Raw genomic sequence first — 576716 nt, 5'->3', positions numbered from 1 at the left:
CTCATCAATGCAAAAAGACCTGGGCGCCCACGGAAGGCAACAGTGGTGGATGATCGCAGAATAATCTCCATGGTGAAGAGAAACCCCTTCACAACAGCCAACAAAGTGAACAACACTCTCCAGGAGGTCGGCGTATCAATATCCAAATCTACCATAAAGAGAAGACTGCATGAAAGTAAATACAGAGGGTTCACTGCACGGTGCAAGCCACTCATAAGCATCAAGAATAAAAAGGCTAGACTGGACTTTGCTAAAAAAACATCTAAAAAAGCCAGCAGAGTTCTGGAAGAACATTCCTTGGACAGATGAAACCAAGATCAACCTCTACCAGAATGATGGAAAGAGAAAAGTATGGTGAAGGCGTGGTACAGCTCATGATCCAAAGCATACCACATCATCTGAAAAACACGGTGGAGGCAGTGTGATGGCGTGGGCATGCATGGCTGCCGGTGGCACTGGGTCACTAGTGTTTATTGATGGCGTGACACAGGACAGAAGCAGCCGAATGAATTCTGAGGTATTCAAAGACATACTGTGTGCTCAGATCCAGCCAAATGCAGCCAAACTGATTGGTCGTCGTTTCATACTACAGATGGACAATGACCCAAAACATAAAGCCAAAGCAACCTAGGAGTTTATTAACCCCTTACCGGCATCGGACGTACTATACCGTCCGATGCCGGCTCCCCTGCTTTGATGCAGGGCTCCGCGGTGAGCCCGCACCAAAGCCGGGACATGTCAGCTGTTTTGAACAGCTGACATGTGCCCGTAATAGGCGCGGGCAGAATTGCGATCTGCCCGCACCTATTAACTAGTTAAATGCCGCTGTCAAACGCAGACAGCGGCATTTAACTACCGCTTCCGGCCGGGCGGCCGGAAATGACGTCATCGCCGACCCCCGTCACATGTCCGGGGGTCGGCGATGCGTCTCCATTGTAGCCATAGAGGTCCTTGAGACCTCTATGGTTACTGATTGCCCGTCGCTGTGAGCGCCACCCTGTGGTCGGCGCTCACAGCACACGTGCAATTCTGCTACATAGCAGCGATCAGCAGATCGCTGCTATGTAGCAGAGCCGATCGTGCTGTGCCTGCTTCTAGCCTCCCATGGAGGCTATTGAAGCATGGCAAAAGTAAAAAAAAAAAGTTTAAAAAAAAATGTGAAAAAAATAAAAAAAACATAAAAGTTTAAATCACCCCCCTTTCGCCCCAATCAAAATAAATCAATAAAAAAAATATCAAATCTACGCATATTTGGTATCGCCGCGCTCAGAATTGCCCGATCTATCAAATAAAAAAAAAAGTATTAACCTGATCGCTAAACAGCGTAGCGGGAAAAAAACTCGAAACGCCAGAATTACGTTTTTTTGGTCGCCGCGACATTGCATTAAAATGCAATAACGGGCGATCAAAAGAACGTATCTGCACCGAAATGCTATCATTAAAAACGTCATCTCGGCACGCAAAAAATAAGCCCTCAACCGACCCCAGATCACGAAAAATGGAGACGCTACGAGTATCGGAAAATGGCGCAATTTTTTTTTTTTTTTTTTTTAGCAAAGTTTGGAATTTTTTTTCACCACTTAGATAAAAAATAACCTAGTCATGTTTGGTGTCTATGAACTCATAATGACCTGGAGAATAATAATGGCCGGTCAGTTTTAGCATTTAGTGAACCTAGCAAAAAAGCCAAACAAAAAACCAATGTGGGATTGCACTTTTTTTGCAATTTCACCGCACTTGGAATTTTTTTCCCGTTTTCTAGTACACGACATGCTAAAACCAATGATGTCGTTCAAAAGTACAACTCGTCCCGCAAAAAATAAGCCCTCACATGGCCAAATTGACGGAAAAATAAAAAGTTATGGCTCTGGGAAGGAGGGGAGCGAAAAACGAACACGGAAAAACGAAAAATCCCCTGGTCATGAAGGGGTTAAAGCAAAGAAGTGCAATATTCTTGATTGGCCAAGTCAGTCACCTGATCTCCACCCAATTGAGCATGCATTTCACTTGTTAAAGACTAAACTTCAGACAGAAAGGCCCAGAAACAAACAGCAACTAAAAACCACCACAGTGAAGGCCTGGCAGAGCATCAAAAAGGAGGAAACACAGTGTCTGGTGATGTCCTTGTGTTCAAGATTTCAGGCAGTCATTGCCAACAAAGGGTTTTCAACCAAGTACTAGAAATGAACATTTTATTTAAATATTATTGAATCTGTCCAATTACTTTTGGTCCCTTTAAAAACAGGGTGGCACATGTTAAGGAGCTGAAACTCCTAAACCCTTCATTCAATTTTAATGTGTATACCCTCAAATGAAAGCTGAAAGTCTGAACTTCAACTGCATCTGAATGGTTTTGTTTAAAATTCATTGTGGTGATGTCTATAAACAAAATTAGAAAAATGTTGTCTCTGTCCAAATATATATGGACCTAACTGTATATATATATATATATATATATATATATATATATATATATATATATATATATATATATATATATATATATATATATAATATATATAATATATATATATATATACACATATATATATACCGCATATACTCGAGTATAAGCCGAGAATTTCAGCCCAAAATTTTGGGCTGAAAGTGCCCCTCTCGGCTTATACTCGAGTCAAGGTGGGTGGCAGGGTCGGCGGGTGAGGGGGAGAGGGCGCTGAGGTATACTTACCTAGTCCCAGCGATCCTCGCGCTGTCCCTGCCGTCCCACGGTCTTCTGTGCTGCAGCTTCTTCCCCTCTTCAGCGGTCACGTGGGACCGCTCATTAGAAAAATGAATAAGCGGCTCCACCTCCCATAGGGGTGGAGCCGCCTATTCATTCCTCTAATCAGCGGTGCCGGTGACCGCTGATAGAGAAAGAAGCTGCGGCACCGAAGACCAGGCAGAGGGACAGCGCGAGGATCGCCAGGACTAGGTAAGTATAGCATATTCACCTGTCCTCGTTCCAGCCGCCGAGCGTCGCTCCATCTTCCCGGCCGGCGCCTCCATCTTCCCGGCGTCTGCGCTCTCTGACTGTTCAGGCAGAGGGCGCGATGACGCATATAGTGTGCGCGGCGCCCTCTGCCTGATCAGTCAGAGCAGAGACGCCGGGAAGATGGAGGCGCCGGAACGAGACGCCGGGAGCTGCAATCAAGGGAGGTGAGTATGTGTTTTTTTTTTTTATTGCAGCAGCAGCAGCAGCGGCGGCAGAGATTTATGTGGAGCATCTATGGGGCACAGTGAACGGTGCAGAGCACCGTATATGGCACATCTATGGGGCACAGTGAACGGTGCAGGGCACCGTATATGGCACATCTATGGGGCACAGTGAACGGTGCAGGGCACCGTATATGGCACATCTATGGGGCACAGTGAACGGTGCAGAGCACCGTATATGGCACAGCTATGGGGCACAGTGAACGGTGCAGGGCACCGTATATGGCACATCTATGGGGCACAGTGAACGGTGCAGGGCACCGTATATGGCACAGCTATGGGGCACAGTGAACGGTGCAGAGCACCGTATATGGCACAGCTATGGGGCACAGTGAACGGTGCAGAGCACCGTATATGGCACATCTATGGGGCACAGTGAACGGTGCAGAGCACCGTATATGGCACATCTATGGGGCACAGTGAACGGTGCAGAGCACCGTATATGGCACATCTATGGGGCACAGTGAACGGTGCAGAGCACCGTATATGGCACATCTATGGGGCACAGTGAACGGTGCAGAGCACCGTATATGGCACAGCTATGGGGAAATATGAACGGTGCAGAGCACTGTATGGCACAGCTATGGGGAAATAATGATCTATTTTTATTTTTGAAATTCACCGGTAAATGCTGCATTTCCACCCTAGGCTTATACTCGAGTCAATAAGTTTTCCCAGTTTTTTGTGGCAAAATTAGGGGGGTCGGCTTATACTCGGGTCGGCTTATACTCGAGTATATACGGTATATATAATTCAGCAAAAGATAGCAGAAAAGCCGGTAACTTGGGAACTTTTCAGAATATTTTCCCACGCTCGAGTTCATATGAGTTCATCCAGCAGAGGGCGCATCATCACGACTCAAGGTAACTATAGTACATTCCCCTGCATTCCATTAATTCACCAAGTTTTACAGTCAGGAGCACAGCTGCATTAGCAGAGCTCCTGGGTGAGAAATTATTTAACCCCTTCAGATGGATTTACAGCGTGGGACAAGACTAACGATGGAAGGTATGGAATATTGTTGTTTTTTTTTAACTTTGTTTCAGGTGACAAGGGTCTTCAGGTGGATTAAGAGTATAATAAAATATTAAAACATCATTTGTCTTTATTTCATTAAAATACTTTTTAATAATGTGTGTGTGTTTTATTAACCATTTCGTACTATTGGATTAATAATGGATAGGTGTCAGAATTGACACCTCTCCATTACTAACCTGGCTTAATGTCACCTTACAATAGCAAGGTTACATTAACCCTTCATTACCCCATATCCCACTGCTACAGGGGAGTGGGAAGAGAGAGGCTAAGTGCCAGAATAGGCGCATCTTACAGATGTGCCTTTTCTGGGGTGGCTGGGGCAGATGTTTTTAGCCAGGGGGGGTCCTATAACCATAGTCCCTCTCTAGGCTATTAATATCTGCCCTCAGTTACTGGCTTTCCCACTCTGGCTGAGAAAATTGCACGGGAGCCCACGCCAATTTTTTCCGGGATTTAACGCTTTAATTTAATAGCTAGAGCGCCCAAATTTGACACAAAGACACTTCTTACATTACTAAAGAGGAATATGTAATAAAAGAAGGGATAGGAGATGGTTTACTGTATGTTAGCCATGTCTCATATCCTGTCGGGGTTGGGAAGGAGATAGCAAAAGCCGGCAATTGAATTACCGGCTTTTCTGCTATCTTTTGCAAGCCGGCGAGAAAATCTCACCGTACGGATGCCATAAGGATGTCACACAGATAATTTGATGCGACGAAATCGCATCCTCGCACTGCACACGGATCACTGTTTTGTAAACATCTGTGCGATTCTCGTCCGTGTAAAACGGACCGTATTTTTATACGTTATGTGTGTCCCCGGCCTAAAGCACAGAATTCTATGGATCAGATTAGCATAATCTGCCGTTCTTAATTTTAAGTAAAAACCAATATAGCATAATGAAGGAGCAATGATCATATAATAAAATCAAAAAGTTTTTAATAGTATTCAGCAGCAATATACCACAATTTCAAATATGGATCATATACATAAAAGGGACTACGTACTAGAAAACAAAATATGGACTCACAGATGTATATATATAACACTCCCACCATGATAGCATCCGCAGCCATAATAAGCATATCTCTTCAGCAAAAAGTAGATGTCACTCCCATATAGTATGTATAAAAGATCTTACTACACTCCCGGTATTATTAAAAGGAGATATTAACCAGACAGGAGTATTGAATCAATTTAGCACAACATAGGTGAATATAATGTCCGGTATAATACATATAACACTGCACCTATGAGTACTAACAAAACAATAGTGCACAAATGTGCCCAGCTTAAACTCTACCTGTAGACATGGTGGGGGTGATCTCTGTGCTCCAAGTACAACCTCGACGCGCGTTTCGCTGTGACACGCAGCTTCGTCGGGAGGGTATTTCCCAATTGCACAATTTTTTCCTCCAGCCTATCTTCTTAGATATTGTGTAGTCATTTTCACAAAAACACATGGTTCCACATTGATGTCAATAGTACAATGCAATAATATTAAAATAATATTGGAGGAAATCTGATAAGCCTTATCCACAAAGTCTATAACTACTACTTCATAAAACAAAGCAAAGAGAAAAAAAAAAATCAAGGAAAAATAAAATATTCTATGATGAATACTTAGATCTTTCTATCATATTTAACAGAAAAAACAGCAGCAAGCAGTGTCTTTTTTTGTAAAAACAAAACAAGAAACAGAAAAAAGGTCAACACAGAGATGCCATTATATGCGACTAAGGTGTCAGGTTCAGGTGGAGCCTGCGGTGTATGGATGTGACGGAGAACTGTGACATCCGCTATCCTTGAGGGTCACACTGCAGATATAAACAAGGCCCTAAGTGCAACTATGGTAATCCAGGCACTGGCTTATGTAGTGATCAGGATAAAGCACACTACACAACTGATTGTGTTACTGGCTGAAGGCAGCACATCAAAGCATGGCAATATCTAGGTAATGGGATATTCCCATCTTAATAGATGGATATTGCCAGTGCCTCTAAAAACAAGCAATTTGTAGCTCTTCTTAAAATATTAATATAATTTGAAAACAGCTTGTTTCCTTGGTGACCGACCACCGCGGCTGTTTAGCAGCAGTGGCCGAACGTGTAGAGTGCTTACAACCGCTTTTCTACTGAGCTTTTAACCACTGCTTTAACGCCAACTGGTATCGCTGGAGGGTACAGCCATTTCCTAATCCAACCAGCTTTTGTGCAGCACTTACAAGTTAGACAGCAGTGGTGGTCAGTTTCCTAGGCAACAAGCTGTAAATAAAAGTTACTTTCTCAGGAATGGCTGAAAGTCTTACTAAAAGTGCTTGTTTTTATCAACACTATCCAACAATATTTTGTAAAGATGGAAATAATCCTTCAGCAGGGTCCAATAGAAAAAGACTCCGCATGAAAACCTCTTTTGCCGTAACGTATATTTTTGACCTTTTCTAGATTTTTTACACATGGTGTATTAAAGACTTCAGGCTAGAGCGCTAAGAAATTCATACGGTTAACAGCAGCAAACAGTGATGAATACTACCAGCTGCTCTTGGCGACTTCCAGTATCACAAACCTACATAATCTAATTTATCTTCTCATTTCAGGATGAGAACTTGTGGCCAGAAACTGGTGCCCCGAGGTGCGTCTAGCGCCCTAATCCGATTGCGGAGAGTAGTTATATCCGCCATAGAGGAAGCCTTTTGGTTAGCGTAAAAACCTCAGTTTCTTTTTTTTCCACCGCTTATTGTCCACATCTTCAGCAAAATCTGGGGGATCTGGTGTTACTAATCCATCTGTCAATTTGTAGTACACTATTGTCGAGTCAGTTTCCACAATAGCTAAGAGAACAGAATAGTCAGCCTTTGGGTTCTCCTCTGATGTGTGATTCAATTTGAGAAGCTGCTGAATTCTGAAAAATAAGAAAGAAATATAAAATAACTTACAATAATTACTGTACATTTTGAGCACATAGCATTCATATGCAATATAACAAATTACAAGACGTCCTTGTACGGAGTCTTTCACATAAGGAGAAGCTTCTTTTTATGTATTTCTTAACAAATTTGAAGATTTTTCTTTTTATCATAGTATAGCAGTTACTTGCCAAGAATTTGCAAACATCCAGGGAAACAATGGATCAAAGGTAATGGTTAGGAAAAATGGATATGTAAGAAAATGACCCTGTCTGTGATTATGGCCAAAGTATCTCCTGTAGAACTGCCTACAGGTCGTCTATTAACACAAGCAGTCATACTGCCTTTGTAAAAAGGACAAAGGATAAAAGGTCTCTGGGGCACATATTCAGGTAAAAATTGGTCTGGAAACAGAACTAGTTTAATTCGTACCAATTCTAATTAAAGAATGCACAGCCGTTCTTCATAGACTAGTAATATAATGTTGCTATAAAGCTGTACTAGCTAATGAACAAGGCACAGAGTTTTAACCCGAAATTATACAAAATAATACAAAAAAAGAAATTCTAGGCTGCAAGGACATTTACAAATCCAAGGTGTAAGAAGCAGCTTTCAGAAACCAGCGTTGTGCCAGTTATACTAGACCCTAGAATCCTGTAGAGCTGTATGAGCTGGCACTTCATGCCGATTTCAACACACAAACCACCACACCCTACTAGACCCAAAACTGACCATAAAAGTCTATTTCTTAGTCACCAGACACTATTTTTATTAGGGATAACAGCTTTTAGAAAAAAAAATTCTTTAAATAAAGATGTATAACATTGTTTACATTTTTTGTATATATAGATTGACATCAGGGCTCTGTGAGGGCTATATCATCACTTCCAGGACTTCATGTTTCTCTTCACACAGAAGACAGTTCTTGTCAATGTTGACTGTAGGTTTGGGGTTATTGTTCTGCTACAGCATAAATATGGAGCTAATCAGATGCCTCCATGGAAGTATTGTAGGATGATCAAAAGATGGTCTGCCTGTATTTCTAAATATTGAGGACACCAAGAGATGAGCAACGTTGAGGACTGTAGAAGCCGCGGTCGGCCAAGGAAACTTGGTGCAGATGTTGAGACACATCCTGCATACTCAACTTTCTAATTTTCATATCCAGAAGTGCCATCAGCTCAGAACTGAACCAGTGGGATCCAGCTACACTCATCTACTGTTCACAGAAGACTGGCCAAGAAGTGGTCTTCATTGGAGAATTGAGGCAAAAAGCCATACTTTCTATATGGAAACATATGCAAGCGACTCAACTATGGATGAAATCGTAGGAACGAAGACGCACAAAAATGTCAGCAGGTGCTCTGGACCGAAGAGTCAAAATGTGAGATATTTGGCTGTAACAGAAGGCAGATTGTTCGATGAAAGGCTTTAGAACAGTACAATAATAAAGGTCTGCAGGCAACTGCCCAAATTGAGTTTTATGGGGGGGGGAGGGGCGGACATAAGCCCCAATGGGACCAATAAACATGGGCAAAAGCACAGTGTGAATGGAGCCTAAAGCCTCATCCAGACGTCAGTTTCACATATGTGAACTTATGTATTTTAACAGCTAGGCTGTGATGGGTGAGAGTTCTAAGAGGCAATTTACAGGTCTTTTTTTTTTCTGACACAGATGTACATTTTTGATCCCAGTCACGGATCAAAACTCACCAATGCACAACTATGGGCCTGTAAAAAGTAGACAGAGTGAAGGAACTGCACACCTAAAGGCACTTGGAGATGCTTCAAATAGGATGTCAGTATGTCATATCCATCGGATACACCGCGGTAAGTACAGTATTACATTAATGTTTTGCGTGAAGACCCTTCATCCGACATATAGGCTATGTTCAATGCTTACAGGTCCAGACAGATAGATGGGATTCCCCCAAACAGGGGCAACCAAAATCCAGCTGTATCAAGGCCTGTAGTGTATCACACAGTTCCTTCACTCAGTCCACTGTTGGTCTACAGAAGCTCAATGCTTGGCTCCAGAGGAACTAGCACCTTTCTCAAGCTAACTATTTAACTAGGCGCGTGTCACGAACAGACACTGGTATGTCCGGCAGACAACACAACATAATGATAAAGGGAGAGGAAGGTCCTAACTGTAAGGAGAGGTGGATGGGACACCTCCTTGCACCAACCTGTGCCTGTCCCTAGTCTCACCTAATGTCCTATGCAGGTCCTTAACCCCGCCGTCACGTGCCTAGTCCCTGGCTGTCACCTCTAGTAACCCTGGCTATTGCACTGGCCAGCAAGGACGCTAGCCTTGCCACTGCATGCAATATTACACAGGGAAAGAAACAAACAAGGGACAGACAGAAAGAATACAGCTCAGAATCTGCTGCTACGTTCCACAGTAGCAGAGTAAACGGTACAAGGATAACAGAACTCCAGCAGCGGAAATGCCACCGTCCCAGGAGAGCTACACACACCAAACTGGTTTGCATTGAAGTAACTCTATAACCGATGATCAGCTGATGGGTCATGTGACTATTTAAAGGGAGGTGGGAGTGGTTACCAACCAACTTCAGCTGACCAGCCTGAAAGAAGCTGCCAACAAGAGACTGACATTAACTCTCACTGGACCAGCAGACCCAGAGTGGCCACAAATCCCATAATGATTCCTGACAGTGCACCACCTACCGGTTTGATTACTACGGTATATTCGCCCCTAAAAAAAAAACACTCAGTTTCTCTAACTGCGAGGAGAAGATCGCAAACCTTCATCAATTTTTTATTTAACATAAGAAAAATGATGATGAAACATTAGGAAATACGGACACACTGATGAAAATCTGATGCAAAACATTGATGAAAATCAGTTTTTTACATACAGGGAAAAAAAGGTCCCAGCACCGATTAGTGCGATCGCACAATGATGTCAATTGCACCAAAGTGCACAGACGCGATCTGACCCCACAGTGACCGCTCTGCACTTCCTCATTCCGGCTTGGGCGCGTTGCAGGGCGGTCACTGTGCTGTTCTGTCGTGCTGTGCTGGGTCTTGTGGTGCCACAGACTTTTCCAAGCCTATACCGTCAACGCTGCTGGGGTTGCTGCAATTCCTGAAAGAAAACGTTCCTGAAGCACCCAATTCCCCCCCCCCCCCCGTTTCTAACCCCCTCTGCAGCCAAGCACTAATCAGTACTTGATCGCTCGTTTCTTTGTTTGTGTGCCCTGCAGCTGCCAAACGATCACTAATCGGCACCTGTGCTCGCTGTTTTTCCCCTTACTAATTTCATCCTTCTTTGCACCACCTCTGTGTTTGCGTTCTGCAGCCGCCGAGCGCTGATGAGTGACACAAATCACTGATCGGCAAAAGTGCTCGTTTTTTTCCCCCTATTTTTCTCTAGTCACCTTCCGCGGCGGCATACAGAGGTTGCCTCTTTGCCCTGATGGGGAATAGGAAATATGGAGAGGTTAAAAGGCCCTCCCACTTGCCAGTGTCTTTCCTGTTCCCCATGGGGCAGGGAGAGGTTCCTTGTGCTGTGGTGGCCGGCGACTACAGTTACCTTATGACAGGCTTTGCCTGTATTGCTGGGCGGGCAGCATGTGGTCGCGTCTCACCTCCTCCTCGCTGCTCCCGTCGTTTCCACATTGTGGTTAACCTCAGGACCCCTTCCTGGCCTTCCCGCACCCCCTCAAGGGTAAAGTAGGCCAGCAATCCCGACCGGAGGCCTCTCAGAGCTCTCCGGTCCTCTCCCCCTCCACGCGCTCAGCCGGCGTCCCAGAAGTGTGCCGCGCGCGTCATTTCCGGGACTGCGTTCCAGTGGAGCGCACCTGACTTCCACCGGCGGCGCTTGGTGCTCATGGGCGCCGTTCCTCCTGCACACGGACCCAGAAGGGGGAGGAGGAAAACCTATCTTCGCTGGGGGGGCAGGGGCTTGCTACTATCCATATAAAACCTGCATGAAATCGCCAGAGGTAAGACTATCCTTCAGTATGGAAGGCAATCCCTGCCCTGCGCCTAAGTATATGCAGGGATTGGGTCCTCAGATAGATAACCTAGGGGGTTCCCTTTATCTGACACTCCTCTCGTTCCAGGGAGACAAGTCTACCCTCAAAACGTCTATTAAGAAAAAGTGCGCCATCTGCAATATTAAATTGCCCTCATTATGGGATAAAAAGCTCTGCCAGTCATGTACCAACAAAATAGTCAGAACAGAGCAACCCTCCCTCTTGGAAGAGATCCACTCGCTAGTCAAGCAGGAGGTGCAGTCTTCCCTGGCGGTTTTTACCCCTCCACCACCTTCTCCAGGGAAGAAAAGGAAAATACAGGTTGAGGACTGACTCTGAATCAGACTTCTCCTATGCTTCGTCCTTTGGTAGACAGGAAGAACCCATATCACCCAAAGCCTCTGAAACCAGAAGATATCTTTTTTCCTCGGATTGGACTGAGGATCTGGTATTTGGCGTACGCAACACTATGGGGCTTCAGGAAGAGTCAGAACCTTAGTCCATTCAGGACCAGATGTTTGGTGGGATAAAAAAAGGGAACACGTGTAGGATACCCAGTACATTCTAATATACTCGACATAATTTCTCAAGAGTGGCAGCTGCCGGAAAAACGCCTCAGTATCCCCTCAGAGATAAAACACAGATTACCCCATAGAAGGTGATTCTGTCAAATGGGACATTCCCAAAGTCGACACACAGGGGGCAAGAGTTGCAAAAAGAACCGCGCTCCCATTTGAGGATTCTTCACAACTGAAGGATCCAATGGACAGAAAAATAGAAAGTCTCTTGAAAAAATCCTGGGAGACATCTACGGTGGCCTTAAAGGCTAATATTGCTTCACCTGTGTACCTAGAGCCTTCTACCGCTGGTTAGAGGAGCTAGAGTCACATATATCCCAGGGTACCTACATAGGTGAACTGCTGGCCTCATTACCTAGACTTCTTAGGGCTACTGGGTTTTTAGTGGATGCTTCCATGGAAACCATCAGAGTTGCCGCTAGGTCACTTGTACAAACTAACTCGGCTAGGAGAGCCCTTTGGCTCAAGATGTGGTCTTGTGACATCACCTCCAAAGCCCAATTATGTGCCATGCCCTTTAAAGGAGACTGCCTTTGGGCCCTCCCTAGACGAGATCTTGGAAAAGGCCACAGACAAGAGAAAAGCTCTCCCAGAACAAAAACCCCCTAAGAAATGTTTTTTTTTTGTCCCTCACAGCCTCAAGCCTCTCAGAGAGGAAAGGGCAAGGCATGACCGGGAGGTAGAAGTATGCAAAAGGTGGAGGAAATAATATTCTTATCCCCCAACAGCAGTCCCAACTCTAAAGGTACGTACTAGAGTGGCAGAATGTCACCAATTGCCACTGGGTCCTCAATGTCATCAAGGAGGGCCTGCTAATAGAGTTTATTTCCTCCCCTCCACGGAGTCTGAAGGTCACCTCCCTTCTCTCCCCAAGAGACCAAGCAGCATTGCTAGTAGGTCTCAGAGACCTGGCAAGATCAAATGTGATCTCTCAAGTTAAAGAATCGGAAAGGGGTCTCGGCCATTACTATTTCTGGTACCCAAACCTTCAGGTGAAGCCCATATCATTATATCATATCATGTCAACCATCGACTTAAAGGACGCATACCATACTTCCATATTCCAATTCACCCGAAACACAGAAAATATTTCAGGTTTGCGGTACAGGGAAATCAACAGATAGTGTTCTATCAGTTCAATGTCCTTCCGTTTAGAATCTCCTCAGCGCTAAGAGTCTTCTCCCAGATAATGGCCGAAGTAGTGTCCTTTATCCGGAACCAAGGCATCTGCATAGTGCCTTACCTGGAAGACTTGCTGATAGTGGCCTCCACCATGACGATCCTAGAATCTCACGTGTCAAAGACTCTCGGTATTCTTATATCCCTGGAGAGGATCCCGAATCTGAAAAAAAAAAAAATCACAGCTACGGCCCTCCAAATCCAGGAAATTCCTGGGGGTTCTCCTGGACTCTGCAAAACAAATAACTCTTCTTCCAGAGGACCACCGTCTAACCTTAATAACAAAAGGTCAAGAGATTCAGAGACATGAGGTCTCCTACGCTCAGAGAAGGCATGTCACTTCTGGGTTCCATGACAGCCTGCATCCAATCAGTACCCTGGGCTCAAGCCCACTCCAGAGTCCTTCAAGCTCATATTTTAGGGAACTGGAATGGCCATCCAAGCACTTTAAACAGAAGGCTACACATGCTGGGTCGAGTCAGAGCCTCCCTGGCATGGTGGATAAACTCAAAAAATCTTCACAAAAGGTGTCAGCTGGCCACAATCACATCAGATGCCAGAAAGAGGGGCTGGGGAGCCATAGTAAACAACATCCCGTTCCAAGGACTCTGGGACCGAACAACGAGTTATCCAACTTCAGACAATTAAAAGCTGTAGAGGAAGCCTTTCTAGCAGCAAGTCATCATATCACGGGACAACATATTCGAATATATTCGGACAACATGACTGCAGTGGCTCATATCAGACATCAAGGCAGTACAAGGTTCAACAACTTAGAGCATCTCCGCCCAAATATTCTCCTGGGCAGCGAAACACTTACTGCCACTGACAGCAGTCCATTTGAAAGGCTCTTCCAACACCCAGGCAGACTATCTGAGTCGCCAAGATATACAGCCGGGGGAATGGAACCTGAACAGTCGGAGCTTCAAGATACTGGTAGACAGGTGGGGTCTACCAGAAAATCGATCTTTTTGCATCTCGCCAAAACATGCAGGTCGAAGCCTTCTTCTCACTAAACCCCCGGGACAATTCCAGGGGAGTAGATGCTCTAGCCCAGAAGTGGGATTTTCACCTGGGCTATGCGTTCCCACCAATTCCAATTTTGGCGAAGGTTTTACGGAAGATCCGAGAAGAGCGAATCCCAACTATCTTAGTAGCCCCGTTGTGGCCAAAAACAAGTTGGTTCAACCTGATTATCGACCTGCAGGTAGATGGCCCAGTCCAGTTGCCAGTAGAAAATGACCTTCTCTTGCAAGGGCCCATTCATCACTTGGATCCTCAGAAGTGGAATCTAGCGGCATGGTTACTGAGGCCCAGGTGCTACAGCCAAAGGGCTATCGGACCCAGTAGTTGCCATGCTTCAAAGGTCCAGAAAACCAGTAACCAACGCTATCCACCCTGACGAAGGTGTTCCGAAACGCGCGTTGAGGCGGGCACTGGGACCCTCTACCTGCCAGCACTTGCCTGCACACTTTGGGTGATGTATTCCTTATATTGATCTTTCTGTGTATATTATATGTCTGTTTTGCACTTTAGGCTCTATTAAGAGCTGGGACGTGATTGATTCATATGCGACCCGTTTTGTATTTATGCAAAAAAAACTCTTTACATGTTTTTGGATACATCTGTTACCCGTTATATTTATTGTTATTTCTAATATGGCATGTATGGTTGCCCAGTGCCCCTTCTGTGTTTTGTTTGGTGGCTATCCACTGCTGCCACCGCTTTTGTGCCTTCCACAATAAAGCATTTTATTGAAAGACCAGAGGTTATTGTTTGGAATTTCTTTCCCCCCCGTCTGTTCTTGCAAGTGTTTAATAACCGGTCTGATTCTTTGAATTCATGGCAGATACTGTGTTTGGGCAATAAACCGTTAGCATTTGTCTTGACCTATTTAGAATTGCCCTGATCATAAGTTATAGTCACCTGCCTTTCGTCACTTCTATTTTTATTTTTTTTATTTATTGCCATCTACAATATAGTCTGGAAGAAGTTTTCATTTTTCTGCCTTCCCAATATACCAGATCCCCTTAGCCCAAATATGTCACAAATCATAGATTTTCTACAGAAGGGCTTAGAGATAGGCCTCAGGCCTAGCACCTTAAAAGTCCAGGTCTCCGCCCTCAGTTCTATTTTTGACCAGGATCTAGCAAGTCATCACTGGATCAAGAGGTTCATGACGTCAGCCCTCAGAATGAACCCTAGAACACAGTTGGTGGTTCCCTTATGGGACCTTAACCTAGTACTACAGGGGCTCACAGGACCACCATTTGAGCCTTTATCCTCTTGTTCTCCCTTATTTACAAAACAATCTCTTTGGTGGCTACAACCACGGCAAGAAGAGTAGGAGAGCTACAAGCCCTATCAATAAGAGAGCCCTATTTGTCTATCAGAGACAACTTCATAGTACTTTGTCTCGACCCTTCCTTTCTTCCAAAGGTAGTCTCTGAATTCCAGCGTTCCCAGGAAATCGTCCTACCTTCCTTTTACCAAAATCCAGCAAATTCAAAAGAAGAAAAATTCCATACTCTCCATGTCAGACGTATTGTGCTATATTACTTAGAGCAAACCAGCTCTTGCAGAATCAATCAGAATCTGTTTGTCCATCTCTCTGGACAAAACAAAGGAAAATAAGTAGCGAAAAGCACTATATCTAACTGGATTAAAAGAGCTATAGCTGAAGCATATCTCGCTCAAAATAAATCCCCCCCCCCCAGCGGGGATCAAGGCCCACTCAACCAGATCCACATCAGTCTCCTGGGCAGAAAGAGCAGGCGCATCCGCAGACCAGATCTGCAGGGCGGCAACATGGTCTTCACTACATACTTTCTCCAAGCATTATAGATTGGACATATTGGCCAATACAGATCTAATCTTTGGCAGAAAAGTTCTCCAGGCCGTTGTCCCACCCAGCGCCAAATTAGTTGGTATTCCTCCGTATGACGTCGTGGAAGGTGACAAGAGAAAATTAGACTTACCGGTAATTCAGTTTCTAGGAACCTTCCACGACGGCTCCCTATATTCCTGGATAAAGATCTGGGATTCAAAGGTAAACAGGTGCTATGCTTTTCAGTTATAAGTCACTGGCAAGTGGGAGGTGGGAGGGCCTTTTATCCTCTCCATATTTCCTGTTCCCTATCAGGGCAAAGAGGCAACCTTCATATGCCGTCGTGGAAGGTTCCTAGAAACCGAATTACCGGTAAGTCTAATTCTATTTTTATCCCCCTTTTGCACCACATCCGTGCATGTGCCCTACAGCCGTTGAGCGCTGGTCAATGATGAACATCACTAAAACGCATCCGGTTGTTTTTTCTTTTGTGTGATAAAAATAATTTTATAAAAATTATTTAGATTAGTTGATAGGACTAGATTAGGGATAGTAAAATTTGGTACACACAAACATTGTATACATGAAAAAATGTCTCACTAGTCCTAATTACGGAATACTGTGTCCAGTTCTGGTCACATTTTACGAGCAACTTCAGAAAAGAGCTACCAGGATGGTGAGCAGACTGCAAAATATGTCCTACGAGGAACGGTTAAAGGATCTTGGAATGTTTAGCTTGCAATAAAGAAGACTAAGAGGAGACTTAATAGCTGTCTGCAAATATCTGAAGGGATGTCACAGTGTAGGGGGATGATCCTTATTCTCGTTTGCACATGGAAACACGAGAAACAAGCAGATTTAAATTGAAAGGGAGAAAATACAGATTAGATATTAGAAAAAAATCTTTTTTGAAAGTGAGGTTGATCAATGAGTGGAAAAAACTGCTACGAGAGGTGGCAAGTTCTCAAGTGTTCCACATGACTATTGTCAAGGTGAAAAGATATATCTTTATACACTTTTTGTACTTTTATATTCTTATGCCGTGAAACAATAAGTTTTCCCCTTTGCTTGCTGATGCAAATGTAACTGTATTTAAAATGGCTGCCAGTATTTACCTATGCCCTAGTTTCTGAGAAGCTAAGTATCGTTTCTGTTGAAGTCGAAACTTGAGATATGTGGAGAGAGGAGGATCCATCAGATGACGTCAGGACTAACCAGAAAGACCGGATACTAGACATATATTGCTTAAACCCCGCCTATTGCACACCTTCCCCTAATGCACTACATAATGCTGTGTATCAGGAAATAAAGTTCAGTTGCTGTGACCGTTGCAAATACTTGTAGAAGCACGAGCATGCACTGAGATTGAACCAGCTCTTTGTCTGACTCATTCTTACCCGGTACCAATGCTCATAGTCTAATTTGGGATGACTGGTGAATGAAGGGTATTGTCGTGACGACCCGGACAATTTGGCGCAAACAACGTGGGGCGTGGCCAGCGATCCGAGACCCCCTGGACGACACCCGTAGTGGCTGACCTCGAGGACTGATCACCCTCCAAACACGGTAAGTGGAGATCATATACTCTGTATGTGTCACACTTGCTAGTGTTTCAGCCATTATTGGTTTGTCTGTGGTCTCCTTGGGTCCGAGGGGTGACCGGTCGAGTGGTGAGACCGAGCGCGATCCCGTGCCACGCTTCGAACCAGCAACTGAGAGACGTCGCATTCTGCGCGTCCTCGTGTACACCATACCTCCTCCACCGGTCATCGTACTCCATTCAACCACCCTACCCGTGACTATTGTCTAGTAGCGAAATAGAGTGAAAGATTGAGAAAGTTGTAGATTGGGGGGCGTCTTAGAGGAAGGGATAGGAGACGCAGCCTCTGTGATATTGTATAGTTAGGTAACTAAGACGTCCCGAGAGGGGACCACCTGTATTTCAGTGGAGGGCTCTCATTAGGAGACCGCCTCCCAACGGTTTGGAATATCGTGACAAGACAGTCTTTAATCACGGTTGTTCAGGTTAGGGACAGGAAATATCGAGCGCGAGGCTCTATATTCATAGTACGTTGAACGCGAGGTTCCGTGCTTTAGGACACAGTGTTGATTGTCGTTGTCAGCGGCCTGAGGTGCAGCAGGGCGTAGTATTCTGTGAGTCATGTTGCGTCTCTTAAAGCAGAAGAAGTCCGTGCCCCACAAGTTAGATGAGGAATGCTGTGATGTTCTTATCTGTTCTGTGTCTCTGGTATGGAGGGAGCAAGTCGCTGCATTCTCTCGGAATTTTCTATCCTTGTGTAGTATGTGCTGGGAGATCTGTGTTTTGTTTGAAGCAATAGTACAATATTGTATTGAATTAGAAAAAAATATTGTAAGTTTAAAGTAAAATATGGTGTCTTGTTTTAGAAGGAAACTTGTAAGTGATAGTTTGGTTATCAGTGTAGTTGAAAGATTGGTAAAAGATTCATCTGCTTCAAGTTGAATGGTTGATATATAGCAAATTAAGGATTAACAGAGGAAGTGAATTCTGATTTGTTTTTGTTACGTTGAAAAAGGAAAGTTGTCTATTACTATGAGAAAGTGGCTGGATGTTTAGTGGTGCAGGAAGGAACTGAGAAAGTGACTGAGGGTAATGTGTTAGAAAGACAAATAATTAAAAATAATAATCTGAAACAGGGGGGCTCCCTGTTAGGTAATATGGTCCCTCCCCAGGAAATTAAGCCCCTTCTCCCGACTGTAAGCCCTATGCCCCTTAACCCCAAGGCACCAATATATCCTGGACTGCCAAGAAGTTCTATGGGCTTCTTATGGTAGTATTTAAAGATCTGGGGTTTTCACTGTATAATAAAGCCCATTCACACCCTTTTGTGGAAGCTTTGATGTCCGGCCTTAAATCTGAATTGAAAGAGGCAATAATGTCAGTCAGACCCGATATTGAGATTTCCATTCTTGATGATGCATTGAAAAAAAAGTAGTACAAAGTTTTCAGAAGAACTTAACCCATTCTGCATCAGCAGTGAAATTAGAGGTTAAATCAGCAGCTGCAGCAATTTTTGCTCACTCTCTAGCCCCCACCGCAGCTTCAAGGAGCCGCAGCTTCAAGGACACAGCTCCGTTCCTTATCAGTGGCCCAAGCAACAGACTTTAGCTCCTGCCCTCCCACCTTACACAAATCCAGTCCCATACTCCAATATCCATTTTAACCCTATGTCTGGGAATCTCCAAGCCCTGCCATGTCAATTCTCAGATCAAGAGCTTGTTTTAATTAGAGTAGATGGCAGACCCAATAAACATACTCTCACAAAACCCATCCCTGTGGGACCTTTCCCTGAAGTTACTGCTAAGTTCGTAATCTCTCCCTCATGTCCGGTAAATTTACTGAGGGCAGATTTATTATCACAGTTCCGCTCCAGAATATAAATTCCAAGATGATGGTCAGATGGTACTTACATTATATAACCCCTATGCAGATGAATATAATGAGATCTGTATCTTACACGTCCTTTCCACGGTTATGATGGCCCTGATAGGCCCAGATTCACCTCCAATAATGCCTGTAGAACCAGTAAAAGTGTTTCTCAAACCTGGTGCCCCTTTTCCCAAAGTCCATCAGTACCCTTTGAAATATGATCAGGAGCAGGGCCTCAAGGGGCAAATACAAACGTTACTCGATAATGGTGCACTGGTAACCTGTGTTTCTCCATGTAACCCGCCCTTGTTTCCCGTTAAGAAAAATACCCCATCCGGCCAACCCCCTGTTTACCGGCTGGTACAAGATCTATGGGCAGTTAATGCAGTTACTGTTCTAGAAACTCCGGTGGTGCCTAAGCCACATACTCTCTTGTCCCAGATACCTCAGGATGCTGCTTGGTTCACACTCATCGACCTTGCCAATGCCTTCTTCAGCATTCCAATACACCCAGATTGCCAGTTCCTGTTTGCATTCATTTATCAGGGACGACAATTGATGTGGACAGTTATGCCACAAGGGGCCCAAAACAGTCCCAATCAGTTTGCAAAAAAAATATGGGCGAGTGTCTTTTACCCTGGCAGTTAGAGTATCCTTATGTCACGCTGCTTCAGTATGTGGGTAATCTTTTGTTGTGTGCACGGACAGAGCAGGAAGCCATTGTTGCCACTGTTAGCCTTCTCAAGTATCTGGCAGATCTGAACTGTCGGGTTTCGGCCTCGAAACTTCGGTTCTGCCTTGGTCAAGTGATATTTTTGGGTCACTGTCTCCTTCAGGGTGCCAGACACCTCACAGAAGAAAGAAAAATAGCGGTCAGCTCCCTTGTTTTCCCAAAAGATGAGACTGAACTCCAGCGTTTTCTTGGACTATGTACCTATTGTCACAGATGATTGGCCTCGGGGAGACCAAAACATCCAACACAGCGGGGACACCATCACGTGTTTCTCAATGCAGTGATTCCAGAACACTGCCCCCATCCCTTATGGGAAATATGCAGATGCAAGTAAAGAAGCTGCGGAGACACCATCATGTGTTTCTCGACGCAAGCAGTGAATAGCCAGGCCTTTCCCCGGGAAGGAACAACCACGGGAAGGGCAGCATCCTATGAAGGAAAGCCACCTATGCCAAGCATGGTATCCATCCACAGACAGCTGTTTCAGGGTTTTTGCCCCTCATCAGTGTGGAGTAGGAATCTGGCTATTAGGAGCAGTGCCTAGTAAAAAGGCTAGAAAGGCACAGATGATTGGCCTCGGGGAGACCAAAACATCCAACACCGCGGAGACACCATCACGTGTTTCTCAACGCAGTGATTCCAGAACACTGCCCCCATCCCTTATGGGAAATATGCAGATGCAAGTAAAGAAGCTGCGGAGACACCATCATGTGTTTCTCGACGCAAGCAGTGAATAGCCAGGCCTTTCCCCGGGAAGGAACAACCACGGGAAGGGCAGCATCCTATGAAGGAAAGCCACCTATGCCAAGCATGGTATCCATCCACAGACAGCTGTTTCAGGGTTTTTGCCCCTCATCAGTGTGGAGTAGGAATCTGGCTATTAGGAGCAGTGCCTAGTAAAAAGGCTAGAAAGGCACAGATGATTGGCCTCGGGGAGACCAAAACATCCAACACCGCGGAGACACCATCACGTGTTTCTCAACGCAGCTTCTTTACATGCATCTGCATATTTCCCATAAGGGATGGGGGCAGTGTTCTGGAATCACTGCGTTGAGAAACACGTGATGGTGTCTCCGCGGCATAGGTGGCTTTCCTTCATAGGATGCTGCCCTTCCCGTGGTTGTTCCTTCCCGGGGAAAGGCCTGGCTATTCACTGCTTGCGTCGAGAAACACATGATGGTGTCTCCGCAGCTTCTTTACTTGTATGTACCTATTGTCGTCAGTGGATACTGGACGTATCCCGCATAATGCAACCTCTCTACAATGCCCTGAAAGACGGTTCAAGATATGCTGATGATTTTGGCAGATTCTACACCGGATATACTGTTACTACGGAAGACACTGTATTGCCCGCAGCTGCACTCCCGCCCTCACTGTCAGCACAAGTAGAACTTCAGGCTCTGTCTACTGCATGTGTTCTGGCCAAAGACAGGCGGGCTAATATATACACGGACTCACAGTATGCATTTGGTATTGCTCATGATTTCAGAGCTCTATGGGCCAATCGAGGGTTTATTACCACCGCCGGGACTCCAGTGAAGAATGCTGAAGCTGTTAAAACCCTTATGGACTCAATCAAATTACCTACTCAGGTGGCCATTATCAAAGTTAAGGCACACGGTCCTAGGAACAGTCCAGACTGTTGGTAACGCCTTTGCGGATATGCAAGCAATAGCTGCTGCTCTCCTACCCGTTGGACAGACCATACCAGCTATGGTGACCACACGCTCTCAGCGTAAACAGTTACAAGAAAACACTGACTCTACAGGACCTGATGATCCAGGACAGACTGAGGTCTTCTGTCGGACCCCGCGAGACCGCTTAATGACGATGCAGAGAATGTCTCCCAAAGGAAGAAGTGAAGCAGTGGAAGGCAGATGGAGCATGTATGGACATGGTCTCTGGAAAAAGGACCAACTTGTGTGTCTCCCTAAGTGGATGTACCCTGCTATTGCCACGTGGGCACATGGGCCCACACATCGAGGAAAAAAAAAAAAAAAAACAGGCCCTTGCCCTGGTACAAAAATTCTACTGGGTTCCAGGTATTTCTACAATCCTGACAGCACTCAACCGTGCATGTAATATCTATCAGACCTCCAATCCCGGTCAACTTCAACGAATACCCCCAAGGCATCTTGCTAAGCCCGACTATCCTTTCCAAAGACTTCAGGTGGACCACATCACGTTGTCTAAGTCTGGAAGGTATGAATATTGTCTGGTGGTTGTCGACATGTTCTCCAGTTGGCCAGAAGCATTCCCCGTTACCAACATGACTGCAAAAACCACAGCAAAGAAACTGGTGATGGAAGTTATATGCAGATATGGTGTTCCAAAAGTTGATGAAAGTGACCAAGGCCCAACCTTTTCTTCTCATGTGTATCAGGAGGGTCTGACAATGCTTGGATCCACTGTAGCCCTCCATACTCCGTACCATCCACAATCCAGTGGGAAAGTTAAGAGGCTGAATGGCACACTGAAGGGACAGTTGACCAAAATGATGCAGGAGACTACGGCTCCATGGCCAGGGCTCTTACACATTCGTACTACTCCTATTGCAAAACATGGCCTGTCCCCATATGAGACATTGTTTGGTGCTAGGTCCTCAGTTGCAAATTTCCAGTCTCAGTAGTTGTCAGAAGAAACTGACCGTGCTGTTCAATATGTTATTCAGCTTAGTAAAAATCTTGCTAACACCCATGTTTTAGTTTCTTCTTCCCTTCCAGATTCAGCAGAAACCGACACTTGTCACAATTTGAAGCCTGGTGGTTTTATGGTCGTGAAAAGCTATGTCAGAAAACACGGACTAGAACCCTTGTCCCGACCAAGTCCTCCTCATCACTCCTATGTCAGTAAAGCTGGAAGGAAGGCCGACATGGATCCACGTATCGCAGTGCAAGCTGGTCAAACAGACTAGTAGCAAATAAGGGGACATAATGTTTTGGTTTTTCGTATTTCCATATAATAATATTGATAACCGCATGGGACAGCCTAAATTCTCCAACATCCTTGAATAATAAGTTTGTACAATATCATGAAAGATTAGTAGTACAGATGGGTATAGTCAATAAGATTGTCAGTTCTATTTTCATTTACCCTATGATTACACAAATGTGGGATAAATTGGTTAGGGCCACAGATTATCCAGATGATCAAATTTGGGATATATTGGATATACTTAATACTACTGTTGCTGTCCAAAACTAACTTATCATAGTCACTAATCAATACACTGTAGTACTGGACTACTTAACAGCAGCACAGGGTGGTATGTGTCAGGTTATTGGACCCACTAGAGTATGATGGCACTGATCCAGGGGAGATCCCTAGTACGTCCCCCTCAAGAAATTAGACAATACCCCCTACTCTCAGATGAAGCTAAGAGACTTACTCTAGGGACAGCGGGAGAACTCTATGTGAGGCTAGTGAAGGGTTCAGCTGCCTGGAGGCCTCTCGCAAGGGGAGAGCTTCTGAGGTGTCTGGATGAAGAAATCCACCTCCCCTTTCCCCATCACATGGACAGTCTCGAGAGATCTTTCTTTTTAGGGAAAAACTTAGTGTTTAGGGGGGATTGTCAAGGTGAAAAGATATATCTTTATACACTTTTTGTACTTTTATATTCTTATGCTGTGAAACAATAAGTTTTCCCCTTTGCTTGCTGATGCAAATGTAACTGTATTTAAAATGGCTGCCAGTATTCACCTATGCCCTAGTTTCTGAGAAGCTAAGTATCGTTTCTGCTAAAGTCGAAACTTGAGATATGTGGCGAGAGGAGGGTCCACCAGATGACGTCAGGCCTAACCAGAAAGACCGGATACTAGACATATATTGCTTAAACCCCGCCTAACCCCGCCTATTGCACACTTTCCCTAATGCACTACATAATGCTGTATATCAGGAAATAAAGTTCAGTTGCTGTGACCGTTGCAAATACTTGTAGAAGCACGAGCATGCACTGAGATTGAACCAGCTCTTTGTCTGACTCATTCTTACCCGGTACCAATGCTCATAGTCTAATTTGGGATGACTGGTGAATGAAGGGTATTGTCGTGACGACCCAGACACTATGACCTGTAAACATTGAGGCCATCCACAAATTTTTACATTACAATGATAATGCAGGGTGTGCTCCCTGAGATGACTGCAAATTTACAGAAAATACAGTTCGCCCGCAACCTCCACCTGCTGTACGCCTAGCGCTTGCCTTCACGACTGCTGCTCCATACGTTACCAGCACTCCGGGACTCCATGTATGACACGATGGCGCTGCTCCGCCGCTACCACTTGCTCCATGGGTTACCAGCATGCCGTTACCTCCGGGACTCCATACATGCCAGGATCGCGCTGCTCCGCCACTGCTGCTGGGAAGGAGGGGTAAGAAACACCCCTGGGGAAGAGAGACGGACTGGGGGAGAGGGGAGACAGACCGGGGGTGGAGACTCGAATATAAGCCGAGAGGGGCACTTTCAGCCTAAAAAAATGGGCTGAATATCTTGGTTTATACTCGAGTATATACGGTAACTCTGGTTTAAGGGCATAAAAATTAAAAAAAATTTAAAATTGTGAAATGTTCAAAAGTTTCACCAAATTTCCGATAATTTCGGATATAAACGCAAATCATGTTGAACAAATGTTACCACTATCATGAAGTGCAATATGTCACGCAAAAACAAATCTCTGTAACACTTCAACGTATCCCACTGATTCTGAGTGATAACCTCATAAAGCGACAGTGGTCAGAATTGTAAAAATTGGCCCGGTCACGAAGGCAAAAAAAGGCTGTGGCGCGAAAGGGTTAAACCTCTACAAACAGCATGATCGGTCTGGTGTTATAGCCACTACACAGTGCACATTACTACATATTATAATATGTATAATATTACAAAACCAGGATTAGGGAGCCCTTTTTGCGATATCATGAATGCACGCGAGATAGATGATCCCGCACTTCTTAAATCTGTACCCAAACACTTCAAGCTTACTCATGATTGCAATGCCTCCCTTCTGAAAGCTATGGGTATAGACAAAATACACATAGATACAATGGGAGGGAATTGGAGGAAATCGCTGGCTCAATTAGAAGCCCGATGGATCTACAGGATAGGATCTGTTCAACCAGTAGGCCTAAATGAGGTCCTTAGTTTTGCACCCTTTCTCTAATTTGTAAATATAATTTTAGCTGTTTTATCATGTTTTAACACTCACTGTCTTCTTTTTATTAATAGATTATCATAATGATGTGTTTATCCATTTAAGCTGCATCTCTTTCCTTACCATCAATTGCTGTGGACGTTTCTGGCATCTTCATCGTGGACTACCCAGGACAATCCGCTGGCTTTTGTGTTTTTTTGGGGACTTTTTGATTAATTTTTATGCACATTAGGATCTAAGTTCCATGCGCTTATGTTGTTCATTTATATATTCATATTCTTGTGTCTTTTTTATACACTTATAATATTCCTTGCTCAATGGAATTTCACATTTTATAATTCACTGTGTACTAATTTATTCCTTATGTATGCTTTAATATTTGGATATTTCAATTATCTTTCCTCACTTTCTTCACTATTTATTGAACATGATTATGCATTTTTTATCTGTTCTCCAGTCATCCATTTTTACTCATCCATTTCCTTTTGCACATTTGTGCTTATATATTCCCACCACCATTTTTCCCTTTATATTGTCTGCTGCTCACTTTCGCCCCTAGCTCCCTAGCGTAACATTTCCATAGCACTACGCTTCCTCCTTTACACCCAGCACTTATCCTTATCAGTCCTATCACATTTCCAGCGGTGTGCGCTCCGTCCGGGCTTCCTGTCTTGATGTTGCCGGGGCAACGCGTCTACAGTGACCTGGTCCCACCTCCCCGCTCTGACGCGTCGGTTAGGGAGGAGCTCCAGTGTCACATGATGCCGAGGCCTGATGACGTCGGCGGATCCTCCCGGCCGCAGCGCCGCTACACAGCCGCTGCCACTAATGTCCTTAGCATACATGTTATAAAGCTCCTAGAACATGACACAGATTCATCTACCCCCCGATAAAGCTGCACGCGAAACGCGCATCGGGGAATCGGTCTGGGCCGGAAAGGTAATGTGCCAGCGCCACTAGTGCTCCATATTATTTGGGTTATTTGCAGCCGTCACTGTGTACACTGTCTGATTCAGTCCTTTCACTTAACCATGCTGCACTTGCATTTGGACACCTCACTATTATAGACGGCATAACATTTTTTTTTACACCTGTTTGACATTTCTTACCAGTATTATACCTACTATTTATTGAACCAATTTTCTACTGACTCTGATCCTTAGGTCACTTAGATCTTTAAAGAGGTTTTTTTTAACCCTTTTTTTGGATATGAGCTTTTATATTAGATATCACATAAACTAATTATGCACATTTGTTTACCTTTTATATAGCCTTTGACACTTTTTTCCACACTGGCCAGGCCGACTTATTTTTGCACATTGTGTCCTCATAGTTTTAATATCCATGGTTGTTGTTTGTATAATTTACATTTTAAACTGATTATAATAAAATATTGAGAATTTTAAGGCAATAGCTTTGCTCTTTTTTCTGATGCATTTGTTCGTTGAAAGCTGCCTAGCCTAGGCATGTCACATTTTTGAAGTATATTATAATGGGTGTTTTGTACACTCTACTTTGCCTATTTGCAGAAAAGTACTGGCACACTAAACGGATTTCCTCTTGAATCCTATTTTTCATAAAGTGAATGCCTTTAAAATGCCCAGTATTGGAATAAAAAGGGACATGTTCTGCCCTTATGTGTAATACAACCTGACAATGCAGCTGAATGGAAGACATTCATGGGAACAGTAATGGCTCTATGGCCGGGCATAAGAGAACACCAGAGCCTCCACTCCAGCCCTGTTCTTCCTAAAACTCCTGAATATGCAAAGACAGACAATGGACACAGGAGCTATACACACCACAGAGCGTTTGTGCACGGGACTGTAAGAAATGAAAGGAAGCCGTTCCCCAGGGAAGATCCTGAACAATCGCGCCCTTGTGTGGCTGCAAATGTAGAAGTGTCTACAGAAATTCAAAGCTTTCATGGAAATTTGGAGTTAAAGTTAAAATGTCACCAAATTGAGCGACACATACATTATGTATATAGCTGGCAAAGTTCTCCTTTTTACAGGTAAGCAATGGAGCATGCACTACATGTATCAGACAAAAATAATAGATGGTGTGAAAGGGAACCTATCAGATATACCCTAGTAATAAAGAAGTATTGTCACTCCGCAGCTGGAAGGCGAGGGAGTGTGCCTAACTAAGGTCTCATCTGAGGGCAGCATGATGCTGGGACCGAAACCTTGAATCCAGAGATGTATCACTTAGTTTACTGGGTGCAGCAGTTGTAACACGATCAGGGTTCTTTGATGTAGCTGACCTGAGAAAGCTGCTCCGGCCCACACCAGGCTCTGTATGTACATAGTCTATAGACAGTGAGCAGCTTATCACAGGAGGTGGTATGTTCGGATGAGTGCCCGCACGCCAGCTAGTCACAGCAATAATAATGTCCTGGTGATAAAACCTTCACTGTAAACAATGGCACACAACCTGATAAGTGACATAGTTGAAATCTATGTTTTAGCCCCTATCTCTTGCTATCCTCAGATTACATAGCAAGAACCTGCTGACAGATTGCATTTAAGATTGGCAATCTCTTGACCTGATAGTCATGAGCCACATATCAGGGGCCAATGAGCCACAGCTGGGGACCCCTAATATACAGTAATCTTTCAAAATACTGCACATAGACAAGTGACAACCTGGTGAAATCACTGCAGGTCACTAACCCTTAGGGTATGTTTCCATGTTCAGTATTTGCTGCGGATTGGACCCTGCGTACAGCCGCAGCATGCAATCCACAGCGGCCAGATGTTAGACCATAGTGGAAGGGATTTTATGAAATCCCATCTCCACTATGCGCTCAAAGACGCAGGTGGCAGACCTACGTATACGCACATGCGGTGTGTCTTTATAGATCGCAGCATGTCTATTAATCGTGCGGAGACGCTCACTCTCTGCAAGTTAAATATCACCGTTCTATGTATAGGATGCAGTGATTCCGCACGGTTCAATTAACACAGGCGAAATCACTGTGCGTACAAAAACCGGCAGCGCTTTGGATGGAGCGGGTAACTGCTGCGTCCAAAGCGCTGACAATACGGACCGTGGAAACCTACCCTTAGAGGTAGGGACAGAAAGGATACCTTTCTACAGCTTTGGTTCTTCACAATATTAAGCAATATAGTCTTTTTCCCGGACTCCTCTCTTTCATACTGGACGGAGTATAGTTAAAATTTTAAATCTCTAGAAAACATTTTCATATTATGTGAATTATTTTTTATTAGCAATCTAAGACTGTGGTCCAGAGGACATTGGCCTGGCAAGCTCCAAAATTCAATATAAACTTCATAGTGTCATTATGAAGCACCTAAAGGGTTTATGACCACGTTGCAGATTTATTGCCACTTTCTGCTGCAATATTGCTGGAAAAAGTAAGATTTTTTGCGAAATCACACCACAAAATCTGTTATAACCACAATATGTGATCACAGCACAGCACTGGTCACTACTGAGCATGTACATAAAGTGCAGCACAGATTCATCTCACCTCCGACCTCACAGCACTGGTCACTACTGAGCATGTACATAAAGTGCAGCACAGATTCATCTCACCTCCGACCTCACAGCACTGGTCACTACTGAGCATGTACATAAAGTGCAGAACAGATTCATCTCACCTCCGACCCCACAGCACTGGTCACTACTGAGCATGTGCATAAAGTGCAGCACAGATTCATCTCACCTCCGACCCCACAGCACTGGTCACTACTGAGCATGTGCATAAAGTGCAGCACAGATTCATCTCATCTCCGACCCCACAGCACTGGTCACTACTGAGCGTGTACATAAAGTGCAGCACAGATTCATCTCACCTCCGACCTCACAGCACTGGTCACTACTGAGCATGTGCATAAAGTGCAGCACAGATTCATCTCATCTCCGACCCCACAGCACTGGTCACTACTGAGCATGTAAATAAAGTGCAGCACAGATTCATCTCACCTCCGACCCCACAGCACTGGTCACTACTGAGCATGTGCATAAAGTGCAGCACAGATTCATCTCACCTCCGACCCCACAGCACTGGTCACTACTGATCATGTACATAAAATGCAGCACAGATTCATCTCACTTCCGACCTCACAGCACTGGTCACTACTGAGCATGTACATAAAGTGCAGCACAGATTCATCTCACCTCCGACTTCACAGCACTGGTCACTACTGAGCGTGTACATAAAGTGCAGCACAGATTCATCTCACCTCCGACCCCACAGCACTGGTCACTACTGAGCATGTGCATAAAGTGCAGCACAGATTCATCTCATCTCCGACCCCACAGCACTGGTCACTACTGAGCGTGTACATAAAGTGCAGCACAGATTCATCTCACCTCCGACCTCACAGCACTGGTCACTACTGAGCATGTGCATAAAGTGCAGCACAGATTCATCTCACCTCCGACCCCACAGCACTGGTCACTACTGAGCATGTGCATAAAGTGCAGCACAGATTCATCTCACCTCCGACCCCACAGCACTGGTCACTACTGATCATGTACATAAAATGCAGCACAGATTCATCTCACTTCCGACCTCACAGCACTGGTCACTACTGAGCATGTACATAAAGTGCAGCACAGATTCATCTCACCTCCGACTTCACAGCACTGGTCACTACTGAGCATGTTAATAAAGTGCAGCACAGATTCATCTCACCTCCGACCCCACAGCACTGGTCATCGCAGTTTCTTCCCAGGATGCCGCGCGTGCGCAGATGGAGATCGCGGCGGCCATTTTCCTGAAGCCGAGATGCGAACTCGGCTTCAGGAAAATGGCCGCCGCGATCTCCATCTGCGCACGCGCGGCATCCTGTGGCCATTTTTCTGAAGCCCCGGGAAGCTGAGCAGTACCATCTGCGCACGCGCGGCCTCACAAAGATGGCCGCGCCCACCGATAAACGGCTGAATAGCGCAGATCGCGCTCTTTTCCTTCAGCTGCGCAGTGGATTTGCCTGTTGGGCATGCGCAAACCACTACACCACTAACAGAAAGATATGCAAGATCTGGGGGAAGAAACAGCGATGTCACCACGCCCATCTGACCAGACCAGGCTGATTGACAGGCGAAAACGGCGACTTTGGTAAGGTATTTCGGCAGCATAGGTGGGGAATCAGGGTACACAAAATACACTATAGTAACGCACAGCTCAGGCCCTATTTAACAGTATTTTTATCTCATACTGAAAAAACGGGGTGACAGGTTCCCTTTAATTCATGCAAATAATGCAAAAGTCATACAATGTGATTTTCTGGTTTTTATTTTTAGACTGTCTCTCACAGATGAAGCATACCTACGATAAAAATTACAGACCTCTCCATTCTTTGTAGGTAGGAAAACTTGCAAAACTGGCAGCGTATCAAACACTTATTTTCCCCATTGTATATTGCAGGACATGATGACTATTGTAGGAGTTTATTGGTTGGCTAATAATAGATGCAGTTTTTTTTTTAACCCCACATTTAGACCAGCTAGTGCACACAATGGCCAATGCCATCAAGAATACCTTGGTGCTCTGTATAAAATCAAAGCCAATGGAGTTACATTACGGACCTTCAATGATTATGGGTGAAGTACCGGGGCTCTGCGCAACTCAGAAGTTTCATGTAAAGTAGTGTTGTACTCTTGTGTGCACGAAGTCTAACATGGCATGCACAGATTAAAAAAAGGGAATATAGTGAAAGTTTTTTCTGCATAAATTCATCTTTAATATGATGTATTCCTTTATACCTAAAGGAAAATCACTAGAAAATGGATCATTAGAAAACATGGCCACACGAGGCATACACAGCCAAGCTTATTTCTGTTAGAAAGCAGCTAGCAAAATGTCAAATGGGCTTCTCTGTGCCCAAGAGCCTCATTGGAACATGTTCACAGACCAGTATTAACACCTTCATGACCAGTGTCACTTTATGTGGTGATAACTCTGGAACACTTCAATGGATCCCAGTGGTTGCTTTTTATCACACATTGTACTTTATAGTAGTGGTAAATTTAGATCAATATTTTTTTTGCGTTTATTTGTGAAAATATCAGAAATTGAAAAAATTTCGCAATGATCAAACTTTTAATTGTTACAACTCTCTGGCTTAAGAGCTTATCACACAAAATAGTTAATACACTATTCACTAAGGTTAGGTTCACACTTGCGTTGTGTGAACCCGTTTAACGGACTACGTTACACCGCGGTATAACGCGGTGTAACGTAGTCCGTTAACGCCGCCATTACTGGCAATGGCGAACGCATCGCTAGCACACGCCCACAATGGGCGTGCGCTAGCAATGTGCCGTCACTGAGTGACGGACCCGAGACGCGGGCTGCAGCGTTTCCAGGTTCGTCACTAGTAGCGCACTGCTAGCACAGATGGAGCTAGCAGATGCTCCATCTGCGCTAGCGCAGTGCCAAAGTTGGCACTTGCGTTAGTGCAGTCCGTTTAACAGATTTGTTGAACGGACTGCACAACGCAAGTGTGAACCTAGCCTTAAAGTTAGGGACATTTGGCTTTCAGGCGAAATTTGAGGATGAACTTAAAATGAACTCTAACCTTTTCAGGTGAACTTAATGCGACCGTCTATAGCCTCTTGAATACACATGTCCAACTGTTCAATGGTTCCGTACTTTTTGCATAACTTGCTGTTCTCTAACAAGGCAAAATTCACAATATGTAGTTGATCCATGAATCGCCCAATAAATGTCAGGGTTCAATTTAAACAGTCCTCCTCATCATGCTGTTCACATTAGGACATAATGAGACCAAGAAGACACAAATGATCAACAGTACCTAACCATTGCGAGGCTTCAAGCAGGATGCGCTCAGATGGAAGTGGTCACTGAGCTTAGAGAGAGTCATCAGCCGATTGCAACAGATGTACAGAGAGACTGGAAGAGTCACAGAATGGCAGAGAAGTGGATATCCTTTCACCACATCTCCACGAAGCCTGTGACCCATCCCCCGATGACACCGCTAGCGTGGTGAAACATGTTGGGGGACGCTGGTGATAAAATTTGTTGTCCTATTATGCCAATATGTATTAGCATACCGGGTGCTATACACTTTATAAATATAAATTAGCAGGAATACTGCATAAAATAACTGCAGAATTTTGAGACATTAGAAACAAAATGTTTTATACTCTTTGCTATATACTTTATTTTAATTAATAGAAATAAACGTTAAATTTTATGGTCTTCTCGTGAGGGTTTATTTGGGGTTCTCCCCAATTTGGAAATTTCCCCACATCCTACTCCGATGACCGCTTCATTGTGAACAATGCCCTTCAGAACCGGATGATGAATGCCACATAGCTCCAGGCACATTTAAGGGAGGTGAGAGGCATCCAAGTGTCACAAACTATTCAAAACCGTTTATGTCAGCGTTGTTTGCGTGTTAGATGACCTGCAAGTGCAACTGGACACATCACCAGGCACATGTGTCATTCTTCATGGGCCAGGGAGCATTTACGTTGGACAAAGGATCAGCAGGCCTCGGTGTTCACTGATGAAAGTCTGTTCGCGCTGAGCAAAAATGATGGCAGCCAACGATATTGCAGACTTCAAGGAGAGCGCTACACATCAGCCACTGTTGTCACCATATGATCCTCTGGTGATGGTACAGTGTGGGCAGCTGTGTCTAATGAATACTACTACTTTAACATCATCAATCTAGTCATTGTGCCTCTGCACGAACAACACAGGACCAATTTCATCTTCATGGATGTCAATAATACAGCTAGTCGAGGTCACAACATTAGCGAACAAATTCTGGAGTCTGGAGTACCTGAAAGAGTGGCCTGCACTTCTTCCAGACCTGAATCCCATAGAAAACCTATTTATAGAAAAACAAATTACCTTAGGGAGGGACCACGGCTTGCAGCTCCCATCTACCAAGGGCTAGCTCAGTAGAGAAGGATAGATCCAGTCTCTAGTGCTTAAAGAATGTTGAAGGTGAGGACCAAGTTGAGGCCTTACAAATCTAGTCTCTGGATACCTCCACCCTTTCCACCCAGGAGGCCGTGACAGCTCAGGTGAAATGAGCCCACTGGAACCGGAACTTCACTGGCGTAGTAAGCTAACCTACCATATATACTCAAGTATAAGCAGAGATTTTCAGCTCATTTTTTAGGCTGAAGGTGCCCCTCTCGGCTTATACTCGAGTCATTGTCGGCGGGTGAGAGGGAGCGGCGGCTGTCACATACTCACCTGCTCCTGGCGCGGTCCCCGCATGTCCAATGGTCTCCGGCAGCTCTTCCTCTGTTCAGAGGTCAGATGGTACCGCTCATTAAAGTAATGAATATGGGCTCCACTCCCATAGGGGTGGAGCCGCATATTCATTACTGTAATGAGCGGTACCAGTGACCACTGAACAGAGGAAGAAGATCTGTCCAGAAAAAAACTGCCAGGGACTGCGCCGGGAGCAGGTGAGCATTTCATATTCACCTTTCCCCGTTCCACCGCTGGCCGCCGCTCCGTCTTCCGCGTCTTCTGGCTGTGACTGTTCAGGTCAGAGGGCGCGATGACGTATTAGTGTGCGCGCCGCCCTCAGCCTGAACAGTCACTGTGGAGACACGGGACGGTGAGGAGCAGCGGCCAGCGACGAGAGGTGAGTATGTCATTTTTTTTTATTGCAGCAGCATTAGGCTGTGTGCACACGTTGCGGTTTTTTCGTGGTTTTTCCCGATAAAAACGCTATAAAACCGCAAAAAACCCACATACAATAAGCATCCCATCATTTAGAATGAATTCTTACCGGTCAGATGGGCAGCGCACGCACAGTATGCAAAGCCGAAAAGCATTACTGCGCATGCGCCCGCGCACTATGTCCCGGAGGTATTTCGCTGTGTTCCGGGACATAGTGCATACTGCGCGTGCGCCACCGAAGACTGCATAGCACACGCGCCAACTATGGCGCAAGCATACTCTTATTCCCCAAAATAATGCGGAAAACAGGGACGGACGGGGTGGAGAAATAAAGAGGATACGCTGCCCATCTGACCGGTAAGAAATCATTTTAATATCCTGCCAATTTGAGCTGACAGAATCCCTTTAAGTTTTCCCAGTTTTTTGTGGCAAAATTAGGGGGGGGTTCGGCTTATACTCGAGTATATACGGTAACCTACTGATGTCTCAATTAATTTTACTTTTATTGGTTATCTATTTTTATTTTTGAAATTTACCAGTAGCTGCTGCATTTCCTACCCTAGGTTTATACTCGAGTCGTTAAGCTTTCCCAGTTTTTTTGTGGCAAAATTAGGGGGGGGGGGGGGGGGTCAGCTTATACTCGAGTATATACAGTATATGTAACAAAAAATATAGTGCTTATAATTACTTCTAAAAGTGCACTCCAAATATGAGATAGAATGTGTAATTGTTATCTTACAATGGAATATAATTTGAAAGCTATTTAAAGTAAGAAAATTTGCTATAACTGAAATGTAGCAAATTATAGTAAACCAGCTAAACATAATGTAAACCCACTTGCAGAATGAATATACGGTAGTAGAAAGACAGAGAATGAATATGCAGAAGATTATGACTCATGAGTCAATAGTAACATGGGCGACTCCAATAAAGCACTAGATGGTGGTAAGAGTACTAGTAGCTAATCCTAGCTCTAACCCTTTCTGGAGAAGTTCTAAAGTGGCTTTAATTGGGACCGTCCCCTAATTTTTCCCCTGAAAAGTGTAAAAGCTTTTTCCAAGTTCTGCCATAAATCTTTTTTGTTACTTGTTTCCTACTGTTTCATAAGGTGGAAACTAATCCTGGGGAAAACACTTTTTTGCCTCAACAGTGCCCTTTCAAATTCCATGCTGTCAAATGGAAACCTTTCACATGAGAGTGACAGATTGGACCCGGATTGAGTAGGTCCTAAATCTCCGGCAAGATCCATGGATCAGACACTGACATTAGCCTCAAAGGAAAACTATGGTCTTTTTGACCAAAATGGACCCATCATTATCACCCTCATATGATCTTCCCTGATCTTCCACAAGACCGTTGGAATCATAACTATTGGAGGAAATGCATATGCTATCCTGAAATCCAAAGAGATCTGAAGGACCTCTACAGCATAAGAGCTTTCTCTTTGATTCAACTAACAGTACCTCTCCAATTTCCTGTTCTCCTTGATTGCGAACAGATCTATTTTCTATCTGTTGAAACACTTCAAGTAGAATTCAGGACCCATACACCTTGCCTTAGTCTATTGTGACTTAAGAAGTCTGCCCTGTCGTTCTTTATCCCCTTTATGTGTAACACTGTGAGGGAAAGAAGGTGTTGACCTGCATGTTTGAAAACAATCTTTTACTGCTTTCATTAGGGAGTAAGATCTTGTTCCCCTCCGGTGAATGATATACGCCACTGTAGCATGATTGTCTGACATAATATGGACGTGATGGTCATGGAGGGATGTAAGGAACCCTATTAATGCTTTGTCTGGATCTCCGAGTCTAGCATAAGATCTAAAAAGGACTGAATTTTTCCTTGGCTTAAACTTTATTTTTGTGTATTCACAATCCAGCCCAGCTTTTCTAAGGCTACATTCACATTTGCGTTGTTGGGCGCAGCGTCGGCGACGCAACCAACAACGCATATACACAACGCAGCGTTTTGTGACGCATGCGTTGTCATAAGATAGTAAAGATCGGGAAATTCGGCGCAGGGAAAACGCTACAAGTAGCGTTGTCTGTGCCCTGTCTTGTGTGTCAAAATGACGCATGCATCGTAAAACGCATTACAACGCATACCGGCACATGTCCATGCGCCACCCATGTTAAAGATAGGGGCGCATGACGCATGCGCCGGTATCCGTCGCCGACGCTGCGCCCAACAAAACGCATTACAACGCATACAGGCGCATGTCCATGCGCCACCCATGTTAAAGATAGGGGCGCATGACGCATGCGCCGGTATCAGTCGCCGACGCTGCGCCCAACAACGCAAATGTGAACGTAGCCTAAGATGTTCCTGACTCCTTCCAGCTGTGCTGCGCAATATTCCTCTGATTTCCCAACAATTAGGAAGTCGTCCAGGTATGGGACAATCAGAGTATCTTGAACTCAAAGATGAGCGGTCATCTCTGCTATTACTTAGGTGAACACTCTCATAGATTGGATGTAGGGCAGGGCTTTGATTTTGAAGTGTATTATTTCCCCCTGTACACAAGGCAACTCAGAAATTTTTGATGGCTTGGATGTATAGGGATGTGATAGTACATAAACTTTAAGTCTATGACCACCATGTAGCAATTCTGAAATAGCAGCTTTATAGCCGTGCTTATTGATTCCATGTAGAAACATAGTACTTTTTTCCAAAGGTGTCAGACTATAGAGTACATCAATTGATGTGTTGATATGCTCATCATTATACGCCTTGGCTCTATCCTATACAGGGCTGAAATAGCAACATACAACCAATTGGACAGCATTTCAGGGCTTTGAGATATTGTTATTTAGGACTTGATTGCTTAGGACTTTTTGTCTCCAACGAGGCTACTCAGTCTCCCCAAAAAGGGATATTTTTATGGTTCTATTGATGTATGTGTGTTTTCTTTACCTTATGTCCTAGTATGTTAAGGGTGCACCAGGGCCTTCAGGGCTACTGACGTTGAGGGGGGCACATCAACAACTAGGGTGCCAACCTCCACTGGTACGTAGGGTGACTCTCAGGGCATTCTAAGGAGAGACTAGCCATATATTTCTGTATTGGATCATGATATTTAAATGTCTATACTTGTATTTGCCTGATGGCTCATACCTGGTAGAGCACCATTTTGAAGTGTAATTGTGAGTGTTTTACTTTTAGTCGATTACTAAAAGTTACATTTTAGGGGTCCATTTTTTCTGAGCATGCACAGCTCAGTGTCACTGCTGGATAGCAGGCTGTATAGTCGCATCAAGCAACAATGTAGCCTGCAATCTAGATGAAGCAGTGCCAGACGAGTTGCTGGACAAATGGATTGTCTTCTCGGCGGACAGGTGAAGAATATGGTTAATATTTTAATTCTGTTACAGGGGACACTGGTTTCAGTGGATTGGGCGTTGACCCAAATATAGATGGTTTGGTTTAATTTAGATTTAATAAAGGCGTTGGTGTCATTATTTCAATTAAAGGACTTTATTCTGGGTGTTTGTTTTTTATACAATATGACTATGGAGTTAGTTAGCCTCTCCATTGCAAACCTCTGGGTTTTATGTCACCTGACAACACAAAAGGTGTCATTAACCCCACCCCCCCAACTATCACCCCACTTGCCACCGCACCAGGGCAAGTGCATACAGTGAGGCAAAGAGTCAGGCTAAGTGCCAGAGTTGGTGCATCTTATGGATGCGCCATTTCTGGGGTGGCTGAGAGCTGATATTTTTAGTCTGGGAGGGGGCCAATATCCATGGCCCCTTCCTAGGTTATTAATATCATCCCGCAGCTGTCTGCCTAGCCTTTGCTTGTTATAAAATATAGGGGGACACTACATAATTTTTTTTGAGGGGGTTCCCCATTTTAAAAAAAAAACAGTAAATCTACGTATACAGCAGTGAGCTGATATTAATAGCCTGGGAAGTTCCATGGGTATTCCCTCCATCCCAGACTATAAATATCAGCCTCCAGATGTCCGCTTCCCCCCTGCTGGTTAATAAAATGTTCGAGAATCCTACGCCAATTTGTTTTTGAAAAGGAATTTTTTTAATAAAAAAAAAACATGTACAGTAAACTACACACACAAAGCACTGGTTATATCTCTCACTCACATATTTACATTCAACTTTTTGTATATCTATCTGAACTCTCTCTTTCTCTCTCTCTCTCTATATATTTCTTTGCAAAACTGTGTGCAGATTACATAGAGAATTTCTCTTTGAAAATGCTTATTTTAACCCCTTTACCCCCAAGGGTGGTTTGCATGTTAATGACCGGGCTAATTTTTACAATTCTGTCCACGGTCCCTTTGTGAGGTTATAACTCTGGAACACTTCAACGGATCCCGATGATTCTAACACTGTTTTCTCGTGACATATTGTACTTCATGATAGTGGTAACATTTATTTGATATTCCTGCGTTTATTTGTGAAAAAAATGGAAATTTGGCGAAAATGTTGAAAATTTAGCAATTTTCCAACTTTGAATTTTTATGCAATTAAATCACAGAGATATGTCACACAAGATACTTAATAAGTAACATTTCCCACATGTCTACTTTACATCAGCACAATTTTGGAACCAAAATTTTTTTTTTGTTAGGGAGTTATAAGGGTTAAAAGTTGACCAGCAATTTCTCATTTTTACAACACTTTTTTTTTTTTTTTTTTTTTTTTTTTTTAGGGATCACATCTTATTTTAAGTCATTTTGAGGGGTCTATATGAAAGAAAATAGCCAAGTGTGACACCATTCTAGACACTGCACCCCTCAAGGTGCTCAAAACCACATTGAAGAAGTTTATTAACCCTTCTGGTGCTTCACAGGAATTTTTGGAATGTTTAAATAAAAATGAACAATTAACTTTTTTTCACAAAAAAACTTTACTTCAGCGCCTGTTTTATTTTACCAAGGGTAACAGGAGAAAATGGACCCCAAAAGTTGTTGTACAATTTGTCCTGAGTACACCGATACCCCATATGTGGGGGTAAAACACTGTTTGGGCGCATGGCAGAGCTCGGAAAGGAAGGAGCGCCATTTGACTTTTCAATGCAAAATTGACTGGAATTGAGATGGGGCGCCATGTTGCGTTTGGAGAGCCCCTGATGTGCCTAAACATTGAAACCCCCCCACAAATGACACCATTTTGGAAAGTAGACCCCCTAAGGAACTTATCTAGATGCGTGGTGAGCACTTTGACCCATTAAGTGCTTCACAGAAGTTTATAATGCAGAGCAGTAAAAATAAATCATATTTTTTCACAAAAATGACCTTTTCCCCCCAATTTTTATTTTCCCAAGGGTAAGAGAAGAAATTGGACCCCAAAAGTTGTTGTGCAATTTGTTCTGAGTACGCTGATACATAAATCATAATTTGTATGCCCTAACATTAAAAATACTTTTATTGTTAAAACCAAGGCAAACTACCATAACCAAAAACACAACAAAAAAGTGCTCAAACTCAAAAACTAAAAGGGGAACACTAGACACCCTAGCTAAAGCCTCTATATTAACCCCTACCTGTCTGCGGAGGTTGGCACCCTAGGGGGGAACGTTATTGCGCCCCCGCTCCACGATGGCTGACCCTAAAGGCCCTGATAAACCCTATCACCGCTAGTGAGACCCTCTACCCACAAACTAGAGGATCCTCTATCACTAAACAGAGGGCTGCCTGTGCTAAGGAAAAGCTAGGTCCCCAGAAAGTATAAAAACAATGTATGAACACATAGGTGCGTATTGATTGGAACGCCAGATAATGTCGCACTGTGAGAGAAAACTTTATGTATCGACCTGAGTGACCAATATATCACTTAATAGAAATCCCATATAGTACATCAAGAGTCACCAAATCACCTATACATTTCACCTACATACATATAGTATAGGATAATTTTAATGTTTGACCAGATACATGCGTCATTAAATGTATTGCAGGATATATCGCATTTGACTAAATAGATGCATCATTAGTCTATACCCCCTGCGAACCTATCTGGTGCTGGTAACACTTTGCATGGAAGCCAAGATAAATGGGATACATAAACACTTATCTCAAGATGTGTCAGTGGTAGTTCTCAATCCGCCCTTATTTTTAGCGCCTCAACGCGTTTCGCCCATTAAGGCTCTTCAGGAGGCCCGATGCAGAGATGATATGTGTCATATCTGATGTTAAGCAATCTGCCCAGTAAACCATACCTGCTTTTGTAGTCCCCGCCACCTTCCTCATACAGGAGGCTCCTCCTTTCCATATCCTGTAGCGTCCTAAGCCGTCAGCTGCGCATGTCCGCCCCCAAATACAGACTTCACCAAAGGCGCCTCCATACAATCCCTAGCTGGCGCCCTACACGTGTCACTGCGCATGCTTATCCTGGAACGCACGCTAACCGCTACCATCAGCCCTCCGGCGACGCCGATCAATGACCGCTTCCGGTCCCAGGACTACGTTGCCGGTGGAGTGAGGTGAATGCGACTGCGCATGTCGCTCCTACAAAATGTTGCCTCGGCAATGATGCACAGCAGGGAGCGGCTAAGTGGAGTGAGGTGGATGTGACTGCGCATGTCGCTCCTACACAATGTTGCCTCGGCAACAATGCACAGCGGGGAGCGGCTAAGTGGAGCAGACTGGGTATGTCTCCTCCACAATAGGTTGCCCCGGCAACCATACACAACGAGGAGCGGCCGACAGACACCCACCGTTCATGATCCCATAAAGGACACAGGGGAACGGCGGATAAGAGCGCCTAAGCGCTAAGTCTGCATACTATCAGACCGCCCCCTTCATGTTGCTAAGCAGCTACAAGCGCTACCAGATCAGTATCTCTGCTATAATTCCTCTTATCGAGAACCCGATCCGATCCCCAGAGCCATTGGACCAGTTATGGGCTATTTTTCAGCACACAAAGATACATCCCACGCCCTAGCTCATTACAGGTGACCCTGTCGGGGTGACTGTCTATAGCAGAGTATATATGACCAATGATTTAAACCGCACCACATATTAAATTTGCTTTACTCATAATATTAGATGGAATACATAGGCATTATACGTGTACCATATCAGCGCATTTCACAGAGGATGCCCCACAACTCTAGGGCAGCAGCCACTGGGTTATCAGCCTTAGCATAGACTCAGTACAAATGGCCAGACTTATTAGTATACCACCAGCTCATCACTATGTCCGTGTCTACATCCACCTTTGTATCTCATGGGAGGCAGTAGCATGTAAGTCACCCAAAAGTACGTTCCCGATATTTCAACAGATATGAGGTACAGTATTCTTATAGGGAGTCTGAGAACTATGTCAGAGGCCAAAACGTTTAGTCCTGACTAGAATTATAGTCATAAAGGGATATCTAATACAGTTTAAACTTCCTCATATCTAGCACTAATATGATATAGAGCCCCTACACCAAATTAATGGAGGTTAAACCAAAAGGTAGAGTGAGATGGCAAGTACACAAAGCAGGCATATATGGATATATTCAGGGACAATACCCTTATTGATATGTCTTGGTAAATCCATGTAATTCCCCAGAAAACAGGGAATCCATCAAGATCCTGGTACAGCTAAAGTAACTCAAAAGCAGACCAAGATTCAAAATCTACTCGCATTTAGGTGGGTGAAAAATGTGTTAGAAATTATAAAAAGCATGCATATGATATCTGTTCATTGAGACCCTTTGGTTCCAGAGACTCCAACCTAAAGATCCACTCACATTCTCGTTGGAGGATCATTCTGTCATGATTACCCCCTCTTGGATTTACCTTTACCACCTCTATGATCATAAATCTCACATGCGTTGGATCCCCACCGTGGCAGTTGTGCATATGTTTGGCCAGCGGGGTGTCTCTTTTATTACGGATATCACCCATATGCTCCCCCACTCTCCTCCTGAACTCCCTCTTGGTCTTTCCCACATAATCTCTCGGACAGGAGCAGGATGCCAAATATACCACACCTTCTGTTTTACAATTGGAAAATTCACGCTGGTAAAAAGTTTTGCCTGTGGTGGAACTTTGGAAGCTTTTACAGGGTCTCATCCATTTACATAGGCTGCAGTCTCCACACTTGAAGAAACCGCACGGTCTCCTATCCAACCATGTGTCCCTTGGCTTCGGTCTCTGGTACTGGCTATGGACCAGCATGTCCCTGATGGATTTGCCCTTTCTAAAAGTAATATTGGGACGCTCTCCCACTAGGTCCCTAAGGTCCATATCAAATCTAAGCACATCCCAATGCCTAGAGAAGATCTTCCTAATCTCCTGATGTTGAGTATCAAATGTGCCAATGATCCTCAGAATGTTATCCGGATCCTCTCTTGTGTGTTTCTGCAGAAGAGCTTGTCTGTCTGCCATCTTCGCAACATCATAAGCTCTATTCAGAACATGCCTAGGGTATCCCTTCTCATTAAATCGATTATACATGTCCCCTGCCTGGCTTTTGAACATGTTGTACCTAGAGCAATTCCTCCTCAATCTGAGGAATTGACCCTTAGGGATCCCCCTTCTAAGGGAGGCCGGGTGGTGGCTCTGCCAATGCAACAGGCTGTTGGTACTCGTCGGTTTCCTATAAATACTGGTGGCAATCCCCCCATTTGCTTCCTTTACAATTTTTAGGTCCAAGAATGCCAATTCCTTGTCCGTAATCTCAGAAGTAAACCTCAGACCTACATCATTCACGTTTAGATATTCCATGAATTCTCCAAATCCCTCCTTGGAACCAGTCCACACCAAAAAAACGTCATCAATATACCTATACCAAATAGATATATACTCGTCCCACCATCTATCGTCACCCCCAAACACTATGGTCCCCTCCCACCAGCCCAGGAACATATTTGCATACGACGGGGCACAGGGACACCCCATCGCAGTGCCCCTGAGCTGGTGGAAGTGTTTACCATCAAAACTGAATGCATTATGGGTAAGGATATATTTAAGTATTCTGAGCACAAACTCATTGTGCTCCCAACACGTAACTGACCTCTGTTGCAAAAAATATCTCACCCCTTCTAACCCTGCTTGATGCGGAATGCTACTGTAAAGTGCTTCGATGTCTATAGAAGCTAACCACGCATCTCGCCCCAAATGCATACCTTCTAGTTTAAGTAACAGATCTGATGTATCCCTCAGATAGGACGGGATGGAGGTGCCGAAGGGACGGAGAATCTGATCAACATATATTCCACAGTTCTGTGTCAGGGAGTCCACCCCCGAGACGATAGGACGTCCTCTAAGGGGGTGGCACCCCTTGTGTACCTTGGGGAGTGTATAGAATGTCGCCACCAAGGGACACTTTGGCAACATAAAGTCAAATTCACTTTGTGAAATCAGTTTAAGGGATATGGCTTCCTCCAGAATGATCCTCAACTCGCTCCTAAAGGCCTCAAGTGGGTTACTCTCAAGAACCTCATATGTTGTCCTATCCTGCAGGATTGTGGTGCACATGGTGCGATACTCGAGATGATCCATGAGGACTAGATTTCCCCCTTTATCTGAGGGTTTTATAATAAGTTGGTCATTTTTCCTCAGGGTATCCAATGCCCCCCTTTCACTCTGCGTAAGGTTATCCTCAGTGTACCAATCCTTCTTTCCAAGTTTCTTGAGGTCCCTTTCTACCAGTAACGAGAATAGATCAATGTTCCCCGTATCCCCCTGTGGCGGCATTCTCACACTTTTGTTTCTTAAGGAAGTAAATGGACCTTTTCCTTCCTCAGGAGCCCTGTTATTCTCCTGAAGCAGGCCACATAGGGCTTCATACCCTTCAGAATCTTCCTCATCGAGTCCTAGATCATGGCATTCCTCACGGGTCTTATGCTTAAAGAATTTTTGCCATTTTAATTTCCTACAGAATAGGTTGAGGTGTTTTACCCACTCAAAGCAATTAAAGTTGTTCGTTGGGACGAAATTCAGGCCTCTCTGGAGTACACCATATTCTTCTCTTGAGAGTGTGTGCGAGGACAGGTTTATAATCTGGCCCCTGTTCAATTGAACCGGGTTCTGAGTTGGTAACCTGCTTTCGCACTCCGCTCCAAAAAAGAGGCAGAGGATGATGAGGAGGAGGCCGCAGATGGTTGAGCTTGTGCTGGATTTACTGCTAGAAACGGAGTCATAGTGCCCAAACCGCTTCTGTATGCACCTCTTCCCTTCTTTCCAGATTTTCCCCTTCCCCCCCTGCCATCTCTGTTTTGTCTGATGACCCCTAAAAAACGGTGTTCCACTCCCTATATGATCAGACTTCTCCGTATCAGATGTGTCTATGTCTGAGGAAGATGCTTCCGACGGTTTTTCTGCCTGAGGGGTGAAGATCTGATTCTCGTTGAAGTCTTTTAAGTCCCTTTGAAATTGTAGGTGTTTCCTCTCCTTTAATAGTGCCTGATATCTCTCAACTGAGGTCTGTAGCAACCCCTCCCTTCTATTAAAGTCCGGGTCTGATTTGCACTTAAGAACCAGCTCAATAAGTTGATTCAGCTGACTAGTGGCTTTCTCAAAAACTTTTTTCTCCTCGGCTAAGAGAATTTGCATGAATCTAATGGAGGACTCCACAGACTCTTTGAACCAAATATTCAAAAGCTCAGGTGATACTATCCTTTGTGAGGGGGAAATATTGATCCTCAATCCCCTAGGGACAATACGATTTTTTAGATAATTTTCCAATGCCCTAATCTCCCACCAAGATTTTATATACCCTTTATAGCCACCATATACTTCATTGAACAGATTTTTCAAAGCAAGAGGACCTGTGCCTATGTCCTGTGTGCCCCCTACACTAAATGCCTGGTTGGCGTCCTCCAACCATAGATCCGAATTACCAGGTCCAGCTAAGAAACCCGCCATACCAAGCTTGGAACGTATTAGTACTTACTTAAACATATATATATCATAGGGAAAAGAGTATAAATCATAATTTGTATGCCCTAACATTAAAAATACTTTTATTGTTAAAACCAAGGCAAACTACCATAACCAAAAACACAACAAAAAAGTGCTCAAACACAAAAACCCAAAAACTAAAGGGGAACACTAGACACCCTAGCTAAAGCCTCTATATTAACCCCTACCTGTCTGCGGAGGTTGGCACCCTAGGGGGGAACGTTATGGCGCCCCCGCTCCACGATGGCTGACCCTAAAGGCCCTGATAAACCCTATCACCGCTAGTGAGACCCTCTACCCACAAACTAGAGGATCCTCTATCACTAAACAGAGGGCTGCCTGTGCTAAGGAAAAGCTAGGTCCCCAGAAAGTATAAAAACAATGTATGAACACATAGGTGCGTATTGATTGGAACGCCAGATAATGTCGCACTGTGAGAGAAAACTTTATGTATCGACCTGAGTGACCAATATATCACTTAATAGAAATCCCATATAGTACATCAAGAGTCACCAAATCACCTATACATTTCACCTACATACATATAGTATAGGATAATTTTAATGTTTGACCAGATACATGCGTCATTAAATGTATTGCAGGATATATCGCATTTGACTAAATAGATGCATCATTAGTCTATACCCCCTGCGAACCTATCTGGTGCTGGTAACACTTTGCATGGAAGCCAAGATAAATGGGATACATACACACTTATCTCAAGATGTGTCAGTGGTAGTTCTCAATCCGCCCTTATTTTTAGCGCCTCAACGCATTTCGCCCATTAAGGCTCTTCAGGAGGCCCGATGCAGAGATGATATGTGTCATATCTGATGTTAAGCAATCTGCCCAGTAAACCATACCTGCTTTTGTAGTCCTCGCCACCTTCCTCATACAGGAGGCTCCTCCTTTCCATATCCTGTAGCGTCCTAAGCTGTCAGCTGCGCATGTCCGCCCCCAAATACATAGAGAGAAAACACCGTGTGCACTGCTACAAAACTGGTGCTAAGACTTAGGTTCCCAAACCATCAATATACATATAACATAGAAGTCTAGCACTCAACTTCAGTAACCGTAGAAACTATTTTTATTGGTAGCACAAGAAACGTTTCAGTCCCTTGGGACTTTCATCAGTCACATGCCTATGAAGGCCAATAGGATCAGTAGGAGTAAACTGAAAAAATGTCGCTGACTATGGCGCATAGGTAAAACGCCCTAGTAGCATAGATACAAGGCTTGAGAGCACAGGAAATATGGTAGGGAATGATCACCTATCGGGTAGAACACCCGCAATGCTGAGGATGCTGGATGGGGAGGGGAAGACGAACCACCTCTAGACACGGCGTCCACCGCAAGTCACGCCGTGTCTAGAGGTGGTTCGTCTTCCCCTCCCCATCCAGCATCCTCAGCATTGCGGGTGTTCTACCCGATAGGTGATCATTCCCTACCATATTTCCTGTGCTCTCAAGCCTTGTATCTATGCTACTAGGGCGTTTTACCTATGCGCCATAGTCAGCGACATTTTTTCAGTTTACTCCTACTGACCCTATTGGCCTTCATAGGCACGTGACTGATGAAAGTCCCAAGGGACTGAAACGTTTCTTGTGCTACCAATAAAAATCGTTTCTACGGTTACTGAAGTTGAGTGCTAGACTTCTATGTTATACGCCCCCCAAATACAGACTTCACCAAAGGCGCCTCCATACAATCCCTAGCTGGCGCCCTACACGTGTCACTGCGCATGCTTATCCTGGAACGCACGCTAACCGCTACCATCAGCCCTCCGGTGATGCCGATCAATGACCGTGAGATATTTTTTGCAACAGAGGTCAGTTACGTGTTGGGAGCACAATGAGTTTGTGCTCAGAATACTTAAATATATCCTTACCCATAATGCATTCAGTTTTGATGGTAAACACTTCCACCAGCTCAGGGGCACTGCGATGGGGTGTCCCTGTGCCCCGTCGTATGCAAATATGTTCCTGGGCTGGTGGGAGGGGACCATAGTGTTTGGGGGTGACGATAGATGGTGGGACGAGTATATATCTATTTGGTATAGGTATATTGATGACGTTTTTTTGGTGTGGACTGGTTCCAAGGAGGGATTTGGAGAATTCATGGAATATCTAAACGTGAATGACGTAGGTCTGAGGTTTACTTCTGAGATTACGGACAAGGAATTGGCATTCTTGGACCTAAAAATTGTAAAGGAAGCAAATGGGGGGATTGCCACCAGTATTTATAGGAAACCGACGAGTACTAACAGCCTGTTGCATTGGCAGAGCCACCACCCGGCCTCCCTTAGAAGGGGGATCCCTAAGGGTCAATTCCTCAGATTGAGGAGGAATTGCTCTAGGTACAACATGTTCAAAAGCCAGGCAGGGGACATGTATAATAGATTTAATGAGAAGGGATACCCTAGGCATGTTCTGAATAGAGCTTATGATGTTGCGAAGATGGCAGACAGACAAGCTCTTCTGCAGAAACACACAAGAGAGGATCCGGATAACATTCTGAGGATCATTGGCACATTTGATACTCAACATCAGGAGATTAGGAAGATCTTCTCTAGGCATTGGGATGTGCTTAGATTTGATATGGACCTTAGGGACCTAGTGGGAGAGCGTCCCAATATTACTTTTAGAAAGGGCAAATCCATCAGGGACATGCTGGTCCATAGCCAGTACCAGAGACCGAAGCCAAGGGACACATGGTTGGATAGGAGACCGTGCGGTTTCTTCAAGTGTGGAGACTGCAGCCTATGTAAATGGATGAGACCCTGTAAAAGCTTCCAAAGTTCCACCACAGGCAAAACTTTTTACCAGCGTGAATTTTCCAATTGTAAAACAGAAGGTGTGGTATATTTGGCATCCTGCTCCTGTCCGAGAGATTATGTGGGAAAGACCAAGAGGGAGTTCAGGAGGAGAGTGGGGGAGCATATGGGTGATATCCGTAATAAAAGAGACACCCCGCTGGCCAAACATATGCACAACTGCCACGGTGGGGATCCAACGCATGTGAGATTTATGATCATAGAGGTGGTAAAGGTAAATCCAAGAGGGGGTAATCATGACAGAATGATCCTCCAACGAGAATGTGAGTGGATCTTTAGGTTGGAGTCTCTGGAACCAAAGGGTCTCAATGAACAGATATCATATGCATGCTTTTTATAATTTCTAACACATTTTTCACCCACCTAAATGCGAGTAGATTTTGAATCTTGGTCTTCTTTTGAGTTACTTTAGCTGTACCAGGATCTTGATGGATTCCCTGTTTTCTGGGGAATTACATGGATTTACCAAGACATATCAATAAGGGTATTGTCCCTGAATATATCCATATATGCCTGCTTTGTGTACTTGCCATCTCACTCTACCTTTTGGTTTAACCTCCATTAATTTGGTGTAGGGGCTCTATATCATATTAGTGCTAGATATGAGGAAGTTTAAACTGTATTAGATATCCCTTTATGACTATAATTCTAGTCAGGACTAAACGTTTTGGCCTCTGACATAGTTCTCAGACTCCCTATAAGAATACTGTACCTCATATCTGTTGAAATATCGGGAACGTACTTTTGGGTGACTTACATGCTACTGCCTCCCATGAGATACAAAGGTGGATGTAGACACGGACATAGTGATGAGCTGGTGGTATACTAATAAGTCTGGCCATTTGTACTGAGTCTATGCTAAGGCTGATAACCCAGTGGCTGCTGCCCTAGAGTTGTGGGGCATCCTCTGTGAAATGCGCTGATATGGTACACGTATAATGCCTATGTATTCCATCTAATATTATGAGTAAAGCAAATTTAATATGTGGTGCGGTTTAAATCATTGGTCATATATACTCTGCTATAGACAGTCACCCCGACAGGGTCACCTGTAATGAGCTAGGGCGTGGGATGTATCTTTGTGTGCTGAAAAATAGCCCATAACTGGTCCAATGGCTCTGGGGATCGGATCGGGTTCTCGATAAGAGGAATTATAGCAGAGATACTGATCTGGTAGCGCTTGTAGCTGCTTAGCAACATGAAGGGGGCGGTCTGATAGTATGCAGACTTAGCGCTTAGGCGCTCTTATCCGCCGTTCCCCTGTGTCCTTTATGGGATCATGAACGGTGGGTGTCTGTCGGCCGCTCCTCGTTGTGTATGGTTGCCGGGGCAACCTATTGTGGAGGAGACATACCCAGTCTGCTCCACTTAGCCGCTCCCCGCTGTGCATTGTTGCCGAGGCAACATTGTGTAGGAGCGACATGCGCAGTCACATCCACCTCACTCCACTTAGCCGCTCCCTGCTGTGCATCATTGCCGAGGCAACATTTTGTAGGAGCGACATGCGCAGTCGCATTCACCTCACTCCACCGGCAACGTAGTCCTGGGACCGGAAGCGGTCATTGATCGGCGTCGCCGGAGGGCTGATGGTAGCGGTTAGCGTGCGTTCCAGGATAAGCATGCGCAGTGACACGTGTAGGGCGCCAGCTAGGGATTGTATGGAGGCGCCTTTGGTGAAGTCTGTATTTGGGGGCGGACATGCGCAGCTGACGGCTTAGGACGCTACAGGATATGGAAAGGAGGAGCCTCCTGTATGAGGAAGGTGGCGGGGACTACAAAAGCAGGTATGGTTTACTGGGCAGATTGCTTAACATCAGATATGACACATATCATCTCTGCATCGGGCCTCCTGAAGAGCCTTAATGGGCGAAACGCGTTGAGGCGCTAAAAATAAGGGCGGATTGAGAACTACCACTGACACATCTTGAGATAAGTGTTTATGTATCCCATTTATCTTGGCTTCCATGCAAAGTGTTACCAGCACCAGATAGGTTCGCAGGGGGTATAGACTAATGATGCATCTATTTAGTCAAATGCGATATATCCTGCAATACATTTAATGACGCATGTATCTGGTCAAACATTAAAATTATCCTATACTATATGTATGTAGGTGAAATGTATAGGTGATTTGGTGACTCTTGATGTACTATATGGGATTTCTATTAAGTGATATATTGGTCACTCAGGTCGATACATAAAGTTTTCTCTCACAGTGCGACATTATCTGGCGTTCCAATCAATACGCACCTATGTGTTCATACATTGTTTTTATACTTTCTGGGGACCTAGCTTTTCCTTAGCACAGGCAGCCCTCTGTTTAGTGATAGAGGATCCTCTAGTTTGTGGGTAGAGGGTCTCACTAGCGGTGATAGGGTTTATCAGGGCCTTTAGGGTCAGCCATCGTGGAGTGGGGGCGCCATAACGTTCCCCCCTAGGGTGCCAACCTCCACAGACAGGTAGGGGTTAATATAGAGGCTTTAGCTAGGGTGTCTAGTGTTCCCCTTTAGTTTTTGGGTTTTTGTGTCTGAGCACTTTTTTGTTGTGTTTTTGGTTATGGTAGTTTGCCTTGGTTTTAACAATAAAAGTATTTTTAATGTTAGGGCATACAAATTATGATTTATACTCTTTTCCCTATGATATATATATGTTTGAGTGAGTACGCTGATACCCCATATGTGAGGGTAAAACACTGTTTGGGCGCATGGCAGAGCTCGGAAAGGAAGGAGCGCCATTTGACTTTTCAATGCAAAATTGACTGGAATTGAGATCGGACGCCATGTTGCGTTTAGAGAGCCACTGATGTGCCTAAACATTGAAAACCCCCACAAGTGACACCATTTTGGAAAGTAGACCCCCTAAGGAACTCATCTAGATGTGTTGTGAGAGCTTTGAACCCACAAGTGTTTCACTACAGTTTATAACGCAGAGCCGTGAAAATAAAAAATAATTTTTGTGGAAAAAAAGATTTTTTAGCCCCCAGTTTTGTATTTTCTCAAGGGTAACAGGAGAAATTGGACCCCAAAAGTTGTTGTCCAATGTGTCCCGAGTACGCTGATACCCCATATGTGGGAGGGAACCACCGTTTGAGCGCATGGCAGAGCTCGGAAGGGAAGGAGCACTGTTTTACTTTTTCAACGCAGAATTGGCTGAAATTGAGATCGGACGCCATGTCGCGTTTGGAGAGCCCCTGATGTGCCAAAACAGTGGAAACCCCCCAAATATAACTGAAACCCTAATCCAAACACATCCCTAACCCTAATCCCAACGGTAACCCTAACCCTTGCCCTAACCTTGACACACCCCTAACCCTAATCCCAACCATAAATGCAATCCAAACCCTAACTTTAGCCCCAGCCCTAACTGTAGCCTTAACCCTAGAACCCTATCCCTGACCCTAACGGGAAAATGGAAATAAATACATTTTTTTAATTTTTCCCTAACTAAGGGGTGATGAAGGGGGGTTTGATTTACTTTTATAGCGGGTTTTTTAGCAGATTTTTATGATTGGCAGCTGTCACACACTAAAAGATGCTTTTTATTGCAAAAAATATTTTTTGCGTTACCACATTTTGAGAGCTATAATTTTTCCATATTTTGGTCCACAGAGTCATGTGAGGTCTTGTTTTTTGCGGGACGAGTTGTCGTTTTTATTGGTAACATTTTCGGGCACGTGACATTTTTTGATCGCTTTTTATTTCGATTTTTGTGAGGCAGAATGACCAAAAACCAGCTATTCATGAATTTCTTTTGGGGGAGGCATTTATAGCGTTCCGCATTTGGTAAAATGGATAAAGCAGTTTTATTCTTCAGGTCAGTACGAGTACAGCGATACCTCATTTATATCTTTTTTTATGTTTTGGCGATAAAAACTATTTTATAGAAAAAATAATTATTTTTGCATCGCTTTATTCTGAGGACTATAACTTTTTTATTTTTTCACTGATGATGCTGTATGGTGGCTCGTTTTTTGCGGGACAAGGTGCCGTTTTCAGCGGTACCATGGTTATTTATATCCGTCTTTTTGATCACGTGTTATTCCACTTTTTGTCCGGCGGTATGATAATAAAGCGTTGTTTTTTGCCTTTTTTTTTTTACGATGTTCACTGAAGGGGTTAACCAGTGGGACAGTTTTATAGGTCGGGTCGTTACGGACGTGGCGATACTAAATATGTGTACTTTTATTGTTTTTTTTCTAAGATAAAGAAATGTATTTATAGGAACATTTTTTTTTTACACGTGAATATATATACCGTATTCTTCGGACTATAAGACGCACCGGACTATAAAGCGCACCCAGGTTTTAGAGGTGGAAAATAGGGAAAAAAATATTTGAAGCAAAAAAAATGTGGTAAAATATTTAATAACATACTATTATATATAATAACACCACATATAATAGTATGTTATTATGTTGGAAGCTGCGGGACCAGTGTGGTGTCTGTACAGTACTATATGAAGATGCTGGAGGGTGAGTATAAGAATGGGGGCACAGTGCTTATATTTAAAGCACCACTCCAGCACTGCAAAATAACACTGGAGTGCTGCTTTAAAATCCAGTGGGAGAACTATAACTCCCAGCATGTCCTGCAGATCCTATGACATGCTGGGAGTTATAGTTCACTAAAGAAGTGGCAGAGTGCTTTATTGTGTTTTGGAAAGACTAACTTCTTAATTGTGGCAGCCAGCCACACTGTGGTGAGGTAAAAGCATCCCATGACTGCACACAGAGCCCTCCCTCTTGTTGCCTTTCCACAGCACAGGTAATGGAAGCCAGCAGATTCTAGTGTTGGAGTCTGAAGGACCTGTGATGATGTCAAGAAGAGGGAGGGCTCTGTGCTGCCATGTGATGCTCCAGCCCGCCCACTTCTGACATCATCACAGGTCCTCCTTGTGCACACTGCACAGCACTCAGCTCCAGCCCAGGAAGGTACAGCGATCTCCTCTCCCCCGGACCCTGCTGCTGCTGCCTCCTCTCCCCCGGACACACAGATCTCCCTAGCTGCTGCAGGAATCAGCGCTGGGGAAGCCATGTGTGTCCTTGCTTAAGTGCAGTATTCATTTGCCTGTCCCAGCTCACTGCTCAGCTGATAGGTGGGCGGGGAGTAGCTAATGAATATTCACTGCACTTAATCATTGGGACCACATGGTTTCCCCAGCACTGATTCTGGGCAGCCAGGACATCCTGAAGTGGGATAACAGTGTGATCCCACTCACTGCTGCCGCCCTCCCCACATGCTACATCCGTACCATAAGACGCACCCACACTTTCCTCCCAAATTTGGAGGAAAAAAAGTGCGTCTTATGGTCAGAAAAATACGGTATATATTTTTTTAAACTATAACATTGCCCCAGGGGGTAATGACGTGCACTCCTGTAGGCTTCCCGGCGCCTGCTTTGAGCAGGCGCTGTGAAGCCACCTCCTTGCAGGACCCAGATGCCGCGGTCATTTTGGATCCGGGCGTGCTGCAGGGAGGAGGAGGTAAGAGACCCTCGGAGCAATGCGATCACATCGCGTTGCTCCGGGGTTCTCAGGGAAGCACGCAGTGAGCCCCCACCCTGTGCGATACTTCCCTATACCGCCGAAACACTGCGATCATGTTTGATTGCAGTGTGGCGGGGGTTAATGTGCCGGGGGCAGTCCGTGACCGCTCCTGGCACATAGTGCCGGATGTCAGCTGTGATAGTCAACTGACACCCGGCCGTGATAGGCCGCGCTCCCCCCGTGAGCGCGGCCGATCGCTATGACGTACTATCCCATCAACGGTCAGATAGGCCCAGGTCACCTCGACGGGATAGTACGTCTAAGGTCAGAGAGGGGTTTATAAAAAAAAAAAAAAAAAAAAAAAAAAAAAATCGCATTCCAACTGGATGTAAATCGAATGTTAGGTGTTAAAAATACCGAACAGCAGACGATGCTGGACAGTAAGTAGTTTACTACAAATGGAGGAACATACATTACTGATACCTAGCCGATGGTGAAATAATTTAAAAAAAATGGAGTGGTACTTTAATGGTTGCAGTCGCTATTGCCCTTATGAAAGTGCAAATGCACGTAATAATCCTACTATAGAGAAAGCATTAAACATTTCACCACAGCTAACGAACCATAACAAGTGTTCCTCTGACATAGATAGCCAATATCATCATCTGATGAAATACTGGTTCTACGTACAATATGTCTTCAGTAATAAGGCCACATTCACACCATCAGTATTTGGTCAGTATTTTACATCAGTATGTGTGAGCCAAAACCAGAAATGGGTGATAAATTGTGAGCCCTCGCGGGCAGGGTCCTCTCTCCACCTGTACCAGTTGTGACTTGTATTGTTCAAGATTATTGTATCTGTTTTTATTATGTATACCCCTCCTCACATGTAAAGCGCCATGGAATAAATGGCACTATAATAATAAATAATAATAATAAATACAGAAGTAGTGACGTGTTTCTATTATACTTGTCCTCTGATTGTAAGTTAAAACCAGGTGAGGAACAAAGTAATAAAATACTGACTAAGTACTGAGCGGGACCTTAGGCACAATGATAGCTTTGTAGCTAGACAGCGTACCTGCCATGGCTGCACGGCGTGCTGACTGGTGTGGGGATTATGACCTGAGGAGCACTGTCGTCATCTTTTTCTTTCCCACACAGGTAAATGAGATGAAGTTCTGGTGAGCTCAGGATCTGCACGTCGTTCCAGTTCCTTACTACAAAAAAATAAAAAGGTGTACAAGTAAAAGATGGTGCAAGTAAGCAACACAAGAGCTCATAGCCAAGTGGTAGAAAATATACAATTTACGGAGCAAAAAGTAGGATGGATCCAGAATCCCTCCCTGTAATACATTTCTGAGGAGGAAGGAAGTCAAGGTGTAGCTGGCCTCACTACAACACACAGGACATGTTTTCTGTCAGAGCGGTACATGTGTGTCAGGCGGCTCTTGAGCAAGAGGCATCGCAGGCCGCCATTACCTCTCTTCTGGTACTGTGTGTGACAGGCTGACACTCCGCACCTGACCAACGGATAACTGGGCCCCAATTATGAGCAACTTAACCCTTTCACCCTCAAGCCCGTTTTCACTTTCCTGACCGGGCCAGTTTTTTCAATTCTGACCATTGCCACATTATAAGGTAATAACTCTGGAACGCTTCAACGGGGATCTCCGTCATTCTGAGAATGATTTCTCATGACATATTGTACTTTATTATGGTGGGTACATTTCTTCGATATAACTTGCGTTTATTTGTGAAAAAAAAAATCAGAAATCTGTGAAAAATGTAGAAAATTTTACGATTTTCAAAGTTTTCATTTTTATGCCCTTAATGCAGAGTTAGGTCACCCAAAATAGTTAATAAATACCATTTCCCACATGTCTACTTTACATCAGCACAATTTTTGAAACATTATTTTTTGTTAGGAAGTTACTTGTATAAGGGTTAAAAGTTGAGCAGCGATTTCTCATTTTTACAACAAAAGTTAGAGAACCATTATAATTTTAGGCTCCACCTCACATTTGAAGGGACTTTGAGGGGCCTATATGGCAGAAAGTACTCAAAAGTAACACTATTCTAAAAACTGCACCCCTCAAGGTGCCCAAAACCGCATTCAAGATTATTAACCCTTCGGGTGCTTCACAGCAATTAATGGAATGTGGGAGGAAAAAATAAACATTTTCCTTTTTTTCAAAAATTTCCTATAGACCTAATTTGTTTTACTTTCACAAGAACAACAGGGGAAAATGGACCAAACGTTTTGTTGTGCGATTTCTCCTGAATACACCGGTACCCCATATGAGGGAGGAAAACCACTGTTTGGGCGTACAGCAGGGCTCGGAAGGGAAGGAGCGCCATTTGATTTTTTTTAATGAAAAATTTGCTGGAATTAGCAGATGCCATGTCGTGTCTGGAGATCCCCTGAAGTGCCTAAACAGTAGAAATCCCCCACAAGTGACACCATTTTGGAAACTTGATCCCTCAGAGAACTTATCAAGATGTGTGGTGAGCAACTTGAACCTCCAGGTGCTTCACAGAGGTTTAGAACGTTAAGCCATAACAAACAAAAACAAAATCAAATTTTTCCTACAAAAATTATTTTTGGCATCAAGTTTTGCATTTTCATGAGGGCAACAGGATAAAGTGCACTATACAATTTGTTGTGCAATCTTTCCAGTGTACACGGATACCCCAAATGTGGTCGAAAACTGCTTTTGAGGCACGGCTCAGAAGGAAAGGGCACCATATTACAGTTGAAACAGAAATAAGCCCAGACAGTAATAGACATCCTTAGGTGTTCGGAGCACAGGAAACGTGTCAAGGCGTACAGCAATCACAAAACAGGTGAACAAACTTCTTTTTTTATTCACCAAAAGTGCTCAGAAGAGGATAAAACAGCATCAGCGTTGTAAGTTACATATGCGACATCAATGTGAATAAAGAAAGAAGTTTGTTCACAAGTTCGTTGAGCAGGATTTTCTTCTGTTTTACCACATTACAGTGTAGATTTTGCTGCACTGGTTTGAGGGTGCAATGTCTCATTGGCAGAACCTTCCCCCCCCCCCATAAGTGACCTCATTTTACAAACTCCACCTCTCAATGAGTTAATCTAGGGGTGCAGTGATCATATTGACACCACAGGTGTGACACAGACTTTGATACCACTGGGCAGTGAAGAAAATATAATTTACTTTTTTACCAAGTTTATCAAGTTTGTGTTAGCCCCAAATTTGACATTTTCATACAAAAGAAATAGGTAAAATGGCATCAAAATTTGTCCCACAATTTCTACTGAATGTAGAAGCACCCCATATGTGGCTGTACAGTACTGTTTAGCCATATGGCGATACTTAGGAGGGAGGTAGCGCTATTTGGCTCCTGGAGAGATTTTCCTAGAATACTTTGTGGACACCAAAGTGCTAGAAAAGCAGAATCCACCTCAAGTTACCCTATTTTGAAAATTATACCCCTTTGAGAATTTATCTACAGGTGTAGTGACGATTTTGACTCCATGGGTGTTTTCCAGAAACAGGCAGCAGCGGATGTTGCAGAGTGAAAATTGAAAACTGCCGTTGTAGTGACCAGTACATTATGACCAACTCATGTTTCTGGAGACACGCACCTGTAAATTAGGAGGGCTCTCATCATTACAGAAATGCCAAACATGTGGGCGTTAAATGTGGATTAGGCACACTGGGGCTCAGAAGGAAGGTGGCATTTGCTGAATTTCTTTGAGGGTGAGGAGCCATTTCGCTATTCCAGAGCCTTTGTGCTACCAGTAACATGGAAGCCCCTATGCCTCCATTGACAGATGACGGACCTGAATGGGGACTTGCTTTTGTTGTGTGGATTGAGTTGAAGCTTTTATTGATTGGGAACATCTTACATAACATTTATGATCACATTTATCCGGCACTCTACACCGAGCACTTAACTGAGGTTTCCATCAAAATCTCAGAGTGACATGACAGATGAAACCCCCGAGTGATCCATTCACTATATTCAGGCAGCAGATTTACTCTGGACTACGTCCGTTCAGTGGTGTCCTTTTTAGAAGTGCACAAAACTGTGGTCAACCGGGCTTTTATGCAATCATAAAAAGATGGACACCGCCTGATCATAGGTCGGATGGCATCCACAGTTCTTCCATCTGCCTCATTATAGGGAATCTTCCGCCAGAGGTTTCGTCTGAATCACATATTTCAGACATTTACACGAAAACCCCGGTGCAAGCGCTCAATGCAGGATAAATGTGCGCCGAGCCTTAATGCGATCTTTGGGAGGCAGAATTAACAATCAACAGCAGGTGAAGAATCGTTTTTATTTATTTTTACGCCAATCCTTGCCTGGTATAAGTGATTAGGCGACTTTATTCTTCAGGTCGGTGTGAGAACAGCGATACCAGAATTTTGTGTTTGGCTGCTGTCACACACTAAAAGACTTTTTATTGCAAAAACTAATTTTTGCATCGCCATAATTAGACAGCTATAATTTTTCCATATTTTGGCTGACAGTGTCATGTAAGAACTTGTTTTTTAAGGGGAAAGTTGTTGTTTTTATTGGCATCATTTTCGGGCACACAACATTTTTTGATCACTTTCTATTCCGATTTTTGGGAGGTAGAATAAACAAAAACCAGCAATTCAGAAATTGTTTTTTGTTTTTGTATACCGTTCCGCGTATGGTAAAATTGATAAGGCAGTTTTATTCTTCGGGTCAGTACGATTACAGCGATACCTCATTTATATCCTTTTTATGTTTTGGCGCTTTTACACAAAAAATATTTTATAGAAAAAAAATATTTTTGCATCACTTTATTCTAAGAGCTATAACTTTTGTATGTTTCTGCTGATGGAGCTGTATAATGGCTTGTTTTTTTTTGTGGGACAAGATGATGTTTTCAGAGAAACTATTCTCTTTTTGATCGTGTTTTATTGCACTATTTGTTCGGCTGTATGATGGTGAAACAAGTTTTTTGCCTCACTTTTTATTTATTCTTGCCTTTTTTTTTTTTTTTTTACGGTGTTCAATTAAGGGGTTATCTAGTGGGGCAGTTTTATAGGTCGGGTCATTCTGGATGCGGCGATACCAAATATGTGTACTCTTAGGGTATGTGCCCACGTTGCAGATTCTACCGAATCCGCAGGTAAAAACACCCTGCCTTTTACCAGCAGTTTTTGTGCCGATTTCGCCTGCATTTTTACACCTGCGGATTCCTATTATGGAATAGGTGTAAAACAGTGCGGAATCCGCACAAAGAATTGACATGCTGCGGAAAATAAACTGCACCGTTTCTGTGCGGTATTTTCCGCAGCATGTGTACTGCAGATTTGGCTTTCCATAGGTTTATATGGTACTGTACAATGCATGGAAAACTGCTGCGGATTCGCAGCCAAATCCGCAACTTGTGTACAGACCCTTATTGTGTTCTTTTGTTTTACAGAAATAGATGTATTTATTGGATTTTTTTTTGTTCTTTATTTGGGGATTTACATTGTCCCAGGATAGGACAGTGACAGGTCGCTGATCTGATACTCTGCAATGCTTCTGCACTGCAGACCATTAGAGCAGCATCTGACAGGCAGGGAAAGCGGTGTATTAGCTACTGACCTTAGCAGGTGCTCACAAGCCACCTTCCCTGCAGGACCCCGCAGCCATCTTTCGACCGGGGGTCACCATGGAGACCATCAGCATATGTGCTGATGGAAGCGAACAGGGAGCACACTCCATGTGTGATGCTCCTCGATGTTGCCGTCACTATTCACAGTGGCATAAGAGGTTAAATGCCCCTGATCGGTGCTAGCACCAATCATGGGCATTGCTGCAAGATGTCAACTCTCACATAGAGCCGACACCCACATCCGATCATGGTGACGCTTAGCGTGAGCCTGCACGATCGCGAAACTGTACATCTATTGCGCTTTGCAGGAACACAGCTTTATACACGTACGGTGCATGTTGGGAAGGAGTTAAAGGGGTTTTCGCTCAAACTATATTTTAATCAATAGCTCTTGGAATAATAATAATTTCCACAATAGGTTGTGTCTAAATAAATATTCCTGTGCTGAGATACTCTTATAAATGTGCCCCTGCTGTGTACTGTGTAATGGCCGTGTCTGACCGTACAGGGACATGGTCTGATCATAACACAGCTCCTGGGCAGGGGAGGAAGCAAAAGAGAATACAGAAATTACAGCACGGGATCATAGCTGATTCTTTTGTAAAATAAAACATTTCACTGCCTGTTTTTAATCAATATTTTACTTCAAAGAAAGAATCAGCACATGTATAAGATTATCTTGGCACAGGAACATTTTAATTGAATACATCCAATTGTGGAAATTATTATTATTCCAAGATCTATTGATTAAAACGTAGTTTGCCTGTCGGAAATGCCTTTAAATGACTAATGTCTTAAAATTAATAAGCTAAATGTAAAAGTATGTTGCTACTATACGGAGACAGAAAGAAGCTGTGGATGCAAGTCACAGGTGAAATGGTTGTCACCTACACAATACACTGTACGTAGGGACACACATAGTACACACAGCCATGTACTATGTGCCCAATTCTAGAAAATATATTGGGGATTTGGGATGATTTTTTTCAAAATGTTACCAGAAGTGAAACTGTCCGAAATCCCTGACCGTGAAGAAGGGAAAGGGTTTTTTTCACCTTTTCTCTTATCTCACAGAAGGCTTGAGGGGTGTAATAAATTACATAGCACATACTCACCAACCAATCCTCCAGCAGTCTCCTCTTCGGGTGGTCACACCCTGCCTTAACCAGAAGAAGGGCTCATTCAGACGCCCGTGATCATGGCTCCGATAATGGATCACAATGCAGAGTGGCCACGTGTCTTCTGACCCCAAAAGTGACAACTTCATATATTTCTATGAGGCTGTGACACTCGGAATTGAGAGACATGCAGCCAGTCCGTGCATTGTGATCTGAGATCGGAGCCATGACCACAGACAACTGAGAGAGGCCGAAGAGAGGAGGCCCCAGGAAACCCGGTCAGCTTCCCCAAGTATTTATTGACATCGGTACTTACTATTAGGCTCCTTTCAGTGGCTTATTCATTTTTACATATACTTAAACTCAGTTTTATATCTGCGGTAGCAATATGGTAATTAGCGGGTGACTAGTTGCGGGCGGTGTTGTTTTTCCTGGACTAATCCTCCAAGTAATATTATTATCCCTCCCCAGTGGGAATGAGTGCCATGATCTGCATGAGCGGCATTACCTCTGGCTCTCTGCCTCCCTACAATGGGCAGTAAGCCGGGTATATGCACCCTGGCTCCGTCAGCACTGTGCGTCTGCCCAGGGAGGCAGTGGTGACGCTGTTACTGCCGGCTCTGCAAATCTCAGGGCTGGCTGAGTTCTGCGCCACCGCTGCCTTCCTGGCAATGCGCTGATGGAGCCGGGGTGCATATTCCTGGCTTACTCAACATGACCAGGGAAGGAGAAACCTGCAAAGAATTGGTGGTGATGTAACTCCTGCAAAACTTATTACTCAAGCACACAAGGGTGTGAAAACGTGATTAGTGGGATTATTAGTCCAGGGGAAAATACACCCCACAACTAATCACCCACTTAGAAGCCTGTGCCACTGCACTTCTAAACTAATTTTAGGCATATGATGAAATTAATAAGCCAGTAAAAGGGCCTGTTAGGAAGTTAGGAAGTATGTGAAGGGATCAATAAATACATGGTGGTGGGAAACTGACAGGGTCCTTTCATCCTAGAAAACCCCTTTAATGCCAACACAGGTTACCTTCTAGGAGATCCATGTACACAAGAAATGCTGTATAAACTTGGGTACTTTCTGCCCCGTCCATCATCTTCATCTCCTTGAACTGCAAAAAAAAATTCCAATAACATGAATCCTTTATTTTTCTCTGATAATCAAAGAACCAATATGGAGCAGAAGAGGCAGACGACCCCAGGGCTCAATGTCCGTCAGGATGTCCGACGGTCTCTGCCTGCCGCAGCGGCGGGTCTCTACGTGGTCTGCAGTCACGATTCCCCGATGTGACCCCATGTGTAAGACTTCCATACTTGTGGCCACAAGCTGACTTGCTGCGATCTTTGCAAGTGAGTCCAGTCCGCACATGACCACAAGAATGAACATTGTGTAGACGCGACCACTCATGGTGACGGAGAATATAACTTGGCAGCCTGCAGTTGCACAGTCTGGACGACTCCTTTACCTGTAATGAGAGGTCATCAACACCCCTGATGCATTATTAATAGTGGGTCCCAGAGCGTGTGCACCCCTATATAGCGCGCTGCGTCCGGTCCGTGGATCGCAATGCTTGTCGGACCTAGGTCGTAGGGGTTATAAGGCGATGAGCCGGGAGCTGGAGTGGGACACACGGCCCCTTCATGGGATCTGTACGCCGATAGAATGTCTGACCCTTACAGGTCAATCACGACTAGACGACAGGGCTGCCATATGGGGCTGCGTATAGAGCTGTGTACGGGACTGCGTACGGGGCAGCGTACAGGACTGCGTATAGGGCAGCGTACAGGTCAATCACGACTGGACGACAGGGCTGCCATACGGGGCTGCGTACAGGACAGCGTACGGGGCTGCGTACAGGACAGCGTACGGGGCTGCGTACAGGGCTGCGTAAAGAGCTGCGTACAGGACTGCGTATAGGGCAGCGTACAGAACTGCGTATAGGGCAGCGTACAGAACTGCGTATAGGGCAGCGTACAGAACTGCGTATAGGGCAGCGTACAGAACTGCGTATAGAGCAGCGTACAGAACTGCGTATAGAGCAGCGTACAGGACTGCGTATAGAGCAGCGTACAGGGCTGCGTAAAGAGCTGCGTACAGGACTGCGTATAGGGCAGCGTACAGAACTGCGTATAGGGCAGCGTACAGAACTGCGTATAGAGCAGCGTACAGGACTGCGTATAGAGCAGCGTACAGGACTGCGTATAGAGCAGCGTACAGGACTGCGTATAGAGCAGCGTACAGGACTGCGTATAGAGCAGCGTACAGGGCTGCGTAAAGAGCTGCGTATAGAGCAGTGTACAGGACTGCGTACAGAACTGCGTATAGAGCAGCGTACAGGGCTGCGTAAAGAGCTGCGTATAGAGCAGCGTACAGAACTGCGTATAGAGCAGCGTACAGGACTGCGTATAGAGCAGCGTACAGGACTGCGTATAGAGCAGCGTACAGAACTGCGTATAGGGCAGCGTACAGGACTGCGTATAGGGCTGCGTACAGGACTGCGTATAGGGCAGCGTACAGAACTGCGTATAGAGCAGCGTACAGAACTGCGTATAGAGCAGCGTACAGGACTGCGTATAGAGCAGCGTACAGGACTGCGTATAGAGCAGCGTACAGGACTGCGTATAGAGCAGCGTACAGGACTGCGTATAGAGCTGCGTACAGGACTGCGTATAGGGCAGCGTACAGAACTGCGTATAGAGCAGCGTACAGAACTGCGTATAGAGCAGCGTACAGGACTGCGTATAGGGCAGCGTACAGAACTGCGTATAGAGCAGCGTACAGAACTGCGTATAGAGCAGCGTACAGAACTGCGTATAGAGCAGCGTACAGGACTGCGTATAGAGCAGCGTACAGGACTGCGTATAGAGCAGCGTACAGGACTGCGTATAGGGCAGCGTACAGAACTGCGTATAGAGCAGCGTACAGGACTGCGTATAGAGCAGCGTACAGGACTGCGTATAGAGCAGCGTACAGGACTGCGTATAGGGCAGCGTACAGGGCTGCGTATAGAGCAGCGTACAGGACTGCGTATAGAGCAGCGTACAGGACTGCGTATAGGGCAGCGTACAGAACTGCGTATAGGGCAGCGTACAGGGCTGCGTATAGAGCAGCGTACAGGGCAGTGTACAGGACTGCGTATAGGGCAGCGTACAGGACTGCGTACAGAACTGCGTATAGGGCAGCGTACAGAACTGCGTATAGAGCAGCGTACAGAACTGCGTATAGAGCTGCGTACAGGACTGCGTATAGGGCAGCGTACAGAACTGCGTATAGAGCAGCGTACAGAACTGCGTATAGAGCAGCGTACAGGGCTGCGTATAGAGCAGCGTACAGAACTGCGTATAGAGCAGCGTACAGGACTGCGTATAGAGCAGCGTACAGGACTGCGTATAGGGCAGCGTACAGGACTGCGTATAGGGCAGCGTACAGGACTGCGTATAGGGCAGCGTACAGAACTGCGTATAGAGCAGCGTACAGGGCAGTGTACAGGACTGCGTATAGAGCAGCGTACAGGACTGCGTATAGGGCAGCGTACAGGACTGCGTATAGAGCAGCGTACAGGACTGCGTATAGGGCAGCGTACAGGACTGCGTATAGGGCAGCGTACAGGACTGCGTATAGGGCAGCGTACAGGACTGCGTATAGGGCAGCGTACAGGACTGCGTATAGAGCAGCGTACAGGACTGCGTATAGGGCAGTGTACAGGACTGCGTATAGAGCAGCGTACAGGACTGCGTATAGGGCAGCGTACAGGACTGCGTATAGGGCAGCGTACAGGACTGCGTATAGAGCAGTGTACAGAACTGCGTATAGAGCAGCGTACAGAACTGCGTATAGGGCAGCGTACAGGACTGCGTATAGAGCAGCGTACAGGACTGCGTATAGGGCAGCGTACAGGGCTGCGTATAGAGCAGCGTACAGGACTGCGTATAGAGCAGCGTACAGGACTGCGTATAGGGCAGCGTACAGGACTGCGTATAGGGCAGCGTACAGGGCTGCGTATAGAGCAGCGTACAGGACTGCGTATAGAGCAGCGTACAGGGCAGTGTACAGGACTGCGTACAGGACTGCGTATAGGGCAGCGTACAGGACTGCGTACAGAACTGCGTATAGGGCAGCGTACAGAACTGCGTATAGAGCAGCGTACAGAACTGCGTATAGAGCTGCGTACAGGACTGCGTATAGGGCAGCGTACAGAACTGCGTATAGAGCAGCGTACAGAACTGCGTATAGAGCAGCGTACAGAACTGCGTATAGAGCTGCGTACAGGACTGCGTATAGGGCAGCGTACAGGACTGCGTATAGAGCAGCGTACAGGACTGCGTATAGGGCAGCGTACAGAACTGCGTATAGGGCAGCGTACAGGGCTGCGTATAGAGCAGCGTACAGGACTGCGTATAGAGCAGCGTACAGGGCAGTGTACAGGACTGCGTACAGGACTGCGTATAGGGCAGCGTACAGGACTGCGTACAGAACTGCGTATAGGGCAGCGTACAGAACTGCGTATAGAGCAGCGTACAGAACTGCGTATAGAGCTGCGTACAGGACTGCGTATAGGGCAGCGTACAGAACTGCGTATAGGGCAGCGTACAGGACTGCGTATAGAGCAGCGTACAGGACTGCGTATAGAGCAGCGTACAGGACTGCGTATAGAGCAGCGTACAGAACTGCGTATAGGGCAGCGTACAGGACTGCGTATAGAGCAGTGTACAGAACTGCGTATAGAGCAGCGTACAGAACTGCGTATAGGGCAGCGTACAGGACTGCGTATAGAGCAGCGTACAGGGCTGCGTATAGAGCAGCGTACAGGACTGCGTATAGAGCAGCGTACAGGACTGCGTATAGGGCAGCGTACAGGGCTGCGTATAGAGCAGCGTACAGGACTGCGTATAGAGCAGCGTACAGGACTGCGTATAGGGCAGCGTACAGGGCTGCGTATAGAGCAGCGTACAGGACTGCGTATAGAGCAGCGTACAGGACTGCGTATAGGGCAGCGTACAGGACTGCGTATAGGGCAGCGTACAGGGCTGCGTATAGAGCAGCGTACAGGACTGCGTATAGAGCAGCGTACAGGGCAGTGTACAGGACTGCGTACAGGACTGCGTATAGGGCAGCGTACAGGACTGCGTACAGAACTGCGTATAGGGCAGCGTACAGAACTGCGTATAGAGCAGCGTACAGAACTGCGTATAGAGCTGCGTACAGGACTGCGTATAGGGCAGCGTACAGAACTGCGTATAGAGCAGCGTACAGAACTGCGTATAGAGCAGCGTACAGAACTGCGTATAGAGCTGCGTACAGGACTGCGTATAGGGCAGCGTACAGGACTGCGTATAGAGCAGCGTACAGGACTGCGTATAGGGCAGCGTACAGAACTGCGTATAGGGCAGCGTACAGGGCTGCGTATAGAGCAGCGTACAGGACTGCGTATAGAGCAGCGTACAGGGCAGTGTACAGGACTGCGTACAGGACTGCGTATAGGGCAGCGTACAGGACTGCGTACAGAACTGCGTATAGGGCAGCGTACAGAACTGCGTATAGAGCAGCGTACAGAACTGCGTATAGAGCTGCGTACAGGACTGCGTATAGGGCAGCGTACAGAACTGCGTATAGGGCAGCGTACAGAACTGCGTATAGAGCAGCGTACAGGGCTGCGTATAGAGCAGCGTACAGAACTGCGTATAGAGCAGCGTACAGAACTGCGTATAGAGCAGCGTACAGAACTGCGTATAGAGCAGCGTACAGGACTGCGTATAGAGCAGCGTACAGGACTGCGTATAGGGCAGCGTACAGGACTGCGTATAGGGCAGCGTACAGAACTGCGTATAGAGCAGCGTACAGGGCAGTGTACAGGACTGCGTATAGAGCAGCGTACAGGACTGCGTATAGGGCAGCGTACAGGACTGCGTATAGAGCAGCGTACAGGACTGCGTATAGGGCAGCGTACAGGACTGCGTATAGGGCAGCGTACAGGACTGCGTATAGAGCAGCGTACAGGACTGCGTATAGGGCAGCGTACAGGACTGCGTATAGGGCAGCGTACAGAACTGCGTATAGAGCAGCGTACAGGGCAGTGTACAGGACTGCGTATAGAGCAGCGTACAGGACTGCGTATAGGGCAGCGTACAGGACTGCGTATAGAGCAGCGTACAGGACTGCGTATAGGGCAGCGTACAGGACTGCGTATAGGGCAGCGTACAGGACTGCGTATAGAGCAGCGTACAGGACTGCGTATAGGGCAGCGTACAGGACTGCGTATAGGGCAGCGTACAGGACTGCGTATAGAGCAGCGTACAGGACTGCGTATAGGGCAGTGTACAGGACTGCGTATAGGGCAGCGTACAGGACTGCGTATAGGGCAGCGTACAGGACTGCGTATAGGGCAGTGTACAGGACTGCGTATAGGGCAGCGTACAGAACTGCGTATAGGGCAGCGTACAGGACTGCGTATAGGGCAGTGTACAGGACTGCGTATAGGGCAGTGTACAGGACTGCGTATAGAGCAGCGTACAGGACTGCGTATAGGACTGCGTATAGGGCAGCGTACAGAACTGCGTATAGGGCAGCGTACAGGACTGCGTACAGGGCTGTGTATCCTGCTCTCCGGGCTCCCGTAACTCTGCCCCTGACATGGACACGGCAGGAGCCGACTAGTACAGACACAAGGTGAGATCCCCCGGAGCGCGCACACGCCGGTATCCTCGTGCACACAGGAGCCGCACAGCGCATGTGCCGCAGCACGCTGATGGTGAGCAGTGTCACCCCCCGGCACCCGTCTGTCCCACTGGGAAGTTGGAGAATGTGGCGGTCACAGTGCGGGGTCCAGTGACCTCACTGCAGGAGGTGTAGACGGAGCCCTGTATTCTACACACATGGCCGCAGCCACAGAGCGCTGTGCACATTACTCCCCCCCCCCCCCCTCACCTTCGGGTGTTGCTCTATCCATGGCTCCTCCCCTTCCCGGGTACCAGGACTCAGCCGGTCAGGACCGTCCATGAGAATTATCCGGCAGAGACAAGGGCACGGAAAGCGCTAGGACCTGTGATGACGTCACGTGATCACGTGTGTGGGAGGAGTCGGAGTGAGGCAGTCCGGCTCTTTTTGTTAATCCGTCTTCCTCAGTCAGTGATGGTTCCCGGTGTTGCCGCATTATACACCTGGATAAGTAGTGAAGCAGGACAGACTGTGTTCAGCATTGCTGTCTCCTCAGTGTTCGCTCTTGTGTACAGCGCCCTCTGCTACTCGGTGACCAACCTGTCAGTCACTTATCCAAGAGCTGCTTCAAATCGCATGTAAGCATTCTGCAAGCTGAAAACGCTTGTGTTTTGTGGGAAACCGCCTGCACATTCCACATGCATTTTCCCCGCGGCAGGGAGTTGCGGAAATGCTCCACAGCATTTCTGCAACGTGGGCTCATACTATAGCTTAAGGGGGAGACTGGAGAGGGGCCCCTTATACTGCGCTGTATTGTGCCTCACCTCGTCAGCGTATCACAGACTCCGCTTTATGTGCACTCCTGTGATTGGCTGACACTTGATGATGGACAGGTGTCTGCGGCAAATTTTAGGCCACGCCTCTGACCACACCCATTTCACAACTAGTCACGCCCCAACCACACCTATTCAGCGCTGCTGATCACAATGTTTCATAAACAATAAGTATAAACAAAAATAAATATGGCCACACAGTGCTCCATACTGTATAATGGCCACACATGATGCTCCATCTATATATATAATTGCCTAAGGGTTTTTCCGTCTGTCTGTCTGTCTGTCCTGGAAATCCCGGCTCTCTGATTGGTCGAGGCCGCCAGGCCTCGACCAATCAGCAAAGGGCACAGCGACGATGATGTCATAATGGTTGCCATGGCGTCGATGATGTCATAAGGGTTGCCTCGACCAATCAGCGACGGGCACAGTCTGCCGCGAATTCTGGAATCATCATTGTCCATATACTACGGGGACATGCATATTCTAGAATACCCGATGCATTAGAATCGGGCCACAATCTAGTACTGTATAATGGCCACACAGTGCTCCATACTGTATAATGGCCACACATGATGCTCCATACTGTATAATGGCCACACAGTGCTCCATACTGTATAATGGCCACACATGATGCTCCATACTGTATAATGGCCACACATGATGCTCCATACTGTATAATGGCCACACATAATGCTCCATACTGTATAATGACTGCACATGATGCTCCATACTGTATAATGGCCACACATGATGCTGCATACTGTATAATGGCCACACAGTGCCCCATACTGTATAATGGCCCCACATGATGCTCCATACTGTATAATGGCCACACATAATGCTCCATACTGTATAATAACTGCACATGATGCTCCATACTGTATAATGGCCACACATGATGCTGCATACTGTATAATGGCTCCACATGATGCTCCATACTGTATAATGGCTCCACATGATGCTGCATACTGTATAATGGCCCCACATGATGCTCCATACTGTATAATAACTGCACATGATGCTCCATACTGTATAATGGCCCCACATAATGCTCCATACTGTATAATAACTGCACATGATGCTCCATACTGTATAATGCCACACATGATGCTCCATACTGTATAATAGCCCCACATGATGCTCCATACTTTATAATGGCTGCACATGATGCTCCATACTGTATAATGGTCACACATGATGTTCCATACTGTATAATGGCCACACATGATGCTCCATTCTGTATAATGGCCACACATGATGCTCCATACTGCATAATGACTGCACATGATGCTCCATACTGTATAATGGCCACACATGATGCTCCATATTGTATAATGGCCACACATGATGCTCCATACTGTATAATAGCCACACATGATGCTGCATACTGTATAATGGCCACACATGATGCTCTATACTGTATAATGGCCACATTATGCTCCATACTGTATAATGGCCCCACAAGATGCTGCGTACAGTATACTGGCCCCACGTGATGGTCCATACAGTATAATGGGCTCACATGATGCTTTGTACAGTATAATGGCCACACATGTTGCTGGGTACAGTATAATGGCTGAAGCAAGAAAGGGGAGAAGCCAGCCCTGCCTATGGTCAGAACGCAATACATAAAGTGCAAATGCACATATTGATTTCTAACTGTATTTCAAAATGAGACATTTAGCAAACAATTGATCAATTCTTTGAGCCACCCCGCCACTTCACGGCAATCTCATAATGGGGCAGTCCTACGCTACGTTTTTTATATTCGCTGTGCCATAAAGGCCTCTTAAATAAATTAAAAGCAAGACCACATTAAATGCAAACTGTACCTAGAGCATTTCTGAATCACTCCCATAGCGTCAGAGGGGCAGGTAAGGATAAAGGTTGACCAGGTCAAAACAGACATTTCGGGTCCAACTTCCACACTGCCCAGTCAGCGCCACAGATGAAGAGTGAGACAGGCTGACCGCCACTGTGCTTGTGATACCTGGTCTGATGAACTCCTTTAGTGCCATCAGACGTACCATCACACCCCTTAGTGGCAGAGCGACGTTACTGCAACGACCAGGTCTCTGGGGCGCTGCACTCCCCCCCCCGGTTAAATCCAGTACTCCTGGACTGGGAAGAAGAACAACAATACATGTTAGCAAAAGACATGCAAACTTTTGAAATGCAAGGAAAATATAACAATGCTTCCCATTATGAGAGGTGAGGACACTTGAACATTACAAACGAAAACAAGGTTAACTATTTTAAATAACACTCTGACTATAAATAACTTCTGGTACCCTGCCGGGTATTCTACTAAGTGCAAATTCTGAACAATAATTTCACTTCTCCTTTAAGGAATATAGGCTGAACCCACTAAAGGCTTACTATAAAATACTATAATGCAAACTCAACTTTTTCTTTATCTTTCTAACTTCACAAATGCAGGACCGCCTAGCTCCTTGTCTGGGCCTACTGCCATTGTCGCAATCAACCATCTTTCTATGGTTCTCAGGAGGACTCTCTAACCCCTACGGGTTCACTGTGTTGAAATTCGGCTTCCAACTTTTCCTGTCCTCAATCTCTAGTAACATTATTAACATTTCCTAAGTCTCAACATTATTACAATTTAACTTTCTTAAGGCAACATTATACTTAAGTGCAACACGTGAACATTCCCTTTAAGAGGGAAGCAAGTCTCTTTGAGGTAGTGCAGATTCTCTCTATCTGCAAGTCCGTTGGAAAGCAAGAACTTCTGTGCTGTATTCAGAAACAGTCTCTTCACAAAGCCTTCTTTCTCTGTAAAACCAGTAGAGGGCACCTTTAAGAAGGTGCAAACTATTTCCAAAACAGTTTGTGAATCATTCACCGTCCATGATTCGGCAGTCTTTTAAAACACTGATGGCAAACAAACAAGCCAAAAACAATAGGGATCCCGGATAAACGAAGGGATCCCTTTAAGAACAACCCTGGACGGGTATTAGCAGCAAAACAGCAGGAAGACAAACAGTTAAATAACTATATACAATTTCAGGTTTCCGAGGTTTATTCTGATTTTGGTGGTTGCAGCTCCACCGGCAGCAGTGGGCGGGGCCATCCGCTCGGGTACCTGCGGCGACCAGGTGTGGTCCCAGGGGCCCCTTCGCTCCAGGCAGGAGTCTGGGTGGCTACAGTTCTGGACCCCGAAACGGCCTGAGTACTAGCCATCACTGAGGCCAATCCTTCGGCTACCACGGTGGTAGTGGTATCAACGGTGCAGGTTGTGGTCTTGACAATGGTGCATGTCGGGGTAACCACCGTAGTCTTAGTAGTAACGGTAGACTGGTCACAAGGGGGCGCCTTTGCTACGGGGGACGGCTTCACCGGCACTTTAGTTGGGTATGTCACGGGGCCTCACCGCTTGTGGACGTTCAGGGCGAACCACCCCTTTTCCCCAAAGTGCCGGGTATAGGTGACCTCGTCCCCCGGGTAGAGATTCCGGTCCGGGTGGTCTTCTCTGAAATGGGACTCCACATCTCTCCGGTTCACAAAGACCTCCGCATATAGGCCCGGCTCTTTAATAAAGCCCCAGCCCCCATGAAGTTTGAAGTCGACGACGGTGCCCTGCCTGCGCGGGGCCTGGTGGGTGGTGCGATCTTTGCGGGCCCGGTCCTTCACCGCGAGGTCCCGCTGGTGGTGGGCCTCTCGCCTGGCCTGATACTCCCTCTCCTTCTCCCACTGTCGGTCTAGCTGGATCTGATATTCTTCCCAGCTGAGGGCCTCCACCATCTCCCCTTCCTGTGTCTTCACCCCGGGGAACCCCATGAAGTTGGACCCTGGGTTCACCCAGCAGCACACTGCGCTCCGCATAGACCTCGCCTGGCATGGTGATCGGCGAGATCGGGGCTTTCAGGAAGTGCTCCATACCTGTGGCCTCATCCCAGGGCGGAAGGCGCTGGAGTATATGGGTCCCAGGGAGAGGGGGGTACCGCAATGGGGCCTATCAACAGGTCCTCCGCCAGCGGGGCGGGGTCGGCGGACTCACCGGCCGGTACGACTTCCTCCATCGCAGCTGGCTCCGGTAGCAGCAAAGGAACCGATGTCGGGGGGTCCTCTGCCGTAGCCTCCTGGCACGAGGCCTTGGTCTCTAGCCGCAATTGGAGGAGCTGCTCCATCAGGTCCTCCATCTCAATCTGCAGGAGACCGGTCCCAACCGTGGAGATCTGGCTGCTCTGCTCGTCCGGGTAGCTGGGGGAGTCCTCTGCTTCAACTCCGCATTCTGGGTCTGAGCGACTGGCCATGGCGTCCTCCACGTGGTTCACTTCCTGGTCTCTTTCCCGCACTCTCCTTCGTGGGCGGTTCCGTTTTCTTTGTCTCCGCCCTCCATTGAGAATCAGGAGGCGGATCTCGGCTGCTGACGGGCACGTCCTCAAGGTACAGAAATATTTAGACTGGGCGGCCATTGTTTATCGCGCTTCTCAGTTCTTTCACGCCCACAACTCCACGCCCTTCTTCTTCTCCTGCGCTCCTCGTGGCGCTTTAATGGTGGCGGTTTTGGCGGGAATCTTGCGGCAATTAACAATACACAGTCCTTGCAATAAATCACGGTTCAAGCACAATTCAATCACAGTTCCAAGGCACACATGGCCCAATTCTTCAGGCTTAAGTACGATCCTGTTCGTGACGCCAAGTTGGAGCGCCCCCAGACGCAGGGCCGCGGGTTACTCGGTACCGGTCCTCTCTGGCTCAGTTCTGGGGTTGTCACGGTGGCTGGACCCGGTCCGTGACCCTGCTAAGGGGCGTCCAATAAAAGGGATGATGAAAGTCAGCTAAGGTTTCGTGACGCCACCTGTGGTATTCGGTCAGGGTGACCGACGCTACTTGGGGTCCACTGGGGTGATGTGATGGCAGCTAGATGGTATACCTTCCCACAGGTGAAGTATGTCCCCAGGGCTTCCCGGTAGTGTAGGTGGCGATGGTGTGAGGCGCAGTCAAGAACGAGGACACAGGGTTGCAGTCTCTTTACCTCTTTACTGAAGGCTTCAGGATCCTCAATCCAGAGCACTGTCAACAGGGCTGTCTGAGACCGGTCGTTCCGAAGGCACATTCAGAGTTCCCTTTGCAGGTGGAAATGGTTGCCTACCACTATCACCTGTGTGTTGTAGTGCTTCCCTGCTGAGCATTCGGGATAGTCCTCACAACTTCTGTTCTCGTTCTTTCTCGTTCTATCTAGTTCTTTCTCTCTCCGCCCCCAAGTTTGTTATGGCTAGGACGCACCCGTTTGACGGGAAGGCTCGGAGCTATTCTGGGACCCTAGAGACGCCCCTCTCCACGGTTGCCTCCTATGTCTGCTTAGGTGATGTATGAGAAACTAGCGAACAAAGGAGCATAGACACTAGAATATTTAGACAAATATATATGGATATTTTATTAAGTACAAATATCTATGTACAAATACTATGTATCACTCCCCTTTGAAAAAGCGACTGAGCGAAACGTGCGTCAGGGGCTGTGGGAAGGCCACACGATATATCCCGACTCACTATGGGTAAGTTTACATTGTCTTAGGGATATGTTACGTACGGGTCAGATAATTACCATTCTAATATGGGGCCTTATTATCCGATAGATAGACTCCTAAGTATAGGATTACTGATATCTCAGATATCCTTTCATTGACATTTGCCCAGGTCGGATCACGGATGTGTGCCTACCTTTAGTGTACTGGTTGTTGTTCCTCCCCTCCACATGGTGGAATTTTTTAATGGGTTCTGTCATGTATGTATGTTAAATATTTGTCTGTCATCTTTTGATATTTGTACTTAATAAAATATCCATATATATTTGCCTAAATATTCTAGTGTCTATGCTCCTTTGTTCGCTAGTTTCTCATTATCTGGAGTAGGAGTGACACTCCTGGTCTTATATATTATTATTTGACTTATGGGAGAGCTTTTGGTTGGATATTGAGCATGCTCTCGGCCACTTACGTCGTTTTATGCTTAACGATTAGTGTTTTTGTTTAGGTGATGTATGGTAGACAGTCAACCTATAATTAACTGTCCTGCGGTATTTGAAGTAAGGCATAAAGTCAGTCACTTCCTCGGTGTTCCGGTCACCGGCTACGCGCCTCAGTAGGATGTTGCCGTTCTCGGGGCACGACTCCTACTGGCTTTCCTTTGTGCTTGATCTCATTTCTCACTGTCCACAATATCCTTCTCTTCGTGTCTTTTCTAAGGATACCGCCGCAAGGTAGTGCAGGCGCGGTTCCGTTGCTTTCTGTTCTTGTCGCTAAGTCTCTGCCAGGTTCCCACGTCTGACAGGGACTCCCCTGAAGTCTCCCCCGCAACATCCCCTGCCACGGGATGTTGCCTGGGCAAAACCCCGTCAGCTTCTGTCCTAACTTCCTATCCAACCCCTAGTTTTACCAGTGTGAGGAGTGACCTAGTAAATAGTGCCTTTTGTTCCCCCTAGTGGCCGGAGTGTGAAGTTTAGTGTGTGCTTGTGATACCTGGTCAGATGAACTCCTTTAGTGCCATCAGACGTACCATCACTCCCCTTAGTGGCAGAACGACGTTACTGCAACGACCAGGTCTCTGGGGTGCTGCACTTACACCTCCTACACACACACGGCTCCGCTCCGTACACCTCATACACACATGGCTCCTCTACATACACCTTGTACACACACACGACTCCGCTCCGTACACCTCGTACACACACGGCTCTTCTCGATACACCTCGTACACACACACACGACTCAGCTCCGCACACCTCATACACACACACACACACACACACGACTCCACTCAGTACCCCTCGTACACACACACGACTCCGCTCCGTACACCTCATACACACATACGACTCTGCTCCGTAGACCTCGTACACACACACGACTCCACTCCGTACACCTTGTTCACACGCGGCTCTGGTCCATACACCTCGTACACACACACACGACTCCGCTCCGTATACCTTGCACATGCGACTCCGCTTCGTACACCTCGTACACACACACACACGACTCCGCTCCGTACACCTCGTACACACACACGGCTCCGCTCCGTACACCTCGTACACACACGACTCCGCTCCGTACACCTTTTACACACACACACGACTCCGCTCCGTACACCTCGCACACACACACGGCTCCACTCCGTACACCTCGTACATACACACACGACTCCGCTCCGTACACTTCGTACACACGCGGCTCAGGGGGTACACCTCGTACACACACAAGACTCTGCTCCGTACACCACATACACACGCGACTCCGCTCGTACACCTACGGCTCTGTTCCGTACACCTCATAGACACACGACTCTGCTCCATACACCTTGCACATGCGGCTCCGCTCCGTACACCTCGTACACACACACGACTTCACTCCGTACACCTCGTACACACACACGACTCCGTTCCGTACACCTCGTACACACACACACGACTCCGCTCCGTACACCTCGTACACACACATGACTCCGCTCCGTACACCTCGTACACACACACGACTCCGCTCCGTACACCTTGTACACACACATGGCTCTGCTCCGTACACCTAGTACACACGCAGCTCCGCTCCGTACACAAGCGGGTGCGCGCCGTACACTTCACACACAACTCCGCTCCATACACCTTTCACACGCTGCTCCGATCCATACACCTCATACACACATACACTTAGGGTATGTGTCCACGTTCAGGATGGCCGGCGGTTTTGATGGAGCGGCAAACTCGCTCCGCCCCCTTCTGGGGACGCGATGATGCCGGATGTGTTCATTGCACACATCCGGAATTATCGCACCCCACACATAGGGCCCTGTGTTTTACCTTGCGGTGGCGCAGCGTCGCCGCAAGGTAAACGGACATGCTGCAATCTAAAAAGACTCGTGGCATGTCCGGAATCGCAGGGCCGCCGGATGCGTGTTACCACGCATAGTGGAGATGGGATTTCATTAAATCCCCTCCACTATGCTGTAACATCTGGACGCTGCGTGTTTGATGGAGTCTGAGTCCCATACCCTGTGTACTGTTATTAGGGCTCGCTTCCTGTGACTGATTCGGCGGTGTCCGGAACCTGATATCACGTCTGCAGTATCGGTTCCCTCCCATCTCTTATTACGTAACATCCTCTCTATTTACTGTATATATGGTGCCGTCCTTTATTATGTAGCATCCTGTTATGTGGATGCGCTATAGATAAAGAGAGTGCACTGTGTAACAAGGGGCGGCAATATATATAATGAGATTAAACTGTAACAAAATATGTACCGTATATGCTCGAGTATAAGCCGACCCGAGTATAAGCTGACCCCCCTAATTTTGCCACAAAAAAATGGGAAAACTTAATGTCTCGAGTATAAGCCTAGGGTGGGAAATGCAGCAGCTACCGGTAAATGTCAAAAATAAAAATAGGTACCAATAAAAGTAAAACTAATTGAGACATCAGTAGGTTAAGTGTTTTTGAATATCCATATTGAATCAGGAGCCCCATATAATGCTCCATACAGTTCATGATGGGCCCCATAAGATGCTCCATATTAAAATATGCCCCATATAATGCTGCACAAATGTTGATTATGACCCCATAAGATGCTCCATACAGACATTTGCCCCATACAATGCTGCATAAATGCTCATTATGGCCCCATAAGATGCTCCATAGAGATATTTGCCCCTATATAATGCTGCACATGGCCCCATAAGATGCTGCATAGAAATATTTGCCCCATATAAAACTGCACATGGCCCCATAAAATGCTCCATAGAAATATTTGCCCCATATAACGCTGAACATGGCCCCATAAGATGCTCCATAGAAATATTTGCCCCATATAATGGTGCACATGGCCCCATAAGATGCTCCATAGAGATATTTGCCCCATATAACTCTGCACATGGCCCCATAAGATGCTCCATAATAATATTTGCCCCATATAAGTCTGCACATGGCCCCATAAGATGCTCCATAGAAATATTTGCCCCATATAACCCTGCACATGGCCCCATAAGATGCTCCATAGAGATATTTGCCCCATATGCTGTTGCTGCGATAAAAAAAAATCACATACTCACCTTTCGTCGCTCAGGCCCCTGGCACTTGCTATATTCACCTGTCCCATGTTCCACTGTCGGCGCCGCTGTGTCTTCCGCGTCCTCTGCACTGACTGTTCAGGCAGAGGGCGAACGCACACTAATCGCGTCATCGTGCCCTTTGACCTGAGTGTCACTGCAGAGAACGCGGAAGACGGAGCGGCGCCGACGGTGGAACGTGGGACAGGTGAATATGCCCCCGTTATACTCACCTGCTCCTGGCACGGTCCCTGCAGGTCCCTGGTTCTCCGGGCACTGACAGCTTCTTCCTGTATTGAGCAGTCACATGGTACAGCAATGAATATGGACCTGACTCCACTACCATAGGGGTGGAGCCGCATATTAATTACTGTAATGAGCGGTACCATGTGACATACAGGGACCGCGCCAGGAGCAGGTGAGTATTATTAGACAGCTGCCGCTCCCCCTTCCCTGCCGACCCCTGGGTATGACTCGAGTATAAGCCGAGAGGGGCAATTTCAGCCTAAAAATGGGCTGAAATTCTCGGCTTATACTTGAGTATATACGGTATATCTGTAGATTGGTAGCCATAAAAGGAGAGGGGGCTCAGATACATTTCTTGCACAGGGGCCCCAAGCTGTCTGTGTCCGCCCCTGTATTTCATATTGACATGATTTAGAACTTTGTTTGTTTGCCATTTTGGAAACTAGACCCCTCAGGGAACTTATCTAGGTATGTGGTGAGCACCTTGAAACCCAAAGTGCTTCACAGAACATGAAAATAAAAAAAAAATCACATTTTCCCAACAAAAATTATTTTTAGCTCCAAATATTGCATTTTCACAAGGATAACAGTAGAAATTGCACCATACAAATGCCCATAACAGCCAATTCACAGAGCTGATTTCAAAATATCAGAGCAATTTAAATAATGAAAGCAGATCTGTGTGAGCTGTGACATTACTGGACCTGCGCTGGCACATATTCATCACTGTAATGAGCGGGACCATGTGACCACTCACACAGGGCCTGCTGCCGGCGCTGAGAGGAGACATCGCTGGAGCTGGGTGTCGGTGAGTATTTCCTGGCAAGCGGGGGGGAGAGGGGGGAGCACAGGGGATGGGAGGCGGGAGGGGACGCACAAACTTTATTTTTAAGAGAAAAGAAAAAAAAAAAGATTTTTCATTCCTTCTCTCCAGCGAACGCTGCTGGGAAGAAGGAATGAACTTCGGCTTCAGCACCACACGCAGCGGGGACAGCGCTTACTGTAGCGCTGTCTCTCCTGCGGGCGGTACGTGTACATGGAGGAGAGTGCACACTGTTCTCCGTGTGCACGTGTGCGGGATGCTTTGCGGACCGTGCTGCCGGAGAAAAATGGACATGTCTCCGTGTTTTCAACACGGACAAACGGTCCGTGAAAACACGGAGACATGTGCATCGACCCATTCATTTGAATGTGTCTACGTGTGTCAGTGTCTACGGTACGTGAGAAAACTGTCAGTACACGTACCGGAGACACTGACATGTGAAAGAGGCCTAAGAGCACAGAAACATCTTTTATAAAGACCAACAGTAGATTATTTTCACCAATAGTTTTTGTGGATGTATTTTGCTTGTAAGAAACTCTGTTGTTTTCATTCATATTGTTACCAGCTTTACCCAGATGATATTTTATTTAATTCAGATATGTTTATGTCTTTTTATACCTTTTCAAGTCCTACAAAGAAACTTTTGGGAAAACACATGAACGAAACGTCACATTTAGGGCTTTTTATAAAAAAAACTCACCTAAAGTGAGCATCACACAATAATAAGCCTGATGTTTGTAGTACATTTAATATTTACCTGTTGTCTTTTAGGCGACAGATGAAAAAATGCGGAAAAAGTTACATAGCAAAACTTGCTGGTTGCTGTACACTATGCTGATAGCACACTGGTACAGCGTGGGTTACAGGCACCCAGGACAAGACAAGTATGTGCCCCCTAACCCGTGAAGCATTAGCGCTCCCTGAGTCCTTTCCAAAACCCAGTATTGCCAGTAAATTGTAATTTATGGGGAAATACTGATGTAATTATACTTTGAGATTTTGTCTTAATTTTTTTTTATTTTTTTCTGCTCTTTGCTGAAATCAGATCTCAAATTTTCAAAATATTAAACATTATACATTATTATATTTGTTTGTTTTTCATTTTCTTACTACATTTTTTATGTAACAATTTTATTGCCATCGCCCTATTCTTAATCTAATATATAATTGCCTAGAATACTACTTCCTGCAATTTGTGCCAACTTCCGTGGCTTTGTCCGGAGCTAATGTCCGGAGCTAATGTCCGGAGCTAATGTCCGGAGATTAATTGCCTAGAATACTACTTCCTGCAATTTGTGCCAACTTCCGTGGCTTTGTCCGGAGCTAATGTCCGGAGCTAATGTCCGGAGATAAGTGACGTCAACAGTGTCCAGTGTCTGATTGGTTGCCGCCTGCTGCGAGCGACCAATCAGAAACGTGCCGTACTGTGACAGACTCCGCCCGCCATTTTGGTGTGATTTTTGAGTTTTTACCTCACAGCAAGTTTCTACTGCGTGGAGGCGGGCCCAGTGACGTTGCTCTTCAAGCTCCTGCCGAATTTCGTCAAAAAAATGATAATACCATTTACCAAAACTATATATATTTAGTTGTGAAGTGGTTCAGTGACATTTTCACACCAATTTTTAACTTTTGTTTGGTGTTTTCTCCATATACTGCCTATTATTCACTGACTGTTATACTGAGAGACTGCCGTTTATTAACCTCTTCTTTGCCACATTGGGTATATTGCATTGGGTATATTGCTCTATTATTTGCCACATAAGGACATTGTCCATTATTGCCCAGCAATTTCTCTGCAATATAAACTGCCTATTTATTAATATCTGCATTCCTGCAAAGAACTATTGCCTATTATTAACTGGGTATTTTCCTAATGTGTGTGTAACTGTACCTTAAATAACAAGAATTGTCAAGAGCTGGTAAGTGCAGCCATTTTTTGTTCTTTCTTACTATTATTTATTAATTGTATTATTCTCACATTTGAATAAATAAAGAATATATGGATTCTAGACTCCCGATTCTTTAGAATCGGGCTGCCATCTAGTCATATATAATCCTATATAATCCTAACTCTATTCCTAATCTGGTCCCTAACCCCAGCCCTAAGCCTAGCCCTGGGCCTAACCATAAACCTGAATAAGTCCCTTTCCTTACTTGTAACACTAGCTCAGATTAGAAATAATGTAAAAGTATAAAAGCAGCGCTAACTAATAAATGAAGACAGTATTGAGCGGCAAAGGGAATGCCACCTAACTCTACTTATGCAGAGCGCACAAGGTGGGATGATTTTGCCAGTGGCTGCTGCTCTCTACATAAGCAAAGACCAAAATTACAAATCTCAGTATAATGAAGTGAGCTTTATCATAGAAGATGATGCCTAAGCAGAGTACAGCAGCCTATGGCAAACTCATCTGGAGCGGTCTACTCTACATAGCCAGGAACAAAGACAACCGAAAATAAATAGCTAATGAATGAACACTGGTTATATGCACTGCACAAGATTAGAGCTGTCTCCAATAATTAGCTGCTCATCTTCTGTCACCATAGTCACTACTCACTACTTATACATAGCACTGAAGTCGAAATCAGCTTGTCATAGACTTCTGTGCTCTGCATAGGCAGGAATCAAAACAAACATTATTATCCTTAGCTTTGCCATTTCAGCCACTGCTTATACTGAGTACAGCAGCATATGAGAAACTAATATTGCTTGTTTTGGTCACATCCACTCGATGCAAATAATGTTGAGGTCTCAGCTGATTCTCAATAAGTACAATGGTCAGGTATACAGTTTATTGATTGTTGTGTGAGCAAATAATACAGAACATTGTTAAAATGGGCCCAACAATCCTAACATTATCTGTGAGATAATACTCAAGGGATGGAAAATTGAAAAGATAAAGTTTAAATCAACTAACTAAAAACAGTAAAACAGAAACAGATTTAATTTTATTACAACCCGTATATCAAATTGATACATTCCTATAGCATATACGCTGGAATCCTATTGGTCAGTTACTGATCACATGACCAGTGTCATCCAGGTGCCCATGGGCTTAGTTGACAGTTGAGGAAAGTGACAGTTGGAGTTGATGGTGAAGGTGAAGAATCGGTCTGTGGATTATAAGCAAAGCGCTAATATGGAGAAAGAAGAGTTTGTAGGGAGGAAGAGAGAGAGGAAAAGAAGACACGTGGATTCATCGTCTGATGACAAGTCTTCAATCAAAAAAACAAAAAGGATGGGAAGCAAGATTAAAACAGCAGACTCAGGACGGAAGACGTCTCCCACCCCAGAAATGGAGCGAGTGGATGAGGTCGTCATTGCCCAGAGTGAAGGAGTGAAGAACAGAAGACACTTCGGGTCATCGGCTGATGAAAAGTCTTCAATCAAAGAGCCCAAAAGGAAGGGCAAAAAGAGGAAGAATCCAGATGCAGGACAGAAGATGTCTCCCACCCCAGAGATGGACCGAGTGGATGAAGACGTCATTGTCCAGAGTAAAGGACCAAAGAACAGAAGAATCAGCCTGGACTGTTCAGTGGAAGGAAAACCTCCAATTATTAAGACCAATATTCAGGAAAAAAAAGACCTGCAGAAGTACCCAGGAGGCTCAGGTAAGTAGAGAAAAAGAACTATCAATTACAGAGAAAGTTATTGTACAGGTTTTATATCTCCACATGTAATCCAGGGATAAAAAGTCAGCCAAGTGATTCTACATATGGAAAATGCCGACACTTTTTTAAATGGAATCTGTCAGCAGTTATTTGTTACTGTATCTGAGAGCATCATGATATAGGGGCAGAGACCCTTACACTAATGATATACTACTTATTGGACTACATGGTGTAATTTTGATAAAATAACAGTCTTATCAGCTGCAGATTTACCAGTTCTCTCAATGCTGAGCTCTGTACAGCCCTGCTAACAATACTGATTGGCAGCATTCTGTGTATGTGTACACTGTGCATAGGCAGAAAGCTCTGAATCAGTGGTGGAGTTATACAGAGCTCATGAATATGGATGACTACCTTGCAGCAGTCCTCTAGTGATAATCTCCTGCTGATAAAACAGTCATTTTATCAAAACTACAGCAAGCAGCTCAAGACGTGACACATTTCTCTTTATATATTACAGTATATAGATATATAATTCTAAATATATTAGATCTCAGATTAGGTGTTAAAGGGAACCTGTCACCCCGTTTTTTGAGATTGAGATATAAATACTGTTAAATAGGGCCTGAGCTGTGTGTTACTATAGTGTATGTAGTGTACCCCGATTCCCCATGTATGCTGAGAAATAACTTACCAAAGTCGCCGTTTTCGCCTGTCAATCAGGCTGGTCAGGTCGGGAGGGCGTGTTCACAGCGCTGGTTCTTCCTCAGCTTTACGTTGGTGGCGTAGTGGTGTCCGCATGTTGAGGTGACTAATCCACTGTGGGCACGTGAACAAGCAGCGCGCGATCTGCGCTGTCATCCCTTTCGTCGGTGGGGGCGGCCATCTTCCTGGGGCCGCGCGTGCGCAGATCGAGTGCTCTGCTGCACGGGGCTTCAGGAAAATGGCCGCGGGATGCCGCGCGTGCGCATTAGAGATCGCGGCGGCCATTTTCCTGAAGCCCCGTGCAGCAGAGCACTCGATCTGCGCACGCGCGGCCCCAGGAAGATGGCCGCCCCCACCGACGAAAGGGATGACAGCGCAGATCGCGCGCTGCTTGTTCACGTGCCCACAGTGGATTAGTCACCTCAACATGCGGACACCACTACGCCACCAACGTAAAGCTGAGGAAGAACCAGCGCTGTGAACACGCCCTCCCGACCTGACCAGCCTGATTGACAGGCGAAAACGGCGACTTTGGTAAGTTATTTCTCAGCATACATGGGGAATCGGGGTACACTACATACACTATAGTAACACACAGCGCAGGCCCTATTTAACAGTATTTATATCTCAATCTCAAAAAACGGGGTGACAGGTTCCCTTTAAAACCTTGGTGACATAGCAACCTTTAAATGCTGCAGTGTCTGAAATAAAATAAAAAACACATACCTCCTGAAATGGCGCCATTCCAGCGATGCTGGCACTGAGTCTCCTGTAAACATGGAGAGCTTTTACTTTGTTGCTCTGCAGCACCCAGAAGGGGTTGACCAGTAGTGAATAACTCCTTAAATGACTTTCTCTGCAGTAAACGGTCCTAGAAGTTGCCAATGTTACAATTTATTTAGTCTTTCCACATTCACATACAAGGTTTCTCCAGTGTATCCCCTTACTCTAGAACCCTCTACCCCAACATATCAGACTCTCACCTACTGTGGAAACCTTCATAAGGAACCTGAAGGCCTACGTCTTCCGACAAGCCTACAACCTGCAGTAACCCTCGCTCCACCACACTGCTGCACGACCAGCGCTGCCCTCCCTTCTGTATCCTCACCCACCCCCTGTAGACTGTGAGCCCTCGGGGGCAGGGTCCTCGCTCCTCCTGTACCAGCTGCTGACTCGTACTGGTCAGGATTATTGCACCTGTTATTACTATGTATTCTCCTTCTCACATGTAAAGCGCTATGGAGTAAATGGCGCTATAATAACAAATAATAATAATCCTAGTGATATTTGGACTGTCCGTCTCTTAGGAGGGTATTTCATGAGCATTGCGGTTGTTTATCAGCACCATACGCCGTATATTTAGAAATCCCTGTGTATGCCCTGTGTCAAACGTCTGCAGTATCTGCCATATTGAGTTCTGCTCTTATATGTAGTGGTGTACCACCAATGGCGGCGGGCCACGCCACTGCAATGTGGCCCATGAGCCAGGGAAGCCCGGTGTCAGCGCACGCACTGGGCCCCCCTCTGCCCGTCAGCCACCGCACTGCCCCCTGCACAGAATGATAGGGGTGGAGGCGTCTGCTGACACTCCGTCTTCCATCATCATTGCTCATGACCACTGATGTTGGAGGAGGGAGTGCCGGCAGACGCTTCCACACCCATCATTCTGCCTCGGCATCTGACGTGTCAGAATAGCGGGCGCGATGACGTCATTACAGCACGCCAACTGTTCTGACATGTTCGACGCTTTACATGCTCAGCAGATCGGAGCATCGGGTGAAGTGAGGAGACGTGAACATTGTATTTATTTTTTTATATCAGTGACTGGAGGTTATAATAGCGTATGGAGGACCATGAGGGGAAGGGGGTGAATTATTCTGTATGGAGGGCCATGGGGTGGAGGGCTACATTTTATTGTATGGAGGGTGCATTGTATTCTATGTAGGACCATGGGGATGCATTATATTCTAGGGAAGATCATAGGGAGTGCATTATATTGTATGGAAGACCATGGGATGGGGGGGCTGCATTTTATTGTATGGGGGACCATAGGTGATGGGTAATGTTCCATGGAGGACCATATGGAGTGCATTATATTCTATGGAGGACCATGAGGAGTTCATTGTATTCTATGGAGGACCATTGAGAGTGCATTATATTGCCTGGAGGACCATGGGGGGTGCATTATTGTCTGTGGAGGACCATGGGAGGTGCATTATATTCTATAAAGGACCATGGGAGGTGTATTATATTCTATGTAGAACCATGGGGAGTACATTATACATTATAGTCTATGGAGAACCATTGGAAGTAAATTTTATAACATGTATGACCATGGGGAGGGCAGTATATTCTATGCAGGACCATGCAGGACTGCATTATAATGTGTGGAGTACCATGGGCAGTGCATTAAATTCTATGGAGGACCATGGGAGGTGCATTAAACTGTATGGAGTACTATAGAATGTTCATTATATTGTATGGAGGACCATGGAGCGTACATTATATTGTAAGGAGTACCATGGGGGCTGCATTATTCTGTATAGAGGACCAAACGGGGAGTGCATTATATTGTATGGAGTACCATGGGACATGCATTATATTATATAGATAACTGGGGAGTGCATTATATCATATGGGAAACCATGGGGGTGCATTATTTTATATAGAGGACCATGGGGAGTGTATTATACTGAATTCAGGAGAATTGGACGTTCATTATATTGTATCGAGGACCATAGGGGGAATGCATTATATTGTAGTGCTTGCTAAGTCTCTCCGTTCCTGCCCCTTCATGAATTTAAGGATTATACATTTGCCTGCTTCTTTTATGCATGGTGCTCGCATTATATTCTTTAACCCCTCTCTGACCTTAGACGTACGTGCCGGCACATTAACCCCCGGCACACTGCGATCAAACATGATCGCGGTGTGCCGGCGGTATAGGGAAGCATCGCGCAGGGAGAGGGCTCCCTGCGGGCTTCCTTGAGACCCCCGGATCGCGTTGCTGCGAGGGTCTCTTACCTCCTCCTCCCTGCAGCAGGCCCGGATCCAAGATGGCCACGGCATCCGGGTCCTGCAGGGAGGTGGCTTCACTGCGCCTGCTCAGAGCAGGCGCCGGGAAGCCAGGAGAAGAGCACGTCAGATCGCTGATCTGACACAGTGCACAGCAAAGGGTCAGATCAGCGATCTTACACTATAACATGATGCCCCCCCCGGGACAATGTTATAGTGTAAAAAAAAAAAAATATTCACATGTGTAAAAAAAAATTTTTTTAAATTCCCCCCAAAATACAACAAAAATAATTCTTCCTATAAATACATTTCTTTATCTAAATTAAAAAAAAAACAATAAAAGTACACATATTTAGTATCGCCGTGTCCGTAACGACCCCACCTATAAAACAATATCACTAGTTAACCCCTTCATTGAACACCGTAAAAGAAAAAAAAAACCCGAGGCAAAAAACAACGCTTTATTCTCATACCGCCAAACAAAAAGTGGAATAACACGCGATCAAAAAGACTGATATAAATAACCATGCTACCGCTGAAAACATCATCTTGTCCGCAAAAAAACAGCCGCAATACAGCATCATCAGCGAAAAAATAAAAAAGTTATAGTCCTCAGTATAAAGCGATGCAAAAATAATTATTTTTTCTATAAAATAGTTTTTATCGTATAAAAGCGCCAAAACATAAAAAAATTATATAAATGAGGTGTCGCTGTAATCGTACTGACACGAAGAATAAAACTGCTTTATCAATTTTACCAAACGCGGAACGGTATAAACGCCTCCCCCAAAAGAAATTCATGAATAGCTGGTTTTTGGTCATTCTGCCTCACAAAAATCGGAATAAAAAGCGATCAAAAAATGTCACATGCCCAAAAATGTTACCAATAACAACGTCAACTCGTCCCGCAAAAAACAAGACCTCACATGACACTGTGGACCCAAATATAGAAAAATTATAGCTCTCAAAATGTGGTAATGCAAAAAATATTTTTTGCAATAAAAAGTGTCTTTCAGTGAGTGACGGCTGCCAATCATAAAAATCCGCTAAAAAACTCACTATAAAAGTAAATCAAACCCCCCTTCATCACCCCCTTAGTTAGGGAAAAATTTAAAAATTTAAAAAATGTATTTATTTCCATTTTCCCATTAGGGCTAGGGTTAGGGCTAGGGTTAGGGCTAGGGCTAGGGCTTGGGTTAGGGCTCGGGTTAGGGCTTGGGTTAGGGTTGGGGCTAGAGTTAAGGCTACAGTTAGGGTTGGGGCTAAAATTAGGGTTGGGGCTAAAGTAAGGGTTAGGGCTACATTTCCGGTTGGGAATAGGGTTGGGATTAGGGTTAGGGGTGTGTCAAGGTTAGAGGTGTGGTTAGGGTTACCATTGGGATTAGGGTTAGGGGTGTGTTTGGATTAGGGTTTCAGTTATAATTGGGGGTTTCCACTGTTTAGGCACATCAGGGGCTCTCCAAACACGACATGGCGTCCGATCTCAATTCCAGCCAATTCTGCGTTGAAAAAGTAAAACAGTGCTCCTTCCCTTCCGAACTCTCCCGTGTGCCCAAACGGGTTTACCCCAACATATGGGGTATCAGCGTACTCAGGACAAATTGGAAAACAACTTTTGGGGTCCATTTCTCCTGTTACCCTTCGGAAAATACAAAACTCGGGGCTAAAAAATAATTTTTGTGGGAAAAAAATTTTTTTCACGGCTTTGCGTTATAAACTGTAGTGAAACACTCGGGGGTTCAAAGTTCTCACAACACATCTAGATAAGTTCGTGGGGGGTCTAGTTTCCAATATGGGGTCACTTGTGGGGGGGTTTCTACTGTTTAGGTACATTAGGGGCTCTGCAAACGCAATGTGATGCCTGCAGACCATTCCATCTAAGTCTGCATTCCAAATGGCGCTCCTTCCCTTCCGAGCCATCCCGTGCACCCAAACAGTGGTCCCCCCCCCCACATATGGGGTATCAGCGTACTCAGGACAAATTGTACAACAACTTTTGGGGTCCAATTTCGCCTGTTACCCTTGGGAAAATACAAAACTGGGGGCTGAAATATAATTTTTGTGGGAAATTTTTTTATTTTTATTTTCACGGCTCTGCATTATAAACTGTAGTGAAACACTTGGGGGTTCAAAGTTCTCACAACACATCTAAATAAGTTCCTTGGGGGGTCTAGTTCCCAATATGGGGTCACTTGTGAGGGGTTTCTACTGTTTAGGAAAATTAGGGGCTCTGCAAACGCAATGTGACGCCTGCAGACCAATCCATTTAAGTCTGCATTCCAAATGATGCTCCTTCCCTTCCGAGCTCTGCCATGCGCTCAAACGGTGGTTCCCACCCACATATCGGGTATCAGCGTGCTCAGGACAAATTGGACAACAACTTTTAGGGTCCAATTTCAACTGTTACCCTTGGAAAAATACAAAACAGGGGGCTAAAAAATAATTTTTGTGGAAAAAAAAAATATTTTTTATTTGCACAGCTCTGCGTTATAAACTGTAGTGAAACACTTGGGGGTTCAAAGCTCTCAAAACACATCTAGATGAGTTCCTTAGGGGGTCTACTTTCCAAAATGGTGTCACTTGTGGGGGGTTTCTACTGTTTAGGTTCATTAGGGGCTCTGCAAACGCAATATGCAATGCAAATAATGCTCCTTCCCTTCCGAGCCCTCCCATGCGCCCAAACGGTGGTTCCCCCCCCCACATATGGGGTATCAGCGTACTCAAGACAAACTGGACAACAATTTTGGGGTCCAATTTCTCCTGTTACCCTTGGGAAAATACAAAACTGGGGGTAAAAAATAATTTTTATGGGAATTTTTTTTATTTTTTATTTTTACGGCTCTGCATTATAAACTTCTGTGAAGCCCTATTTGGGTCAAAGTGCTCACCACACATCTAGATAAGTTCCTTAGGGGGTCTACTTTCCAAAATGGTGTCACTTGTGGGGGGTTTCAATGTTTAGGCACATCAGATTCTCTCCAAACGCAACATGGCGTCCCATCTCAATTCCTGTCAATTTTGCATTGAAACGTCAAACGGCGCTCCTTCCCTTCCGAGCTCTCCCATGTGCCCAAACAGTGGTTTACCCCCACATATGGGGTATCAGCGTACTCAGGACAAATTATACAACAACTTTTCGGGTCCAATTTCTTCGCTTACCTTTGGAAAAATAAAAAATTGGGGCAAAAAAATCATTTTTGTGAAAAAATATGATTTTTTATTTTTACAGCTCTGCATTATAAACTTCTGTGAAGCCCTAGGTGGGTTAAAGTGCTCACCACACATCTTGTTAAGTTCCTTACGGGGACTACTTTCCAAAATGGTGTCACTTGTGGGGGTTTCAATGTTTAGGCACATCAGTGGCTCTCCAAACGCAACATGGCATCCCATCTCAATTCCTGTCAATTTTGCATTGAAAAGTCAAATGGCGTCCATTTTCTCCTTTTACCTTTGGTAAAAGAAAACAAATTGGAGCTGAAGTAAATTTTTTGTGAAAAAAAGTTAAATGTTCATTTTTATTTAAACATTCCAAAAATTCCTGTGAAACACCTGAAGGGTTATGGGTTCACATTGCGTTAGTGGGTGTCCGCTGACGGAATCCGTTACATGGCGCAATTAACGCTATGTAACGGATCCGAAAGCGCACCTATTGACCGCAATGTATCGAACGCATCGCTAACGTATGCCATTTTTGGCATGCGTTAGCGATATCCCGTTATTTTCTGATGGACCTCGAACACTGCTTGCAGCGTTCGAGGTCCATTTCTCGCTAGCGCAGATCGTGCATCTGCGCTAGCGGGATCGCAATCCCTTTCTGCACATTGCGCTAAACGGATTGCACTAATGCAATGTGAACCTAGCCTTAATAAACTTCTTGAATGTGGTTTTGAGCACCTTGAGGGGTGCAGTTTTTAGAATGGTGTCACACTTGGGTATCTTCTATCATATAGACCCCTCAAGATGACTTCAAATGAGATGTGGTCCCTAAAAAAAAATGGTGTTGTAAAAATGAGAAATTGCTGGTCAACTTTTAACCCTTATAACTCCCTAACAAAAAAAAATTTGGTTCCAAAATTGTGCTGATGTAAAGTAGACATGTGGGAATTGTTACTTATTAAGTATTTTGTGTGACATATCTCTGTGATTTAATTGCATAAAAATTCAAAGTTGGAAAATCGCGAAATTTTCAAAATTTTCACCAAATTTCCATTTTTTTCACAAATAAACGCAGGTAATATTAAATAAATTTTACCACTAGCATGAAGTACAGTATGTCACAAGAAAACAATGTCAGAATCACCAGGATCCGTTGAAGCGTTTTAGAGTTATAACCTCATAAAGGGACAGTGGTCAGAATTGTAAAAATTGGCCCGGTCATTAACGTGCAAACCACCCTTGGGGGTAAAGGGGTTAACTGTGCGCTTTATCATTACTTGCTGCTTCCTTTCCCCATCATTTGGAGGCCCTTTTTTCTTGCCCTGTCTTTTTAAATTTGTTTTTATACTATTGTTATTTAATAAACATATTCTTTTATTTGCATATTGTTTCCTATCACTTCTCATCTATATGGCACCTTACCATAGTAGATGTTAGTTATATATTGATGAAGTGTCCTTAGCCTCTTTATTATTGTATCGCATTATATTGTATGGAGCACCATGGGGGGTACATTGCATTCTATGGAGGACCATGTGGAGCGCATTATATTCTATGGAGGAAAATGGGGTGTGCATTATATTGTTAAGAAGACCAACGGGGGTGCATTATATTCTATGGAGAACCATGGAGAGTACATTACATTGTATGGAAGACCACAGGGAAGGTAGTATATTATATGGAGGTCAAAAGGGAACTCATTACATTCTATGGATGACCATGGGGAGCACATTATACTCTATGGAGGACCATAGGGAGCCCATTATATTCTATTTAGGACCATGGGAAGTGCATTATATTGTATGGAGAGCCATGTGGAGTGGATTATATTGTATAGATCAGCTTGGTGGGTGCATTCTATTCTTTGGAGGACCATGGGGAGGCCATTATATTATACTAGATTGTGGCCCGATTCTAACGCATCGGGTATTCTAGAATATGCATGTCCCCATTGTATATGGACAATGATGATTCCAGAATTCGCGGCAGACTGTGCCCGTTGCTGATTGGTCGAGGCAACCTTTATGACATCATCGTCGCTATGGCAACCATTATGACATCTACGTCGATACTGTGCCCGTTGCTGATTGGCCTCGACCAATCAGACGCGGGATGTCTACGTCCTTTATGACATCATCGTCGCTGTGCCCGTCGCTGACTGACCAATCAGAGACGCGGGATTTCCAGGACAGACAGACAGACGGAAAAAACGTTATACAATTATATATATAGATAGAGGACAATTGCAGGTTCATTATACTGTATGAAGGACCACGGGGAGCTCATTACATTCTATAGAGGACCATGGGGAGCGCATTATATCTTATGGAGCACCATGGGGAGCACATTCAATTCTATGGAGGGCCACGTGGCTTGTATTACATTGTATAGAGGACTATGGGGGGTGCATTATACTTCATGGAGGACCATGGTGGTGCAGAATATTATATAGAGTTCCGTGGGGAGTGCATTATATTGGAGGACCATAGGGGTGAATTATATTATGTGGTGGACAATGGGAAGGGCATTATCTATATACTAGATTGTGGCCCGATTCTTACGCATCGGGTATTCTAGACAGACAGACAGACGGAAAAACCCTTAGACAATTATATATATAGATACCCGATGTGTTAGAATTGGGCCACCATCTAGTATTCATATAAACATTGGTGCTTACATTTATGTTTTAACCCATTGGACACCCATTGGACCCATTGTTTTTCCGTCTGTCTGTCTGTCCTGGAAATCCCGCGTCTCTGATTGGTCGAGGCCTGGCGGCAGCAACGGGCACAGTGTCGACGTAGATGTCATAATGGTTGCCATGGCGACGATGATGTCATAAAGGTTGCCTCGACCAATCAGCGACGGGCACAGTCTGCCACGAATTCTGGAATCATCATTGTCCATATACTATGGGGACATGCATATTCTAGAATACCCGATGCGTAAGAATCGGGCCACAATCTAGTATTGTATAAATGTCCATGGGGGTGCTTTATATTGTATGGAGGACCACAGGGGGGTGTTGTATTGTGTGGAGGACCATAGGAGTGCATTTTATTGTATAGAGTACCATGGGGAGTGCATTGTACTATATGGAGGATTATGATGGGCTGCATTTTATTGTATGGAGGACTATGGGGTGCATTAAATTGTAAAGATGACCATGAGGGGTGCATTATGTTGAATGGAGAACCATGGAGAGTGCATTATATTACGTGGAGGACCATGGGGAGTCCATTATCTATATATATAATTGTCTAAGGGTTTTTCCGTCTGTCTGTCTGTCCTGGAAATCCCTGCTCTCTGATTGGTCGAGGCCGCCAGGCCTCGACCAATCAGAGACCGGCACAGCATCGACGTAGAAATCCCGCGTCTCTGATTGGTCGAGGCCGCCAGGCCTCGACCAATCAGCAACGGGCACAGCGACGATGATGTCATAAAGGACGTAGACATCCCGCGTCTCTGATTGGTCGAGGCCGCCAGGCCTCGACCAATCAGCAACGGGCACAGCGACGATGATGTCATAATGGTTGCCATGGCGACGATGATGTCATAAAGGTTGCCTCGACCAATCAGCGACGGGCACAGTCTGCCGCGAATTCTGGAATCATCATTGTCCATATATTACAGGGACATGCATATTCTAGAATACCCGATGCGTTAGGCCGCCAGGCCTCGACCAATCAGCGACGGCCACAGCGACGATGATGTCATAAAGGACGTAGAAATCCCGCGTTTCTGATTCAACGACGGGCACAGTATCGACGTAGATGTCATAATGGTTGCCATGGCGACGATGATGTCATAAAGGTTGCCTCGACCAATCAGCGACGGGCACAGTCTGCCGCGAATTCTGGAATCATCATTGTCCATATATTACAGGGACATGCATATTCTAGAATACCCGATGCGTTAGGCCGCCAGGCCTCGACCAATCAGCGACGGCCACAGCGACGATGATGTCGATGATGCCGCGAATTCTGGAATCATCATTGTCCATATACTACGTGGACATGCATATTCTAGAATACCCGATGCGTTAGAATCGGGCCACAATCTAGTATTGTATAAAGAACCATGGGGGATTGTGTTATATTGTATAGAGGACTATAGGTGGTTCATTATATTGTATGGAGGACAATAGGGGTGCATTATATTGTATAGAGGACTATAGGTGGTTCATTATATTGTATGGAGGACCATAGGGGGTGCATTATGTTGCATGGAGGACCATAGGGGTGCATTATATTGTATGGAGGACCATAGGGGGTGCATTATATTGCATGGAGGACCATAGGGGTGCATTATATTGTATGGAGGACCATGGGAAGTGCATTATATTGTATAGAGGACCATGGGGGTTTATTATACTGAATAGAGGACCATAGGAGGTGCAATATATTGTATAGAGGACCATGGGACGTGCATTATACTATAAAGAGGACAAAGGGGTACATTATAATGTATAGAGGACCATGGGGAGGTGCATTACATTCTATGGAGGACCAAGGAGAGCACATTATATTTTATGGAGGACCATTGGGAGTGCATTATATTGCATACATGATCATGGGAGATGAATTATATTGTATGGAGGACTATGGGGAGTTCATTATACTGCATGGAGGACCATGGGAATGCATTATATTCTATGGAGGACCATGGGGAGTGCATTACATTGTATGGAGGACCGTGGGGGTGCATTATATTGTGTGGAGGACCATAGGGAAGGCATTATATTGTATGGATGACCTTGGGGGTGCTTTATATTGTATGGAGGACCATGGGGGTGCATTATATTGTGCGGACAAGCATGGAGGGTGCATTTTATTGTACAGAGTATCATGGGGAGTGCATTATACTATATAGAGGATTATGGAGGGGTGCATTATATTGTATGGAGGACTATGGGGAGGGTGATTTATATTCTATGGAGAACCATGGAGAGTGCATTACATTGTATTGTATGGAGGACCATGGGATGTGCATTATATTCTATAGAGGACCATGGGGAATGCATTATATTGCATAATGGACCAAGGGGAGTGCATTATTGTATGGAGGACCATAGGGAGTTTATTATATTGCATGGAGGTCCTTTATTATATTGCATGGAGGTCCATGGGGAGTGCATCATATTATATGGAGGACCATAGGGAGTGCATTATATTGTGTAGGTGATTTGTGGGTGCATTATATTGTTTGGAGGACCATGGGGAACGCATTATATTGTATAGAGGACAATAGGAGGTTCATTATATTGTAAAGAGGACATAGGAGGTTCATTATAATGTATATAGGACCATGAGGAGAGCATTATATTTATAGAAACTTAATTCCAACTCACCCAGTTGCTCTATGCTCATCCACCTGGGGCTCAGACACTGGGTCATGTCGACCATGTAAATTTTTCTTATGTATGCACCGTATTTCTTTTGAAAAAGAAAAAGAAAAGGAAAATCCAGACCTGTTGAGCCGGAATCCAATTTTTTCTATTTTCTTGATGTGAGAGCAATATATTGTATGGAGGACCATGGGGAACTCATTACATTCTATGGAGGACCATGGACAGTAGGTATATTATGTTCTCTGTAGGACCGTGTGGAGCACACTATGTTCTATGGAGCGCTATGGGGAGTGCTTTATATTGTATGGAGGACCATGATGGATTGAATTATATTGTATAGAGGACAATAGGAGGTTCATTATATTGTATGGAGGATCATGGCAAGTACATTGCATTATATGGAGGACCATGTTGAGTGCTTTATATTGTATGGACGACCATTGGGAGTGCATTATATTGTATAAATGACCTTGGTGGGTGCATTATATTGTATGTAGGACCATGGGAAGATCATTATATTGTATAGAGGACAATAGGAAATGGTTCATCATATTGTATGGATGACCATGGGGAGTGCATTATATTTTATAGAAGACCTTGGTTTGTGTATTATATTGAATAGAGGAACATGGGAATGGATTATGTTGTATATAGAACAATGGGAGGTGCATGTTATTGTAGGAAGGACCATGGAGAGTGCATTAAACTATATAGAGGACCAAGGGGGGTGCATTATATTGTATGGGGGACCATGGAGAGTGCATTGTATTGTATGGAGGACAATTGGAGATTCATTATATTGTATAGATGACCACTGGGCATGCATTATACTATATGAAGGACAAAGGGGGTGCATTGTACTGTATAGAGGACAATGGAGTTGCTCGATTTTGTACGGAGGACCATAGGGGTTCATTATATTAAATGGAGGACCAAAGCGGTGCATTATATTGTATGTCGTACCATGGGGAGTACATTATAATGTATGGAAGACCATGGGGGCCTTAAATTCTACGGAGGACCATTATATTGTATGGAGGACCATGAGAGCTGCATTATATTGTGTGGAGGACCATGGTGGCTGCATTCTATTGTAAGGAGGACTATGGGCAGTGCATTATATTCTATGAAGGATAACAGGGATTGCAATATACTGTATGGAGAACCATGGGTGGTGCATTATACTGTATACTCCATGAGGAGTCTCGAAAAAAAATCCGGCACACTGTTTTTCCAAACACGGTGAAATTTATTAGAAATGTAAATTTATTTCATTTCGTATTCAAGCAAAATGCGCACAAAAAGGACCAAAAAGGTACATAAAGTAGGTATCAAGATCCACATGAGGTTTGTATCATATTTCAACGTTTCGGCTATAGCATTAGCCTTTATCAAGAGATACCAAAAAGATGTGACTCGAGTGCTCAGGAAGGTCCGGAGTGCGTTTTTTTTCGAGACTATAACATATTTTTCCTGAGCACCTGTATATAACAGTCTGAGCCACTCCTTATCTGCTCTGCTACTCCATGAGGAGTGCATTATCTTACATGGAGGAGTATGGGGGTGCATTCAGTGGCGTAACTACAAAGTTAGGGGCCCCGGTGCGAACTTCCAAATGGGGCCCCCCCCCTGCAGCCCTGCCATACAACTCAATGTAACCCCCATAGAATAATGGCCACACATGATGCTCAATACTGTATAACGGCCACCACACATGATGCTCCATACTGTATAATGGCCACACATGATGCTGCATACTGTATAACGGCCACACATGATGCTCAATACTGTATAATGACCCCCCTCCTGTATGCATGGCTCATCTCCCTCCTATCCCATATACATAGCTCATATTACCCCTCCTGTATGCATGGCTCATATTCCCCCCTGCATGGCTCATATTCCCCCCTGCATGGCTCATATTCCCCCCTGCATGGCTCATATTTCCCCCTGCATGGCTCATATTCCCCCCTGCATGGCTCATATTCCCCCCTGCATGGCTCATATCCCCCCCTGCATGGCTCATATTCCCCCCTGCATGGCTCATATTCCCCCCTGTATGCAGGCTTAGCTCTCCGCTCCTGCTCGGCGCGCCGGCTTATGTCCTCCTTCATCCCCCCCCCCCGTCCCCCCGTCCCCCTGTCCCTCGTCCCTCATACTCACCTGTCTTCCCACTGCACGGCCGTGCCGACATCCCTCGCGCTCTGTCCCGACTCCAGACGGCGGCGCCGGCGCAGCACCTTCTTCCTGCTTGAGCGGTCATGTGACACCGTTCATTAAGATCATGAATATGCGCATATTCATGATCTTAATGAGCGGTGTCACGTGACCGCTCAAGCAGGAACGAGCTGCAGTGCAGACGCCGAGACCATCGCTGGAGCAGGGTGAGTATTCAAGGCAGCGGCGGCGGCGGCGGCGGGGAAGGGGGGGGAGGCCCTGGAGCGGGGGGAGGCACTGCCAGTCCGAGCCTGCCTGCCGGGCCCCTGATCTGCCGGGCCCGGTCGCACTGGCGACCGCTGCGACCGCGGTAGTTACGCCACTGGGTGCATTCTATCTTATGGAGGACAATGGAGGGGTACGTTATTTATTATATGGAGAACCATGGCGAATGCATTATACTGTATGGAGTACCATGGGGAGTGCATTATATTCTATGGAGGACCATGGGGAGAGCAATATATTGTATTGCATGTCCATGGTGGACATGAGAAGGCTATGGGACTCTCGTGGAGCATATAGAGAGGCTGTGTGGGGCTCATGCAGTATATGGGGAGGCTGTGTGGGTCTCATGCAGTATATAGGAAGGCTGTGTGGGGCTCAAGCAGTATATGGGGAAGCTAGGTGGGGCTCATGCAGTATATAGGGAGGCTGTGTGGGGATCATGCTGTATATAGGAAAGCTGTGTGGGGCTCATGCAGTATATAGGGAGGCTGTGTGGGGATCATGCTGTATATAGGGAGGCTGTGTGGGGCTCATGCTGTATATAGGGAGGCTGTGTGGGGATCATGCTGTATATAGGGAGGCTGTGTGGGGCTCATGCAGTATATAGGGAGGCTGTGTGGGGCTCAAGCAGTATATGGGGAGGCTATGTGGGGCTCATGCAGTATATAGGGAGGCTGTGTGGGGATCATGCTGTATATAGGAAGGCTGTGTGGGGCTCATGCAGTATATAGGGAGGCTGTGTGGGGATCATGCTGTATATAGGGAGGCTGTGTGGGGCTCATGCTGTATATAGGGAGGCTGTGTGGGGATCATGCTGTATATAGGGAGGCTGTGTGGGGCTCATGCTGTATATAGGGAGGCTGTGTGGGGATCATGCTGTATATAGGGAGGCTGTGTGGGGCTCATGCTGTATATAGGGAGGCTGTGTGGGGATCATGCTGTATATAGGGAGGCTGTGTGGGGCTCATGCTGTATATAGGGAGGCTGTGTGGGGATCATGCTGTATATAGGAAGGCTGTGTGGGGCTCATGCTGTATATAGGGAGGCTGTGTGCTGATCATGCTGTATATAGGGAGGCTGTGTGGGGCTCATGCTGTATATAGGGAGGCTGTGTGGGGATCATGCTGTATATGGGGAGGCTGTGTGGGGCTTATGCAGTATATAGGGAGGCTGTGTGGGGATCATGCTGTATATGGGGAGGTTGTGTGGGGCTCATGCTGTATATAGGGAGGCTGTGTGGGGCTCATGCAGTATAAAAAATTTTGAGGGGGGAACAATTGGAACTTCTGCTACAGTGCCCCATGATTTCTATGTACGCCCCTGCTTATATAGCTCCTGTAATGCAGAGTATATTCCCCATATTGCTGGAGTCTCCTCAGTTGTCCTTGCTCCATCTCCTGACAGCAGTGGGAGATCAGTGACATGGAGCTGCTGTCCCCTAATGTATAATGAAGGGTCTCATCCTAATTTATCAAAACTGTTCATTCAATTGTCTTTGTTGCCCATAGCAACCAACCAGAGTTCAGCTTTCATTTCTCAAAATGCTTTGGTAAAATGACCGCTGATCTCTAATTGGCTGTTATGGGCAAAGTAGATAGACCTGCTGTACGACTGTGTGCACACGTTGTGTTTTTGCTGCGTTTATTCAGTGCAGATTTGTCATAAAACGTAAAGTGTTTCTTGATGCCAGAAAAGTGAATGAGAATCCTGAAGTCTCATGCACACCTTGCTTATCTGTGACTTGCAGATTTGGTACAGATTTAAATCTGTAGCATGTCAATTCTTTCAGCGTTTTTCCTGCAGATTTCACTCATTCTGCATGGGAGACATACAGAGTGACAAGGAGGGTGAAGCTGGGGGTCCGGGGAAGAGTCTGAGCTGTCAGGAGGGATTCATAGCTGTGAGGTCATCTTACAGGTCACATGACGTCATCTTACAGGTCACATGACGTCAGAGACTGACTTCCTGTCAACACATTAGTGCATGTACTGGAATAGTTGTCAGACCGGAGATCACATGACCCAACTCCCTATAATGAAGGGGGGATGTGTCGATGTAACTGATGTGGGATGAAATAAAGCACTTCTGGACCACCCTTACCTTATACATTTCTGGGCAGTCCACTCATTACTCTGCACTGACGTTATAAAACCTCAATGGAGCGTGAGCAGCTTGCACAAGATGGTGAAGCTGTGGGGTGGGGAGCAGACTGTCACACACAGCCAGACTTCCCAGACAGGAGGTAAAACCTGGCTTATTACCACGCTCACCATCTCCATGGTTGGATACACTGTGCTAAACCAGCGCTTCTGTATACAGATGAAGAAGAAATTAGGAGACACGGACTGTGCTTCCTTCTCCAGATCCAGAGAACATGTGACGCTAGATGTAGGGAGGGACCAAGAGCTGCTTGGCGGTAGGAGGTCAGGTCAGCTCTGCCATGCAGGCCGGAGGCTGAAATTCTCCTGTAACTGAGGGAATATACCAGCCTAAGTCACAGGGTAAATTAGCAATAATAAGAACGTTATCCCCTTTATGCCCGTGGACATGTTGGTACATCCAAGATCGCCTCCCCCTGATTTTATCAGCTGACATGTGACCCTAACAGCTGCGGCTGGAAACGATATCCACCCGCGGCTGTTAACATGTTTAGTGCCGCTGTCAATCTCTGACAGCGGAATGTAACATGATCGTGCCGGAAGCGCATCACAAACCCTGCCCATCGTCGCCCACGTCACATGACCGCGGGCTGTTGATGGGTTGGCATGACCACCTGGAGTCTGCGGAGACCACTGTCATTGTCATCACCCAAACTGCTATGAGTATTTTAGTTACAGAAACGCCCTGCCATGTGTAGCACAGGGGATCGGAGGATCGCAGCTTCTAGTCTCCCATGGACTATTGTACCCAGTAAAAAGTTTAAAAAAAAATTAAAAATATAAAATAATTAAAAAAGAATCTATACATGTTTGGTATCTACAAACTCGTAATGACCTGGAGAATCATAATGGTAGGTCAGTTTTAGCATTTCTTGAACATGGTACAATTCGTCCCACAAAAAAAAGCCCTCACACGGCCATATTGACCAAAAAAATGAAAAAGTTATGGCTCTAGGAAGATATCGAACACAAAACGGAAACACAAAATGGAAAACCCACAAGATCGGGAAGGGGTTAATGTGTACAAATGTGCCCCAAATGTTTTATAAGGTCTTATGGGGGCGTAGAGTGTAAAAAAATATGTTCAGTATCTAAAAATCGTTTCTATGAAAAGGGGAATGCAATTTAAAAACCTTTTACTGTTCTTTTCTGGAAAAAAAAGTGACAAATAATCACATATTTCCTAATTTCATTTACATCCCCCATATGAACAAGAAAAGGGAATCTAAAAATGCCATAAAAAATAAGCCCCATGTATGGCAAAAAAAGGCAAAACTTTTGAATATCCAAGAGAGAACATTCATTTTAGAGCACTTGTATGCGCATTTATGAGAAAACCCGAAAAAGTGTATGGTCAGGAATGGGTAGAAGCAGCCTGGTCGCAAACTGGTTAAACAGCTAGAATACTGAAGGCGCGTAATCTTTATATATGGAAAAAAATACTGGAGCGATTTTCTAAAAAGGAGACTGTCAGCAGGTTTGTCTGCAAATTTATATTTTTAGCAGCATCATAACTGAGAAAATGTAGCTTTAATCTGATTTACGTTGCTCCCGAGTTTTGGGAATTCTGTGACTATGACATGCCCTTGGCATTCTGCAGTAATTGCTTTACCGCACCTCTGCTCTGGAGTGACAGCTGTAGCATCCGGCCAGATGCCCGTTTAGATGCCCCTCCAGATGCAAGTCAATTTGAAAATGGCGCCCGCCATACCTGCGCAGTAGCCCCTATCAGTATGTATAGATTCCATAGCTGCTATTGTGCAGGCGCTGGTGTCGCTATCTTGGAGGAGGAAATCTTTTCTTTCTTCTCCAGCTAGATGGCGCAATAGCAGCTATCGGATCTCTATACACACCGGTAGCTGCTACTGCGCAGGTGCGGCGGGCGCCATTATCAAATTGATTTTGTTTTCTCCAAGCTGAATAACATGAATAAAATGTATTCGTGTCACAGTAAACATGCGATTATGCTGCAGTGCAGGTGGCACGGCCAGCACCTTCCTGCAGAGGCACTTTTTTATGTATACACAGATATTCATTATGCAAACTAGTGGGCAGGTCAGTGAGGGATCAATGACCTGTCAGCAGTCTGCATTATGAATATATTATCAGACACCATATACACCAAACCCGCCTTAGGGCACGAGAATCTCATTAACACAAAACTGAAAATAAAGATTAAAGAACAACCACATCACCCAAGGTATCATTGTAAGGCCAGGGTCACACTTGCGAGTGCAATGCGAGAACCTCACCTCAATTCCTGGCACTGCTGTCGGCACTTGGGTCCGGAGTGTTCAGCTGTATAGAAATCCATGCAGCCGCACACTCCAGTCCCGAGTGCCAGAAAAGTGCTGGGTATTGAGGCGAGAAACTCGCGCAAGTTTCTCACATTGCACTCGCAAGAGTGACCTCGGCCTAATCAGTATAACGGCGCCGACCTGACTCTGTGTGTAGGTTACTGTGCACAATCCTGCTGACAGGTTCCCTTTAAACACCTTTTCAGATCTCACATCTAGAGCTGCCAGCACAATACTGTAGCACTTTGCTGTTTCCATCAGTTCCATGAATTTTGAGTTGAAAATAGCAATATGCATATTTCACCACTATCATATACAAAAACCCTCCTCACTGGACGACTGCAGGGATCCTTTTCTAGTGATCATGAGAGTCCCAGAGTAAGATAGGTGATAAGTAGAATTGGGAAAAAGTATTCAAGTGACGTTCAATTTTACAAACATCACTATTCTTTTCCATAATTTTTTGTAGTTTGCTCCTAAGGAACTCAGTAAAATAGTTTCTACAATTTTGTTGAACTGTACAGAGTCGGCCGAAGGTTAAAAAACTAATGTCTCTGCTGCTCGTTGTCCCCTTTACGGTCCTCAACACCTCTACTTACCATCACTGTGCCCTGAAACCTCAGGCATCTTCACGCTAGGCTGTGAGTAGACCCTGGGTGTCCCTGAGTCTGGAAGTCTTGGTCTACAGTAGTTGTTGTAAGGCTGTGGCACATGTTGTAACATCATGACTTGCTTCATGACTCTAGCCCGGACTTCCAGCTGCAAGTAGGCCCCAGGACATTTCTTTGGATGAGCAGGGAATTCACAGGCCTAGTCACGGACAGAAGTCCCGGCCTAGTGTGAAGATGACCGGGTTCCATCAGAGCATGCTGGCGGTAAGGAGCGGTGCCAAGGACCTTGTGGATGACAAAGAGCAGAAAAGTGGAGATGTGAGGGGAGTATTAATTGTCTGGGTATTTTTTCCAGCATATTATGCTTGGGGAGTCTTTCCATACCCCAGTACCTGAGAGCTTAGTAAAGGAAATCGAATTAGCTGAGAATAAATTCACTGTAAATCGAATGTCCAGGTAAAATCCATTTGTCTCTAGTGCTAATTGTCATTCTGGAAAAACCCTTTCAATTTTCATATTGATCAACCTCATCACAGCCAAGTGTATAATGAAAATATTTTATGTCTTCTCTTTCTTAAAGGAAATCTGTCATCCCCAAAATCGAAGGTGAGCTAAGCCCACCGGCATCAGGGGCTTATCCACAGCATTCTGGAATGCTGTAGATAAGCTCCCGATGTATCCTGAAAGATGAGAAAAAGAGGTTAGATTATATCTTCACCTGGGGGAACAGTCCGATCCAGGGCCTCCCATCTTCTTACGATGACGTCCTCTTTTTGTTTTCACACTGGGGCTCCGGCGCAGGCGTACTTTGTCTGCCCTGTTGAGGGCAGAGCAAAATACTGCAGTGCACAGGCGCCGGGCCTCTCTGACCTTTCCCAGCACCTGCGCACTGCAGTACTTTGCTCTGCCCTCAACAGGGCGGACAAGGTACGCCTGCGCCGGAGCCGCAGTGTGAAGACAAGAAGAGGATATCATCGTAAGAAGATGGGAGGCCTCGGACCGGACCGCGACGCCCATCGGATTGGACTGCCCCCCCCCCCAGGTGAAGATATAATCTAACCTCTTAAGGTACCGTCACACTTAGCGACGCTGCAGCGATACCGACAACGATCCGGATCGCTGCAGCGTCGCTGTTTGGTCGCTGGAGAGCTGTCACACAGACCGCTCTCCAGCGACCAACGATGCTGGTAACCAGGGTAAACATCGGGTAACTAAGCGCAGGGCCGCGCTTAGTAACCCGATCTTTACCCTGGTTACCATCCTAAAAGTAAAAAAAAAAAACAGTACATACTTACCTACAGCCGTCTGTCCTCCAGCGCTGTGCTCTGCACTCCTCCTGTACTGGCTGTGTGAGCACAGCGGCCGGAAAGCAGAGCGGTGACGTCACCGCTCTGCTTTCCGGCTGACCGACGCTCACAGCCAGTACAGAGCACAGCGCTGGAGGACAGACAGCAGTAGGTAAGTATGTACTGTTTGTTTTTTTTACTTTTAGGATGGTAACCAGGGTAAACATCGGGTTACTAAGCGCGGCCCTGCGCTTAGTTACCCGATGTTTACCCTGGTTACCAGTGAAGACATCGCTGAATCGGTGTCACACACGCCGATCCAGCGATGTCTGCGGGGAGTCCAGCGACCAAATAAAGTTCTGGACTTTCTTCCCCGACCAGCGACAGCACAGCAGGGGCCTGATTGCTGCTGCCTGTCACACTGGACGATATCGCTAGCGAGGACGCTGCAACGTCACGGATCGCTAGCGATATCGTCTAGTGTGACGGTACCTTTATTCTCATCTTTCAGGATACATTGGGAGCTTATCTACAGCATTACAGAATGCTGTAGATAAGCCCCTGATGCCGGTGGGCTTAACTCCTCTTCGATTTTGGGGGTGAGAGGTTCCCTTTAACAGACAGAGCCGTATAAGATTAATTACATGAATACTAAGTTGCTTATTAATAAAATCCATTAAAGGGAACCTGTCACCAAGTTTGGCCTGTGTGAGATACGGCCACTACTTTTTAGGGATGATATATAGTATTCTATAGTGCGGTATATCTGCCCTCAACCCGACCTGTAAGAGAAAAAAAAAGACCTGCAGGGCGGTCCGGTCCAAAGGGTAACAATGTTCTTAATCCAACGCCTCCCATCTTCTTATGATCACCGTCCTCCTTGCTTTGTGTGGATGACACGTCCGTGCATCATCCACACAGTTTCCTCGGCATCGTGTTCCTGTGCAGTTATACTTCTCAGCCCTTTTGAGGGGAGAGCGAAGTACTGGAGTGCACATACGTCAAAGCTCTTTGTCTTTTCCCGCCACCTGCGCACTGAAATACTCTATTCTGCGCTCAATATGGCAGAGAAGTATGACTGCACAGGAGCGCGATGCCGAGGAGACTGTGTGGATGACACAAGGACACGTCATCTACGCGAAGCAAGAAGGAGGACAATGATCGTAGGAAGATGGGAGGTGCCGGACCAAGAACATCGACACCCCTCGGACCGGACCGCCCCGCAGATGGGACTAATAAAAGGTCTTTTTCTTGTCTCACAGGTCAGGTTGAGGCAGATATATCGCATTATAGAATGCTGTATATCAGCCCTGAATGGTGGTGTCATATCTCATATTGGCCAAACCTGGTGACAGCTTCGCTTTAACACAATTTATGAAATGAAGAACAAGCTTACTTAGAACAGAAGATTTCCATAGTGTGAATAATGACCTGTAAATGTTAGATTTATTCTGACATTTCCCATTCACCCCCCCGATAGAAGGCAGCGGTGTTCGGCCATCCAGCTCCAGCATAATCTCTCATTCCATAATAGAGAGATTATTATTCCACCATGTGCTCAGAGTTGGAAGCTTTGGAAAGGTCCTGCTGGCGGAAGATACTTTAACCCGCAAAGAATTTGCAGTTAAGATCATCGGCAAAAGAGCCCTGCTGGCCGGAGGGGATAGGCTGGATGTGATGGTGGAGAGACGAGTTCTGCAGCTGGCATCTGGAAGCCCCTTCCTCGTCCACGCGGCCTTCGCATTTCACACCAAGGTATCATTGTGACTACTTAGCACTATAAGATTTGTCCACTTCTCTGATGTTGGTGACCTGTTCATCTGAATGGGAGCTGTCCTGCAGGACCCAGGAGTGACCACTAAACCTTGTGTGCTCCGTACACTGCTCACATCCGGCTTTTAGAGGAGACGGTAACAGCTGATCGGACCCCACAAATCTGATATTAAAGGGAACCTGTCATCCCCCCAGAGCCTATTAAGGTAAAATAGCCACCTTCAGCAGCACTAAGGCTGCATTCTATGAAGGTGGCTCTTATGTTTAGTATCCCTAGGAATGCTGAAATAATCACTTTTATAAATTTCGAGCCATACCTCTATTGAGTCAGGGAGGTATGATTTCTCCCTGACTCAAGCGCCTCGCAGCCGTCCATCATCCCACCGGGCGCCACCTCCTCTCTGTCTTGTGCCGTCACCTGCGCCTGCGTTCTGCAATTATTTCTTGGGCATGTGCCGTGCGCGCTGCCCTGGAACTTACATCAAGTGAGGTAAGTAGATGGCTCCTGCGCACAGCGGAGGCCCCAGATCCTGCCCCGCAGTGTGTTATGATGCATTCACACTGCAGGGCTGGGAATCTGGCGCTGTGCGCAGGAGCCATCTACTTACATCACTTGATGTAAGTTCTAGGGCAGCGTGCATGGCGCATGCCCGAGAAATAATTGCAGAGCACGGGTGATGGCACAAGACAGAGAGGAGGCGGCGCCCGGTGGGATGATGGACGGCTGCGAGGCGCTTGAGTCTTGCGTGGACGTGTGAGACTGGCCTTAGAGCCCCCTTCACAGAATGCAGCTTTAGTGCTGCTGAAGGTGGCTCTTTTACCTTAATAGGCCCTGGGGGGTGACAGGTTCCCTTTAATGACCTATTCTAAGGATGGGCACATCAAGAGTGAAAAACCCCTTTATCAATTGTCCCTGCACTACAAGCCTCACTGCTCAATGGGCCATACCTCTACCAGGGACAAACTTTACAGATGTGATATAGGAGGTATTAATGTGCATAACAAAATGGCTCTGTAACAGTTATCCATTTTTTTGAGGTTGGATTGAAAACAATAGCCAGCTTGCTAGTGTTTTTGAGGTTTTATGGCTCTTACATATTATGTTACCTTTATTCTCGGGGTGTTTATGATTATGGTAAAACCAGATTTATATGATTTTTATGTTTTACTACTTTTATTCCATTTTTTGGAAACTGGGATGTACAGAAAACTTCTACAGTATAGCAGCCCTATACAAAACAGAAAGATTATGTTCTTGATTCATCATTACCTTTTTGTCTGTTTTGCGCCCATTTTTGTTTGCCCTCTGTAGAAGGAAGTTTGTTTTGGATAAAGGTTGTTGTTACGTGAACTAAGACAAGCGAAGAAGCATGGACAGATAATGGACGTACACGATGGAGTGTCGTGTTATACTGTGCTTAGACCTTGAAGTTTGGACGGATAACATGGTTTTGTTTAATACGTGATGCAGGATACAACTAATGTCAGTGTACCTTAGTTTTACATTTAGTTTTCCTAGGGTGTTAAGTAGCTGCGAGGGTTGTATGTTACTCTTTTGAATTGTGGAAAACTGGTAGGGGCGTCTGTATAGGAAACAGGCAATTGACTAGGATCAAACTATAAGAAAATTGCATTCATTTTGTGCGGTTCAGGAGAGTTGAGGCATTAGCTTATTACTGGGCAGCTCAAGTAAGGTTAACAGGGGTATGTGACAAAACACTCTGGGATCGCCTTTGCTGGGGTCAAAGGTCACGTGGTTTGTGCATTGAATCTGAGGCGTACAGCAGGTTTCTGAGCAGGCTGACCTCAGGTCAGATTTATTAACGTGAAAGCAACACAAAAAAACAAAACATAAAAATAAATCCTAGCCTGTCCGGCACTAACTAAACAAATAAGTTGCTATCTCAACAACTGGGGGGCTTCTCCCACCCAGCTAACATCACACAATTCTTAAGCAGAGCTCTTCACTCACGTTTGTCCCACACAGGCAGGCAATCTGTGTGCCCCAGGCAGACACTGGAAACACCCAGCTGGTCATCTTTTATTCCTGCAATCATTAACCCATTAGCACCCTGAAGATACTGAGTGGCCTAATTCACATAGGACAAACACCTGGGCGAGATATACCTGCCTCCATCTACCACACCAGCATGAGTCTTACATATCCCCCCCCTTGCTCAGACCACTCCGGTCGAGCAAGAACACTTTTGAAACAGTGCACTCGGGATAGGGCATCGGCGTTCCCCATCTGCACTCCAGGTCGGTGCTCCACCGTAAAAGAGTAAGCCTGCAGGGCAAGGAACCACCGGGTTACCCGACTATTACGGTCCTTGTGGAGGTGCATCCACTTGAGAGGGGCATGGTCTGTGACCAGCCTAAACTTCCTACCAGCCAGGTAATACTTGAGGGAGTCGAGAGCCCATTTAATGGCTAGGCACTCTTTTTCAACCACCGCATACCTCTGCTCATGTACATTCAGTTTCCGACTGAGATAGAGGACCGGGTGTTCGACTCCGTCCCTCACCTGGGAAAGTACAGCTCCGACACCAGTATCAGAGGCATCAGTTTGTACCACAAACTCGCTGCTGAAATCAGGAGTCACTAGTACGGGCTGAGAGCACAAAGCCCGTTTCAGGCTGTGGAAGGCCTCTTCAGCAGCTGAGGTCCATTTTACCATGACGGAACCCTTCCCCTTGGTAAGATCCGTCAAGGGAGTAGCCATGGCTGCAAAATTGGGTATGAACCGGCGATAATAGCCGGCAATCCCCAGGAAAGCCTGCACTTGTTTCTTGTTCACTGGTTGTGGCCAGCCCTGAATTGCCTGTATTTTGTCGATCTGGGGTTTAACCACTCCTCGGCCAATCACGTAGCCCAAGTATCGGGCTTCTTCAAGCCCGATGTGGCATTTCTTGGGGTTTGCCGTTAAACCTGCATCTCGCAGGTCATCAATCACCGCTTGTACCTTCTGGAGATGAGTTTCCCAGTCCATGCTGTAAATTACGATGTCATCCAGGTAGGCAGAGGCGTACTGTCTGTGAGGCCTCAAGACTCGATCCATCAATCTCTGGAACGTTGCGGGAGCTCCGTGAAGTCCAAATGGCATATAGACATACTGGAACAGACCTTCCGGTGTAGCAAATGCCGTCTTCTCTCTGGCCGCCTCGGCCAGAGGAATCTGCCAGTACCCCTTTGTTAAATCCAGGGTCGTAATGTATCGGGCTTTACCAAGCCGGTCGATCAACTCATCGACCCGGGGCATAGGGTACGCATCAAATTTAGAAACTGCATTCAGTTTCCTAAAGTCATTACAAAACCGGATGGAGCCATCCGGTTTAGGTATCAACACAATTGGACTGGACCAGGCGCTGTGTGACTCCTCAATGACTCCTAAGTCCAACATTGCCATCACTTCCCGGGAGACGGCTTCACGGCGGGCTTCCGGAATCCGGTAGGGCTTCACATGAACAGTGACGCCAGGCTCTGTGACAATCTCATGTTTCACCAACTTAGTCCGGCCAGGTTTTTCGGAGAAAAACTGTCGGTTCTGTAACAAAAATTGCTTAACCTCAGATTTTTGTCGTTCTGAGAGAGTCTCAGCAACCTGCACCTCTGGTACAGTAGGTGAACAAACCGGACGGGGCAGATCCGCCGTTAGGGCAGAGCGGTCTTTCCAGGATTTTATCAGATTCACATGATAAATCTGTTCCGGTTTTCTCTTACCCGGCTGGTACACTTTATAGTTCACTTCACCAACTCTTTCTCGGACCTCAAATGGGCCCTGCCATTTCGCCAGGAATTTACTATCCACCGTAGGTATTAGGACCAACACCCTATCGCCGGGTGCAAATGTACGGACCTTAGCGCCTCTATCATAACTTTGCCTCTGGGCTCCCTGGGCCTGTAACATATGGTCCCTAACAATGGGCATGACAGCGGCAATACGATCCTGCATTTGTGTTACATGGTCGATCACCGTTTTAAAGGGAGTGACTTGACCTTCCCAGGTTTCTTTTGCGACGTCCAGCAGTCCCCGGGGACGACGGGCGTACAACAGTTCGAAAGGCGAAAACCCTGTGGAAGACTGGGGAACTTCCCTAATGGCAAACAGCAAATAGGGTAACAAGTAATCCCAGTTCTTCCCATCTTTGTCTATCGCCTTCCGGAGCATCTGTTTTAAGGTTTTGTTGAAGCGCTCAACCAGGCCATCTGTTTGAGGGTGATAGACAGACGTACGCAACGGGTCTATTTGTAAGAGCCTGCAGAGCTCCTTCATTACCCTCGACATAAAGGGAGTCCCCTGGTCGGTGAGTATCAGTTTTGGAATTCCCACCCGACTAAACACTTGTACCAATTCCTTGGCGATCGTCTTGGTAGCTGTGTTACGCAAAGGGACGGCTTCCGGGTAACGAGTGGCATAGTCCACGATGACGAGGATATGTTGGTGCCCACGTGCGGATCGTGGAAGGGGCCCAACCAAATCCATCCCAATTCTCTCAAAAGGGACCCCGATGATAGGAAGGGGTACCAAAGGGCTACGGAACTGAGATTTAGGGGCCGCGATTTGGCACTCTGGACAGGACTCACAATAGTTACGCACATCACAATGTATTCCAGGCCACACAAAACAATGTAATATCCTTTCTGTGGTTTTCTGTACCCCCAGATGTCCCCCCATTATATGTCCGTGGGCCAAATCCAGTACCTTCCGCCGATAAGGTTTGGGTACCACTAAACGTTGCACTGTGTCTTCCCCTTTTTTTTCTACCTGGTAGAGCAAATCATTTTCAAGAACCATATACGGGTACGCTAGCCTAGTGTCAGGTTCTACGGGTACCCCATCTATCATTTTTACATTTTTCCTAGCCGGAGTCAGGGTAGGATCTTTCATTTGCTCGCTGTGGAAGTCATCCACCTGGACTCCCAAATCTGGCAGGCAGGGTGCCGGACGGCTGTCTGCCTCCGCCTCTCGCTGAGGTTCCTCAGTTTCCTCTGTTTCCCCCGCCATGACGGAGAAGGGGTACTGAAGGTTAGATTCACTAACCTCCCCAGCCACATCTTCCTGTGGGGTCTCCTCTAGGGACTCGGGACCTCCAGATGGCATGGGAGAAGATTTACGGGTACAGCTACCGTGAAGGAGCAACTGATTCTCCCACAACTGCCAGAAATAGGGAAAATCCCTGCCCAGGATTACATCCTGTAACAATGCGGGAACGAGTCCCACTTTGTGCTGCACTGACCCATAGGGAGTAGAAATCCATATGACCGCTGTTAAGTACGAGCGGGTGTCACCATGCACACACGTCACAGAAAACTTGTCAGACGGACCAGACGGAAGTGCCACCAGACTAGCTTTCACCAGAGTCACCACACTTCCAGAGTCTAGTAATGCCACAACATTTTTCCCATGAACAGATAATTCACAGAGGTGTTTCACTGTATCATTTTGACCCGCATTCACACTCACTAGCTGTGTAACCAAAGACATGCGTTTTCTAGAGTCTATAACGTCGCACTGCATAGGTTCAGCGGTAACAGGACAGTTCGCAGAAACATGACCCTTCTCATGGCAGCGGAAACACCTAACAGGTCCCCTACTGAGACCACCGTCCAATACTCTTGGTCTCGGAGTGCGAGCAGTCCCGGACTCCTCACCCACACTTTTAAGCGATTTTCCTTCACCGTGGTCCCTGGAACAGTCTTACCGGTTCCACGAGGAGGAGGCACAGACCGGGGGTTGGCGGTGTCGTCGGGAAGTCCTTCTGCCACGGCATAACGCTCGACCAACTCCACAAGTTGATCCGCTGTCGTGGCATTTCCTTGGCTTACCCACCTTTTCAGCGCTGGGGGTAGTACTCTCAGGTACTTGTCCAGGACAACCCGCTGGATTATTTCGGGTATTGTCAGTACCTCGGGTTGCAGCCATTTCTTTGTCAAGTAGATCAGGTCGAACATCTGAGACCGCGCCGGTTTATCTTGCTGGTATGTCCACTGATGTACCCTCTGTGCACGGACAGCCGTCGTCACACCCAGCCGGGCCAGGATCTCAGCTTTCAGCTTCTCAAAGTCCTGAGCGACCTCCGGGTCCAAATCATGGTAAGCTTTTTGGGCCTCGCCGGAGAGAAACGAGGTAATCAAATCGGCCCATCGTGCCTTCGGCCACTTCTCTCTCAATGCCGTCCGCTCAAACGTTGTCAGGTATGCCTCGACGTCATCTTCTGCAGTCAGCTTTTGCCAGTATCGACTCACATGGATCCTTCTGGACTCTGCTTCTGGGTCAGCGTCAGGCATGCTCACCAGGCGCTGCGTCACCTGTTGGAGAAGTTGGCGGTCTGCAACCGTCATGTCCAGTAACTCCTTCAGCTGTGCGGCCATCAAGCGATTAGCTTCGTGCTGTGCGGCAGTGGCCTGCTGCTGTACGGCAGTGGACTGTACTAAGGCTTTCACCACGTCTTCCATGCTGTCGCCTGTGCCACGGTATGCCCGCGTTCTCCACCACAATGTGACAAAACACTCTGGGATCGCCTTTGCTGGGGTCAAAGGTCACGTGGTTTGTGAGCCTGAAGATTGAAGCTCAGGAAAGGCAACCAGGAGAACACCTTGGAGCGGCAGACACTGTTAGTAGGCCCCAACCAAACTAGTAGCCCCACTGCAGTTGTTTGATTAAAAAACTATTTAACAAGAGCCTGAAGATTTAAGCTCAGGAAAGGCAACCAGGAGAACACCTTGGAGCGGCAGACACTGTTAGTAGGCCCCAACCAAACTAGTAGCTCCACTGCAGTTGTTTGATTAAAAAACTATTTAAGAAGAGCCTGAAGATTGAAGCTCAGGAAAGGCAACCAGGAGAACACCTTGGAGCGGCAGACACCATCTCTACAACCCAGACCCAACTTGTAGGCCTAATGCAGTGTTGTTTCAACAACTACTTAACGAGAGCCTGAAAATGGAATTTCAGGACAAGAAACCTGGAGAACAGCACGGAGCGGCATACACCGTTAGTAGGCCCCAACCAAACTAGTAGCCCCACTGCAGTTGTTCGATTAAGAAACTATTTAACAAGAGCTTCAGTGTTGTTTCAACAACTACTTAACAAGAGCTTCAAGATAGAAGCGAGGGAGAGGCAACAGAGAGAACACCTTGGAGCGGAAGACTCAGTTTATAGACCACAACGAAACTTGTGGCCCCAATGCAGTTTTATAATTCTGACAAGCTGAAAATCAGCTTTTTTTTTTTTTTTTAGAGGAGGACAGCTGTATTAAGTGGCACAGACAGACACTGCTAGTAGGCCTTACACCACAAAGTAGGCTCACTGCAGGATGAAAAAAAGTTACATGGGTACACGGTCGGCATTGGTGTGCTCAGCGGAGGACAAATGGAAGGAGGGACCGCAGACAAACTTAGTAGGCCTAAAATTTTAAAAAATAGGCTCAAAGCAGTTTGAATTATCTTGCAGGGGTACACAGGCAGCATTGGTGTGGTCAGCGGAGGACAATTGGAAGGAGGGACCGCAGACAGACTTAGTAGGCCTAAAATAAAATAATTAGGCTCAATGCAGTTTGAATTATCTTGCAGGGGTACACAGGCAGCATTGGTGTGGTAAGCGGAGGACGATTGGAAGGAGTGTCTGACACAGCTAGTACTCCCAAAAAATAAATAGATGTTAATGTCTCGCAAAACAACAAAACCAAAAAACAAAAGGGTGGCATACTTAGGTACAGGGGTGGGCTCCTCTGCTGAGTTTCAGACATAGTAATTTGGCGCTAAGTATTTACTGGTGTCAATATAGGACACTGACCCTGACTATTTTAACTAGCATCATACATGTCAACAAATTGGTATTGTCAGTGCCAGGCATTGAAGGATGTCAACGCATAGACTAAACATTGGTGGAGCTGTGAGAGATAATTTGTGGTAGAACAGTGTTTGAGCTGGGGGGGAAACTCTCTTGTGGCCGGCGGTACAGGCCCAGGGCCCCTCATGTTACAACGGTGTGTCTGACGTTGGTTGCGTGCCACTACCGCCAGAGACACTTTATTGTACTATGAGGGACCCAGTGGCAGTGCCGTCGACCAAAAACGGGCACACCCACCTCTTCAGACAAACGGCACTCTCATGGGTGCTTGCGCCAAGTGGCGAGACCATGCCCCCGTGGGGGGAGTTAGCCCATTTAGGGAGGTGTAAACATTTTGTATGCTGGACAAACAGCTGCTGCAAATTAAGAGATTGGAACAGTCAGTAAGACCAGTCCACAAGCGAGACCTTTTTATAGGAAAGCTAGGTGTCAGCCGGGAAAGGTGGGGCAAAATAATTTGAAATCCATGAGTGGTTCATTTTAATGAAGGTTAGATCATCAACATTTTGGGTAGCCAGACGAGTCCTTTTTTCGGTCAATATTGAACCAGCAGCACTGAATACTCTTTCTGATAGCACACTAGCTGCTGGGCAAGCAAGCTCCTGCAATGCATATTCTGCCAATTCAGGCCAGGTGTCTATTTTGGATGCCCAGTAATCAAATGGGAATGACGGTTGAGGGAGAACATCGATAAGGGATGAAAAATAGTTAGTAACCATACTGGGCAAATGTTGACTCCTGTCACTTTGAATTGATGCTGCAGTACCTGTTCTGTCTGCGGTCATTGCGAAATCACTCCACAACCTGGTCAGAAAACCCCTCTGTCCAACGCCACTTCTGATTTGTGCACCTCTAACACCTCTGCCCTGTTGCCCCCTGCAGCTCGTGTGAGAACCATCACCGGTGTGCTGGGAATGCCTGAATCAAACGGTCTACAAGAGTTGCTTGTTTGGTTGCTAATATTTGTTTGAGGTTCTCATGTGGCATGATATTTTGCAATTTGCCTTTATAGCGAGGATCAAGGAGGCAGGCCAACCAGTAATCGTCATCGGTCATCATTTTAATAATGCGTGGGTCCCTTTTGAGGATACGTAAGGCATAATCCGCCATGTGGGCCAAAGTTCCAGTTGTCAAATCTGCGGTTGTGCTGGGTTGAGGGGCAGTTTCAGGCAAATCTACGTCACTTGTCTCCCTCAAAAAACCTGAACCCGGCCTTGCAACGCCACCAGTTTCTATTGGCCCCGGAGAAGCTTCCTCATTCAAAAAATACTCATCCCCATCATCCTCCTCGTCCTCCTCCTCTTCGCCCGCTACCTCGTCCTGTAGACTGCCCTGACCAGACAATGGCTGACTGTCATCAAGGCTATCCTCTTCCTCGGCTGCAGACGCCTGCTCCTTTATGTGCGTCAAACTTTGCATCAGCAGACGCATTAGGGGGATGCTCATGCTTATTATGGCGTTGTGTGCACTAACCAGCCGTGTGCATTCCTCAAAACACTGAAGGACTTGACACAGGTCTGGTACCTTCAACCACTGCACACCTGACAACTCCATGTCTGCCATCCAACTGCCTGCCCGTGTATGTGTATCCTCCCACAAATACATAACAGCATGCCTCTGTTCACACAGTCTCTTAAGCATGTGCAGTGTGGAGTTCCACCTTGTTGCAACGTCGATGATTAGGCGATGCTGGGGAAGGTTCAAAGACCGCTGATGGTTCTGCATACGGCTGGAGTGTACGGGCGAACGGCAGATATGCGTGCAAAGTCTGCGCACTTTGAGGAGCAGGTCGGGTAACCCCGGATAACTTTTCAGGAAGCACTGCACCACCAGGTTTAAGGTGTGAGCCAGGCAAGGAATGTTTTTCAGTTGGGAAAAGGCTATGGCAGCCATAAAATTCCTTCCGTTATCACTCACTACCTTGCCTGCCTCAAGATGTACAGTGCCCAGCCATGACTGAGTTTCTTTCTGCAAGAACTCAGACAGAACTTCTGCAGTGTGTCTGTTGTCGCCCAAACACTTCATTGCCAATACAGCCTGCTGACGCTTGCCACTAGATGTCCCATAATGGGACACCTCGTGTGCAACAGTGGCAGCTGCGGATGGAGTGCTCGTGCGACTGCGGTCTGTGGACGAGCTCTCGCTTCTGCAGGAGGACGAGGAGGAGAGGGGGTGAACGCCTACAGCCAACTGTTTCCTAGACCGTGGGCTAGGCAGAACTGTCCCAATATTGCTGTCCCCTGTGGACCCTGCATCCACCACATTAACCCAGTGTGCCGTGATGGACACGTAACGTCCCTGGCCATGCCTACTGGTCCATGCATCTGTTGTCAGGTGCACCTTTGTACTCACAGATTGCCTGAGTGCATGGACGATGTGGTCTTTTACATGCTGGTGGAGGGCTGTGATGGCTTTTCTCGAAAAGAAGTGTCAACTGGGTAGCTCGTAGCGTGGTTCAGCGTAGTCCATCAGGGCTTTGAAAGCTTCGCTTTCAACTAACCGGTAGGGCATCATCTCTAATGAGATTAGTCTAGCAATGTGGGCGTTCAAACCCTGTGTACGCGGATGCGAGGATGAGTGCTTCCTTTTCCTAACGAGAGTCTCATGTAGGGTGAGCTGGACTGGAGAGCTGCAGATCGTGGAACTAGCGGGGGTGCCGGTGGACATGGCAGACTGAGAGAGGGTTGGAGATGGTATTCTTGCTGGTGCCCTACATGCAGTGTTTCCTATTACGAAACTGGTGATTCCCTGATTGCTTTGGCCTGGTGACGAAACCTGCACATTTACTGCAGGTGGTGCGGGAAATGGTGGGCTTACAGTGAGGGAAGGGATGTAGCGTTGCTGACTAGCTTCATTGGCTGAAGGTGCTACAACCTTAAGGGACGTTTGGTAGTTATTCCAGGCTTGCAAATGCATGGTGGTTAAATGTCTACGCATGCAACTTGTATTTAGACTTTTAAGATTCTGACCTCTGCTTAAGGTAGTTGAACATTTTTGACAGATGACTTTGCGCTGATCATTTGGATGTTGTTTAAAAAAATGCCAGACTGCAGTCTTTCTACTATCGGATACCTTTTCAGGCATTGCAGACATAGCTTCTTTAACCGGATGTCCACGCTGTCCTACAACTGGTTTTGGTTTTGCTACGCGTTTTTGGCCAGATACGGGCCTGGCAGATGGAACCTGTTGCGATGTTGATGCCTTCTGCGGCTCCTCCTCCTCCGCTTCAGAGCTACTGCCGCCTGCACCCTGTTCCCCCAATGGCTGCCAATCGGGGTCAACAACTGGGCCATCTATGACCTCCTCTTCTATCTCGTGTGCAACTTCGTCTGTGTCACTGTGTAAGCCGGTGGTATAGCGTTCGTGACGGGGCACCATAGTCTCATCAGGGTCTGATTCTGGATCAGTACACTGCGAGGGCAATGTTCTGGTCTGAGTCAAAGGAACAGCATAGTAATCTGGCTGTGGCTGTGCATCTGTGCACTCCATGTCCGATTCAACTTGTAATGGGCATGGCCTGTTAACTGTTTCACTTTCTAACCCAGGAACGGTATGTGTAAAGAGCTCCATGGAGTAACCCGTTGTGTCGCCTGACGCATCCTTCTCTGTTGTTCTTGGTGAAGAAGACAAGGAAGCAACTTGTCACTGACCGTGAACATCCACTAACGACGCGCTGCTTTTACATTTAGCAGTTTCAGAAGAGGAGGCGAAAGAGCTAGAGGCTGAGTCAGCAAAGAAAGCCAAAACTTGTTCTTGCTGCTCCGGCTTTAAAAGCGGTTTTCCTACTCCCAGAAAAGGGAGCGTTCGAGGCCTTGTGTAGCCAGACGACGAACCTGGCTCAACAACTCGAGACTTAGGTGCTATATTGCTTTTCCCTCGACCACCTGATGCTCCACCACCACTACCATCATTACCAGCTGGCAATGACCGCCCACGGCCACGACCTCTTCCACCAGACTTCCTCATTGTTTGAAAAACGTAACCAAACTAACGGTATTTGTTACTGTAAAACCAGTTACAAGGTGAACTCAAACTTCTGTTGGATTTATATATCCCTTTATAGGTGGGTGAGACTGCAGGGAAAATCAGGCCCAATGTATAACAGTACACAGATTCAGTGGCAGACAGATATGCCACTAACAGGACTGACGCTGATGCATTTATATATCCCTTTATAGGTGGGTGAGACTGCAGGGAAAATCAGGCCCAATGTATAACAGTACACAGATTCAGTGGCAGACAGATATGCCACTAACAGGACTGACGCTGATGCAGACACTACCAATTAAAATCTCCCCCTTTTTATTTTTTCTGGGAGAATATTGAAGAAATGTGGCCCATTCTTATATAGTATATGTTCTGTGGCACAAAATTAGAGACAGATGCCACACACAGCACTGGCAATGAGGCAGAATTGCCAATCTTAATCTCCCAATTTTTTTTTTCTGGGATAATGAAAAAAAAAACTGGCCCAGTATTACACACTAGGTTTAATGTGGGACAAAATTAGAGCCAGGTGGCACACACAGGAGTGGCACTTAAGCAGAAATGCCAATCTTAATCTCCCACTATTTTTTTTTCAGGGAGAATTTAAAAGAAATCTGGCCCAGTATTACACACTAGGTTTAATGTGGCATAAAATTTGAGACAGGTGGCACACACAGGAGTGGCACTGAAGCAGAAATGCCAATCTTAATCTCCCACTATTTTTTTTTTTCAGGGAGAATTTAAAAGAAATCTGGCCCAGTATTACACACTAGGTTTAATGTGGCACAAAATTTGAGACAGGTGGCACACACAGGACTGGCACTGAAGCAGAAATGCCAATCTTAATCTCCCACTATTTTTTTTTTCAGGGAGAATTTAAAAGAAATCTGGCCCAGCATTACACACTAGGTTTAATGTGGCACAAAATTTGAGACAGGTGGCACACACAGGAGTGGCACTGAAGCAGAAATGCCAATCTTAATCTCCCACTACTTTTTTTTTTTCAGGGAGAATTTAAAAGAAATCTGGCCCAGTATTACACACTAGGTTTAATGTGGCACAAAATTTGAGACAGGTGGCACACACAGGAGTGGCACTGAAGCAGAAATGCCAATCTTAATCTCCCACTATTTTTTTTTTCAGGCAGAATTTAAAAGAAATCTGGCCCAGTATTACACCCTAGGTTTAATGTGGCACAAAATTAGAGACAGATGCCACACACACCACTGGCACTGAGGCAAAATTGCCAATCTTAATCTTCCACTATTTTTTTTTTATTTATGGGAGAATTAGCAAGAAATCAGGCCCGCTGTTAGACTGTATGTTTTCTGTGCCAGAAAATGAGACACAGATGCCACACAGAGGACTGCCACTGATACAGATTTGCCAATTTTAATCTGCACCCTTTTTTTTTTTCTTCAGGGAGACTAGTGAATAAATCTGGGCCACTGTATTAGAGTATATTTTCTGTGGCAGAAAGTGGCTTGAAGAGATATAACGAAACAAAAAAAAAAAAGGGACTGTCCTACAATTACTATCTCCCTACAGTAATCTCAGCCAGGTATGGCAGGCAGCAATAAGAAGGAGTGGACTGCTGCACAAAAAAGTCAAAAGTGTGGACAAACAAACAAGATAGCTGTGCAGAAAGGAAGGAGCAACAGGATTTTTGCTTTGAAAAAAGCAGTTGGTTTGCACAGCGGCGTACACACAGCAATGCAGCTATCAGGGAGCCTTCTAGGGCAGCCCAATGAGCAACAGCGCTGAGGAAAAAAAAATGTAGCCTCCACTGTCCCTGCTAAGAAAAGGTGGTGTTGGACAGTGGAAATCGCTACAGCACAAGCGGTTTGGGGGTTAATGTACCCTGCCTAACGCTATCCCTGCTTCTGACGAAGCAGCAGCAACCTCTCCCTATGCTCAGATCAGCAGCAGTAAGATGGCGGTCGGCGGGAACGCCCCTTTATAGCCCCTGTGACGCCGCAGAAAGCAAGCCAATCACTGCAATGCCCTTCTCTAAGATGGTGGGGACTGAGACCTATGTCATCATGCTGCCCACACTCTGCGTCCACCTTCATTGGCTGAGAAATGGCGCTTTTCGCGTCATTGAAACGCGACTTTGGCGCGAAAGTCGCGTACCGCATGGCCGACCCCACACTTTGCCAAAAGTCGGCGACTTATGAAAATGACCGACCCGTTTCACTCAACCCTAGTCTTGACCTTTGCCCAGAGGCCCTTGAGAGACTCCAGAACACCCCTCTTATGTTTGGTGCCGAGCTGAAACATCTCCTCTCAGATTTCAGCCATGAGGAGGAGACTGTAATAAAACCCAACGCCACTTCTTCCTGCAGGAGAGCCAAAAGACTGGACACCCAACTGCACGGAAGTCAGGCTGAGCACCATTTACTCAGCCAGAGAAGGAGGTTAAGGACATAAGAAAAGTCCAGTCCTTTACCCTGAATCCAATATATATTTTATATAAATAATGATGTTATATTCATTATCGTGTTACTGTGTAGTAGTTCCATATGTGTGCATATAGACACTTTAGGTGTGGGTGCAGGACTACCTGTACAAGCACATACTCAGTAAGTGTGTTCATGTGAAGGTGTTCATGCATTTACAGCCAGTAGATAACTCCAACTGTACGTGGATCAATGATCTGCATGTGCATTATGGATCATTAGCAGCCATGCTATTTTAGCTTAAGTCTCTATATGCATTATGGAATTGTAATATGTGTTTTGTGTGAATGGGGAAAAAGAGTAAGGTTCTCTAGGGACAGGTCCCCTCAGCTTCTAAGTTATTTGCCACTTTAACCCTAGCAATGGTGAAGTTTGTAAGGGAGGGATTGAATGTCGGTTAGAATTAGACTGTGTTTTTCCCGCAGTCAACTTAGGTACTGTGACATCACTCCCTACTCCAGAAATTCTGACCTGCCTAGTAAAGATCTGCGTACCTATCTATGGAGGAACCTCATAAACGATCTTCAATCAAGATTACATGCGAACTGCCTGATGGAAGTCATGTCTGATGCATGTCAGCTGAAAGTCGCTTGAAGTGCCTGAGTCCGCAAAGCCAAAAAAAAAAAACCTGTGACATCCAGCAGTCTCATCTTCCAGACATACTCAAAATCCTGCTGAATTAAGCTATAGGAGAGTAACGTGAAGTCTGGCAGGGTGACAGGTGCACACAGTATGATGTTGTCTGACCTATGGTCTGTAAGGGTGAAGCCATTCCAGAGTCTGACCAGTAAGATAACATTGGGATAGGCCAACACCTGAAGACCGGTAACGACATGACCACAGAGAAAAGATATAACAAAGAGACTTTGATAACAAAAGACTTTGATTTGACAACAAATAGACTTTGATTAAGATCCAAGAAAGAAGAAGAAGGTGTACTCTGTGGATAGAGATGTGGGTTACGGTGAACGGCAGGGAAGAGATGATGGTCGTGTGGATGATGTCTAGGTACCTTAGTGCAGAATTATGCTTCATTCCATCCTAAACTGTTACTAGCTATAATTGGGGTTGAGTAGGCAAATAAATCCCAGCGCAACACTTCCCTCAAATGTCATTGTCGTGTTCTCAACAACAGGGTGAATGTAGAAGGGTAGTGCGCCAAAATGTATATTTTTATATTGTGATGTGTTTAATGCATGTTTTGTGTATATACACCCCCACATGGAGGAGCGAAACCCATCCTCCAGCCTGCAGTATTGCAAAGTAGGTCTTTCATGAGCTGGTAAGACAGGTTATTGAGGGGATGTACCTTTGCCAGTAGCCACTAGACTTGTGATCTCATTCCTCACACCTGGGGCTGGACGCACCTCTTTTAGCTGGTCACATAAAAGGGACAAGAGCATGTGGTTCACCATCTCTTTGGGCTCCCTTGCTTGCTGGGAAGATCATGGACGTACGTGGTGGTTAAGTATACTCTGCATCCCCTTTTCTTATGAGGCCCTGTACTACTCATTAGTGATAGTAGGCTATATATGGGAGGGCTGATATTGAATGTGTGATTTGGGTAATTTGGGGAGTATATTGTGGGTTATTACTGTGTGATATTGTTGTGATATTACTGTATACTGTAAACTTTTTGGTTTTTTTTTCCACTTTGTGCTCAGAGTTTAGTGATTCCAGATATTTTTACCCTATTCATCAATTGTGATTATTTTAAAAAGTCGCAAATAGGACACAATCTTCATTCCAATTCCCTTTGGTGAATTTTTGGGCCAAATTTTGAGTCAATTTTCAAAATGTGTGATTTTGGGGGCCAAAAAGTTGCAAAAACAGTTCAAGGCAGAAAAAAATACCTTTTTGCCTCAAATTCTTGAACTGGCACCAAAACCAGCAACAAATACACAAGACCAAAATGAAAGTGATTAAAAAATGCTAATTATGAACCCGGGCCTATGTCTACAATTAAAATAAAAATAATAATTACCAAACATTGGCTGGAACATTAATTTCTAAATTGAGTAATATATTCTACATAATTGTTTAGAATTTTAGGGGTCCCAGCACTTAAAACACCTTTTTCATTCAATGAGTGACTACATATCACAGCAATATGCTTTAATTTAACTTTCTTGGATAGAAAACCCCTTTAAGTAGTAAAATCTGTATTTGTCTTTAGTGTATAATAAATGCAAATATTCCATGTTACAGATGAATGTAGTCTTTGGAATGGAGTACATGAGCTGCGGGGACTTTTATCAACTTCTAAAAAGGAATGGGCCACTAGACATCGCCAGTGCCAGGTAATGTGTTAAAGGAGTTGTCCGATCTCAGAAGAAAAGTCATCAGTCACTGTACATGACTGCAGACTGCCAGATTGTGACAGTGGGCAATGCGCACAACGTCACGACTTCCCTGTGTTCCCCAATCAGGTGGGCGATCCTGTGTACAATTTGCACATTTGTGGTCACGTGCTGACTAGTCTCACCCGGCTTCTCTCAGTTGTAAAGAATTGAGAGACGTGCAGGGTACAGTCAGAACATAATCGTGAATATGTAATTTTCATACACTCATTCATTCATACCTTCTCGAGACTGCAGTAATGATAGTGTGCACTTCTTACACCGTCACGATTCGGCGGCCATATACAGTGACTGCAGACTTTTCTTCTGAAACCGGACAACCCCTTTATAAAACCCTCTAAGTTAAGAGGAATAATATAGAATAATGCTTCTAATGACTGATATGATTCCCAAGTTTCCTCTCTATGGGATCTGATACTTATTCATTTTCTCTTTGTCAGATTTTATACCGCCGAACTGGTGTGTGGGATCCAGTTCCTCCATTCGAGAGGCATCATCCACAGGTAATCTAGTCAGTGTTAGGCCGGGTCACACCAGCGTATATTCTCTCCTCTAAGAGAATCCGGACGATTATCCAATTCGCACGTTGATTAAACTCTGAACAGAATTTGATCAGAGTGATCACGATGTGATTTTTTCGGATGAGAAGATGGGAAAAAAATGTCTCCATCTTCTGCAATCAGACTGCACTCGGATGTCATCCGAGTGTAGTGTGATATTTTCCATGGACTCTTTGACTTGCATATTGAAGCATGATCCGATAATCTGATCCAACTCAGGCATGTTGCGATCGAAAACAATCAGACATGTACACGGCCCCATAGAATAACATTGGTCCGAGTGCAATCTGATGTTTTGTTCCCCACTGACAGACTGATGCGCTGTACCTGGGGTCTAGTCGTCCTGTCTGGTGTCACAGACAGGAAGCTGCAGATGAGCGGCGGTCACATGTCATACATTGATCCCTACAGTGCGCAGGTAGGGTACATAGTAATGGAGTCATCTCAGATGAGCAAAGTACAGCAGGAACAGAAAATAGGTTTATTCCCATCTGCCATCATGTGACCACAGATAGAAGAAGAACACTTACTTTATACTCAGGTTATTTTTCTTTTTCTTACAGAGACCTAAAGCCCGAGAACATCCTGGTGGCTGAGACGGGCCATATTAAGATCACGGATTACGGTCTTGCACTTGAGAACATGCACGGAGACCAAACAGCCACCGGTTTCGCTGGGACAATTGGTTACATGGCTCCTGAGGTGAGAATAGAATGTTTTTATTTTTTGTATATAAAAGGTTTTTCAGGTAATTTCACATTGATTAGCTTTATTTATGCGAGTTCATCAATATAAAATCATTGGGGGTCCGATCCCACTGATTAGCTGTTCTTACAGAGGACACGAGAGCAGAACATCGCACCTCTGTACTGTTTAGTGGACAGTACTGAGGACTGCAGATCAGACCGTGTTCATTTCAGTAGGGGATAATCTGTAGTACCAGCAATCGCCACTAACCAGTGAGGGGAGCTGTGACGTCTGTTTATGGGTTATATCCAACCACCGGCGGAGGTGATAACAGCTAATCAGTGGGGCTGCCGGGTGTTGGCTCCCACCATTCTTATATTGATGATCTGTTCTGCTCATCAATATAAAGTATTAGAAATCCCCTATAAATGATTTTCATTATAAATATCACCCATCCCCAGAAAAGGTGAGAAATGTGTGACCTCTGGGGGCTTCACTGCTATGTACCCCACAATCACCAAATGGGGGACCAGAGCCTCCTACTCTTCCCAGCCTACATGTCTACATGGATAGTGAACTACTATGGCCGACCAGGTGTAATGCTGAGTTATCCGGACCATAGATGTCCTAAAGGGTTAATAAAATGTGTAATGATGATACAGGAAAATGTGTTATTTTATGTGCATTTATTACATTTATTATATAACACGCATCAGATGTATCAAGTACATCGGACTAAGCTGCTCTGTGTATATTAGACAAGGCCAGCCGCCACCTCAATACTATCTGCCATAATGCCACAGATAGCTCCTTAACCCCTTCATGGAATATGGCGGACATGCCGGATATATGTTGTGTCTCTGCTTTCATGCGGGCTCACGCACCGAGCCTTCATCTTTTCCGGCAGATGATGGCTGATTTAATGAGCCATCATGTGTCTTTATCAGCTGCGGGTGTGACACTGCTCTGTCTACGTCTGTTAATCTGTTAAATCCTGCTGTCAATCTCAGACAATGGCATTTAACATGCGCAGGCGGGGGTGTGCGTTTTTCCATACTCCCATCAATGGGCCCATGACATGGTCATGATCTCAGAAAATGGTAACACAAGTAAAGGTTTTTTTTTTACAAATCTAAGATTTTCTTTTTCACCACTTAAATAAAAAAATATATACATTTTTGGTATGAGTAATTTCACTGACCTGGATAATCATATTGTCAGTTTTATCACATAATGAACATGGTAAATAAAAAAAATGTAAGTGCATCACATGATAAAAGGCGTGATGTCAAGTACAACTCGTCCTTCACAAAACAAACCCTCATATAGTTATGTCCACGGAAAAATAAAAAAGTTATGGCTCTTGAAAGAAGGAAAATGCTAAAACAAAAAAAGCTGAAAATCTCTTGGTATGAAGGGGTTACAGTGTGAGCCGAGCGTTGTGTGCGCCGTCACACCCATATATATTACATTCACCCGGATTGGTAATATATTTTATTAATTTCATTTATGGAGCATAATTATGGAAGATCCTTTGTGCCTCCTGACTGAGTAGTAAGACTTACTGCCATTACTATAGGATCACATGACAATATGAGTGACATATAAGTGCGGTGACAGGAGGTGGCACTACTAATAATGTCGCTCTATGGCAGATCCTGGACATGCAGGAGTATAACGCCGGAGTAGACTGGTTCTCGCTTGGAGTTATCATAAACGAGATGCTGACCAGTTCTTCTACCTACGATCCTGCACTCTTTGATGAGTCTTCCTCCGGCGCCAAGGACATCATTGAACAGGTCAGTATGTTCCCGGTATAAGGGTCTAGTATTGGGGTCATACAATGTTAGTAGTCCCTGACCCGGAGGCTGTAATTGTACTGAACACAGCCTTACACAGACATCTTCTCCCAATCCTCAACCTCGTAAACAACATTTACAATGTCCAATTATGGATAAGAGAAGTAGAAATCCATTGCTTGCACCCCCTCATCACTAAATATCGCTATCATATACCATCACAGCAGACAACGCGTCATGGAGAGCAACAATCAGAAAGAAGTGATCACTGTGTATAATCTTTACTGGTCAGATCGCAGGGTTCACTTACTAAATCCTAAATACATTTCTCCTTTTCAGCTCCTCCAGGAAGATCCTGTTCAGCGATTAGGAGTCCATGGTGACATCCGAGAACACCCCTTCTTCCAGGGAATTGATTGGGTCTCTGTGGAAGCCCTTAAAATGGCCCCACTGTACATCCCTGTAGTAAGTAATGGGCAGAATTCTCCCATGGATCGGAATAAGATTCTCTCCCACTATCGTCTACGCTTTTGGTTCTGTGAATCATTATGTTTAGTGCCAGGGTTGGAAAATAATTTGGCTGGCGTTATTGGACAATGTAATCCCTTAGCAGTGTATGTCTAGTCTACAGGATTGTTCTTCTTTCAGGCCCTTTTGAGGGTTACAGGCAAATAATTAACTAGTTATAAGTTCTGTTAGGTACAAGCCATTTAAAGGGAATCTGTCACCCCAAAAATCGTATATGAGCTAAGGCCACCGGCATCACGGGCTTATCTACAGCATTCTGTAATACTGTAGATAAAAAAATTTACATGAGCCCTCCATAAGGAGCAGTTCATAAGATTTTTATATTTTTCTGCAGACCTGGAAGTGATTCTAAAGAAGATTAATTTACATTTTTAAATAACATTTCTCCTTTTTATAGTCTCCACTGCTAATTTAGACCAGATGAAAAATAAAACAAAAAATAGGAACACATTTTTGTCAAAAAACAGAAGGGATGGAGCTAGGCCATTTCAGAAAGACCTATAGGTACAAGAGAACGAGAAACACCAGGAAGAACGAAATATATTAGAGTAAAAAAATACCAGTGTATACTGGTGAGGACAAAGAATGGAAAAACCACTCGGAAAACAAGGAAGACCAAAAGGAGGAGTGTCATGATCCCAATGGCAGGGGATCACAAAAAGGACAAGCACAGATACAAACAAGCTCTAGGGCGATGGAACCTGAGCTGACCGCGACCCTGAACCTAACACACAAATAAAAGTAGCCGGGGAACGTGCCTACGATGATCCTAGACGTCTCGCTCCAGCCGAAGATCTAACTTCCCCTATCAGAAGAAACACAGACCTCTCTTGCCTCCAGAGAAATACCCCACAGCAAATAGCAGCCCCCCACATATAATGACGGTGAAATGAGAGGAAAGCACATACGTAGTATGAAAACAGTTTCAGCAAAATGAGGCCCGCTAAAGCTAGATAGCAGAGGATACAAAAGTGAACTGCGCGGTCAGCGAAAAACCCTTCAAAAAACCATCCTGAAATTACTTGAACTCATGTGCCAACTCATGGTACATGAAAAGCAATTTCAGCCCACTAGAGCAACCAGCAGCAGAGAATCACATATCTGCAGGCTGGACTAAAAACCAAATTAAGCAAAACACAAAACAGGAAAATCCAAACTTAGCTTGTCCAGAAGGTTCTAGGAGCAGGGAGCAGAGGTAACAAGACACACTGGATACATTGATAACCGGCGAGGAAATGCCAGCAAAGCCAGGTTAAATAGGAAACTCCCATATGCTGATGGAACAGGTGGAACCCAGAAACCCAGGAAAGACAAGTCACCCAGTACCATCAGTAACCACCAGAGGGAGCCCAAAAACAGAACTCACAACAGTACCTCCCCCTTGAGGAGGGGTCACCGAACCCTCACGAGAACCACCAGGGCGACCAGGATGAGCCCTATGAAAAGCGCGAACCAAATCATCAGCATGAACATCCGAGGCAACCACCCAAGAATTATCCTCCTGACCATAACCCTTCCACTTGACCAAATACTGGAGTTTCCGTCTGGAAACACGAGAATCCAAGATCTTCTCCACAACATACTCCAATTCTCCCTCCACCAGCACTGGAGCAGGAGGCTCAAGCGAAGGAACAACAGGTACCTCATACTTCCGCAACAACGACCGATGAAACACATTATGAATAGCAAACGATGCCGGGAGATCCAAACGAAACGACACAGGGTTAAGAATTTCCAAGATCCTATAGGGACCGATGAACCGAGGCTTGAACTTAGGAGAAGAGACCTTCATAGGAACAAAACGAGAAGACAACCACACCAAGTCACCAACAAGAAGTCGAGGACCCACGCGGCGACGGCGATTAGCAAACTGCTGAGCCTTCTCCTGGGACAACTTCAAATTGTCCACCACATGACTCCAAATCCGATGCAACCTATCCACCACCATGTCCACTCCAGGACAATCAGAAGGTTCCACCTGACCAGAGGAAAAACGAGGATGAAACCCCGAATTACAAAAGAAAGGAGAAACCAAGGTAGCAGAACTAGCCCGATTATTAAGCGCAAACTCGGCCAGCGGCAAAAAGGTAACCCAGTCATCCTGATCAGCAGAAACAAAACACCTTAAATAAGTTTCCAAGGTCTGATTAGTTCGTTCAGTCTGGCCATTCGTCTGAGGATGGAATGCAGACGAAAAGGACAAATCAATGCCCATCTTAGCACAGAAAGTCCGCCAAAATCTAGACACAAACTGGGATCCCCTGTCAGAAACGATGTTCTCAGGAATCCCATGCAAACGAACCACATTCTGAAAAAACAGAGGGACCAACTCAGAGGAGGAAGGCAACTTAGGCAAGGGTACCAGATGAACCATTTTAGAAAAGCGATCACACACAACCCAGATGACGGACATTTTTTGAGAGACAGGGAGATCCGAAATAAAGTCCATGGAAATGTGCGTCCAAGGCCTCTTCGGGATAGGCAAAGGTGACAACAATCCACTGGCCCGAGAACAGCAAGGCTTAGCCCGAGCACAAACCTCACAAGACTGCACAAAAGAACGCACATCCCTCGACAAGGAAGGCCACCAAAAAGACCTGGCCACCAAGTCTCTAGTACCAAATATTCCAGGATGACCTGCCAACGCAGAAGAATGGACCTCGGAGATGACTCTACTGGTCCAATTATCCGGAACAAACAGTCTCTCAGGCGGACAACGATCAGGTTTAGCCACCTGAAACTCCTGCAAAGCACGTCGCAAGTCTGGGGAGACAGCAGACAAAATCACCCCATCCCTAAGGATACCAGAGGGCTCAGAATTTCCAAGGGAGTCAGGCACAAAACTCCTAGAAAGAGCATCCGCCTTCACATTCTTTGAACCTGGCAGGTATGAAACCACAAAATTGAAACGAGAGAAAAACAGTGACCAACGAGCCTGTCTAGGATTCAGACGCCTGGCAGACTCAAGGTAAATCAAATTTTTGTGATCAGTCAAGACCACCACACGATGTCTAGCACCCTCTAGCCAATGACGCCACTCCTCAAATGCCCACTTCATGGCCAAAAGTTCCCGATTACCAACATCATAATTCCGCTCAGCCGGCGAAAACTTTCTAGAAAAAAACGCGCATGGCTTCATCACTGAGCCATCGGAGCTTCTCTGTGACAAAACCGCCCCCGCTCCAATCTCGGAAGCATCAACCTCAACCTGAAAAGGGAGCAAAACATCTGGCTGACGCAACACAGGAGCAGAAGAAAACCGGCGCTTAAGTTCCTGAAAGGCCTCCACAGCCGCAGGAGACCAATTAGCAACATCAGCACCCTTCTTAGTCAAATCCGTCAAAGGCTTAACAACACTAGAAAAATTAGTTATAAAACGACGATAGAAATTAGCAAAGCCCAAGAACTTCTGTAGACTCTTAAGAGATGTAGGCTGCGTCCAGTCACAAATAACCTGAACCTTGACGGGATCCATCTCAATAGTAGAAGGGGAAAAAATATACCCCAAGAAAGAAATCTTCTGGACTCCAAAGAGACACTTTGAGCCTTTTACAAACAAGGAATTGGCCCGCAGGACCTGAAACACCTTCCTGACCTGCTGAACATGAGACTCCCAGTCATCAGAAAAAAACAAAATATCATCCAAATACACAATCATAAATTTATCCAGATATTCACGGAAAATATCGTGCATAAAGGACTGGAAGACTGAAGGAGCATTAGAAAGTCCAAAAGGCATTACCAAATACTCAAAATGGCCCTCAGGCGTATTAAATGCGGTTTTCCACTCATCACCTTGCTTTATTCGTATAAGATTATACGCACCCCGAAGATCAATCTTAGTGAACCATTTAGCCCCCTTAATGCGAGCAAACAAATCAGTCAACAATGGCAAAGGATACTGATATTTTACGGTAATCTTATTCAAAAGACGATAATCCATACAAGGCCTCAAGGAACCATCTTTCTTGGCCACGAAAAAAAAACCTGCTCCCAAAGGGGACAAAGATGGACGGATATGTCCCTTTTCCAAGGACTCCTTAACATAATCCCGCATAGCAGTATGCTCTGGCACTGACAGATTGAACAAACGACCTTTAGGAAATTTACTGCCCGGAATTAAATTTATAGCACAATCGCAATCCCTGTGAGGAGGAAGCGAACTGAGCTTAGGCTCCTCAAAAACATCCCGATAGTCAGACAAAAACACAGGAATCTCAGAAGGAGTAGATGAAGCGATAGAAATCGGAGGTGCATCATCATGAACCCCCTGACAACCCCAGCTTAACACAGACACTGATTTCCAGTCAAGGACTGGATTATGAGTTTGTAACCATGGTAGACCAAGTACTAGAACATCATGCAAATTATACAGTACCAGGAAGCGAATCACCTCCTGATGAACGGGAGTCATACGCATGGTCACTTGTGTCCAGTACTGAGGTTTATTCATAGCCAAAGGTGTAGAGTCAATTCCCTTCAAAGGAATAGGGACTTCCAGAGGCTCCAGACTAAACCCACAGCGATTGGCAAATGACCAATCCATAAGACTCAGGGCAGCGCCTGAATCCACATAGGCATCGACGGAAATGGATGATAATGAACAAATCAGAGTCACAGACAGAATGAACTTAGACTGTAAAGTACTAATGGCAACAGACTTATCAACCTTTTTTGTGCGTTTAGAGCATGCTGATATAACATGAGCTGAATCACCACAATAAAAGCACAACCCTTTTTTCCGCCTATACTTTTGCCGTTCACTTCTGGACTGAATTCTATCACATTGCATTATCTCAGGTGACGGTTCAGACGACACCGCCAAATGATGCACAGGTTTGCGCTCCCGTAAACGCCGATCAATCTGAACAGCCATAGTCATAGACTCATTCAGACCAGCAGGCGCAGGGAACCCCACCATAACATCTTTAATGGCCTCAGAAAGGCCATCTCTAAACTTTGCAGCCAGAGCGCACTCATTCCACTGAGTAAGTACCGACCACTTCCGAAATTTTTGACAATAAATTTCTGCTTCATCTTGCCCCTGAGAGAGGGCCAACAAAGCTTTTTCAGCCTGAATCTCTTGGTTAGGTTCCTCATAGAGCAAACCCAATGCCAGAAAAAACGCATCTGCATTAAGCAACGCAGGGTCCCCTGGTGCCAATGCAAATGCCCAATCCTGAGGGTCACCCCGCAGGAAAGATATAATTATCTTGACTTGCTGAGCAGGGTCTCCAGAGGAGCGAGATTTCAAAGAAAGAAACAACTTGCAATTGTTCCTAAAATTCAGAAAACGAGATCTATCTCCAGAAAAAAACTCTGGGACAGGAATTCTAGGTTCAGACATAGGAGCATGTACAACAAAATCCTGTATATTTTGAACCTTAGTGGCAAGTTTATTCAGGCTGGAAGCCAAACTCTGGACGTCCATGATAAACAGCTGAGATCAGAGCCATTCAAAGATTAAGAGGAGGAGGAAGTAGCCAGGCTGCAATAAGGCTAGGCAGCAAACTCTGAGGGGAAAAAAAAAAAAAAAACTTCCTCAGACTACTTATCCTCCTACTTCAGCCAATACAATTAACACTTTGTGGGCCGGTTATACTGTCATGATCCCAATGGCAGGGGATCACAAAAAGGACAAGCACAGATACAAACAAGCTCTAGGGCGATGGAACCTGAGCTGACCGCGACCCTGAACCTAACACACAAATAAAAGTAGCCGGGGAACGTGCCTACGATGATCCTAGACGTCTCGCTCCAGCCGAAGATCTAACTTCCCCTATCAGAAGAAACACAGACCTCTCTTGCCTCCAGAGAAATACCCCACAGCAAATAGCAGCCCCCCACATATAATGACGGTGAAATGAGAGGAAAGCACATACGTAGTATGAAAACAGTTTCAGCAAAATGAGGCCCGCTAAAGCTAGATAGCAGAGGATACAAAAGTGAACTGCGCGGTCAGCGAAAAACCCTTCAAAAAACCATCCTGAAATTACTTGAACTCATGTGCCAACTCATGGTACATGAAAAGCAATTTCAGCCCACTAGAGCAACCAGCAGCAGAGAATCACATATCTGCAGGCTGGACTAAAAACCAAATTAAGCAAAACACAAAACAGGAAAATCCAAACTTAGCTTGTCCAGAAGGTTCTAGGAGCAGGGAGCAGAGGTAACAAGACACACTGGATACATTGATAACCGGCGAGGAAATGCCAGCAAAGCCAGGTTAAATAGGAAACTCCCATATGCTGATGGAACAGGTGGAACCCAGAAACCCAGGAAAGACAAGTCACCCAGTACCATCAGTAACCACCAGAGGGAGCCCAAAAACAGAACTCACAACAGAGGAGGCACCGAGACGCAGGTCACTTATTGCAGGAAATAAGTATCAGGACAGTCTCTTTCCTATATACCAACTGCTGCTGCGTTTCCATGATGTTTGATTATTACTTTTTATATAATATTTTCCTTATGTTGTTTGTGAGCGCCTTCTGTGACACCACTTACCGTACCTTTAGATAATAAAGGTGTTTTTACTTTATAGAGACCTTTGTCCTGACATTTCTTTCCTGCAATAAGTAACCTGCGGCTCGGTGACTCCTCCTTTTGGTCTTCCTGGTTTTTTTTTTAATTCAGAAAGAGTCGGTAAACTGGTGAAAGCGTTCACAGCTGAAGTGATAAGTACAGATTGTACTGATATAAACACTTCTCGCTCTTACCATACTTGGGCTATTGCCTGTTACCTGCACATAATTATGCATCCTACGTATGATGAGACAGAAATCTGACCGGCCATAGAGATGATTAGTGGCGCTGCAGCTCATTGAAGTTACCAGACGTCAGCTGCATTGCTCGTGGTGCTGGTTTTGTCTCTAAGATATTATATTCACATTTGAAAACTTTCCTTTAAAGGGAACCTGTCACCAGGTTTGTCCCATATGAGACCTTTCAGCCCTGATATACATCATTCTAATGTGCTGTATATCTGCCCCCATTCCAACATGCAAGACAAGAAAAAGACCTTTTACATACTCACCTACAGGGCGCTCGGGTTCGATGGGCATCGCTGGTGTAGGTCCGGTGCCTCCCTTCTTCTAGCGATGCCGTTCCCCTTGCTTCATGTGGATGACGTGTCCTACATCATCCACACAATGTCCCCGGAATTGTGCTCCTGAGCAAACGTACTTATGACCAAGGGGCAGAGTAAAGTCCTGCAGTGCGCATGCGGCGGAGCTCTTTGAACTTTCCTGGTGCATGTGCACTGCAGGACATTGATCGGCCCTTCAAAGGGCTGAGAAGTACGCCTGCGCAGGAGTGGGATACCGGGGACACTGTGTGGATGACGAAGGACGCATCATCCACACGAAGCAAGAAAGAGGACGGCATTGCAAGAAGAAGGGAGCCATCGGACCAAAACAGCGATGCCCATCGGACCTGACCTCCCGTAGGTGAATATTATAAAAGGTCTTGCTTGTCTTGCAGGTTGGGTTGGGGGCATATATACAGCATATTAGAATGCTGTATATCAGGGCTGAAAGGTACTGGCCTTACCTCATATGGTACTAACCTGGTGACAGGTTCCTTTCATTATTGAACTATTATTTTCAATACTTAAAGTCAAAACTGTTTGATTAGTCACTAAGTTCACCATGACTTTTTTCTGCATTTTTTTCCATAGCCAACTAAGCCTAATCCAGGGTTCCGTGCTTTTAAGCTGTTCGGAGGGTTTCCATTTTTCAACTGAAAACCCTCAACAATACACCAGATCAATAATATCAGAGCAAGCTGCGTACCTGAGCTTCCAGAAGACCATGCCGAGAAGACCAGAACATCGGATGTCCAACACCATCAGGGACCTCCAAATAGATAACTATAAGTGATAAGTATAGGTAATTAGAGGTAAGAAAGGATAGGTACAGTTAATCTTCAATAAAAAAAATAAAAAAATAAGGATAAGTATAGGTAAAAAGAATAATTCTAGGTAAGTATTGCTAAGAATGTATAAGTATAGGTAAATGTAGGTAAGAAAGGATAGGTATGTTTAATCTTCAATAAAAAAAAAAAAAAGATAAGTATAGATAAGTAAGGATACGTATAGATAAATATAGCTAAGAAATGATAGGTACCATATATTTAAAATTAAAAAGAAAAAAGATAGGTATAGATAAGTAAGGATTAGTATAGATAAATATAGGTAAGAAAGGATAGTTACCGTATATTTAAAATAAAAAAAAAGAAAAAGATAAGTATAGATAATTTAGGATAAGTATAGATAAAAAGAATAATTCTAGGTAAGTATTGCTAAGAATGCATAAGTATGGGTAAATGTAGGTAAGAAAGGATAGGTATGTTTAATCTTCAATGAAAAAAAGAAAAAAGATAAGCATAGATAAGTAAGGATACGTATAGATAAATATAGCTAAGAATTGATAGATACCGTATATTTAAAATTAAAAAAAAAGATAAGTATAGATAAGTAAGGATTAGTATAGATAAATATAGGTAAGATAGGATAGGTATAATTAGGCCATGTGCACACGTTCAGGTTTTTTCGCGTTTTTTTCGCGCTAAAAACGCTATAAAAACTCTTTAAAAACGCATACATTATGCATTCTATCATTTAGAATGCATTCTGCATGTTTTGTGCACATGGATGCGTTTTTTTCCGCGAAAAAAACGCATCGCGGTAAAAAAAGAGCATGTTCATTATTTTTGCAGATTTTCTGCATTTTTCCCGCAATTCTATGCATTTGGGAAAAAACGCACAAAAAACGCACCAAAAACGCATCAAAAACGCGTCAAAACGCATGTGGATTTCTGGCAGAAATGTCCGGTTTTTGTCAGGAAAATTTCTGCAAGAAATCCTGACGTGCACATACCCTGAAAATTAAAAAAAAGCTAAGTATAGATAATCGCCCAGTGTAAGTGCCCCCTTAGTTATACATAAGCTTTCTATAGTCTAGAGATAAAGATAAGGTAGAAATATAAGTATTAGATAAGTATATAATACCCCATGTACAGGGGTGGCGGGGCCCATCCAGCGCTGACACTGCAGTGACCAAGGGATTAGCCGATCGCCAGAACATGGGGTCAGGAAGGAATTTTTCCCCACACATGGGGTTGTTTCGCCTTCCTCTGGGTCACATACTCTTTATGCAGTAAATCCTATAAATGGCGCTGGATGATTACATTAAATTAAACGAAATAATATAATAGATAACAATAAAAATTAATAAACCCCATTCATTGTGTCTGCGTCTTATTTATATTCTTTTAATATAATGTTGGATGGCTATAGTGATTGTGACAAATGGCGGGGAATTAAGAGTTACTCCGATACTTTGTGTGGAGTTGGGTCATGTGATCTCGCTGCCGATTCTTTCCCCTCATGACAGTGATGTTATGGCATCTGTCATATGGCTTTCCCAGACTGAGGTCACTGCCCCAATATGCCCCACATCATCCATCACATGTAGTACATGGGATAGGGCCGACGCCATCAGCAACTGTAACCCAAGTGTAGTCTCCTCCACTAATGTCCCTGCAGGTCACAGATCATGTAGAGGACGCCATATTCCATAGTCACTGTACTTACCCCACAGGCGCTCCACACCGAGCACCATCTCAGGGGTCTCCAGCCCATCACATATGGAAAGGTGACTTGGAGCAAGGGGATGTAATGGGATAGAATATATTAGTGCAGCAAGAGATGTATTCGGAGGATAGAGATGGAAAAGGAGGTGTCGTTGGCCGTACAGAACAAGGAGGTACAGTGGCAGGATAAAGATGGTGGGAACAGGACGCCACAAGGTAAAGTTATAATAGTAGAAAGCTGAACTGGCAACATGGCCACAAGCCTGAGAGCCAAAGAGCGGCATGTGTCCCCGATAATGGGGCCAGAAAGAACATCAAAGCAAGAGAAAATGCACTGAAATAATGTTCAACACAAAAGCTTTTCAGGTTAAGAATTTTTCGACTCAGAAAAAAAACCCATTTTGCCCATCCACAGGATAAGTCATCACTGTCCGATACGTGCACGCCAATTTCAATGTATAGAGAGATGGCCGTGAATATTTGTGGTCCTCTTCATTGATTTCCATGGGAGTTATGGAAAAAGATGTAAAAGCAGAATAGGGAACAGCCATTCTGAAGAAAGGTGTGGAGTATAAATGTGAGAACGGCATTCGTCATACAGTTATGGCTTATTCTATGGACACAAATGTCTGAGATGGGAATACACCTTAATAGTGGATCTGTTAGCATCACATTACACACTGCAAAACCCATTAATTATGTCTCTCAAATCTGATGATACTGGTGTACTTACCATGAAAATCAGTGTCAAAATGGCTGTCTAATTCTCACAAAAGAATCATTTTATGAGTCCAGCTAGAAATAGACTCATAAACAAATAATTTTCAAATTAGGCAGGAATCTTTTATAAAGCGTCATACAGCCTTTCTTAGGCTGGAGTCACACTAGAGAGGAATACAGACGAGTGCTATGCGAGAACAAAATAGCATAGCAGTCGGACCACTGTTAATCTATGAGGCAGCTCCCGTCACCGTTTTTTTTTCTCGGCCGTATTATACGTGCTAGTGAAATCGCCAAAGTAAATCTATGGGTACTAGAAAAAAAAATCACACACCATGCGGACCATCAGTGTGACTTGCGAAAAATACGCACCGGTGTTCTTTGAAAAGCCGGCAATTTATGTGCGGTGTACAGTAAAATATTGGGGTCATACAATGTTAGTAGTCCCTGACCCGGAGGCTGTAATTGTACTGAACACAGCCTGACACAGACATCTTCTCCCAATCCTCAACTCCGTAAACAACATTTACAATGTCCAATTATGGATAAGAGAAGTAGAAATCCATTGCTTGCACCCCCTCATCACTAAATATCGCTATCATATACCATCACAGCAGACAACGCGTCATGGAGAGCAACAATCAGAAAGAAGTGATCACTGTGTATAATCTTTACTGGTCAGATCGCAGGGTTCACTTACTAAATCCTAAATACATTTCTCCTTTTCAGCTCCTCCAGGAAGATCCTGTCCAGTGATTAGGAGTCCATGGTGACATCCGGGAACACCTCTTCTTCCAGGGAATTGATTGGGTCTCTGTGGAAGCCCTTAAAATGGCCCCACTGTACATCCCTGTAGTAAGTAATGGGCAGAATTCTCCCATGGATCGGAATAAGATTCTCTCCCACTATCGTCTACGCTTTTGGTTCTGTGATACATTATGTTTAGTGCCAGGGTTGGAAAATAATTTGGCTGGCGTTATTGGACAATGTAATCCCTTAGCAGTGTATGTCTAGTCTACAGGATTGTTCTTCTTTCAGGCCCTTTTGAGGGTTACAGGCAAATAATTAACTAGTTATAAGTTCTGTTAGGTACAAGCCATTTAAAGGGAATCTGTCACCCCAAAAATCGTATATGAGCTAAGGCCACCGGCATCAGGGGCTTATCTACAGCATTCTGTAATGCTGTAGATAAAAAAATTTACATGAGCAGTTCATAAGATTTTTATATTTTTCTGCAGACCTGGAAGTGATTCTAAAGAAGATTAATTTACATTTTTAAATAACATTTCTCCTTTTAATAGTCTCCACTGCTAATTTAGACTAGATGAAAAATAAAACAAAAAATAGGAACACATTTTTGTCAAAAAACAGAAGGGATGGAGCTAGGCCATTTCAGAAAGACCTATAGGTACAAGAGAACGAGAAACACCAGGAAGAACGAAATATATTAGAGTAAAAAAATACCAGTGTATACTGGTGAGGACAAAGAATGGAAAAACCACTCGGAAAACAAGGAAGACCAAAAGGAGGAGGCACCGAGACGCAGGTCACTTATTGCAGGAAATAAGTATCAGGACAGTCTCTTTCCTATATACCAACTGCTGCTGCGTTTCCATGATGTTTGATTATTACTTTTTATATAATATTTTCCTTATGTTGTTTGTGAGCGCCTTCTGTGACACCACTTACTGTACCTTTAGATAATAAAGGTGTTTTTACTTTATAGAGACCTTTGTCCTGACATTTCTTTCCTGCAATAAGTAACCTGCGGCACGGTGACTCCTCCTTTTGATCTTCCTGGTTTTTTTTCAATTCGGAAAGAGTCTGTAAACTGGTGAAAGCGTTCACAGCTGAAGTGATAAGTACAGATTGTACTGATATAAACACTTCTCGTTCTTACCATACTTGGGCTATTGCCTGTTACCTGCACATAATTATGCATCCTATGTATGATGAGACAGAAATCTGACCGGCCATAGAGATGATTAGTGGCGCTGCAGCTCATTGAAGTGACCAGACGTCATCTGCAATGCTCGTGGTGCTGGTTTTGTCTCTAAGATATTATATTCACATTTGAAAACTTTCCTTTAAAGGGAACCAGTCACCAGGTTTGTCCCATATGAGACCTTTCAGCCCTGATATACATCATTCTAATGTGCTGTATATCTGCCCCCATTCCAACATGCAAGACAAGAAAAAGACCTTTTACATACTCACCTACAGGGCGCTCGGGTTCGATGGGCATCGCTGGTGTAGGTCCAGTGCCTCCCTTCTTCTAGCGATGCCGTTCCCCTTCTTGCTTCCTGTGGATGACGTGTCCTACATCATCCACACAATGTCCCCGGAATTGTGCTCCTAAGCAAACGTACTTATGACCAAGGGGCAGAGTAAAGTCCTGCAGTGCGCATGCGGCAGAGCTCTTTGAACTTTCCTGGTGCATGCGCACTGCAGGACATTGATCGGCCCTTCACAGGGCTGAGAGAAGTACGCCTGCGCAGGAGTGGGATACCGGGGACACTGTGTGGATGACGAAGGACGCATCATCCACACGAAGCAAGAAAGAGGACGGCATTGCAAGAAGAAGGGAGCCATCGGACCAAGACAGCGATGCCCATTGGACCTGACCTCCCGTAGGTGAATATTATAAAAGGTCTTGCAGGTTGGGTTGGGGGCATATATACAGCATATTAGAATGCTGTATATCAGGGCTGAAAGGTACTGGCCTTACCTCATATGGTACTAACCTGGTGACAGGTTCCTTTCATTATTGAACTATTATTTTCAATACTTAAAGTCAAAACTGTTTGATTAGTCACTAAGTTCACCATGACTTTTTTCTGCATTTTTTTCCATAGCCAAATAAGCCTAATCCCAGGTCCCGTGCTTTTAAGCTCTGCGGGGGGTTTCCATTTTTCAACTGAAAACCCTCAACAATACACCAGCTCAATAATATCAGAGCAAGCTGCGTACCTGAGCTTCCAGAAGACCATGCCGAGAAGACCAGAACATCGGATGTCCAACACCATCAGGGACCTCCAAATAGATAACTATAAGTGATAAGTATAGGTAATTAGAGGTAAGAAAGGATAGGTATATTTAATCTTCAATAAAAAAAAAAGATAAGGATAAGTATAGGTAAAAAGAATAATTCTAGGTAAGTATTGCTAAGAATGTATAAGTATAGGTAAATGTAGGTAAGAAAAGATAGGTATGTTTAATCTTCAATGAAAAAAAGAAAAAAAAGATAAGTATAGATAAATAAGGATACGTATAGATAAATATAGCTAAGAAATGATAGGTACCATATATTTAAAAAAAAAAATAAGATAGGTATAGATAAGTAGGGATAAGTATAGATAAATGTAGGAAGAAATGATAGGTACCATATATTTAAAAAAATTTTTTAAAAGATAAGTATAGATAAGTAGGGATAAGTATAGATAAATGTAGGTAAGAAAGGATTGGTACCGTATATTTAAAATTAAAAAAAAAGAAAAAGATAAGTATAGATAATTTAGGATAAGTATAGGTTAAAAGAATAATTCTAGGTAAGTATTTCTAAGAATGTTTAAGTATAGGTAAATGTAGGTAAGAAAGGATAGGTATGTTTAATCTTCAATGAAAAAAAAGAAAAAAGATAAGTATAGATAAGTAAGGATAAGTATAGATAAATATAGCTAAGAATTGATAGGTACTGTATATTTAAAATTAAAAAAAAAGATAAGTATAGATAAGTAAGGATTAGTATAGATAAATATAGGTAAGATAGGATAGGTATATTTAAAATAAAAAATGCTAAGTATAGATAATCGCCCAGTGTAAGTGCCCCCTTGGTTATACATAAGCTTTCTATAGTCTAGAGATAAAGATAAGGTAGAAATATAAGTATTAGATAAGTATATAATACCCCATGTACAGGGGTGGCGGGGCCCATCCAGCGCTGACACTGCAGTGACCAAGGGATTAGCCGATCGCCAGAACATGGGGTCAGGAAGGAATTTTTCCCCACACATGGGGTTGTTTCGCCTTCCTCTGGGTCACATACTCTTTATGCAGTAAATCCTATAAATGGCGCTGGATGATTACATTAAATTATATAATAGATAACAATAAGAATTAATAAACCCCATTCATTGTGTCTGCGTCTTATTTATATTCTTTTAATATAATGTTGGACGGCTATAGTGATTGTGACAAATGGCGGGGAATTAAGAGTTAATCCGCTACTTTGTGTGGAGTTGGGTCACGTGATCTCGCTGCCGATTCTTTCCCCTCATGACAGTGATGTTATGGCATCTGTCATATGGCTTTCCCAGACTGATGTCACTGCCCCATTATGCCCCACATCATCCATCACATGTAGTACATGGGATAGGGCCGACGCCATCAGCAACTGTAACCCAAGTGTAGTCTCCTCCACTAATGTCCCTGCAGGTCACAGATCATGTAGAGGACGCCATATTCCATAGTCACTGTACTTACCCCACAGGAGCTCCACACCGAGCACCATCTCAGGGGTCTCCAGCCCATCACATATGGAAAGGTGACTTGGAGCAAGGGGATGTAATGGGATAGAATATATTAGTGCAGCAAGAGATGTATTCGGAGGATAGAGATGGAAAAGGAGTTGTCGTTGGCCGTACAGAACAAGGAGGTACAGTGGCAGGATAAAGATGGTGGGAACGGGACGCCACAAGGTAAAGTTATAATAGTAGAAAGCTGAACTGGCAACATTATTATGTCTCTCAAATCTGATGAAACTGGTGTACTTACCATGAAAATCAGTGTCAAAATGGCTGTCTAATTCTCACACTTAAAAGATCATTTTATGAGTCCAGCTAGAAATAGACTCATAAACAAATAATTTTCAAATTAGGCAGGAATCTTTTATAAAGCGTCATACAGCCTTTCTTAGGCTGGAGTCACACTAGAGAGGAATACAGACGAGTGCTATGCGAGAACAAAATAGCATAGCAGTCGGACCACTGTTAATCTATGAGGCAGCTCCCATCACCGTTTTTTTTTTCTCGGCCGTATTATACGTGCTAGTGAAATCGCCAAAGTAAATCTATGGGTACTAGAAAAAAAAATCGCACACCATGCGGACCATCAGTGTGACTTGCGAAAAATACGCACCGGTGTTCTTTGAAAAGCCGGCAATTTATGTGCGGTGTACAGTAAAATCACAGTGACATGTTAGAATAGAATAGATAGAATACATATACACACATAGAATAGGTGTAATATATATGTCAGTGACACACATAGATACATAGAAGAATAGCCGTTAATTCATTTGTTGGCTTCTCTAAAATCACTGCAGGAGCCGACAAGTAGGAGACATGGTTTACACACAGTAAATACATGAAGAATAGTTTGAGATATAGATGTCAGTGACCAATAGAATTAGTATAGTGTGTGTGCAAATTATGGAACTTGTATGTATTTAATACAAGAATCTTTTCGGGAACAAAATGGCATGGGCTCCCGCGCAATTTTCTGTGCCAGAGAGGGAAAGCCAGCAATTGGGGGCCGATGTTTATAGCTTAGGAAGGGGTTAATACCCATGGATCTTCCCAGGCTATGAATCTCAGCCTGCACCTGTGTATTTAGCATTTACTGGCTATTAAAATAGGGGGCTGCCCAAAAAAATGATGTGGGTCCCCCTATAATAGCCAGAAAAGGCTATGCAGACAGCTGCGGGCTGATATTAATAGCCTAGGAAGGGACCATGGTTATTGGTTCCTCCTCAGCTACAAACACCAGCTCAGAGCCGCCCCAGAAATGGTGCAACCCCAAGATGCGCCAATTCTGGCACTTAGCCTCTCTCTTCCCACTGCCCTGTAGCAGTGGAATATGGGGTAATAGTTGGGGTGTTGATGTCACCTTTGTATTGTAAGGTGACATCAAGCCGCCTTAGTAATGGAGAGATGTCAATAAGACACCTATCAATCACTAATCCTGTAGTTGTGAAAGGATTAAATAAAGACACAGCCTGAATAAAGTCTTTTAATTAAATAAAACACTAAATACAGTTTGCCATCTTTATTATTCAGCTAATCCATAAAACGCCCTCGATCTCCTGTAATAAAAAAAAATTACACACCAACAATATACCATACCTGTTCGGCGTTCAGTCCCACGCCGTAATCCATATCTAGGGGATATACAGTTTACAACCAGGAGCGGTGCTAATGCGACCGTCCCGGCTGTAAACCACTGATGAATGAATGAGAAGCTGCCGGCGGCAGCATCTGTGACTAGCGGTGCCGTATTTTTGTATAAGCTTCTATATATTGATATTTTTTGTATATGTTAATTGTTTGTTATTTCAATAAATTTTCGTCTTTTTACATACTGTACCTTCATAGTCCTCTATTGGTTTCATGTTTGTAGTGAAGGGATCACTATGTGATGGTATATGAGGCAATACGCTTTTAGGTGTTAGAGTCTCTTTATACAGTCTGCCCTTGTCCCAGTATACTCTCTCTCTCTGTGAGAAGTAGCAGGGGGTCGCTCTGCAAGACATCCGAGCTTCTCCAGACTGATATCTGTCTCCAGGGCCTGCTGGAAGCTCTGACTATCAGTCTGCAAACCCTGGCCTAGTGTGACTTCCTGGCCCTGGTCTGAAGCTGAGTCTTCAGTGTTGTTTATCAGGGACCTTGTTGGGTCTGCCATGTGAGGAGGCTCCAAGGCCACAGTATGGGCCTCCTGTTCTGCCAGTTCTGTCTGAGACTTCTCCCCGAATCTCTGGGGTTGAGTCTGAGCCGTAGCCTGACTCCGGGTCACAGCTGCCACATACGTACAGTCCTGTGCATTGGTACATTTTCTCTCCTCGCACGTGATCTCAGGTGGGTCACTTGCTTCCACCTTCTCTGTAGCATTTACTTCCAAGGGAGAAATATAGTGGGACACCATCCTCCCCAGGTCTGTGTCTAGCAACACATTGGTGGGAATAGCCTCTGTTACTCCCACTTCTCTCAGACCTTTCCCTGCTCCCCAGTCCAGGTACACATGGGCCATTGCCACAGCAGGGCTGACCCCTCCAATCCCGGATATAGACACAGTCTTTGCTGATATGATATCGGCAGGGATTACCATTGCTGGACGCACCAGAGTCACCTCTTCCCCAGTGTCTCTGAGACCAATGGTGACTTTATTGCCAACAGTGACCGGTTGACAGTTCTCATTAGCCCTCGCATCAGAGCCGGCCACAAAGAGGACAGACGGTGGGGACACAGACGGTTTTGTGGTTGTGGCTGGGCATTTCTCCCTGTCAGGGCAGACAGCGCTAACATGTCCTACTTTGTTGCAGGAGAAGCACCGGCATGCATCACCTAGAGAATGTCTATTCCCCGGGATCCCATAGGAGGTGGGCTTGGACAGCACTGGTGATTGGCCGGCAGAGGGAGAAGGGTCCCCGTTTGGCTTACCTCCCTTCTAGCTGAATCCCGATGGCTTCCACATCTCAGGCATCCTGTTAGCCACATAGCAGTCAGAAATCCTTGTTGTCGTATATCCGTGGGGCACATGTGAAGAAATTGATCCTTGACCATAAGATCCGTTAAGTCCTCAAAACTGTTAATAGAAAGTCCCCTGATCCATTGGTGGAACGTGGTCCTCAAGGTGCTCACAACATCTGCATAGCTGTCAGTTGATCCACTGTTGTGAATTCAGCTTTTGGGCTCCCTCCGGTGGTTGTAGAGGGTAATGCAGTTGTGCCTGGACTGCAGGATTGGACAGGTGTATCTACTAATTGCAAAACTGACTGGGGTATATAGCTTTGCAGGACTCTTTAGTCCCTGCCAATTGTCCATTGTTTTTGGAGGATTCACTTCCCTGCTGGTCTCTCCAGTTTGCTGTGCTTTTCTACAAAGATAAGTCCTGGCTTTGTTTTTGCTGTCCACCTGCTGTGGACCTTATAGTTCTGTGCATATTCATGTTTTTGTCTTGTCCAGCTTTGTCTGTTAAAGATTTTTTGCAGCCAAGCTGTGTCTCTGGAGATGCAGATATACCTCCCATGTCTTTAGTCAGATGTGGTGATTCATATTTTCTGTGGTGGATATTTTCTAGTGTTTTTATACTGACCGCATAGTACTCTGTTCTATTCTTTCTTTTTAGCTAGTGTGGCCTCCTATGCTAAAATCTGATTTCACATCTGCGTATGTTATTTCCCTATCCTCTCACAGTCAATATTTGTGGGGGGCTATCTATCCTTTGGGGATTTTCTCTGAGGCAAGATAGGTTTCCTGTTTCTGTCTTTAGGGGGAAGTTAGATCTTAGGCTGTGCCGAGGGGTCTAGGGAGTGTTAGGTACCCCCCACGGCTACTTCTAGTTGCGCTGCTAGGTTCAGGGTTTGCGGTCAGTACAGGGACCACCTTCTCCAGAGTCCGTCTCATGCTGCTCCTAGGCCCCCAGATCATAACAATCCAGGTTCCGGAACTTTCTCCGATACACTTCTGGGCTTAGGTTGTATTTCCTGATCAGGCCCTCTTTTATGGCCTCATAGTTCTCATCTATGTCTGGTGGGAGACCAGCAAAAACGTCCAGGGCTTTGCCTCTCAACCCTGGAGTTAGACACTGCGCCCACTGCTCACGGGGTAGATAGTATTGCCTGCAGGTTTTTCAAACCCCGAAGGAAAGTATCTAAGTCCGTTTCCTTCTCCATCACAGGGAAGTTTTCCAGACATGATCTCCTTGGATTTATGTCCTGGGAGGGGTTAGCTGAGGACTGATACCCCTCTCTATTTGAGCCATCTGAAGCTTGAAAGCTCTCTACTCCCGGCGTTCTGCAGCAGCAGCAGCCTCTCGGTACTGTAGAATAAGCTGCATGCGCAGATTGGAATCACTTGTTCCCAGCTCTTGTAAGGCCATTTGTAAAGTAAAGTCCATAGGCTCCTCAGCACTGGCATTTCGATCAGGTATCTCTGGTGAAAGAGCTGGCATTGCTGGGTCTCTCCGAGGTAGACTCTCTCCTTGCCCAGACGTTCCAGTACTTTGCTCTATGTCCTGCTCGACCAAGGTGAGTAGTGTATAGTATAAGTAGGTCAATGTGGCATACGCTGGGCTGCTGCTGGCATTCCTTATTTCATTGTATAGGAAGGTCTAATTATTTAATTTTTGCAGTGGGATCCTAAAGGTGTAGCCATGTTTTTAAGTGCGAGCCTACAGGTGTAGTGCAGTATTTTTTTGCTACATTACTATAAGTGTACTTTTTTTCTTGCAGTCGGAGCCTACAGGTGTAGCTTTTTTTCCCAATAAGAGCCTACAGATATAGCCTCTTTTTTTGCTGTGGGAGCCTATAGATTTAGTTAATTTTTGTTTTACTGGAAGCATATAGATGTAATCAGTTTGTACAATAGGTGCCTAAAAGTGTAGTCAATTTTGCAGTGTGAGCTTATAGGTGTAGTAATTTTTATTGAGTGGGGCCTATAGGTGTAGACTTTTTTTTGCAAAAGGTGCCTATAGGTGTAGTCATTTTTTTTACAGTAGGTGCCTATTTTTGGCAGTGGGTCAGTAATTGCGTGGGGTGGCATTTCTTTGGAGGGCCGCACAGCCCTCCATGTGGTTGCCAGAGGTAGCCTGACTTCCATTAGGTACTGAGATGAGATCCTCAGACCCCTTGTGAGAACATATGCTGGTGCAGTTGGCCCTGGGTTCCTCCTAATACAGGACAATGCCAGAACTCATGTGGCTGCAGTATGTCAGCAGTTCCTGCAAGATGAATGCGTTGACACTATGGACTGACCCACCCGTTCCCCAGATTTGAATCAAATTGAGCACATCTGGGACATCATGTCTCGCTCCATCCACCAACGTCACGTTGCACCACAGACTGTCCAGGAGTTGGCAGATGCTTTAGTCCAGGTCTGGGAGGAGATCCCTCAGGAGACCATCTGCTGCCTCATCAGGAGCATGCCCAGGCGTTGTACAGTAGGGAGGTCATACAGGCACGTGGAGGCCACACACAATTCTGATCATCTTTTTCTTGTCATGAGGCATTTCCACTGAATTTGGATCAGCCTGTAATTTGATTTTCCACTTTGATTTTGAGTATCATTCCAAATCCAGATCTCCATGGGATATTCATTTTGATTTACATTGATAATTGTTATGTTTTATTGTTCTGAACACATTCCACTATGCAATGAATACAAATTTGCAACTGGAATATTTCATTCAGAGATATCTAGGATGTAGTTTTATTAGTGTTACATTTTTTTGAGCAGTGTCCTTCTGCTTTTGTTGTCTGAACCCGTGTCTGTTTTCCCCTGTTCCTGTCTTGATTCAGTGTTTCCTTTTTGTGTGCAGACTCCCCGGTTTGACTTGGCATATATCCTGACCTGTTTCTGTAATTTATCTTTTGGCTTATCCGCTCCTGAATGTTACTGACCCCCTGGCTTGTCTCTGACCTCAAGTTTGTTTTTTCCTTTGGTACTGCTCTACAGTCTTGGATTTGACCCTGCTTGTTTGGACTATTCTGCTGCCACCTGTGGTAGCCTTACTGTTGCACTGCAGGTTAGCTCTGTTAGATGCAGACCTGCTTCATCTCTACTGCAATCTAGTGAAGGTTGCACCTACCTGCATTTCAGAAGCATGACAACATGGAGGCAGAATGGAAAGACATGGGGGCAGTATGGAGAGACATGGGGGCAGTATGGAGAGACATGGGGGCAGTATGGAGAGACATGGGGGATGAATGGAGAGACATGGGGGCTGAAAGAAGAGACATGGGAGTAGAATGAAGAGACATGGTTCAGTATGGAAAGACATAAGGGCAGTATGGAGAGACATGAGAGCAGAATGGAGAGACATGGGGCAGTATGGAGAGACATAAGAGCAGAATGGAGAGACATGGGGAAGAATAGACAGACATGGGTGCAGAATGGACAGACCTGGGGTAGAATGGAAAGACATGGAGGCAGAATGGAGAGACATGGGGCAGTATGGAAAGACATAGGTTGCAGAACGGAGAAACATGGAGACAGAATGGAAAGACATGGGGCAGTATGGAGAAACATGGTGGCTGAATCAAGAGACATGGGGCAGAATGAAGAGACATGGATGTCACAGCTGCACCTGTCTGCGATACTCACCTCTTTCCTTGCACTTCCCGGCGTGATGTTGATCGAGTTTCTCACCGTGTCTCGCCAGCACTTCTTGCTTCTTGTCCTCCTCCGGCGCCTTATGCAGCCGGGATGTCTTGACCCGGAAGCGCTATCCTGTCTTGATGGCAGCTACCGGTATCTCGGGCTGCTTCCTGCTAGAGGAGGCGCCTGATTATCATCAGTATCTGCCCTTGTGCCAGCCTTGGTGCTCAAGCTTTTGCTTGTCTGTACTCAGGTCCCTGCGTGCTTCTCTGTGCTAATTCTGTGTGTGCCTTATCTTGCTCTGATCTTACTGTCTTACAGTGCCTGCCTTCGGTCCCTGGAGGTCCAAGGATTCTTCCTTGTCTCCTCGTTTCCCTAATTCTCAGTTCCTGTCCCCACACCTCCGTCTCCCACCACTTAGGCTAGGTTCACATTGCGTTAGTGCAATCCGTTTAGCGCATACGCTAACGGAATGCGCTAACGCAATGTCCAAAAAGGGATTGCGTTTAGCGATCCCGCTAGCACAGATGCCCGATCTGCGCTAGCGAAGAATGGACCCTGAACGCTGCAAGCAGCGTTCGAGGTCCATCCGAAAATAACGGGACATCGCTGAAGCATGCCAAAAATGGCATACGTTAGCGATGCGCTAGCACATTGCGGTCAATGGGTGCGCTAAAACGGATCCATTACATAGCATTAATTGCGCCAATTGCGCAATGTAACGGATTCCGTTAGCGGACACCCACTAACGCAATGTGAACCCAGCCTAATACCGCATATCTGACTGTCCCTAGTTGTTTGTCTGTTCTCTGGTGCTCCCTGTCATCTCATCATTCAACCCTTTGTCTATTCTGTCTCCTATAAGCTGTACCCCTGGTACCAGCTGTCGTGGTATCCGGCCTCCTTGGACCTGCCCCTGACGCTCCCTGTATAGGAGGTGGTTCCCTAGGTCAGCTCAGAGGTTTTTTGAATCAGTGTCGCCAACACTTTGAGCTGTTACCTCAGTAATATCACACCGATCGGACTAAGGTGGCATTCATGGTCTCTCATTTGGAGGGAGAGGCTCTGGCTTGGGTAAATCCACTGTGGGAGAGTGATGATCCCATAGTTTCTCAGCTGCCCACCTTTCTGGAGACCTTTCGTAGAGTGTTCAATGAACCGGGTCATCTGACCTCTACTACAGAGTCCCTCTTCAATCTCCACCAGGGTTCTTTTACTGTTGGCCAATATGCCATTTGCTTCCGCACCTTGTCCTCAGAGTTGGGGTGGGATAATGAGGTGCTTGTCAGAGCATTTTGGCGGGGGCTGTCGGGCAGGATTAAGGATGAACTCGCGGGTAAGGATACTCCAATATTTCTTGAGGATCTTATCTCTCTCACTACACGTATTGACCTGTGATTCCAGGAACACTCTTGTGAATCGGCTCGGGAGAGAAGGCCACTCAGTCAGCGATCCTCGGTGTCTACCTCTGCTACAGCACCTGAACCGATGCAAGTGGAACGGCTTCAAATGGCGGAAAAGGGAGACTCGCACAAGGTCTTTGCTTCTACTTGCCTTCTCATAGGCGGAACGTTCGTCAAGTGCTGCTACGAGTGAGGGAGAATCGTCTCTATGCCAAGTTCGAGAAGTGTTTGAGCAGACATCCTTACTATTTTTAGGGTACATCATCTCAGACTCCGGGCTTAAGGATGGATCCCAAGAGGGTGTCCACCATCCTCAACTGGCCACGACCCCTCGGGGTTAGAGCCATCCAACGATTCTTTGGCTTTGCAAACTATTACAGACAGTTCATTCCTCATTTCTCCTCGTTATCCATGCCTATTTTGTCTCTTATGCGCAAAGGAGCTGATCTCAATGTTTGGTCTGCAGAGGCAGTGAACACCTTCCAGACCCTGAAGCCAGCCTTTGCTACAGCCCCAGTGCTTCATAACCCAGAGGCAAGCAGACCATTCATTCTCGAGGTGGATGTTTCCTCTTCGGGAGCTGGTGCAGAGCTTTCCCAGAGGTCTTCTGGTCAGTTAGTCAAATAAATAAGGCAGCACACTACAGCGCTAAAACATGCAAACATGAAACACAAAAATTGAACTGCATTACTGCACTAGAAATATGAAAAATGAGAGCGTTTAGCGCATAAAAATGGCCAATTTTATGTGTACCTGGTAGCCACTTTACGGCATCTCTCTTATACCAGGTCCTAAACTTGCCTTTTCTCGCTGAGAATAAACGTCTCCATCTGAATGGGTACCTGTGAAACCTCTTCTTAGACTAAAATTCTCTCTCTCTATGGAGGGGTAATGGACCTGCTGTAATTAAAACACCTGTGACTAGGAGGTGGAGTGCTCAGTCAAAGGGCTAAAGAATACATTTCAAAAGACTGCGCTAAACGCTCTCATTTTTCATATTTCTAGTGCAGTAATGCAGTTCAATTTTCGTGTTTCATGTTTGAATGTTTTAGCGCTGCAGTGTGCTGCCTTATTTATTTGGCTATATATGAGTTGGCGACTCTAGGTTAAGCACCTGTTCACACTTAGTCTATGTTTGGATGTGACGGTCAGTCTTTTGAAATGTATTCTTTAGCCTTTTGACTGAGCACTCCACCTCCTAGTCACAGGTGTTTTAATTACAGCAGGTCCATTACCCCTCCATAGAGAGAGAGAATTTTAGTCTAAGAAGAGGTTTCACTGGTACCCATTCAGATGGAGACGTTTATTCTCAGCGAGGAAAGGCAAGTTTAGGACCTGGTATAAGAGAGATGCCGTAAAGTGGCTACCAGGTACACATAAAATTGGCCATTTTTATGTGCTAAACGCTCTCATTTTTCATATTTCTAGTGCAGTAATGCAGTTCAATTTTTGTGTTTCCTGTTTGCATGTTTTAGCGCTGCAGTGTGCTGCCTTATTTATTTGACTATATATGAGTTGGCGACTCTAGGTTCAGCACCTGTTCACACTTAGCCTATGTTTGGATGTGACGGTCAGTCTTTTGAAATGTATTCTGGTCAGTTAGTCACCTGCAGGTTTTTCTCCAAGGCGTTTACTACTTCCGAATGCAACTATTCCATCAGAGATAGAGAACTACTTGCCATAAAGTTGGCATTAGAGGAATGGCATTACCTGCTCAAGGGAGCAGTACATCCTTTCTTAATTTTCACCGACCACAAGAATCTGACCTATAGTATATTCAGTCAGCTCAGAGGCTCAACCCCCGGCAAGCCAGGAAGTCTCTATTCTTCGCCCGCCTCGATTTTAAACTTCACTTCCGGCACGGTAATAAGAATGTCAAGGCTGATGCTCTTTCAAGGTCCTTCCAGTTGGCTAATGTAGAGGAGAATCCATCACACATTATCGACCTCTCCAGAGGTAGACCACAACTATGAGAGTCAAAATGAGAAAACAAATCCAGAAAATCACCTTGTCAGATTTGGCAAGATTTGTTTTGCAAATTAAGGTGGAAAATAAGTATTTGGTCACCTAAAAACATGCCAGATTTCTGGCTTTCACAGACCTGTAACTTCTTCTTTTTGAGAGGCTCCTCTGTCCTCCACTCATTACCTGTAGTAATGGCACCTGTGTGAACTTGTTATCAGTGTAAAAGACACCTGTCCACAAGCTCAAACAGTCACACTCCAAACTCCACTATGGTGATGACCAAAGAGCTGTCGAAGGACGCCAGAAACAAAATTGTAGCCCTGCACCAGGCTGGGAAGACTGAATCTGCAATAGTCAAGCAGCTTGGTGTGATGAAATCAACTGTGGAAGCAATAATTAGAAAATGGAAGACATACAAGACCACTGATAATCTCCCTCGATCTGGGGCTTCATGCAAGATCTCACCCTGTGGGGTCAAAATGATCACAAGAACGGTGAGCAAAAAACCCCAAACTACATGGGGGGACCTAGTGAATGACCTGCATAGAGCTGGGACCACTGTAACAAAGGCTACCATCAGTAACACACTACGCCGCCAGGGACTCAGATCCTGCAATGTCAGACATGTTCCCCTGCTTAAGCCAGTACATGTACGGGCCCATCTGAAGTTTGCTAGAGAGCATTTGGATTATCCAGAAGAGTATTGGGAGAATGTCATATGGTCTGATGAAACCAAAGTAGAACTGTTTGGTAGAAACAAAACTTGTCATGTTTGAAGGAGAGAGAATGCTGAGTTGCATCCAAAGAACCCGAAACCTACTGTGAAGCATGGGGGTGGAAACATCATGCTTTGGGGCTGTTTCTCTGCAAAGGGACCAGGACGACTGATCTATGTACATGAAAGAATGAATGGGGCCATGTATCGTGAGATTTTGAGTGCAAATCTCCTTCCATCAGCAAGGGCATTAAAGATGTAACGTGGATGGGTATTTCAGCATGATAATGATCCCAAGCACACCACCAGGGCAATGAAGGAGTGGCATCCTAAAAAGTATATGAAGGTCCTTGAGTGGCCTAGCCAGTCTCCAGATCTCAACCCCATAGAAAACCTTTGGAGGGAGTTGAAAGTCTGTATTGCCCAGCAACAGGCTCAAAACATCACTGCTCTAGAGGAGATCTGCATAGAGGAATGGGGCAACATACCAACAACAGTGTGTGCCAACCTTGTGAAGATTTACAGAAAACGTTTGACCTCTGTCATTGCCAACAAAGGATATACAGTTAGGGCCAGAAATATTTGGACAGTGACACAAGTTTTGTTATTTTAGCTGTTTACAAAAACATGTTCAGAAATACAATTATATATATAATATGGGCTGAAAGTGCACACTCCCAGCTGCAATATGATAGTTTCCACATCCAAATCGGAGAAAGGGTTTAGGAATCATAGCTCTGTAATGCATAGCGTCCTCTTTTTCAAGGGACCAAAAGTAATTGGACAATGGACTCTAAGGGCTGCAATTAACTCTGAAGGCGTCTCCCTCGTTAACCTGTAATCAATGAAGTAGTTAAAAGGTCAGGGGTGGATTCCAGGTGTGTGGTTTTGCATTTGGAAGCTGTTGCTGTGAGCAGACAACATGCGGTCAAAGGAACTCTCAATTGAGGTGAAGCAGAACATCCTGAGGCTGAAAAAAAAGAAAAAATCCATCAGAGAGATAGCAGACATGCTTGGAGTAGCAAAATCAACAGTTGGGTACATTCTGAGAAAAAAGGAATTGACTGGTGAGCTTGGGAACTCAAAAAGGCCTGGGCGTCCACGGATGACAACAGTGGTGGATGATCGCCGCATACTTAATTTGGTGAAGAAGAACCCGTTCACAACATCAACTGAAGTCCAGAACACTCTCAGTGAAGTAGGTGTATCTGTCTCTAAGTCAACAGTAAAGAGAAGACTCCATGACAGTAAATACAAAGGGTTCACATCTAGATGCAAACCATTCATCAATACCAAAAATAGACAGGCCAGAGTAAAATTTGCAGAAAAACACCTCAAGAAGCCAGCTCAGTTCTGGAAAAGTATTCTATGGACAGATGAGACAAAGATCAACCTGTACCAGAATGATGGGAAGAAAAAAGTTTGGAGAAGAAAGGGAACGGCACATGATCCAAGGCACACCACATCCTCTGTAAAACATGGTGGAGGCAACGTGATGGCATGGGCATGCATGGCTTTCAATGGCACTGGGTCACTTGTGTTTATTGATGACATAAGAGCAGACAAGAGTAGCCGGATGAATTCTGAAGTGTACCGGGATATACTTTCAGCCCAGATTCAGCCAAATGCTGCAAAGTTGATTGGACGGCGCTTCATAGTACAGATGGACAATGACCCCAAGCATACAGCCAAAGCTACCCAGGAGTTCATGAGTGCCAAAAAGTGGAACATTCTGCAATGGCCAAGTCAATCTCCAGATCTAAACCCAATTGAGCATGCATTTCACTTGCTCAAATCCAGACTTAAGACGGAAAGACCCACAAACAAGCAAGACCTGAAGGCTGCGGCTGTAAAGGCCTGGCAAAGCATTAAGAAGGAGGAAACCAAGCGTTTGGTGATGTCCATGGGTTCCAGACTTAAGGCAGTGATTGCCTCCAAAGGATTTGCAACAAAATATTGAAAATAAAAATATTTTGTTTGGGTTATGTTTATTTGTCCAATTACTTTTGACCTCCTAAAATGTGGAGTGTTTGTAAAGAAATGTGTACAATTCCTACATTTTCTATCAGATATTTTTGTTCAACCCTTCAAATTAAACGTTACAATCTGCACTTGAATTCTGTTGTAGAGGTTTCATTTCAAATCCAATGTGGTGGCATGCAGAGCCCAACTCGCGAAAATTGTGTCACTGTCCAAATATTTCTGGCCCTAACTGTATAACAAAATATTGAGATGAACTTTTGTTAGTGACCAATTACTTATTTTCCACCATAATTTGCAAAATAAATCTTACCAAATCAGACAAGGTGATTTTCTGGATTTGTTTTCTCATTTTGACTCTTATAGTTATCGTCTACCTATGATGTCAATTACAGGCCTCTCTCATTGTTTTAAGTGGGAGAACTTGCACAATTTGTGGCTGACTAAATACTTTTTTTCCCCACTGTATTTGTGGCAATGTGTACATGGTACCATAAAAATAACATGTCTACTATTGCAATTAATATATGATTTGATAGAGAATGTGTTATTATCATTACTTGAATATATTAACAGTAGCTGAATTGTATGTCCAGTACATGCGCACATACGTGTAATGCTCCATGGGCTTCTCAATTAAGTTTCCAAAACTCCTGGAAAGATCTGGAACGAAATTTAACAAAATCTCATTAAAAAACATGTAAGAAAGCACACTAGAGATGCTTCAAACTGTAGTCGTTGTTTACATAGGTTTAAATATTCCTTGAAGAAGTCTGCAAATATGACACTGATAAAGGGAATGTCCCACTGACATGGGGAATTTGCCTCCACTGTTATGCTGTCCTCTACAATGGCGGTATCAGCCAGCCAGATGCACCCACTGAATTTAGCAGTGTTTGTTATGTATGCAGGAGGTGCAGTTTTCGTGAAATGTACGCTTTATTTGTTACTTGGCTTGTGAGAATTCTCTCATTGATGAGCACAAGTTCATGATGAGCTGCAGGCAATGCCCAACTGTAGCCAAAGCCTAATAGGAATATGGTGGGACTGAGGGCATTTGTCAGAGCTCCAGCTACCATAGCACCCAGTCAGATCCCTTTTGCCAATAAGATGAAAGAGGGAGATCACTCCCTTTGCTTAACTACCTAAATGCCACTATTCCCAGGGTCCGGGCTGTCAATCACCACTTATTCTGAGCCTATTCAACTACCCTTGTATGTTAAGGTTCATAAACAGCCTCATCACTTTAACATAATAATATATAAAGGTGATGAAAGGAGTTAAACATATTTCAGGACTTTGAGTTGGAAACTTACTAGTGGTTTTACCCCTCTAAACATTCTTTAACCTTTTTCCTGACGAGGATCAGTAATCTTACACTTCCTTGTAGGCGGGCCCATATTTGCCACAAAGCACTGGAGGTCTAGTGCTCAGGGTGGTAAGATGCTGGGAGCGGCACATGTCACTAGTTATTTTAATTATTTGTTTATAAACCTGTCCCCTAGGGGTAAATGCAACTATCCCCATAGAGTCTGGGGGTCGCGGGGGCCAGCGTTATTTTCAACTGAATGTGCATCCTTGGCGATATAGAGTTCTAGTCCTCTTCTTCTCTGAAAAGGCAATTTGCATATTACATTTCCCAGAGGAGCATGGCACAGCAAATAAGCCTCCTTACCTTGGCATGCCAGAGCCAGTATGTCACTCTTCCTCAAGGAGAAACGTTGCCCCTTAGACCTCAGTCCAGAGCCTCTCACCCATCCAAATCAGTTCTCATACTTTGCACTGATGAGGGGCAATACCCCAAAACACAATGTCTGAAAATTGAGATTCTGATTTGGCTTTTATCCTAAGTCATATTGCAAAGCTCATTAAAGGGTCCATAGTGAATAGTAAGATTGCTGCTTCCAACAGGTGGCGTTATAGAAATGAAGTCCTCTTCCTCTCTGAAGAGGCAATTTGCACATCGTTGGAAATGGAATCCAATTCAAAGTTATTGCTGAGGAAAAATAAGTTTTTGCTCCACACTTCCTCCACAAGTCGCAGGCCTATCAAAGGACCGTATCTGCAGAAGACGTAGGTGTCCCATCACAGGTGGCACAATCAATGCATTGCAATGCCTTTATCAGGAGAAGTTGGAGTAAGATAGAGCAGCTCATCATGGATGTGTGAACAGGTGAGAGATGGGGTTGTTTTTTATTATGCTGGAGGGATCACTGTGTGCATTATTCCTGTACTGTGAAATCTCTTTGTGTGTTATCCCTGTACTATTACATCTCTGCCATGCACAAAAATGGGAATAAAGCATGCATGCACAATGGATAATAATCACTATTGTTTATTAGGCGAATCAGTACAAATAATCCATATGACAAAATTCTCTTAAAACATTTAAAAAGTGCATAACAACACAAAACTAAACACATAATCTACAAAAGCATCAAGGCAAATGTTTGAGTCAAAAATACCCCCTATTTCATCATATAAGATGGCAAACTCGCTAGTATAATCAAGATATAGTAAAGAAGGGCACCATAAAATACCAGGGATCCACCTAAGGGCCTGTTAAGAACCAAGACTCAAAAGAAAAGACAAAAAAGACACAAGTCATGTAAAAAGGGTCACCTAAAATGAACAAATATTTTATTTGGTACTACAGAAAACCAAAAAAAACAACCATCTAATAACATTTAAAAGTCATACAATGACATGAGTCATTTTGGTTTTCTATAGTACCAAATAAAATATTTGTTCATTTTAGGTGATCCCTGTGTACATGGCCTCGGTCTTTTTGTCTTTTCTTTTGAAACTCACTAGTATAGAAAACGCAAAATGATATTCAGTGTAAAGTGCAAGATGATAAATACATCAAATTATAAAATGATAAAAAAAAGAATAACTATATTCATATACAAACATACTTTTTAAATGATCTTATGGATTTTTTGCCACATGGATTATTTGTACTGATTCAAGTCTGCCATGGAAACATTATGGTCTGATGAGACCAAGGTTGAATTTTTTGGAATTAATTCCAAAATGTATGTTAGCGGAAAAGCCATCACAGCCCATCATCAAAAGAACACTATACCCACAGTGAAGAATAGTGGAAGCAGCATTAGGTTTTTAAGATTTTTTTGGCAACAAGAACTTTATTATTTATTATTACTGTACTTTGACATCACTGCATTTATTATTCCTGTTCTCTATTATCCGGCGGTGAGCCCGCATCAAAGCCGGGACATGCCAGCTGTTTTGAACATTTAACTAGTTAAATGCCGCTGTCAAAAGCTGACAGCGGCATCTAACCGGCGCTTCTGGCCATCGGGCAGGAAATGGTCGCATCGCCGACCCCGTCACATGCTCTGGGGTCAGTCATGCTTCTACATAGTAACCAGTCCTTGAGACCTCTATGATTACGCATGCCAGTTTGCTGTGAGCGCCACCCTGTGGTCAGCGCTCATAGCACACCTGCATTTCAGCTACATAGCAGCGATCTGATGATCGCTGCTATGTAGCAGAGGCAATCGAGTTGTGCCTGCTTCTAGCCTCCCATGGAGGCTATTGAAGCATGGCAAAAGTTAAAAAAAAGTTTTACAAAAAGTGAAAAAAATAAAAAAAATATAAAAGTTTATATCACCCCTCTTTCGCCCCATTCAAAATAAAACAATAAAAAAATGAAACCTACACATATTTGGTATCGCCGCGTTCAGAATCTTCCCGATCTATCAATAAAAAAAGCATTACCTGATCGCTAAACAGCGTAGCGAGAAAAAAATTTGAAACGCCAGAATTACATTTTTTTGGTCGCCGCGACATTGCATTAAAATGCAATAACGGGCGATCAAAAGAATGTATCTGCACAAAAGTGATATCAATAAAAAAGTCAGCTCAGCACGCAAAAAATAAGCCCTCAAGCAACCCGAGATCATGAAAAATGGAGACGCTACGGGTATCGGAAATATTTTTATTTTTTTTTAGCAAAGTTTGGAATTTTTTTTCACCACTTGATGAGAGCATTATACTGCCTCTGTACAAATCCCTAGTTAGACCGCACATGGAGTACTGTGTCCAGTTTTGGGCACCGGTGCTCAGGAAGGATATAATGGAACTAGAGAGAGTACAAAGGAGGGCAACAAAATTAATAAAGGGGATGGGAGAACTACAATACCCAGATAGATTAGCGAAATTAGGATTATTTAGTCTAGAAAAAAGACGACTGAGGGGCGATCTAATAACCATGTATAAGTATATAAGGGGACAATACAAATATCTCGCTGAGGATCTGTTTATACCAAGGAAGGTGACGGGCACAAGGGGGCATTCTTTGCGTCTGGAGGAGAGAAGGTTTTTCCACCAACATAGAAGAGGATTCTTTACTGTTAGGGCAGTGAGAATCTGGAATTGCTTGCCTGAGGAGGTGGTGATGGCGAACTCAGTCGAGGGGTTCAAGAGAGGCCTGGATGTCTTCCTGGAGCAGAACAATATTGTATCATACAATTATTAGGTTCTGTAGAAGGACGTAGATCTGGGTATTTATTATGATGGAATATAGGCTGAACTGGATGGACAAATGTCTTTTTTCGGCCTTACTAACTATGTTACTATGTTACTATGTTACTTAGATAAAAGAGAACCTAGACATCTTTGGTGTCTATGAACTCGTACTGACCTAGAGAATCATAATGGCAGGTCAGTTTTAGCATTTAGTGAACCTAGCAAATAATCGAAACAAAAAACAAGTGTGGGATTGCACTTTTTTTGCAATTTCACCGCACTTGGAATTTTTTTCCCGTTTTCTAGTACACAACATGGTAAAACCAATGATATTGTTCAAAAGTACATCTCATCCCGCAAAAAATAAGCCCTCACATGGCCATATTCATAAAAAAATTAAAAAGTTATGGCTCTGGGAAGGAGGGGAGCGAAAAACGAACACGGAAAAATGGAAAATCCCAAGGTCATGAAGGGGTTAAACCTTATTTCCTCCACACGTAGAGGATGTCCCCTTGTCACCTCCTCAGGTCATACATTTATACATTGTAATAAGATCACCCCTTAGCCTTCGTTTTTCCAAACTAAATAGCCCCAAGTGTAATAACCTATCTTGGTATTGCAGACCCCCCAGTCCTCTAATAACCTTGGTCGCTCTTCTCTGCACCCGCTCTAGTTCAGCTATGTTTTTCTTATACACCGGAGACCAGAACTGTGCACAGTATTCTAAGTGTGGTCAAACTAGTGACTTGTATAGAGGTAAAATTATGTTCTCCTCATGTGCATCTATGCCTCTTTTAATGCATCCCATTATTTTATTTACTCAACAAAGTCCATAATGGTATAATAGCCATAGGACAAAAAGTGTAAAGGCAAAAAATGAAGTTTAAAAGATAACATCTTTATTATACAATTTAAAACAAAAAAAGGGACCAAAACAATTAACAGGGCTAAAAGAAACCTCCGTGGGGAAGGACCAACTATATAGTGGACGCACCCAATGCACTGTAACGTATCTGGCAGTAAATATCAAAAATGTAAATATGCAAATGCCACGATAAATATAAATATATAACTGCAAGTGATAAAAAAAACAAATGTATGGGACAGCGAACATAGAATCTCCACAGCCTATAGCCGGTATAAAGATATGAAACTGCCTGTCTATCTGTGCACTTTATAGCCAAAAGGTATAATACTGATAAGTCACATCAGATTGATGCCCAGAAAATATAAATATACAAACAAAAAACTGCTGTATGAATACAAGAAAATATACTAACTACAGTGAGTTGAATGGACATAAAACAAACCAATACAATGTAGGCTGATAAGTATGATGCAAAAAACTGTATAGCAAGTAGCCGGGTAAAAGTGCTGATGACGCAGTGGAAGATGTCAATATAACAGCATGGCTAGATGCATCAGTAAAGACAGATATAATAGACCAAGCGGTAAACATAACCGGAATACCGGCGGTAAGGCAAAGGTAACAGAGTGCTCACCGCAAAGTGCGTAGCGTCCAAGTGTCCTTCCCGCCTGCCTGACGGGCGCCATTTCGCTGCTCGCTTCTTCCGGAAGTGATACAAGCAGCAGCTGCCTGACACTGGCCACTGAATATGAGTTTGTCATCCACCCATACACCCAGGTCTTTTTCATTGACAGTTTTTCTCATTTTTTTACAATTAAGCACATAATTATACATCTTATTACTTCTACCCAAGTGCATGTGGTGCGCCCGCCAGGGCCGTGGGGTACTCTGTAACGGGTCCGGTACTCAAAGGGACATGTCACGGTTGCTGCGACCCGGTCTGTGGCCCTGGGCACCCATGTTAAAGGGACGATCTTTAAAGGGATTTGTAAAATAATAAATGTTCGTGACGCCACCTGTGGTATTCGGTCAGGGATGATCAACGCTGCTTAAAGGGGTCCTCTGGGGTGAAGTTATGGCAGCCAGATGGTATAACTTCCCAAGGGTGATGTAGGTCCCCAGGGCTCCCAGTGAATAGATGGAGGATGGTGAGTGGTGCAGTAAAGAACGAAGGACACAGTTGTGCAGTCCTGGTTTACTGATGGTAGCAGGTATAAACCTACAACATAATGCACAACTCAGATAATTATAATAAACATAATTTTATTAATCATAAAAATATATCACAACACATATGAAAGGGAAAACAAAAACAGGTGGAAAAAAGTACGGGGTGTTACAGGAGCAATAGAATATATATAAAGTGGCTCATAAAATCTATAGTAGATATAAATATTCCTTAGATGGACACTAAAATATACAAAAATACTCCTATATCAGTACCCACAAAATAGATGACTGTAATTTCCATATCATTAATAAGGCAACATAGCTCAGAATATATATTACCATAAAAAGCTGATGTGCAAAGATTGTCATATGTAGTGGGTTTGTATAAATCAATAATACCATAGTGATATATAATTAATTACATATAATAAAGGTAAGATTTATAAAAAAACAAAGTGTCATAGTGCAAAAAAATGCACAAGAAATTATATAGCAGCACAATATGATTATTTATATTCAATACATTAAGAGCCAGTAAAGGAAAAGTGAACAAAATACCATGTATAGTATAATCTCATAAATATAAAAAATAAATATACTATTGCTGAAATGCCCCAATGTGCCTATAGTATCCTGTATCTCATATTATTGAATAAACTTTACTAAGGAGAACAAAGTAACAAGTATCAAGGTTAAAGAGATACACAATATAGTGGGATACTTAACCATGTAAATAGTCCTGTGGCAGCCCGCACCAAAATATGCTATGTAGGCAAAAATACAATGTGCATAATAATAGAAATACTGAATAATGTCAGCACTAAGCCTTAAGCTACTTATATTATAAGCCAGTAAATGCAAAGTACCCAACACAGACTAAAGAATCACTCTGGATAAATCTCGTCTGTCATAGACTTTTTTAAGGAGTTCCCTTAACAGTGATTATGTCAATTCAACCTGATAATAGGTCACAGAGTATCATTCCAAAGTCCTATATTCCAACCGCAGCTGTATGGGTTAAATAAGCCATGATGCACACACACTGGCCACCAGGTAAAGGGCTCAGGAAAATAAGGCTCCAAAAAGGAATAAAGATGAGTATGGTCACCCTGGAGGATAAGGGGAGGGGGTGAGGAGAGGCCCCACGCGTATCGCTGCCGCAGCAGCTTCGTCAGGGGAAGTGAACTGGAGGTAAATTCATCTGGTTTAAATATCTAAAAGCAAATCAAGTGAAAGACTTACCGCTGTGTGTGTCCAAATAGGGCCGGAAGGCACCGGGAGGCTTACTCACCGCATGGAAGGATGAGGCGGAAGTGTAACAGCGTCCATGATGAGAACTGCACGTGCGCACCCATGACTCAGCACAGAGTCACGTTGCGCCTGCGCCAATAAGAGCAGAGAGAGAGAGGAGTCACAAGCGCTGGCACCAGCCAGAGGAAGTGACCAAAAGAGAATGGGTTAAAAGGAGGGGAAGCCTATGGATAACAGCCCTACCAGGAAAAAATAATAATAATAGTCAGAGGGATCAAGAGCCCGAAACCTAATAGAAATGAATGGATAAATAAATAAATAAAAATTGTAGTAGAAAAATGTCCCAGTATAGTAATGAATGATGAGATGAGTATAAAAGCAGACATGGGAGACAATAATAATTTGTATATGTCAGTATTAACGATCACCTGTAGGAGAAAAATCATATGTTATGACAATGCAGGATGAAATATATACATAAGATATGTACATAAGGACATTCCAAATAATAATTAGTCCATAAAATGCCACCTAGGTTTATTGCAAAATATAATATACAATGCATGGAGACATAAATGTATTCCATGAGTAGCCCATAGACACAGGATAAAGGGCCAACACCATTCAGTATACATGTTCATAATGAGATAATTCCTTTAGTTGAAGCAAACATATTATAAATAAAATGTGTCCAAGACCACCCTCTATCGCCAATGATGGATGCAGGCAGTCCATATACATTCAAGTCACCCAGTCCAAGCCAATTCCTCAGATATATAATCTTAGGAAGTCCATAAATGCTGTGAAGCGTTCACCAGGTGTATCCTGGGTAGCCAGAGATGTCCCCTCCATTGTGGTCTTTAAGAGTGGATTAGTCCATAATACTTGCAATAGATTGAGTTGGTTGTTTAAAATAAGAGAAGACCGCTGGTCAGGCCCACCATTCCCAAGAAGCACGATGCCATTATAGAAAACCCCAAATCCCTCCATATCCGAGGATTGTAGCCAGGTGTCCTACCAAGATCGCCTGTCAAAAATGCAGAGAATTAATTAATACCTCATAAGAGATAGACACCTCCACATGGGGACCCATACGACTCCTATGATATTTCATGCCAAGAACCTCATAAAAAGAAGCTCCTCATTGAGCCCTGTGGGTGACACCAATTGGAGTTCAAAAATCCACCTGGACTCAGTCCTTAAAAGGAGTTTGCTAATGTTGCCACCCCTGTCACCAGAGGCCACCTGTAATCCTACAAGAAATGAACAGCCACGGGGGTAAGGGCCTTGCCCTTTCTATGATCTGTGTATGATAGATATATGTTTTTGGGCTCTCTTTCTCAGCTCCTGGGAGGTTTGCCCCACATATATCATCACAAGGACAAATGAGGGCATACATCATATCCCTCCTTCTTTAGTCTGTGTTGGGTACTTTGCATTTATTGGCTTATAATATAAGTAGCTTAAGGCTTAGTGCTGACATTATTCAGTATTTCTATTATTATGCACATTGTATTTTTGCCTACTCAGCATATTTTGCAACATTCATATTGTACTTCTGGGCAGGCTCCTACTTTGGCATAGATATTTATGACTAATGAGTGAGGGTGTGTACTTTCGGTACTGCGTGTTTTTAATTGTTTTTATATGCATTTGTTGAAGTGATGATAAAGGTTTTTGTATTTTTCATAGATTGTGTGGTTGTGCATACCTCCATTAGTCTAGTCCTTTCTTTTCGTTGTTATCTAAATATTACAGACTAGGTATTGCACCCATTTTTTCCTCTTGGTAATTGCTTTATACCAACTAGTAGTGCACCCCTTTCTATCTCCCTTACACATATCTATATAGTACGCTTGGGAATGTTCCCATATCAATGTGGTAAGCTTGCTTCTGTTCCCATTTCTATTCACTAATAACATTTTTTATTTCTATGGCACCAATATATTCTGCAGCATAATAATAACAAAGGAAAAGACGGAGCCTAAGTACTAAGTATATAAAATTTTAGTAAATCTTTATTCATCATATTTAAAAAAATTTTTTTTCTTTTTTCAATCAAAGAAAACATGTACAAAAATGCCACATTAGAGGCTGCAAAAAAACCATAAAAACAGTCTAAGGAGCCCTTTAATTCATCTTATACTCACATGTGAGATCTGAAATTATCATAAATATATAAGGTGCAGAAAAAAGTGCTTAGTGCTACTACAAAGCATACTTAATATGTCTATTGACCCTATAAAGTGCTAAATATATATAATGTGCTTCCAACCATATCCACATATAACATACGCACATACCGTATATACTCGATTATAAGCCGACCCTAGTATAAGCCGAGACCCCTAATTTTGCCACAAAAAACTGGGAAAACTTAATGACTCGAGTATAAGCCTAAGGTGGAAAATGCAGCTGCTACTGGTAAATTTAAAAAATAAAAATAGATACCAATAAAAGTAAAATTGATTGAGACATCAGTAGGTTAAGTGTTTTTGAATATCCATATTGAATCAGGAGCCCCATATAATGCTCCATACAGTTCATGATGGCCCCATAAGATGCTCCATATTAAAATATGCCACATATAATGCTGCACAAATGTTGATTTTGGCCCCATAAGATGCTCCATACAGACATTTGCCCCATATAATGCTCTACAAATGCTGATTATGGCCCCATAAGATGCTCCATAGACACATTTGCCCCGTATAATGCTCCACAAATGCTGCACATGGCCCCATAAGATGCTCCATACAGATATTTGCCCCATATTATGCTGCACATGGCCCATACAGATATTTGCCTCATATAATGCTGCACATGGCCCCATAAGATGCTCCATACAGATATTTGCCCCATATAATGCTGCACATGGCCCATACAGATATTTGCCTCATATAATGCTGCACATGGCCCCATAAGATGCTCCATACAGACATTTGCCCCATATAATGCTGCACATGGCCCCATAATATGCTCCATACAGACATTTGCCCCATATAATGGTGCATATGGCCCCATAAGATGCTCCATACAGACATTTGCCCCATATAATGCTGCACATGGCCCCATAAGATGCTCCATACAGATATTTGCCCCATATAATGCTGCATATGGCCCCATAAGATGCTCCATACAGACATTTGCCCCATATAATGCTGCACATGGCCCCATAAGATGCTCCATACAGACATTTGCCCCATATAATGCTGCAAATGGCCCCATAAGATGCTCCATACAGATATTTGCCCCATATAATGCTGCACATGGCCCCATAAGATGCTCCATACAGATATTTGCCCCATATAATGCTGCACATGGCCCCATACAGATATTTGCCCCATATAATGCTGCACATGGCCCCATAAGATGCTCCATACAGATATTTGCCCCATATAATGCTGCACATGCCCCCATAAGATGCTCCATACATATATTTGCCCCATATAATGCTGCACATGCCCCCATAAGATGCTCCATACAGACATTTGCCCCATATGCTGTTGCTGTGATTAAAAAAAAAATTACATACTCACCTCTCAGGCCCCCGGCACTTGCTATATTCACCTGCTCCGCCTTCCACATCGGCGCCGCTGTGTCTTCCCATCCTCTACACTGACTGTTCATGCAGAGGGTGGCGTGCACACTAATCGCATCACCGTGCCCTCTGACCTGAGCATCACTGCAGAGGATGGGGAAGAAGCAGCGGCGGCCGTGGAACGGGGAGCAGGTGAATATCACGCACTGCGTTATACTCACCTGCTCCTGGCGAGGTGTCCCTGGTTCTCCGGCGCCGACAGCTTCTTCCTGTAATGAGCGGTCACATGGTACTACTCATTACAGTAATGAATATGCGGCTCCATCCCTATGGGAGTGGAGTCGGGTCCAAATTCATTACTGTAATGAGCGGTACCATGTGGCCACTCACTACAGGAAGAAACTGCCGGCGCCGGAGAACCAGGGACACCGTGCCAGGAGCAGGTATTATTACACAGCTGCCGCTCCCCCTCCCCTGCCAACCCCGGGTATGACTCAAGTATAAGCCGAGAGGGGCAATTTCAGCCTAAAAAAATGGGCTGAAATTCTCGGCTTAAACTCTAGTATATATGGTAATTTTAAATATTATAATAAAGCAACCAGTGTTGCATAAATAAAGTGCACATATAATTTCTAATGATAAACATAAAGTAAGAAGCTTACATGTAAGTAATGTCTGATGCAGGTGCTCCTGCCGCCCCAACGCACATTTCGTGATAGTCTCTTCCTCAGGAGGCGTGTGTTGGAGCGGGAGGTAAGTATATTTTTAAGGCGGTCTAACCAATAACACAAAAAGACACATGTATATTATGATGGCCAGAAGGAGCAGGATAAAAAAGCCAGAGGACATCCATAGGTGGCGCATGCGCAATGATCCCCCAACGTGATGCATGGCTATTTCCGCTTGCGGTCCGGTGGAACGCAAGCCCAGGCGTGCTTCTATGCGACAGCACATGCGCAAGCCCCCAAATGGACCGCTCACGGAAAAGCCCACAGGAGAGCCACCGTGCAAGCGTCTAAGGACCATAACGAAAACATTAGTGAGCATAAAAAAGGAATTTAAATGCTGGGTGAGTAAGAAGGTGAACAGATGAAAAAATAAATATTAATGAGGTGCGGCTGTGAAATAAAATAACATGAATGCCAAAGCATCACCAAGCTAACATAACATGTATCAGTCCTGGTTTTTATTTCAAAATGCACAATGTGCACTGTTATTTTTGTGCGTTATGTCAGCTTGGTGATGCTTCGGCATTAATGTTATTTTATTTCACAGCCGCATCTCATTAATATTTATCTTTTCATCTATTCACCTTCTTACTCACCCAGCATTTAAATTCCTTTTTTATGCTCACTAATGTTTTCGTTATGGTCCTTAGACGCTTGCGTGGTGGCTCTCCTGTGGGCTTTTCCGTGAGCGGTCCATTTGGGGGCTTGCGCATGTGCTGTCGCATAGCGGCACGTCTGGACTTGCATTCCACTGGACCGCAAGTGGAAATAGCCATGCATCACGTTGGGGGATCACTGCGCATGCGCATCCTATGGACGTCCTCCGGCTTTTTTATCCTGCTCCCTCTGGCCGTCATAATAATATTCATGTGTCTTTTTGCGCTATTGGTTAGACCGCCTTATAAATATACTTACCTCCCTCCCCAACACACGCCTCCTGAGGAAGTGACTATCACGAAACGTGCGTTGGGGCGGCGGGAGCACCTGCATCAGACATTACTCACATGTAAGCTTCTTACTTTTTATTTATCATTTGAAATTATATGTGCACTTTATTTATGCAACACTGGTTGCTTTATTATATTTAAAATTATATGCGCATGTTATATGTGGATATGGTTGGAAGCACATTATATATATTTAGCACTTTATAGGGTCAATAGACATATTAAGTATGCTTTGTAGTAGCACTAAGCACTTTTTTCTGCACTTTATATATTTATGCTAATTTCAGATCTCACATGTGAGTATAAGATGAATTAAAGGGCTCCTTAGACTGTTTTTTATGGTTTTTCTGCAGCCTCTAATGTGGCATTTTTGTACATTTCAAAGGGAAAAAAACTCCAAGTAAATGTGGCGCTAAGCACCTACGGATTTTTTGAATGCATCCACTTCAAGTGAAAAATGTTAATAAAAATTCATTTACTTTCTCAAAATAAAAAAAAAAAATATATATTTGTAAAATATTTTTAAAAAATAGTACGACGCGTTCCGGCTGCTATTTTTACAGTGCAGCCTTCATCATGTAGCAAAAAAAAAAAGAACAAACATACCATAAGCACTATAAAAAAAAAGAAATAAAAAGTGCTTATGGTATGTTTGTTCTATTTGGTTTTTTTTTGGTTTTTTTGCTACCTGATTAAGGCTGCACTGTAAAAATAGCAGCTGAAACGCGTCGTACTGTTTTTTAAAAATATTTTACAAATATATATATATATTTTTTTTTTAGAAAATAAATAAATTTTTATTAACATTTTTCACTTGAAGTGGATGCATTCAAAAAATCCGTAGGTGCTTAGCGCCACATTTACATGGAGTTTTTTTCCCTTTGAATCGCCACCTATGTGGATCTGATGCAGGATCAACACATAGTTCTCCAAAGTGAGCTGCACACCTTATTGGATTATACAACATACGAAGAAGAGTTGCCTAAAGAATTGATTCCTTGAGAATCTCAACGTGCATTTCTTACCGATAGAAGGTAACTACATAACTACAAATAAAAGAAATGTTTTTAACTTGTTGGTAAAAACGTATTACGCTCAGAGGAAGCGCCGCACTTGTCTCTTTTTTTGCCCTCTTTCCCTAAATCAGGGTATTTCTAAAGGCATTTTTGTACATGTTTTCTTTGATTGAAAAAAGAAAAAATTTTTTTTAAAAAATATGATGAATAAAGATTAACGTAAATTTTATATATTTAGTACTTAGGCTCCGCCTTTTTTTTAAATTATTATATCGTTGAGATAGCGCTTAATTAATTTTCATTTCTGGGTATTTGTATATCAATATTCTGCAGCATGTTACAATTCAGCAGGGACATGTACAGTCAAAAGTTTACATACCCCGCAGAATTTTTGCTTTCTTGGCCTTTTTTCAGAGAATATGAATGATAACACCAAAACTTTTTCTCCACTCATGGATAGTGGTTGGTTAAAGCCATTTATTGTCAAACTATTGTGTTCGGCTTATAGAGAATGTTAGTCTTAGGTCTCTAGCAGAATGGAGAAGATATGGGTTGGGTGGTTGTAAAGGGATAGGATTTTCCTCCACAAATAACTAAACCTTATGGTTACCAAAAGAGGAACTCTCCTTACACCTCTATTGAGGTCTGATATTAACTATTAACACCAAACTTGACTATTACTAATTAATATCCACTTATATGCCTCAACGTTATCTTTTCCTTATACTATATATTAACTGAGACAAAACAATCTAACAATAAAGGATATTTATTACACTCACACAAGTCTGCAGTCTATAACATACATATATATTTATACCCAAGCTGGCGACTATAAATATATACAAATATACGGATATCACAACTCTGATACAGTAATATCACTACAGTGATATCCCAACAGTACAACACAGTAATAACCCACAATAACCAGTAATATCACAACAATATCACCACAATATAAAAACCCACAATTAACTGCCCGATTACCCAAATCACACATACAATATCAGCCCTCCCAATCTATAGCTTACTAACCCTAAAGGTACCGTCACATTAAGCGACGCTGCAGCGATATAGGCAACGATGCCGATCGCTGCAGGGTCGCTGTTTCGTTGCTGTGTGGTCGCTGGAGAGCTGTCACACAGACAGCTCTCCAGCGACCAACGATGCCGAAGTCCCCAGGTAACCAGGGTAAACATCGGGTTAGTAAGCGCAGGGCCGCGCTTAGTAACCCGATGTTTACCCTGGTTACCATTGTAAATGTAAAAAAAAAAAAAAGTACATACTTACATTCCGGTGTCTGTCCCGCGCCGTCAGCTTCCTGCACTGTCAGCGCCGGACGGCCGTAAAGCAGAGCGGTGACGTCACCGCTGTGCTTTATGGCCGGCCGGCGCTCACAGTCAGTGCGGGAAGCTGAGGCCAGGGGACAGACACAGGAATGTGAGTATGTACTGTTTGTTTATTTTTTACATTTACAATGGTAACCAGGGTAAACATCGGGTTACTAAGCGCGGCCCTGCACTTAGTAACCCGATGTTTACCCTGGTTACCAGTGAAGACATCGCGGAATCGGCGTCACACACGCCGATTCAGCGATGTCTGCGGGAGATCCAGCAACGAAATAAAGTTCTGGACTTTCCCCAGCGACCAACGATCTCCCAGCAGGGGCCTGATCGTTGGTCTCTGTCACGCATAACGATTTCGTTAACGATATCGTTGCTACGTCACAAAAAGCAACGATATCGTTATGTGTGACGGTACCTTAAGCCCTAAGAGATTACAGGGCCTAGTAAGAAAAGGGGATACAGATATACTCAACCACCATGTGGATCCATGATCATTCTAGCACGCAGGCACAGCAAAAGAAGCACAGCACATTTGTCTTGTGCCTTTTATGTCCAGCTAGAAGAGGTGTGTCCAGCCCCAGGTGTGTGGGGATGAGGTCACAAGTTTATTGTCCACTGGCCTAAAGGTACCTTCACACTAAACGATATCGCTAGCAATCCGTGACGTTGCAGCGTCCTCGCTAGCTATATCGTTTAGTTTGACACGCAGCAGCGATCAGAATCCTGCTGTGATGTCGTTGGTCGGGGCTAGAGGGCCAGACCTTTCTTTGGTCGCTGGATCTCCCGCTGACATCGTTGAATCGGCGTGTGTGACACCGATTCAGCGATGTCTTCGCTGGTAACCAGGGTAAACATCGGGTTACTAAACACAGGGCCGCGCTTAGTAACCCGATGTTTACCCTGGTTACCATCCTAAAAGTAAAAAAAACAAACGCTACATACTTACCTACCGCTGTCTGTCCCCGGCGCTTTGCTTCTCTGCTCTGGCTGTGAGCACAGCAGCCGGAAAGCAGAGCGGTGACGTCACCGCTCTGCTTTCCGGCTGCCCGGCGCTCACAGCCAGAGCAGAGAAGCAATGCACCGGAGGACAGAAAGCGGTAGGTAAGTATGTAGCGTTTGTTTTTTTTACTTTTAGGATGGTAACCAGGGTAAACATCGAGTTACTAAGCGTGGCCCTGCGCTTAGTAACCCGATGTTTACCCTGGTTACCGGCATCGTTGGTCGCTGGAGAGCGGTCTGTGTGACAGCTCTCCAGCGACCAAACAGCGACGCTGCTGCGATCCGGATCGTTGTCTGGATCGCTGCAGCGTCGTTTAGTGTGAAGGTACCTTAAGCCCTAAATGAAACCTGATATACCAGCTTGAGGAGGGGGCTACTGAGCACATGTAGGGGAATTATATATCACTAAACACATTTCTACGTAAAGATATACATTTTGGAACACTTCCCTTCTACAGTGGTAGACAGAGATGTGGGGGGAAATGTAGGGTGATATAAACCTGTGAAGAGCTTTGTGTGGAAGAGTGTTACGTTTATATTCAATTATGTAGCAGATACGCAATAAGTGCAAATACTGGCACGTAGTAGCTGCATCAGTGTAGCTGGTAGAGATAAGCATGTTCCTGGCTGTTGAATTCATGATAGATTGGAGTGGGGAGATTTTAGTAAAAAAGCTCTGTTCTTGTGGTCAATGTATTAAGCTTGGTTTTGTATATATATATATATATATATATATATATATATATATATATATATATATATATTTATATATATACATATCTACTATATAAAGCTGAATGTGTGTGTGTGTGTGTATGTCCGGGATTGGCATCTGCACCGTCGCAGCTACAGCCACAAAATTTTGCACAGTCACACGTCTGGACCCTGAGAGCGTCATAGGCTATATTGTGAGATGAAATTTTAACCCCGCGCGTTCCAATTCACCAAACAATTTTGCCCCTATGTACATAATGGGGAAAAAAGTGAAAGGAAAAGTGTTGGAAGCGTCGCAGCTACAGCAACAAAATTTTGCACAGTCACACGTCTGGACCCTGAGAGCGTCATAGGCTACGTTGTGAGGTGAAATTTTAACCCCGCGCTTTCCAATTCACCAAACAATTTTGCCCCTATCTACATAATGGGGAAAAAAGTGAAAGGAAAAGTGTTGGAGGCGTCGCAGCTACAGAAACAAAATTTTGCACAGTCACACGTCTGGACCCTGAGAGCGTCATAGGCTACGTTGTGAGGTGAAATTTTAACCCCGCGCGTTCCAATTCACCAAACAATTTTGCCCCTATCTACATAATGGGGAAAAAAGTGAAAGGAAAAGTGTTGGAAGCGTCGCAGCTACAGCAACAAAATTTTGCACAGTCACACGTCTGGACCCTGAGAGCGTCATAGGCTACGTTGTGAGGTGAAATTTTAACCCCGCGCGTTCCAATTCACCAAACAATTTTGCCCCTATCTACATAATGGGGAAAAAGTGAAAGGAAAAGTGTTGGAAGCGTCGCAGCTACAGCAACAAAATTTTGCACAGTCACACGTCTGGACCCCGAGAGCGTCATAGGCTATGTTGTGAGGTGAAATTTTAACCCCGCACTTTCCAATTCACCAAACAATTTTGCCCCTATCTACATAATGGGAAAAAATGAAAGGAAAAGTGTAGGAGGCAAATTGACAGCTGCCAGATGTGAACAAGGGGGACTTAAAGAATGAGAGCGATGGCGCCAAAGAGTATATACCGTACAGTTGCTAAGGTGGGGCCTCGACATGGGATACTCACCACACACGGGGATATGAACACACACAAAATGCGCCACACACTAGCACGTGCTTGAACACATATTACCCTCAGCACACATTTCACCACAAATACACCAACCTCGCCACATAAAAGTCAAAACAGAAAAGTCGCCACTCAAAACTCGCCACGCGCAGAACTCGCCACATGCAAAAACTAGGCTCTTGCAAAACTCGCCACAAGTGCAAAATTCTCCTCATGAAAAACTCGCCACACGCAAAACTTGCACACGCGGAAAAATTGCCACATGCACAAAAGTTGCAACACATGCAAAAGTTGCCTCACACAAAACTTGCACATACTCAAAAGGCACCACACATAATACTCGCAACGCGCAAAACTCGCCATGCGCAAAACTTGCTGCACACAACTTGCTACACTAACCTGTCACATGTAACTCGACACACAAAAAGTTGCTACACGCATGTTGCTACACAAAACTCATCTCACAAAAGTCGCTACATGCATGTCGCCACACGCAACTCAACACACACAACTTGACAAACGAAACTCGATCTAAAACACACACAAGTCTGGTATTATCCTTCAAAAATAAAAATCTGATTAATAAGCAGACAAACTACAACAATTGCACCATATAGGAAATACGGCAGCTGTCAGTCACATGACCTGTCTATTATGTGTATGTGTGAGCTAATATATACTGCCAGGGGGAGGGCTTCCTGTTGGCTGGGGATTTATCAGGCTGCCAATTTAGCTTACAAATACTGAGGTAAAAATACTGAGCAAATAACGTGTGAACGAGGTCTAATACAGGAGGAGATGACACACAGGTATATACTATATACAGGGGAGATGACACACAGATATATACTATATACAGGAGAGATGACACACAGGTATATACTATATAGAGGAGGAGATGACATATAGGTACATATATATACAGGAGGAGATGACATACAGGTATATACTATATACAGGAGGAGATGACATACAGGTATATGCTATATATAGAAGATGACATGCAGGTATATACTATATGCAGGAGGAGATGACACTCAGATATATACTGTATACAGGGGAGATGACACACAGGTATATACTATATACAGGAGGAGATGACATACAGGTATATGCTATATATAGAAGATGACATGCAGGTATATACTATATGCAGGAGGAGATGACACTCAGATATATACTATATACAGGGGAGATGACACACAGGTATATACTATATACAGGAGGAGATGACATACAGGTATATACTATATATAGAAGGAGATGACATTCAGGTATATACTATATATAGGGGAGATGACACACAGCAGGTATATACTATATACAGGGGAGATGACATACAGGTATATACTATATACAGGAGATGACATACAGATGTATACTATATATAAGGGAGATGACAAACATGTATATACTGAGGTGATGAGGTGAAAATGAGAGGTGTGAGGTGAAAATGAAAAGGTGTGAGTGCAAAATGAGAGAAGTGAGGAAAAATAGTGGAGTGATCAGAAAATGACAGATGTGAGGTTGAAATGACAAGTGTTAGGGGGGAATGAGAGGAGTGAGGGAGAAAATGAGAGATGTGAGGGGGAAAATGAAAGATGTGATTGGGAAAATGAGAGGCGTGATGGGAAAATAAGAGAAGTGAGGTGCTATAACTAACCACAGATATTTACTATGCCCAGGCAACGCCGGGCTCTTCAGCTAGTACATATATATATATATATACATATATATATATATATATATATATATATATATATATATATATACACACACAGTACAGACCAAAAGTTTGGACACATCTTCTCATTTAAAGATTTTTCTGTATTTTCATGACTATGAAAATTGTAGATTCACACTGAAGGCATCAAATCTATGAATTAACACATGTGGAATTATATACTTAACAAAAAAGTGTGAAATAACTGAAATTATGTCTTACTAGATGGTGGCCCGATTCTAACGCATCGGGTATTCTAGAATATGTATGTATGTATGTATATAGCCCTGGGCTGTTGTATACTGCGTGGGCTGTGTTATATACTGCGTGGGCTATGCTATATATTACGTGGGCTGTGTTATATAGTACGTGGCTGTGTTATATACTGCATGTCTGCTATATACTACATGGCTCCTATATACGATGTGGCCTGTGCTATATACTATGTGGCTGCTATATACATACATACATATTGTAGAATACCCGATGCGTTAATACAGGCCACGCAGTATATAACACAGCCCACGCAGTATATAACACAGCCCACGCAGTATATAACACTGCCCACGTAGTATATAACACTGCCCACGTAGTATATAGCAGCCACGCAGTATATAACACAGCCCACGTAGTATATAGCACAGCCCACGCAGTATATAACACAGGCCACGGAGTATATAACACAGGCCACGCAGTACATAACACAGCCCAGGTAATATATAGCACAGCCCACGCAGTGCATAATACAGAGCCCACATAGTATATAACACAGCCCACGCAGTATATAACACAGCCCATGTAGTATATAACACTGGCCACGTAGTATATAGCAGCCTCGCAGTATATAACACAGCCGACGTAGTATATAGCAGTGTGGGCACCATATTCCTGTTAAAAAAATAATTAAAATAAAAAATACTTATATACTCACCCGCCGGCATCCAGCGAAGCTGTCCCGATGCGCGCGCGGCTGCTGCCAGCTTCCGTTCCCAGTGATGCATTGCGAAATTACCTAGATGACTTAGCAGTCTCACGAGACCGCTAAGTCTTCTGGGTGATTTCGCAATGCATCTCTGGGAACAGAAGCTGGCGGCAGCCCCGTGCGCATCGGCGGACGACGGAAGGTGAAAATAGCAGGTTTTTTTTTAATTATTATTTTTTACATGAGATCTTTTTACTATTGATGCTGCATATGCAGAAAGCTTGGTTCTATTTCAGTATCTACTTACTAAACTTGGTTCTTGTACCATATCTATGTAGTAAACTTTTTCCTAGAACCCCTAGCAAAAATTATGCAATCACCGACCTTGGAGGATGTTCATTCAGTTGTTTAATTTTGTAGAAAAAAAGCAGATTACGGACATGGCACAAAACTAAAGTCATTTCAAATGGCAACTTTCTGGCTTTAAGAAACACTAAAAGAAATCAAGAACAAAAAATGTGGTAGTCAGTAATGGTTACTTTTTTAACCAAGCATAGGGGAAAAATTATGGAATCACTCAATTCTGAGGAAAAAATTATGGAATCACCCTGTAAATTTTCATACCCAAAAGTAACACCTGCATCAAATTAGATCTGCTCATTAGTCTGCATCTAAAAATGAGTGCTCACACCTTGGAGAGCTGTTGAACCAAGTGGACTGACATGAATCATGGCTCCAAATGAGAGATATCAATTGAAAGAAAGGAGAGAATTATCAAACTCTTAAAAGAGGGTAAATCATCATGCAATGTTGCAAAAGATGTTGGTTGTTCAGAGTCAGCTGTGTCTAAAATCTGGACCAAATACAAACAACATGGGAAGGTTGTTAAAGGCAAACATACTGGTAGACCAAGGTAGATCAAAGCATCAAGACCAGAAACTTAAAGCAATATGTCTCCAAAACAGGAAATGCACAACAAAACAAATGAGGAACGAATGGGTGGAAACTAGAGTCAACGTCTGTGACCGAACTGTAATAAACCGCCTAAAGGAAATGGGATTTACATACAGAAAAGCTAAACAAAAGCCATCATTAACACCTAAACAGAAAAAAACAAGGTTACAATGGGCTAAGGAAAAGCAATCGTGGACTGTGGATGACTGGATGAAAGTCATATTCAGTGATGAATCGCGAATCTGCATTGGGCAAGGTGATGATGCTGGAACTTTTTTTTGTGCCGTTCCAATGAGATTTATAAAGATGACTGCCTGAAGAGAACATGCAAATTTCCATAGTCATTGATGATATGGGGCTGCATGTCAGGTAAAGGCACTGGGGAGATGGCTGTCATTACATCTTCAATAAATGCACAAATTTATGTTGATGTTTTGGACACTTTTCTTATACATGAAGATGGAAACTCCCTTGACTTGGTCTTCTCCCGACTTTGCTCAGTGGATGATTTCACAAACTCCCCTCTCCCGCTCTCTGACCACAACCTTCTTTCATTCTCTATCAAGAACTGCCATCCTGCTCAGGTCACCCCCACTTTCCACACTTATAGAAACATACAGGCCATTAACACCCAGAAACTTATGAAGAACTTGCAGTCCTCATTGGCCCCTATCTCCTCCATCTCATGTCCTGATTCTGCATTGAAGCATTACAATGAAACCCTGCAAAGTGCTCTGGATGAAGCTGCTCCTCCTATACATAAAACAACTCGGCACAGACGGCAACAACCGTGGCACACGCTGCAAACACGTTTCCTGCAGCGGTGCTCCAGGTGCGCAGAACGTCTGTGGAGAAAATCTAATCTACCCGAAGATTTCATCCATTATAAGTTCATGCTAAAGACATACAATTCTGCCCTTCACCTCTCCAAACAAAGCTACTTCAACACCCTCATCACCTCCCTGTCCAATAACCCTAAACGTCTCTTTGACACGTTCCAGTCCCTACTCAACCCAAGAGAGCAGGCCCCAACCACGGATCTCCGTGCTGACGATCTGGCCAATTACCTCAAAGAAAAAATTGACCACATTCGACAGGAAATCATCTCCCAATCTCTTCATACCATGCACTGTCCTCCCTCCCCCACTGCATCTAGTTCACTCTCTGACTTTGAACCAGTTACAGAAGAAGAAGTAAGCAGGCTCCTTGCATCTTCTCACCCGACCACTTGCACCAGTGACCCCATTCCATCACATCTCCTCCAGTCCCTTTCCCCGGCTGTCACCTCTCACCTAACAAAAATATTCAACCTTTCCCTCACTTCCGGTATTTTTCCCTCCTCATTTAAGCATGCCATCATACATCCATTACTTAAAAAACCATCCCTCGATCAAAACTGTGCCGCTAATTATAGACCTGTCTCTAATCTTCCCTTCATCTCTAAACTCCTCGAACGCCTGGTCCACTCCCGTCTTACCCGCTATCTCTCAGATAACTCTCTTCTCGACCCTCTTCAATCTGGCTTCCGCTCTTTACACTCTACTGAAACTGCCCTCACTAAAGTCTCTAATGACCTACTAACAGCTAAATCTAATGGTCACTACTCCATGCTAATTCTCTTGGATCTCTCTGCAGCATTCGACACTGTGGATCATCAGCTCCTCCTCACTATGCTCCGCTCCATCGGCCTCAAGGACACCGTTCTCTCCTGGTTCTCCTCCTATCTCTCTGACCGATCCTTCACTGTATGTTTTGCTGGTTCCTCCTCCTCTCACCTTCCCCTTACTGTTGGGGTTCCTCAAGGATCAGTCCTAGGCCCTCTTCTCTTCTCGTTGTATACTGCCCCTATTGGACAAACAATCAGTAGATTTGGTTTCCAGTACCATCTCTATGCTGACGACACCCAATTATACACTTCTTCTCCTGATATCACACCGACCTTTTTAGAAAACACCAGTGATTGTCTTACCGCTGTCTCTAACATCATGTCCTCCCTCTATCTGAAACTAAACCTGTCAAAAACTGAACTCATCGTATTCTCTCCCTCTACTAACCTACCTTTGCCTGACATTGCCATCTCCGTATGCGGTTCCACCATTACTCCAAAGCAACATGCCCGCTGCCTTGGGGTCATCCTTGATTCTGACCTTTCATTCACCCCCTACATCCGATCACTGGCTCGCTCTTCTTACCTGCATCTCAAAAACATTTCTAGAATTCGCAATTTTCTTACTTTCGACTCTGCAAAAACTCTGACTGTTTCACTTATTCATTCTCGTCTGGACTATTGTAACTCTCTACTAATCGGCCTCCCTCTTGCAAAACTCTCCCCTCTCCAATCTGTCCTGAATACTGCAGCCAGGATCATATTCCTCACCAACCGTTACACCGATGCCTCTACCCTGTGCCAGTCATTACACTGGCTACCCATCCACTCCAGAATCCAGTACAAAACTACTACCCTCATCCACAAAGCACTCCATGGCTCAGCACCACCCTACATCTCCTCCCTGGTATCAGTCTACCACCCTATCCGTGCCCTCCGCTCCGCTAATGACCTCAGGTTAGCATCCTCAATAATCAGAACCTCCCACTCCCGTCTCCAAGACTTTACACGTGCTGCGCCGATTCTTTGGAATGCACTACCTAGGTTAATACGATTAATCCCCAATCCCCACAGTTTTAAGCGTGCCCTAAAAACTCATTTGTTCAGACTGGCCTACCGCCTCAATGCATTAACCTAACGATCCCTGTGTGGCCTATTTATAATAAAAAAAAAAAAAAAAAGGTTCCTCGCATCATGTTCTCATACACTTTATGCAGTATTAGCCCTCTGTGTCTGTACTGCTACATACTTAGGCTGATAACTGGTTCATGCAGCTTTACATGAACACCTGAGCCTTACACTATAGCTGGTCCGAATAACTAAAGCAATTGTTACCATCCACCTCTCGTGTCTCCCCTTTTCCCCATAGTTTGTAAGCTTGCGAGCAGGGCCCTCACTCCTCCTGGTATCTGTTTTGAACTGTGATTTCTGTTATGCTGTAATGTCTATTGTCTGTACAAGTCCCCTCTAGAATTTGTAAGAATATGTTGGCGCTATATAAATAAAAATTATTATTATTATTATTATTATTATTATCCCATCAATTGAAAGGATGTTTGGGGTTAATGAAATCATTTTTCAAGATGATAATGCATCCTGCCATAGAGCAAAAACTGTGAAAACATTCCTTGAAAAAAGACACATAAGGTCAATGTCATGGCCTGCAAATAGTCCGGATCTCAATCCAATTGAAAATCTTTGTTGGAAGTTGAAGAAAATGGTCCATGACAAGACTCCAACCTGCAAAGATGATCTGGCAACAGCAATCAGAGAAAGTTGGAGCCAGATTGATGAAGAGTACTGTTTGACACTCAATAAGTCCATGCTTCAGAGACTGCAAGCTGTTATAAAAGCCAGAGGTGGTGCAACAAAATACTAGTGATGTGTTGGAGTGTTTGTTTGTTTTTCATGATTCCATAATTTTTCCTCAGAATTGAGTGATTCCATAATTTTTTCCCTATGCTTGGTTAAAAAAGTAACCATTACTATCACATTTTTTGTTCTTGATTTCTTCTAGTGTTTCTTAAAGCCAGAAAGTTGCCATTTGAAATCACTTTAGTTTTCTGCCATGTCTGTGATCTTTTTTTCTACAAAATTAAACAACTGAATGAGCATCCTCCAAGGCCGGTGATTCCATAATTTTTGCCAGAGGTTGTAATACCATATCTATGTAGTATGTATGGTTCTGGTACTGTATGTATGTGGTAAGCTCAGTTCTACCACATCTGTTGCAAGCTTTTACTAACAGCTTAGTTGGGAATCAAGGATTGTACTTAGATGTGTGATCACAGTGTGAAGTCAACACGCAGCAGCCAGAGATAAACAGCTCAAGGATGGAGCACTGCTGATGGGCAGGTGCTGTGTGCTTGACTCTCTGCCTAATATTTGTAACCCAGACCCTGATATTAGTTGTTAACCAACTTTCCTTAACTCATGAAAAACAAATCTGCTTCGTTATGCAGCAATAAAGAAAAGGAGGATGTAAAACTAGGCAGGTTTACCATTCTGCAGTCTAGGAAAGTTGGTTGAAAAGTAAAAGTTATTGCTAAGTGTAAACTTTCTTTTGCTCCAGAGGAAAGTGTCAAAGTGATGTGACTGATGTGACAGTGATGTGACAGTGGTGTCATAGTGATGTGACAGTGGTGTCATAGTGATGTGACAGTGATGTCATAGTGATGTGACAGTGATGTCATAGTGATGTGGCAGTGATGTCATAGTGATGTGACAGTGATGTGACAGTGATGTCATAGTGATGTGGCAGTGATGTCATAGTGATGTGACAGTGGTGTCATAGTGATGTCATAGTGATGTGACAGTGATGTCATAGTGATGTCATAGTGATGTGACAGTGATGTGACAGTGGTGTCATAGTGATGTCATAGTGATGTGACAGTGATGTCATAGTGATGTGACAGTGATGTCATAGTGATGTCACAGTGATGTAACAGTGATGTCATAGTGATGTGACAGTGATGTGACAGTGGTGTCATAGTGATGTCATAGTGATGTGACAGTGATGTCATAGTGATGTCACAGTGATGTGACAGTGATGTCATAGTGATGTGACAGTGATGTGACAGTGGTGTCATAGTGATGTGACAGTGATGTCATAGTGATGTGACAGTGATGTCATAGTGATGTCACAGTGATGTGACAGTGGTGTCATAGTGATGTCATAGTGATGTGACAGTGATGTCATAGTGATGTGACAGTGGTGTCATAGTGATGTCATAGTGATGTGACAGTGGTGTCATAGTGATGTGACAGTGATGTCAGTGATAGTAAATATAGGAAAACTGACTGAACAGCAATCTAGTCTGAACTGGTGCATAACCAAAAAAGTCATATAGCAAATAGATCAATGGCTGCACTCAAAATGTACTGTGCTAAAGCAAGGAAATGTGCGATACATGAAATGTGAATAGCATAATGGCTTGTGAAATTTATGAAAAAACACATCAGATTCTTAGCACAAGATTTGGTCAAAAGTTGTGAGCCCATCCACCAACGTCAAGGTAATCTCAGAACGGATGGGTACCTGAGCTGACTGCCTAGTGTGAACACTTACCTATGGCTAATAACATGGTAAAGCCTGCTTTTATAGGAAGGTCGAAACCAACTGTGTTTGGATTTTTATTACATCCAAACACAGTTGGTTTCGACTTTCCTATATAAGCAGGCTTTACCATGTTATTAGCCATAGGTAAGTGTTCACACTAGGCAGTCAGCTCAGGTACCCATCCGTTCTGAGATTACCTTGACGTTGGTGGATGGGCTCACAACTTTTGACCAAATCTTGTGCTAAGAATCTGATGTGTTTTTTCATAAATTTCACAAGCCATTATGCTATTCACATTTCATGTATCGCACCTTTCCTTGCTTTAGCACAGTACATTTTGAGTGCAGCCTTTGATCTATTTGCTGAGTGATGTCAGTGGTGTCATAGTGATGTGACAGTGATGTCAGTGATGTGACAGTGATGTTTAAGTGATGTGCAGTGATGTCATAATGATGTCATAGAGATGTGACAGTGATGTCATAGTGATGTGCAGTGATGTCATAATGATGTGACAGTGATGGCATAGTGATGTGACAATGATGTCATAGTGATGTGACAGTGATGTCATAGTGATGTGACAGTGATGTTTAAGTGATGTGCAGTGATGTCATAATGATGTCAGTGATGTGACAGTGATGTGACAGTGATGTCATAGAGATGTGACAGTGATGTCATAGTGATGTGCAGTGATGTCATAATGATGTGACAGTGATGTCATAGTGATGTGACAATGATGTCATAGTGATGTGACAGTGATGTCATAGTGATGTGCAGTGATGTCATAATGATGTGACAGTGATGTCATAGTGATGTGACAATGATGTCATAGTGATGTGACAGTGATGTCATAGTGATGTGACAGTGATGTTTAAGTGATGTGCAGTGATGTCATAATGATGTCAGTGATGTGACAGTGATGTGACAGTGATGTCATAGAGATGTGACAGTGATGTCATAGTGATGTGCAGTGATGTCATAATGATGTGACAGTGATGTCATAATGATGTCATAGTGATGTGACAGTGATGTCTAAGTGATGTTATAGTGATGTGCAGTGATGTTATAGTGATGTCATAGTGATGTGCAGTGATGTCATAGTGATGTCACTAGTGCTGACAGCAGAGGAGTGTGTTGTAGACCCTTGGCCCCGTGGATCCCACTTGTGCACTCACTTATTTACCCCACAATGACGCCTCTCAGATCAGGTTTTATTTTACAGCAGCCGATCTCTCATTTAGAACTCAGAGGACAGGACCCCATTAGCCAGGACAGGACAGGACCCCATTAGCCAGGACAGGACAGGACCCCATTAGCCAGGACACCAGTGGTCCCCGAGTGACTGGTGCGGGTCAGGAGAAGACCCGGGACTGTGTGCTGCGATGAATGGCAGGCATTATTAGCGGTCCTGCAGATCCCCCCTCTCTGCTGCTCTCATATTTCAGCTCCATCCCCCCATCCCTCGTCCATGTAGCTGCAGGAGCAGAGCAGTATGCAGAGCGGCGGCTCGGGGGAACATGGCTGCAGTCGGTGCCTGGCTCCTTGTGCCCCTGTCCCTCTCCATCATGGGCGCTGTGCTGGCCGATGAGCTCTCCGTGGAGGAGGACATGTTCCCGGAGTCCGGGCTGCAGAAGCCCAGTGTCCTGGTCGCCATCATAGCCCGGAATGCTGCGCACACGCTGCCCTACTTCCTGGACTGCATCGATAAGCTGGACTACCCGAAGAGCAGGATGGCTATCTGGTGAGGGCAAGGCTGGCACATGACATGTGTGGGGCACTGCTCCTGGTGGAGGCTCCTCAGGGCACACAGGTATTGGCGCTGACTCCTCACCTGCTGGCCTCTCAGGTGCCATCTTCTCCTTGGACCCATGCTGCCCTGCAGAGGAATGTGCTCCTGGCACCTCAGCATCCTTCCTGTGCAGGGTCAGCAGCTCCATGTCTGGGGACAGGCAGAGGTTCACCTTTCATGGTGAGGACAGCAGTAGGTGGATGTTGGAGCATGGAAACATTACTCCAGAACAGGGGTCCACAGCCTGGGGTCACATGTGTCCATGATGCCTTTCTGTGCGGCCCCCAACCATATGGACACAACAGGTAGCGCAGAGGCGTAGTGGGGCTGGCGAATACTGATGGTGCCCTGTGGATACCCCAGACATCAGGAGAGTGCGGTCTCGTCCCCCGTTTGACAGTTCAGAGGGGCAGTCTGGGCATTGGACACTATGGGAATTGTGACACTTTAGGCACTATAAGCTCTAGTGTAGGAATCTATGAGGTGACCATGGCAGCTTCATTACCAGGATTTGTTCCCTCAGCTTTTGATGAGAATTTACAAGGCGATTTTCCTGCAAAATTCGAATTTAATAGAGAAATTGCTCCAAATATTCCTCTTGATTTTTGTTGGAAATGCTCAAACTAACGTGAAAAAGCCGCAATGTGAGTCCGCGCCCTGGGACCTTTCTCCCAATAAATTACATGGGAATATTTGAAGCGTTTTTTAATGTGGATTTTGGAGCTGAATCTATTTCTAAATTCTCCTAAAAACCTCTGTGTGTGTGAACGTACGATTAGAGAGCGGATTGGTGGAGACGTCCTGTGTAGAAGTGTACCGTCTACTTTCCTTATGCCACCATGAATGTCGCAGAAGCAAACACCTCATTAATTTCTATTGCAGCAGTTGGTTCAGTATAACAATGTGGCCCTTGGACCAAAAACGTTGTGCACCAGAGCTCTATAAGTAGTGAGAGAAGTTTCCTGGGTTCAGTTTTGCGCCCTCCAAATCTGAGTCACACTGAGAAATGGGTAGAAATGTTTGCGCCCCGTTATCCCATGTCTCCTCAGTCCGGGGCTGTCACACACCCAGTGATGGACTCCTAGCTGACTATTGGCGTCAAACAATTGGGAACATCTCATGAATCCATTTACTCAATTTTGTAATCCTGGATCTAAAGATTTAGTGGCAGAAGTAATATAGTGTCAGCGATCTGATTTCTGTGGTCGCAGTTCTGACCTTATGTAAAGGGTAATTGCACTTTTTAGAAAACTTTTAATATGTCATAAATTTTGGTTGTTGGAGGTCCGAGTCAATTACTGTGCATTCTTCTGCCATGTCTAGCCTGTTATTATTTGCTTGTGGTATTACTGGCCTTGTATTACATTTTATGGATGAATGTTTATTATGCATCCACTTCTCCAGTTTCTAACTTATGGGGCACTTAATGGAAACCTGTATAGAGATTGATACTGCCTGAAACATGGGTATCCTGAAAACAGACAAGATCGCTGTTGTCCATCTCACATTCAGACGTCAGAGGAAATCGGACTGAGACTGGACCACGATGCAAAGACTGTCTGCGAGTCTCCTGACCCAACTGTGACAGATTCATAGAAATATATCAAGCTGCACGCTTGGGTCATGTGACTTGCTGCCAGTCAGGACATTGCGGTCTGATTTCAGACTGATTTGCACGAATGTCTGATTGCGCTATTACTGTGAGAGGCTGTGATGTTTCAGAGAAATTATAGTTTAAAGGGAATCTGTCTCCTCCAGGACATATATGACCTATTAATATGGGGATACAGGTTATAGAAATGTTACACTAGTCCTTCCTGTATGCCTCATATTAATGGTCTGGATGCTGAGAAATCTTATATTCTTTCTTTAAGTTAATGATATCTTCCAGGCTCTGGGGTGTGCGGTGCCTGGAATGAATTCCTGCCTCCTCTCCTCATTACGATACTACCCTCCCATCAGCATCAGTTGTGGCCCCGGAATCCTGCGCCCTGCTCCCCCTCAGAAATCCATACCTCTTCCTCCCTTCTATGGGTGCTGCACTCGGGGATCTTCTGCGCAGGCGCCGGCGCGTCCTATGAAGTGCTCTCCCCATTTTCTCCCTGCATAGTCATCACCTTGTACACATGGTTCCTAGTGATGACTATGCAGGGAGGACGTGGGGAGAGCACCTTATTGGCGCGCACGTCGGTTGTCACAGTGACTCACTGGCAACTGTGCAGAAGATCCCTGAATGCAGTGCCCACAGAAGGGAGGAAGATGTAGGTATTGTGGATGGAGTGCAGGCGTGGGATTTCAGCACCAGAACTGACGTGCATGGGAGGGGGTAGTATTACAATGAAGATAGGAGGCAGGGATATCTTCCAGGCTCCCGGGTGAGCGGGGTGCATATTAATAGGTCATATAGGTTCCAGAGGATGACAGATTCCCTTTAAAAACCAACTAGGCACATGGAAGCTAATGGGCATAGGGAGAAGAGTCCAGTGGGTGTCTCCTCCAGCTTCTCCCCGCCCCGCTTATCTTAATTGACCAGACGTCTCTATTATTGCATAAGAAGTCAGCTGTCAGTCAAGTAGAGTTGGGCGGGAGAAGCTGAAGGGAGTCGCCCAGTGGACTCCATCCTCTGTGGCCTCATTTTTCACACTGTGTTTTGAGCTTGCTTTTTTTAAATAAAAGAGCCTGTCTGTATTCCACGTTACCCTTGGTTCAAGCAGTATCAGATAAGAATCTCCTGATCGGTCCCCTTAAACTCCAAAGTTTCCATGGCAGTTCAATAAAGTGTTCTTTTCATAGTCTTTTCCTGATATGATGAGTCATGTTGCCCTCTGAACCCTCCATGATGTACCACTAAGTGTAGATGGGCATATTCAGTGTACAGTGTAAGGTAGAGCCAGCTATGTGGAGCAGTAACACTCCATTTATATTCGGGTCTAGGTTGTGTTTGTTATTGTAGCTGCTCTTTATACTGATATTGTATTTGTTTACTTTGTTTCTTGTAAACGATTGATTTTGATTATGAACACTCCATCTGGGATCCATTATAGTCCATCAAGTCATGACTTCATGATGCACTCAATTGTATCTGCGTCTTCTCATTTTCATTTCCAATCTAAGTTGTATTTTCTGCAGTTTCCCAGGTAAATTATTGAGGTTGTCCCACCATCTTCTGCAGGGGTTCACTGCTCCTTAGCCTCCATGCTTCCTGCATGCTCGGGGGTGGTACGCTCCTTCTTCATAGACAGTTTGGACAAGGACATTGGGGCACACAATGCCTTGACTGGCAGTGATTGGCTGCAGAAGTCACTTACTGTAGTAATGGTGTCACTGCTGCCATGTTATTGAATATTAAGGCTAGTAGCGGAGAGAGTGCTTTAATCACTCCCATGTACATTAGAAAAAAATTAAGGTTCATTTTTGGTGAGATTGGTTGACCATCTAATAAGTACAGGTGCCTCCTGATCTTCCGGCAGATAATTCACTACCAGATGAGTCTGGCTTCAACTTACTATGTTCTCCCTATGGAAAATGCATGACTCAGTGGTTAATAGCGCTGGGGTCCTGTGTTCAAACCCCACCAAGTACAACATCTGCAAGGAGTTTGTATGTTCTCCCCATGTTTGCGTGGGTTTCCTCCGGGTTCTCTGGTTTCCTCCCACATTCCACAGACATATTAATAGGGATTCTAGATTGTGAGCCCATCGAGGACAGCAATGATAATGTGTGCAAACTGTAAAGCGCTGTGGAATGTGTTGGCACTATATAAGCAATGCATAATAAATAAATAATACAATAATAATAACTTTCTTGAGTATGGTGAATGGTCGGCATAATGAGCATTCGGCCAACAGTTATCCAAGGTGTTTGGCTAGCTCAAGGTTGACTTTGTTATGTTGTATTTTTAGATTGCACGCCTGTCTTCTAGAAATCTCAACCTGGAGATCGCCTGTAATAGTTTTTGAAGTTCATAGAAGCTCGAGCTTACTACCTGCTGAGCAGTCCCATGAATAAGAAGGGTAAAAACACATCTAACAATGGAAACAAGTGGAATGTGCACTGTCCGTTCTGCTCAGTGTCTCCTGGGTAGGAGACAATAGTTTCTGGATTTAAGCACTTTTCATGTATAGGCCAGGGTCACACTTGCGAGTGTGATGCGAGAAACTCATGCATCAATACCTGGCAATGCCGCCAGGCCTCGGGACCGGAGTGTGCGGCTGCATGTATTTCTACGTATGTATTTCTATGCAGCTGAACACTCCTGGTCCCGAGTGGCAGCGGCAGTGCCGGGTATTGATGCGAAAGACTCGCAAGTGTGCCCTCGACTTAATAGCGATATCTGCATTTGTTATCACAGCTGTGGATAACGCTTTAGGGTAGGTTACATGACCGTTTTCTCCATGGTCGTGTCCATGTCCATGTAAATCGGACTGCGATCAGAAGTTATCAAAGTGCGATCTGATTTTTTTCACAGACCCATAAACTTGTATTGCTGATTTTGATCTAACATTTGGATCAAAAATAAATCTTTCTTTCTTCTTTTATTTTTTTAAAAGACATCTCCAATTTTTTTTTATGCAGACCACTCCACCTGAGAAAAAAATTGGACAGCCCTATAGAATATCATATAGTGTTATCTGTGAGAACCACAGATAGCATTTGGCCAAGGAGGTCAGTTGTGTGCACAAGCCCTTATAATAAAGACAGTAAAGAATATCTACTAAGTATAGAAGCCAAATTACACACGTCTGCAATTGTAAAATTGTTTGAAAAGTAACAGGTGTTTTTTATATACGTTTGATCTCTGAACTCAGAGAAAAAATATAAAAAGAATTCCATCACATCCAGTTCTTTAATGAACCCTGACCCCATAGGCTTTTTCTTGCACCATACTTTGACCCCTTTGTGAGACCGTTGGTGGATGATTCGGGTGTCATTAGATGTTTTTTTTTTGGAAAGTTCAAAGAAAAAAAGTCAGACGCACAATCAGCCCCGACACACCTGTGCTCCACCTCCAGACAGCGTTGTATTTGCCACTACAGAATTGGGTGCTCGTAGAAAACAGAAAAAGATATCTCCAATAGTGCAATAAACAAGAAGACGAGCACTCACCATCTGTGCAAAAGGTCTTTCCTTTATTGAGGCTTCATGTTAAAAAAAAAGCAGGATACAGCAGGGAGAACCTGAGGTTCCTATGACAATCACAATGACATCAGAGCACAGCTTTCATTTTACCTCAGCAGTACAAAAACTGAAAGCTGCACTGTGATTGGTTGCTGTGGGGAGCAAAGACAGATTTTCTTTTATTATTCCATGGTGCTTTACATGTGAGGAGGGGTATACATAATAAAAACAAGTACAATAATCTTGAACAATACAAGTCATAACTGGTAGAGGAGGAGAGAGGACCCTGCCCGCGAGGGCTCACAATCTACAACGGATGGGTGAGGATGCAGTAGGTAAGGATAGAGCTGGTCATGTGGCGGTTTGGTCGATCGGTGGTTACTGCAGGTTGTAGGCTTGTCGGAAGAGGTAGGTTTTCAGGCTCTTTTTGAAGGTTTCGATGGTAGGCGAGAGTCTGATATGTTGTGGTAGAGGGTTCCAGAGTAGGGGTGATGCGCGAGAGAAATCTTGTATGCGATTGTGGGAAGAGGAGATAAGAGAGGAGTAGAGAAGGAGATCTTGTGAGGATCGGAGGTTGCGTGCAGGAAAGTACCGGGAGATGAGGTCACAGATGTATGGAGGAGACAGGTTGTGGATGGCTTTGTACGTCATGGTTAGGGTTTTGTACTGGAGTCTCTGGGTAATGGGGAGCCAGTGAAGGGATTAACAGAGGGGAGAGGCCGGGGAATAGCGGGGGGACAGGTGGATTAGTTGGGCAGCAGAATTTAGAATAGATTGGAGGGGTGCAAGCGTGTTAGAGGGGAGGCCACAAAGCAGGAGATTACAGTAGTCGAGGCAGGAGATGATGAGGGCATGGACTAGGGTTTTTGCAGATTCTTGGTTTAGGAATGTACGAATCCGTGAAATATTTTTGAGTTGAAGGCGGCAGGAAGTGGAAATGGCTTGGATATGCGGATATACCATGATTCCCTTCAGTATTTAGTGGTTGTGGTGGATTAAGCTTCTGTTTGTAACAAAGTGAACAAAATGGTTACAAGGTGGTGTCCTAATTCACCCAACAACTTTTGCTACATTTGCGGTTGTTTTGCAGTGAAGAAACAATGAAGGAACATTACGGACTTTGTTAGAAAATTGTACTTTACTGTAAAACATGGTGATCAGGACAAGTCGTGGGCTCCACATGTAGTGTGTTCTGTTTGTATAGAAGACTACGAAAGTTGTCTAAAAGGAAGAAAGAGAGCTTTCATTGTGCCATTCTTATAATCTGGAGGGAACCGCAAAATCATAGTAATGACAGCTGCTTTTGTACGTGCATTGTGAAGGGATTCAACTTTAAAAATAAGAAGTTATATACACAGACCTCCCGTGACTGATTCGCCCTGTGCCTCATGGACCTGGAATACCTGTCCCTTCACCTGCGGAGAAACTTGAAGAAACACCTGATTCAGAAGACTTAGAACATGTGATGCAAGATTCTGATGTAGATTTTCACGCTAGTCACAACGAGCCACAGCTTTTTATGCAGCTCGAATTAAATGCTTTAGTCAGGGACTTGGAATTGCAGCAAGTATGCTTCAGTGCCTGCAGGAAATTCTGTGCACTTTAAATAAAGCTATGAGAATTTAGACTTTATTGTCAGGAAACTTAACTATGAGGATCAAGGATGGTCAATATATGGTGATCTGAAAGTTCTATCTTTGCTACTTGGGCAGCAAGGAGGATACATAGTAACATAGTTATTAAGGTTGAAGGAAGACTTTAAGTCCATCTAGTTCAACCCATAGCCTAACCAAACATGCCCTAACATGTTGATCCAGAGGAAGGCAAAAAAACCCATGTGGCAAGAGTAAGCTCCACATTGGGGAAAAAAATTCCTTCCCGACTCCACATACGGCAATCAGACTAGTTCCCTGGATCAACACCCTAACAAGGAATCTAGTATATATACCCTGTAACATTATACTTTTCAAGAAAGGCATCCAGTCCCCCACTGCTAACCGTGACCCAGATTAAAAAAGACAAAGAACATGTCTTGCAGGAAGGAAAAGTGGTCTTATTTATATAGGTTTTAAAAATATAGTTATCCAAAATAGAGTGTTCCCACACAAAACGTATACAGGCTCAAGTGTATATTTTGGATTATTATATTATTAACAACTGTACAAATAGAACCACTCTGTAGCCCCACTTCACCCGGATGTAAACACATGGAATGGAGCTGTGCTATGCAGCGCTAATCATTATGTAGTACTGCATGTATGAGTTCTGCAGAACAACAGACTCATTAGAATAGGCGCTGTTCTGCAGTACCCAAGAGCGGTGAGCAGGCATTATTATTTATTTATTGTGATTTGCTTAGATAGCGCCATCATTTCCCTCCGCGCTTTACAGACATCGTCATCATTGCCCCCATTGGGGCTCACAATCTGGATTTCCTATCAGTATGTCTTTAGAATGGGAGACATTTATTAGCATCCTGGATAGGACCTGTGCACCGTATATACCGTATGGGAATAAACATACTAGAAATAGGAGGAAACCAATATGCCTAAATAGAGCTGTAAGGAGCGCAGTAAGTGACAAAAATAAAGCATTTAGAGAATTAAAGGAAGTAGGTAGTGATGAGGCATTAAATAAATACAGAAAATTAAATAAATTCTGTAAAAAGCAAATCAAGGCAGCAAAGATTGAGATAGAGAGACTCATTGCCAGAGAGAGTAAAAATAATCCCAAAATGTTCTTTAACTACGTAAATAGTAAGAAACTAAAAAATGATAGTGTTGGCCCCCTTAAAAATAGTCTGGGTGAAATGGTGGATGAAGATGAGGAAAAAGCCAATATGCTAAATGACTTTTTTTCATCAGTATTTACACAAGAAAATTCCATGGCAGACAATATGATCAGGGATAACAAAAATTCCCCATTAAATGTCACCTGCTTAACCCAGCAGGAAGTACGACGGCGTCGAAAAATCACATAAATTGACAAATCTTAGGGCCCGCATGGGATACACCCCCGAGTACTGCAGGAATTAAGTACAGTCATTGATAGACCATTATGTTTAATCTTTAAAGAGTCAATAATAACAGGATCTGTACAACAGGACTGGCATATAGCAAATGTGGTGCCAATATTCAAAAAGGGGACAAAAACTGAACTCGGTAATTATAGGCCAGTAAGCTTAACCTCTACTGTGGGTAAAATCCTGGAGGGCATTCTAAGGGATGCTATACTGGAGTATCTGAAGAGGAATAACCTCATGACCCAATATCAACATGGGTTTACTAGGGAACGTTCATGTCAGACAAATCTGATCAATTTCTATGAAGAGGTAAGTTCCAGACTGGACCAAGGGAACCCAGTGGACGTAGTGTATATGGACTTTTCAAAAGCTTTTGATATGGTGCCACACAAAAGGTTGATACATAAAATGAGAATAATGGGGATAGGGGAAAATATGTGTAAGTGGGTTAAGAGCTGGCTCAGGGATAGGAAACAAAGGGTGGTTATTAATGGAGCACACTCAGACTGGGTCGCGGTTAGCAGTGGGGTACCACAGGGGTCAGTATTGGGCCCTCTTCTTTTTAACATATTTATTAATGATCTTGTAGGGGCATACAGAGTGGAATTTCAATATTTGCAGATGACACTAAACTCTGCAGGGTAATCAATACAGAGGAGGACAATTTTATATTACAGGATGATTTATGTAAACTAGAAGCTTGGGCTGATAAATGGCAAATGAGCTTTAATGGGGATAAATGTAAGGTCATGCATTTGGGTATAAGTAATAAGATGTATAATTATGTGCTTAATTCTAAAACTCTGGGCAAAACTGTCAATGAAAAAGACCTGGGTGTATGGGTGGATGACAAACTCACATTTAGTGGCCAGTGTCAGGCAGCTGCTACAAAGGAAAATAAAATAATGGGATGCATTAAAAGAGGCATAGATGCTCATGAGGAGAACATCATTTTACCTCTACACAAGTCACTAGTTCGACCACACTTAGACTACTGTGCACAGTTCTGGTCTCCGGTGTATAAGAAAGACATAGCTGAACTAGAGCGGGTGCAGAGAAGAGCGACCAAGGTTATTAGAGGACTGGGGGGTCTGCAATACCAAGATAGGTTATTACACTTGGGGCTATGTGTTTGAAAAAAGAAGACTAAGGGGTGATCTTATGTTAATGTATAAATATATGAGGGGACAGTACAAAGACCTTTCTGATGATCTTTTAATCATAGACCTGAGAAAGGGACAAGGGGGCATCCAAATACGTCTGGAGGAAAGAAGGTTTAAGCATAATAACAGACGTGGATTCTTTACTGTAAGAGCAGTGAAACTATGGAACTCTCTGCCGTATGATGTTGTAATGAGTGATTTATTACTTAAATTTAAGAGGGGACTGGATGCCTTTCTTGAAAAGTATAATGTTACAGGGTATATATACTAGATTCCTTGTTAGGGTGTTGATCCAGGGAACTAGTCTGATTGCCGTATGTGGAGTCGGGAAGGAATTTTTTTCCCCAATGTGGAGCTTACTCTTGCCACATGGGTTTTTTTGCCTTCCTCTGGATCAACATGTTAGGGCATGTTTGGTTAGGCTATGGGTTGAACTAGATGGACTTAAAGTCTTCCTTCAACCTTAATAACTATGTTACTATGTATCCTCCTTGCTGCCCAAGTAGCAAAGATAGAACTTTCAGATCACCATATATTGACCATCCTTGATCCTCATAGTTAAGTTTCCTGACAATAAAGTCTAAATTCTCATAGCTTTATTTAAAGTGCACAGAATTTCCTGCAGGCACTGAAGCATACTTGCTGCAATTCCAAGTCCCTGACTAAAGCATTTAATTCGAGCTGCATAAAAAGCTGTGGCTCGTTGTGACTAGCGTGAAAATCTACATCACAATCTTGCATCACATGTTCTGAGTCTTCTGAATCAGGTGTATCTTCAAGTTTCTCCGCAGGTGAAGGGACAGGTATTCCAGGTCCATGAGGCACAGGGCGAATCAGTCACGGGAGGTCTGTGTATATAACTTCTTATTTTTAAAGTTGAATCCCTTCACTTTGCACGTACAAAAGCAGCTGTCATTACTATGATTTTGCGGTTCCCTCCAGATTATAAGAATGGCACAATGAAAGCTCTCTTTCTTCCTTTTAGACAACTTTCGTAGTCTTCTATACAAACAGAACACACTACATGTGGAGCCCACGACTTGTCCTGATCACCATGTTTTACAGTAAAGTACAATTTTCTAACAAAGTCCGTAATGTTCCTTCATTGTTTCTTCACTGCAAAACAACCGCAAATGTAGCAAAAGTTGTTGGGTGAATTAGGACACCACCTTGTAACCATTTTGTTCACTTTCTTACAAACAGAAGCTTAATCCACCACAACCACTAAATACTGAAGGGAATCATGGTATATCCGCATATCCAAGCCATTTCCACTTCCTGCCGCCTTCAACTCAAAAATATTTCACGGATTCGTACATTCCTAAACCAAGAATCTGCAAAAACCCTAGTCCATGCCCTCATCATCTCCTGCCTCGACTACTGTAATCTCCTGCTTTGTGGCCTCCCCTCTAACACTCTTGCACCCCTCCAATCTATTCTAAATTCTGCTGCCCAACTAATCCACCTGTCCCCCCGCTATTCCCCGGCCTCTCCCCTCTGTTAATCCCTTCACTGGCTCCCCATTACCCAGAGACTCCAGTACAAAACCCTAACCATGACGTACAAAGCCATCCACAACCTGTCTCCTCCATACATCTGTGACCTCATCTCCCGGTACTTTCCTGCACGCAACCTCCGACCCTCACAAGATCTCCTTCTCTTCTCCCCTCTTATCTCCTCTTCCCACAATCGCATACAAGATTTCTCTCGCGCATCACCCCTACTCTGGAACCCTCTACCACAACACATCAGACTCTCGCCTACCATCGAAACCTTCAAAAAGAGCCTGAAAACCTACCTCTTCCGACAAGCCTACAACCTGCAGTAACCACCGATCGACCAAACCGCCACATGACCAGCTCTATCCTTACCTACTGCATCCTCACCCATCCGTTGTAGATTGTGAGCCCTCGCGGGCAGGGTCCTCTCTCCTCCTCTACCAGTTGTGACTTGTATTGTTCAAGATTATTGTACTTGTTTTTATTAGAATGGTGTCACACTTGAAATATGATGTGGTCCCTAAAAAAATGAGAAATTGCTGGTCAACTTTTAACCCTTATAACTCCTTAACAAACAAAAAAATTGGTTCCAAAATTATGCTGATGTAAAGCAGACATGTAGAAAATGTTACTTATTAAGTATTTTGTGTGACATATCTCTGTGATTTAAGGGCATGAAAATTCAAAGTTGGAAAATTGCAAACTTTTCAAAATTTTTGCCAAATTTCCAATTTTTTCACAAATAAACGCAAGTAATATCAAAGAAATTTTACCACTAACAGGAAGTACAATATGTCGCAAAAAAACAGTGTCAGAATCACCGGGATTCGTTGAAGCGTTCCAGAGTTATAACCTCATAAAGGGACAGTGGTCAGAATTGTAAAAATTGGCCCGGTCATTAACATGCAAACCACCCTTGGGGGTTAAGGGGTTAAATCACAGAGATATGTCACACAAAATACTTAATAAGTAACATTTCCCACATGTCTACTTTACATCAGCAGAATTTTGGAAGCAATTTTTTTTTTGTTAGGGAGTTATAAGGGTAAAAAGTTGACCAGCGATTTCTCATTTTTACAACACCATTTTGTTTTAGGGACCACATCACATTTGAAGTCACTTTGAGGGGTCTATATGATAGAAAAAAAAACAAAGTGACCCAATTCTAAAAACTGCACCCCTAAGGTGCTCAAAACTACATTCAAGAAGTTTATTAACCCTTCAGGTGCATCACAGGAATTTTTGGAATGTTTAAAAAAATGAACATTTAACTTTTTTTCACAAAAAATTTACTTCAGATCAAATGTGTTTTGTTTCACCAAGGGTAACATGAGAAATTGGACCCCAAAAGTTGTTGTGCTATTTGTCCTGAGTACACTGATACCCAACATGTGGGGGTAAACCACTGTTTGGGCGCATGGCAGAGCTCGGAAGGGAAGAAGCGTCGTTTGAATTTTCAATGGAAAATTGGTTGGAATTGAGATCGGATGCCATGTCGCGATTGGAGAGCCCTTGATGTGCCTAAACTGTGGAAACCCCCCAAAAGTGACATCAGTTTGGAAAGTAGACCCACTAAGAAACTTATATAGATGTGTGGTGAGAACTTTGAACCCCCAAGTGCTTCACAGAAGTTTATAAAGTAGAGACATAAAAATAACAAATCATATTTTTTTCACAAAAATGATCTTTTCACCCCAAATTTTTTATTTTTCCAAGGGTAACAGAAGAAATTGGGCCCCAAAAGTTGTTGTGCAATTTGTCCTGAGTATGCTGATACCCCATATGTGGGGTTAAACCACTGTTTTGGTGCATGGCAGAGCTTGGAAGGGAAGGAGCGCCGTTTGACTTTTCAATGCAAAATTGGTTGGAATTGAGATCAGACGTCATGTCGTGTTAGAAGAGCCCCTGATGTGCCTAAACAGTGGAAACCCTCCACAATTGACTCCATTTTGGAAACAAGACCCCCCAAGGAACTTATCTAGGTGTGTTGTGAGAACTTTGAACCCCAACTATTTCACTAAAGTTTATAACGCAGAGCCATGAAAATAAAAAATCCTTTTTTTTCACAAAAATGACTTTTTTGCCCCAATTTTGTATTTTCACAAGGGTAACAGGAGAAATTGGACCCCAAAAGTTGTTGTCCAATTTGTCCTGAGTACGCTGATATGCCATATGTGGGAGAAAACTACTGTTTAGGCACATGTCGGGGCTCGGTAGGGAAGTAGTGACGTTTTGGAATGCAGACTTTGATGGAATGGTCTGCGGGTGTCATGTTGTGTTTGCAGAGTCACTGATGTGTCTAAACAGTAGAAACTCCCCACAAATGACATTATTTTGGAAACTAGACCCCCAAGCAACTTATCTAGATGTGTTGTGAGAACTTTAAACCCCCAAGTGTTTCACTAATGTTTATAACGCAGAGCTGTGAAAATAAAAAATCATTTTTTTCCCACAAAAATGATTTTTTAGCCCCCAAATTTTTATTTTCACAAGGGTAAGAGGAGAAATTGGATGGCAAAAGTTATTGTCTAATTTGTGCTGAGTACGCTGATACCCCATATGTGGGGGTAACCCACTGTTTGGGCGCACAGCAGAGCTCAAAAGGGAAGAAGCACGGTTTGACTTTTTCAACGCAGAATTGGCTGGAATTGAGATCGGACTTCATGTCGCGTTCGGAGAGCCCCTGATGTGCCTAAACAGTGGAAACTCCCCAATTCTAACTACAACCCCAACACACTCCTAACCCTAATCCCATGGGGGATTACTGCTGGATGCTTCACATCGAAGATCAGCAGGCCTTCTATAAGAGAAAAGGAATCAAGAGAAGCTTTAAAGAGAAAAGGAAAAGTCACAAGAATTAATTTCCAATAAACTTGCAGAATGAATGTTCAATAAATTTTTATACATAATATTGTGGACATTTCTGTCTGCAATAAAGATTTTTCTTGTTCATCTCACTTGTACACAATTTCACACTCATTTTGTGAAAAATTCAATATGTGATGGTTAAAAATGTAATTTTTTTTAAAATCAGGGCATAAGAAAAGATACAAATCAGTCATTGGATTTGAAAAAAATGTCATAAACCCAAATTTTGCATATCTGTATTATCTTTATTAACTCAGCATAATAAAAAGATTAAAAAAGACAAAGAACATGTCTTGCAGGAAGGAAAAGTGGTCTTATTTATATAGGTTTTAAAAATATAGTTATCCAAAATAGAGTGTTCCCACACAAAACGTATACAGGCTCAAGTGTATATTTTGGATTATTATATTATTAACAACTGTACAAATAGGACCACTCTGTAGCCCCACTTCACCCGGATGTAAACACATGGAATGGAGCTGTGCTATGCAGCGCTAATCATTATGTAGTACTGCATGTATGAGTTCTGCAGAACAACAGACTCATTAGAATAGGCGCTGTTCTGCAGTACCCAAGAGCGGTGAGCAGGCATTATTATTTATTTATTGTGATTTGCTTAGATAGCGCCATCATTTCCCTCTGCGCTTTACAGACATCGTCATCATTGCCCCCATTGGGGCTCACAATCTGGATTTCCTATCAGTATGTCTTTAGAATGTGGGAGGAAACCTAGGGAGAATACAAATCCCTCACATATGTTGTCCTTAGTGGGATTTGAACCCAGGACTCCAGTGCTGCAAAACAAACAGTGCTAACCACTGAGCCACGCATTGAATGGATCTGGCCGCCACTGGACAGTGTAACTGCTGATTGGTGAGGGTGTCGAATGTAAGACACCCACGATCTTATATTAATGAACTATAACATGAATATGTCGTCAATATGTTCTTGACTGGACAACACTTTTAAGGTTTTGTTATATCATTGTTGTGGTCCCTGAAAATAGGAGGAGTACAGACTGTGGCTGTAATATTCTGCCCTTACAGACCCTTACATAGAGCAGCATATTAATCTGAGATATGCACTTTACATCTTGACACCTCTTTTTTTACTTTAGCAGTGATAATTTCTTGTACCGCAATAGCCTGAAATACGCAGAATTGGAACTCAGTACATTGGTTTCAGATGAATAGCCCTTTCTCTCTCCCCTATGAAGATACATGCTTGGCTCAGCTGACCCTGTATATCCATTGTAATGGGTAAGGAAGAATAAGTCACAGCCAGGAACCTCTGCCAGGAGCTTATGCCCTGTGGGAATAAAGGATCAGACATGTAAACTCTAGCACGCCGATCCTTATTTCTTCCCTTATCTGCCATCAGGAAGGAGCCAGGCTATTTCTTAGTATGACCCTTTGCCATATAGAAAGGTAGGAGAGCGCTGTATGACTTTCCTATACTCTATGGCCTAGTTGTTTGGTTAGAAATGGGTGACATTCCTACATGGATAACACTGTTCTACAAAGTCTGATTAATATGTGCTTCCAATTCCTGCTTGACTTGCAGACCAGATTTGTGAGGATGTTGGGTTGTATGGCTATATGATGTATCCTTTGATTGCTGCTAATGGTAATTTGTCCTGTAGTTATTCTGCGGCCAGCATAACTGTAGTTCACTCAAGTGTCAACTGTGAAAAGGCTGGAGGAAGCTTATTGCAGACGTCCATTTTAAGGCCCTGTGAATCCCAGTTGTTCCAGTTCACTGATGCTTTTCATAATAAACCTTTCATGAGCAGGTCAGAATTTCTCCTTTGTCACCAGTCATTAGCCTCCAGTCTCTTGTACATGAAAGAAACCAGACGCCTGTTTTATCCAGGGAACCCCTTATCACTGGTGGATAAGCTGTGCGATACCAAACACAAAGCTAGTTGCTTCCTTTTCATTCTTTCCACTTAACACAGCTTTGCCTTTTGTACCCGAGCATACTCAACAATTTGACCATTGTCCAAGATGAGATATTCCTTAATTTCCTGGCACCAGACAGTTTTGGGTGCCCAACATGTTAACAAACATATCGTACTTGTACACACACTGACTGGTCACCGGTCAATGCAGTGTTATGGGAATACCCTATTTAGTACAGTGATAGCAGGACAATACAATACAAGCACTTTTACCATTCACCTTTCATGTCCCCCCTATCTCCTTATACACTGTAAGCAGGACCCTCACTCCTTCTGGTATCTGAGTTATGTGTTATTCTGCAATGTCTTTATTGTCGGTACAATGTAATGTAATGTAAAGTGCTGCGGAATATGTTAGCGCTATAGAAATAAAAGTTATCATTATAAGCCTCTGAGCCATAAAGAAGTAAAGGAGTATTGTAAAGTTATTCAATTGCTTTAGTTAGACGGCACGAAAATAAGAAACAATGTCCACTTTGTCCACTGAGAAGAAAAAGGTATACCCGCACTGCTGCCTACGCGATCACCTATCTGCGTGCTGTAAAATGCTCTACCAGTGCCTTTACCTCCTACTCAATTGCATGGGCACTAGGGGTGCATAACCAAGAGAGTGCATGACATCCAAATAAGAAGAAAAAAAGTAGTTAGCACTCACCAAGCCCGTTGCTGTAAAAGTCTTTATTAGGACATGGACAGGGAGAACATGATGGTCCAGGGATGACAGCTGTTTTGCGCTACATGCGCTTCTACAGATCCCGATCTGTGGAAGCGCATGTAGCGCGAAACAGCTGTCATCCCTGGACCATCATGTTCTCCCTGTCCATGTCCTAATAAAGACTTTTACAGCAACGGGCTTGGTGCGTGCTAACTACTTTTTTTCTTTTTTAGACGAAAATAAGAAAGTTTGCTATAGACTTGCTTTTTTCATTTTCCTGTCATTCTCCTGCTAAGAGAGCTTTTATCTTTTATACTGTACAGCTGATTTCCATGGAGCCTGCCATTAGTACTTGTCCACTGGCTCAGAGTGCTTAGTAGCAACATACCAGGAAAGGGGTTAACTCTTAACCCCTTTCTGCCATCAGACATATTATTCCGTCTATTTGACCTTGGCCCTAATTCCCATGGACAGAATAGCACATCACATGCAATCAGCCACGCTCATGAGGGGAGTGCGGCTGATCGCAGCCAGATGTCAGCTGATTATCACAGCTGACACCTGATACTAAGTGCCAGGAGCAGTCACGGACCGCTCCCGACACTTTAACCCCCGAAACAATGCGATCAAACAAGATCGCAGCGTTCCGGTGGCATAGAGAATCATCGAGCAGGGAGGGGGCTCCTTGCATGCTTCCCTCAGACCCTTAGAAAAACGCAATGTGATGGCGTTGTTCTGAGGTTCTCCCTGCCTGCACACCCCCAGATCCAAGATGGCCACGGGGTCCTTCTGGTTCCTGCAGAGAGGAGCTTTCTCAGTGCCTGCTGAGAGCAGGCACCAGCAAGCCTCCTTCACTGATCTGACACAGTGCTGTGCAAAGTGTCAGATCTGCGATCTGACTTTATACAGTTATGTCCCACCCTGGGACAATGTAAAAAAGTAAAAATAAAAATATTTTACTGTGCAAAAGTAAATATTTTTACAATAAATACATTTCTTTATGTCTTTATGTACGTTAACGGTTGGAATTAGGGTTAGGGTTCGGCTTAGGGTTAGGGGTGTGGTTAGGGTTATGGTTACAGTAGGAATTAGGGTTAGGGGTGTGTTGGGGTTAGGGGTGTGTTGGGTTTATGGTTGTGGTTAGAATTGAGACTAGGGTTAGGGGTGTGTTTGAGTTAGGAGTGTGGTTAGGGTTATGGTTAGAGTTGGGATTAGGGTTAGGAGTGTGTTGGGGTTGTAGTTAGAATTGGGGAGTTTCCACTGTTTAGGCACATCAGGGGCTCTCCGAACGCGACATGAAGTCCGATCTCAATTCCAGCCAATTCTGCGTTGAAAAAGTCAAACCGTGCTTCTTCCCTTTTGAGCTCTGCTGTGCGCCCAAACAGTGGGTTACCCCCACATATGGGGTATCAGCGTACTCAGCACAAATTAGACAATAACTTTTGCCATCCAATTTCTCCTCTTACCCTTGTGAAAATAAAAATTTGGGGGCTAAAAAATCATTTTTGTGGGAAAAAAATGATTTTTTATTTTCACAGCTCTGCGTTATAAACATTAGTGAAACACTTGGGGGTTTAAAGTTCTCACAACACATCTAGATAAGTTCCTTGGGGGTCTAGTTTCCAAAATAATGTCATTTGTGGGGAGTTTCTACTGTTTAGACACATCAGTGACTCTGCAAACACAACATGACACCCGCAGACCATTCCATCAAAGTCTGCATTCCAAAACGTCACTACTTCCCTACCGAGCCCCGACATGTGCCTAAACAGTAGTTTTCTCCCACATATGGCATATCAGCGTACTCAGGACAAATTGGACAACAACTTTTGGGGTCCAATTTCTCCTGTTACCCTTGTGAAAATACAAAATTGGGGCAAAAAAGTCATTTTTGTGAAAAAAAAGGATTTTTTATTTTCATGGCTCTGCGTTATAAACTTTAGTGAAATAGTTGGGGTTCAAAGTTCTCACAACACACCTAGATAAGTTCCTTGGGGGGTCTTGTTTCCAAAATGGAGTCAATTGTGGAGGGTTTCCACTGTTTAGGCACATCAGGGGCTCTTCTAACACGACATGACGTCTGATCTCAATTCCAACCAATTTTGCATTGAAAAGTCAAACGGCGCTCCTTCCCTTCCAAGCTCTGCCATGCACCAAAACAGTGGTTTAACCCCACATATGGGGTATCAGCATACTCAGGACAAATTGCACAACAACTTTTGGGGCCCAATTTCTTCTGTTACCCTTGGAAAAATAAAAAATTTGGGGTGAAAAGATCATTTTTGTGAAAAAAATATGATTTGTTATTTTTATGTCTCTACTTTATAAACTTCTGTGAAGCACTTGGGGGTTCAAAGTTCTCACCACACATCTATATAAGTTTCTTAGTGGGTCTACTTTCCAAACTGGTGTCACTTTTGGGGGGTTTCCACAGTTTAGGCACATCAGGGGCTCTCCAATCGCGACATGGCATCCGATCTCAATTCCAACCAATTTTCCATTGAAAATTCAAACGACGCTTCTTCCCTTCCGAGCTCTGCCATGCGCCCAAACAGTGGTTTACCCCCACATGTTGGGTATCAGTGTACTCAGGACAAATAGCACAACAACTTTTGGGGTCCAATTTCTCATGTTACCCTTGGTGAAACAAAACACATTTGATCTGAAGTAAATTTTTTGTGAAAAAAAGTTAAATGTTCATTTTTTTAAACATTCCAAAAATTCCTGTGATGCACCTGAAGGGTTAATAAACTTCTTGAATGTAGTTTTGAGCACCTTAGGGGTGCAGTTTTTAGAATTGGGTCACTTTGTTTTTTTTTCTATCATATAGACCCCTCAAAGTGACTTCAAATGTGATGTGGTCCCTAAAACAAAATGGTGTTGTAAAAATGAGAAATCGCTGGTCAACTTTTTACCCTTATAACTCCCTAACAAAAAAAAAATTGCTTCCAAAATTCTGCTGATGTAAAGTAGACATGTGGGAAATGTTACTTATTAAGTATTTTGTGTGACATATCTCTGTGATTTAACCCCCAAGGGTGGTTTGCATGTTAATGACCGGGCCAATTTTTACAATTCTGACCACTGTCCCTTTATGAGGTTATAACTCTGGAACGCTTCAACGAATCCCGGTGATTCTGACACTGTTTTTTTGTGACATATTGTACTTCCTGTTAGTGGTAAAATTTCTTTGATATTACTTGCGTTTATTTGTGAAAAAATTGGAAATTTGGCAAAAATTTTGAAAAGTTTGCAATTTTCCAACTTTGAATTTTCATGCCCTTAAATCACAGAGATATGTCACACAAAATACTTAATAAGTAACATTTTCTACATGTCTGCTTTACATCAGCATAATTTTGGAACCAATTTTTTTGTTTGTTAAGGAGTTATAAGGGTTAAAAGTTGACCAGCAATTTCTCATTTTTTTAGGGACCACATCATATTTCAAGTGTGACACCATTCTAAAAACTGCACCACTTAAAGTGCTTAAAACCACATTCAAGATGTTTATTAACCCTTCAGGTGTTTCACAAGAATTTTTGGAATGTTTAAAAAAAAATGAACATTTTTCACCAAAAATTTATTTCAGATCCAATTTGTTTTATTTTACCAAGGGTAACAGGAGAAATTGGACCCCAATAGTTGTACAATTTGTCCTGAGTACGCCGATACTCCATATGTGGGTGTAAACCACTGTTTGGGTGCATGGCAGAGCTCGTAAGGGAAGGAGTGCCATTTGACTTTTCAATGCAAAATTGGCTGGAATTGAGATAGGACGCTGTTGTGAATTCTGTTGTCGAACTCCCTCCTGTGGTCGTGAATGGTACTTCGGTGAGTTCTGTCCGTGGGCTCCCTCTGGTGGCTGTGAGTGGAGCTGCTGCTTCTGAGGTTCCTTACACAGGTGACGTGGTTTATCCTTTGGTTGGCTGCTCTATTTAACTCCACTTAGATCATTACTCCATGCCAGCTGTCAATGTTTCTGCATTGGTTCAGTTCGCTCTTTGATCTTTCTGGTGACCTGTCTACTCCAGCAGAAGCTAAGTTCCTGATAGTATCTAATTCGTTCATTGTTTTCTTGTCCAGCTGGATATCATGATTTTGTCTTGCTAGCTGGAAGCTCTGGGATGCAGAGTGGCATCTCCGCACCGTTAGTCGGTGCGGAGGTCTTTTTTGCACACTCTGCGTGGTCTTTTGTAGTTTTTTGTGCTGATCGCAAAGCTACCTTTCCTATCCTCTGTCTATTTAGTAAGTCTGGCCTCCTTTGCTGAAACCTGTTTCATTTCTGCGTTTGTGACTTTCATCTTTATTCACAGTCAATATATGTGGGGGGCTGCCTTTTCCTTTGGGGAATTTCTCTGAGGCAAGGTAGGCTTTATTTTCTATCTCTAGGGTTAGCTAGCTCTTAGGCTGTGACGAGGCGCCTAGGGAGCGTCAGGAGCGCTCCACGGCTATTTCTAGTGTGTGTGATAGGATTAGGGTTTGCGGTCAGCAGAGCTCCCACATCCCAGAGCTTGTCCTGTGTGGGTTTTAACTATCAGGTCATTCCAGGTGCTCCTAACCACCAGGTCATAACAGGACGCCATGTCGCGTTTGGAGAGTCCCTGATGTGCCTAAACAGTGGAAACCCCCAAAAGTGACACCATTTTGGAAGTAAACCCCCTTAGGTACTGATCTAGATGTGTGGTAAGCACTTTGAACCCCCAAGTGCTTACAGAAGTTTATAATGTAGAGCCGTAAAAATAAAAAATCTTATGTTTTTCACAAAAATAAGTTTTCGCCCCCAATTTTTTATTTTCCCAAGTGTATCATGAGAAATTGGACCCCAAACGTTGTGCAATTTGTCCTGAGTACGCTGATACCCCATATGTGAGGGTAAACCACTGTTAGGGCGCATGGCAGAGCTCAGAAGGGAAGGAGCGCCATTTGACTTTTCAATGCAAAATTGGCTGGAATTGAGATAGAACGCCATGTCTCGTTTTCAGAGCCGCTGATGTGCCTAAACAGTGGAAACCCCCCAACAGTTACCCCATTTTGGAAAGTAGACCCCCTAAGGAACTTATCTAGATGTGTGGTGAGCACTTTGAACCCCCAAATGCTTAACAGAAGTTTATAATGTAGAGCCTTGAAAACTAAAAAATCATTTTTTTCCACAAAAATTATATTTTGCCCTCAACTTTGTAATTTCCTAAGGGTATCTGGAGAAATTGGACCCCAAAAGTTGTTGAGTAATTTGTCCTGAGTATGCTGATACCCCATATGTGGGAGAAAACTACTGTTTGGGTGCATGTCAGAGCTCGGAAGCGAAGAAGTGGCGTTTTAGAATGCAGACTTTGATGGAATGGTCTGCGGGCGTCACGTTGCATTTGCAGAGCTCCTGATTTGCCTAAACAGTAGAAACCCCTCACAAGTGACCCCATATTGGAAACTAGACCCCCCAAGAAACGTATCTAGATGTTTTGTGAGAACTTTGAACCGCCAAGTGTTTTGCTAAAGTTTATAACGCAGAGCCGTGAAAATAAAAAATATTTTTTTCCACAAAAATGATTTTTAGCTCCCAGTTTTGTATTTTCCCAAGGGTAACAGGAGAAATTGGACCCCAAAAGTTATTGTCCAATTTGTCCTGAGTACGCTGATACCCCATATGTGGCGGTAAACTACTGTTTGGGCGCACGGCAGAGCTTGGAAGGGAAGGATCACCATTTTTTCAACGCAGAATTGGATGGAATTGAGATCGGACGTCATGTTGCGTTTGCAGAGCCCTTGGTGTGCCTAAACACTGGAAACCCCCCAATTCTAACTCCAACCCTAACTCCAACACACCCCTATCCCTAATCCTAACCCCACCCCTAACCTGAACACACCTCAAATGCCATCCACAACACACTCCTAACCCCAACACTCCCTTAACCCTAACCCCAACCCTAACCATACCCCTAACCGTGACACATCTCTAACCCAACAGTAAATTTAATCCAAACCCTAACCCCAAGTCTAGCCCCAACCCTAACTTTAGCCTCAGCACTAACCTTAACTTTAATCCCAACCCTAACCCTAACTTTAGCCCCAACCATAACTTTAGTCCCAACCCTAACTCTAACCTTAGCCCCAACCCTAACTTTAGCCTTAACCCTAATGGGAAAATGGAAATGAATACATTTTTTAAATTTTATTATTTTTCCCTAACTAAGGCGGTGATAAAGGGGGTTTGATTTACTATTTATAGCGGGTTTTTATAGCGGGTTTTTATGTTTGGCAGCTGTCACACACTAAAAGACGCTTTTTATTGCAAAAAATATTTTTTGCGTTACCACATTCTGAGAGCTATAATTTTTCAATATTTTGGTCCACAGAGTCATGTGAAGTCTTGTTTTTTGCGGGACGAGTTGACGTTTTTATTGGTACCATTTTCGGGCACATGACATTTTTTCATCACTTTTTATTACGATTTTTGTTAGGCAGAATGAACAAAAACCATCAATCTGTGAATTTCTTTTTTTGGGGGGGGGGGGCATTCATACCGTTCCATGATTGGTGAAATTGATAAATCAATTTTATTCTTTGGGTCAGTATGATTACAGAGATACCTCATTTATATCTTTTTTATGTTTTGGTGGTTTTATACAATAAAAACTATTTTATAGAAAAAATAATTATTTTTGCATCGCTTATTCTGAGGGCTATAACTTTTTTATTTTTTTGCTGATGACGCTGTATGGCAGCTCATGTTCTGTGGGATAAGATGACGTTTTAGGCGGTACCATGTTTATTTTTATGTCTTTTTGATCGCGTGTTATTCCACTTTTTGTTCGGCGGTATGATAAGGCATACGCCACCTGTTGGCGTAACCTCATATGAACTCGAGCGTGGGAATATTTCTGAATATTTTCTCAAGCTCGAGTTCATATGAGCAGGGGGCGCAGCACCGCAAGTCTAGGTAGCTACATTCCCCTGCTTCCCATTTAATCCCCAGTTTTTACAGGCAGGTGCAGCTGCATTAGAAGGCTCCTGCTTGTAAAATTATTTACCCTCTTCAGATGGATTTACAGCATGGGACATGACTGTAACGGCAGAAAGGTATGGGATATTGTTGTTTTATTATTTTTCTTTTTTTACAGAACGAGGGTCGTCATTTGGATTGAGAGTATAATAAACTATTACAACACCCTGTGTATTTATTTCAATAAAATACTTTTTTTTTTTAATGTGTGTGTGTTTTATTAACCATTTACTACTATTGGATTAATAATGGATAGGTGTCTTATTGACACCTCTCCATTATTAACTAGGCTTAATGTCACCTTACAATGGCAAGGTGACATTAACCCTTTATTACCCCATATCCCACCTCTACTCGTGAGTGGGAAGAGAGAGGCTAAGTGCCAGAATAGGCGCATTGTACAGATGTGCCTTTTCTGGGGTGGCTGGGGGCAGACGTTTTTAGCCAGGGGGGTGGGGGTGGGGCAATATCCTTGGTCCCTCTCTAGGCTATTAATATCTGCCCTCAGTCACTGGCTTTCCCACTCTGGTGGAGAAAATTGCGCAGGAGCCCACAACAGTTTTTTTCCGCGATTTAACCCTTTATTTTAACAGCTAGAGCTCCTAAATTTTGCACACACACTCTAATAACATTATTGGTGAGGAATATGCCAAAAAATAAGGGATATGAAATGGTTTACTGTATGTAAACCATGTCTCATATCCTGTCGGGTTTCGGAAGGAGATAGCAAAAGCCGGCAATTGAATTACCAGCTTTTCTGCTATCTAGCGCTGTATTAACCCCTTCATGACCCAGCCTATTTTGACCTTAAAGACCTTGCCGTTTTTTGCAATTCTGACCAGTGTCCCTTTATGAGGTAATAACTCAGGAACGCTACAATGGATCCTAGCGGTTCTGAGATTGTTTTTTCGTGACATATTGGGCTTCATGTTAGTGGTAAATTTAGGTCAATAAATTTTGTGTTTATTTGTGATAAAAACGGAAATTTGGCGAAAATTTTGAAAATTTCGCAATTTTCACATTTTGAATTTTTATTCTGTTAAACCAGAGAGTTATGTGACACAAAATAGTTAATAAATAACATTTCCCACACGTCTACTTTACATCAGCACAATTTTGGAAACAAAATTTTTTTTTGCTAGGAAGTTATAAGGGTTAAAATTTGACCAGCGATTTCTCATTTTTACAACGAAATTTACAAAACCATTTTTTTTAGGGACCACCTCACATTTGAAGTCAGTTTGAGGTTTCTATATGGCTGAAAATACCCAAAAGTGACACCATTCTAAAAACTGCACCCCTCAAGCTGCACAAAACCACATTCAAGAAGTTTATTAACCCTTCAGGTGCTTCACAGCAGCAGAAGCAACATGGAAGGAAAAAATGAACATTTAACTTTTTAGTCACAAAAATGATTTTTCAGCAACAATTTTTTTATTTTCCCAATGGTAAAAGGAGAAACTGAACAACGAAAGTTGTTGTCCAATTTGTCCTGAGTACGCTGATACCTCATATGTGGGGGTAAACCACTGTTTGGGCGCACGGCAGGGCTTGGAAGGGAAGGAGCGCCATTTGACTTTTTGAATGAAAAATTGGCTGCACTCTTTAGCAGACACCATGTCACGTTTGGAGAGCCCCCGTGTGCCTAAAAATTGGAGCTCCCCCACAAGTGACGCTATTTTGGAAACTATACGCCCCAAGGAACTTATCTAGATGCATAGTGAGCCCTTTAAACCCCCAGGTGCTTCACAAATTGATCCGTAAAAATGAAAAAGTACTTTTTTTTCACAAAAAAATTCTTTTAGCCTCAATTTTTTCATTTTCACATGGACAACAGGATAAAATGGATCCTAAAATTTGTTGGGCAATTTCTCCTGAGTACACCGATACCTCACATGTGGGGGTAAACCACTGTTTGGGCACATGGTAAGGCTCGGAAGGGAAGGAGCGCCATTTGACTTTTTGAATGAAAAATTATCTCCATCGTTAGCGGACACCATGTCGCGTTTGGAGAGACCCTGTGTGCCTAAACATTGGAGCTCCCCCACAAGTGACCCCATTTTGGAAACTGGACCCCCCAAGGAACTTATCTAGAGGCTAGTGAGCACTTTAAACCCTCAGGTGCTTCACAAATTGATCCGTAAAAATGAAAAAGTACTTTTTTTTCACAAAAAAATTCTTTTCGCCTCAATTTTTTCATTTTCACATGGGCAGTAGGATAAAATGGATCCTAAAATTTGTTGAGCAATTTCTCTCGAGTACGCCGATACCTCATATGTGGGGGTAAACCACTGTTTGGGCACACGGCAGGGCTCGGAAGGGAAGGCGGTCCTTTTGACTTTTTGAATGGAAACTTAGCTCCAATTGTTAGCGGACACCATGTCGCGTTTGGAGCTCCCCCACACGTGACCCCATTTTGGAAACTAGACCCCCCAAAGAACTTATCTAGATGCATACTGAGTACTTTAAACCCCCAGGTGCTTCACAGAAGTTTATAATGCAGAGCCATGAAAATCAAAAATAATTTTTCTTTTCTCAAAAATGTTTTTTAGCCTGGAATTTCCTATTTTGCCAATAGTAATAGGAGAAATTGGACCACAAATGTCGTTGTCCAGTTTGTCCTGAGTACGCAGATACCCCATATGTGGGGGTAAACCACTGTTTGGGCGCACGGCAGGGCTCAGAAGGGAAGGCACGCCATTTGGCTTTTTAAATGGAAAATTAGCTCCAATCATTAGCGGATACCATGTCGCGTTTGGAGAGCCCCTGTGTGCCTAAACATTGGAGATCCCCCACAAATGACCCCATTTTGGAAACTAGACCCCCAAAGGAACTAATCTAGATGTGTGGTGAGCACTTTGAACCCTCAAGTGCTTCACAAAAGTTTATAACGCAGAGCCATGGAAAAAAAAAAAAAAATTTTGACCCCAAAAGTTGTTGCCAGTTTCTCCTGAGTACGCTGATACCCCATATGTGGGGGTAAACCACTGTTTAGGCACATGCTGGGGCTCGGAAGTGAAGTAGTGACGTTTTGAAATGCAGACTTTGATGGAATGCTCTGCGGGCGTCACGTTGCGTTTGCAGAGCCCCTGATGTGGCTAAACAGTAGAAACCCCCCACAAGTGACCCCATTTTGGAAACTAGACCCCAAAAGGAACTTATCTAGATGTGAGGTGAGCACTTTGAACCCCCAAGTGCTTCACAGAAGTTTATAACGCAGAGCCGTGAAAATAATAAATACGTTTTCTTTCCTCAAAAATAATTTTTTAGCCCAGAATTTTTTATTTTCCCAAGAGTTACAGGAGAAATTGGACCACAAAAGTTGTTGTCCAGTTTCTCCTGAGTAAGCTGATACCCCATGTGTGGGGGTAAACCACTGTTTGGGCACATGTCGGGGCTCAGAAGGGAAGTAGTGACTTTTGAAATGCAGACTTTGATTGAATGGTCTGCGGGCGTCACGTTGCGTTTGCAGAGCCCCTGGTGTGCCTAAACAGTAGAAACCCCCCACAAGTGACCCCATTTTGGAAACTAGACCCCCAAAGGAACTTATCTAGATATGTAGTGAGCACATTCAACCCCCAAGTGCTTTACAGACGTTTACAACGCAGAGCCGTGAAAATAAAAAATCATTTTTCTTTCCTCAAAAATGATGTTTTAGCAAGCAATTTTTTATTTTCTCAAGGGTAACAGGAGAAATTGGACCCCAGTAATTGTTGCGCAGTTTGTCCTGAGTATGCTGGTACCCCATATGTGGGGGCAAACCACTGTTTGGGCACGCGTCAGGGCTCGGAAGTGAGGGAGCACCATTTGACTTTTTGAATACAAGATTGGCTGGAATCAATGGTGGCGCCATGTTGCGTTTGGAGACCCCCTGATGTGCCTAAACAGTGGAAACCCCTCAATTCTACCTCCAACACACCCCAACACCCCCTAACCCTTATCTCAACTGTAGCCGTAACCCTAATCACAACCCTAACCCCAACACACCCCTAACCACAACCCTATCCCCAACACACCCCTAACCCTAACCACAACCCTAATTCCAACCCAACCCTATCCCTAAGGCTATGTGCCAACGTTGCGGATTCGTATGAGATTTTTCAGCACCATTTTTGAAAAATCCGCGGGTAAAAGGCACTGCGTTTTACCTGCGGATTTACCGCGGATTGCCAGTGTTTTTTGTGCGGATTTCACCTGTGGATTCCTATTGAGGAACAGGTGTAAAACGCTGCGGAATCCGCACAAAGAATTGACATGCTGCGGAAAATACAACGCAGCGTTTCCGTGCGGTATTTTCCGCACCATGGGCACAGCGGATTTGGTTTTCCATATGTTTACATGGTACTGTAAACCTGATGGAACTCTGCTGCGGATCCGCAGCCAAATCCGCACCGTGTGCACATAGCCTAATTCTAAAGGTATGTGCACACGCTGCGGAAAACGCTGCGGATCCGCAGCAGTTTCCCATGAGTTTACAGTTCAATGTAAACCTATGGGAAACAAAAATCGCTGTACACATGCTGCAGAAAAACTGCACGGAAACGCAGCGGTTTACATTCCGCAGCATGTCACTTCTTTCTGCGGATTCCGCAGCGGTTTTACAACTGCTCCAATAGAAAATCGCAGTTGTAAAACCGCAGTGAAATGCGCAGAAAAACCGCGGTAAATCCACAGTGGTTTAGCCCTGCGGATTTATCAAATCCTCTGCGGAAAAATCCACAGAGGACCAGAATACGTGTGCACATCCCGAACCCTAACCCTACCCCTAACCCTACCCCTAACCCTACTCCTACCCCTAACCCTACCCCTAACCCTACCCCTAACCCTAGTTCTTACCCCAACATTAGTGGGAAAAAAAAAATTCTTTATTTTTTTTTTATTGTCCCTACCTATGGGGATGACAAAGGGGGGGGGAGGTCATTTACTATTTTTTTTATTTTGATCACTGAGATTATATCTCAGTGATCAAAACTCACTTTGGAACGAATCTGCCGGCCGGCAGATTCGGCGGGCGCATGTGCAGTACATTTTGGAAGATGGCGGCGCCCAGGAAAGAAGACGGACGGACCCCGGGAGGCCAGGTAAGTATAAGGGGGGGGGGGAGACCAGGGCATGGGGGTGGGGGCGTCGGAGCACGGGGGGGTGGATCGGAGCATGGGGGGGGTGGATCGGAACACGGGGGGGTGTGTTGTGAATTCTGTGGCTGAATTCACTCCTGTGGTCACAAGTGGTACTGCAGCTTCTGAGCTTCCTCCCTCAGGTGTTCTGGTGAGCTCGTTAACTGCTTCATTACTTAACTCCGCCTGATGCTGCTATCCTTGCTCCTTGTCAATGTTTCAGTGTTGGATCTGAGCTTCTCCTGATTGTTCCTGTGACCTGCTGCTCTGTATAGCTAAGTGCTTTTTGCTTTTTTGTTGCTTTTTTTCTGTCCAGCTTGTCTTTTGTTTTGCTGGAAGCTCTGAGACGCAAAGGGTGTACCGCCGTGCCGTTAGTTCGGCACGGTGGGTTTTTTTTGCCCCCTTTGCGTGGTTTTGCTTTAGGGTTTTTTGTAGACTGCAAAGTTCGCTTTACTGTCCTCGCTCTGTCCTAGAATATCGGGCCCCACTTTGCTGAATCTATTTCATCACTACGTTTTGTCTTTTCATCTTACTCACAGTCATTATTTGTGGGGGGCTGCCTTTTCCTTTGGGGAATTTCTCAGGGGCAAGTCAGGCCTATTTTTCTATCTTCAGGCTAGCTACTTTCTTAGGCTGTGCCGAGTTGCCTAGGTAGTTGTTAGGCGCAATCCACAGCCGCTTTTAGTTGTGTTTAGGATAGGATCAGGTGTGCAGTCTACAGAGTTTCCACGTCTCAGAGCTCGTTCTTGTATTTTTGGGTATTTGTCAGATCACTGTGTGCGCTCTGATCGCTAAGCACACTGTGATTCTGGATTGCCTTCATAACACCTGTCATTAGCAAACATAACAGTACAAGGAGCCAACTAATGATTCTCAATAGAGGGAAAGAAAAAGTTCTGACATCATTTTTTTTTTTTTTTTTCTGCTCTGTGTTCACTTTTTTTTTTTCCCCTAGACATTTGGGTGATTCTGGACACAGGTGTGGACATGGATATTCAGGGTCTGTGCTCTTCAATGGATAATCTCGTTATAAATGTACAAAAAATTCAAGATACTATTGATCAGAAATCTATGTTAGAACCAAGAATTCCTATTCCTGATTTGTTTTTTGGAGATAGAACTAAGTTTCTAAGTTTCAAAAATAATTGTAAGCTATTTCTGGCCTTGAAACCTCCTTCTTCTGGTAATCCTATTCAACAGGTTTTGATTATTATTTCTTTTTTGCGCGGCGACCCTCAAGACTGGGCATTTTCTCTTGCGCCAGGAGACCCTGCATTGAGTAGTGTCGATGCGTTTTTCCTGGCGCTCGGATTGCTGTACGATGAGCCTAATTCAGTGGATCAGGCTGAGAAAAATTTGCTGGCTTTGTGCCAGGGTCAGGATGATATAGAAGTATATTGTCAGAAATTTAGGAAATGGTCAGTACTCACTCAGTGGAATGAATCTGCGCTGGCAGCTTTGTTCAGAAAGGGTCTCTCTGAGGCTCTTAAGGATGTCATGGTGGGATTTCCTATGCCTGCTGGTTTGAATGAGTCTTTGTCTTTGGCCATTCAGATCGGTCGACGCTTGCGCGAGCGTAAATCTGTGCACCATTTGGCGGTACTGCCTGAGGTTAAACCTGAGCCTATGCAGTGCGATAGGACTATGACTAGAGTTGAACGGCAGGAATACAGACGTCTGAATGGTCTGTGTTTCTACTGTGGTGATTCCACTCATGCTATTTCTGATTGTCCTAAGCGCACTAAGCGGTCCGCTAGGTCTGCCGTCATTGGTACTGTACAGTCCAAATTCCTTCTGTCCATTACCTTGATATGCTCTTTGTCGTCGTTTTCTGTCATGGCGTTTGTGGATTCGGGCGCTGCCCTGAATCTGATGGATTTGGATTATGCTAAACGTTGTGGGTTTTTCTTGGAGCCTTTGCGGTGTCCTATTCCATTGAGAGGAATTGATGCTACACCTTTGGCCAAGAATAAACCTCAATACTGGGCCCAGCTGACCATGTGCATGGCTCCTGCACATCAGGAAGTTATTCGCTTTCTGGTGTTGCATAATCTGCATGATGTGGTCGTGTTGGGGTTGCCATGGCTACAAACCCATAATCCAGTATTGGATTGGAATTCCATGTCGGTATCCAGCTGGGGTTGTCAGGGGGTACATGGTGATGTTCCATTTTTGTCGATTTCGTCATCCACCCCTTCTGAGGTCCCAGAGTTCTTGTCTGATTATCAGGATGTATTTGAAGAGCCCAAGTCCGATGCTCTACCTCCGCATAGGGATTGTGATTGTGCTATCAATTTGATTCCTGGTAGTAAATTCCCTAAAGGTCGATTATTTAATTTATCCGTGCCCGAACACGCCGCTATGCGCAGTTATGTGAAGGAATCCCTGGAGAAGGGACATATTCGCCCATCGTCATCACCACTGGGAGCAGGGTTCTTCTTTGTAGCCAAGAAGGATGGTTCGCTGAGACCGTGTATTGATTACCGCCTTCTTAATAAGATCACTGTTAAATTTCAGTATCCCTTGCCATTGTTATCTGACTTGTTTGCTCGGATTAAGGGGGCTAGATGGTTCACTAAGATAGATCTTCGTGGTGCGTATAATCTGGTGAGAATCAGGCAAGGAGATGAATGGAAAACTGCATTCAATACGCCCGAGGGTCATTTTGAGTATCTAGTGATGCCGTTCAGACTTGCCAATGCTCCATCTGTGTTTCAGTCTTTTATGCATGACATCTTCCGTGAGTATCTGGATAAATTCCTGATTGTTTACTTGGATGACATTTTGATCTTCTCAGATGATTGGGAGTCTCATGTGAAGCAGGTCAGAATGGTTTTTCAGGTCCTGCGTGCTAACTCTTTGTTTGTGAAGGGATCAAAGTGTCTCTTCGGTGTGCAGAAAGTTTCATTTTTGGGGTTCATCTTTACCCCTTCTACTATCGAGATGGATCCAGTTAAGGTCCAAGCCATCCAGGATTGGATTCAGCCGACATCTCTGAAAAGTCTGCAAAAGTTCCTGGGCTTTGCTAATTTTTATCGTCGCTTCATCTGTAATTTTTCTAGCATTGCCAAACCATTGACCGATTTGACCAAGAAGGGTGCTGATTTGGTTAATTGGTCTTCTGCTGCTGTGGAAGCTTTTCAGGAGTTGAAGCGTCGTTTTTGTTCTGCCCCTGTGTTGTGTCAGCCAGATGTTTCTCTTCCGTTCCAGGTCGAGGTTGATGCTTCTGAGATTGGAGCAGGGGCGGTTTTGTCACAGAGAGGTTCTGATTGCTCAGTGATGAAACCATGTGCTTTCTTTTCCAGGAAGTTTTCGCCCGCTGAGCGTAATTATGATGTGGGCAATCGAGAGTTGCTGGCCATGAAGTGGGCATTCGAGGAGTGGCGTCATTGGCTTGAAGGAGCTAAGCATCGCGTGGTGGTATTGACTGATCATAAGAACTTGACTTATCTCGAGTCTGCCAAGCGCTTGAATCCTAGACAGGCCCGTTGGTCGTTATTTTTTGCCCGCTTCGACTTTGTGATTTCGTACCTTCCGGGCTCTAAAAATGTGAAGGCGGATGCTCTGTCTAGGAGTTTTGTGCCCGACTCTCCGGGTTTATCTGAGCCAGCGGGTATCCTCAAGGAAGGAGTCATTGTGTCTGCCATCTCTCCTGATTTGCGGCGGGTGCTGCAAAAATTTCAGGCGAATAAACCTGATCGTTGTCCAGCAGAGAAACTGTTCGTCCCTGATAGGTGGACTAATAAACTTATCTCTGAACTTCATTGTTCGGTGTTGGCTGGTCATCCTGGAATCTTTGGTACCAGAGAGTTAGTGGCTAGATCCTTCTGGTGGCCATCTCTGTCACGGGATGTACGTACTTTTGTGCAGTCCTGTGGGATTTGTGCTAGGGCTAAGCCCTGCTGTTCTCGTGCCAGTGGGTTGCTTTTGCCCTTGCCGGTCCCAATGAAGCCTTGGACACATATTTCGATGGATTTCATTTCTGACCTTCCTGTTTCTCAAAAGATGTCAGTCATTTGGGTGGTCTGTGATCGCTTTTCTAAAATGGTCCATCTGGTGCCCTTGGCTAAGTTGCCTTCCTCCTCTGATTTGGTACCTTTGTTCTTTCAGCATGTGGTTCGGTTGCATGGCATTCCTGAGAATATTGTTTCTGACAGAGGTTCCCAGTTTGTTTCAAGGTTTTGGCGAGCCTTTTGTGGTAGGATGGGCATTGACCTATCCTTTTCCTCGGCTTTCCATCCTCAGACTAATGGCCAGACCGAACGAACCAATCAGACCTTGGAAACATATCTGAGATGTTTTGTTTCTGCAGACCAGGATGATTGGGTGTCCTTTTTGCCGTTGGCTGAGTTCGCCCTTAATAATCGGGCCAGCTCGGCTACCTTGGTTTCTCCATTTTTTTGCAATTCTGGGTTCCATCCTCGTTTCTCTTCAGGACAGGTTGAGTCTTCGGACTGTCCTGGTGTGGATTCTGTGGTGGATAGGTTGCAGCAGATCTGGACTCAGGTAGTGGACAATTTGATCTTGTCCCAGGAGAAAGCTCAACTTTTCGCTAATCGCAGACGCCGTGTGGGTCCCCGACTTCGTGTTGGGGATCTGGTTTGGTTATCTTCTCGTCATATTCCTATGAAGGTTTCCTCTCCTAAATTTAAACCTCGTTTTATTGGTCCGTATAGGATTTCTGAGGTTCTCAATCCTGTGTCTTTTCGTTTGACCCTCCCAGACTCCTTTTCCATACATAATGTATTCCATAGGTCGTTGTTGCGGAGATACGTGGCACCTATGGTTCCATCTGTTGAGCCTCCTGCCCCGGTTTTGGTGGAGGGGGAATTGGAGTATATTGTGGAGAAGATTTTGGATTCTCGTGTTTCTAGACGGAAACTCCAGTATCTGGTTAAATGGAAGGGTTATGCTCAGGAAGATAATTCCTGGGTTTTTGCCTCTGATGTTCATGCTTCCGATCTTGTTCGTTCCTTTCATGCGGCTCATCCTGGTCGGCCTGGGGGCTCTGGTGAGGGTTCGGTGACCCCTCCTCAAGGGGGGGGTACTGTTGTGAATTCTGTGGCTGAATTCACTCCTGTGGTCACAAGTGGTACTGCAGCTTCTGAGCTTCCTCCCTCAGGTGTTCTGGTGAGCTCGTTAACTGCTTCATTACTTAACTCCGCCTGATGCTGCTATCCTTGCTCCTTGTCAATGTTTCAGTGTTGGATCTGAGCTTCTCCTGATTGTTCCTGTGACCTGCTGCTCTGTATAGCTAAGTGCTTTTTGCTTTTTTGTTGCTTTTTTTCTGTCCAGCTTGTCTTTTGTTTTGCTGGAAGCTCTGAGACGCAAAGGGTGTACCGCCGTGCCGTTAGTTCGGCACGGTGGGTTTTTTTTGCCCCCTTTGCGTGGTTTTGCTTTAGGGTTTTTTGTAGACTGCAAAGTTCGCTTTACTGTCCTCGCTCTGTCCTAGAATATCGGGCCCCACTTTGCTGAATCTATTTCATCCCTACGTTTTGTCTTTTCATCTTACTCACAGTCATTATTTGTGGGGGGCTGCCTTTTCCTTTGGGGAATTTCTCTGGGGCAAGTCAGGCCTATTTTTCTATCTTCAGGCTAGCTAGTTTCTTAGGCTGTGCCGAGTTGCCTAGGTAGTTGTTAGGCGCAATCCACAGCAGCTTTTAGTTGTGTTTAGGATAGGATCAGGTGTGCAGTCTACAGAGTTTCCACGTCTCAGAGCTCGTTCTTGTATTTTTGGGTATTTGTCAGATCACTGTGTGCGCTCTGATCGCTAAGCACACTGTGATTCTGGATTGCCTTCATAACACCTGTCATTAGCAAACATAACAGGGGTGGATTGGAGCACGGGGTGGGGGATCGCTGTGCGGGGGGGTGGATCGGAGCACGGGGGGATCGCTGTGCGGGGGGGGGATCGGAGTGCGGGGAGGGGGGATCGGAGTGCGGGGGGGTGGGATTGGAGTGCGGGGGGAGCGGACAGGAGGACGGGGGAGCGGAGCACAGGACGGAGGGGAGCGGACCACAGATCGGAGGGCTGGGGGGGCGATCGGTGGGGTGGGGTGGGGGCACATAAGTGTTTCCAGCCATGGCCGATGATATTGCAGCATCGGCCATGGCTGGATTGTAATATTTCACCAGTTTTTTAGGTGAAATATTACAAATCGCTCTGATTGGCAGTTTCACTTTCAACAGCCAATCAGAGAGATCGTAGCCACGGGGGGGTGAAGCCACCCCCCCCCTGGGCTAAACTACCACTCCCCCTGTCCCTGCAGATCGGGTGAAATGGGAGTTAACCCTTTCACCGGATCTGCAGGGACGCGATCTTTCCATGACGCATATGCTGCGTCATTGGTCGGAATGGCACCGACTTTCATGACGCAGCGTATGCGTCAAAGGTCGGGAAGGGGTTAATTATAAATATATATGTATATATATATATATGTGTCTCACTGACATATATATATATATATATCCCTATACTATGTGTAGACATTTATTTTCTCTATTCTATTCTAACCTGTCAGTGTGATTTTACTGTACACCGTACTGAATTACCGGCTTTTCTATAGAACACCGCTGCGTATTTCTCGCATGTCACACTGATGGTCCGTGTGTAATCCGTATTTTTCTCTCCCCCGTAGATTTTCATTGGCGGATTTTTTGCGCAATACGCTGACAAACACAGCATGCTGCGATTTTCTACGCCCGTAAAATACAGCTGAAAAATATATACGGCAGATAGGAGCTGCCCCATAGAGAATCATTGGTCCGTGTGCAATGCGTTGTTTTTGCGCCTCTCATACGTCCGTAAAACTCTAGTGTGACGCCGGCCTAAGGGTCATTCCATTTCAAGTGATCCAAATCTGAATACTTTTTTTTTACCTGATTTCTTAGGATATTTATTTTATTTGGTGTTTTTTGAAGTGCTACTTTAGTGGATTAAAAATAATATGTTTTAAATTTTTATCTTCATTAGTTCATTTTTTATAGATTTCTAAAGTTTTGAAAAAAACCTGAATTTTGTGCTTGTATGATGTTACATTTGTTATCATATCTCGGGCCACAATTAAGATAGAGATATAGGAGAGGTATCATTTTGTTCCTGAGTTGTACAGGCTTTAATTTGATATGTCACAAGACTATGTTGATATTTTGTTTTTGAGGAGTCAAATTATAAATTTTGATGGGCGATTTCGGAAAATGTATATGTTACACATTTTTCAAAAAATGCATATGTATTACTTGTGGTTTTAGTTACATTTGTTGAGGAATTCAAGTTGGAATGTAATAATAATAATAATAATAGTAATCTTTATTTATATAGCGCCAACATATTCCGCAGCGCTTTACAGTTTAACAGTTTCAAACACAACAGTCATATATAACAACGTTAACAATACAATAATTAAAGCGACACAAGCCACCCCTGCTCGTGAGAGCTTACAATCTACAATGAGGTGGGGAGATACAAAGTACAGGTGTGTATTTACAGTGATGTATTTACGATGATGGTCCAGCCATCCGGGATGTCCGTAGAATCAGATTTCAAAGCATGAGCTTCTAAATATAGTCTCATCCTAATCTTGTATGTTTAATGCTAAATTAAAATATTCAATATTTTAACACCTTTTTATAAATATAAATGTAACAATTTTTTTAAATTATTACCTCTCTAGACATGTCCTTTTTCAAGTTTTTAAAAAGAAAAGCACAGTAGTTAAATCATGACGCTATAAAATAAACAATATGTACTCGTCTTAAACAATTAGTTACTCATCTTAAACAATTAGTAGTACGTCTTTACACTGACCTTTTACCATCAATTTGTCCCTTCTATTGGGTGAAATGTAATCTTGCCCACAATCTCTTACTAACAATGGGCATTTCTTTTTGTGTCAGAATATGTCTGGCTGTTATGGGGTTTGGGTCCACCTGAGTTATATCTGATTTATGTTTTCTTTTCTAATGTCTGATTTTCTTGGATACATAAGTTATGGTAATGGACCAGAAGGAGCTGAAAAGTCACTTCTACTTCTTCATTTGTCTTAATCTTTGAGAGTAACATAGTAACATAGTAACATAGTTAGTAAGGCCGAAAAAAGACATTTGTCCATCCAGTTCAGCCTATATTCCATCATAATAAATCCCCAGATCTACGTCCTTCTACAGAACCTAATAATTGTATGATACAATATTGTTCTGCTCCAGGAAGACATCCAGGCCTCTCTTGAACCCCTCGACTGAGTTCGCCATCACCACCTCCTCAGGCAAGCAATTCCAGATTCTCACTGCCCTAACAGTAAAGAATCCTCTTCTATGTTGGTGGAAAAACCTTCTCTCCTCCAGACGCAAAGAATGCCCCCTTGTGCCCGTCACCTTCCTTGGTATAAACAGATCCTCAGCGAGATATTTGTATTGTCCCCTTATACATGGTTATTAGATCGCCCCTCAGTCGTCTTTTTTCTAGACTAAATAATCCTAATTTCGCTAATCTATCTGGGTATTGTAGTTCTCCCATCCCCTTTATTAATTTTGTTGCCCTCCTTTGTACTCTCTCTAGTTCCATTATATCCTTCCTGAGCACCGGTGCCCAAAACTGGACACAGTACTCCATGTGCGGTCTAACTAGGGATTTGTACAGAGGCAGTATAATGCTCTCATCATGTGTATCCAGACCTCTTTTAATGCACCCCATGATCCTGTTTGCCTTGGCAGCTGCTGCCTGGCACTGGCTGCTCCAGGTAAGTTTATCATTAACTAGGATCCCCAAGTCCTTCTCCCTGTCAGATTTACCCAGTGGTTTCCCGTTCAGTGTATAATGGTGATATTGATTCCTTCTTCCCATGTGTATAACCTTACATTTATCATTGTTAAACCTCATCTGCCACCTTTCAGCCCAAGTTTCCAACTTATCCAGATCCATCTGTAGCAGAATACTATCTTCTCTTGTATTAACTGCTTTACATAGTTTTGTATCATCTGCAAATATCGATATTTTACTGTGTAAACCTTCTACCAGATCATTAATGAATATGTTGAAGAGAACAGGTCCCAATACTGACCCCTGCGGTACCCCACTGGTCACAGCGACCCAGTTAGAGACTATACCATTTATAACCACCCTCTGCTTTCTATCACTAAGCCAGTTACTAACCCATTTACACACATTTTCCCCCAGACCAAGCATTCTCATTTTGTGTACCAACCTCTTGTGCGGCACGGTATCAAACGCTTTGGAAAAATCGAGATATACCACGTCCAATGACTCACCGTGGTCCAGCCTATAGCTTACCTCTTCATAAAAACTGATTAGATTGGTTTGACAGGAGCGATTTCTCATAAACCCATGCTGATATGGAGTTAAACAGCTATTCTCATTGAGATAATCCAGAATAACATCCCTCAGAAACCCTTCAAATATTTTACCAACAATAGAGGTTAGACTTACTGGCCTATAATTTCCAGGTTCACTTTTAGAGCCCTTTTTGAATATTGGCACCACATTTGCTATGCGCCAATCCTGCGGAACAGACCCTGTCGCTATAGAGTCCCTAAAAATAAGAAATAATGGTTTATCTATTACATTACTTAGTTCTCTTAGTACTCGTGGGTGTATGCCATCCGGACCCGGAGATTTATCTATTTTAATCTTATTTAGCCGGTTTCGCACCTCTTCTTGGGTTAGATTGGTGACCCTTAATATAGGGTTTTCATTGTTTCTTGGGATTTCACCTAGCATTTCATTTTCCACCGTGAATACCGTGGAGAAGAAGGTGTTTAATATGTTAGCTTTTTCCTCGTCATCTACAACCATTCTTTCCTCACTATTTTTTAAGGGGCCTTCATTTTCAGTTTTTATTCTTTTACTATTGATATAGTTGAAGAACAGTTTGGGATTAGTTTTACTCTCCTTAGCAATGTGCTTCTCTGTTTCCTTTTTGGCAGCTTTAATTAGTTTTTTAGATAAAGTATTTTTCTCCCTATAGTTTTTTAGAGCTTCAATGGTGCCATCCTGCTTTAGTAGTGCAAATGCTTTCTTTTTACTGTTAATTGCCTGTCTTACTTCTTTGTTTAGCCACATTGGGTTTTTCCTATTTCTAGTCCTTTTATTCCCACAAGGTATAAACCGCTTACACTGCCTATTTAGGATGTTCTTAAACATTTCCCAATTATTATCTGTATTCTTATTTCTGAGGATATTGTCCCAGTCTACCAGATTAAGGGCATCTCTAAGCTGGTCAAACTTTGCCTTCCTAAAGTTCAGTGTTTTTGTGACTCCCTGACAAGTCCCCCTAGTGAAAGACAGGTGAAACTGTACAATATTGTGGTCGCTATTTCCTAGATGCCCGACCACCTGCAGATTTGTTATTCTGTCAGGTCTATTAGATAGTATTAGGTCTAAAAGTGCTGCTCCTCTGGTTGGATTCTGCACCAATTGTGAAAGATAATTTTTCTTGGTTATTAGCAGAAACCTGTTGCCTTTATGGGTTTCACAGGTTTCTGTTTCCCAGTTAATATCCGGGTAGTTAAAGTCCCCCATAACCAGGACCTCATTATGGGTTGCAGCTTCATCTATCTGCTTTAGAAGTAGACTTTCCATGGTTTCTGTTATATTTGGGGGTTTGTAACAGACCCCAATGAGAATTTTGTTACCATTTTTCCCTCCATGAATTTCGACCCATATGGACTCGACATCCTCATTTCCTTCGCTAATATCCTCCCTTAAAGTGGACTTTAGACAAGACTTTACATAGAGACAAATCCCTCCTCCTCTCCGATTTTTACGATCCTTTCTAAACAGACTGTAACCCTGTAAGTTAACTGCCCAGTCATAGCTTTCATCTAACCATGTCTCGGTTATTCCCACTATGTCAAAGTTACCTGTAGATATTTCTGCTTCTAGTTCTTCCATCTTGTTTGTCAGGCTTCTGGCGTTTGCGAGCATGCAGTTTAGAGGATTTTGTTTTGTTCCAATCTCCTCGCTGTGGATTGTTTTAGAAATGTTCTTACCTCCCTTCTGAGTATGTTTTCCTGGATCTTCTTTGTTCAAGTCTAATGTTTTTCTTCCCGTCCCCTCTTCTTCTAGTTTAACGCCCTCCTGATGAGTGTGGCGAGTCTTCTGGCGAATGTGTGTTTCCTAGCGAGTACATTATCTAGCCAGCGGTGCCAATCATATTCATAGGTCACATAACCAGTTATGTCATCCATTGCTAATCTTGTGCCACCTTCAGTCACTCCATGGACGTCACTGTCGTTGCTGAATGAAGAAATCCTTGCTTCTATTTCTGTGTCACTACATGTGATGACAGTGCGGTATTGTGGAGTCCCTGTGATGGGTGCTGCTTCCTGTAACCAAGGTTTTCACAAACTCTCCTCCTCCTCGTAGTCCTGGTTTGTACAATACATGAACTGGGTGTTAAGAATATTTTTCTCACTCCAGTTGATAACTTGCATTGGTGCTAAGATTTGGTCCGAATATGGCCTCTGGAGGCTAGCATAAGCTCCAAGGTGTTTCACGGGGCCTACTAAATCATCACATACACCTTTGCCATGAGCTGTGACAGAAAAACAGTGCCATTCGCCTTCCACTCCAAAATCTTTTTTGTGATGGCATACAATTATAAAGTTTTGACTATGTTTAAACTGTGCAGAAGAGCCATCCGAGAACTAGTAGACCTTGCTCAAACTTGGTAGGACGTCGTTTTTTATCACTGAAATTATTTTTTTTAACAAATGAACAGCTATTGAATCATAAAGCATGCACTCAGATATCAGAACTCTTTTGGACGCTGTTCTCATCACACAGGGCGCTGGGGGAGACACAGCACAAGGGAGACACTACACAAGGGACACACTACACAAGGGAGATACCGCAGTGACCAGTCCCTGAAACCAGTGTCAATGATAATGCTTCGTTTCAGGGTGGCAAATAAAGTAAGTGGAGTTTCGGGATGTCCCTGCCCTGTCGCCTTCGATGCCGCTTTGTTTCAGGGCGGAAAGGGGAGTGAGAGCAGTTTCAGCCAGCAGATGACAAGGTGGGTGATATAAACAGAACCCTAAGTTGCAGTACAGAGTGAATGGTAGGGAATTTTACCATGACTTGGATTACAAACGTTATGAAATTTTAAGATTTATTTATTGAAATTTGCTTTTGGGTTTCAGACTAACCTTTTAAGGACTCTCATCTGGTCCCAAATACGTTCTACAAAGTCTTTTGCACTTTTGGAAACAGTCAAAAGTACATCTGTCAACAGATACAGTATCCATTGTTTTTAAGTTATACTATCTACCATGGTGTTTTTGAAATGATGTGATATTTTTCTTGGAGGACATGTTTTGCAAATATTTATTTAACAGTTTGAACTCTTTTCTGGACACATTTTTTGAGATACATACTTTGTAATCACCAAGTTTGGACACCAATCTGAACATCTTTCAGCTTACTTCCTTCAGTCATAAGCTTAGTGTTCTGGTGTGCTGTACATACAACATACTGAGTGTACACCACTACTACCAGCAAGGACACAATTCTTAGGTCATAGGGCAGCACATTTTGAAAATCCTTTTTTGGCAGAAGTTCAATTTTTAAAAAAAACCATAGGTCTCTTTCAAATTGGACATTCATTTTCATTGACACAGTCTTTCTTGCCAGGTATAATTCAGTTCCTTTCATCATTATTATAGAAACCTTTCACTGTATCCACTATAGATTTATCTAATAATTTGCCTGTTTTAAGATCAAGACAAGTCATGAAATGTTTTTTAATTTTAATTGGAAAATACAGATCTTACACTTTCAGACCACGTGCTGAACAGATCTTAATTCGAGATTTTCAAACTGACACTGTTCATATAATTATTTTTTGAAATATGATCCCTTTGAGATCCCAGCTTGAATTTTGGTATAGATGTGGCTAGGAGCATGATTTTTTTTAAAACATTTTATATCATATACAGTACAGACCAAAACTTTGGACACACCTTCTCATTTAAAGATTTTTCTGTATTTTCATGACTATGAAAATTGTAAGTTCACACTGAAGGCATCAAAACTATGAAATAACACATGTGGAATTATATACTTAACAAAAAAGTGTGAAACAACTGAAAATGTCTTATATTCTAGGTTCTTCAAAGTAGCCACCTTTTGCTTTGATAACTGCTTTGTACACTCTTGGCATTCTCTTGATGAGCTTTGAGAGGTAGTCACCAGAAATGGTTTTCACTTCACAGGTGTGCCCTGTCAGGTTTAATAAGTGGGATTTCTTGCCTTATAAATGGGGTTGGGACCATCAGTTGTGTTGAGCAGAAGTCTGGTAGATACACAGCTGAAACAAAAAATCAAGGCCTGCACCCACTACCCAGTAGGGAAAGGTGCAACAAGAGTGAGACAGGTAACTGCCAATAGTACGTGAAAATCATATATAAAAGAAGCACCGAAACAACCAAAGTAATAAAAACTATCAAAATTTATTCAGAAACATATAAAAACAGTAGACAGAAAACCAACAAGGAGTGTGACAGAGGTAAGCCAGGTTAAGGTGGCACCACAACCAGAGACAGGTACATTCAGGTACATATAAAGTGGGTATATTTGCTCAAGACAGTGCCTATGCACAGTATGCCAAGCAGCATGTCAATTTGTAAGATCTAATACGTGTTATATCCAAAACATAATATCCCCAGAAGGGCTGTGTGTGCCCAGAAGAATGCAAAAGCTCCGAAACGCACGTTGGGGACGGTGGCACCTCAGAGCTCCAGGTTTCGTTCAGGTAATACCTACATGTTATCTTTGTTTAATTAAAGCAATTTTTTTGCTCTCTTTCTAGTTGTGGCACACAGCCCTTCTGGGGATATTATGTTTTGGATATTACACATATTAGCTCTTACAACTTGACATGCTGCTTGGCATACTGTGCATAGGCACTGTCTTGAGCAAATATACCCAATTTATCTGTACCTGAATGTACCTGTCTCTGGTTATGGTGCCACCTTAATCTGGCTTACCTCTGTCACACTCCTTGTTGGTTTTCTGTCTACTGTTTTTATATGTTTCTGAATAAATTTTGATAGTTTTTATTACTTTGGTTTATTTGGATACACAGCTGATAGTCCTACTGAATACTGTTAGAATTTGTATTATGGCAAGAAAAAAGCAGCTAAGTAAAGAAAAACGAGTGGCCATCATTACTTTAACAAATGAGGGTCAGTCAGTCCGAAAAATTGGGAAAACTTTGAAAGTGTCCCCAAGTGCAGTTGCAAAAACCATCAAGTGCTACAAAGAAACTGGCTCACATGATGACCACCCCAGGAAAGGAAGACCAAGAGTCACCTCTGCTTCTGAGGATAAGTTTATCCAAGTCACCAGCCTCAGAAATCGCAGGTTAACAGCAGCTCAGATAAGAGACCAGGTCAATGCCACACAGAGTTCTAGCAGCAGACACATCTCTACAACAACTGTTAAGAGGAGACTTTGTGCAGCGGGCCTTCATGCTTAAATAGCTGCTAGGAAACCATTGCTAAGGACAGGCAACAAGCAGAAGAGACTTGTTTGGGCTAAAGAACACAAGGAATGAACATTAGACCAGTGGAAATCTGTGCTTTGGTCTGATGAGTATAGTAGAAATAGCTATGGAGGATATCCACTAAATTAAAACATAACTTTTAATGAATGTAAGTAAAAACTCGGATCCTAATAAGACACATACATAAACAAAACAAAAAGTGCTCAAGTGAACCAGTGCTTAAGATAAAAAATTGGATCAGTCTTACCAATTCAGACGGACATACGGAAAAAATCCCTCAAAATCCATGAGGGTGGTGGTTCCAAAAACTGCTAAGGGCCAAGGGTAGGGAAAGATACACCGCCACTGTCTTCCCTGTAGACCCTTTAGAAGAGCTCCTGTCCTAACAAGGACAGGCCCCAAGTGAGCCCTGCTATGGGAAACCACCAACCACAGTGTAGCCCTAAATGTCTCTCTTCTCCCTACGCGTTTCAACTCCGATGGGGGAGCATCATCAGGGGAGTATTATAGTCAGAAGAGGTACCAGTGGGCCCCCTCAAGGTCCTACATGGGACAATCCAAATGCTTCATATAAGTCTGTATGCATAAAAGTCCGTACAGCATGAGCCCCGCAGTGGCTGGGAAATCTCAGAAAACTGGAGGATTCTGGCTGTGTCTGCAGCTTAGGTAAGTGCTTATCTTGAGCACTGGTTCACTTGAGCACTTTTTGTTTTGTTTATGTATGTGTCTTATTAGGATCCGAGTTTTTACTTACATTCATTAAAAGTTATGTTTTAATGTAGTGGATATCCTCCATAGCTATTTCTACATTTTTCCCTGAGGATACAGACGAGGCGAGTTTCTGTATAGGCCTTAGCTATTCTTGGTCTGATGAGTCCAAATTTGAGATCTTTGATTCCAACCACCATGTCTTTGTGCGGCACAGAAAAGCTGAACGGATGGACTCTACATGCCTGGTTCCCACCGTGAAGCATGGAGGAGGAGGTGTGATGGTGTGGGGGTGCTTTGCTGATGACACTGTTGGGGATTTATTCAAAATTGAAGGCATACTGAACCAGCATGGCTACCACAGCATCTTGCAGCGGCATGCTATTCCATCCGGTTTGCGTTTAGTTGGACCATCATTTTTTCAACAGGACAATGACCCCAAATACACCTCCAGGCTGTGTAATGGCTATGTGACCAAGAAGGAGAGTGATGGCGTGCTACGCCAGATGACCTGGCCTCCACAGTCACCAGACCTGAACCCAATCGAGATGGTTTGGGATGAGCTGGACCGCAGAGTGAAGGCAAAAGGGTCATCAAGTGCTTAGCATCTTTGGGAACTCCTTCAAAATTGTTGGAAGACCATTTCCGGTGACTGCCTCTTGAAGCTCATCAAGAGAATGCCAACAGTGTGCAAAGCAGTCATCAAAGCAAAAGGTGGCTACTTTGAAGAACCTAGAATATAAGACATATTTTCAGTTGTTTCACACTTTTTTGTTAGGTATATAATCCCATGTGTGTTAATTCATAGTTTTGATGCCTTCAGTGTGAATTTGCAATTTTCAATTTTCATAGTCATGAAAATACAGAAAAATCTTTAAATGAGAAGGTGCATCCAAACTTTTGGTCTGTACTGTAGTTTTTTGGAAATTCTTTTCAAATTTTTCCATTTAAGTCCGTATGGGTAAAATAGTAACAAAGATATTCTTGTGACATATCGGAGACGCGAGTCTCCGCAAGATAAATGTCACCCATACAATCTATTGGACGCAGTGATTCTGTACAGTTCAGTGATCACATGCGGATTTACCTGTGTTCAATAGACAGCAGCACTTTGGATGCAGCGAACATGCGCTTCTTCCAAAAGGCTGCTAGTTTTGGATCATGGGCACCCGGCTTAATAGGATTATAAATAAACTTCAAGCTGGCCATGCACATTACATAATTGTGCTCAATTCATAAATTTGGAATGATAGGGGTGGATTGGCTATATTTACAGTGTAACTAGCAATAGGTAAATCTGTTGTGGATTTAAGGATAATCTGCAACCGACATTTGCATCTGATGCATAGATTTCCGCTGAGGATCGGCATGTGTATTTTAACGCATATTATCTCCACAGAAATTTACTGGAGCAAAATGCTGTAGATTATAAAATCCGTTATGTCTTATATCACATAATATGCTCACTGGCCTTCATTAATCAAACTGTCCATCAGTAACTCCAAGTAAGTCATTGTTGCTCAAAGCAACCAATCAAAGCTTTTAATTAGCAAGGACAATTTAAGAAATGAAAGCTGCTCTGATTAGTTGCTCTGCACAACCAGGACTTTGTGGATAAATAAGTCATGATGTGTTTTTTATTGATGCTTTTCCATATAATACTCTCACTATATACTGATATATTTGTATATGTACTATATACTGTCTATACATTGTAGTGCAGCGGGGTTGGTGCAGTGTGACAAGCAGGCAGTGACCCAGGAAAGTTCAAAACAAAGTCTATTTTAATAGTCAGCGTGCTCAAAAACAGAAAGTAAATAGGTTCCTCTGGATCGCAGCCAGGAAACAAGATAGTCCATAACAGGACAGTTACCGTGGGCGACTGCACCGCCGTGTACGCTGAGGGGTGTCAGGCCTTTTGGCTCCGCTTGACTCCTTGTTGCTTCACACAGGCCGAAGCTATGGTAAAGCCTTTTGTTCTGCAGGTTTGCAAAACAAGACTGACACATCCAACCCCATTGCTGCAGGATTTTTACAAGGAACCGCCCCACTACCATCCTGTAGTCCGTTTCAAAAATAAAAGCCCATGGCAGGTTTTCCTAAATCTGCCTTGGACAAATAGCTTTCCGAAGACCAACACTTTTATTTTGCATTTAAACCACAGGTATGCCTGTGACTGCAATGCACTCCTGCGGCCTCTATGTTTCTGTGCGCATCCTGGGGGACACATAGTGACCCTCGCATATAACACCAGTCACTACCACACAATATCTACTATATAATTGTCTAAGGGTCACTTCTGTCTTTCTGTCTGTCCTTCTGTCTGTCACAGATTTTCATTGGCCGCGGCCTCTGGCTGTCATGGAATCCAAGTAGCTGATTGGTCTCGCCAGCTGCCTGTCATGGCTGCCACGACCAATCAGCGACGGCCACAGTCCGATTAGTCCCTCCCCTGCAGTCAGCGCCCGGCACCCGCTCCATACTCCCCGCAGTCACCGCTCACACTGGGTTAATGCCAGATCGCGTTATGCCGCGGGTAACTCACTCCGTTACCGCCGCTATTAACCCTGTGTGACCAAGTTTTTACTATTGATGCTGCCTATGCAGCGTCAATAGTAAAAACATCTAATGTTAAAAATAATTTTAAAAAATAAAAAATCATTATATACTCACCTTTCGCGACGCTCCGGTGACTGCTCCATGCAAGCGGCAGGTTCCGGTGCCAAGGATGGTATGGGAGAAGGACCTGCCATGACATCACGGTCATGTGACCGCAACGTCATCACAGGCCCTGCGCACCTGCGCGAGAAGGACCTGCCATGACGTCACGATCATGTGACCGCGACGTCATGACAGGTCCTGCGCGCCTGCGCGAGAAGGACCTGCCATGATGTCACGGTCATGTGACCGAACTACAAGGGGCCCTCGGAAGGTGAGTATATGTTTATTTTTTAACCTGTGACATACGTGGCTGGGCAATATGCTACGTAGCTGTGCAATATACTATGTGACTGGCCAATATACTACGTGGCTGGGCAATATACTAAGTGGGCTGTGAAATATACTACGTGGTTGGGCAATATACTACGTGGCTCTGCTGTATACTACGTCGCTGGGCAATATACTACGTGGCTCTGTGCTGTATACTACGTCATATACAATACTACATCACTGGGCAATATACTACGTGACTGGACAATATACTACGTGACTGGGCAATATACTACGTCACTGGGCAATATACTACGTAACTGGGCAATATACTACATGGCTGTGCAATATACTACGTGGCTGGGCAATATACTACGTGACTGGGCAATATACTAAGTGGTTGGGCAATATACTAAGTGGTTGGGCAATATACTACGTAGCTGTAGCTGGGTAATATACTACGTGGGCTGTGCAATATACTACGTGGCTGGGCAATATACTACGTGGCTGGGCAATATACTAAGTGGGCTGTGCAATATACTACGTGGCTGGGCAATATACTACGTGGCTGTGCAATACACTACGTGGCTGGGCAATATACTACATGGCTGGGCAATATACTACGTGGCAGGGCAATATACTAAGTGGGCTGTGCAATATACTACGTGGTTGGGCAATATACTACGTAGCTGTAGCTGGGTAATATACTACGTGGCTGGTTAATATAGTACGTGGGCTGTGCAATATAGTACATGGCTGGGCAATATACTACGTGGCTGGGCAATATACTACGTGGCTGGGCAATATACTACGTGGCTGGGCAATATACTATGTGGGCTGTGCAATATACTACGTGGCTGGGCAATATACTATGTTACTGGGCAATATACTACGTGGCTGGGCAATATACTACGTGGCTTGGCAATATACTACGTGGCTGGGTAATATACTATGTTACTGGGCAATATACTACGTGGCTGGGCAATATACTACGTGGCTTGGCAATATACTGCGTGGCTGGGCTGTGCAAAATACTACGTGGACATGCATATTGTAGAATACCTGATGCGTTAGAATCGGGCCACCATGTAGTATATATATATATATATATATATATGTACAAAACACATCAAACCTAAATTTGCTATCAATATGAAGTACAATGTGTCAAAAAAGAAATCATTCTCAAAATCACTGGGATATGATGAAACATTCCAGAGTTATTGCCACCTAAAGTGTCACTTTAGTACAATTTGGCCTGGTCACTAAGGGGTTAAGGGAGACTAAAGTTTTGTATTTTCTATATTAATTAGAGGACGTATTAGGAAATTATGGCCTTTTGATCTTTTTTAAATATTTTCCTATTCTGGCTGGACTCATAAAATGGCCATCTTAATATCAGGATTAAATTGCCATTCAGGGATAGATTTTCAAAGTAAGTCCATCAGCCTCCTCAGGTCTAATACATATCCTTCATAATGTATACAATTTGTATTGTGAAATCTGGTGACGGATCCAGATTAAGCACAATTATGGATATTTGTTTTACTGAACATCAACCAGGATGCAAGGTTTTCTCCATCTGGCTTTCCCTCTCTTGTTACTATTTCCCAAGATATGTGTATCGATTACTGTGCACACCAGCAACCAATCACAGGTCACTACAGCTAATTGTAGAGCCTCTGTGATTAGCAGATGGAGATGGCATCTTGTCTGGGAAATCCTTTATAGAAGGAGGAGAACCTGAACAAATGGGGGAAACTCACTAATTCTTAAATTTCCTGCTGCCATGGTGGGTCCCATTTTCACTCTCAGGGCCCTTGTGTAGCTGAACAGGTAATTTTTTCTCCCTTAAAGGGTAAAACTGCTTCGCTATAGAGCTTGTAAGCGCTGCTCTAAATCTAGCTGATCTCTGTATCAAGCCTCTTTAGTGCTTGTGTGCTCCTCATGCATAAGTAAAGTTGCCTGTGCTTTCAGTATTGGCTCACACATGGTTAGGGCCAAATTGTCAATCCTTCAGGAGCACATTGCCTTCTCTGCAATCTGGAAGCATGATGACGGTGCGCTCCTGCAGACAACATGAGAATAACCCGATAATCTCCAGGACTGAATGCAAACTATAATTTCTATTCAAGAATGTAGTTAACCAAGATTTGCGCAAAAATGAAAAACAGAATCTACAAGTTGTTAAAGATGGTAAGTTAATGACTGATGTCCAGCAGTAAAGCAGAGCACATGTGTGAAGGATCGGATTTCTTTGATGCTTCTACGATGCTTCACATTCACGTTCTCTGTAGACAATTATTCTCATCTCATCTGGGATGAGCTCATTTTAATTTTCAAAGCCAGGAAGTGGCAGAAGACATTTTTGTATAAACCTACACAGTGCATTTCCTGTAACTTTCTTGTTGGTATCTAAAGGATGCAAAACAAGCCCCAAATATCACAAAGCACCTATAAGACATAAACTTGAAGCCATAGAAGTAACCAGATTCTGGAGAACCGCATCTTCTACCATTATATTGGACAATTCAATCCATGAAAAGCAGAAGTAAAGTGCAGGAATACAAATAGTGGCAAAAGGTGGTAAAGGTTAAAGTGGTGGTCCATAGCCTAAAATGTCCTATATAAATATCTATTTTTGCAGCATAAGTACTTTTGTAATTTGCTTTATTATAATATTCCCTACACTTCTACCTTTCCAGCTTATCACGATGTATTTTTGCTTTTTTACTTCACTTCCTATGTCGTTACATTTGAGATGATTCTCAAATGAGGCATCATCAGGAGACTGGGGCTGCACTCACTTCCTGAGGGGCTGAAACTCTGCTTCTATCTTAACTGGGCACTGCTTCTTCCAGTGGAAGGAGATGTAATCGGGCACAGTGATATAAGCAGGGTGAGTTACAGCAGCAGCTCCCCACAGCTTTTATAACTGGCCTCAATTGAGTCATTGTCTGGACTAATGGTGTCACTGACACTGCTTCTACTACTGCCCCCTTATGATGATTCATTTGAGGTCTATGATAGAGCTGTGGGGAAGGGCTGGTGTTACTCACACTGCTTCTGTCACCGTCCCCTGTCGATGTCTTCTTTCACAAAAAGACACTGTGTCAGGCAGTGACAGAGGCACAGTGCCAGCACTTCAGTCACTTCTCCCAAAGCTTCTATCAACTCCATGGATTCCGGACATCATCAGAGCTCGGCAATGAAAAAAACTGTGGTAAATACTGCAGTGCCGCCCCCTGCTGATGTTCTGCTCCAGGCGGGGTGGTAGAAGCTGCAGGGTAGTGAGTGCAGCCCTAGCTGCATTTTACTTATTTAAGTCCACTAGTGATTAGGATAGTGCCCCTGATCGTTTGTTTGGGAGCTACTGTAAATTTCATTTTTTACAATATTTTAGGACAAGTCTTGTTATATGCTGTTAGCAGGCACCTTGGTGATTGCTTTCTGGCCTAAAGCTTACTAAATGAAGGGACATGAGTGTAAGTTGATTTTCTGGCAGACACAGCTGTTCATAAAACCGTGCTATACCTGCCAGAACAGTACTATCACCTCTATCACTTTTTTGGCTAGAGTGAGTTTTGAGGTTTGTTAGTTTCTAAGGAAAATTCCAAATGTTTATTATATCATGCTCCCGTTGATGAATGAATACTGCATGCTCCAACTACCAGACCCTTCATATGTCTTTACTACGTAACAAACACGCTCTGTTAGTTTATTTGCTGCCACGTGAAGCTATAAATGTTCACAAATCTATAAACATACATAAAGTGGGGTCATGTGTTTTATTCCTCACATATCAGTGAGAAGGAGCCACGCAGAAGACCGGGTCACTACAAACATTAATGTGGTCTTGATATGTTCATGTAAAAAATGTGAGGTGCTCTAAGTAAATATTTTCACAATTTTGCAGTTTTCAGATGTCCATATTTTTGCTGGCTGCAAACTGTTAAGTTACACTGTGAAATATAATATTCCTCACTACGTATATAAAAGAAGGCTGTTTTCCCACAGACATTTCTTACAGGCTGTTCTGCATTTCATGGAGCCTTCTTTCAAGGAGGTGCGTACATATTTTTGGGTTACATCCCATTAATGTTAGGTCAGACTTCCATTTCAGTAACATACTGTAGTTGTCTGTGTCTCACACTATGTAATTATTACACTACAGACCAATATGCAACTTAGCGTTGGCTTGTATGAGACAAAGGTGAAGTGATATTCAATTCACATATTTCAAGCAAAACAGACAAAGACTATGAAAAGCCTTCCACGTCTAATACAGAAATCCTGTATCCTGTATTGCATACATTCTATGGAATCTTAAAAGGATAATTTCATGTCATTAATTGTTTAATTATCATGAAAATAAGCAAGTTTGCAATTTATTTGCTTTTTCTGTCCGCATTCACTCTCCAGCTGTAAGAGCATTCTTCTTGCATAGTGGGTACAGTTTGTTTCCAAGAAGTTCGGCCATCAAAGCCAGGCCAAATGCACAGTAGTTTGTTTCCATGAAAAGAGTTAACTCTTAACATTCTAATCAGCACTCTACAACCAATGATAAATGTACAGCAGTTAAAGAGACTGTGAGCACAAAATGACTCTTCAAACTAAGTCCCTCCGCTCGGTGCTTCACGGCAGGGCCAACCATTTAAATACACTGTCACACCTGCTTGTTTTCCTTCGATCTCTACTCATCCTCTTCTTTGATTGGCAGCTTAGGATTCATAAGGCAAGAGAATGGTAGAGATAAATGGAAAGCAAGTAGGTGGGAATGTGTATTAAAATGATTGGGCCTGCTGTGAAGCACCGAGCAGCAGCACTTGGTTTGAACAGTCATCCTGTGCTGACAAAGTCTCTTTAACTGCTCAAGCCGTCTCCGCTCCAGAGCTGTTATCAATCCTGTAAAATCACCAACCCTTTGACCCTCACTTTTAGCAGTTTCCAGAATAGTTCTCCTAATCACAGCTATCACTTTCCTGAGTAGTCTGTTTGTTCAAATGCACTGTTATGACCATGTGCAAATATAGCACTATCACTCAAGGAGGAGCATCTGTCCCAAAGTGACCAGGAAGTAAGGAGACAGCACAGCTCTGAGCTGCTCAAGAGGCAACTTGAGAATACCTTTTTAACTTTTGGTCCTTTGCATATGTATCTGGAATAGTCTTCACAATATAATTGGGAAACCCGAGGCAAAAAAGATGCCAAAAGAAGTACAAAACATAATCATAATCAATAACTAGTCAAGTATTATCAAAAGGAAAAAAAATAAAATATATACAGTACAGACCAAAAGTTTGGACACACCTTCTCATTTAAAGATTTTTCTGTATTTTCATGACTATGAAAAATGTAAATTCACACTAAAGGCATCAAAACTATGAATTAACACATGTGGAATTATATACTTAACAAAAAAGTGTGAAACAACTGAAAATATGTCTTATATTCTAGGTTCTTCAAAGTAGCCACCTTTTGCTTTGATAATAATATAATAATAATAATTTTTATTTATATAGCGCCAACATATTCCGCAGCGCTTTACAAATTATAGAGGGGAATTGTACAGACAATAGACATTACAGCATAACAGAAATACAGTTCAAAACAGATACCAGGAGGAATGAGGGCCCTGCTCGCAAGCTTACAAACTATGAGGAAAAGGGGAGACACGAGAGGTGGATGGTAACAATTGCTATAGTTATTCGGACCAGTCATAGTGTAAGGCTCGGGTGTTCATGTAAAGCTGCATGAACCAGTTAACTGCCTAAGTATGTAGCAGTACAGACACAGAGGGCTATTAACTGCATAAAGTGAATGAGAACATAATGCGAGGAACCTGTTTGTTTTTTTTGTTTTTTTTAAATAGGCCACACAGGGATCGATAGGTTAATGCATTGAGGCGGTAGGCCAGTCTGAACAAATGAGTTTTTAGGGTACGCTTAAAACTGTGGGGATTGGGGATTAATCATGTTAACCTAGGTAGTGCATTCCAAAGAATCAGCGCAGCACGTGTAAAGTCTTGGAGATGGGAGTGGGAGGTTCTGATTATTGAGGATGCTAACCTGAGGTCATTAGCGGAGCGGAGGGCACGGGTAGGGTGGTAGACAGACCAGAGAGGAGATGTAGGGTGGTGCTGAGCCATGGAGTGCTTTGTGGATGAGGGTAGTAGTTTTGTACTGGATTCTGGAGTGGATGGGTAGCCAGTGTAATGACTGGCACAAGGTAGAGGCATCGGTGTAACGGTTGGTGAGGAATATGATCCTGGCTGCAGCATTCAGGACAGATTGGAGCGGGGAAAGTTTGGTAAGAGGGAGGCCTATTAGTAGAGAGTTACAATAGTCCAGACGAGAATGAATAAGTGAAACAGTAAGAGTTTTTGCAGAGTCGAAAGTAAGAAAAGGGCGAATTCTAGAAATGTTTTTGAGATGCAGGTAAGAAGAGCGAGCCAGTGATCGGATGTGGGGGGTGAATGAAAGGTCAGAATCAAGGATGACCCCAAGGCAGCGGGCATGTTGCTTTGGAGTAATGGTGGAACCGCACACGGAGATGGCAGTGTCAGGCAAAGGTAGGTTAGTAGAGGGAGAGAACACGAGGAGTTCAGTTTTTGACAGGTTTAGTTTCAGATAGAGGGAGGACATGATGTTAGAGACAGCGGTAAGACAATCACTGGTGTTTTCTAATAAGGCAGGCGTGAGATCAGGAGAAGAAGTGTATAATTGGGTGTCGTCAGCTTAGAGATGTGTTGTGAATTCTGTGGCAGAGCTCCCTCCTGTGGTCACAAGTGGTACTTCGGCTGATTCTCTCTGTGAGCTTCCGTTGGTGGAGGAGAGTGGTACTGCGGCTTCTGAGTTTCCTTCCTCTAAGGATAAATGCGGTATCCACCGCTAATAGAGTGTGGTGCGGTGGATACCGCATTTATCCTTAGTGTCCCGGCGTACTGACAGCTCTTTTAAGCCTCAGCGCCACCTATTATTCTGACTCACCGTCAGTTGACCAGCCTGGTTCTGTTTCCTCCCGGCTTGTTGCCCTTTTTTTCCAGCATGTCTGATTGATGCAAATCCGAGTATTCTATTGTTTTTTGGGGCCATACAAGTATACAATTATACCTAGCACACTGATGAAGGTCCAGTATCGACCGAAACGTTTGTGATTTACTGTATGTAATAAATCCCCACTTTTTTGCATCACAACACCCTGGAGTGTGCTAGTCACTTTATATTGTATTTGGCCAAGAATAAGCCTCAGTACTGGACCCAGCTGACCATGTGCATGGCTCCTGCACATCAGGAGGTTATTCGCTTTCTGGTGTTGCATAATCTGCATGATGTGGTCGTGTTGGGGTTGCCATGGCTACAAGTCCATAATCCAGTATTAGATTGGAAATCCATGTCTGTGTCCAGCTGGGGTTGTCAGGGGGTACATGGTGATGTCCCATTTCTGTCAATTTCGTCATCCACCCCTTCTGAGGTTCCAGAGTTCTTGTCTGATTACCGGGATGTATTTGATGAGCCCAAGTCCGATACCCTACCTCCGCATAGGGATTGTGATTGTGCTATCGATTTGATTCCTGGTAGTAAATTCCCAAAAGGTCGACTGTTTAATTTATCTGTGCCTGAGCACGCCGCTATGCGGAGTTATGTGAAGGAGTCCTTGGAGAAGGGGCATATTCGCCCGTCGTCGCCATTAGGAGCAGGGTTCTTTTTTGTAGCCAAGAAGGATGGTTCGCTGAGACCTTGTATAGATTACCGCCTTCTAAATAAGATCACGGTTAAATTTCAGTACCCCTTGCCGTTGTTATCTGATTTGTTTGCTCAGATTAAGGGGGCTAGTTGGTTCACCAAGATAGATCTTCGTGGTGCGTATAATCTTGTGCGTATTAAGCGAGGCGATGAATGGAAAACTGCATTTAATACGCCCGAGGGCCATTTTGAGTATCTAGTAATGCCATTCGGACTTGCCAATGCTCCATCAGTGTTTCAGTCCTTTATGCATGACATCTTCCGAGAGTACCTGGATAAATTCCTGATTGTGTACTTGGATGACATTTTGATCTTCTCGGATGATTGGGAGTCTCATGTGAAGCAGGTCAGAACGGTGTTTCAGGTCCTGCGTGCTAATTCTTTGTTTGTGAAGGGATCAAAGTGTCTCTTTGGTGTTCAGAAGGTTTCATTTTTGGGGTTCATCTTTTCCCCTTCTACTATCGAGATGGACCCTGTTAAGGTCCAAGCCATCCATGATTGGACTCAGCCGACATCTCTGAAAAGTCTGCAAAAGTTCCTGGGCTTTGCTAATTTTTATCGTCGCTTCATTTGCAATTTTTCTAGTATTGCTAAACCATTGACCGATTTGACCAAGAAGGGTGCTGATGTGGTCAATTGGTCTTCTGCTGCTGTGGAAGCTTTTCAAGAGTTGAAGCGTCGTTTTTCTTCTGCCCCTGTGTTGTGTCAACCAGATGTTTCGCTTCCATTCCAGGTCGAGGTTGATGCTTCTGAGATTGGAGCAGGGGCTGTTTTGTCGCAGAGAAGTTCTGATTGCTCGGTGATGAAACCATGCGCCTTCTTTTCCAGGAAGTTTTCGCCTGCTGAGCGAAATTATGATGTGGGCAATCGAGAGTTGCTGGCCATGAAGTGGGCATTCGAGGAGTGGCGTCATTGGCTTGAAGGAGCTAAGCATCGAGTGGTGGTCTTGACTGATCATAAGAACTTGACTTATCTCGAATCTGCCAAGTGGTTGAATCCTAGACAGGCTCGTTGGTCGCTGTTTTTTGCCCGTTTTGACTTTGTGATTTCGTACCTTCCGGGCTCTAAAAATGTGAAGGCGGATGCTCTGTCTAGGAGTTTTGTGCCCGACTCTCCGGGTTTATCTGAGCCGGCGGGTATCCTCAAAGAGGGAGTAATTGTGTCTGCCATCTCCCCTGATTTGCGGCGGGTGCTGCAAAAATTTCAGGCTAATAAACCTGAACGTTGCCCAGCGGAGAAACTGTTTGTCCCTGATAGGTGGACGAATAAAGTTATCTCTGAGGTTCATTGTTCGGTGTTGGCTGGTCATCCTGGAATCTTTGGTACCAGAGAGTTAGTGGCTAGATCCTTTTGGTGGCCATCTCTGTCGCGGGATGTGCGTTCTTTTGTGCAGTCCTGTGGGATTTGTGCTCGGGCTAAGCCCTGCTGTTCTCGTGCCAGTGGGTTGCTTTTGCCCTTGCCGGTCCCGAAGAGGCCTTGGACACATATCTCTATGGATTTTATTTCAGATCTTCCCGTCTCTCAAAAGATGTCAGTCGTTTGGGTGGTCTGTGATCGCTTCTCTAAGATGGTCCATTTGGTACCCTTGTCTAAATTACCTTCCTCCTCTGATTTGGTGCCATTGTTCTTCCAGCATGTGGTTCGTTTACATGGCATTCCAGAGAATATCGTTTCTGACAGAGGTTCCCAGTTTGTTTCGAGGTTTTGGCGAGCTTTTTGTGGTAGGATGGGCATTGACTTGTCTTTTTCCTCGGCTTTCCATCCTCAGACTAATGGCCAGACCGAACGAACCAATCAGACCTTGGAAACATATCTGAGATGCTTTGTTTCTGCTGATCAGGATGACTGGGTGTCCTTTTTGCCTTTGGCTGAGTTCGCCCTTAATAATCGGGCCAGCTCGGCTACCTTGGTTTCGCCATTTTTCTGCAACTCTGGGTTCCATCCTCGTTTCTCTTCAGGGCAGGTTGAGTCTTCGGACTGTCCTGGTGTGGATACTGTGGTGGACAGGTTGCAGCAGATTTGGACTCATGTGGTGGACAATTTGACCTTGTCCCAGGAGAAGGCTCAACGTTTCGCTAATCGCAGACGCTGTGTGGGTCCCCGACTTCGTGTTGGGGATTTGGTTTGGTTATCTTCTCGTCATATTCCTATGAAGGTTTCCTCTCCTAAGTTTAAACCTCGTTTCATTGGTCTGTATAGGATTTCTGAGGTTCTTAATCCTGTGTCTTTTCGTCTGACCCTTCCAGATTCTTTTTCCATACATAACGTATTCCATAGGTCATTGTTGCGGAGATACGTGGCACCTATGGTTCCATCTGTTGATCCTCCTGCCCCGGTTTTGGTGGAGGGGGAGTTGGAGTATATTGTGGAGAAAATTTTGGATTCTCGTGTTTCAAGACGGAAACTCCAGTATCTGGTTAAGTGGAAGGGTTATGCTCAGGAAGATAATTCCTGGGTCTTTGCCTCTGATGTCCATGCTCCCGATCTTGTTCGTGCCTTTCATATGGCTCATCCTGGTCGTCCTGGGGGCTCTGGTGAGGGTTCGGTGACCCCTCCTCAAGGGGGGGGTACTGTTGTGAATTCTGTGGCAGAGCTCCCTCCTGTGGTCACAAGTGGTACTTCGGCTGATTCTCTCTGTGAGCTTCCGTTGGTGGAGGAGAGTAGTACTGTGGCTTCAGAGTTTCCTTCCTCAGGTGATGTGGTGAAATCGTTAGGTGCTGCTCTATTTAACTCCACCTAGTGCTTTGATCCTGGCCTCCAGTCAATGTTCTAGTATTGGACCTGTTTCCTCCTGGATCGTTCCTGTGGCCTGCTGCTCTGCATAGCTAAGTTCTGCTTTGCTATTTTGTTTGCTGTTTTTTTCTGTCCAGCTTGTCTATTTGTTTTTTCTTGCTTGCTGGAAGCTCTGGGACGCAGAGGGTGTACCTCCGTGCCATTAGTTCGGTACGGAGGGTCTTTTTGCCCCCTTTGCGTGGTTTTTGTAGGGTTTTGTGTTGACCGCAAAGTTACCTTTCCTATCCTCGCTCTGTTCAGAAAGTCGGGCCTCACTTTGCTTAATCTATTTCATCTCTACGTTTGTCTTTTCATCTTTACTCACAGTCATTATATGTGGGGGCTGCCTTTTCCTTTGGGGTATTTCTCTGAGGCAAGGTAGGCTTATTTTCTATCTTCAGGCTAGCTAGTTTCTCAGGCTGTGCCGAGTTGCATAGGGAGCGTTAGGCGCAATCCACGGCTGCCTCTAGTGTGGTTGGAGAGGATTAGGGATTGCGGTCAGCAGAGTTCCCACGTCTCAGAGCTCGTTCTATATTTTTGGGTTATTGTCAGGTCACTGTATGTGCTCTGACCTCTATGTCCATTGTGGTACTGAATTACCTTATCATAACAGAGATGGTACTGGAAACCAAATCTACTGATTGTTTGTCCAATAGGGGCAGTATACAACGAGAAGAGGAGGGGGCCTAGGACTGATCCTTGAGGAACCCCAACAGTAAGGGGAAGGTGAGAGGAGGAGGAACCAGCAAAACATACAGTGAAGGATCGGTCAGAGAGATAGGAGGAGAACCAGGAGAGAATGGTGTCCTTGAGGCCGATGGAGCGGAGCATACTTTGATGACTGCTTTGCACACTCTTGGCATTCTCTTGATGAGCTTCAAGAGGTAGTCAAAGGAAATGGTCTTCCAACAATCTTGAAGGAGTTCCCAGAGATGCTTAGCACTTGTTGGCCCTTTTGCCTTCACTCTGCGGTCCAGCTCACCCCAAACCATCTCGATTGAGTTCAGGTCCGGTGAGTGTGGAGGCCAGGTCATCTGGCGTAGTACCCCATCACTCTCCTTCTTGGTCAAATAGCCCTTACACAGCCTGGAGGTGTGTTTGGGGTCATTGTCCTGTTGAAAAATAAATGATGGTCCAACTAAATGCAAACCGGATGGAATAGCATGCCGCTGCAAGATTCTGTGGTAGCCATGCTGGTTCTGTATGCCTTCAATTTTGAATAAATCCCCAACAGTGTCACCAGCAATGAACCCCCACACCATCACACCTTCTCCTCCATGCTTCACGGTGGGAACCAGGCATGTAGAGTCCATCCGTTCACCTTTTCTGCGTTGCACAAAACACGGTGGTTGGAACCAAAGATCTCAAATTTGGACTCATCAGACCAAAGCACATATTTCCACTGGTCTAATGTCCATTCCTTGTGTTCTTTAGCCCAAACAAATCTCTTCTGCTTGTTGCTTGTCCTTAGCAATGGTTTCCTAGCAGCTATTTTACCATGAAGGCCTTCTGCACAAAGTCTCCTCTTAACAGTTGTTGTAGAGATGTGTCTGCTGCTAGAACTCTGTGTGGCATTGACCTGGTCTCTAATTTGCGCTGCTGTTAACCTGTGATTTCTGAGGCTGGTGACTCGGATAAACTTATCCTCAGAAGCAGAGGTGACTCTTGGTCTTCCTTTCCTGGGGCGGTCCTCATGTGAGCCAGTTTCTTTGTAGCACTTGATAGTTTTTTGCAACTGCACTTGGGGACACTTTCAAAGTTTTCCCAATTTTTTGGACTGACTGACCGTCATTTCTTAAAGTAATGATGGCCACTCATTTTTCTTTACATAGCTACTTTTTTCATGCCATAATACAAATTCTAACAGTCTATTCAGTAGGACTATCAGCTGTGTATCCACCAGACTTCTGCTCAACACAACTGATGGTCCCAACCCCATTTATAAGGCAAGAAATCCCACTTATTAAACCTGACAGGGCACCCCTGTGAAGTGAAAACCATTCCCAGTGACTACCTCTTGAAGCTCATCAAGAGAATGCCAAGAGTTTGCAAAGCAGTCATCAAAGCAAATGGTGGCTACTTTGAAGAACCTAGAATATAAGACATATTTTCAGTTGTTTCACACTTTTTTGTTAATTATATAATTCCACGAGTGTTAATTCATAGTTTTGATGCCTTCAGTGTGAATTTACAATTTTCATAGTCATGAAAATACAGAAAAATCTTTAAATGAGAAGGTGTGTCCAAACTTTTGGTCTGTTCTGTATATGTATATCATACAAATTAGACAAATGAACATCATTGAATGGAATCTTCACCATATATCAAAAGAAAATTGTGAAAACTGTAGGAATAAGAGATAATGATTACTACATAAGGTCAATATGTCGTATTGAATAACCTATGTTCAGTGATAAAAAACATTTTTTAAAATGGCGTACCTGGTTACTGCTGTGTGGCAACATGGGACCAGTGCAGATTGAGAATGAAGGGGAAGAAGTGAGAGTGGACATCATTTCTTTTATTGTTTTGTACCCATTGAGAAACATTTTAATCTGTGGACTCCTCTTTTAAATGCATAGGTTTGTACAACTCCCACTGAGTCTATTACTAGCTTCAAGCCACTGTGGCAAGTACTCCATGGCTGAAGAGAAATGGGTTTGTCCTGTATACAGATATATTGTAAGTTACCAGGCACTATACAGCTTTTAATCTCTAGTATGATAGCTACGCGGCAGGGAAGCTGTGTCCATAGTGTCATCTCATAACGTGTCATTGTCAAACGTCTGCAGGTCTCACAGAGGCCATGGCACAATTTATCCATATGATGAGACATCATGGTCACTAGGTTCATTTTTTGCAGGTTAGCAGATTTTTTTATGGTAAGTCTGAAAAAAGACTTCTAAAAGAGCATAAAGTAGAAAAGAAACTGAGCGTGCAACAGAAGTAATTGGTGAATAGATTTAATCCCGCAGAACAAGCCTTGTAGAAGCTGCACTGTCCGGTGTGATGTCAGTGCATGTAATGTGAGATTTTCATTCAATAATCTAATTTACGTTTTATTTTGAAAAAAAAAAAAATCTTTAAATTGTGAAAAAAATAATATGGTCCTTATGTGATATGCTGGCTATTGGGCACATTGGTGGAAAAATAGAAAATGTCTTTACCTATGGGTTAAAAGATCAATCATCCGTTATTGACCAAAAGCCATCATCATGTTTTAGTTTGACTACCACCATACTCTTCTTCACATTTCTGTCAAGGCTTGTCGGAATACCCCAGGGTTAGACATTCTTCATTTCTCATATGTCACAATTTCATTTTCTTTTGTTGGTATAGATTAATGTAAAATTCCTTAATGACAAAGCCTGACCCAAGGCATCATATTAGTGCTTTCCCTTGAAATTTTCATACATATTCAAACATATGGAAACACCAAACCCTACCACAATGACAAACATAAAAAAAAACAGATGAACGGATATAAAATAGACTTGAAAAAAGGCGCACGTTAAAAGGAGGATAAGGCGCAAATAGAAAACAGCCAAAAAACACTAAAAACTAGACAAAAAAAGTGCTAATAAATTGGGTCCAAGTAATTTATTTTATACAGTTGTGCTCAAAAGTTTACCTACCCCCGGCAGAATTTTTGCTTTCTTGGCCTTTTTGCAGAGAATATGAATGATAACACCAAAACTTTTTCTCCACTCATGGTCAGTGGTTGGGTGAAGCCATTTATTGTCAAACTCCTGTGTTTTCTCATTTTAAATCATAATGACAACCCAAAACATACAGACAGGTATATTTACCTTGAAGGGGTCCACTGTTGCAGGTTGGAGCTCTAGTAAATATGCCTGTCTGTAAGCCTATACTGAGCGTTGCTTAGATATATACTTAGCAAACCATATTTGTATCACTGCCCCTGGTCTGTCTGCTAACAGATGGTTTGGAATCATGTTATTATATCTTTATTTCTAATATCCAGGCCGTCTGGTCTGCACCGCACACCTGGGACAGTCTCCAGCATCATGGACATGTATTAAGCACTCAGCACTTTGTTTATTGCATATTAACCCTCACTGTCTTGAATGTTCTTTATGATGTATACTGCATTGTTAGTGTATATGCACACGTTGCAGATTTGCCTGCGGATTTTTCTGCACTAAATCCGCAGCTCTTGGCAGAAAACACAGGCATGTTTTTGATGCGTTTTTTTGCGCGTTTTTTATGTGGTTTTGAAAGCTGAATTCAGATGTATTATTGAACAAAAAAAAAAGATTTGTGATGTCATGTCCAACCTCATCGTTTACATTTGTCCAACCCACACTCCATTACACACATAGATAGACAGACAGACAGGCAGACAGACAGAGATACAGTAGATAGATAGACAGATAGATAGATAGATAAATAGATAGATAGAAGGAGTGAGATAGATAGATGTAGATAGATATATGGATAGTTAGGCTACTTTCACACATCAGGTTTTTGCCGTCAGGCATAATCCATCCAGATTTGAAAAAAATGGATCAGGTTTTTTTTTTTCGCCGGATCCGTTGTTTTTCTCATAGAGTTGTATTAGTGCCGGATTGTGCCTGATGGCCACACGTTTCATCCGTTTTTTGCCGGATCCGTTAAAAACCCTGTTTCTGGCGGACGGAGAAAACGTACAGAGGAAAGTTTTTTCTGTCCCATGAAAAAACGCACAGCGACGGATCCGGCGAAAAACGTATGAAACTGAGATGTTAAATGATGAATATGGCCTCCGAATGCAGTTTTTCATGCATTTTTTTCATTGAAATCATGTACATTTTCCGTTCTCTCTCTCGCTCTCTCTCTAAAAAAAAATATGGATCAGTGGCATCAGTTTTTCACTAGTTGCAACGTATCCGTTTTTTCAAAAATTCGCCCGATCCTGCCTGACGGAAACAAACTGATGTGTGAAAGTTGCCTAACTATCCATATATCCATCTACATCTATCCATCAGGTAGGATACGGCCAATTTTTGAAAAAAAACGGATACGTTGCATATAGTGAAAAACTGATGCAACCAATCCGTTTTTTTGAGAAAGAGAGAACGGAAAATGTGCATGATTTCAATGGAAAAATGCATGAAAAACCGGATTCGGAGGTCGGATTCATCATTTCACATCTCAGTTTTATATGCTTTTCGCAGGATCCGTCGCTGGGCGTTTTTTCGTCGGACAGAAAAAACGTTCTTCTGCATGTTTACTCCGTCTGCTAGAAACAGCTTTTCTGACAGATCCGGCAAAAACGTGAAACGTGAGGCCATCAGGCGCAATCCGGCTCTAATACAACTCTATGAGAAAAACGGATCCGGTGGAAAAAAACACGGATCCATTTTTTTTTCAAGACTCGCCGGATTGTGCCTGATGGCAAAAACCTGATGTGTGAAAGCAGCCAGATAGATATATGGATAGATATATCTGTGTATCTATAGATATATCTATCTATCTATAAATATAGATAGATATAGCCATAGTTATATCTATAGATATATCCATAGTTATAGAATAGCAAGGTCTATGTTTCTTAATAAATGTTTAATTTAAAAAAAAAACGAAAAAAAATGGCGTGGGCTCCCGTGCAATTTTCTGCCCCAGAGGGGGAAAGCCGACGGCAGGGGGCCAATATTTGTAGCCTGGGAAGAGGGTAATAGCCATGGCCCCTTCCCAGGCTATCAATATCAGCCCGCAGCTGTTTATGTAGCCTTTACTGGCTATTAAAATAGGGGGACCCCCCAAAAAAATGACGTGGGGTCCCCCTATATTTTAGAGCCAGAAAGGCTACGCAGACAGCTGCAGGCTGAAATTCATAGCCTAGAGAGGGGCCATGGATATTGACCCCCCGGCTACAAATACCAGCCCCCAGCCGCCCCAGAAATGGCGCCTCTGTGAGATGCGCTAATTCCGGCACTTAGCCCCTCTCTTCCCTCTCCTGAGTAGCAGTGGGATATGGGGTAATAAGGGGTTAATGTCACCTTGCTATTGTAAGGTGACAGTAAGCCCAGTTAATAATGGAGAGGCGTCAATAAGACGCGTATCAATTATTAATCCTATAGTAGTGAAAGAGTTAAAAAAAAATAAAGACACAGTCAGAAAAAAGTATTTTAATATTCTTAATTTAGCCATACTTACCATACTCGATCGCCTGTAAAAAATTAAAAATAATAAACCGTATACTCCCTGTCCGACCCAGTCCAATTAATAACGAGTGTCCCATGACGATCTCCCCTATAAAACAGTGACATCGGGTGATGTCACTGCTCTATAGACCTTCAGTGACACACTGACAGGAGACAATGGATCCTGCAGTACATCACTGAAGAGGTTACCTGAGTTCAGGGTCTCACTTTATGTCATTGCTGCGTGGGAACTTTCTCACACAGCAGTGCCACAAGTGAGACTAGGGACTATTTGTACAGTGGCGAAAGAATACAGTCTGGAAGGATACGTTCCGTCATTGTATTTCTGGAGCCCCTGGAGAGTGGTCACATCAGCTGATGCTGCTGCTCTCTACGGGAGATCGTCGCGGGACACTCATTTTAATTGGATTTCTGCAGATCAGGGAGTATATTATTTGTTTATTATTTTAATATTTTTTACAGGTGACACTGGCTTCGGGATCAAGGTGACAAGGTGATGGTGAGTATGTACTCTATGTTATATGTGCTGTATGTCTATATGTATTGTATGTACAGTATGCATTGTATGTATGTACTGTATGAATGTACTATATGTTATATGTTGTATGTCATATGTATGTACTGTTATATTTTGTATGTTCTGTTATATGTTTGTGTTTTTGTTTTTTACATTCAACACATTAGCCGGATGATGGGACTACTACTGTCCCATCATTGGCTAATATGTCAATCATTGTCACTGTAGCAGGCATAGCCTGATGGGACTTGTAGTCCCATCGGACGATGCCTGCACACACACACACACACACACAAAGACCCCCGGCAGCCCGCACACCCCGAGAGGCCCGCACAGACCCCCGGCAGCCCGCACAGACCCACAAGAGGCCCGCACAAACCCCCGATAGGCCACACAGACACGCACAGTCTCCGCCCACACTCCGCCCACACACTTCCCCCTACCGATCTGTAGCGTGTCACTCGCAGCTAGACCGCAGATCTTTTTTACATCTGCGGTTTTACTGCGGATTTGTCCAACTCAATACAAGTCAATGGGTGCAGAAACGCTGCAGATCCGCACAAAGAATTGACATGCTGCGGAAAAAGCAACGCTGCGTTTCCGTGCGTTTTTTTCTGCAGCATGTGCACTGTGAATTTGGTTTTCCATAGGTTTACATGGTATTGTAAACCGCATGGGAAACTGCTGCAGATCCGCATTGTCAAAAACGAAAAACCGCAATGTGTGAACATGGCCTTAGTGTGATTAGGACTGCAGCATATATTTCCATCATCAATATTAGGTTCTTACTAGTTTACAGGCTCCATATGTATGAACCCCTATAAATAGAGTGATTCTTAATATAATCTCTGCACAGTGTATTTTTCATTTTCTGTTCCTTTTTTTAATTACGGTATTTTTCGCTTTATAAGATGCACCTTTCCATCATCAATATTAGGTTCTTACTAGTTTACAGGCTCCATATGTATGAACCCCTATAAATAGAGTGATTCTTAATATAATCTCTGCACAGTGTATTTTTCATTTTCTGTTCCTTTTTTTAATTACGGTATTTTTCGCTTTATAAGATGCACCTGATTGTAAGACGCACCTCGATTTTAGAGAGGAAAATAAGAAAAAAATATTTTGAGCAAAATAGTGTGCAAAAACCTTTAATAAAATACAAAAATGTTATCTGTGGATGTTATCTTCAGGACCGCCGCACCAACACCACCACAACACCCCCAGCTCCGAGCCCACAGCATCGGTGAGAACAGTGTTCGGTTTATAAGACGCACCCCCATTTTCCCCCTAATTTTGGGGATCATAAAAGTGTGTTTTATAATCAGAAAAATACGGTATGTCTTTTAAAAATAATTGTTAAACAAAAATCAATTCTTTTTAGACGCTATTTTGCGTTTGGACTATCCCTTTTTTGCAAGTTATAACATTCACCCTTTAAGAAAGGAATATTAATGATGTTCTTAGTGCGTGCTGAAGGCAGGGACCATGAAGGTCTGTAGATATTTTGCAGAAGTCAACTGCTTAGTCATAATGTGGCCTTCAGAAAAACAACTCGATGCCATTCTGGGGCCGTTCCCAAGGAAAATATGAAGCACTAGATGTATCTTGTTTTCAACAAGCTTCTGTCTGCTGGGCCATCTTTACCGCAGGGGTATTTTTTCTCTTCAGTTTTGTGAAGTCATAGCTGTCTGGTTGGCAGTGAGAATAATTTGTGAGATTCTTCCAACTAAATGAAAATGAACTTGCCAGGATTTTTCTCTGTCATATATTTTTCAGTAAATTGCAAAACATGACATGTGCTCATACTCTCCACCTCCGGAGGTGACCTCTCATACTATTGCTAAACTTCACTTAATCCCTCTTGAAATTGTTTATGGAATTTAAGGCAAAATCATCATCAGATAAAAAGAAACAAAGCACAACACTAAGTACTTCACAGATAAAACAGAGTAACACATTGGGGTCATTCATCTTCTAGAGGACTTGTCCGCTCTGATAGGATTGTACACGCTGATGTTCCCCATGAAGTCGCAGTTCTGGAGCACCTCTTCTTAGAACTCTTCATTGTGCCAATCCATTGTTAATCCTCCTGCAATCCATCTACATTTACATCAGTGTCCTAATATTCTCACCTCACACTTTCACACTGTCCGGTCAGTCCTAATAGTGTCAGATGGTCACATACCCTTTATGATAACAGAAATAGTAACGGCCATCGTCTATTTTACATTTCCAGGAGGAACAGCAGAGAAAAAGCATAATTCATAGATCTACAAATGATTTATCTAATGTTATTTCATGGTTGGAGAACTGAACTGAAGTCCACTTTAGGTTACATATAATTTCCAGTAAGTCACATCTTATTATCAAGCCATAGGGTTATACGACAAAATTATCACTCCATGCACCCACCAGTAGGTTGGGCTCACTGAATTCATATTTATACAACTCCCATTGAACTCAATCATAAATCTTTATGGAGTAAGAAAAATGTTAAGTTATAGTTTAATATGTGAACGTTGCTGGTCAAGGGTGACTTCTGAGGTGCAAACTCTAAGCCTAGCATTAAAGGGGTGGTCCGCCATAATCTAAACTATTTTGTAATATACTGTAATTAACAATTCCCTATCCTTCCCTAACTGCACTATGTTCAGTATCTGCTTTTCTAGATTTTTTTCACTTTTTGATGATGCGTCATTTGAGAATGCCAATGCATTTTGGGATACTCAAAGTGTCATCAGGAGGTAGAAGCTGCAGTCATTGCTGCAGTCCCTTACCCCTCTCTGAAGCGAAGCGTCATCTGTGACGCTCATTTCAGGGGCTGGGATAGTCCCTTTGTGATGTGCTGCGTGTGATGGGCACAATGACAGTGGCCTCTTTCACCGGCTCAGATCAGTAATGAGCTGACACCAGAGCGCATTGTCAGAACATGTGATGTCCCATGTGGAGGTGGAGTTGGTCTTTGCACGCGGAGTATTCTTACAATGCGCTCTCTTAACGTCTTGTTACTACTGACCTGAGCCGGCGAAAGAGCGAGCTGTCATTGTGCACATCGCACAGCACACATTAGTGCAGGGAGTAGTCCAGCCCCTCAAAGGAGTGTCACTGATAATGCTTAGTTTCAAGGAGGGGTCAGGGGCTGCAGCAGTGACCGCAGCCTCTGCCCCCTGATGACTCTTCATTTGAGTATCCCAGCATGCACTGGGATTCTCCAAAAAGAAGCAACAAACAGAAAGCAAAAAAAAGAAGAAAAACAGTTAGACTATAGCTAGGGAATAATAAGGAACTTTTAATTACAGTACATTAGAAAATAGTTTTGATTTTGGTACTAAAAAGATAGGGATTGGGATGAAAATTGCTTTGGACTTTGGATCATCACTTTAATGTCCAGTAATCTTTTAACAATCAGAATAATATGATTGCAGCTATTGGATATAATACATGTTGAGAATTAGGAACAGTGTAACTAACACACAATGAGTTTTTAAAGTTACCTAAACTTTAATGCAGATTATGTGCACATTAGCCTCCTTAGAAGCAGCAAAACTTTTTTTTTTTAAGATTATATCTATTATTGATCCATAGGTCTTATGGATGTACTATGATATATATGTTATGTTACTGTATTTACTTTCAGAATATTGAAAAAGACAATGAATCTTGAACAAGAGTTCATTCTTTTAGTGCTTCAATGATATGGTATGATGCTGGGACATAGTCCAATATGACATTCAAAAGACTCCAGGGGTGATTTTATTGACTGCGTCTCCCAGCATCTGTCTGGAGCTTTGTTCTACAGTTTATTGCTGCATATGTCATTGTGGAGGAGGTTTGTGTATGCTTATGGCATCTGCTTGTAATTGTCTACATCATTGTCAGAGAACTGAGAGGTTGCAGCAACTCCACCTCTGATTTCTGTAACCCTTCACTCTTACCACCCGGAGCCTTTCTTCCGCTTCTCCCTTTCCTCCTGTCCCCAGCAGCAATGAGTTTATGCATATATATGTAGGCCTGATACTTTTAACATAATTATAACCAAATAGTCACTAAATTACTGTAGAAAACGTTAGGTCACCGCTCTTAATTTCATCTGCCCTTAATTTTCTTAGTTATGCCAGACCCATAACCAATAACAGCATCTTCATCCAAATGACGATCTGGACACTTTTCAGTAGATTGATTCAATCCCTGAGCTAAATTATGACCCCCGTTATTCTTACTATTCTGACTCCATGACTAAGTTGTTGGTGTAGGGCGTTGTGAGACACCATTTTTAGGTTGCCTATTTTAAACCGTACTCACACGTAGTGATGTCATCAACTAGTTTTAACTCGACTGTAGAATGCATGTATGAAGATTCTAGAAGAAGGTTTGTTTTCCTGCTGAATTCTTGAAGACATGCACACATACAGCAGTTAAAAGACTTTTCAAAAGCAGGACTGCATGCACATGAGTTTCTAAGATGGCTGATAGAAGGTGAATGAGGAAGAAGGAAGAGGTTACTGACATCAGAGCTACATAAGACACAGACAGGGAGAGAGGAAGCACAAACTTCGAAAGAGGGCAAACCTTATTGCATAGCAACGAAAGAGCACACTATAACAACACAATGATAATGCAATAATGTCTTTATGATTCCCAAGTTATGGGACATGACACCCACCTTCTCTAGTAAAGAAAGCATTTGGATATAAGTATATGCTCAATATGTACTGTCGGGGCTGCATTATTGATCACCTTTCTACAATACGGGATGCCACAAATTGGTTTGGCTTGATGGGCACTTTTTCGTACCATCCGGTCAAGCTGCTCCCACAACAGCTCAATGGGGTTGAGATCTGGTGACTGCGCTGGCCACTCCATTACAGATAGAATACCAGCTGCCTGCTTCTTGTCTAAATAGTTCTTGCATAATTTGGAGGTGTGCTTTGGGTCATTGTCCTGTTGTTGGATGAAATTGGCTCCAATCAAGCGCTGTCCACAGGGTATGGCATGGCATGGCAAAATGGAGTGATAGCCTTCCTTATTCAAAATCTCTTTTACCTTGAACCAATTTTCCACTTTACCAGCACCACAGCAACCCCAGACCATCACATTACCTCCACCATGCTTGACAGATGGCGTCAGGCACTCTTCCAGCATCTTTTCAGTAGTTCTGAATCTCACAAATGTTCTGTGTGATCCAAACACCTCAAACTTGGATTCGTCTGTCCATAACGCTTTTTTCCAATCTTCCTCTGTCCAATGTCTGTGTTCTTTTGCCCATATTAATCTTTTCCTTTTATTAGCCAGTCTTCGATATGGCTTTTTCTGAAGGCCAGCATCCCGGGGTCGCCTTTTCACTGTAGACGTTGACACTAGCGTTTTGTGTGTACTATTTAATGAAGCTGCCAGTTGAGGACCAGTGAGGAGTCGATTTCTCAAACTACAGACTCTACTGTACTTGTCTTGTTGCTCAGTTGTGCAGCGGGGCCTCCCACTTCTCTTTCTACTCTGGTTGGAGCCTTTTTCTGCTCTCCTCTAAAGGGAGTAGTACACACCGTTGTAGGAAATCTTCAGTTTCTTGGCGATTTCTCACATGGAATAGCCTTCATTTCTAACAACAAGAATAGACTGCCGAGTTTCACATGAAAGATCTTTTTTTCTGGCCATTTTGAGAGTTTAATGAACCAACAAATGTAATGCTCCAGATTCTCAACTAGCTCAAAGGAAGGTCAGGTTTATAGGTTCTCTAATCAGCCAAACTGTTTTGAGCTGTGCTAACATACTTGCACAAGGTGTTAGGGCTGAAGGAACGCACCGAGTAAATATAGAGATGTTATTTGGTGCGTTCGCAGCCCGGGGTCCACCGTGCAGGAATAGAACCTGCTGCTGGCAAACAGCGGCACGATATGGCGGTAGAAGCGAACTCTGTTGCTTCACAGAGTCGCTATAAGGAAAGGACTGTGTCCTGTCAAACTCCACAGGAATACACAGTAACTGCTGAGCAGATAGCAGCTTGTGGTCACGCAGTCCAGGAGGCAAACATACAATCTCCTCACCGGTGGAGCCGGTATTTTAGTGGCTTATTTCAGCCGGGGCCCTGTAACCAAACACACAATCTCCTCACCGGAGGTGCCGGTATTCTAGTGGCTTATTTCAGCCGGGTCCCTGAATACACACAAGCGTGACCACAGTGGCGCAAAACTCATGTCATGCATTGATACTAGCGCATGGCCGTGCGGCCATGCGAGCCTTATATAGCTGCAGCAAGAAAAAGACCTTCCTAGAAGGAGCAATGAGAGACTGCCATAACTGAGCATGTGACCCTAGATCTCCACTGAGAGATCTTACTCAGGGCATGCTCAGAATGAGAAAAGCAGGACTTAGTCACAGAAGCGTCTGCTCGCCGCTGCCCAGCACTGACTTCAATGGCAGAAGCAGGAAAGGCAGCAGTAACTCTTTGTACAGAGTGGGACTGAGCAAGACGCTTGGACTGACTTCTCCGCTGAGCAGGCACAACTGCGGCAGGAGAGGAATGGGAGACCGCAGCGGAGATGGCCCGAGATTCCCCCTGTGCAGAGGCGGGAACTCGACCCCTAACACAAGGGTTTTCAAGGGTATTCTAACCAGCCATTATCCTTCTTACACAGTTAGCAAACACAAAGTACCATAAGAACACTGGAGTGATGGTTGTTGTAAATGGGCCTCTATACACTTATGAAGATATTGCATTTCAAACTAGATGTTTGCAGCTAAAATAGTCATTTACCACATTAAAAATGTATAGTGTATTTCTGAATCATTTAATGTTAGCTTCATTGGAAAAAACTGTGCTTTTCTTTAAAAAATAAGGACATTTTTAAGTGACCCTAAACCTTAGAACTGTAGTGTATATGATGGGGGGGGGGGATTTTTCATCACATTCTTGGAGATGCCCTTTAGGAACCATGCGCCTCTTATTAAATTTGGCTCATCTTGCTCCAGCAGACTCTGGATCAAGACTGATATACAATTCTTGATGGATGAATCCTTCATCTCTTCCCTTCCAACAATTACAATCTCACAATATGGTGTTTACACCAAAAAACTTGCACAACACTAATTTAGGCGAGGGATTACTGCATAGAGAATGAAAATGAAGTGTGCACATATTTCCTCAGTCCAAAAATATTCGCCTGGGGCTCATTTCTTCAGAAATCGGTCCAGATGTTTTCCAGGAAGTCTTGACTGGATGCAGGATGGTGTTGTCATCCCTGATATCTGTTACTTGTCAGTACATTTCTACAATAATACCTGACTAAATTTGTGTGGTTCTCTATGTATTAAAGGAGCTTCACGTTATACTGTAGGTGATAACTAGCTGATATTCGTGGGTTCTTCACTGGGACCACCACTGATCTTAGATTGGCCAGTTTGAATAGAATGATGGTCCTGCATTGAGATGTGTGAATCTTCCGAGATGGCAGGTATGCTTGAATCAGTTGGCAGTTTTGATTGTGGATTTTTTTTTGCATGATTCAAAAGTGCCTCCAATTGCCCTAAAAAGACATGTATTATTCTCCAAGGTTTCTCCAGACCCCAAAGCATAATAAACAGAGGGGAGGACAAGAATTTAAAAATTAATTGTGTTCAGCTATTCTAGCCCTACCCTGACTTCATACGTTGAAGCTTCCTTGGTTAAAGGGAATCTGTCAGCAGGATTTTTCTATTGTTATTCTGTGTGCTGTTTCAATACTATCAGAGTTTTATCAGGAGGACATTATCACTGACAGACTAGCCACCCATAAACCTCCTGGTCTAACCAGGCACCCAGCGCTGATGATTGTGAATATACAATGTATGTAGAATGCAGTGTGGTGTGGGAGAGGTTTTATTTCTGAGCACTGCCACATTAACACCAGTGAAAACTCTTATTGCTGCATAACTGCCGCACCTAGTAAAGTAAGTAATACATCCCTGTAATCAGGGTCTCTTTACCTATATTTGTGCTGCTCTTAGACGAGGAAGCAAAAACCTGGTGGCATATTCCCTTTAAAGGGAACCTGTCACCCTGTATTTTCAAGAAGAGCGTGAGTGACAGCCCAAAACGGCGACTTTACAAAGGTATTTCGGCAGCATAGGTGGGGAATAAAGGCTCCAAAATACACTAATGTAAAGCCCAGCTCTGCCCCTATTTAACGCTATTTTTAGCTCTTCTTGAAAAAACGGGATGACAGGTTCCCTTTAAGGCCAGAGTCACACTAGAGAGGAATACGGACGAGTGCTATGTAAGAATAAATCACAGCGTGGGAAAAAATGTCCATGTCCGAAAACAACCCCTCAGAGAAGCACCATACAGGGAGTAGATTCTAAAATGCCTTTATTAGGTACAAATGGCAAGATTAAAAGTGAACAAACATTAGTGCGCATAATAGGACTAGGAGCCGACATACACAATCGCTCCAGTATAAATAGTAATGGCTGACCCTATTTACATACAGGTAAATCCCTCAGAGGGGAAGATAATAAGGTGCTGTAGTGCAGTATACTCAAACTTTATATGCATACAATATGTATCATATATAAATGAAAAGTGCTATGTGCCACATATACAGTACATGTAAACAACTAATCACAAAGCATGGTGTTCCAAATACAATCAAAGTGCAAAAAAGAGGGTATATATAAAAAGTGTTCAGAGTATCTACCTTAGGGGGTCGCCACGTCCTATATTATGCCCCTCCCTTCGTCAGGGGGTAGCTATTGTTAAAATTGGGGTCTTTTTATACACACCAGTGTTATGACCTGGTGGTGAGGACAATAATGGACCTGGTGGTTAAGAGCACATGGAATGACCTGATAGTTACTAATAATACAGGACAAGCTCTGAGACGTGGGAACTCTGTTGACCGCAATCCCTAATCCTATCACACACACTAGAAATAGCCGTGGAGCGCTCCTGACGCTCCCTAGGCGCCTCGTCACAGCCTAAGGAACTAGCTAGCCCTAAAGATAGAAAAATAAAGCCTACCTTGCCTCAGAGAAATTCCCCAAAGGAACAGGCAGCCCCCCACATATAATCACTGTGAGTTAAGATGAAAATTACTAACACAGAGATGAAATAGATTTAGCAAAGTGAGGCCCGACTTACTGAACAGACAGAGGATAGGAAAGGTAACTTTGCAGTCAGCACAAAAAACTACAAAAAGACCACGCAGAGGGCGCAGAAAGACCCTCCGCACCGACTCACGGTGCGGAGGCGCTCCCTCTGTGTCCCAGAGCTTCCAGCAAGCAAGACAAAAATCAAAATAGCAAGCTGGACAGAAAAAATAGCAAACAGAGAAAAACAAGCAGGAACTTAGCTTCTGCTGGGAAGACAGGTCACAAGAACGATCCAGTAGCGAACTAGACCAATACTGGAACATTGACAGGTGGCATGGAGCAATGATCTAGGTGGAGTTAAATAGAGCAGCCAGTTAACAAATTAACCTCGTCACCTGTAGAAGAAACCTCAGAAGCCGCAGCCCCACTCACAACCACCAGAGGAAGCCCATGGACAGAACCAGCCGAAGTACCATTCATGACCACAGGAGGGAGCTTAACAACAGAATTCACAACACACCAGCCTCCTAACACGGCGGCCCGGGCATGTCTGGTGTGTGCGCGGTCAGGAGGATCCGGAAGTCCCAGCACCCGCACCACGTGACCGGACGTACGGGGGCTGAGTACCCGACATTACCAAGGACACGGGGACGCGGTGCGCCAAGACTCCGGACCACAGACAGCGCACGCACAAAACCAGGGGCGCAGTCTAGGAGGGTTGGAGGGAATGTGTGCAAATCACAGGAGTCTTTATAAATGGAGCACACTGGCTTCTTATATAACGTAGCTGGATTAAACAATCCAGAGCCATATATCATTAGATACAATATAATCGTATATCTGTCACCGGACTAATAGGGAATTGTTGTCATATGCCAATGATGTGAAGAAAGTATATAAATTATATAAAATAACATATGCTGCACATAGGACCGATACATAAAAATGTTTAAATACAAATAACAATAAGGAAGAGGTTTTAATAACCAGGTGATGAGGTGTATATAGGATACAAATATATATATGTGTTTTTTATATATTAGCAGGTATATTCCAACCTGAAAATATTAATAAAAAAGAAATTATAACCAAGTGCCAAATCATGTATAAGTTACTACAAACACTGGTGATAGCAGGAAAAAAATAATAAATAAAAATAATAATAAATAAAGATAAAATAAAACATAATAAATAATAATAAAAATAAAATATAAGGATAAATACAATATAATTCAATCACAGAGAATATTGAGTGCAATCCAAGTACATCGTAGAGAGAGTTCCATCTTCATCGATATTCCAAGGCACATAAGTATAGTCCATCTAGGGGTACCGGTCCATCAGGCATCCCGAATGTAGATTTGCACAAAATAAGTAATAAAAACTAGAAATATAAAAATAACAATGTTAAAATCACAATAGCATAAAAGTTCCATGTTAAAAACATATAGTAAAATGGTGGTTTTTAGAGGAAGGGAACAAAACTTACGAAGGATAAATCTCCGAAACGCGCGTCGGGGTGCATAATATACGACGTGGCAACCCCCTAAGATAGATACTCAGGACACTTTTTATATATATATACCCTCTGTTTTGCACTTTGCACTTTGATTGTATTAGGAACACCATGCTTTGTGATTAGTTGTTTACATGTACCGTATATGTGGCACATGGCACTTTTCATTTATATATGATACATATTGTATGCATATAACGTTTGAGTATACTGCACTGCAGCACCTTATTATCTTCACCTCTGAGGGATTTACCTATACGTAAATAGGGTCAGCCATTACTATTTATACTGGAGCGATTATGTATGTCGGCTCCTAGTCCTATTATGCGCACTAATGTTTGTTCACTTTTAATCTTGCAATTTGTACCTAATAAAGGCATTTTAGAATCTACTCCCTGTATGGTGCTTCTCTGAGGGATTCATTAGTTGGTTGTTTGGATTGTTTTCCTTGTCTGGGTGGTACTCACCTGTCTTTTCACAGAGCACGGTTACTATACTTGTTTTTTTATAGGTATATGCTTTTATTGGTTTATACTGTATTTGGGTAATTTGTGGTGCAGCTGTGATTTTGATTTAAAGAGTTCATGTCCGCTCAGGTGGGGAGGCTGCGCAGGCAGCTTTTCATTCATTACACAGTGGTTTACAGCCGGGACGGTAGCATTAGCACTGCTCCCGGTTTTAAACTATTTAACCTCTTGAGATGGATTGCAGAGTGGGACTTGAATGTACAGCGGACAGGTATGGGATATTTTTGCCTTTTTATTTTGTTTTTTTTTTACAGAAGAACAAGGGCTTCGCTTGTATTGGGAATATAATAAAGATGAAAAACCTGTGTGTTTTAATTTCATTAAAAGACTTTATTCTTAATGTGTGTATTTTTTTTAACCCTTTCATACTATTGGATTAATAATGGATAGGTGTGTTATTGACACCTCTCCATTATTAACCGGGCTTAATGTCACCTTACAATAGCAAGGTGACATTAACCCCTTATTACCCCATATGCCACCTCTACATATGCAGTGGGATGAGAGAGGCTAAGTGCCAGAATTGCCACATGTTATAGATGCGCCTTTTCTGGGGCGGCTGGGTGCTGGTATTTCTAGGCTATGAATATCAGCCTGCAGCAGTCTGCGTAGCCTTTCTGGCTATAAATTATAGGGCGACTCCATGTCATTTTTTTTTTTTGGGGGGGTCCTCCTATTAGAATAGCCAGTAAAGGTTAAATATACAGCTGCGGGCTGATATTCATAGCCTGGAAAGCTCCGTGAGTATTATCCCCTTCCCAGGCTAAAAATATTGGGCTCTGGTCATCGGCTTTCCCTCTCTGGCGAAGAAAATTGGCTTCCACATTATTGATTCATGATTTTCTGGACCGAGATCCAATATATGTCCATTTTGCAAGCCGGCAAGAAAATCTCGTCATACGGATCACTGTTCAGGGAACATTGATGTAATTCTCGTCCGTGAAAAACGGATCGATTTTTTTGTACGTTATGTGTGACTCCAGCCTAATGATGTGAGTTGCCCCTAAGTATCTCATGGTTCTCTGTGCCAAAAAAAGCTAAGGACCCATGCAGGAAGACCAGGGAACCTGTGGAGGCAGCATAAGTAGTCAGGTGAATGTAATGCTGCTGTTTCTTATTTTTTAACCCCTTCCCATCACTGACCACCAATGATTCTGGAGGTTTTGGTTTGAATTGAGAAATAATCATGGGGATCGGTTATAAATTAAAGTTTTGGTGTAACCCCTTTCTAAAGGGAACATGTCAGCAGGTCTTTAGACCCCAAACTGACATCCAGCATCTGCTAACTAAAGTTCCTGTAATGTTGATGACCTCCAAGCCTTTGTTTTATAAGTCTGTGTCAACGTTTTATAGAAACATTTTTATTCAAATGAGGTACAAGTACAGGAGGTCTTGGCCTTGTCAGAGGACGGGGAAAGATGGATAAAGGCCAGAGAACTGCTATAAGTACAGGCCAGGCCCCCTGTACTTGTGGCTCATTTGCGTGAACATTTTCTTATGGATTTTTATGAAATGCAGACATGGACTTATAAAACAATGGGGTGGAATTTATAAAGATTATGGATACTCTACATCAGGGGTGTCAAACTGCATTCCTCGAGGGCCGCAAACCATGCGTGTTTTCAAGATTTCCTTAGCTTTGCACAAGGTGCTGTAATCATTATGTGTGTAGGTGATTAAATTATCACCTGTGCAGTACAAGGAAATCCTGAAAACATGACCTGTTTTCAGCCCTTTAGGATTGCAGTTTGACACCTCTGCTCTACATAGCCACTGTTAGCTTGGAGTCCAAAAAGGCTGACATGTTCCCTTTAAGTGAAAATTATTTTCTACAGTGGGGAAAATAAGTATTTGATACACTGACGATTTTGCAAGTTTTTCCTCCTACAAACAATGGAGAGGTCTGTAATTTTTATCGTGGGTACACTTCAAATGTGAGATATTGACCAAGTGTGCACACACTGCAGCAGGGATTTTGGCTCCCTCCTTCATACAGATCTTTCAGGTTTCAGGATTGTCGCTGGGCAACATTGATATTCAACTACCTCCAAAGATTTTCTATTAGATTCGGGTCTGGAGACTAGCTAGGCCACTCCAGGACCTTGAAATGCTTCTTATGGAGCCAAACCTTAGTTGCCTTGGCTGTGTGCTATGGGTCACTGTCATGCTGGAAGACCCAGTTGCAACCCATCTTCAATGTCCTTACTGAGGGGAGGAGGTTGTTGGCCAAAATCTCACTATACAGGACCCCATCCATCCTCCCTTCTATACGGTGCAATCGTACTGTCCCCTTTGCAGAAAAGCACCACCATATCAGTCCAACATTATGGGTAGGCTACATGCTACATTTATGGGTAGGCTGCATCACCTCTCATGACTAATAACTTAATAGATCAGACCTTCAAAGATTTATGCTTAGAAGGCTGACTCTACAGTAAATAACCATTTTCCATTCCTAGGTGCCCACATTAGTACATCTGTATTACGAACACATGTTTTGTCTCACCTGCTAAACCATCATGTAAATCATAGTGCAATTCATACTTCAGATTATGGCAAAAAATAATCCATGTAAAACTGCGCCTCTCTCATTTCCATGAAAGCTAGCATTGTGTGCCGTCCCTTCAGTCAGACAGTGTGCGCAGGAATGCAAACATAGACCATCCACGGTGAATGTACACACGCGTTTTGGGACATTTGAGATTGGCCTGAGCTCGTCCTAATTGCACACAGGATGAGACCAGACCTGTAAATATATTTATTCTTCACATACTGATATATGGTCTTCTCTGGAGAGCAGATGGTTGAGATTCCAGTGTGAAAGCAAAGGATCCTCAGTGTAACAATGCTTTATTTTCATATGAAAAAATGTTCCAGTCAAAACTGAGCATTTAGTTTTATCTAGATTTCAGACACTTCCATCCACTTTGGGTACCTTACTGCACCAGGGTATTGCGTTTCTTTGATATTGGAGGGTGGTCTGCCTGTGGTACAACTGACATGTCAGTTGAACACACAGAAATATCGTAATATCATCAGGCTCTTATTACACTCACATTGTGTTACATAATTATTACTCTGAAAACCACCCATTACATAGTATACATGATATATGGCATTTATGGCACTGAAAGTTAAAATAAATAAGTGTCTGAGGTCTGTGCTAACGTGCAGATAGTGTTATCCTCATTTCCCTCAAATTCTGATATTAATGTCCAGGACTACAGCATTAGGAGAGGTCATCAATATCAGATATTTGAGGTTTGACAGCCTCACTGGTCAGCTAATAGCAAGTTCAATAGCCAAAGAAAGTTCAGCTTATTATCACCTCAGGTCCTTACACTGAGTGGTGGCCAATACTGAGTGACAGCTCAGCTCCCTACACTGAGTAGTGGCTAATACGGAGTCCCAGCTCAGCTCCCTACACTGAGTGGTGGCCAATACTGAGTGGCAGCTCAGCTCCCTACACTGAGTGGTGGCCAATACTGAGTGGCATCTCAGCTCCCTACACTGAGTGGTGGCCAATACTGAGTGGCTGCTCAGCTCTCTACACTGAGTTGAGGCCAATACTGAGTGGCAGCTCAGCTCCCTACACTGAGTGGTGGCCAATACTGAGTGGCAGCTCAGCTCCCTACACTGAGTGGTGTCCAATACTGAGTGACATCTCAGCTCCCTACACTGAGTAGTGGCTAATACGGAGTCCCAGCTCAGCTCCCTACACTGAGTGGTGGCCAATACTGAGTGGCAGCTCAGCTCCCTACACTGAGTGGTGGCCAATGTTGTGAATTCTGTGGCAGAGCTCCCTCCTGTGGTCACAAGTGGTACTTCGGCTGGTTCTCTCTGTGAGCTTCCGTTGGTGGAGGAAAGTGGTACTGCGGCTTCTGAGTTTCCTTCCTCAGGTGATGTGGTGAAGTCGTTAGGTGCTTCTCTATTTAACTCCACCTAGTGCTTTGATCCTGGCTTCCAGTCAATGTTCTAGTATTGGACCTGTTTCCTCCTGGATCGTTCCTGTGGCCTGCTGCTCTGCATAGCTAAGTTCCTCTTTGCTATTTGTTTGCTGTTTTTTTCTGTCCAGCTTGTCAATTTGTTTTTTTCTGCTTGCTGGAAGCTCTGGGACGCAGAGGGTGTACCTCCGTGCCGTTAGTTCGGTACAGAGGGTCTTTTTGCCCCCTTTGCGTGGTTTTTGTAGGGTTTTGTGTTGACCGCAAAGTTACCTTTCCTATCCTCGCTCTGTTCAGAAAGTTGGGCCTCACTTTGCTAAATCTATTTCATCTCTACGTTTGTCTTTTCATCTTAACTCACAGTCATTATATGTGGGGGCTGCCTTTTCCTTTGGGGTATTTCTCTGAGGCAAGGTAGGCTTATTTTCTATCTTCAGGCTAGCTAGTTTCTCAGGCCGTGCCGAGTTGCATAGGCAGCGTTAGGCGCAATCCACGGCTGCCTTTAGTGTGGTTGGAGAGGATTAGGGATTGCGGTCAACAGAGTTCCCACGTCTCAGAGCTGGTTCTTGTTTTTTGGGTTATTGCCAGGTCACTGTATGTGCGCTGACCTCTATGTCCATTGTGGTACTGAATTACCTTTCATAACAGGCCAATACTGAGTGACAGCTCAGCTCCCTACACTGAGCAGTGTCCAATACTGAGTCCCAGCTCAGCTCCCTACACTGAGTGGTGGCCAATACTGAGTGGCAGCTCAGCTCCCTACACTGAGCAGTGTCCAATACTGAGTGGCAGCTTAGCTCTCCACACTGAGTGGTGGCCAATACTGAGTGGCAGCTCAGCTCCCTACACTGAATGGTGACCAATGCTGAGTGACATCTCAGCTCCCTACACTTAGTGGTGGCCAATACTGAGTGGCAGCACAGCTCCCTACACTGTGTGGTGTCCAATACTGAGTGACATCTCAGCTCCCTACACTGAGTGGTGGCTAATACTGAGTCCCAGCTCAGCTCCCTACACTGAGTGGTGGCCAATACTGAGTGGCAGTTCAGCTCCCTACACTGAGTGGTGGCCAATACTGAGTGACAGCTCAGCTCCCTACACTGAGCAGTGGCCAATACTGAGTGGCAGCTCAGCTCCCAACACTGAATGGTGACCAATACTGAGTGGCAGCTCAGCTCCCTCCACTGAATGGTGTCTAATACTGAGAGGCAGCTCAGCTCCCTACACTGAGTGGTGGCCAATACTGAGTGGCAGCTCAGCTCCCTACACTGAGTGGTGTCCAATACTGAGGGACATCTCAGCTCCCTACACTGAGTAGTGGCTAATACGGAGTCCCAGCTCAGCTCCCTACACTGAGTGGTGGCCAATACTGAGTGGCAGCTCATCTCCCTACACTGAGTGGTGGCCAATACTGAGTGACAGCTCAGCTCCCTAAACTGAGCAGTGTCCAATACTGAGTCCCAGCTCAGCTCCCTACACTGAGTGGTGCCCAATACTAAGTGGCAGCTCAGCTCCCTACACTGATTTGTGGCCAATACTGAGTGACAGCTCAGCTCCCTACACTGAGCAGTGTACAATACTGAGTGGCAGCTTAGCTCTCTACACTGAGTGGTGGCCAATACTGTGTGGCAGCTCAGCTCCCTACACTGAATGGTGACCAATACTGAGTGACATCTCAGCTCCCTACACTGAGTGGTGGCTAATACTGAGTCCCAGCTCAGCTCCCTACACTGAGTGGTGGCCAATACTGAGTGGCAGCTCAGCTCCCTACACTGAGTGGTGGTCAATACTGAGTGACAGCTCAGATACCTACACTGAATGGTGACCAATACCGAGTAATAGCTCAGCTCTCTACACTAAGTGGTGGCCAATGCTGAGTGGCAGCTCAGGTTCCTACACTGACTGGTGGCCAATACTGAGTGGCAGCTCAGCTCCCTACACTAGGTGGTGGCCAATAATGAGTAACAGCTCAACTCTCTACACTGAATTGTGATTGGTGACAAATACTGAGTGACTACACTGAGCAGTGGCCAATAGTGAGCAGCAGCTCAGCTCCCTCCACTGAGTGGTGCCCAATACTGAGTGGCAGCTCAGCTCCCTACACTGAGTGGTGTCCAGTACTGAGTGGCAGCTTAGCTCTCTCCACTGAGTGGTGGCCAATACTGAGTGGCAGCTCAGCTCCCTACACTGAATGGTGACTAATACTGAGTGACATCTCAGCTCCCTACACTGAGTGGTGGCTAATACTGAGTCCCAGCTCAGCTCCCTACACTGAGTGGTGGCCAATACTGAGTGACAGCTCAGCTCCCTACACTGAGCAGTGTCCAATACTGAGTCGCAGCTTAGCTCTCTACACTGAGTGGTGGCCAATACTGAGTGGCAGCTCAGCTCCCTACACTGAGTGGTGGCCAATACTGAGTGACAGCTCAGCTCCCTACACTGAGCAGTGTCCAATACTGAGTCCCAGCTCAGCTCCCTACACTGAGTGGTGCCCAATACTGAGTGGCAGCTCAGCTCCCTACACTGAGTGGTGGTCAATACTGAGTGACAGCTCAGCTACCTACATTGAATGGTGACCAATACCGAGTGACAGCTAAGCTCTCTACACTAAGTGGTGGCCAATGCTGAGTGGCAGCTCAGGTTCCTGCACTGACTGGTGGCCAATACTGAGTGGCAGCTCAGCTCCCTACACTAGGTGGTGGCCAATAATGAGTAACAGCTCAAGTCTCTACACTGAATGGTGATTGGTGACAAATACTGAGTGACAGCTCAGCTCCCTACACTGAGCAGTGGCCAATAGTGAGCAGCAGCTCAGCTCCCTACACTGAGTGTTGGCCAATGCTGAGCGGCGGCTCAGCTCCCTAAACTGAGTGGTGGCCAATACTGAGTGGCAGCTCAGGTTCCTACACTAAGTGGTGGCCAATACGGAGTCCCAGCTCAGCTCCCTACACTGAGTGGTGGCCAATACTGAGTGGCAGCTCAGCTCCCTACACTGAGTGGTGGCCAATACTGAGTGACAGCTCAGCTCCCTACACTGAGCAGTGTCCAATACTGAGTCCCAGCTCAGCTCCCTCCACTGAGTGGTGCCCAATACTGAGTGGCAGCTCAGCTCCCTACACTGAGTGGTGGCCAATACTGAGTGACAGCTCAGCTCTCTACACTGATCAGTGTCCAATACTGAGTGGCAGCTTAGCTCTCTACACTGAGTGGTGGCCAATACTGAGTGGCAGCTCAGCTCCCTACACTGAATGGTGACTAATACTGAGTGACATCTCAGCTCCCTACACTGAGTGGTGGCTAATACTGAGTCCCAGCTCAGCTCCCTACACTGAGTGGTGGCCAATACTGAGTGACAGCTCAGCTCCCTACACTGAGCAGTGTCCAATACTGAGTGGCAGCTTAGCTCTCTACACTGAGTGGTGGCCAATACTGAGTGGCAGCTCAGCTCCCTACACTGAGTGGTGGTCAATACTGAGTGACAGCTCAGCTACCTAAACTGAATGGTGACCAATACCGAGTGACAGCTCAACTCTCTACACTAAGTGTTGGCGAATGCTGAGTGGCAGCTCAGGTTCCTACACTGACTGGTGGCCAATACTGAGTGGCAGCTCCGCTCCCTACACCAGGTGGTGGCCAATAATGAGTAACAGCTCAACTCTCTACACTGAGGGGTAGCCAATACTGAGTGGCAGCTCAGCTCCCTACTCTCAATGGTGACCAATACTGAGTGACAGCTCAGCACCCTCCACTGAGCAGTGACCAATACTGATTGGCAGCTCAGCTCTCTATACTGAGCAGTGGCCAATACTGAGGGACAGCCCAGCTCTCTACACTGAGTGGTGGCCAATAGTAAGTGGCAGCTCAGCTCCCTGCACTGAATGGTGATTGGTGACAAATACTGAGTGACAGCTCAGCTCCCTACACTGAGCAGTGGCCAATAGTGAGCGGCAGCTCAGCTCCCTACACTGAGTATTGGCCAATACTGCGTGGCAGCTCAGGTTCCTACACTAAGTGGTGGCCAATACTGAGTGATGGCCTAGCTCCCTACACTGAGTGGAGGCCAATACTGAATGACAGCTCAGCTCCCTAGGCTGAGTGGTGGCGAATACTGAGTGACAGCTCAGCTCCCTACACTAAGTGGTGGCCAATACTGAGTGACAGCTCAGCTCCCTACACTGAGTAGTAACCAATACTAAGCGGATGCTCAGCTCTCTACACTGAGTCGGGGCCAATACTGAGTGGCAGCTCAGCTCCCTACACTGTGTGGTGACCTACACCTGCTTATACTGACTGGTTGAGTACTGCAACTTGTCACCCATTTACTTTAATAGGAGGCGTGCTGCAATACTTGGGAATGGCTACTACCCAAAGTACAAATCTGTGGTGTGCTGCATACACTGCTAATACATTATCGGTGGGGTTGCCAGATATTGAACCCACCCTTGGTTTGACAAAAAGTATAAGTCACTAACAGCCTAGTCATGGACAATCTTTCTTTCTCCTTTACCTCATTGGGGAACACAGACCATGGGTGTATGCTGCTGCCACTAGGAGGCTGACAAAGTGATACAAGGAAAGTTAGCTCCTCCCCTGCAGTATACCCCCTCCTGCTGGCTCTCAACTAACTAGTTCTTGCTTAGTGTCCGAAGGAGGCACACTGGGGTCTGTTATTGAGACCATACTTTCTTATTTTATTCTTATTTTTAAACCTTTTTAAACCCTTTTGCGCAAAAGGAAGACTGGGGCGACGGACCCTTTCAAGGGGCCGATCTCCTCCAAACATCAACAGGCGAGCACGGCAAGTGTCGCCTCCCCGTTCCCTCTTCTGCGACGTGGGATGCCATGCCTGAGTTATCTTAGGGGCGACAGTTCCCTTCAGGGTACCGATCTCCCCGCACCAGCAACAGATGGAAACACGGAGTGTCACCTCCATGTACCCCCTTCTGAGCCAGGCTACAGCCGGACACAGCCTTGTGAAATCCTAGGGGAGTGAACCCTTAGGATACACAGAGGCCCCTATGTCATCTGTGCTGCTCCCGCTGCACCACCACTGATTGAACAGCGGTGCTGCAAGGAGCTGGACAGTCCCTCTCCCCTCTAAAAGGGGATCGTGGATGGAGGGTTCCTGCACCGTCTTCAACCCTCACCTGCAAGCAGAGTGCCGGCTCTGCCTTCCCTCCAGCTCCGGCGGTAAGTTTGGGATCCCAGGGGGGCTCCTGCAGCGCGATCCTCTGGACTTTCCAGCCAGCATTCTTTCCCCGCTGCCCTCTTTTTCGGTCAGGTGCTTCTAATTTAGTTCCCGACTTTGGCCTGTGCTAGGCCGCAAGCTGATAACCCAGTGTTGCCCCCCAAAATTTAGTCCCCGGCTTGCAGCCTGCGCTAGGCCACAAGTCGGTCACTGTTCTGGCAGGGGAACTAGGGTCGCACGCTGAGAAATTTAGCCCCCGGCTCGTGGCCTGCTCCAAGGCCGCAGGCCGGTATCTCTGTTCCGGCGGCACCCAAAAATTTAGCCCCCGGCTTGTGGCCTGCGATAGTCCCCAAGCCGGTAACGGTAACTGTTCTGGCAGGCACTGAAAAATGTAGTCCCCGACTTGCGGACGGTTAGGCCGCAACCCAGAGGCGCCGCCCACGCTATGGCATGTTCCGGAGGCCCCTCCCACAATTTTGGCACTTCTCGTGCAAAACGAGAGGCGCCTGTTGTGTTCTCGGGGGCCATCTTCCTACCCCCCCTCATTTCCTCCGGAAATGGATACTGTATTTGGGCACTGAGATCAGCGGTGCTAATCTGAAACAGGAAACAATTCAGCTTTGGCTACGGATCTGGGACATATCTGCTCAGGGTTAGGCATGCACTTTCCTCAGCGGTATCCCCTTCTACCATTTTCTGTAAGTAGCCCTGCAAAAGGGCTCAAGAAAGCTTACTTTAGGACTTAAAGTGTGCAGGCTTATAAACGGAGAGCTTTAAGTTCAAATCTCAGCAAAGTCTTAAAACAACTCTAATAAGACTTTTTCAGTCTCTTCTATTTCACCTCATGTAGATCCTGCCAGCCTGCCTTTATCCCAAAGCGCAGAACTCGCCACTCTGCAAGCCTGCGATCCCTAATACGCTCAGGAACCCCCCAGTGTCACAGAGTCCAGGATACTTAGTCCATCTAAGCGGGTATCGTCACTGTCAATGGACTCTCCAAAGCCATTGGATCCCTCCATGGATCGCTGATCCCATCACTGAAGTGGATGGATCCTCTTCTACCTGGGGGCTGTCGGCTAGCGGGTGCCGCATGCATTCCAGATACCTGCAGGCATCTGGAAAATGGACATGTAGTAAGTCTACTAAGTTATCATGTGTCTTGGCATCCGCGACCACCGCTCCTTGCTCTAGCGAACAGGATTTACTTATTGAATCCATCTCCCGCACTCTGTAGGTTGACGAGGACTCCGGCCCTGCTCCAGATCACACTGTTCTTCAAAGGACTAAATTCTCTCATAGAACATTTGTCAGTCACCCGCACAGAGGTGTCCGGATAAGGGATGCTCTACATAGGATGCCATGCCTGGGCTGATTTTTAGAGGTGACGGGTCCCTTAAAGGGCACCAATCTTCCCTCACCACCAACATTCAAGATCATGGAGTGGCGCCCCCGTATCCTCTCCTGCGATGTAGGATGCCATACCTGGACTATTTTTTAGAGGCGACGGGTCCCTTAAAGGGCACCGATCTCCTCACACTATCAACAGACGAGCACATGGAGTGTCACCTCCATGTATCCTCTTCTGCATCCAGGCCTAACGCCAGACAACCAGGCCTGTCCACCCTGAGACCTGAACTCTATGGATGTACAGAGGCACCCTTTTTTGGCATCCGAGCACCCCCTCTGCATCACCACTATTTATAGCAGAAGGCGGACGATCACTCTCCACTCCCCTGTTAAGAGGATGGTGGATCAAGGGTTCATCATTTGAACTCTGCACCGTCAAAAAGAGCGGCGTTAGCAAGAGATGGCTTTTTTCCTGACCTGTTGGATGCAGCCGCGCATTCTGCCTCTTGGCAGATTAACTGGGTAGAATCTCCTGTGGTAACCTACCGGTATCCCTGCCCTAAGGGTCATCCATTAAAAATACAATGGGCTGTCAGATAGCAATCTGGTTAGTTTCCGCCTTGCGGCTTCCGGTTCGGCGCTTCACCCTTCCTTAGCCGCCACATGTGTTACCAGAGCAATGGTCTCCTGATCAGAGGTCTTAAATATTTTCTTTTCCAACAGTATCCTTTTCCCGAAGACGGTACAGCTAGTCAATTGAGCGAGCAGACTAACTGCTTCACGCCTCTCAGATGCGTCTTCTTGTGCGGCGCTGTCAGCAGCAAATGCCATTACACTTAGAAGGACTTTATAGCTCAGAGAATGGAAACGTACTCTGCGTTCAAAGGCCTATGACATCACTCCCTTATCAGAGTGATCAATTATTCGGTGAGAAGTTGGGAGTGTTCCCCACACAGGAACAAAAGATTGCATGTTTACTATAGACCAACCAGCAGTGGATCAGTTGTCCAGGACAGTCTAGATCTAAGGGATCTTGGTTCCAAAAAGGGGACCAATATGTAAAACTGACCCTGAACCTCAAACTTCTACCAAGCTTGACAAGGTCCTCCTTCTTCGGATGGAGTTCCTCCGCTCAGCCATTTCTTCAACGGAAAAATGTGGAGTTTCTCACCACCGACATTCGGGATGCTTACCTTAACATGTCTTCCCCTCTTCAAAAAATCCTTCGCTTTCCCATTCGTGAACGGCATTTTCAAATCACGTCCTTGTCCTTCGGACTTGCCAAGTGTCCGCAAGGATCATGGCGGCCATCATGTTCCTCTTGCACCCTAGAGACGTGGTCGTCCTACCCTATCTGGTCGACTTTCTAACGGCTCTTCCAGTTCTGCGCTGAGTTGTCTATATCTCTTGCAATACCCTCTCTCTCCTGGGCTGGCAGCTAAACTTAGACTAGTTTTTCCCTCATTTCCAGCCCAGCAAATATCCTTTTTAATGATGATCCTGGAATCTTCCATAAGGTCGGTGATTCTCCCTTAAGACAAAGCCGTGGCCCTTCAATAAGGAACTCACGCACTTGTTCACTCTCCCCTCATTCCATTCGATTTGCTAGGAGGCTTCTGAGGGAAATTGGTGACGACAATGGAAGAGTTTTCCTTTGCTCCTCTTGCTTTCTGCAGGTCAATCAGGCTTTCAGAGGGTAGCCTCTCAGCTCCTTCCTCATGCAGGGGAGATCCTTTCTCCCGGATTCAATGGTTATTAGTGTCTACCGATGCCAGTCCTCTTCTCCTGATCATTGTACTAGGGATCCGAATGGTACGGCTAGTTCTACGGCAGGTCCACTTCCTTCTGGCGGGTCTCCCCATCCGATTCAATCCGTCAATTCCACGTCTGTACCATACGTCAATCATCTAGCACATACCCATGGTCGGGCGTCTGTCATGATCCCAATGGCAGGGAATCACAAAAGGACAAGCACAGACACAATACGAACTCTAGGGCGATGGAACCTAAGCTGACCGCGACCCTGAACCTAAACACACAACTAACAGTAGCTGGGGAACGTGCCTACGATGATCCTAGACGTCTCGCACCAGCCGAAGATCTAACTTCCCCTATTAGAAGAAACACAGACCTCTCTTGCCTCCAGAGAAATCCCCCACAGAAATAGCAGCCCCCCACATATAATGACGGTGAAATGAGAGGAAAGCACATACGTAGTATGAAAACAGATTCAGCAAAATGAGGCCCGCTAAAGCTAGATAGCAGAGGATACAAAAGAGAACTGCGCGGTCAGCTAAAAACCCTTCAAAAAACCATCCTGTAATTACTTGAACTCATGTTCCAACTCATGGACCATGAAAAGTAATTACAACCCACTAGAGCAACCAGCAGCAAGGAATCACAAATCTGCAAGCTGGACAAGACAAAAATTAAACAAAATGTGAAACAGGAAAAAACCGAACTTAGCTTGTCCTGAAGATTACTGAAGCCGGTAGCAGAGGAAACAAGACACACTGATTATTGATAGCCGGCGGGGAAATGACAAGAAAGCCAGGTTAAATAGGAAACTCCCATATCCTGATGGAACAGGTGGTACCCAGAGACCGCAGAAAGCACAAGTCACCCAGTACCATCAGTAACCACCAGAGGGAGCCCAAAAACAGAACTCACAACAGGCGTCATGGCCAAGGTACCTGACATTCTCTGTCGGGCCACGATCTATCATTCGGTGACCTCGGCACTACACATCTCAGGAGTAGAACTCTGGGCGGCAGACACCGTCAGGGTCCCGCCTCATGTGAGTGGGAACTTCACTCTGAAGTCTTCCATCAGATGTGTCTTCTCTAGAGCATTCCAGATGTAGGTCGGATGGGGTCCAGACTGAGCGCCAATGTACTCTAAGTTCATGATTCGGCCTCTCGGTCCAAAAGCCATTGCAGCACATGCTCTGGTTCTGCCATGGTTCCTTTTTCCATAACCCCTCTTCCACTACTTCCGAGATCTTTCAGAAGACGGAAGGGCCCTAGTGATCCTGGGTGATCCGCACTGACCATGTCAGGTTTTCTCATTTGTGGAACTAGTATTTTTCATCTTATTGCTACAAAACTGCAAATATGGACTTCCTCACAGGGAGTCTTCATCTGTGGTTCTTCCCTATCGCATACTGTTAGATCTTTGGGTCCTTAATGCTCCTAGGAGTCTTACAGTAGACTCCTTTTTGATCCGAACAGACTTTACTATCAGGAAGGTTGCCCTCTTTTTTCTCTGCGATCTCCTCATCCCGACGAGTATTCGGAGCTAGCTTCTCTGTTCTTTCAGACTTTTTTTCCCTTATTACCATCAAGGCATGGTTGCCCTCAGGCCATCCCCGTCCCTTGTTACCAAGGTGGTATTCCCACAGTTATGAGGGTATCGTTCTTCCCTCATCTCTTTCCACACCAGTCCACAAACTGGAATGGGTTCCCCATTTCTGGACGTGGTGAGTGCTCTAAGTAGGTAAGTCTCGAGGACGGCATCCTTCCGAAGGTTGGACACTTTATTTGGGCTATCTCACGGTCAGAGGTCGGTTCCCTGATGGTGTCAGGAAGGGTTTCGCCATTTCATCAGCCATGTTAGCCTAGTGGATTCGTTACACCATCCAGGAGTCCTTCAGTGCTAGATGTCAGCCTATCTCCCTCTCTGTCGAGGTTTCTTGGTTTCTAGGCACCAGGCGTCAGCAGTGCACGCCTGCAATCTTGCCGGTTCGTCCAGTCCGCACGTATTCCTGAAGCACTATAATTTCCATCCCTCCACAGATGTGAGTCTGGGCAGCTTCTCCTTCTCCCTGCCAAGCTGTCCATACATCGGACTACATGTATAACATGATAGGTCCCCTTTAATTGTAATACCACAAATAACCAATGGTCAGGTGTAGTGACTGTCTTGCATAAAAACAGATATAATTATACTAACCTTGTGCAGCATCTTTAATATTATATGGCTCTAAATCAAACATAATCCTTACTTTGAATAGTCGAAAAAAGGGGGCAATCAGCTCACCTGTCTGGTGCACAGCAAAAACCAGACTAAGGACTACACTGGTCAGAAACTAGGCGCCCAGATGCCTGATTAGACCTGTGTCCATTCTCTACCATTCTTATATGTTTTTAATCGTTTTTGTTGTTGCTCTTTGCCATTCATGTATTTAATCTGAACAATAAACGTAATTTTTTAATGGAATACTATGAGTGCTGGCTTCTACGTGGATCTACCAATATCCTTATTTTTATTTATCTGTAAAGTCAACAGGTATTTTGGTAAAGTTTAAGGGGTTTTCCCCACAAACTAAAGTATATTTTAATCATTTGATCTTGGAATAATAATAATTTCCACATTAGCATGGATTTAAAAATAATGTTCCTGTGCTGAAATAATCTTAGAAATATGTAGTGGATGTATCTGAACATACAGGCACATGGTCGGATATACCACAGCTCCTGATCAGGGGACGATGAAAAAGAGCATATAGACATTACAGCAGGGGATCACAACTGATTCTTTATGTGAGTAAAACATTTCACAGTCTGTTTTTAAACAATATTTTACCTTAAAGAAATAATTATTTGCTGTCCCATGCTGTCCTGTCTGTATATTCTTTTGCTTCCTCCACTACCCAGAAGATGTGGTATGATCAGACCATGTTCCTGTACGGTCAGACACAGCCATTACACAGTGCCCACAGGGGCACATTTATAAGAGTATCTCAGCACAGGAACATGTTAAGCACATCCCATTGTGAGAAAAATTATTATTATTCCAAAATCAACTGATTAAAATGAACTTTTGTTTGTGGGAAAATCCCTTTAAACTCTTTAGTTGCTGACATGATTAAACCTTTTTCCGGCCTTTGTAAGTGTACTTAAAGTTACAGTATACAAAAAAGTGATGGAAATTTTTAGGTTTCTGACGTTTGGAAAGAGTTTGCAAATCTGGCCCGGTAGTCCTGCGCTGTATGGATTCTGCAGCCCGATACTATGACCCAGTTCCAAATACACAGAGCTGTGCTGCTACAGACTGCTGTAGCAAGGAATGTTGGGGTGGGGAAGTTATCATCTCTACACCAATTCTCTGGCAGTAATTTGTGTCTGTTGCTCTTTTGTGTCAGCCTTGGCACCATTATTAAAAATAGACAGTGTCATTGCTGGCTCCTAACTTTTGGAGCTGGCTTTTAGACTTAGCCAAGATTTGTCCAGACATGGAAACGACAAGAACAAGTAAAAATTGAAATCTTGAAATCTGCTTGACTATCTTTCTCATTTCAGTTTGTTGGGATAAGGCATTTAAAATGCAGACTTTATTACTGTGAACAACAGTATAAAACCCCAGACTTGTTTCAAGCATTGGCATTAAAGGCTTGGTCCAAAAATTGCACCAAAATCACTCAATATTTGATTGCTAGGTGGTCCTACTGGTAGGACCCTGATCAGTAACAAGAAGTAAGATCTTTGTTGAATAGAGCAGTGGACATGCTAGTGCTCTGTAATTGACTATGGGCTCGTTTACACCAGCCGACCAGTGGTGCTAAACAACTGCCGATCAACTGTTTACCGATCGGCGGTCATTTAATACTTGCACAGGCAGCCCGCACGTCAGATATACACTGAACAATCTGCAATAAATTGTCCTGTGTGCACGATGAACTTTTCAGCAAACCAGAAGATCACTTCACCCAACGAGGGAGAGTTTTCCTTGTTCATCAGGTAATCTGCAGCTTGTTTAAACCACATAGTTGCCTTGAAACAATCAATCCTAGGAATACTCGTTCACGAGAGTCATGCAGTGTAGATCCACCTTATCACCATTACACAGTACGAGATAGCTACCAAAGAGCTGACTGGTGAAGAGTAGTCAGCGGACTTTCACCCCAGGATGTCCATATCAAGGACAGAGTCCTCATGCAGATGGATAGTCAGAAAATAGGCCAACTCCAGAAAACAGAGATAACACTAAGCACAGAGGTCGAATGCAACTAAACCAGGAGAGCAATAACTATAACTGCCAACCAGGGATTAACTGACTGCTGCTGGTTTATGTAGGGAGGAGTCTCGCCCTGGCTCTAGCAGAAACTAAATGCTTTTAAAGAGTAATGTCTCAGAACAAACACAGGAAAAGCTGACTGGAGATGCACAAGCAACAACAATACTAAAGCCTAATAAATGCTTGTATTGCCCAGCAGGAATAGTGGAGGCTGGGCCATGCCACTTAGTGTCAGGAGCAGCTGCAACCGGAATTCTGACATTAATGTTACAGATAGGTGTTAAGGTGGACTTTTGGAGAAACTGTAAATCAGCACCACAATGTAATTAACCTCTTTTTACATCTTTGCACCCTTGTTGATCCCATATCTTGTCCTGGTCCAGTATAGCATGATAGTGAGCACTTAGGGATCAGATGGACATCTCCAGACTATGCTTTGCAATCCCTGTGAGTCTGCTTACAGTGTTGCTGCTGATTGTTCCGTTGTAACAATCACTTTAGTTTCGGATGGAGTCATCCATGAGTATGCTGCTGTGATAAATATTCAGTATGATAATGGGTAACCCGATTATAGGAGCCTCCAGTGACCTGATCTGGGAAGGAGGCCATCTGTAAACAATGAATAAATAATAGCTCTATATCAGGACAATGTATCTGTAGTTCCTCTCGTTTGCTGCATCGGCGTCTTATACGCTATGGGATTGAGTTTAAATATAGAAAAAATTACCTTTTTCAACTGCCAGATAAATAAATGAATTCTATCCGACTTGTTACATAATACTCTTCTGGGGACTAATCCATAACTAATGAGTTCGTATGACTGGGAGTGTGGATCGGCTCATATGTTTACTCAGGAAGTGACTTTTTCAGTGTTGGAAATTTCCCTGTAGATTTCCACAAATTACAAATGCTATTTCTACCGGAAGCTTGTCTATTTAGTTTGCAGCATTTCAGCTACACTTTATTCTTTTTCTCCTTTAGTACTTATTACAGATCATGATGTAGACATCAGCTATTTGGAATGGGCTTGGATGGAACATTTAGGATCTGTCCCTCCAGTCTCAGCAGAACACCCCGTACCTTTGGATATTAAAGCTATTTTTAATCAAAGAGCAGCATGCAAAAAACCCAATGGGAAAACAGCATCCATGTAATAAATGTGCCTAGCAAATGGATGCTGTCCAATCTGATCCCAGCAGTGTCATGCCGCACAATGGAAGACGTCTGCTTAACGTTCTTTACCCCTTATGGCTATAAAGTTATTGAAGCTTTGTTTTTTTGAGCGTCTTCCATATTTGACTTCTTTAGTTTTTTTTTGTTTTTTTACACCATTTAAATTGTTATTCCCATCTTATTAGACAGATTTACAGTGCCATGCGAAAGCATTCGACCCCCTGGAACTTTTCAACCTTTTCCCACATATCATGCTTCAAACATAAAGATACCAAATGTAAATTTTTAGGGAAGAATCAACAACAAGTGTGAAGTTGAACAAAATTTATTGGTTATTTTAAATTTTTGTGGAAATTCAAAAACTGAAAAGTGGGGCATGCAATATTATTCGACCCCTTTAACTTAATACCTTGTTGCGCCACCTTTTGCTGCGATTACAGCTGCAAGTCACTTGGGGTATGCCTCTATCAGTTTTGTACATTAAGAGACTGAAATTCATGCCCATTCTTCCCTGGCAAACAGCTCGAGCTCAGTGAGGTTTGATGGAGATCTTTTGTGAACAGCAAAGGACTTTGACTTGGCCATTCTAAAACCTGGATACATTTATTTGTGAACCATTCCATTGTAGATTTCGCTTTTATATTTGTGATCATTGTCTTGTTGGAAGACAAATCTCCGTCCCATTCTCAGGTCTTTTGCAGACTCAAACAGGTTTTTTCAAGAATGGTCCTGTATTTGGCTCCATCCATCTTCCCATCAGTTGTAACCATCTTCCCTGTCCCTGCTGAAGAAAAGCAGGTCCAAACCATGATGCCGCCACCACCTTGTTTGACAGTGGGGATGGTGTGTTCAGGGTGATGAGCTGTGTTGCCTTTACGCTAAACATATAGTTTGGCATTGTTGCCAAAAAGTTCAATTTTGGTTTCATCTGACCAGAGCACCTTCTTCCACATGTTTGGTGTGTCTCCCAGATTTCTTGTTGCAAACTTTTAACAACACTTTTTATTGATATCTTTGAGAAACGGCTTTCTTCTTGCCACTCTTCCATAAAGGCCAGATTTGTGCAGTGTACGACTGATTGTTGTCCTATGGGCAGACTGTCCCACCTCAGCTGTAGATCTCTGCAGTTCATCTAGAGTGATCATGGGCCTCTTGGCTGCATCTCTGATCAGTCTTCTCCTTGTTTGAGATGAAAGTTTAGAGGGACGGCCGGGTCTTGGTAGATTTTCCGTGGTATGATACTCCTGCCATTTCAATATGATTGCTTGCACAGTGCTCCTTGGGAATTTTAAAGTTTTTGAAATCATTTTGTATCCAAATCTGGCTTTAAACTTCTCTACAACAGTATCACGGACCTGCCTGTTGTGTTCCTTGGTCTTTGTGATGCTCTCTGTGCTTCAAACAGAAACCTGAGACTATCACAGAGCAGGTGCATTTATACGGACACTTGATTACACACAGGTGGATTATATTTATCATCATTAGGCATTTAGGACAACATTGGGTCATTCAGAGATCCACAATGAACTTCTGGAGTGAGTTTGCTGCACTGAAAGGAAAGGGGCCGAATAATATTGCACGCCCCACTTTTCAGTTTTTGAATTTCCACAAAAATTTAAAATAAGCAATAAATTTCGTTCAACTTCACAATTGTGTTCCACTTGTTGATTCTTCACCAAAAATTTACATTTGGTATCTTTATGGTTGAAGCATGATATGTGGGAAAAGGTTGAAAAGTTCCAAAGGGCCGAATACTTTCGCATGGCACTGTAGTTGTAAAGTATTGTAAAAACAAACAACTTTCCAATTTACTAAGATTCTTCTAAATTACCCTAATCATGTCTATGGTATTTTTAATGTGTACTTCATGTTACCTAGGACCCTAGCCACTTCCATGCTCTTTTTATTCAGCTTGTAAACCTTGCACTTAAGTGACTTCATTGGTACTGGGCTCTTCTGATGCTGCAGAGGCAAGGATGCCTTATATAGCAGTATCGGAGGCTGCACACTTCCAGTCAGCAGCATGATGAAATTGGTAGTCTGAACTGTCACTCAAGCATTACTGCCCACCCCCGAACAAGCAGAAAGCTGCTACGCTAGGGCATGATGATCTGCTGAAAAACCAATGATAGAATAAACCCCTGTCATTTGTCGATCTGACAGTGCTTTACTTCTATGACTTGTAAAATGAATGTATATATATATATACACACTATATATATATATATATATATATATATATATACACTATATATATATATATATTTTTTTTTTTTTATTCAACTAAGATTTGTTCTAACAGACAGTATTACTAAATAACCGTGGGAATTTTATTAGACACAGGCTTGTCATGATTTCCTGGTGATCATATACAGTGATGAGGAAAAGGGAACAACGTCTTGAATTTTTCACTTTTAGGCTCCATATCTCACCATCCACTTCGAACATGAGACTACCATCATTTTATAGATTTTATAGAATTATCTTGGTTATCTCATACATAAATGTGACTTGAAATTATTTAGCATATGATTAGTTATGAAGACTCTTGTCATGTCACTGCATTGTTACTGTTTTGCTCCTAAAAATCTATATTTTTATTATTTTGTTAGTATTTTGTAAATATAGTTTTGGCTCTCAATACTGCCTGAATCCTTCTGCTCTCAATCAGATTCAAATATGTATTGACTGAAATCTGATCCCAGGTCACTTCTACGCGTTCCCAAAGTTGGTGCATACTGGTCCACTCACTTGGGTATGTATATAGCTTTTTCATCTACTCTACTCTCAAGTGTTCATTAAGGTTGAGGTCTGGGGACTGTGGAGGCCAATCCAGCACTTCTACTTCATTGTTATTAAACCATTTCTTTGCCAGTCTTGATGTATGCTTCAGGTTATTGTCCTGCCAGAACACTATGTCGTCCTTTTCATACTCATAGTACTCGAGTGTACGAAGTACATATACGTGAATACTCACAAATAGCTCAGTACTGAGACCGCCATCAATCCTGGTCAAGTATCCAATGCCTTTGGCTGTGCGACAACCTCATATCATCAGACTTTCTAAACCGAACTTGACAGTTCCTTGAATTTCTTGATCTGCTAGCCCCTTTTTTGCTTGTTTCTTCAAGACCCACTAGTCTATTGACTTTTGTTTCATTGTTCCAATTCACCAGTTTCCAATCTTCTACTGTCTACTCTTCGTACTTTTTTGCAATCTCCAGCTGACGTTTCTTAGAACAATATTTGAGTCGAGGATTCTTCACGTTTTTCGGGCCACCATTGCAGACTGTGCGTTGCACAGTGCTTGCATGGACATCTGTGATCTCACTATTATGAAGCATACGAGCCTCCTCCACTGCCGTGTTTTTCACCCCAGAACTAATAGACCGTGTGATGAGCTGACTTGATATTTTGCCTGGACGCCCACCTCTTAGCTTTTGAGTGGCTGGACGGACTTCATTTTGTATTCTTCCAACTGACATGACACTCACATGATACAGTTTGGAAATTTTCTTGGCTGAGAGATGACTATCGATGAACTGGATGATGGTGTTTCTCTTTTTTTTAGAAATCTTAATGGCTGCTCCTGAATTTGAACCAGTGACCTTTCGCTTGTTAATCAATCTAGTAACACACTGAGCTATTAGGGAATGTGAGAACAGGTTGTAATTTGCAATATACAGGAAAAGAGAGATTTTCCACCAGGAGCAAAACAGTAACAATGTAGTGACATTACAAGAATCTGCATAACTAATCATATGGAAAATAGTTGCAAGTGAAATTTATGTATGAAATAGTCAAGATGATTGTTTATAAGGCTACTTTCACACATCAGGTTTTTGCCGTCAGGCAGGATCCGGCAAATTTGTACAAAAACTGATCCGTTGCAAATTGTGAAAAACTGATGCAACTGATCCTTTTTTTTTTTTTTGCTGGATCTGTTTTTTTTTTTTAATGAACCCGGGGTAGGGTATGGGTATGTCTCCTCATGAACCAATTGTAGCAGAAACGCATTGAGATTAGCATACTTAATAGCTATAGGTTTATACACTATAGCTCTTGTGGTCAACCTAGTATTCTCTATTAGTTATATCTATTTTTTGAGAGTTGTTATAGCATTATGGTGCATTATAGGAATGATGGGGGAGCTGCTCTCTACTAATACTGAGAGTTTTATGCCTATATTATATGGGTGCTTTGGTCTGTGATTATTAATAGATCCGTATACTTTGCTGCATGTTGGATGTGATTACATTTGAAGGGTGCACACACAGCTCACTGAGCCTCTGGGGACTCTCTACCCCCTTCTACCATATGGCAAAATAGGGCATATTAGGGGGAGTCGACGCCGAACAGGGGTGCCATCTGCGCAGGTCTTAGGGTGCCAACCTCCGCAGCAAGGTACGGCATTATCAGTAGTATAACAGGGTTCTTTTAGGTACCCTCCATTTCCACCTAAACATAAGCAAGCTCTTGGCTCCTTTAGGCCTGTGCTAGTTCTAATTTGTTTGACTGCATAAATGACCATCGAATATAGTAACCATTTTCTTGGTCATTAAAAGCAATGTGTTTATTTACCTGTGCTTACACCTTTATTTCTTTTTCATTGCATTTTTTGCCACCCCCCCTTCCCATTTACAACATTTATTTTGAATGCACCCCTATGACATCTTATTGTGTATATTTATCAATCAGTGTCTGCTGTCTGACTCTTTTCCTCTCTCACACTTTAGGGCTTACTAGGGCACATTAGGATTAGGGAAAGTCTACGTTGAGCGGGGGCACCACAGCGCAGGTCCTAGGGTGCCAACCTCTGCAGCAAGGTAGGGGATTAATAGTTGGACATTAAGGTTACCCTACACTTTCGTGTTTAAGGCCGAACAGCGGACCCTTTTTTTTGTCCGTATGTCTGTTTGTATGAATTTTGTATGTTTTATATTATATTGTTTTCTTTGCTAATATATCATTAAAAGTTAAGTTTTAATTTATTCTTATTGGCATAGTGCTTTGTTGGGGGTTTTATCTTTTCAAGCTCCATGCCATCCTTTGTATGATCAGTTATCTAGAGCTGAACTGCATATTCCAGATGAGGTTACAGTAACATTTTGTACTGTGGTACTTCTACGATCATCTTCGTGAATTGATACCTGTTTTAATACATGACAATATACTGCTGGCTTTGCCGCTGATTAACATTCCATGCTGTTATTTAGTCTGTTATCTACAAGTACACCCATATCCTTCTCTACTAGTGACTCTCCTAGTTTTACTCGAGGCCCCTTCACATTAAGCAACGCTGCAGCGAGACCGACAACGATCCGGATTGCTGCAGCGTCGCTGTTTGGTCGCTGGAGAGCTGTCCCACAGACAGCTCTCCAGCGACCAACGATGCCGGTAACCAGGGTAAACATCGGGTAACTAAGCGCAGGGCGGGCGCTTAGTAACCCGATGTTTACCCTGGTTACCATCCTAAAAGTAAAAAAAACAAACACTACATACTTACCTAACGCTGTCTGTCCCCGGCGCTCTACTTCTCTGCACTCCTCCTGCACTGACTGAGCACAGCGGCCGGAAAGCAGAGCGGTGACTTCACCGCTCTGCTTTCCGGCTGACCGACGCTCACAGCCAGTGCAGGAGGAGTGCAGTGAAGTAGAGCGCCGGGGACAGACAGTGATAGGTAAGTATGTAGTGTTTGTTTTTTTTACTTTTAGGATGGTAACCAGGGTAAACATCGGGTTACTAAGCGCGGCCCTGCGCTTAGTAACCCGATGTTTACCCTGGTTACCAGTGAAGACATCGCTGGATCGGTGTCACACACACCGATCCAGCGATGTCCGCGGGAGATCCAGCGACGAAATAAAGTTCTGGACTTTGTTCAGCGACCAACGATGGCACAGCAGGGGCCTGATCGTTGGTCGCTGTCACACATAACGATATCGTTAAAGATATCGTTGCTACGTAACAAAAAGCAACGATATCTTTAACGATATCGTTATGTGTGAAGGTACCTTCTCCCTAGAACATACGGTATGGTGCCCTCATATTATTGCCTATATGGATAACTTTCATTTCTACATATTGAACCTCATCTGCCGAGTGGATGACCAAACAGTCATTTTGTCCAAGTTGCTTGTACCTTTTGAACATCTTCCATAAACTACATATACTACAAAGTTTGGTGTCATCTGCAAAAATAGAAAACAAAAATGAAATACAGTCGATTATTGCAATTTATGCAAATGTATAATATAGATGAAGTTGTTAGCTTGTCTATTATCTGTGGCCCTTTATAAAATTGGAGGAAATAAAATATCCCTCAAATCATTTAATTCCTGTGATTTTCCATGTTTGCGTCAATGTATTCAGTTTACCACTGGACATCAATATGGCACTACAAGGTGATATGTTCTGTTCTAAGAAAAAAATAGCCCATTCCACACGTCTCAATTTCTTTTCCATCACACTGAAGACGCCTCTTGTTTTCTACAAAATAAATAAGGACGGAGCGTCTCACCAAGTAAACAGATATTTCCCATAACCCAGAGATGTGGAAATAAGTCTGCTCTGTCTCCAAAGGCTCTCTGCGAAAAATAGAATGAAAAATTAAAAGCCATTTTGGGGAATTAATCGCCTGGATGAAAACATAGAATAATTTTAATACAGAAAACACCTGCAGTGCAGAATCATCCTCCATGCTTCTGCGTTAGTTTCTGCGAGTGATAGATCTGCTATGTGAACTCTCGTGTTACTATTTATAACAGTGATTCTGCTGTTACAGGGATTGATTTATTCTCCATTTTTGAGTAATTTGGGGCAAAAATTGTTTCTCTGATTTGAAAGAAATGTATTACTGTAGTAATGGGAAATTATGTGTTTAATTTATTCCCCAAAACCCCCTTACACCCTATCTACCCCCCTTACACCCTATCTACTATATAATTGTCTAAGGGTCACTTCCGTCTGTCCTTCTGTCTTTCTTTCTGTCTGTCTGGCTCGGATATTCATTGGTCGCGGCCTCTGTCTGTCATGGAAAGGCAAGTCGCTGATTGGTCTCGCCAGCTGCCTGTCATGGCTGCCGCGACCAATCAGTGAGGGCCACAGTCCGATTAGTCCCTCCCTACTCCCCTGCAGTCAGTGCCCGCCGCGCGCTCCATACTCCCGCAGTCAGCGCCCGCTCCATACTCCCCTCCAGTCACCGCTCATACAGGGTTAATGCCAGCGGTAATGGACCGCGTTATGCCGTGGGTAACTCCCTCCGTTACTGCCGCTATTAACCCTGTGTGACCAAGTTTTTACTATTGATGCTGCGTAAGCAGCATCAATAGTAAAAATATCTAATGTTACAAATAATAATAAAAAAAACTTTATTCTCACCCTCCAACAACGTCCTCTCCTCGGCAGTGCAAGCGGCAGGTTCTGGGGCCAAAGATGCTATGCGAGAAGGACCTGCCATGACGTCACGGTCATGTGACCGCAATGTCATCACAGGTCCTGTGCTCATACCAACCCTGGGACCGGAAGCCGCCGTGTGCACCGCACACAAGCGCCAGATCCCCTCGGAAGGTGAGTATATGTTTATTTTTTATTTTAAGTCTTTTTAACCTGTTACATATGTGGCTGGGCAATATACTACGTGGCTGGGCAATATACTAAGTGACTGGGTAGTATACTATGTGTATGTGCTGTATACTATGCGGCTCTGTGCTGTATACTACGTCGCTGTGCAATATACTACGTGGCTGTGCAATATACTACGTGGCTGGGCAATATACTACGTGGCTGGGCAATATACTACATGACTGGGCAATATACTACATGGCTGGGCAATATACTATGTGGCTGGGCAATATACTACGTCACTGGGCTATATACTACACAGCTGGGCAATATAGTACGTGGCTGGGCAATATAGTACGTGGCTGGGCAATATACTACATGGCTGGGCAATATACTACGTGGTTGGGCAATATACTACGTGGCTGGGCAATATACTACGTGGGCTGTGCAATATACTACGTGGACATGCATATTCTAGAATACCCGATGCGCTAGCATCGGGCCACCATCTAGTGTATATACAGGGTGGAGCGCGGTAATTTGCTGATTTGGGAATGAAATAAAAAAATTATGATCATTAGAAAAATTTTATTTTATATTTTAATTATACTGAACAGTAATGGAATTTTTAAATTACATGGTTTTAAATAGTGTATCTGGCAAATGTCGACCTGCGCTATCCACACACTGCTGCATACGTTTTCTGAAGTTTTCATGAACTCTAACAAGCATGTCCACTGGTATTCTGCCAATTTCAGCTTCAATATTGTTCCTTAGGTCTTCCAAGGTGTTGGGACGGTTAATATACACCTTAGACTTCAGGTAACCCCAAAGGAAAAAATCGCATGGGGCTAAATCTGGTGAGCGTGCTGGCCAGTTCACATCTCCCCTCAAAGAGATAAGCCGTCCAGGAAACATTTGCCTCAAACAATTCATGGTAACCCTCGCTGTGTGTGCAGTGGCACCATCCTGTTGGAACCATGTATCCTCTAGTTCCATTGCCTCAAGAGCCGGCTGAAAATAATCCTGTATCATAGACAAGTACCGTTCGGAGTTCACAGTTATGGCACGACCATTATCCTGAAAAAAGTAAGGACCAATGATGCCTACTCGTGATATGGCGCACCACACAGTGACGCGGTCCGAATGCAGTGGTCTCTCGTGAACTTCTCTGGGGTTTGTTTCACTCCAGTAACGCATATTTTGTTTGTTTACACACCCACTGAGGTGAAAATGTGAAAATTCACCCAATTTACAATTGATTGCCGTCCAGGAACACGTCCGCGTGGAGGAACAGCGAATTGTAAACGAAAAGCACGCTGCACTGCAATGATCGAGTGGGCATTTGAAAAATACGCTTCAACACAAAATGACCTCTCCTCACGTGTCCACTGCATGATGGCAACTGAAAGGCAGAGGAATACAAATCTCCCATCAGCCACTGTAAGCCACACCCACTCTCCCCTCTCTTCGACCGACAGTGCCGCCACAGCATGCAGTGCAAAAAAGCAAATTACCGCGCTCCACCCTGTATAATCACAAGAACCATTTAGGCTAAATCAGTGACAGACGTTGATGCCATTTCTTTAGGAAATGCCATCAGTGTTGATTATTGAGAGGACAACCACAATGATTCCTGTGAATACTAGAATGAAGTGGCAGCAGTGTGTGCGGCAGTGACCGGTGTTACATGTAGGGGTCGCTGTGTGTTCCCCCCCAGGATGCGCACAGAGGCGTATTGAGGCCATAGGAGTGCACAGGAGTAGCTGTGATTTCAGTGTAGAATAAAAGTATTGGTTCTGGGCATGTTATGTGTCCAGGGCAGATTTAGAAAACCTGCTCTGGACTTTTGTGTTTTGAAACGGACTACAGAATAGTAGTGGTGCAATCAGTTTCATTCTTGGCCGGGTTTTCCATGTGGCTGAAGGCCGCAGTTTGCTTGTAAAAACCCCTGAAGCAGAGGGTTGGGTGTGTCAGGGTCGGTTGTGTCAGGGTCAGTGTCAGTCTGGTGTTGGCAGGAGTACAGAGCAGAAGGCTCTGCAGAGCTCCTCCTGTGTGAGGCAACACAGGCAAGCGGAGCCAAACAGACAAGGCAGCTGAAAGGCCTGGCACCCATAGCGCACACGGCAACCGGTCTCAGAGGTGTCTTGTGCCCAGCTGTGAGCCGGAGTTAGACTGTCCTGTGCCCGATTGTGATATGGAGGTGGACTGGCGTGTTTATTGACTGCAATCTGTAGGATATGGTTCCCGGCTGCAATCCGGAGGATATCGTGTGCTATGTTTTGCTGTGAGTTGAACATTAAAGAGACTTTTGCTTTGAACTTTCCTGGGTCACTGCCTCATCGCTGCAGTGTGGATACCGCTGCACTTCAAGTGCTAGAGTGCCATTTTTATTCTTATGGGCTCCTCTTGACTGTTTTTTGGTAGCTGCATGATCGATCATTGCCTATGTGGTTTCCTAATGAATGAGTCATAGTACTCTGAAACGCGTTGAATAAAGCCACTTTTCATCTGAATATCCATTTGGACTTCAATCTTTCAAGCAGCACAGAGTTAATCCACCTTTTTATCCCATTTTTTTTCTTTACTATGGACTTAAGGAAATCACAGGATCTTCATGGTGTTGTCCATGTTGTCACCCGACCAATCTCTGGTTGTCATTGCTTCCAAGACAAAAGTGAAACTCATCACTGAAGAAGAAAGACATCAATTCCAGCCACCAGTCCTCATTGGAGACCACGTGTACAATGCTTTGAAAAGGACTTCATGAGGAAGAGTCATAGCTGTCATACTGCTGGGAATTTGGTGTGGGGTGGCATTATATACTGAAGCCGGACCCCTCTAGTTCTCATTTCAGTTACAATAACAACTAGTGGTTACTGTTATGCACATGTGGTAGTAAACATGGGGATAAAGGATCTAACTATGAAAAAGTTGCACAAACCCCACCCTGTTCCTGTACCGACTATAGTATCCAGTAATGCAGGCTCTAGTGGCTTCAGCATGACCTGGATAAACCCTGAAGGTAAAAACTAGAGGAGATAACTCGGACCTAGCTCCCTAAAAGGCCATCAAGTGTATCATAAACCTCCTAAGCAATGGAGGGAAAGTGCAGAGTAAGAAACCCCAGCAGTACACTTATCTGAATGGCCTATATACTCAAAAGTAGGACTAGAACTCCAAGCAGAATCCACTAAAGACTATCACCAGCAGAGAAGACCAGAAGGGGGAATGTTTATATAGTACTGTAATATCTGCAGTGTGATAGGCCAGGTTAGATAACAAATGAAAAACACCTGCTGTCCAAAATGAATGGACAAAGGCAAAAGGTAATCAACACCTGGACAGCGACAGAACCGCTGTGGCTCAACGGACAGAAACGCTGAAAGAAGAGCACAGGACCATCGGATCAAATCCCGAAACATGACAGTTACAATGATTTGTTCATGGAACCAAAGGTACAGACATTTCTCCATGTGTTCCAGGATCCGTTCTTCAACACAACAATATCAGGTTGTATATTTCTTCTGCTACTGTGGCCTGCAGCACCTCTGGTCTTGTCCCTCATTGATCACATCTATGTCTTCATTGGTTGGCAATTGCAAAGGAGCTACCAGCAGCAGATCTTTACAAATTTCATGCCCAAGCACATTCAGATCATTCCTCAGGCAACCATTAATAACTCATTGATAACAGCGAATGCGTGTAAGTGCACATGGCACATAGCGCTCACAAATCATATACTTACGGTCACATGATCACTCACTCCCGGTACAGGTACACCGACATTCTATCAGCATGCAGTGCAGGCTGTGAGGATCCACAAGTAGGCAGTCACATAGAGTGACTTTTTAATTGAACCCCAAACCTGGATGACCTTTTTAAAATCAGAATTATTTTGCCATTCCGATGTGAAGTTTCAGATTAAGTACTTTGACCTCTTCAGGTTTGAGAGATCTACTGTGTTTTGAAATCTGGTGATAGAGCCTCTTTAAAGGCAACTTGTCAGACGATTTATGCTACCTGAATCATGAGCAACATCAGTCAGGAAAAGGATCCGTTATGAAAAATGTATTTTCTGTATGAAATGCTGTTATAATTTCAGAATAAAATGCTTTACAATGGGGCCAGGAACAAGGTGACTAGGATGAGTAGTCACGGAGTTATGTCCGCACTTCGACTCACTCACCTAGTGTTCAGCCACCTTGAATTATCTGATAGGTGCCCGTTTTCTTGTTATATGAAGTTGAAATCATTGTTGTAAATAGTAACAGCAATAATGTAACCCTCAATCCTTTAGAAATGATGTTCATTAAAGCTCATTTTGACTGCTTTACCCTACTGAGCCCCATTCTAGATGATGACATAGTGTGCCACCAACCTGTGTCACATGGTAAGACCTGCAGATACATATGTGATCCAAACCCTTATCCTGACCGCTTTATGTAAAAGTACATTATGTAAGAGTACGTTTTGTTGAGCAAGATAACTGTCATCCAGTTAAAGATATTGGACAGAAGTCTTTAAAGCACCAAGAATCTAAAAGTTTAAAAACGATAGTGAATGGTACTCCTGATTTTTGTTGTCCCTGTAGGTCAGACATAGGCCAGTGCAGTGAACAGAGAAGGTATTCTTGCTTCTTGCTCATCAGTCTCAGTCTGCAGTGTGGCTTACAGTCTAATTTCCTTGTCTCAGGCATTCGATCATATATACACTCTAGGCATAGTTCATAGAAAGCTAATGTGTTTTTGGAGCCTGAGAGGAAGCTGGAATATGCAGCGGAAACTCACATGTTCACAAGGAGAACATACAAACTCCATGCAGATGTTGTAAACCTTCATCTCTAGTGCCGGAGGCCACAGTGATCACTACGTCACTGTGCTTCTGATGTAGAATTTATAGAAACAATTGCATGTCTTTGCCAGTGAGATATCTGGAGCTGTTACAATATATAACTGCTCAACTTGAAATAAAAATAAAATTAGAAAAAGGAAGTTCCAGAACCTATAGCACAGGATCCTTCTAAAGAGGAACAGCCCACTGAAACTGCATATGTGGCAAGTAACATAGCAATAGAATTTTGTGAGTAGCTGGCTGGTATGGGCACCATAACTGGTTGTCTTTGATAAGGGGAGAAAGACCATGCTTTCCCATACATTTCTTTTGTAAGATCAAGTTCATTTTAATGAAAAAATACACATTTGCAACCTAAGGCCTCTTTCACACTTCAGTTGTTTGGCGTCAGTCACTACCGACATAGTGACGGATTGACGGATCCGTCACAATTGTTGAGAAAACGGTTCTAACGGATCCGTTTTTTTGACGGATCCGTTACTTGGGGGTTGTCTGGGAAAAGTATCTACTTTTTGGAGCATGCGCAATTGAAAAAACGGATTGGGGCGATGGATCCGCTGAAAAAACGGTTGCGGCGGATCTCTCGTCCATAGGCGGCCATTCTATGGAATGGCGGACGCGACGGATTTGTCGCGATCCGCCATTTCGGCGTTGACAAAAAACGTTTCAATGTCCGTCTATTTTCAGAAAACGTCCGCCAAACCTCGACGGATCCGTCGCATGGCGGATGGAACGGACGACCATCCGCCACAATCCGTCACTAATGCAAGTCAATGGGAAAATAGCGGATCCACCAAAAAAAAAAGCGGATCCGCTATTTGAGGAAAATGGCGGTTTTTGACTGACGCCAAAAGACTGAAGTGTGAAAGAGGCCTAAGCAATAAAGGCAGTTCTGATTGCAGAGGTTAGAGTGGAGAGCCACTGACAAACCACATCTCTTGTTCTGAGGCCCAGCACATCCATGTATTACATGTGATTACTCTTATATGACAGAGCAGTGCCCGGCAGCTGCCTCAGATGGGCTGGGGCTAGGGTTAAAGATGCTGGTCACAGGGATCACTGATCACGAGACTAGTCATCTCAGATGTTCTGTATGTGCTCATGAATGAGTCAAACCTTAGGACTGGAGGTATAATGTTTTTACATATGTATGTTTCTATTAGTCATGAATATTAGTGGTTGAAACAAAATATTTTCATTAGATTAGTAAATGGAGAAGGGCAACCTTTCGCAGCAATTAATCTTAATTATTCAGAAGTCTATTTTCAGTAATCCAGGAGGCAAAAACTGTTATCTTTATGTTGACTTTTGAATTTGTGTTTGTTCTTCAGTTGGCCAAGAACCATAGACTGTTGTCATATGAGTCTTAAATTCTTGATTTTGATATTTTTGAATGACTGACATTTGCCTCTTATATCAACACATACAGCTTAATGTCTGATACCTTTGCAAGACAGTGATGCAGGGTTATTGAACACTGGATGTTTGATAATAAGTTGATTGACCATTGTGTGGGACCCTGTGGTTTGTTGACTTGCAAAACAGGAGAAAAACTGTAAATTGATTAAATACTCAAACATTGTGAGTTAATCTAATCACACTTTCCTCTTGACCTCTGGATGATTGCTTGAAGGACAAAAGTTATGAACAATATAAAGGGTATATGCCTCTGTAACAAGAGATCCAAAGAACCAGAGACTCTTTACAAAATCACAGCCAGGAACACTCTACAACAATAGCCAGGACAACTTGGCTCAGTCATGAGGGACACAGATTTGACATTCTACATGATGCCAGCTTAGGGAACCACTGCCTGCATGAAAGAATACAGATCTGTTCCATTGACCATCACTGAACCAATGGATATATTTGGGGAAGCCAGAATTTGGACTCACTGGTCATCTGAGCCCAATTGATATGTTTGGGAAAGCCAAGTTTGGGACCCAGCGGTCACCTGGCTCCATGGAAATGTTAGGAGAAGCCAGGTTGTGACCCTCTGGTCACCTGGCTTCATACCTCAATGGACTGTCAGCTTCATAAGCCTATCAATACCTTCTACCATGCGTTCCACAGGTGGGGGTAGTCAACACTGAAATTCGCACCTGCATTTATCCCGGCGAGTCAGCAAAAGAGTGAGACTCTGTATTTTTTCATCATCTTGGGTATTTTTCTGGGACTGTTCTATGTGCTATTGTCTGTCTTGTAGTTCAATAAAGTGTTTCAACATAGTTTTACCCTCACCCTGTGTTGTCTGAGTAGTATTATGCCCATGGTAAAAGGAAAGCGGGGGTTCAGTGGGATAAGCCCTGGTCCATTCAGTTCCTGGCTAGTGGACTAGAGCACACGCTGACCTCCCCCATGTCTCCACATTTGCTAATTGCTGAATCTTGACAACATACAATATCAACACTGTCAAATTGCGCTCTGTTGACAGCTTGAGTGGTCGTCACATGAGAGTTTGCATAGTTGTGGTCACGTGCTGTGTAGCTTCTCATCTGCTTCTTTCGGTTGAGAACATTGAAAAAAGCAGGAAAATTTAGTTGGTCGGCACATGACCGCAAGTATGCAAATTATACATGAGCTGTCACGTGACAACTGCTTAAGCTGACAACAGAGCTGTCTGGTGAGAGTAGTCACAGTGACTGTAGAAGTTTATGTGGAGCTCAGACAAACCTCTTTAATCCTGGAGTAAGGGTTAATCCACCTTCTAGGGTAGATTTGAGTTTACGAACAGGACAGTTTAATAGGAAAGGTCATCCATGGACATTCACGGTGGAGCCTGGAAATACCCTTTAGGCAATTAAACTTAAACAGCATTTTCAAAATTCAGGATACAGCGGTGAGTGCCCAGGAACACCTGGCGGTAGTGCTGGTGAGCAGATGTACCGGACCGTGTGCTAGAAATACTAACACAATCTGCAGAAATGTGACGGCCTCATAAATTGTATAAATGCTGGCAGAATAGTTAGAAACTGACTGATTGTTCGGATAAATTGTAAAACATTGAGGATAATCATTTTCATATACAGGAGCTGTATGTAGAAGCTTTTGCAGAGATCTTTATTGCTTTTCCATGACTCTTGGGACCTTTGCAGCCAGTTACCAGCTGGGCAGGTTACAGACCCCAGGGGTATCATCATTGTATCAGTACTGTGTATACTATTAGAGAATTGGAAAGAAATTATAAATCATTTCAGAACTTTCAACGATTTCATTATTTATTTTGTTTGTTTTAGGGCAGGAACGGATCACAATATTGATAACACCACAGATGTATTACGGGAATGGTTAAAGAATGTTCAAAACTTATACCATTATGTTGAATGGAGGCCGATGGGCGAGCCCCAGTAAGTAACGTCACCTTGTAAATGTATGGTTCTGACTAGCACTTGCCATAGTATTCATGTCTACTTGCTGAACATGTTCATGTGCTCTGAATGAGGAGATGTAAAACCTGGCAAAATAAAAGGCTCTGCATAAGAATGAGGGGGCAGCCCTAAGACAAGGCACATAATTCATGGGGTACACAAGATGCTGTATACCTATTGTATTTACTCCTATTGCCCTGAACACCAATCACCCACTAAGTGTGACTATGAAGGGGGCTCCTCTTCTCACACCCACTCGTCCACTCACCTATTGGAATAGGCTGACCATAATTAAGCGCACCCTGCCACCAGTCCATGCATCCACACCACACTTTATGCAACCACCACCCGCCATTTTACGAGGGCAACAAGATGCCTGCGCTGGGTATAGCACACACCCCACAAAGCTTTCCTAAGCACCAGACAACTACACTTCTTGTACTCTGCCATCCACAGGGTAACACAACTATACTTCCCCTCTTCATAGTGCATTTAGAGCAGCAAGGAACAAACTTAATCAATTTTAGGTTTAATATACAAAAAAAGGTACAGTGCATAAAAAGGTACGAAAATGGGATATTAAAAACACATACATAAAGTAAAAAATCATAAAAAGAAAAAAGGGGTAAATGAAGAAAGTGCTTACAATTTGAGGATAGTGATTCTTTGCAGAGATATCCCAGAAATTAGGACAGATCTACAATACACGTTGTCCTTCTGGGGTATGACAATGAGTTTTTCTAGATGAGATATTATAAAGGTCTCAGTCACACACCAACCCTCCTCCTGGTCAGGTTAGAGGAGAATGACTAATTGTATTCCATAAATATGGATGAAAAGACATAGGTGTTGAAGAGGGATGAGTTGGAGTCGGATTAATTAAGAGGCTGGTGCGGTTGAAAAGTTGGGGTGTGCCTCTGTGCACCTACAAGGGACGCTATAACTTGTCATGAATTAGTTGGAGCTCGGTAAAACTGGTGTTAAAACTTGAAAAAAAATTGTACAACCTCAAGTTGCACATTATCAAAGATTTTTAAGCCAGATTTCTGTTATAACATTTTGATGAATCAGGGCCAATATTCTAATTTATGTCATATTTTTCCATAGGAACCTCCTAGTGGAATAATATGACATCCAGAATTCCGAGCATACTTTCAACATTCTAAACACATCAAACATGACTATAATATTTCCTATAAACGTTATATTTCTGTGGTTTGCTAATGCCGAAAATTGTGGCTCCAATATCCAGAAGCAGTTATGACCATTGATCACAGGTATAATTGTGATGGTGTTGATATCAGATTATTATTGATATGGAATAGAAATACTGCATTTCCATTGCCATATGATGTACCTGGTATGGAGACGTCCAGTTTCCTTTAGGTGCAATTAACTTAACCTTTCATTTAGTAACACCTCTTCACAAGTGTCCCGTGCAGCTGGCAGAGATCTGAAATCAGAAGTGTCTTCCCGGGCTGCTGCATTTTACTGTCCCCCGGACTGGTAGTCGACCATTATCTAAGCTGGCTGTCAAGCTGACAGCCGGCTCACAGAAGGTGCAATACGCCGGCTCTTAGTGAACAATTGTACTCTTTCAGACGCAAATACGATTGAAGCTTTGAACAGTTGGTCAGAGTGATGTCAGCAATGTGATCAGAAGCCATGTAGCATGCCAATCCTAACAGCGTGTAATATACTCACTGTCAGGATTCAGATCTGCAGGTTCCATCAGTCATCACATGGCCATATCACTCATATGCAAGTATCAATCTTACGGTCACGTGACGAGCTTTACTTCCTGCCTCTCTCAGTTTTTCACTGAACATTGAGAGAATCAGGATGAGCAGCTCGTCAACATGTGGCTAAGTGCAAGTCGCATATGTGCAATGGGGGGCGAGCGCCAAACTGAATTCTTGCCCTTGCGGCCAGAAAGCCTAGAAACACCTCTGTAGACACTTGTTATTGGGGGCAGATAACTGCTACTATTACAGCTAATGTTACCGCTAATATCGCACTCCTTCAAGTCTGAGTCACCCTGTATGATGGGGAAAGCCGGAGGCTGACCTTCTCACATCGTGGACCTGCTCTAGAATACAGCACTGTTGAATTGAAATAACATTTTCTTTTAACCCTTTAGTGACGGAGCCAATTTGCTGCTTAATGACCGGTTCAACTTTTACAATTCTGACCACTGTCACTTTATGAGGTTAGAATTCTGGAACGCTTTAACGGACCCCGCTGATTCTGAGATTGTTTTTTCGTAACGTATTGTACTTCATGTTAGTGGTAAAATTTCTTCAATATCACTTGCATTTATTTATGGGAAAAAAACGGAAATATGGCGAAAATTTTTAAAGTTTTGCAATTTTCAAACTTTTAACTTTTATGCCCTTAAACTAGAGATATGTCACAAAAATCTTAATAAATAACATTTCCAACATGTCTACTTTACATCAGCACAATTTTGGAAACAATTTTTTTTTGTTAGGAAGTTATAAGAGTTAAAAGTTGACCAGCAATTTCTAATTTTTACAACACCATTTTGTTTTTAGGGTCCACATCACATTTGAAGTCACTTTGAGGGGTGTACATGACAGACAATACCCAAAAGTGACACTATTCTAAAAACTGTACCACTCAAGGTGCTCAAAACCACATTCAAGAAGTTAATTAACCCTTTACGTGCTTCACAGGAACTGAAGCAATGTGGAATGAAAAAATGAACATTCAACTTTTTGCATGAATATTTTATTTCAGAACCAGTTTTTTTATTTTCCTAAATGTAAAATGAGAAAATGAACCATAAAATTTGTTGTGCAGTTTCTTCTGTACACGCCAATACCCTTTATGTGGGGTAAACCAATGGTTGGGCGCACAGCAGAGCTTGGAAAGGAAGGAGCATCGTTTGACTTTTTCAATGCAAAATTCGCTGGAATTGAGATCGGATACCATGTCTTGTTTGTAGAGCCCCTGATGTGCCTAAACAGTGGAAACCCCCCACAAGTGACACCATTTTTGAAACTAGACTCCCCCAAGGAACTTATGTAGATGTGTGGTGAGTACTTTGAACCCCCAAGTATTTCACTAAAGTTTATAATGCAGAGCCGTGAAAAGAAAAAATCATATTTTTTCCACAAAAATGATTTTTTTAGGCCCCAGTTTTGTATTTGCACAAGGGTCACAGGATAAATTAGACACCCAAAGTTGTTGTATAATTTGTCCTGAATACGCTGATACCCCATATGTGAGCTCGGAAGGGAAGGAGCGCCGTTTAACTTTTTCAATGTAGAATTGGCTGGAATTGAGATCGGACGCCATGTCGCATTTGGAGAGCTCTGATGTGCCTAAACACTGGAAACCCCCCACAAGTGACACCATTTTGGAAACTAGACCCCCAAAGAATTTATCTAGATGTGTGGTGAGCACTTTGAGCCCCCAATTGCTTCACAGAAGTTTATAACGCAGAGCCGTGAAAATTATATTTTTACCCTCAATTTTTTATTTTGCCAAGGGTAACAGGAGAAATTAGACCCTTCCAGTTGTTGTTCAATTTGTCCTGAATACACCGATACCCCATATCTGGGGGTATACCGCTGTTTGGGTGCATGGCAGAGCTCAGAAGGGAAGGAGCACCGTTTGACTTTTTCAATGTAGAATTGGCTGGAATTGAGATCGGACGCCATGTCGCGTTGGGAGAGCCCCTGATGTGCCTAAACAGTGGAAACCCACCACAAGTGACCCCATTTTGGAAACTAGACCACCCAAGGAACTTATCTAGATGTGAGTTGAGCACTTTGAACCCCCAATTGTTTCACTAAAGTTTATAATGCAGAGAAGTGAAATTTTTTTTCCAACAAAAATGATTTTTTTTGCCCCCAATTTTTTATTTTCCACAATGGTCACGGGAAAAATTGGACCGCAAAAGTTGTTGTCCAATTTGTCTTTTGTACACATATACCCCATATGTGGGGATAGACCACTGGGCGCACGGCAAAGCTCGGAAGGGAAGGAGCACCTTTTAACTTTGTCAACGTAGAATTTAGATCGGACACCATGTCGCATTTGAAGAGCCATTGATGTGCCTAAACAGTGCAAACCCCCCAATTCTACCTCCAACCCTAACCAGAACACACCCCTTATCCCAACCCTAACCATAACCCTAACCACACCCCTAACCCCAACACACCCCTAACCCTAATCCCAACCCTAACCACAGCTCTGACCTCAACACACCCCTAACCCCAAAACATCCCTAACAATAACCCTAATCCCAACCCTAACCATAATCCCAACCCTAACCCTGATCCCAACCATAAACGTAATCCAAACCCTAACACCAACTCTAGCCCCAACCGTAGCCCTATCTAAGTGGGTGATAAAGGGGGAGGGGTTCATTTACAATTTTTTTTATTTTGATCACTGTGATAAGGTCTATCACAGTGATCAAAATGAACCAATAGGAAAAAAATCTATTGTTGCCAGGTGCTGGCCGGCAGATCTCGGCGGGTTCACTGCGCATGCGCCCACCATTTGCTTACCAGAAGAAGATGCCAGCGGCCATTGAGGGAAGCAGGAGGACCCAGGAACACAGGTAAGTATCGGGGGCATTGGGGGACCCTATTTCTCTCTCCTCTGATGTGCAATCACCCTGGAGGAGAGAGAAATTAAATAGCAAATCGGACTTTTTCTATTGCAGTCGCCGTTATATGGTTAATAACAGCGATCGCAACCCCATGGTCGGTAAAAACCAACCTGAATCATGTTGTCTGGGGTCTCAGCTATCCCTGGTAGCCTAGACCCCAGAGAAAATTGGATTCTGGGGCGCGCTATACACTTTTTCCACAGCACCTTTTATTAACGACGCTGTGATTTAAGTACCTGTGGCACCCCTAGGGGTATTTGCCACAAAAATAGTTACTGACACTAAACACAAATATTAAGATAGCAAAACTGCACTACCACCTCCGGCCAGAAGGGGGAGCTCCAGAGACTCCCCTTAATCCATTCTGGTCTGAGAGAAGAAATGGCAGTTGGGCTAAGGAGCTGATAGTGAGAGGTCATACAGCTGAATTTCTAACAGCCCTATGACGGTTTCCAGGCCCAAATCACCGGCCTGAGGAGAAGAGGGACAGAGAAAAGGGACATTGTGAGAACCGGGTAGCATTAATCACTACCCAGAACAGGCGCAAAGACGGATACCGGATCCGTGGCTGTATTCATTATATATAATACAGCAACCGGAAAAACGTGAGGTGATATCAGCTTCACTAGGGCCGGACGCAGCAACAGACACAGAGTTCAGCGGTACTCCCAGAGGGGGTAAACCGATAAAAGGACTCGGGTTGCCCGTCGAACCAGGACCCGGAGGGGACAGATTGGGCCGGCAGCCAGTTCACATACAGCAGCAGGGCCACACAGAAATTGCGCACAATAAGAGGCGAAGACCCCGGCAGGGTCAAAGTAACTCAGAGTTCCCATACAGACTCCGGTGACAGGACTGGTTGTAAATCCTTTTATGTTAAAGTAAACTGGTTAAACGTTTCAGTGCCTCAGTCTTTCATTTGGACAATAGCCATCTATCCAGGATCGGGATCGTCACCGCTGGGAGAACCTGCTGCTGATCAAGTAAGTGCCTGTCCCCTCACGATACCCCTTACACTGTGCATTGCCTGAGGCCACAGCACCGGGTCAAGCCACCTGTGACATCCCCCTCAAGAGACAGACCCCATTGGTCCGGTGCTGGGTATCCCGGTCTCCTGGGCGTTACAATTGGCGTCACGAACAGGATCTAGCCAGCCCGTATACCGGGTATTGTGTGCCGTGATTGGAGCCCAAAACTGTGAAAACTTGGATGAAAAATCTTGAAAATTGACTTTATTAAAGAAAAATCCATTCCCCATTGAAAACTATTGAAAGTGACTTTTCCCCATTGGTTATAATGGAGTAAAGATGGCCGCCATCCCCTGAGGTAATCACCTCATAACCGTTAGGCACGAGACTGTTAATTGAGCTACGCCATCACCTGAGCCCCAGTCTAACTGAAAAACTTCAGAATCCACCATTACAGAGCGCGCGGCCGGCAGGAGCAGCAGGGGGCGTGTCATTGTGGGCGGCACCAAGCTGAGCGCTCTCACATCAGAGCAAGGGGGAAAATCGATCCTGCTGCACAGCGGAACGAATCTACACTATCCCGACGGAAGCGGAGGACCGGAAGGGTCCGGATTAACTAAGGGGGCACAGTATGTCGCAGCACGGAGACGCCGCAGCATCCGGCGACGCTAATGCAGCTGAAAGACAGAGTGTCGATAGAGAGTCCGGTAGCGCAGCGGTGCAAGGAGTGGCGCCCATCATGCCGGTGCTGATGCCATATACCCCAGGTGGCCCATGGCTTCCAATGTATGAAGGTGAGCCTAATACCCTTGACGATTTCAGAGAAAAGATGCTGGCCCATTTTGACATGTTCCCCGTGGGTGAAGTTCAACGTGTTAGTCTCCTGATGATGCAGTTAAGTGGCCATGCTAAGCGAGAAGTCACAGCATGGGCAGCTGATCTAAAAGGCACTGTTGAACGTATATTTGCTGGATTAAAAGCTACATTTGAAACCACTGCCAGCAGCAAAGCTAAAGTACGATTCTTTAATTGCAAACAAAAAGTTAATGAGGGCGTGAGAGACTTTGCCTTAAACCTGCAGGAAGCCCTTAAATCACTTACACTGGCTGAACCCATTTTTAATACCGGAGCGGATAAACTGCTAAGAGATCAATTTATTGAGGGACTCTACACCCCTTCTCACCGGGGGCATGTGAGCATGCTTGTTTTTAAGAATCCTGAATTGACATTTGCCCAATTAAAGGAGAGCGTTATACGTCTCCAGCTGGCAGAGGCACCTCGGGATCAGGAGCCTGCGCAACTCATGGCAGAGGCTCCTCAACAACATGGAGTACCAGTGACATCAGCTATGTCCGGGGCCATTGCTAAGCCCCTGGGGCCCAGTACTAATGAGGCTTTTCAACAAAAGCTTGACTCTTTAACTGATGTTGTTGCTTCAATGGCTAAAACCATGCAGGAGATGAGAGGACCCAAGATGGAGTTGGCAAACCGTAGAGAAGATGTTCCATGGATGAGACCCCGGAGATACCCAACATGGAGAGGACGACCCCGCGACCGCTACCAACCGGATGGACAGCCCATTTGCCGCCGTTGCCAGCAGCCAGGCCACTTTGCACGAGATTGTGATTTAAACGGGAATCCCCTGTGAATGCGGGCCGCTTCGCAGGAATGAACTTTCAAGGCCCAACACCCTGGCACGACAGGTACATCGGAGGACGACCCATTATCCCTATCGTGCTGGACGGAATTCCCCTCAACGCTTTGCTGGACACAGGCTCACTATCAATGTGCAAAAGATATGCTGAGGGAAATGAAACAGGCCGGGGTAATAAGAGACAGCTGTAGCCCCTGGGCGGCCCCTCTAGTGATTGTCAAAAAAAAAGATGGAACTATGAGAATGTGCGTAGACTACCGGCAGATTAATAACATCACCCATAAAGACGCCTACCCCTTGCCTAGGATAGAAGAGTCCTTGACTGCTTTGGAATCTGGTAATTATTTTTCCACCTTAGACTTAACAAGCGGGTATTGGCAAGTCCCTGTGGCTGAGAGAGATAAGGAAAAGACGGCATTCACCACACCAATGGGTCTAAGTGAATTTAATCGCATGCCGTTCGGACTCTGCAATGCATCCGGTACCTTCCAGCGGCTGATGGAATGCTGCCTCGGACACAAGAACTTCGAGACCGTCCTCCTGTACCTAGATGATGTGATCGTCTACTCAAAGACTTACGAACAACACTTAAAAGACTTGGCAGAAGTGTTCGAAGCCTTATCCAGGTATGGCATGAAAATCAAGCCATCCAAATGTCACCTTCTCAAGCCAAAGGTACAGTACCTGGGACACATCGTGAGTTCGGAGGGAGTAGCACCGGATCCCGAGAAAATAACCGCCATAAGGGATTGGCCGAGACCTACCAGCGCAAAAGAAGTGAGGCAATTCCTGAGATTGGTGGGTTACTATCGCAGATTTATAAAAGGATTTACCAAGTTGGCAGCACCCTTGCAAGACGCCTTGGTAGGGCAGACGAAGAAACCTTCAAACCGAAACCCTCCTTTCCAGTGGAACGACGAAAGGGAAGACTCCTTTGAACAACTAAAGAAGGCACTAACCGGAGAAGAGGTTCTGGCATACCCAGATTACCATCAACCTTTCATCCTCTACACCGATGCCAGTAATGTGGGACTAGGAGCGGTGCTGTCACAAAAGCAAGAAGGTCGGGAGAAAGTCATCGCCTTTGCAAGTAGAAAGCTCCGGCCTACTGAAAGAAATCCAGAAAATTATAGCTCTTTCAAATTGGAACTACTGGCAGTAGTTTGGGCTGTGACAGAACGTTTCAAACACTATCTGGCCGCTGCAGAATTTATTGTCTATACTGACAACAATCCGATGACCCACCTGGACACAGCCAAATTAGGTGCGTTAGAACAGCGATGGATAGCCCGGTTATCTAATTACAACTTCAAGATCAAGTATCGAGCAGGTCGCAAGAATGGAAATGCCGATGCCCTATCCCGGATGCCACACTTGAGAGATGTAGAAGAAGAAACGGGGGAGCTTGAAGAAATTGAACTACCAGCCTTCCATCATCCCAAGGCAAAACATCATCAGTCAAGTACCTATCAGAAACAACAAGAGGTGAATTTTAATCCGTTAGCACACCATAGATGGGCTGACACCCAAGACAGCAATCCGGCTGTGAAGTTGGTGAAGGAACTGTTAACTGAGCAAAGTGCATATCCCGATGAGGATGCCCCAGAAGAGACGCATCAACTCTGGAAAGAGAGAGGCAAAATGTTCCTGTATCAAGGGAAGCTCTGTAGAAGGTACACCAATCCGAAAACACATGAATTGGTTTGGCAGATTATCGTGCCTAAACAAGATGTCAAGATGGTCCTCGAAGCTTACCATAATGGTGCTGGTCACTTTGGTTGGAAAAAGTTAGAAGTACTTCTAAGAGAAAGATTTTATTGGGTCGGGATGAGAAAATCAATCGAACAGTGGTGCAGAAATTGTGGCCCGTGCAACCTCAGAAGAAACGATCAAAAGAACCAAAGAGCACCACTGCAGCCCATAATCACCAAACAACCACTTGAACTTGTAGCCATAGACCACGTGAAGTTAATACCATGCCGGTCCGGCTATGTCTATGCCTTGACCATCGTGGACCATTATTCACGCTTCTTGGTAGTAGTACCCGTAAAAGATCTGACAGCAAAAACAGCAGCCAAAGCGTTCCAAACGTACTTTTGTAGACCCCATGGATATCCGGAACAGGTTCTCACCGACCAAGGTACAGCCTTTGAATCAGAGATCTTCAGAGAATTCTGTAATATGTATGGTTGCAAAAAGATCCGGACGACGGCCTATCATCCACAAACAAACGGCTTATGCGAGAAGATGAACCATATTATAATAGACCTACTAAAGACTTTACCTGAGACAGAAAGGAATCAATGGCCAGAGAAATTGCCTGACTTGGTAGATCTATATAATCATGTCCCAGTAAGCTCCACCAACTGCACCCCAGCTTACCTTATGCGTGCAAGACCCGGCCAATTACCAATCGATCTAGAAATGGGAATTCTGAAACCAGACGCAGAAGTTCAAGACTCCAATTGGGATATCATACGGCAAAAGCAGTATCGCCAAGTGCAAGAGGGTGTGGAAAGAAGCCTTCAGCAAACTAGAGAAAGACAAGAGCGAACTTTCAACCAGAATGCTCTAGCGACCCCATTAAGACCGGGTGACCAAGTGCTCAAGAGAAATCGTCGAACCAATAAACTAGACAATCAGTGGGAAGCCGTACCCTACACAGTTTTACCAACAAGAATGGATAATCCTAAAATGTGTCTCATTAGCAAAAACGGAGGCTTAACATCTGTACTAGTGTCAAGAGACAATCTTAAATTGTGTCCGGAAGCATTGAAAGAGCCAGAAGTTGTCCAGCCAGAACCAGAAGTTATTCAACCCATACTGGTCCAACCAGTAAAGGAAAAAGAAGAGGAAATGTATCACACCTGTATAGGAGACTTTCCCAAAACCCTACTAACATACCATGGTGCAGTAGTGGTTCCCATGGTGGCCTTTTACCCAACACCGAACCCAATACCAGAAGTCCCAAGACAGGAAGAGGCTGACCCCGTACTACAGGAGGTTCCAGGCCAGGAAGAACAGATTCCTGATCAGAGTAATCTCATTCACGGTGGACTTGCCAACTCCATAGTCATGGAATTATCTTTAGCAGAGCGGGCAGATACTACATCCGCAGTAGACAGTAGTACACCACATGAAGAGATACCGCTATTACGTAGATCACAGCGTAGTACCCAGGGCCAATTACCGGCCAGGTATGCAGATTACCAACTATAAAGCTCATAATGTGAATTGTATATATGTTATGCCATATATAGTTAAACAGAAAATGTAGTATAGTCATTGTTATCAGTCTGCAACGTTTAAGCCCAGTACCTACAGAGACTTGTCTGTATGAACTTCTTGCATATTCTTGAACTTGTTATCAGCCCGGAGGCACTAAATCAAAGCTCCGGAAAGACTGCTTTTTGAACTTTGCTTTTTGCTCTTTTTGAACTTTCTTTAGACTTTCTATTGAGTACCTTCAAGGGTAGAACTGTATTAATGGACGCTATTTGAAGTGACTTTTTACAGAACTCTATTTTTGTTTCCTTGAGTGGTTTTTGTAACTTTTCATTTTTAAGACTCTGTACATATTAATATTTCAAAATGTTATCGTCCCACAGTCCCGGAGTACTGTTCTTAACTAAGGGGGAATGTGGCACCCCTAGGGGTATTTGCCACAAATATAGTTACTGACACTAAACACAAATATTAAGATAGCAAAACTGCACTACCACCTCCGGCCAGAAGGGGGAGCTCCAGAGACTCCCCTTAATCCATTCTGGTCTGAGAGAAGAAATGGCAGTTGGGCTAAGGAGCTGATAGTGAGAGGTCATACAGCTGAATTTCTAACAGCCCTATGACGGTTTCCAGGCCCAAATCACCGGCCTGAGGAGAAGAGGGACAGAGAAAAGGGACATTGTGAGAACCGGGTAGCATTAATCACTACCCAGAACAGGCGCAAAGACGGATACCGGATCCGTGGCTGTATTCATTATATATAATACAGCAACCGGAAAAACGTGAGGTGATATCAGCTTCACTAGGGCCGGACGCAGCAACAGACACAGAGTTCAGCGGTACTCCCGGAGGGGGTAAGCCGATAAAAGGACTCGGGTTGCCCGTCGAACCAGGACCCAGAGGGGACAGATTGGGCCGGCAGCCAGTTCACATACAGCAGCAGGGCCACACAGAAATTGCGCACAATAAGAGGCGAAGACCCCGGCAGGGTCAAAGTAACTCAGAGTTCCCATACAGACTCCGGTGACAGGACTGGTTGTAAATCCTTTTATGTTAAAGTAAACTGGTTAAACGTTTCAGTGCCTCAGTCTTTCATTTGGACAATAGCCATCTATCCGGGATCGGGATTGTCACCGCTGGGAGAACCTGCTGCTGATCAAGTAAGTGCCTGTCCCCTCACGATACCCCTTACACTGTGCATTGCCTGAGGCCACAGCACCGGGTCAAGCCACCTGTGACATCCCCCTCAAGAGACAGACCCCATTGGTCCGGTGCTGGGTATCCCGGTCTCCTGGGCGTCACATACCCTTAACTACCACCGTTAAAAGGTGTATCGATGAGCTCTCACTCTTTCTCCGTGAGGCATTGATTGGAAGCCCCTAGATGGACCGAATTACTGATGTGGGTGCTTTTTTTTTTTTTTTTCTTTTTCTTCTTCTCGGTGAGTTGATGGCCCATGAATCAGCCTATATCGGTGTCGGACTGATGTTTATTGCTATGAGAGAAATTATTGTAAAATTGTAAAGTGGAACTATAATGTTCATGTCCTAATGTTTATCCCCTCTTGTTTCTGTCTTGTCTTTGTCTTGTCTCAAATCAATCAGCATTAATATCCCCTATATATAATGCCATGTTATTGTTGATATTCGTGTAATTTCTGTACATTCAATACTCCCATGTTGGCAGACCCTTGTGATATTCTTTAAATAAAAATTATTGAAACAAAAAAAAAAAGGCGTATCGATGGTCGTTAAGGGGTTAATTTAGTCTACTAATGTCATCTGACTTTGTGTTCCACCGTTGTATTGTGGGATATATATCTAAGCCTCCTGTAATGGAGAGACACCAGCTGGCCATTTTCTGCATGTTTAACCAGGCCTGGAAATCAAGCGTGTTTTATTGGAAGGCTTTGCAGTCATCTACAATTGCAGAATTTATTGCTAAGTTTAATCATCTACTATGGCAGGAGAAGTTTACTTTCTGGCAAAAGGTATTAGGACACCTGCACATTTACCTACAGGAGCTCTAAAGGCATCCCATTCTAAACTCACAGACATTAATCCCTACCCGACATCCACTGTGCATGTATGACAAATGTCAGGTTTGGGAGTATGGAGCAGGCTCAAGGTGCTTAACCTGCACCATACCCGGTAAGTGCTGGTTGTAATACAGTCAGCATGTGCCTGTAACAGCAGTAATCAAAGCTACGTTTCTGAGCAAAATTGTTGAGCCCTTAATTGCTGCCATTCCAGGAGTCCATCAGGTCTCCTATGACACAATTTCAGGGTACTGATGACTTACTGTAGCAGCTGGGGGCTCTTGAAGTGCCCCATTAATGGCAAGTTGGTTCTCCTGTGAAACCCAGCCATAGGAGACCATGATTTTATATATATATTACAAATGCAGGTTAAGTTCCCTCAGGGGACTAAAAAGAAAAAATGTTTAAAAATATAAAATAATAAAATGATTAAGCAAATTATAAAAATATAAAAAGTGTCACACCTCCCCTGATGTGTAGAGGGATCATCCTTATTCTCATATGCACATGGAAACACGAGAAGTAATGGAAACTGAAAGGGAGAAGATACAGATTAGATATTAGAAAAAACTTTTTGATAGAGAGGGTGATCAATGACTGGAACAAGCTGCCACGAGAGGTGGTGAGTTCTCCTCAGAGGCAGGAGACATCTGTCTGAGATGGTTTAGTGAATCCTGCATTGAGCAGGGGGTTGGACACGAAGACCCTGGAGGTCCCTTCCAACTCTAAAGGTACCGTCACACTGAACGATATCGCTAGCGATCCGTGACGTTGCAGCGTCCTGGCTAGCGATATCGTTCAGTTTGACAAGCAGCAGCGATCAGGATCCTGCTGTGATGTCGTTGGTCGCTGCAGAAAGTCCAGCACTTTATTTCGTCGCTGGACTCCCTGCAGACATCGCTGAATCGGCGTGTGTGACGCCGATTCAGCGATGTCTTCACTGGTAACCAGGGTAAACATCGGGTTACTAAGCGCAGGGCCGCGCTTAGTAACCCGATGTTTACCCTGGTTACCAGCGTAAAAGTTAAAAAAAACAAACACTACATACTTACCTTCCGCTGTCTGTCCCCGGCGTTCTGCTTCTCTGTACTGGTTGTGAGCGCCGACCAGCCGGAAAGCAGAGCGGTGACGTCACCGCTCTGCTTTCCGGCCGCTGTGCTCACAGTCAGTGCAGGAAAGCACAGCGCCGGGGACAGACAGTGGAAGGTAAGTATGTAGTGTTTGTTTTTTTTACTTTTACGATGGTACCCAAGGTAAACATCTGGTTACTAAGCGCGGCCCTGCGCTTAGTAACCCGATGTTTACCCTGGTTACCGGCATCGTTGGTCCCTGGAGAGCTGTCTGTGTGACAACATCTTTGTCGGTATTGCTGCAGCGTCGCTGAGTGTGAAGGTACCTTAACACACTATGATTCCATGAACAGATATTGAACACCAATTTTAAGGATAGGCCATCAATAATGATAAGCAAGCGTGCTCATTATTCGACTTTGTATCAGGTGTTTTGGTACGTACGGAGTGTCGTGAGTGCTCAAGTAAAACCTGCACGGTTGTTACACATAGACAAAACATACAGGAGGATGCGATCATTTCACTTGAGCACCCGCGATGCTGGGTACGTACCTGAGCACCCGATGCAAACTCGAGTAATGAGCAAGGATACCTATCATCACTAGTCATCAATATAATATAATTGGACAACCTCCTTAATATCGAGTTGGTCCCCACCTTACAGCCATAACAACTTCCAATCATCTGTGAAGGCTTTCAGCAAGATTTTGTAAGTGTCTGTGGGATTGTTTTCAAATTCATCCAGAAGAGCATTTATGACGTCAGACAATGATGTTGGATGAGAGGACCTTGAAGTCATTCCCCGTTCTATTTCATCAACAATGTGTTCAATGAGGTTGGGGTTGAGGTCAGGGCTCTATGCGACTAATAAAGTTGCTCCACACAAACTCATCCAACCATGCCTTTATGGACCTTGCTTTATGCATAAAGTGGCACTGTCATGCTGGAACAAAAAAGGGCCTTGACCAAACTGTTCCCACAAAATTGTCCAAAATGTCTTATATGCTTACGAATTAAGATTTCCCTTCATTGGACCTAAATGGCCTTGACCAACCCCTGAAGAACAGCCCCCGCTCTATTCCTTCTCCACCAAACCTCACAGTTGGCAAAATGGAGTCAGGCAAGTAATGTTTTCCTGGGATTCACCAAACCCAGACTCATTCATCAGATGCCAGATAGAAAAAAGTGATTCATCATTCCACAGAACACTTTTTCACTGGTCCAGAATCCAGTGGCGGTGTGTATTACTCCACTTCATCCAATGTTTTTCATTGTGCTTGGTGATGTAAGGCTTGCATATAGCTCCTCAGCCAGGGAAACCCGTGTAATGAAAGTCCTAGCAGTCAGTTTTGATGCAGGTGCTAATGCCAGAAAAGATTTGGAAAACTTGTTGACCCCATTCTGTGACTTTATATGGTTTACCACTTTGTGGCTGATTTGTTGTGGATGGTTTCTCAATGCTTCCACTTTTCACTTATACCACTTACTTGTGATTGTGGAGTATTAGGAGGGAAGAAATTTCACAAACTGACTTTCTACAATGGTGACATCTGATTACAGCAACACATTCAAATTCAATGAGCTCCTTCGTATAGGCTATTCTTTAAAAATTTTTAGTAAAGGCAGACTGTAAGGCTAAGGGATGGGTTTTATACACAAGAGTTGATCATGAGGCATTTCCACTGAAGTTGGATCAGCCTGTAATTTGATTTTCCACTTTGATTTTGAGTATCATTCCAAATCCAGACCTCCATGGGATTTTCATTTTAATTTACATTGATAATTGTTATGTTTTATTGTTCTGAACACTTTCCACTATGCAATGAATACAAATTTGCAACTGGAATATTTCATTCAGAGATATCTAGGATGTGGTTTTTTAGTGTTCCCTTTATTTTTTTGAGCAGTGTCCTTCTGCTTTTGTTGTCTGAACCCGTGTCTGTTTTCCCCTGTTCCTGTCTTGACTCAGTGTTTCCTTTTAGTGTGCAGACTCCCCGGTTTGACTTGGCGTGTATCCTGACCTGTTTCTGTCATTTTATCTTTTGGCTTATCCGCTCCTGAAAGTTACTGACCCCCTGGCTTGTCTCTGACCTCAAGTTTGTTTTTTCCTTTGGTACTGCGCTACAGTCTTGGATTTGACTCTGCTTGTTTGGACTATTCTGCTGCCACCTGTGGTAGCCTCACTGTTGCACTGCAGGTTAGCTCTGTTAGATGCAGACCTGCTTCATCTCTACTGCCATCTAGTGAAGGCTGCATCTACCTGCATTTCAGAAGCTTGACAACATGGAGGCAGAATGGAAAGACATGGGGGCAGTATGGAGAGACATGGGGGCAGTATGGAGAGACATGGGGGCTGAATGGAAAGACATGGGGCAGAATGAAGAGACATGGGAGTAGAATGAAGAGACATGGTTCAGTATGGAAAGACATAAGGGCAGTATGGAGAATCACGGTAGAATGGAGAGACATGGGCAGTATAGAGAGACATGAGAGCAGAATGGAGAGACATGGGGCAGTATGGAGAGACATAAGAGCAGAATGGAGAGACATGGGGAAGAATAGACAGACATTGGTGCATAATGAACAGACCTGGGGGCAGAATGGAAAGACATGGAGGCAGAATGGAGAGACATAGGGCAGAATGGAGAGACATGGGGCAGTATGGAAGGACATAGGTTGCAGAACGGAGAGACATGGAGACAGAATGGAAAGACATGGGGCAGTATGGAGAAACATAGGGGCTGAATGGAGAGACATGGGGCAGAATGAAGAACATGGATGTCACAGCTGCGCCTGTTCACGATACTCACCTTTTTCCTTGCACTTCCCGGCGTGATGTTGATCGAGGTTCTCACCGTGTCTCGCCAGCACTTCTTGCTTCTCGTCCTCCTCCAGCTCCTTATGCGGCTGGGATGTCTTGACCCGGAAGCGCTATCCTGCTTTGATGGCAGCTACCGGTATCTCAGGCTGCTTCCTGCTAGAGGAGGCGCCTGATTATCATCAGTATCTGCCCTTGTGCCAGCCTTGGTGCTCAAGCTTTTGCTTGTCTGTACTCAGGTCCCTGCGTGCTTCTCTGTGCTAATTCTGTGTGTACCTTATCTTGCTCTGATCTTACTGTCTTTTAGTGCCTGCCGTCGGTCCCTGGTGGTCCAAGGATTCTTCCTTGTCTCCTCGTTTCCCTAATTCTCAGTTCCTGTCCCCACACCTCCATCTCCCACCACTTATACCGCATATCTGACTGTCCCTAGTTGTTTGTCTGTTCTCTGGTGCTCCCTGTCATCTCATCATTCGACCCTTTATCTATTCTGTCTCTTACAAGCTGTCCTCCTGGTACCAGCTGTCGTGGTATCCGACCTCCTTGGGCCTGCCCCTGACGCTCTCTGTATAGGAGGTGGTTCCCTAGGTCAGCTCAGGGGGGGTCCGGTATCACAACCCAGAGGGTCCACTGAGGATCGTTACAGGATAATTAGGCCATGGACCCCGCTGGTGCCTATTTTTCTGCCCAAAAGAAGTTGGCATTTTTGCGCGAGAATCAAAATCGCATTATGTCATTTATGCAATCCATGGAGTCTTGTTTAACTTCACTGCAGGCCTCTGACCCGGTAAATGCAACCCAGCTTGCAGGTCTCCAACAGGAAGTTGCCCAGCTGCGCGACATACAGTCCCGCATGCTAAGTTATGTGGCCTCAGTGGATGACCGTTTGTTTAATCTTCAGTCCACTGCCATGGCTTCGGTGCAAGTTCTATCCAGTGACCCTGATTTTGCTTCTGTACCTCACCCCCCTCACCTGGGAAAGCCGCCCTGGTATAATGGCGATCCCAAACTTTGCAGAGGTTTTTTGAATCAGTGTCGCCAACACTTTGAGCTGTTACCTCAGTAATATCACACCGATCGGACTAAGGTGGCATTCGTGGTCTCTCATTTGGAGGGAGAGGCTTTGATTTGGGTAAATCTACTGTGGGAGCGTGATGATCCCATAGTTTCTCAGCTGCCCACCTTTCTGGAGATCTTTCGTAGAGTGTTCGATGAACCGGGTTGTCTGACCTCTACTACGGAGTCCCTCTTCAATCTCCACCAGGGTTCTCTTACTGTTGGCCAATATGCCATTTGCTTCCGCACCTTGTACTCAGAATTGGGGTGGGATAATGAGGTGCTTGTCAGAGCATTTTGGTGGGGGCTGTCGGGCAGGATTAAGGATGAACTCGCGGGTAAGGACACTCCAACTTTTCTTGAGGATCTTATCTCTCTCGCTACACGTATTGACCTGTGATTCCAGGAACGCTCTCGTGAATCGGCTCGGGACAGAAGGCCACTCAGTCAGCGATCCTCGATGTCTACCTCTGCTACAGCACCTGAACCGATGCAAGTGGCGAAAGAATGCCGAAGAGAGAGACTCGCACAAAGTCTTTGCTTCTACTTGCCTTCTCATAGGCGAAACGTTTGTCAAGTGCTGCTACGATTGAGGAAGAATCATCTCTATGCCAAGCTCGAGAAGTGTTTGAGCAGACATCCTTACCATTTTTGGTTTTCCAATATTTTTGTCAATGTAGTATTGTATGTGTATAGTGTAGTGGCATGCTGCAGAAACTGAATACATATAGGTTCCCTGGCTAGACTGCCCCGGTCTGGGACCCTTATTTCTTGTTATAACTAGACTACCATGCTCTTGGCCTCTAACTTTTCTGCTTTCTTAACTATGTATGGTTTCTCCATTAATATTATTATTGACTTATGAAGGTCTCCTACGTTGTCTGATTTGGTTTTTATGTCTTTTCATGCGTAAATATGTACAATATTAAGATTTGCATTCTCTGACATAGGATCTGAACAATGGACCTATTGTGATGGCACAGCATTTTATTTTAATTAACAAGGCTTCTATTTTCAGTAGGCTTGGAGGAATAGACTGTTATCTATATGTTGTCTTTTGAATTTATTGGTTTCTTTCTGGTTGGTCAAGAAAACACAGACTTTTGTTTGTATAAACCTGTGATATTGACTTTTAAGGTGATGTTCTTTGTAACATACTGTGCTGTTATCCTGGATGATAGAAATGCAGGGCAATTGAATAATGATGTTTGCTGATATGTTGATTACACATTGTCCAGGCCATCTAGCTTGTTAACTTGCAAAACTGAGAAGTAAAAATTATGCAAATTGATTAAAAAGTCAAACAATGTGAGTCAACTTCATTACATCTTTCTCTTGACCTCTGGATGCTGGCTTGAAGGACATTTGTTAACTATAAAAAGAGGATATGTGTCTCTGTAACATAGCTACATTCAGACATCCAAACATCCAAGATATACAGAGATCCAAAGACGCAAAGACTCTTTACAAAACCACAGCTAGGAACACTATACAGGATAGCTGCCAGATCATGGCTCCATCACAAGGGACACAGATTTGTCATTCTAGAGGATGCCAGTTTAAGGAATCATGCCCTGACTGAAAGAATTCAGAGCTACCTGTTGTGAATTCCGCTCTTGGGCTCCCTCCGGTGGTTGTAAGTGGCACTTTTGTGAGTTCTGCTCTTGGGCTCCCTCTTGTGGTTTCAAGTGGTATGGCTGCTCCTTGGAGTTAGCTGTCATCAGCTGCCTCCACTTATCGTCTCTTCTGCTTGGCTATTTAGGTCTGGCTGTTCCTTCAGCCAGTGCCACTTGTAAATGGTTCCTGGTTGGATTCACATCTCTTTGGATTTCTCTGTTATCCTGACCAGTTCAGCAAAGCTAAGTTTTTGCTTGCCCTTTTCTGTTCACAGATTGTGGACTTATCCGTTCAGTGCTTTCTATGTTTGTCCAGCGTTATCAGTATGAATTAATTCTGTCTTGCTGGAAGCTCTGGGAAGCAGATTTATCCTCCACACCTTTAGTCAGGTGTGGAGATTTTTTGTAAACTCTGCGTGGATTTTTGTAGTGTTTAATACTGACCGCACAGTATTCCATCCTGTCCCATCTATCAAGCTAGACTGGCCTCCTGTGCTCATCCTGGTTTCATTCTGTGTATGTCTTTTTCCTCTCCACTCACAGTCATTATTTGTGGGGGGCTAATCTATCCTTTGGGGATTTTCTCTGAGGCAAGATAGTTTTCCTGCTTCTGTCTTTAGGGGTAGTTAGCTCTTAGGCTGTGACGAGATGCCTAGGGAGAGTTAGGAGCATTCCACGGCTACTTCTAGTGTTGTGTTGAGCTTAGGGACTGCGGTCAGTACAGTTACCACTTCCTTCATAGCTCGTTCCATGTTGCTCCTAGACCACCGCATCATAACAGTACAAGTGGCCAAAAATGAATTAAATGCATCTCAAAAGAAGGAAAGAAAGTTCTGAACCATTTTTTTTTCTGTGCTCTGGTTTGTCTTTTTTTTCCTCTTGATATCTGGGTGGTTCAGGATATATGCTCTGGCATGGATGTTCAGGGTTTGTTTTCTCGTGTGGATCAACTTGCTGCAAGAGTACAGAGTATCCAGGACTATGTTGTCCAAACTCCGGCTTTAGAGCCTAGAATTCCTACTCCTGATTTGTTTTTTGGGGACAGATCCAAGTTTTTGAACTTTAAAAATAACTGCAGATTGTTTTTTGCTTTGAAACCCCGTTCTTCTGGTGATCCCATTCAGCAAGTAAAAATCATAATTTTCTCTTCATATTTGACAATAAGTCGCATGAGATTCAGTGAACAGCTGGTTAGAATCTCATTCCATTCATTAGAAAATGTTGAACCAAAATCAGTGGTGGCTTTTTTCTTCAACCGTAAACCTCTTGGAATCATGTCTTTAGACACGTAATTCTGGAGGGTGGTTAAATCCCACCAGATTTTCATCTCCTGAATCATAGTCTTTTTCAGAAGAGTCCATGTGTTGGAAATATCAGAGCCAAAATTGGTCTCATTAAGTCCACCAGAAAACACATTAGCCGCCTTTTGCATGCGGTTTTTGGTATAGTCCGACATGGTGCAGTGCAGAGTTTAATTCTGTCACAAAAGCAGATCGAAGCTTCACTCGCTTAATCAAGTGTGGTAAGTCCCATATAAGGAGTATATATCAGGTGCACGGCAGTCAATTTAAAGATAAAGTACAAAGAAAGAAAAAAGCCAGCTCACCGATATGTGCAAGGAGCACGGAACTTCGTCCTGACTCGACGTAGTGCAGATCCAAGTAAAAGAGAAAAATGTTCCAGCTTCTTGATAAAATGTAAAACTTTAATCCATCATATAAAATAGTAGAAGACACACTCCTGGGACAATGCCATGTCACAAGTGAAGAAAGCTACGCGTTTCGACCATACGGTCTTTGTCACAGCTGATCTACTCAGCAGTCCATCCAGTATAAGAAGGACTGACCTACCAATGGAAAGGTAAAAAAAAAAAAAAAGAAAAAAAAAGGGGGCTCACCTGACCAAGAGTACTTATAATCACAAAAACATATAAACCATTGCCAGATATTCCAAAAAATATAAACAATATACATATATATACAATGGTAAGATACAATAAATCCCATATATATGAAAATACAAAAAAAGAGACAGAAAAAAACACACACAAAAAAAAAAAAAAAGCAACAACAATAGCAATTTTAATAATGATTTACTTCAAGCAGGAAATAAATTCAGAAAGCGGGGGTACCCTAACTGGATGCTCAATAGAGCATAACATGTTGCCAAACAGAAGAATCAGTCAGATCTTTTAGATGTGGAATCTAGTCATAAGAAAAATAAAAACAAAAATGAAAATCATAAAAATGTGGCAACCAAGCCATATGTCTGTATACAATTCAGCCCGCAATTTAATGAGATTAAAACAATTATTAATCGGGCTATTCCAATTCTTTTTGAAGATCCCACTCTTGCTGTATTGTTGAATAATGGTTGCAACGTTGTAGCAAGAAGGGCACCTACGCTAGGCAACATATTATCCCCTAATTGCTCTATGTCCAAACAACCTAATAGCACCTGGCTTAGTTGTACGGGTTGCTATAAATGCAATATCACTAATTGTACTACCAGGGGTATGGAAAATAAATATAAAATTAAAACTTTTATTAATTGTAACACACGATTTGTAGTATACAAAATAGATTGCATTTCCTGCGACAAATCATACATCGGTTGCACAATTAGAAAACTAAAAAACCGCATCTCTGAACATTTGTACGATATCAAATGTACAACTAACAGCAATCGTACCGTTTCCTCAGCAGCGAGACATTTCATTGAAATGCATTCACGCAGCACTGATTCTTTAAGAGTAACGGGCATTGAAAAAATAAAAAAACCTCCGCGGGGAGGAGACATGCATAGGTCTTTACTCACACGGGAAGCCTTTTGGATGTTTAATTTGGGTACTAGATTTCCGCATGGTTTGTATAAAAAGAGTGAACTTATGTTTCACTATTAGATATGGTAAATTGCAGTGCAGGCACAGATTCATGTATTTATATATTGCATGTTTTTTAGCTTTTTTTTTTTTGTGTGTTTTTTTCTGTCTCTTTTTTTGTATTTTCATATATATGGGATTTATTGTATCTTACCATTGTATATATATGTATATTGTTTATATTTTTTGGAATATCTGGCAATGGTTTATATGTTTTTGTGATTATAAGTACTCTTGGTCAGGTGAGCCCCTTTTTTTTTTTTTTTTTTTTTTTCTTTTACCTTTCCATTGGTAGGTCAGTCCTTCTTATACTGGATGGACTGCTGAGTAGATCAGCTGTGACAAAGACCGTATGGTCGAAACGCGTAGCTTTCTTCACTTGTGACATGGCATTGTCCCAGGAGTGTGTCTTCTACTATTTTATATGATGGATTAAAGTTTTACATTTTATCAAGAAGCTGGAACATTTTTCTCTTTTACTTGGATTATTGAATGTTGATGCATTTTTTCAAGCGCTCGGATTATTGTATGACAAACCTAATTCTGTGGATCATGCAGAAAAAACCCTGTTGGCCTTGTGTCAAGGTCAGGAAGCAGCAGAGTTATACTGCCAGAAATTTAGAAAATGGTCTGTGCTCACTAAATGGAATGAAGAGGCTGTGGCTGCTATTTTCAGAAAAGGTCTTTCTGAAGCCCTTAAAGATGTTATGGTGGGCTTTCCTACGCCTGCCGGTTTGAGCGAATCTATGTCTCTAGCCATTCAGATCAATCGGCGTCTGCGCGAGCGCAAAGCTGTGCACCATATGGCAGTATCCTCTGAGCAGAGTCCAGAACCTATGCAATATGATAGGATTTTGACTAGAACAGAACGGCAGGAATTCAGATGTCAGGATAGGCTGTGTTTTTACTGTGGTGAATCTGCTCATGTTATCTCTGATTGCCCTAAGCGTACTAAGAGAGTCGCTAGGTCTGTTACCATTAGTACTATACAGCCTAAATTTCTCTTATCTGTGACCCTGATTTGCTCATTGTCGTCCTTTTCTGTCATGGCATTTGTGGATTCAGGCGCTGCCCTGAACTTAATGGACTTAGAATTTGCCAGACGCTGTGGTTTTTCCTTGCAGCCTTTGCAGAGCCCTATTCCTTTGAGGGGTATTGATGCTACACCCTTAGCCAAGGATAAACCTCAGTACTGGACACAGATGACTATGTACATGGCTCCAGCACATCAGGAAGATTGCCGTTTTCTGGTGTTGCATAACCTGCATGATGTTGTTGTACTGGGTTTTCCATGGTTACAGGAACATAATCCGGTGCTGGATTGGAAAACTATGTCGGTGACTAGTTTGGGTTGTCAAGGGGTACATAGTGACGTTCCTTTGATGTCAATTTCCTCTTCCCCCTCTTCTGAGATCCCTGAGTTTTTGTCAGATATCCAGGATGTATTTGATGAGCCCAAGTCCAGTTTGTCATGATATGTACTTTTGCCCTGTCCTGTATTTGAATAATATGCCATTTGATGTATGTAACTGTTCTCTGGTTTCTATTAGCTGTAATTTATGTATTTTCTTGTGCTGGGAGTTCACCTGTAACAATATGTCTCCTTCCCCAATACTTGCAGCCCTAAGCTATAATGTAATTAAGCTTTGTCAACACCACTAGTGAAGAATAGCCATTCTTCCTCACAGCAGGTGGCTAGTCATATGTACATACTAGATAGACTAAGCGGAGCCGACCAGTCTAGAATCTTCTGGTGGACTCAGCCATTGAATAGAAGGTGTGACCTCTACCCCCCTTCATGGGCGGATCCCAGGAGCTCAGACAATTCATTCTTATTTTTGAGATCAGATGTGAGTTGATCCTTGAAGGAGAAGGAGTGGGGATTCTTAGCTGAGGCAAGACCCCACGCCTATCTGGGACTGCGGAAGCGAACGGGGCGAGACTTGAGCTGAGGACATATCTCGTCGTTCGTGAGATTGTTTTGGGATCCATTGGACTAATTGTGGACTATTGCTTTGTTACCTGGCACAAGGATTATCGGGAGGTGCCCCCGAACCTGTTCCATTGGACTAATTGTGGACTATTGCTTTGTTACCTGGCACAAGGATTATCGGGAGATGCCCCCGAACCTGTTCCTTTGGACTAATTGTGGACTCTGTAGATCTACCTGCATGTGTTGTTCCAGCGTTCTTGATAATAAATCTGTGGAATCATCCCTTGGCCTGTTGTCCCTTCTTGCTCTGCCGTACACCCTGTCACAAACTGGTTGGCAGCAGAGGGATCAGAGCAGAAGGAATGGAGGACAATGGCCCAACATCGGGAACCAACACCGCAGAGTACAAGAACTGGACTTTGGGGAGCCTACAATCAAAGGCCCGTGAAGTAGGAGTCTGTTTTAAAGGACTCTCCAAGGAGCAGCTAATTGAGGCTTTGGAAGGAGTTCGCCTGCAAGATGACGCTGAGGAAGGATCCTCACAGCAAATGGAGGAAAGACTGCAGCCGGAGGAAAAAACCCAAAAAAGTCAGTGGGTTGTGTGGTACGAGGAGGAGTTGGCATTGCTGGGAAAAGAGGCCACCATAGATGATAAGAGGGAGGCCATTCACAGAGCTCAGGAGAGGGAGAGGGAGGCCATTCACAGAGCTGAGGAGAGGGAGAGGGAGGCCATTCACAGAGCCGAGGACAGAGCTCAGGAGATGGCATTGCTGGAGAGGCAGATCGCTTTGGAAGCAGCTAGAAGCTCCAGACAGACTCTAACCCCAGCACCCACCATGAGGGAACTCCCCAGAGTGTCCCGCAAAGATTTCAAGCCCTTTAATGAGGCTGCAGTCGACATTGAGGGCTTCTTCCAGGACTTTGAGCATCAGTGTCAATTAATGGAAGTCCCGGAAAGGGACCGAGATCGACATCTGGTGGGGCTCTTAGAGGGTGGAGCTGCCGCAGCCTATAGAGCTATGGACCCTCAGGGGAACTGTGAGTATGCGGAGATTAAACGGACTATTCTAGAACATTATGCTGTTACCCCAGACACTTACAGGACTCAGTTCCGTACTTTAGCCTGTGATGAGGAAGTGTCTTTCAAGATGTATGCCCACAGACTCAAACAAATATGTCATCGATGGCTGTAGGCAGAGGAGGCCTTTACCCTGGGAGACCTTCCTCCAGGTTATCCTAAAAGAGCAGTTTTACTTCAAGTGCCCTGCTGAGATCCGGGAATGGGTGCGTGAGAGGAGACCAGCCACTGTGGAGGAAGCTGCAGCTCTAGCTGATGAGGCTCTCACCATCAAGCCTCAGTGGAGGGTTCTGTTGGAGGATGGAGAGATGCCTACCAGCTCCACAACACCGGTGGCCCCCTGTTCTTCTGTCCCCATTGCTCCCCGTTCCTCTAAGCCACCACCTCATGCTGATACCCGTGTAAATGTGCCTCCAGTTGCTTCTAATGCGTTTTCTGGAATAGGACGAGGAGAGGAAGTGGCAGAGCGCAGGTGTTATGGTTGTGGGCATCCGGGGCATCTGCAGGCCTCATGCCCAGCCAGCCCATGGAGGAGTCGTCCTCAAAACCCTACAGCACCTTCAGGTGGGGGCCGGCCTCCACTGTCATGATCCCAATGGCAGGGGATCACAAAAGGACAAGCACAAAAACAAAACAAGCTCTAGGGTGATGGAACCTGAGCTGACTGCGATCCTGAACCTAAACACACAACTAGCAGTAGCCGGGGAACGTGCCTACGATGATTCCTAGACGTCTCGCGCCAGCCGAAGGATTAACTTCCCCTATAAGAAGAAACACAGACCTCACTTGCCTCCAGAGAAACACCCCACAGAAATAGCAGCCCCCCACATGTAATAACGGTGAAATGAGAGGAAAGCACATACGTAGTTATGAAAATAGAATCAGCAAAAATGAGGCCCGCTAAAGCTAGATAGCAGAGGATACAAAAGTAAACTGCGCGGTCAGCGAAAAACCCTTCAAAAAACCATCCTGAAATTACTTGAACTCATGTGCCAACTCATGGAACATGAGGAGTAATTTCAGCCCACTAGAGCAACCAGCAGCAAGGAATCACATCTCTGCAAGCTGGGCTAAGACAAAAATTAAGCAAAACGTGGAACAGGAAAATCAAAACTTAGCTTGTCCTGAAGATAACAGACGCAGGGAGCAGAGGTAAAAAGACACGCTGATTACATTGATAGCCGGCAAGGAAATGACAAAAAAGCCAGGTTAAATAGGAAACTCCCATAACCTGATGGAACAGGTGGACACCAGAGACCGCAGAGAACACAAGTCACCCAGTACCATCAGTAACCACCAGAGGGAGCCCAAAAACAGAACTCACAACAGTACCCCCCCCTTGAGGAGGGGTCACCGAACCCTCACGAGAACCACCAGGGCGACCAGGATGAGCCCTATGAAAAGCACGGACCAAATCGGCAGCATGAACATCAGAGGCAATCACTCAAGAATTATCCTCCTGACCATAACCCTTCCACTTGACCGAATACTGGAGTTTCCGTCTGGAAACACGAGAATCCAAGATCTTCTCCACAACATACTCCAATTCACCCTCCACCAGCACCGGAGCAGGAGGCTCAAGCGAAGGAACGACAGGTACCTCATACTTCCGCAACAACGACCGATGGAACACATTATGAATAGCAAACGATGCCGGGAGATCCAAACGAAACGACACAGGGTTAAGAATTTCCAAGATCCTATAAGGACCGATGAACCGAGGCTTGAACTTAGGAGAAGAGACCTTCATAGGAACAAAACGAGAAGACAACCACACCAAGTCCCCAACAAGAAGTCGAGGACCCACGCGGCGACGGCGATTAGCAAACTGCTGAGCCCTCTCCTGGGACAACTTCAAATTGTCCACCACATGACTCCAAATCCGATGCAACCTATCCACCACCATGTCCACTCCAGGACAATCAGAAGGCTCCACCTGACCAGAGGAAAAACGAGGATGAAACCCCGAATTACAAAAGAAAGGAGACACCAAGGTAGCAGAACTAGCCCGATTATTAAGGGCAAACTCGGCAAGCGGCAAAAAGGAAACCCAGTCATCTTGATCAGCAGAAACAAAACATTAGTTCGTTCCGTCTGGCCATTCGTCTGAGGATGGAATGCAGACGAAAAGGACAAATCAATGCCCATCTTAGCACAGAACGTCCGCCAAAATCTAGACACAAACTGGGATCCCCTGTCAGAAACGATGTTCTCCGGAATGCCATGCAGACGGACCACGTTTTGAAAAAACAGAGGGACCAACTCAGAGGAGGAAGGTAACTTAGGCAAGGGTACCAGATGAACCATCTTAGAAAAGCGGTCACACACAACCCATATGACGGACATTTTTTGAGAGACAGGGAGATCCGAAATAAAGTCCATGGAAATGTGCGTCCAAGGCCTCTTCGGGATAGGCAAAGGTAACAACAATCCACTGGCCCGAGAACAGCAAGGCTTAGCCCGAGCGCAAACTCCACAAGACTGCACGAAAGAACGCACATCCCTCGACAAGGAAGGCCACCAAAAAGACCTGGCCACCAAGTCTCTAGTACCAAATATTCCAGGATGACCTGCCAACACAGAAGAATGGACCTCGGAGATGACTCTACTGGTCCAATTATCCGGAACAAACAGTCTTTCCGGCGGACAACGATCAGGTTTACCCGCCTGAAGCTCCTGCAAAGCACGTCGCAAGTCTGGGGAGACAGCCGACAAAATCACCCCATCCCTAAGGATACCAGTGGGCTCAGAATTTCCAAGGGAGTCAGGCACAAAACTCCTAGAAAGAGCATCCGCCTTCACATTCTTTGAACCTGGCAGGTATGAAACCACAAAATTGAAACGGGAGAAAAACAGTGACCAACGAGCCTGTCTAGGATTCAGACGCTTGGCAGACTCAAGGTACATCAGATTTTTGTGATCAGTCAAGACCACCACACGATGTCTAGCACCCTCAAGCCAATGACGCCACTCCTCAAATGCCCACTTCATGGCCAAAAGCTCCCGATTACCAACATCATAATTCCGTTCAGCGGGCGAAAATTTTCTAGAAAAGAATGCACATGGCTTCATCACTGAGCCATCGGAGCTTCTCTGTGACAAAACCGCCCCCGCTCCGATCTCGGAAGCATCGACCTCAACCTGAAAAGGAAGCGACGTATCTGGCTGACGCAACACAGGAGCAGAAGAAAACCGGCGCTTAAGTTCCTGAAAGGCCTCCACAGCCGCAGGAGACCAATCAGTAACATCAGCACCCTTTTTAGTCAAATCCGTCAAAGGCTTAACAACACTAGAAAAATTAGTTATGAAGCGACGATAAAAATTAGCAAAGCCCAAGAACTTCTGTAGACTCTTAAGAGATGTAGGCTGCGTCCATTCACAAATAGCCTGAACCTTGACGGGATCCATCTCAATAGTAGAAGGGGAAAAAATATACCCCAAAAAAGAAATCTTCTGGACTCCAAAGAGACATTTAGAACCCTTTACAAACAAAGAATTGGCCCGCAGGACCTGAAACACCTTCCTGACCTGCTGAACATGAGACTCCCAGTCATCAGAAAAAAACCAAAACATCATCCAAATACACGATAATAAATTTATCCAGATATTCACGGAAAATATCGTGCATAAAAGACTGGAAGACAGAAGGAGCATTAGAAAGTCCAAAAGGCATCACCAAATACTCGAAATGGCCCTCAGGCGTATTAAATGCGGTTTTCCACTCATCACCCTGCCTTATCCGCACAAGATTATACGCACCCCGAAGATCAATCTTAGTGAACCATTTAGCCCCCTTAATGCGATCGAACAAATCAGTCAACAATGGCAAAGGATACTGATATTTGACTGTAATCTTATTCAAAAGACGATAATCTATGCAAGGCCTCAAGGAACCATCTTTTTTGGCCACAAAAAAAAAACCTGCTCCCAAAGGGGACGAAGATGGACGGATATGTCCCTTTTCCAAGGACTCCTTAACATAATTCCGCATAGCAGTATGCTCTGGCACTGACAGATTGAACAAACGACCTTTAGGGAATTTACTGCCAGGAATCAAATCTATAGCACAATCGCAATCCCTGTGAGGAGGAAGCGAACTGAGCTTAGGCTCCTCAAAAACCTCCCGATAATCAGACAAAAATACCGGAACCTCAGAAGGAGTAGATGAAGCGATAGAAATCGGAGATGCATCATCATGAACCCCCTGACATCCCCAGCTTAACACAGACATTGTTTTCCAGTCCAGGACTGGGTTATGAGTTTGTAACCATGGCAGACCAAGCACTAAGACATCATGTAAATTATACAGTACCAGGAAGCGAATCACCTCCTGATGAACGGGAGTCATACGCATGGTCACTTGTGTCCAGTACTGAGGTTTATTCATAGCCAAAGGTGTAGAGTCAATTCCTTTCAAAGGAATAGGAACTTCCAGAGGCTCCAGACTAAACCCACAGCGATTGGCAAATGACCAATCCATAAGACTCAGGGCAGCGCCTGAATCTACATAGGCATCGACGGAAATGGATGATAATGAACAAATCAGCGTCACAGACAGAATGAACTTAGACTGTAAAGTACCAATGGCAACAGACTTATCAACCTTTTTTGTGCGTTTAGAGCATGCTGATATAACATGAGCTGAATCACCACAATAAAAACACAATCCATTTTTCCGCCTATAATTTTGCCGTTCACTTCTGGACTGAATTCTATCACATTGCATTATCTCAGGTGCCTGTTCAGAAGACACCGCCAAATGGTGCACAGGTTTGCGCTCCCGTAAACGCCGATCAATCTGAATAGCCATAGTCATGGACTCATTCAGACCTGTAGGCGCCGGGAACCCCACCATAACATCTTTAATGGCCTCAGAAAGGCCATCTCTGAATTTTGCAGCCAGAGCGCACTCATTCCACTGAGTAAGCACCGACCACTTCCGAAATTTCTGACAATATATTTCTGCTTCATCTTGCCCCTGAGAGAGAGCCAATAAAGCTTTTTCAGCCTGAATCTCTAGGTTAGGTTCCTCAAAGAGCAAACCCAATGCCAGAAAAAACGCATCCACATTGAGCAACGCAGGATCCCCTGGTGCCAATGCAAATGCCCAATTCTGAGGGTCACCCCGCAGGAAAGATATAACAATCTTGACCTGCTGAGCAGGGTCTCCAGAGGAGCGAGATTTCAAGGAAAGAAACAACTTGCAATTGTTCCTAAAATTCAGAAAACTAGATCTATCTCCAGAAAAAAACTCTGGGACAGGAATTCTAGGTTCAGACATAGGCGTATGTACAACAAAATCTTGTATATTTTGAACCTTAGCAGCAAGATTATTCAGGCTGGAAGCCAAACTCTGGACGTCCATGATAAACAGCTGAGGTCAGAGCCATTCAAGGATTAAGAGGAGGAAAGAAGCAGTCAAGCTGCAATTAAGGCTAGGCAGCAAACACTGAGGAAAAAAAAAATAAAAAAAACTTCCTCAGACTACTTTTCCTCCTACTTCAGCCAAAACGATGACTAATTTTTTCAGGCCGGCTATACTGTCATGATCCCAATGGCAGGGTATCACAAAAGGACAAGCACAAAAACAAAACAAGCTCTAGGGTGATGGAACCTGAGCTGACTGCGATCCTGAACCTAAACACACAACTAGCAGTAGCCGGGGAACGTGCCTACGATGATTCCTAGACGTCTCGCGCCAGCCGAAGGATTAACTTCCCCTATAAGAAGAAACACAGACCTCACTTGCCTCCAGAGAAACACCCCACAGAAATAGCAGCCCCCCACATGTAATAACGGTGAAATGAGAGGAAAGCACATACATAGTTATGAAAATAGAATCAGCAAAAATGAGGCCCGCTAAAGCTAGATAGCAGAGGATACAAAAGTGAACTGCGCGGTCAGCGAAAAACCCTTCAAAAAACCATCCTGAAATTACTTGAACTCATGTGCCAACTCATGGAACATGAGGAGTAATTTCAGCCCACTAGAGCATCCAGCAGCAAGGAATCACATCTCTGCAAGCTGGACTAAGACAAAAATTAAGCAAAACATGGAACAGGAAAATCAAAACTTAGCTTGTCCTGAAGATAACAGACGCAGGGAGCAGAGGTAAAAAGACACGCTGATTACATTGATAGCCGGCGAGGAAATGACAAAAAAGCCAGGTTAAATAGGAAACTCCCATAACCTGATGGAACAGGTGGACACCAGAGACCGCAGAGAACACAAGTCACCCAGTACCATCAGTAACCACCAGAGGGAGCCCAAAAACAGAACTCACAACACTCCACGTTCCCTTACCCCTCGCCCAAGAGGACGCCTTGGATGGAGGGAGACCCAGCACAGATGCTATCGATGTGGACAGCCGGGGTATCTGCAAGCCTCCTGCCCAGCTGTTCAAATGAGGATTAATCCTGTACCCAGTCGTATTATTAATTATGTACAGCCAAGTGCCATGGAGGATGACGTGTCACCACTACGTGAGGACTGGCCTAGTGCCTCACCCACCCATGTTGCACCACTAGGAGTTTATGGTGTGCGACCTGCAGCTATGACGACTTCTGCTCATCGAGGTAAGCACTTGCAGGAGGTCGTGATGGATGGACAGAGACTTATTGGATTTTGTGACTCAGGGGCTTTCCTCACACTGGCTGATCCCCGAGTGGTTCGGCCTGAGGCAATCCATCGAGGACCTGGGATTGTCATTGGACAATGGAGGACTATTCCCACAGCCACTGTGGATCTGAACTTTGGTTTTGGGGTCAGGCGATGTGTGGTTGGGGTGATGGGTGGTCTGCCTGCAGATGTTCTCCTGGGCAATGATGTGGGAGAGCTACGATGCCAATTCGTGGCTGCATGAAGCCACATGTAAGTTACGCTCTGCCTGTGTGTACTTAACCAGTGACCTGTAGAGGTCCCTAGTACGTACACAAATTGGGAGGGGAAGGGATTGTCATGATATGTACTTTTGCCCTGTCCTGTATTTGAATAATATGCCATTTGATGTATGTAACTGTTCTCTGGTTCTATTAGCTGTAATTTATGTATTTTCTTGTGCTGGGAATTCACCTGTAACAATATGTCTCCTTCCCCAATACTTGCAGCCCTAAACTATAATGTAATTAAGCTTTGTCAACACCACTAGTGAAGAATAGCCAATCTTCCTCACAGCAGGTGGCTAGTCATATGTACATACTAGATAGACTAAGTGGAGCCGACCAGTCTAGAATCTTCTGGTGTACTCAACCATTGAATAGAAGGTGTGACCTCTACCCCCTTCATGGGCGGATCCCAGGAGCTCAGACAATTCATTCTTATTTTTGAGATCAGATGTGAATTGATCCTTGAAGGAGAAGGAGTGGGGATTCTTAGCTGAGGCAAGACCCCACGCCCATCTGGGACTGCGGAAGCGAACGGGGCGAGACTTGAGCTGAGGACATATCTCGTCGTTCGTGAGATTGTTTTGGGATCCATTGGACTAATTGTGGACTATTGTTTTGTTACCTGGCACAAGGATTATCGGGAGGTGCCCCCGAACCTGTTCCATTGGACTAATTGTGGACTATTGCTTTGTTACCTGGCACAAGGATTATCGGGAAGTGCCCCCGAACCTGTTCCGTTGGACTAATTGTGGACTATGTAGATCTACCTGCATGTGTTGTTCCAGCGTTCTTGATAATAAATCTGTGGAATCATCCCTTGGCCTGTTGTCCTTTCTTGCTCTGCCGTACACCCAGTCACAAACTGGTTGGCAGCAGAGGGATCAGAGCAGAAGGAATGGAGGACAATGGCCCAACATCGGGAACCAACACCGCAGAGTACAAGAACTGGACTTTGGGGAGCCTACAATCAAAGGCCCGTGAAGTAGGAGTCTGTTTTAAAGGACTCTCCAAGGAGCAGCTAATTGAGGCTTTGGAAGGAGTTCGCCTGCAAGATGACGCTGAGGAAGGATCCTCACAGCAAATGGAGGAAAGACTGCAGCCGGAGGAAAAACCCCAAAAAAGTCAGTGGGTTGTGTGGTACGAGGAGGAGTTGGCATTGCTGGGAGAAGAGGCCACCATAGACGATAAGAGGGAGGCCATTCACAGAGCTCAGGAGAGGGAGAGGGAGGCCATTCACAGAGCTGAGGAGAGGGAGAGGGAGGCCATTCACAGAGCCGAGGACAGAGCTCAGGAGATGGCATTGCTGGAGAGGCAGATCGCTTTGGAAGCAGCTAGACGCTCCAGACAGACTCTAACCCCAGCACCCACCATGAGGGAACTCCCCAGAGTGTCCCGCAAAGACTTCAAGCCCTTTAATGAGGCTGCAGTCGACATTGAGGGCTTCTTCCAGGACTTTGAGCATCAGTGTCAATTAATGGAAGTCCCGGAAAGGGACCGAGATCGACATCTGGTGGGGCTCTTAGAGGGTGGAGCTGCCGCAGCCTATAGAGCTATGGACCCCCAGGGGAACTGTGAGTATGCGGAGATTAAACGGACTATTCTAGAACATTATGCTGTTACCCCAGACACTTACAGGACTCATTTCCGTACTTTAGCCTGTGATGAGGAAGTGTCTTTCAAGATGTATGCCCACAGACTCAAACAAATATGTCATCGATGGCTGTAGGCAGAGGAGGCCTTTACCCTTGGAGACCTTCCTCCAGGTTATCCTAAAAGAGCAGTTTTACTTCAAGTGCCCTGCTGAGATCCGGGAATGGGTGCGTGAGAGGAGACCAGCCACTGTGGAGGAAGCTGCAGCTCTAGCTGATGAGGCTCTCACCATCAAGCCTCAGTGGAGGGTTCTGTTGGAGGATGGAGAGAGGCCTACCAGCTCCACAACACCGGTGGCCCCCTGTTCTTCTGTCCCCATTGCTCCCCGTTCCTCTAAGCCACCACCTCATGCTGATACCCGTGTAACTGTGCCTCCAGTTGCTTCTAATGCGTTTTCTGGAATAGGACGAGGAGAGGAAGTGGCAGAGCGCAGGTGTTATGGTTGTGGGCATCCGGGTCATCTGCAGGCCTCATGCCCAGCCAGCCCATGGAGGAGTCGTCCTCAAAACCCTACAGCACCTTCAGGTGGGGGCCGGCCTCCACGTTCCCTTACCCCTCGCCCAAGAGGACGCCTTGGATGGAGTGAGACCCAGCACAGATGCTATCGATGTGGACAGCTGGGGTATCTGCAAGCCTCCTGCCCAGCTGTTCAAATGAGGATTAATCCTGTACCCAGTCATATTATTAATTATGTACAGCCAAGTGCCATGGAGGACGACATGTCACCACTACGTGAGGACTGGCCTAGTGCCTCACCCACCCATGTTGCACCACTAGGAGTTTATGGTGTGCGACCTGCAGCTATGACGACTTCTGCTCATTGAGGTAAACACTTGCAGGAGGTCGTGATGGATGGACAGAGACTTATTGGATTTTGTGACTCAGGGGCTTTCCTCACACTGGCTGATCCCCGAGTGGTTCGGCCTGAGGCAATCCATCGAGGACCTGGGATTGTCATTGAACTGGCTGGTGGACAATGGAGGACTATTCCCACAGCCACTGTGGATCTGAACTTTGGTTTTGGGGTCAGGCGATGTGTGGTTGGGGTGATGGGTGGTCTGCCTGCAGATGTTCTCCTGGGCAATGATGTGGGAGAGCTACGATGCCAATTCGTGGCTGCATGAAGCCACATGTAAGATACGCTCTGCCTGTGTGTACTTAACCAGTGACCTGTAGAGGTCCCTAGTACGTACACAAATTGGGAGGGGAAGGGATTGTCTTGATATGTACTTTTGCCCTGTCCTGTATTTGAATAATATGCCATTTGATGTATGTAACTGTTCTCTGGTTCTATTAGCTGTAATTTATGTATTTTCTTGTGCTAGGAATTCACCTGTAACAATATGTCTCCTTCCCCAATACTTGCAGCCCTAAACTATAATGTAATTAAGCTTTGTCAACACCACTAGTGAAGAATAGCCAATCTTCCTCACAGCAGGTGGCTAGTCATATGTACATACTAGATAGACTAAGCAGAGCCGACCAGTCTAGAATCTTCTGGTGGACTCAACCATTGAATAGAAGGTGTGACCTCTACCCCCCTTCATGGGCGGATCCCAGGAGCTCAGACAATTCATTCTTGTTTTTGAGATCAGATGTGAATTGATCCTTGAAGGAGAAGGAGTGGGGATTCTTAGCTGAGGCAAGACCCCATGCCCATCTGGGACTGCGGAAGCGAACGGGGCGAGACTTGAGCTGAGGACATATCTCGTCGTTCGTGAGATTGTTTTGGGATCCATTGGACTAATTGTGGACTATTGTTTTGTTACCTGGCACAAGGATTATCGGGTGGTGCCCCCGAACCTGTTCCATTGGACTAATTGTGGACTATTGCTTTGTTACCTGGCACAAGGATTATCGGGAGGTGCCCCCGAACCTGTTCCGTTGGTCTAATTGTGGACTCTGTAGATCTACCTGCATGTGTTGTTCCAGCGTTCTTGATAATAAATCTGTGGAATCATCCCTTGGCCTGTTGTCCCTTCTTGCTCTGCCGTACACCCCGTCACACAGTTCCCTTCCTCCGCACAGGGACTGTGATTGTGCTATTAACTTGATTCCTGGTTGCAAGTTCCATAAGGGCCGACTTTTCAATCTGTCTGTGCCAGAGCATGCCGCCATGCGGAGTTATGTTAAGGAGTCTTTGGAGAAAGGGCATATTCGGCCCTCTTTGTCACCATTGGGAGCGGGTTTCTTTTTTGTTGCTAAGAAGGATGGCTCCTTGAGACCCTGTATTGATTATCGTCTTCTTAATAAGATCACGGTCAAATTCCAATACCCCTTGCCTTTGCTAACTGATTTGTTTGCTCAGATTAAGGGGGCTAGTTGGTTTACTAAGATTGACCTCCAAGGGGCATATAATCTTGTTCGTATTAAACAGGGTGACGAATGGAAAACTGCATTTAATACGCCCGAAGGCCATTTTGAATATCTTGTGATGCCATTTGGGCTCTCTAATGCTCCATCTGTGTTCCAGTCTTTCATGCATGATATTTTCCGCAATTATCTTGATAAATTCATGGTCGTATATTTGGATGATATTTTAATTTTTTCCGATGATTGGGAGTCTCATGTGAAGCAGGTCAGGATGGTGTTCCAGATCCTTCATGATAATGCTTTGTTTGTGAAGGGGTCTAAGTGCCTATTCGGAGTTCAGAAGGTCTCTTTTTTGGGTTTTATTTTTTCTCCCTTGTCTATAGAAATGGATCCTGTTAAGGTCCAAGCTATTAATGACTGGATCCAACCCACATCTGTGAAGGGCCTTCAAAAATTTTTGGGCTTTGCTAATTTCTATCGCCGTTTCATTGCCAACTTTTCCAGTGTGGTTAAGCCCCTTACTGATTTGACAAAGAAAGGCGCTGATGTGACGAATTGGTCCTCTGAGGCTGTTGAGGCCTTTCAGGAGCTTAAACGCCGATTTTCTTCTGCCTCTGTGTTGCGTCAGCCGGATGTTTCTCTTCCTTTTCAGGTTGAGGTCGACGCTTCTGAGATTGGGGCAGGGGCCGTTTTGTCTCAGAGGGAGTCTTATGGTTCTTTGATGAAACCGTGTGCCTTTTTTTCCAGAAAGTTTTCGCCTGCGGAACGCAATTATGATGTCGGCAATCGGGAGTTGTTGGCTATGAAGTGGGCGTTTGAGGAGTGGCGACATTGGCTTGAGGGAGCTAAACACTGCGTTGTGGTCCTGACCGATCATAAGAATCTGATTTACCTCGAGTCGGCCAAGCGGCTGAATCCTAGACAGGCTCGATGGTCCCTGTTTTTCTCCCGTTTTGATTTTGTGGTCTCGTATCTTCCGGGATCTAAGAATGTTAAGGCTGATGCCCTCTCTAGGAGTTTTTCGCCTGATTCTCCTGGAGTCCTTGAGCCGGTTGGCATTCTTAAGGAGGGGGTGATTCTTTCTGCTATCTCCCCTGATTTGCGGCGGGTGCTTCAGGAATTTCAGGCTGATAGGCCTGACCGCTGTCCAGTGGGGAAGCTGTTTGTTCCTGATAGATGGACAAGTAAGGTTATTTCTGAGGTTCATTGTTCAGTGTTGGCTGGTCATCCTGGGATTTTTGGTACCAGAGATTTGGTTGCTAGGTCCTTTTGGTGGCCTTCCTTGTCGCGCGATGTGCGTGCTTTTGTGCAGTCCTGTGGGACTTGCGCCCGGGCCAAGCCTTGCTGTTCCCGCGCTAGTGGGTTGCTTTTGCCCTTGCCGGTCCCTGAGAGGCCCTGGACGCATATTTCCATGGATTTTATTTCATATCTTCCTGTTTCCCAGAAGATGTCTGTTATCTGGGTTGTTTGTGACCGGTTCTCTAAAATGGTCCATCTGGTACCTTTGCCTAAGTTGCCTTCCTCCTCAGATCTGGGTCCATTATTTTTTCAGCATGTGGTTCGTTGGCATAGCATTCCGGAGAATATTGTCTCTGACAGAGGTTCTCAGTTTGTCTCTAGATTTTGGCGGGTCTTTTGTGCTAGGATGGGCATTGATTTGTCTTTTTCTTTGGCGTTTCATCCTCAGACTAATGGCCAAACTGAGCGAACTAATCAGACCTTGGAGACCTATTTGAGATGCTTTGTGTCTGCTGATCAGGATGATTGGGTGTCTTTCTTGCCGTTGGCCGAGTTTGCCCTTAATAATCGGGCTAGTTCAGCTACTTTGGTTTCACCTTTCTTTTGTAATTTTGGTTTTCATCCTCGTTTTTCTTCTGGACAGGTTGAGCCTTCTGATTGTCCTGGTGTTGATTCTGTGGTGGACAGGCTGCAGCAGATTTGTACTCATGTGGTGGACAATTTGACGTTGTCTCAGGAAAGGGCTCAACGTTTTGCTAACCGCCGTTGGTGTGTTGGTCCCCGGCTTCGTGTGGGGGATTTGGTTTGGTTGTCTTCTCGTCATGTTCCTATGAAGGTTTCTTCCCCTAATTTTAAGCCTCGGTTTATTGGTCCTTATAAAATTTCTGAAATTATTAATCCGGTGTCTTTTCGTTTGGCTCTTCCAGCCTCTTTTGCCATTCATAATGCTTTCCATAGATCTTTGGTGCGGAGATATGTGGTGCCCGTTGTTCCCTCGGTTGACCCTCCTGCCCCGATGTTGGTTGAGGGAGAGTTGGAATATGAGGTTGAGAAGATTTTGGATTCTCGTTTTTCAAGGCGGAGGCTTCAGTATCTTGTCAAGTGGAAGGGTTATGGCCAGGAGGATAATTCTTGGGTTGTTGCCTCCGATGTCCATGCCACCGATTTGGTTTGTGCTTTTCATTTGGCTCGTCCTGATCGGCCTGGGGGCTCTGGTGAGGGTTCGGTGACCCCTCCTCAAGGGGAGGGGGGTACTGTTGTGAATTCCGCTCTTGGGCTCCCTCCGGTGGTTGTAAGTGGCACTTTTGTGAGTTCTGCTCTTGGGCTCCCTCTTGTGGTTTCAAGTGGTATGGCTGCTCCTTGGATTTAGCTGTCATCAGCTGCCTCCACTTATCGTCTCTTCTGCTCGGCTATTTAGGCCTGGCTGTTCCTTCAGCCAGTGCCACTTGTAAATGGTTCCTGGTTGGATTCACATCTCTTTGGATTTCCCTGTTATCCTGACCAGTTCAGCAAAGCTAAGTTTTTGCTTGCGCTTTTCTGTTCACAGATTGTGGACTTATCCGTTCAGTGCTTTCTATGTTTGTCCAGCGTTATCAGTATGAATTAATTCTGTCTTGCTGGAAGCTCTGGGAAGCAGATTTACCCTCCACACCTTTAGTCAGGTGTGGAGATTTTTTGTAAACTCTGCGTGGATTTTTGTAGTGTTTAATACTGACCGCACAGTATTCCATCCTGTCCTATCTATCAAGCTAGACTGGCCTCCTGTGCTCATCCTGGTTTCATTCTGTGTATGTCTTTTTCCTCTCCACTCACAGTCATTATTTGTGGGGGGCTAATCCATCCTTTGGGGATTTTCTCTGAGGCAAGATAGTTTTCCTGCTTCTATCTTTAGGGGTAGTTAGCTCTTAGGCTGTGACGAGATGCCTAGGGTGAGTTAGGAGCATTCCACGGCTACTTCTAGTGTTGTGTTGAGCTTAGGGACTGCGGTCAGTACAGTTACCACTTCCTTCAGAGCTCGTTCAATGTTGCTCCTAGACCACCGCATCATAACAGCTACCCCATTAACGATCACTGAGCCATGGATATGTTTGGGGTAGTCAGTATTTGGACACACCTGTCACCTAGCCCCTTGGATACATTTGGGAAAACCAGGAATGGGACGCATCGGTCACCTGGCTCCATGGAGATGTTTGGAGAAGCCAGGTTGTGACCCTCCGGTCATCTGGCCTTGTACCTCAATGGACTGACTGCTTCCTAAGCTTGTCGTTACCTCCTCTTTGTGCGTGCCACAGGTGGGGTAGTCAGCCCTGTTAGCTCTGAAGTCACATCTGCTCTTACCCCGATGAGTCAGCGGAAGGGTAAGACACTGTAATTTTGCACCATCTTGGGTATTTTGCTGGGAATGTTCTATGTTTTATTTACCTGTTTTCTGGTTTAATAAAGTATTGCCACACTGTTTTACTCTCACTCTGTGTTGTCTGTGTAGTATTACGCCCACGGTACAAGGAGAGCGGGCGTTCAGTGGGATGTGCCACTGGTCCATGCGATTTTGGCTATTGGAATAGAGCACCCGCTGACCCATGTGTTTCCACACCTATCTACGTGAGCAGATTCAGTATTCTCGGCATATCAGGACTGGCCATGAATAGAGATGGGAAAACCTGAAAAGTAAAGTTCGGGGTCCATACCGAACACGTACTCTTCGAGCACAGACCCCCGAACATGGACTTTACCAGGAAGTCTGTATTACTATTCAGGTTCGGCACCCCGAACACCAGATATTTGCCTCCGATCATCGGTAAAATCAATACCACCGGTCAGACAGCCACGGTTCCCACGTGACAGCTTGATCCCGCAGCTGTGATCAGAGGTAAAACTACTACTCCCATTGGCCTACGCCTGCTGCCGATAATATCAGCGAGAGCAGGCAGCTAATGGAAGTATTCATCAGCCGGCACCTGCGCTCTAAATATATAAGTAAAAAAAATACGGACTGGGATCCCCTGTAATTTTGATATGTAGCCAGGCAAAACTTACAGCTGCGAACTGCAACCCTCAATTGACAGCTCTTGCAAGGTTGGTTATCAAGAATAGAGGGGTCCCCATGATTTTTTTTCACTTATTTAAATAAATAATTGAAAAAAATGACATGGGGTCCCCGCCCATTTTTGACAACCAGCCAAGCTGAAGCAGACAGCGGGGGGCTGGTATTCTCAGGCTGGTAAGGGTCTATGGATTTGGCTCCCCATCCTAATAATAGCAGCCTGCAACTGCCCAGAAAAGGTGCATCTATTAAATGCACCAATTTTGGCGCTTTGCTTTCTTACTTGCCCTGTAGTGGTAGCAAGTGGGGTTCATATTTGTGGTGTTGATGTCACCTTTGTATTGTCCGGTGACATCAAACCCATGGCTTAGTAATGGAGAGTCGTCTATAAGATGCCTATCCATTACTAATCCTATAGTTATATTGTAAATAAATACACAGCAAGAATAAAAAATTATCAAAGATACAGGGAATCCCATCCTGTTTTTTTAATTATTATTTATTTAAAGTGCAGGCGTCGGCTGATGAATCCACCAGTTAGCCAAACCCGCTCTCCCTTTTATTATCGGCAGCAGGCGTAGGCTGATGGGTATAGTAGTCCCATCAGCCAACGCCAGAGAATAGAGGTAAACTCTTTACCTCCGATCACAGTTGCGGGATCACATTGTCATTTGACAACGTGGCAACCGCGTCTGTCTGACCGGTAGTATTGAGTTTACGGCCGATCAGAGCCAGAGTTTGCCGCGCTGTCATGCAAATGACAGCGAGGCAAACACTGGATTTTTGGGCACCCCATTTAAGGGAATGGGGTTCATGTATTGTTCTGCTTCCCAAACCCAAACTTTGTTTAGCTGTTCGGCTGGACCTGAACATCCATAGATCCGTCCAACCCTAGCCACTGTTCATAAGCTAGAGATGTCTTTGGTCTACGTGGTGGTGGAAAAGGGCTTCCTTGCTTCTAGTCTAGTGATTGCTCTTTCTGAGTGAATTTTAAAACTTTCAGTAAAAATCAGATACTTGTAATTCCACCCAACTAATTTTAACAGGATTTGCCAAATTGTATGAGGTGAGCTCTTCTCTCCTGACGCTAAACTATTATCATTGATTTCCTTTGGTAGATGATAGGCAATGGAGATGTCTGGTGTCCACTTATTTCCCTCTACTGATGTAATATGCACACTTACCAGAGTCAGTGCCTTGGCTGACCATTTTAGTGGCAGCCATCTTATGCTAATTTTGATGTGGTCATAGGATTTAGATTTTTCTGCTTGACTCCAGCTGAGCGCTGCTGTTGGAGAAAAAAATAAAGCTTTAATAGGATAGATATGTAATACATACAACTGTTATCCCCCTCTTCCATTGAGAGAATCTCTACAATTATCAGAACAGAACATGCAGGTTAAGAGGCGACTGGGACCAGTAACTGTCACTATTCTACAGCTTCACATGGTGCGGTCATCAATGCTAGCTTTTAGTTGCATATGGTTTGCACATTTTTTGCACATTTTTTTTAAACTACTGAGCATATGGAGACATTTTTGTGGGTTCTAACAAATACTAGTGATTGCAATGAAAGCTGCTCATTCTCTACTACTTTTTGTCTGTTTATTAAAAATCTTAATTGCTGATATCCCTCTTTCTTCACTTTATCCCAAATGTCAGGGATATATACTGGACCCCTTTGTGACTCTTCAGACATTGGAAAAGTCTAGAGATGCGACGTGTAGGACAAACTTTGCGACATTTCCTTGATAAACCTCTACATGAAGGCCATTCTGCAGCAGATCATTGAAAATGAGCTAATGTTTAATAGGCGTTCTGCCTAAGATGCATGTCTGTTTACACAGGCAAAGTGAAACACTGCGGCCACATAGATTAGCACATTGAAATCCATCATGCTTGTCCTTTTTGTCCCTGATATCTGTAGTCAAGGATAAGCAATCCACATACAAAACTTTAGGGTTGCTCCTTCCTCCTTTCCTTGGTAACAATGACCCTGTAAAGCAAAAGTCCTAGTCGTGTTCATATTATCCATAGCAATGGGCTGGCATCACGCTTATGTTCCTTTACGCAGCGTTTAACAGCTGCCTGGTCATAAAGGGAACCCGCCATCAGAAAATTGCCTATTAACCTAACTCCATGCACCTACAGGCAGTTACATGATGCTTAAAGGTGATGGTAGCTAAACTATACATTTGTGGTTTTGCTATAAATTAAAAAGTTGCCTCTGTGCGTGTGCAGCCGTTTAACCTGAGTCATTATCTGAAACCATGGCCATTCCTTTTGATTGATCACTCCTGTATTGTGTCATCAGCAGATGTCTTTGAGTACCAGCACAGACACTTGCAGGGTCCGGATTCAGACCTCCACTGTCAAATGCAGCGAGCTTGGTGGGGCTAAGACCCCTCAGTTCACTGTGCATAACCGAGACATTCTGAGATCAGACTCTGAAAGTGCCTGTACTGAACTTCAAAGACATCTGTGCGGATGTCACAAGACTGGAGTGATCAATTTATTATTAATGATTTGGTTCACTTATATGGCGCCATTAATTCCGCAGCAGAACCATAAATGTGGAGTTTAGCTACAAACACCATTGTAATTATTATGCAGTTGTTTGTAGAGGCATAGGGTTAGGTTAAGAGGCAATTTGCTGATGTCAGGTTCCTTTTAAGTCTGAGTATGATAACATTTTCTGAAAACAGCTTAGAATATGTATAAAAAAAAAAAAAGAAAATCCTACTCACGTTGCTGATCCCCCACCAGTTAGGCTCTGAGGTCCATCATTGGTCCTTGCATTGAAGCCCATCAGATGCAGTCTAACCTCCTGACTGTGCAGCTCTTCACAGGTTAGACATACTGAGACCTAATGTCTTCTAACCATGTGATGGCTCATGGTCAGCTGAGGGGAAGTTCAGAAATAGACAGGTAAGCAAGAGGACTTGAAATCCGATGCTAAAGGGGATTGATAAGGCAAATGTGTTTCTTTTTCGTCTCTAACAAAATAAGCATTTTTTTTTTTACAAGAAAACCGTTTTAAACCTTCTTAGGAAAAACCGTGCCAGTGATTTAACACCAGTGACCCAATTAGTAAAAAGAAAGTTAAGGAACAGTTGGAAAATAAATATCTGATTTTACAAGTCATTATCTCTGTTTTTAGATCCTACACTGATGAATTTGGACCCAAACACTGGCCGGCCTCCAGATTTGCTCATGTGATGAAGCTTCGTCAGGCTGCACTGCGCACTGCTAAAGAAAAATGGTCTGATTTTATCTTTGTAAGTAGAATAATTACCTTTTACATACTATTCAGGGGATCAAATCTAAGCATATTTCATAAGTTTTAAAGGGAAGCTATCAAAATGATCTCTTGTTTAGATCAGTCTGCCAGTTTAGTGCTGTAGCTCCAGGTCTAGCAAACAAGTATGAAGAGCACATCTCAAAATGGTGAATTTTGTGAGTAACCCAGCAGAAAAGAGCAGATCTGGAAGCACATATACTGGTCTAAGGCTATGTGCACACGTTGCGGTTTTTACCGCGGAACCGCGGCGATTTTGATGATGCGGGTCCGCAGCAGTTTCCATTGCGTTTACAGTAAACATGTAAACCAATGGGAAACCGCAAACTGCTGTGCACATGCTGCGGGAAAAAACGCGCAGAAACGCAGTGGTTTACAATCCGCAGCATGTCACTTCTTTGTGCAGAATCGCAGCGATTCTGCACGCATAGAAATGCATTGATCCGCTTACTTCCCGCATGGGGCTATGCCCACCATGCGGGAAGTAAGCGGATAATGTGCGGTTGCTACCCGGGGTGGAGGAGAGGAGACTCTCCTCCAGGCCTCGGGAACCATATTTGTGGTAAAAAAAAGAATTAAAATAAAAAATAATGATATACTCACGTCTCAGCTCTGGACGCGGTTGTCCGGTCTCAGGGTTGCTATGTGAGCAGGATCTGCGGTGACGTCGCGATCACATGACCGTGACGTCACAAAGGTCCTTCTCGCATAGCATCTTTGGAACCGGACCGCCGCGTGCAGCCCTGAGGAGATCGGGACGTCAGAGGGTGAGTATAACCATTTTTTTTTTTTTAACATTTCTATTGATGCTGCATATGCAGCATCAATAGTAAAACAAGTGCAGGAGTAAAACCCGCAGCGGAAACCGCAAGAAAAAACGTGATAAATCTGCAGGGATAACCGCAGCGGTATTGCCCTGCAGATTTATCAAATCCGCTGTGGGAGAACCCTCAGGGACCCTTCCTACGTGTGCACATAGCCTAAGGGGTTTAGAAGTTAAGTGTGGTACGCTGGAGACAGGATGTTACTACCTGTCAGATGAGTTGCTTGAAGCTGTATGCAGCACTGTGTTGTCATTATCAGAAATAGAATTCATCTTTATGTATTTTTTCCTTACAGTACATAGATGTTGACAACTTTATTACCAACCCACAAACCTTAAATCGTCTGATTGAAGAAAACAAAACCATTGTGGCCCCCATGCTAGAGTCCCGAACACTTTACTCAAATTTCTGGTGTGGAATGACACCACAAGTGAGTATAACAGATATCGAAATAGTATGCAATAATTGGCAATATTCCTGTATTCCGTGTAGTGGGCAGTAGACTGAAGAAATCGGCATGTCCATATTTTCGAAAACCCCATTCAGAAAAATAGGCTAGTTACACACATTTCAGCAAAAATTGTGCTCTGTCACTATTATTTAGCTGCATATTCTGAGCGTTTTTGTCTGCCTGTAACCCTGTGCACACTGAAATCTGTCTGACTGATGAAGGCCATTGTAGGACCAAATTGTTTCTTTATTTTTGGATTGCCTGCACAAGATAAAATTATCTGCTTGCAATATTTACCTGATTGCCAAGTTCTCTACAATATATACTCTTGAAGAATTCAAACTTTGTATGATGTTAGATGTAGGATTAAAATCAATATATGGTAGATGAAGAAAAAATAATTCTTGGCATATCTGACAATCATCAGGCTATAACCTGACGTGAACAGCATGTCATGCTGAAATATCCCAAGGGCCGCAAAAATATTTAAAGGCATATTTACTTGAATGCATCACTAGATCCACCAACAGTATATGAATATATTACCATAACCAAGTTCTCAGAAGCTTTGAGTTCTTAAAGAGGATTTGAAGAATTTCTGCCTCAACAACTTTGTGAACACAATAAATAACACTTAATTTTTGAAGCAGAACAAGAAACTCAAGTCCTCGTAAAGTCAAAACTGCAAATTTTGAAGAGTTCGGAGGATTAATATAGCCTTCTGACCAGTTGTGGATTGCTACATGTGTATAAGATCAGAACCACCGTCGGTACATGAGTCTGGCACCAGAACCACCATTAGTAAATGAATCCAACACCAAAACCATAGTTCGTACATAAATGCAGCCCCACAACAATCGTTGTACATGAATACATTATCAGAACCACCATCGCTACATGAATCCAGCAATAGAACCACAATCAGTGCATGAATACATCATCAGAGCCATCATCAGTACATGAATCTAACACCAGAACCACAGTCAGTACATGAATATAACACCAAGAACAACCGTCAGTACACGAATGCAGCACCTGAAACACTGCCGGTAATGGAATGCAGCATCACAACTACTATTGGTACATTAATCCAGGAACAAAACCACAATCAGTACATGAATACATTATCAGAACCATCATCAGTACATGAATGCAGATCCAAACTTAGTATAGCATTCAATTGCAATTTCAGGCCACCCTTTTTGCACTTATGTCACATAAACTTTCATCTCCCAGTAATTTCCTAAAGAATGGTAAGGAGATGCTGGGAATTGTTGTTATCAGCCATCTTCAGACTGTGGATCATACAGGAACCACAGTGCTGATCATTTGTAGTCAGTATCACAAATAAACATCTATGTACAAGATCCTTATAGGTGACATCTTCTTTGTTTGAAGCTGTTCCCATCCCTTTTGTTACTATGTAGTACAGATGCCAAGATTAGATTTCATGCCCATTGCTCATCTCTGCAGATTTTTGTCTTCTTTTGCAGCACATCCCAGTATGGTACCCTTAAAAATAAAAATCTCATTATAATGCCCCATTAATAGAAATAATTTGTATTATTATTATTTATTTATATAGCACCATTAATTCCATGGTGCTGTACATGAGAAAGGGGTTACATACAAGGTTATAGATATCGTTTACAGTAAACAGGTTTACAGTGATGGACTGGTACAGAGGGGAGAGGACCCTGTCCTTGCGGACTTACATTCTATGGGATAGTGGGGAAGAGACAGAAGGTAGGGGTGAGGCGTCGGCTCTGGTGGTGGTGAGGCGACGGCTCTGGTGGTAGTGAGGCGGCGGCTCTGGTGGTGGTGAGGCGGCGACTCTGGCGGTAGTGAGGCGGCGGCTCTGGCGGTGGTGAGGTGGCGGCTCTGGCGGTGGTGAGGCGGCGACTCGGTTATTGTTGGCTGTAGGCTTTCCTGAAGAGAAGGGTTTTCAGGTTCCGTCTGAAGGATCCGAGGGGGGTGGATAATCGGACGTGTTGAGGCATGGAATTCCAGAGGATGGGGGATATTCGGGAGAAATCTTGGAGGCGGTTGTGTGAGGAACGAATAAGTGTGGAGGAGAGTAGGAGGCCTTGGGAGGATCGAAGATTATGTGAAGGAAGATATTGGGAGATTAGTTCAGAGATATAGGGAGGGGACAGGTTGTGGATGGCTTTGTAGATCAGTGTTAGTAGTTTGAACTGGATTTGTTGGGGAATTGGGAGCCAGTGGAGGGATTTGCAGAGGGGAGAAGCAGGGGAGCAGCGAGGAGAGAGGTGAATTAGCCGGGCAGCAGAGTTGAGGACAGACTGGAGTAGTGCAAGAGAGTTAGCGGGGAGGCCACAGAGGAGGATGTTGCAGTAATCGAGGCGGGAGATGATGAGAGCATGCACAAGAGTTTTAGTAGATTGAGGGCTGTGGAAGGAACGGATTCTGGCAATATTTTTGAGTTGGAGGTGACAGGAGGTGGCAAGAGCTTGGACGTGAGGTTTGAAGGACAGGGCAGAGTCGAGAGTTACCCCAAGGCAGCGGATTTCAGGTGCGGGAGAGAGCGTGATGCCGTTTACCATAATAGATAGATCGGGTAGGGGGGATGCGTGAGGTGGGGGAAAGATGATGAGTTCGGTTTTGTCTACATTGAGTTTTAGGAAGCGAGAGGTGAAGAAGGAGGATATGGCTGACAGACACTTCGGGATTCTGGACAGCAGGGAGGTGACATTTGGGCCAGAGAGGTAGATCTGAGTGTCATTTGCATACAGGTGGTACTGGAAGCCAAGAGACTTTATGAGGACAGGTCAAGAGGGAGGAGGATGGAGACCTGTCTGTTAGCTTTGACTGTGACTAAGTCATTAGTAATTTTTGTCAGGGCTGTTTCGGTGGAGTGGTGGGGGCGGAAGCCAGATTGAAGGTTGTCAAGGAGAGAGTTAAATGAAAGGTGGGAGGAAAGTTGAGCATGGACATGCTGCTCAAGGAGTTTTGAAGCAAACAGGAGCAGTGATATGGGGCGATAGCTGGGCATAGCGGTTGGGTCAAGGTTAGTTTTTTTGAGGATGGGTGTGATGGTGGCATGTTTGAAGGCAGAGGGGAAGGCACCAGAAGAGAGCGATAGGTTGAAGAGATAGGTTGTGACCCACCTACACTCTTTTGGATGGGAGGTATTAACATATTCAAAGGATATATAATGCCGGTAATTTTATATACTACGATTATGATTCCTATAAATGTACCCCAAACTTTTTTTAAAGCCTTAAAACTTTTAATGTCTAGATTCCTATGGAAACGGAAAAGAGTGAGATTGCCTTTCAAATTCCCTTCATACCCGATTTCTTCAGGAGTTTTGGCAGTCCCTGATCCTTATATTTATTATAAAGAAACCCCCCACCCACTACCTCATAATGATCCCTCACAGTAACACCACCCCTTTCCCATCTAGAATAATAGTCTATAGATTAAATCTTCAGCTCCTACCTGGAGCACTTACTGTTCCCCGCTTTGACTGTTGCATCCTTGTCATCTGAAAGACACAAATACAATTGAATGCAGGAAATAGGGAACTAGGCAACTGGAAATCCTCTGGGAGGCTGCATGTGGCCTATGGGCCGTACCTGGTGCAGACCTGGCCTACATTATTTGGAATTTTGTTCTACTTTCAGTTAATCCCCCAATGTATCCCCCCGGGGCCCCTAATGAATTGTGTAAATACCTTCCGTTGCCGTTTTGCGCCTGTGAGCGGGTAAGTCTGGGTCACGTGACCCCCAGGCTGTAGCCGCTGCTAATTTCTGTCGACGTCACATCAATTTCCAGACTCCAAAATCAAAATCCAAAATTATGATTTTTGGCCAATGCATTAAAATGCAATAACGGGCGATCAAAAGAATGTATCTGCACAAAAGTGGTATCTTTAAAAACGTCAGCTTGGCACGCAAAAAATTAGCCCTCACCCAACCCGATATCTCAGAAAATATAGACGCTACGGGTATCGGAAAATGGGGCAATTATTTTATTTTTTTAGCAAATTTGGGATTTTTTTTTGACCACGTAGATAAAAGACTAACCTGGACATGTTTGCTGTCTATGAACTCATAATCACCTGGAGAATCATAATGGCAGGTCAGTTTTAGGCTGTGTGCACACGTTGCACCCTGGAGAGGGTCCATGGTTATTGCCCCCTGGCTAAAAACAACTGCCCCCAGCCACCCCAGAAAAGGCACATCTGGAAGATGCGCCTATTCTGGCACTTGGCCACTCTCTTCCCATTCCCGTGTAGCGGTGGCATATGGGGTAATGAAGGGTTAATGTCACCTTGCTATTGTAAGGTGACATTAAGCCAGATTAATAATGGAGATGCGTCAAATATGATACACATATCATACATATTATGATACACATATATATGATCATACTATTGGATTAATAATGCATAGGTGTCATAATTGACGCCTCTCCATTATTAATGTTTTTACCCAGGAGGGGCCAATAACCATGGACCCTCTCCAGGCTATTAATATCTGCCCTCAGTCACTGGCTTTACACCATTCTGGTGGAGAAAATTGTGCGGGAACCCACGCCAATTTTTTCCGCGATTTAACCCTTTAATCCCTTAATCCCATATTATGTACTATCCCGTCCAGGTGACCTGGGACTTAATTCCCAGTGACGGGATAGTACGTCATATGCGATCGGCCTCGCTCACGGGGGGAACGCGGCCGATCGCGGCCGGGTGTCAGCTGACTATCGCAGCTGACATCCGGCACTATGTGCCAGGAGCGGTCACGGACCGCTCCCGGCACATTAACTCCCGGCACACCGCGATCAAACATGATCGCGATGTGCCGGCGGTACAGGGAAGCATCGCGCAGGGAGGGGCCTCCCTGCGTGCTTCCCTGAGACGATCGGTATAAGGTGATGTGCTCACCTTGTACCGAACGTCTTCTCCCTGCAGGCCCCGGATCCAAAATGGCCACGGGGCTGCATCCGGGTCCTGCAGGGAGTACTTCCGGGTCGCCTGCCGGTGCTGGTAAGCCTACAGCGATGTCAGTGAGATCGCCGATCTTACAGAGTGCTGTGCAAACTGTAAGATCGGCGATCTGTGATGTCCCCCCCTGGGACAAAGTAAAAAAGTAAAAAAAAAAATTTCCACATGTGTAAAAAAAAAAAAAAAAAAAAAAAATTACTAAATAAATAAATAAATAAAAAAATATTATTCCCACAAATACATTTCTTTATCTAAAAAACAAACAAACAATAAATGTACACATATTTAGTATCGCCGCGTCCGTAACGACCCGACCTATAAAACTGTCCCACTAGTTAACCCCTTCAGTGAACACCGTAAGAAAAAAAAAAAACGAGCCAAAAAACAACGCTTTATTATCATACGGCCGAACAAAAAGTTGAATAACACGCGATCAAAAAGACGGATATAAATAACCATGATGCCGCTGAAAACATCATCTTGTCCCGCAAAAAACGAGCTGCCACAAAGCAAAATAAGCAAAAAAATAAAAAAGTTATAGTCCTGAGAATAAAGAGATGCCAAAATAATTATTTTTTCTATAAAATAGCTTTTATCGTATAAAAGCGCCAAAACATAAAAAAATGATATAAATGAGGTATCGCTGTAATCGTACTGACCAGGACGAATAAAACTGCTTCATCCACTTTACCAAACGCGGAACGGTATAAACGCCTCCCCCAAAAGAAATTCATGAATAGCTGGTTTTTGGTCATTCTGCCTCACAAAAATCGGAATAAAAAGTGATCAAAAACTGTCACGTGTCCAAAAATGTTACCAATAAAAACGTCAACTCGTCCTGCAAAAAACAAGACCTCACATGTCTCTGTGGACCAAAATATGGAAAAATTATAGGTCTCAAAATGTGGAGACGCAAAAACTTTTTTGCTATAAAAAAAAGCGTATTTTAGTGTGTGACGGCTGCCAATCATAAAAATCCGATATAAAAAACGCTATAAAAGTAAATCAAACCCCCCTTCATCACCCCCTTAGTTAGGGAAAAATAATAAAATAAAAAAAAATGTATTTATTTCCATTTTCCCATCAGGGCTAGGGTTAGGATCAGGGCTAGGGTTAGGGCTAGGGTTAGGGTTGGGGCTAGGGTTAGGGCTAGGGCTAGGGTTGGGGCTAGGGTTGGGGCTAGGGTTAGGGCTAGGGCTAGGGTTAGGGCTAGGGTTGGGGCTAGGGTTGGGGCTAGGGTTGGGGCTAGGGTTAGGGTTGGGGCTAGGGTTGGGGCTAGGGTTGGGGCTAGGGCTAGGGCTAGGGTTGGGGCTAGGGTTGGGGCTAGGGTTGGGGCTAGGGTTGGGGCTAGGGTTGGGGTTAGGGTTGGGGCTAGGGTTAGGGTTAGGACTAGGGTTAGGGTTAGGGTTGGGGCTAGGGTTAGGGTTGGGGTTAGGGTTGGAGCTAAAGTTAGGGTTAGGTTTGGGGCTAAAGTTAGGGTTAGGGTTGGGGCTAAATGTTATGACCTGGTGGTTAGGAGCACCCGGAACGACCTGATAGTTAAACCCACACAGGACAAGCTCTGGGAAGTGGGAGCTCTGCTGACCGCAACCCCTAATCCTATCACAACAACTAGAAATAGCCGTGGAGCGTACCTGACTCTGCCTAGACGCCTCTTCACAGCCTAAGAGCTAACTAGCCCTAAAGATAGAAAATAAAGCCTACCTTGCCTCAGAGAAATTCCCCAAAGGAAAAGGCAGCCCCCCACATATATTGACTGTGAGTTAAGATGAAAGTCACAAACGCAGAAATGAAACAGGTTTCAGCAAAGGGAGGCCAGACTTACTAAACAGACAGAGAATAGGAAAGGTATCTTTGCGGTCAGCACAAAAAACTACAAAAAGACCACGCAGAGTGTGCAAAAAGACCTCCGCACCGACTCACGGTGCGGAGGTGCCACTCTGCATCCCAGAGCTTCCAGCTAGCAAGGCAAAATCATGATAGCAAGCTGGACAAGGAAACAATGAACAAATAATAAACTAGCAGGGACTTAGCTTCTGCTGGAGTAGACAGGTCACCAGAAAGATCCGAGAGCGAACTGAACCAGTACAAGAACATTGACAGCTGGCATGAAGTAACGATCTGAGTGGAGTTAAATAGAGCAGCCAGCCAAAGAACAAACTACGTCACCTGTGGAAGGAACCTCAGAAGCAGCAGCTCCACTCACAGCCACCAGAGGGAGTCCATGGACAGAACTCGCCGAAGTACCATTCATGACCACAGGAGGGCGTTCGATAACAGAATTCACAACAGCTAAAGTTAGGGTTAGGGTTGGGGCTAAAGTTAGGGATTAGGGTTGGGATTAGAATTAGGGGTGTGTCAGGGTTAGGGGTGTGGTTAGGGTTACCGTTGGGATTAGGGTTAGGGGTGTGTTAGGGTTAGGGTTTCAGGTAGAATTGGGGAGTTTCCACTGTTCAGGCACATCAGGGGCTCTCCAAACGCGACATGGCGTCCGATCTCAATTCCAGCCAATTCTGCGTTGAAAAAGTAAAACATTGCCCCTTCCCTTCCGAGCTCTCCGGTGCACCCAAACAGGGGTTTACCCCAACATATGAGGTATCAGCGTACTCAGGACAAATTGGACAACAACTTTTGGGGTCCAAGTTCTCTTGTTATCCTTGGGAAAATAAAAATGTGGGGGGCTAAAAATCATTTTTGTGGGAAAAATAAGATTTTTTTTATTTTCGCGGCTCTGCGTTGTAAACTGCAGTGAAACACTTGGGGTTTCAAAGTTCTCACAACACATCTAGATAGGTTCCTTGGGAGGTCTAGTTTCCAATATGGGGTCACTTGTGGGGGGTTTGTACTGTTTGGGTACATCAGGGGCTCTGCAAATACAACGTGACGCCTGCAGACCAATCCATCTAAGTCTGTATTCCAAATGGCGCTCCTTCCCTTCCGAGCTCTGCCATACGCCCAAACAGTGCTTCCCCCCCACATATGGGGTATCAGCGTACTCAGGACAAATTGGACAACAACTTTTGTGGTCCAATTTATCCTGTTACCCTTGTGAAAATACAAAACTGGGGACTAAAAAATCATTTTTGTGAAAAAAAAAGAATTTTTATTTTCACGGCTCTGCGTTATAAACTGTAGTGAAACACTTGGGGGCTCAAAGCTCTCAAAACACATCTAGATAAGTTCCTTAGGGGGTCTACTTTCCAAAATGGTGTCACTTTTGGGTGGTTTCAATGTTTAGGCACATCAGGGGCTCTCCAAACGCAACATGGCGTCCCATCTCAATTCCAGTCAATTTTGCATTGGAAAGTTAAATGGCGCTCCTTTCCTTCCGAGCTCTGCCATGCGCCCAAACAGTGGTTTATCTCCACATATGGGGTATCATCGTACTCAGGACAAATTGTACAACAACTTTTGGGGTCCATTTTATCCTGTTACCCTTGGTAAAATAAAACAAATTGGAGCTGAAATAAATTTTGTGTGAAAAAAAGTTAAATGTTCATTTTTATTTAAACATTCCAAAAATTCCTGTAAAACACCTGAAGGGTTAATAAACTTCTTGAATGTGGTTTTGAGCACCTTGAGGGGTGCAGTTTTTAGAATGGTGTCACACTTGGGTATTTTCTATCATATAGACCCCTCAAAATGACTTCAAATGAGATGTGGTCCCTAAAAAAAAAATGGTGTTGCAAAAATTAGAAATTGCTGGTCAACTTTTAACCCTTATAACTCCCTAACAAAAAAAAATGTTGGTTCCAAAATTGTGCTGATGTAAAGTAGACATGTGGGAAATGTTACTTATTAAGTATTTTGCATGACATATCTCTGTGATTTAGGGGTATAAAAATTCAAAGTTGGAAAATTGCGAAATTTTCAAAATTTTCGCCAAATTTCCGTTTTTTTCACAAATAAGCGCAAGTTATATCGAATAAATTTTACCACTATCATGAAGTACAATATGTCACGAGAAAACAATGTCAGAATCGCCAAGATCCGTTGAAGCGTTCCAGAGTTATAACCTCATAAAGGGACAGTGGTCAGAATTGTAAAAATTGGCCCGGTCATTAACGTGGAAACCACCCTCGGGGCTTAAGGGGTTAATTTAATAGCTAGAGCGCCCAAATTTTGCACATACACACTACTAACATTAGTAGTGTGGAATATGCAAAAAAAAAAGGGATATGAGATGGTTTACTGTATGTAAACCATGTCTCATATCATGTCGGGGTTTGAGAAGGAGATAGGAAAAGCTGGCAATTGAATTACCGGCTTTTAAGCTATCTAGCGCTGTATGATATATTACTACATATATATATATATATATATATATATATATATATATACATATAAATAGCAAAAAAAGGAACAGCACAGAAATACTTAGCTTCAGGTGCAGCGCCCCAAGATAATCAGTCCAGCGATCATCCACGTTTGCCTCGTTTTTTGATATATATATATATATATATATGTGTGTGTCTCACTGACATATATATATATATATATATATATATATAGACAGTATATATGTTTTTACGATTATTTGAGCCCATGGATCCATTGTATGTCGGTTTTGCAAGCCTGCGAGAAAATCTCGCAGTACGGATGCGCTGACACACCCTGCCTACGGATGACATACGGATCACTATTTTGGGGACTTTTCTGCGTATTACGGCCGTAAATAACGGATCGTATTTTTATACGCTGAGTGTGAGGCCGGCCTAAGGGTGCCGAAACGCTGCAGTTCGGCACAAAAGAAGTGACATGCTGCGGGAAAAAAAAAGCTGCGTTTCGGTGCGGCTTTTTCCGCAGCGTGTGCGGCTCCCATAGACTTACATTGGTTGTTGTGCACTACACTGCGGATTCGATGCAATACTGTGCAGCAAAAAACCCTGCGGATCTGCAATCAAATCCGCAACGTGTGCACACAGCCTTAGCATTTAGTGAACCTAGCAAAAAATCCAAGCAAAAAACAAGTGTGGGATTTGCACTTTTTTTGCAATTTCATCGCACTTTGAATTTTTTTCACAATTTCTGTTATACGACATGGTAAAACCAATGGTGTCGTTCAAAAGTAGAACTTGTCCCGCAAAAGATAAGCCCTCACATGGACATATTGACAGAAAAATTATGGCTCTGGAAAGAAGGAGAGCGATAAATGAAAATGCTCCAGGGGTGAAGGGGTTTAGAAACATGGATATGGACATATCTATGTAAATAGACATAGATATATAGATAGATATCTATCTATCCATCCATCTCTCTGTGTGTAATGGAGTGTGGGTTAGACAAATGTAAAAGAGGAGTTGGACAGAAATGACATCACAAATCTTTTTGAAGAGAGAGGAGGGAGGGGTTTGGGTGTGTTTTGGAGGGGGTGTGCCAGGTTCAGGCTTAGTGGCAATGCATCATGGAACTTATAGTATTAGAGCACAATAACTCAGAAGAAAGGAAGTTGTCGATTAACCCCATGAGAGCTGGATCCAGCGCTGAAGATGTGCTGCTACAGCATGATAACAGGTAATATTGCTAAAATAAACACAGTGGATGTTTTCAGTGGCACATAATAGCAATATTTATGAAAAAAAAATTATTGTAGTGGACAACTTCTTTAAGGCTTTAAAATCTTTCTCAATTTCAACTGTAGTGTTTGATTGCTTTTGAACATGAGATTTTAATGTTTCATGTCTCTTTTATTACCTGTAGAATGTAACAGTCTTGGCTATGCAATGTAATACTTCTGGAAAATTAGTTCATGAAAAATGAAGAATTAGCAACATTTTCTGTAAATGTGACAAGTTGGATTGCCCAACATTGATGACCAGCATCAAACACATAAATACCCAAGCTTGGTAGTTAAATGTCTTAGGAAATTATGGGCCAGTGTTGGCATAGATATTTGTCAGTGTTCTTGTTAGTTTCAGCAGCTAATAAAGGTTAAATGCTACAAAAACACATGTTTTGAATCAGAGGAGTGGTGTCAAATAAGAAAATGCATTAGTTGAAAAGTGGACTTCATCTCTAACATTCACCTACTTGTTCTGTTCCTCTCGCATGCTGTACTGTTACTCTCTCTAATTGTTCACTTCCTTGGCACCAAAATGAGCCTTATACAATAGTTTTTTTGTGTGTTATGAATGCTGAAGAATTTTACAAGGTCCAATTTTTGCTTCTACCGTTATCTGTGAAAAGTTAAATATGCCATTGTTATATTGTACTCCTACCATAATCTGCAATTATGTTATTGTTTCTTGTGTTATATCTATATGTTATTCTGCTGTTATTCTATTGAAAGTTTCCCGCACATTTAAAAAATTGTTGTCAGAGTCCCTGCCCTGAAAGATGCATACAGATGCATATAAAACTGTAACGGGGTTACCTGATGAATAGTTCACCATGGAAATGAATGGATTAGGTTCACTAATGTGGGGACTGATCCTCCTTTGTTGGAACCCAGACATAGAGCCCCTTTATGTTTATATGCCCCAAAATAGCATATGGACCAGGGTTGGCATCATGAGACAACCCTTTCATAAATCTGGTGTGAATAACTGATGCATTCGTAATGTAGATGCAGTAATATTTCTAGAATAATCTTTAATGAAACTGGCCAAAGGCTAAAACCACTACTGCAAAATGTGGCAGTGTGAATGTGGCCTTATTCTGTTGTAGTGCAGTGGGGTTGATGCAGTGTGACAGACCAGGCAGTGACCCAGGAAAGGTCAAAAACAAAGTCTCTTTTAATGATCAGCGCAGAGGCGCAGCTAGGGTTTTGGTACAGGGGGGCAAAGCTTCTGAGTGGGCCCCAAACCATGTAACCTTGATTACAACTCGGTGACGCACCCTAATAGTGGAGTAGAACCTCAGCAGATGACCGTGCTGTTACTGAAGATAATCTCTATATAAAGACCAACAAGGATATTACTGCCATATTGTCAGTGGTAGATACCAGTCCTACAGAACATATAAGAGATCACAGTACAGTTACATATAATGACTTACTGCTGATGTTCTTTCTTATGGAATCATTTTCCCGTCTTTTCCATCTGGCCCAGACCGACATGACTTCTTCTTCCAGCCACGACTCGGCTGCAGAGAATACAAAAAAGAAATGTTTCACTTCTCACATTCCAGCCATCACCATCCATTCCCAACCTGCACAAACTCCTCTACCTGCTGATACCCCAATACTGAGCTGCTGCTGCCGTATGTGACCCTATTACTGCACCTGTGTGATTCTCTGTGCCCTCTAAATTCTAAAGCACCCCTCTATAATATAGTAATGCTGGTCGCAAGTGTCCTAGAAAACACTGCCCATATTTTGCCCCCTAGAAAGTAATAATGCCCTGTGTGCCCCATTGATAGTCACAGTAACCTGAGTTCCCCTATAACAATAAGTGCCCACTTTACATTTAATAAGTCCTGAATCTGCCCCCTTGTACAGCTCCCCAATACACAGTATAATGCCCCCTCACTGTATAGTACCACCCACACAGTATACTGACCCCTTAGTAGCCTCCAAACTGTTTGATGGCTCCAACAATGTATGATGGCCCCTTCACTGAAATCCCCACACTGTATGATGGCCCCATAAATAACCTCCATATAGTATAATGTGCCAGATAGTCCTCAATATAGCACAAGGCAGCACCACCATAGGCAGACCCTGTAGTATAAGGCAGCACCCCTATAGGCAGACCCTGTAGTATAAGACAGTACTCCCATAGGCAGATCCTGTAGTATAAAGCAGCACCCCCATAGGCAGACCCTGTAGTATAAGACAGTACCCCTATACGCAGACCCTGTAGTATAAGACAGTACCCCTATAGGCAGACCCTGCAGTATAAGGCAGCACCCCCATAGGCAGACCCTGTAGTATAAAGCAGCACCCCCATAGGCAGACCCTGTAGTATAAGACAGTACCCCCATAGGCAGACCCTGTAGTATAAGGCAGCCCCCATAAAAAAACCACAATAAATACCTCTCTTCCTCCTTGTTCCATTGGTGCTCCGAGCTCCCACTCATCTCCTGACAGCAGGTGTCGGCAGTGACGTCATTGCGCCCGCTATCAGTGTCGGCGTCGGTGACATCAGACGCTGACGGGGATGATGGGAGAAGGAGCGTAACGCTCCTTCCCTCATCAATGCGGTGAGTTGTATTGGCTAGATGTCGATACAGCTGATCTTGCGATGACAGGCGGGGAGCCCACAGCTGGCACCGGGCCCCCCCGCCTGCTCAGGGGCCCCATAGTGGCAGAGCAGGGTGATCGATTCTCCCTGTTCTGATGCAGAATCTATCTGTATTGGCTCGCTGCACGCGTCGATGCAGTTACAGCGTAGCTCCGGCTGGGCCCCATCAGAGCTCTGGGCTCGGGGCGCTCGCACCCTGTGCCCCCCGGTAGCTATGCTACTGGATCAGTGTACTCACAAACAGAAAGTAGGATCCTCCGGATCACAGCCGGGAAACAAAGACAGTCTGTGACCGAGACCGGTTTGCCGTGGACAACTGCACCGCCATGTATGCTGAGGGTGCCAGGTCTTCTGGCTCTGCTTGGCCCTGTGTTTCCTCACACAGGTGGAGCTCTGCAGAGCCTTCTGCTCTGTACACTTGCAAAAGTGACACACTCAACCCTTTGCTGCAGGGGCTTTTACAAGGAAGCTGTGGCCGTAGGCCACATGGAAAACCAGGCTGGGAAGGTAACAGACTGCCCTGTAGTTCGCTTAAAAAAATAAAAGCCCCTTGGCAGGTTTTCCTAAATCTGCCTTGGACAAATAGCTTGCTCAAGACCAACACTTATTTTTTTTTTGCATTGCAATCACAGCTATATCTGTGACTGCAATGAACTCTCGCGGCCTCAATACACTTCTATGCACATCCTGGGGGACATATAGCGACCTTCGCATATAACACTGGTCACTGCCTCACATACCCTTTTCCTGTTCAAACTTGTGGGGTTGAACATTTGCCACCATAGAGGGGGCTTGTGACAGGGCATCTGCGTTTCCCTGTGACTTCTCCGCACAATGTTAAACTGAGAAACTGAAGTTCTGTAGGGACAGGAACCATCTGGTGACCCAAGCATTCCTCTCTTTTGTGTTTCTCATCCAGGCGAGGGTTGAATGGTCCGTTACTAAACAAAATTGATGCCCGAGCAAATAATAGCCTAGGGATTCAAGGCCGACTTAATCGCCAAGCATTCCTTCTCCACTGTGCTATAAATTTGTCTCTGCCGGAATCAGTTTTCTGCTCAAGAAGGTGACTGGATGCTCATCCCCGCTCACCTCTTGTGACAGAACCACTCCTAAGCCTACCTCTAAGGCATTTGTTTGCATGATCAAGGTTTTCTTGAAGTTGGGGCTGAAGAGGACCGGCTATCCACACAGTGCCGACTTCAGGGACTGGAATGCTTCTTCCGCTTGAGAATTCCACCGGACCATCACCGACTTCTTCACATAACCTAAGCATCGGGCTTCCGTGACTCCTATTGTGCATATCTTTGGATTCGCTGTTAATCCCGCTATTCTGAGAGACTCCAGAACTGCTTGTACCTGGGACAGGTGGGTGTTCCAATCTGCACTAAAGATGACTATGTCGTCTAAATATGCCGACGCGTATTTCCTATGAGGCTCTAACACTATGTCCATCAGCCTCTGGAATGTGGCCACAGCCCCATGTAACCAAAAAGGCAAAACGACATATTGATAGAGACCCTCTGGTGTTATAAAAGCGGTCTTTTCTTTCGCCGATTCTGTTAACAGAACCTGCCAGTAATCTTTGGTGAGATCGAGTGTGGTGAAGTACTGGGCCTCCCCCAGTCTCCCAAATAGCTCGTCCGCGTGGGGCATTGGATAGAGATCAAATTTTGACACCTCATTTAATTTTCTGAAGTTATCACAAAAGCGTAATGACCCGTCTGACTTTGTAATTAGCACAATGGGGTTAGCCCACTCACTCCGGGACTACTCATTGACTCCCAACTGAAGCATTTGCTTCACTTCAGCCGCAATGGCTTGCCTCTGGGCTTCTGTCGCTCGGTACGTTTTCATCCGTACCCTTACCTGGGGTTCGGTGACAATGTCATGCTGTATCACCGCGGTCTGCCGTGGCAGCTCCGAGAATACATCCGTATTCTGTTACACCAGAACACGAACCTCACGTCGCTGTTGTTTGGGGAGAGCATCATTAATTTTAACCTGACCCCCGGCTGTGTCCTTGGCCTGTGCCATAGTGTCCCCTGTGGGTCTGACCCGAGTTGCCTCGGTGACCAAACATTCCCGGTCCTTCCAGGCTTTTAGCAGGTTGACATAGTACAGCTGGTCGGGTTTCCTTTTCCCAGGTTGGTACACCCTATAATTCACTTCTGCCACCTTCCCACGTATCTCATTTGGCCCTTGCCACTTGACCATGAGCTTACTCTCTGTGGGGGGCACCAGTACGAACATCCAGTCCCTTTCTTTAAAGGTCCTGACCATGGCTCTCTTACTATACGTGTGGCTCTGCGGGGACTTGGCATCCAACAGATGCTCCTTGATTATGGGCCTGATGGCCGCAATCCGGTCCTGCATGCTTGCCACAAGTTCGATCACACTCTGATGCGGAGTTGGCTCCTGTTCCCATGTCTCCTGGACATAAAAGGAGTCCCCTGATCGGTAAGGATCTCCTTTGGAAGCCCAAAGTGACAAAACATTGCAAATAGCTCACGGGCGATTAGTTTTGCTGAGGTGTGGCGAAGTGGTATCGCCTCTGGGTATCCGGGCAGATTTCACTATAGGCCCCACCAAATCCATTGCTACCCGCTCAAAGGGTACCTCTATGATGGGTAGAGGCACCAATGGACTTCTGAACTTTGCAATGGGTGTGGTTAGTTCGCACTCGGGACATGACTCACTATACCGTTGTACCTCTGCATACACTCCGGGCCAAAAGAACTGCTGCAGTATGCGTTCTTGGGTTTTCTTTACCCCTAAGTGTCCTCCCAGCATGTGTGTACCATCTCTAGCACGGCCCGATGGTATGACTGGGGCACCACCAACTGTTCTACCACTTCACCTCGGATTTTATCAACCCTATACAGCAAGTATTGGTTCACAGCCATGCGAGAAAAAAATATTTCTGCCCCCAGGCTCTGAGCCACCCCATTTATTTCCACCACCCTTTCACGTGCCTGTGCCAGTGTGGGATCCTGGAGCTGCGCTGTCCCAACCTTACCAGGGGAAACTTCCTGCTTGGGGATCGGTGTGGTCTCCTTGACCTCTCCTGCCAATACCTCTAAGGGAAATCTATTGGAGTTACACTCTGTCCCTAGGTTGGCGACCCCTACATCAGGTATCCCTGACTCAAGATCCACGCCCGGAATAACTTTTACCTTGGGAGGGTTAACCCTGGTCTCCCACAGGGACCAGAATAGGGGCAAATCTCTTCCCAACACAGTCCCATATGGAAAGGCCTTCACCACTCCCACAACATGTTTGATTTCTCCACACGTTGTGGAAAAAGTAATCTCTGCAGTCGGGTACTCTTGGAGTTCCCCATGGATACACACCACCCCCACTTTCCATCCATCGAGGTTGTCCTCAGCAACAAGGGACCCATGGACCAGAGTCACTAAGCTCCCAAAGTCCAAGAGTGCCACCATCTGGTACCCGTTGATGAGTACCTGGCACAGTTTGGGCTCGCTGCCGGTGGTGCTTGTTGTTGCGGTGCATACGGGCTGAGCGTACATAAACACTCGGCGAGTTTACCCGCAGTCCATGGGTTCAGTTGTTAGGGAGCAGTTTGCAGACACATGTCCAGGTCTTTGGCACCGCCAACACTTAATAGCTGTGGCACGAGTGGACCTTGTGGCCGATTTAGGGGACACGGGTCTGTTGTCAGTCTCCCTTCGGGATACCCCCTCAGTACGGACTCGGTCTGGATTGGCCCCAGTGGAGGGTCGTGGACTTTCCCCAGGCTGGCAATGCCTTACGTGACAGCTGAAATGGAGCAGTGTCCCATATAAAGTCCTGAATAGCTGTGTACCGCTCAACCAGTCCTGGTCCAGAGTGTTCGGGTCCCCTTGCCCCACCCAACGCTGTATGGCTGCTGGCAGAGCCCTCACCAGCCAGTCGACCACCACCCTCTCTACCATCTGGAAAGGAGTTAAGGTATCGGGCTGAAGCCATTTTTTTTACCTTTACCAGCTGCAGCAAGTCAGATGCCTGAGACCTGGCGGGGCGAGACTCCACAAAAGACCACTGGAATATCCGTTGTGCACGTACATATGTGTTAACCCCCAGCCAGGCAAGGATCTCACCTCTTAGCTTCTCATATTCCAGGGCATCCTCCCAACTGAGGTCCAAGTAGGCCTTATGGGCATCTCCCGTCATGAATGGGGCCACCTCTTCAGCCCACTGTGACATCGGAAAGCTTTCCCGCTCTGCTGTGCACTTGAACACAATGAGGAAGGCTTCCATATCGTCCTCAGGACTAAACTTCCTCAGCACTGTCCGGACTTTGTACCGGGCCTCAGAACGGATCGGGATAGCCAGTGAGGGCGCCTCTTGCAGATCTGCAATCTGTTGCAGGATCAGCTCATTCGTTTTCTGCTGCTGCTGATACAGTATCTGTTGCTGGTTATTGTGCTGCTGCATTTGGAGCTGCTTCCATTGCTGCTGCTCTTGCTGCCTGTGCTCTATTTGTTGCCGCTGAAACTGCAGTTGCTGCTCTTGTTGTTGCCACTGGAACTGCAGCTGCTGCTGCTGTGTGAGGGCCAACTGCTTGAGTATTTCCTCCATAAGCCACATGGAAAAGCCAGCCAGGAAGGAAATGGACTGTCCCACTACTATCGTGTAGTCCGTTTCTAAAAATAAAAGCCCCATGGCAGGTTTTCCTAAATCTGCCTTGGACAAATAGCTTTTATTTTGCATTGCAATCACAGCTATACCTGTAACTGCAATGCACTCCCGCGGCCTCTATACGCTTCTGTGCGCATCCTGGAGGACATATAGCAACCCTCACATATAACACCTGTCACTGCTTCACACTGTCCACTATGTGAAACTGCTGGGCTGTATATGCATAATTATACGCTTCTGTGCGCATCCTGGAGGACACATAGGGACGCTCGCATATAACACCGGTCACTGCTTCACACTGTCCACAATGTGAAACTAACTGCTGGGCTGTATATGCATAATTAATTTTTTGCCTTGAGTTTCTTGATTTGGAATCTATTTCTATTCAAAAGCTCTGTTTATGCTACTATATCAAAGGGGGTGTCTAAACTTATTTCTTCAGGAGCACACTGCTCCTTTGCCTCCCGACTTTCTGCTTGCTGGGAGTGGCATGCTTCTGATGAGTGACAGTTCATATCAGTGGCAGTCTGAACGCCATGCTCTTCCCTGTTGCTTCTGCAGCATTGAAGGAGTGCAGGCAGACTTAAAGAGAACCTGTCACCAGAAAAAATGCTATTTACTTGCAGATATGGGGTTAACCTCTTCATGACGTTGGGATTTTCCGTTTTTCCGTGTTCGTTTTTCGCTCCCCTCCTTCCCAGAGCCATAACTTTTTTATTTTTCCATCAATATGGGCATGTGAGGGCTTATTTTTTTGAGAAACAAGTTGTACTTTTGAACGACATCATTGGTTTTAGCATGTTGTGCACTAGAAAACGGGAAAAAAATTCCAAGTGCGGTGAAATTGCAAAAAAAGTGCAATCCCACACTTGTTTTTTGTTTGGCTTTTTTGCTAGGTTCACTAAATGCTAAAACTGACCTGCCATTATGATTTTCCAGGTCATTACGAGTTCATAGACACCTAACATGACTAGGTTATTTTTTATCCAAGTGGTGAAAAAAAATTCCAAACTTTGCTGAAAAAATAAATAAATAAAAAATTGCGCCTTTTTCCGATACCCGTAGCGTCTCCATTTTTCATGATCTGGGGTCGAGTGAGGGCTTATTTTTTAAGTGCCGAGCTGGCATTTTTAATGATAGCATTTTGGTGCAGATATGTTCTTTTGATCGCCCGTTATTGCATTTTAATGCAATGTCGCGGCGACCAAAAAAACGTAATTCTGGCGTTTCAATTTTTTTCTCGCTACGCTGTTTAGCGATCAGGTTAATGCTTTTTTTTATTGATAGATCGGGCAATTCTGAACGCGTTGATACCAAATATGTGTAGGTTTGATTTTTTTAATTGATTTATTTTGAATGGGGCAAAAGGGGGGTGATTTAAACTTTTATTTTTTTTTATTTTTTTCACCTTTTTTTTTCTTTTGCCATGCTTCAATAGCCTCCATAGAAGGCTTGAAGCTGGCACAACTCGATCGCCTCTGCTACATAGCAGCGATCATCAGATCGCTGCTCTGCAGCAGAAATGCAGGTGTGCTATGAGCGCCGACCACCGGGTGGCGCTCACAGCTAGCCGGGATCAGTAACCATAGAGGTTTCAAGGACCTCTATAGTTACGATACAGAAGCATCGCTGACCCCCGATCATGTGACGGGGGTCAGCGATGCGCTCATTTCCGGCCGGAAGCGCCGGTTATATGCCGCTGTCAGGGTTTGACAGCGCGGCGGGTGAATCGCGATTTCACCCGCCGCTATAGCGGGCACATGTCAGCTGTTCAAAACAGCTGACACGTCCCGGCTTTGGTGCGGGCTCACCGCCGGAGCCCACATAAAAGCGTGGGTTCTGACCTCAGACGTACTATCCCGTCCGAGGTCAGAAAGGGGTTAATCAGCAGGTTAATAGCATTAGCAACCTACCAGGCACCAGCACTTAACTGAACTGTGGGAAGAAAATTAACTTTATTCCCCTGGCAACGCTCGGCGTTCAGTAACTGCTCTGAGTATACAGAGCAGCTGCTGTATCCGCATCCCCGGCCCTGACTGACAGCCGGCCCCAATGCTGAGCGACTGTAAATTATGGTTTCTTCCGCTGCTCTGTATACTCAGTGGTGACTGGACCAGCGCCGCCCCCGAGACTGAACGCTGAACTCTGCATGGGGTAATAAAGTTAATTTTCTCCCGCAGCGTTTGGCTAAGTGCGGGAGCCAGGCAGGTTAATAACGCTATTAACCTGCTGATTAACTCCATATCTGCAGGTTAATCTCATTTTTTCTTGTGACAGGTTCCCTTTAAAGGGAAGGTGCCACCAGTTTTCTTGTATTTTGTTTTTTTGTGAAATTAAGCTTAAAATAGTAATTAAAATGTATTAATGCAATGTTTGCAAACATTTCTATATGAAAAATATTATATATTTTTCTACAAATATACATATTTACCACAAGGGGGAGCATTTTCCGTTTTAGACCTCAAGCAGCTATAGTAAGATTTAGCAGCTCTGCCCCAGGGATATTAGACCACCCAAAAGGGGAGGGAAATGGTGATGTCAGCAGTTACTGCCCCAATTTTGTGGCTAACAGTAAGAATGAAGAGCAGCATCACAGGGCAGCGCCATTTTGTGTGTGACTGCCCTGTGACCTGCTATCACCAGCAGTTACTGCATCAGAGGCACAGCTTGTTTACAGAGGAGCAGAACACAGTGGGCTCAGCAGCATTTTTTGCGAATAACATTCTTGCCATCCCCCTTCCCCCACCTTAATCCCTGTCCTGTCAGCTGCCCTGCTCTCTCTGTCCAGGTGTCACCTCCCTCTCTGCAGGCTGTGAGTGCAGCTTACAGGAGATCACAGGGACTGTGTGTGAGGGGGAAGCAGAGACACGGCAGGAGAAGCACACAGGGCAGCGTGTGAGGAGCAGAGGATGTGCCTGCTTGGAGTACAGAGGAGCAGTGAGGGCTTCTGTCCTGCGATAGAGAGTAAGTGGAGCTCGGCAGATAGCACTGGGCTATTATAAAATGGCGGCCAGTCACACCTACAGCAGTGAGTTGTGCAGCCCACAGAGGCGTGCCCAGCTCACTGCTAATGCTGCTGCAATGTTACAGATAGGGTCAGCGCCGGTCTATTATCTCCTATGTCCATGGGGTGCCGTAATCTGACACTGATAGTGCCCTGCTACTGCTGGAAAACCAAGATGTCAGCCCCCAGTGCCTTCTTTAAACTCATATAACACATGAAATCTGTTTCACATGCATTTCAAACTTGCTTATAGCAGCATGTTATGCTACATTACAGTGATTTATTAATGACCTACAAACGCGGTACCTTCCCCTACAGTGGGGAAAATAAGTATTTGATACACTACTGATTTTGCAAGCTTTCCCACCTACAAAGAATGGAGAGGTCTGTAATTTTTATCGTAGGCACCCTTCAACTGTGAGAGACAGGATCTAAAAAAAAATACAGAAAATCACATTGTATGATTTTTACATAAATCAAATTGCATTTTATTGCATGAAATAAGTATTTGATCACCTACCAACCAGCAAGAGTTCTGGCTCTCACACACCTGTTAGTTTTTCTTTAAGAAGCCCTCCTACTCTGCTCTCATTACCTGTATTTCACCTGTTTGAGTTTGTTACCTGTATAAAAGACACCTGTCCACACACTCAATTACACTCCAGCCTCTCCACCATGGCCAAGACCAAAGAGCTGTCTAAGGACACAAGGGACAGAATTGTAGACCTGCACAAGGATGGGATGGGCTACAGGACAATAGGCAAGACACAAAAGAGAATAGTGAAACCAAAAACACTCAGTTTGAAAAAATGTTGCAGTAATCCGCAAGTGCTAGTAAAAGATGTAAAAAACAGGGTATTTGGTTGATACGTTTTTTGCAAAAAATGTATACTAAGCTGCTCTACCAATCTTCACGGTATACCCTTATCAGAGCAGTCCTAACTAATGTATGCAATCCCTATCTGATGTATTTAAAAACCTGATCATCTGTATATAACCTGTGTGAACAGGGTTCAGAGAGGAAAAATCCATGTGTGCATACAGGGTAGAACAGCTTTTGTGCAGATAGCCCAAGAGGAGTGGTGGAACTCCCCAGTCTTGTAGACACAAGAGAACAATTATGGAAACAGGAACACATGGGCTACTTGCACAGTGAACAAGTCTGTATGATCATGTTCACACACCACCAAGAAACCTGAAGACACAAAAGAGAATAGTGAAACCAAAAACACTCAGTTTGAAAAAATGTTGCAGTAATCCGCAAGTGCTAGTAAAAGATGTAAAAAACAGGGTATTTGGTTGATACGTTTTTTGCAAAAAATGTATACTAAGCTGCTCTACCAATCTTCACGGTATACCCTTATCAGAGCAGTCCTAACTAATGTATGCAATCCCTATCTGATGTATTTAAAAACCTGATCATCTGTATATAACCTGTGTGAACAGGGTTCAGAGAGGAAAAATCCATGTGTGCATACAGGGTAGAACAGCTTTTGTGCAGATAGCCCAAGAGGAGTGGTGGAACTCCCCAGTCTTGTAGACACAAGAGAACAATTATAGAAACAGGAACACATGGGCTACTTGCACAGTGAACAAGTCTGTATGATCATGTTCACACACCACCAAGAAACCTGAAGACACAAAAGAGAATAGTGAAACCAAAAACAGTCAGTTTGAAAAAATGTTGCAGTAATCCGCAAGTGCTAGTAAAAGATGTAAAAAACAGGGTATTTGGTTGATACGTTTTTTGCAAAAAATGTATACTAAGCTGCTCTACCAATCTTCACGGTATACCCTTATCAGAGCAGTCCTAACTAATGTATGCAATCCCTATCTGATGTATTTAAAAACCTGATCATCTGTATATAACCTGTGTGAACAGGGTTCAGAGAGGAAAAATCCATGTGTGCATACAGGGTAGAACAGCTTTTGTGCAGATAGCCCAAGAGGAGTGGTGGAACTCCCCAGTCTTGTAGACACAAGAGAACAATTATGGAAACAGGAACACATGGGCTACTTGCACAGTGAACAAGTCTGTATGATCATGTTCACACACCACCAAGAAACCTGAAGACACAAAAGAGAATAGTGAAACCAAAAACACTCAGTTTGAAAAAATGTTGCAGTAATCCGCAAGTGCTAGTAAAAGATGTAAAAAACAGGGTATTTGGTTGATACGTTTTTTGCAAAAAATGTATACTAAGCTGCTCTACCAATCTTCACGGTATTCCCTTATCAGAGCAGTCCTAACTAATGTATGCAATCCCTATCTGATGTATTTAAAAACCTGATCATCTGTATATAACCTGTGTGAACAGGGTTCAGAGAGGAAAAATCCATGTGTGCATACAGGGTAGAACAGCTTTTGTGCAGATAGCCCAAGAGGAGTGGTGGAACTCCCCAGTCTTGTAGACACAAGAGAACAATTATGGAAACAGGAACACATGGGCTACTTGCACAGTGAACAAGTCTGTATGATCATGTTCACACACCACCAAGAAACCTGAAGACACAAAAGAGAATAGTGAAACCAAAAACACTCAGTTTGAAAAAATGTTGCAGTAATCCGCAAGTGCTAGTAAAAGATGTAAAAAACAGGGTATTTGGTTGATACGTTTTTTGCAAAAAATGTATACTAAGCTGCTCTACCAATCTTCACGGTATACCCTTATCAGAGCAGTCCTAACTAATGTATGCAATCCCTATCTGATGTATTTAAAAACCTGATCATCTGTATATAACCTGTGTGAACAGGGTTCAGAGAGGAAAAATCCATGTGTGCATACAGGGTAGAACAGCTTTTGTGCAGATAGCCCAAGAGGAGTGGTGGAACTCCCCAGTCTTGTAGACACAAGAGAACAATTATGGAAACAGGAACACATGGGCTACTTGCACAGTGAACAAGTCTGTATGATCATGTTCACACACCACCAAGAAACCTGAAGACACAAAAGAGAATAGTGAAACCAAAAACACTCAGTTTGAAAAAATGTTGCAGTAATCCGCAAGTGCTAGTAAAAGATGTAAAAAACCGGGTATTTGGTTGATACGTTTTTTGCAAAAAATTTATACTAAGCTGCTCTACCAATCTTCACGGTATACCCTTATCAGAGCAGTCCTAACTAATGTATGCAATCCCTATCTGATGTATTTAAAAACATGATCATCTGTATATAACCTGTGTGAACAGGGTTCAGAGAGGAAAAATCCATGTGTGCATACAGGGTAGAACAGCTTTTGTGCAGATAGCCCAAGAGGAGTGGTGGAACTCCCCAGTCTTGTAGACACAAGAGAACAATTATGGAAACAGGAACACATGGGCTACTTGCACAGTGAACAAGTCTGTATGATCATGTTCACACACCACCAAGAAACCTGAAGACACAAAAGAGAATAGTGAAACCAAAAACACTCAGTTTGAAAAAATGTTGCAGTAATCCGCAAGTGCTAGTAAAAGATGTAAAAAACAGGGTGTTCCTGTTAGGACAATAGGCAAGTAGTTTGGTGAGAAGGCAACAACTGTTGGCACAATTATTAGAAAATGGAAGAAACACAAGATGACTGTCATAAAATACTTATTTTCCTCACTGTATATAGCAAATACCTTGTAAATATGCTCTTCTTGTTAAGAAAACAATTTTTTTTTCTGATATGCTGCAGAGGTGGCCGACATAACCTAGGCAAAATTATAAAGCCTTTTGTTCTTGAGAATGAAGAGGATTCTTAATATGAACTAAATTAAAAAGTTGTGTATTTTTACAAACACATAGCAATTTTACCCTCTACACAATATCATCTAACAAAACATGATCAAATGTCACAAATGCGAGATAGTAACTTCAAATTCGCTCATGTGAAGATTTCCTGTGTTGTGAACTTCAAGGTGTTTCCAGATCCTCCAGCTATTTTTCATGCGATTTCTCTTTTAACAAATGTGTTTAAAGTGCCAGAATATATAAAGTTCACCAGCTGCATAAATCATCAGACATGTCAGTTCACTCAGTTTTTTCGGGAGATCCTAAGTTTTTAGCCTCCAATGATTTAAAAAAGTATTCTCATTAATACTACTACTACTACTACTACTACTACTACTACTACTACTACTACTACTAATAATAATAATAAATTAGGATAATAATAAAGTCACTCCAGAGTACTCTCAGTGTCGGGAGAATCCTTCAGCTGCAGAACAGTTTGCTGGCCGGGACAGCAGGTAGTCAGTGGCATACCCAAATGAATGGATACAACTCCCCCCGCCTTGTGTTGTTTCTAGTAGAAGAGAGTGGTAGCTTACATGATGATGTAAGAGTGAGGTCGCTATCTTGGCTATGAGGTGATGATTGTAGATGTGTGCAGTGGATGAAGTAAGAGTATTGGCTTGGAGTAGAAGTATTTGGCCTGATCTGGGGTCTCATTTAATTTAGGGGTCTTTAATATAGTCCACACCCTCCAAAGAGCCACCCATTTTTGCCATGATCGCCCTCTTCCAGTTTGACATCACTGTATAATATATTAAACTATACTCACTCCTTTCCTTATGGTTTACCATTTAGTTCACACATAGCAATACTAATCGCATGCCTAAATATCACAGTCCAATACTGCATGATCAGACACACGAGCTCCGTGTGCCCAGGTAATCAGTCAGTGGTGCCCCCTTCATAAATGACAGGGGATGCCACCTGTAGGACCACATACATTGCCTTGCGAAAGTATTCGGCTCCCTGGATTTGGATACAAAATGATTTCCAAAACTTTAAACATCCCAAGGAGCACTGTGCAAGCGGTCATATTGAAATGGAAGGAGTATCATACCACTGCAAATCTACCAAGACCCGGCCGTCCCTCTAAACTTTCATCTCAAACATGGAGAAGACTGATCAGAGATGCAGCCAAGAGGCCCATGATCACTCTGGATGAACTGCAGACATCTACAGCTGAGGTGGGACATTCTGTCCATAGGACAACAATCAGTCATACACTGCACAAATCTGGTCTTTATGGAAGAGTGGCAAGAAGAAAGCCATTTCTCAAAGATATCCATAAAAAGTGTTGTTTAAAGTTTGCAACAAGCCACCTGGGAGACACCAAACATGTGGAAGAATGTCCTCTGGTCAGATGAAACCAAAATCGAACTTTTTGGCAGCAATGCCAAATGATATGTTTGGCGTAAAGGCAACACAGCTCATCACCCTGAACACACCATCCCCACTGTCAAACATGGTGGTGGCAGGATCATGGTTTGGGCCTGCTTTTCTTCAGCAGGGAGAGGGAAGATGGATAAAATTGATGGGAAGATGGATGGAGCCAAATACAGGACTATTCTTGAAGAAAACCTGTTGGAGTCTGCAAAAGACCTGAGACTGGGAGGGAGATTTGTCTTCCAACAGACAATGATCCAAAACATAAAGCAAAATCTACAATGGAATGGACCACAAATAAATGTATCCAGGTATTAGAATGGCCAAGTCAAAGTCTAGACCTCAATCCAATCGAGAATCTGTGGAAAGAGCTGAAAACTGCTGTTCACAAACGATCTCCATCAAACCTCACTGAGCTTGAGCTGTTTGCCAAGGAAGAATGAGCAAGAATTTCAGTCTCTCGATGTACAAAACCGATAGAGACATACCCCAAGTAAGCAGCAAAAGGTGGTGCAACAAAGTATTAAGTTAAAGGGGCTGAATAATATTGCATGCCCCACTTTTCAGGTTTTGAATTTCCACAAAAATGTAAAATAAGCAATACATTTCAACTTCACAATTGTGCTCCACTTGTTGTTGATTCTTCACCAAAAATGTGCATTTGGTATCTTTATGTTTGAAGCATGATATATGGGAAAAGGTTGAAAAGTTCAAGGGGGCCGAATACTTTTGCAAGGCACTGTAGCTCGTAACCACTAAGATTAAGATTATGTAATAGTATGAAGCAGTGATGTAACAAAAGCAAAAAAGAAAATGTGTTTATTTTTTTATCCGTAGCAACCAATCACAGTGTAGCTTTAGTTTTTCAAGAGCAAAATACAGCATTCTTTTATAAAGTTTGATAAATCTGAACCAAAGTTACGTTTTAACTTTTGTTTACATTTTCAACATTTTGATTTTCAATCCATTTTTTTATTATTTTTAGGGTTATTATAAAAGAACCCCGGACTATGTTCTTTTAAGAGAATGGAAGAGACAGGGCTGTTTTGCCGTTCCAATGATTCATTCAACAATGCTTATTGATCTTCGAAAGGAAGCCTCCATGAATCTACAGTTCTACCCTCCACATGAAGACTTTACGTGGAGTTTTGATGACATCATTGTATTTGCTTTCTCCTGCCGACATGCAGGTGAGTATGTAAAGAACTCAGTATCTAACAAGTGGAAAGGATCAAGTTGTTCAGTGGCCACCTATAGTGCTTTTATATTGGTAGAATTGGTGACGGAGCTTCTGTAGGAGCACTGTTGACATTTATCTGCCCCTGTAAACATGCCGGCGATCATGGTATTCTGTTCTGATCATCTCACCATCGCAGCCATTCACATGCTTCAGCGGTGCTGGTGGCTTCTGATAGGAGCATATTCCAGAGCTGTTGCAGACCTCCAGAGCGGTGTTTCTTTGAGGTGAGTATGCCTCCATTTATTGTTTTAAAATCATCAATATCTAGCAAAAAATATTTCAGTGTTTGACAACAAGTTTGGCTGCTTTGCGCCAAAATATTTTTTGACTATGTGTGGGGATTTAGTATTGGCCACTAGAGATGAGCAAATTGATTTGATGCAAATAGAATGTGTTTAATTTAATTATATTTTCAGATTTCAGGAAATTTGAACAATTTACAATTCAATTTAAGTGAATCACTTAAAAAAATGCCTATCAGGAGTTTACATACATTATTACAGAAGATATAATTAGTCACTGACATGACCTCAGGCATGACCACCTAGGCTTTTCTATAATGCTCTGCAACTGTCACATGACTATGTATTGTACAGCCAATCAGGAAAGACTTTCATAGCCTGTACAAAAGCTGAGGTAAGGAACGCAACAGACATTTTAGGGTGAAATATAAATTACCAGTCTTCAATAATTACAGTACCCACTAATATATTGACTCCAATATATAATGCATAGAAAAGGAGGAGCTGAGTTACCATATATTATGAAATACTGTTTTATTTATACAAAAAATAAGATTTCAAATGTAAGTACAGTAGATAAATATTATTAAAAATTATTTTCTTACATATGTATGGATATACAAAATATGTTGATCCACAAGTGTGACAATGATATAGTGGCCACAGTCTGGGGCCAGGACAAAATAACAGAACACTGTTTTCAATCAATTATAACCTGAAGTATAAATGGCCACATGTAGGAAAATTGGTTAAGTGAAACAACCTCCCAACAATAGTGAGAGACTGGACGAGTCAACCCAGATCAAACCATGCTGCTGTAAGGCCCATGCAATACGATGATAAAAAGCCAGTGTGCAGCCAATCAGGATAGACTTTCATAGCCTGTAAAAAAGCTGAGGTAAGGAATGCAACAGACATTTTAGGGTGATTTAGGATAATGGAATTTCTATCTATTTTTAATTTTTTATATTTCTATTGAAAAGCTATGTTTGTGCCACTATATCAAAGGTGTTGACTAAACATATTTCTTCAGGAGCACACTGCTCTTTTGCCTCATGATTTTCTACTTGCTGGGAGCGGTGCGTTTCTGATGATTGACAGTTCAGATCAGTGGCATGGTTGTGTCACTAGTATGCAGTGTATGCTCCTCCCTGTTGCAAGCAGTGGCAGCTTTGCCTCTGTAGCATTGAAGGAGCACAGGCGCACTTAAAGCTATGTAGCAACTAGCTTGCACGAGGGCGCTTCTTGGAATGGAAAACCCATTTCCCCTGATAGACTGCAGAGGTGGCCAATAACCTAGGCAAAGATTATAGCTCAGCAATATAACAGGAAGAGAAAGCCTTAAACGCTGAACAAATACTCAAGACAGTGATGTGTCGCATGCGTTAAACGGACTGCACCAACGCTAGTGCCTTTTAGGGTATGTGCACACGTTCAGGATTTCTTGCAGAAATTTCCTGACAAAAACCGGACATTTCTGCCAGAAATCCGCATGCGTTTTTTGCGTGTTTTTTCGCGTTTTTTTCCGGCGCTTTCCCAATGCGTTAAATAGCGGGACAAATGCAAAGAATCAGCAAAATTAATGAACATGCTGCTTTTTTTTACCGCGATGCGTTTTTTTCGCTGAACAAATTGCATCATGTGCACAAAAATTGCGGAATGCATTCTAAGTGATAGGATGCATATGTATGCGTTTTTACGCGTTTTTATCGTGAAAAAAACACGAAAAATCCTGAACGTGTGCACATACCTTTAAAGATCGCGTTATGTGATCGCGATAGCGCAGATGTTCCACCTACGCTAGCGGTGACAAACCCGGAAACGCTGCAGACCGCGTCCGAGGGTCCATCACAGAATGACGGCACATCGTGTGGCGATTATGACATGCATTAACGATGCGCTACATAATGGCAGTCAATGGGTGTGCTGAAGCATCCGTTACATAGCGTTAGAGCCGCAATGTGAACCCTGCCTTACTGATTCACATAGGAATGCCACAACTGTGCCCTTACATAGTACAATGTCTCCTTTGTGCCCTCACGTTAGCCCCAAACTCTTTACAGCCCCCCATAGTAGTACCCACACTCTAAATAAGAGCCTACACTGTATGATGGCCCTACAGCAGCCTTCAAACTGTATAACGGCCCCTGCTTTAGCTCCCACACTGTATAATGCCCCCTGCAATAGCTCCCACTCCTTAGAATCTGGTAACTGTCTATCGCTGCCTGTGGGCTGCTACTTGTATAGCCTTGATATATATGACAAATAGCTAAATAGAAGAAACTAGAAACAGCTAGGAGGTGCGCATAGAGGCAGCATATGGGTACAGCTCCCTGAATGTATTCAGGTAACCCTTAAAAAAAATACTCTTGGTAAGACCACAAAGAGGGAAACAGAATCGAGGGATTCAGAAGAAAGAGAGGGAAGTAGATCATTACCAATCTAAAGAAAACCGTGCACCCCTTGGCTCGTCTGTTCCTCTTCTTCCCCCTCTCCTCCTTTGGGGGTCTTGTTGTCTAGACTGAGTATATCTTCAGGGGCCTGCACCCATATGTGATTTTCTATATGCACCTATTTGCTGTTCTATTTTCTTATGTCTGGCCATTTATCATATATATTCATATATTCATCCTCAACTTTTTATTTTAATAAAAGGTTTTATAATGGGGTTTTCATGTTTACCACCTAGGATTTACAGATATGAGATCATACAGGCACTGGACTGATAGGATCCTGACCCCAGCTACAAGACTGCATCACATTATATATATATATATGCAACCAAAAAAGAAAACAGCCGGGCGGCACCACCGCCAATGATACTGTGGGAACCGCTCACCTGTGTCTTGAAGGCGAAGCCCAGTCCTGGGTGCGAAACTCCACTGGAAAACAGCCACGATGAATCTCATATAAGAAGAAAGGAGCGCACTACCTGGACGTTAGATGCGGGTGAACTTTATTCCAAAAGCATAAAAAACATCTTCACGACCGGGGGTGCTGTGAAAAGAGTGCGGCAAAGCTAGACGACGGCCGTTTCGCGCCCGACCGACTATATATATATAGTACAGACCAAAAGATTGGACACACCTTCTCATTTAAAGATTTTTCTGTATTTTCATGACTATGAATATTGTACATTCACACTGTAGGCATCAAGACTATGAATTAACACATGTGGAATTATATACTTAACAAAAAAGTGTGAAACAACTGAAATGATGTCTTATATTATAGGTTCTTCGAAGTAGCCACCTTTTGCTTTGATGACTGCTTTGCACACTCTTGGCATTCTCTTGATGAGCTTCAAGAGGTAGTCACCGGGAATGGTCTTCCAACAATCTTGAAGGAGTTCCTAGAGATGCTTAGCACTTGTTGGCCCTTTTTCCTTCGCTCTGGGTCCAGCTCACCCCAAACTATCTCGATTGGGTTCAGGTCTGGTGACTGTGGAGACCAGGTCATCTGGCGTAGCACCCCATCACTCTCCTTCTTGGTCAAATAGCCCTTACACAGCCTGGAGGTGTGTTTGGGGTCATTGTCCTGTTGAAAAATAAATGATGGTCCAACTAAACGCAAACCGGATGGAATAGCATACCGCTGCAAGATGCTGTGGTAGCCATGCTGGTTCAGTATGCCTTCAATTTTGAATAGATCCCCAACAGTGTCACCAGCAAAGCACCCCCACACCATTACACCTCCTCCTCCATGCTTCAAGGTGGGAACCAGGCATGTAGAGTCCATCCGTTCACCTTTTCTGCGTCACACAAACACACGGTGGTTGGAACCAAAGATCTCAAATTTGGACTCATCAGTAGAGATGAGCGGTGTTCGAGTCGAACTGTTCGCCAATCTCAAATTCAAGCTGTTTTGGGCGGTGTTCAAGTCGTTTGACGAACCCGAACAATTTGCTTAAAATTCGGCTGTTCGAGTTTCTGTTCGATAACTGTTCGTTCAGCAAAAGCCTCGCTTGATTTGCACATTAAAACGGTTTATCATTGTTAATAGACTGTTTCAGTGTACAGTGGGTGGGGGGCGGGGGATAGATCTGTGCTGAAATAACGCCGATCTCCATTTCTTTTTTCTTTCCCGCATTTACAGTGGGGCGGTGCAGTCTCTCAGCCTATCAGCAGTGCGCACACACACAGCAATGTGCATGTGATGCACACAAGCAAGGGCATGTGTCATTGGCTGTGTATGTCACATGTCCTTGCCCTATAAGAACCAGCCATTTGCCCCATCGCCACCATTTCCTCACTGCTGCAGCTTAGTGTTAGACGGCACCGCTGCTGCTGTGGCCGCTATACAGACAAAGAGTGTTTTTATTTGGAGCAAATTGTCAGAGAGATAGGTTTAGGGATTCGGGAGGAGTCGGGACTAGTTGCAATATCAGCCCTTTTCAGGGTAGGTTAGAGCAGTTCATAGCACTGTTTGCCAGGCAGGGCTGTGCCAGTGCTGTGCAAGTGTTTGTCACAGCATTTGGTGTAATCTAGCTCAGCCAATCCTTTTGGGCTAGTAGCATTGTCTGATAGTCATCTAAGTAGCCTGCCTGTGAAACTAACTACACCGCCTGTGTATCTCTATTTTCACTGCATCTAATCCAGTTAATAGTTTAGGGCCTAGGAGCAGTGTCTGCACGTCAGCAGAGTAGCCCGCCTGTGAAACAAACTATACCGCCTGTGTATCTCTATTTTCACTGCATCTAATCCAGTTAATAGTTTAGGGCCTAGGAGCAGTGTCTGTACGTCAGCAGAGTAGCCAGCCTGTGAAACAAACTATACCGCCTGTGTATCTCTATTTTCACTGCATCTAATCCAGTTAATAGTTTAGAGCCTAGGAGCAGTGTCTGCACTTCAGCAGAGTAGCCCGCCTGTGAAACAAACTATACCACCTGTGTATCTCTATTTTCACTGCATCTAATCCAGTTAATAGTTTAGAGCCTAGGAGCAGTGTCTGTACGTCAGCAGAGTAGCCCGCCTGTGAAACAAACTATACCACCTGTGTATCTCTATTTTCACTGCATCTAATCCAGTTAATAGTTTAGGGCCTAGGAGCAGTGTCTGCACGTCAGCAGAGTAGCCTGCCTGTGAAACAAACTATACCGCCTATGTATCTCTATTTTCACTGCATCTAATCCAGTTAATAGTTTACGGCCTAGGAGCAGTGTCTGCACGTCAGCAGAGTAGCCCGCCTGTGAAACAAACTATACCGCCTGTGTATCTCTATTTTCACTGCATCTAATCCAGTTAATAGTTTAGGGCCTAGGAGCAGTGTCTGCACGTCAGCAGAGTAGCCCGCCTGTGAAACAAACTATACCACCTGTGTATCTTAATTTTCACTGCATCTAATCCAGTTATTAGTTTTGGGCCTAGTAGCACAGTTTGGCCCCTCAGTTCTGCTCGGTTTTCATCCATCGGTTGTTGTGCCAACAACTACAGATACAGAGTTGCCAATTAGTTAAACACTAAAATGAGTGGCAAAAGGCCTGCTGCTGGTGGAAAGGGGAATAGGTGTGTTGGAAAGGGTGAAAAAGGTTGAGTCCGTGGGGTAGGTGGTAAAGCAACAGTAACATCTGCAGAAGAAAGACCATCTTCCAGCCAAAGTAAGATGTCTACTTCTTTTCGTGGACAATCTGATATGATCCCTTTCTTACGACCATCGCTACAAGCATCGCCAAAAATTGCAGATGAGGCACAAAAACAGCAGATGCTTGAACGAATATCAAGTGCTCGTTCAAGTGGGCTCTCCTCCATGTCAACTTCAACATCACAACTACTCCAGTCCTCAGAGTTGTCCCCCAATAACACTTTCTTCCTCACAGCATGCAAGTCTCCAGCTGCCCGTCTGAGCATGGGGTAACACACATGGTTGAGTCTGTAGAGCTGTTTACGCATACTAAAGCCTGAGAATCAGAGGTGTGCTCCAGAGTTTCTGTGAATCCAGACGAGGAAATGATCTGCACTGATGCCCAGAATCTTTGTGAGTCAGATCCAGGCCCAGATGAAGAAGGTTCTGAGCATAATGTAGACCCTCGTTCCCAAACTATAACTCCTGTTGGTGGAGACAATGAGGATAATGATGAGACTGAGATACCTGATTGGAACGAAAACTTGACTTTTCGGTTGGGGCAGGAAGAGGTTGGCTCTGAGGATGACGGGTGTGAAAACACACAGGATGATGATGATGAGATTGTAGACCCCACTTACTGTCAGCCCCCAGTCCGCCAGTCCATGAGGTCAGCAGAGAAGTTGGAGGAGGATGCTAGTGACGAGTCTGACGACGAGGTAACGGTGCGCCTTCCTGGACAGAGACGGAGAACTGGAAGCACGTCAACAACTGCATCCTCAACCCCAACTGCGCCTCAGACCAGAAGTCGTGGTGGCTCTTCAGGTCGCACGGGCTCTAAGCCTTGCATAGCTTGGACATTTTTTGACATCGCAAAGGATGACCCAACTCATGTTGTCTGTAAGATTTGTCAACAAAATCTCAGTAGAGGCCAAAAAATCACTAGCTTGAGTACTTCATGCATGAACCGTCACATGGATATGAGGCATAAGTTGCAGAGGGAAGCTCACTGTGCTACAATGCGACCTAGTGGGCCGGGTCAACCACCGTCTGCCCTATCAAGTGCATCCACGTCTTCTTCATCCTCTGTGACTGTGGGGACAGCAGTCGCGCATGGTTTTGGATGCAGACCTTACACCTCTTTACCCACAACAGCCAGTGTGATTGGCAGGTCATCAGGACATTTGCTTGTGGAAACACCTGCTGGTGTTGAGCGCTCTCCGACATCGACACCACGTTTTGATCAAGGCAACATAACATCTCCACCTGCACCTTCCTCACAGACCAGCAGTTTGCCGGGGACACTCTACTCAACTCCGTCTAAGCACGGCAGCCAGCCCTCAGTCCCTCAGATGTGGACAAGTAAAAGACCATTTCCTCCTAGCCATGACAATGCTAAGAGGTTGAATTTCTCCATCAGCAAGCTGTTGGCTACAGAAATGCCTTTCTGCCTGGTGGACACAGAGGATTTTCGAGACCTTATGTCCGTCGCAGTGCCCCAGAACCAGTTGCCCAGTCGCCACTACTTCTCAAAGAAAGCTCTGCCTGTGCTACACCAGCATGTCGCACACAACATCACTGCTTCCTTGAGAAACTCTGTGTGTGACAGGGTGCATTTCACCACAGACACTTGGACGAGTAGACATGGACAGGGGCGTTACATGTCGGTGACTGGGCACTGGGTAACTACGGCGACATCAGGAGAAGGGGCTGCTGTCCAAGTCTTGCCGTCACCACGAGTTGCTCATCTATCCTCTGTTTCTAGAAGTTCCTCCACTGCTTCTGCCTCCTCAACCTCCTCTCGGTCCTCCACCTGCACCCAAAGCCTGTCTGGTAATGCCACCCGCGTTGTAACTGCGCAGAAGGAATCCTGCACACCTCCTCACTATGCTGTCACCAGGGCTCAACGGCATCAGGCGGTGTTTACATTGAAATGTCTGGGAAATTTGAGTCACACAGCAGAGGAGTTGTGGTCAGCTCTGGAGACCGAGTTCCATCAATGGTTGTCTCCACACAACCTGCAGCCAGGGAAGGCTGTGTGCGACAATGCTGCAAACCTGGGTGCGGCCCTTTGCCGGGGCAATGTCACACACGTGCCTTGTATGGCTCACGTTTTGAATCTGGTTGTCCTGCAATTTTTATCCCACTGTCCCGGACTAGATGGGCTTCTGCAGAGGGCACGGTTGCTGTGTGCTCACTTCCGCCGTTTGCATCCCACAGCTCGATGACTTGCATCTCTACAGAAGTTGTTGGGCGTGCCAGTTCACCGGCTGAAATGCGATGTGCCCACACGGTGGAATTCAACTCTGCACATGTTGCAGCGACTGTGGCAGCACCGACGAGCCCTGGTGCAATACGTTATGGCGTATAGCCTGGGCCAACGAGATCAAGAGGTGGGGCAAATCACGCTGCAGGAGTGGTCTCAAATCAGGGACCTATGCACCCTTCTGCACAGTTTTGAAATAGCAACGGAGATGTTTAGTGCTGACGATGCCATTATCAGCATGACCTTTCTGGTGATTTACATGCTGGAGCACACCTTACACAGTGTTTGGAGTCAGGTGGTGGAACAAGAGGAGGAGGAGGAACAGGAGGAGTTGTATGCGGAAGGGATCATATCTCCATGGTCAAGAAGGTTGGCAGCACCAAGGCAGCTGGCATTGGAGGCTGGGGGAGAGGGATTACCGAGGGCGCATGGTAGCAGCCAAACTGTTGAGGAAGGTGCAGGAGGCGAGGAAGAAGTGGAGGACGAACTGGCGCTGGGCATGGAAGACTCATCAGATGAGGGAGACCTTGATCAATTTTCTGTTGTGCGAGGTTGGGGGGAGAGGGCAGACGAAGGAAGCATGATTCTCACTTCGCCACCACCAAGACAACAAGGACTTGGTCCTCCTGGATGCGCAAGACCCATGAGTGCCTTCTTGCTGCATTACCTGCAACATGACCCTCGGATTGTCAGAATCCGAAGTAATGCTGACTACTGGGTTGCCACACTCTTAGATCCCCAATACAAAAGCAAATTTGGTGAAATAATTCCTGCCAAAGAAAGGGATTCACGCATGCAGGAGTATAAGCAGAGACTGTTACAGAATCTAACATCTGCTTTTCCACAAAACACCAGTGGTGCACGTAGTGAATCTCTGAGTTCTAACTTGCCAACCGTGGGACTATCGAGTCATCACTCAAACCATAACAGTAACATCGTATCTAATGGTAACAGCAATTTTTTCCAATCGTTTCAAGATTTTTTTAGACCATCCTTTGCAAGGCCATAGGAGACAAGAAGTCTGACGCACAGCCAACGCCTAGAGAAGATGGTACAAGAGTATCTCCAAGTTAACATCGATGCCATGACCGTGGAACTGGACCCTTGCTCATTTTGGGCTTCCAATCTTGAAAAATGGCCTGAGCTCACCACTCACGCCTTGGAGATCTTGTCGTGCCCTGCAGCCAGCGTTCTCTCTGAACGTGTGTTCAGCGCTGCTGGTGGTGTGCTGACAGATAAGCGCACGCGGTTGTTCAGTGACAATGTAGATAGACTAACGTTCATCAAGATGAACAAATCCTGGATCCGCAAGGACTTTTCTACCCCTGTGTCATCTTGGGGAGACTAAAAGCTTGATGATTTTTGAAAATCACCTCACCAACCGTTTTACAAAACTCTGGCGAAATTGATGCCACTTAATTGGTGTCTATGGCCGAATTTTTGGAAAAAATGGAGACTCTTTTATTTAGTCCCCTTGCTGAGTTTTACATGACGTTGCCATCATCAATTCCAGGTGGGTGGGGTCATCAGAGTTGTTTCCTCATACTATGGCCTGGGATTCAGAGGTCTGCTCCAAAGCCCAGCCACCCACCGCCTGTTTACCTAAATACTAGCCCAGGAAATCCTTTTGGGCCTAATAGAATTTGGTGCTACTCAGCAGCGTATTTCACCCATGAAGCAAGCTGCACCGCCTGTTTACCTAAGTACTATTTTTTAACGGCATCTAGCCCAGGAAATCGTTTTGGGCCTAGTAGAATTTGGTGCAACTCAGCAGCGTACCCCACCCATGAAGCAAGCTACACCGCCTGTTTACCTAACTACTATTTTGTAACGGCATCTAGCCCAGGAAATCCTTTTGGGCCTAGTAGCAATTTCTGCTACTCAGCATAGTACTCCACTCATGAAGCAAGCTACACCTCTTTCTTTCTTTCTTTCTTTCTCAATCTAACCCCTCGGCTCTGAGGTGTCCACTCTCCCTCCAGCTCTCTCCTTCTCACAGGTGGACTACCGCGTGTTTTCACACTGTGGCGAATCTTTTGGGCCCAGGCATCAGAATTCGTCGAGGTAATGGATAATATGTGCCGCCTTACAAACGTCCATGGCGACACATTCGAGGAAGCAACTAAACGCCTCAAATACCAGGATCTGGATCACCCCATGGGCAAACAGCGATCTATATAGTATGCTCCTTCACAGAAGCAGCCCAATGGGAGGACACTATTCGGAGGCACAGGTAGTAACTGGAACGCCCCCTCAATGTCTGTTTTGGCCATTAGGGTGCCCCTTACCAAATTCTTGCCTGCCTGATTGCCTCGTCAAAGGAGGTACAGTACATAGTACTGTACTTGGTTCCACGTCGATGTTGTCGTTTACTGACCTTGTTCTTGGATATGACAAATGGTGGATTAGTCTGAATGTATTGGGTTCATTTTTTGGCACAACTCCCAACGGGGGTACCACTACGTCTTCTAAGGAAAGTGTTCTGAATGGACCCGCCGCCATTCTACCTAAAGATATTTATTTTTTAATTTTTTTTGTCAAGATATCTGGGTGTTGGTAGAGTGAGTTTAGATTTTTACTCTAGCCTTTCTTGATTTTAGAAGGGCATGACATGCCTATATCTGTGTCTCCTCCTCTTTTTACTACTCCACCTCTTTTCTTTTCGCATGACTATATGTAGTTGTGACTTTTCCATGTTTGTTGTGTTTTCTGAGCAGTTTGTGAGCTTTTGGACACCTTTTAAGGTGTTTTCTATGTGTTTTCCATGTGTTTGTATGTGTTTGTGTTTGCCTGCCATTGGTTTCAATGGGGTTCGATGGTGTTCGTCGAACGTTCGACGAAAAGTTCGGCGAACACCTCCCTGTTCGACGAACCGAACCCGAACACTAGGGAAGTGGCTCAACACTATTCATCAGACCAAAGCACAGCTTTCCACTGGTCTAATGTCCATTCCTTGTGTTCTTTAGCCCAAACAAGTCTCTTCTGCTTGTTGCCTGTCCTTAGCAGTGGTTTCCTAGCAGCTATTTTACCATGAAGGCTTGCTGCACATAGTCTTCTCTTAACAGTTTTTGTACAGATGTGTCTGTTGCTAGAACTCTGTGTGGCATTGACCTGGTCTCTAATCTGAGCTGCTGTTAACCTGCGATTTCTGAGGCTGGTGACTCAGATAAACAGAAGTAGAGGTGACTCTTGGTCTTCCTTTCCTGGGGCTGTCCTCATGTGAGCCAGTTTCTCTGTAGCGCTTGATGGTTTTTGCCACTGCACTTGGGAACACTTTCAAAGTTTTCCCAATTTTTCGGACTGACTGACCTTCATTTCTTAAAGTAATGATGGCCACTCGTTTTTCTTTACTTAGCTGCTTTTTTCTTGCCATAATAAAAAATTCTAACAGTCTATTCAGTAGGACTATCAGCTGTGTATCCACCAGACTTCTGAACAACACAACTGTTGGTCCCAACCCCATTTATAAGGCAAGAAATCCCACTTATTAAACCTGACAGGGCACACCTGTGAAGTGAAAACCATTCCCCGTGACTACCTCTTGAAGCTCATCAAGAGAATGCCAAGAGTGTGCAAAGCAGTCATCAAAGCAAAAGGTGGCTACTTTGAAGAACCTAGAATATAAGACATAATTTCAGTTGTTTCACACTTTTTTGCTAAGTATATAATTCCACATGTGTTAATTCATAGTTTTGATGCCTTCAGTGTGAATTTACAATTTTCATAGTCATGAAAATACAGAAAAATCTTTAAATGAGGTGTGTCCAAACTTTTGGTCTGTACTGTGTATATATATATATATATATATATATATATATATATATATATATATATATATATATACGCTACCAGATCAGTGTCTGTATGATCTCATATCAGTAAATCCAAGGTATATATACTGACCAGTCTTGTCAGTGACCCCGGCTGCAGGACCCCACAGATGGGGATATTTGCATTATATACATCTGTGTATATATGTATGTATATATATATATATATATATATATATTCCTCATATGCGGGGAATGGGGGGTGTCCTGCGGCCAGGGTCACGTCTATCAGTGCACATTACTGACCAGTCTCAATCTGAAGAACCATGAGATTTATGGCATCTGCTCTGAAGTCCTTTACAGATCGGGTGATGCTTGGGCAACTCGCACTGACAGTGACCAGATCTGTTTAAAAGTTCTCAAGCAGCCGCCATAAATCTACTGTGTCTCAGATAGAGACTGCAGAATCAGGACAAGAATCCCGCAGGGTCTTATCAAGAAGGGAGCAGTGTCCTGCCGCCTCCTCACTGCACGGTGCAGACAGAAGGGTGAGCTGTTAGGCTACGTTCACATTAGCGTTGCGCGCCGCTGCGTCGGCGACGCAACGCACGACGCACGCAAAAACGCGTGCAAACGCACGCAAAAACGCTGCGTTTTGCGACGCGTGCGTCGTTTTTTGACGAAAATCGGACGCAAGAAAAATGCAACTTGTTGCATTTTCTTGCGTCCGACGCTAGCGTCAAAAACGACGCACATGTCGGAAAACGCAACGCGAAAAACGCATGCGTCCCCCATGTTAAACATAGGGGCGCATGACGCGTGCGTCGCCGCTGCGTTTCCCGACGCTGCGTCGGGAAACGCTAATGTGAACGTAGCCTTACTTACAGCACCACTGCGTCCTGTCCTTGTCCTCTCCCTGGACTGAAGAAGCAGCGCCATGGCCTGACTGCACAGCATGCAATGTGGGCATGTCTGCAGCTGTTACAGGTACCGTGTCCACACCCAGAGTGCCTGCCGTAGTGTAGGGAGATTGTGTCTCCCTGCTCTACCTCTGAGCTTAACTATATCAGCGGGATATGCACACTGATAAAGTTAAGGGTAGTGTAGCTCCGGGTGGGCCCATGTGATCGGTGGACCCCTCTGCCCCCCTGGTAGCTATGCTACGGGGCAGAGCACTTCAGCAGCAAGGTGATGCACTGGTTTTCACATTGCCTATTAAACAATTGAGTAACTATTTATTGGAAACAATTGTTTGACTCGCAAAACTGACAGGTCATAGCAGTTGGTCACATGATGTGGCCACGATGCAAATGCCACTACTGTCCTTACTACCACTACCTTCATTGAAATCCACTATCTCTGCCCTTTAAGGGTAAGTTCACACAGGGCGTTTTTGCTGCCTTTTTTTGCTGCTTTTTTTCATCTGCTTTTTACAGTACCAGCAAAGTCTATGGGATTTCAGAAATCTCATGCACACACATTGTTTTTTTTTGTGATCAGTATTTTGTGCTTTGCTACTGATTTTGGACATAGAGCCTGTCACTTCTTTCAGCGTTTTTCCAGCGTTTTCCACCCATTGACTTGAATGGATGGGGAAAAAATGGTGCAAATTGACTTTTCATGCAGCATATTTGCTGCAGAAAAGTCCAGGACAGCTGGATGTGATGTCACACTCGGCTCTGCTACATTTAGATGGCAAGCTGCATAATGCATTCATGCAGCCTGTCATCCAGCAAAGCGGACCCCTACCCCATTCACTTGAATGGGGGGCCTGACAATACGTGTTTGACACGATGTCATATGCATGACAGCACGGCAAACACTGCTTCTGATTGGCAGAGAAATCATCCCCACCGGTCAGAGAGCCGCAGGTCCCATGCTGTTAGAAGACAGCGGGAGCACTTATCTGTGATCGGAGGTAAAAACTTCACCTCCGGTCACTGGTGTCAGCTGATGGGACTACTGCTCCCATCATCTGACACCTACAGCCGCCTATTAAGGTGACAGCAGGAGCTGCGGATGGGAGTTTTCATCTGCCGTTCCTGCGCTATAAATAAATAATAAAAAAAAAATGGTGTGGGTTCCCCCCTATTTTTAATAACCAGCCAGACAAAACTCACAGCTGGGGGCTGTAACCCCCAGCTGTCTTCAGCAAGGCTAGTTATCAAGAATAGAGGGGTCCTCACGCTTTTTTTAATTATTTAAATAAATAATTTTAAAAAACGTCTTGGGGTCCCCCCCCATTTTTGACAACCAGCCTTGCTAAAGCTCACAGCTGGGGGCTGGCATTCTCAGGCTGGTAAGGGGCCATTGATATAGACCCTTCCAGGCTAAAAATAGCAGCCCGCAGCTGCCCAGAAAAGGCACATCTATTAGATGCGCCAATTCTGGCTCTTTGCCTGGCTCTTTCCACTTGCCCTGTAGCAGTGGCAAGTGGGGTAATGAGGGGTTAATGTCACCTTGCTGTTGTAAAGTGAAATTAAGCCGGCTTAGTAATGGAGAGGTGTTAATAAGACACCTATCTATTACTAATCCTATAGTAATTAAAGGGTTAAATAATCACACACACACACACACACAAGTATTTTAATAAAATAAAACACCACACAGTTTTACCATTTTATTATTCTGCCATTCCAAGCGAAGCCATCGTTCTTCTGAAAAAAAAGTAAAATAATAAACCAACAGTATACTCCCTGATCCCTCGCAGTCCAATATAACGAGTGTCCCACGCATTATCTGGGGGAGATAAAGCTTACAATCTGGAGCGCTGCTAATGCGACCGCTCCCAGCTGTAAGCGACTGGGGAATGAATCAGATGGAGCGCAGGCTTAGTAACTAGCGGTGACGTCATTGAGCTTGCGCTCCCTCACAGCCTAACCGGCAATTCTATCAATCTATCTATTCATTCTAGTAATTCATATCTGGGGGATGTACAGTGTACAACCAGGATGATACCAAGATGCGACCACCCCAGCTGTAAACCACTGATGACTGAATGAGATGCTGCCAGGGCTGCTTCAGAGACTAGAGTTGCCATCACTGATGCTGCGATCCCTCACAGCCTGACCTGTGCTGAACTCTGGAGTGTGGGAAAATGAACTGGCATTTTCCCACGCACCGCTAGTCACTGAAGCTGCGCTGGCAGCATCTGCTCATTCACCAGTGGTTTTCAGCTGGGGCAGTCGCATCTTGCTGCAATTTTTATCTCAGTCCAATTTCAGCTAAGAAAAAAATCGCAGATGAGATGTAACCCATTGAATTACATTGGTCAGAGTGCAATCTGATTTTTCTCGGATTGCACTCGTCCGTTTTTCTTGCAAATGAGTATAAGCCATCATACCTGGGATCTCAATGCTTGCACTCTAGGATATATACACCAGGGCTTTATGGTGTGCTTCTAAAAATGCTTTAAGGCTGGTTTCACATTTGCGTTTTTTTGGGTGCGTTTTTGCGGTAAAAAACGCAAAAAAACGCATGGTGAAAAAACGCATGTAAACGCATGCAAACGCTGCGTTTTTTTGACGCATGCCTTTTTGCATGTGGTGTAAAAAACGCGGCGTTTTACCGCGTTTACATGCGTTTTTTCATGCGTTTGCGTTTTTTAAACGCATGCTGAGAAATGTGTGACAGCTGCCAATCATTAAAAAAAAGTAAAAAACCCACTATAAACAGAAATAGTTAGGGTTAGGGGTAGGGGTAGGGTTAGGGGTAGGGATCATAACCCTAACCCTATAGGGATCCTAACCCTAACCCTACCCCTAACCCTACCCCTAACCCTAACCCTAAGGGATCCTAACCCTACCCCTAACCCTAACCCTACCCCTAACCCTAAGGGATCCTAACCCTACCCCTAACCCCAACCCTACTCCTAACCATAAAGGGGTTAGGGTTAGGGGTAGGGTTAGGGGTAGGGTTAGGATCCCTTAGGGTTAGGGGTAGGGTTAGGGTTAGGGTTAGGGGTAGGGTTAGGATCCCTTTATCACCTTTACGTTGGGTGGTGGCATATTAGTGTGTTTTCAGTGTTTTTAATAAAAAAACGCATGCGTTTTTTAACGCAAAAAACGCATGCACCAAAAAACGCATGCGTCCCCATTGACTCCAATGCATTTTTTGACACAAAAAAAACGCATGAAAACGCATGCGGTTTTTTTTGGTCCAAAAAACGCTTCTAAAAATACTAAAAGTAGCATTTTAGAAAAAAAACGCATGCAGTAAAAAAACGCATGCGTTGCAAAACGCGACCAAACGCATACACAAAAAAACGCATGCGTTTTCAATGTTAAATATAGGAAAAAAAAACGCATGCGTTTTTTTGAAAAAAAAAACGCAGCAGACAAAAACGCAAGTGTGAAACCAGCCTAAGGGGTATGCAAATTGACTCTCAGAGAGGAAGAGAGCTTGAACCCTTTAACAACCCTTGCCACATGACTTTTAGGATTACTACGTCCAATGGGTGGCACTAGAGTCCTAGGCCTCTTCCTCTCTGAAGAGGCAATTTGCATATTTAATTTCCCAGAGGAACATGCAAGACTTATATGCCTCCTCACATTGAAATGTCAGGCTAAGCGTTACCCCTTAGATCCTGGCTCTAATGGGTAATATTTCTCCTTCTGAAAAGTTCCCAGTTGACGTAAGGAGACTTATAGGCCATGCAATCCTCCTCTGGGAATTTAAATATGCAAATAACCCTTTCAAAGAGGAAGAGAACTGGTGCTCTAGTGCCATCTTATCCGTATAGCTATCCTAAAAGTCAATATCAACCCTTTAAAGGGTCTTGCCATATGACTTGGTATAAGAAGCTAATCCATAAACTCTATAAGCAGACAGGTACAACAAGGGTTGTTTGTCCCTTATCTGTGCAAAGCAGGAGGGGGGTCTAAAGTGTATTTGCATATTTAAATTCCTAGGGGAGCATTGCAAAACCTATAAGTTTTCTTACATTGCCTTGGCATTCTCCACAAGGAGAAGCGTTACCCCTTAGATCTCATGTTCGAGACTTATTACCCTGCCAAACCAATCCTTCTGCTTATCCTGATGAGAGACAGACAACTGAAACACGTGCCCGCAAATGGAGTGTCTACGGTACTTTGGCTTCTTATCCTGAGTCATGTGGCAAGATTCAATAAAGGGTTTTTATGTATTTTTAGGATTGCAACATCCAGTAGGTGACGCTATACATCCTGTCCTCTCACTGAAGAGGTTATTTTGCATTTCTATAGAGATCATGGATGCTCAAACTGCAGCTCGCGGGCCACATGCTGCCTGCAACACCACTCTTTGGTGCCTCTAACCATATGAACAGAAAAATGCTTGCCTGACAGGTTAAAGGGAATCTGTCAGTAGGATCAACCCTCCTAAGTCTTCAATATGGGATGTAAGTCTTAGAAAATTGTTGAATATAATGACACCATGATATCTGCAATCCGATGCCTTAATCCAGAGAAATCCACATTTTTTTAAATACGTAAATGAGCTGCTAAATCTTTGGGCTGCAGTCAGACATATGCAAGGTGATTAATTTAATTGTTGTGAAAATTTCACCTCAATTAAAATAATGATTGTTTGGTGAACAACAAAAAAGTTAAGTAGCGAGTAGTGACGTTTCGACCCCGTCTGGGTCTTTTTCAAATATCGCTATATTTAACTGGTGGCTGGGATTATATGGTACTGCTCCCGAGGCAGTGACAGGACCACCAATCAAGTGTACCTCTGCACGTCTTCACTTGACCACGAGGATCTATATTCAAGCCTTCCTCCCATCCCCCTTGGGAGCAGTACCACATCATCCCAGGCACCAGTCAAGTATAGCGATGTTTGAAAAAGACCAGGATGGGGTCGAAACGTCACTACTCGCTACTTAACTTTTTTGTTGTTCACCAAACAATCATTATTTTTATTCTGGTGTAATTTTCACAAGAATTAAAGGGATCCTGTCACCCCGAAAATCGCGGGTGAGGTAAGCCCACCGGCATCAGGGGCTTATCTACAGCATTCTGTAATGCTGTAGATAAGATCCCGATGTTACCTGAAAGAGGAGAAAAAGACGTTAGATTATACTCACCCAGGGGCGGTCCCGCTGCGGTCCAGTCGGATGGGTGTCTCTGGTCCGCTGCGGCGCCTCCCATCTTCATTCCAAGACATCCTCTTCTGATCTGCAGCCACGGCTCCGGCACAGGCGTACTTTGTCTGCCCTGTTGAGGGCAGAGCAAAGTACTGTAGTGCGCAGGCGTCGGGCCTCTCTGACCTTTCCTGCGCCTGCGCACTGCAGTACTTTGTTCTGCCCTCAACAGGGCAGACAAAGTACGCGTGCGCCAGAGCCGTGGCTGAAGATCAGAAGAGGACGTCTTGGAATGAAGATGGGAGGCGCCGCAGCGGACCAGAGACACCCATCCGACCGGATCAGCAGCGGGACCGCCCCTGGGTGAGTATAATCTAACGTCTTTTTCTCCTCTTTTAGGTAACATCGGGGGCTTATCTACAGCATTACACAATGCTGTAGATAAGCCCCTGATGCCGGTGGGCTTACCTCACCCGCGATTTTTGGGGTGACAGGTTCCCTTTAAATTAATCACCTTGCATATGTCTTGCGGCTGATTAATCTTTAGTACGTTTTTGGATAATTACAGTTCAGCCAGCACCTCCTATTCTCTACAAGCTGTGTACACCACCTTGTATTCTGAAATCTATGGGCTAAACATAGGTCTCCCTGGGAACCTTTCAGACCTGGCTCCTTGAAAGGCCGTCAAATGTATCTTGTACCTCTGAAAGAACCAAGGGAGAGTGCAACTTAGATTGAACCAATTAGTGTACGAACCGGAGTATATGTCAAATTTCTCAACCAAAGGTAAAGTATACCCCTAAAATATAACTTTTATTTAATTAAGTAAAATTACCCATATATCAGACAGTCTTAGCATTAATAGAAAAGATGAACTAGGAGGGGTGTGTTGAACTCTCCCTTCCTTTCCCTACCTCACCGCGGAGGTTGGCACCCTAAGTTCGACATGGTGCCCCCTTGGCTCTCCCTTGTGACCCTAAAGGGAGGAACTAACTGAAAAAAACATCACCAACACAAATAATAAAGTGCTGTAGTGCAATACATTCGTCTGTATCAGTGTCAATTATCAGCGTTTTAAAGATGATATAGCAATGACTCTCAAAAACACACTTCCTCTTTATATCAGCATTAGCTCATTTTGATTTAAAGAAGATAATATTGTGAAGAGAGGTATATTGGTGGGTTTTGGTGGAAAGTGTCACAGATGGACCATAATGAAAAAAGACCACCTATAAGCTTCAGATTCATCAATTCAAAACCGTAGTTCCCTTATGAAATTATCAATATAGATGAACCTCTTGAAATATATGCAGTGACAAACAATAATGGCATTAAGTCCATAAGTTTCATGACAATATTATCAACCCACATATTTTCAGATCCACCATTTCCATTCAGTATAGGTCCTACAGGCTTTAATTTCTTTACAATCTATTGAGAATTTTTATTTCTTGTATTTTATTAATATTTACATTTAATTTTTTAGCTGAATAATTACGGTATACATGTCTATTTTGAGCACACAAACTCTTGAATGATTGTTTTTTTTAGCTTTTAATCATGCCAGCCACAAAGAAGTCTGGTGGTCTCCAAAAAAGAGAGCTACGTCTATTGTTTTGAGGACGGAGGAATAGAGTTTCAGAGAAATTGCTAGTAAGATGGGTGGTGGAGTCAATGCTTCTGGAGTGCAAAAGCTGTGTTCACGTTTTGCTGATAGTTGCAGCATCAAAACTGGAAGAGGAAGGAAAAAGGCAACAACTCCAAAAACAGACAGAATTGTTAGGTTAGCCTTGCAAAATAGAAGAGCATCAGCTAATTAATTTTGTATTATGGTAACTAGTCATGAGCGAGTATGATCGTTACTCGAGTTTCTCCGAGCATGCGCGGGTGGTCTCTGAGTATTTTGGCGTGCTCAGAGATTTAGTTTATTAACACAGCTGCATGATTTGCGGCTGCTAGACAGCTTGAATACATGTGGGGATTCCCTAACAAACCGGCAATCCCCACATGTATTCAAGCTGTCTAGCAGCTGCAAATCATGCAGCTGCGTCGACATAATCTAAATCTCCGAGCACGCCAAAATATTCGGAGACCACCCAAGCATGCTCGGAGAAACTCGAGTAACGAGCATACTCGCTCATCACTAATGGTAACCTTTTTTCTATGTAGAGGTGTTCTAATCTACCATAGACAACTTGTGGCATTATTGTTATAAACACTTTGTATGATTGCATGCTAAAAACTTTCAAAAATGACAAAAATTTGAAGTATATCCACATTTTTGGCCACTAGTGTATAGTGTACAGTGTACAGGTAACATACTGACTCACGAGTGGTGTGTCTAGCTGAAGTCCTTCATATTTGCTTTTCTTTTTCATGCAGCGCAGATCGCCATCACTTCTTCCAGCCAGGACTCGTCTCTGCATAAAATAACATGTAGTTACGTAGAGCCACCAGAGCACATTCCCCACTTTTTCCCTTTCTTCTATACTACACATCTGAATACAGACAAGCACCCACCATTAATATATAATTGGTTATTATGCAACCCACCATTCAACATTTAAAATTTAATACACCACTGTGCCTTCACTAACTATACATAGCCACTTTCCCCACCTAATATATATATATATTAATTAGCACCTGTACTCTTTCCCCTAATTCATTACCAGTCACTGCATCCTCAACGCCCTCCACTATGTACCTCCCGCTCTAACCCTAACCCCGATTCATTATATTTACATGCCCCTTCCGGCCCAATTTAATGTCATGTCTTCCTCTCCCACCGTCTATTCATTATCAACTGCACTCCCCCACATTCAATACATGATTTACTCCTCCACCTTCAAAATTCATATTATTTGCTCTCTCCCTGGTCATCGTTTGCTCTCTCCACCCCCCACCTTCAATTCAATTGCTGTCCCCGTCCCTCACACTCAGTTCATCATGTGCAGTCCCCCTCACCCCTCACTTCATCATGTGCAGTCCCCCTCACCCACACCCACTTCATCATGTGCAGTCCTCCTCACACTCCCACTTCATCATGTGCAGTCCCCCTCAACCCCCACTTCATCATGTGCAGGCACCCTCACCTCTTGCATTTCATCATGTGCAGTCCTCCCCCCCACTTTATCATGTGCAGTTCCCCCCCTCACTTCATCATGTGCAGTCCCCCCACCTCATAAAGTGTAGTCCCCCACTTCATAATGTGCAGTCCTCCACTTCATGTGTCATCATGTGTCATCCCCATCCCACCACTTCATCATGTGCAGCCCCCTCATCCCCCACTTTATCATGTGCAGTCCCCCACTTCATCATGTGCAGTCCCCATCCCCCCACTTCATCATGTGCAGTTCCCCCCACTTCATCATGTGCAGTCCACCTCACTTCATCATGTGCAGTCCCCATCAACGTTTTTTATACTTACTGCCCTAACAATCCCCAGGAGGCACATCTCTGCTTATAGCATCCGGTACATGTTGACATGCACACGTACATGCCATCATCTGACTGGAAGTACAAAGAAGACGGAGGGAGCGGGAGCTGCACAGCTGTCAAGGCTGGACACCCGTGGAGCTCTGAGAAAGCTCCTGGGCCCCAGCGCCAATGTGTGCACCGCAGTGCACAGCACTTTAGTGCATGATGGGGCCCGTTGAGCAGAAGCACAAGAGCGGGGCCCTGGACCTGCGGGCCTCCATCTGTACTGCTGCTCACCGGGCCCCATACATGGTGGAGCTGGTCTCATACGTCAAGGGAAATTGGGGTGTCTTAACCCATTTGGCCCTCCGGAAATGAGTATGTGAATTAGACAGGTGGTCTTCTGTGTCTTTTTGTAGCTCCACTGTAGTTTTTGGAAGTTCTGAAACATTAGGCAGTAAGCAAAAAACCCATGATCTATTGTAGCTAGGCCATGTGCATGTGTATAGGACTGAGTGGAATGTATAGTGGGACTTGTATGGAGGAATGTTGCCATCTAATGGTGAAAGATAAAAGAGATAGGAACTAATGGAATAATGCTGGAACTAAAACGTGAAACTCAGCTGCCCGGAGGGAGAAAAGAGACCAGATGCACAGGGATGTGTAATCTTCTGTGATACATTTAGAAAATATAACAGCCCCTAAGGCCAGCGCAGAGGATGAGTCATCGGCCAGACTTGTATCAAGTCATATGTGTACTGTCTTGAAACTTCAAAAACCTGACCGTCACATCCAAACATAGACTACGTGTGAACTGGTGCTGAACCTAGAGTCACCATCTCATATACTCTCAAGCAAAAAGGCAGCACACTGCTGTGCTGTGCACTCTCTGCACTAAAGGAGCTTTTCCAATTCAGTTCACAAACTTTTTCAAAGAGTATTTGACAGTTTTTGATGTGGATTTTGGAGCAGAATCTGTTTCTAAAGCCTTTTCTAAAATCTGTGTGTGAATGCACCATGAGACTACGTTCTCAGAATGAGTATTTGACAAGATTATAATGCTTTAGATTTTCTGTAGTATTTCTGCACTTAATACATTGAATTCCGTTTTTTGTTTGCGTTTTTAAATGTGTTTTTGACCCTACAGTTTTTGTCTCTTTTTGGTATGTCATATTTTAAACAAACCTGCTCTTTTCAGCATGTCAATTTTTTCAGCATTTTTTTCACCCATTCAAATGAATGTGAAAAAGCTCAAGTAAAAGACATATCACAAATGCAGGCAAAAGAAAAAGAGGTTTGGTACCGTGTTAGCCAATTGAAAAAATATTGCTCTCAGTGGGAGAAACAAAGTAATAATCTTGTAGTTATGAGACCTTTTAATGGCTAACAAAAATGATGTTACAAATACATCACATAGCCTTAGTGGTATATAAGATTTGTATGTGACCCCAGGTCTCTCCTGTATTTGTCTATGAACCGTTTTTCACCTTAGCTTATCAATATAGTGTTTTTTTTCCTGTACCTTTATGTCAGGCGTCTGTTGTGTCTTCTGCAGGTTTTAGGTCTCCTGCTATAACTGAACATTTCCATGTCATTTGCTCTCACAAACATCATTATTCTGCCATTAACCTTGTAACAATCCGTCCTCTGATTGCTTTGTGCTTCTCTTTTCCAGGAATTCAGATGTATATTTGCAACAAGGAACATTATGGATACCTTCCTGTGCCGCTGAAACCACATCAAACCCTGGATGATGATATTGAGAGCTTTACACACGTCCTGACAGACGCAATGAGTAAGTGATGTTCTGTAGTAATACTAGGGGCTCCATGTGATCCGCCTATGGCCGCCCCGCAGTGTTTGGTGATTACAAACAGGAAGCTCACAACTGTGCATCGTGTATCACAGACAGACAGATGATCACATAGGACATAACAGATGGCAGTCATTTTATAGTGTGCATAGCACAAAATTCTCTTGCGTGCCCCACATATATATCATTACTGCAAGGATCTGGAAACCTGGTACGTAGTGCCAATGGAAATTGGTGATTATTGGTGAAAACACACTGAGACCTCATCACCCTTCATAAGGCTATAATTAATTATGGGTGAAACATTAAAGACTAAAAAAACAGACTGCCACCAGAACAGAGGCCATACGGGAGTCCACGGATACGTCATCTGCTTCATTACAAGGAATGGTTAAGTCTGAATCATGTTTTGGGTGATATAGACAGGAAACCTCATGTCACTGCTCATCATAGAGAAAAGGATAAATACAAATTTAGCCTTAACCCCTTAGTGACAGAGCCAATTTGGTACTTAATGACCAGGCCAATTTTTGCAATTCTGACCACTGTCACTTTATGAGGTTATAACTCTGGAACGCTTCAACGGATCCCGCTGATTCTGAGATTGTTTTTTCGTGACATATTGTACTTCATGTTAGTGGTAACATTTCTTCGATATTACTTGCGATTATTTATGAAAAAAACAGAAATATGGCGAAAATTTTTAAAATTTTGCAATTTTCAAACTTTGTATTTTTATGCCCTTAAATCAGAGAGATATGTCACGAAAAATAGTTAATAAATAACATTTCCCACATGTCTACTTTACATCAGCACAATTTTGGAAACAAAATTTTTTTTTGTTAGGGAGTTATAAGGGTTAAAAGTTGACCAGCAATTTCTCATTTTTACAACACCATTTTTTTTTAGGGACCACATCACATTTGAAGTCATTTTGAGGGGTCTATATGATAGAAAATAATGAAGTGTGACACCATTCTAAAAACTACACCCCTCAAGGTTCTCAAAACCACATTCAAGAAGTTTATTAACCCTTTACGTGCTTCACAGGAACTGAAACAATGTGGAAGGAAAAAATGAACATTTAACTTTTTTTTGCAAACATCTTAATTCAGAACCATTTTTTTTATTTTCACAAGTGTAAAAACAGAAATGTAACCATACATTTTGTTATGCAATTTCTCCTGAATACGCCAATACCCCATATGTGGGGATAAACCACTTTTTGGGCGCACCGCAGAACTTAGAAGTGAGGGAGCGCCGTTTGACTTTTTCAATGCAGAATTGGCTGGAATTGAGATCGGACGCCATGTCACGTCACCATTTTGGAAACTAGACCCCTTAAGGAACTTATCTAGATGTGTGGTGAGCACTTTGAACCCCCAAGTGCTTCACAGAAGTTTATAACGTAGAGCCGTGAAAATAAAAAATTGCTTTTGTTTACACAAAAATGATCTTTTCGCCCACAAATTCTTATTTTCACAAGGGTAACAGGAGAAATTAGACCACAAAAGTTGTTGTGCGAATTCTCCTGAATACGTCGATACCCCATATGTGAGGGTAAACCACTGTTTGGGCGCACCATAGAGCTTGGAAGTGAAGGAGCGCCGTTTTACTTTTTCAATGTAGAATTGGCTGGAATTGAGATTGGACGCCATGTCGCGTTTGGAGAGCCTCTGATGTGCCAAAACAGTGGAAACCCCCCACAAGTGACCCCATTTTGGAAACTAGACCCCTTAAGGAACATATCTAGATGTGTGGTGAGCACTTTGATCCCCCATGTGCTTCACAGAAGTTTATAATGTAGAGCCGTGAAAAAAAAATCGCATTTTTTCTACAAAAATGATCTTTTTGCCCACAAATTTTTATTTTCACAAGGGTAACAGGAGAAATTAGACCACAAAAGTTGTTGTGCAGTTTCTCCTGAGTACGCTGATACCCAATATGTGGGGGTAAACCACTGTTAGGGCGCACCGCAGAGCTTGGAAGAGAAGGAGTGCCGTTTTACTTTTTCAATGTAGAATTGGCTGGAATTGAGATTGGACGCCATGTCGCGTTTGGAGAGCCCCTGATGTGCCTAAACAGTGGAAACCCCCCACAAGTGACACCATTTTGGAAACTAGACCCCTTAAGGAACTTATCTAGATGTGTGGCGAGCACTTTGAACCCCCATGTGCTTCACAGAAGTTTATAACGTAGAGCCGTGAAAAAAAAAAATTGCATTTTTTCTACAAAAATGATCTTTTTGCCCACAAATTTTTATTTTCACAGGGGTAACAGGAGAAATTAGACCACTAAAGTTGTTGTGCAATTTCTCCTGAGTATGTCGATACCCAATATGTGGGGGTAAACCACTGTTTGGGCGCACCGCAGAGCTTGGAAGAGAAAGAGTGCCGTTTTACTTTTTCAATGTAGAATTGGCTGGAATTGAGATCGGACGCCATGTCGCGTTTGGAGAGCCCCTGATGTGCCTAAACAGTAGAAATCCCCCACAAGTGACCCCATTTTGGAAAGTAGACCCCCCATGGAACTTATCTAGATGTGTGGTGAGAACCTTCAATGCCCAAGTGCTTCACAGAAGTTTATAATGCAGAGCCGTGAAAATAAAAAATATTTTCTTTTTCCACAAAAAAGATTTTTTAGCCCCCAAGTTTTTATTTTCGCAAGGGTAACAAGAGAAATTGGACCCCAAAAGTTGTTGTCCAATTTATCCCGAGTACGCTGATGCGCCATATGTGGGGGTAAACCACTGTTTGTGCGCACGGCAGAGCTCGGAAGGGAAGGAGCGCCTTTTTGGAATGCAGACTTTGATAGAATGGTCTGTGGGCATTATGTTGCGATTGCAGAGCCCCTGATGTACCTAAACTGTAGTAACCCCCCACAAGTGACCCCATTTTGGAAACTAGACCCCCCAAGGAACTTATCTAGATGTGTGGTGAGAACTTTGAATGCCCAAGTGCTTCACAGAAGTTTAGAATGCAGAGTCGTGAAAATAAAGAATATTTTTTTTTCACAAAAAAGATATTGTAGCCCCCAAGTTTTTATTTTCACAAGGGTAACAAGACAAATTGGACCCCAGAAGTTGTTATCCAATTTATCCCGAGTACGCTGATGCCCCATATGTGGGGGTAACCCACTGTTTGGGCGCACGGCAGAGCTCAGAAGGGAGGGAGCACCATTTGACTTTTTGAGCGCAAAATTGGCTGTCGTGTTTGGAGACCCCCTGATGTACCTAAACAGTGGAAACCCCCCAATTCTAGCTCCAACCCTAACCCCAACACACCGCTAACCCTAATCCCAACCTGATCCATAATCCTAATCACTAACCCTAACCATAATCACAACCCTTACCCCAAAACAACCCTAATGTCAACCCTAACCATAACCCTAATCAAAACCCTAAATCCAACACACCCCTAATCCTAATCTCAACCCTAACCTCAAACCTAACCCTAATCCCAATACACCCCTAATCACAACCCTAACCTTAACCCTAATCCCAAACCTAACCCTAATCCCAAGCGTAACCCTAATGCCAACCCTAACCCTAATACCAACCCTAATCCAAACCCTAACCCTAATCCCAGCTCTAACCCTAACTTTAGCCCCAACCCTAGCCCTAACTTTAGCCCCAACCCTAACCCTAGCCCTAAGCCTACTTTCACACTTGCGTCGTTTGGCATTCCGTCGCAATCCGTCATTTTGGACAAGAAACGGATCCTGCAAATGTGCCCGCAGGATGCGTTTTTTGCCCATAGACTTGTATTGCCGACAGATCGTGACGGATGGCCACACATTGCGTCCGTCGTGCACTGGATCAGTTGTGTTTTGGCGGACCGTCGGCACAAAAAAACATTCAATGAAACTTTTTTTGTACGTCGCATCCGCCATTTCTGACCACGCATGCGTGGCCGTAACTCCGCCCCCTCCTCCCCAGGACATAGATTGGGCAGCGGATGCGTTGAAAAACTACAGCTGCTGCCCACGTTGTGCACAATTTTCACAACGTGCGTCGGTATGTCGGGCCGACGCATTGCGACGGCCCCGTACCGACGTAAGTGTGAAAGAAGCCTAACCCTAAATTTAGCCCCAACCCTAACCCTAAATTTAGCCCCAACCCTAGCCCTAACCCTAACCCTAGCCCTAGCCCTAACCCTAGCCCTAACCCTAGCCCTAACCCTAGCCCTAATCCTACCCCTAACCCTACCCCTAACCCTACCCCTAACCCTAACCCTACCCCTAACCCTACCCCTAACCCTAACCCTAATTTTAGCCCCAACTGCTGTTCTCCTGCCGGCCGGCAGATGGAGACAGATGGCGGGCGCACTGCGCATGCGCCCGCCATTTTCTTCTGCCGGCGGCCAGGAGGAGCAGCAAGAGGATCCAGGGACACAGGTGAGTATTGTAGGGTCCACGAATCCCCCTATTTCTCTGTCCTCTGATGTGCGATCACATCAGAGGACAGAGAATTACACTTTACTTTTTTTTTTTTGCGGTCGCCGGTAAACAGTTAATTACTGGCGATCGCAAAACAGGGGTCGGTAAAACCGACCCCGATCATGCTCTTTGGGGTCTCGGCTACCCCCGGCAGCCGAGACCCCAAAGATTCTTGCGGGGCCGGCCGGCGGGCGCACTGCGCATGCGCCCGCCATTTTGAAGATGGCGGCGCCCACCGGGAGACACGAGGAGCATAGGGGGAGATAGGTGAGTATTGGGGGGCCACCTGGGACCCCTTTTCTCTGTCCTCCGATGTGCGATCACATCGGAGGACAGAGAAATTAAAAAGAGATCGCGTTTTTTTTTTTTTGCGATCGCCGGTAAACGGTTAATTACCGGCGATCGCAAATGCGGGGTGGGTTAAAACCCCCCCCCCCGAATCATGTTCTCTGGGGTCTCGGCTGCTGGAGAAAATTGGCCTCTGGGGGGCGCTATTCACTTTTTCCACAGCGCCGTTAATTAACGGCGCTGTGGTTTAAGTACCCTTAGCGGCCGCCGTTAAAAGGCGTATCGGCGGTCGCTAAGGGGTTAAACGTGATCCAATATTTCCTGTACCCAAATTTTTTTTACCCATAAACTCAGTGATGTCACAGTACAGGGATATAAATACAGTGACCTCACAATATAGAGGTAATAAACTCAGTGATGTCACAGTACAGAGATATAAATTCAGTGACCTCACAATACAGAGGTAATAAACTCAGTGATGTCACAGTACAGAGATATAAATTCAGTGACATCACAATACAGAGGTAATAAACTCAGTGATGTCACAGTACAGGGATATAAATACAGTGACCTCAAAGCAAAGGTAATAAACTCAGTGATGTCACAGTACAGGGATATAAATACAGTGACCTCACAATGCAGAGGTAATATACTCAGTGATGTCACAGTACAGGGATATAAATACAGTGACCTCACAATACAGAGGTAATAAACTCAGTGATATCACAGTACAGGGATATAAATACAGTGACCTCAAAGCAAAGGTAATAAACACAGTGATGTCACAGTACAGGGATGTAAACTCAGTGACCTCACAATACAGAGGTAATAAACTCAGTGATGTCAAAGTACAGGGATATAAATACCACAATACAGAGGTAATAAACTCAGTGATGTCACAGTACAGGGATATAAATACAGTGACCTCACAATATAGAGGTAATAAACTCAGTGATGTCACAGTACATGGATATAAATACAGTGACCTCAAAGCAGAGGTAATAAACTCAGTGATGTCACAGTACCGGGATATAAATTCAGTGACCTCACAATACAGAGGTAATAAACTCAGTGATGTCACAGTACAGGGATATAAATACAGTGACCTCACAGCAGAGGTTATAAACTCAGTGATGTCACAGTACAGAGATATAAATACAGTGACCTCACAATACAGAGGTAATAAACTCAGTGATGTCACAGTACAGATATATAAATACAGTGACCTAACAATACAGAGGTAATAAACTCAGTGATGTCACAGTACAGGGATATAAACTGTTGTGAATTCTGCTTTTGGGTTCCCTCCAGTGGTTGTAGGTGGGAATGCAGTTGTCTCTGAGTCGCAGTCCTGGCCAGGTGTATCTGCTGATTGCAGTTCTGACTGGGATATTTAGGTGTGCAGGATTTTTTAGTCCTTGCCAGTTGTTAATGTTTCTTGTGAAGTGTTGGATCACTTTCTGGCTTCTCCTGCTTAGCTGCCAATTCAGCAAAGATAAGTGTCTGTTTCTTTTTCTGTTGCACACATGCAATGTGCTAATATTCTGTGCTATTCATTTGTTTTTCTCTTGTCCAACTTAGACTGTGTCAGTGTTTTCTCAGTCTTGTTGGATTCTCTGGAGTTGCAGATATACGCTCCACATCTTTAGTTAGATGGTGGAGTTTTTGTATTTTCTGCTGTGGATATTTTTGGAAGGATTTTTAATACTGACCGCTTAGTATCCTGTCCTATCCTTTCCTGTTTAGCTAGTGTGGCCTCATTTGCTAAATCCTGTTTCCTGCCTGCGTGTGTCTTTTCCTCTACTACTCACAGTCAATATTTGTGGGGGCTGCCTATCCTTTGGGGTTCTGCTCTGAGGCAAGGTAGAATTCCTATTTCCATCTATAGGGGTATTTAGTCCTCTGGCTGTGTCGAGGTGCCTAGGTTTTGTTAGGCACACCCCACGGCTACTTCTTGTTGCGGTGTTAAGATCAGGGTTTGCGGTCAGTATAGTTACCACCTACTCCAGTGAAAGTTTTCATGCTGCTCCAAGGCCACCTGATCATAACAGTACAACTGGTCAATAATTAGTTAAATGCATCTCAGAAGAAGGGAAAAAAGGTCTTGAGCCATTTTGTTTTCTTTAGTCTACTTTGTCTTCTCCTCCCTCTTTATCTCTGGGTGGCTGAAGAGCCTTGTGCTAGCATGAATGTTCAGGAATTAGCTTCTCGTGTAGACCAGCTTGCTGCTAGGGTACAGGGTATTTCTGATTATATTGTTCAGACTCCTGTTTTAGAACCGAAGATTCCTACTCCTGATTTGTTTTTTGGTGACAGGTCCAAATTTTTGAGTTTTAAAAACAACTGTAAACTGTTTTTTGCTTTGAGACCTCGATCCTCCGCTGATTCCATTCAGCAGGTTAAAATCGTCATCTCCCTGCTGCGTGGCGACCCGCAGGATTGGGCATTTTCCCTGGAATCTGGGAATCCGGCTTTGCTTGATGTAGACTCCTTTTTTCAGGCTTGGGATTGTTATATGATGAACCTAATTCTGGGGATCAAGCTGAGAAGACCTTGTTGGCAGAATTGTATTGTCAGAAATTCAGAAAATGGTCGTTGTTGACTAAATGGAATAATGATGCTTTGGCGGCAATTTTCAGAAAGGGTCTTTCTGAATCCGTTAAAGATGTTATGGTGGGGTTTCCCACGCCTTCCGGTCTGAGTGATTCTATGTCTCTGGCCATTCAGATTGACCGGCGCTTGCGGGAGCGCAGAACTGTGCGCGCTGTGGCGTTATCCTCAGAGCAAATTCCTGAGCCAATGCAGTGTGATAGGATTCTGTGTAGAATGGAAAGACAAGGTTTCAGACGTCAGAATAGGTTGTGTTATTATTGTGGCGACGCTTCTCATGTCATTTCTGTCTGCCCTAAGCGGACAAAGAGGATTGCCAGTTCAATTACCATCAGTACTGTACAACCTAAATTTTTGTTATCTGTGTCCTTGATCTGCTCATTGTCATCATTTTCTGTCATGGCGTTTGTGGATTCAGGCGCCGCCTTGAACTTAATGGACTTTGAATTTGCCAAGCGTTGTGGTTTTCCCTTGCAGCCTTTGCAGAACCCTATTCCTTTAAGGGGCATTGATGCTACACCCTTGGCTAAAAATAAGCCCCAGTTTTGGACACAGGTGACCATGCTCATGGCGCCAGCCCATCAGGAAGATTGTCGATTTCTGGTGTTGCATAATTTGCATGATGCTATCGTGCTGGGTTTTCCGTGGTTGCAGGTACATAATCCTGTGTTGGACTGGATGTCCATGTCTGTGACTAGTTGGGGTTGTCAGGGGGTTCATAATGATGTTCCTTTGATGTCAATCTCCTCTTCTTCCTCTTCTGAAATTCCAGAGTTTTTGTCTGATTTTCAGGATGTATTCGATGAGCCCGTCCAGTTTCCTTCCACCGCACAGGGACTGTGATTGTGCTATTGACTTAATTCCAGGCTGTAAGTTTCCTAAGGGTCGACTTTTCAACCTGTCTGTGCCTGAACATACCGCTATGCGGAGCTATATTAAGGAGTCTTTGGAGAAAGGGCATATTCGACCATCTTCACCGTTGGGAGCGTGGGTTCTTTTTTGTTGCTAAAAAAGATGGTTCCTTGAGAGCCTGTATTGATTATCGCCTCTTGAATAAGATCACGGTCAAGTTTCAATACCCTTTACCTTTGCTTTCCGATTTGTTTGCTAGGATTAAGGGAGCAAGTTGGTTTACGAAGATTGACCTTCGGGGGGCATATAATCTTGTTCGTATTAAGCAGGGTAATGAATGTAAAACTGTGTTTAACACGCCCGAAGGCCATTTTGAATACCTTGTGATGCCATTCGGACTCTCTAATGCTCCATCTGTTTTTCAGTCCTTCATGGATGATATCTTCCGGACTTATCTTGATAAATTCTTGATTGTATATTTGGACGATATTTTGATTTTTTCTGATGATTGGGAGTCTCATGTGCAACAGGTCAGGATGGTATTTCAGATCCTTCGTGACAATGCTTTGTTTGTGAAAGGGTCTAAGTGTCTCTTTGGGGTGCAGAAGGTTTCTTTTTTGGGCTTTATTTTTTCTCCCTCGTCTATAGAGATGGATCCGGTTAAGGTTCAGGCCATTCATGATTGGATTCAGCCCACATCCGTGAAGAGCCTTCAGAAATTTTTGGGTTTTGCAAATTTTTATCGCCGTTTCATTGCTAATTTTTCCAGCGTGGTTAAACCCTTGACCGATTTGACGAAGAAAGGCGCTGATGTGGCGAATTGGTCCTCTGCGGCTGTCTCTGCCTTTCAGGAGCTTAAACGTCGATTTACTTCTGCTCCGGTGTTGCGCCAACCGGATGTTTCTCTTCCATTTCAGGTTGAGGTTGACGCTTCTGAGATTGGGGCAGGAGCCGTTTTGTCTCAGAGGGATCCTGTTGGTTCCTTAATGAAACCGTGTGCCTTCTTTTCCCGTAAGTTTTCGCCTGCTGAACGCAATTATGATGTCGGCAATCGGGAGTTGTTGGCTATGAAGTGGGCGTTTGAGGAGTGGCGACATTGGCTTGAGGGAGCTAAGCACCGTATTGTCGTCTTGACCGATCATAAGAATCTGATTTACCTCGAGTCTGCCAAACAGCTGAATCCTAGACAGGCTCGATGGTCCTTGTTTTTTTCCCGTTTTGATTTCGTGGTCTCGTACCTTCTGGGTTCTAAGAATATTAAGGCTGATGCCCTCTCTAGGAGTTTTTTGCCTGATTCTCCTGAGGTCTTAGAACCGGTCGGTATTCTGAAAGAAGGGGTGGTCCTTTCTGCCATTTCCCCTGATTTACGACGGGTTCTTCAGGAATTTCAGGCTGACAAACCTGACCGCTGTCCTGTGGGGAAACTGTTTGTTCCTGACAGATGGACTAGTAGAGTGATTTCTGAGGTTCACTGTTCCGTGTTGGCTGGTCATCCTGTGGCATTTTCGGTACCAGAGACTTGGTTGGTAGGTCCTTTTGGTGGCCTTCTTTGTCGCGTGATGTGCGTTTTTTGTGCAGTCCCGTGGGACTTGTGTGCGGGCCAAGCCTTGTTGTTCCCGTGCTAGTGGGTTGCTTTTGCCATTGCCAGTCCCTGAGAGGCCCTGGATGCATATTTCGATGGATTTTATTTCTGATCTTCAGGTCTCCCAGAAGATGTCTGTTATCTGGGTTGTTTGTGACCGGTTCTCTAAGATGGTTCATTTGGTGCCTTTGCCTAAATTGCCTTCCTCTTCAGATTTGGTTCCGTTGTTTTTTCAGCATGTGGTTCATTTGCATGGTATTCCGGAGAATATTGTGTCCGACAGAGGTTCCCAGTTTGTTTCTAGGTTTTGGCGGGCCTTTTGTGCTAGGCTGGGCATTGATTTGTCTTTTTTTTCTGCATTTCATCCTCAGACAAATGGCCAGACCAAGCGAACTAATCAGACTTTGGAGACTTATTTGAGATGCTTTGTGTCTGCTGATCAGGATGATTGGGTGGCCTTCTTGCCATTGGCCGAGTTTGCCCTTAATAATCGGGCTAGTTCGGCTACTTTGGTTTCGCCTTTCTTTTGTAATTTTGGTTCTCATCCTCGTTTTTCTTCTGGGCAGGTTGAGCCTTCTGACTGTCCTGGTGTGGATTCTGTGGTTGACAGGTTGCAGCAGATTTGGGCTCATGTGGTGGACAATTTGGTGTTGTCTCAGGAGGAGGCTCAACGTTTTGCTAACCGTCGTCGGTGTGTTGGTTCCCGGCTTCGGGTTGGGGATCTGGTCTGGTTGTCTTCCCGTCATGTTCCTATGAAGGTTCTTCTCCTAAGTTTAAGCCTCGGTTTATTGGTCCTTATAAGATTTCTGAGATTATTAATCCGGTGTCTTTTCGTTTGGCGCTTCCGGCCTCTTTTGCTATCCATAATGTCTTCCATAGATCTTTATTGCGGAAATATGTGGTGCCTGTTGTTCCCTCTGTTGATCCTCCGGCCCCTGTGTTGGTTGATGGAGAGTTGGAGTATGTGGTTGAGAAGATTTTGGTTTCTCATTTTTCGAGGCGGAGGCTTCAGTACCTTGTCAAATGGAAGGGTTATGGCCAGGAGGATTCTTGGGTTTTTGCCTCTGATGTCCATGCTGCTGATTTGATCCGTGCCTTTCATCTGGCTCATCCTGATCATCCTGGGGGCCTTGGTGAGGGTTTGGTGACCCCTCCTCAAGGGGGGGTACTGTTGTGAATTCTGCTTTTGGGTTCCCTCCAGTGGTTGTAGGTGGGAATGCAGTTGTCTCTGAGTCGCAGTCCTGGCCAGGTGTATCTACTGATTGCAGTTCTGACTGGGATATTTAGGTGTGCAGGATTCTTTAGTCCTTGCCAGTTGTCAATGTTTCTTGTGAAGTGTTGGATCACTTTCTGGCTTCTCCTGCTTAGCTGCCAATTCAGCAAAGATAAGTGTCTGTTTCTTTTTCTGTGGAACACATGCAGTGTGCTTATATTCTGTGCTATTCATTTGTTTTTCTCTTGTCCAGCTTAGACTGTGTCATTGTTTTCTCAGTCTTGTTGGATTCTCTGGAGTTGCAGAGATACGCTCCACATCTTTAGTTAGATGGTGGAGTTTTTGTATTTTCTGCTGTGGATATTTTTGGAAGGATTTTTAATACTGACCGCTTAGTATCCTGTCCTATCCTTTCCTGTTTAGCTAGTGTGGCCTCATTTGCTAAATCCTGTTTCCTGCCTGCGTGTGTCTTTTCCTCTACTACTCACAGTCAATATTTGTGGGGGGCTGCCTATCCTTTGGGGTTCTGCTCTGAGGCAAGGTAGAATTCCTATTTCCATCTATAGGAGTATTTAGTCCTCCGGCTGTGTCGAGGTGTCTAGGTTTTGTTAGGCACACCCCACGGCTACTTCTAGTTGTGGTGTTTAGATCAGGATTTGCGGTCAGTATAGTTACCACCTACTCCAGTGAAAGTTTTCATGCTGCTCCAAGGCCACCTGATCATAACAATAAATACAGTGACCTCACAATACAGAGGTAATAAACTCAGTGATGTCATAGTACAGGGATATAAATTCAGTGACCTCACAGCAGAGGTAATAAGCTCAGTGATGTCACAGTACAGAGATATAAATAGAGTGATCTCACAATACAGAGGTAATAAACTCAGTGATGTCACAGTACAGAGATATAAATTCAGTGACCTCACAATACAGAGGTAATAAACTCAGTGATGTCACAGTACAGGGATATAATTACAGTGACCTCACAGCAGTGGTTATAAACTCAGTGATGTCACAGTACAGGGATATAAATACAGTGACCTCACAGCAGAGTTTATAAACTCAGTGATGTCACAGTACAGGGATATAAATACAGTGACCTCACAATACAGAGGTAATAAACTCAGTGATGTCACAGTACAGGGATATAAATACAGCGACCTCACAATACAGAGGTAATAAACTCAGTGATGTCACAGTACAGGGATATAAATACAGTGACCTCACAGCAGAGGTAATAAACTCAGTGATGTCACATTACAGGGATATAAATACAGTGACCTCACAATACAGAGGTAATAAACTCAGTGATGTCACAGTACAGGGATATAAATACAGTGACCTTACAATACAGAGGTAATAAACTCAGTGATGTCACAGTACAGGGATATAAATACAGTGACCTCACAGCAGAGGTAATAAACTCAGTGATGTCACAGTACAGGGATATAAATACAGTGACCTCACAATACAGAGGTAATAAACTCAGTGATGTCACAGTACAGGGATATAAATACAGTGACCTCACAGCAGAGGTAAAATAAACTCAGTGATGTCACAGTACAGGGATATAAATACAGTGACCTCACAATACAGAGGTAATAAACTCAGTGATGTCACAGTACAGGGATATAAATACAGTGACCTCACAATACAGAGGTAATAAACTCAGTGATGTCACAGTACAGGGATATAAATACAGTGACCTCACAATACAGAGGTAATAAACTCAGTGATGTCACAGTACAGGGATATAAATACAGTGACCTCACAGCAGAGGTTATAAACTCAGTGATGTCACAGTACAGGGATATAAATACAATGACCTCCCAATATAGAGGTAATAAATGCAGTGATGTCACAGTACAGGGATATAAGTACAGTGACCTCACAGCACAGCGGTAATAAACTCAGTGATGTCACAGTACAGGGATATAAATACAGTGACCTCACAGCAGAGGTAATAAACTCAGTGATGTCACAGTACAGGGATATAAATACAGTGACCTCACAATACAGAGGTAATAAACTCAGTGATGTCACAGTACAGGGATATAAATACAGTGACCTCACAATATAGAGGTAATAAACTCAGTGATGTCACAGTACAGGGATATAAATACAGTGACCTCAAAGCAGAGGTTATAAACTCAGTGATGTCACAGTACAGGGATATAAATACAGTGACCTCACAGCAGAGGTAAAATAAACTCAGTGATGTCACAGTACAGGGATATAAATACAGTGACCTCACAGCAGAGGTAAAATAAACTCAGTGATGTCACAGTACAGGGATATAAATACAGTGACCCAAAGCAAAGGTAATAAACTCAGTGATGTCACAGTACAGGGATATAAATACAATGACCTCCCAATATAGAGGTAATAAACGCAGTGATGTCACAGTACAGGGATATAAGTACAGTGACCTCACAGCACAGCGGTAATAAACTCAGTGATGTCACAGTACAGGGATATAAATACAGTGACCTCACAGCAGAGGTAATAAACTCAGTGATGTCACAGTACAGGGATATAAATACAGTGACCTCACAATACAGAGGTAATAAACTCAGTGATGTCACAGTACAGGGATATAAATACAGTGACCTCACAATATAGAGGTAATAAACTCAGTGATGTCACAGTACAGGGATATAAATACAGTGACCTCAAAGCAGAGGTTATAAACTCAGTGATGTCACAGTACAGGGATATAAATACAGTGACCTCACAGCAGAGGTAAAATAAACTCAGTGATGTCACAGTACAGGGATATAAATACAGTGACCTCACAGCAGAGGTAAAATAAACTCAGTGATGTCACAGTACAGGGATATAAATACAGTGACCCAAAGCAAAGGTAATAAACTCAGTGATGTCACAGTACAGGGATATAAATACAATGACCTCCCAATATAGAGGTAATAAACTCAGTGATGTCACAGTACAGGGATGTAAATACAGTGACCCAAAGCAAAGGTAATAAACTCAGTGATGTCGCAGTACAGGGATATAAATACAGTGACCTCACAGCAGAGGTTATGAACTCAGTGATGTCACAGTACAGGGATATAAATACAGTGACCTCACAATACAGAGGTAATAAACTTAGTGATGTCACAGTACAGGGATATAAATACAGTGACCTCACAGCAGAGGTAAAATAAACTCAGTGATGTCACAGTACAGGGATATAAATACAGTGACCTCACAATATAGAGGTAATAAACTCAGTGATGTCACAGTACAGGGATATAAATACAGTGACCTCAAAGCAGAGGTTATAAACTCAGTGATGTCACAGTACAGGGATATAAATACAGTGACCTCACAGCAGAGGTAAAATAAACTCAGTGATGTCACAGTACAGGGATATAAATACAGTGACCTCACAGCAGAGGTAAAATAAACTCAGTGATGTCACAGTACAGGGATATAAATACAGTGACCTCACAGCAGAGGTATAATAAACTCAGTGATGTCACAGTACAGGGATATAAATACAGTGGCCTCACAGCAGAGGTAAAATAAACTCAGTGATGTCACAGTACAGGGATATAAATACAGTGGCCTCACAGCAGAGGTAAAATAAACTCAGTGATGTCACAGTACAGGGATATAAATACAGTGACCTCACAGCAGAGGTAAAATAAACTCAGTGATGTCACAGTACAGGGATATAAATACAGTGACCCAAAGCAAAGGTAATAAACTCAGTGATGTCACAGTACAGGGATATAAATACAATGACCTCCCAATATAGAGGTAATAAACGCAGTGATGTCACAGTACAGGGATATAAATACAGTGACCTCACAATACAGAGGTAATAAACTCAGTGATGTCACAGTACAGGGATATAAATACAGTGACCTCACAGCAGAGGTTATGAACTCAGTGATGTCACAGTACAGGGATGTAAATACAGTGACCTCACAATACAGAGGTAATAAACGCAGTGATGTCACAGTACAGGGATATAAGTACAGTGACCTCACAGCACAGCGGTAATAAACTCATCGATGTCACAGTACAGAGATATAAATACAGTGACCTCACAATACAGAGGTAATAAACTCAGCGATGTCACAGTACAGAGATATAAATACAGTGACCTCACAATACAGAGGTAATAAACTCAGCGATGTCACAGTACAGGGATATAAATACAGTGACCTCACAATACAGAGGTAATAAACTCAGTGATGTCACAGTACAGGGATATAAATACAGTGACCTCCCAATATAGAGGTAATAAACTCAGTGATGTCACAGTACAGGGATATAAATACAGTGACCTCACAATACAGAGGTAATAAACTCAGTGATGTCACAGTACAGGGATATAAGTACAGTGACCTCACAGCACAGCGGTAATAAACTCATCGATGTCACAGTACAGAGATATAAATACAGTGACCTCACAATACAGAGGTAATAAACTCAGCGATGTCACAGTACAGAGATATAAATACAGTGACCTCACAATACAGAGGTAATAAACTCAGCGATGTCACAGTACAGGGATATAAATACAGTGACCTCACAATACAGAGGTAATAAACTCAGCGATGTCACAGTACAGGGATATAAATACAGTGACCCAAAGCAAAGGTAATAAACTCAGTGATGTCACAGTACAGGGATATAAATACAGTGACCTCCCAATATAGAGGTAATAAACGCAGTGATGTCACAGTACAGGGATATAAATACAGTGACCTCACAATACAGAGGTAATAAACTCAGTGATGTCACAGTACAGGGATGTAAATACAGTGACCCAAAGCAAAGGTAATAAACTCAGTGATGTCGCAGTACAGGGATATAAATACAGTGACCTCACAGCAGAGGTTATGAACTCAGTGATGTCACAGTACAGGGATATAAATACAGTGACCTCCCAATATAGAGGTAATAAACTCAGTGATGTCACAGTACAGGGATATAAATACAGTGACCTCACAATACAGAGGTAATAAACGCAGTGATGTCACAGTACAGGGATATAAGTACAGTGACCTCACAGCACAGCGGTAATAAACTCATCGATGTCACAGTACAGAGATATAAATACAGTGACCTCACAATACAGAGGTAATAAACTCAGCGATGTCACAGTACAGAGATATAAATACAGTGACCTCACAATACAGAGGTAATAAACTCAGCGATGTCACAGTACAGGGATATAAATACAGTGACCTCACAATACAGAGGTAATAAACTCAGTGATGTCACAGTACAGGGATATAAATACAGTGACCTCCCAATATAGAGGTAATAAACTCAGTGATGTCACAGTACAGGGATATAAATACAGTGACCTCACAATACAGAGGTAATAAACTCAGTGATGTCACAGTACAGGGATATAAGTACAGTGACCTCACAGCACAGCGGTAATAAACTCATCGATGTCACAGTACAGAGATATAAATACAGTGACCTCACAATACAGAGGTAATAAACTCAGCGATGTCACAGTACAGAGATATAAATACAGTGACCTCACAATACAGAGGTAATAAACTCAGCGATGTCACAGTACAGGGATATAAATACAGTGACCTCACAATACAGAGGTAATAAACTCAGCGATGTCACAGTACAGGGATATAAATACAGTGACCTCACAATACAGAGGTAATAAACTCAGCGATGTCACAGTACAGGGATATAAATACAGTGACCTCACAATACAGAGGTAATAAACTCAGCGATGTCACAGTACAGGGATATAAGTACAGTGACCTCACAGCACAGCGGTAATGTACACAGTAATGTCACAATATAAGAATAATATTCATGGTGATGTTACAGTACATGGATAATGAACATGGATAAGAAAATGAGCACAGCCTCTCTAACCTTTCCCGGCGCCTGCGCACTGCAGTACTTTGCTCTGCCCTCAACAGGACAGACAAAGTACACCTGCACCAGAGCTGTGGCTGGAAAACAAGAAGAGGACGTCATCTTATGAAGATAGGACGCGCCACACCGCGACGCCCATTGGACCCGGACTGCGACGCCCATCTGACCGGACCACATCGGGACCTCCCCTTTCTTATCTTTCAGGTTACATCGGGGGCTTATCTACAGCATTACAGAATAGTGTAGATAAGCCCCTGATGGCGGTGACCTTAGCTCACATACGATTTTTGGGGTGACAACAGATTCCCTTTAAATCGTCCCCAATGTACATTTTTCAGTCTGGCCATGTGTAAGTAATGAGCACATCCTTTCCCTGCACTCGCTGTTCCTGAGATTTTCATTTGATTACTGAAATTTAACATAAAATATAGAGTTCTCACAGGTTAACCTTCACATTATGCAGTTTTTACATTATCTAGACGAAATGGAGAAACTAACGAATTCATAAACTCTGATACCTGCTAGGATTTCAACTGCTCACTTGAATATGGGATCACAAGATCCTGTGAATATCGAGGTTGTGCAGATGTGTGACCTCCTCTTTATTCACGGTCTATGGGTCTAGGAGGTATAGCACGCAACAATCTCCACCAGCCCCTTAGAAGTGAATGCGTTATGGGCACAAATTTTCCCTACCACTCCATTCTCACAGGGGACTATGGCACCTCAATTTTCCTGACCATTGAAGACTTCTGTGGTCTGACTCCTGTGGATTATACATTGGTATAATCTGCAAGGGATCTGTGATATGTGAACAATATTCTTTTTGTGAAAACCCCTGTATAGGTCCTTGGAAACACCTGTCAAAAAATTGCATGAATGGACACCTACAGTGAGAGGAATCACATATGTAGATCTATGCTAAACCTATACAACACATTTGAACAATGACACTGTATTGTACAAAGTAAAAATTGTACCTCAATGTATATATACAAAATGTTTGCATATGGTAGCTTAAAATCTATAGACCCATCCAAAAGTTTGGACACACCTGTTAACGCAAAGGTTTTCCTTGTTCTTAATGGAATGTGCACATTGTATAATAAGTCTGAAGGCAGCAAAAGCATGAAGGAGCATACATGGAAGCAAAGAAACAAACTAGAATATACGTTAAATCTTAGATTCCTCAAATTATGCTCCTTTTTACTCGGATGACAACTTTAGACACCCCTGGCATTCTCTCAAATGTTTTTTAATGGAGAGTTATTAGGCGTCAGGGGTTCATTTGTGGAATCTCTGGTCTTTAGAAAGTGTTTGCTACCGTCAGGCGTGTTTAGCAGAGGCAGTGTTGGCACCGAGGTCCATACAGTGGTGAACCACAGTTTATCGTTACTTTAATACATAAAGGTCAGTCAGTACAGAAAATTTCTATAACTTTTAAGGTATCCTCAAGTGCAATCTTAAAGACAATCCATCACTATGAAGAAACTGGCTGTCATGAGGACCTCCCCAAGAAAGGAAAACCAAGAATTAGCTTTGCTGCAGAGGATACGTTCATCATATTCAAATACTACAAACTGACAGCACCTCAGGTAACAGTCCTTATAAATCATGCAAAGACATCAAACAGATACATCTCAACATCAGTTATCCAAAGGAGACTGCAAGAAGCATGCCTTCATGATTTTATTGCTGCAAATAATCCACTACTGAGTACCACAAAAAAGAAGAAGAAACTTGTATTTTTCAAGCAAAATAAAGACTAGACAGTAGAGAAGTGGAAACCTGTACTGTGGTCTGATAAGACAAAATTTAGGATTTTTAGTATCAACCACTATGTCTTTGTGAGACACGGAAAAGGTAAGCTGATCGTTCCTAAATGTATGGTGCCCAACATGAAGTATAGAGAGGGAGGTGTGATGGTATTGGGGTACCTTGCTGATGACAATGTTGGTGATTTATTTTAAGTTCAAGTCACACTTACCCAGCTTGGCTACCACAGTGTTATAATAGTGTAGTAACTCTCTCAGGAAAAAAAGGAAACGCATTAAAAACTGCAACTGAACCTGCCAATTCATGTATAGACTAGAGATCCTAACCCTGCAGCTCCTAGTGGTTCCTGTGTGAGTTGAGTTAGCCCTAACTACAGACTAGACTATGGCAAATCAGACCTATGCTGCATGAAAAGTCATTGACCTCTTCACGTTCCTCCTAAAGAACCGGAGGGCAGAGCAGAGTGTAAATTACCTACAGAAGGGAAAGTGTGCTGAAAGAGATCCCAAAGTGAGTAAAGCAAACAAGGAAATACCAAATACAGGATTAATTGCATACTGTTAGAAAATATGCCCCCTATTTCCTAAAAAGAAACAGAAGACAGGTGCAGGGTAAATAACATAAACAGCAAAAAGATAAACCCTATCTGGGCTTTCACCAAAGGCTTAAACTACAGTAGTATGACTGGACTTCCAAATGAGACTATCACCAGCAGGAAATACCAGCAGGGAGAAAGTATATAAAGCTGCACCCTAAAGGTGATAGGGCAGACAAATAAGTAAATGAAAACATCTGTTACCCTAAAAAGACTGAAGCAAGGATAACAAAAATGAAAAACCTAGAGAAAAGATGTATCTGCTGTGGCTTAGCGGACAGAGAACTGACCACAAAGTACAGGCTCAAGGGTTTGAACCCTGATACACGATAGTACCCCCCTTTAAACAAGAGGCCACTGGACCCACTGACATCCCCCAACCCCTGACAGAGCACCCTCACTAGGCAATCCACATGCAAATGCTCCACAGCAACCCAGAAGTTATCCTCCAGACCAAAACGCTACCATTTAATGAGATACTGCAGTCAATGTCTGACACGTCTGTAACCAAAAACTCATTCCACCTCATACTCCTTGTCCTCCAAGTCAACCTCAATGATGTCCTGAGGGCCCGGGGTCCTGTCAAACTTTTTAAGAAGCGAGTAAGGGAAGGAAATATTTTTTCTCTACGCAACCGGGAGTTAGAGCTTGACCGTCACTGAATTTCTGATCTTAATTACCTTATAGAGACCAACAAATTTAGGAACAAATGTCCTTGCTGGAACTTTAAGACAACAATTTTTTTAAGATAGCCAAACAAAATCTCCTACCGTAAAGACAGGGGCCCTCCTACGTCTGCGGTTCGCAGTTCTCTTGTTCCAATCGCAAGTTATAAAAAAGACCTTTTTCAAATTCTCTCCAGACCTCAATCAAATGAGAAAAATATCTTTCATCCTCTGTAACCGTAGACAGTAAACTAAAAAAATTTCCAAAAACTGGATGAAAACCCCCACAACAAAAAAAGGCAAGGTACCGGTAGCAGTAGAGGTGCGGTTATTGAGAGCAAAATCAGCCAGAGGAAGAAAATTCATCCAGTCCTCTTGATCTTCAGGCTTAGACATTTTCTCTGCTGAGGATTTTTCAGTGTTTTCCACAGGTGACACTTTTTTTTCTCTGCTCTGGGGCTCATTTATGATGACCCTAATGAAGTTGCTGTTACTGAATCAATGATCCGCCGATTGGTTCAGAGAAATTGTAAAGTGGAAGACTACTGCTCTCAGTTCAGACACTGGGCATTTGAAACCTCCAAGAATGACTCAGATCTCCAAAGTCAATTCTACCAGGGTCTCTCTATACAGATACAAGATATGATGGTTTATGGTCCCACCCCGTTGTCCCCGGAAGAGGCCATGTCACTGGCAAGATGTTTGAACAGAGGTCTTAGGGATAAAAACACATTTATGGTCGTATTAGTATCTCCTCCCCCTCATCTTATTGACATCATCCATGATGGCGTCTCAGCACACAAAAAATTGGAGTTGTCTGAACTTCAAAATGAGACTATCACCAGCAGGAATTACCAGCAGGTGGAAAGTTTATAAAAACGCACCCGAAAGGTGATAGCGCATACAAATAAGTAAATGAAAACATCTGTTACCCTAAAAAAAAACGAAGCAAGGATAACAGAAACTAAACACTCGGAGAAAAGGTGTATCTGCTGTGTCTTGATGGACAAAGAAGCTGACCACAAAGCACAGGCTCAAGGGTTTCTTGAATCATACGACATGGCCTCAGCAACCACCAGACCTCAACCCATTTAAGATGTTTTGGGTGCAAATTGAAGACAAAGCAGCCAACAAATGTTCAACACATCTTGGAACTCCTTCAAGATTGCTGGAAAGCCATTCCAGGTGACTACCTGGTGTAGCTATTTGAGAGGATGCCAAGGGGATGTAAAGCTTTTATCAGATTAAAAGTGGGTACTTTGAGAAATCGAAGATTTAACGCATATTCTGGTTCATTTTATACATGTTTTGTTACTAGAATGTGTGCATTCCAACAAGAACAAGGAAAATCATTGCATGAACAGATGAGTCCAAACTTTTGGCAAGTACTGTATGTAACTAAAAATGTTCTTGGAACAAAATATTTCTAAAATAATAATGCCAAACAGTAGTGAAATAATACCTTTGCATGAAAAGCTTTGTTCTTTATTTAGGGTCTTCATGTGGAGGTATTATTATCTCACATGAATATAGAACAATTTACTTGTTCTTTTAGCTTTATTGGCACACACAGAGCTCACACAGTGGACACGTGACACACACAGCTCACACAGTGGTCATGTCACACACACACAGTGGACACATGTGACCATGACCACCATCAGGGCATTACTTCCCTTAGTATTGTATGGGGTTTGGTGAGCACAAATTTAGAAATTGGGCCAAGACTCTTGTGCTTATGCTCACCAGGCCCCAGGGTATAATAGGGCATGGTGGCGCACATCTCTCCATCATCACAGTCCCTCTGCCTCCATGATGCACTGGTGATGGTGCGTACACGATGACATCATCGTGTAGGTGCTGACATGTACATGCATCCTTTGACATGTCACCAGAAGTGGGGCTGAACGTTCAGGGCATCGTATGAGAGGTAGGTATGAAAAACTTTTATTTTTCATAAAATTACTTAAATAGGCTTGGGGCGGAGTAACTGATGATGAATTGAGGATGTGGGATGAGGGACAGTGAATTATGATGGGAGGCGCAAATAATGATGAATTGGTGGAAGGGGCAGCTAATGATGAATTGTGGTTGGGGACAGGGGACAGCAAAAGATGAATTGAGGGTGGAGTACAGCAAATGATAATGAATTCAGGGTGGGGGAAGAGCAAATGATGATGAATTGAGACTGAGGGATGGGGGACAACAAATGATAATCAATTAGTCTTCCGACCCTCAATTCATTAAGTATTTAGACTGAGGGATGAGGGATGGTAAATGATGATGAATTGAGGGTGGGGGAGAGTAATTGATTAATTGAATGTGGGGGAGAGAAAATGATGTTATATTGAGCATGGGGAGACCATATGATGATGAATTGAGTGTGGGGGTGGGAGAGAGAGAGAACATGACAAAATGAATTGTGGAGGAGGCATGTAACACACTGCCTTGAAAAAGCATCAGTGCAAAATTCGTGTCTGGGTGTTTGTAATGGTCTCCATGATTTTGTGATTACACCATGGGTAAACAATGACCTAACTTGGCTTTTACTCTAATAGACAAGCAAGACTAACAAAGAGGTCTATTTTAGACAATATACTGTATATGTAAGGTATTTTCGGCAGCCATATCAGCTGAGTAAGTTTGACATTTATACCCTAAATCATACCTGGTTTTTCATCACTTCTTTTTCTTTACTTGAAGTACCCTCTTTGTCAAAGCCTCATACATGTGTCTTCTTTCTTGTATGAAGAATTTTTTTTTAATTATGTTTAATAAAATGTGATTTATTGTTTACTCTCTTGTGAGTGGTTAATGAATAATTAGTACCCATATCTTTGTTATTATATGAATAAATCCACTGCATATCAAATTTATTTAAATTATTAATCGGGAGATGGATATTGATATGTCTCTAGCCAGGATTAATGTTTTATGTATTTAGAATATTTGTATGAATACAGAGCTCCTGTGTAAAATGTCACTGGTAATCACAGGTAATTGGTACCTTACACTGACACTATATACAGAGTTCCTGTGTTTAATTGCATCAGTATTGTAGTATTCGGTCACTATGTGGTGGTAATATGTGGTCTGGTCATAATGTAGAGGTATTTGTTCTTTGCATTTGGTATTATTCGGTTACTATGTGGTGGTAATATGTGGTCTGGTCACGGTGTGGTGGTATTTCTTCCTTCTATGTGGTATTTTCGGTCACTTTGTGGTGATAATTAGGGTTGAGCGAAACGGGTCGTTCATTTTCAAAAGTCGCCGACTTTTGGCAAAGTCGGGTTTCATGAAACCCGATCCGACCCCTATGCGGGGTCGGCCATGCGGTACGCGACTTTCGCGCCAAAGTCGCGTTTCAATGACGCGAAAAGCACCATTTCTCAGCCAATGAAGGTAAACGCAGAGTGTGGGCAGCGTGATGACATAGGTCCTGGTCCCCACCATCTTAGAGATGGGCATTGCAGTGATTGGCTTGCTGTCTGCGGCGTCACAGGGGCTATAAAGGGGCGTTCCCGCCGACCGCCATGTTACTGCTGCTGATCTGAGCTTAGGGAGAGGTTGCTGCCGCTTCGTCAGAAGCAGGGATAGCGTTAGGCAGGGTCCATTAACCACCAAACCGCTTGTGCTGTAGCGATTTCCACTGCCCAACACCACCTTCGGTGTGCAGGGACAGTGGAAGCTACATTTTTTTTTTTTTCCCCCTCAGCGCTGTAGCTCATTGGGCTGCCATGAAGGCTCCGTGATAGCTGCATTGCTGTGTGTACGCCGCTGTGCAAACCAACTGCTTTTTTCAAAGCACAAATCCTCTTGTTCCTTCCTTTCTGCACAGCTATCTTTTTGGTTTGTACACACTTTTTATTTAATTTGTGCATCAGTCCACTCCTTATTGCTGCCTGCCATACCTGGCTGAGATTACTGCAGGGAGATAGTAATTGAAGGACACTCCCTGTTTTTTGTTTTTTTTTTGTGGGAGATTAAGATTGACATTTCTGCTAGAGTGCCATCCCTGTCTGTGTCATCTCTCACTCAGTGGGCCATAGAAAGCCTATTTATTTTTTTGCTTGATTTGGGTTATAAAATCTACCTGAAAAAATCACTACATCAATCAGTGGGAGAAAAATATTGGCCTCAGGGCTTGTGTGCCACTCTTGACTCCTGTGTGCATCATCACTCACTCAGTGGGCCATAGAAAGCCTATTTATTTTTTTGCTTGATTTTGGTTCTAAAATCTACCTGAAAAAATCACTACATCAATCAGTGGGAGAAAAATATTGGCCTCAGGGCTTGTGTGCCACTCCTGACTCCTGTGTGCATCATCACTCACTCAGTGGGCCATAGAAAGCCCTTTTTTTTTTTTTTTTTGCTTTATTTGGGTTCTAAATTCTACCTGAAAAAATCAATAAATCAATCAGTGGGAGATTAATATTGGCCTTTGGGCTTGTGTGCCAGTCCTAAGCGTGCCATCTCTCTCTCTCAGATAGTGGGCCATAGAAAGCCTATTTATTTTTATTTTTTTTTATTGGGTTTATAAATTTTCCCTGGAAAAAAAAAAAAAAGTGGGAGATTAATATTGGCCTCTGGGCTTGTGTGCCAGTCCTGAGCGTGCCATCTCTCTCACAAATAGTGGGCCATAGAAAGCCTATTTATTTATTTTTTTTTGGTTTTATAAATTCTCCCTTAAAAAAAAGGGAGATTAATATTGGCCTTTGGGCTTGTGTGCCAGTCCTAAGCGTGCCATCTCTCTCTGTCTCTCAGATAGTGGGCCATAGAAAGCCTATTTATTATTTTTTTTATTGGGTTTATAAATTTTCCCTGGAACAAAAAAAAAAAAGTGGGAGATAAATATTGGCCTCTGGGCTTGTGTGCCACTCCTGACTCCTGTGTGCGTCATCTCTCACTCAGTGGGCCATAGAAAGCCTTTTTTTGTTTTATTTGTTTTCTAAATTCTCCCTGAAAAAATCATTTTATTTTCTTTGGTTTCTAAATTCTTCCTGAAAAAATCATTTTATTCTATTTTTTTTTTCCTAAAGTCTCCCTGAAAAAAAAAAAAAAAAAAACAAATCAGTGGGAGATTAATATTGCCCTTTCTGCTTGTGTGCCAGTCTTGACTCCTGGGTGTGCCATCTCTCTCTCTCTCTCCAATTGTGGGCCATAGAAAGCCTATTATTTTTTTAGCTTGATTTGGGTTCCAAAATCTACCTGAAAAAATCACTACATCAATCAGTGGGAGATAAATATTGGCCTCTGGGCTTGTGTGCCACTCCTGACTCCTGTGTGCGTCATCTCTCACTCAGTGGGCCATAGAAAGCCTTTTTTTGTTTTATTTGTTTTCTAAATTCTCCCTGAAAAAATCATTTTATTTTATTTGGTTTCTAAATTCTTCCTGAAAAAATCATTTTATTCTATTTTTTTTTTCCTAAAGTCTCCCTGAAAAAAAAAAAAAAACAACAAATCAGTGGGAGATTAATATTGCCCTTTCTGTTTGTGTGCCAGTCTTGACTCCTGGGTGTGCCATCTCTCTCTCTCTCCAATTGTGGGCCATAGAAAGCCTATTATTTTTTTTAGCTTGATTTGGGTTCCAAATTCTACCTGAAAAAATCACTACATCAATCAGTGGGAGATAAATATTGGCCTCTGGGCTTGTGTGCCACTCCTGACTCCTGTGTGCGTCATCTCTCACTCAGTGGGCCATAGAAAGCCTTTTTTTGTTTTATTTGTTTTCTAAATTCTCCCTGAAAAAATCATTTTATTTTCTTTGGTTTCTAAATTCTTCCTGAAAAAATCATTTTATTCTATTTTTTTTTTCCTAAAGTCTCCCTGAAAAAAAAAAAAAAAAAAACAAATCAGTGGGAGATTAATATTGCCCTTTCTGCTTGTGTGCCAGTCTTGACTCCTGGGTGTGCCATCTCTCTCTCTCTCTCCAATTGTGGGCCATAGAAAGCCTATTATTTTTTTAGCTTGATTTGGGTTCCAAAATCTACCTGAAAAAATCACTACATCAATCAGTGGGAGATAAATATTGGCCTCTGGGCTTGTGTGCCACTCCTGACTCCTGTGTGCGTCATCTCTCACTCAGTGGGCCATAGAAAGCCTTTTTTTGTTTTATTTGTTTTCTAAATTCTCCCTGAAAAAATCATTTTATTTTATTTGGTTTCTAAATTCTTCCTGAAAAAATCATTTTATTCTATTTTTTTTTTTCCTAAAGTCTCCCTGAAAAAAACAAAAAAAAAAAACAAATCAGTGGGAGATTAACCCCTCTGTGACCTTAGACGTACTATCCCGTCGAGGTGCCCTGGGCTTATCTGACCCTGGACGGGATAGTACGTCATAGCCGATCGGCCGCGCTCACGGGGGGAGCGCGGCCGATCGCGGCCGGGTGTCAGCTGCTTATCGCAGCTGACATCCGGCACTATGTGCCAGGAGCGGTCACGGACCGCCCCCGGCACATTAACCCCTGGCACACCGCGATCAAAGATGATCGCGATGTGCCGGCGGTACAGGGAAGCACCGCGCAGGGAGGGGGCTCCCTGCGGGCTTCCCTGAGCCCCCCGCAGCAACGCGATGTGATCGCGTTGCTGCGAGGGTCTCCTCACCTCCCTGCCTGCTCGAGCCCCGGATCCAAGATGGCCGCGGATCCGGGTCCTGCAGGGAGGGAGGTGGCTTCACAGAGCCTGCTCAGAGCAGGCACTGTGAAGCAGCCTGCACTCCTATCAGATCAGTGATCTGACAGAGTGCTGTGCAAACTGTCAGATCACTGATCTGTGATGTCCCCCCCTGGGACAAAGTAAAAAAGTAAAAAAAAAAATTTCCAAATGTGTAAAAAAAATAAAAAAAAATATTCCAAAATAATGAAAAAAAAAAAAAAATATTATTCCCATAAATACATTTCTTCATCTAAATAAAAAAAAAAAACCAATAAAAGTACACATATTTAGTATCGCCGCGTCCGTAACGGCCCGACCTATAAAACTGGCCCACTAGTTAACCCCTTCAGTAAACACCGTAAGAAAAAAAAAAAAAAAACGAGGCAAAAAACAACGCTTTATTATCATACCGCCGAACAAAAAGTGGAATAACACGCGATCAAAAGGACAGATATAAATAACCATGGTACCGCTGAAAGCGTCATATTGTCCCGCAAAAAAAGAGCCGCCATACAGCATCATCAGCAAAAAAATAAAAAAGTTATAGTCCTGAGAATAAAGCGATGCAAAAATAATTATTTTTTCTGTAAAATAGTTTTTATCGTATAAAAGCACCAAACCATAAAAAAATGATATAAATGAGGTATCGCTGTAATCGTACTGACCCGAAGAATAAAACTGATTTATCAATTTTACCAAACGCGGAACGGTATAAACGCCTCCCCCAATAGAAATTCATGAATAGCTGGCTTTTGGTCATTCTTCCTCACAAAAATCGGAATAAAAAGCGATAAAAAAATGTCACGTGCCCAAAAATGTTTTCAATAAAAACGTCAACTCGTCCCGCAAAAAACAAGACCTCACATGACTCTGTGGACCAAAATATGGAAAAATTATAGCTCTCAAAATGTGGTATTGCAAAAAATATTTTTTGCAATAAAAAGGGTCTTTCAGTGTGTGACGGCTGCCAATCATAAAAATCCGCTAAAAAACTCGCTATAAAAGTAAATCAAACCCCCCTTCATCACCCCCTTAGTTAGGGAAAAATAAAAAAAAATGTATTTATTTCCATTTTCCCATTAGGGCTAGGGTTAGGGCTAGGGTTAGGGCTAGGGTTAGGGCTAGGGTTAGGGCTAGGGTTAGGGCTAGGGTTAGGGCTAGGGTTAGGGCTAGGGCTAGGGCTAGGGTTAGGGCTAGGGTTAGGGCTAGGGTTAGGGCTAGGGTTAGGGCTAGGGTTAGGGCTAGGATTAGGGTTAGGGTTAGGGTTGGGGCTACAGTTAGGGTTGGGGCTAAAGTTAGGGTTAGGGTTTAGATTACATTTACAGTTGGGAATAGGGTTGGGATTAGGGTTAGGGGTGTGTCAGGGTTAGAGGTGTGGTTAGGGTTACCGTTGGAATTAGGGTTAGGGGTGTGTTTAGATTAGGGTTTCAGTTATAATTGGGGGGTTTCCACTGTTTCGGCACATCAGGGGCTCTCCAAACACGACATGGCGTCCGATCTCAATTCCAGCCAATTCTGCGTTGAAAAAGTAAAACAGTGCTCCTTCCCTTCCGAGCTCTCCTGTGTGCCCAAACAGGGGTTTACCCCAACATATGGGGTATCAGCGTACTCAGGACAAATTGGACAACAACTTTTGTGGACCAATTTCTCCTGTTACCCTTGGGAAAATACAAAACTGGGGGCTAAAAAATAATTTTTGTGGGAAAACAAAAAGATTTTTTATTTTCACGGCTCTGCGTTATAAACTGTAGTGAAACACTTGGGGGTTCAAAGTTCTCACAACACATCTAGATAAGTTCATTGAGGGGTCTAGTTTCCAATATGGGGTCACTTGTGGGGGGTTTCTACTGTTTAGGTACATTAGGGGCTCTGCAAACGCAATGTGATGCCTGCAGACCAATCCATCTAAGTCTGCATTCCAAATGATGCTCCTTCCCTTCCGAGCCCTCCCATGCGCCCAAACGGTGGTTCCCCCCCACATATCGGGTATCAGCGTACTCAGGACAAATTGGACAACAACTTTTGTGGACCAATTTCTCCTGTTACCCTTGGGAAAATACAAAACTGGGGGCTAAAAAATAATTTTTGTGGGAAAACAAAAAGATTTTTTATTTTCACGGCTCTGCGTTATAAACTGTAGTGAAACACTTGGGGGTTCAAAGTTCTCACAACACATCTAGATAAGTTCATTGAGGGGTCTAGTTTCCAATATGGGGTCACTTGTGGGGGGTTTCTACTGTTTAGGTACATTAGGGGCTCTGCAAACGCAATGTGACGCCTGCAGACCAATCCATCTAAGTCTGCATTCCAAATGATGCTCCTTCCCTTCCGAGCCCTCCCATGCGCCCAAACGGTGGTTCCCCCCCACATATCGGGTATCAGCGTACTCAGGACAAATTGGACAACAACATTTAGGGTCCAATTTCTCCTGCTAACCTTGGAAAAATACAAAACTGGGGGCTAAAATATAATTTTTGTGGAAAAAAAAATATTTTTTATTTGCATGGCTCTGCGTTATAAACTGTAGTGAAATACTTGGGGGTTCAAAGCTCTCACAACACATCAAGATGAGTTCCTTAGGGGGTCTACTTTCCAAAATGGTGTCACTTGTGGGGGGTTTCTACTGTTTAGGTACATTAGGGGCTCTGCAAACGCAATGTGACGCCTGCAGACCATTCCATCTAAGTCTGCATTCCAAATGGCGCTCCTTCCCTTCCGAACCCTCCCATGCGCCCAAACGGTGGTTCCCCCCCACATATGGGGTATCAGCGTACTCAGGACAAATTGGACAACAACTTTTGTGGTCCAATTTCTCCTCTTACCCTAGAGAAAATACAAAACTGGGGGCTAAAAAATAATTTTTGTGGGAAAAAAATTTTGTTTTATTTTTATGGCTCTGCATTATAAACTTCTGTGAAGCCCTTGGTGGGTCAAAGTGCTCACCACACATCCAGATAAGTTCCTTAGGGGGTCTACTTTCCAAAATGGTGTCACTTGTGGGGGGTTTCAATGTTTAGGCACATCAGTGGCTCTCCAAACGCAACATGGCGTCCCATCTCAATTCCTGTCAATTTTGCATTGAAAAGTCAAACGGCGCTCCTTCCCTTCCGAGCTCTCCCATGCGCCCAAACAGTGGTTTACTGCCACATATGGGGTATCAGCGTACTCGGGACAAATTGGACAACAACTTTTGAGGTCCAATTTCTTCTCTTACCCTTGGAAAAATAAAAAATTGGGGGCAAAAATATAATTTTTGTGAAAAAATATGATTTTTTATTTTTACGGTTCTGCATTATAAACTTCTGTGAAGCACTTGGTGGGTCAAAGTGCTCACCACACCTCTAGATAAGTTCCTTAGGGGGTCTACTTTCCAAAATGGTGTCACTTGTGGGGGGTTTCAATGTTTAGGCACATCAGTGGCTCTCCAAACGCAACATGGCGTCCCATCTCAATTTCTGTCAATTTTGCATTGAAAAGTCAAACTGCGCTCCTTCCCTTCCGAGCTCTCCCATGCGCCCAAACAGTGGTTTACTGCCACATATGGGGTATCAGCGTACTCAGGACAAATTGGACAACAACTTTTGAGGTCCAATTTCTTCTCTTACCCTTGGAAAAATAAAAAATTGGGGGCAAAAATATAATTTTTGTGAAAAAATATGATTTTTTATTTTTACGGTTCTGCATTATAAACTTCTGTGAAGCACTTGGTGGGTCAAAGTGCTCACCACACATCCAGATAAGTTCCTTAGGGGGTCTACTTTCCAAAATGGTGTCACTTGTGGGGGGTTTCAATGTTTAGGCACATCAGTGGCTCTCCAAACGCAACATGGCGTCCCATCTCAATTCCTGTCAAGTTTGCATTGAAAAGTCAAATAGCGCTCCTTCCCTTCCGAGCTCTCCCATGCGCCCAAACAGTGGTTTACTGCCACATATGGGGTATCAGCGTACTCAGGACAAATTGGACAACAACTTTTTGGGTCCAATTTCTCCTGTTACCCTTGGTAAAATAAAACAAATTGGAGCTGAAGTAAATTTTTTGTGTAAAAAAGTTAAATGTTCATTTTTATTTAAACATTCCAAAAATTCCTATTAAACACCTGAAGGGTTAATAAACTTCTTGAATGTGGTTTTGAGCACCTTGAGGGGTGCAGTTTTTAGAATGGTGTCACACTTGGGCATTTTCTATCATATAGACCCCTCAAAATGACTTCAAATGAGACGTGGTCCCTAAAAAAAAATGGTGTTGTAAAAATGAGAAATTGCTGGTCAACTTTTAACCCTTATAACTCCCTAACAAAAAAAAAATTGGTTCCAAAATTATGCTGATGTAAAGGAGACATGTGGGAAATGTTACTTATTAAGTATTTTGTGTGACATATCTCTGTGATTTAATTGCATAAAAATTCAAAGTTTGAAAATTGCGAAATTTTCAAAATTTTCGCCAAATTTCCGTTTTTTTCACAAATAAACGCAGGTACTATCAAAGAAATTTTACCACTATCATGAAGTACAATATGTCACGAGAAAACAATGTCAGAATCACCAGGATCCGTTGAAGCGTTTCGGAGTTATAACCTCATAAAGGGACAGTGGTCAGAATTGTAAAAATTGGCCTGGTCATTAACGTGCAAACCACCCTTGGGGGTAAAGGGGTTAATATTGCCCTTTCTGCTTGTGTGCCAGTCTTGACTCCTGGGTGTGCCATCTCTCTCTCTCTCTCCAATTGTGGGCCATAGAAAGCCTATTATTTTTTTAGCTTGATTTGGGTTCCAAAATCTACCTGAAAAAATCACTACATCAATCAGTGGGAGATAAATATTGGCCTCTGGGCTTGTGTGCCACTCCTGACTCCTGTGTGCGTCATCTCTCACTCAGTGGGCCATAGAAAGCCTTTTTTTGTTTTATTTGTTTTCTAAATTCTCCCTGAAAAAATCATTTTATTTTATTTGGTTTCTAAATTCTTCCTCAAAATATCATTTTATTCTATTTTTTTTTTCCTAAAGTCTCCCTGAAAAAAAAACAAAAAAAACAAATCAGTGGGAGATTAATATTGCCCTTTCTGCTTGTGTGCCAGTCTTGACTCCTGGGTGTGCCATCTCTCTCTCTCTCTCCAATTGTGGGCCATAGAAAGCCTATTATTTTTTTTAGCTTGATTTGGGTTCCAAAATCTACCTGAAAAAATCACTACATCAATCAGTGGGAGATAAATATTGGCCTCTGGGCTTGTGTGCCACTCCTGACTCCTGTGTGCGTCATCTCTCACTCAGTGGGCCATAGAAAGCCTTTTTTTGTTTTATTTGTTTTCTAAATTCTCCCTGAAAAAATCATTTTATTTTATTTGGTTTCTAAATTCTTCCTGAAAAAATCATTTTATTCTATTTTTTTTTCCTAAAGTCTCCCTGAAAAAAACAAAAAAAAAAACAAATCAGTGGGAGATTAATATTGCCCTTTCTGCTTGTGTGCCAGTCTTGACTCCTGGGTGTGCCATCTATCTCTCTCTCTCCAATTGTGGGCCATAGAAAGCCTATTATTTTTTTTAGCTTGATTTGGGTTCCAAAATCTACCTGAAAAAATCAATACATCAATCAGTGGGAGATAAATATTGGCCTCTGGGCTTGTGTGCCACTCCTGACTCCTGTGTGCGTCATCTCTCACTCAGTGGGCCATAGAAAGCCTTTTTTTGTTTTATTTGTTTTCTAAATTCTCCCTGAAAAAATCATTTTATTTTATTTGGTTTCTAAATTCTTCCTGAAAAAATCATTTTATTCTATTATTTTTTTTTCCTAAAGTCTCCCTTAAAAAAAAAAAAAAAATCAAATCAGTGGGAGATTAATATTTACATTTGTGCTTCAGTGACAGTCCTGCGTGTGTGGCATCTCTCTCATTTGTTGCCACCAACAACAGAGTGTGTAACATTGTGCCTGATTTTCGTTGTGGTCTCACTCACCTGTAAAGGGGTAGCTAAATCATACTGAAGTTATAGCTCACCGTGTAATTTGTGTGACAGCAACAAATACCGTTAGTTTGTTTACGTTTTTAAAACAATGAGGAAGTATGGTGGAAGAGGTCGTGGCCGGGGGCGTTCATTGTCAGCTGGTAATGAGGGTAGTAGTAGTGGTGGAGCATCAGCTGGTCGTGGGAAAAAAAATATTGCACCTAAGTCTGGAGCTGTGGAGCCAGGTTTGTCGTCTGGCTACACAAGGCCTCGAACGCTCCCTTTTCTGGGAGTAGGAAAACCGCTTTTAAAGCCGGAGCAGCAAGAGCAAGTTTTGGCTTATCTTGCTGACTCAGCCTCTAGCTCTTTTGCCTCCTCTCGTGAAACTGGTAAATGTCAAAGCAGCGCGTCGTTAGTGGATGTTCACGGTCAGGGACAAGTCGCTTCCTTGTCCTCTTCAGCAAAAACAACAACAGAGAAGAATGCAGCAGGCGACACAACGGGTTACTCCATGGAGCTCTTTACACATACCGTCCCTGGCTTAGAAAGTGAAGCAGTTAACAGTCCATGCCCATTACAAGTTGAATCTGACATGGAGTGCACTGATGCACAGCCACAGCCAGACTACTATGCTGGTCCTTTGACTCAGACCACAACATTGCCCTCGCAGGGTGCTGATCAAGAATCAGACCCTGATGAGACTATGTTGCCCCATCACGAACGCTATACCACCGACCGACACGGTGACACAGACGAAGTTGCACACGAGCTACAAGAAGAGGTAATAGATGACCCAGTTCTTGACCCCGATTGGCAGCCATTGGGGGAACAGGGTGCAGGCGGCAGCAGTTCTGAAGCGGAGGAGGAGGGGCCGCAGCAAGCATCAACATCGCAACAGGTTCCATCTGCCGGGCCCGTATCTTGCCCAAAACGCGTGGCAAAGCCAAAACCTGTTGGAGGACAGCGTGGCCATCCGGTTAAAGCTCAGTCTGCAATGCCTGAAAAGGTATCCGATGCTAGAAAGAGTGCAGTCTGGCATTTTTTTAAACAACATCCAATTGATCAGCGCAAAGTCATCTGTCAAAAATGTTCAACTACCTTAAGCAGAGGACAGAATCTGAAAAGTCTCAATACAAGTTGCATGCATAGACATTTAACCACCATGCATTTGCAAGCCTGGACTAACTACCAAACGTCCCTTAAGGTTGTAGCACCCTCGGCCAATGAAGCTAGTCAGCAACGCAACATCCCTTCCGGCAGTGTAGGGCCACCATTTTCCGCACCACCTGCAGTATCTGTGCAGATTTCTTTGCCAGGCCAAAGTAGTCAGGGTCAGGGAATCACCAGTTTCGTAGTAGGAAACACTGCATCTAGGGCACCGGTGGCAACAATACCATCTCCCACCGTCTCTCAGTCTGCCATGTCCACCGGCACCCCCGCTAGTTCCACGATCTCCAGCTCTCCAGTTCAGCTCACCCTACATGAGACTATGGTTAGAAAAAGGAAGTACTTAGCCTCGCATCCGCGTACACAGGGTTTGAACGCACACATAGCTAGACTAATCTCGTTAGAGATGATGCCCTACCGGTTAGTTGAAAGCGAAGCTTTCAAAGCCCTGATGGACTACGCTGTACCACGCTACGAGCTACCCAGTCGACACTTTTTTTCCAGAAAAGCCATCCCAGACCTCCACCAGCATGTTAAAGAGCGCATCGTCCATGCACTCAGGCAATCTGTGAGCACAAAGGTGCACCTGACAACAGATGCATGGACCAGTAGGCATGGCCAGGGACGTTACGTGTCCATCACGGCACACTGGGTAAATGTGGTGGATGCAGGGTCCACAGGGGACAGCAAGTTTGGGACAGTTTTGCCTAGCCCACGGTCTAGGAAACAATTGGCTGTAGCCGTTCGCACCCCCTCCTCCTCCTCTTCGTCCGCCTGCAGAAGCGAGAGCTCGTCCACAGACCGCAGTCGCACAACCACTCCATCCGCAGCTGCCACTGTTGCACACCAGGTCTCCCATTATGGGGCAGCTACTGGCAAACGTCAGCAGGCTGTATTGGCTATGAAGTGTTTGGGCGACAACAGACACACCGCGGAAGTTCTGTCCGAGTTCTTGCAGAAAGAAACGCAGTCGTGGCTGGGCACTGTAGATCTTGAGGCAGGCAAGGTAGTGAGTGATAACGGAAGGAATTTCATGGCTGCCATCTCCCTTTCCCAACTGAAACACATTCCTTGCCTGGCTCACACCTTAAACCTGGTGGTGCAGTGCTTCCTGAAAAGTTATCCGGGGTTATCCGACCTGCTCCTCAAAGTGCGTGGACTTTGCTCACATATCCGCCGTTCGCCCGTACACTCCAGCCGTATGCAGACCTATCAGCGTTCTTTGAACCTTCCCCAGCATCGCCTAATCATAGACGTAGCAACAAGGTGGAACTCAACACTGCACATGCTTCAGAGACTGTGTGAACAGAGGCGGGCTGTTATGTTTTTGTGGGAGGATACACATACACGGGCAGGCAGTAGGATGGCAGACATGGAGTTGTCAGGTGTGCAGTGGTCGAAGATTCAAGACATGTGTCAAGTCCTTCAGTGTTTTGAGGAATGCACACGGCTGGTTAGTGCAGACAACGCCATAATAAGCATGAGCATCCCCCTAATGCGTCTGCTGATGCAAAGTTTGACGCACATAAAGGATCAGGCGTCTGCAGCTGAGGAAGAGGAAAGCCTTGATGACAGTCAGCCATTGTCTGGCCAGGGCAGTGTACAGGACGAGGTAGCAGGCGAAGAGGAGGAGGAGGACGAGGAGGATGATGGGGATGATTATATTTTTAATGAGGAAGCTTTTCCGGGGCCACTGGAAATTGGTGGCGCGGCAAGGCCGGGTTCTGGTTTTTTGAGGGACACAAGTGACGTGGATTTGCCTGAAACTGCCCCTCAACCAAGCACAACCGCAGATTTGAGAACTGGAACTTTGGCCCACATGGCGGATTATGCCTTACGTATCCTCAAAAGGGACACACGCATAACTAAAATGATGAATGATGACGATTACTGGTTGGCCTGCCTCCTTGATCCTCGCTATAAAGGCAAATTGCAAAATATAATGCCACATGAGAACTTGGAACTAATATTAGCAACCAAACAATCAACTCTTGTTGACCGTTTGCTTCTGGCATTCCCTGCACACAGCGCCCGTGATCGTTCTCACACGAGCTGCAGGGGCCAGCAGACCAGAGGAGTTAGAGGGGCAGAAATCAGAAGTGGCGTTGGCCAGAGGGGTTTTCTGACCAGGTTGTGGAGTGATTTTGCTGTGACCGCAGACAGGACAGGTACTGCAGCATCAATTCAAAGTGACAGGAGACAACATTTGTCCAGTATGGTTACAAACTATTTTTCATCCCTTATCGATGTTCTCCCTCAACCGTCATTCCCATTTGATTACTGGGCATCAAAATTAGACACCTGGCCAGAATTGGCAGAATATGCATTGCAGGAGCTTGCTTGCCCGGCAGCTAGTGTCCTATCAGAAAGAGTATTCAGTGCTGCAGGTTCAATACTAACAGAAAAAAGGACTCGTCTGGCTACCCAAAATGTAGATGATCTAACCTTCATTAAAATGAACCACAACTGGATTTCGAAATCTTTTGCCCCACCTTGCCCGGCTGACACCTAGCTTTCCTATGAAAAGGTCTTGCCTGTGGACTATTCTGAATGCCTTTTCCAATCTCGTAATTTTCTGCACCTGATTGTCCAGCATACGACATGTTTACACCTCACTAAATGGCCAAACTCCCCACACGGGGCCGTGGTATCGACACTTGGCGACAGCACCCGTGAGAGTGCAGTTTGTCTGAAGAGGTGGGTGAGCCCGCTTTTGGTCGACGGCACTGCCACTGGGTCCCTCCTAGTACAATAAAGTGTCTCTGGCGGTGGTGGTGCGCACCCAACGTCAGACACACCGTTGTAATATGAGGGGCCCTGGGCCTGTACCGCCGGCCACAAGACAGTTTCCCCCCACCCCAGCTCAAACAGTGCTCTACCACTTGCAAAATTATCTCACAGCTCCACCAATGTTTAGTCTATGCGCTGACATCCTTCAATGCCTGCCACTGACAATACCATTGTATTGACATTTTTGTTATGTTAGGCCTTCGATGCCTGTCTGTGGTCACTCCTTCCACTAGGCCTCCACTGACCACACCACTGCTGCCCGTGTACCCCTGTAACCAATTTAAAATTGCCTACAGCCATGTGTTATTATTTTAGGCCTTCGATGCCTGTCTGCGGTGACTCCTTCCACTAGGCCTCCACTGACCACACCACTGCTGCCCGTGTACCCCTGTAACCAATTTAAAATTGCCTACAGCCATGTGTTATTATTTTAGGCCTTCGATGCCTGTCTGCGGTGACTCCTTCCACTAGGCCTCCACTGACCACACCACTGCTGCCCGTGTACCCCTGGAACCAATTTAAAATTGCCTACAGCCATGTGTTATTATTTTAGGCCTTCGATGCCTGTCTGCGGTCACTCCTTCCACTAGGCCTCCACTGACCACACCACTGCTGCCCGTGTACCCCTGGAACCAATTTAAAATTGCCTACAGCCATGTGTTATTATTTTAGGCCTTCGATGCCTGTCTGCGGTCACTCCTTCCACTAGGCCTCCACTGACCACACCACTGCTGCCCGTGTACCCCTGGAACCAATTTAAAATTGCCTACAGCCATGTGTTATTATTTTAGGCCTTCGATGCCTGTCTGCGGTCACTCCTTCCACTAGGCCTCCACTGACCACACCACTGCTGCCCGTGTACCCCTGTAACCAATTTAAAATTGCCTACAGCCATGTGTTATTATTTTAGGCCTTCGATGCCTGTCTGCGGTGACTCCTTCCACTAGGCCTCCACTGACCACACCACTGCTGCCCGTGTACCCCTGTAACCAATTTAAAATTGCCTACAGCCATGTGTTATTATTTTAGGCCTTCGATGCCTGTCTGCGGTGACTCCTTCCACTAGGCCTCCACTGACCACACCACTGCTGCCCGTGTACCCCTGGAACCAATTTAAAATTGCCTACAGCCATGTGTTATTATTTTAGGCCTTCGATGCCTGTCTGCGGTCACTCCTTCCACTAGGCCTCCACTGACCACACCACTGCTGCCCGTGTACCCCTGGAACCAATTTAAAATTGCCTACAGCCATGTGTTATTATTTTAGGCCTTCGATGCCTGTCTGCGGTCACTCCTTCCACTAGGCCTCCACTGACCACACCACTGCTGCCCGTGTACCCCTGGAACCAATTTAAAATTGCCTACAGCCATGTGTTATTATTTTAGGCCTTCGATGCCTGTCTGCGGTCACTCCTTCCACTAGGCCTCCACTGACCACACCACTGCTGCCCGTGTACCCCTGTAACCAATTTAAAATTGCCTACAGCCATGTGTTATTATTTTAGGCCTTCGATGCCTGTCTGCGGTGACTCCTTCCACTAGGCCTCCACTGACAACACCACTGCTGCCCGTGTACCCCTGGAACCAATTTAAAATTGCCTACAGCCATGTGTTATTATTTTAGGCCTTCGATGCCTGTCTGCGGTCACTCCTTCCACTAGGCCTCCACTGACCACACCACTGCTGCCCGTGTACCCCTGGAACCAATTTAAAATTGCCTACAGCCATGTGTTATTATTTTAGGCCTTCGATGCCTGTCTGCGGTCACTCCTTCCACTAGGCCTCCACTGACCACACCACTGCTGCCCGTGTACCCCTGTAACCAATTTAAAATTGCCTACAGCCATGTGTTATTATTTTAGGCCTTCGATGCCTGTCTGCGGTGACTCCTTCCACTAGGCCTCCACTGACCACACCACTGCTGCCCGTGTACCCCTGGAACCAATTTAAAATTGCCTACAGCCATGTGTTATTATTTTAGGCCTTCGATGCCTGTCTGCGGTGACTCCTTCCACTAGGCCTCCACTGACCACACCACTGCTGCCCGTGTACCCCTGGAACCAATTTAAAATTGCCTACAGCCATGTGTTATTATTTTAGGCCTTCGATGCCTGTCTGCGGTCACTCCTTCCACTAGGCCTCCACTGACCACACCACTGCTGCCCGTGTAGCCCTGGAACCAATTTAAAATTGCCTACAGCCATGTGTTATTATTTTAGGCCTTCGATGCCTGTCTGCGGTCACTCCTTCCACTAGGCCTCCACTGACCACACCACTGCTGCCCGTGTACCCCTGGAACCAATTTAAAATTGCCTACAGCCATGTGTTATTATTTTAGGCCTTCGATGCCTGTCTGCGGTCACTCCTTCCACTAGGCCTCCACTGACCACACCACTGCTGCCCGTGTACCCCTGTAACCAATTTAAAATTGCCTACAGCCATGTGTTATTATTTTAGGCCTTCGATGCCTGTCTGCGGTGACTCCTTCCACTAGGCCTCCACTGACCACACCACTGCTGCCCGTGTACCCCTGGAACCAATTTAAAATTGCCTACAGCCATGTGTTATTATTTTAGGCCTTCGATGCCTGTCTGCGGTCACTCCTTCCACTAGGCCTCCACTGACCACACCACTGCTGCCCGTGTACCCCTGGAACCAATTTAAAATAGCCTACAGCCATGTGTTATTATTTTAGGCCTTCGATGCCTGTCTGCGGTCACTCCTTCCACTAGGCCTCCACTGACCACACCACTGCTGCCCGTGTACCCCTGTAACCAATTTAAACTTGCCTACAGCCATGTGTTATTATTTTAGGCCTTCGATGCCTGTCTGCGGTCACTCCTTCCACTAGGCCTCCACTGACCACACCACTGCTGCCCGTGTACCCCTGGAACCAACATCAGAAAATATAAAAATAAGTATTTTGCTTATAAAAAAGAAAATACTGGAGAGATATCAAATGCAGACATTTTAACATTTAAAACAAACACATACAACAAAAATCTGGTACAGTACTAAAAATGGCCACCAGCTACAATAACTTTCTCCTGCAAGTAGTTAACTGAAAGGTTTTTTCAATTTTAAACACAGATATGGCATCCACCGAGTGTTGTCCTGTCGCGTCTTCTTTATATTATTGCCAAGAAGATGCAAAACAATGAAAATAATAAAATCATTATTTACCAAAAAAATAGAGTAAGTCAAAACCACATTGCAAATAAACATTCATTACAAATAAAGAAGCAGGGCGCGTCCGAGGGTGAGTATATACCTAATAAGAATATAATCACCCTCGGACGCGCCCTGCTTCTTTCCGACAGCCTTCCTTCCTAAGAATCAGCCCTTCCGTGGTGTAGAGAGAGGGTTTGTTACACTCCAAGGTGTTCCCCAGGTTGCCTTTCCTGAGCTTCTATCTTCCGGCTCTCGTTTAGTAGTTGTTGGAAACTATGCTGCATTGGGCCTACAAATTGGGTATGGGGTGTAGAGAGATGGTGTGTTCCACTTCAAGGTGTTCCCCAGGTTGCCTTTCCTGAGCTTCGATCTTCCGGCTCTCGTTTAGTAGTTGTTGGAAACTACGCTGCATTAGGCCTACAAATTGGGTATGGGGTGTAGAGAGATGGTGTGTTCCACTGTAGAGAGATGGTGTGTTCCACTCCAAGGTGTTCCCCAGGTTTCCTCGCCAATGCTTCGATCATCATGCTCTCGTTTAGTAGTTTTTGGATACTACGCTGCATTAGGCCTACAAATTGGGTATGGGGTGTAGAGAGATGGTGTGTTCCACTCCAAGGTGTTCCCCAGGTTTCCTCTCCATTGCTTCGATCTTCATGCTCTCGTTTAGTAGTTGTTGGAAACTACGCTGCATTAGGCCTACAAATTGGGTATGGGGTGTAGAGAGATGGTGTGTTATACTCCAAGGTGTTCCCCAGGTTTCCTCTCCATTGCTTCAATCTTCCGGCTCTCGTTTAGTAGTTGTTGGAAACTACGCTGCATTAGGCCTACAAATTGGGTATGGGGTGTAGAGAGATGGTGTGTTACACTCCAAGGTGTTCCCCAGGTTTCCTCTCCATTGCTTCGATCTTCCGGCTCTCGTTTAGTAGTTGTTGGAAACTACGCTGCATTAGGCCTACAAATTGGGTATGGGGTGTAGAGAGATGGTGTGTTACACTCCAAGGTGTTCCCCAGGTTTCCTCTCCATTGCTTCGATCTTCCAGCTCTCGTTTAGTAGTTGTTGGAAACTACGCTGCATTAGGCCTACAAATTGGGTATGGGGTGTAGAGAGATGGTGTGTTACACTCCAAGCTGGTCCCCAGGTTTCCTCTCCATTGCTTCGATCTTCCGGCTCTCGTTTAGTAGTTGTTGGAAACTACGCTGCATTAGGCCTACAAATTGGGTATGGGGTGTAGAGAGATGGTGTGTTCCACTCCAAGGTGTTCTCCAGGTTGCCTTTCCTGAACTTCTATCTTCAGGCTCTCATTAAATTGTGGTTAAACGGAACAACTGCATTTGGCGTACTAGTTGGTTTGGGGCCTACTATCGGTGTCTGCCGCTCCTTGCTGTTCTCCTGGTTTCCTGTCCTGAAATTCCGTTTTCAGGCGCTCGTTAAGTAGTTGTTAATGTTAGACTGCATTTGGCCTACTAGTTGGGTTGGGGCCTACTATCGGTGTCTGCCACTCCTTGCTGTTCTCCTCCACTGAACAAAGCTGTGCCGCCTGTTTACTACTGTTGCCAATTTTGAACTGCATTTCCACTACTTACTGATTTGGGCCTACTCTCTGTGTCAGCCTCTCATTCCAGTTGTCCTCCACTGCAATGCCCCCTGATTAGTCCTGTGTTACCAATTTTGAACTGCATTTAGCCCACTTTATTCTTTGGGCCTATATCTGTGTTTCCTCCTCATCCTGCCCATTGCCCAGCCAGTGATAGATGAGTCTGCTGGTACATTGACCCGTAACGCAACATTTCCCGTGCACGCTACACTGCAAGATTGTGACCCTGCTGAAAGTCAGGTCCCCCTTCCCGCATACCATACCACCTTACACGGGGACAAACAGGAAGGTGCAGATGAAAGTGCAGGTTCCTTCATCAGGTGGGGGGAGGAATACTAGTTGGCACAGGGCCTCTCATGGTACGCAAAAGTGTTGCTGCCGGTGGGAGGCGCCCCCGCCGTGCAAACACACCGCTGTACTTTGAGGGGCCCTGTGCCAGTGCCAATGCCAACGAGTGGGCCCCCCCTGCTTGCTCAGGTTCACAGCACTTGCAAAGTTGAAATACTTACCTCTCCCTGCTCCACTGCCGTGACGTGGTCCAGATTTCCTGGGCCCACTAATTACTTGAACCAGCCCTACCCACCACAACTTTAGCCAAATGACCCCCAATTTCAAATGCCTTCCAATTATTATAAGGTAAATTACGCTTGACAAGCTTCATTAAGAAGAATGGATGGTTTTGACATTAAAATGGGCACTCTAGGTGTTTTCCTGGCCCCCACTCACTGCCGACTATGCTGCCCCATTGCCTTGCATTGGGTTTCGTGTTTCGGTCGATCCCGACTTTACGTCATAATCGGCCGATTTCACTCGACCCGACTTTTGAGATAGTCGGGTTTCGCGAAACCCGGCTCGACTCTAAAAAGGTCAAGGTCGCTCAACTCTAGTGATAATATGTTGTCTGGTCATAGTGTGGTGTGTTTTTTTTCCTTGTATGGTGTATTGTTTGGTTAGTATGTGGTGTAATATGTTTTCTGGTCATGGTGTGGCGGTATTCGTCTCTTGTATGTGGTATTATTCAGTCACTATGTGGTGGTAATATGTGGTCTGGCCATTGTGTGACGGTATTTGTCTCTTTTATGTGGTATTATTGGTCATTTTAAAACATGTATGTGACACATTCCCTTAAAGAAAAAAAAATAAAAATATAACTAAAAAGAGCATTGGATATTTTATGAAATGTTTAATAGTTTAGAGTAGAATAGGGCCAGGTCAAAAGAATCTACCTTGTAGTGGTGACAGCTTAATATTTTGGCCAAAACAAAAGCTTGATATGTACAGTGTTAAGGACTGGCGGAACGCACCAAGTATAAGATGATATGGAACTAGGTGCGTTCGCAGTCCGAGGTCCACCGTGCAGGTAAAAACCCTGCTGCTAGTAAAGACGGACTATATGGCGGTACTATAAGAATACACACATGGGTTAACTTCACCCTGTGTGAAGGAAGCGACCCTGTTGCGTCACCGGACCGCGGTACCGCACATAGAGCGCAAGCAAGGAGTCTCTAATCTCAAACCCGAGACTGAGGATTTGAGTTCAGAAGACCTCATGCGCTCGACACCGCAACTGGGGTGTCAGAGAAACATAAATAATAATATATAAAGGCACGAGAGTGCGTGCGGTGCCGCACTGACGTACGCCACTAACCACCCAGGCTTGGGTCAGGAAAGCGCAGAGAAAGCGCACGGCGCCGTACTGGCGGACACAGCAACTGGACGCTGTGATGTGTGTTACGTGCTGATGGCTAGTCGGGCGCTAGATAGCTACCTCCATTCACAAACAGACAACAACACTAGGAATGGGATATTTAGGAGCTTTCATCCTTCGACATACATTCATCTACACACACACATAATATCAAAACAATACTAGCGCATGGCCGTGCGGTCATGCGCAGCTTATATAGTTGCAACACAGGAAGCTGCTACCGAAGTTTTGCCCTTTCAGGACCTTCCTGGAAGACCAATGGGATGCGCTGCAGTACCTGAGCATGTGACCCTCGACCTCCAACGGGAGATCTTGCCCTGAGCATGCTCAGTGTGTGTAAATAAGGACTTAGTCCCAGAGAAGCCTGCTCGCCGCAGATCAGTGCAGGGTACCATAGGAAAGCCAGAAAAGGCAGTAGTGACCCTATGCACAGAATCAGCCTCAGCGAGACGCTGGGAGCGACGTCTCCGCTGAGCAGACCCCACTGCGGCCGATGCGGAATGGGAGACCGCAGCAGACACGGATCGAGATTCCCCCTGTGCAGCAGAGGAAACTCGACTCCTAACATTACCCCCCTCCTAGGGCCCCCCCTCCTTGAGCCTCACTACGCTCAAAAGCTGCAATAAGCAGCGGTGCCCGAATGTGCTCCACAGGCTCCCAGGTTCTATCCTCTGGGCCGTGACCCTTCCAGTCCACCAGATAAAATTTCTTCCACGTACCACCTTGCACCCCACAATAGCATTCACCTCAAACTCATCCGTGGATGAACCTGATGTCCCAGCAGATGACTCAGAAAACCGGGACAAATGAACGGGCTTTAAGAGGGAAACGTGAAAAGTATCGGTGATACCAAGGCGTGGAGGAATAGCCAAACGGTAGACCACAGGGTTGACCTGTTCCAGAACCTTAAACGAGCCAATGTAGCGAGGAGCAAACTTAGTGGACTCAACTCGCAGCCTGATGTTACGGGCGGAGAGCCACACTAAGTCGCCAGGAGCAAAGACCGGAGCGGGGCGCCGGTGTGTATCTGCCGAAACCCTCATTCTCTCCTTGGAGGCCCGGATGGCATCCTGTGTGCGGTCCCAGATGTCACGTGCCTCCACCGCCCAGTCTGCCACCCTAGAATTGGTGGATGACACGGGCATGGGCACAGGGACACGCGGATGCTGGCCGTAATTAAGGAGAAAAGGAGTCTGACCAGTGGAATCGGCTACGGCGTTGTTCAAGGCAAATTCCGCCCAAGGTAGCAAAGATGCCCAGTCATCCTGCCTAGCAGAGACGAAATGTCGCAAATATGTCACCAGAGTCTGGTTGGTTCTCTCCACCAACCCATTCGTCTCGGGATGGTATGCAGAGGAGAGGTTCAACTCTATGCTGAGTAAACGGCAGAGCTCTCTCCAAAACCGAGACACGAACTGGGGACCCCGATCGCTGACAATCTTATCAGGCATACCATGCAATCGGAAAACGTGCTTAATGAACAACACCGCCAAGGCCCGTGCAGAAGGTAACCGAGGAAGCGGCACCAAATGCACCATCTTAGAGAAATGGTCGGTGACAACCCAAATAATGGAGCAGCCACGCGACTTGGGTAAGCCCACCACAAAGTCCATCCCGACCATCTCCCAGGGCCTGTCTGCCACCGGTAGAGGGTAAAGCAACCCAGCAGGCCGTTGCCAAGGAGACCCATTCTGGGCGCAAGAAACGCACGCCTGAATATAGTCCCTGACATCTCGGGCCATATGCGGCCACCAGTATGTTCTCGCCAAAAGCTCAGATGTCCTCTTGGTCCCAAAATGCCCACCCACTCTGGAGGAGTGAGCCCAAGAGAGAACCTCCGGTCGCAAGTTAGCTGGCACGAAAGTCTTGCCTAGGGGCACAAACTCTAGCGAAACCGGAGCTACAGTTCTCAGGCTCTCAGAAGGGACAATAAGCCGAGGCTCCTCCTCCTCCTCAGATGACACTACGGAGCGGGAGAGAGCGTCGGCACGAACGTTCTTCTCCCCGGAGAGAAAATGGAGAGTAAAATGGAACCGGGAGAAGAACAGGGACCATCTAGCCTGGCGAGAATTCAGCCGCTGGGCCGTTTGTAGATATACCAAGTTCTTGTGGTCAGTGAAGACTTGGAAGGGAAAGCGAGCTCCCTCCAAGAGATGTCTCCACTCTGAAAAAGCCAACTTCATGGCTAGCAACTCCCTGTCCCTGATGGAATAATTCCTCTCCGCTGGTGTGAAGGTCTTGGAGAAGAAGAAGCAAGGATGCTTCCGACCTTGAGCATCCTTTTGGAAAAGGACTGCTCCAGCACCAACGGATGAGACATCCACCTCCAAGATAAATGGTTTATCAACATCGGGGCGATGTAGGATGGGAGCGCTAGCAAAGTGTGACTTGATCGAGAGAAAGGCTTTGGAGACCTCCTCTGACCACAACTTGGGATTTGCTCCCTTCTTGGTGAGGGCAACCAAGGGAGCTACCAAAGTTGAGAAGTGTGGAATGAACTGGCGATAGTAATTAATGAACCCCATAAAGCGCTGCACCGCTTTAAGAGAATGGGGTTCCTGCCAGTCCATTACAGCCTGTAGCTTGGCAGGATCCATAGCCAAACCCTGGGCAGAGATGATATAACCAAGGAAAGGCAAGGACTCCTGCTCAAACACACACTTCTCCAACTTGGCGTAGAGGGAGTTTGCCCATAAGAGGTTGAAGACTTTGCGAACATCTCTCCGATGGGAGTCAATATCTGGAGAGAAGATGAGAATATCATCCAGATAGACTACGACCGAGGTGGTGAGCATATCCCGGAAGATGTCGTTCACAAAGTCTTGGAAAACGGCTGGGGCATTACAGAGCCCGAAGGGCATCACCAGATATTCATAGTGCCCATCCCTGGTGTTAAAAGCCGTCTTCCATTCATCCCCCTCATGGATGCGAATCAGGTTGTAAGCACCCCGCAGATCTAACTTTGTAAATACCCTCGCTCCCCGTAGCCTATCAAACAGCTCAGATATCAGGGGTAATGGGTACTTGTTCTTAACGGTGATGGCGTTAAGACCCCTGTAGTCTATGCATGGACGTAAGTCTCCAGTCTTCTTCTGTACGAAGAAGAACCCAGCCCCTGCCGGTGACACTGACTTCCTAATGAATCCTCTTGCCAGATTCTCTTGGATATACTGAGACATTGCCTCCGTCTCCGGGAGAGATAATGGATAGACTCGACCCCGGGGAGGCTCAGCACCAGGCAAGAGGTCAATAGGACAGTCATAGGGGCGGTGAGGCGGAAGGGTCTCCGCAGCTCTTTTGGAGAACACGTCTGCATAGGGCCAATAGTGCTTGGGGAGAGAGGAAAGATCTGCGGGTACCTGTGTAGTAGCAACCTGAACGCACTCCCTCTGACATCTACCCTCGCAGGATTTACTCCATCCCAAAATTCTCCCAGAGGACCACTCAATATGAGGAGAATGGTAGCGAAGCCATGGTATCCCCAACAGGATCTCATCAATTCCCTCAGGAATGACTAATAGGGAGATTATCTCCTGATGTGATGGAGACACAGAAAGCGTGAAAGGAATGGTTTGGTGGGTAATCTGTGAGGGTAGTGTTGACCCATTTACCACTCGAACGGTTACTGGCTTGGCGAGCATCACCAAGGGTATTGCGTGACGCTGGGCAAAAGCGGAAGACATAAAGTTACCCTCTGCCCCAGAATCCACGCATAGCTCAACCATAAGAGTGGATGGGCCCATGGTAATTGTCCCCTTGAAGGACAAATTTGAGGCAAACGTCGCCGTGTCTAGTGTACCTCCTCCAACTGCCACTAGACGCTGACATTTCCCCGACCGCTGCGGACCCTTGGAGGCAAGATGTCCTGACTGCTGGCAAACATGACGGACCTTATGTGCACGGGCGGACTGAGATTTGGATCCCGCTCGTGTCACCTCTAAGGCCTCATGTGACTCGGACGCCTGGATTGGCGAAGGTGGGAGCCAGCCGAAACCTCTGCCTACGCTGGGCTCGCTCTAACCTCCGCTCGTTAAAACGGAGGTCAATACGAGTAGAGACAGTTAATAATTCCTCCAGTGTGGCAGGAATCTCCTTAGTGGCCAGAGCATCTTTAACGTGATCAGCCAGGCCCCTCCAAAATATGGGGATAAGGGCTTTATCCGACCACTCCAGCTCGGAAGCTAAAGTACGGAAGCGGACGGAAAAATGGCTGACCAACGACTCACCCTGAGTTAATGCCAGTAGTTGGAGCGCTGTGTCATGGGTGACTTGAGGTCCTAAAAAGACCTTTTTCAGAGTGCTCAGGAACAACGGAGCACTCTGCACCACATGATCACCACGCTCCCACAGCGGCGTAGCCCACTCCAACGCCCTGTCCGACAAGAGAGACACAATAAATCCCACCTTAGCCCGCTCTGTAGGAAAACGTGCAGCCAGGAGCTTGAGATGGATAGAGCACTGACTCACGAATCCCCTACAAGTTTTGCAATCTCCAGAAAATTTTTCTGGCAACGGGAGGCGGGATGATGTCGGAACAGGGGTGGCAGTGGACAAGGTTGCTGCAGCCACGCTAGCAGCCTGTACAGCAACTGCGGTAACATCCACAGCTGAGGTTGAGCTCTCGAGAGCCGTCAACCTACCCTCCAGCTGCTGGATATACCGCAAAGATTGCTGAATGTCCGCCATTTACTAGCCAGACCTTGGCGCTAGTATTATGTTAAGGACTGGCGGAACGCACCAAGTATAAGATGATATGGAACTAGGTGCGTTCGCAGTCCGAGGTCCACCGTGCAGGTAAAAACCCTGCTTCTAGTAAAGACGGACTATATGGCGGTACTATAAGAATACACACATGGGTTAACTTCACCCTGTGTGAAGGAAGCGACCCTGTTGCGTCACAGGACCGCGGTACCGCACATAGAGCGCAAGCAAGGAGTCTCTAATCTCAAACCCGAGACTGAGGATTTGAGTTCAGAAGACCTCATGCGCTCGACACCGCAACTGGGGTGTCAGAGAAGCACTGACGGACGCCACTAACCACCCAGGCTTGGGTCAGGAAAGCGCAGAGAAAGCGCACGGCGCCGTACTGGCGGACACAGCAACTGGACGCTGTGATGTGTGTTACGTGCTGATGGCTAGTCGGGCGCTAGATAGCTACCTCCATTCACAAACAGACAACAACACTAGGAATGGGATATTTAGGAGCTTTCATCCTTCGACATACATCCATCTACACACACACATAATATCAAAACAATACTAGCGCATGGCCGTGCGGTCATGCGCAGCTTATATAGTTGCAGCACAGGAAGCTGCTACCGAAGTTTTGCCCTTTCAGGACCTTCCTGGAGGACCAATGGGATGCGCTGCAGTACCTGAGCATGTGACCCTCGACCTCCAACGGGAGATCTTGCCCTGAGCATGCTCAGTGTGTGTAAATAAGGACTTAGTCCCAGAGAAGCCTGCTCGCCGCAGATCAGTGCAGGGTACCATAGGAAAGCCAGAAAAGGCAGTAGTGACCCTATGCACAGAATCAGCCTCAGCGAGACGCTGGGAGCGGCGTCTCTGCTGAGCAGACCCCACTGCGGCCGATGCAGAATGGGAGACCGCAGCAGACACGGATCGAGATTCCCCCTGTGCAGCAGAGGAAACTCGACTCCTAACATACAGTATGTGATATGGTTTTCGATGGGAACTGTTAACGTGTGATTGGTGAGGACATGTTGTAGAAGTGGATTTTTTCCAAGAGTAAGTGGTGGGACTGTGGAAGGTTTGAGGGGTGGAGGGTGTGGAGCCTAGGCACAGGCTCAAGGGGGCCCATAAATGTTGCCAGTATGGGGCCTTGAAATTCCTGGTGAAGACCTGCATGTGACACATACAACTCATATAGTGGACAAGTCACACACACACAGAGCTCTCGCGGTGGACACATATCACACCCAAAATTCATACAGTGGAAACGTCACACACACAGAGCTCTTGCAGTTGACACATGTCACACACACTCATACAGTGGCACCTGTCACACACACTCATACAGTGGGCACATGTCACACACAGAGCTCTCGCAGTGGACACATGTCACACACAAATCTCATACAGTGGAAACGTCACACACACAGAGCTCTTGCAGTTGACACATGTCACACACACTCATACAGTGGCACCTGTCACACACACTCATACAGTGGGCACATGTCACACACAGAGCTCTCGCAGTGGGCACATGTCACACACAGAGCTCTCGCAGTGGACACATGTCACACACAAATCTCATACAGTGGAAACGTCACACACACAGAGCTCTTGCAGTGGACACATGTCACACACACTCATACAGTGGACACAATACACACACAGAGATTTCGAAATGGACACATGTCACACACAAAGCTCATACAGTGAGCACACACATACATCACATAGCAGACCTCTGAATAAATTCAGACCGTTAATGAATCCAGACCCCAAATCAAATTCCTTCTGTTATGAGAACAACCACTTAAATATGGGGCTGTAGAAAAATCTTTCCCTCTCCCCGTTCTTCTCTCACTGTCCATATGTACGTAGTGTTGTCTGCCAACAGCTGGTAGAAGGTGAAGTGTTCAGCCATCACCAGCAGACGGCACACAGAATTACATACAGATTGTAGCTTATAGCAGCCTAAAGACAGCATTGCAGACATGAGCCAGGAGGCGTGAGGGCACAGGAGGGAGATTTTAGGCTTATAACCGTAAGCTATTATTTGGTGTGAAATTTCATCATGACCAGAATATTTGTAAGGAAAACTGTTTTCTATATGACTTTTTTTGTGAGATTTAATGAAATGCATAAAAGTACTAAGGAAGTTTTTGTTGACGTAACAATTCAGTTCTATGTTGTAGCTCACCTTGTGATCAAGATTAATCAGGCGTCACAGACCTCCACTGATCAGCTGCAGTTAGTAGGGCATATTCTGTGACACTATTTGGCAGCCATTGATTTTATTGGCCATTTTTGTAAAACATGGATAGGCCGAATTAGTCAGAGTTGTAGATGCTGTTAGCTCTTAGATAAGGGGATCCCAGGGTGATAACAGTTGGGCATGCTGCCAGCAAATTAGATTTTTTTCATACATACAAATGCTGTTCTTTTTGTTCTCATGCTGAGCCCCCTCAACTGCTAAGTGGTGTCATAGCCCCTCCACTTCATGCTCATTGGAGCTTCTGCCTACTGGGTGATGTTATTTCGATCTGCCCAGGAACCAGATATCCAGCACAGATACGGGACTATTGCCTCACATTGCAGTGAGCGCAGAAGCGGCTCCTCACCTGTGTAAGACAATAAAGAGATTTTTCTAGAATGTAGAAATCCACAACTTAGTGAAAAATGTCACACATTCATGATAAATCAGAAAGACACTTTTTACTTTCCTATGCTAAAATACGTGAATATAAAGAAACCATAGTAAATTCACAGAAGTCGTCATTTCTTAATAAATGTGTAATATTTTACAATGGTGCGCCTCCTTTTAGACTCTTTTCAAAACTGGAATGAGTCTAAAACTTTAGCAGCATTTCAGAAATAATACAGATATATTTTGTTTAGTGATTTCCATCAATATTTTTTAATTAAGGTAGAGTTAACGTCTATACAACGGGGTTTCTACTGGGTAGGAAGGTTGCATATTTCCTCGGGGGAATCAGGCCGAGGGGCACCACTGGACCTCTTGGTGCGGTCCTTTCAGGTGTCTCCCAAGTGGCCTTCCCTTTTGCTGACATTTTCTGAGCCAGCTGTCAAGCTTACAGCCAGCTCAGAGAAGGTGTAAAACACTGACTACCAACATTCAACTATACTCATGTACAAGTACAATTGAAGCCTTGTCCTCCAGCATTTCCATGTCAGGGCAACATCAACTATATGATCAGGTCAGCTAATCACGCTGCTAAGTGATTCCTGCGTCGCACAGGAGAAGATGGCTATAAGGTAAGTATGACAACTAACAGTATTGGGAGCAGTGAGGGCTGGAACAGCTTGGGGGGTAGGCGGTATATGTTTAGGGATCATATGGGTAGGGGGAAATGTGTGGGCAGGTGGGAGGACATATGTGAACAGACAATATGGGCAGGGCTGGAATATATTAGGAGACAGTATGTAGAGCTCACTTTACAATGTACAATTTAAAATATAAACTTTTATTGGATATTCCCTAAAAATGGTAACAAAAATTGTAAACAGAGAAAATAACAAGAGACAGTCCATAGTCAAGAGGCTATCAATTTACTGTTTTCCAAATATCGGATCAGAAAAATCACTGAAATTAACAACATATAGCTGTTACATAGAATACCCTTCTGTGCGCCTTGTTCGCCCTTCCTCATGACTGAGGTTGGCATCCTGGATATGCAAATTGTACCTCCGCTCAACGAAGGCTGGCCCTAGTGCACCCTACCCAGCCCTATAGAGAATATTAAAGCGATCACACCATGTACAAAAATACGACAAAAATGATCTCAATATATGTCTCTATATAGTATATTGTGGAGATATACCACAGATATAAAGGTTATTTAGATCAAATTCAATGGTTCACAGTGGTGAGTTTACAAATACCATTAAACACAACAGCATGGTTGCATGAAAAGATCTGACTGTATTTTTGGGACAACATATATTAATTTTGCAACACAGATATAATCTTTCTATAGCTACAGATTTTTGTCTACAGAGTATTACTCCTGAGGAACCTTTTCAAAGGAGAAACACGTCAAGTGTAAAGTACTGTTTACCTTTGTCCTTATAATACTGGCTCACAATGTCAAATATTGATGTACTACTGGTAGTGTTGAATACTGTTTATCTTAGTTCTCATTACACTGTCTCTGTGTCATTTATACACACGGCGTCAAAATTCTTGGTACCACTCGTTTAATGACAGAAAAACCCACAATGGTCACAGAAATAACTTGAATCTGACAAAAGTAATAATAAATAAAAATCTATGAAAATGAACAAATGAAAGTCAGACATTGCTTTTCAACCATGCTTCCACAGAATAACAAAAAAATAAAACTCATGAAATAGGCCTGGACAGAAATGAAGGTACCCTTAACTTAATACTTTGTTGCACAACCTTTTGAGGCAATCACTGCAATCAAACGATTCCTGTAACTGTCAATGAGACTTCTGCACCTCTCGACAGGTATTTTGGCCCAACTCCTCGAGGGCAAATTGCTCCAGTTGTCTCGTGTTTGAAGGTTGCCTTTTCCAGATGACATGTTTCAGCTCTTCCAAAGATGCTCAGTAGGATTTAGGTCTGGGCTCATAGAAGGCCACTTCAGAATCGTCCAATGTTTTCCTCTTAGCCATTCTTGGGTGTTTTTAGCTGTGTGTTTTGGGTCATTATCCTGTTGCAAGACCCATGACCTGAGACTGAGACCAAGCTTTCTGATACTGGGCAGCACATTTCTCTCTAGAATCCTTTGATAGTCTTGAGATTTCATTGTACTTTGCACAAATTCACGACACCCTGTGTGAGATGCAGTAAAGAAGACTCAGAATATAATAAAGCCTCCTCCATGTTTCACAGTAGGGACAGTGTTCTTTTCTTGATATGCTTAATTTTTACTTCTGTGAACATAGAGCTGATGTGCCTTGGCAAAAAGTTCAATTTTTGTCTCATATTTCCATAGGACATTCTACCAGAAGCTTTGTGGCTTGTTAACATTTAGTTTGGCAAATTCCAGTCTGGCTTTTTAATGATTTTTTTCAACAATGATGTCCTCCTTGGTCGTCTCCCATGAAGTCCACTTTGGCTCATACAACAACGGATGGTGCAATCTGACACTGATGTTCCTTAAGCTTGAAGTTCACCTTTAATCTCTTTAGAAGTTTTAATAGAATGTTACCATTCGTATTCTCCGTCTCTGTGATTTGTCATCAATTTTCCTCCTGCTGCCACATCCATGGAGGTTGGCTACAGTCCCATGGCTCTTAAATTTCTGAATAATATGTGCAACTGTAGTCACAGGAACATCAAGCTTCTCGGAGATGGTCATATAACTTTTACCTTTAACATGTTTATCTATAATTTTCTTTCTAATCTCCTGAGACAACTCTTTTCTTTGCTTCCTCTGGTCCATGTTGAGTGTGATACACACCATGTCACCAAACAGCACAGTGAGTATCTGTAGCTGTAGGTTTGTAGACACCTGTGATGCTAGTTAGTGGACACACCTTGATTTAAAGGGCCACTGTCACCCCCTCCAGCCGTTATAAACTAAAAGAGCCACCTTGTGCAGCAGTAATGCTGCATTCTAACAAGGTGGCTCTTTTAGTTTTTGTTTCTGTTATTCCCACAATAAATGTATTTATAATTCTGCTGAAATACTTGTCTTTGTCCATGGAGGCGGGACTGAAGCCTCCTCTTAGAAGCGCCCAACTGCCGTCAGTCATCTCTTGTGTAGATTTTCGCCGCCCCCTCAGCGCTGTTATTGTGTGAATTCCAGCGCCTGCGCTCCGCTCTTCTGCCTTGCGCAGGCGCATAGAGCATTTGCCGTCCTAGCGCTGGTGCCGGGTTCCGTTCTGCACCTGTGCAGGCAGTGCGGCCACCCTGTTACTGAATCCCCGCCCCGCACTGTGTTATGCATTATGCACAGTGCGGGGCTGGGATTCCTGGGCATGCGCACTGCACTTCTCAGACGCTCCCCAGGTCCCCCGCCTTTCAGAGATGACTGACGGCAGTTGGGCGCTTCTAAGAGGAGGCTTCAGTCCCGCCTCCATGGACAAAGACAGGTATTTCAGCAGAATTATAAATACATTTATTGTGGGAATAACAGAAACAAAAACTAAAAGAGCCACCTTGTTAGAATGCAGCATTACTGCTGCACAAGGTGGCTCTTTTAGTTTATAACAGCTGGAAGGGGTGACAGTGGCCCTCTAATGTCCCTTTTGTCACATTATTTTCAGGGGTACCATCATTTCTGTCCAGGCCTATTTCGTGAGTTACATTTTTAAAAACTTTTGTGGAAGCATGGTTGAAAAACAATGTCTGACTTTCATTTGTTCATTTGTTCATTTTGTATTTATTATTACTTTTGTCAGATTCAAGTTATTTCTGTAACCATTGTGGGTTTTTCTGTCATTAAACGAGGGGTACCAACAATTTTGACCACGTGTATATGCCTGTGACATTGAGAAGAGCCTCTTCTGGAATTATCACAGTGAGGCTGTTCACATATTTTGTGCTGCTATCTTTCATAAGCTGCTGATGATTATAACGAATATCCTATATATGCTATTAATAGTCTCTGAATTATCCGTGTTGCAAAATTGATATAGGTGAAAAAAAATTGATGTACGAAGGGCATCTAATGTTCAGTGAATGTTAGGAGACAGTTTGAGCAAGGGGATTTCCCAGAGGATTCACACACATTTGTGTGATGAGACAGACGAGGTAGAGGGGGTAAATGTGTGACAAGACAGTATTGGGGAATGTATGAAGGGTTAGTAAGGGGGGAATGTGAAGGAACGGTATAAGAGTAGACATGTGGGGTGACTGGGACAATATAGAGACTGGGTAGTGTGGGGGCAATATAGAGAGAGGGCAGCAAGAAGGACAGTGTAAGGGCACAGTCTGGAAGAGAGAGGAGTGTGAGGAGCACAGTATACAATGGTTTGCAAAAAAATTCTACTCCCTTTGCTTTTTTCCTATTTTGTTGCATTACAACGTGTTTAAAAGTTTTTGTAATCTGATTTGTGTGTGATGCATCAGCAATAAGTTGTTTAAGTTGGTGAAGTCAAGTGAAAAATATAGGCATAAATTATATTTAACGGATCAAATAACTAAAAATTGGCACCCCAAATTTCCAGTGCATGTAATTACCTTCATAAGACACCTGCTTAGTGAAAGTAAGTCCACTTTTGTGCACATGGCCTTCATGAAAGACTTGGCCGAAAATGCGATGTCTTTCACATTATTTTTTTAAAAAAACATGTTAACTAAGTACCATATATTATTTCCATGCACTATGCTGTTTATTTATTTATTGCAGGGTATTTAATCATTATGTTTCTGTCTTTTTCTGTTTAATGGCTAGTGTGAACGTGCGCTTACAGGCCTTATGCACACACCAGTTTATATCCAAGTTCATAACTTTTGTTTTTTTTTCTGTCTGTTTGCATTATGTGCATATAAAGATGTGGCCTGCCTTTCCTTTGAGCTGGGCATTATTGATGTGGTCTCCCTTAGCTATGGGTCCACTAGTTGGGCCCAGTCTGTCTCAATCCTTATCTACATGTGTGGCGCCCCAGGGTCCTGGTCGTCACAGTGGTATTACTTTCCTGTTGGGGAGAGTGATGCTTCGTTTTGAGGCAAGAAAAGATAACTGCATCCAGGTATCACAAACATGCAACGCATTTCACACTCCAGGCCACCAGGGGGAGCTTCTGCACCTATTTATTAGGTCACTCCCCATATATATATATAACTGGTAGTCTGTAGGGAAAGTTAGTCCCTATGGTATTTTGGGTTTTTTATGGTTTTGTCCTATCCTATATGGGGGACAGAGAGAGCAAAACACCACATCTGTGAGACCATTATGTGAAGCCATAGGCAGTAAGGGACTACACCACCGCAGCGCAAGGGAAAGCTACTGATTTAACGGGGGGGGGGGGGGGGAGTGTGGCGCCCCGGGTTCCTATTCGTCACAGTGGTATTGCTTTCCTCTCGAGGAGAGTGATACTTTGTTTGGAGGCAAGAAAGGATAACTGCACCCAGGTATCACAAACATGCAACACATTTCACACTCCAGGCCACCAGGGGGAGCTTCTGCTCCTATTTATTAGGTCACTCCCCATATATATATAACTGGCAGTCTGTAGGGAAAATTAGTTAGTTGCTGGCTGAGCTCAGCTCAGTTAGTTCCAGATCAGAGTCTGAGGAGGACAGAAGGTTAACGGAGCTCTGCATGCCCTCAGAGCTGCAGCTCCCGGAAAGAGACTCTGAAAGGCCGAATTGTATTGCAGCAAGCGTGAAGGAAGTCGAAGCAAAGGAGAGGATACCAGAAGGGGACCAGTCCTGCTTAGGCTGTCTCCTTCTGAGGCGCAAAATCCTGGTAGCTGGAACACCGAGGGAGTAAGGACCTCTATGCCTTATGTCAGAGACCGGCATGGACAGCTAATTGCAGGTTACCTGTCCGCACCTACACCCAGGAGGCACGATGACAACTACAGAGTCGGGTTATCTAAGGGACCTTATAAACAGGCTCAAGTCACCAGTCATACGGGTTTTGTCCTATCCTATATGGGGGACAGAGTGAGCAAAACACCTCATCTATGAGACCCTTATGTGAAGCCACCGCAGCGCTAGGGAAGGCTACTGATTTCCACCTGGACAAGGGAACTCTGGACTTGCCTCCGAACCGGTCAGTCTCTGCCTGCCCTGTGGTCTGGTGCCCTGGACTGTGGATGCTGAAGTCTTCAGTAAAGGTAAAGAGACTGCAAACCTGTGTCCTCGTTCTTCACTGCGCCTCTCACCATTCTACCATCTATACACTGGGAAGCCCTGGAGATATACTTCACCTGTGGGAAGGTATACCATCTAGCTGCCATAACATCACCCCAGCGGACCCCTTAAAGCAGCGTCAGTCACCCTGACCGAATACCACAGTTGGTGTCACGAGCATAAACTTTATCCCTTTAAAGACCTTTCCCTTTTATACGGACGTCCCAGGGCCATGGACCAGGTCAGCCACCGTGACACCCCCCCTTTGAGCCGACCGGACCCGGTACCGAGTAACCCCTTGCCCCACTCCACATGCATGTCACTTAACAAACGGTAAGGTTTTTAATATTGGAGTTAGGAAAGTCCAATTACAGTCACTGTGACGAGGTTGAGCAAAAAACACGTTAACTAAGTACCATATATTATTTTCATGAACTATTCTGTTTATTTACTACAGGATATTTAATCATTATATTTCTGTCTTTGTTTTTTTCTGCATCAGCAATAATTAAGTTGGTGAAGTGAAAAAATATACAGTGTGGTAAATAAGTAATTGATCCCTTGCTGATTTTGTAAGTTTGCCCACTGACAAAGACATCAACAGTCTATAATTTTAAGGGTAGGTTAATTTTAACATTGAGAGAAATAATATCAAAAATAAAATCCATAAAATCACATTGTATAAATTATATAAAGTCCTATCCACAGACTCAATCAGTCAGTCTCTAACCTCTACAACATGGGCAAGACCAAAGAGCTTTATAAGGATGTCAGGGACAAGATCATAGACATGCACAAAGCTGGAAAGGGCTGCAAAACATTAAGTAAGACGCTGGGCGAGAAGGAGACAACTGTTGGTGCAATAGTAAGAAAATGGAAGAAATACAAAAATAACTGTCAATCGACATCGATCTGGGACACCATGCAAAATTTCACCTCATAGGGTATCTTTGATCATGAGGAAGGTGAGAGATCAGCCTAAAACTACACAGGGGGGACTTGTTAATAATCTCAAGGCAGTTGGGGCCACAGTCACCAAGAAAACCATTGGTAACACATTATGCCGTAAAAGGTTCAAAATCCTGCAATGCCCGCACGGTCCCACCTGCTCAAGAAGGCACATGTGCAGGTTCATCTGAAGTTTGCCAATGAACACATGGATGATTCTGTGAGTGATTGGGAGAAGGTGCTGTGGTCAAATGAGACAAAAATTTAGGTCTTTGGCATTAACTCAAGTCGCCATGTTTTGGAGGAAGAGAAATGCTGCCTATCACCCAAAGAACACCATTACCACTGTCAAGCATGGAGGTGGAAACATTATGTTGTGGGCGTGTTTCTCTGCTAAGGGCACAGGACTACTTCACTTTATGAATGGGAGAATGGATGGAGTCATGTATCCTGGAGCAGAACAATATTGTATCATACAATTATTAGGTTCTGTAGAAGGACGTAGATCTGGGTATTTATTATGATAGAATATAGGCTGAACTGGATGGACAAATGTCTTTTTTCGGCCTTACTAACTATGTTACTATGTTACTATGTAAAATCCTGAATGACAATCTCCTTCCCTCCGGCCAGGATATTAAAAATGGGTCGTGGCTGGGTCTTCCAGCAAGACAATGACCCAAAACATACAGCCAAGGCAACAAAGGAGTGGCTCAAAAAGAAGCACATTAAGGTCATGGAGTGGCCTAGCCAGTCTCCAGACCTTAATTCCATAGAAAACCTATGGAGGGAGTTGAAGCTCCGAATTGCCAAGCAACAGCCTCAAAATCTTAATGATTTCGAAATTATCTGCAAAGAGGAGTGGACCAAAATTCCTCCTGACATGTACGCAAACCTCATCATCGTTTTCCTTTACTTAGCTGCTTTTAGGACTATTAGATGTGTATCCACCAGTCTTCTGCACAACACAACTGATGGACCCAACCCTATTTATAAGGCAAGAAATCCCACTTATTAAACCTGATAGGGCACACCTGTGAAGTGAAAACCATTCTCGGTGACTGCCTCTTGAACCCCATCAAGAGAATGCCAAGAGTGTGCTAAGCAGTCATTAAAGCAAAAGGTGGCTACTTTGAAGAACCTAGAATATAAAACACATTTTCAGTTGTTTCACACTTTTTTGTTAAGTATATAATTCTACATGTGTTAATTCATAGTTCTGATGCCTTCAGTGTGAATGTACAATTTTCATAGTAATGAAAATACAGAAAAATCTTTAAATGAGAAGGTGTGTCCAAAACTTTTGGTCTGTACTGTATATTCACCCCAAATTTCTGGTACATGCAATTACCTTCATAAGTCACCTGCTTAGTGAAAGAAAGTCCACCTTTGTGCACATGGCCTTTATGGAGTAGTGAGCATAAAAAAAGCCTTTACTTACCCACAAAATTAGTAAGGCTTGTTTTGAGTTTGGCAAAAGACATGTCGAAGACTCCACAAATGTATGCAGGAACATTCTGTTGTCAGACGAGACCAAAATTGATCTTTTTGGCCATGAAGGTAAACACTATGTCTTGCGCCAAATCAACACATCTCATCACCCCAAGAACACCATCCTCACAGTGAAGCATGGTGGTGGCAGCATCATGCAGTGGGGATGTTTTTCAGCTGCAGAGACAGGAAAATGGTCAGTGTCTAAAGGAAGACGGATGGTAGGCAATATAGGGGTATTGTGGTCAGACTTGAAGATTGCTGTTTTCCAGAGGAAACCATCTAACTTGAAGAAGCTGGCAAGATGTGGAAAGCTCATAGAAACGTATCCAAAGCGACTTGCAGCTGTAATTACTGCACAATGTGGATCTTCAAAATACTGACTTTAGGGGGTGAATATTTATGCACATTGAAGTTTTCAGTTATGTACTATTGGTTGCTTAATTTACAATGAAAAAAACAAATGTTTACAGTTGTAGGCATGTTCTTTATACAAACTGATGCAAAACCTCAAAGAACAGTACAATTCTAGGTTGTGAGGTTGCAAAACACCAAAAATGCCATGGGTTCAATACTTTTGCAAGCCACCGTAGGGGGGACACAGTGTGAGGGTACAGTGTGGAAAGAAGAGGGTAGTAGGGAGACCGTGTACTGTAAGAGGGACAGTGTGGGAGTCACATTTTGTGCAGGGAGTATTTTTCTTCAGGAGTATTATAATAACACTTATTTTTAAGGGCACTGTGTCAGGATGAGCTGCAGAAGACCAGAGAAGATTGAAGTCTGCAGAGTCGAGCTATGGATGTGAAAAGACATCACGGCGTGTGGACAAGATGGAGAAGAAAAGAAAGAAGAAAAGATGTCACGTATAAGGTACCTGGATTTCAATGTTTATTTGGGATACTCACTACGACTTATCAGTGCTGTGGTTCCTGTATATTCCACAGTCTGATGATGGGTGTTAACAATGCCCAGTATCTCCGTACCGTTGTTAAGAACATAATGTAAGTTCTACTGTGAAAAGATATCCGTCATTCCATGAGTGGACTAAAGTCTTCAACTTTATCTCAGGAATATAAATATAGACATGCCAGCTCAGTCAACAAAACCAGTGCAATTTGACCTGAAGATCTTAATAGTGATTAGCCATAACTAACCATGGTTAACACCTTTTGGGCAAAATGGGTTGGTTTTGCTGATTGAGCTGTCCTGTCTATATTTATGTTCATGAAAAATATTGGAAGATTTTATTCCACCTAAAGAGTGCGGGATATCTTCTCGTTAATGTCTGACAAGCTCATGTGTGCGTGCACCTATAGGAGGATTATACTGAAAAACTGGTGAGCTGGAATCCCCGTTACAGGTTCATGCAGTACAGTTGTATATAGGACTGACGTGACATTACATTGATCACTGTACTAAGCTTGGAGCTATATTCATGTTCTGTGGTTCTGGTGATGTATTTCTGTACTGTTGGTGGCTCTGATTATATATTCTTGTACTGAGGGTATTTCTCGTGATGTCTTGCTGTAATTAGGGGGGTTCTGGTGATGTATTCATAAATTCTTGGTGGCTTAGTGTTATATTCATGTAGCTATTGTGGTTCTGGTGATGTATTCTTGTACTGTTATCCTGTACACATTTCACAATCAATAACTTGTCAGATGATACACGTGATACATATATAACGAAGATCCAAGGAATGAAGAAAAATAAAGTGGCACTCACCCAATATTGCTGTATGAAAAATGTCCTTTATTCAGAGTATACACTCACAGACATCAGGTGGAGAGGCGGCTTGGTAGGAAGGGAGGTGCAAGAGAAGGCAAGAGGACGACGGCCGTTTCGCGCCTGCGCGCTTCAACGGGTCCAGGACATTTTTCATACAGCAATATTGGGTGAGTGCCACTTTATTTTTTCTTCATTCCTTGGATCTTCATTGCTTTTTTGTTGAGCACCACCCTAATGCTTTTGTGTTGTGAATTCTGTGGCTGAATTCACTCCTGTGGTCACAAGTGGTACTGCAGCTTCTGAGCTTCCTCCCTCAGGTGTTCTGGTGAGCTCGTTAACTGCTTCATTACTTAACTCCGCCTGATGCTGCTATCCTTGCTCCTTGTCAATGTTTCAGTGTTGGATCTGAGCTTCTCCTGATTGTTCCTGTGACCTGCTGCTCTGTATAGCTAAGTGCTTTTTGCTTTTTTGTTGCTTTTTTTCTGTCCAGCTTGTCTTTTGTTTTGCTGGAAGCTCTGAGACGCAAAGGGTGTACCGCCGTGCCGTTAGTTCGGCACGGTGGGTTTTTTTTGCCCCCTTTGCGTGGTTTTGCTTTAGGGTTTTTTGTAGACTGCAAAGTTCGCTTTACTGTCCTCGCTCTGTCCTAGAATATCGGGCCCCACTTTGCTGAATCTATTTCATCCCTACGTTTTGTCTTTTCATCTTACTCACAGTCATTATATGTGGGGGGCTGCCTTTTCCTTTGGGGAATTTCTCTGGGGCAAGTCAGGCCTATTTTTCTATCTTCAGGCTAGCTAGTTTCTTAGGCTGTGCCGAGTTGCCTAGGTAGTTGTTAGGCGCAATCCACAGCCGCTTTTAGTTGTGTTTAGGATAGGATCAGGTGTGCAGTCTACAGAGTTTCCATGTCTCAGAGCTCGTTCTTGTATTTTTGGGTATTTGTCAGATCACTGTGTGCGCTCTGATCGCTAAGCACACTGTGTTTCTGGATTGCCTTCATAACACCTGTCATTAGCAAACATAACAGTACAAGGAGCCAAACTAATGATTCTCAATAGAGGGAAAGAAAAAGTTCTGACATCATTTTTTTTTTTTTTTTCTGCTCTGTGTTCACTTTTTTTTTTTCCCCTAGACATTTGGGTGATTCTGGACACAGGTGTGGACATGGATATTCAGGGTCTGTGCTCTTCAATGGATAATCTCGTTATAAATGTACAAAAAATTCAAGATACTATTGATCAGAAATCTATGTTAGAACCAAGAATTCCTATTCCTGATTTGTTTTTTGGAGATAGAACTAAATTTCTAAGTTTCAAAAATAATTGTAAGCTGTTTCTGGCCTTGAAACCTCATTCTTCTGGTAATCCTATTCAACAGGTTTTGATTATTATTTCTTTTTTGCGCGGCGACCCTCAAGACTGGGCATTTTCTCTTGCGCCAGGAGACCCTGCATTGAGTAGTGTCGATGCGTTTTTCCTGGCACTCGGATTGCTGTACGATGAGCCTAATTCAGTGGATCAGGCTGAGAAAAATTTGCTGGCTTTGTGCCAGGGTCAGGATGATATAGAAGTATATTGTCAGAAATTTAGGAAATGGTCAGTACTCACTCAGTGGAATGAATCTGCGCTGGCAGCTTTGTTCAGAAAGGGTCTCTCTGAGGCTCTTAAGGATGTCATGGTGGGATTTCCTATGCCTGCTGGTTTGAATGAGTCTATGTCTTTGGCCATTCAGATCGGTCGACGCTTGTGCGAGCGTAAATCTGTGCACCATTTGGCGGTACTGCCTGAGGTTAAACCTGAGCCTATGCAGTGCGATAGGACTATGACTAGAGTTGAACGGCAGGAATACAGACGTCTGAATGGTCTGTGTTTCTACTGTGGTGATTCCACTCATGCTATTTCTGATTGTCCTAAGCGCACTAAGCGGTCCGCTAGGTCTGCCGTCATTGGTACTGTACAGTCCAAATTCCTTCTGTCCATTACCTTGATATGCTCTTTGTCGTCGTTTTCTGTCATGGCGTTTGTGGATTCGGGCGCTGCCCTGAATCTGATGGATTTGGATTATGCTAAACGTTGTGGGTTTTTCTTGGAGCCTTTGCGGTGTCCTATTCCATTGAGAGGAATTGATGCTACACCTTTGGCCAAGAATAAACCTCAATACTGGGCCCAGCTGACCATGTGCATGGCTCCTGCACATCAGGAAGTTATTCGCTTTCTGGTGTTGCATAATCTGCATGATGTGGTCGTGTTGGGGTTGCTATGGCTACAAACCCATAATCCAGTATTGGATTGGAATTCCATGTCGGTATCCAGCTGGGGTTGTCAGGGGGTACATGGTGATGTTCCATTTTTGTCGATTTCGTCATCCACCCCTTCTGAGGTCCCAGAGTTCTTGTCTGATTATCAGGATGTATTTGAAGAGCCCAAGTCCGATGCTCTACCTCCGCATAGGGATTGTGATTGTGCTATCAATTTGATTCCTGGTAGTAAATTCCCTAAAGGTCGATTATTTAATTTATCCGTGCCTGAACACGCCGCTATGCGCAGTTATGTGAAGGAATCCCTGGAGAAGGGACATATTCGCCCATCGTCATCACCACTGGGAGCAGGGTTCTTCTTTGTAGCCAAGAAGGATGGTTCGCTGAGACCGTGTATTGATTACCGCCTTCTTAATAAGATCACTGTTAAATTTCAGTATCCCTTGCCATTGTTATCTGACTTGTTTGCTCGGATTAAGGGGGCTAGTTGGTTCACTAAGATAGATCTTCGTGGTGCGTATAATCTGGTGAGAATCAGGCAAGGAGATGAATGGAAAACTGCATTCAATACGCCCGAGGGTCATTTTGAGTATCTAGTGATGCCGTTCGGACTTGCCAATGCTCCATCTGTGTTTCAGTCTTTTATGCATGACATCTTCCGTGAGTATCTGGATAAATTCCTGATTGTTTACTTGGATGACATTTTGATCTTCTCAGATGATTGGGAGTCTCATGTGAAGCAGGTCAGAATGGTTTTTCAGGTCCTGCGTGCTAACTCTTTGTTTGTGAAGGGATCAAAGTGTCTCTTCGGTGTGCAGAAAGTTTCATTTTTGGGGTTCATCTTTACCCCTTCTACTATCGAGATGGATCCAGTTAAGGTCCAAGCCATCCAGGATTGGATTCAGCCGACATCTCTGAAAAGTCTGCAAAAGTTCCTGGGCTTTGCTAATTTTTATCGTCGCTTCATCTGTAATTTTTCTAGCATTGCCAAACCATTGACCGATTTGACCAAGAAGGGTGCTGATTTGGTTAATTGGTCTTCTGCTGCTGTGGAAGCTTTTCAGGAGTTGAAGCGTCGTTTTTGTTCTGCCCCTGTGTTGTGTCAGCCAGATGTTTCTCTTCCATTCCAGGTCGAGGTTGATGCTTCTGAGATTGGAGCAGGGGCGGTTTTGTCACAGAGAGGTTCTGATTGCTCAGTGATGAAACCATGTGCTTTCTTTTCCAGGAAGTTTTCGCCCGCTGAGCGTAATTATGATGTGGGCAATCGAGAGTTGCTGGCCATGAAGTGGGCATTCGAGGAGTGGCGTCATTGGCTTGAAGGAGCTAAGCATCGCGTGGTGGTATTGACTGATCATAAGAACTTGACTTATCTCGAGTCTGCCAAGCGCTTGAATCCTAGACAGGCCCGTTGGTCGTTATTTTTTGCCCGCTTCGACTTTGTGATTTCGTACCTTCCGGGCTCTAAAAATGTGAAGGCGGATGCTCTGTCTAGGAGTTTTGTGCCCGACTCTCCGGGTTTATCTGAGCCAGCGGGTATCCTCAAGGAAGGAGTCATTGTGTCTGCCATCTCCCCTGATTTGCGGCGGGTGCTGCAAAAATTTCAGGCGAATAAACCTGATCGTTGTCCAGCAGAGAAACTGTTCGTCCCTGATAGATGGACTAATAAACTTATCTCTGAACTTCATTGTTCGGTGTTGGCTGGTCATCCTGGAATCTTTGGTACCAGAGAGTTAGTGGCTAGATCCTTCTGGTGGCCATCTCTGTCACGGGATGTACGTACTTTTGTGCAGTCCTGTGGGATTTGTGCTAGGGCTAAGCCCTGCTGTTCTCGTGCCAGACACATATTTCGATGGATTTCATTTCTGACCTTCCCGTTTCTCAAAAGATGTCAGTCATTTGGGTGGTCTGTGATCGCTTTTCTAAAATGGTCCATCTGGTGCCCTTGGCTAAATTGCCTTCCTCCTCTGATTTGGTACCTTTGTTCTTTCAGCATGTGGTTCGGTTGCATGGCATTCCTGAGAATATTGTTTCTGACAGAGGTTCCCAGTTTGTTTCAAGGTTTTGGCGAGCCTTTTGTGGTAGGATGGGCATTGACCTATCCTTTTCCTCGGCTTTCCATCCTCAGACTAATGGCCAGACCGAACGAACCAATCAGACCTTGGAAACATATCTGAGATGTTTTGTTTCTGCAGACCAGGATGATTGGGTGTCCTTTTTGCCGTTGGCTGAGTTCGCCCTTAATATTCGGGCCAGCTCGGCTACCTTGGTTTCTCCATTTTTTTGCAATTCTGGGTTCCATCCTCGTTTCTCTTCAGGACAGGTTGAGTCTTCGGACTGTCCTGGTGTGGATTCTGTGGTGGATAGGTTGCAGCAGATCTGGACTCAGGTAGTGGACAATTTGATCTTGTCCCAGGAGAAAGCTCAACTTTTCGCTAATCGCAGATGCCGTGTGGGTCCCCGACTTCGTGTTGGGGATCTGGTTTGGTTATCTTCTCGTCATATTCCTATGAAGGTTTCCTCTCCTAAATTTAAACCTCGTTTTATTGGTCCGTATAGGATTTCTGAGGTTCTCAATCCTGTGTCTTTTCGTTTGACCCTCCCAGACTCCTTTTCCATACATAATGTATTCCATAGGTCGTTGTTGCGGAGATACGTGGCACCTATGGTTCCATCTGTTGAGCCTCCTGCCCCGGTTTTGGTGGAGGGGGAATTGGAGTATATAGTGGAGAAGATTTTGGATTCTCGTGTTTCTAGACGGAAACTCCAGTATCTGGTTAAATGGAAGGGTTATGCTCAGGAAGATAATTCCTGGGTTTTTGCCTCTGATGTTCATGCTTCCGATCTTGTTCGTGCCTTTCATGCGGCTCATCCTGGTCGGCCTGGGGGCTCTGGTGAGGGTTCGGTGACCCCTCCTCAAGGGGGGGGGTACTGTTGTGAATTCTGTGGCTGAATTCACTCCTGTGGTCACAAGTGGTACTGCAGCTTCTGAGCTTCCTCCCTCAGGTGTTCTGGTGAGCTCGTTAACTGCTTCATTACTTAACTCCGCCTGATGCTGCTATCCTTGCTCCTTGTCAATGTTTCAGTGTTGGATCTGAGCTTCTCCTGATTGTTCCTGTGACCTGCTGCTCTGTATAGCTAAGTGCTTTTTGCTTTTTTGTTGCTTTTTTTCTGTCCAGCTTGTCTTTTGTTTTGCTGGAAGCTCTGAGACGCAAAGGGTGTACCGCCGTGCCGTTAGTTCGGCACGGTGGGTTTTTTTTGCCCCCTTTGCGTGGTTTTGCTTTAGGGTTTTTTGTAGACTGCAAAGTTTGCTTTACTGTCCTCGCTCTGTCCTAGAATATCGGGCCCCACTTTGCTGAATCTATTTCATCCCTACGTTTTGTCTTTTCATCTTACTCACAGTCATTATATGTGGGGGGCTGCCTTTTCCTTTGGGGAATTTCTCTGGGGCAAGTCAGGCCTATTTTTCTATCTTCAGGCTAGCTAGTTTCTTAGGCTGTGCCGAGTTGCCTAGGTAGTTGTTAGGCGCAATCCACAGCCGCTTTTAGTTGTGTTTAGGATAGGATCAGGTGTGCAGTCTACAGAGTTTCCACGTCTCAGAGCTCGTTCTTGTATTTTTGGGTATTTGTCAGATCACTGTGTGCGCTCTGATCGCTAAGCACACTGTGTTTCTGGATTGCCTTCATAACACCTGTCATTAGCAAACATAACACTTTTGATTACCGCATGCCACAGTGGTTCTAAATTGAGTCTCCATTTTCCAGCGCTGTTTGTTTGACAGTCTAGGCATACCCCACGTTATACCATATTCGTGGATGAAACACTTGGTGCCATTCTGTCTTCACCTTTACATATATAACGAATATATAATGTGATGTCTGACAAGTTAAGGGCTAGTACTTATGTATTTACATTAGGAGCATTAATTCTGATATTCAGCACTGTAGCATGCCAAACCCTAAACACTTGTAATATACAACCCCTGGCAAAAATTATGGAATCACCGGCCTTGGAGGATGTTCATTCAGTTGTTCAGAACTCAAATGTTGTTCAGAACTCAATTCAGAACAAAAAATGTGGTAGTCAGTAATGGTTATTTTTTTAACCAAGCATAGGGAAAAAATTATGGAATCACTCAATTCTGAGGAAAAAATTATGGAATCATGGAAAACAAACAAAAAAACACAAACATCACTAGTATTTTGTTGCACCACCTCTGGCTTTTATAACAGCTTGCAGTCTCTGAAGCATGGACTTATTGAGTGTCAAACAGTACTCTTCATCAATCTGGCTCCAACTTTCTCTGATTGCTGTGGCCAGATCAGCTTTGCAGGATGGAGCCTTGTCATGGACCATTTTCTTAAAATTCCACCAAAGATTTTCAATTGGATTGAGATCCGGACTATTTGCAGGCCATGACATTCACCTTATGTGTCTTTTTTCACGGAATGTTTTCACAGTTTTTGCTCTATGGCAGGATGCATTATCATTTTGAAAAATGATTTCATCATCCCCAAACATTCTTTCAATTGATGGGATAAGAAAAGTGTCCAAAATATCAACATAAACTTGTGCATTTATTGAAGATGTAATGACAGCCATCTCCCCATTGCCTTTACTGACATGCAGCCCCATATCATCAATGACTGTGGAAATTTGCATGTTCTCTTCAGGCAGTCATCTTTATAAATCTTATTGGAACGGCACCAAACAAAAGTTCCAGTATCATCACCTTGCCCAATGCAGATTCGCGATTGATCACTGAATATGACTTTCATCCAATCATCCACAGTCCACGATTGCTTTTCCTTAGACCATTGTAACCTTGTTTTTTTCTGTTTAGGTGTTAATGTTGGCTTTTGTTTAGCTTTTCTGTATGTAAATCCCATTTCCTTTAGGCGGTTTATTACAGTTCAGTGACAGACGTTGACTCTAGTTTCTACCCATTTGTTCCTCGTTTGTTTTGTAGTGCATTTCCTGTTTTGGAGACATATTGCTTTAAGTTTCCGGTCTTGACGCTTTGATGTCTTCCTTGGTCTACCAGTATGTTTGCCTTTAACAACCTTCCCATGTTGTTTGTATTTGGTTTAGATTTCAGACACAGCTGACTGTGAACAACCAACATCTTTTGCAACATTGCGTGATGATTTACCCTCTTTTAAGAGTTTGATAATCCTCTCCTTTGTTTCAATTGACATCTCTCGTGTTGGAGCAATGATTCATGTCAGTCCACTTGGTGCAACAGCTCTCCAAGGTGTGATCACTCCTTTTTAGATGCAGACTAACGAGCAGATCTAATTTGATGCAGGTGTTATTTTTAGGTATGAAAATTTACAGGGTGATTCCATAATTTTTTCCTCAGAATTGAGTGATTCCATAATTTTTTCCCTATGCTTGGTTAAAAAAAGGAACCATTACTGACTACCACATTTTTTGTTCTTGATTTCTTTTAGTGTTTCTTAAAGCCAGAAAGTTGCCATTTGAAGTGACTTTAGTTTTGTGCCATGTCTGTGATCTGTTTTTTTTTTCTACAAAATTAAACAACTGAATGAACATCCTCCAGGAATGATTCCATAATTTTTGCCAAGGGTTGTACTCACTGTTAGCACTGTTCTTCTTGCTGGTTCCAGTTTTCATCATGTAACTCCACATATGGAAGGAGAAGATCCCGTGTAAAAAAAAACATCTACAAGGTATTAGAAGGACAGGACATACGAGTCTAAAGTAGTACAAACTTTGTTTTTAATAAAGATAATGATATGGAAAAATAATTACCAATAAATGTTTTGTACCACAAAAACCTGATTCAAACAATCGTTCATTATTTGATGATGGCTTCCCTATAAAGACGTGTGATTCAGGAAAGTAAACCTAGTGATTACCGCTGACTGCAGAGGGTCCTGTATTAAATAATTGGATTCTTGTGAACTATGTATTTCCATGAAATGGATTGTCCAATACTGGACAACCCCTTATTACTGGGCACAGGGAGATGAGAAAAATCTGTATATATAATTGTCTAAGGGGTACTTCTGTCTGTCTGTCTGCAACTTCCGTAATGGAAATCCCGCGTTGCTGATTGGTCTCACTAACTAGCTGCATGTCATGGCTGCCGCAACTAATCAGCGACGGGCACAGTCCGATTAGTCCCTCCCTACTCCCCTGCCGTCAGTGCCCGGCGCCCGCTCCATACTCCCCTGCCGTCAGTGCCCGGCGCCCGCTCCATACTCCCCTCTAGTCACCGCTCACTCAGGGTTAATGCCAGCGGTAACGGACCGCGCTATGCCGCGGGTAACGTTACCGCTGCTATTATCCCGGTGTGTCCCCAACTTTTTACTATTGATGCTGCCTATGCGGCATCAATAGTAAAAAGATCTAATGTTAAAAATAATTAAAAAAACCAAAAAACCTGCTATTCTCACCCTCCGTTGTCCGACGGTGCGCTCGCCCCTGCCACCATCTTCCGTTCCCAGAGATGCATTGCGAAATTACCCAGAAGACTTAGCGGTCTCGCGAGACCACTAAGTCTTCTGGGTAATTTCACAATGCATCCTGGGAACGGAAGATGGTGGCAGCCGCATGCATATTGCCAGAGCTTCGCTGGATCCCAGGGGGTGAGTATATAAATATTTTTTATTTTAATTATTTTTTTAACAGGGATATGGTGCCCACACTGCTGTATACTACGTGGGCTGTGTTAGATACCGCGTGGCTGCTATATACTACATAGGCAGTGTTATATACTATGTGGGCTGTGTTATGTACTGCGTGGGCTGTGCTATATATTATGTGGCCACTTATATACTGCGTGGGCAGTGTTATATACTACGTGGCTGCTATATACTGCGTGGGCTGTGCTATATATTACGTGGCCACTTATATACTACGTCGCCTGTGTTATATACTGCGTGGCTGCTATATACTGCGTGGGCTGTGTTATATAGTACGTGGACTGTGTTATATAGTACGTGGCTGTGTTATATACTGCATGCCCACTGTTATATATTGCGTGGCCTGTATTAACGTATCAGGTATTCTGCAATATTTATGTATATAGCAGCCACATAGTATATAGTACAGGCCACGTAGTATTTGCCTGCTATATACTACATGGCTCCTATATACTACGTGGCCTGTGCTATATACTATGTGGCTGCTATATACATAAATACATATTCTAGAATACCCGATGCGTTAGAATCGGGCCACCATCTAGTAAATTGATAATCTTCTTCAGAACTGTTACGTGTTACGGAACCACTCAGCATCCAGAATATGTTGTGCAGTTATATGTATGTATAATAGGTTCCATGTGAGATGCATGTCCCTAATGCATCAGCCCACAGGCTGGCCCCTGGGCAGAGGGGACACGATATTCCCCTTTTGTCCGCCCCCCACCTTTGTAATTCCCACAGTAAATATTGGCAGGCTGCGGCCACCTGCGGCTATTGCAATGTATGTCTGGCCTGCTGCTTTTCTATTGGCCTGCCCTCTGTATCTGTGTGATATATTCTGTGTCCTGTGAGTAAAGTGTCGTCAGACTGGAAATACATGGAGAAGCAGTGATCTTTTATATGCGCCCATGTAACCAAGCAATCCCAGCCAGCGTCCTTCATTCAGACTCCAGCCAAAGCAGAGTGGACCTCCTTAAACACGGGGTGGTACTGAAAGAGGTTCCCCAGCTTGGTAGAACCCGTTACAAGAACCATCAATGCTCCACAGCTGGGATAAACATCAGCAGGGGCGCAGTGTGAAACCTGCAGTGCATTTTGTGGAAGAAGCTATAGTTTTTTTTATATTACTCACTTCCCTGGGCTCATTAATAAAGCTTTGTTTACCAGTGGATAACCCTTTTAAACCTAGAGAAAAAGATTAAAATAAATTCCAATAGTATTATTATGATAATTGAGCCTTCTGTATTTCTTTTCCTAAACTATGTAATTTTGTGTTTTAGTTGATCGACCGCCTCTGGAAATATCGCGATATGTCCATGTGCCACCCAAGCAGCCGGACAAGTTGGGGTTTGATGAGGTGAGTTCTTCTTTATTACTGACAGTATTCCCTTTTTTTGTAACCAAGCACTAAAAATGGAAACCAAATTGTATGATCAACAAACTAAACAAGCTAGCCGTAATGTTTCTAAAAGGCTGAACTAAAGCTGGTGACACGGCAATTAATAGAACAATTTACATGCATTACTCAAGATGAGGCTAGCTTCACACCAGAGACTTGGGCTGATTATGCTAATTACGCTCGGATCACACTCAGCTGAGAGTTTGATCAGATTATGATCATAGTGTGACCCGATTTTCTTGGATGAAGAGAAGATGGGAAAATGTTTTTTTCCATCTTCCCTATTCTATCTGTCCGTGAAATTCAGACTGCACTTAGGTGTCATTGAAGTGCAGGCTGATGTTTCCCCAAACTTATTGACTTGCATGGCCAAGTGCAATTCAATAATCAGATCAAATTTGGGCATGCAGCAATTTTTTTCCTCGGGCTGACTTTTACGGTTGCATAGCCCCTTAGAATTGGTATCGTACATTGGTACGAGTGCGATCCGATGTTTTTCTCGGATCTCACTCTGACTGAAAATACTGTCATGACCCCTAAGAGTCTCCTATTACAGTCTAGTAGAGGACTGTCAGTTCCCTGACTTGCCTGTTTAGTGCATACTTTTATGCCCTATTAAATAAGGATTTTGGAGAATTTTTTTATTTCTCAACGCTCTGCTGTGTTTTTTCTTCTTGAAATACTTTATATAAATAAGTTACCAACTAGGTGTTTCAATTTCCCTTTCCAAATGTGTGGGCTTACACAGTCTGATAGGGCCAGCACTGAATGGACATTGTCACACTGTCTAGGGACACTGACCTGTTGCTGCGTGGTCAGTTCTCCTTCCTGCTAAGCTATTGCCCTTTCTTCTCTGCCCAAGTACTGATGGTTTATATTGTCTTTGTTTTCCTGTCTGGGTTTTCTCCCCTCCAGGTGTTTCTCATTTTCCTGTTTTGGTCTGCCCTTTCATATTCTGGGTGGTGTTTTATATGTTCACCATTCACTGCACTTCCTTGCTTGCTATACCTCTTGGTGGATGTGTGTTCAGGAGTTCCAGATACGGCAGTTAAGGGGCTTACCATGTTTGGTAAACTCCAGTTGTATTTCTGCAGTGAGTTTTTTTTTCCTTTCCTTCCTATCACCTTTTCCTTTTGCCACAGTTAGGTTCTGGGAGGTTATTTGTTCCTTTTATTTTGGTTCTTCATCATTTTCCTTCACTACCCAATATGAACATGATTTATATTCTCACTCAGGGTTATTGCATCTTACTTCACACTCTCTTCTTCCATTGTTTGCAGTGTGTTGCGGCCTTCCCTCTGGTTCCTCAGGAGGTACGAGGAACTCCTCAATGGTCTTTTAGGGAGCTAGGTCCATGGAGGTGTTTATAGTAGCATGGCCAGGGCCTTTCTAGTCTATACGGAGACCAATTGTGTGTAGGTGCTGTGCTTCCCTTTTTCCTTTATGTGTGTGTGTACATGTTCATAACTGACACCCAATATCTTTAGCACCCAGCTATCAATTCTATCATAAGTTCCTAGAAGGAATGACCGAGGAATAGTACAACACAAAGAACCAGGATTATTATAATTTGGGTAGTATAATTTTTCCTGAAAATGGACCTGTCAAAATAGCAAACATGTTTTTTTGTTACCTTACTTGTCATGTGGATATTGTAAGTTACTATGAGTATTACTTTTGCATTGGAAAGTGGGGTCCTATTACAGGGTGGGGAATGATCAAGTAGCTTCACCTCTATTAACAAGCACCGAGTGCTACCTTATATTCACTATTTGACGGGTTGTTTAATGTGGACTTTTAAATCTCTTCCTAGAGCTACTAAAAGTCTTCAGAGAGCTCCTTGTGATCACACAACAGGAATGGTTTAGATCATCAGAGGCGGTCACAGAAATTCAAGCACTCTGTCTGGATTAAAGGATAATTGCCATATAGCCATCTATTCTAAGTATCCCATTTTACAAGTTGCAATAATTAACCCCATGAAAAAATGGGTTACATAGTGATTTAGCAGTGTCAAAGGTCAAAGAAGCTGGAGGGGCAGCTTCAGGGTTAACTTTTAAAATTTGATAGAGGTAGTAGGTAATAAAACCATTCCAAGGATTCCAGGGCAGGAATGTAGGTCCACTAATTGAAGAGCTGCTAGTCACAGTCTTACACTAATTGGCCCCAGGTGTTTCCTGACTAAATTACAAGACTGAAAACTCAAGGCAGCTTTCTTCCTCCAGATCAAAAGATTCACAGTTTGATCATTTGTCTACATGCAGAAAACATTCAAGGCCTCAAGTTCCTAAGAGAAGCTTGTAGTTTCACTGTTATACTGCAGAGAGATGGAGTTTTTTCTTTTACTTGTCCGAATGGAGCATCTAGCACCATGTAACAGTTCATGAACACCATTTGGGGAGGTCCTCATACTACACAGCTGACTTAGCTGCCCTTTTGTTTACTTCTCATAAAAACACTGTGATCTCAATGGGTCACAATTTTGACTTTAGAAGGTAAGACAGGGAATCACTTGCAGTGGCCTTTAGACCACTGGGACCCAAAGCATTCCCAAGATCTTTTAAATTCTGAGAATAGGGCTTTGCAGCCTTATATTGAATGGAGCAGAGGTGCACATTCCTGGCCTCAGATCCTTTATCAATGGGACTGCCAGAGAAAGTCCAATACTGTGCACAGTTTTCTCCTATGGACAAAGTCTGATGTATAAAGAATTGAGCAGAGGCCGAGCATGCGCACCTTCGCTCCATTCAAGACGGTGCAGCCGAATACTTTTCTCAGGGACTAAACGCCCCAATCTCAGGATAGCTGGGGTCTCAGTGGTCAGAACTCCCCAGCAATCGGCAGGCATTCCCTATTATATGGAAAGGGAATAACTTGGTCCTTTTTTGAGGGGAAAGGGAGGTTGGGGTGAATTGGTCTTAGTAATAGAGCTTGCCCAGCAATATTCATAAAGGCCCCAATACACAAATGAAATGAAATAGTCAAATGATCATGGCACCAAAAGACATGTTGGACTATGGTGATTTTTTAGGGATAAATCTGGAAGCTAATGCAGATTGTTGGATTTAATTTTTAACACTGTCAATCAATCATTTAATCAAATCTGTAGATGATCATTTTAGATTGTCAAAATCAGCCATTTTAATGGATTTTACCTGACCCCAGATTGCTTGCTGCAGGGCCTATTCGGGCACTCATCATTCTCTTATCCCATGTGGGGCTTAGGAAAAGCATTGCTACAAAGTCCTCTCTCTCTCTGTTGCATTTGGCACAACAGGCTGTTCATTAATCAATCTCTAGAGAATTGATTAAAGTGATATTCCCTTCTTAATAAATGGTTATTGTGTTTGTGACATGATCTAACCTGGTGATTTAGATTTTCTAAGCCGTGGGACAGGTTGTGCATCACAGACCAAAGATGATAGCAGAGGGGGCAAGGTTTGCCACACACCACGTGGCTCAATGAGTACCAGGACAGGAGGGCATGCAGAAAACACCAGAAGACACACAGCCAGGAATGTGGATGTACACAGTCCAGGACACTTAGCAAACAAATGGTTAATGGCAGAGTTGTATGCTATCAGGAGGTAGATGGTCAATGAGAACGATATAGACAATCAGCAAACTGCAGGCAGAAGTGATGTACAGGCAACTAAATACTTGCTTGCATAGATGTTGTAGTGCAGCTGTGTCCTCACAGTGCAGTGATGAGGCAGTGAAACAGGAAAGTTCAAAGTAAACTCAGTTTTAATGTCTAATCTTACAAACAAAACAAAATGGTATCCTACGGATTGCAGCCAGGAAACAAGACCGTCCTTAAATGCGTCTGGTTACCGAAGGTGACTTCAGCACTCTACTACGTTGCGGGGTGCAAGGAGTTCGCTCTGCTTGGTTCTGTGTTCCCTCACACAGGCTGAGCTTTTGCAGAGCTGCCTGCTCTGCTCCTTGCAAACTCCACACTGACACACCCAACACTCTCCTGAAAGGAAAACCTGGAAAATCAGGCCTAGGGAGGAAATGGACCGCCCCACTACCTTCTAGTAGTCGTTTCAAAAATAAAAGCCCATGGCAGGTTTTCCTAAATCTGCCGTGGACAAATAGCTTGTCCAAGACTAACACTCACTTTTATTCTGCATTGCAATCACAGCCAAGCCTGTAACTACAACGCACTTCCACGGCCTCCACATGCTTCTCTGCACATCCTGGGGGACACATAGCGAGCCTTGCATTTGACCCCGGTCATTGCCTCATAATGTATGCACACTGTTGTGGCAGTCGTAGTGTGAACAGCACTTGTATAGCAGAGAAGAGTTCATTATGCTTATAGCAAGCAAATAGATCTCCACAGGTCTGAGCCAGGAAGTAAATGCAGATTGGTGAGTTGTAGGAGTTTGATGAACAAATGATTAGCCAGCTGATGGATGGTGAAGCAAACTCCAGAAATACATTTGGTAACTGAATGCAAAGCATACTGAATACTCAGACAACACTTGCTGCCTGAGTCAGCCTTACAAGACCTTTGGGTGATGATGTCAAAGGAGTTTCCTGTGTTGGAAAACAAGTCATAGTAGAAAGGAGCAGGGCTTGGCGCTGGTACACAGATAGGGGAGTAACAGCTATTCTTGAGGTAATAAAACTTTTCTTTTGTTTGCATCTTATTGCCTTGGAGACTGACTGCCACTGCTAGAAAACAGAACCTGTTCCATGCTTTCAAGCACTTTTCTGTAAGCTTGCAAGCACTGTTTTTAAGCTGGCTGTGATCACTAGAGCACACTGTTACCTCTTAATCCTGGTCAGCTTCAGCACAGTGTTTACTAGCTAAGATCGGCGGTGGTCTGTCTCCTAGGCAACAGGCTATAAACAAAAGAAAAAAAGAACAGCTGCTAATTTTATTAGGCGGTAAATTGCAAAAGTGTTTGTTTTACCAAGCACTATCTAACAACACACATATATGAAGATGGGAATAACCTTTAGATGGTGATTACCTTTCCAATTTTATAGTTGGTATACAAAAATAATTAGTCTGTCAGCTAAAAATGTTGTAGGCTTCCACAGATAAAACTCTCAGACTACAGGCTATAGTTGGTTTCCAAGTTGTCTAGAGCAGAGGTCCCCAACCTTTTTTGCACCAGGGACCGGCTTTAAGCAAGACCAGTTTTCCATGGCCCGGTGGGGTGGGGGTGGGGCAGGGGCGGGGCTCTGGTCATATGGGGGTGGAGTTATGGAGGGGTGGAGCTTAGTGCATACTTATCATATAATTATGACATTTATAATGAGAATGTGATTCTCACACACACACACATTCTCACACACACATTCACACACACACATTCTCACACACACACATTCACACACACATTCTCACACACACATTCACACACCCCTCTCACCTCTCCTCGCACTCTCCCACAGCATCTCATTGCCTTCCTCTGACACAGCCGGCTGCTGAATGATGACGTCATCCAGCGGCGCGTCTGTGTGAGAGGAAGCAGGAAGACAGATCGCTGGGCAGTGGAGCTGCAGGGATTTCTCCCTGCCCGTCACAGCCACCCTGCAGGGGCTCCCCTCCACCTCTGCACTTGTTGGGAGCCGGCGCTCTGCAGCTTCTCTGTGCCGGCTGTCAGCTTGACAGTCGGCACAGAGAACAGCTGACTCCCTGACCGGGGGCGGCAGAATGCAGCCGCCGGGGGAGACACTGCGGACCGCCGAATGAGGCGGCCCGACTGCGCCCCCCTGCCGGCTGCGCCCCGGCTGCGCCCCCCTAGATACGCCACTGGGCGTGTCAGTGAGGAGAGCCTGCCGCCCCACCCCGTCAGGAACACACCATGCTGCGCAGGAGGGCTGTGTCACTAAGACCCGCCTGACGCCCCGCCCCGTCCTGCATAATGTTCTCTGCCGGGAGCTGCGAGCTGTCACAGAGCGTGCTCTGACCAGGCGCAGGGCCACGAAGCTAGCTGTCAGCGGCGCCGCGGACCGGCTGAAAAACCCCAACGGCCCGGTCCTGGTCCGCGGACCGGCGGTTGGGGACCTCTGGTCTAGAGGTCAGTTACTTCTGGCTCCATGAATGCAGCATATAGTCGCAAGAAAGAATTGGCACGGTTGTCTTCACATTTTGCAGCAGACAAATTAAAGGGGTATGCTATGAAATTGGTATAGTTAGTTAGAAAGCATGAAAATAAGCAAGTTGGCTATTGACTTGGCTCAGTGGTTAGCAGTAAAGCCTTACAGCACTGCAGTTCTGGATTCAAATCCCACCAAGGACAACATCTGCAAGGAGTTTGTATCTTCTCCCCTTGGTTTCCACAGGGTAATCCAGCTTCCTTTCCTACTCCAAAGACATACTGATAGGTAATTTATATTGTGAGCCCCATTGGGGACAGCGATGCTGATGTCTATAAAGTGCTGTGGAAATAATGATATAATGGAGTAAAATAAATTGGCTTGCTTTTTGATCTACTGTCATTGTTTTGTATGAGTTTTTAATGGCAGCATATTAGCACAGCAAGCTTCGCTGTTCGCTGTTTTTGCCTCTCCCTAGTTACACCAGCAGGGTAGCACAATTTGCTGGGCTGTCTCAGTAACTCCCATTCATTTTAATGAGAGTTATGCAAGCAATGTAGTGCGGTTGGGCGTAGATGTTTTGTAACCCACTCACAGTGGCCTGGACCTAAAGGTACCGTCACACTAGACGATATCGCTAGCGATCCGTGACGTTGCAGCGTCCTGGCTAGCGATATCGTCCAGTGTGACAGGCAGCAGCGATCAGGCCCCTGCTGTGCTGTCGCTGGTCGGGGAAGAAAGTCCAGAACTTTATTTCGTCGCTGGACTCCCCGCAGACATCGCTGAATCGGCGTGTGTGACACCGATTCAGCGATGTCTTCGCTGGTAACCAGGGTAAACATCGGGTTACTAAGCGCAGGGCCGCGCTTAGTAACCCGATGTTTACCCTGGTTACCATCGTTAAAGTAAAAAAAACAACCGCTACATACTTACCTACCGCTGTCTGTCCTCGGCGCTCTGCTTCTCTGCTCTGGCTGTGAGCACAGCGGCCGGAAAGCAGAGCGGTGACGTCACAGCTCTGCTTTCCGGCTGCCAGGCGCTCACAGCCAGAGCAGAGAAGCAGAGCGCCGAGGACAGACAGCGGTAGGTAAGTATGTAGCGGTTGTTTTTTTACTTTTAGGATGGTAACCAGGGTAAACATCGGGTTACTAAGCGCGGCCCTGCGCTTAGTAACCCGATGTTTACCCTGGTTACCGGGGACCTCGGGATCGTTGGTCGCTGGAGAGCGGTCTGTGTGACAGCTCTCCAGCGACCAAACAGCGACGCTGCAGCGATCCGGATCGTTGTTTAGTGTGACGGTACCTTAAGATTGGTCATTCTTATGTGTGCGATGAAAGACAAACACAAGAACTTAGTTGTCAATTACTGTGAAACAATGACCCAGGAATTATGTGCATTCTCCTCTACAGTCTGCATTTTTCATTATGTGTGCAAAATATTTAGCATTTAATATATATGTTACTGGTATTGATAATGATTTCCTTGCAGGTTTTCATGATTAATCTGAAACGTCGTCAAGATCGTCGAGTCCGGATGCTTCGCAGTCTGTACGAACTGCAAATCCAGGCGAAGACATTTGATGCCGTGGATGGCAAGTGAGTCTATAACTCCACATTACTGCTGTGACTGTCCTTCCATGTTATCTGTCAGAATTTTCTCTATATAATGGATAATGCAGTGCTGTGACGGCCATGTCAGAATATCACACGCTCTATTCCATTATAAGCGTTCATTCCTTAGTACCTCATTACAGCCCAGAAGCAGTAGTATTACAGTTATTATTGTGTAGTGGTATTAATTTCAAGTATGCCAGTATAGCTGAGCTAGAATGGCTGCAACCGGGGGGGAGAGGGGCTCTTAAGAGAGGGGCTCTTACGCATCAAAGTGGGGGTTCTGCCATCGGACATACTATACCGTCCAATGGCAGAAAGGGGTTAACATAGAGATATTAACACCCAAATGCACAATACACACACATAAAAATATGTCATACACACATATACTGTTAGAATCTGTTTTGTTTTTGACCATCCGCCAACTTGTTGTGGTTTTCTGGCTGCTGGTCTTTTTCCCCTGGTGTTGGGTTTGTCTTGGGTCAGGTGATTGTATCACCCTTTATTACCCAGCACCTGCCTCCCATTCTTGCTGGACAGCCGTGTTTATCCACTAGCATTTTGGCTAGGTGCTTTGATACCTTTCTGTGTTTTGATATTGTGCAGTTCTGGGACCCCTGGTTCTGCTATCCTTAGTTTCTGTTTTCTGTTGGTTTCTGTAGCCTTCTCTGTATTTTCTATTAGGAGGTGACCTGTTTTTATACCCAGTCCTTAGATCTTTTAGGGACCTCCTTCCCCCTATCTATAGGTCTTCGCTTGAGATTAACCTAGGATCGTCGGTGGGTCTATTCGCAAGAAATGTGTCACCCACTCCATTGTAGGGTATCAGCCTAGTCTCAGTGCAGGGTCAATTTTCCCCCTTCTATCCTAGTTCTGTGTTGCAGTTCCGTAACATATACACACTGTAGTGCAGCAGTGTTCACACTGTGCACAATGAGGCAGTGAACCAGTAAAGTTCAAAGCATAGGTATTTAATGCCCAAAAACTCACAAATGAAAAACACATAGTATCCTCTGGATCGCAACCGGGGCCTCAAAAACAGTCTGTATCTGAGACCGATTGATGTAGGCAACTGCACCACCATATCACGCTGAGGGGCGCCAGGCGTTTGCTTCCCTTAGCTCTGTGCCACCTCAGACACAAGCTGGATATTGAAGAGCCACCTGCTCTGCAGCTTGCAAACCATCACGGACACATCCAGCCCTTTGCTGAAGGGTTTTCAAATGGGATCTGTGGCCGAGAGAGAGTGAACCGCCCCACTACCATCCTGTAGTTCACTCCAAAAATAAAAGCCCATGCCGGGTTTCCTTAAATCTGCTTTGGTCAAATAGCTTGAGCAAGTCCACGCTTACTATTATCCTGCATTGCAACCACAGCTATATCTGTGACTGCACTCCAGTGGCCTCAATACGCTTCTATGCGTATCCTGGGGAATACATAGCGCCCCTCGCATATCACGCTCCTCACTGCCTCACAACACGTCAATACCCACATATACACCAGCTTATACAAAATATACCAATATACACTTTACGCACATGAACATAAACAGATATTACACTTGAACATACACAGATGTGAACGAGACCTTTTAGATATACAGGTGTTACTCACAGAATTAGAATATCATCAAAAAGTTTTTTTTTTTTTCAGTTCTTCAATACAAAAAGTGAAACTCATATTATATAGAGTCATTACATAGTGATCTATTTCAAGTGTTTATTTCTGTTAATGTTGATGATTATGGCTTAAAGCCAATGAAAACCCCAAAGTCTTCTCAGTAAATTAGAATACTTTATAAAACCAGCTTGAAAAATGATTTTAAAATCCAAAATGTTGGCCTACTGAAATGTATGTTCCTTTTGCATCAATTACAGCATCAGTACGGCGTGGCCTGGAGGTGATCAGCCTGTAGCACTGCTGAGGTGTTATGGAAGCCCAGGTTACTTTTATAGCAGCCTTCAGCTCGGCTGCATTATTGTGTCTGGTGTCTCTCATCTTCCCCTTCAAAATATCCTAAAGATTCTCTATGGGGCTAAGGTCAGACGAGTTTGCTGGCCAATCAAGCACAGTGATACTGTTGATAATAAACCAGGTATTGGTACTTTTGGCAGTGTGGACAGGTGCCATGTCCTGCTGGAGAATTAAATTTCCATCTCCAAAAAGCTCTAAAATTTCCTGGTAGATGGTTGCGCTGACTTTGGTCTTGATAAAATACAGTGGACCTACACCAGCAGATGACATGGCTTCCCAAACCATCACTGATTGTGGAAACTTCAAGCTAGACCTTGGAAATTTAGGTCCCAGAGTCTTGAGGAAGAGTGGAGAGGCAGACAAAATCCAAGCTGCTTGATGTCTAGTGTGAGCCACAGGCTGATCGCCTCCATGCCACGCTGCATTGATGCAGTAATTGATGCAAAAGGAGCCCCGACCAAGTATTGAGTGCATTTACTGAACATACATTTCATTAGGCCAAAATTTCGGATTTTAAAATAATTTTTCAAGCTGGTGTTATAAAGTATTCTAATTTACTGAGATAATGACTTTTGGGTTTTCATTGGCTATCTATATATATATAATTGTCTAAGGGGTACTTCCGTCTGTCTGTCTTTCTTTCTGTCTGTCTGCAAATTCCATCACGGAAATCCCGCGTCGCTGATTGGTCTCGCCAGCTGCCTGTCCTGGCTGCCACGACCAATCAGTGACGGCCACAGCCCGGCCGAGAATTAGTCCCTCCCTACTCCCGTCCAGTCAGTGCCCGGCGCCCGCTCCATACTCCCCTCCAACCAGCGCTCACACAGGGTTAATGACAGCGTTAACAGACCCCGTTATGCCGCGGGTAACGCACTCCGTTAACGCTGCTATTAACCCTGTGTGACCAACTTTTTACTATGGATGCTGCCTATGCAGCATCAATAGTACAAAGATCTAATGTTAAAAATACTAAAAAAACAAAAAAACTGCTATTCTCACCTTCCGTCGTCCGCCAAGGCGCGCGCGGCTGCCGCCAGCTTCCGTTCCCCGAGATGTATTGTGAAATTACCCAGAAGACTTAACGGTCGCGCGCGCATCGACATAGCTCCGCTGGATGCCGGAGGGTGAGTATATAACTATTTTTTATTTTAATTATTTTTTTTAACAGGGATATGGTGCCCACACTGCCATATACTACATGGGCTGTATTATATACTGCGTGGCTGCTATATACTACGTGGCCAGTGTTAGATACTGCATGGGCTGTGTTATATACTGTGTGGGCTGTGCTATATATTACGTGGGCAGTGTTATATACTGTGTGGCCTGTGTTATATACTGCGTGGGCTGCGTTATATACTGCATGGGCTGTGTTATATACTGCATGGCCTCTGTTATATACTGCGTGGGCTGTGTTATATACTGCGTGGGCTGTGCTATATACTGCATGGGCTGTGTTATATACTGAGTGGGCAGTGCTATATATTACGTGGGCAGTGTTATATACTGCGTGGCCTGTGTTATATACTGCGTGGGCTGTGTTATATACTGCGTGGGCTGTGCTATATACTGCATGGGCTGTGTTATATACTGCGTGGGCTGTGCTATATACTACGGGGGCAGTGTTATATACTACGTGGGCAATGTAATATACTGCGTGGGCTGTGTTATATACTGTTTGGTACGTGGCCTGTGCTATATACTATGTGGCTGCTATATACTGTACATACATACATACATACATATTCTAGAGTACCTGATGTGTTAGAATCGGGCCACCATCTAGTAAGCCATAATCATCAACATTAACAGAAATAAACAGGTGAAATAGATCACTCTGTCTGTAATGACTGTTGTGAATTCTGTTGTCAAGCTCCCTCCTGTGGTCATGAATGGTACTTCGGCTGGTTCTGTCCATGGGCTGCCTCTGTTGGTTGTGAGTGGGGCTGCGGCTTCTGAGTTTCCTTCCACAGGTGACGAGGTTAATTCGTTAGCTGGCTGCTCTATTTAACTCCACTTAGATCTTTGCTCCATGCCACCTGTCAATGTTCCAGTATTGGTCTAGTTCACTCCTGGATCGTTCTTGTGACCTGTCTTCCCAGCAGAAGCTAAGTTCCTGCTTGTTTTTCTTTAGTTTGCTGTTTTCTGTTCAGCTTGCTATTTTGATTTTTGTCTTGCTTGCTGGAAGCTCTGGGACGCAGAGGGAGCGCCTCCGCACCGTGAGTCGGTGCAGAGGGTCTTTTGCGCCCTCTGCGTGGTCTTTTTGTAGTTTTTTGTGCTGACCGCAAAGTTACCTTTCCTATCCTCAGTCTGTTCAGTAAGTCGGGCCTCACTTTGCTAAATCTATTTCATCTCTGTGTTTGTATTTTCATCTTTACTCACAGTCATTATATGTGGGGGGCTGCCTTTTCCTTTGGGGAATTTCTCTGAGGCAAGGTAGGCTTATTTTTCTATCTTCAGGGCTAGCTAGTTCCTTAGGCTGTGTCGAGTTGCATAGGGAGCGTTAGGAGCAATCCACGGCTATTTCTAGTGTGTGTGATAGGATTAGGGATTGCGGTCAGCAGAGTTCCCACGTCTCAGAGCTCGTCCTATATTATTTGTAACTATCAGGTCATTCCGTGTGCTCTTAACCACCAGGTCCATTATTGTCCTTACCACCAGGTCATAACAGTACAGGTGGTCCAAAGTATTAATGCATCTCAATAGAGGGATAAGAGAAGTTCTGAGACCATTTTTTTTTCTTTGCAGTGTGTTTTGTCTCTCTTTTCCCCTTTACCTCTGGGTGGTTCAGGATACAGGTGTAGATATGGACATTCAAGGTCTGTCCTCTTGTATGAATAATCTCACTGCAAGGGTACAAAACATTCAAGATTTTGTGGTTCAGAATCCGATGTTAGAGCCTAGGATTCCAATTCCTGATTTGTTTTTTTGGGGATAGATCTAAGTTTCTGAATTTCAAAAATAATTGTAAATTGTTTCTTGCTTTGAAACCTCGCTCCTCAGGTGACCCTGTTCAACAAGTCAAAATCATTATTTCTTTGTTACGTGGCGACCCTCAAGACTGGGCATTTTCCCTTGCGCCAGGAGATCCGGCATTGCGTGATGTTGATGCGTTTTTTCTGGCGCTCGGATTGCTTTATGATGAACCAAATTCTGTGGATCAGGCAGAGAAAATCTTGCTGGCTCTGTGTCAGGGTCAGGATGAGATAGAGATATATTGTCAGAAGTTTAGGAAGTGGTCTGTACTCACTCAGTGGAATGAATGTGCCCTGGCAGCAATTTTCAGAAAGGGTCTCTCTGAAGCCCTTAAGGATGTCATGGTGGGATTTCCCATGCCTGCTGGTCTGAATGAGTCTATGTCTTTGGCCATTCAGATCGATCGACGCTTGTGTGAGCGTAAAGCTGTGCACCATTTGGCGGTATTATCTGAGCATAGACCTGAGCCTATGCAATGTGATAGGACTTTGACCAGAGCTGAACGGCAAGAACACAGACGTCGGAATGGGCTGTGTTTTTACTGTGGTGATTCCACTCATGCTATCTCCGATTGTCCTAAGCGCACTAAGCGTTTCGCTAGGTCTGCCACCATTGGTACGGTACAGTCGAAATTTCTTTTGTCCGTTACTCTGATTTGCTCTTTGTCATCCTATTCTGTTATGGCATTTGTGGATTCAGGCGCTGCCCTGAATTTGATGGACTTAGAGTTTGCTAGGCGCTGTGGTTTTTTCTTGGAGCCCTTGCAGTATCCTATTCCATTGAGAGGAATTGATGCTACGCCTTTGGCCAAGAATAAGCCTCAGTACTGGACCCAATTGACCATGTGCATGGCTCCTGCACATCAGGAGGATATTCGCTTTTTGGTGTTGCATAATCTGCATGATGTGGTCGTTTTGGGGTTGCCATGGCTACAGGTCCATAATCCAGTATTGGATTGGAAATCAATGTCTGTGTCCAGCTGGGGTTGTCAGGGGGTACATGGTGATGTTCCATTTTTGTCTATTTCGTCATCCACCCCTTCTGAAATCCCGGAGTTTTTGTCGGATTACCGGGATATATTTGATGAGCCCAAATCCAGTGCCCTACCTCCTCATAGGGATTGCGATTGTGCTATCAATTTGATTCCTTGTAGTAAGTTTCCTAAGGGCCGACTGTTCAATTTATCTGTGCCAGAGCACACCGCTATGCGGAGTTATGTAAAGGAATCCTTGGAGAAGGGTCATATTCGCCCGTCGTCGTCACCATTGGGAGCAGGGTTCTTTTTTGTGGCCAAGAAGGATGGTTCTTTGAGACCTTGTATTGATTACCGCCTTCTTAATAAGATCACAGTCAAATTTCAGTATCCTTTGCCGCTGCTGTCTGATTTGTTTGCTCGGATTAAGGGGGCTTGTTGGTTCACCAAGATAGATCTTCGTGGTGCGTATAATCTTGTGCGTATTAAACAGGGCGATGAATGGAAAACAGCATTTAATACGCCCGAGGGCCATTTTGAGTACCTGGTTATGCCATTCGGGCTTTCCAATGCTCCATCAGTATTTCAGTCCTTTATGCATGACATCTTCCGAGAGTACCTGGATAAATTCCTGATTGTATATTTGGATGATATTTTGGTCTTTTCGGATGATTGGGAGTCTCACGTGAAGCAGGTCAGACTGGTGTTCCAGGTCCTTCGTGCGAATTCTTTGTTTGTGAAGGGGTCAAAGTGTCACTTTGGAGTTCAGAAGGTTTCATTTTTGGGTTTCATTTTTTCCCCTTCTACTATCGAGATGGACCCTGTTAAAGTCCAGGCCATTTATGATTGGACTCAGCCGACATCTGTGAAGAGTATGCAAAAGTTCCTGGGCTTTGCTAATTTTTATCGTCGCTTCATCAGTAATTTTTCTAGTGTTGCTAAACCGTTGACTGATTTGACCAAGAAAGGTGCTGATGTGGTCAATTGGTCTTCTGCGGCTGTGGAAGCTTTTCAGGAGTTAAAGCGTCGTTTTTCTTCTGCCCCTGTGTTGTGCCAGCCAGATGTTTCGCTCCCGTTTCAGGTCGAGGTTGATGCTTCGGAGATTGGAGCAGGGACTGTTTTGTCGCAAAGAAGTTCTGATGGCTCGGTGATGAATGTTATGTAGGCAATCCAGTGACACAGTGTGCCAGCAATCAGAGCACATACAGTGATCTGACAATAACCCAAAAACAATAGAACGAGCTCTGAGACGTGGAATCTCTGTAGACCGCAATACCTGAACCTATCCTAAACACAACTAAAGGCAGCTGTGGATTGCGCCTGACAATACCTATGCAACTCGGCACAGCCTGAGGAGCTGACTAGCCTGAAGATAGAAAAACAAGCCTGACTTGCCTCAGAGAAATACCCCAAAGGAAAAGGCAGCCCCCCGCATATAATGACTGTTAGCAAGATGAAAAGACAAACGTAGGGATGAAATAGATTCAGCAAAGTGAGGCCCGATATTCTAGATAGAGCGAGGATAGCAAAGAGAACTTTGCAGTCTACAAAAAACCCTAAAGCAAAAAACCACGCAAAGGGGGCAAAAAGACCCACCGTGCCGAACTAACGGCACGGCGGTACACCCTTTGCGTCTCAGAGCTTCCAGCAAAACGAATAGACAAGCTGGACAGAAAAAGTAGCAACAAAAGCAAAGAAGCACTTATCTAAGCAGAGCAGCAGGCCACAGGAAAGATCCAGAAGCTCAGATCCAACACTGGAACATTGTCAAGGAGCAAGGAAGACAGAATCAGGCGGAGTTAAATAACAAAGCAGCCAACGAGCTCACCAGAACACCTGAGGGAGGAAGCTCAGAAGCTGCAGTACCACTTGTGACCACAGGAGTGAATTCAGCCACAGAATTCACAACAGTACCCCCCCCTTGAGGAGGGGTCACCGAACCCTCACCAGAGCCCCCAGGCCGACCAGGATGAGCCACATGAAAGGCACGAACAAGATCTGGAGCATGGACATCAGAGGCAAAAACCCAGGAATTATCTTCCTGAGCATAACCCTTCCATTTAACCAGATACTGGAGTTTCCGTCTAGAAACACGAGAATCCAAAATTTTCTCCACAATATACTCCAATTCCCCCTCCACCAAAACCGGGGCAGGAGGCTCAATAGATGGAACCATAGGTGCCACGTATCTCCGCAACAACGACCTATGGAATACATTATGTATGGAAAAGGAGTCTGGGAGGGTCAGACGAAAAGACACAGGATTGAGAATCTCAGAAATCCTATACGGACCAATAAAACAAGGTTTAAATTTGGGAGAGGAAACCTTCATAGGAATATGACGAGAAGATAACCAAACCAGATCCCCAACACGAAGTCGGGGACCCACACGGCGTCTGCGATTAGCGAAAAGTTGAGCCTTCTCCTGGGACAAGGTCAAATTGTCCACTACCTGAGTCCAGATCTGCTGCAACCTGTCCACCACAGAATCCACACCAGGACAGTCCGAAGACTCAACCTGTCCTGAAGAGAAACGAGGATGGAACCCAGAATTGCAGAAAAATGGAGAGACCAAGGTAGCCGAGCTGGCCCGATTATTAAGGGCGAACTCAGCCAACGGCAAAAAGGACACCCAATCATCCTGGTCTGTAGAAACAAAACATCTCAGATATGTTTCCAAGGTCTGATTGGTTCGTTCGGTCTGGCCATTAGTCTGAGGATGAAAAGCCGAGGAAAAAGATAGGTCAATGCCCATCCTACCACAAAAGGCTCGCCAAAACCTTGAAACAAACTGGGAACCTCTGTCAGAAACAATATTCTCAGGAATGCCATGCAAACGAACCACATGCTGGAAGAACAAAGGCACCAAATCAGAGGAGGAAGGCAATTTAACCAAGGGCACCAGATGGACCATTTTAGAAAAGCGATCACAGACCACCCAAATGACTGACATCTTTTGAGAAACAGGAAGGTCAGAAATGAAATCCATCGAAATATGTGTCCAAGGCCTCTTTGGGATCGGCAAGGGCAAAAGCAACCCACTGGCACGTGAACAGCAGGGCTTAGCCCTAGCACAAATCCCACAGGACTGCACAAAAGTACGTACATCCCGTGACAGAGATGGCCACCAGAAGGATCTAGCCACTAACTCTCTGGTACCAAAGATTCCAGGATGACCAGCCAACACCGAACAATGAAGTTCAGAGATAACTTTACTAGTTCACCTATCAGGGACGAACAGTTTCTCCGCCGGACAACGATCAGGTTTATTCGCCTGAAATTTTTGTAACACTCGCCGCAAATCAGGGGAGATGGCAGACACAATGACTCCTTCCTTGAGGATACTCGCCGGCTCAGATGAACCCGGAGAGTCGGGCACAAAACTCCTAGACAGAGCATCCGCCTTCACATTTTTTGAGCCCGGAAGGTACGAAATCACAAAATCGAAGCGGGCAAAAAATAACGACCAACGGGCCTGTCTAGGATTCAAGCGCTTGGCAGACTCGAGATAAGTAAGGTTCTTATGATCAGTCAATACCACCACGCGATGCTTAGCTCCTTCAAGCCAATGACGCCATTCCTCGAATGCCCACTTCATGGCCAGCAACTCTCGGTTGCCCACATCATAATTACGCTCAGCAGCCGAAAACTTCCTGGAAAAGAAAGCACATGGTTTCAACACTGAGCAACCAGAACCTGTCTGTGACAAAACCGCCCCTGCTCCAATCTCAGAAGCATCAACCTCGACCTGGAACGAAAGAGAAACATCTGGTTGACACAACACAGGGGCAGAACAAAAACGATGCTTCAACTCCTGAAAAGCTTCCACAGCAGCAGAAGACCAATTAACCAAATCAGCACCCTTCTTGGTCATATCGGTCAATGGTTTGGCAATGCTAGAAAAATTACAGATGAAGCGACGATAAAAATTAGCAAAGCCCAGGAATTTTTGCAGACTTTTCAGAGATGTCGGCTGAGTCCAATCCTGGATGGCTTGGACCTTAACCGGATCCATCTCGATAGTAGAAGGGGAAACGATGAACCCCAAAAATGAAACTTTCTGCACACCGAAGAGACACTTTGATCCCTTCACAAACAAGGAATTAGCACGCAGGACCTGGAAAACCATTCTGACCTGCTTCACATGAGAGTCCCAATCATCTGAGAAGATCAAAATGTCATCCAAGTAAACAATCAGGAATTTATCCAGATACTCACGGAAGATGTCATGCATAAAAGACTGAAACACAGATGGAGCATTGGCAAGTCCGAACGGCATCACTAGATACTCAAAATGACCCTCGGGCGTATTAAATGCAGTTTTCCATTCATCTCCTTGCCTGATTCTCACCAGATTATACGCACCACGAAGATCTATCTTAGGCCTCTTTCACACTTCAGTCTTTTGGCGTCAGTCACTACCGACATAGTGACGGATTGACGGATCCGTCACAATTGTTGCGAAAACGGTTCTAACGGATCCGTTTTTTTGACGGATCAGTTACTTGGGGGTTGTCTGGGAGAAGTATCTACTTTTTGGAGCATGCGCAATTGAAAAAACGGATTGGGGCGACGGATCCGCCGAAAAACGGTTGCGGCGGATCCGTCGCCCATAGGCGCCCATTCTATGGAATGGCGGACACGACGGATCCGTCGCGATCCGCCATTTCGGCGTTGACAAAAAACGTTACAATGTCCGTCTATTTTCAGAAAACGTCCGCCAAATTTCGATGGATCCGTCGCATGGCGGATGGAACGGACGACCATCCGTCACAATCCGTCGCTAATGCAAGTCTATGGGAAAATAACGGATCCGTCAAAAAAAATGACGGATCCGTTGTTTGAGGAAAATGGCGGTTTTAGACTGACGCCAAATAACTGAAGTGTGAAAGAGGCCTTAGTGAACCAACTAGCCCCCTTAATCCGAGCAAACAAGTCAGATAACAATGGCAAGGGATACTGAAATTTAACAGTGATCTTATTAAGAAGGTGGTAATCAATACACGGTCTCAGCGAACCATCCTTCTTGGCTACAAAAAAGAACCCTGCTCCCAGTGGTGATGACGATGGGCGAATATGTCCCTTCTCCAGGGATTCCTTCACATAACTGCGCATAGCGGCGTGTTCAGGCACGGATAAATTAAATAATCGACCTTTAGGGAATTTACTACCAGGAATCAAATTGATAGCACAATCACAATCCCTATGCGGAGGTAGGGCATCGGACTTGGGCTCTTCAAATACATCCTGATAATCAGACAAGAACTCTGGGACCTCAGAAGGAGTGGATGACGAAATAGACAAAAATGGAACATCACCATGTACCCCCTGACAACCCCAGCTGGATACCGACATAGAGTTCCAATCCAATACTGGATTATGGGTTTGCAGCCATGGCAACCCCAACACGACCACATCATGCAGATTATGTAGCACCAGAAAGCGAATAACTTCCTGATGTGCAGGAGCCATGCACATGGTCAGCTGGGTCCAGTACTGAGGTTTATTCTTGGCCAAAGGTGTAGCATCAATTCCTCTCAACGGAATAGGACACCGCAAAGGCTCCAAGAAAAACCCACAACGTTTAGCATAATCCAAATCCATCAGATTCAGGGCAGCGCCTGAATCCACAAACGCCATGACAGAATACGATGACAAAGAGCATATCAAGGTAATGGATAGAAGGAATTTGGATTGTACAGTACCAATGACGGCAGACCTATCGAACCGCTTAGTGCGCTTAGGACAATCAGAAATAGCATGAGTGGAATCACCACAGTAGAAACACAGCCCATTCAGACGTCTGTGTTCTTGCCGTTCAACTCTGGTCATAGTCCTATCGCACTGCATAGGCTCAGGTTTAATCTTAGACAATACCGCCAAATAGTGCACAGATTTACGCTCGCGCAAGCGTCGACCGATCTGAATGGCCAAAGACATAGACTCATTCAAACCAGCAGGCATAGGAAAACCCACCATGACATCCTTAAGAGCCTCAGAGAGACCCTTTCTGAACAAAGCTGCCAGCGCAGATTCATTCCACAGAGTGAGTACTGACCACTTCCTAAATTTCTGACAATACACTTCTATATCATCCTGACCCTGGCACAAAGCCAGCAAATTTTTCTCAGCCTGATCCACTGAATTAGGCTCATCGTAAAGTAATCCGAGCGCCAGGAAAAACGCATTGACATTACTCAATGCAGGGTCTCCTGGCGCAAGAGAAAATGCCCAGTCCTGAGGGTCGCCGCGCAAAAAAGAAATAATAATCAAAACCTGTTGAATAGGATTACCAGAAGAATGAGGTTTCAAGGCCAGAAATAGCTTACAATTATTTTTGAAATTAAGAAACTTAGTTCTATCACCAAAAAACAAATCAGGAATAGGAATTCTTGGTTCTAACATAGATTTCTGATCAATAGTATCTTGAATCCTTTGTACATTTGTAACAAGATTATCCATTGAAGAGCACAGACCCTGAATATCCATGTCCACACCTGTGTCCTGAAACACCCAAATGTCTAGGGGAAAAAAAAGACTGAACACAGAGCTGAGAAAAAAAAAATGATGTCAGAACTTCTTTTTTCCCTCTATTGAGAATCATTAGGTTTGGCTCCTTGTACTGTTATGTAGGCAATCCAGTGACACAGTGTGCCAGCAATCAGAGCACATACAGTGATCTGACAATAACCCAAAAACAATAGAACGAGCTCTGAGACGTGGAATCTCTGTAGACCGCAATACCTGAACCTATCCTAAACACAACTAAAGGCAGCTGTGGATTGCGCCTGACAATACCTATGCAACTCGGCACAGCCTGAGGAGCTGACTAGCCTGAAGATAGAAAAACAAGCCTGACTTGCCTCAGAGAAATACCCCAAAGGAAAAGGCAGCCCCCCGCATATAATGACTGTTAGCAAGATGAAAAGACAAACGTAGGGATGAAATAGATTCAGCAAAGTGAGGCCCGATATTCTAGATAGAGCGAGGATAGCAAAGAGAACTTTGCAGTCTACAAAAAACCCTAAAGCAAAAAACCACGCAAAGGGGGCAAAAAGACCCACCGTGCCGAACTAACGGCACGGCGGTACACCCTTTGCGTTTCAGAGCTTCCAGCAAAACGAATAGACAAGCTGGACAGAAAAAGTAGCAACAAAAGCAAAGAAGCACTTATCTAAGCAGAGCAGCAGGCCACAGGAAAGATCCAGAAGCTCAGATCCAACACTGGAACATTGTCAAGGAGCAAGGAAGACAGAATCAGGCGGAGTTAAATAACAAAGCAGCCAACGAGCTCACCAGAACACCTGAGGGAGGAAGCTCAGAAGCTGCAGTACCACTTGTGACCACAGGAGTGAATTCAGCCACAGAATTCACAACAGATGAAGCCATGTGCTTTCTTTTCTAGAAAGTTTTCGCCTGCTGAGCGCAATGATGATGTTGGTAATCGAGAGTTGTTGGCCATGAAGTGGGCATTCGAGGAGTGGCGTCATTGGCTTGAAGGAGCCAAGCATCGCGTGGTGGTCTTGACGGATCACAAGAATTTGACTTATCTCGAGTCTGCCAAATGGTTGAATCCTAGACAGGCTCGTTGGTCGCTATTTTTCTCCCGCTTTGATTTTGTGGTTTCGTACCTTCCAGGCTCTAAGAATGTGAAGGCTGATGCCCTGTCAAGGAGTTTTGTGCCCGACTCTCCGGGTGTTCCTGAGCCGGCGGGTATTCTCAAAGAGGGGGCAATTTTGTCTGCCATCTCCCCTGATTTGCGGCGGGTGCTGCAAAAATTTCAGGCTGATAGACCTGACCGTTGCCCAGCGGAGAAACTGTTTGTCCCTGATAATGGACTAGTAGAGTTATCTCTGAGGTTCATTGTTCGGTGTTGGCTGGTCATCCTGGAATCTTTGGTACCAGAGATTTGGTGGCTAGATCCTTTTGGTGGCCGTCTTTGTCGCGGGATGTGCGTTCTTTTGTGCAGTCCTGTGGGACTTGTGCTTGGGCTAAGCCCTGCTGTTCTCGTGCCAGTGGGTTGCTTTTGCCCTTGCCGGTCCCAAAGAGGCCCTGGACGCATATCTCTATGGATTTTATTTTGGATCTCCCTGTCTCTCAAAAGATGTCGGTCATTTGGGTGGTTTGTGATCGCTTCTCTAAAATGGTCCATTTGGTACCCTTGTCTAAATTGCCTTCCTCCTCTGATTTGGTGCCATTGTTTTTCCAGCATGTGGTTCGTTTACATGGCATTCCGGAGAACATCGTTTCGGACAGAAGTTCCCAGTTTGTTTCGAAGTTTTGGCGAGCCTTTTGTGCTAGGATGGGCATTGATTTGTCTTTTTCCTCGGCTTTCCATCCTCAGACAAATGGCCAAACTGAACGAACTAATCAGACTTTGGAAACATATCTGAGATGCTTTGTTTCTGCTGATCAGGATGATTGGGTGTCCTTTTTGCCTTTGGCTGAGTTCGCCCTTAATAATCGGGCCAGCTCGGCTACTTTGGTTTCGCTGTTTTTCTGCAATTCTGGTTTCCATCCTCGTTTCTCTTCAGGGCAGGTTGAGTCTTCGGACTGTCCTGGTGTAGATACTGTGGTGGATAGGTTGCAGCAGATTTGGACTCATGTGGTGGACAATTTAACATTGTCCCAGGAGAAGGCTCAACGTTTCGCTAACCGCCGGCGCTGTGTGGGTCCCCGACTTCGTGTTGGGGATTTGGTTTGGTTGTCGTCTCGTTATGTTCCTCTGAAGGTTTCCTCTCCTAAGTTTAAGCCTCGTTTCATTGGTCCATATAGGATTTCTGAGGTTCTCAATCCAGTGTCGTTTTGTTTGACCCTTCCAGCTTCTTTTGCCATCCATAATGTATTCCATAGGTCGTTGTTGCGGAGATACGTGGCGCCTGTGGTTCCATCCGTTGATCCTCCTGCCCCGGTGTTGGTTGAGGGGGAGTTGGAGTATGTGGTGGAGAAGATTTTGGATTCTCGTATTTCGAGACGGAAACTCCAGTACCTGGTCAAGTGGAAGGGTTATGGTCAGGAAGATAATTCCTGGGTCTTTGCCTCCGATGTTCATGCTGCCGATCTGGTTCGTGCCTTTCATTTGGCTCATCCTGGTCGGCCTGGGGGCTCTGGTGAGGGTTCGGTGACCCCTCCTCAAGGGGGGGTACTGTTGTGAATTCTGTTGTCAAGCTCCCTCCTGTGGTCATGAATGGTACTTCGGCTGGTTCTGTCCATGGGCTGCCTCTGTTGGTTGTGAGTGAGGCTGCGGCTTCTGAGTTTCCTTCCACAGGTGACGAGGTTAATTCGTTAGCTGGCTGCTCTATTTAACTCCACTTAGATCTTTGCTCCATGCCACCTGTCAATGTTCCAGTATTGGTCTAGTTCACTCCTGGATCGTTCTTGTGACCTGTCTTCCCAGCAGAAGCTAAGTTCCTGCTTGTTTTTCTTTAGTTTGCTATTTTCTGTCTAGCTTGCTATTTTGATTTTTGTCTTGCTTGCTGGAAGCTCTGGGACGCAGAGGGAGCGCCTCCGCACCGTGAGTCGGTGCGGAGGGTCTTTTGCGCCCTCTGCGTGGTCTTTTTGTAGTTTTTTGTGCTGACCGCAAAATTACCTTTCCTATCCTCAGTCTGTTCAGTAAGTCGGGCCTCACTTTGCTAAATCTATTTAATCTCTGTGTTTGTATTTTCATCTTTACTCACAGTCATTATATGTGGGGGGCTGCCTTTTCCTTTGGGGAATTTCTCTGAGGCAGGGTAGGCTTATTTTTCTATCTTCAGGGCTAGCTAGTTCCTTAGGCTGTGTCGAGTTGCATAGGGAGCGTTAGGAGCAATCCACGGCTATTTCTAGTGTGTGTGATAGGATTAGGGATTGCGGTCAGCAGAGTTCCCACGTCTCAGAGCTCGTCCTATATTATTTGTAACTATCAGGTCATTCCGTATGCTCTTAACCACCAGGTCCATTATTGTCCTTACCACCAGGTCATAACAAATGACTCTATATAATATATAAGTTTCACTTTTTGTATTGAAGAACTGAAATTAACTTTTTGATGATATGCTAATTTTGTGAGAAGCACTTGTATGTGCAAAAAGAAAAGCACAATATACCGTACTTTCTTACATTTTTTTATCATGAAGGACAAAAACTGTCCTGTTAAAGGAAAGAGGCAGCTGTATGTTGTAGAAAATAAAAAAAGGTTCTTTGTTCCCGCTACTTGGGTAAAAATCTTCAAAATTTTATTCCAATAATTAAAACATGACAATAGACATTCTCCAAGACCGCACCATATGTGCACACAGGGATAGCAGGCGACGCGTTTCGATCGGAACAGCGATCTTTATCAAAGAGCTGGAACAAAGAACCTTTTTTTTTTCTGTTACATTTCGTCGCATCAGTACGGAGTTCTCGTGCACCTGTAATGTGGTGAGCTGGCTTCATTTTCCTTTTGTACCTTAAGCTGTATGTTGTGCAGTTGTTTTTTTTTATTTAATACTTGTATTGATGGAAATTTACTTGTATTGATGGAAATTTTTCTTTGTCTTCACCCTCCCTCCTTCATAGCCATATGAATGATAATTTATAATACATAAGTTGTATTTTTTAGGCACAGTTTTGCCATTCAGATATGCAAGCATTTGTATATTAATGTGAACTTTTATTACGATTTAAATGCAGAAAAAAAAACAATTGCACCATTTGTATTGACGTGAGTTCCTGATCACCATAAATGATGTATTCATGCCATTGTATGACATAATTAATGTTTTAGTTATCTACTGGATTGTAGAGCTTTTTATTAAGTTTATTACAAATTCGTCATTACAGTATTGTGTTATATTGATTTGCACCTTTTTTTATTAATAACTTTTTGGAAAAAATCTTCAACTTTTACTCTTCCACTTTTTACCTATAGAGTACTGTCATTATAGAGATACAGTGGGGCAAAAAAGTATTTAGTCAGTCAGCAATAGTGCAAGTTCCACCACTTAAAAAGATGAGAGGCGTCTGTAATTTACATCATAGGTAGACCTCAACTATGGGAGACAAACTGAGAAAAAAAAAATCCAGAAAATCACATTGTCTGTTTTTTTAACATTTTATTTGCATATTATGGTGGAAAATAAGTATTTGGTCAGCAATAAAATTTCATCTCAATACTTTGTAATATATCCTTTGTTGGCAATGACAGAGGTCAATCGTTTTCTGTAAGTCTTCACAAGGTTGCCACACACTGTTGTTGGTATGTTGGCCCATTCCTCCATGCAGATCTCCTCTAGAGCAGTGATGTTTTTGGCTTTTCGCTTGGCAATACGGACTTTCAACTCCCTCCAAAGGTTTTCTATAGGGTTGAGATCTGGAGACTGGCTAGGCCACTCCAGGACCTTGAAATGCTTCTTACGAAGCCACTCCTTCGTTGCCCTGGCGGTGTGCTTTGGATCATTGTCATGTTGAAAGACCCAGCCACGTTTCATCTTCAATGCCCTTGCTGATGGAAGGAGGTTTGCACTCAAAATCTCACAATACATGGCCCCATTCATTCTTTCATGTACCCGGATCAGTCGTCCTGGCCCCTTTGCAGAGAAACAGCCCCAAAGCATGATGTTTCCACCACCATGCTTTACAGTAGGTATGGTGTTTGATGGATGCAACTCAGTATTCTTTTTCCTCCAAACACGACAAGTTGTGTTTCTACCAAACAGTTCCAGTTTGGTTTCATCAGACCATAGGACATTCTCCCAAAACTCCTCTGGATTAATCCAAATGCTCTCTAGCAAACTTCAGACGGGCCCGGAGATGTACTGACTTAAGCAGTGGGACACGTCTGTCACTGCAGGATCTGAGTCCATGGTGGCGTAGTGTGTTACTTATGGTAGGCCTTGTTACATTGGTCCCAGCTCTCTGCAGTTCATTCACTAGGTCCCCCCGCGTGGTTCTGGGATTTTTGCTCACCGTTCTTGTGATCATTCTGACCCCACGGGGTGGGATTTTGCGTGGAGCCCCAGATCGAGGGAGATTATCAGTGGTCTTGTATGTCTTCCATTTTCTAATTATTGCTCCCACTGTTGATTTCTTCACTCCAAGCTGGTTGGCTATTGCAGATTCAGTCTTCCCAGCCTGGTGCAGGGCTACAATTTTGTTTCTGGTGTCCTTTGACAGCTCTTTGGTCTTCACCATAGTGGAGTTTGGAGTCAGACTGTTTGAGGGTGTGCACAGGTGTCTTTTTATACTGATAACAAGTTTAAACAGGTGCCATTACTACAGGTAATGAGTGGAGGAAAGAGGAGACTCTTAAAGAAGAAGTTACAGGTCTGTGAGAGCCAGAAATCTTGATTGTTTTTTTCTGACCAAATACTTATTTTCCACCATAATATGCAAAAAAAATGATAAAAAAACAGACAATGTGATTTTCTGGATTTTTTTTTTCTCAGTTTGTCTCCCATAGTTGAGGTCTACCTATGATGTAAATTACAGACGCCTCTCATCTTTTTAAGTGGTGGAACTTGCACTATTGCTGACTGACTAAATACTTTTTTGCCCCACTGTATATCTGTATTCCCCTAGCAAAGAATACTATGGAGGTCTGACTACTTGGAGAGTTAGGGGAAGACGGCAGCGAGAGCCCTCTATAAAACAGTACTGTAAGTGCAGAGTTGCGTCCCCAGTCAGATGGCATGGTACTAGAGACCACCGCTGATCTGAGGGCCCCAGGGGGTATACCTGTGCAGTTGCTCTCCAGTATTGTCCAAATGTCTCCCCTTTGTAAAGACAATGCGGTGTGCAATAGGTAGACTACACTTCTGTAAATGGTTTAATTCTATAAAAATACACGCAAACTCTTCTTTGTACTCTATGCTAACATTACATATGTTTGACATATTTGATGCATAGTTGTAAAAGTGTGCCAAAGGTTACCATATCCTTTTAGTCCTGTGGTGCTATCTGTCCGATGTCTGGCCTATGATCACTGAATAGCTGCATTCACCAGTATGAGCACTCAGTGATGCGGCGGAGTAAGAAAACAGGAAGCGGCATGTGCATGTAGTACATTCCTGCTGCTGTACGGAGCCGATCAATGGCGCTATTATTAAGGCAGAGCCGGGAACATATAGTGACACCTGTATTCCTGGAATTACACTGCTGAATGGGTGGATGTAGGTCGGCAGCTTTAGCTGGGCAATGCTGTTACCATAAACACTGTATACGGCTTAAGGTTAATGGTATCGTTACCGTAGTATGTGAGCGATAGTACAGTAATTATAGAAATTCATGTCTAAGAATATAATCATTTTCTTATGTAACCATCCATGATAATTTACTTAATAGGGCCCTTAATGAAAGTCAAATTAAGACGCTGAATATAGATGTCTTACCGGGATATCAAGACCCCTACTCTGGGAGAACGCTGACCAGGGGTGAAATTGGATGCTTTCTCAGCCATTACTATGTTTGGAAAGAGGTGAGAGAATAAACTGCTGAGAAATCTCCCACAGGAACAAAGAGATCGTTTGTAGGACACTTATTAGGCCTCATGCAAATGACTGTTTTGAGTTGTTTGCATGTGGTTAATTTTATTTTACTTTGCAACATAGAGACCATGTTGGTCATATTAGGCAACACACATATCAATATGGCTGTATGAACAGACAGTGGCCTGTGCTGCATGCTCCCTCACATGACACGGGAAATCTGCCCTTGAGCCTGAAATATATATGCAATATAAATTCCTAATTCACAATCACATGACTTGTGTAATACAGATCATTGTTATAATATTTATGTGAAAAAATGTACATATGTACATATGTAAATAGGAAAATAACGATTACCACCCAATATAAATAACCATCCTAATCAGTAGTACTCATCTCCACATCTCTCTATCTCCTGCACTGAAGACTTGCTTTAAGTTTTCCAAAAATCTTTACACACCTGACAGAAATAAAATTAATTTTCACTTTCAATGAAAGAACAGGTTACAGATGATGCCCATATTAGTCTATGAAGATCATGAAGTTGCTCCTTCCTGTGCATGTAGAAGAAAGAGATGTAGAGCAGGATATCCTGTTCCATCTGTGTTTATTTTAAAGAAACACTCTTAATATATTGCAATCATCATTTCATATGGCACTGTTCATTTTGCCTTTCTACTGTTGTGAATGAGCCATAATACTCACACGGGGATGAAAAAAACAGTAGAGATGTTAAACCTGCACACCACAGTTTCCCATACAGACTAGGCAAATACCTAACTTGACCCTGATTTGTCCCTGCCTTACCACGGAGGTTGGTACCTTAAAATTACACAATGTCGCCCTCACTCAACATTGGGTGACCTTGAGTGTACTTAACTGCACTCTCACCTAAACACAGAGTGTAACCCAAAACAACAACAATAACAAGATAATCCTTCACTGGGTAGCTAGAACTATAATAATTCATCTAACTTGAAATATAGCCAGCAAAGACAGACTGCATGTGTCAGAAGAGTATATATAGCCCCTCCCAAGATATGATAGGACAAACCAAATGAATAAGTGAAAACACCTGTAGAAAAGAAAAACAGCAAAGCAAAAGAAAGACAAAAGCATTATCAGCAGTTGGATAGAGACAACACAGGCTGTGGTGCAACAGAGTGGGAAAGCGACCACACAGCCAGAGGTCACTGGATCGAGCCATGGAATCAATATATGACAGTACCCCTCCTTCTACAAGGGGACACAGGACCCTCAGAAACTACCATCCTCTGAGAACTCTGATGTAACTTTCTTATTAAGCGATCCACAAGAAGATACTCCGAATTAACCCAGTTAATCTTCCAGACTGTCACCCCTCCATTTGATGAGATACTGCAAATGGCGTCTGACCCACCTGGATCCTAGAACTCTCTATTTTATACTCCTGATCCCCCTCTAGGTCCACCTCAATAATGTCCTGGGGACCCGATGTCTCTTCAAATCTCTTTAAAAGGGAAAAATGGAAGGAGTTGTTTATTTTCCAAGCTACAGGGAGTTGAAGCTTAACCGTCATGGGATTCAAATTTTTTAATAAATTTTGAAGTAATCCTGTAAGGACCTACAAATTTGGAGGCAAACTTTCTAGCAGCCACTTTAAAATGTACATTTTTCCAGGGTAACCACACAATCTCCCCCACACTAAAGACAGGAGCCTTTCCACGCCTGCAGTCTGCTCTATTTTTGTCCTGATCACTATTCTCTAAAAGACCTCTTTCAACTTCTCTCCATACGTTTAACAATTGGGATAGAAATTTCTCCTCTTCTGGGATGGAGGACTGCAACCCTGAAAAATTCCCAAATACTGGATGCAGATCCCCACTACATAAAAAGGCAGGTTCCCAGTAGATGTGGATGTACAGTCATTTACAGGAACCTCAGTAAAGGGCAGAAACTCTACCCAGTGTTCCTGACTGGAAGAGACAAGAACACCTCAAATATTGCTCTATACCTTGGTTCATCCACTCAGTCTGTTTATTAGTCTCGGAATGGTACCCTGAGGAAAATGACAATTTGATACCCAATCTGAAGGAAAAACTACACCAAAAGCTAGCCAAAAACTGAACCTCTCTATTGGAAATAATGTACTTTGGGTACGTCATGAAGATTAACAGTATGAGAAATGACCAACATAGCTAGGCTTTTAGCAGTGTGCAACATTTTAAGTGGAATATGTTAGTAATACCTGCAGTGCACGCAATCGTTCTCCTCTAGCTTCCAGACTGTTCCGCCAGTCTGTCCACGCTAGGGGCACAGCTATTGTACACTTGGGTGGTGTCGCACGTAACAGAATCAAATGAACCATCTTGCTGAAATGGTCCAACATCACCCACAAAACAGTATTAATGCCCAAATTAGGTAAATCAGTGACAAAATCCATGGACAAGTAGTTTCATGGTTGTGACAGGATTTCATTAGGAAAAAGATAACTTGCTGGGGTCTGATGAGAAGCTCTATAGACCTTGCTTAAACTCTTCATTTACGAACATACTAATCAACATCCTTGCAAGCATTCTGCCCCCAAAATAACCTAGAAAGAGATCTCCAAGTGGCAGAAGAACACAGATGCCCGGCTAAAACTGTGGATCTCCACAGAGTAAAGACAAAATAATGACTAATTGTTGACTCTCGAACCCAGAGGGTACTGAACGTAAATGGAAGTATAATTTACATGGAGCAGAAAAAAACGAAAATTTCTATCACCGTCAAAGCAATCTGGTAATTTTACCTTAAGTTTCAATATGGTCACCAGAAGTGGCTAAACATGCATTCAGCTGTTGGTCCCTAATCTCTGCAATCTCCAGGGACAAGGTTTATAGATGTGCGGCCAAGGCGCAAGCCCGCTTCATAAGGATGCCCCAGAACATACTAAATGGGGGGCTATAATGTTATTATAATGTAATGACTGAGCCCTAACACTCGCGTGGCGATGTAGAAACCATGGGAGATGTTAAACCTGCATGCCACAGGTTCCAATACAGACTACTCAAATCCATAAATTGATCCTGATTTATACAATGTGATTTTCTGGATTTTATTTTTGATATTGTATCTCTCAATGTTAAAATTAACCTACCCTTAAAATTATAGACTGTTCATGTCTTTGTCAGTGGGCAAACTTGCAAAATCAGCAAGGGATCAAATACTTATTTTCCCCACTGTATATTAAGAGGATAAAAAGTTTGATGGGAGTGTTTTCTTAACAACAGTAGTATGGAGAACATTAGCAGAAATGAGCAATGCTACTATAAATCTAGAACTGGTTTGAGATTACTAGAAGGAACAGCAAAATCTCTGTGTGCCTTTGCCTTTCTCTTGGTATGCTTTCTCCCACTCCTCAATCCATAGACTTTTATGATCAGCAACTGTAACCAAATCTCTTAGAAGGTAGGCAGGAGGAGGAGGTTTGATAAATTGAGAAAGTGTTTTATTGTAGATATATTAAGATAATTTGATATTAAGATATATTACAACATTTCTTATCGTCACTTGTAATTTTCATTTATTCGAAGTTGTGTAAAATTGGAGGGACACTAAGTAAAATGCTGAGGCATAACTGATGCGCAGAGAGAAAAGGGAGAGCACTCCTAAGTGCAATATCCCCTGTGATCAAAGAATGTGAGTGAGTAGGGGGCACAACACTAAACAAAACAGGCAATGTCTCCACTCTCAAAGGCTGCAGCTGCTTCCATGAAGTCCTGACAGAAGCCATCAGGTCTCATTATAAATTAGCTTCAGAGTAAGAATGACGGTTATGGTGAGCACTGCCGGTGAGGAGGAGGTCAGAGGTGGTGTATATAAGCAGGTATTTACTCAAACACCGTATTTCGGAGCAGATCTGGCTCCTTTATCAGGTACATCTTCCCTCATGATGAAATAGCCAGATCTGCTCCGAAACACGTTGTTGGAATAAATATCTGCTTATATACACCACCTCTGACCTCCTCACTGGCAGCACTCTCTGTGACCGCGATTCTTACTCTGAAGCTAATTGACACATAACTGATGTAACTATTGAGCTAGATGCACACTCATTTGTATTTCATATCCTATCCAACACCATGTTCTTCCATGAGAAATTATTCTTTAACTGACCATTTCATTCCAGGTGGTTGACCGTGGTCTTGAGAAGACTCTGGTGATAGAAGATGATGTGCGATTTGAGTATCAGTTCAGGAGTAAACTTGTAAAACTCATGAATGACATTGAAACAGTTGCTTTAGATTGGGATTTAATGTAAGTATCTGTAGCTATAATACTTATAAGGTGATATTGATAACCATGTATGTGTAGAATGAGGAATGTAAGGACAAAAGTAAGATAATACCAGCAGCACATCTTATAATAATATTTATTTTTATATAGCGCTAACATATTCCTCAGCGCTTTACAGTTTTGCACACATTATCATCGCTGTCCCCAATGGGGCTCACAATCTAGAACCCCTATCAGTATGTTTTTGGAATTTGGGAAGAAACCGGAGTACCCGGAGGAAACCCACGAAAACACGGGGAGAACATACAAACTCCTTGCAGATGTTGTCCTGGCTGGGATTTGAAGCCAGGACCCCAGCGCTGCAAGGCTGCAGTTCTATCCACTGAGCCACCGTGCTGCAAATTTAAGCTCAATAGAAGTAGCTAGGTTCACATTGCGTTAGTGCAATCCATTTAGCGGATATGCTAACGGATTGTACTAACGCAATGTCCAAAAAGGGACTGCGTTTGGCAATCCCGCTAGCGCAGATGCCCGATCTGCGCTAGCGAAGAACGGACCCTGAGCGCTGCAAGCAGCGTTCGAGGTCCGTCCGAAACTAACGGCACATCGCTGACGCATGCCGAAAAAGGCATACGTTAGCGATGCGTTAGCGATCCGTTAGCACATTGCAGTCAATGGGTGCGCTAACAGATCCGTTACATAGCGTTAATTGCGCCAATTTCACCATGTAACGGATTCCGTTAGCGGACACCCACTAACGCAATGTGAACCTAGCCTTAGTGTTAAATTCTATTACATGTGAGAAAGAGGTTGTCCACTTTTGTTTCCAAATGGCTCAGAAATGTTTAAAGTAATATAAGCAATAACACTCACCTCACCAAGCCCCTGCCATACCTGTTTTGATGCTGCACGGTCCCTTGATGGTCTCTGCTTCCTGTTGAATTAGTGATGTCTTGACACAATCAGTCGTCATTACTTTATTATTTTAACCCCTTAGTGACAAGCCAATTTTGTCCTTAATGACCAAGTAAATTTTTACAATTCTGATCACTATCACTTTATAAGGTTACAGCTCTGGAACACTTCAACGGATCCCACTGATTCTGAGATTGTTTTTTCGTGACATATTGTACTTCATGTTAGTGGTAAAATTTCTTTGATATGACTTGCGTTTATTTGTGAAAATTTTTTTAACCTTCAAACTTAATTTTTGTGCCCTTAAATTAGAGAGTTATGTCACGCAAAATAGTTACTGTATTTTTGGACTGTAAGAGACACTTTTTCCTCCCAAAATGTGGAGGAAAATGGGGGATGCATCTTATAGTATGGATGTATTGGCTCTGGCTGTGGTGGAGAGTTAAGGGAGCGGTATCAGAGGAGTAGCGGGTCACAGAGGCAGGAGCAGGCGGCTCCGGCTACTCCTGTGCCCGCTTCTAAAGAGAAATGAATATGCACTGCATTCCACGCCCATGGACGTGGAGGGCAATGAATATTCATTTCATCCTGGTATGATTGATTGATTGATTGATTGATTGGCCCAATCCCATTGCTGGTATGATTGGCCCCCATCCAGTTCCTGGTATCCATGGCCCCATCAGAAAAGATTAAAAAAAAAAAATTACTCTTACCTTCCTCTGCTCCCTCGCAGTCGCAGCGTCCTACTCCGGTGCCAGCAGATGCTTAATGCTTGTAAACAGAGCATGGCAGGGACATCATTCACTGCTCACAAGCAGATCGAGCACAGATGGTAGAATAGAATACTCACCGGGACTGTTCATCGGAGATCGTGGAGAGTATCCATTCCTCTTCAGTAGAGCGCAGTGTCAGCCGCCTGCATCCTGCTGCTGCGGCGGTCACGTGTGCCGATACTTAAGAAAAATGAATATTCAGAATACCGGGAACTGGATGGGGGCCAATCAATCAATCATACTGGGAACTGGATGAAGGCCAATCAATGAATCCTACCAGGAACGGGATGGGGCCAATCAATCATTTCAGAATAAGAATGGGACCATGCATACCAGGATAGGGATGAGAGGACCATTGACCACATTTTTTGCTTAATTTTTTCCCCCTAATTTCCTCCTCTAAAACCAAGGTGCGTCTTATGGTTCAGTGCGTCTTATAGTCTGAAAAATACGGTAATAAATAACATTTCCCACATGTCTATTTTATATCAACACAATTTTGAAAACATAATTTTTTTGTTAGGAAGTTGAAAGTGTTAAAAGTTGACCAGCGAATGCTCATTTTTCCAACAAAATTTACAAAACCATTTTTTTAGGGACCACCTCACATTTGAAGTGAGTTTGGGGGGTTAATATGACAGAAAATACCCAAAAGTGACACCATTCTAAAAACTGCACCCCTCATGGTGCATAAAGCCACATTAAAGAAGTTTATTAACCCTTCAGGTGCTTCACGAGAACTAAAGCAATGTGGAAGGAAAAAATGAACATTTTACTTTTTTCACAAAAAAATTACTTTAGACCCAAACTTTTTTATTTTCACAAGGGTACCAGGAGAAAATGGACCACAAAATTTGTTGTGCAATTTCTTCAGAGTACGCTGATACCCCGTATGTGGGGGAAAGCCACTGTTTGGGCTCAAGAGGGAGGGAACCCTGTTTGACTTTTTGAACGCAAAATTGGCTGGAATCAATGACGGGCGCCATGTCGCGTTTGGAGATCCCCTGTTGTACCTAAACAGTGGAAACCTTCCAATCATAACTCCAACCCTAACACAGTCCTACCCCTGACCCTAATCCCAACCCTAACGCTAACCACAACCCTATTCCCAACCCCAACGCTACCCTAACCCCAAGACCCCAACTGAAATTACAACACAACCTTATCCCCAACATAACCCTAACTCCAACACCACTACCGTAACCCCAACACCACAACCCTAACCCAAACACAGCCCCAACCCTAACCCTAGCCCCAATCCCAACCCTAGCTGTAACTCTAGCCCCAACCCCATCTCTAGTTCTAACCCCAACCCTAGCTCCAACCCTAACCCCAGCTCTAACGCCAACCCTAGCCCCAACCCTAACACTAGTTCTAACCCCAACCCTAACCCTAGCCGCATCCTTAACTCTAGCTCTAACCCCATTTTTTTATTTTGCTACTTTTACCTAAATAAGAGGTTGACAAAGGGGTGGGTGATTTTCTATTTTTTCTTTATTTTGATCACTGTTATAGGGTCTATCACAGTGATCAAAATGAACCAATAGGAAAAATCTCCTTTTGATGCCGGGTACCGGCCAGCACATCTCAGCGGGCGCACTGTGCATGCGCCTGCCATTTTCTTCCAGGAGGAAGACACCGAGGACTGGGGAACAGAGCTGGGGAAAAATGGCGGAGGTACCTTGGGTGGCTCGGGGGACCCCATTTCTCCTCTGGTATGCTAGATACCAGAGGAGAAAGAAATGAATGGGAAATCAGACTTTTTTTTCTTTGCGACGGTGAATAACGGCAATCACAAGACTGGGGTACGCTATAACCTTCTTTCTCAGCACCGTTAAAAAGCGGTGCTGAGGATTAAGTGCCATTAACTGCTGCCGTTAAAAGGCGTATCGGTGGTCGTTAAGGGGATAAACCTTTTTGAGACGTTAAAAAATGTGTAAGGCTACGTTCCCATAATGAGCTTTTGATGAATTTTTGATTCTGCAGAATTTCAGCACCTATTATTTAAATTGGGTAGCTTGTTCTCATTGCGTATTTGTGTGCGTTCTTTTTTACATGCATTTGTATCTAATTTTTAATGCTGCATTTCTTGTCTCTTATTGGTGTGTCATGCTTTAAATGAAGCTGCTTTGTTTTTGATACTTCCTAGTTCGGTTTCGATAAAACTTTATTACTATAATTAGGTGCAGATTACATGCTTTTTTTATTAGTTTACGCTACGGAAACGCACTAAAAACACATGTGCGTTTTTTACCTGCAGATTTTCCACACCTAATGCAAGTCTATGGGGAAAATCTGCATCGAAAGCTAAGCGAATCCTCAACAGAAATTGACATGCGGATTTGAAACATGACCGCAGGTCAGTTTATGTTGAGTAAAAAAAAAGCACAGGGGGCATAAGGTTTCTATAAATTTCATCCACTTTGCTGGAACTGTAACATGCTGCAATTTCACTGCAGCAAAAACACGCAGAGTCAAAAAAGGACCAAAAGCTCACAGTGAGAATATAGCCTTAAAGGATAACCCCTTTAACAATTTGAAGCCAATTACTAACTAGTATAAACAAAAAAATCCCAAAATGTTGGCATGAAAATTGCCAGTAGAGCAAGACTTTGTTCTGAGATGACCTGCATTTCTGGGGTGGTTTCACGCAGAGCGTTCTTTTGAAAAATGTCCATGCAGTTTTTACAGCTAAAGACAGAAGTGTATCCAGAATAATAGCAGAAGAATATGTTCTTCCTTTATATTTCCCATTTCTTTTGAATCTTCAGCTATTTGCTGAAAAAACTGCATTGAAAATCAGTATCATTGGGGTGTGTTTAAGCTTTTGAGTATCTTTTAACCACTTCAGAGGCGAAACAATTATAGTGACATCCATTCTTCTGGCATTTTCCAATCTGAACACTCTCTGTATGTTACAATACAGGTCAACCGGAAAGCCCAAAAAATGCCTGCCATCTTTTGGAGAATCTTGCCATCATTTTTACCTAAAAGCGCTAGTAGCTTCTTCATTATTCAATGGAGTGAAAAAACCACAGTAAAAAAGACCTAATAAAAAAAAAAATGAAAAAACCCTCCAAAAAACACAAGCAGCCAAAACTGTTGGAAAAATTATCAGTATACAACCCAAAAAAAAGATGGAAAAAACTCTTGAAAAAAACACTGTTCTCTGAGGCATCTTCTGCTTGAAAACTTGTGTTTTTTCACTCCTGAAAAAAATCTGTGTGAACATAGCCTTAGACCTCAGGATGGTGACCGTCCAGGCCAAAATTTGCATTCATAATAGGATGCAAAAATGGACCCATATTATGATGTAATGTGTAAAATCTTAGGATGTGGGTTTGTAGCTATAGGGGGAGGTTGATAAGCTGCTAGAGACCTCCAGCATGCCGATACAGTGCTTGGTACTCTGACACTGGGGACCCATCAGGTTGACCCCATACATGTCTTCAGGCATTGCTTCATGTACATGGTCTTATGTAATTTACATGAAAGATTTATGTATATCTTCTATTTTTAAACTATTTTTGATACTTGGAGTAGCTTATAAATGAAATGTGGTATGTTACAATATTCTTTGCTAGCATAGCCCAATACGATAATTTATAGTGGCACTACAAGTTCTTACTCTTCTTCTGTAGCTACATTGGAAGGAAGAGAATGCAGGTGACGCGTCCGGAAAAGGCAGTCCCAAATGTGATGAATTTGGTTGAAGCAGATTATTCATATTGGACATTGGGTTACGCCATCTCACAGAAGGGAGCACGAAAACTGATTAATGCGGAACCATTGGGCAAGATGTTACCAGTGGATGAATTTATTCCAGTCATGTTTAACAAACACCCAGTGTAAGTATAACCACAAAATTATTGTTTTTTCATGTAACAAAAACATATTATACCGGTAATTATCCACAGTCAAACATTTTGACCAAAGTCACTTTTTCCACTACTTACATATGTGGATGGGGTTACAGAGGCACATCAAACGCATCTCTTCTATTACCATTTGCTACTTTTAAATTAGGACAAGTACAGGTTTTTTACTGATGTCATGTGCCATATCATGACTTGCCTATGTATCATCTGATTCTTGATTGTCTGCAGCTTAATATGCAGTATGCATTATTTTTAAAGGGAATCTGTCAGTAGGATCAACCGTCCTAGGCCTCATTACCTTTGTCTATATGGGCACGCAGGTCTTTAGAAGCTGAATATAATGATACCTTAGTATCTGCAATCTGATGTCTTATTCCCAAAAAATAGTAATAAATCACTTGGCACTCAAAAGTGCCAAGTGATTTATTACTATTGGATTGACGGGCTGGAAACCTGACTTGGGCACCACACAGGATCCTTGAGTGCCATGTGTTTTGTCTTTATTCCCAAGAAATCCATGTTTTTCTTATATGTAAATGAGCTGCTAAGTAAGATCTATGTGCCGGACACTGATCTCCCTGAGATCCCAGTGCAACAAGTGTACCCCTTTCGGGATGGTACCTAACTCCTGTAGGACCGGTCCTGCTCTGCCCTTATCTATTTTGATGTCTGCTGACACAAAATGTGGTAAGTTACAAGAGTTAGTACCCGTCACGATTGGGTTTTTTTAGCCGAACAGTGTTAAAAATGAACCTGTCAGCAGGATTGTGCTCATTAACCTACCGACAGTGTCAGATCGGTGCCATTATACTGATTACAATGATACCTGGTGATGAAATCAGTCTTGTGGTTGTTCTTTAATCTTTATTTTCAGTTAAAGAGATTCTCGTGTCCGGGCGGATACGGTGGACAATATGCATGCTTTCATTTTATTTTTTATTCACTTAAATTCGTAGCCATGGGTCTGACCAGACGTGTCATTGCATTTTTAAATTGAAGTTTTTTAACCCCTTCCCGACCCATGACGCCACGTAGGCGTCATGAAAGTCGGTGCCATTCCGACCCATGACGCCTATGCGGCGTCATGGAAAGATCGCGTCCCTGCAGATCGGGTGAAAGGGTTAACTCCCATTTCACCCGATCTGCAGGGACAGGGGGAGTGGTAGTTTAGCCCAGGGGGGGTGGCTTCACCCCCTCGTGGCTACGATCGCTCTGATTGGCTGTTGAAAGTGAAACTGCCAATCAGAGCGATTTGTAATATTTCACCCATTATAACGGGTGAAATATTACAATCCAGCCATGGCCGATGCTGAAATATCATCGGCCATGGCTGGAAATACTAATGTGCCCCCACCCCACCCCTCCGATCGCCCCCCCACCCCCCCGATCTGGCCGGTACACTGCTCCGGCTCCCCTCCGTCCTGTGCTCCGCTCCCCCCCGTGCTCGTGTCCGCTCCCCCCGTGCTCCAATCACCCCCCCGTGCTCCAATCACCCCCCCTGCACTCCGATCCACCCCCCCCGTGCTCCGTTCCACCCCCCCGTGCTCCATTCCAGCCCCCCCGTGCTCCGTTCCACGCCCCCCGCGCTCCGTTCCACCCCTCCCGCGCTCTGATTCCCCCCCCGTGCTCCGATCCCCCCCCCCGTGGTCCCCCCCCCCACCCTATCATACTTACCGATCCAGCCGTGGTCCCGTCCGTCTTCTCCCGGGCGCCGCCATCTTCCAAAATGGCGGGCGCATGCGCAGTGCGCCCGCCGAATCTGCCGGCCGGCAGATTCGTTCCAAAGTGCATTTTGATCACTGAGATATAATCTATCTCAGTGATCAAAATAAAAAAAATAATAAATGACCCCCCCCCTTTGTCACCCCCATAGGTAGGGACAATAAAAAAATAAAGAAATTTTTTTTTTTCCACTAATGTTAGAATAGGGTTAGGGTTAGGGTTAGGGGTAGGGTTAGGGGTAGGGTTAGGGCTAGGGTTAGGGGTAGGGCTAGGGGTAGGGTTAGGGGTAGGGTTAGGGGTAGGGTTAGGGTTAGGGGTAGGGTTAGGGCTAGGGTTAGGGGTAGGGTTAGGGGTAGGGTTAGGGTTAGGAATGTGCACACGTATTCTGGTCCTCTGCGGATTTTTCCGCTGCGGATTTGATAAATCCGCAGTGCTAAACCGCTGCGGATTTATGGCGGATTTACCGCGTTTTTATGCGCATTTCACTGCGGTTTTACAATTACGATTTTCTATTGGAGCAGTTGTAAAACCGCTGCGGAATCCGCACAAAGAAGTGACATGCTGCGGAATGTAAACCGCTGCGTTTCCGTGCAGTTTTTCCGCAGCATGTGTACAGTGATTTTTGTTTCCCGTAGGTTTACATTGAACTGTAAACTCATGGGAAACTGCTGCGGATCCGCAGCGTTTTCCGCAGCGTGTGCACATACCTTTAGAATTAGGCTATGTGCACACGGTGCGGATTTGGCTGCGGATCCGCAGCAGTGTTCCATCAGGTTTACAGTACCATGTAAACATATGGAAACCAAATCCGCTGTGCCCATGGTGCAGAAAATACCGTGCGGAAACGCTGCGTTGTATTTTCCGCAGCATGTCAATTCTTTGTGCGGATTCCGCAGCGTTTTACACCTGTTCCTCAATAGGAATCCGCAGGTGAAATCCGCACAAAAAACACTGGAAATCCGCGGAAAATCCGCAGGTAAAACACAGTGCCTTTTACCCGCGGATTTTTCAAAAATGGTGTGGAAATATCTCACACGAATCCGCAACGTGGGCACATAGCCTTAGGGTTAGGGTTGGAATTAGGGTTGTGGTTAGGGTTAGGGGTGTGTTGGGGTTAATGTTGTGGTTAGGGGTGTGTTGGGGTTAGGGTTGTGATTAGGGTTATGGCTACAGTTGGGATTAGGGTTAGGGGTGTGTTGGGGTTAGTGTTGGAGTTAGAATTGAGGGGTTACCACTGTTTAGGCACATCAGGGGTCTCCAAACGCAACATGGCGCCACCATTGATTCCAGCCAATCTCGTATTCAAAAAGTCAAATGGTGCTCCCTCACTTCCGAGCCCTGACGTGTGCCCAAACAGTGGTTTACCCCCACATATGGGGTACCAGCATACTCAGGACAAACTGCGCAACAATTACTGGGGTCCAATTTCTCCTGTTACCCTTGTGAATCTAAAAAATTGCTTGCTAAAACATAATTTTTGAGGAAAGAAAAATGATTTTTTATTTTCACGGCTCTGCGTTGTAAACGTCTGTGAAGCACTTGGGGGTTCAAAGTGCTCACCACATATCTAGATAAGTTCCTTGGGGGGTCTAGTTTCTAAAATGGGGTCACTTGTGGGGGGTTTCTACTGTTTAGGCACACCAGGGGCTCTGCAAACGCAACGTGACACCCGCAGACCATTCCATCAAAGTCTGCATTTCAAAAGTCACTACTTCCCTTCTGAGCCCCGACGTGTGCCCAAACAGTGGTTTACCCCCACATATGGGGTATCAGCGTACTCAGGAGAAACTGGACAACAACTTTTGGGGTCCAATTTCTCCTGTAACCCTTGGGAAAATAAAAAATTCTGGGCTAAATAATTATTTTTGAGGAAAGAAAACGTATTTATTATTTTCACGGCTCTGCATTATAAACTTCTATGAAGCACTTGGGGGTTCAAAGTGCTCACCACACATCTAGATAAGTTCCTTTCAGGGTCTAGTTTCCAAAATGGGGTCACTTGTGGGGGGTTTCTACTGTTTAGGCACATCAGGGGCTCTGCAAACGCAACGTGACGCCCGCAGAGCATTCCATCAAAGTCTGCATTTCAAAACGTCACTACTTCAATTCCAAGCCCCGGCATGTGCCCAAACAGTAGTTTACCCCCACATATGGGGTATCACCGTACTCAGGAGAAACTGGACAACAAATATTGGGGTCAAATTTCTCCTGTTACCCTTGGGAAAATTAAAAAATTCTGGGCTAAATAATTATTTTTGAGGAAAGAAAACGTATTTATTATTTTCACGGCTCTGCATTATAAACTTCTATGAAGCACTTGGGGGTTCAAAGTGCTCACCACACATCTAGATAAGTTCCTTTGGGGGTCTAGTTTCCAAAATGGGGTCACTTGTGGGGGGTTTCTACTGTTAAGCCACATCAGGGGCTCTGCAAACGCAACGTGATGCCCACAGAGCATTCCATCAAAGTCTGCATTTCAAAACGTCACTACTTCACTTCCGAGCCCCGGCATGTGCCCAAACAGTGATTTACCCCCACATATGGGGTATCAGCGTACTCAGGAGAAACTGGACAACAACTTTTGGGGTCAAATTTCTCCTGTTACCCTTGGGAAAATAAAAAATTGCAGGCTAAAAGATCATTTTTGAGAAAATAATTTTTTTTTTTATTTTCATGGCTCTGCGTTATAAACTTCTGTGAAGCACTTGGGGGTTCAAAGTCCTCACCACACATCTAGATTAGTTCCTTTGGGGGTCTAGTTTCTAAAATGGTGTCATTTCTGGGGGATCTCCAATGTTTAGGCACACAGGGGCTCTCCAAACGTGACATGGTGTCCGCTAATGATTGGAGCTAATTTTCCATTTAAAAAGCCAAATGGCGTGCCATCCCTTCCGAGCCCTGCCGTGCGCCCAAACAGTGGTTTACCCCCACATATGGGGTATCAGCGTACTCAGGACAAACTGGACAACAATATTTGGGGTCCAATTTCTCCTATTATCCTTGGCAAAATAGGAAATTCCAGGCTAAAAAATCATTTTTGAGGAAAGAAAAATTATTTTTTATTTTCATGGCTCTGCGTTATAAACTTCTGTGAAGCACCTGGGGGTTTAAAGTGCTCAATATGCATCTAGATAAGTTCCTTGGGGGGTCTAGTTTCCAAAATGGGGTCACTTGTGCGGGAGCTCCAATGTTTAGGCACACAGGGGCTCTCCAAACGCGACATGGTGTCCGCTAACAATTGGAGCTAATTTTCCATTCAAAAAGTCAAATGGCGCGCCTTCTCTTCCGAGCCCTGCCGAGTGCCCAAACAGTGGTTTACCCCCACATATGAGGTATCGGCGTACTCGGGAGAAATTGCCCAACAAATTTTATGATCCATTTTATCCTACTGCCCATGTGAAAATGAAAAAATTGAGGCGAAAAGAATTTTTTTGTGAAAAAAAATTACTTTTTCATTTTTACAGATCAATTTGTGAAGCACCTGAGGGTTTAAAGTGCTCACTAGGCATCTAAATTAGTTCCTTGGGGGGTCTAGTTTCCAAAATGGGGTCACTTGTGGGGGAGCGCCAATGTTTAGGCACACAGGAGCTATCCAAACGCGACATGGTGTCCGCTAACGATGGAAATAATTTTTCATTCAAAAAGTCAAATGGCGCTCCTTCCCTTCCGAGCCTTACCATGTGCCCAAACAGTGGTTTACCCCCACATGTGAGGTATCGGTGTACTCAGGAGAAATTGCCCAACACATTTTAGGATCCATTTTATCCTGTTGCCCATGTGAAAATGAAAAAATTGAGGCTAAAAGAATTTTTTTGTGAAAAAAAAGTACTTTTTCATTTTTACGGATCAATTTGTGAAGCACCTGGGGGTTCAAAGTGCTCACTATGCATCTAGATAAGTTCCTTGGGGCGTCTAGTTTCCAAAATGGGGTCACTTGTGGGGGAGCTCCAATTTTTAGGCACACGGGGGCTCTCCAAACGTGACATGGTGTCCGCTAAAGAGTGGAGCCAATTTTTGATTCAAAAAGTCAAATGGCGCTCCTTCCCTTCCAAGCCCTGCCGTGCGCCAAAACAGTGGTTTACCCCCACATATGAGGTATCAGCGTACTCAGGACAAATTGGACAACAACTTTCGTGGTTCAGTTTCTCCTTTTACCATTGGGAAAATAAAAAAATTGTTGCTAAAAGATAATTTTTGTGACTAAAAAGTTAAATGTTCATTTTTTCCTTCCATGTTGCTTCTGCTGCTGTGAAGCACCTGAAGAGTTAATAAACTTCTTGAATGTGGTTTTGAGTACCTTGAGGGGTGCAGTTTTTAGAATGGTGTCACTTTTGGGTATTTTCAGCCATATAGACCCCTCAAACTGACTTCAAATGTGAGGTGGTCCCTAAAAAAAATGGTTTTGTAAATTTCGTTGTAAAAATGACAAATCGCTGGTCGAATTTCAACCCTTATAACTTCCTAACAAAAAAAAATTTTGTTTCCAAAATTGTGCTGATGTAAAGTAAACATGTGGGAAATGTTATTTATTAACTATTTTGTGTCACATATCTCTCTGGTTTAACAGAATAAAAATTCAAAATGTGAAAATTGCGAAATTTTCAAAATTTTCGCCAAATTTCCGTGTTTATCACAAATAAATGCAGAATTTATTGACCTAAATTTACCACTAACATGAAGCCCAATATGTCACGAAAAAACAATCTCAGAACCGCTAGGATCCGTTGAAGCGTTCCTGAGTTATTACCTCATAAAGGGACACTGGTCAGAATTGCAAAAAACGGCAAGGTCTTTAAGGTCAAAATAGGCTGGGTCTTGAAGGGGTTAATTACTATGAATTAGACTAGAATTGGACTGGAATTGACTGGAAGGTAAAGGAATAGATAACCACTATAATGTTTCGTTTTCTTTTAACATTCACCCCCATACTACTTTATTTCTTCCTATCTCCTGTAATCCCTCCACCCAGTAAGGAACTAGTCATTTCTTCCTCAATCCTCCCCAGTCACCTCACCTCCTCCACAGAACTGTTCCTCCACATACAATCCTTTTTCTCCAGACACACACTGCCACATCATGACCTATCCAGCTCACACCTTCTAACGCTCAGTCTGCTGCTCCTCATTGCTGGCGACATATCCCCAAATCCTGGCCCTCCTCATCACATTCCCACACTCATTTCTAATCCCCTGCCACAATCCTCTACACGTCTTCACAACCATAGTAACCTCATACCCATTCATCCTGCCCCCACTCCCCCAATTTCCCTATCTGGAGCACTATGGAACGCACGCTCTGTCTGCAATAAACTGTCATTTATCCATGACCTCTTTATCAATAACAAACTCTCCTTCCTCGGCATCACTGAAACCTGGCTCACCCCTTCTGACACAGCCTCCCCTGCTGCACTCTCTTACGGTGGCTTCCACCTTTCTCACACACCCCGACCCAGCAGCAAGCATGGCGGAGGAGTTGGTTTTCTCCTGTCAGATAACTGCTCCTTCACCCCAATCCCACTGCCACCCTCTGTTACCCTCCCTTCCTTTGAGGTGCACTCTGTACGCATCTACTCACCCTCCAACCTCCAACTGGCTGTCATCTACCGTCCCCCAGGGCCAGCCACCACCTTCTTTGACCACTTCACCACCTGGCTACTCCATTTCCTCGCCGCTGACATCCCCACTATCATCATGGGCGACTTCAACATCCCCATTGACACTTCCCTCTCAGCTGCCTCTAAACTTCTATCTCTCACTTCCTCCTTTGGCCTCACTCAATGGTCTTCTACAGCCACCCACAAAGATGGTCACACACTGGACCTCATCTTCACCCGCCTCTGCTCCCTATCTAACCTCTCAAACTCACCTCTTCCTCTTTCTGACCACAACCTACTCACATTCTCTTCCCTTTCCACTCCTTGTCTACAACCCCCACCCCACAAACTCTCACATCCTCGCAGAAATCTTAAACACCTTGATCTTCACTCACTCTCTGAATCCCTCCTCCCTCTCACAGACATAAGCTCCCTACACAATGCGGATGATGCTGCTGCTCTATATAACACCACAATAGCTGCAGCTTTGGAATCTCTTGCCCCTCTCACACATACCAAAGCTCGCAAAATCAACAGACAACCCTGGAACACCAGCATGACCAAAGAACTGAGGCGAGCTTCCAGAGCTGCTGAGCGCAGATGGAAAAGATCCCACTCCAACGAGCACTTCATTGCATTCAAACAGTCCCTCACTACTTTCAAGACCACACTCGCCACAGCCAAACAAACCTACTTCTCATCTCTCATATCCTCCCTGTCTCACAACCCCAAACAGTTATTCAACACCTTCAACTCTCTCCTCCGTCCCCCAGCACCTCCTCCCTCCCCACTCATCTCAGCAGAAGACTTCGCCTCATTTTTCAAGCAGAAAATTGAGAACATCAAAGACAGTTTTAGTAAACAACCCCCAGAACCCTTCCTCCCAACCACCCAGCCCGCCACCTCCAAAACCAACTTCTCCACCATTACAGAAGATGGACTCTCCACTCTACTCTCAAGATCGCATCTCACCACCTGTGCACTTGACCCACTCCCATCCCACTTCATCCCAAACCTCACCACAGTCTTCATCCCAACCCTAACCCATCTCTTCAACCTATCACTAACAACTGGCATTTTCCCCTCAAGCTTTAAACATGCCTCAATCACACCTATCCTCAAAAAGCCCTCTCTTGACCCATCCTCTGTATCTAGCTATCGCCCTATATCACTTCTCCCCTTTGCCTCAAAACTACTGGAACAACATGTCCATCTTGAACTGTCCTCCCATCTATCTTCCTGCTCCTTCTTCGACCGCTTTCAATCAGGCTTCCGATCACACCACTCCACTGAAACTGCCCTAACTAAGGTCACCAATGACCTATTAACCGCCAAGAGCAAGCGACACTACTCTATCCTCCTCCTCCTGGACCTGTCCTCTGCCTTTGACACAGTGGACCATTCCCTGCTGCTGCAGACCCTCTCATCCCTTGGAATCACAGACTTGGCCCTGGATCTCGTCATACCTAACTGACCGTACATTCAGCATCTCCCACTCACACACCACCTCCTCACCTCGCCCCCTATCTGTGGGAGTCCCACAAGGTTCAGTTCTAGGACCCCTGTTCTTCTCCATTTACACCTTTGGCCTGGGACAGCTCATAGAATCTCACGGCTTTCAGTATCATCTCTATGCTGACGACACACAGATCTACATCTCCGGACCAGATATTACCACCCTACTAAACAGAATCCCTCAATGTCTGTCTGCTATTTCATCCTTCTTCTCCACTAGATTTCTTAAACTTAACATGGACAAAACAGAATTCATCATCTTTTCCCCATCTCACACGACCTCCCCAACGAACCTATCCATTACAGTAAACGGCTGGCCACTCTCCCCAGTCCCACAAGCCCGCTGTCTTGGGGTAATCCTTGACACTGATCTCTCTTTTAAACCACATATCCAAACCCTTTCCACTTCCTGTCGCCTCCAACTCAAAAATATTTCATGGATCCGCACATTCCTAAACCAAGAATCCGCAAAGACCCTAGTCCATGCCCTCATCATCTCCCGCCTTGACTACTGTAACCTCCTGCTCTGTGGCCTCCCCTCTAACACTCTTGCACCCCTCCAATCTATTCTAAACTCTGCTGCCCGACTAATCCACCTGTCCCCCTCGCTATTCCCCGGCCTCTCCCCTCTGTCAATCCCTGCACTGGCTCCCCATCACCCAGAGACTCCAGTACAAAAGCCTAACCATGACATACAAAGCCATCCACAACCTGTCTCCTCCATACATCTGCGACCTCGTCTCCCGGTACTCTCCTGCACGCAACCTCCGATCCTCACAAGATCTCCTTCTCTACTCCCCTATTATCTCCTCTTCCCACAATCGCATACAAGATTTCTCTCGTGCATCCCCCCTACTCTGGAATTCTCTACCACAACATATCAGACTCTCGCCTACCATCGAAACCTTCAAAAAGAACCTGAAGACCCACCTCTTCCGACAAGCCTACAACCTGCAGTAACCACCGATCGACCAAACCGCTGCACGGCCACCTCTACCCTACCTACTGTATCCTCACCCATCCCTTGTAGATTGTGAGCCCTCGCGGGCAGGGTCCTCTCTCCTCCTGTACCAGTTGTGACTTGTATTGTTCAAGATTATTGTACTTGTTTATTATGTATACCCCTCCTCACATGTAAAGCGCCATGGAATAAATGGCGCTATAATAATAATAAATAATAATAATAATAACATATAGTTTTCCTTGAAAAAACAAATTATCTTAACCCCTTTCTGCCATTGGACGTACTATTGTGGGGTGGGCCCTACTTCCCAAGGACGGAATAGTACGTCCAGTGCGATCAGCCGTGTTCAAGGGGGAGCGCGGCCGATCGAGGCTGGGTGTCAGCTGACTATCGCAGCTGACATCCGGCACTATGTGTCAGGAGCGGTCACGGACCGCCCCGGAACATTAACCCCTGGAACACTGCGATCAAACATGATCGCTGTGTTCCGGCGGTATAGGGAAGCATCACACAGGGAGGAGGGCTCCCTGGGTGCTTCCCTGAGACCTTCGGAGCAACGCGATGTGATCGCGTTGCTCCGAGGGTCTCCTACCTTCCCCTCCCTGCAGGCCCCGGATCCAAAATGGCCGCGGGGCTGCATCCGGGTCCTGCAGGGAGGTGGCTTCCAAACGCCTGCTCAGGGCAGGCGCCGGGAAGCCTCCCTGCTGTGCCTGTGTGATCGCTGATCTGACACAGTGCACAGCAAAGTGTCAGATCAGCAATCTGTCACTTTACTGTGATGTCCCCCCCTGGGGCAAAGTAAAAAAGTAAAAAACTAAAAAAATTACATGTGTAAAAAAAAAATAAATTCCTAAATAAATAATAATAAAAAATAATATTGTTCCAGTAAATACATTCCTTTATCTAAATAAAAAAAACAATAAAAGTACACATATTTAGTATCGCTGCGTCCGTAACGACCCGACCTATAAAACTGTCCCACTAGTTAACCCCTTCAGTGAACACCATAAAAAAAATGGAAAAACACTTTATTATCATACCGCCGAACAAAAAGTGGAATAACACGTGATCAAAAAGACGGATATAAATAACCATGGTAGCGCTGAAAATGACATCTTGTCCCGCAAAAAACGAGATGCCATACAGCATCATCAGCAAAAAAATAAAAAAGTTATAGTCCTCAGAATAAAGCGATGCAAAAATAATTATTTTTTCTATAAGTTTTTATCGTATAAGAGTGCCAAAACATAAAAAAATGATATAAATGAGGTATCGCTGTAATCGTACTGTCCCGAAGAATAAAACTGCTTTATCGATTTTACCAAATGCGAAACGGTATAAACCCCCCCCCCCCAAAAAAAAAAAAAAAAAGAAATTCAGGAATAGCTGGTTTTTGGTCATTCTGCCTCACAAAAATCGGAATAAAAAGCGATCAAAAATGTCACGTGCCCGAAAATAAAAACGTCAACTCGTCCCGCAAAAAACAAGACCTCACATGACTCTGTGGACCAAAATATGGAAAAATTATAGCTCTCAAAATGTGGTAACGCAAAAAATATTTTTTGCAATAAAAAGCATCTTTTAGTGTGTGACGTCTGCCAATCATAAAAATCTGCTAGAAAATCCGTTATAAATAGTAAATCAAACCCTCCTTCATCACCCCCTTAGTTAGGGAAAAATTAAAAAAATGTATTTATTTCCATTTTTCCAGTAGGGCTAGGGTTAGGGCTAGGGTTAGGGCTAGGGTTAGGGCTAGGGTTAGGGTAAGGGCTAGGGTTAGGGCTAGAGTTAGGGTTGGGGCTAGGGTTAAGGCTATAGTTAGGGTGGGGCTAAAGTTAGGGTTAGGGTTGGGGCTAAAGTTAGGGTTAGGGTTTGGATTACATTTACGGTTGGGAATACGGTTGGGATTAGGGTTAGGGGTGTGTCAGGGTTAGGGGTGTGGTTACGGTTACCGTTGCGTTGAGATTAGGGTTAGGGGTGTGTTTGGATTAGGGTTTCAGTTATAATTGGGGGGTTTCCACTGTTTAGGCACATCAGGGGCTCTCCAAACGCAACATGGCGTCCGATCTCAATTCCAGCCAATTCTGCATTGAAAAAGTAAAACAGTGCACCTTCCCTTCCGAGCTCTCCCGTGTGCCCAAACAGGGGTTTACCCCAACATATGGGGTATCAGCATACTCAGGACACATTGGACAACAACTTTTGGGGTTCAATTTCAACTGTTACCCTTGGCAAAATACAAAACTGGGGGCTAAAAAAAAATTTTTGTGGAAAAAAAAGGATTTTTTATTTTCACGGCTCTGCATTATAAACTGTAGTGAAACACTTGGGGGTTCAAAGTTCTCACAACACATCTAGATAAGTTCCTTGGGTGGTCTAGTTTCCAATATGGGGTCACTTGTGGGGGGTTTCTACTGTTTAGGTACAGTAGGTGCTCTGCAAACGCAATGTGACGCCTGCAGACCATTCCATCCAAGTCTACATTCCAAATGGAGCTCCTTCCCTTCCGAGCTCTGCCATGCGCCCAAACAGTGGTTTACCCCCACATATGGGGTATCAGCGTACTCAGGACAAATTGTACAACAACTTTTAGGGTCCAATTTCTTCTCTTACCCTTGGGAAAATAAGAAATTGGGGGCGAAAAGAACATTTTTGTGAAAAAATATGATTTTTTATTTTTACAGCTCTGCATTATAAACTTCTGTGAAGCAGAGGGGTGCAGTTTTTAGAATGATGTCACACTTGGTTATTTTCTATCATATAGACCCCTCAAAATGACTTCAAATGAGATGTGGTCCCTAAAAAAAATGGTGTTGTAAAACTGAGAAATTGCTGGTCAACTTTTAACCCTTATAACTCCCTAACAAAAATAAATTTTGGTTCCAAAATTGTGCTGATGTAAAGTAGACATGTGGAAAATGTTACTTATTAAGTATTTTGTGTGACATATCTCTGTGATTTAATTGCATATAAATTCAAAGTTGGAAAATTGTGAAATTTTCAAAATTTTCGCCAAATTTCCTTTTTTTCACAAATAAACGCAGGTAATATCAGAGAAATTTTACCACTATCATGAAGAAAAATATGTCACGAGAAAAGAATGTCAGAATCACCGGGAACCGTTGAAGCGTTCCAGAGTTATAACCTCATAAAGGGACAGTGGTCAGAATTGTAAAAATTGGCCCGGTTAATAATGTGCAAACCACCCTTGGGGGTAAATGGGTTAATGAAAATGGCACCGGCAGCCGTGCCTGCATAGTACCATCTATCGCGTTCCGATAAATGCCACTGCATAGGTAGCGCCAGCGCCATTTTGCTAGAGAAAAATAAATTATGCTCCATCAAGATGGCGCTGGCTCAGTAGCATCATTCCAATAGATGCGACTACGCCATTTTAATTTTTTGTTCTCTAGCAAAATGGCGCTGGCGCCATGTTAACATTAGCTGAACAAAAGAAGAAAGACACTGCATAAATGCGTGCACACCTACAATATATATATAATAAGATACAACTTTATTGTGTAGAAGCAAAGGACATACAAAATATAAAACCAATTAAAACCTGATCCATAAGGATCAAACACGAGCACACCATTCCCCCCATGCGGTGTTAAACCAGCGAAAGGCAAAAAATGGATACTGGTACAGTAATAATATATATCAGTATCGGAAAGTTAAATACAATATAAGGTATACATTTAAACCTAAAAAAAGTAACTGGCATTAACCATATGTATATATACTCCCACAAAAAGTGACAACACACAGGGCGTCCCCAGAGTTGTCAAAGACCAACAGCACCAAACCCAGTGCTATATAGTAATAACTGGATATAAGCCAGACTCAAAGCCCAATATACAGCAGCACTGGGATTGCTAGCAAAGATGAAATAGAAGCAGGTATCAGGCCAAAAGCTGGGTATGCCCGCTGTGAAAACACAGCCTGGTGGCAACCTGTTGCTAATGAGGCCAAGCTATATATAAAGTATGCTCACAAGGAGTAGAGATCCAAAAAAATGGATCAGCACGGTCACCGGAAGAAAAAGCCCCATGCTGGCTGGTCAGTGGGAGATGGAGGAGACGGTGTGGGAGAATCCAATGTTAACATTAGCATCTATTGGAAAGCAATAGATCCTACTGCGCAGGCCCAGCCGCCCACGCCATTTTGATTAAGATAAAAACATTTTTAAAAGAAATCTATATGTCTAAATAAAATGAAAAAAACGTATCACTCGTGGGTGCGCCAGTGGCTTTTATTTCTCTGGCTCTGTCCTGTGTCCAATCTCACACACCAAAAACTGACACAGCCAAACCATAACTGCAAGTTTAAATAGGAATCGTGGACATGGGCCACTCCCAAGGCCTGGAGTGGAGGGACAGATCCATCTCACTACCATCCTACAGATCTCTCCAAAATTAAAAGCCCATGTCAGGTTTTCTTAAATATAATTTGCTCCAATAGTTTGACCAAATCCACACTCTCTTTATTTTGCATTGTAACGATATCTGTGGCTGTAATTACAATGCACTCCAGCGGGTTTAATATACTTCTATGCACATCCTGTGGGACACATAATGAGCCTCATATATCATTCCACTTACTGACTCACAATAACATTGAAAATGGTATCTGATCTGCAAGCATAATGTTCTAGGAAAGGAGAAGCTGGTCAGATTGTTATTTATTTTATGTATATTTTATGGGGAAATATTCAGGAAGGCTTTGCTCAGACGTCCATTTTTCACATACATGTTGAATCTATCTTTTTCACAGATTATAATGGGTTCACATTCTGTCTATGGGGCTGTGCACAAGTCCATGTCCTTTTGTGGACCATGTGTCTGTGCAAAAATTATGGAGATATTTCCGTATTATACTAGAGTCATGGTTGAAAATCAACCATACAAGTCTATGAGTATGTGAAAATCACGGGCAGCATGTGGAAGGCATCAGTGTACAGTCCGTGTGCTGTGTATTTATTGTGTTATAATAGTTTCATATCATCTTCTTGTGTCTAGAGAGAAGTATATGGGACACTATCACCCACGGGATCTCAAGGCCTTTTCTGCTGAACCTCTGCTTGTCTACCCCACTCATTACACTGGACAACCAGGATACTTTAGTGACACCGAAACATCCACCATATGGGACAATGAAACGGTGGCAACTGATTGGGACAGACGATACTCTGGAAAGACAAGACAGCAGGGTCAAATACACACAGATGCTCAGAATACAGAAGCATTGTCACCGCAGACGACACTGGACACATCATCTCGGGATGAACTATGATTACTAGAAACTTGTGTGTACAGAACCTAGATTTTGTATAGAAAAAAATGTTTACTGTGAATATTTGGTAATAACAAATCATTTTCTGTGGGTGAGCACATGTCCATACCATTGGCTACAAAAGACCCTCTCTAACCCTCTACATCTACAAAACTGAACCTGAAAATCTGATTAAAAACGTTTCTGAATGACATTTTTTCCATGTTTGGTGATGTAGTTGAGGACTTCAGCACTACGACACCAAGAAAATTGCAGGAAAACAAAAAACATTTTTTTTAATTTGCTTGTTGTCTTAGACAGATTTCAGACTTTTCCGTGTCCTGTCTGAGTATGGACCATGAGGCACGGACTGCCTGCAGGTCTCCTGGCCCATAGTCAGCAGCCTCAAATATGCTTATGGTACTATCAACTTTGGATCAGGAGACCCGCGGCCAGTCCATGCATTGTGGTCCGTACCGGGACCGTATTTCATGGATGTCTGAATACGGTATGTTGTATTTACTGGTTCCGCTTAGTGTGTACCTCCTGACTGCAAGTGTCGCACTACTGTTATGGCCGTTGTGCACATCGAGTACTAGGCAACATTTTTTTCACATACTCGTGATACAACAAACTTATCAGTAAGAAATCAATAGGATAAAAATAGTTGGATGCAAGTCTCCCTAATATAAACCTCATAAGGCTCCAATGGAAACCTTTGTAGAATTTCTGTTTGTTTCGATTTATGTGCAGGAAAATATAATCTATGTGCTATGTGGTCAATTCTGAACATATTTTAGTACTGTCTATTTTGATGCTAAAACTATTTTGACTTTGATACTTTCGTACAGTATCAGTAATTATGTTATCAGGACTGAGTGCAAGTTATTTAAGTGGGATATCTATAGCGTTTCCATTACAGAGTCTAAAGATATTCTAAGGTTAAAAAATAAATCATACAATTATTGTTTATTATTGAACATGTGATGTTAAATAATTCTATAAAAGTAAGAAATAATTCTTAATATCAATAAAACCCATGATGAATTCAGTGCTACGAAGAATAACATGAGAAGACTGCAGAGACCGGGAGGAGGCTACAAAACACATGTGGCATGTGTGTCACGGGGAATACAGTCACATCTTAGGTTGCCAACTATCCATTTTCATTTTTTTCTACTTAAAACCAAGCATAAGGAGTAGTTTGGCTAAGTGGAGCCTTTTTATAATGTAAAATCAAAGCTTATTGCCACTATACTGGGACTGGATTGCCAACTATGTAACTTTTGACAGATTCATTTTAGTAACATTTTTCGTCTTTTTTTCCTCATGTGCATTCAACAGTAGATTGTTTTCATTTCCATTTGTATATGTCTGTTATGAAGTTACAGTATAAAAAAAAGTATATACCTCAACATATACAATCTTTTTGTTGTGTACTTGTTTTTATTTTATTTTTTGCTGCTCACTTTTTCCAATACAATAAAAAAAATTGTTTTTTGACACATAGGGTAAAGCCAGGACACTCCTAGCCTCCCCTAAAGACGCAGAGCCAGAATGGCCATCTGGCAATTCTGAAAATGCTAGCTGGGCCCGTCCGGCAGTGAACCATAATGGCCAGCAACACATGTTAGCAGTGTTTGCATCCTCAGTACACAGATACTATTAACAAGTGTGTCAGAGCGGAGTGCCATCAGCACTCAGGCAGAGGCTGGCACCTCACCAGGGACATCAGAGGGCGCAATGACATCACTTCATCATGTGGCCTGCACCGAGCCATAACTGCAGTGTGGGAGTGGGTCGTGCTGATTATTAGTTTATGTTATTCTTTGCACAGTGTGGGCATTTGTATTATAAGGAGGTACAGAGGGCATTATTATTATAAGGAAATACGGGGGACATTTTTACTATAAATAGGCAGAGTACAACATTATTATTATTATTATTATATTGAGACAAGGGGGCATTATTACTATAAAGACACATTATTGTAATGGGACATAATTATAAGGCGGCTTGGTGATATTTTTATTATAAGATTGTAAGCTTGCCTCATAGATTGTAAGCTTGCGAGCAGGGCCCTCATTCCTCTTGGTATCTATCTTGAACTGAGATCTCTGTTATGCTGTAATGTCTATTGTCTGTACAAGTCCCCTCTATAATTTGTAAAGCGCTGCGGAATATGTTGGCGCTATATAAATAAAATTATTATTATATTATTATTATTATTATTATTATTATAAGCAGGCACAGGGGGACTTATGATTGTAAGAAGGAGCAACGGGTATTGTCATTAAAAGGAGCCACGGGGGGCATTATTATTACAATGTGGAGCCACGGGGGGCATTATTATTACAATGAGGAGCCATGGGGTGCATTATTGCTATCATAAGGCACAGAGAGTTCATTATTAGTTTGCAGGGGCACAGAGGGTACACTATTACTTTGTGATGCACAAAGGAGAGTACCTTTACACTGCAGGGCACAGAGGGGGCATTATTTGTGTCTAGGGACAGGTTATTGCACAATATGGTTTGCGTAATGGAGGGGAATGTGAGGAGAGGACTGGAAAAACAGTAATCCAAGGATGTCTCTGTGTTACATACTGCAAGGACGACTTATGGATGGAAGACACAGTCATGGCGGTCTGGGCCAAATAGAAAAATAAAGGGAAAATGAATTACAACAATCAGCGAGAATGTTACTGGTGAGTCCGTGGATTTATCTGTACTGTATTCTGCAGAGTGCCTCTATAGAGCAGATATCTACCATTATATTGTCACTGTATGTGGGTAATCTTGTGTTAAATTGAATCGTGTATTTTGGAAACTTAGATGGAAGCCCTGATGTAAATGCTCAACAAAGAGCTCAGCACAAATGTGAACCTAGTCTTAAAACAGTTTTCTCCCAGCGATACCAAATTACCCGTATATACTCGAGTATAAGCCAAGAATTTCAGCCCATTTTGTTAAGCTAAAATTGCCCCTCTCGGTTTATACTCGTGTCATTCCCAGGGGTCGGCAGGGGAGGGGGAAGGGCAGCTGTCTAATCATACTCACCTGCTCCTGGCGCAGTCCCTGCATGTCCCTGGTTCTCCTGGCACTGACAGCTTCTTCCTGTGTTGAGCGGTCACATGGTACCGCTCATTACAGTAATGAATATTGACGCGACTCCATTCCCATAGGGGTGGAGCCGCATATTCATTACTGTAATGAGCGGTACCATACAGGAAGAAGCTGCCGGCGCCCGGAGAACCAGGGACGTGCAGGGACCACGCCAGGAGCAGGTGAGTATAATGGGGCATTGCGCGATATTCACCTCTCCTCGTTCCACCGCTGGGCTTCATCTTCCGCGTCCTCTGTCCGTGACGTTCAGGTTAGAGGGCACAATGACGTGTTATTGTGCGCGCCGCCCTCTACCTGAATAGTCACTGCGGAAGACGCTGAGGAGCAGCGGGCAGCAACGAGAGGTGAGTATGTCATTTTTTTTTATTGCAGCAGCAGCAGATATACTGTACAGTTAATAATATCGGCATAAACTGCATTTTATGGGGCCATAATCTACTTTTATGCAGCATTATATGGGGCAGATTTCCTATAGAGCATCTTGTGGGGCAATAATCAACTTTTATGCAGCATCATATGGGGCAAATGTTTCCATGGAGCATCTTATGGGGCAATAATCAACTTTTATGCTGCATTATATGGGGCAAATTTCCTATGGAGCATCTTATGGGGCAATAATCAACTTTTATGCAGCATTATATAGGACAAATCTCCTATGGAGTATCTTATGGGGCAATATTCAACTTTTAAGCAGCATTATATGGGGCAAATATCTTTATGGAACATCTTATGGGGCCATAATCAGCATTTGTGCAGCATTATATGGGGTAAATATCTCTATGGAGCATTTTATGGGGCCATAATCAACATTTGTGCAACATTATATGGGGCAAATGTCTCTATGGGGCCATTATTAACCTTTGTGCTGCATTATATGGGCATATTTTAATATGGAGCATCTTATGGGGCCCATCATAAATTTTATGGAGCATTATATGGGGCGTATTTTGTATGGATCATCTTATGGGGCCCATCATGAACTATATGGAGCATTATATGGGGCTCCTGATTAAATATGGATATTCAAAAACACTTAACCTACTGATATCTCAATTAATTTTACTTTTATTGGTATCTATTTTTATTTTTGAAATTTACTGGTAGCGTTTGCATTTTCCACCCTAGGCTTATACTCGAGTCATTAAGTTTTCCCAGTTTTTTGTGTCAAAATTAAGGGTCTCGGCTTATACTTGGGTCAGCTTATACTCGAGTATATACGGTAATTCTCATTTCTGGAAAACACCCAGGAGTCAAAATAGACACTACACCCATAGACGAATTTTCAGAAGATTGTAATTTCCAAAATAGAATCAGTTCTGGTGAGTTCCTGCGATTCTAGCACATTAGGAACTCCACAAATGGCACTAGTAAACAATACCAGCAAATTCTGGCCTCCAAAAGTCAAATGATGCACCTTCCTTCTAAGCCCTGCCTTGTGCCCAAACAAAACACACAAAGTGAGCTGTACTTTGATTTGACATACATGCAACATATAAACGCATGTTCACTTAGCCATTAACCCCTTTCTGACATCGGACGTACTATCCCGTCCATGTGGGGTGGGCCCCTATGACCATGGACGGGATAGTACGTCCAGCGCGATCGGCGGCGCTCACGGGGGGAGCGCCGCCGATCGCGGCCGGGTGTCAGCTGCCTATCGCAGCTGACATCCGACACTATGTGCCAGGAGCGGTCACGGACCGCCCCCGGCACATTAACCCCTGGCACACCGCGATCAAAGATGATCGCGATGTGCCGGCGGTGCAGGGAAGCACCGCGCAGGGAGGGGGCTCCCTGCGGGCTTCCCTGAGCCCCCCGCAGCAACGCGATGTGATCGCGTTGCTGCGAGGGTCTTACCTCCCTCCCTCCCTGCTCGAGCCCCGGATCCAAGATGGCCGCGGATCCGGGTCCTGCAGGGAGGGAGGTGGCTCAGAGCAGGCACTGTGAAGCAGCCTGCACTGCTCTCAGATCGGTGATCTGACAGAGTGCTGTGCAAACTGTCAGATCACCGATCTGTGATGTCCCCCCCTGGGACAAAGTAAAAAAGTAAAAAAAAAATTTTTCAAATGTGTAAAAAAAAATAAAAAAAAATATTCCAAAATAATGAAAAAAAAAAAATAATATTCCCATAAATACATTTCTTTATCTAAATAAAAAAAACAAAACAATAAAAGTACACATATTTAGTATCGCCGTGTCCGTAACGACCCGACCTATAAAACTGGCCCACTAGTTAACCCCTTCAGTAAACACCGTAAGAAAAAAAAAAAAAAAAAACGAGGCAAAAAACAACGCTTTATTATCATACCGCCGAACAAAAAGTGGAATAACACGCGATCAAAAAGACAGATATAAATAACCATGGTACTGCTGAAAACGTCATCTTGTCCCGCAAAAAACGAGCCGCCATACAGCATCATCAGCAAAAAAATAAAAAAGTTATAGTCCTGAGAATAAAGCGATGCCAAAATAATTATTTTTTCTATAAAATAGTTTTTATCGTATAAAAGCGCCAAAACATAAAAAAATGATATAAATGAGGTATCGCTGTAATCGTACTGACCCGAAGAATAAAACTGCTTTATCAATTTTACCAAACGCGGAACGGTATAAACGCCTCCCCCAAAAGAAATTCATGAATAGCTGGTTTTTGGTCATTCTGCCTCACAAAAATCGGAATAAAAAGCGATCAAAAAATGTCACGTGCCCGAAAATGTTACCAATAAAAACGTCCCGCAAAAAACAAGACCTCACATGACTCTGTGGACCAAAATATAGAAAAATTATAGCTCTCAAAATGTGATAACGCAAAAAATATTTTTTGCAATAAAAAGCGTCTTTCAGTGTGTGACGGCTGCCAATCATAAAAATCCGCTAAAAATCCGCTATAAAAGTAAATCAAACCCCCCTTCATCACCCCCTTAGTTAGGGAAAAATTAAAAAAATGTATTTATTTCCATTTTCCCATTAGGGCTAGGGTTAGAGTTAGGGATAGGGCTAGGGTTAGGATTAGGGTTAGGGCTAGGGCTACAGTTTGGGTTGGGGCTAAAGTTACAGTTAGGGTTTAGATTACATTTACAGTTGGGAATGGGGTTGGGATTAGGGTTAGGGGTGTGTCTGGGTTAGAGGTGTGGTTAGGGTTACTGTTGGGATTAGGGTTAGGGGTGTGTTTGGATTAGGGTTTCAGTTATAATTGTGGGGTTTCCACTGTTTAGGCACATCAGGGGCTCTCCAAACGCGACATGGCGTCCGATCTCAATTCCAGCCAATTCTGCGTTGAAAAAGTAAAACAGTGCTTCTTCCCTTCCGAGCTCTCCCGTGTGCCCAAACAGGGGTTTACCCCAACATATGGGGTATCAGCGTACTCAGGACAAATAGGACAACAACTTCTGGGGTCCAATTTCTCCTGTTACCCTTGGGAAAATACAAAACTCGGGGCTAAAACATATTTTTTGTGGGAAAAAAAAGATTTTTTATTTTCACGGCTCTGCGTTATAAACTGTAGTGAAACACTTGGGGGTTCAAAGTTCTCACAACACATCTAGATTTGTTCCCTGGGGGGTCTAGTTTCCAATATGCGGTCACTTGTGGGGGGTTTCTACTGTTTAGGTACATTAGGGGTTCTGCAAACGCAATGTGACGTCTGCAGACCATTCCATCTAAGTCTGCATTCCAAATGGCGCTCCTTCCCTTCCGAGCTCTGCCATGCGCTCAAACGGTGGTTTCCCCCAACATACGGGGTATCAGCGTACTCAGGACAAATTGGACAACAACTTTTGGGGTCGAATTTCTCCTCTTACCCTCGGGAAAATACAAAACTGGGGGCTAAAAAATAATTTTGGGGGGAAAGATTTTTTTTTTTAATTTTCACGGCTCTGCGTTACAAACTGTAGTGAAACACTTGGGGGTTCAAAGCTATCACAACACATCTAGATGAGTTCCTTAGGGGGTCTAGTTTCCAAAATGATGTCACTTGTGGGAGGTTTCTACTGTTTAGGTACATTAGGGGCTCTGCAAACGCAATGTGACACCTGCAGACCATTCCATCTAAGTCTGCATTCAAATGGCACTCCTTCCCTTCTGAGCCCTCCCATGTGCCCAAACAGTGGTTCCCCCCACATATGGTGTATCATTGCACTCAGGACAAATTGGGCAACAAATTTTGGGGTCCAATTTCTCCTGTTACCCTCAGGAAAATACAAAACTGGGGGCTAAAAAAATAATTTTTGTGGGAAAAAAATTTTGTTTTATTTTTACGGCTCTGCATTATAAACTTCTGTGAAGCACTTGGTGGGTCAAAGTGCTCACCACACCTCTAGATAAGTTCCTTAGGGGGTCTACTTTCCAAAATGGTGTCATTTGTGGGGGGTTTCAATGTTTAGGCACATCAGTGGCTCTTCAAACGCAACATGGCGTTCTATCTCAATTCCTGTCAATTTTGCTTTGAAAAGTCAAACGGCGCTCCTTCCCTTCCGAGCTCTCCCATCCACCCAAACAGTGGTTTACCCCCACATATGGGGTATCAGCGTACTCAGGACAAATTGTACAACAACTTTTGGTGTCCAATTTCTTCTCTTACCCTTGGGAAAATAAAAAATTGGGGGCGAAAAGATAATTTTTGTGAAAAAATATGATTTTTTATTTTTACGGTTCTACATTATAAACTTCTGTGAAGCACTTGGTGGGTCAAAGTGCTCACCACACCTCTAGATAAGTTCCTTAGTGGGTCTACTTTCCAAAATGGTGTCACTTGTGGGGGGTTTCAATGTTTAGGCACATCAGTGGCTCTTCAAACGCAACATGGCGTCCCATCTCAATTCCTGTCAATTTTGCATTGAAAAGTCAAACGGCGCTCCTTCCCTTCCGAGCTCTCCCATCCGCCCAAACAGTGGTTTACCCCCACATATGGGCTATCAGCGTACTCAGGACAAATTGTACAACAACTTTTGGGGTCCAATTTCTTCTTTTACGCTTGGGAAAATAAAAAATTGGGGGCGAAAAGATAATTTTTGTGAAAAAATATGATTTTTTATTTTTACGGTTCTACATTATAAACTTCTGTGAAGCACTTGGTGGGTCAAAGTGCTCACCACACCTCTAGATAAGTTCCTTAGGGGGTCTACTTTCCAAAATGGTGTCACTTGTGGGGGGTTTCAATGTTTAGCCACATCAGGGGCTCTCCAAACGAAACATGGCGTCCCATCTCAATTCCAGTCAATTTTGCATTGAAAAGTCAAATGGCACTCCTTCGCTTCCGAGCTCTGCCATGCGCCCAAACAGTGGTTTTCCCCCACATGTGGGGTATTGGCATACTCAGGACAAATTGTACAACAATGTTTGTGGTCCATTTTCTCCTGTTACCCTTGGTAAAATATAACAAATTGGAGCTGAATTAAATTTTTTGTGAAAAAAAGTTAAATGTTCATTTTTATTTAAACATTCAAAAAATTCCTGTGAAGCACCAGAAGGGTTAATAAACTTCTTGAATATGGTTTTGAGCACCTTGAGGGGTGTAGTTTTTAGAATGGTGTCACACTTGGGTATTTTCTATCATATAGACCCCTCAAAATGACTTCAAATGAGATGTGGTCCCTAAAATAAAATGGTGTTGTAGAAATGAGAAATTGCTGGTCAACTTTTAACCCTTATAACTCCCTAACAAAAAAAAATTTTGGTTCCAAAATTGTGCTGATGTAAAGTAGACATGTGGGAAATGTTACTTAAGTATTTTGTGTGACATATCTCTGTGATTTAATTGCATAAAAATTCAAAGTTGGAAAATTGCGAAATTTTCATAATTTTCGCCAAATTTCCGTTTTTTTCACAAATAAACGCAGGTACTATCAAAGAATTTTTACCATTGTCATGAAGTACAATATGTCACGAGAAAACAGTGTCAGAATCACCAGGATCCATTGAAGCGTTCCAGAGTTATAACCTCATAAAGGGACAGTGGTCAGAATTGTAAAAATTGGCCCGGTCATTAACGTGCAAACCACCCTTGGGGGTAAAGGGGTTAAACAGACAGAACCTACAAGAAACAAAATGAGCATAAACCCTGCTGTAACTAAATAACTAAAAAGCAAAAGTGCATTTAAATAACATAAGGTTCTTAGTAACACTGTTTTTTATATAAAAAAAAAAAGCAAAAACCAAACCCACCAGCAACAAGGTGACCCTATTCGGGACAGTCATACACTGTCTAATATTAAAACCTTACCATTTGTCAGAAGTGATCTGTGTGACTAAGGGCAAAGGACTGCATCTCGAACTCTGGATACCTCAGCTTTGTGAAGCTTTTTACAATGTAATGTCCTGCTCAAGGAGGGGAGGCCACACCTTAACTTGCTCAAAATGCAAATATCCAAGAAAAAGGACATAAAAAACACTTCAATTTTTTTTCACAAGAGTAACACGAGTAAATGGACCCCAAAATTTGTTGTGCAATCACTCCTGATTATGCTGACACGCCATATACGGATGAAAACTACTGTTTTGGCTGATGGCAAGACTCAAGGGAAGGGGTGCCATTGGACTTTTTGAGTGCAAAATTGGCTGGAATCATTAGTCGATGCCATGTTGCCTTTGGAGACCTCCCGATGTGCCTAAACAGTGAAAAAAAAACACCATTGACCCCATTTTGGAAACTATACCCCTCAAGGAATATTTCTAGATGTGTAGTGAGCACTTTGAACCTCCAGATGCTTCACAGAGGTTTATAAGGTAGAGCCGTGAAAATGAAAAATCACATTTTTTCCACAAAAATGTTCTTTTAGCCTGCAATTTTTTTAATTTTTCCTAAGTACAACAATACCCCATATGTGGAGAAAAATTACAGTTTGGGTGCATGGCATGGCTCAGAAGGGAAGGAGCATTAGTGGACTTTCGGAGCACAAAATATACTGAGATCATTAGTAAACGCCATGTAGTGTTTGGAGAGCTCCTGATGTGCCTAAATAGTGGAACCCCCCCAAAAATGATGCCATTTTGGAAACTAGACCCCACAAGGAATTTAGATGTGTGGTGAGCACCTAGAACCATCAGGTGCTTAACAAAATTTTACAATGTTGATTTCTCCTACGCCTCATTGGGGGACACAGGAGCATGGGTGTTATGCTGCTGCCACTAGGAGGACACTAAGTAATACAGAAAGAATAGCTCCTCCCTTGCAGTATACACCCTCCTGCTGGCTCCAAGTGAACCAGTTCTTTCTTAGTGTCTGTAGGGGGCACTTGGGTCTGCTTTCAGACCCCACCATTTTTATTTTTATTCTATTTTTCCCTTAACAGAGCGAATGGGGGCGACGGATCCTTTCTAGGTTCCGTCCTCCCCCGAACCATCAACAGGCAAGAACGCGGAGCGTCCCTCCCCGTACCCTTTCCTGCACCATTGGACACCAGCCCTGAGCTCACTTTACGGGCGACGGTTCCTTCGCGTTCCGTCCTCCCCTCCCTACCATAGCAGGCAACCGCAAGGAGTAGCCCTCCATTTACCTCTCCTGGAGCCAGGTGCATAGCCGGATATGATGTTTATGGCATCCGTGCATCTCCCCACTGCATCACCACTGTTATAGCAGATGATGGAAGGCAGCCGAAGCTCTCCACCTCCTCCCTGATTATGATGACGGTGGATTGAGCACCGGCATCTACTATGAGTACACCTGCGGGGCTGGGGGTCCTGGTCCCTGGGATAAGGGAGGTCCGCAGATACCTTAAAGCCCGGGTCCGTGGGGCACAAATAGCGGTTGCGGCGCTGCAGGCCGCAAACGCAAGCTTAAAATTTAGCCCCCGGCTTTTTCTCTCCTCCAGGCCGGAACATTGGCTCCGCCCACCGACAGTTACCGCCGCCCACTCTCTGGCACTTTCTGCGAGAAGCACCTTCTCTTCCTGATCTCGGCAGCCATCTTTGGACACCCACAGGGCTGATGCTGCAGCGCTGCTCCAGCGTTTTGAATCACAGCTTCAGGGATTAGCGATTTCTGTGGACACATTGCGGACCTCCCCAGGGACTCAAGACACAGGACCTGGGTAAGCTGCAGAAACATAGCTTAACCCTTCCTCTGCTAGTAAGCGCTATCAAAGCTGCACTATGTCTCAATCAAAGCCTAGCAAAAAGTCTGGGAAAACCCACACTGTGTTTTTTTTTGCTACTTTTACCTCTTGTAAGGTATCTCTACCCCGGAGTCACAATACTGCGTTATGCTCAGCTTGTGAACCGGTGACTGCTCAGGAACCACCTATTACTGATACCGAACCCAGTGAGCCTAGTCCCCCTGAGTGGGATATCTCTCTTACCTGGTCTATGGCATCCCTGGCCAAAGCGTTAGACTCGTTCCGAGACCCTCTAACCAGGGCACTCTTACAGACAACGCTTCCAATGATCAGAACCCCTTATACACTAGGGGTCGTACCTTACCAAGGAGCTCTCACTCTTCCTGGAAAAGGACTCATGCCTTGTCTCCAGACCATCACCGGGAATCGGGTTCTGAGAGTTCCATTTCTCGCTCCCCCTCCATTGGGGCTAGTAGAGAACCTGTCTCAGAGGTCAATTTTGACACGTTCCTAGATCAGGAATTTCAACACGATAAGGAGACTCTCGACTCTCTCATTGAGTCAGTAAACAAGGCCCTGAAGCTAGATGAGGAACCTTTATTTAAAACGGATCATGCTGTGTCCTTTAAAAGGACCAAGCGGGCTCACAGAGTGTTCACCACTCATCCCGAATTTAAGGAAATCGTTGAATCTCATATGATCCACCCAGATAAACGCTTCACAGGGCAAAAGCCCATGGAGCCAAAATATCCCTTTCGATGTCCCTTTCCCCTGTACCCGTAGAAGTGCATTTGTGCAAAACGGCCGTCGTCCTCTCCTCACTCCCCGCACCCTCTCCTCTACCTGCCGCCTCTCCACTAATGTCGATTTCCGCATAAAGGTGAATGAAGGACATTGATTTCAGCGTACTTTGGGTGAGTGCCACGTCTGTTTCATCTCAGCATCGATTGTGATTCTATTTTCCTGTTACATGTTGAGCACCATCCTTGAGATGCGCAAAAACACCCGTGTGATAAGGGTCTTTAGAAGAATCCTTCCTCATTAATTCAGCCTGTGATTATACTATCACCTAGTGCCGTTCATTTTTGGGTCTTTTGTTAACTCTGCAAAATATCCCTTTGCTCCTGATCTAAGAAAGAATTTGTCACAGTCTCCTCCGGTAGATCCTCCAGTATTGCTCCTAGCTACTAAATCTATTTTATCCTCTTCAGAGGGCGCCTTGATTAAAAACCCCACCGAATATGGCTCATTCAGCTTTTGAAGCCTCAGCAGCCGCACTCTTTCCATCTTTTGCCGCTATGTGGGTGGCTAAGGCTGTCCCATTGGGCTGAGGTCTTGTCTTCAGCTGTTCTGGATACCAATCTTCCCCCCGAGGTAGCAGACCTTGCCACTCAGAATGACAGAGCTGGGGATTTTCTAGTGACCGTGTCTCTGGATGCCGCTGACTGCGCTTCTCAGGCAGCAGCAAACGCCATCACCATTCGGAGGTCCTTATGGCTCAGGATTCTGCTTCCAAAAAGTCATTGACTTCTTTACCATATCAGAGCGGTCGCCTTTTTGGCGAAAAACTCGATCAATTAATTTCCGACGCCACTGGAGGGAAGAGTAAATTTCTCCCACAACAGAGACCATTTCGGCCCTTTCGGAACCAGCAACAGCAGGCTCGGTACCGATTTTTTCGTTCCAACTCAAATTGGTCCTCTAATTCCACATCTTCCGGACCTGACCGGGCACAACGTAGGGATAGAGGTCCCAAGGCCTCTTACAAACCTTCCCCTTCATGGAGAGGCAGGCCTAGGCAGTCGGGATCCATGGGGTCCAGACCGGGCAGATCTCCCACACAATGACTCCATGTGGTATCCGAGGACACCCTTAAAGTAGGTGGCCACCTGCTTTCCTTCAGCGACGCATGGCTCTCGGTCGTTCACGATGAATGGGTCCGCGACCTAGTGTCCTCCGGATACAAGATAGAATTCTCCTCTCTTCCACCAAATCGTTTTTTCCTGTCTTCTCCTCCCAGGGCAAAGGCATCAGAGTTCTTCCAAGCCATAAGCTCTCTAAAGGAAGATGGGGTTACTATCCCGGTTCCTCAAAGCAAAAGGTTTCAAGGTTTTTATTCAAACCTGTTCATTGTTCCAAAGAAGGATGGTACGGTATGGCCCATACTGGACCTAAAACTGCTGAACAAGTTCGTCAGGGTACAACGGTTCCGAATGGAATCGCTTCGTTCTGTCATCGCCTCCATAGAAAAAGGCGAGTTCCAGTTTTCCCTTCTCACCAGAGGTTCCTTCGCTTCGCAGTTCAGGAACAACACTTACAATTCGTTGCTTTGCCCTTCGGCCTTGCCACCGCTCCCAGGGTATTCACCAAGGTCATGGCGGCCGCCATGGCCATCCTTCACACCCGAGGCGTGGTGGTGCTCTGTATCTGGACGATATCCTCATCAAAGGCCCCTCTTTCCGCGCCTACAAGGAGGCTGTGAAAATCACAATAGATTCTCTTTCTCGCCTGGGTTGGAAGATAAACTTCAAAAAATCTTCCCCAGTACCGGCTCCATGAATTTCCTTTCTAGGAATGATACTGGACTCATCCCAGGGGTTGGAGCTTCTTCCCCCAGAAAAGATCTCAGCCTTACAGCGGGAAGCTCAGAAGCTCTCTCAACCTCGCACTCACTCTCTGCACTTCAGTATGAGAGTCCACGGCAGGATGGTAGCAGCCATGGAGGAAGTTCCATTTGCTCAATTACACCTCTCTCCCTTACAACATGCCCTCCTGGCTGTTTGGGACAGGAACCCGTTCTCCCTCGACCGTCGGTTCTTCCTTCCCCAGTGAGTCAGACAGTCTCTCAGGTGGTGGACATTGAAGTCCTCCCTGAATCAAGGGAAGTCTTTTCTTCCAGTACATTGGCTAGTTGTGACAACAGATGCCAGTCTTCTAGGCTGGAGAGCGGTGTTCCTACATCACACTGCTCAGGGCCGCTGGTCACTTCAGGAATCACGCCTTCCGATCAACATCTTAGAAATTCGGGCAATCAGGTTAGCTCTTCTCCAATTCCATCCCTTCCTGGCGGGTTGTCCCATCAAGATTTAGTCCGACAATGCCACTGCAGTGGCATACATCAACCGACAAGGGGGAACCCGCAGCATGGCAGCCATGAGCGAGGTAGGCTACATTCTCCGTTAGACCGAGAAAAACCGCTCATTGATTTCTGCGGTTCACATCCCTGGAGTGGACAATTGGGAGGCAGATTTCCTCAGTCATCAAGGCCTCGACTCCGGGGAGTGGCCTCTCCATCCGGAGATCTTCCACCAGATCTGCTGCCATTGGGGAACTCCGGACGTGGACCTGATGGCCTCACAGCTAAATTCCAAAGTTCCCGACTTCATAGCTCGGTCCCACGATCCAGCAGCCATCGGGGCAGATGCACTCGTACTCCCATGACATCATTTTCGGCTTCCGTGCATATTTCCCCTGCTCCCCTTACTGCCGAGAATCATCAAGAAGATCAGAGCGGAGGGAGCACCAGTAATCCTGATTGCGCCAGATTGGCTGCACGGGGCGTGGTACGTGGAACTAGTTCAACTAGTCGCTGATGTTCGCTGGCGATTACCAAATCGCGCAGACCTGCTATAACAGGGCCCCATTTACCACCAAAACTCCAAGGCCCTGTGTTTGCCGGCATGGCCATTGAGTCCTGAGTTCTAACCCAGGCAGATTTCTCTCCGGAAGTCATCTCTACCATGATCAGCGCTAGAAAGTCTACGTCTATGCGTATTTATCATCGCACTTGGAAAACCTTCTTTTCCTGGTGCAACGACCGGGAAAGTTCTCTTCTTGAATTTTCCATTCCTTCCATCCTCGAATTTTTACAAACGATTTTTGACTTAGGTCTCGCCCTTAGTTCTCTCAAGGGGCAGATTTGAGCCCTGTCCATTCTGTTCCAATGCAGGATTGACAACAGATTACAAGTGAACACGTTCATTCAGGGAGTCTCCCATAGGGTGCTGCCCTATAAGATGCCGTTGGAACCATGGGACCTTAATCTGGTCCTCGGAGTCTTGCAAGAAGCTCCTTTTCAACCTCTACAGGAGGTTTCCCTGTCCTTTCTTTCATGGAAGGTTGCCTTCCTGGTTGCGGTCACGTCCATTAGACAAGTCTCAGAGCTGGCGGCTTTGTCTTGTCAAGTTCCGTTCCTGAATTTTCATCAGGATAAGGTGGTTATGAGAACATCCCCATCCTTTTTGCCAAAAGTTGTCTTATCCTTCCATCTCAATCAGGAGATTGTCTTACTGTCACTCTGTCCGGCACCAGTACATCGCATCGAGAAGGCCCTCCACACACTGGATTTAGTGAGAGCTCTCAAGAGATACGTCTCACGGACGGCATCTTTCCGCAGGTCAGATGCCCTGTTTGTGCTCCCGGAAGGGCCAAGGAAGGGGTTTCCCGCTTCCAAGGTGACAATAGCCAAATGGATGCATTCAGCTATTCAGGAGTCCTGCCGAGTCAGAGGTCATCCTGTCCCAGCAGGGATTAAGGCTTCTACTTGGTCAGTGGGTGCGTCTTGGGCCATCCGGCACCAAGCTTCGGCAGCAAAAGTTTGCAGAGCAGCGACCTGGTCCAGTCTGCATACGTTTACAAAACATTACCATATTTATTCTCAGGCCTCAGCAGATGCGACCGTCGGCAGATGAATTTTGCAGGTGGCTAGGCCGCATCTGTAACCTGTGGGTCCAAGGAGCAATTACAGTTGATTGTTCCTCACTCAGGGACAGCTTTAGGACGTCTCATGAGCCTGTGTTCCCCAATGAGACGTAGGAGAAACAGGGATTTTTGTATACTCACCGTAAAATCTTTTTCTCCGAGCCAATCATTGGGGGACACAGCACCCACCCTGTTAGCCTAATGGCTTTGGTTTTCTGTGTTGGTTTGGTTTTGACATAGTTCATCCTGGTTAAATGTTAAGCTCCTATTGCTTTGTTACCGAACTGGTTCACTTGGAGCCGGCAAGAGGGTGTATACTGCAGGGGAGGAGCTATTCTTTCTGTATTACTTAGTGTCCTCCTAGTATCAGCAGCATAACACCATGGTCCTGTATCCCCCAATGATTGGCTCAGAGAAAAGGATTTTACGGTGAGTACACAAAAATCCCTGTTTGTGAAAATGAAAAACAAATTTTTGTTTTAGCCCTAATTTCTTTCATTTCCACACGGATAGCAGAAGAAACTGAACCTCAAAATTTGTTAAGAATTTTCTCCTGAATACATCGTTACCCTGTATGTGTTCAAAAACTACTTTTGAGGCACAGTGCAAAGCTCAGAAGGGAAGAAGCGCCATATTGGAGTTCAGATTTTGATGGACTGGTTTAAGGGTGCCATATCACATTGGCTGAGACCCTGAGGTGCCAGAACAGGAGAAACCCCTCATAAGTGACCTCATTTTACAAACTACACCCCCCAATGAATTTATCTACAGGTTCAGTGATCATATTGACATCACTTGTGTCTCGGAATTTTTTACCATTGGTCAGTGAGCAAAGAATAATTACATTTTTACCACTAAAATGTTGTTTTAGCCCCACGTTTGTAATTTTTCTAAAGGCTAAAAGGAAAAAATGGACCTCAGTTTGTTGTAAAAATTTCTCTTGGTTGCACCATTACCCATGTAGTCCGGAAATACTTTTCTGACACAGTGCAAATATCAAAAGAGAAGGAGTGCCATATTATAATTCAGATTTTACTGTTATAATTTGTGAATGCCATGGCCAACTGGGACAGCCACTGAGGTGCCAGTACAGCATAAAGTGACCCCATTTTACAAACTATACCTCTCAATGAATTCATCTTGGGGTTCAGTGATCATATTGACACTACAGGTCTGTTACAGAATTTTATGCCATTGGGCAGTGAAGAAAAAATAATATTTTTACCACCAAAATTTTGTTTTAGCCCCAGATTTTACATTTTCACAAGAGGAAATGGGTAAAAATAGCACCAAAATTTGTCTCACAATTTCTGCTGAATCTAGAAATACCCCATATGTGGCTATACGGTACTGCTTAGACATATGGAGAGAGGAAGGACAGAGGACTATTTGCCTCCTCAAGCGAAGATTTTCCTAGAATAGTTTGTGGACTCCATTACAGAGCCCCTAAGTGCTAGAAGAGCAGAATCCTCCCTCAAATGGCCCCATTTTGGAAATTATACCCCTTTGGGAATTTATCTCCAGGTGTAGTGATGGTTTTGACTCATTGGTGTTTTCCAGAAACAAGCAGCAGTGGATATTGCTGAGTGAAAATTTCAAACTGCTATTGTTGTGCTGGTACATTGTAGTGCCAGTATGTTGTAGTACATTATTCCCAGCTTGTGCTTCTGGAGACATGCACCTGTAAATTACTGTATATACTCGAGTATAAGCCGACCCGAGCATAAGCCGAGACCCCTAATTTTGCCACAAAAAACTGGGAAATCTTAATGACTCAAGTATAAACCTTGGGTGGAAAATGCAGCAGCTACTGGTAAATGTCAAAAATAAACATAGATAGCAATAAAAGTAAAATTAATTGAGACATCAGTAGGTTAAGTGTTTTTGAATATCCATATTGAATCAGGAGCCCCATATAATGCTCCATATAGTTCATGATGGGCCCCATAAGATGCTCCATACAAAATACGCCCCATATAATGCTCCATACAGTTTATGATGGGCCCCATAAGATGCTCCATATTAAAATATGCCCAATATAATGCTGCACAAATGTTGATTATGACCCCATAAGATGCTCCATAGAGACATTTGCCCCATATAATGCTCCACAAATGCTAATTATGGCCCCATAAGATGCTTCATAGAGATATTTGCTCCATATAATGCTGCACAAATGCTGATTATGGCCCCATAAAATGCTCCATAGAAATGTTTGACCCGTATAATGCTCCACAAATGCTGATTATGGCCCCATAAGATGCTCCATAGAGATATTTGCCCCATATAATGCTGCACATGGCCCCATAAGATGCTCCATAGAAATATTTGCCCTGTATAATGTTGCACAAATGCTGATTATGGCCCCATAAGATGCTCTATAGACTATTATGCCCCATATGCTGTTCCTGGGATAAAAAAAAAATGACATACCTCTCGTCGCTCAGGCCCCCGGCACTTGCTATAGTCACCTGTCCACGTTCCACCGCCGAGCACTGCTGTGTCTTCCGCGTCCTCTGCACTGACTGTTCAGGCAGAGGGTTGTGCGCACACTAATCGCGTCATCGCGCCTTCTGACCTGAGTGTCACTGCAAAGGACGCGGAAGACAGAGCGGCGCCAACGGTGGAACAGGGGACAGGTGAATATCAAGCACTGCCCCCATCATACTCACCTGCTCCTGGCGCAGTCCCTGCATGACCCTGGTTCTCCGGGCTCTGACAGCTTCTTCCAGCGTTGAGCGGTCACATGGTACCGCTCATTACAGTAATGAATATGTGGCTCCACCCCTATGGGAGTGGAGTCGGGTCCACATTCATTACTGTAATGTGACCGCTCAATACAGGAAGAAGCTGTCAGCGCCCGGAGAACCAGGGACGCGCAGGGGCTGCGCCAGGAGCAGGTGAGTATGATTAGACAGCTGCCACTCCCTCTCCCATACCAAGCCCTGGAAATGACTCGAGTATAAGCCGAGAGGGGCAATTTCAGCCTAAAAAAATGGGCTGAAATTCTCAGCTTATGCTCGAGTATATACGGTAAGCAGGCTCTCATTGCTACAGAAATGCCAAGTTTGTGCACAGTAAATGTGGTTTAGGCACACTGAGGCTCAGAAGGAAGGGGACATTTGGATTTTGGAGAGCAGAATTTGCTGAATTTCGCTTGGGTGAGAAGGAGAAATTTCACTTTACCAGAGCATTTGCATTACCAGTAACGTTGAAGCCCTCTATTTTTCCGTTATCAGATGATGGACCGGAGCGAGGACTTCTTTTTTTGTGGATTGATTTGAAGCTTTTGTTGGGAACATTTTACTTAACATTTTAGATCACATTTATCCTGCGCCTTGCATTGAGCACTTACTTTGGGGTTTCCATCTAAATCTCCAAGTGACGTGATTCAGATGAAACCACAGAGGGATCTATTCACTATAATGAGGTAGCAGAGTTACTCTGGACTCTGTCAGGCCTCTGTTCTGCAGTGTCCTTTTTGGAAGTGCACAAAACTTTTATACAAGCCAAAAAAGATGGACACTGCCAGATCATAGGCCAGACAGCATCCACAGTGCCTCCATCTGCCTCACTATGGGGAATCTTCTGCCAAGGGGGTTCCGACTGAATCACGTTTTTCAATGATTTACACGGAGACCCTGGGGTAAGAGCTCAGTGTAGAGTGCAGAATAAATATGCACAGAGCCTTACTGCAATCTTTGGGAGGCAGAATGGACAAATCAACAGCAGGAGAAGAATTTGTTTTATTTTTTTTAAAGCCATTCCTTGTGCAGTATAAGTGATTAGACAACTTTATTCTTTGGGTTGGTGGGATTACAGCATTTTTATGTTTGGCTGCTGTCACACATACATAGGGCATAGTTGTCACCTGGGAACCGGTGTCCAGCAAAGCGTTCATGGGGATACCGTCGATCATGATGGGGAGAACAGGACGCCCCCTGACGTATTTGGCTCTCCAATTTTGCGGGCCTGAGCGTTCTACTCCTGGGGGTTGGCCCTTGGCCCCAGGGGTTGCTTGCTTAACTGACAGTACCTTGCAAGATGGCCCACCTGGTGGCAGCGGCGGCAGATAGGTCGTCCATCCTGATGAAAACGATCGTCGTCTCTGCCTCTGGTCGATGGAACCCTTCTTGGTCGTTGCCAGGGGACATCCTCCGGTCTGGAAGCCAGCTGGATCTTCTCCTTGGTGTGGCTGCAGGCCAGCTTTGTGTCACGGGGAGTTCCGTCTTGTGAGGGCGGCCGTCGGGTGTTCATCTGGGACAGCCCCCCATCCCTGATTGGTGGATGGGCGGGGTTTGTCCATGGGTGCGGTACGGCCCCATGTTTATGATAGATGATTTAGCTGGGGGCGCTTTCCCTGCGATGTGCGGGAACCCGTCCTGGTATTTTGTGTATAGGACGGGTGGGAAGCATTCCCCTGGTAATGCACCTAGGACAGCCTCCTGCATGGGACGGGGTGGATAGTTTGAGGGCGTCTCCCGGTGACGTACCATGGACAGCCCCCTACACGCAATTGGTCTATGAGTGGTGGGCGTCCCGGGATGACGTTTTGGGGATATTCCCCTGCGAGCAATCTGATTGGGTGGTTCTGTTTTTAAATAGCTTATGATGCCTGACCTTAGACATGCCCCCAGGAGGAAGCAGATGCAAAACGCGCATCGGGGTAGTCAAGGTGCAGCGTGCCACGAGGCAGAGGAGCAAGGACACAGGTAATATGTATCGGGCAGATTGCCCATAACTTGATTTGATATTTTTCATGTGATATACTATTGGTCTGGCGTGGCGGACATATGAGGAGCAGGTTTTGCCTGGGATGTCTCTCTGATGGTGGGAGGTTTTCTTGCCCGAGACTATGTAAGTGGGGCATATGATCTGAATGATATGGACTAAGTGAAATATTTGGCGGCCTCGCGTGTATTCTATGGTTGTGCAGGGGTTTTTTGGCTTTGAGCCTTAGGCATGCTCCGCTGTGCGGACTACGGGCTGTTGAGTGAATGATCACTCTGGCCATATTATGTTTGGTTTCCGTATGGCCACTGGGGATAGATATGATAGCAATTTTGCGATATCTCTGATATGAACTGTAGGGCTATATTGTGGTGACCATTAAGAAACTGCCAAGTATATCATAAGTAGTGTGTTTACAACTCCTGCTGTTTCCCTTGACATTGCACTTTATCTGATTTTGAGGCACTGTTTTATACTTTTTGTACTGTTGTATGTTAATAAAGGTTTGCTTTTAATATCACACACTTCGTGACTGGGTTTAATAAACCATTCGTCAGTATGTGTATATCGCCTTATTACAGGGTCTGACTATGGGGGTGCTGCCTCATTACAGGGTCTGACTATGGGGTGCTGCCTTATTACAGGGTCTGTCTATAGGGGTGCTGCCTTATTACAGGGTCTGACTATGGGGGCTGCCTTATTACAGGATCTGACTATGGGGGTGCTGCCTTATTACAGGGTCTGCCTATGGGGGTGCTGCCTTTTACTACAGAGTCTGCTAATGGGGGTACTGCCTTATTACAGGGTCTGCCTACATGGGGGTGCTGCCATATTACAGGGTCTGCCTATGGGGGCTGCCTTATGCTATAGAGTCTGCCTATGGGGAGTGCATTATACTATATTGGGGACTACTTGGTGCATTATGCTACTGTATATGGAGGCTATCTAGGGGGCCATCATATGGAGATCGTATGGAGATTATAGTGTGGGAGTCATTATACATTGTTGGAGCCATCAAACAGTTTGGAGGCTACTAAGGAGTCAGTATACTGTGTGGGTGCATTATACTGTGTATAAGAGAGCATCATGCTGTGTATACGGGAGCTGTACAGGGGGAGACTCGGGACATTATTAAATGTAAAGTGGGCACTTATTGCTATATGGGAACTCGGGTTACTGTGGCTATCAAAGGGGCACACAGGGCAATATTACTTTCTAGGGGGCAAAATATGGGCAGTGTTTTCTAGGGCACTTGCACCCAGCATTACTATATTATAGAGGGGTGCTTTAGAATTTAGAGGGCACAGAGAACCACACAGCAGGTGCAGTAATAGGGACATATGGCAGCAGCGGCTCAGTATTGGGGTATTAGGTGCAGGAATAGGGACACATATTGCAGCAGTGGCTCAGTATTGGGGTATCAGGGGCAGTAATAGGGACACATACGGTAGCAGTGGCTCAGTATTGGGGTATCGGGCAGTAATAGGGACACATACGGCAGCAGTGGCTCAGTATTGGGGTATCAGGTGCAGTAATAGGGACACATATGGCAGCAGCGGCTCATTATTGGGGTATTAGGTGCAGTAATAGGGACACATAAGGCAGCAGTGTCTCAGTATTTGGGTATCAGGAGCAGTAATAGGGACACATACGACAGCCGCGGCTCAGTGTTGGGGTATCAGAAGGATGAGGAGTTTGTGCAGGTTGGGAATAGATGATGATGGGGCTGGAATATGAGAAGTGAAATGTGTCTTTGTTGTAATCTCTGCAGCCGAGTCCGGGCTAGAAGAAGTTGTCATGTCGGTCTGGGCCATATGGAAAAGACAGGAAAAGTGAACGATTCCATCAGAAAGAACATCAGCGGTAAGACATTATCTGTAACTGTGCTGCGATCTATGTTCTGTAGGACTGGTATTTACCACTGACCATATGGTGGTAATGTCCATGTTGGTCGTTATATAGAGATTATCTCAGTAACAGCGCGGTCACCTGCTGAGGTTCTCCTCAACTATTAGGGCACGTCACCCAGTTGTAATCAAGGTTACCTGGTTAGGGGCCCACTCAGAAGTTTCACCCCCCCCTCTTTCCCGAACCAAACCCCTAGCTACGCCTCTGGCTCACTGTAAAGTGTGAGCACCTATATAGCCTCATATATGCAGTATGAGCCCCTGTATATCCTCCTATACACAGTATGAGCCCCTGTATAGCAGGCTGTTTAGAGTGTGATAGAGTGTGAGCACCTAAATAGCCTCCTTTATATAGTATATGCCCCATATAGCCCCCTATATACAGTATGAGCCCTATATAGCCTCTTGTATACAGTGTGAACCCCTATATAGCCTCCTGTATACAGTGTGAACTACTATATAGCCTCCTATATACAATATGAGCCCTTATATAGCATCCTGTATACAGTGTGGACCCCTATATAGCCTCCTGTATACAGTGTGAACTACTATATAGCCTCCTATATACAATATGAGCCCTTATATAGCATCCTGTATACAGTGTGGACCCCTATATAGCCTCCAGTATACAGTGTGAACTACTATATAGCCTCCTATATACAATATGAGCCCTTATATAGCATCCTGTATACAGTGTGGACCCCTATATAGCCTCCTGTATACAGTGTGAACTACTATATAGCCTCCTATATACAATATGAGCCCTTATATAGCATCCTGTATACAGTGTGGACCCCTATATAGCCTCCTGTATACAGTGTGAACTACTATATAGCCTCCTATATACAATTTGAACCATCGGCAGTGCAGCTCCAGTAAAGCTCCCTGCTGGGGTATGTCCTCCACAGATAGTAGAGCACAAAGCTTTATAATGAGGGCAATCTGGTGATCTGGAGCAGTTTGCAAAAGAAGATTGGTCCAAAATTCTAGCTGAGAGGTGTAAGAAGCTTGCTGAAGCAATTGATTGCAGTTATTTATTCCAAAAGGGTGTGCAACCAAATATTGAGCTGAAGGTGCCAACAATTTTGTCCAGCATATTTTTTGAGTTTTGTGTGAAATTATGTCCAATTTGCCTTTCCTTCTCTGTTGTTTTGTTGTTGTTCCAATACACACAAAGGAAATAAACATGTGTATAAGGGTGTATAAACGTGTAATTGCAATAATTTTCTGGAACAATTTCAAGGGGGCCAACACTTTCGGCCATGACTGTATACTCTATATATAATTTCAGTATTGTGCAAAAGGTTTAGACAGGAGTGGAAAATGCTGCAATGTAAGAATGCTAATGACTGGTTTCATTTAAATGTCCAGTACAAATAGTCAGCAGGCAAAAGAGAAACCATGTTTGCATTTCAGCATGAAGGTGAAGGGAATGCTGCGGCGACAAGTCTGCATTGTACAATCATTAGAACACACCCTGGTTGTAGCCAATACAAGGCGTGCAATAGACTAACGGCTTAGCAACCACTTTGCATTGTCCAGAAATTCACACAGCAACTTTTCACGTTTACTGAAGAGAGAACTCAGTGCACAGAACGACTAACAACAGAAGAGACCAGGTAAGAAAATGCATGGTGTGTGTGTGTAATTTAGCAGCGGGCACAGGCTTTAGCTACAGCCGCCAGCTCCTGCCTCTGTGACCCGCTGCTCGACCACTCCACGTCCCCAGTCTATCTGGAACAATGACTCGTGTATAAGCCAAGGGGGGCATTTTCAGTATAAACGGTATATATATTTCTTTGTTACATAAATATAATATTTCTATATTGTACTAGATGGAGGTCTGAAGCTATTGCATCGGAAGGGTGGTAATGTCACGATGGGGGCAGGCTTTGCAGCGTTGAGAATCTCTCCCCCAATGTGCTCACCCACCTATCCACTCTCTCTTTCCTTATGTGCTGACTTCTCCCATCTGTGCTCTCTGCTTTGACCTGTCTACCACATGTGCTATCCCCCTTGTCTGCTGTCTCTCTCCTTCCTGTGCTGTTCTCCCCTCATGTGCTGTCCAATTTGAGCTGCCTCCTCCATGTGCTTTGCCTCTCTCACCCCTGTGCGCTTTTTCTCTCCCCATCTGCTGTCTTCTCCTCTCATGTCATCTCTTCTTTGACCTGTGTTCCCCATGTGCTCTCCCCTTTGTCTGCTCTCTCTCTCTCCACCACTGTGCTGTCTTCTTCCCTCATGTCACGTTGCGCATCTGCCACCAGGATCAGCTGAATGATTCGCTGCGCCTGCGCGGAATTCACGCAGGAGCAGTAAATAAGACCGCCGCCATCTTTGTGCAGAAAGATAGCAGCAGTCACATTAAAACTGTGCATGTGCTCCTCCTGTACAAAGATGGCAGCAGTCAGTGAATCATTCGGCTGATCCCAGCGGCAGGGTGTTCGTGACAGTGTTCCGCTGGTGATACCGTGCAAGATGCTGCATACAGTGTATACAGTTTGTGTGTGGTGCATACAGCGCACACAGTGTGTGTGATGTGTATGGCATATACAGTGTGTGTGTGGTGTGTACGGCGTATACAGTGTGTGTGTGGTGTGTACGGCATATACAGTGTGTGTGCGTGTGTGTGTGTGTGTGTATGTGGTGCGAGAGGCTGGTACCACCAGCAGTTTCCATATTGATACACCCATCACTTGGGTGTTCCAATATGGCGGTCGGTGAACTTCCACCGCTTGGAATTCTGGGATCCGGACACATCTGGACAGAACAGGATGTGAAGACATTACAAGGTAAGTAGCTACTATATAATTGTCTAAGGGTCACTTCCGTCTTTCTGTATGTCTGTCCTTCTTTCTGTCACGGATATTTATTGGTCGCGGCTCTGTCTGTCATGGAATCCAAGTCGCTGATTGGTTGTGGCAAAAGATCCACGACCATTTCCACGACCAATCAGCGACAGGCGCAGTCCGGCGGCAACATGGCCGCTCCTTCCTCCCCGCAGTCAGTGCCCGCTCCATACTCCCCTCCAGTCAGCCCTCACACAGGGTTAATAGCAGCGTTAATGGACCGCGTTATGCCGCGGTGTCATGCACTCCATTAACGCTGCTATTAACCCTGTGTGACCAACTTTTTTACTATTGATGCTGCCGATGCAGCATCAATAGTAAAAAGCTCTAATGTTAAAAATAATTAAAAAAAATAAAAAATCATCATATACTCACCTCCCGGCGCCTTTCCCACTCCTCGCGACGCTCTGGTGACCAGTCCATGCTTTGCGATCTCGCGAGATGATGACGTAGCGGTCTCGCGAGACCGCAATGCACTCTTGAGACCGGAGCTCGCGAGGAGCATTGGTAAACGATTCCTGGATCCAGGGGCCAACGGAAGGTGAGTATATAACAATTTTTTATTTTAATTCTTTTTTTTAACAGGGATATGATGCCCACATTGCTATATACTGCGTGGGCTGGGCAATATACTATGCGGGCTGGGCAATATACTACGTATATGCTGAGGAGCATAAAAAGGATTGCTTCTGCTGCAAGTACATAGATTTTTGCAAATCCAATTCCAAAGAAAGGGACAATTGTACAATATGCAAGAAATCTACCAATTCATTGTTTTTAACTTTCATAAGTGATATCTGTTCCTGATACTAAAGATACAGATTTTTTACATTTATTTGGAGGCATTTTACTTACTCCCAATGACTAGGGTTGAGCGAAACGGGTCGAACATTTTCAAAAGTCGCCGACTTTTGGCTAAGTCGGGGTTTCATGAAACCCGATCCGACCCCTGTGCGGGGTCGGCCATGCGGTACGCGACTTTCGCGCCAAAGTCGCGTTTCAATGACGCGAAAAGCGCCATTTCTCAGCCAATGAAGGTAAACGCAGAGTGTGGGCAGCGTGATGACATAGGTCCTGGTCCCCACCATCTTAGAGAAGGGCATTGCAGTGATTGGCTTGCTGTCTGCGACGTCACAGGGGCTATAAAGAGGCGTTCCCGCCGACCGCCATCTTACTGCTGCTGATCTGAGCTTAGGGAGAGGTTGCTGCCGCTTTGTCAGAAGCAGGGATAGCGTTAGGCAGGGTCCATTAACCACAAAACCGCTTGTGCTGCAGCGATTTGCACTGTCCAACACCACCCTCGGTGTGCAGGGACAGTGGAAGTTTTTTTTTTTTTTTTTTTCCCCTCAGCGCTGTAGCTCATTGGGCTGCCCTAGAAGGCTCCCTGATAGCTGCATTGCTGTGTGTACGCCGCTGTGCAAACCAACTGCTTTTTTCAAAGCACAAATCCTCTTGTTCCTTCCTTTCTGCACAGCTATCTTTTTTGTTTGTCCACACTTTTTATTTCATTTGTGCATCAGTCCACTCCTTATTGCTGCCTGCCATACCTGGCTGAGATTACTGCAGGCAGGGAGATAGTAGCTGCCTGCCATACCTGGCTGAGATTACTGCAGGCAGGGAGATAGTAATTGTAGGACATTCCCTGTTTTTTTTTTTTTTTTTTTTTTGGTGGGAGATTAAGATTGGCAATTTGGCATTTCTGCTAGAGTGCCATCCCTGTGTGTGCCATCTCTCTCACATAGTGGGCCATAGAAAGCCTTTTCATTTTTCTGTATTTTTTTTTGTGGGGTGTATAAATTCTCCCTGATAAAAATACAGTGGGAGATTAATATTGGCCTTTGGGCTTGTGTGCCAGTCCTGAGTGTGCCATCTCTCTCACAAATAGTGGGCCATAGAAAGCCTATTTTTTTTTTTTTTTGGTTTTATAAATTCTCCCTGAAAAAAAGGGAGATTAATATTGGCCTCTGGGCTTGTGTGCCAGTCCTGAGCGTGCCATCTGTGCCAGCCCTGAGCGTGCCATCTCTCTCACAAATAGTGGGCCATAGAAAGCCTATTTAATTTTTTTTTTTGTTTTATAAATTTTCCCTGAAAAAAGGGAGATTAATATTGGCCTCTGGGCTTGTGTGCCAGTTGTGAGCGTGCCATCTGTGCCAGTCCTGAGCGTGCCATCTCTCTCACAAATAGTGGGCCATAGAAAGCCTATTTAAATATTTTTTTGGTTTTATAAATTCTCCCAGAAAAAAAGGGAGATTAATATTGGCCTCTGGGCTTGTGTGCCAGTCCTGAGCGTGCCATCTGTGCCAGCCAGCCCTGAGCGTGCCATCTCTCTCACAAATAGTGGGCCATAGAAAGCCTATTTAATTTTTTTTTTTGTTTTATCAATTTTCCCTGAAAAAAGGGAGATTAATATTGGCCTCTGGGCTTGTGTGCCAGTTGTGAGCGTGCCATCTGTGCCAGTCCTGAGCGTGCCATCTCTCTCACAAATAGTGGGCCATAGAAAGCCTATTTAAATATTTTTTTGGTTTTATAAATTCTCCCAGAAAAAAAGGGAGATTAATATTGGCCTCTGGGCTTGTGTGCCAGTCCTGAGCGTGCCATCTGTGCCAGCCAGCCCTGAGCGTGCCATCTCTCTCACAAATAGTGGGCCATAGAAAGCCTATTTAATTTTTTTTTTTGTTTTATCAATTTTCCCTGAAAAAAGGGAGATTAATATTGGCCTCTGGGCTTGTGTGCCAGTTGTGAGCGTGCCATCTGTGCCAGTCCTGAGCGTGCCATCTCTCTCACAAATAGTGGGCCATAGAAAGCCTATTTAAATATTTTTTTGGTTTTATAAATTCTCCCAGAAAAAAAGGGAGATTAATATTGGCCTCTGGGCTTCTGTGCCAGTCCTGAGCGTGCCATCTGTGCCAGTCCTGAGCGTCCCATCTCTCTCACAAATAGTGGGCCATAGAAAGCCTATTTTATTTTTTTTTTGGGTTTTAGAAATTCTCCCTGAAAAAAGGGAGATTAATATTGGCCTCTGGGCTTGTGTGCCAGTTGTGAGCGTGCCATCTGTGCCAGTCCTGAGCGTGCCATCTCTCTCACAAATAGTGGGCCATAGAAAGCCTATTTAAATATTTTTTTGGTTTTATAAATTCTCCCAGAAAAAAAGGGAGATTAATATTGGCCTCTGGGCTTCTGTGCCAGTCCTGAGCGTGCCATCTGTGCCAGTCCTGAGCGTCCCATCTCTCTCACAAATAGTGGGCCATAGAAAGCCTATTTTATTTTTTTTTTGGGTTTCAGAAATTCTCCCTGGAAAAAAAAAGGGAGATTAATATTGCCCTTTGGGCTTGTGTGCCAGTACTAAGCGTTCCATCTCTCTCTCTCTCTCAGTCAGTGGGCCATAGAACGCATATTTTTGGTTTTATTTGTTTTCTAAATTCTCCCTGAAAAAATCATTTTATTTTATTTGGTTTCTAAATTCTTCCTGATAAAATCATTTTTTTTTTATTATTTTTATTTCTAAAGTCTCCCTGAAAAAAAAAAAAAAAAAACAACCAAAAAAACAGTGGGAGATTAATATTGGCCTTTCTGCTTGTGTGCCAGTCTTGACTCCTGGGTGTGCCATCTCTCTCTCTCTCTCTCTCTCTCTCTCTCTCTCTCCAATTGTGGTCCATAGAAAGCCTATATTTTTTTTCCTTGATTTGGGTTCTAAAATCTACCAGAGAAAATAACTACATCAATCATTGGTAGAAAAATATTGGCCTCTGGGTTTGTGTGCCACTCCTGACTCCTGTGTGCGTCATCTCTCAGTCAGTGGGCCATAGAACGCCTATTTTTGGTTTTATTTGTTTTCTAAATTCTCCCTGAAAAAATCATTTTATTTTATTTGGTTTCTAAATTCTTCCTGATAAAATCATATTTTTTTTATTATTTTTTTTTCTAAAGTCTCCCTGAAAAAAAAAAAAAAAAACAGTGGGAGATTAATATTGGCCTTTCTGCTTGTGTGCCAGTCTTGACTCCTGGGTGCGTCATCTCTCAGTCAGTGGGCCATAGAACGCCTATTTTTGGTTTTATTTGTTTTATAAATTCTCCCTGAAAAAATCATTTTATTTTATTTGGTTTCTAAATTCTTCCTGATAAAATCATATTTTTTTTATTATTTTTTTTTCTAAAGTCTCCCTGAAAAAAAAAAAAAAAAAACAACCAAAAAAAACAGTGGGAGATTAATATTGGCCTTTCTGCTTGTGTGCCAGTCTTGACTCCTGGGTGCGTCATCTCTCAGTCAGTGGGCCATAGAACGCCTATTTTTGGTTTTATTTGTTTTATAAATTCTCCCTGAAAAAATCATTTTATTTTATTTGGTTTCTAAATTCTTCCTGATAAAATCATATTTTTTTTATTATTTTTTTTTCTAAAGTCTCCCTGAAAAAAAAAAAAAAAAAAACAACCAAAAAAAACAGTGGGAGATTAATATTGGCCTTTCTGCTTGTGTGCCAGTCTTGACTCCTGGGTGTGCCATCTCTCTCTCTCTCTCTCTCTCTCTCTCTCTCTCTCTCTCTCTCTCTCCAATTGTGGTCCATAGAAAGCCTATATTTTTTTTCCTTGATTTGGGTTCTAAAATCTACCAGAGAAAATAACTACATCAATCATTGGTAGAAAAATATTGGCCTCTGGGTTTGTGTGCCACTCCTGACTCCTGTGTGCGTCATCTCTCAGTCAGTGGGCCATAGAACGCCTATTTTTGTTTTTATTTGTTTTATAAATTCTCCCTGAAAAAATCATTTTATTTTATTTGGTTTCTAAATTCTTCCTGATAAAATCATATTTTTTTTATTATTTTTTTTTCTAAAGTCTCCCTGAAAAAAAAAAAAAAAAAAAAAAAAAAAAAAAAAACAGTGGGAGATTAATATTGGCCTTTCTGCTTGTGTGCCAGTCTTGACTCCTGGGTGTGCCATCTCTCTCTCTCTCTCTCTCCAATTGTGGTCCATAGAAAGCCTACATTTTTTTTCCTTGATTTGGGTTCCAAAATCTACCAGAGAAAATAACTCCATCAATCATTGGTAGAAAAATATTGGCCTCTGGGCTTGTGTGCCACTCCTGATTCCTGTGTGCGTCATCTCTCACTCAGTGGCCCATAGAAAGCATATAGTTTGTTACATTTGTTTTCTAAATTCTCCCTGCAAAAATCTATTTTTTTTTTTTTGGGGGGTTTCTAAAGTGTTCCTGAAAAAAATAAAAATAAAAAAAAAATAATAGTGTGACATTAATATTAACATTTGTGCTTCAGTGACAGTCCTGCGTGTGGGGCATCTCTCTAATTTGCAGCCACCAAAAAAAGAGTGTGTAACATTGGGCCTGATTTTCGCTGTGGTCTCACCAACCTGTAAAGGGGTAGCTAAATCATACTGAAGTTATAGCTCACCGTGTAAGTTGTGTGACTGCAACAAATAACGTTAGTTTGGTTACGTTTTTAAAACAATGAGGAAGTCTAGTGGAAGAGGTCGTGGCCGGGGGCGTTCATTGTCAGCTGGTAATGAGGGTAGTGGTAGTGGTGGAGCATCAGGTGGTCGTGGGGGAAAAAATATTGCACCTAAGTCTGGAGCTGTGGAGCCAGGTTCGTCGTCCGGCTACACAAGGCCTCGAACGCTCCCTTTTCTGGGATTAGGAAAACCGCTTTTAAAGCCGGAGCAGCAAGAGCAAGTTTTGGCTTATCTTGCTGACTCAGCCTCTAGCTCTTTTGCCTCATCTCGTGAAACTGGTAAAAGTAAAAGCAGCGCGTCGTTAGTGGATGTTCACGGTCAGGGACAAGTCACTTCCTTGTCCTCTTCAGCAAAAACAACAACAGAGAAGAATGCAGCAGGCGACACAACGGGTTACTCCATGGAGCTCTTTACACATACCGTCCCTGGCTTAGAAAGTGAAGCAGTTAACAGTCCATGCCCATTGCAAATTGAATCTGACATGGAGTGCACTGACGCACAGCCACAGCCAGACTACTATGCTGGTCCTTTGACTCAGACCACAACATTGCCCTCGCAGTGTGCTGATCAAGAATCAGACCCTGATGAGACTATGTTGCCCCATCACGAACGCTATACCACCGAACGACACGGTGACACAGACGAAGTTGCGCAGGAGGTACAAGAAGAGTTATTAGATGACCCAGTTCTTGACCCCGATTGGCAGCCATTGGGGGAACAGGGTGCAGGCGGCAGCAGTTCTGAAGCAGAGGAGGAGGAGGGGCCGCAGCAGGCATCAACATCGCCACAGGTTCCATCTGCCGGGCCCGTATCTTGCCCAAAACGCGTGGCAAAGCCAAAACCTGGTGGAGGACAGCGTGGCCATCCGGTTAAAGCTCAGTCTGCAATGCCTGAAAAGGTATCCGATGCTAGAAAGAGTGCAGTCTGGCATTTTTTTAAACAACATCCAATTGATCAGCGCAAAGTCATCTGTCAAAAATGTTCTACTTCCTTAAGCAGAGGTCAGAATCTGAAAAGTCTCAATACTAGTTGCATGCATAGACATTTAACCACCATGCATTTGAAAGCTTGGACTAACTACCAAACGTCCCTTAAGGTTGTTGCACCCTCGGCCAATGAAGCTAGTCATCAACGCAACATCCCTTCCGGCAGTGTAGGACCACCATTTAGCGCACCACCTGCTGTATCTGTGCAGGTATCTTTGCCAGGCCAAAGCAGTCAGGGTCAGGGAATCACCAGTTTCGTAGTAGGAAACACTGCATCTAGGGCACCGGCGGCAACAATACCATCTCCCACCGTCTCTCAGTCTGCCATGTCCACCGGCACCCCCGCTAGTTCCACGATCTCCAGCTCTCCAGTCCAGCTCACCCTACATGAGACTATGGTTAGAAAAAGGAAATACTTAGCCTCGCATCCGCGTACACAGGGTTTGAACGCCCACATAGCTAGACTAATCTCGTTAGAGATGATGCCCTACCGGTTAGTTGAAAGCGAAGCTTTCAAAGACCTGATGGACTACGCTGTACCACGCTACGAGCTACCCAGTCGACACTTTTTTTCCAGAAAAGCCATCCCAGCCCTCCACCAGCATGTTAAAGAGCGCATCGTCCATGCACTCAGGCAATCTGTGAGCACAAAGGTGCACCTGACAACAGATGCATGGACCAGTAGGCATGGCCAGGGACGTTACGTGTCCATCACGGCACACTGGGTAAATGTGGTGGATTCAGGGTCCACAGGGGACAGCAAGTTTGGGACAGTTCTGCCTAGCCCACGGTCTAGTAAACAGTTGTCTGTAGCCGTTCGCACCCCCTCCTCCTCCTCCTCCTCGTCCTCCTGCAGAAGCAAGAGCTCGTCCACAGACCGCAGTCGCACAAACACTCCATCCGCACCTGCCACTGTTGCACACCAGGTCTCCCATTATGGGGCAGCTACTGGCATACGTCAGCAGGCTGTATTGGCTATGAAGTGTTTGGGCGACAATAGACACACCGCGGAAGTTCTGTCCGAGTTCTTGCAGCAAGAAACGCAGTCGTGGCTGGGCACTGTAGATCTTGAGGCAGGCAAGGTAGTGAGTGATAACGGAAGGAATTTCATGGCTGCCATCTCCCTTTCCCAACTGAAACACATTCCTTGCCTGGCTCACACCTTAAACCTGGTGGTGCAGTGCTTCCTGAAAAGTTATCCGGGGTTATCCGACCTGCTCCTCAAAGTGCGTGGACTTTGCGCACATATCCGCCGTTCGCCTGTACACTCCAGCCGTATGCAGACCTATCAGCGTTCTTTGAACCTTCCCCAGCATCGCCTAATCATAGACGTTGCAACAAGGTGGAACTCAACACTGCACATGCTTCAGAGACTGTGCGAACAGAGGCGGGCTGTTATGTTTTTGTGGGAGGATACACATACACGGGCAGGCAGTAGGATGGCAGACATGGAGTTGTCAGGTGTGCAGTGGTCGAAGATTCAAGACATGTGTCAAGTCCTTCAGTGTTTTGAGGAATGCACACGGCTGGTTAGTGCAGACAACGCCATAATAAGCATGAGCATCCCCCTAATGCGTCTGCTGATGCAAAGTTTGACGCACATAAAGGATCAGGCGTCTGCACCAGAGGAAGAGGAAAGCCTTGATGACAGTCAGCGATTGTCTGGTCAGGGCAGTGTACATGACGAGGTACCGGGCGAAGAGGAGGTGGAGGATGAGGAGGATGATGGGGATGAGTATATTTTTAATGAGGAAGCTTTCCCGGGGGCACGGGAAATTGGTGGCGTGGCAAGGCCGGGTTCTGGTTTTTTGAGGGACACAAGTGACGTAGATTTGCCTGCAACTGCCCCTCAACCAAGCACAACCGCAGATTTGACAACGGGAACTTTGGCCCACATGGCGGATTATGCCTTGCGTATCCTCAAAAGGGACACACGCATTACAAAAATGATGAACGATGACGATTACTGGTTGGCCTGCCTCCTTGATCCTCGCTATAAAGGCAAATTGCAAAATATTATGCCACATGAGAACTTGGAACTAATATTAGCAACAAAACAATCAACTCTTGTTGACCGTTTGCTTCTGGCATTCCCTGCACACAGCGCCCGTGATCGTTCTCACACGAGCTCCAGGGGCCAGCAGACCAGAGGTGTTAGAGGGGCAGAAATCAGAAGTGGCGTTGGACAGAGGGGTTTTCTGACCAGGTTGTGGAGTGATATTTCTATGACCGCAGACAGGACAGGTACTGCAGCATCAATTCAAAGTGACAGGAGACAACATTTGTCCAGTATGGTTACAAACTATTTTTCATCCCTTATCGACGTTCTCCCTCAACCGTCATTCCCATTTGATTACTGGGCATCCAAATTAGACACCTGGCCAGAATTGGCAGAATATGCATTGCAGGAGCTTGCTTGCCCGGCAGCTAGTGTCCTATCAGAAAGAGTATTCAGTGCTGCAGGTTCAATACTAACAGAAAAAAGGACTCGTCTGGCTACCCAAAATGTAGATGATCTAACCTTCATTAAAATGAACCACAACTGGATTTCAAAATCTTTTGCCCCACCCTGCCCGGCTGACACCTAGCTTTCCTATGAAAAGGTCTTGCCTGTGGACTATTCTGAATGACTTTTCCAATCTCGTAATTTTCTTCACCTGATTGTCCAGCATACGACATGTTTCCACCTCACGAAATGGCCAAACTCCCCACACGGGGCCGTGCTATCGCCACTTTGCGCTTGGACCCTTGAGAGTGCTGTTTGTCTGAAGAGGTGGGTGTGGCCGCTTTTGGTCGACGGCACTGCCACTGGGTCCCTCATAGTACAATAAAGTGTCTCTGGCGGTGGTGGTGCGCACCCAACGTCAGACACACCGTTGTAATATGAGGGGCCCTGTGCCTGTACCGCCGGCCACAAGACAGTTCCCCCCCCCAGCTCAAACAGTGCTCTACCACTAGCAAAATTATCTCTCACAGCTTCACCAATGTGTAGTCTAGCCGCTGACATCCTTCAATGCCTGGCACTGACAATACCATTGTTTTGACATTTTTGTTATGTTAGGCCTTCGAAGCCTGTCTGCGGTCCCTTCTTTCTACAACTACTACACTGACCAGGCCACTGCTGGCCGTGTTACCCTGGAACCAATTTAAAAGTGCCTACAGTCAGCCCAATTTTGTTATGTTAGGCCTTCGAAGACTGTCTGCCGTCACTCCTTCCACTAGACTTCCACTGACCATACACTGCTGCCCATGTACCCCTGGAACCAATTTAAAGTGCCTACAGCCAGCCCAATTTTGTTATGTTAGGCCTTCGAAGCCTGTCTGCGGTCACTCCTTCCACTAGACTTCCACTGACCAGACCACTGCTGCCCGTGTACCCCTGGAACCAATTTAAAAGTGCCTACAGCCAGCCCAAGTTTGTTATGTTAGGCCTTGGAAGCCTGTCTGCGGTCACTCCTTCCACTAGACTTCCACTGACCAGACCACTGCTGCCCGTGTACCCCTGGAACCAATTTAAAAGTGCCTACAGCCAGCCCAAGTTTGTTATGTTAGGCCTTGGAAGCCTGTCTGCGGTCACTCCTTCCACTAGACTTCCACTGACCAGACCACTGCTGCCCGTGTACCCCTGGAACCAATTTAAAAGTGCCTACAGCCAGCCCAAGTTTGTTATGTTAGGCCTTGGAAGCCTGTCTGCGGTCACTCCTTCCACTAGACTTCCACTGACCAGACCACTGCTGCCCGTGTACCCCTGGAACCAATTTAAAAGTGCCTACAGCCAGCCCAAGTTTGTTATGTTAGGCCTTGGAAGCCTGTCTGCGGTCACTCCTTCCACTAGACTTCCACTGACCAGACCACTGCTGCCCGTGTACCCCTGGAACCAATTTAAAAGTGCCTACAGCCAGCCCAAGTTTGTTATGTTAGGCCTTCTAAGCCTGTCTGCGGTCCATTCTTTCAACTACTACTACACTGACCAGGTCACTGCTGCCCGTGTACCCCTGGAACCAATTTAAAATTGCCTACAGCCAGCCCAATTTTTTTATTTTAGGCCTTCGATGCCTGTCTGCGGTCCATTCTTTCAACTACTACTACACTGACCAGGTCACTGCTGTCCGTGTACCCCTGGAACCAATTTAAAATTGCCTACAGCCATGTGTTATTATTTTAGGCCTTCGATGCCTGTCTGCGGTCACTCCTTCCACTAGGCCTCCACTGACCACACCACTGCTGTCCGTGTACCCCTGGAACCAATTTAAAATTGCCTACAGCCATGTGTTATTATTTTAGGCCTTCGATGCCTGTCTGCGGTCACTCCTTCCACTAGGCCTCCACTGACCACACCACTGCTGCCCGTGTACCCCTGGAACCAATTTAAAATTGCCTACAGCCAGCCCAATTTTTTTATTTTAGGCCTTCGATGCCTGTCTGCGGTCCATTCTTTCAACTACTACTACACTGACCAGGTCACTGCTGTCCGTGTACCCCTGGAACCAATTTAAAATTGCCTACAGCCATGTGTTATTATTTTAGGCCTTCGATGCCTGTCTGCGGTCACTCCTTCCACTAGGCCTCCACTGACCACACCACTGCTGTCCGTGTACCCCTGGAACCAATTTAAAATTGCCTACAGCCAGCCCAATTTTTTTATTTTAGGCCTTCGATGCCTGTCTGCGGTCCATTCTTTCAACTACTACTACACTGACCAGGTCACTGCTGTCCGTGTACCCCTGGAACCAATTTAAAATTGCCTACAGCCATGTGTTATTATTTTAGGCCTTCGATGCCTGTCTGCGGTCACTCCTTCCACTAGGCCTCCACTGACCACACCACTGCTGTCCGTGTACCCCTGGAACCAATTTAAAATTGCCTACAGCCATGTGTTATTATTTTAGGCCTTCGATGCCTGTCTGCGGTCACTCCTTCCACTAGGCCTCCACTGACCACACCACTGCTGCCCGTGTACCCCTGGAACCAATTTAAAATTGCCTACAGCCAGCCCAATTTTTTTATTTTAGGCCTTCGATGCCTGTCTGCGGTCCATTCTTTCAACTACTACTACACTGACCAGGTCACTGCTGTCCGTGTACCCCTGGAACCAATTTAAAATTGCCTACAGCCATGTGTTATTATTTTAGGCCTTCGATGCCTGTCTGCGGTCACTCCTTCCACTAGGCCTCCACTGACCACACCACTGCTGTCCGTGTACCCCTGGAACCAATTTAAAATTGCCTACAGCCATGTGTTATTATTTTAGGCCTTCGATGCCTGTCTGCGGTCCATTCTTTCAACTACTACTACACTGACCAGGGCACTGCTGGCCGTGTACCCCTGGAACCAACATCAGAAAATATAAAAATAAGTATTTTGCTTATAAAAAAGAAAATACTGGTGAGATATCAAATGCAGACATTTTAACATTAAAAACAAACACACAACTCTAATCTGGTACAGTACTAAAAATGGCCACCAGCTACAATTACTTTCTCCTGCAAGTAGTTAACTGAAAGTTTTTTTAAATTGAAAACACACATATGGCATCCACCGAGTGTTGTCCTGTCGCGTCTTCTTTATATTATTGCCGAGAAGATGCAAAATAATGAAAATAATAAAATCATTAATTACCAAAATAATAGAGAAAGTCAACACCACATTGCAAATAAACATTCATTCCAAATAAAGAAGCAGGGCGCGTCCGAGGGTGAGTATATACCTAATAAGAATATAATCACCCTCGGACGCGCAATGCTTATTTCCAACAGCCTTCCTTCCTAAGAATCAGCCCTTCCGTCGTGTAGAGAGACGTTGTGTTACACTCCAAGGTGTTCCCCAGGTTGCCTTTCCTGAGCTTCGATCTTCCGGCTCTCGTTTAGTAGTTCTTGGAAACTACTCTGCATTAGGCCTTCAAATTGGGTATGGGGTGTAGAGAGATGGTGTGTTCCACTCCAAGGTGTTCCCCAGGTTGCCTTTCCTGAGCTTCGATCTTCCGGCTCTCGTTTAGTAGTTGTTGGAAACTACGCTGCATTAGGCCTTCAAATTGGGTATGGGGTGTAGCGAGAGGGTGTGTTACACTCCAAGGTGTTCCCCAGGTTGCCTTTCCTGAGCTTCGATCTTCCGGCTCTCGTTTAGTAGTTCTTGGAAACTACACTGCATTAGGCCTTCAAATTGGGTATGGGGTGTAGAGAGAGGGTGTGTTACACTCCAAGGTGTTCCCCAGGTTGCCTTTCCTGAGCTTCGATATTCCGGCTCTCGTTTAGTAGTTGTCGGAAACTACGCTGCATTAGGCCTACAAATTGGGTATGGGGCGTAGAGAGAGGGTGTGTTACACTCCAAGGTGTTCCCCAGGTTGCCTTTCCTGAGCTTCGATATTCCGGCTCTCGTTTAGTAGTTGTCGGAAACTACGCTGCATTAGGCCTACAAATTGGGTATGGGGTGTAGAGAGAGGGTGTGTTACACTCCAAGGTGTTCCCCAGGTTGCCTTTCCTGAGCTTCGATCTTCATGCTCTCGTTTAGTAGTTGTCGGAAACTACGCTGCATTAGGCCTACAAATTGGGTATGGGGTGTAGAGAGAGGGTTTGTTACACTCCAAGGTGTTCCCCAGGTTGCCTTTCCTGAGCTTCGATCTTCCGGCTCTCGTTTAGTAGTTGTTGGAAACTACGCTGCATTAGGCCTTCAAATTGGGTATGGGGTGTAGCGAGAGGGTGTGTTACACTCCAAGGTGTTCCCCAGGTTGCCTTTCCTGAGCTTCGATCTTCCGGCTCTCGTTTAGTAGTTCTTGGAAACTACACTGCATTAGGCCTTCAAATTGGGTATGGGGTGTAGAGAGAGGGTGTGTTACACTCTAAGGTGTTCCCCAGGTTTCCTTGCCATTGCTTCGGTCTTCCGACTCTCGTTTAGTAGTTGTAGAAAAGTACACTGCATTAGGCCATACAAAATGGGTATGGGGTGGAGAGAGATGGTGTGTTACACTCCAAGGTGTTCCCCAGGTTGCCTTTCCTGAGCTTCTATCTTCAGGCTCTCATTAAATTGTGGTTAAATGGAACAACTGCATTTGGCGTACTAGTTGGTTTGGGGCCTACTATCGGTGTCTGCCACTCCTTGCTGTTCTCCTCCACTGAACAAAGCTGTGCCGCCTGTTTACTACGGTTGCCAATTTTGAACTGCATTTCGACTACTTACTGATTTGGCCCTACTCTCTGTGTCAGCCTCTCATTCCAGTTGTCCTCCACTGCAATGCCCCCTGGTTATTCCTGTGTTACCAATTTTGAACTGCATTTAGCCCACTTTCTTCTTTGGGCCTATATCTGTGTTTCCACTTCATCGTGCCCATTGCCCAGCCAGTGATAGATGAGTCTGCTGGTACATTGACCCATAACGCAACATTCCCCGTGCACGCTACACAACAACATTGTGACCCTGCTGAAAGTCAGGTTGCTCTTCCCGCATACCATACCACCTTACACGGGGACAAAGAGGAAGGTGCAGATGAAAGTGCAGGTTCCTTCATCAGGTGGGGGGAGGAATACTAGTTGGCGACGTCACTGGCACAGGGCCTCTCATAGTACGCAAAAGTGTTGCTGCCGGTGGGAGGCGCCCCCGCCGTGCAAACACACCGCTGTACTTTGAGGGGCCCTGTGCCAGTGCCAATGCCAACGAGTGGGCCCCCCCTGCTTGCTCAGGTTCACAGCACTTGCAAAGTTGAAATACTTACCTCTCCCTGCTCCACTGCCGTGACGTGGTCCAGATTTCCTGGGCCCACTAATTACTTGAACCAGCCCTACCCCCCACAACTTTAGCCAAATGACCCCCAATTTCAAATGCCTTCCAATTATTATAAGGTAAATTACGCTTGACAAGCTTCATTAAGAAGAATGGATGGTTTTGACATTAAAATGGCCACTCTAGGTGTTTTCCTGGCCCCCACTCACTGCCGACTATGCTGCCCCATTGACTTGCATTGGGTTTCGTGTTTCGGTCGATCCCGACTTTACGTCATAATCGGCCGATTTCACTCGACCCGACTTTGGACATAGTCGGGTTTCGCAAAACCCGGCTCGACTCTAAAAAGGTCAAGGTCGCTCAACTCTACCAATGACACATCACTATGTGAACAATCCTGCCTCTTGTCCCTATTGTTACATGTGCTTGTCACGAGGATGACACTTGGATGTAGCAATAATATCGCTATGTCTGTACATGACATCTCTGATTGTCGGCTAAGTGGGACACTTAAAGACATCTATGTCAGGCCATCATGCGTGACAGATTTTCAATTTGATCAGTCAAGATTAGTGTTGAGCGATACCGTCCGATACTTGAAAGTATCGGTATCGGATAGTATCGGCCGATACCCGAAAAATATCGGATATCGCCGATACCGATATCCGATACCAATACAAGTCAATGGGACATCAAGTATCGGAAGGTATTCTCATGGTTCCCAGGGTCTGAAGGAGAGGAAACTCTCCTTCAGGCCCTGGGATCCATAGGGTTGTGTAAAATAAAGAATTAAAATAAAAAATATTGATATATTTACCTCTCCGGCGGCCCCTGGACTCAGCGCGGGTAACCGGCAGGCTTCGTTGTTCAAAATCAGCGCTTTTAGGACCTGAGAATCACGTCCCGGCTTCTGATTGGTCGCGGGCCGCCCATGTGACCGCCACGCGACCAATCACAAGCCGCGACGTCACCGCAAGCTATTAACGCGCTCATTTTTAAAAATGAGCGCGTTAATGACTTTCAAAGACGTAGCGGCTTGTGATTGGTCGCGTGGCCGCGACCAATCACAAGCCGCTACGTCTTTGAAAGTCATTAACGCGCTCATTTTTAAAAATGAGCGCGTTAATAGCTTGCGGTGACGTCGCGGCTTGTGATTGGTCGCGGCCACGCGACCAATCACAAGCCGCTACGTCTTTGAAAGCCATTAACGCGCTCATTTTTAAAAATGAGCGCGTTAATAGCTTGCGGTGACGTCGCGGCTTGTGATTGGTCGCGGCCACGCGACCAATCACAAGCCGCTACGTCTTTGAAAGCCATTAACGCGCTCATTTTTAAAAATGAGCGCGTTAATAGCTTGCGGTGACGTAGCGGCTTGTGATTGGTCGCGTGGCGGTCACATGGGCGGCCCGCGACCAATCAGAAGCCGGGACGTGATTCTCAGGTCCTAAAAGCGCTGATTTTGAACAACGAAGCCTGCCGGTTACCCGCGCTGAGTCCAGGGGCCGCCGGAGAGGTAAATATATCAATATTTTTTATTTTAATTCTTTATTTTACACATCTCTATGTATCCGATACCGATACCCGATACCACAAAAGTATCGGATCTCGGTATCGGAATTCCGATACCGCAAGTATCGGCCGATACCCGATCTTGCGGTATCGGAATGCTCAACACTAGTCAAGATTTATATTATATTCTTCCATGTAACTATGTAGCTACTTATTACTAGCTGTGGAGTGCTTATCTCGTGTTGGAGTAGGTAATGAAGATATGAAGCAGACGCAGAACAGATGATTTTTCCATGTATGTACTGGAATTTCTGTAATTAATGTGGTCCATCATATCTAATGTAGTTATTACATTCCTAATGGTTTGGAATGATTAATTCCAGACACTGATAAACTACAATTACAATGTACACCTGACATTTTGACTATTTGCCTAGTATTGAGAGCGGATTTACATCATGGCAGACACGATTTCCTCCAAATTACATACGGCCCTCATTGTAGAAAACTACATGGACTTCATACTTTACAGCTACCTATTAGGCTACTTTCACACTAGCATTTTTTTGAATCCATCACAATGCGTCGGCGCGACGTATCGACGGATGCGTCAAAAATAGTGAAAAATGGATGCAACGCATCCAGTATTTCGACGGATCCGCTAGACGGTTCCGTCGAAAAACTGGATCTGGTGCATCCGTTTTTACCATCCTTTTTTTGACGGATCCGTTTTCCATGCCTAAAAATGGGAGTCTCCCAAATGTGATTGGCTACTGGAAAATAGGGAAACCTATATATTGACTGTTTTTACAGCCCATCTTTGACAGGGTTTAGAGAAAGTGGCAGAGATGGAAGGAGTGCTTGTGAAGATTGCAAACATAGTTACTGATGTTATTTTTGAGACCAATTGGCTGGCAATAATAGTTCAGGAGAAGGAGGCAGCAGCAAGATGGAGGATTCTTCAACAGTGCCGGCGCCGCCTATGGATACAGTTAGGGCCAGAAATATTTGGACAGTGACACAAGTTTTGTTATTTTAGCTGTTTACAAAAACATGTTCAGAAATACAATTATATATATAATATGGGCTGAAAGTGCACACTCCCAGCTGCAATATGATAGTTTTCACATCCAAATCGGAGAAAGGGTTTAGGAATCATAGCTCTGTAATGCATAGCGTCCTCTTTTTCAAGGGACCAAAAGTAATTGGACAATGGACTCTAAGGGCTGCAATTAACTCTGAAGGCGTCTCCCTCGTTAACCTGTAATCAATGAAGTAGTTAAAAGGTCAGGGGTGGATTCCAGGTGTGTGGTTTTGCATTTGGAAGCTGTTGCTGTGAGCAGACAACATGCGGTCAAAGGAACTCTCAATTGAGGTGAAGCAGAACATCCAGAGGCTGAAAAAAAAGAAAAAATCCATCAGAGAGATAGCAGACATGCTTGGAGTAGCAAAATCAACAGTTGGGTACATTCTGAGAAAAAAGGAATTGACTGGTGAGCTTGGGAACTCAAAAAGGCCTGGGCGTCCACGGATGACAACAGTGGTGGATGATCGCCGCATACTTAATTTGGTGAAGAAGAACCCGTTCACAACATCAACTGAAGTCCAGAACACTCTCAGTGAAGTAGGTGTATCTGTCTCTAAGTCAACAGTAAAGAGAAGACTCCATGACAGTAAATACAAAGGGTTCACATCTAGATGCAAACCATTCATCAATACCAAAAATAGACAGGCCAGAGTTAAATTTGCAGAAAAACACCTCAAGAAGCCAGCTCAGTTCTGGAAAAGTATTCTATGGACAGATGAGACAAAGATCAACCTGTACCAGAATGATGGGAAGAAAAAAGTTTGGAGAAGAAAGGGAACGGCACATGATCCAAGGCACACCACATCCTCTGTAAAACATGGTGGAGGCAACGTGATGGCATGGGCATGCATGCCTTTCAATGGCACTGGGTCACTTGTGTTTATTGATGACATAAGAGCAGACAAGAGTAGCCGGATGAATTCTGAAGTGTACCGGGATATACTTTCAGCCCAGATTCAGTCAAATGCTGCAAAGTTGATTGGACGGCGCTTCATAGTACAGATGGACAATGACCCCAAGCATACAGCCAAAGCTACCCAGGAGTTCATGAGTGCCAAAAAGTGGAACATTCTGCAATGGCCAAGTCAATCTCCAGATCTAAACCCAATTGAGCATGCATTTCACTTGCTCAAATCCAGACTTAAGACGGAAAGACCCACAAACAAGCAAGACCTGAAGGCTGCGGCTGTAAAGGCCTGGCAAAGCATTAAGAAGGAGGAAACCCAGCGTTTGGTGATGTCCATGGGTTCCAGACTTAAGGCAGTGATTGCCTCCAAAGGATTTGCAACAAAATATTGAAAATAAAAATATTTTGTTTGGGTTATGTTTATTTGTCCAATTACTTTTGACCTCCTAAAATGTGGAGTGTTTGTAAAGAAATGTGTACAATTCCTACATTTTCTATCAGATATTTTTGTTCAACCCTTCAAATTAAACGTTACAATCTGCACTTGAATTCTGTTGTAGAGGTTTCATTTCAAATCCAATGCGGTGGCATGCAGAGCCCAACTCGCGAAAATTGTGTCACTGTCCAAATATTTCTGGCCCTAACTGTACATCCCATAAACGCACAGCGGATGAACCGGGGCGTGTATTCAACTCTCTACATGGAGTTGCGGCAGAACCCGGATACATTTTTTCATTATGTTCGGATGAGGCAGGAACACTTTGATGTTTTTTTGGAACTTGCTGGGGATGTCATCCGAAGGCAGGACACACGGTTCAGGTGTTCCATCTCACCGGCGGAGCGGCTGATGGTGACACTGCGGTAAGCCTACTTGTTATTTTATTTTTTTTACCATTGTTCATATTTAATGCCATGTAAACATGCTTTAACCTATGGAAAACCACATCAGCAGTGAACATGCTGCAGAAAATACTGCGCTGAAACACTGCGTTGCATTTTCTGCAGCAGGTCAATTATTTTATTGTTTGTGCCCATTCCACAGTGTTTAACACCTGCTCCATAATTAGAATGCACAGATGTAAAAATGCTGGTTGAAATGTGCACTAAAATAGAACAAAAACTTCCGCAGTGCTGTTTATCAAAACTTAAAGGGACACTGTCACCTGAATTTGGAGGGAACAATCTTCAGCCATGGAGGCGGGGTTTTTGTGTTTTTGATTCACCCTTTCCTTACCCGCTGGCTGCATGCTGGCTGCAATATTGGATTGAAGTTCATTCTCTGTCCTCCATAGTACACGCCTGTGCAAGGCAAGATTGCACCTAGTGCAGGCATGTACTACGGAGGACAGAGAATGAACTTCAATCCAATATTGCAGCCAGCATGCAGCCAGCGGGTAAGGAAAGGGTGAATCAAACACCCCAAAACCCCGCCTCCATGGCTGAAGATTGTTCCCTCCAAATTCAGGTGACAGTGTCCCTTTAAAAAAAAATAAAATTATAATATATGTGAAAATTGCTTCAAAATGTTATGTTGGTATTTGCATTTTTTAATAACATTTTTATTTGTTTTTCACAGATTCCTTGCTACCAGAGAATCCCTAACTTCACTACATTACCAGTTCCGCCTTGGAATATTGACAATTTCAGGAATTGTGAAAGTGACCTGCCGCGCAATATGGGATACCTTGCACCATGAATACATTCCAAATCCGACTATGGACATCTGGCTGCAGAGTACTGAAAATTTTGAGAAACTGTGCCATTTCCCAAATTGCTTGGGTGCTGTAGATGGCAAACATATCCGTGTTTCAAAACCTGCAGGATCTGGCTCAGAGTACTTTAATTACAAAAACAAAAGTACTTTTCAATAGTACTCATGGCCATAGCGGATGCCAACTGTAAATTTATTGCTGTGGACTTTGGAGCCTATGGCTGGTCAAACGACGAGTCACAAGTCTTCAAAACTTCTCAGATGGGCCATTGTCTATATGGAGACAGCTATGATTTTTCACCAGCAAGACCACTCCAGGGAACATCTGGACCACCTATGCCATTTGTCTGTGTTGGTGATGAGGCATTCCAGCTGTCACCACACCTACTGAAACCTTATGCAAGCAGAGAATTGACCTGAACCAAAAGAGTATTTAATTCCCGCTTAACTAGAGCCAGACGAGTGGTGGAGTGCGCGTTTGGCATTTTAACCGCAAAGTGGCGAATGCTGCTAACCGCCATAAAACTGCACACAGAGACTGTGGATGAGGTTGTCAAGGCCTGTGTGGTGCTGAATAATTATGTTATTTCCCAGGAGCCAGTTTCCAAGGATAATGAGGACTCTCAGACAACCTTGTGGTATTAGCAAAGCAACTCTGTTCGGACCGCAGGTTCGGTTTCCAGAATGAGGGACCACTTTGTTGAGTATTTTATGTCACCTGAAGGCAGAGTTCCATGGCAAAGACAACATAGTTTGAGATCTTTCTTTGATGTCTCTGTGAATAATGTTTCTGTACAAAGTGTTATGATTTTATTGACACCAAGTTTTATTACTTAGTTCCCTAAAGTTTGGTATGTTTTCTAATAACCACAAGGAGCAATAGTGTAGATATACCCACACCAAAAATATACCCTCTGGGTCAAAGTAGAATCAGCTGTGGAGGATATCCACTATTAAAACATAACTTTTACTGAAAAGATTAAAATATAGTACACCCAAAATCAGACACAAACAACAAACAAAAAGTGCTCTAGTGGACCAGGGCTCAGAATAAAATTTAGACTGATCTCACCAAAGCCGACGGACAGTAATGTTTCCAAGGATACACAGGAGGTCCCGGGTTGTGTAATAGGGGCAGGGCTAGGAGTCCAATATCTACCCTGTATACCCCAGTGTAACTCCTTTCCTCACAAGGACAGGCCCCAAATGGACCTCACTAAAAGGAACCGCCACACTAAATGTATATGATGGCAAAGCTCATTCTTCTCATGGAAATAAAGTCTTTTTGTCTCCCTACGCGTTTCAACTCCAGTCACGGAGAATCATCAGGGGAGTTATATAGAGATGAGTTCCAATAGGTACAAAAAGTCCAGATGTAAGTCCGTGCACATTGTGGGTCCCGCAGTGGCTAGGAGCCCCAGAGTGAGGATGACTGTCTGTGTCCACAGTCTAAGGTAAGTAAGGATGATTCTCCGTGACTGAAGTTGAAACGCGTAGGGAGACAAAAAGACTTTATTTCCATGAGAAGAATGAGCTTTGCCATCATATACATTTGGTGTGGCGGTTCCTTTTAGTGAGGTTCATTTGGGGCCTGTCCTTGTGAGGACAGGAGTTACACTGGGGTATACAGGGTAGATATTGGACTCCTAGCCCTGCCCCTATTTCACAACCCGGGACCTCCTGTGTATCCTTGGAAACATTACTGTCCGTCGGCTTTGATGAGATCAATCCAAATTTTATTCTGAGCACTGGTCCACTAGAGCACTTTTTGTTTGTTGTTTGTGTCTGATTTTGGGTGTAATATATTTTAATCTTTTCAGTAAAAGTTATGTTTTAATAGTGGATATCCTCCACAGCTGATTCTATGTTTTCTATTAAACCAAATATGCTAGACCTTTTAAACGTGTGTTATGTTTTTGTACCTTTTGTTTCTTATCATACTGGAATGAAGACGCTTAACAATAAAATAGTTTTTAAACCAAACAAAATTTTATTTTACATATTTTTATTACACTTTTTTAAAACTTTTTGTGTCAAACCAAATTTTTTTTAACCCTTTTTGGGGTAAACACTTTTAGAAAACATTTAAAAAAAAAATGTTTCAACATGTTTATTTTTAGACATACAAATTTTTAACATATTAATATAGTTATAAGTCTGTAAACTGGGGTTGATATACTAACGGAGGGGCTGGAAGGTTGGACCACGTCGATAGTGGGAGAAAGCCTACTGGGTTGGGGTGTAGTGGAAGGGGGGGAAAAAACAGGAGGCTGAGCAGGGATGTCATGTTGGATCAGGGGTGGTGTTGGGGTAGGTGGAATACTAAACGGGGAAGGAAAGTTTGACAAGGAAGGAAACAGAAGGGAGGACATTGGGATTTGGGCCTGGGTTGGGTATTGGGCCTGGTTTGGGTATTAGGCCTGGTTTGGGTATTGGGCCTGGTTTGGGTATTGGGCATGGTTTGGGTATTGGGCCTGGGTTGGGAATTGAGCCTGGGTTGGGAATTGAGCCTGGGTTGCGAATTGAGCCTGGGTTGGGAATTGAGCCTGGGTTGGGAATTGAGCCTGGGTTGGGAAACGACAAGTGGTTTGGAAAGGGTTGTTAGGAGAGACAGTGGCTGTGTGGGGAGGTGAGGGAGTTGGAGGGGCTTGGGTAATGACCTGCACTAGAGCAGCATGGCAGCCTTGCATTACCTGCATCTGCTGGTCAAGAGTTAGCTTTTCCATGCTCCTGAGCATTGATTGGAAAAAAAGGTTGTTTTGAGATTCCCTTGCATCTGAATGCATCCTATACAAGCGACTGCTATGTTCACTGATGCGTGTTTGCACCATGTTGAACCCAGCAGCCACTTGCTCTCCCAAAATTTTGAAAGAGCTCTGGAAGGATGCATTCAGATGCAGGAACTCAGGAGCATAACTCCTTTCCTGACCCCTGTGTTGCTGCCGCCCTGAACCTAATGGTGTTCTAGAGGTGACAGGATCAGAGGGGTGGGGTAAAGGGAACGCTAACTCATCACCAGCAGCTTCAAGAAACGAAGGCTGCGATGATGCTCCAGTGCTGGCGGCGGTTGAAGTGGATGGGGCAGAGGTACCAGAAGGGACAGATGAGGGGTGGGGTCTACCGATGTGGCGCGAGGTGGCAGACTCCTGAGAGATCGCTCCAGAGGGGTCCAAGGCAGATGCAGGCTCCCGATGGCTACAGAAGGTGCTGTGAAATACTAGAAAAAAATGGTAGTTACCTGCCGATAACGGTATTTCTCTGATCCCATGATGGCACCACGGAGAGAGGGGTCCGCCCCCAGGGACAGGAAACCTACAGATGAAAAAGGGCGTACCTCTCTCCCACATCAGTTGGATTACAGAGCCTTATACAGAACTTCAGCTGCAACTCAATATTTGCACAAATTAAACTTAACCAATCTAACTTAACAGAGGCACCGTGACTAAAATTAATTACTAGTACATTATAATGTGCACACCTGTGTGTGAAAAGGGAGGGACCGAGGACCCTGGAAGCAGACAAACAGAGCCCTATCCTTCCTGCACTCCCTAGTGGCTGATAGATATTGGACCAGACATCTTTTTACATCTAAGGTATGCAGTGTCTTTCCCCCCTCATTTTTTGGGTTGGGACAAAAGGAGGGTAAAGAAATTTCTTGCGTTCTATGAAACTGTGACGTTATTTTCGGGAGATAAGCTGGGTCAGTTTTTAGAATGACTCTGTCATCAAGTATTTGAGTAAAGGGCGGGCATGAAGATAATGCTTGTATATCGCTGACACGACGAGCTGAGGTTAGGGCCACTAGGAGTGTGGTTTTTAGAGATAAGATCTTTAAAGGAATTTCTGTCAGGGGCTCAAAGGGAGGTTTGGTTAGAGCGTTTAGTACGAGGTTTAGATCCCATGGGGGAGAGTTGTGGAGGGGAATGGGTCTGGACCTAGATGAGGCTTTAATAAATCGCATGACCCAACGATTTCTGGCCAGATCATAATTATACAGTGCTGCCAAGGCTGCTACCTGAACCTTTAGGGTGCTTGTAGCCAAACCTCTTTCCAGGCCTTTCTGTAAAAATTCAAGGACTTTCCCTATTGGAATTTCCCCAGATGGGTCTGCCCCTGATACTGACATGAATTTTTTCCACACTTTCCCATATATTCTAGTGGTTACGGGTTTTCTACTCTGTAATAGAGTGGACACCAAGTTAGGAGAGAACCCTTTGTCCCTTAGCAACCTCCTTTCAAAAGCCACGCTGTCATGTGTAAATTTTTTACATTGGGGTGAAATACTGGACCCTGGGACAGAAGTTTCGGCGTGTCTGGTAGAACCCATGGACTTGATATGGACATTTTTCTTAGCCAAGAAAACCATATTCTGCGGGGCCAGAATGGCGCTATTAGTATCACTGTAGTCCCCTCCTCCCGAATTTTCCTCAGCACTAAGGGGATGAGTGACATTGGAGGGAACGCATAGGCAAGGTGATAGTTCCAAGGAATTGTCAATGCGTCTAGAGCTACAGGGTTCCCCCGGGGATCGATTGAGCAGAATGTTTTTACTTTGCGGTTTTGACTGTTCGCGAATAGGTCTATTACCGGTAGGCCCCAGAGATTCACGATTTGATCGAAGACCGATTGGTTTAGCTCCCACTCTCCCTGCTTTAAGCATGTTCTGCTCAGGAAGTCTGCAGTCTGGTTTTCTGAGCCTTTTAAATAGAGAGCTGTCAAGGACTTTAGACTGTGTTCCGCTATGTGGAAGATGGATTGGGTTACCTCCATCAGAGCTCGACACCTGGTTCCCCCTTGGTGGTTTAGATATGCAACCACTACCTGGTTGTCCGAAAAGACTTTTACATGATGACCGTGAAGGAGATATAGGAAGTGTGTTAGGGCCAGTTTTACCGCTAGCAGTTCTTTCATGTTGGAAGAGTCTAGCTCTTGACTTTTGTTCCAACTCCCCTGTGCCACTTGATCGCCTATATGTGCTCCCCAGCCCCAGGGGCTTGCATCCGTCGTTAGAATCTTCTCCGTCGGTAGCGCCCAAGGAACCCCTTTGGTTAGATTCCCTGGGTCTGCCCACCATGCTAGGGAGTGTATCGTGTTTGGAGAAATACCTAACTGCCCGTCTAAATTTCCGTGCAGAGATATGCCTAAATTTAAAGTCTCCCATTGTAGATCCCGGGAGTGAAGTTGTGCCCACTGAACTGCCGGAATGCAGGCAGTCATAGAGCCCAGGAGGGACATTGCTCCTTTTTGTCCATTGGATCCTTTAGTGTGCCCATGTCCTCGAAGGGCAGGGTGAATTTTTTAGAGGCCTTTGCTATGGCCACATCCAGTTTGGGTGCCTTGCTCCAGGATGAGCAGGCTGGGTCATCGAACGGGTACTTCCTTTTGGGGGTCAAGAGAACTTTTTTATCCGGTCTCTTCCATTCTTTTTTGATCAAAGAATGAATTTTCTCATTTATTGGAAATACTCTTCTTTTCTTTTGTTCTAGTCCGCTGAACATTATGTCCTGTGCTGTTCTTTTAGGACGTTCGTCTACCAGACCCATAGTTGTTCTGATGGCCTTTACCAGTGCGTCTGTCTCCTCGATGGGGAAACAACTGCGTCCCCCCTCTGATGATAGTGAAGAGGTCTCGGATGTCGATGAGTCATTAGAGTCAGATGTTTCATTTTCTGATTCTTCTACACTGGATTCGGGAGACTTATGACCGGATCTATGTTTTTTCCTCGGAATTTTAATGCCTTTGAGGGCACTCTCAACTTGATTCTTTATTTGTGTTTTCAGGTCTGATGCGAACGCCGGAGATTCCTCCTGAATGGTTTTTTCTATGCAGGACCCGCATAGCTTTTTTTCCCATGAGGACGGTAGTTCTTCCGAACATATCGCACACTGTCTGTGCTTTGATTTGCCTGTACATTTTTTTCCCTAGGAGAAAAAAGTAATCTCGTATTACATTATTACTTTCACGCAGATCACTCAACCCTTACGACTAAGAGATACCGTCTCTGGCCTCGGGACTATATCCACTGGATTCGTCGCCGGCCGCGTACTTTTCCCAGAGACTCGGCTGCGTTGTGACCCTGAGCGTCCGCTGCTGCTGCGCTGCTGGGAGGAAGCGTTTCCCTTGCGCTGATGCTGTGAACGCGGATGCCGCAGTACTTGCTCAGGTGATGATTGTGCACATTCCTGTGCCTCTTGCTGCTCTTTATCACTCATAGTGGTTTCCGCAAAGAGAGGGTTTCCCACGCTTCCTCCTTAGAGAACGCTGATTTTTAAACTTGCCGCCGGCAGAAGCGGTCATCTGCGCATGCGCGCGCGTCACTTCCGGTTCGCGGCACAGGCGCCCTATAGGGAAGATATTATCGGGGACGCCTGTGCGTGCGTTCTATCGTTCCGCCCTGGCCCGCACTTCCGGTTTGGGCGGCGGTGTCCAGCGGTGACATGAGGCGCTTTTGCGTGATCTAGCGCTCCTGCGCCTGCTATGGTAGCGTAGCCGCCGCTACCTCCATGTACCGAATAGCGGTACAGAGGCTGTATCGGTGACCGCCGTCACCTGCCTCTCTCCTCCCCCCCTTTTTTTTTTTTCCCTGGGGAAGGCAGGCTCAATCCTCTTCACTGCCTCCCCCAGCAACACTCACCCATAGGGCCCGCCGACCCCCGTGGTGGTGCTTCAGGGTTGGATGAAAAGGGGGGCGAAAACCTGCTGGACCCAGCCGTGACAGGGCACCCCCTGTCAGGAACTGACCGGCCAGCTCCCTGGAATCCCACGAAGAATCCTTCAGGTACGTGCTGTAGGTTCCCCGTCAGGGACAGGAAACCAACTGATGTGGGAGAGAGGCACGCCCTTTTTCATCTGTAGGTTTCCTGTCCCTGGGGGCGGACCCCTCTCTCCGTGGTGCCATCATGGGGATAGAGAAAAAACTATTAATATATTGATAGGAAAAAGCCCTGCCTGAAACAAAAAAAAACGTTAGACAGGTAAACATATTGAATTATTCAATGGGCTGTTGAATATTTACCTTCTTCTCAACATCCTTTCCCAGAGGAAGGAAAGGGCATGGCTATATTTGTATTGTGGCCTTCGTCGTCCTGATGAGCCACTCGGGGCCTGCATCTCCAGGTTAAACTCCCTCTTGAAGCGATCCCTGAGTGACCGCCACCGCTTCATAACCCTTTCACCTGTAAAGAGAAGAATGAAATTTAAAAAAGTGTTAATTACAACACAGTCCGTTCTGCTCAAGAAATTGAAATGTGACTACTTACATTCTTGAGTCTGCTGCCTTGGATCAAGGTCCTCACACTTGGCTAAAAGGTTCTCACATACTTCCTCCCAGAGCCAACAGGTCACATACTGATCAGCATGCCTGCGGTCAGCCATGTTCCACAGCGGCTCCCGCTCGCGGACCTCCTCAATGAGGCGGTCCACGTCAAGTCCACCGTCATCACTATCCGAGTCGGGAGCACGCTGTGAAGACTGTGAAAAGAGCTAAAATAAAATAAAATTAGTACACTGGAACACAAAAGTACCAAGAGAAAAAAAAACAAAAAAAACAACTCACTGCTGGCTGACTGCTGCGGCGATGACGCCACCGACTCTGGGAGCGGCTGGGAGGACCTTTATGGCGTTGGTCAGAATGTGCAGCAGACTAAAAAAAAGGAAAAAGAATTAGGTTGGATGTAGGCATATGTTGTATGTGTACTGTGATGTATGATGATCTGTTTCGTATGTGTTGGGTGCACTGTGATGTGTGAAGCAACTGTTTCGCCACAACTTACACTCTGTGCGCCGGCTCCTTGCGTTTCTCCACCCATCTCGTCTCTTTCTGAGAGGCCCTCGGCTGCTTCAACTTCCTGTGAAAACATAATTAATGCATATAGTGTTTAACAGAAATTTTAACTAGAACACCAAAAACTAAACATTTTTTAAATTACCTCACTACGCAGACGCTGTGGAGGAGGGCTCCCAGAATAAGACATTTCTCAGTGGTCCCTGGTGTATATGTAAGCATGGACACTTGTAAGCTACTATACAAATTGAATTTGAAGCTTTGTGGTCTTTCATACTTACAAAGTGGCTTGCTGGCTCGGTCCCTGCTGGCTCGGTCCCCATGCTAGCTCAGTTCCTGGTGGCTGTGGTCTCTGATGGATCTGTAAGTATAAAGAATTTATACTTAGATTCACCTCCCAAACTAGCTAATGTTAAAGATTTAACAACCACCCTGCTCAAATGATCTGAGCAATGTTCAAGCAGGCCAACAAACAAAGTTTTGAGAAACAAACCCCAAAACAAATATACCCAAGGCACACCAGTCTGAGCTGGATTACCTACTTCAATAGTTTGTGCAAGCTGTAAAACCATTTACCCCACCCCACCCCCCAAAAAAAATACCCTCATGTAAAATTGAAATGCTTAAACACCAGTTGAAAATGTATTGACCACATATGTGATTTGAAAAGATCCCTTTAAAAATTACTTTAAAAAAATAAACCTTTTAAAAATTTTCAATTACTTTTTATATTAAAAAATAAACCCTCAACCAACTCTGTATTGCATGTGTGGACATTTGTACATACACCAATTTAAAATTTACCTTTCTGAAATGATACTACGGACATTTTAAATAAAAAAATTTTAATAATTCTTTTTTAATTTTCATTTTTTTTTTACCATCACAATTAGGAGCTACAATGCTCTTTACTTTAAATACAAGTACATTAACTGTAATTGTTTTAAACAATACAATTAAAAGAAAAAAATTAAAAAAAAAACAAATACACGCAAGACACACGCTCACACTACAATTACACACACACTGAAACCACATGCTGCACAGACCACACTACTTGTTAAATACATCACTGTAAAAAAACATGCACGCGCACTCACCCAGACGCATGCACACATGCACACGCACGAAAGCACACAGGCGCACGCACAACGCATACACACGCACAAAAGCACTCAAACTCACGCACAACGCATGCACATGCACAAAAGCACACAGGTGCACGCAAACACACAGATGCATGCATGCACAAAAAGCACCCAAACGCACGCACAATGCATGCACATGCAAAAAAGTACACAGGCGCACGCAAACACACACAGATGCACAAATGCACATGCACAAAAGCACCCAAACGCATGCACAACGCATGCACATACATGAAAGCACACAGGCGCATGCAAACACACACAGATGTACATGCACAAAAGCACACAGGCGGACACAGACTCACACACACACAGACGCACACAAAAATGGCAGTACTCACACTGGCTGGCAGACCTCTAGCTGGATGCTAGCTTCTGGCAGCACAGTCAGGCCTCTGGCTGCATACAGGTTTTATAGCTGGCCTCTGAGCTGGACACTGGCTGGCTGGATGCTGGCTGGCTGGATGCTGTCCTCTGGCATGAGTCTTGCTGGCACATTTGGGAGTGACGCCCCAGGCCAGGTTTATATAGATTTGGGGCTGTCTGGCCAATTGGCTACAAAATCCTGATTCTGAGCATGCTCTGTGTAAAAAAACAGATTTCAGCGCTGGATTCCATCATACGACGTGTGATGACGGATCCTGCGTCCATAGGCTTCCATTCTACTCAACAACGTATGCCGCAGGATCCATCGCGACACGTTTTCCCGACGCAGACAAAAAATGTTACATTGAATGTTTTTTCAAAGCAACGTGTCACCAAATTCCGACGGATCCAGTGCATGACGGACGAAATGTGTGGCAATCCGTCGCGATTTGTCGCTAATGCAAGTCTATGGGAAAAAAAACGGATCCTGCAGGCACATTTGCAGGATCCGTTTTTTTCCCAAAACGATGCATGGTCTGATTGTCTGTAACCGAAATCCCGCGTCCCTGATTGGTCGTGCCCTGCGGGCCTCGACCAATCAGCATTCATAAATAAACTACATACATATACTAGAACGAGAATAACATGAAGGACAGTCTGTGAGGGAGAGAATAACATGGAGGACAGTCTGTGAGGGAGAGAATAACATGGAGAACAGTCTGTGAGGGAAAGAATAACATGGATGACAGTCTGTGAGGGAGAGAATAACATGGAGGACAGTCTGTGAGGGAGAGAATAACATGGAGGACAGTCTGTGAGGGAGAAAATAACATGGAGGACAGTCTGTGAGGGATAGAATAACATGGATGACAGTCTGTGAGGGAGAGAATAACATGGATGACAGTCTGTGAGGGAGAGAATAACATGGAGGACAGTCTGTGAGGGAGAGAATAACATGGAAGACAGTCTGTGAGGGAACGAATAACATGGATGACAGTCTGTCAGGGAGAGAATAACATGGAGGACAGTCTGTGAGGGAGAGAATGACATGGAGGACAGTCTGTGAGGGAGAAAATAACATGGAGGACAGTCTGTGAGGGATAGAATAACATGGAGGACAGTCTGTGAGGGAGAGAATAACATGGAGGACAGTCTGTGAGGGAAAGAATAACATGGAGGACAGTCTGTGAGGGAGAAAATAACATGAAGGAGAGTGTGTGAGGGAGAGAATAACATGGAGGACAGTCTGTGGAGAGAATAACATGGAGAACAGTCTGTGATGGAGAGAATAACATGGAGGATAGTCTGTGATTGAGAGAATAATATGGAGGACAGTCTGTGAGGGAGAAAATAACATGAAGGACAGTCTGTGAGGGAGAGAATAACATGGAGAACAGTTTGTGAGGGAGAGAATAACATGGAGGACAGTCTGTGATGGAGAGAATAACATGGAGGACATTCTGTGAGGGAGAGAATAATATGAAGGACAGTCTGTGAGGGAGAAAATAACATGGAGGACAGTGTGTGTTTGAGAGAATAACATGGAGGACAGTCTGTGAGGGAGAGAATAACATGGAGGACAGTCTGTGAGGGAGAGAATAGCATGGAGGACAGTCTGTGAGGGAGAGAATAACATGGAGGACAGTCTGTGAGGGAGAGAATAGCATGGATAACAGTCTGTAAGGGAGAGAATAACATGGAGGACAGTCTGTGAGGGAGAGAATAACATGTTGGTCGTGCTCGGCCGGCCGCGACCAATCAGCGATATTGGCACGGGATTTAAACACCGCTTCACTGATAATGTACATATTTTTTACCCGGAAAATCCTGTGTATTCATTGCATTATTCTTAAATCTTTATAAATAAACTACATACATATTCTAGAATACCCGATGCGTTAGAATCGGGCCACCATCTAGTATCATTTTTGGGGAGGTAGCACTGAGTTAGGGTACCGTCACACAGTGGCATTTTGATCGCTACGACGGCACGGTCCGTGACGCTCCAGCATCGTAACAATATCGCTCCAGCGTCATAGACTGCTGTCACACTTTGCAATGTACAACGCTGGAGCGATAATTTCATGACGTATGTGCGATGTAGAAGCCGTTGGTTACTATGCGCACATCATATACAATATCGTGCACACCTTTGTTACACCATGCGATCATGCCGCCACAGCGGGACACTAGACGACGAGAGAAAGTTTTAAACGATCTGCTACGACGTACGATTCTCAGTGGGGTCCCTGATCGCAGGAGCGTGTCAGACACTGCGAGATCATAACTATATCGCTGGAACGTCACGAATCGTGCCGTCGTAGCGATCAAAATGCCACTGTGTGACGGTACCCTTAGAGTGGACACAGAGCTATGTATAATTGCAGTTTTTGGTATTTAACAAATTTACAGATCACTGTCCCCTTTTATTCCCATCATTCAGTTGAACTTGATGGACATTTAACAATGTGCCATTATGCTATATTTGCATGTTTTATGCAAAGCCCCTCACATAACAATGTATAATCATGATGTATCATCAACCCCTGAAGAAGCAATAAGATAACTGAAACGCATATCAGGTCTGGTGTGTGATCCTAAATATTTGGAGATTGGTTTTATCATTTAACAATATGTGGGATAGTTTTTTTTCCCGTCATGATTTTCCTGCCTCTATTAATATTTCCCATACTCTATTGTATGTTATATTTTGCTGAACTACTGAAATTGATTTTTTGCACTATACAGTATACATCACATAAAGAGATACAAATAGTAAATATAAATATATTCTTTTACTCTATGATAATTAGTGGGTCCTGGCTTATCCACTTGTTTTGTCTGCATCTGTATGTTTTTTAATCTTGATCTTTTTTCATTGATATAAAAGTTGATATATTTTATTATTATTTTGCTCCTGAACTTGTTTTTTATCTTCAGGGTATATATTGTTAAATTGATGTCAGATGTAGTCTACGCCCCTGCTCTTGAAGTCTTGTCTTATGTATAATGCTTTTCAATCAGTTTGGTTTATTTACAATGGAGCCAACACAGTGTTTGTATGGCAAGCTGCACACAACATTAGAACTGTATGCAGCATGGGAATAATTATAATTACTTTTAACTACACTCAATGTTTTCTGTACGTTAGGGAAGAATTAACTGTTTTAAATAGCTCCCAAATGTTTGTGCCATGTGCAGTAAAGAAATGACTACAAAGTGTCTGCAATTACATTCTGTGTGTTATTTGTAGACTATGGAGACTTCTAATGTATGCTCATTTACTGATCCTCAAGTTTTAAAGCAGAACACAACCATGCGCCAGTGAAACTACTGTCATCATACTGAAAATTACTACAAATATTTTTGTGTTCAATGTCTTCTATGTGGATCCATCTAGGTTTATTGATTTACCCAGTGGTTTATCTATACAGGGAAGTTATTGATGCCTGTTTTTACCAGAGAGCAGATGTGGAACCAAAAAGGAAGTGTAACATCTGTTTCGGCTCCTGTCCCTTTTGTTCCTACTTTAGTCACTAGGGGGCATAGTACCTTTGTTGCTGGGGGTATGTGACAGCATTGGTCCTGCTTTATTCCTGGGATTTGTGGTGTTGCTAGATCAGGATGATGCTATGGAGTGAATTGCATGGTCTTTTTATTACTCCTTTCTTAGTACCTGGGGCTGGCTGCCTGCTACTTATACCCCCCGAGTCTCTGACTTCCACTGCCAGTCAATAAGTTTTGCTACATGACTTGTGCTTCAGTCCTTGCGTTTGCTGTTTTCTTGACTCCTTCTGTTTTCTGACCTTTGTGTGCATTTGACCATTATTATTATTATTATTATTTATTTATATAGCACCATTGATTCCATGGTGCTGTACATGAGAAGGGGTTGTGTTATGGCTGGCAATCAGGCAACACAGCGTGCAGTAATCAGCGCACATACAGAGATCTGGCAATAACCAAAAACAATAGGACGAGCTCTGAGACGTGGAATCTCTGTAGACTGCAGTACCTGATCTATCCTCACACAACTATAAGCAGCAGTGGATTGCGCCTATCACTACCTATGCAACTCGGCACTGCCTGAGGAGCTGACTAGCCTGAAGATAGAAATACAAGCCTGACTTACCTCAGAGAAATACCCCAAAGGAATAGGCAGCCCCCCACATATAATGACTGTTAGCAAGATGAAAAGACAAACGTAGGAATGAAATAGATTCAGCAAAGTGAGGCCCGATATTCTAGACAGAGCGAGGATAGCAAAGAGAACTATGCAGTCTACAAAAAACCCTAAAACGAAAACCACGCAAAGGGGCAAAAAGACCCACCGTGCCGAACTAACAGCACGGCGGTGCACCCCTTTGCTTCTCAGAGCTTCCAGCAAAAGATAATAGCAAGCTGGACAGAAAAAACAGAAAACAAACTAGAAGCACTTATCTAGCAGAGCAGCAGGCCCAAGGAAAGATGCAGTAGCTCAGATCCAACACTGGAACATTGACAAGGAGCAAGGAAGACAGACTCAGGTGGAGCTAAATAGCAAGGCAGCCAACGAGCTCACCTTAACACCTGAGGGAGGAAGCCCAGAGACTGCAATACCACTTGTGACCACAGAAGTGAACTCAGCCACAGAATTCACAACAGTACCCCCCCCTTGAGGAGGGGTCACCGAACCCTCACCAGAACCCCCAGGCCGACCAGGATGAGCCACATGAAAGGCACGAACAAGATCTGGGGCATGGACATCAGAGGCAAAAACCCAGGAATTATCTTCCTGAGCATAACCCTTCCATTTGACCAGATACTGGAGTTTCCGTCTAGAGACACGAGAATCCAAAATCTTCTCCACAATATACTCCATTTCCCCCTCCACCAAAACAGGGGCAGGAGGCTCCACAGATGGAACCATAGGTGCCACGTATCTCCTCAACAACGACCTATGGAATACATTATGTATGGAAAAGGAGTCTGGGAGGGTCAGACGAAAAGACACCGGATTGAGAATCTCAGAAATCCTATACGGACCAATAAAACGAGGTTTAAATTTAGGAGAGGAAACCTTCATAGGAATATGACGAGAAGATAACCAAACCAGATCCCCAACACGAAGTCGGGGTCCCACACGGCGTCTGCGATTAGCGAAAAGCTGAGCCTTCTCCTGGGACAAGGTCAAATTGTCCACTACCTGAGTCCAGATCTGCTGCAACCTGTCCACCACAGAATCCACACCAGGACAGTCCGAAGACTCAACCTGTCCTGAAGAGAAACGAGGATGGAACCCAGAATTGCAGAAAAATGGAGAGACCAAGGTAGCCGAGCTGGCCCGATTATTAAGGGCGAACTCAGCCAACGGCAAAAATGACACCCAATCATCCTGGTCAGCGGAAACAAAACATCTCAGATATGTTTCCAAGGTCTGATTGGTTCGTTCGGTCTGGCCATTAGTCTGAGGATGGAAGGCCGAGGAGAAAGATAGGTCAATGCCCATCCTACCACAAAAGGCTCGCCAGAACCTCGAGACAAACTGGGAACCTCTGTCAGAAACAATATTCTCAGGAATGCCATGTAAACGAACCACATGCTGGAAGAACAAAGGCACCAAATCAGAGGAGGAAGGCAATTTAACCAAGGGCACCAGATGGACCATTTTAGAAAAGCGATCACAGACCACCCAAATGACCGACATTTTTTGAGAAACGGGAAGGTCAGAAATGAAATCCATCGAAATATGTGTCCAAGGCCTCTTCGGGACCGGCAAGGGCAAAAGCAACCCACTGGCACGTGAACAGCAGGGCTTAGCCCTAGCACAAATTCCACAGGACTGGTACTGGTACCAAAGATTCCTGGATGACCGGCCAGCACCGAACAATGAAGTTCAGAGATAACTTTACTAGTCCACCTATCAGGGACGAACAGTTTCTCGGCCGGACAACGATCAGGTTTATTAGCCTGAAATTTCTGCAACACTCTCCGCAAATCAGGGGAGATGGCAGACACAATGACTCCTTCCTTGAGGATACTCGCCGGCTCAGATAACCCCGGAGAGTCGGGCACAAAACTCCTAGACAGAGCATCCGCCTTCACATTTTTAGAGCCCGGAAGGTATGAAATCACAAAATCAAAACGAGCAAAAAAATAACGACCAACGGGCCTGTCTAGGATTCAAGCGCTTAGCAGACTCAAGATAAGTAAGGTTCTTATGATCAGTCAAAACCACCACGCGATGCTTAGCACCCTCAAGCCAATGACGCCACTCCTCGAATGCCCACTTCATGGCCAGCAACTCTCGGTTGCCCACATCATAATTACGCTCAGCAGCAGAAAATTTCCTGGAAAAGAAAGCACATGGTTTGAACACTGAGCAACCAGAACCTCTCTGTGACAAAACCGCCCCTGCACCAATCTCAGAAGCATCAACCTCGACCTGGAACGGAAGAGAAACATCAGGTTGACACAACACAGGGGCACAGCAAAAACGACGCTTCAACTCCTGAAAAGCTTCCACGGCAGCAGAAGACCAATTAACCAAATCAGCACCCTTCTTGGTCAAATCGGTCAATGGTCTGGCAATGCTAGAAAAATTACAGATGAAGCGACGATAAAAATTAGCAAAGCCCAGGAATTTCTGCAGACTTTTTAGAGATGTCGGCTGAGTCCAATCCTGGATGGCCTGAACCTTAACCGGATCCATCTCGATAGTAGAAGGGGAAAAGATGAACCCCAAAAATGAAACTTTCTGCACACCGAAGAGACACTTTGATCCCTTCACGAATAAGGAATTAGCACGCAGTACCTGGAAAACCATTCTGACTTGCTTCACATGAGACTCCCAATCATCTGAGAAGATCAAAATGTCATCCAAGTAAACAATCAAGAATTTATCCAGATACTCACGGAAAATGTCATGCATAAAAGACTGAAAAACAGATGGAGCATTGGCAAGTCCGAACGGCATCACCAGATACTCAAAATGACCCTCGGGCGTATTAAATGCCGTTTTCCACTCATCTCCCTGCCTGATTCTCACCAGATTATACGCACCACGAAGATCAATCTTAGTAAACCAACTAGCCCCCTTAATCCGAGCAAACAAGTCAGAAATCAATGGCAAGGGATACTGAAACTTAACAGTGATCTTATTAAGAAGGCGGTAATCAATACACGGTCTTAGCGAACCATCCTTCTTGGCTACAAAAAAGAACCCTGCTCCCAATGGTGACGACGATGGGCGAATATGTCCCTTCTCCAGGGACTCCTTCACATAACTGCGCATAGCGGTGTGTTCAGGTATGGACAAATTAAATAAACGACCCTTAGGGAATTTACTACCAGGAATCAAATCGATAGCACAATCACAATTCCTACGCGGAGGTAGGGCATCAGACTTGGACTCTTCAAATACATCCTGAAAGTCCGACAAGAACTCTGGGATGTCAGAAGGAATGGATGACGAAATAGACAAAAATGGAACATCACCATGTACTCCCTGACAACCCCAGCTGGTTACCGACATAGAGTTCCAATCCAATACTGGATTATGGGTTTGTAGCCATGGCAACCCCAACACGACCACATCATGCAAATTATGCAGTACCAGAAAGCGAATAACTTCCTGATGTGCAGGAGCCATGCACATGGTCAGCTGGGCCCAGTACTGAGGCTTATTCTTGGCCAAAGGCGTAGCATCAATTCCTCTCAACGGAATAGGACACCGCAAAGGCTCCAAGAAAAATCCACAACGTTTAGCATAATCCAAATCCATCAGATTCAAGGCAGCGCCTGAATCCACAAACGCCATGACAGAATACGATGACAAAGAGCACATTAAGGTAATGGACAAAAGGAATTTGGACTGTACAATACCAATAACGGCAGAGCTATCGAACCGCCTAGTGCGTTTAGGACAATTAAAAATAGCATGAGTAGAATCACCACAATAGAAACACAGTCTGTTCAGACGTCTGTGTTCTTGGCGTTCTACTTTAGTCATAGTCCTGTCGCACTGCATAGGCTCAGGTTTACTCTCAGACAATACCGCCAGATGGTGCACAGATTTACGCTCGCGCAAGCGACGACCGATCTGAATGGCCAAGGACATAGACTCATTCAAACCAGCAGGCATAGGAAATCCCACCATTACATCCTTAAGAGCTTCAGAGAGACCCTTTCTGAACAAAGCCGCTAGTGCAGATTCATTCCACAGAGTGAGTACTGACCACTTCCTAAATTTCTGACAATATACTTCTACATCATCCTGACCCTGGCATAAAGCCAGCAGATTTTTCTCAGCCTGATCCACTGAATTAGGCTCATCGTAAAGCAATCCCAGCGCCTGGAAAAATGCTTCAACATTACTCAATGCAGAATCTCCTGGTGCAAGAGAAAACGCCCAGTCCTGTGGGTAGCCGCGCAAAAAAGAAATAATAATCAAAACCTGTTGAATAGGATTACCAGAAGAATGAGGTTTCAAGGCCAAAAATAGCTTACAATTATTTCTGAAGCTCAGGAACTTAGTTCTGTCACCAAAAAACAAATCAGGAATCGGAATTCTTGGTTCTAGCATCGATTTCTGATCAATAGTATCTTGAATCTTTTGTACATTTACAACGAGATTATCCATTGAGGAGCACAGAGCCTGAATATCCATGTCCACAGCTGTGTCCTGAAGCACTCTAATGTCTAGGGGAAAAAAAAGACTGAAGACAGAGCTAAGAAAAAAAAATGATGTCAGGATTTCTTTTTTCCCTCTATTGGGAATCATTGGTGTGGCTCCTTGTACTGTTATGGCTGGCAATCAGGCAACACAGCGTGCAGTAATCAGCGCACATACAGAGATCTGGCAATAACCAAAAACAATAGGACGAGCTCTGAGACGTGGAATCTCTGTAGACTGCAGTACCTGATCTATCCTCACACAACTATAAGCAGCAGTGGATTGCGCCTATCACTACCTATGCAACTCGGCACTGCCTGAGGAGCTGACTAGCCTGAAGATAGAAATACAAGCCTGACTTACCTCAGAGAAATACCCCAAAGGAATAGGCAGCCCCCCACATATAATGACTGTTAGCAAGATGAAAAGACAAACGTAGGAATGAAATAGATTCAGCAAAGTGAGGCCCGATATTCTAGACAGAGCGAGGATAGCAAAGAGAACTATGCAGTCTACAAAAAACCCTAAAACGAAAACCACGCAAAGGGGCAAAAAGACCCACCGTGCCGAACTAACAGCACGGCGGTGCACCCCTTTGCTTCTCAGAGCTTCCAGCAAAAGATAATAGCAAGCTGGACAGAAAAAACAGAAAACAAACTAGAAGCACTTATCTAGCAGAGCAGCAGGCCCAAGGAAAGATGCAGTAGCTCAGATCCAACACTGGAACATTGACAAGGAGCAAGGAAGACAGACTCAGGTGGAGCTAAATAGCAAGGCAGCCAACGAGCTCACCAAAACACCTGAGGGAGGAAGCCCAGAGACTGCAATACCACTTGTGACCACAGAAGTGAACTCAGCCACAGAATTCACAACAGGGTTGCATACAAATTACACATATCACTTACAGTAAGCAAAGTAACAATTACAGACTGATACAGAGGGGTGAGGACCTTGCCCTTGTGGGCTTACATTCTACAGGATGGTGGGGATGGAGTCTATAGGTTGAGGGTTGTAGGAGCTCCGGTGTTGGTGAGGCGGTAGCTTTAGTAGTGGTGAGGAGGCAGCAGGGTCAGTGCAGGCTGTAGGCTTTCCTGAAACGGTGGGTTTTCAGGTTCCGTCTGAAGGATCCGAATCTGTTCCTGATGTGACCTCCTGTATCTGACTCGGATACTTGATTCTTCTTCTTGCCAGATTGCACCACCAAACAGCAGTTAACTCTGTGGCCCTTGCCCATCCATCCTGTGTAATGCCCCAATCCAGCTTGCAAGACAAGTTAAAGACCTTTTAGGATACTCACCTATAGGGTGATAGGGTCCGATGAACTGTTAAGGAATGAATACAACTCAAGTCTCTGAAGGCCTGGGAGCATTTCCTTAAGTTTGCCAAATACTATCGTAAATTTATTCAAGTTTTTTCCAAGATTGCCAAACCACTTACTGACTTGAAAAAAAGGGGGTAGATGTGGTTAATTGGAAGCCTGAGGGAATCCGTGCCTTCACTCGGTGTAACGAACATTTTTTTCTGATTTGATATTGGTTCAGCCAAATCTTGAGAGTCCTTTTATTGAGGTTGACACTTCTAAGTTTGGAGTTGGAGCTATGGTATAGCAAGGTACCCAGTCTCATTCAATTTCATCTGTGTACCTTTTTTTTTGTGAAAATTTTCATCTGCTGATAGGAAGTATGGCAACTGTAATCATGAATTGTTGGCAATTAATTGAGCCTTCGAGGAATGGCGCTACTTGTTGTAAATTCTGTTGTCGAACTCCCTCCTGTGGTCGTGAATGGTACTTCGGCGAGTTCTGTCTATGGGCTCCCTCTGGTGGCTATGAGTGAAGCTGCTGCTTCTGAGGTTCCTTACACAGGTGACGTGGTTTATCCTTTGGTTGGCTGCTCTATTTAACTCCTCTCAGATCGTTACTCCATGCCAGCTGTCAATGTTTTTGCATTGGTTCAGTTCGCTCCTGGATCTCTCTGGTGACCTGCCTTCTCCTGCAGAAGCTAAGTTCCTGATAGTCATTATTTGTTCATTGTTTTCTTGTCCAGCTGGTTATCATGATTTTGTCCTGCTAGCTGGAAGCTCTGGGATGCAGAGTGGCCCCGCCGCACCGTGAGTCGGTGCGGAGGTCTTTTTTGCACACTCTGCGTGGTCTTTTGTAGGTTTTTGTGCTGATCGCAAAGTTATCTTTCCTATCCTCTGTCTATTTAGTAAGTCTGGCCTCCCTTTGCTGAAACCTGTTTGTGACTTTCATCTTTACTCACAGTCAATATATGTGGGGGGCTTCCTTTACCTTTGGGGAATTTCTCTGAGGCAAGGTAGGCTTTATTTTCTATCTCTAGGGCTAGCTAGTCCTTAGGCTGTGACGAGGCGCCTAGGGAGCGTCAGGAGCGCTCCACGGCTATTTTTAGTGTGTGCGATGGGATTAGGGCTTGCGGTCAGCAGAGCTCCCACATCCCAGAGCTCGTCCTGTATGAGGTTTAACTATCAGGTCATTCCGGGTGCTCCTAACCACCAGGTCATAACAGCCACTTCCTCGAAGATGAGAACCATAAAATTACTCTTACCATGGATAACAAAAATCTGATGTATCTTGAGTCAGCCAAAAGACTAAATCCTAATCAAGCTAGATGGACTTTGTTCTTCTTTAGGTTTGATTTTGTAGTGACATTTAGATCTGGTACAAAAACACATGAAAGCTGATGCTCTCTCCTGAGAGTGGTGGCTATTGACTCGACCCCTTTCACCAAGGACAGGATCCGTTCCAGTACCAAAGAATTCATCCTTAAGGTGAGGTCTCTTCATCTGGAGTGTATAGCCTGTTTTGTTCTGGACAACCTCCCTGCAGGTTTGATTTTAGGATTTTCTTGGTTACAATGTCATAATCCAGTCATTGACTGAGAGGCCCGGGAGATTGTTAAATGGGGATCCAACTGTGGGTGTTCTCTGAAAGTCAGGCTGAGGGGTTACCACTGCACCACCCTTTTGACTGTGCCATCGACTTGATTCCTGGGGCTAAATTGCCTAAGGCCCAATTGTTTAACCTTTCTGGTCCTGAGCGGGTCTCCATGAAGGAGTACATATCTGAGAGTCTCCGCAAGGGGCATATCCGCTCTTCTGTGTGTACCCTGTTGCTGCACGTTTCCTTTTTGCAAAAAAAAGATGGTGGTCTCAGCCCATGCCTTGACGTTATATTTGATACATTATTTCTTGATTTCAATAAAAACTAGCTCTTTTTTGAGAGTGCTGGATTCCACATAGTTTGTATATTATTTGTATTGCCAGCTTTAAGGGGTTTTCAAAGTTAAGAGAAATAGAACTCAAATACTTTTATAGAATAGGAGCAGGTACTCATTCTCTTCTGGTCCAAGGCCAAATCTCCGCCGTCTCTACACTCTCAGTATAATAAATAATTAGCTTGGCAAAATTAATGTTTCAGTTAATGTTTTGAATTTGTAAAGGAGAACTAAGTAATACATTAATACCTTATTCTAATATATTAACATTCGATGGAACTAATGAGATCATATTTGGTTTATTTTTTTTACAGTTAAGTGACAATTCATAATGAAAATAAGTATATTATGTTTGTTTGTTTTGCAGGAAATCTTCAAGGTTGGTGAACAAGGCCTGGAGCCTATACCTTTTTCATTTGTACATGGAAACTATTTTTCAGGAATTCTCTGCATGTAACGGCACATTAATAAAGCCGTATTACTGGCTCTACGCTAACAACAATTGTGTGAAATGTCCGTATCATGTTAGAACAGGAGAAGAGTCACGGGTTACTTATGGAGAGTTCTACAAGGCATTTGGCTTTCCATATGGGCCAACAATGCCTGAAAATAAACAGCTGATATTTTATGAAATAAAAGCATTTAATGGAGCCGTCATACAGAAAGGCCAGACTACAAACTGCACTCATTCTAACATTCATGCAGAGTCCATGTTGTTTGAAAAAAATGGATATCTAGATGTTTTCCTCTACCAGCATTACCCAGTTGGCTACTTAACTCTTTACACAAACTTTACTCCTTGCAATGAGTTTGGACATTGTTGCATCAGTAAAATGTATGATTTAATAATGAGGTATCCAGAGATGCGCTTAGATATCTATTTCTCACAGATGTACCATGTTGAAGAAGAGTTCCCTGCTTCTTTTTGGAACAAAGAAGCTTTAAAAAGTCTTGCTGGTCACTGGCCGAGAGTAACGCTGAATCCACTGAGCGATGGAATTTGGAAAACTGTTCTATATTCCTTTGTAAAAGAGGTTCCGCAGAGCACCATGGACCAGCCCATTCTGCCTGCTAGGGCTTCAGCTGATAGTTATAACGCACACATGATTCACTTTATCACTGGGATTAAGCCTTATTTTGTTGACTCTCCTTCAATTTCTCAACCTCAAGAAACTAAACATTTTCCAGTGTACCCAAGAGATAAGACTAATCCAACTCAGCAACAAAATAGCTTCTTTCAGCACTCTCCTATGTTTTTACCACACATGCCCTTCATACCTGCAACACATGGTCCAAAAGAAGTTGTTTCCAGACCCAAACAAATTGTCCGACATCTAAACATGCCAATGGATATAGGTGAAGAAATAAACTCAAGAAACACTGTACCGAATGCAAGAAAAAGAAATGAAGTTATAATTACTGAGCAAGTGGTAAAAGGAAAGGATAAAGAAGCAAAAAGGAACAGAAGGAAAAATAATGCAGATTCTGTGAAAAAACTCAAGCACTAAGAGCTATGCTAAGTCAGTCTGCACAGGATAATTATTTATTTTATACATGCACAATAAATAACATGCAGGAAATAAAATAATGAATATGATTTTACGCTAGGAAGTTTTTCATCATAGACCTAAAATTGTTAAAGGGTTTCTGCTTACATTCCCATGTTTTGGGTATATAGAGGGTGATAGTCTGGCAAGTTTTCTGTCTTTTAATTTCTTTCAAAGTACTTTATTGCAGTGGCTAGATATAGTGATACAGTGCTAGTATGTTTAATTTTTGGGTATGTAAATCTTAACCACTCCAATGCATCTGAAATAAAATAAAAATAGTTTTTTATGCTTTAGACAACTGCTTTAACAATGAATGTTTTCACTCATGAACTTATATATAAAGCAGGTGTGAGGAATATTTTTGATATTTATACCATCATTTGTGGGCCATACCAAATTATCAAAATAAAAATAATCCTGCTTCATTTGGATAAGCATTTAAATAACTCCTAATGGGATGGCTGGACCTGCTTTTCTATGGTGAGGCAGTATATCAGAAATATATCACAATGTTATATGGTAGTGATGCTGTCACTACTCGCAACTGCTTTTAGAGGTTTGCGTTAGTCTGATGTGCAGACCACTCTTTGTGATGTTGCTTGCAATGTACTGCTCGCAGCACTATGTTGTTCCAAATACAGATGTCTATTACGCTCTAGATCTTCTCAAAGTGGAAAAATTCATCTGGTCATGTAACATTTATAGAACTAAAGCAGTTGAAGGACAGATGTATACATCATATAGGAGACAAAGAGACTGCAGTATATAAATCACATAGGAGACACTGAGACTGCTTTATATAAAGTACAGACCAAAAGTTTGGACACACCTTCTCATTTAAAGATTTTTCTGTATTTTCATGACTATGAAAATTGTACATTCACAATGAAGGCATCAAAACTATGATTTAACACATGTGGAATTATATACTTAGCAAAAAAGTATGAAACAACTGAAATTATGTCTTATATTCTAGGTTCTTCAAAGTAGCCACCTTTTGATTTGATGACTGCTTTGCACACTCTTGGCATTCTCTTGATGTCACATGAAAAAGTCACATGTACAGTCTCGTCAGAAGTTTGCCAATGAACACCTGGATGATTCTGTGAGTGATTGGGAGAAGGTGATGTGGTCAGATGAGACAAAAATTGAGGTCTTTGGCATTAACTGAAGTCGCCGTGTTTGGAGGAAGAGGCTGCCTATGACCAAAAGAACACCATCCTCACTGTCAAGCATGGAGGTGGAAACAATATGTTTTGGGGGTGTTTCTCTGCTAAGGGCACAGGACTACTTCACTGCATCAATGGGAGAATGGATGGAGCCATGTAGTGTAAAATCCTGAGTGACAACCTCCTTCCTTACTCCAGGACATTAAAAATGGGTTGTGGCTGGGTCTTTCAGCAAGACAATGATCCAAAACATACAGCCAAGGCAACAAAGGAGGGACTCAAAAAGAAGCACATTAAGGCCTAGCCAGTCTCCAGACCTTAATCCCATAGAAAACTGATGGAGGGAGTTGAAGCTCTGAGTTGCCAAGCAACAGCCTCAAATCTTAATGATTTAGAGATAATCTGCAAAGAGGAGTGGACGAAATTCCGCCTGACATGTGCGCAAACCTCATCGTCGACCACCAAAAAAAAATCTGACTGCTGTGCTTGCCAACAAGTGTTTTGCCACCAAGTATTAAGTCTTGCTTGCCAGAGGGATCAAATACTTATTTCTCACTGCAAAACACAAATAAATTTATATACTGTAATGCATACAATGTGATTTTCAGGATTTTGATGTTCTATCTCTCAATGTTAAAATTAACCTACCCTTAAAATTATAGACTGTTCATGTCTTTATCATTGGGCAATCTGACAAAATCAGCAAGAGATCAAAGACATATATATATATATATATATATATATATATATATATATACAGTTAGGTCCATATATATTTGGACAAAGACAACATTTTTCTAATTTCGGTTACAGACATTACCACAATGAATTTTAAACAAAACAATTCAGATGCAGTTGAAGTTCAGACTCTCGGCTTTCATTTGAGGGTATCCACATTAAAATTGGATGAAGGGTTTAGGATTTTCAGCTCCTTAACATGTGCCACCCTGTTTTTAAAGGGACCATAAGTAATTGGACAATTGACTCCAAGGCTATTTCATGGACAGGTGTGGGCAATCCCTTCATTATATCATTCTCAATTAAGAAGATAAAAGGCCTGGAGTTGATTTGAGGTGTGGTTCTTGCATTTGGAAGGTTTTGCTGTGAAGTAAACATGCGGTCAAAGGAGCTCTCCATACAGGTGAAACAAGCCATCCTTAAGCTGCAAAAACAGAAAAAAAAAACATCCAAGAAATTGCTACAATATTAGGAGTGGCAAAATCTACAGTTTGGTACATCCTGAGAAAGAAAGAAAGCACTGGTGAACTCATTAATGCAAAAAGACCTGGGCGCCCACGGAAGACAACAGTGGTGGATGATCGCAGAATGATCTCCATAGTGAAGAGAAACCCCTTCACAACAGCCAACCAAGTGACCAACACTCTCCAGGAGGTAGGTGTATCAATATCCAAATCTACCATAAAGAGAAGACTGCATGAAAGTAAATACAGAGGGTTCACTGCATGGTGCAAGCCACTCATAAGCATCAAGAATAGAAAGGCTAGACTGGACTTTGCTAAAAAACATCTAAAAATGCCAGCACAATTCTGGATGAACATTCTTTGGACAGATGAAACCAAGATCAACCTCTACCAGAATGATGGAAAGAGAAAAGTATGGTGAAGGTGTGGTACAGTACAGTACAGTAGGTTCATTCTACATCAAGGAAAACAACTAAGAATAATGTAGGATGTATTGTGGGAGGTGGCGGAGACATTAAAGGCAATGAGGTTTAGCCCAATCAAATAGAATAGCATGTTTTTTGTTTTTTTTTAAGACGTTCGGAGTGAAAAAGATATTGAGTATGTAAATTTTTTTTTATTTTGTCAGATATTGATGTTTCACTATTCCACGCCCTTCCCCTTCTTTTTTTTTCTTTTTTTTTTTTACTTTTCCCACACTTTCATCTTCATCATCAT

The 576716-nt window shown here is 44.3% G+C and overlaps 4 protein-coding genes across 5 annotated transcripts; 3 read left to right on the top strand and 1 right to left on the bottom strand.

The window, feature by feature from the left end:
* Positions 1 to 5173: 5173 nt before the first annotated feature.
* On the bottom strand, positions 5174 to 66671 carry TSEN15 (tRNA splicing endonuclease subunit 15). The gene is made up of 4 exons (XM_069737261.1): positions 66536 to 66671; positions 60641 to 60722; positions 53942 to 54080; positions 5174 to 7152 (listed from the first exon to the last, which is right to left on the bottom strand). The coding sequence occupies exons 1-4, from the start codon at positions 66605 to 66607 to the stop codon at positions 6948 to 6950; spliced, it is 498 nt and encodes a 165-aa protein (XP_069593362.1). The 5' UTR covers positions 66608 to 66671; the 3' UTR covers positions 5174 to 6947.
* A 106-nt stretch (positions 66672 to 66777) lies between these two features.
* LOC138647907 (protein kinase C delta type-like) lies at positions 66778 to 133307 on the top strand. Of its 2 annotated transcripts, XM_069737259.1 has the most exons (8): positions 66778 to 66903; positions 103338 to 103612; positions 120134 to 120225; positions 120726 to 120788; positions 121409 to 121547; positions 123188 to 123331; positions 123671 to 123796; positions 131538 to 133307. In XM_069737259.1, exons 2-8 carry the CDS (start codon positions 103535 to 103537, stop codon positions 131601 to 131603), a joined length of 708 nt encoding a protein of 235 aa, XP_069593360.1. In that variant the 5' UTR covers positions 66778 to 66903; positions 103338 to 103534; the 3' UTR covers positions 131604 to 133307. The 2 variants fall into 2 exon arrangements, with proteins under 2 accessions (XP_069593360.1, XP_069593361.1); XM_069737260.1 differs by lacking the exon at positions 103338 to 103612 and having other exon boundaries at positions 66799 to 66903.
* A 46034-nt stretch (positions 133308 to 179341) lies between these two features.
* Positions 179342 to 507583, top strand: COLGALT2 (collagen beta(1-O)galactosyltransferase 2). The gene is made up of 12 exons (XM_069737258.1): positions 179342 to 179977; positions 288213 to 288323; positions 331613 to 331730; positions 332870 to 333004; positions 359952 to 360156; positions 383200 to 383319; positions 454109 to 454185; positions 461776 to 461882; positions 481126 to 481258; positions 485422 to 485549; positions 490858 to 491064; positions 505907 to 507583. The coding sequence occupies exons 1-12, from the start codon at positions 179754 to 179756 to the stop codon at positions 506178 to 506180; spliced, it is 1839 nt and encodes a 612-aa protein (XP_069593359.1). The 5' UTR covers positions 179342 to 179753; the 3' UTR covers positions 506181 to 507583.
* A 22644-nt stretch (positions 507584 to 530227) lies between these two features.
* Positions 530228 to 573919, top strand: APOBEC4 (apolipoprotein B mRNA editing enzyme catalytic polypeptide like 4). The gene is made up of 2 exons (XM_069735939.1): positions 530228 to 530293; positions 572446 to 573919. The coding sequence occupies exon 2, from the start codon at positions 572501 to 572503 to the stop codon at positions 573584 to 573586; it is 1086 nt and encodes a 361-aa protein (XP_069592040.1). The 5' UTR covers positions 530228 to 530293; positions 572446 to 572500; the 3' UTR covers positions 573587 to 573919.
* The last annotated feature ends 2797 nt before the right edge of the window (positions 573920 to 576716 follow it).

This window comes from Ranitomeya imitator, chromosome 8 (genome assembly GCF_032444005.1).
Source record: "Ranitomeya imitator isolate aRanImi1 chromosome 8, aRanImi1.pri, whole genome shotgun sequence".
NCBI classification, from domain to species: Eukaryota; Metazoa; Chordata; class Amphibia; order Anura; family Dendrobatidae; genus Ranitomeya; species Ranitomeya imitator.
The sequence above is the reverse complement of the archived record's forward strand: the minus strand, read 5'-3'. Positions and strand labels throughout refer to the sequence as shown.

What these genes read in the sequence shown, in the direction of transcription:
- COLGALT2 (XM_069737258.1), top strand. Translation starts at nt 179,754, where the DNA reads ATGGCTGCAGTCGGTGCCTGGCTCCTTGTGCCCCTGTCCCTCTCCATC. An exon ending in AATGGTCTGATTTTATCTTT is followed by an intron (nt 331,731 to 332,869) that starts GTAAGTAGAATA and finishes TTTTCCTTACAG; the next exon opens with TACATAGATGTTGACAACTT. An exon ending in GGTGTGGAATGACACCACAA is followed by an intron (nt 333,005 to 359,951) that starts GTGAGTATAACA and finishes TATTATTTTTAG; the next exon opens with GGTTATTATAAAAGAACCCC.
- LOC138647907 (XM_069737259.1), top strand. Translation starts at nt 103,535, where the DNA reads ATGGTGGAGAGACGAGTTCTGCAGCTGGCATCTGGAAGCCCCTTCCTC. An exon ending in CTAGACATCGCCAGTGCCAG is followed by an intron (nt 120,226 to 120,725) that starts GTAATGTGTTAA and finishes TCTCTTTGTCAG; the next exon opens with ATTTTATACCGCCGAACTGG. An exon ending in TTGGTTACATGGCTCCTGAG is followed by an intron (nt 121,548 to 123,187) that starts GTGAGAATAGAA and finishes GCTCTATGGCAG; the next exon opens with ATCCTGGACATGCAGGAGTA.
- TSEN15 (XM_069737261.1), bottom strand. Translation starts at nt 66,607, where the DNA reads ATGGACGGTCCTGACCGGCTGAGTCCTGGTACCCGGGAAGGGGAGGAG. An exon ending in GTACATGGATCTCCTAGAAG is followed by an intron (nt 54,081 to 60,640) that starts GTAACCTGTGTT and finishes ATTTTTTTGTAG; the next exon opens with TAAGGAACTGGAACGACGTG. An exon ending in ACGCCGTGCAGCCATGGCAG is followed by an intron (nt 7,153 to 53,941) that starts GTACGCTGTCTA and finishes CTTATTTTTCAG; the next exon opens with AATTCAGCAGCTTCTCAAAT.
- APOBEC4 (XM_069735939.1), top strand. Translation starts at nt 572,501, where the DNA reads ATGGAAACTATTTTTCAGGAATTCTCTGCATGTAACGGCACATTAATA.